We start from the raw sequence: 471,566 nt of genomic DNA, 5'->3' as shown, positions 1-471,566 counted from the left end.
GAGTGTCTCTGGACTTCTGAAACTTGCTCATTAGTGCTAACACACTAAAACTGCTAAGGCAAACTTTGTCTGATCTCTCCACCAGTAATCGCTAAAATCAGTCTGTGTAAGGCTGAACTGTCTGAAAGACAAGACAGGTCACTGAGGAGGAGCAGGGAACTGACCTGCATGTAGGCTCTATTTGTTTGGTTTGTGATTCACACTGTACCTGGGCCTCCTCCCACTCAGAATAGAGGGATCAGAGGAGCATCTCCTAGGTACTTACTGAGCAGGTTTACGGAGGGTCTCCTGGTCACTCTAATCTGGTGTGTCCCATGCTGCAGATGATGCTCCTGGGGGTGGGGAGGCAGACTGGCCACAGTCACAGGGTACAACTAGCATCAGCCTTGCACCTTAGTCCCTCCATAGCCCCAACTGCTGGTCACACTGCCCTGCAAGTCCGCTGCTCTACAGGTCACTGTGTTCAAGACCAGATGTTGCACCCTGGTCCACACCCCAGGGGGAAGCTGCTGGTGTCTCTCTCCCTATCTATCTCCTCCTGCCTTCAAAGTTGCTATTCCAGGGAAATATATATAAATAGGACCACCAGGATAGTTGGGGTTGTCACTGTGCAGGCATCAAGCCTGGTGGCAAGAAATTAAAGCGTAACATGCAAGTGGATGCCAAGCCCCTACAGGCTTCTGTTGACTATTATCTGTATTAATACTTTTATTACATACATGCAACAAAAAATGGAGAGCAGAAAATAAGACTACTACCAGGAGCAATGTGTAGCATTGTTAAGGAACCAAGTCCCAGCAATGACCCGGAAGTACTGAAATAAAAGGTTCATACAATATACTAATAGTAGACAGAATAAAAAAATATGCTTTAACCTAGTAAATTAAAAATAGATATAGTAATAACTAAGTAAAACAATGAAATAAAAACCCCAAATGAAAAAAGTTAAATTGAAAAATAAATTTAAATGAAGAACCAAAATCAAACAATGTTGGTGGCTGTCCCCCTGGTTAACCACACACATTGCCATATGACAGTGTGTGTGTATCTGAGTTGCAACTCCTGCTCCCCACCTGCAGGGAGAAGCTTCAAAATCTGTGAAACAGGTACAGCAGGTGTCTTTTTCTTCTTATCTAATTCTCTCTCTTCTCTGAGTTTAAGACTATCAGATAAAAATACAATAAAATAAAATCATCCCAAGACATGTAAGCTAAATGTGCAGAGCCGCCAGACCAGTGATGAGGGGTGTGGATTTCATAGTCATCACGGCTCCCAGCTCTGGACTTGACTGTGGAAGTGGTCTTTGGAGGGGCTGCAGCACTTGCAGGGAGACCTGCAGATGAAGGGGCAGGAAAGGCGGGGACCCCAGTTGGGGTTGTGTTGGTCTGCCTGGGTCTCCAGTCAGAACTTGAAGCTCTGAGGCCCTTCCTCATAGAGACCCCAGGTTTGGACAGGGCAGTGGCAGAGTGACCCTGGGCCACAGTCTCAGGAATGCTCGGATGGGTTAGGCTCAGAGCCTGCATCTTACTTATAATTGAAGCCAAGTCACTGGAGATGCTGGTGCCAGCAGCATAAAGGTTTGAGTGAGCTGCCCCTCCAGACAGGATGGGAACCTTAGGACCTGCTCCCAGGGCACCAGAAGTGGTGACTCCAGATGGAGCAGTGGAAGTTTTCCTTCTGGCAGACCTGGCTGATCTGTGATCCATCCCACCCAGGGCCCAAGATGTGTACAGGGCAGTGGGTAAAGGACCCTGGGCCACAGTCAGCCCCGTGTTGGAGTCACTCAAGCTCAGAACCTGTAGCCTACTGATAAGGAAATTCAAGTCACTGGTGACTCTGGTGCCAGAGTCCGGTAGGCTTGAGTGAGCTGCCCCTCCAGACAGATTGAGAACATTCAAGGGACCTGCTCCCAGAGCACCAGGAGGAGTGACTCTAGATGGTTTAGTGGCAGATTTCCTTTTCCTGTCCTCCCTGCAGGCCCTGTGTGCTTTCCCATGCAGGGCCCCAGAGGAGGACAGGGCAGTGGCTGAGTTACCATGGGCCACAGTCCCTGCAATGCTGGCAAGATTTAGGCTCAGAGCATGCAGCTTCCTTATAGCTGGCTTTATGTCTCTGGTGGCTCTGTTGCCAGCACCAGGAATGCTTGTGTGAGCTGTGCCTCCAGACAGGTTGACGCTAATAGAGGGACCTGCTCCCAGACCACCAGAATGAGTGACTCCAGATGGTGCAGTGGTAGATTTCCTGTTCTTGACTGTTCTGTGCACTCTGTGGTCTTTCCCACCGTGGTTCCCAGAGGAGGATAGATCAGTAGTCATTGAACCTTGTGCCACAGTCCCCAGAATGCTGGCATGGGTAAGGCTCAGAGTCTGCAACTTACTGTTAGGTGACTCCATGTCACTGGTGTCTGTGGTGCCAGCACCGGGCATGCCGACTTCTGATGGTGCATTGGTGGACTTTCTTTTTCTGTGATACCTGCAGGCCCTGTGTTCTTTCCCACCCAGGGATCCAGAGGAGGGCAGGGCAGTGGTTGAGTTACCCTGGCCCACACTCCCCATGTTGGTCGAGTCCCCCAGGCTCAGTGTCTGCTGCATGGTGATAGCACCCACTCTCCTGTCTCCAGCATTGTGTAGGCTGCTATCTCTTTTCCCTGCAGAAGTGGTGGGAATCCCTGAGGGGGCTGCAGCCTGCACAACAGCAGATGTGGGCTGGCTGTTGGTTTTGGCCCCCACGGTGGGCAATGTAGTGCAGGAGCCCCAATTACCTGGGGTCACCATGGAGTAGGGCCCCCCGTCTGCTCTTGTGCTGGAGGGTGCTCCACTGGAGGGACCACTGGCAGAGGTAGGGGTCCTGGAATCCTTTCCTGAGTGGCCCCCAGAGTGCACCTGCACAGGGGATGAATGGACTGTGCCCTGGCTTCCCTGTGTGCTGGAAGGATCTTGCTTTGGGACCTGAGGGGTGCTCATGGCAGTGCCCCCATCATCCCTGTTGCGGTTGCTGTTGCTGGGGTTAGCTCTGGACACTGTGGTGGGAGCAGTCCCTCCTATGGCCTTGGGCCTGCCAGGGTAGACCTCTGCCATGTAGATGACAAATCTAGGGACAGTACTTCTGGGTGTGGGGGCCTGCTGCATCTGTGTTGGGTCAGTCTCAGAGCTGGGGGCTTTGGAGTCCATTGCACCCAGGGCCCCAGAGGAGGACAAGGCAGTGGCTGAGGGACCCTGGGTCGCAGTTCCCTGTTTGGAAAGATCATGGCTCAGAGTGTCTGTGTGAGTCCCTCCACTGGGCAGGGTGGTGATACCTGTTGCCCTTGCATAAGTGGCAGTGCCAGCATTGCTATCAACCTGGGCAGTTGTAGATGGGGGCTGGCTGCTGGTTTGGGCCCTCACCATGGGTAGTGTAGAGCAGGAGCTCTGAGTCACTGGGGGTGCAGTGGAGTCATGGGGAGCAAGGCCTGCTGTGGAGGAGGGCACCCCATCTGCTCCTGTGCTGGAGTGTGCTCCACTGGAGGGACCACTGGCAGAGGTCAGCGTCCTGGCATCCTTCCCTATGTGGCCCCCAGGGAACACCTGCAGAGGGGATACCTGCACTGTGCCCTGGCTCCCCTGTGTGCTGCAAGGATCTTGGCTTGGGACCTGAGGGTTGCTCTTGGCAGTGCCCCCATCACCCCTGTTGCTGTTGCTGGGGTCAGCTCTGGACACTGCGGTGGGAGCTGTCCTTCCCACAGCCTTGGCCCTGCCAGGGTAGACCTCTGCCATGTATATGACAAATCTAGGGACTGTACTCCTGGCTGTGGAGGTCTGCCGCATCTGTGCTGGGTCAGTCTCAGAGCCAGAGTCGGGGGCTTTGGAGCCCATTGCACCCAGGGCGCCAGAAGAGGACAAGACAGTGGCTGAAGGACCCTGGGAAATAGTCCCCTGCTTGGAGCGAACGTGTCTCAGGTTGTCTGAGTCACTCCTCCCACTGGGCACACTGATGTCTGCTGTCCCTTTGGTGGGGGCTGCAGTGCCAGCATCACCAGCAGCCTGGGCAGCAGCAGAGGGGGAATGGCTCCTCTTCTGGGCTCCCTTCCTAGGAGCTTTGGTTGAGGACCCTTGTGCGCCTGTTGGCGCAGCCCTGCCCACAGTGACCTGCTGGACCCCTGAGCTGTCAGAGGAGGCATGGCTTCTTCTGGAGGCTCTCGTCTTAGGTCTTGTGCCTCTGCTCCTCTTCTGCCCAGAGGTCCCAGACATGTCACCCTGTTCCATGATGGGTAATTGGGGAGGGCACACCCCAGAAGGAACCTTGAATTGCTTGGACACTGAGCTGGAGTAGGATCTGAATATTCCAGTGGTAGTATCTCCGCACAGGTGTGTGTGTGTGTGTGTGTGTGTGTGTGTGTGTGTGTGTGTGTGTGTGTTAGGGGCCGGACCCAAATGTGGCCCAGAGAGGCCACCCCCCACCCTGACCCCACCCCTCCCCTCCCCTCCCCTGCCCCTTAGTGTTCCTGTCCACCTGATATAGGTGCTGTTGATTCCAGGACAAGTCCTCAGTTTCTGAATAAAGGACAGGAGGGAGCAGTTCACCATAGAGGGATCAGACCTGGAGAGAGCAATCTCTTGATCAGAGGTCAGCTCAGAATCAGAGATGCCAACTGCTTGACCTGTTGCCAGGAGACCAGTGGAAGCTGTTGGCCAGGGCAGCCCATGTCCAGTGGGGGTGGGGTCTGGGGGAGGTCATCCCAACAGAGACAGTCTTAGACTACACGGACTGTCTGGGTGCTGGCCTGGGCAGGGACAGGCCCTCTGAAAGAAGCATGTCCCCTCCCCCTGCAGCAACCCCAACCTATAGTGGGTGCTTGAGGGACAGCTTTTTTTACCCCCCCATCCGAATGTGGACTGTCTTAGTGCCCTGTGATTGGTGGAAAGTGTTTTTCTAATGTTTGCTGAGGTGATGGTGTTCCATTAACTATCCCTTCCCCAACCCATGGTAGGAATGTTCCACTTTCTATTGGGCACATTTGCACATCTGATAGATAGAGGTCCTGTCACTCAACTAATCCAGTCAGTGGGTCCTCTCTACTCTCCTGCTAAGTTTGTCAAGGGTCTGTGTGAAAACTACTTGTGAGTCAGGATCCACCTCTTTCCCAGGTCATGACTCAAGGCTCCACATCAGGATGGCAGCACCAGTGCAACACAGTCCACAGCTCACAGCAACCACCTGCCCCAGAGCAGCTCCATGGAGGACAGTATCCCACTGAGTATTGAAATCTACTCTCAATAGTATGGTTGTTAATGTGACTCATCTTATGAATAATGTTTCATGTGTGTGCTGCTCCTTATTTGGTTCATCGACAGGGTAATCCATGTAACCCCTTCATGTTATTATGGGTCCCTAATCATCATGCAATGCCCAAGTTGTTCCTTCCCTTTTGAAAGTCACCTTCTGTTAGTGGGAGCAGCTTTCTACCATTGACTTGGTGCTGCTTTGTCTTAGAAGCTCAGCTGGGTTTCTTGTAGAGAGCAAGTCAACAAATGGTGTTGGGGAAATTGGGTTGAAACCTGCAGAAGAAACTGGACCACAACATTCCACTGCGCAGAAAAGAGAACTCCAAATAGGACAAGGGATCTGCAGAAGGGTCACCTAGAACAGCAGGCAGTGGAGCATAATCAAGAGGAGTATAGAACAACTTGCCACAGAGACCTGGAGAGAGAAATGGACACCTGACTTAAATTACACTTTACATGCTTCCTTAGGGGGTACACAGAGAGTACATGATAGGGAAGGGTACAGCTGTTTCTCTTCTGATGTGGGGTCTGTAGAGTCCTCTGCCAAGCGCTGTCCTCCATGGAGCTGCTCTGGGCCAGGTGGTTGCTGTGAGCTGTGGACTGTGTTGCACTTGTGCCGCCATCCTTATGTGGAGCCTTGAGTCATGACCTGGAAAAGAGGTGGATCCTGACTCACAAGTAGCTTTCACACTGACCCTTGAATAACTTAGCAGGAGAGTAGAGAGGACCCACTGACTGGATTAGTTGAGTGACAGTACCCTGTGACTGACTTAGCAGGTGAGTGGACAGGACCAGGTGAATGAGAGGAGGAGGGGTCCTGAGGGTGTTCAGAGGCCTGGGGTGCTGAGTGGAGGATAAGGCCTGAGGGTGTTTAGAGGCCTGGGGTGCTGAGTGGATGGGGCCTGAGGGTGTACAGGAGCTTGGGGTACTGAGAGGAGGAGGGACTCTGAGGGTGTTCTGGGGCCTGGGGTGCTGAGGGGAAGAGGGTGCCTGAGGGTGTTCTTGGGCCTGGGGTGCTGAGAGGAGGAGGGGTCCTGAGGGTGTTCTGGGTCTTGGGGTGCTGAGAGGAGGAGGGGGCCTGAGCATGTTCAGGGGGCTGGGTGCTGAGGTGGAGGGTGCCTGAGTGTGTTCAGGGTCCTGGGGTGCTGAGGGGAGGAGGGGTCTGAGGGTATTCAGGGGCCTGGGGATGCTCCATGGGTGCTCAGGCACAGTGCTCATCTGGGGCATTCCTCAGGATGCTCCTTGGGGTTCTCTGCCTGGGAGCTGCTGGTGTGCTCTGCCCTGCTTTGCCCCTCCCCTGCCCGCCCCTCAGCACCCCTCACCGCCCCCACTGGCACACCTATGCATGTGCTACCCCACAATCGGCCAGTGTGGCTGCTGGGAGCACAGCCACAGGATGGAAGGCACGGGCTCAGGGGCTGCTGGCTCTGGCCCTTCTGGTACTGCTGGCCGCAGTGTGCACACAGAGGTGCTTATCCTGTAAGCCTGGCAGGGGGGCGCGGGGCTGCCCTGGGAGAAACTGCACACCAGCAGCTGGGGGGACCCCGAGAATGGCTGCACCCATAGGGCCAGGACCCCACCGTCTGCACCCCAGACCGGGTGGGGGCCCCGGAACTGCTCCCTCCAGTGGGGGGACCGCCAAACTGCCCCTCCATCAGGCTGGGACCCGAGATCTGCCCCCTCCAGTGGGCTGGGATCCTGGTGGAGGAGATGGGGGCTGCAAGTAGATGCTGCGCTGTGCTGGGCCCTCAGGGATGCCACCCACACTCAGGCCTGTGGTCATTGCTGCACCACAGGACCCCCCTTTCTTCTTCTAGCGTTTGCCCTTCTTCCGTAGCCAGTCAGCAGCTTCAGGTTGAGCCTGATGTACAGTTTCGAGACCTCCTTTGAATCTGAAGAAGTGGCAGTCGTTGACTATGTGGGTCATAGTCTGTCTGTAGCCACAGGGGCAGTTCGGGTCGTCTCTGGCTCCCCAGCGGTGGAATATAGCGGCCCACCAGCCATGGCCTGTTCGATAGCGATTGAGGAGGGCCCAATCATAATGTGCTAGGTCAAAGCCGGGTTGATGCTTGCAGGGGTCTGTGATGAGGTGTTTGTTCTTTACCTCAGCTGACTGCCAACTCTGTTTCCAACAGTCTGGAACAGAGAAGTTCATTGTAGGCGTAGGGAACCAGATTGGGTGACGAGACATCAAGCGTTGGACAGGGTGGGCGAAGATATCTGCGTATATTTGCAGGTCCGGTCCAGCGTAGACGTGGGAAATGAACTTAGATGATGCCGCATCCCGACGAATATCTGGTGGGGTGATGTTGCTAAGAACTGGCAGCCATGGAACCGGGGTGGAACGGATGGTTCCAGAAATTATCCTCATGGAGGAATATAATTTGGAATCGACCAAGTGGACATGGGGGCTACGGAACCATACTGGGGCACAGTATTCTGCAGTGGAATAGCATAATGCCAGAGATGATGATCATAGTGTGGAAGCGCTCGCGCCCCATGAGGAGCTGGCCAGTCTTTCAATGATGTTATTACTCGCGCCCACCTTTGCTGCAGTTTTTATGAGATGTTCGTGAAATGACAGAGTGCGATCGAGAGTAATGCCAAGATAGACTGGCTGGGCTTCATGCCAGATTCTCGTATCTCCAAGCTGCACATTAAGCTCACATGAGGTGTAGATGGAAAACAGATGATACCATTTTTGCAGTGCTAAGGATTAGTCGCCATTTTGTACAGTAATCAGATATCAGAGACATGTCTTTCATGAGTGTTTCCTCGAGGATGTCGAACTTGGATGCCTGAGTTGCACAGCAGATGTCATCGGCGTAGATGAACTTCCTTGAAGAAGTTTCTGGGAGGTCATTGATGTAAATATTAAATAGTGTAGGAGCCAGAACAGAGCCCTGGGGGAGGCCACTTGCAACAAGTCTCCATCTGCTAGGCTTGTCACCCAGATGCATCCGGAATCTTCTGTTTTGGAGGAGAAACGATATAGTGCTGGTAACCCATGGAGGCAGGCATCTTGAGATCTTGACTAGGAGACCACGGTGCCAGACCGTGTCATAGGCTGCTGTGAGATCAACAAAGACAGCACCCGTCTTCAAATTCTTCTGGAATCCATTTTCAATGTAAGTTGAGAGGGCCAGGGCTTGTTCGCAGGTAGATCTTCCTGGGCGGAAACCAGCTTGGGCGGGTGATAGGAATTTCTCTGTAAGAGGAGAAATACGTGAAAGAAGCAGCCTCCCAAGGAGTTTGTAACACACAGAGAGGAGAGAAATTGGTCTATAGCTGGCGGCCAGTGTTGGGTCTTTCTTTGGTTTCAAAACCGCTATTACCTTCGTAGGACGCCAAACTTTGGGCATAGACTCAGATTCCAAGATGTGGGACAGGAGTGAAGCAAGCCACTTCTTTGCAGCGGGGCCCAGGTTAAGAATGAGTTCTGGGGTGATGATATCATAGCCAGCAGCTGTTCCCGGTTTAACCCTCTTCAGAGCGTCTTCCAGTTCAGACAGTGTAAAGGGAGAGAGTTTTGGAGATGGACAAGATAATCGGAAATCATGGGAAATTTCTCTTTTCCAGACTGGGTCGATCTTAGCACGTTCAACTTGAGTTAGGTGACTGGCCAGTGAGTTTGGAGAGACGGGAGGATGGGAGGCGGGAGGGGGTTGGCTACCAGCACCCAGTCTGTGAAGAAGCTTCCAGGCCTTCCTACTTGAGTGGGTGAAGTTCAGACTTTCCGTGAGTTGTTGCCAGCGGGCTTGGCGTGCTGCATCCAGGGAGGCAATGAGATGGTCAGCCTCATCTGGGTCGCCCGACTCATCATACTGCTTTAGTAGTTGCTCGCATTCAGCATCAAGACTAGGTGTATAGTTAGCACGTCTCCCACGAGGAATGGCTTGGGAAGCTGCTTTGATGATGGCTTGGCGGGAGCGCCTGTAGGAGTCTTCAGAGGGGATAGAGTTAATTGGAATTGCAGGAATAGATTTGTTGCTAAGATCACTGAACAGACGCCAGTTTGCTTTCTGAAAGTTCCATCTTAGTTTCTCCGAGCACAGAATCAGTGGGAGCTGGAGACCAATGTCGATGATAGCTGGGCAGTGATGACTGTGCGAGAAGATCTTGAGAACTTGTCTCGTAGAGGGAAAGGCTTGGCCGTTGACTGTGCTAATCCAGCACAGGTCGGGTGACGATTCTTTATTCCATCTAGCACTGTGAAAAGAGCCTGGCTGTTTGGGATCGTATAGTAGGGAGAGGTCATTCGCTGAAGCCCAGTCGGCTAAGATAGAGCAGTCAGCATGAGTGGAGGAATATCCCCAGTCTTGGTGATGACTATTAAAGTCTCCAACGTAAATGGCTGGGTGATTTGGGCTAGGCAGGACCTCATTATCCCATGAGGCACTGGGAGACTTATATACGTTGACGAGCTGAATAGTTCCAATAGTAATGGAGTCGTAGAAGGTTGAAGAGGACGTATGGTAAACATCCACAAGACACGATTTGGCGTAGATGGCTCGGCCGTGTTTAGGATGGAGATTATAGCATATTAAATTGAATCCACTGATGGTGAATCGAGCAGCTTCATTGACTGCTATATGTGTTTCTTTTAGGCAGATAACATCTGCCTGATGCTGTATCGCCAATTGACCAATAAGAACGCGTTTGGCAAAGGACAGCCCCTCAACATTAAGTTGGAGGACTCGAAGAGCAGGACCAACAGCTTGAAAGCTGTCAGGAGCTGCTTGTTGCTGGCTTGGAAAGTGACTGGGATCCATGTGGATTCAGTCGGCTAGGAAGGATCATCAGTTTCCCCAATGAATGGGTACTCACGAGATGCACCATGGGAAGGTCGATCCAATGCATCCAGGTCCCCCCCTGGTGGCTGTCAGCATGAACATTGACATCTCCAGTATCAACATGGTGTCAGAGGTCAACATGGTGAGTGGGATCCTGGGGGAGGGGCCTGTGGTCAGATGGCGGCTAAGAGAGTCAGGGGTCCTGGGCATCTTGGAAGCTGTGAGGGCCTGGGGGCTGTGAGTTGGGGGCCATGAGGGTCTTGGGGGCTGAGAGTGTCTAGGGGCTGAGAGGTTCTGGGGGTGGAGAGGATCTTGGGGGCTATGAGGGTCTTGGGGGCTGAGAGGGCCTGGGGGCTATGAAGGTCTTGGGAGCTGAGAGCGTCTGTGGGCTGTGAGGGTCTGGGCACTGTGAGGGTCTTGGGGATGAGAGGGTCTTGGGGGATGAGAGGGTCTGGGGGCTGTGAGGGTCTGAAGAATGTGAGGATATGGGGGCTGTGGGGTTCTGGTTGCTGTGAGGGTCTGGGTGCTGTGAGGATCTGGGAGCTGACAGGGTCTGGGGGCTGTGAGGGTCTGAGGGATCAGAGGGCCTGGGGTCTTTGATGGTTTGGTCTGTGAGGCTCTGGGGGCTGAGAGGGCCTGTGGGATGAGAGGGTCTGGGGGCTGTGAGGGCCTGCGGGCTATGGGGGTCTGGGGGCTGTGAGGGACTGGTGGCTGAGTGGTCCTGGGGGCTGTGAGGGTCTCGCGTATTGTGAGTGTCTGTGGGCTGTGAGGGCTTGTGGGCTGAGATGGTTTGGGTGCTGTGAGGGCCTGGGGACTGTGGGGGTCTGGGGGCTGTGAGGGTCTGGGGCCTGAGAGGGCCTGGGGGCTGTGAGGGTCTGAGGTCTGTGAGGGTCTGTGGGCTGTGAGGGCATGGGTGCTATGGGGGTCTTGGAAGCTTGAGGGTCTGGGTGCTGTGAGTTGGGGGCCATGAGTGTCTAGGGGCCTAAGAGGGTCTGGGAGCTGAGAGGGTCTGGGATTTCTGAGGGTCTGGGGGCTATGAGGGTCTTGTGGGCTGTTAGGGACTTGGGGCTTGAGGGTCTTGGGGGCTGTAAGGGTGGGGGCTATGAGAGTCTGGGGTCTGAGAGGCTCTGGGGGCTGAGAGGTTCTTTGGGCTATGAGGATCTTGGGGGCTGAAAGCAGAGCGTCTGGGGGCTGTGTGGGTCTTGGAGGCTCAGAGGGTCTGGGTGCTGAGAGGTTCTCGGGTCTGAGGGCCTGTGGTCTGAGAGGATCAGGGGCTGTGAATCTGCAGGTTGTAAGTAGGGGGGTTGTGATGGGGGGACACATGGGACAGTGATTCCTGAGGATGCTAAGGCTCCTGGCAGGAGGCTGGGAAGCTGGGCCTGGCGGTCTTGGAAACCTGCAGTAGGGAACACCTTGGGGGACAGCTGAATGCAGGGATATCTAGGGGTCTGGAAGTCCAGAATAAACCTTGGGGGTGGACACTTGGGGCTCCACCAGAGCCCAGCCTGGGAAGATATGTGCTGCAGCAGCATCAGGTGGTGGCCTCTGCATGCAGTGCAGCCACCCTGAAGCTGGCAGCCCTCATGGATGCCCGCCCTCTGGACCTGGCCACAAGTGACAGATGTGCCCAGAGGCCCGACACCATGTCCCCGAGGTCTGGAGTACAACGGGACTCCCAGTGTGTACTGAATCTGCTGAGAGTAAACACGTGCATCCAGCAATGGTCTGGCCCTGGCTTGTGGGGCTCTCAGTGGCTCTATGGGCAGGAAGCCCTGGACCTGGAGTCAGATGGCCACCAGGGGCTCACCTGTGCAGGACAGGAATCAGGAGGAGTGGGTGCTGCAGGAACACCTGGGTTGGCTCCAGAGGAGGAGGGGGCCTGAGGGTGTTCAGGGGCCTGTGGTGCTGAGAGGAGGTAGGGGCCTGAGTGTGTTCAGCGCCCTGGGGTGCTGAGAGGAGCAGGGTCCTTATGCTGTTCAGGAACCTGAGGTGCTGAGAGGAGGTGGGGGCCTTAGGGTGTTCAGGGGCCTGGGGTGCTGAGAGGAGGAGGCAGCCTTAGGGTGTTCATGGGACTGGTGTGGTGATGGGAGGAGGGGGCCTAAGGGTGCTGAGAGGTCTGGGTGCTGAGAGGTGGAGGGGGCCTGAGGGTGTTCAGAGGGCTGGGGTACTGAGAGGAGGAAGGGGCCTGAGGGTGTTCAGAGGCCTGTGGTGCTGAATGGAGGGGGCCTGAGGGTCTTCAGAGGCCTGGGGTGCTGAGAGGAGGAGGAGGCCTGAGGGTCTTCAGAGGCCTGGGGTGCTGAGAGGGGGAGGGGTCCTGAGGGTGTTCAGGGCATTGCCCTGTCCTCAGCCCTCTTTCTCCAGTCCCAGTCCCCTGTCCCCAGTCCCTGTCCCCAGTCCCCTGTCATCAGCCCCCTGTCCCCAGTCCCTTGTCCCTGTCCCCAGTCCCCTGTTCTCAGTCCCAGTCACCTGTCCCCTGTCCCCATTCCCTGTCCCCATTCCCCCAGTCCCCAATCCCTTTCCCCTGTCCCCTGTCCCAGTCGTTGTCCCCAGTCCTAGTCCTCAGTCTCCAGTCCCCTGTCCTGGAAGCTATCCCAATTCCAGTTTGCTAAGTTTATTTGGCTGAGTGCACAGAGGCCCCTGCCCTCCATCAGGAGCCTGCCTGTACCCCACAGTGCCCTGAGCACTCACCAAGCACCACACCCTGGGACTGTCCTCTGGGGTGCTCAGCCAGGGTGCTCAGCCTGAGTGCTCAGCTTGGGGTGCTCATCCGGAATTCTCATCCATGTGCTCCTCTGGGTGCTCCTCTGGGTGCTCAGGCAGGGTGCTCCTCTGAGGTGTTCAGGCAGGGTGCTCCTCTGAGGTGTTCAGGCAGGGTGCTCTCTGGGTGCTCAGGCAGGCTTCTCTGTGTGCTCAGGTATGGTGCTCCTCTGGGGCTTTCCACAGGGCGCTCCTTGGGGTGCTCTGCCTAGGGGGTGCTAGGGAGCTCTGCCCTGCCTCGCCCCTCCCTGCCCCCACTGGTGCACCTGTGCATGCACCACCCCCATTCCACCAGTGTGGCTGCGCTCCCCTCAGCCACAGGATGGGGGACACCTGGCTCAGGGGCAGTGGGCTCTGGCCCTTCCGGTGCTGCTGGCCATAGTGAGCACGCAGAGGTTCTTATCCTGCAAGCCGGCCGGGGGGCACAGGGCTGCCCTGGGAGGAACTGCACCCCAGCAGCAGGCGGGACCACGAGAATGGCCGCCCCCATAGGGCCAGGACCCCTCCGTCTGCACCCCAGACTGGTTGGGGGCCCCGGAACTGCCCCCACCGGCTGGGGGACCCTAGAACAGCCCCTGAGTCAGGCTGGGTCCCCAAGATCTGGGCCCTGCGGTCAGGCTGGGACGCGGAGATCTGCCCCCTCAGTCAGGCTGGGACCCAGAGATCTGCCCCCTCGGTCAAGCTGCGACTCTGAGAACTGCCCCTCAGTCGGGCTGGGACCCCGAGATCTGCCCCCTGGTCAGGCTGGGACACCCCTCCGGGGGGGGGCCCTAGGGCCCTGGAACTGACCCATAGGTCGGGGGGCAGGGCTGAGCAGCACCCACCATGCACTGTGGTTCCCTTCCCCGCAGTGTCAGCAACCCCAGTAACACCACCCTGGTGAAGGAGAAAGCTGCTGAAAGGCTATGACATCTGCCTGAGGTCAGACTTTGGAGGTGAGGTTGCTGGGTGTAGAGGGTGCCAGGTGCCTGGGAGTTGAGGGTTGCTGAAGTGGGGGTGCATGGGAGATGAGGGTGTGGAGGTGAGGAGCTGCAGGTATGAGGGGATGAGAACGTGGGGCTGTAGGTGAGGGGGTGCAGCTGATTGTGTGCAGGTAAGGGGGTGCAGGGGGTAGGAGGTGGGGGTGCAGGTGAGGGGGTTCAGGGGGTAGGAGGTGGGGTGCAGGTGAGGGGTGAAGGGGGTAGGAGGTGGGGTGCAGGTGAGGGGTGAAGGGGGTAGGAGGTAAGGGTTAGGTGTGAGGAGGTGCAGGGGGTAGGATTTTGGGTGCAGGTGAGGGGGTGCAGTGGGTAGGAGGTGGGGGTGCAGGTGAGGGGGTGCATGAGGTTGGAGGTGGGATGCCGATTAGCGGTGTAGCAGGTAGGAGGTGAGGGTCCAGGTGCAGGGTGCAGGGGGTGGAGGTGGGGTACAGGTGAGGGATGTAGGGGGTAGGAGGTGAGGGTGCAGATGAGGGGGTGCAGGGGGTAGGAGGTGGGGGTACAGGTGAGGGGTTGCAGAGGGAATGAGGTGGAGTGCAGGTGAGGGGTACAGGGGGTAGGAGGCGGGATGCAGGTGAGGGGATGCCGGGGGTAGGAGGTGGGGTGCAGGTTAGGGAGTGCAGGGAGAGGGGGTGACGGTGCAGGTGAGAGTGAATGGTGTCTAGCCCTGTGAGTGTCCTGCAGGGTCTGGGCTGTGAACTGTGAACGCCACCTCCAGCACTGTGCTGCACTGGGTCCCTGGTGGCTGACTGTGCCCTGCTCCCTGAAACACCCCAAGTTCCTGGGTGCTGCCCGCCAGGCACACTTCCAGCCTGAGGCTTGAGTCTGAGTGACCTGTGTGCAGTGTCCAGTCCAGAACAAGGCGGAAGAACAGCTGATAGTCCCGGTGTTGCCTGAGACAAACCTGTGTCCTGTGGTCTGGAGAAGTGCTGTGTCCACCCCAGGTCCCAGTGGGCAGGGTGCTGTATACTAAGCTTCCAATAGAGAGGGCCCTGTCCACTCTGGGGCCCATTGCAGACTTGCTGTCCACTGCAGCATCCAGTGGGGAGTTCCTGTCCACCCCAGAATCCAGTGGGAGTTCCCGTCCACCTCACTGTCCAGTGGGGAGGGTCCTATCCACTGCAGCATCCAGTGGGAGTTCCTGTCCACCTCAGTGTCCAGTGGGGAGGGTCCTGTCCACTGCAGCATCCAGTGGGGAGTTTCTGTCCACAGAAGCATCCAGTGGGAGTTCCTGTCCACCTCAGTGTCCATCAGGGAGATTCTGTCCACTTCAGCGTCCAGTGGGGAGGTCCTGTCCACCTCACTGTCCAGTGGGGAGGGTCCTGTCCACCTCACTGTCCAGTGGGGAGGGTCCTGTCCACTGCAGCAACCAGTAGGGAGGCCCTTGGTGTGGAGGAGCAGTGGCTGTAAGTGGAAGCTGGCCTGTGCTGGGCCCTCAGGGCTGCCGCCCACACTCAGGCCTGTGGTCACTGGCGCCCCACAGCCCCCCCCCCCCATGCCTGTCGGCATGAACATAGACATATCCAGAATCAACATGGTGTCAGAGATCAACATGGTGAGTGGGATCCTGGGGGAGGGGCCTGTGGTCAGATGGCGGCTAAGAGAGTCAGGGGTCCTGGGGGTCTTGGAAGCTGTGAGGGTCTGGGGACTGTGAGTTGGGGGCCATGAGGGTCTTGGGGGCTGAGAGGGTCGGGGGGCTGTGAGGGTCTTGGCGCTATGAGGGTCTGCGGACTGTGAGGGTCTGGGGCCTGAGAGTGGGGGCTGTGAGTGTCTGGCCACTATGAGGGTCTTGGGGGCTGAGAGGGTCTGGGGCCTATGAGGGTCTGGGGGCTGAGAGTCTCTCAGGGCTGAGAGGGTCTTGTGGGCTGAGAGGGTCTGGGTGCTGTGAATCTGCAGGTTGTAAGTAGGGGGGCTGTCATGGTCTGAGGGCTGTGAGGGTCTGCGGCCTGTGAGGTTTGGGAGTTGTGATAGTGGGGTTGTGAGTGTCTTAGTGCTGTGTGGATCTGGGGAACTGTGAGTTGAGGGAACAGGTTTGGTGACTGTGGGGTGAGGGCTGTGGATTGGGGGGCTATGGGTTTGGTGTTGTCGGTTTGGGGGGCTGTAGGTTTTTGGGTCTGTGGGTTTGGGGGGCTGTGGGATTTAGGGGCTGTGGGTTTTGGACCTGTTGGTTTGGGGAGCTGTGAATTGGGGGTAGTGGGTTTCGGGGCTGTGGGTTTGGGTGGCTGTGGGTTTGTGGGTCTGTTGTTTTTAGGGGCTGTGGTCTGTGGCTCTATGGGTTTGGGGACCTGTGTGTTTGGGGCGCTGTGGGTTTGTGGCCTGTGGTTTTTAGTGGCTGTGGTTTTGGGGCTGTGTTTAGGAAGCTGTGGGTTTTGGGGCCGTGTGTTGGGGGGTTGTGGTTTTAGTGGCCACTGGGGTTGGGGCTTTGGGTTTGTGGCCTGTGGATTTGGGGGCTATGGTATTTAGGGGCTGTGGGTTTGGGGGCCTATATGTTTGAGGGGCTGTGGATTTGTTGGGCTGTAGATTGGGGGGTTGTGGGTTTGAGGGTTGTGGTTTTGGGGGACTGTGGGTTTGGGTGTTGTGGGTTGTGGGGCTGTGGGTTTTGGGTTTGTGGGTTTGGGGTTTGTGGCTTTGGGGGTTGTGGGTTGTGGGTTTGGGGGCTGTGTGTTTGGGATTGTGGGTTGGGGGGCAGTCGTTTGGGGGCTGTGGGTTTGGGGTCTGTGGTTTTGGGGGCTGTGGTTTGGGGCCTGTGGGTTAGGGGGCTGTGGTTTTGGGTGTTGTGGGCTGGGGAGCTGTTGGTGGGCTGTGGGTTGGGGGCGGGGGTTGTGGGTTGGGGGCTGTGTGTTGGGGGCCGTGGATTTGGGGGGCTATGTGTTTGTGGCCTGTGTGTTTGGGTAGCTGTTGGTTTGTGGGTTGTGGTTTGGGGCTCTGTTGGTGGAGGGATGTGGGTTGAGTGTTGTGGTTTGGAGGCCTGTGGGTTTGGAGGGCTGTTGGTTTGGGGGTTGTGGGTTTGGGGGCTTGGGTTTGGGGGTTGCATATTTGGTGACTGCAAGATGGTGGCTGTTGGTTTGAGGTGCTCTGAGGCCCTGGTCCTGGTGAACCCTTCTCCCCCATCCAGTTATGATAGCATTGTGCCCAGATTCAGCAGGACCCTCAGGCAGCCATGAGGGCTGCCAGATGCAGGGTGCCTGTCTTTTTTGGGTCCCAGGTGGTCTCCTAGGAATACTAGGTGGTATTCCTAGTTGATCAGGAAGAGGAGAGGAGAGGGGAGGGGAGAGGAGGGAAAGGGAGGAAAAGAGAGGGAAGGAGAGGAGAGGAACAGATCTGCTGCTGCTCTTAACCCCTCCTCCCAGGTCTTTAATGTTTAACTCCATTCTGCAGATAAGCCAAAAGAAATCTAAACCACCTCTTTATTTATTTCCACACCCAGACCACAAAGTTTGCAAAAAAAAAAAAAAAAAAAAAAAAAAAAAGGCTTCCTGGAACGAGTCACTACCATTTCCCAGGCCACTGTGTCAGTTACCCTTTTTATTTTAATTAATTTTAATGAGAGAAAGACAGATCAGAGCCTCTCTTCTCAGCTCCAGGTCTTGTTGAGTCCATGCTCCATGTTCCTTTTCCTTCCAGAGCTCCAGGCCTTGCTGAGTCCTTGTTCCTTGTCTTCCCTTCATGCCCAATTCCAGGCACTGCTCCATGCCCCCTCCCTCCTGCCTGACTCCAGGCCCGGCTCCATTTCCCCTTTCCCTGCACAGCTCTAGGCTCTGGGTGAGTCTCTGCTCCATGTCCCCCCTCTTTTCTCAGCTCCAGGATCTGCTCTCTTTGTTTCCCCTCCCTGCCCAGCTCCAGGTCCTGCTGAGTCCCTGTTCCTTGTCCCCTCTTCCTCCAGAGCTCTAGGCTTTTCTGAATTCTTATTCCTTATCCTCCCTTCCTACCCAATTCCAAGCACTGCTCCATGCATCCTTCCCCACCTGCCTCCAGGCCCTGCTCCATGTCCCTGATTCCTGCCCAGCTCTAGGCCCTGCTGAGTCCCTACTCCATGTCTTCTCTCTCTGCCCAGCTCTAGGCACTGCTGAGTCTCTGCTGCATGCCCCCCTCCCTTCTGGGCTCCAGGCCCTTTCAATTTCCTGCTTCACATCCCCTTTCCCTACCCAGCTTCAGGTCCTGTGACCATAATATGTTGCTCCATGGTGTTCTGGTATTCCCCACAACTAGGTACTCTGCAGTACTGTCACTACTCCCACACTTATCAGTTTCACTGATGTGACAGATCCAGAGATAAGTGACACCACTGTCATCTTCAATTTACTGATAGGGATACTGAGTTTCAGGACATGGCATCTTATCCAAGGACAACCAACGAGTGAGAGCTAAGTTCAGGTTGGAGCTTAGCTCTGGGGATTGCTATTCTTAAACCTCATTGAGATTTCCTGCTTTCCCCCAGCCACAGACCTGCTGCAGGACCCCAATGATCCCCTTCTCAGGGGGCAGCCCACCCTCCAGCCTTCACCGGGGAGACAGAGGTGTACCCGCAACAGGTAGATGGTAAAGTCCAGAAGGGAGGAGTTGCACCTCCATGGGTTCCCGCTATGGTAGAGGCTGTGCAGGGCTGGGAGGCCACTAAGAGCAGCTTGGTCGAGGCTGTGTAAGCCCCTGTGGCGCAGGTCAAGCAGTCATAGGGCACTGGCATTGGTGAAGGCCCAGAAGGGCACTGCCCTCAGCTGTGGGTTGTGTGATAGATTGAGTTGCAGCATGACAGCCAGTGGGGAGAAGGCCCCTTGTGCCATGGCTGCTAGTACATTGCTGAGGTCCAGGTACAGCAGGCAGGAGACCCCTACAGAGGTGTAGTCCAGCACCTCACGGACCCATTCTGTGAGCATTCCAGGGAGACCAGGTCACTGAGAAGCCCCAGGTCCAGCGCTGGCAGAAATATCAGTGAGTTGTGGGCCAGGGTCAGCCTGTGGGTGCTCAGGGACAGGTTACGGGGGTACTCACTTAGTCCAGCCCACAAGCAAATGGCCTCCTGTTTCTGGCATTTGCAGGAAGTGGGGCACCCAGACCCTGAGACAAAGCCTATTCCAAAGGTCAGGAGCAGCCAACAGGGCCCAGGGCCTGAAGGCGGGACATCACTTGTGGTAGCTGCTCTTGGCTCCTTCTGCCCTCAGCCAACCAGGACTGGAGGCACCAGTAGGAAGCCTGTACCCTAGCTTCTTTTGGAGATTTTCATTGGTGAGCCAGGGGGAGGAAGAGGATGAAACTTCAGGCCACTGGAGGTTGGCCTACTCCCTAGGGCTGGTTCCTGCCTGCTTCTGTCAGCCCAGAGTCGCCAGGGAGACTCAGGACAGCCAGGTCACCATCTGATACCTTTGTGATGTCAGCAGACTGGAAGGGAGGAGGCTTGGGGCCACAATCTCCATCAGGGTCTGGGGTGCTGTGTGTAGGTGTCCTGAGGGGAATTCTACATGTAGGGTTGCAATATTCATGTGTGTGTATGTTTGTGTGTGTGTTTGTGTGTATGTCTTCCCTGAGACTGCCCTGAGCAGTGCAGACCACACCCATCCAGAAATCTAAAGGGAGAAAGGAGGTGCAGAAGCTTCAGGAGGCCTCTGCCCTGCTGATGTGTTGTTAAAATTCGTAGGCTCTTGCCGGCCGGTCTAGCTTCACTGGCGGGTAACAGAGATGCGGAGACAACGGCTGGGCAGGGAAGCTGTATTTCTTTATTCAGGAACAACGATTCATAAACTAAGACAAACTAATCACCAAACAGAACTCTGCTGTCTCTATGCGGCGGCACAAGCACTCTTTCTTACTCTGTAACTCGGGAACTCTCCAACTCTGGGACTCTGGAACTCTCATACTGGGGAACCCTCTGAAACTCTGGCACACTGGAATTCTCTCTTACTCTGTAACCCTGAAACTCTCGAACTCAGGAACTCTCTCCCTTACTCTTTAACCTTTTGTTACACCCATTCAAGATGGAGACACACCCTAGGTGTGGGACTGAGAGGAAACCTCAGGCATGAGAATAATTAGCATAGCCATTGTGCGATCTACCATTTCTAATAGAGAAGGTAATGGAGAGTTTTACATATCAACAAGTCTATTTAACCTTTTGTTTAGACTAACTTAGTTAAAATATATTGATTGTTAACTAATTTTTACCTTAGACTTTAAATGTAAGTTAATTTTATCTTTATGAGAATTACATTGAAAACCTTTTTCATTTAACTTTGACTAGTAAGAATTTAGCCTTAAAGCTACTGTTTACCAAACTTTAAACATACACATAAACATGGTCATTAATACACAAGGAGAGAAACCTTTGTTACGAAGACATGTCATTTTAAACACGAATTTAAGTCTGTACTGTCTTAGTTGTTGGGGGGGGGGGTTCACCATCCGGAGGTGGCTTCCTGAGCAGCTCCACTTCTAGGAATTGTAGGTTGCGATCTCTGCACAAATCTCTGCATACTCCAGCTTGTCTGCCTTCAGACCGGACCGGCGGCTGGAGATCTCGTGTGCCCAGTTTCGGCAGGGAGCCCGGGGGTCCGGGAGGCCCCGGATGGTTCCAGAATTCATAGAAAGAGGGCAGGCAGGCCAGCTTTGCAGAAGGCGTGGGCCTAGGTGCCCAGGGGTGGCGGCCATGATGGGTTGCCGCGGCCCTGCCCCATGGCCCTGCCATGTCTGCTGCCCTGCTCGCAGTGGCCGAGCAGCATGGAGGGATCATGCTTCCAGTGCCCTGCGCCACGCAGTGGAGAGCGGGCTCCTGTGGGCTGGCCTCGGGCTCTTGCGTGTTGGCCTCGGGCTCTTGCGTGTTGGCCTCGGGCTCCAGGGGCTCTTGTGTGCTGGCTTTGGCCTCCTGCGGACTGTGGGGCTGCGGGGCTGCGGGGCTGCGGACACGGTGCGCGGGGTTGTCTGGGCGCAGCCGGCTGGCTGGCTGTTTAACCAGGTGGAAACAGCAGCTCCGCGCCTTGCCTCCCTCCCGCTGGCTCTTCCCGCTGGCTGTTCTGAGTTCGCCCGAGCGAGTGGAAACCACAGAGTGGTCCAGACATAAATGTTCCAGAAACAGCAAAACAGTCTCATGAAGAAAGAGCAGAGGCCTTTGGAGATCTCTTCACAAGCAGAAGAGAAGGCCATAGTGCATAGGTAGCCAAATTGCCTTTACTTATCTGAGAGATGCGCAGGTCAGGTCCACGTGGGCACCATTTGTTGTTAAAATTTCGTAGGCTCTTGCCGGGCTGGGTTGGCTTCGCAGTGGTGAACAGAAACCTATATCGTACCGGCATTTTTTAAAAAAGAAACTGGCACAAACTAAACTTTATCAGCTTAAAAAAAACATTTCTTGCCTCTGGGGGGCTTACTTTCTTCGACGGGCATTTGCATGGGGGCAGGGAATGGCCTAGAGTCCCACAGGCAGCTAGCTGCAACTTACTTATTATGAAACAAAACTTGTTATTAGCATATCTACTGCAAGATCCAACGTTTCTAATAGAGAAGGAATTTGAGACTTTTACATATCAACAACGTCTTTTAACCTTTTGTTCGAGAGTAAGGGAGAGGGGGTTCCTGAGTCCCAGAGTTCCTGAGTTCCTGAGTTCAAGAGTAAGGGAGAGGGTTCCTGAGTTCCAGAGTAAGAGAGAGAGTGCTTGTGAGACAGCAGAGTTCTGTTTGGTGATTAGTTTGTCTTAGTTTGTGAATCGTTGTTCCTGAATAAAGAAATACAGCTTCCCTGCCCAGCCGTTGTCTGGGCGTCTCTGTTACCTGCCAGTGAAGCTAGCCCGGTCAGCTGGAGCCATCCGGAATTTTAACAACACTGATGGGTCAGTCTCAGGGAAGCCTGGTCCTCAGTATTAAGACCAGAAAGGAGGGATCCCCTGAATGTGTTGGAGGGGGGAAGTTTACATGTCTGGGAAACCCACTTTTCCAACAAGTCTAAGCTGTTACTTAATCAAAACCTCAGTGTATGGGTGCTGGGAGAAAAATCTGATGTGAACGGCTTCATTTTTTTGTATCTCTGGGTCTTTAATTTAATTTTAATTCATTCATACATTAATCCACTCATTCACTTATTTTTCCACAGGAATGCTCAGCTCTGGCTTCTAGTGGTGCCTGCAGTCAAACTTGGGACCTTGGAGCCCCTGGAAGGAGAGGCATTTTGCAGAACCACTAAGCTGTCTTTTCAGCTTTCCCAGGCTTTCTGAAAGTAACAAGTTCTCTCCACAGGGTGAGTGTGTATTTGCTGCCGTATTGTAGGTGTTGAAAAGGGGAAGGAGTCTGGGGGAGGTAAGAAGGGATGCATTAAGAGTTGGGAGGTGATCCTGATGCCGCCCTGAATTCCCTGGGCAGATGTCCCTACCAATGTGTTCTATAGACCCACCTCGCCATAGCCCCGCCCCACTACCGAAAGAGAAAGACAGGATAGGAGTATGGATCACCCTGTCAACACCCATGTTCAGCGGGGAAGCAATTACAGAAGCCAGACCTTCCACCTTCTGCATCCCATAATGCTCCTGGGTGCATACTCCAGAGGGATAAAGAATAGGAAAGCTATCAAGGGAAGGGATGAGATATGGATATCTGGTATTGGGAATTGTGTGTAATTGTACTCTTCTCATCAAATGTTTTTTGTCAGTGTTTCTTTTTTATAAATAACAATTTCAAAAAGAGTTGGTAAATGGATTGCTCTGGGAAAAAGTAAGTGGATGAGTGAGTGAATGAATGAATGAGACCCACCCTAAAAGCTACACTCTTCCAGAGATTACTTTTTAAAAAATTTTTATTATCTTTGTATATTTATTGGACAGAGACAGCCAGAAATTGAAAGGAAGAAGAGAGAGATAGAGAGAGAGAGAGAGAGAGAGAGAGAGAGAGAGAGAGAGAGACTTGCAGACCTGCTGCACCTCTCACAAAGCTTTCACACTGTAGGTGGGGACCAGGGGCTTGAACCTGGGTCCTTGTGCACTGTAATATGTGCACTCAACCTAATGCACCACCACCTGGCACCAATGTTTGCTTTCTTTTGCGTGTCTCTCTTCTTTTCTTTCTGGGAAGGGTGGGGGTAGAGGTGGGGGTGTTGAGTCATCTTTGGAGCTTCCCTGTTCAGGGATGACATTTCAAAGAGAGAAAGAGACTACGTCTGGAAGCCTGAGATATTTTTCATGCATACTCATGAGACAGCTATTTCCAGGAAGGTTCTAGGCTGTTTACCCTAGGTGGACTTGCTTCACCTCTTGGGGGGTGGGTAGCTTATTTTTGGACTGGTTGCTGAATGGTTCATAGCCCCAATTTGTCACCTTTTTTTTTTTTTGAGAGCCGGTGGGGGGCAGGTAGAGGAGGGAGAGACATCTATAGCACTGATCCACTACTTATGAAGCACCTAACTCTGCAGGTGAGGACTGAGGGCTTGAACCCAGGTCTTTGTGCATGGAAATGGATGCAGTCTGCCAGGGGCATTACTGCCTGGCCCCTTTACTCCCCCCTTTCCCTTTAGGGTTTACCAATGGAGACTCTGAGTGCAGGGGTGGGAGGGTCAGAAAGTAGCTGGGAGCTGCTATCTAGGGATCTCAGCCCAGCCTCACTCAGCTCCTGTCTTTAGCCAGATCTGATAGAGATTCACCAACCCTGTTTAGTGCTGCCTCCACATCCCTTTGCAATGAGAGAGGTCAATCTTACCTGGGTGGCCCATGGCAGGGGTGGGGGTAAGTTCAGTCTGGAAGGGAAAGAGCTCCATCATATGCCAGGAGGCCTAGGTATGGGCCAAATCTCTGTGTGTATGCCTGTGTGTCAGTATATGTGTGGATGTTGTATGAATATAGTAGGTGTGTATGGTCTTAAATAAGCATGTGGGTATGTATTTTCATGTGTATTTATGTGTACATAGTATAGGTGTATATATGTTTGAGTGTATTTGTGTCTGCATGTGTGTTTGTGTGTACTTAAATGTTTTGTGTACACACATATATGTATATTTGAATATGTATATGAATATGCATATATATGTGTATATCTACATGTGTTTGTGTGTTAGTTCTTGTGTGTTGGTGTGTGCACATGTGTGTATATCTGTGCCTGTATATATGTGTCTTGTCTATATGTGTGTGAGGGTGTAAATGTGTGTCTATATATGTGTGTTTATGTGAGAGAGAGAGAGAGAGAGAGAGAGAGAGAGAGTGAGAGAGAGAGATTGACAGAGTGCCATGGAGCCAGAGTTGACTTTCATGCCATCTGGTGTGGCCTATTTTTGTCTCTTCTCCTCTGGCTGCCTGAGGCTGAACTGAGGGGACTGATCCCTTACAGAGTTCACAGAAGAGGTGATGCTCCCCCTGCTGTTGCCCAGGCAGCCTTCACTCCTTGCCATATGCTACCATGCCTCTGCCCTCACTACACAGAGTAATCCAGGGCTGCTTCTGAAAACCTGCCCTTCTCCATAGCCTGCCTCCCGTTATCTCTCCCTCTTTCTCTTTCTTTCATCTTTTTAACTGGGGCCCTGCTCAGCTCTGGCTTTTGGTGGTGCTGGGGCTTGGTCCTGGTGCCTCAAAGCTTCAGGCTGGAAAGATTTTTTTGTATCTCCAAGGCAGGCTCCCCTGCAGAAGTCACTGGGCTGCAGTGGGAGTTGGGAGTGCTTTCAGTTGACAACATGTGTGGGTGTCTCATGGATTCCACTAGATGATCTAGTTTTGCAGGGACTTTCAAGGACAGGAACACATGTTGAGGGTCTTTAGGCAATACCCTGGGTCTGTGTGTGTTGGTTTCCCTTGTGAAATTAGGGAGACCCATGCTGTTTTTGTATGTTTGCTGTTGCTTTTATACAAACAGAGAATTTTGGGGGGGGATGAGATATATATATATATATATATATATATATATATATATATATATAGAGAGAGAGAGAGAGAGAGAGATACTTCTAGTACTGCTTATTGCTCTCAAAGTTTTCCCCTTGTAGTTTGGGACCAGGACCAGAAACCCAGGTCATTGTACTTGGTGACTTGTGTGACACCACTGCCCAAATGCTGCTTTTGCAGGCTTGTGATGTAGAAGGCAAGTGGTGAGAAAGAGGCAGTGAACCCTCCCTCCACTGTTCTCTCAGCCTCTGGGTCATGGTATTTCACAGCCAGGAGTCCTGTTTATTGAGGAAGCTTCTAGAAAGAGCCTATTCATGGCTCTTGGAACCAAATGGGACAGAGCAAGCACCCCGGAAGTATGTCTCCTGACTGGAGGTCCTCCTCTAGTGAGGTCCACCATCACTGCACATGCTTCCCACTGCTCTGTGCATAGCACCCCATTCCCCATCCCTGGTCCCCACACAGCTTTCACTTCTGACTGCAAGAGATGCTGGTGACATAGGAACTGTCAGACTCTCAAAAGGCTCAAGGCACTTTGCAGTTGTAAACTCTCTCTTTTAAAGTGAAAAACATAGTTATTTATCATGAGACAGGAAGAGAGATACCAGAGCACTGCTCAGCACTGGCATAAGGTAGTACTAGGGATTGAACTAGTGATCTCTGGGGCCTCAGACCTGTGAGCTGGTGCTCTAACAGTCTGAGATGGCTCAGTGGCCCTCAGCTTTAAATTCTCTTGTTAGGGTTTGGCAGCACTGGTCATCTATATAGTGTGCTGCTTTGCCACGTGCTCAACTCAGATTCGTGCCTGGTCCCAACCATAATGGAGGAAGCTTTGGTGCTATGCTCATTTCCTTCCTTCCTTTCTTTTTCTTTCTTCCTTCCTTCTTTCCTTCCTTCCTTCCTTCCTTCCTTCCTTTCTTTCTTTCTTTCCTCCCTCCTCCTTTCTCTCTCTGCCTCTCTGTTTCACTCTTTATCAGAAAGAGGAATTAGGGCAGTGCAGGTGGTGGCCCACTTGGTAGAGTCCACACATCACCAAGCACAGGCACCTTGGTTGCAATCTCTGGTCTTCACCCACAGGAGGGGAAACTTCATGAGCAAAGTCAGTGCTGCAGAAGTCTCTTCTCTCTCCCCTCTCTTCCTCCCTCTTCATCTCTGTTTCTAGCCAAAGAAAAGAAAAGGAGGGGGAATGGTTGCTGGGAATACTGCTACTGAACCTCAGTAATACCCCTGCTAGTCAGAAAAGTATCGTAAACTAAAAAAGACACAAAAGCCCGGCTCTTTGGAGAATGCCTGGCCATGGAATCAATGGCATGATCTGCTGTTCTACTTGAATGTCCCTGACCTTAGAGGACCTGTGGAGGATAGCCAGGTACTAGCCCCCCAAAGTTTTCTCCTTATTCTCCCTCTCCTTCCCTCATAGGGTCCTCTGCTTTGTTGCAGCACACCATGTCCAGTTCATGTTTCACTTTGTGCCAAGTCCTACTAGTAAGTAAGATCATTTGATATTAGTCCTTATCTTTTTGGCTTATCTCACTCAACGTGATGTCCTCATGTTTCATCCAGGAGGATGCAAAAAGATATTAATTCATCATTTTTAATAGCTGATTAGAATTACACTTTGACCAAAACCTAGATATACACCTGTTTCTGTGAGAGAGAGCATATGTTCATACGTACCCATAAACTACTGCAAAATATATACCTGAAAGCAGAGGTACACTAGAGTTTGCAGTGAGTACCTCCCTAATACTTCCTCTCCACTATTCCAAGCTTTGGGTCCATGATTGCTCAACAATTTGTTTGGCTTCGTATGTTAACTCTCTTTTCAGTCACCAGGTTCCAGATGCCATCAGGATGCTGGCCAGGCTTCCCGGGATTGAAGACCCTAACAATGTATCCTGGAGCTCAGCTTCCCCAGAGACACACCCTACTAGGGAAAGAAAGAGGCAGACTGGGAGTATGGACTGACCAGTCAACACCCATGTTTAGCAGGGAAGCAATTACAGAAGCCAGACCTTCTACCTTCTGCAACCCACAATGACCCTGGGTCCATGCTCCCAGAGGGATAGAGAATGGGAAAGCTGTCAGCGGAGGGGGTGGGATATGGAGATTGGGTGGTAGTTATTGTGTGGAGTTGTACCCCTCCTACCCTATGGTTTTGTTAATTAATCCTTTCTTAAATAAAATGAAAAAAAAGAATTAAACTGTGTATGCAAAATTTTTTTTAGCCACTCATCTGATGTTGGACATATGGGTTGCTTGCAGGTCCTGATACTTAACAAATTGTGCTGCTATGAACATAAGTATTCAGATAGGTAAATCTGTTTCCATTGGGCAAATACTCAGGAGAGGAATTGGTACATTTCTAGTGTGCTGATAAGACTTCAGATTGCTTTCTACAGTGTTTGGATCATGTTCCTTTTTCTCCACATCCTTTCCAACATTTGTGATTTCTGTCCTTTCTGATGAATGTCATTCTCACGTGTGTATAAAGTGGTAACTCATTGTCTTTACCTGTATTTTTATAATGAACAGTGACTTTGGGCACCTTCTCATTATATCTGTTGGCCCTCTGGATCTCTTCCTCAGTGAAATTTCTGCTCATGTCCTGGTCCCATTCTCTAAGTGGGTTATTCATTTATTTATTTTGTGCATTGTGTAAAGATCTTCTTCCATGCCATTGGATGCCCTTCTGTTAGGGTGGTGGTACCCTTTGCTTTGCAGAGCTCTTCAGTTTGATGTAGTTCCATTGGATTATTTTTTTCTTTTGTTTTCTTTGCTGTTGGATTTGAATCCTTGGAAGCTTTTATGAAGCATAAGTTGTGAAGTGTCCTGCTAATGTTTTTTCCCATGTATTTCTAGCCCAATATCCATGTCCTTGATCCAGTTGCAGTTGACTTTGGAGCATGGTACAACTTCATGTTTCAATTCAACTTTCCCAGTGCTATTTGTTGAAGAGATTCTCCTTTTGCCATTTAATGGTTTGAGTCTACTTGGAAAATACTTGTTGGCTACAGATGTGGAGCCTTATTTCTGGGTCTGGGTCTTCAATTTTATTCCACTGGTCTGTGTGTCTGATTTGTTTCCAGCACCAGAGGGTTTTGGTTACAATTAGTTCAGTGTTATAGCTTGAGGTTAGGTAGTGTAATGCTTCCAGTCTTATTCTTTTGTCTTAAGGCTGCTTGGGAAGTCTTGGAGACTTTTTGGTTCCAAATAATTTTTTGTATAATTTGTTCTATTCTTTTAAAGAAGTTTGCTGGTACCATGATGGGGATGTCATTATATCTGTACATGGCTTTGGGGAGGATAATCATTTTGATGATGTTAATCTTGTCAGACCATGAGCAAGGGATATTTTTCCATTTCCTTGAAGCATGATTTATAGTTTTCAGTGGATAAGTCCTTCACTCCTTTGCTAACTTTATTCCCAAATATTTGATTGTTTTTGCTGCTATGGTGACGTGGATTGATTTTTGTATCTTTCCATCTTCTGGATTTGTGTTTTCATAGAGGAATGCCATTGATTTTTGTAGCCTGCCAAGTTTATTATATATTTTCAATAAATCTGGGAGTTTTCTTTTTAATATTTTATGATTTATTTATTTTATTTATAAAAAGGAAATACTGACAAAACCATAGGATAACAGGGGTAGAACTCCACACAATTCTGACCACCAGAACCCATATCCCAACTTCTCCCTTGATAGCTTTCCTATTCTTTAACCCTCTGTGAGTATGGACCTAAGGTCATTGTGGGATGCAGAAGCTTGAAGGTGTGGCTTCTGTAATTGCTTCCCACTGAACATGGGTGTTGACAGGTCAATCCAAACTCGCAGCCTTCCTCTTTGTTTCCCTAGTGGGTTGGGGTTCTGGGGAATTGGGGCACTAGGACACACTGGTGGGGTTGTCTGTCCAGGGAAGTCTGGTTGTTATCCAGCTAGCATCTGGAGCCTGGTGTCTGAAAAGAGAGTTAACATATAAAGCCAAACAAATTGTTGACTCATCATGAACTTAAACTCTAAAAGAGTGCAGATGAAGAGTTGGGGGAGGGGGTCTCCATTTTTTTGGATAGCTAGTAGGCAATTTTGGTTATATTCTAAAGAACCTGTGGCTATACTAGTTTTTTTTTTCTTTCTCTCCCCCACTGCCTGTAATCTGATATGCAGGTGTATCTAAGTTATTGTCTGGGGAGATGATGACTTGACTGCAAAAAGGATCAGAAAGCTGGATCAGGGAAGAAAGCACCTCCCAAATATGGGAAAGGGGCATATTGTTGACTATAAACCCCATTTATTTGATGTGATCTGGGGCCCATATTCAGCCTATGTGACCTCTGCATCCCTGTACATCTGAGCTCACATTCTGTGGTCATCAATAGAAACAATCCAAGCTGCTCCAATATCAATGCATCTTCCTCATGTGTAGCATAGAGTATGTTGTCCAGCCTCCCTTCAGAGGATGGAGCATTCTCTACCATTGTTGATTCAAGTTGAGGGCAAGGTCCTATGGAGTCACACAAAGGGGTCTATTTTGTTATTTTGATAGAGATGATCAGTAAATGGAGAGAGGGATTTATATGAGGTCTAGCCCTATAATGTCTGTTTGGGAATCTCAGGACTCCCCAATTAGGGCCCCAGCCAATGGAATGGCCTGATAGTGACTAAAGAGTCATCGTTAAAGTATGCCAGTCTCTTTCCCTTCTTCAGCTTTTGCAGTCCTTGCCTTGAGCTTTGGAGTGAGTAAGTGAGAGAACTGTAATAGGAGGTAGGTGAGGAGGGTATCTAAGTCTAAGTAGACACTATTTCTTTAGGAACTTTATACTGACTCATGGCAGACTATTGTGTATTTTTGCTTTCAGGGATATATTTTGTCCTAATTTATGGATACATGTGAACATATGCTCTGTCTCACAGGACCTGGTCTATTTTTAGGTTTTGGGACTTTGAAAGGAAGTGAACCACCTGGAATGGAATTAGAGAATTCTATGAAAGGAAAGGTCTCACCAGAGCAATGAAGCTGAAGGGTTGGCATTCCATACCTGATGTCTCTGGAAACAGTCTGAAGTGAAGCATGCTAAGGTGGTACTTGTTGCATTGATTAGGTTGGGATCCACAGATTCAATATCATTTGGTCTTAGTTGATAGAAGCATGCAGGAAAGTGAACTCCACCCTAGAGGTTCCAGGACTGGGGAAATATATGCTCTGTAGAGGAAATGGGAGGTTCCTGCTGTCTTAGGGTTTAAGAAGACAATACATAGTTACTGCTATAATCACAATGCTTAGCAATTGAGTTAACTTTGAAAAAATCCCTTTGTTAGTATATAATGTACCATACACAACATAGCATAATTTATGTCGTTTGACATTATTTTTGTATAACCATGCCACTGGTTGCTTCTGTTCTCACTGGTCTAAGCTTTTAAGAGAGTCAACATATCAAAGACTCAGCCTATGTATTAAAAATACTCAGTCTGTGCTTTAAAAAGTTTGAGACATTCAATCAGGTTTCCCCCCATATTACTTAAATAGTGATTTATATGACTATAAATTATTGGGAGTGTACATAAATGCCATGCCCACCACCAAAAGACTGTGTCCCCATGAAGCCAAACATCCACCCTCACCCTCAACCCAGGGTTTTTGTTTTGCTGCCCTATTCCAAATTTAGTCAAATCCTGCTTTGAGTTTTCCTTTCTGTTATTATTTTTCTTTAAAAAATGCTTTTTATTTGTAAAAAGGAAACATTGACAAAACCATAGGATAAGAGGGGTGCAGCTTTCTACAATTCCCACCACCGGAACTGTGTATCCTATCCCCTCCTCTGATAGTTTTCCTATTCTTTAACCCTCTGGGAGTATGGACTCAAGATCATCGTGGGATGCAGAAGCATGAAGGTCTGGCTTCTGTAATTGCTTCTCCATTGAACATGGGCATGACAGTTGGATCCATACGCCCAGTCTGTCTCTTTCATTCTCTAGTGGTGAATGTCTCTGGGCAAGTGGAGCTCCAGTTCATATTGGTGGGGTTGTCTGTTCAGGGAAGTCTGATTGGCATGCTAACATCTGGAACATGGTGGCTGAATAGAGAGTTAACATACAAAGCCAAACAAATTGTTGTCCAATCATGGACCTAAGGGCTAGAATAATGCAGATGAAGAGTTGTATCTGGTCCTCCATTTTTTTAGATCGCTAGTAGGCATATTTTAGTTAAATTTTAAAGGGCCTGTGGTTATGCTAGGTTTTTAAAAATTTTTTTAATATTTATTTTATTTATTCCCTTTTGTTGCCCTTGTTGTTTTTTTTATTGTTGTAGCTATTATTGTTGTTGTCTTTGTTGGATAGGATAGATAGAAATGGAGAGAGGGAGGGGAAGGCAGAGAGGAGGAGAGAAAGATAGACACCTGCAGACCTGCTTCACTGCCTGTGAAGCGACTCCCATGCAGGTGGGGAGCCGGGGTTCGAACCGGGATCCTTATGCCAATTTTTGTGCTTTGTGCCACCTGCGCTTAGCCCACTGCACTATAGCCTGACTCCCAGTAATGCTAGTTTTTTTGTTTGTTGGTTGATAGTTTTTTTTTTTTCCTATTTCGTTTTGCCCCTGAGCCTGAAATCTGATACACCAGTGGATCCAAGTTATTGTCTGGGGAGATGATGTCATGGCTGGGAAAAGGACCAGAAAGCTGGATCAGGGTAGAGAGTAGCTCCCTAATATGAGAAGGGGATATCTCATTGTTGTCTTTATTTGCATTTCTCTGACAGTCACTGACCTGGAACAATTTTTCTTGTGTTTGTTAGCCTTTTGAATCTCTTCTGTAGTGAATGTTCTGTTCATATCTTCTGCCCAATTTTGGATGGGGTCATTTGCTTTTTGTTGCTACATTTGCTGACCTCTTTGTATATTTTGATTTTTAGTCTCTTGATGTATGGCATGTGAAGATTTTTTCCCATTCTGTGAGGTATCTCTTTGTGTGATAGTTTCTTTGGCTGTGCAGAAGCTTTTCAATTTGATATAGTCCCATTAGTTTGTTTCTGCTTTAGTCTTCCTTGCAATTTGGTTTGTTTCATCAAAGGTGTCCTTGAGGTTTAGGTGGGGAAGTGTTCCACCAATGTTTTCCTCTAAGTATTTGATAGTTTCTGGTCTAACATCCATGTCCTTGATCCATCTGGAGTTTTTTTTTTTTTTTTTTTTTTTTGTGAGATAAAGTGTCTCTGTTTCATTCTTCTGCATGTTTCAGCCCAGTTTTCCCAGCACCATTTATTGAAGAGGACTTTCTTTCTCCATTTTATACTTTTGGCCCCCTTATTAAAGATTCAAGTTCCATAAGTATGGGGGTTTATTTCTGGGCCTTCAATTCTGTTCCACTGGACTGTGTGCCTATTTTTGTACTCAGGTGCTCATCATGGAAAAATGTGTGATCTGTTGGGATAAACTACACTAGGTGCCTTGGCAGCCAAATTTGTATGAGTGCTGCCTTCCATGTCACCTGGAATGAATTTTAAATTGGCCTACAAATGTCTGATGATTCAGGATAGTAGAAATGGCAGGGATATTATAGACACATAAAGGAACTCTATTTTATCTAAAAAGTTTCCTTTCATTCATTCTTTACACATGGAAATATGGTCATTCCCTGGGTCCATGCTCCCAGAGGGATAGAGAATGGGAAAGCTAACAGGGGAGGGGGTGGGATATGGAGATTGGGTGGTGGGAATTGTGTGGAGTTGTACCCCTCCTAACCTGTGGATTTGTTAATTTATTCTTTATTAAATAAAAAATAACTTAAAAAAAGAAAAGAAAGTATGGTCATAGACTTTGTGGGCAGGTCATTTCCATATGTACCATTGTTCTCCAATTTTTTAAATCTTTATTTATTGGATAGAGATAGCCAGAAATCCAGAGGGAGGATAGAAGAAGGAGAGGGACAGAGAGACAGCTGCAGTACTGCTTCACTACTAACAGAGCTTTCCCCCTGTAGGTGGAGACCGGGGGCTCGAACCGGGGTCCTTGCATATTGTAATATGTTTGCTCATCCAGGTGCGCCACCACCCAGCCCCTGTTCTCCAAATTTTTATTTCTCAGTCTTCTCCTTTTGCTTCTCCTTCTCTCCTCCTCCTTCTTCCTCAACAGTGTTATCAGTGACTTGGTGCCTGTATGGTGAACCGACTACTCCTGTAGCCATTTTTTTCATTTTCTTTTTTATTTAATAGAGAAAAGAGACATGGTGGGGGTAGATATAGTTGGGGAAAAAGAGAGACACCTGGAATAGGCAGTGGCAGCCTGAAGGAGAGGAAAGTTCTGCCGGGGTGGGGTGTGCCCCTTGCCTTGCCAATGTCTCTGGAGCAGGGGCAGCAATGGGAGGAGACCTTGGCCTGAGCATCCTGCCATGTGAGTGTGATTGTGGAGCTGCACCTGATGTAGCTGAGGCTGTCAGTGCCTTGAGGGGAGGTCAGACAGTGGGCTTTGCAGAGCCTGACTTAAGAGTCTTCACTGTGCAACTCAGCAGTGTCTCTGATGGCTGACTGGGGTGGAGCTGACAGTATTATTAGCTTTCAGCCTGGTTCAGACTGTATCTGTACTCCCCATTTTCAGGAAGTACACACTCCTTTAGCTTTATGATTTTCTTCAAACCTTGTGATTGCAATGTTGTAATATTATGGTTGAGTTTTGGTTGGTTACTCGATTGTTTCTGAGCATGATCTTTCAGTCTACGGCCATGCCCCAGGAAAAGAGAGTCACTTGCAGCACTTTACCACTTGTGAGTCTCCTCTACTTCACATGTGGACTGGAGACTTGACCTTGTATCCTTGCAAATGACAATATGTGCACTTTACCGAGCATACCAGCATCAAGCCCTGTTTTCAAAAAATAAATAATAAGTAATATGTCAGAAAAAGTAATAATGTTTAAGACAAGATTTCACACTGAGCAGGGAAACAGTGTCAGGATAGAGGTGGGGGGATGGCTTGGGAGGAGATGTGGAGAAGGCCTTCTGGGAGTTCCAGGAGGGCTGGAATGTGATGATGTCATCGAGCCTTCTATCCCAACTGTCATCCTGAGCTTCGACTGGGGACAGGTGAGAGAGGTGGTACCTGAGCAGAGGATTGATCGTGTCAGACAATGGGAAACATTTGTTGCTCTAAAGGTATGTTCATCAGATTCTCTGAACACTGTTGCTACTAAGGTGCCAGTTAGCTTTTCTTCAAAGTACTTTCCAGCCACTGTTAACTCAGCTGCTCCGGGTGATCACACAGTTCGCACATGGGACTTGAGGTTGTGTTTTTTCCACTGTACTTTGGTTCCATCTCTCAAGCTCATTTCCTTAACAGTTTCCTACTTTAAGAAAAAAATTATAACTCATGTGGCCCACTCCCTCATATCACATCAGGACTGTTAATTAAGTAGAAGTGTGGTGACATTTTACCTTTGTGTATTTTTAGCCTGGCTAATTCATACTTGATTCAGTTACTAATGTCATAAACTGATACTGAATCAAGAATGGTTAGAAAGGTTTTAGAAAGGTTCATGGGAGGCCCTCCAAACAAGGTGGATACCTATCACTGCAGTCAAAATATCTTTGTTATACTCTTTCTGCTCTGGGTGTGTGTAAGATAATATGGTGGTTTCTGTAAGAGATGACTATCAGTATCAGATGGGTCTGTAGTTGGATTCAGTCTGTAATAAAAGGCTACAGTCATGGTCAACTGCTATAAAGTGTAGCACAGTTTTCAGTATTTACTCATCGAAGTTTGACTTAGATGGTGTTGTAGGTTGGTTTTTCCAAGAAAGCCACAGACTATGCCCAACCTCTTTCCAACCAAGAGGAGAGGATGGATCCTTCTCCACCAGCACCTGAGTTCACACTGTTAACCAATCAAGGACCTCCACTTAACTTGTGTCAAGTCAGGGAAAGCTCACTAAGGGGTTCTTGAGCAGTGTCCCCAGCAACTGACAGGTTCAGAACTGCCAGTTCCCTCATAGTTCTTCTGTGTCCTCCTAGGTGCGTGCAGGGTCCTGCCACAGCAGTCATCACCAGTTCTGGTAAGTTCAGCTTTCTTTCAAAGTAGTGTTATTTTTCTTTCATCTATGTATTTTTTAAAAAATTAGTTATATAATGATTTAGAAGGTTGAAAGATAATAGGATACAAGAGTGTAATGTCACACTGCACCTATCACCAAAGTTTTGGGTTCTCCCCACCCAGATAACCTGCATAATTCTTTTTTGTGAGTATTTGAAATTTATTTTTACAGAAAACCAATAAAGATTTTTCTTTTTATAATTTTTATTTATAAAAAGTAAACACTGACAAAATACGTAGGATAAGAGAGGTAGTTTGAACACTCCCTCTTTATAAGTTCTTGTTTTTCTTTTTTTTTTTCATGTGTATACTGCCTTTTCACCGATTGTGGTTAAGTTCAGATTTATTTCAGAGATAAATGGTGTTTTTTTTTCTTTCATCTATGTATTTTTTATTTATTTTCTCTTTTGTTGTCCTTGTTGTTTTTCATTGTTGATGTAGTTATTATTGTTATTGATGTTGTCATTGTTAGATAGGACAGAGAGAAATGGAGAGAGGAGAGGAAGAAAGAGAGGGGCAGAGAAAGATAGACACCTGCAGACCTGCTTCACCGCTTGTGAAGGGACTCCCCTGCAGGTAGGGAGCCGGGGGCTCGAACCAGGATCCTTATGCCGACCTTATGCTTTGAGCCACCTGCGCTTAACCCACTGAGATACAGTCCGACTCCCTCATCTATGTATTTTTTTTTAAATAGTTATTTAATGATTTAGAAGGTTATAAGATTATAGGATATAAAATTGTACTGTCACATGGCACCCATCACCAAAGTTTTATATTCTCCCCATCCATTACCTGCATAATTCTTGTTTTTGAATATTTGAAATTTATTTTAACAGAAAACAATAAAGGTTATTTTTTAATAATTATTTATAAAAAGGAATCACTGACAAACGGCATAGGATAAAAGACTTTGAACACTCCCTCATTATAAGTTCAAGATTTTCTTTTTTTTTAAATGTGTGTACTAAATATTCACCTATTGTGGTAAGTTCAACTTTATTTCAGAGAGAAATTGTGTTTTTTCTTTCATTTATGTAATTTTAAAAAAAATAGTTATTTAATGATTTAGCAAGTAATAAGATTATAGGATACAGGAGTGTAGTGCCACACTGCACTCATGACCAAAGATTGGTGTTCTCCCCACCCAGAGAACCTGCACAATTCTTTTTTTTTGATATTTGAAATTTTATTTTAACAGAAAAGCAATAAATATTTTTTGTTTTTGTAATTTTTATTTTATTTAACTGACAAAAATCACAGCGTAAGAGAGGGAGTTTGAACCATCTCTCTTTATAAGTTCATGTTTTCCTTATCTTTCTTACTTTTTTTTTATGTGAATACTGCCTTTTTACTCACTGTAGTAAGTTCAACTTTATTTCAGAGAGATATGGTATTTGTTTCATTCACCTGTATATTTTCTAAAATATTAGTTGTTTAATGATTTAGTTAAAATATAGTTATCTAATAATTTACATGAATACTGCATATTCATCCATTGTGGTAAGTTCAGCTTTATTTCAGAGAGAAATGGTGTTTTTTTTTCTTTTGCATATGTATTTGTTTTAAAAAATAGTTATTTAGTGATTTAGAAAGTTATAAGATTATAGAATATAGGAGTATAATGTCATACTGCACCCATCACCAAAGTTTTGTGTCCTCCCCACTCATATAACCTGCATGATTCTTTTTTTTGAATATTTGAAATTTTATTTTAACAGGAAAGCAATATTTTTTTTCTTTTTATAATTTTTATTTATAAAAAGGAAAGAGTGACAGAAATCATAAGGTAAAAGAGGCAGTTTTAACACGCCTTTTATAAGTTTATGTTTTTCTTTTCTTTTTCTGTTTTCATATTTATACTGCATATTCACACATTGTGGTGTACAACTTTATTTCAGAGACATATGGTCTTTTTTCATTCATATATGTATTTTCTAAAAAATAGTTACTTAATGATTTTATTAAAAATAGTTATTTCATGATAAGTAAGTATGAGTACTGCATATTCACCTATTGTAGTAAGTTCAGTTTTATTTCAGAGAGAAATGATGTTTTTTCTTTTGTCTACATATTTTTAAAGAAAATAGTTATTTAATGATTTAGAATGATATGATTATAGGATATAGGAGTGTAATGTCACACTGCACCCATCACCAAAGTTTTGTGTTCTGCCTACTCAAATAGCCTGCATCATTGTTTTATCAAGATTTTTTCCTTTTGGTATTTTTTATTTACATAAAGGAGACACTGACAAAAGCCATAGGCTAAGAGAGGCAATTTGAACACTCCCTCTTTCTCAGTTCATGGTTTTATTTACTTTTTTTCATATATATACTGCACATTCACCCATTGTGATAAATTTAGCTTTATTTCAGAGAGAAATTTGTGTTTTTTTCTTTCATCTATGTATTTTTTTTTATTTAAGAAAGTATTAATTAACAAAACCATAGGGTAGGAGGGGTACAATTCCACACAATTCCCACCACCCATTCTCCATATCCCACCCCCTCCCCTGATAGCTTTCCCATTCTCTATCCCTCTGGGAGCATGGGCCCAGGGTCATTGTGGGTTGCAGAAGGTAACACTTCCTCATCTATGTATTTTTTAAAAGAATTAGTTAATGATTTAGAAGGTTATATGATTATAGTAAATAGGAGTGCAACTGCTCCCAACACCAAAGCTTTGTGTTCTCCCCAACCAGATAACCTGCATAATTCTTTTTTTTGAATATTTGAAATTTTATTTAAACATAAAACCAATAAAGATTTTCCTTTTTATAATTTTTTATTTATAAAAAGAAAATACTGACAAAAACCATAGGATAAGAGAGGCAGTTTGAACACTCCCTCTTTATCAGTTCATGTTTTTCTTTCTTTTTTTATGTGTATACTGCCTATTCACCACTGTGGTAAATTTAGCTTTATATCAGAGAGAAATGTTGTTTTTCTCTTTCATCTCTATATATTTTAAATAATTATTAATGATTTAGAAGATTATAAAGATTATAGAAATTAGTGTAATGCCACACTGCTCCCATCACCAAAGCTTTGTGCTCTCCCAACCCAGATAAACTGCATAAATTTTTTTTTTATGGATATTTGAAATTTTATTTTAACAGGAAAGCAATAAAAATTTTTCTTTTTATAATTTTTATTTATAAAAAGGAAACACTGACAAAAGCCATAGGATAAGAGACAGTCTGATCACTCCCTCTTTATAAATTCATGTTTTTCTTTTCTTTTTCTTTTTTTTTTCTTTCATGTGTATACTGCATATTCACCCATTGTGTTCAGTTCAGCTTTATGTCAGAGAGAATAGTTGTTTTTTTTAAATTTATCTATGTGTTTTCTTTAAAAAAGTAGTTATTTAATGATTTTGTTAAAATAGTTATTTAATGATTAGTATGAATACTGCATATTCACTCATTGCAGAAATTTCAACTTTATTTCAGAGAGAAATGATGTTTTTTCTTTTGTCTATGTATTTTTTTGAAAAATAGTTATTTAATGATTTAGAAGGTTATAAGATTTAGAAGGTTATATAGATAGGATATAAGAGTGTAATTTCACACTGCACCCATCACCAAAGTTTTGTGCTCTGCCCACCCAGATAACCTGCATAATTCTTTTTTTTTGAGTACTTGAAATTTTATTTTAGTAAAAAACAAATACATATTTTTTCTTTTAATAATTTTTATTTATAAAAAGGAAACACTCACAAACACCATAGGTAAAGAGAGGCAGTTTGAACACTCCCTCTTTATCAGTTCATGTTTTTCTTTTCTTTTTTTCATGCATATTCACACATTGTGGTAAATTTAGCTTTAGTTCAGAGAAATGGTGTTTTTTTCTTTCATCTATGTATTTTTTAGATTATAAGATTATAGGAATTAGGTGTAATTAATTTTTATATATAAAAAGGAAACACTGACAAAAGCCATAGGATAAGAGAGGCAGTTTGAACACTCCCTCTTTATCAGTTCATGTTTTTTTTTTTTTTTTTTCATGTGTATACTGCCTTTTCATCCATTGTGCTAAGGTCCCTTTTATTTCAGAGAGAAATGGTGTTTTTTTCTTTCCTCTTTGTATTTTATTAAATAATTAGTTATTTAATGATTTAGAAGGTTATAAGATTATAGGAAATAGGAGTGTAATGTCACACTGCTCCTATCACCAAAGCTTTGTGTTCTTCCCACCCAGACAACCTGCATAATTCTTTCTTTCTGAGTAATTGAAATTTTATTTTAACAGGAAACCAATAAAGTTTTTTTCTTTTTATAATTTTTATTTATAAAAAGGAAACACTGACAAAAACCATAGGATAAAAGAGACAGTTTGAATACTCCCTCTTTATAAATTCATTTCTTCTTTCTTTTTTTTTTTTTCATGTGTATACTGCATATTCACCCATTGTGGTAAGTTCAGGTTTATTTGAGAAAAACTGTTTTTTTTTCTTTCATCTATGTATTTTTTTAAATTAGTGATTTAATGATTTAGAAGGTTATAAGATTTGAAAGGACATATGTTTCTAGGAATTCTCCCATTTCATCCAGATTCTCTAGCTTGGTGGCATATAGTTCTTCATTGAAGTTTCACATAATTTTCTGAATTTCTGTGATGTTATTTGTGATATCTCCTCTATTGTTTACAATTCTATTTATTTATTTGTGGTCTGTCTTGGGGTTTTCAATCTTGTTAATTTTTTCAAAGAACCAATATTTGGCTTCATTGATCTTTTGTACAATTCTCTTATTTTCGATGTTGTTTATTTCTGCTCTAATTTTAGTTATTTCCGTTCTGCTGGTTGCTTTAGGGTTCTTTTGTTCCTCTCCCGCTTACTGCACCTTAAGGTGTGCAGTAAGGTCATTTATTTGAGCTTTTTCTTATTCTTTAATATGTGATTGTATGGCTATGAGTTTCTCTTTCAATACTGCTTTAGCTGTGCCCCAAAGATTTTCATAGCTTGTGTCTTTATTTTCATTTGTTTCCAGGAACATTTGAATTTCTTGCTTGAGTGCCTCTCTGACCCAGTGGTTCTTAAGCAGCATGTTGTTGAGTTTTCAAAATCTGTGACTTTTAGTAATTTTCAGTTTGTTGTTGAATGTTAGTTTTACTCCACTGTGGTCTGAGAAGATAATTGGGATGATTTCAATGCTCTTGAATTTGTTGATACTATTTTTGTGGCCTGACTTGTGGTCTATCCTTGAGGATGTGCTGTGCAGATTTTAAAAGAAGGTATATTCCTCTTTTGGGGGGTGAAGAACTCTGAAAATGTCCAGAGGTCTAGTCCGTCTATCTCTTCATTGAATTTTCTTGTTTCTTTGTTGATTCTTTGCTTTGTTGATCTAAGTGTCAGAGTGGGGTTTTAAAGTATCCCACTATTATTGTATTGATGTATGTTTGTAGTTCTTTCAGTAATGTTTGATATACTTAGATGGTTCCTCATTGGGTAGATAGATATTAATAATTGTTAAATCTTCTTGGTTGACTGATCCTCTAATAATTATGTAATGTCCTTGCCTATCTTTTATTACTTTATTTAATTTAAAGTCTATGGTGTCAGAGATGAGTATAGCTGTTCCTGCCTTTTTTTATGGTCCATTATCCTGCATGATAGTTTTCCATCCTTTCAATTTGTCTGTTTGTCTTGTTGGGTCAGGTGGGATTCTTGCAAGCAGAAATTTTATTTTTAAGAGGAAAGCAAGAAAGATTTTTCTTTCTATAATTTTTATTTATAAGAAGGAAACACTGACAAAAACCATAGGATAAGAGAGGCAGTATGAATGTACTCTCTTTATAAATTCATGGTTTTTTTTTTTTAAAGAAAGGATTAATTAACAAAACCACAGGGTAGGAGGGGTACAACTCCACACAATTCCCACCACCCAATCTCTATATCCCACCCCCTCCCCTGATAGCGTTCCCATTCTCTATCCTTCTGGGAGCATGAACCCAGGGTCATTGTGGGTTGCAGAAGGTAGAAGGTCTGGCTTCTGTAATTGCTTCCCCGCTGAACATGGGCGTTGACTGGTCGGTCCATACTCCCAGTCTTCCTCTCTCTTTCCCTAGTAGGGTGTGTCTCTGGGGAAGCGGAGCTCCAGGACAAATTGGTGGGGTCTTCAATCCAGGGAAGCCTTGCCAGCATCCTGATGGCATCTGGAACCTGGTGACTGAAAAGAGAGTTAACATACGAAGCCAAACAAATTGTTGAGCAATCATGGACCCAAAGCTTGGAATAGTGGAGAGGAAGTGTTAGGGAGGTACTCACTGCAAACGCTAGTGTACTTCTGCTTTCAGGTATATATTTTGCAATAGTTTATGGATACATGTGAACATAAGCTCTCTCTCACAGAAACTGGTGTATATCTAGGTTATGGGACATTGTTAGAAAGTGTATTTGATATGCGGACTCTCTCAAAAGCCTAGACCAAGTAGATTAGAAGCATCCAATAGCACAGCTATATACAAGATACTGGATAATGAACAGCAAACCATAACAAAAGGACTTTTCAAAGTTAACCCAATTACCAAATAATGTGATGATAACATTAACTATCGATTGTCTTTTTGAACACTAAGACAGCAGGAACCTCACATCTCCACTATAGAGCCCCTACTTCCCCCAGTCCTGGAACCCTTGGATAGGGCCCACTTTCCCATATGCCTCTCCCAATCCATACCAAATAATATTGCATCCACCAGTCACAACCTAACCAATGCAACGATTGCCACCTCAACATGCTTCACCTCAGACTGTGTCCAGTGACTTCACGTGTGGAATGACAACCCTTCAGCTTCATTACTCAGGTATATATTTTGCAGTAGTTTATGGATACGTGTGAACATATGCTCTCTCTCACAGAAACTGGTGTATATCTAGCTTTTGGGACTTTGTTAGAAAGTGAACCACCTGAGATGAAATTAGAGTATACTATGAAAGGAAAGGTCTCACCCAAGTAATGAAGCTGAAGGGTTGTCATCCCACACGTGAAGTCTCTGGACACAGTCTGAAAAGATGATGTAGAAAGAAAAAATAAAAGACAAAAAAAAGATAATGCAATTGAAAAACAGTATTAAGCAAATTAAAATAAAATCTACCTCGATCTTCAACATAGATAACCTATATATATATATATATATATATATATATATATATATATATATATCTCCAATTCTTTCACATACCTATTTAATTCAAAAATGTGATTATACTGAACATGCTGTTTGGTTGCATACTTTTTCACTTAGTGGCATGGAAACTATTCATAAAAATTCCTCACGTCAAAAAATTAGTGATTTAATGATTTAGACTGTTATAAGATTATAGAATATAGGAGTGTAATGTCACACTGCACCCATCACCAAAGTTTTGTGTTCTCCCTACCCAGATAACTTATATCATTCTTTCATTTTTTGAGTATTTTAAATTTTATTTTAGCAGGAAACCCATAAAGATTTTTTCTTTTTATAATTTTTATTTATAAAAAGGAAACACTGACAAAAGCCATAGGATAAGAGAGGCAGTATGAACACTCCACCTTTATAAGTTCATGTTTTTATTTCTTTTTTTCATGTGTATACTGCCTTTCTGGGGGATTTTTTAAATTTTTATTATTGGTTTAGTAATGATTAACAAGACTGTATAATAACAGGGGCACAATTCCATACACTTCCCACCACCAGATTTCTGTATCCCATCCCCTCCATTAGAAGCTTCCCTATTTTTTAATAGTTTTTATTTATAAAAAGGAAACACTGACAAAAGCCATAGGAAAGAGGGGTGCAACCCCACACAATTCCCACCACTAGAATTCCCTTCCGCTGGTAGCTTTACTATTCTTTATCCCACTGGTAGCATGGACCAAAGGACATTCTGGGGTGCTGAAAGTGGAAGGTCTGGCTTCTATAATTTAGTTCATGTTTTTCAATGTCATATCTCACAAATAGCTGAGACCATCTGGCAGTTGGCTTGAACCTCCCTGCCTCACAATATCCTGTCCTTCCTTCATAAATTATTTTACTGGGAAGATTATGGTTTACAGGACAGTTGTTGAAATATAAGTACAGTTCATATGACCTTGTAATAGGTGTCTGCACACCACTCCCTAAACTTATAGATTTAATTTCAGAACCAAGTACAAATAGGGAAAATTCACGATGCAGCTTGAACTGGGTGTGGAGTATTACACAAAAGCACAGTTCTCTGGGAAAGGAAGAAATGAGGGGGGTAGAGAGGGTATTAGATACTCAGTGCATGATAATGAAAATTTAGGTGATGGGTTCTTTACCTTTTATTTATTTATTTATTTATTTATTTATTTTTGACATCCCATTATTCCTTTAGGGACTATTCGTCCGTTTATATTATACTATATATGTGAATACAAATGTGTATTATGTCTATATTCTTTTAAGAATATTAATGATTTGATATTGATTTACAAAATTCCAAGATAATAGGTGTTAAATTATACACCTTTCCCACCACAAGAGTTCCATGTCAATGGGCTGTTATTTCTGTCTATTTATATTTATATATTTTTTCCTATTTTTAATATGATCCAGCTTTATCTTTCTATGTCACACCTACTACTTCCAAGTGTCTTTCCTTCTCTCCCTCTCTCTCTCTCTTTCTCTCTCTCTCCAGCACCTAATGGAATTGGAGTTCAGAGACCTTTGGTTATATTTTCTTACCATTTATACCTCTGGGGTTATGTATGGACCAAGAATTTTTATAGGGTACAGAAGGTGAAAGGTCTGGGTTTTTTAACTGAGGCAACCAATTTTAATTATGATGAATAATGGTTACAGGATTATAACATTACAGGATATAGTTTCATATTGCACCCACCACCAAAGTTCTGTGACCCGGTCTCCCCAGGAGAGTCAGATAGTCATCATAGTTCTCAGAGTCTTAGAGACACTTTTGCTTACTTCTGGATTTTATTTGTGAGTTGATATGTATTTGTTCTCTAGATTGCACATGTGAAGCCATCCAGTAATTATCTTTCATCTCTGCTCATATTGCTAAGCATAGTGACATCCAGTTCCATCAATTTTGTCCCAAGGGACACAATATCATATTGTTGATTTTAGGGCGGTATTCCATGAAGTATATATTGTATGAGAACAACAACAGCTACGACTACTGCTGCTGCTACTACTTCTCTTCCTCCTCATCCTCTTTTCTTTTATGCATCTTTACTTTTGTGTCCAGGTTTGTTGTTGGAGCTCAAATCCACTGCTCCTGGAGGCCTTTTTAAAAAATTTTATTGGATACGAAATAGAGAGGGAGAGAGAGGGATAGAGAGGGAGAGAGACACAGAGACACCTGAAGACTTACTTCACTTGCTTGTGAACTGACCCCCCCACCCCCAGCAGGTGGCTAGTCAGGCACTTGAACTGGATCCTTGTGTGAGTCCTTTTTTTTGTACTATGTGCACCACCTCCTGGCCCCCACGTTTGTTCTTTTCCTTTCTTTTTTTTTCTTTTTTACTAGATTTTTCCCCCTTTTTTACTAGCTCAGCTCTGGCTTATGGTGGTACAGGAGATTGAACCTGTGACTTTGGACCCTCAGGCATGAGAATTATGTTTGCATAACCATTATGCTGTCCACCCTACACCTACCTTACCCCATAACTTCTTTTTAAAAATTTTTATTTATAAAAAGGAAACACTGACAAAACAATAAGATAAGAGAGGTGCAACTCCACACAATTCCCACCATCAGAACTCTGTATCCCATCCCCTCCCCTGATGGCTTTCCTATTCTTTATCCCTCTGGGAGTATGGACCCAGGGTCATTATGGGGTGCAGAAGGTGGAAGGTCTGACTTCTGTAATTGCTTCCCCACAGAACATGGGTTTGGGTGTTGATAGGACGATTCTGGGGAAAGAGGTCTCCAGGACACATCAGTAGAGTCGTCTGCCAAAGGAATTCCAATTGGCATCATGATAACATCTGGAACCTGGTTGCTGAAAAAGAGTTAAGCTATAAAGCAGAACAAATTGTTGACCAATCATAAACCTTAAGGCTGTAATAGTACAGATGAAGATTGGGGGCTCTCCATTTTGTAGATAGTTAGTAGACCTGTTTTAGTTACATTCTGAAGGGCTCATGACTACTCATTTGTTTTTTTCTTTTTTCTTTTTTCCCTGAGCTTGACATCTGATATGCACGTGGATCCAAGTTATTGTCTGGAGAGATGATGTCATGACTCATCCCATAAGTTCTTTATCCAGTCATTTGTTGATGGAATTTAGGCTGTTTCCACTTTCGCTGCTGTGAATAATACAATTATGAACATAGGGGAGCATATGTCCCTTCAAGTTAGTGTTTGCATGTCCTTTGGATCATTCAAAAGAGTGGTATTGTTGGGTTAAAATGTTTGGGTTTGCTTAAGGACTAACCATACAGTCTTCCACAGGGGATGCACCAGTTTGCATTCCCACCAACAATGTATCAGAATCCCTCCCCCCTTTTTTCTTCTCTCTCTCTCTTTCTTTCTTTTCCTCTTTATTTCTTTATTTTTCTCTTTCTTTTTTTTTACCTCTAGGGTTATCACTTACATTATGAATTCACTGCTCCTGGTGGCCATTTTTCCCATTTATTTACTTATTTATTTTATTGATCATATTGCTCTGTCCATTTTTTCCTCCTTTTTCCAATGCCTGTGCTTCTTTTGTGGCAGTTGTTTGTGTTTCCAATTCTATTCTACCACTGATGAACTCATTTAGAGTTGAAGTTTTTTTTTTTTTTTTTCTGTAGGACTCTTTTTCATAATTCTTACAGTCAAGATTTGTTTCTGCATGTTTGGGACAGTTTTAATTTTTCCTCTATAATGAAAACTAATTTAGCATGGTAGAGTATTTGTGGCTGGTGATCTTTATCTTTTAGTACAGTGAATGTCATTCCATTCTCTTATTCCTAATGTTTGTGGCGAGAAATATGGGGGTTCTGCCTTTGTATGTCAAATTCTTTTTTCCTCTTGTGGCCTGCATTAGCTTTTCTTAGTCTTTGCTTTTGGTTCATTTTTCAGTGTTGTGTCCTGGTGAGGTCATTTTAAATTAAAAGTCCTGTGTGTTTACTGAGCTTCCTCTTATGTTTATATTTTTAGTATTTCTCAGCTTTGCAAAATTACTGCTCTGACTTCTTTGTACATGATCTCTGCTCCTTTCTTCTTTTCATCTTTAGATATTCTAGTAACTTTGGCTTTTTTTTTCTGATGGAGTCCACTGCTTAATACAGAATTTCTTCATTTTTCATAAGACTTTCCTCTACAAAATGCTTGCACTAAGAGAGTGTGGTGATTTTATCTTTTAACCTGGATATTCTCTTCCTAAAAATTATTCTATTTCCTAGGTATCCTGTGTAATCCCTAAAGCCCTCTAGAACATTCTTCACGTCATGTAACTCTATTCAAAGTTTTCTCTGTAAATTTTGTAGCTCTTTCATGAAATGTTCTCTAAGATTGTGTATTTGTGTTTATATGTGATGCTTGGAGTCCACTTATTTATTTTTTAAAATTTTATTACTTTTATTTATTTATTTATTGAATAGAGACAGCCAGTAATTGAGAGGGAAAGCGGTGATAGAGAGGGAGAGAGACAGAGAAACACCTGCAACCCTGCTTCACCATTTGTGAAGCTTTCCCCCTGCAGGTAGGGACCAGGGGCTTGAACTTGGGTCCTTGAGCACTGTATCATGTGCGCTCCACCAGGTGTACCACCACCCAGCCCCAAGTCTTGGATTGCCTTAATAGTGTTTTCTGAGATCTAACTCAGACATTTTTTTCAAATCTTTTTGTCCATGTTTTGCTTAAATGTGGCATTTGCTGTTTACCCAGCAGATAACGCTGTTTCTCTTTTTTTGATTATGTCTTTGTGGGTTGAGCATCTATCATAGTCACTTGTGTGGTTTTAGAAAGTGAGTTTTTATTGCCTTGTTCCATATTTTATCTTGGGCTCTCATAGCCCATTTCCACCATATGAATAGGTACACAGCTTTTTATTCTGGTGAGTAACCTACTGTCCTCTGCAACTTGGACTAGTCCAGTGAGTTCTTCCCTGTGACTCAGAATAGTGCCAGCTTCCAAGTGTCAGTTCCTAGCTCAAAGTGTTTATGCAGGGCCTCCCTCCCCAATTCTGTACAGTATACACACTTTTGTCTCCTTGATTTTCTCCAAACCCCTTGTTAATGCAATGTTGTAATATTTCTTCCTCCTCCTCCTCCTCCTCCTCCTCCTCCTCCTCCTCCTCCTCTTCGTCTTCTTCTTCTCCTTTTATCTGGTTGTTTCAGAGCATGATTTTTCAGTCACAGTTACTCCATGGCCACACCCCAGATGACTCAGCTATTCTCTTTTAGTATTTTGAATATTTGATTTGGGGCTGAATGGTGATGCACCTGTTAGAGTGCATGTATTATCAAGTGCAGTGACATTGTTGCTACCTGAAAAGGGAAGATTCACAAGCAGTGAAGCAGTGCTGCTGGTGTTTCTACTGTTCTTTCCCTATTTCCACTCTCCTATCAACTTATCTTTGACCTATCAATCAAAATAAGAAACATAAAAAACTATCCTACTTAATTCTAGGGTTTGTGATGAGAAATCTAAGAAAGTCAGATAGCCCTGTATGTCACTTTCTTCCTTTCCATAGCAGCCTGTAAAGTTTTTCTTCTTTTTTCTTTTATGTTTTTTTTAAATCTTTATTATTGGGTAGAGATGGAAATTGAGAAGGAAGGGGGGATATATAGATATATAGTGTCACAGAGACACTTGCAGCCCTGCTTCACAACTCGTGAAGCTTCCCCCCATAGGTGGGCACCAGCAGCTTGCACCTGGGATCTTATGCACTGTAGTGTGAGTGCTCAACTAGGTGCATCACTACCTTCCTCCCCATAATGTTTTTCTTTGTCTTAATTTTTTGATAATATTACTATAATATGTCTTAGAGCATTTTGGACTTAGAAACATGATATTTGTACAGGTTCCTGGATATGTATCTATGTTTTGAATGTTGTCTGTGTTTGATCAATTTTTATTGTGATTTCTTTGAATATGATTTCTGTTCCTTTCTCCCGCCCCCTCCTCCTCAAGTAGTCTAGTCACTCTTTCTTTTTTATGTTTTATTTTATTTTTTATTTACTTATTTTTAAAGGAGACATTAACAAAACCATAGGGTAGGAGGGGTACAACACCACACAATTCCCACTGCCAGATCTCTATATCCCATCCCCTCCCCTAATAGCTTTCCTATTCTTTATCCCTCTGGTAGTATGGACCCAAGGTCATTGTGGGTTGCAGAAGGTGGGAGGTCTGGCTCCTATAATTGCTTCCCCACTGAACATGGGCGTTGACTGGTTGATCCATACTCCCAGCCTGCCTCTCTCTTTCCTTATTAGGATGGGTTTTTGGGGAAGCAGAGCTCCAGTACTCATTGGTAGCGTCCTCTGTCCAGGGGATTCTGGTCGGCATCCTGCTGGCATCTGGAACCTGGTGGCTGAAAAGAGAGTGAGCATACAAAGCCAAACAAATTATTGAATAATTATGGAAGTAAAGACTGAAATAGTACAGATGAAGTGTTGAGGGGTACTTACTGCAGACTATTGTGTACTTTTGCTTTTCTCTGTAAATTTTATAGCTCTTTCATGAAATGTTCCCTAAGATTATGTATTTGTGTTTATATGTTATGCTTGGAGTCTATTTATTTATTTTTAAAAATTTGATTACTTTCATTTATTTATTGGACAGAGACAGCCAGAAGTTGAGAGGGAAAGGGGTGATAGAGGAGAGAGATGGAGAGACACCTGCAGCCCTGCTTTATCATTTTTGAAGCTTTCCCCCTGCAGGTGGGTACCAGGGGCATAAACGTGGGTCCTTGAGCACTATATCATGGGTGCTCCACCATCACCTGGACACATATCTTGAACTTTCTTAATACTGTTTTCTGAGATCAAACTCAGACATTTTTTTTCCAAATCTTTTTGTTGATGTTTTGCTTAAATGTGGTATTTGCTGTTTAGCCTGCAGATGACTCTGTTTCTCTTTTTTTTCATTATGTCTTTGTGGGTTGAGCATCTATCATAGTCATTTGTGTTGTTTTAGGCAGTGAGTTTTTATTCCCTTGTTCCAGACTTTATTTTGGGCTCTCATAGCCCATTTCCACCATATATTCGAATAGGTACACAGCTTTTTTATTATTTATTTTATTTATTTATTCCTTTTTGTTGCCCTTGTTGTTTTATTGTTGTAGTTATTATTGTTGTTGTCGTTGTTGGATAGGACAGAGACAAATGGAGAGAGGAGGGGAAGACAGAGAGGAGGAGAGAAAGATAGACACCTGCACACCTGCTACACCGCCTGTGAAGCAACTCCCCTGCAGGTGGGGAGCCGGGGTTCGAACCGGGATCCTTATGCCAGTCCTTGTGCTTTGCGCCACCTGCGCTTAACCTGCTGTGCTACAGCCCGACTCCTGGCCCACAGCTTTTGATTCTGTTGAGTAACCTGCTGTCCTCTGCTAATTAGACTAGTTCTGTGAGTTCTTCCCTGTGATTCAGAATAGTGTCAGCTTCCAAGTGTCAGTTCCTAGCTCAACATATTTATGCGGGGCCACCCCCCCAATTCTGTACAGTATACACACTTTTGTCTCCTTGATTTTCTCCAAACCCCTTGTTAATGCAATGTTGTAATATTCTTTCTTCTTCTTCTTCTTGTCCTTCTCCTTCTCCTCCTCCTCTTCCTCCTCCTCCATCTCTTCCTTCTCCTCCTCCCCCTCCTCCTCCTCTTCTCCCTTCTCCTCCTCCTCCTCCTGCTCCTCCTTCTCCTCCTCCTCCTGCTCCTCCTCCTCCTCCTTCTTCTTGTCCTTTTATCTGGTTGTTTCAGAGCATGATTTTTCAGTCACAGTTACACCATGGCCACACCCCAGATGTCTCAGCTGCTATTCTCTTTTAATATTTTGAATATTTGATTTGGCGCTTAATGGTGGTGCACCTGTTAGTGTGCATGTATTATCAAGTGCAGTGACATTGTTGCTACCTGAAAAGGGAAGATTTACAAGCAGTGAAGCAATGCTGCAGGTGTTTCTCCTGTTCTTTCCCTATTTCCACTCTCCTATAAACTTATCTTTGTCCTATCAAACAAAATAAGAAACATAAAAAATTATACCACTTAATTCTAGGGTTTGTTATGAGAAATCTAGGGAAGCCAGAAAGCCCAGTCTTTGTATGTAACTTTCTTCCTTTCCATAGCAGCCTGTAAAGTTTTTTTTTTCTTTTATGTTTTTTTTAAATCTTTATCATTGGGTGGAGACAGAATTTGAGAGGAAAGGGGGAGATAGATAGATAGATAGATAGAATCAGAGAGACACTTGCAGCCCTGCTTCACCACTCGTGAAGCTTCCCCCCGTAGGTGGGCACCAGCAGCTTGCACCTGGGATTTTATGCACTGTAGTGTGAGTGCTCAACTAGGTGCATCACTACCTTCCTCCCCATAATGTTTTTCTTTGTCTTCATTATTTGATAATTTTACTATGATATGTCTTAGACCATTTTGGACTTAGAAACATGATATTTGCACAGGTTTCTGGATATGTATCTATGTTTTGAATGTTGTCTGTGTTTGATCAATTTTTATTGTGATTTCTTTGAGTATGATTTCTGTTCCTTTCTCCCCCTCCTCCTCCTCAAGTAGTCTAGTCACTCTTTTTCTTTTTTATGTTTTATTTTATTTTTTGTTTGTTTATTTTAAAAGGAGACATTAACAAAACCATAGGGTAGGAGAGGTACAACTCCACACAATTCCCACCACCAGATCTCTATATCCCATCCCCTCTCCTGATAGCTTTCCCATTCTCTATCCCTCTGGGAGTATGGACCCAAGATCATCGTGGGTTGCAGAAGGTGGAAGGTCTAGTCTCTATAATTGCTTCCCCACTTTACATGGGCACTGACTGGTAGATCCATACTCCCAGCCTGCCTCTCTCTTTCCTTATTAGGATGGGTTTTTGGGGAAGCAGAGCTCCAGGACTCATTGGTAGTGTCCTCTGTCTAGGGGAGTTTGGTCGGCATCCTGCTGGCATCTGGAACCTGGTGGCTGAAAAGAGAGGTAACATACAAAGCCAAACAAATTATTGAATAATTATGGAACTAAAGGCTGGAATAGTGCAGATGAAGTGTTGAGGGGTTACTCACGGCTAACCCTTGTGTACTTTTGCTTTCAGGTATATATTTTAACCTAGTTTATGGATATGTGTGAACATATGCTCTATCTCAGGGGACCTGGTCTATATCTAGGATTTGGGACTTTGTTAGAAAGTGAACCATGTGGAATGGAATTAGAGAATACTATGAAAGGAAAGGTGTCACCTGAGTAATGAAGCTAAAGTGTTGTCATTCCACACCTGAAGTCTCTGGACACAGTCTGAAGTGAAGCCTGCTGAGGTGGCACTCGAGTTGATTAGGTTGTGATCAGCGGATGCAATGTTATTTTATATGACTTGAGAGAAGCATGCAGGAAATCATGCCTCACCCTGAGTTCCAGGACTAGGGGAAATATAGGCTCTATAGTGGAAATGTGAGGTTCCTGCTGTCTTAGGGTTCAAGAAGATGATGGATAGTCGTTGTTATCATCACAATATTTGGTAATTGGGTTAACTTTAATAAGTCCCTCTGTTAGGATTTGCTGTACAAAACCCAACATCTTGTATATAGCTGTGGCACTGGTTGCTTCTCCCTGGTCTAGACTTTTGAGTCAACATATCAATGACTCAGCCTATGTATTAAAAAGACTCAGTCTGTGTTTTAAAAAGTTCAAGACATGCAATCAATTTTCCCCATCTCATATTAATTAAATAGTGATTTATATGACTACAATTTAATGGAAGTGTACACCACCATAGACACCATTCCCACCACCAAAAGACCCTGTCCCCTCCCACTCCCCTGCCGCCCCAGAAGCCGAATGCCCACCCTCCCCCTCCCTCACCACAGGGTTTTTACTTTGGTGCCCTACTTAAATTTAGTCAGATCCTGCTTTTAGTTTCTCTTTCAGATCTTCTCTCTCAACTTTTGTTGATGAGTGGGATCATCCCATACTCATCTTTATCTTTCTGACTTAGCTCACTTAACTCCTTCTAGCTCTGTCCAAGATGGGTCAGAGAAGGTTCCTTTCTTGTTCTTAATAGCTACATTAATAGTATTCCATTGTGTATATATACCACAGCTTTCTCAGCTACTCATCTGTTGTTGGGCACCTAGGTTGCTTCCAGGTTTTAGGCATTATAAATTGTGCTGCTATAAACATAGGTGTACACAGGCATCTTGGCTCTGCCCCCTCCAGTCACTCTTATATTTGTCTTTCTGATGGAGCTTTCTGTTTAAGGTTGAATTGCTTACTATTTCCCAAATCATTCCTTACCAACATCTTAGAATTCACAGACCAAGACTGAGTATTTGAGGGTGTGTGCTCTTATAGCCCTGGTAATCTCTGCTTCTCATGATTTATTCTATTTCCTAGATCAAATACTTGAACCATAACTGCACTCAAATTGTCCTTAACTCACTGTAACCCTAGGGTTTTTTTCTTTCTTGCTTTCTAGTCTTTTTCATGAACCCTATTTGTTGTTACTCTTTTGTACTCTGTAACTCTTTAATATAATCTCTAAATTCCTGGATATTTTTCTGCATATGTTTAGATTCTTCAAGCACTCTCATAATATGTTTTCTTAATCCTATCCTTGATATGTTCTCCAGATGTGTGTATATCTACTTGTCTGTAAGCACTGCCATTGTGATAGCTTGGTTCCATCTCAATTTTCACTGTCAGTCCAGTTTCTTTTGTTGAGCCACCAGTTAGGTTTGTGGCTGCAGTGTTGGATATCCCTGTTTATATTTCAGAATGTTAGCAGAGTGAATCTCTCTCTCACCCTTTTTCTGCCTACTGGTCACTTGTGCCTGCACCCACCTATGGCTAAGTGAGTTTCTTTAGAAGCCCCAGCTGTGTTTTGATGAGATATCAGGTGATTTTTTTCATTGTCTTTTCTAATGTTGTTTTTTTTTTTTTTTTGGGGGGGGGGGCGGCGGCTTAGCCATACAGTTGTTGCTACTCTATGGTCATGCCTTTGGAATTTCCCTTGGTGCTTTCTCTTTTAATTATGGGCAAATTTGAAAAACTGTTCCCTTAGTTAGTACATATGAGGTGTTGTTGAACTCGGAGAGATAAGGAGAATCTCTACAATTGATACTTGACTCAAAATTGGCAATATCAGTGTATTAACTATATTGAGGGGTATTTATAGTGACAGATTCTCCTCTTGAATTAAGAATATTTAATAACAGATACTACTGGATTGAGGTATGCATTCTCAGGAAACACTTGACATTTTTGACACAAGTTCTCCATGCATGCAAGGATTTTGATTTCAGTCCTCAGGATTTCAGAGATACTCCAAGAGAACAAACTTCCAACATATCTGATTCTCATGGTCTTTTCTGTATTCTTTACAGGACTTCCCAGTGGAACATGTCAGTGGTAAGTACTCTGAATCCTTCAGCAGCTGAGGACACAATATAGACAAGTCTTGGGGGGCTTGCCTGTGAGTTTTAGTTTCTCCAAAGCCCTGACTCCATGGTGGGAATGGCTCAGGGTCTATACTGATGGAAAAGCTCACTTCCAGAGAGCTAAAGTGGCCCCATTTTCTCAGACTATGGAGTAGTTATGGTCATAGGTGCAGTGGGTCTGTGTGTTACATTATGTTATCATAGCACTAAAAGGTTTTATTACTTCACAGAATACTTTGATGTCTTTAAATACAAACCACAGCTATCATGAAATAATTCACATGAGAAATGCAAAATGGAACAGAGTGAGCCAAAGACACACTATAGAAAATTAGACTTTGGGAGTCGGGCTGTAGCGCAGCGGGTTAAGCGCAGGTGGCACAAAGCACAATGACCGGCATAAGGATCCCGGTTCGAACCCCGGCTCCCCACCTGCAGGGGAGTCGCTTCACAGGCGGTGAAGCAGGTCTGCAGGTGTCTATCTTTCTCTCCCCCTCTCTGTCTTCCCCTCCTCTCTCCGTTTCTCTCTGTCCTATCCAACATCGACGACAACAACAATAATAACTACAACAATAAAACAACAAGGGCAACAAAAGGGAATAAATAAATAAAATAAAATACTAAAAAAAGAAAATTAGACTTTATACATGACAATTACATGTCCCTCTTTTACTGTGCAGCTGAGCTGGACAATCCACTTCTGTGTGCACTACAACAAAATCTGTGCAATTTATTTATTTAATTTTATTAAATAGTGGAGGTGTGTCTGTGGTTTCTGCAGTGTAATCGAAAGTGTGTATTAACTGCCCACCATAAATGTCTCATTTTCCCAAATTTCAGTGGCAATGGTATACATTTTTAAGGGAAGATAGGATACAACAGATATGAGATATAGAATTTCTGACTTTTTTTTTAGAGTGTGATTTTTAAATTTTTTTTACCTTTTTATTTTTTTTTTCTTTTGCCTCCCAAGGTTGTTGCTGGGACTTGGTGCCTAAACTATAAATCCACTGCCCCTGGAGGCTATTTTTTTTCTTTTGTTACCCTGGTTGTTTATCTTTGCTGTTGTTGCAGTTGTTGGATAGGACAGAGATAAATGGAGAGGGGAGGGGAAGACAGGGTGAGAGAAAGACAGACACCTGCAGACCTACTTCACCGCCTATGAAGTGACCCCCTGCAGGTGGGCAGCCAGGGGCTGGAACCAGGATCCTTATGCATTGTGCCATGTGTACGTAACCTTCTGTGCTACTGCCTGGTCCCCAGTATTCTTTCATCTTCAGTGTCCCATTTTTTGCCCATGTACCCAACTTGTTATTAATTATTCACTTTTTTGTTTTCCATTAAAATTTACATAGGTTTGACTCCTGAGTTATATCTCATGACACAACCATAATGTTATACTGATCCATTCATATGTTAACTCTGAGTCAAACTCTCAGGTAAAATGATAGCCTCAAATTAAAGTGTTAAAAAAAACAAAAACAGTTCAGTTAGCAGATCAGTTTTATTAGTAGAACAACACCCTTATTTGTGTGATTTTGAAAAGTAAAGCAAGCTTTTCTTTCTAGTTTTAATTTTATTATAATTCTATGGCAAATGTTCTTTCTCTGAACTGATTGTTCACAACAAATAGTTCTGTTTTCTGAACTGATTACCTACCTCAATATGTAGTTGAAGTTCATGTCTAAAGTCATCTTCTCTCAACTTGTTCAAGTAATTTAAGATCCAAGTCAGTCAAGGCTGGAATGGCTTGTGTCTTATGGACTCTAGTCTGTTACATGCAGCATGGGATACATTGCACAGATTTTGTTGTAGTACACACAGCAGTGGATTGTCCAGCTCAGTTGCATAGTAAAATAAGGACATGGGATTGTCATGTAAAAAAAGTCTAATTTTCTGTAGTGTGTTCTTGGCTCACTATGTTCTATTTTGCATTGCTCATTTGAATTATTTCATGATAGCTGTGGTTTGTTTTTAAAGACATCAATGTCTTCTGTGAACTAATAAAACCTCTTTATCCTGTGATAACATAATGGAAGTTTTTATTAAAAGTCAGGTAACTCCTTAGGGGATCTACTTAGGGGTCTGGGACATTTTTCCTTAGAATAAGCATATGATTTCCCCATAAATCTGTGGGATTCAGAGTGTGTTTGTTGTGGTTGTGACAGCAAGAGTAAACAGTCTGCCATGCTATTGACTGGGAGCTGAATTCTGAGTTTCCTAGGGAGAGTAGCCCTTACTGAGGAATCAGAAGGAGGAAGGATGTGAGACACCTGGGAGGGTAAAGGTTCTGGGAGGATGGTCACTGTAGGACCTCAGCCTCTCCCTCAAGAGGAACACTAAGCCTTCATAAGACACTGAGTCTTTCTAAAGCCCACTCAGTCTGGTGGCCATTGATGCACAATGTGATCAGATTTTGACTGTGAATAAAGGATACTAGCCACTGACTCTTTGGTAATAAATTTCCCTGAACATCTGTTGCAGTCCACAGAGTCATCAATGATGGAACAGAGGTGGTAGCTCTGAACATACAAGCAGCCCCAAGAGATGAGTAGAAATGACCTTACTGTTTTGACTCTAGGGCCATTGTTGTAATATGTTCATTATTAACACTATTTTAGACACAAATGCTGAGTCATTGCTAGGATTCATGAACTGATCCATTAAATTATGGAACTCAAAGAGATAAATGTCTGAAGTAGAGAAGCCAAAATTTGACCTCAGTTATGTGACATGCTCAGCTGTACTTAGCACACTGACAAGGCTGCCTCTGTCCTTGGAGTCAGTAGGAGCCTCCTAAGCTGCACCATACTGTGTGTGTAATTCTGGAAATGCCTGCATCTATAGTGAGCCCCTTAGAGGGACCTACTATCTAGCATTACTTCCCGTTGCCTGCCTGTTCACACAATCTGAAGGAACCATCAACATATATTTTCATACCGTGTGCACTGAAACAGGTGTGCTGCCACCTGACCCCCATATTATTATTATGACAACTCACAGAAGACCCAGGCATTCTGAATAGCTCATACTTGTGACTTCAGTGAGGTAACATTTAGAAATAGCTGTTAACATAATTTCCAGTTCTAGAGTCTTCCTCAGCATTGGCATCAAAACAGGAATCCATAGGTATTTAGTGAGATTTTGTCACTATTGCCAAAAGCAGTGGAAGCACTCAAATCCTGAAGGACACACCCTAGAAGGACTATTTAGTTACTAAATAGGAATCAGCATCTTTGATGCTCTTGAAAGAGCTTTGACAGTTTGACAAGTTCTGTCTTGTATGTGTTCAAGTTACAGAGAGCAGAAGGAGCTTACAGCCCACTGTGCTGAGCTATCCCTTCATTGGATGAACTCTGTTGGCATGGGGGGGCATCCAAGCCAGTGACTACAAAGACATGCAAAGCAAAGGATGGTCAATATGATTTCTTTAGTGATGATTATGTTTATAGTTTCAGATGAGATTAGGCCTGTTCTGGGTGGTATGACCATATGTCATTTACAATTTTAGTACATTACCATCTCCCTGATGAAGTGCTTGTATAAAAACTGAGGAATAATTAAGCAGCAATGGGGGCTGGGTGGTGGCACGCCTGTTGTGCACACATGTTTCAATGCACAAGGACCCAGGTTCAAGCCCTGGTCCTCACCTGCAGGAGGAAAGCTTTACAAGTGGTGAAGCAGTGTTGCAGGTGTCTCTCTTTATTTCTCTCTCTCTATCACCAATCCATGTTGATTTCTGGCTGTCTCTGTCCAATAAGAAAAAATATAATTAAAAGATGAAATAAGCAGTAATGCATTAGAATGTAATACCTGGGTTATAATGTAATCCCATCCATGAGATTGGCGCAGTGGTAAAATCCTGTAAGACTTGTGAGGAATGAACTGACAGTATGTGTGGGTCTCCTGAGGCGGAATAGGTGAAGATGTTAGTATTGGGTGTGAAGCTTCTCTGTCATTTAAACAGTGGCATGTAGTTCCTTGTCATGAGTGGAAGGTACTTGGTAGTTTTCAGATGTTTTTCACTGCAAAGCCTGGGCTGAGTGTCTCCTGTCTTTTCTCTCCTCTTTTTGCCCCATGAAGAAGGAGAACAGGCTGCCAGCACTCCAGTGCTTGTCTTCGGATCCAATGACCTGTATACTCCAAATTTAGGTAAGTCCCTCTGCAATACTTAGGTTATACAATACTGTGTCACTTGTGTTTATTATGAAAATGTTTTACCAGACCCTTTGTGTCTGGTTAATTTCACATCCCTCAAAATAACTGCCTGCAAACATTGTCCATCAGTATAGTTCCCTTCCTCTACCCTTTGCACAGGCCCCAACCCATCTGTCTACACCCCTACACACCCCACCCCTATCTGTCTCCCTTTTGTGTATTCTCCTTCAAGTGTGCTGAAATTGGCCTCAAGTTTATTAATGTTTCACCCTCATTTTTCTTTTCTTTCTTTCTGGAAATCCACTTATGAGATCATCTCACTTTGCCATCTTCTGGCTTATTGCACTGATCCTTGCTAGATTCTCTCATGTGTGGCATCAGACAAGATGTCCTAACAGCTCACATCTGAGTTGTATTCTGTATGTGTGTGCCTTTAAAGATAATACTGTAGAGCTCCCTGAAGAACTAGGTTCTTGGGTTGATGAGATCCAAGAGATACCAGTTAGGAAAACTCCCTGAATATGGATGACAGGGGTGTGGGGCATTGAGTTAGACCTTCTGTTTTTGAGAGTGTGAATGGGAGCTGTGACACCAGAAAGACAAAGAAAAGTATTTCAGTTTCCTTTTGTTCTCTCCTATTTTAGTGCCATGTAAGGAAGAATTCTGCCTTTAATTTCATTGCAAAGAGCTAGAATGGTCTGCTCTGCTTTGGGAATTCAATGTGATCACACATGGAGACCAGAAATATTTCTTGGCTACTTTAAATCATGGGGTCCTTGGATTTATTTAGATAGAAATCTCTAGGAGTGAAACAGGAAACTATTAGGGTGGGTTCAAATTGACCTGTAGTGAAAACATAGGAAACACAACTCTCACATGCATTTGGACCAGAAACACAGTTTTCTCATGTGCCAGGTGTGAGAGTTAGACACAACAATCTGAGCTCTGCTGATCATGGGCAGATGTCAGGTGCAGTTTGTGGGAACTAATCAATGCAGTGTTCATGGCACAGCTGGTTTAGAATGCCCTAAATTCCTTTGGCTGATAAGCCCTCTCATGGTCATTTGGGTTGGTCATGTGAAAGCAGGAGGGAGAGGGTGAAGAGTGATAATGCAGAGGAAGATGACAGGGGACCATACTTCTCTTCCTGGGAGTCTTTGTTTAGCAGACTCTGTATGGTGTTTAGGATCAGGAGTTGAGACATGGACAGAAAGTGCTGCACCTGCATTTATGTTTTCCTCTTTGTTCCATTACTTAACTAAGGCATAAGTTCTTTCCGAGAAGTGTTGGAGCCAGAACATTTGATACAGATAGTAATCAGGGATCTTAAATGAGGTTCTAATGCTTGGCCTCAGTTTCTCTGGGGTGTCTCAGAATGAGATGTCTTCCACTCCCCAAGGAAACAAAAATATTCCTGTCCTAGATTCCCAATTAGTACAGGAAAATGGACAAGACACTTCAAAATTCCAAATAACATTTCCATGAATGAGGATGGATTGGCTCCGTTCCTCACCTGTGCCCCTTGATGACTGATGTGGAAATCATATGTAGCTCACAGATATTCTCCATGGTGATGAAGCATCAGGCCTGTGCCAAGATGCAAAGTCCATGTCCTTAGTCCCCTGTCCACTAGTCACCCAAGTCCCCTTTCTGCTTTAACCACTAATAAGAGTCAAGCTTATTCCTCCAGATCTCCTAGTACCCAAAAATTTTATAGCATTGAAGAGTCACTGGTATCATTTCCTGCAGATCTAGCATTTACAGAGTTGTTTTTTTTTTCCTTCTCATACTGAAACTAATTGCTCTAAATGGTTTCACATGACAGGCAGAGGACTTAGGCAGAGATCCCAGGCTCAGCCAAGTGCACTTCTGCTTTTCTAGGTGTTTTGTTCAAATAGAGTATTTGTGTACAATTGTTTTGTGGTTTTACCGTTTTTGGTTAGGGGATTTAATAGATCTATATTCCCACTTTGTTATTCGTAGCATATATATTTCATAGCATCTTCAGGATTGATTTATTATAATAGCTTTATATTTAAAATATTTTATTTATTTTATTTTAATGAGAGACAGATAAAGAGAGAGGAGATACAGAGTGAAATACCAGAGCACTGCTCAATCTGACTCATAGTGGTACTGGAGATTGATTGAGACCTTGGAGCCTCAGATTTGAAAGTCTTATGTGAGAAGGTTTTATGCCTCCATATAGTCTGAATGACAGTGCAGAAGGATACAGTGGTCTTGGTTGAAAGCCTTTCTCATTGAGTGCTCAATATATACCTTGCCATTCTCTTCTGGCCTTGACATTATCTTCTTGCCTTTAGAGTTTGTGTGGAGAAATCAGATAATCTTGTGGGTTTTCCTCTGTAAGTGACTCTGTGTTTTTCTCTTTCAGCCTTCAGGATCCTTTCTTTACCCTATTCCTTTTCATTCTAAATATGGTATGTCTTGGTGTCTTTAGTTCTGGGTCAGTTCTGTTTGGGACTCTCTTGGAATCTTGGACCCTTATGACTTTTATGTCGTTTATAGAGTATGGAAGTGCTCAACAACTATCCTCTAGAATGCTATTTTCCCCTTCCTCTCTTTCTTCCTCTTGCAAGCCAGTTATATGTACATCACTTGTTTTCAAGTCACCCCATGTTTCTATTGTTTTCTGTATCTCTTAATCTCTTTTAGTTTTTTTTTTTTTCTTTTTAGTTTCCTCTAATTGATCCTTAGTCTTGCTAATTCTGATTTCTGCTTCAATTATTCTGCTCTCTTTCTCCTCTGGTGTTTTCTGTAGCTCAATATTTTGTTACCCAGTTCAGATATGTATATGTTTGTTCAGCTAGTTGTGCTCTTACCTCAGCTACTTCAGTTTTCATTTCTAATTACCTCCATGTAGTGTTTTCTTTGAGAGTCTCATTTGTTGTTTCCCCATTTCTGATATTACTTTCAGAAGCTTTCCTCAATCCTGTAATTATTGCATCTATTAGTGTTTGGATGTTTTCCTCATTCATATTTGCTTCTAGCTTTTTTGGATTTTTTTTCCGGGCTTTTTTCCTAGTTCATTTCTCCAATGTTTCTTTTTGATTTGACCATTATCTTTGGTGTGTTATGAATTTTACACAATATAGCTCCAGTCATGCATGCAGTTGGTTAGTGTTCAGTACTTATAAGAAATTTACATAAATTTCCTGGGTGTTGATATTTATATATGGTGTGAGGTGGTTTCTGGTCGGTTGGTTCCTGGATCCTTGAAGCTGGTCGCCTCTGGCCCCTGATGTGCTTCAGTACTGGGTGGAGCTGTTAGTCTAATGTTGATACAGCTGCTTTTGCAATATGGAAGGTAAGGTATGTTCAAACTGAAGAGAAAAGTGGATTGGAATAGCAAGATGGCACCTCCTTATGTTGAGAATAGCTTTTACAGGCTTGAAGGGTCCCCCATCACTACTTTTCAATCCACTGATCACAATTCCCTGGATTGACTTGTGTCTAAGTAATGTACTTAAGAGTTCACAGTTGCAAATATTAGCAGTTGTTTTCCTTTTACCTCAATCCATGAGGTGAAGCACAATGAATTTTAAACCATTGTGATGTTGATGGAATTTTGTATGTTATCCCTGTGGGCTATGGGATCCTGAGGGCTTTTTAACTGTAAGTAGATTTTTCAGCTTAATCACTCACTGGAGACCAAAAGATAAAACAGGGTGAAAGATAAGATAGCACAATGGTTATGCAAGAGACTCATGCCTGAGGGTCCAAAATCCCAGACCCAATTCCCCTGTCCACTGCCAGCCAGACCCAAGTAGCACTCTGTGGCCCAGTGAGTTTCTGAATAAATTCTGGTTATATTTGTTGAGATTTGAGGTGATTCTTCACCAGTTTTCCTAGCTGATCAGGAAAACATTGCAAAATGGCTCCTACTTTCTAGCCACACTTCTTGACCACTGGGAGGGTAGATTTCATCTTGAATCACCTGGCCATTCTGTGACCTTGATACCAATATCGGGTTTCCCTGCTGCTGTTCCATCCTCTAAGGGGAAAAAGCAATGGGGACTCACAGTTGTAAATTAGCAAATTTTAGATGATTTTCTCCTCCCTTCAAAAGTGTTTCTATTGGTAAAACTCACACCAGAAGTGATAGGTCAGCTGGCAAACTCTGACTGGTACTAGCCACTCCTGAATATGCCTAGGAATCTCTCTCTCAACCCCTCTCTGTCAATAAGCCACACATTTTTGCACTCACCTGTGGCTTGGTGGGTATTTGAAGAGATCCTTGTCTTGTGGAGTTCTCAAGTGATCCTTATTGCTTTTCAAGCATGAAAGTCATGAGGCCTTCTCCCCAGCCCTGATTTTTTTTTTTAATAGGGGAAACACCTGTGGACTTTGGACAACTTCTCCACTCCCACTCCTCCTCTGAGAACTGCTGTTCTTTACTACATCTGTGTGTATTTCATAACTTTAGATTCTCCATAAAATTGGCTGTGGTATTTCCTTCAGAACCTCACTTCTATTCCTGAGCATGGTGTTCATTCATGTTTCACAAATGAAAGGTTACTAATCTTTGTAAAGACTTTTTTTTTGTAAAATGCAGTATGTCTTTGTCAGATCCCTGCTGTGGGACTTTGGTATGTTTCATGGCTTCACAATTGTGAATATTGTTGGGATGAGTTGTGGAAGGCATAGATCTCTTTTTAGGTACAAATGACATTCCTTAGAAGTGGATAGTTTAGTCAGTAGCAGTTTGCTTGATAATTTGGGGAATGTCCAAATGTTTTTCAATCTATAACAGGCTACCTGTCCTATTTGGTTGTTCACTTCAGTCAGATATAAAGGCCATTATGAATGTGCTGGGACAATGTGATCAGGTTTTGTGTTCAAAGAGATGCTTACTATTTTCTGTGTTCTAAGGGATGCCAATAGCTTTCTCTATTTTCATTTTTCCATGAATGTTTATTGAAGAGGAATCCAGCCCTGTGTTCACATATCCTCAGAAGTGGGCCATTCCAGTCAGGGACTGTCTGAAACCTCTGTCAGAGAAGAACAGTTTGATAAACGGTGTGTAGAAATGTTTTCATTGAATTGTTCAATGGCCATTTTTGTAGTATGTTCATTGTTACATAGTTCACACAATGTTAGACAATTTTCTGGAGTCATGGAAAGTCAGGAACTCAAACATATAATGTATAAAGTACAGAAGCCAAAATGTAAATCAGACATGTGGCCTCAGGCTGATTCTCTGAAATGCTCAGCTGTACTTAACACACTTAAAAGGCTCTCCCTGACCATGGGGACCCGCCCAGCTTGTTCCACAGTCTGTATGTAATTCTGACAATACCTGAGTCCACAATGAGCCCCCTCCCCCACTATCCTTCATTGCAAATGGACTTCCTGTTCATAGCCCCCATGGGAGCCCTCATCATATTAGTAGTGTGACAGATCACAGAAGATTCTGGGATTCTTGTCACCTCAAAGATATGACAATTATGAAGTTCCAATTAGAAATATCTTCACTTGTAATGCTAAGTTATATCTCAGTTCCTAACACCAGGTCATTAAGTGAATAAAGAGATATTTAGTGAGTTTTTTTCCCTTATAGCTGTGAGCAATAGAAAGGCTCAAATCCTGAGAGACATAGTTAGCAGAAATAGGAGCTCACAGCAACATTTTGTTATGAAGATGCCATCAGCATCATTGTCTCAGTGCTGTTGTGGAGCTGTAGGAGACAGAGCTCTGCTTTACACATAAGAAGATAGAGTAGCTGCTCATCCACTTCTAAACTATCCTGAAGCTCTTCTTATTTCACTGGATGCACTTTGCTGGGATAGAGGGACTTTTACACAGTGACTGACTGCACTGACGTGCAGAGCAAAGAATGTGCCAGAATAATAGTGTATCTACAATAATGACTTTCTACTTTAGTGTACTACAACCTTCCACAATGAATTGTTTCTCTAAAAACTGGAAAGTGATTGAGAAATACAGTTCTAGAATGTCTTTATGTAACTGGATCCTGCCCATGAATTTAGCTCTATGTTAAATCTGATAGAAATTGTGATAAAGGTATTGCCAGTATATGGTTGCACTGGGACAGAAAGACTTGAACATGACAAGCTGATGTAGCACTTAAGGCTTCTGGGAGATATGGCTAAGGACTAACAGTCAATAGTAAAGACTCCTTCCCCCCCCCACAAAAAAAAAAAAACAACAACACTGAGCTGGACCTCCAAAAAGCCACTGAGCTGATGCATCTCTCTTATTTGTAATGATGGCATGTAACTGAATCTCCTTTGTGGATGATTCTCTGCTATGGTTTCAGATTAAGTTTTCCTGTAATTCAGTGTCTCAGTTTTTTATTTATTTATTTATTTTCCCATGCCTGCCTCCCCTAAGATGCTAGCATTCAGTTGCTTGAATTTGCAATCATAATTATACCTCATCATTTTGAGTGTGTCTGGCTCTGCAATAACTTTCTCATTCATTCGTGTCTTTAAAGATTGCATTTTGGAGTCACTTGAGGATTTGCCCACAAGTGAAGAATTTCCAGGTAGGAACAGCCACTGAGGTTAGTCCTATTGGAAGGAGATACAGAATTTCTACTGCCATTTCTGAGGCCAGGAGTGAGTAATGAGTCAGATAGAGAAAGGAAATAACAGTGAGAATCAATGTGGGTATATATATTTTTTCATATTGCCTGATATCATAGGATGAAGAATTACGTCCTAGGTGTCAGTGCACAGTTTATATAATAACCATCTTTTCTTGCTTTGGTAGGTAACTAAATATCCTAAGAGTCCTATCTTTGCCTGAGCATTTCAATCTGTTGGTTATCTTGGTTATATTTGGTGAGAAATCCCTGAAATGAGGCACATGCTCATTAGTTTGGGTTTCCTCCTCACCTGTCATAGAAAGAATCTGAAGACACCATCTCTTTTTAAAATTTTTGGGGTTAATTATTTAGAGTAAACAATAAATACAGTTGTTGATATAAGTGTAAAGTTTCTTAGTTTTCTGCAAAATGCTGTAACCCAATAGCTGAGTCCTCTTCCACCATCACATACCAGGACCTATCCCCCTCTTCTAGAGCCCTTTGCTTTGTTGCAATACACCAAACAGTTCAAGTTCTGTTTTCTGTTTTCCCTTTTGTTCTTATTACACAAGTCCTATGAGTGAGATCATCTTGTCCTCATCCTATTCTTTCTGTCTTGTCTTACTTAACATGATTCCCTCAAACTTCATCCAAGATGAGGTGAAAAAAATGAATTCTTTATTCTTTTTTTGTGTGTGTGTGGTGAAGTCTGACATTTATTTTATTTTATTTTATTTTATTTATAAAAAGGAGACACTTGACAGAACCATGGAATATATCACAGTTCTTTTGAATTAAGAGAAGGATGTTTTATAGTGTAAATTTCTGAAAGTTATCATTATGCTATTTGTTGAACTCTTTCCCTAAACATTGTATTTAAATAAAATTACATGATTAAGATAATTGAAAGTATCTGGGGAAATGCATGAATGACCCGTGTGTCACAATTTGTTTAGACTTTCTTATCCAAAAGCTAGTTTTATCAGGCCTACAAGAGGGCATGAGTTGACAGGGGATAAAGGGATGCTCAGTTTTGAAATAATGGGTTAGTTGCATGTTGTGTGTCTAGCTGAATCAAATATTTCATCATAGGTTGCCTAGTTAACTTGGGAATGTTATCCTCACCATTGTCATTGCTCACAAATATGAGCCCCCCCACTTTGCTAAGTTGTATACTTTCATACCTGTACATGTGTATGAAAGTAGTATTTTTTGAAAGTTCACTTAGTAAAACTATCTTAGTTTCTCTTAGTAAAACTACCTGTAGTTCATCCATTTTCTCCAAACTGGTGAAATATTTTTTCAAAGGCCAAGTAATATCCTATTGGGCATATACCCTATAACTTCATTTTCCAGTCATATTGGTGTGGTCACTTAGGTTTTATTTCACATTTTAATTATTGGTATGTTGTAGCTATGAATAAGCAACTGCATATACCACATAGTAGTGTTTTTGTTTCCTTTGGATATGTGCCCTGGAGTGGTATTATAACCTTCCAGTTGGAAAATGGACTGACTGTTGCTCTGTCCTTCTATCTCCATTAGAGGGTTCTGATACAGGTGTCTTCAGTGGTGGATCAGAGGGAGATGTGTCTTCATCTGACACCGAGGTAAGCTCACATGATATACAAATATTGTTACTTGGATTCTTTTAAAATTGAGTTTCACTTATAGAACTATGACTGCATTCATATTAGACTATAATGGTAAATGTTGTCTGCTTGGTTAGTAATAGTAGATGAAAATTAGTAGTGGGATGAGAAATTTTGCTCAAGAGGATTTACCTGATGGAATTAAAAGTATTGTGTTATGCATGTATCAGTGGACTTGAGATGAGGATCCTCTAAGGAAAGCTCATGCCTTTCCCTGGGGTCTGCTCTTGCTTGGTAGGGGCCAATTTGCCTCTATTTGGTTTGGAACAGTCACCTACAGATCAAATACACAGGACACAAGATGCTCAGGTGCTCACATTGTTTTCTGTTTTCGTTGCAGGTAGCACATACTTCTACCTCAAAGAGTAAGTGTTCTGGGCTTACACTCTTGCTGAGGACAATGTGAGGTCTTGGTTGGGGTGTGGGGGGTGGGCAGTCAGTGCTTGGTGGTGTCTTCACTCTGGAGAGCCAGCCTGGTCCCAGGTCTCTGGTAGGAATGGTGGTTGAGGAGGTGAGGAAATAGCACATTTCTTATGAAAGTGATGTTCAGACCTCTCAGTCCATGGAGACATATATTCTCTAAAATTATTTGCACTGGAGGTGGGTATCTCTACTATTTCTCTAGTCATATGAGTGTTTGTATACATAAAAGGGAGTCTGAGAAAGAGAGTACAGAAAACTAGAGATGTATGTTTCTCCAGGTGAGTTTTCTATTACTTCTCTGCAGTTTCTTGTGTATCACAGGCCCCACCCAACTGTGATCACCCTACACAGCTTGCCTGCTCTAATTGGCACTGTGTTGTCCTCAACACACTCCCACCTGGAGGGCTGGGTATTCTAGCAGCCAGCCAACTTCTAGAGTGTTGTTATGCAGCATGAATGAGTAAGGTCTGATTGCCTATTGGAATGAAATTGTCATCTCAGTGTGACTCGCAGTGTTCATGGCCTGGCTTATTGACCTGTACTTGTCATTTATTTGGGTTCTGAGTCAATGTGCAGTGGAGTCCCAGCCTCTTTCTGATAGCCTTGAAGTGCCTGAGCCTGCAGAGATACCTATATTTCTCAGTGTAAGGGTCACCTCAGTGCTCAGTCAGTGTAGAAATAAAAATATTTCCCCATAAATATTACAACATTCGAGTGGAAATGAACCTTGGTCCCTGGACACTTTATCCCCAGTTATAACCATAGTTGTTGGATGCACCATGAACATCTTTGCCTTTTAGAAGCTGAACAAAGAAGAATGAGAATTAGGGAGGCCAATTATTTTATTTTTTAACTAGAGCAGGGGATTGAACCTGGGACTTTGGAGCCTCAGGCATGAGAGTCTCTTTGCAGAACCATTATGCTATCTACCCCAACCCTAATTTAGTTTCTTGATAATATGTCCTGCTTTGCTCTAAGTAGACACATTTCTGGCAATCACACATACAGGATGAGAAGAAAATTAGAATTTGGTGTATGATTTGCTCGGTGTCCAGGATGCAGCACTACTCTTGCACCTCTCTTGTGCACCTGGGCTAGCAAAATATGTCCTGAACCCTTTTCACCTCCTCCTTGAATCCTCCAAGTGTTAGAACAGCACTAGCTATATCCTGACAGTTCTTCTTTGTCTTCTTAGAGCCACTGAAGAAGCGGTTTATAAAGGTGAATCTACGAAACCAGGCGAGAGATGGAAGACTGAAGGGAACTGAGAAGGTGAGCTTTCCCTTCCAATTAGCAGGAGAGGACTGGTCTTCCTGGGTCGTTTCTTTTCCAATCAAGTTCAGATGATCCTGACCCTACATATTGCAGAGGACAGGTACAGTATCCAGGTGGGAAGTACTGTGGGAGCGTTTCTTGCCAATTATGGCTGACTCCAGAGAACACTTTGCCCAGGAACACCTATCCTGAAGGCATCCTTGGCAGGGGTCCTTCTCCTCTAGGGCAGCCTTTCTTGGTGGGGTTAGAAGTGGTCAGTTTTGTCCAGGTGGCCTTTTAATTCATTCCTTGCTTAGTTCCTTTCCACATCAATCCTCTGACTTGCTCTGTTCCCTCTGAGCACAGATTTTCTAAAAACCTGGAACAACAGAACAACTTTGTGCAGGGGGCTGGAGGGATAGCATGATAGTTATGCAAAACATCTTTCATTCTTGAGTCACCTAAGGTCCTAGGTTCAATCCCCAACATCACCTTAAGTCTGGTAACACACACACACACACACTCACATACACACTCACATACACACACACACACACACACACACACACACACACACACACACACACACAATCTTGTGCTCATTGCACACCTTGTGTCTGAGCTCATAATCTTCCTTCTGTAATTGCAGGTGGTGCGGATATCTAAATTATCGAAAGATGGTAAGTGTTCTAGTCACTCATCCTTCAGGGAAAACTGGGAAATCCCAGTAAAACAGGTCATTCTGACTATGAGACCTTTGTATGATGTTATAGGTGTGATGAACAAGGACCACCATGTCCTTTATCTTATTGGGAGAATTAATGATTTACAGTACATACAGTTGTTTATACATGTGTAAAATTTCTCAATTTTATTCAAAACACATGCCTAACCTAGATCCTGTCCCACCATCATGCCCCAGGATCTGAAAGGCTTCTCCCTAATGAGTCCTTTGCTTTGGTGCAATACATCAAACACCATCCAGCTTCTGCTTTGTGTTTCCCCTTTGTGTTCTTATTTCTGGACTTTATCCATGAGTGAGTGCATCCCATATTCATCCTTTCCTTTTTGGCTCCTCACTTAATGTGATTCCTTCAAGCAATATCCATTGTGAGGTGGCTAATGGGAATTTTTCATTCTTAATAGCTGTGTACTTTTCCATTGTGTACATATACCACAGCTTTCCTACTACTTCAGCTGTTATTCGACAGCTAGATTTCTTCCAGGTGTTGACTGTTATAAATTGTGCTGCTGAGAATATAGGTTTACATAGATCTTTTTGGATGAGTGTGTTTGAATTCTTACAACATTATCTCCAGGAGAGGAATTGCTTGACTATAGGCTAGGTCCACTTCTAGTCTTCTGAGAGTTCTCCAGACTGCTCTCCACAAGGTTGGACCAATTCACATTCTTACCAGCAGTCAAGGAGGGTTTCTTTATGCCCCACAACCTCTCTAGATTTTATTTCTACCATCCATTGTGATGTATGTCATTTATGTTGGAGTGGAGTATCATCTCATTGTCTTTATTTGTATGTCTCTGACAAACAGTGACACTGAGCATTTTTTTCACATGTCTGTTGTCCTTTTGGGTTGTTTCTTTGGTGAATACTCTGTTCACATTTTGTCCTCTTTTCTTTTTTATTTTTTGGATAGGCTAATTTAGTTTTTTGTGGCTCAGTTTGGAGAGCTCTTCATATATTTTTGTTGTCATCCCTTTGTCTAATATATGGTATGTAAAGAGAGAGCTATTCTGGAAGGAGTCTGGTTTTGTTTGTTTGGTTTTTTGCTGTGTACCTTTTCAATTGATACAGTCCCATTGATTTTTGTTTTGTTTTTGTCTTCTTTGTAAGTGTACTTGAGTTGCTAAAGATGCCAAAAAATGTTAGATGGAGAAGAGTTCTACCTATATTTTCCTCTAAGTATTTGGTACTTTTTGGTCTGATATCCAAGACCTTGGTCCATTTGGAGTTTACCTTTTTGTGTGGTGAAATGTAGTGTTTCAGTTTCATTCTTCTACATGTTTCAAACCAAATTTTCCCAACACCATTTGTTGCAAAGATTCTCCATTTTGTATTTGAAGCCGCATTGTCAAAAATGAGATTTCTATAGGTGGGGGCACATCACCTCTTGAATACCTTCTTACAGGTATCTACAGCCATTAGTAGGAGGGGCTGTGCTCATAAAGTACATTGTTTATATATGAGCAGTTCATTATATTGAGTGATCCCTCAGCGTGAATTCATCCAGTATCACTGGAGAACACACTCATTTAGAGAAGAAAACTCTGTTTCTAAATATTGGGTTTGATTCTATGGTACAACATTATTTAATATTGAATCTCCCTCCTAGTGGCTTCTGACATTCTCTTAATGCTTGTTGAACATGACTGTAATGCAACATCACCTGAAATATGATTTAGAGAGGAGAAAAGGGGCTGGGAACAGTCACCTGAGTGAGGCAGAGTTGTCTAGGCAGCAGGTCAGGCCCTTTGATCCCCATCCTGTGCACTTTTCACACTTCCACTCCCTGGGAGAGTCTGAATCTGAAACCAACAGCAATTCTGACATGAACGCCAGCCTTATGTGAGGCCTTGCAGAAGCTGAGTGTGGTCACCGCATCCATCAAGCATCAACCCTTGTTTTCCCCTTGGTGTTGCTTCACTCCTGCTCTGCTCCCTCCCAGTCCTGTCGGTTGAAGGGCTTTAGATGGACCCTTTGCATGTCAGCAGAAGGTCAGGCTAGGCTCCTTCTCTGCTGGGGAGCCTCTGCCTTAGCCAGTGCTGAGGAACCTAAGCAGAGAGCAGCCTCTAGGCAGAGCTAAGAGGGTTCCAATCCCCTCTTCCCGGGAAGGATTAGCATCTGTCCTGAGGGAATGTTATCAAGAACATGCATTGGGGTTTTCTCAAAGGGTCACTGACCACCATTACTGCTGTCACAGGGTCCCTGTGGTCAACCTGAAATGAGAAATGATTTGGGGGGGGAAATGGCTTACAGGGTCCTTGTTGTTATAGGGATGCAGTTTCTTATCTTCCCAGGATGCTGTCTGCACATCATTTCCACCACAAGCCCAAGAATTCTTCACCATCATGTCCTGGGTAGCTGACGCCCTCTCCTCCTACACCATCTCCACCTAGGCCAGAGATTTTTGCTCAGCAGCAATACACCTAATCCAGCCACTTTTCCTCCTTTGTTTCTCACTTCTTTCTTGACTTTTTTTTATGTACCACCTTTAAATAAGATCATCTAGTATTCATCCTTCTCCTTCTGTCTTATATGACTTACCATGACTCCTTCCAGTTCTATCCAAGATATGGACAAGGAGAAGACTTCATCATTATTCAGTTATATGTATGTGGGTTACTTCTCTTGACTACTGTAAGTAACGCAGCTGTGAACACAGGAACACATATTCCCTTTGAGTGAGTGTTTCATGTCCTCTGGATGTATGCCTAGGTGCAATATTGCTGGATCATAAAGTATTTCCATTATTTGTTTAAGCGTTCTGCTTTTGATAAAAGCTGCACTCGTATGCATTCCTACCAATAGTGCACCAGGGTTCATGTTCATTATATCAAAGTGGGTATCTTTAAAATTCCTTAAATATCATTTATCTCAAATCACATGTGCAGTCCCCCAAAATGTTCTCCCCATCTCCTTTTCCATACACAGTGGGATTCAATTTGGAGCAGTTGGTATGTCAGTGGTGTGCAGCAAAATAAATGTAATTTGAGCTAATTATGCTTAGCACAATAAATAACAACGTGAAAGAAAACTACTGGTTGGTTTTGTTCATACGTGGAATATTGAGACTTGAAAACACATAAATTTTCAAACAAATAAACAAAAAGCAAAACAAAGTCTTTAATATCCTATGTCCCTACTACTTTTTGAGGCATGTGGTGATGAACTTTGGGTAAAAGAAGGCATAGAGCTTTGCTAGAAGTTGTGGTGTGGAATAAGTCTGCTGTAATCCTATTTAGCAAATTATTTTTAAATCATTAAAAAAAGTTAAAAGATATTAAAAAATAAAATGCTTGTATTTTTGAGACAAGTTGCTCGTTTCCCCCTAACTTTGGTTTTGTGACCAGGTTATTAACTATAGTCCAGGACAAATTATAGGATTCTTAAAGCAGAATGATTTAGGGAAAGAAGGGATACATAATGCACAGCAGGTCATGGTATCCATGGATTCCAAGGTGACAAAATCAGGAGAGTGAACACTAGGCCCAGCATCGACTATCTTGAGAAGGTAGTTGGTTCAGTCTTGATGTGGATGAGGAGGAGGTGACTGGTGTGGCTGCTGTGTGCACTTAGAGATACCTCTTCATTGACTGAAGAGCAGAGTTTCCTCTTCACCAGACCTTCTTGGAAGGAAGGAGGCTCAGAAATGGCCAAGTGCGTGATTATAACTAACCACACCCCTACAGTGATCTGTTCATGACAAGCTCTCTGCATAATTTCTGAGCTGCAACAATGGGTGACTGTCACTCTGTGCTTCTAGTTCCCAATAGGTGATTGTCACTCTCTGTGCTTTTAGTTACCTTCCTGGATTCAGATGAGGACAGCAGTGGATGCAGTAGTGACAGTTTATCCCATGTTTCACTACCTGGAATGGAAGTAAGCTCACCTGCCTGTCTGGGACATACTGTTCTCTCCTTGAATTCTAGTATTAAATGAACTTAATTGTTTAAAATATGGCAGAGGATGACTGGTAGCATATAGGTTGAGCACACATGTTGCTATGTACAAGGCCCATGCTCAAACCCTTGGTCCCCACACGTATGTGGGAAATATCACAAGCAGTGAAACAGTGCTGAAGGTGTCTCTTTGTCTTTTCTTGTCTCTCTCCCTTTACTCTCAGTTTCACTGTATTACCAAATAAAGGGTGGGAGGGTATGGAACATCACTGTGGGTGTGGTGTATTCATTGTACAGGAACCAAAACTCAGTGATAACATTGGTAGCAAAATATATATATATATATATATATATATATATATCAGTGTGGTATCTAGATATTTAATATGATTTTTTATTTGGAATTGAGGATATAAGATGATGACTTAAAAGTACTTTTCTCTCTTTGGGTTAAAAATAATGCCTCTCTGCTTCAGTAGATGTGAGACATCATCCCCTGGAGAAGGATCATGCATTTCCCTAGGGAGTGCACTTGCTTGGTTGGGTGCTTGTTCTCTTTGGCTTGTGACAGCCACCAAGGGAACAAACAACACAGGACACAAAATGCCCTAATGCTCACAGTGTTTTCTGTTCTGCCACTGTAGGCTCCAATCACCTCCACCACATTCAGTAAGTATTTTGAGCTGACTCTCTTGCTGAGGACAAAGTTGGTGCTTATTCATGCAGTGCACCCTTCGTGTCTTCACTCTGGAGAACCAGCTTGGCTCCGGGTCTCTGTGGGGAATTGATCTTGGGGAGGTAAGGAAATAGCAGATTTCTTGAAGAGAAATGTGATCTGTATCAATTCTTACTAACTCTATATATTCCTTATATTTGTTTACATGAGTCATAGACATTATTTTTAGTATTTATAGTTACAATTGTGAGAGTCTGAATGGGCAGAGATATAGATAGAGACCATGGAGAGGGAGATGTTGTACTTTCCCGGATTCACAATTGCTAGTGTCCTGTCTGTTCCCCTGTCCCTAGCATACTTCCACATGCTACATACAGCAGCCTCACTAACTGGCAGTGCCTCCACAACACTGCCACCTTGATGGGGGTGGGTATTCTAGCCACACTTTTGAGAGAATTTTATGAGAGGGTGAGGCCTTACCACTTAATGGAATGAAAACTGTGACCTCAGTGTGTCTCCCAATGCTGGTGTTCTGGACTAGTGGCTTTCAATTGCCATTCAGCTGGTGTTTGAGTCACTGTGAATCAGAGTTCTCTGTGACAGCCATGAAGTGCTGAAGCCATCAGAGACCCCTAAGACATACATTATAAATCAGAAGGTCATTCATGCCTGTGGTCAAGTAATCTGAGCAGAAATAGCATTTGTTCACAGATTTTTCATTAATCAAGTGAAATGCATCTAGAACCCATGAAATATTCTGGATCCTATTCCAGGAAGTAGAGGAACTTCATAGGACGAGGTGGTCAACCTTTCTCCATTTTTGGTCACTTAAGAGCTGGTGAAGGGAGCTGAGAATCAGGGAGATAGTTCAGTGTGTTGACCATATAATTGGCTTCTCTGTCTAAAGTCTTTTTATCAGGCAAACCACAAACCCCCAGGATAGGCACAACTGGAATTTAATGTTTGAGTGCATCAGTAGCCAGGTTGATATTTACTCTTGCCACTTTTGAGCAGTTTGTACAGAGGGTGTCAACATCCAAGTGTTATCCTCTTCCATATGTATCCTCCAGCTATCAAAGCCCCCCAATAACCCTGACCAGCAGCATCCATGTCTTGATAGTTATTCTGTGTCTCCTTATTGCCACTAGCTGAAGAGTTGCGACGGTTGAATCCAAGTTTCGAGACTGGTAAAGGTGAACCTCAGTTGACTACCATGGTGAGCTGCCTTTTTCATTTTCTCCTGAATTATTTCCTTTCCAGTCAAGTTCAGATGAGTTTGAAACTGCACATTGTAGATGACAGATAATAGTATCTAGGTGGGAAGTGTTGAGGCAGAATTTAATGTCAGTGATGGCTGACTCCAGAAAACTCTCTCAGTACAGGAACTCATTGTGGTGACACACCCTATGGTAGAGGTCCTTCACCATGTTGTTTTAGAGTGCTACCATGCTGGACTGACTGGTCTTGAGTAGAACATCCCCAACATTATTTTTATGTAGATTTAATTTTTTAATTTTTATTTATTTATAATAGACTTAAATTTGTGCTTAATTTTTATTTTAAAATTTTATTTATAAAAATGAAACACTGACAAAAAGGGTACAACTCCACACAATTCCCATCATCAGATCTCTGAATCACACCAGCTCCCTGGATAGCTTTCCTATTCTGTATCCCTCTGGGAGTATGGACTCAGGCTCATTATGCGGTGCAGAAGGTGGAAGGTCTGGCTTCTATAATTGCTTCCCCACAGAACAGGTGGATCCATACACGCTGCCTGTCTCTCTCTTTCCTAGTGGGGTGGAGCTCTGGGAAAACAGGGCTCCAGGACACACTGTTGCGGTCATCTGCCCAGGGGAGTCCAGTTGGCATCATGTTAGCATTTTGAATCTGGTGGCTGAAAGAGTAATTAACATATAAAGCCAAACAAATTGTTGACTTATCATGAACCTATAGGCTGGAATAATGCAGATGAAGATTTTGCAGGGGTCGTGGGTGGTGTTTCCATTGGTAGATTAGTTAGGAGTCCTGTTTTTTATTTTATAGTTATAATCCAAAGGGCTTATGCCTATACTAGATTTCTTTCTTTTTTCTTTCTCTTTTTTTCTTCTGAGCCTGACATCTGATATGCAGGTGGATTAAAGTTATTGTCCAGGGAGATGATGTCATGGCTGTAAAAAGGACCAGAAAGCTGGATCAGGGAAGAGAGTAGCTCCCAAATATGGGAAAGTTGTATAAATATTTTTTACTGCAAATCTCATCAATTTTATCCGATCTGGGGCTCATATTCAACTTAGGAGCCTTGTGACCTCTGCATTCCTATAGATCTAAGCTCACATTTTGGTCATGAGTAGGAATGTTACAAGCTGCCCCAAATGCATGATCCATCTTCTTCAGGGGGAAGACAGAGTATGTCATCCAGCCTCCCTTCAGAGGATGGAACATTCTCTGCCACTGTTGATCCAAGTTGAGGGCAAGGTTCTATGGGGGCCCACAGAGGGGTCTGTTGTGTTATTCCTGATCGAGATAACTGGTAACAATGGAGAGAGGGATTTATTTGAGGTCAAGGCCCATCATATCTGTTTGGGAAGCTTAGGACTCCCCAACTAGGGCCCCAGTTGATGGCATCTCCAAATTTTATCCCCCACAAGCATGGGGGGGATTTTCACAGACAGTGAAACAGTGTACAAGGTGTCTCTTTGTCTCAACCTGTATTTTTCCCTTTACTCTTAGTTTCAGTCTATCTCACCAAATGAAGGTTGGGGGAATGGAATATCATTATGACTTTACTTGCACTACTAACCAGTGATAACCCTGGTAGCCAAAAAACTGTGTGGTGTATATAAGTTTACTATTTTTATTTGTATTTGGAATTGGAGGATATAATATGATGACTTAAAAGTATTTTTGTCTCTTTGGATTAAAGTAATGTCTCACTGCTTCAGTAGATGTGAGACATCATCCCCTGGAGAAAGATCATGCATTTCCCTAGGGAGTGCTTTTGCTTGGTTGGGCCCTTGTTCCCTTTGGCTTGTGACAGCCACCTAGGGAACAAACACACAGGACACAAAATGCCCTAATGCTCACAGTGTTTTCTCTTCTGCCATCGCAGGCTCCATTCTTCTCCACCCGAAATGGTAAGTATTCTGGGATGACTCTCTTGCTGAGGACAAAGTTGGTGCTTATTCATGCAGTGCACCCTTGGTGTCTTCACTCTGGAGAACCAGCTTGGCTCTGGGTCTCTGTGGGGAATTGATCTTGGGGAGGTAAGGAAGTAGCAGATTTCTTGATGAGAAATGTAGTCTGTGTCAATTTTTACTAACTCTATATATTCCTTATATTTGTTTACATGAGTCATAGACATTATTTTTAGTATTTATAGTTACAATTGTGAGAGTCTGAATGGGCAGAGATATAGATAGAGACCATGGAGAGGGAGATGTTGTACTTTCCCGGATTCACAATTGCTAGTGTCCTGTCTGTTCCCCTGTCCCTAGCATACTTCCACATGCTACATACAGCAGCCTCACTAACTGGCAGTGCCTCCACAACACTGCCACCTTGATGGGGGTGGGTATTCTAGCCACACTTTTGAGAGAATTTTATGAGAGGGTGAGGCCTTACCACTTAATGGAATGAAAACTGTGACCTCAGTGTGTCTCCCAATGCTGGTGTTCTGGACTAGTGGCTTTCAATTGCCATTCAGCTGGTGTTTGAGTCACTGTGAATCAGAGTTCTCTGTGACAGCCATGAAGTGCTGAAGCCATCAGAGACCCCTAAGACATACATTATAAATCAGAAGGTCATTCATGCCTGTGGTCAAGTAATCTGAGCAGAAATAGCATTTGTTCACAGATTTTTCATTAATCAAGTGAAATGCATCTAGAACCCATGAAATATTCTGGATCCTATTCCAGGAAGTAGAGGAACTTCATAGGACAAGGTGGTCAACCTCTCTCCATTTTTGGTCACTTAAGAGCTGGTGAAGGGAGCTGAGAATCAGGGAGATAGTTCAGTGTGTTTACCATATAATTGGCTTCTCTGTCTAAAGTCTTTTTATCAGGCAAACCACAAACCCCCAGGATAGGCACAACTGGAATTTAATGTTTGAGTGCATCAGTAGCCAGGTTGATATTTACTCTTGCCACTTTTGAGCAGTTTGTACAGAGGGTGTCAACACCCAAGTTTTATCCTCTTCCATATGTATCCTCCAGCCATCAAAGCCCCCAATAACCCTGACCAGCAGCATCCATGTCTTGACAGTTATTCTTTGTCTTCTTATTGCCACTAGATGTACAGTTCAGAAGGCTGAATCCCAGTCTTGAGAGTGGTGTAGGTGGACCTCAGCAGATTGACATGGTGAGCAGCTTTTTTTTTTTCATTTTCTCCTGAATTATTTCCTTTCCAGTCAAGTTCAGATGAGTTTGAAACTGCACATTGTAGATGACAGATAATAGTATCTAGGTGGGAAGTGTTGAGGCAGAATTTAATGTCAGTGATGGCTGACTCCAGAAAACTCTCTCAGTACAGGAACTCATTGTGGTGACTCACCCTATGGTAGAGGTCCTTCACCATGTTGTTTTAGAGTGCTACCATGCTGGACTGACTGGTCTTGAGTAGAACATCCCCAAAATTATTTTTATGGAGAATTATTTTTTTTACTTTTTTATTTATTTATAATAGACTTAAATTTTTGCTCAATTATTGTTTTAAAACTTTTACTTATAAAAATGAAATACTGAAAACATAATAGGATAAAAGGTGTACAACTCCACACAATTCCCATAACCAGAACTCTGAATCACATCCCCTCCCCTGATAGATTTCCTCTTCTTCATCCCTCTGGGTGTATGGACTCAGGTTCATGGGGTGCAGAAGGTGGAATTCTGGCTTCTGTAATTGCTTCCCCACAGAACATGGGCATTGGCAGGTGGATACATACTCCTTGCCTGTCTTTCTCTTTCTCTAGTGGGGTGGGACATATTGTTAGTGTCATCTGCCCAAAGAAGTCCATTTGGCACCATGTTAGCATCTTGAACCCATGGCTGAAAGAATAATTAACATATAAAGTCAAACAAATTGTTGACTTATCATGAACCTAAAGGTTGGAATAGTGCAGATGAAGATTTTGCAGGAAGAAGGGGTGGGGTTTTGATTGGTAGATAGTTATTATTCCTGTTTTAGTTATATTCCAAAGGACTTATGACTATACTAGGTTTTTAAATTTTTTTTTTCTGAGCCTGACTTCTGATATGCAGGTGGATTCAAGTTATTGTGTGGGGAGATGATGTCATGGTTGTAAAAAGGACCAGAAAGTTGAATCAGGGAGACAGTAGCTTCCAATTATGTAAATCTCATCAATTTAGCCCATATTCAACTTAGGAGCCTTGTGACCTCTGCATTCCTATAGACCTAAACTCACATTCTGTGGTCATGAATAGGAATGTTCCAAGCTGCACCAAATGCAGGATCAAAACTTCCTCAGGGGGAAGACAGAGTATATCATCTAGCCACCCTTCAGAGGATGGACCATTCTCTGCCATTGTTGATCCAAGTTGAGGGCAAGGTTCTATGGGGGCCCACAGAGAGGTCTATTGTATTGTTCCTGATCGAGATAACTGGTAACAATGGAGAGAGGGATTTATTCGAGGTCAAGGCCCATCATATCTGGGAAGCTTAGGACTCCCCAACTAGGGCCCCAGCTGATGGCATCTCCAAATTATATCCCCCACAAGCATGGGGGGAATATCACAAACAGTGAAACAGTGTACAAGGTGTCTCTTTGTCTCAACCTGTATTTTTCCCTTTACTCTCAGTTTCAGTCTATCTCACCAAATGAAGGTTGGGGGAATGGAATATCATTATGACTTTACTTGCACTACAAACCAGTGATAACCCTGGTAGCCAAAACCTGTGTGGTTTATAGATGTTTATTATTTTTATTGTATTAGGAATTCGAGGATATAATATGATGACTTGAAAGTACTTTTCTCTCTTTGGATTAAAGTAATGTCTCACAGCTTCAGTAGATGTGAGACATCATCCCCTGGAGAAAGATCATGCATTTCCCTAGGGAGTGCTTTTGCTTGGTTGGGCCCTTGTTCCCTTTGGCTTGTGACAGCCACCAAGGGAACAAACACACAGGACACAAAATGCCCTAATGCTCACAGTGTTTTCTGTTCTGCCATTGCAGGCTCCATTCATCTCCACCCGAAATGGTAAGTATTCTGGGCTGACTCTCTTGCTGACGACAAAGTTGGTGCTTATTCATGCAGTGCACCCTTGGTGTCTTCACTCTGGAGAACCAGCTTGGCTCCAGGTCTCTATGGGGAATTGATCTTGGGGAGGTAAGGAAATAGCAAATTTCTTGATGAGAAATGTGGTCTGTATGTGTTATTTCTTACTAACTCTATATTCTTTATATTTGTTTACATTAGGCTTAGACATTATTTTTAGTATTTATAGTTGTTACAAGTGTGAGAGTCTGAGTAGGTAGAAATATAGATAGAGACCATGGAGAGGGAGTGAGAGGGATATTTTGTACTTTCACAGATTCACAATTGCTAGTATCCTGTCTGTTCTCCTGTCCCCAGCATACTTCCACCCACTACACACAGCAGCCTGGATCGGGTGGGTATTCTAGCTATACTTTTGTACTACACTTTTTTTTGAGAGGATGTTATGCATGGGTGAGATGTGACCACCCATTCATGAAAAATGTGACCTCATTGTGTCTCCCACTGTTGGTGTTCTGGACTAGTGGCCTTCACTTGTCATTCAGCTGGCTTTTGAGTCACTGCGCATCAGAGTTCCAACCTCCATGTGACAGCCATGAAGTGCTGGAGCCAGCAGAGACCCCTAAGACATACATTATAAATCAGAAGGTCATGCCTGTGGTCAAGTAATCTGAGTAGAAATTGGAGAGCTGTGGAAGGAAGCTGAGCATCAGAAAGATAGTTCAGTATGTTCTTCATATGAGTGACTTCTTTGTCTAAAGTCTTTTTTAAAAAAAAATATTCCCTTTTGTAGCCCTTTTTAATGTTGTGGTTTTTGGGTTTAATGTAGTTATTGTTGGATAGGACAGAGAGAAATGGAGACAGGAGGGAAAGGCTGAATGGTAGGATGAAAGATAGATACCTGCAGACCTATCTCACTGCCTGTGAAGTGAACCCCATACAGATGGGGACCCAGGGGGTTGAAATGGGATCCTACACCATTCTGGGTCCTTTTTACCACATGTGCTTTACCCGTTACTGCCCGACCCCCTAAATAAAATCTTCTTCTAATCAGGCAAACCACAAAACCTAGGATAGACAGTACTGGAATTTGTCTGGGTGTGTCAGTAGCCAGGTTGATATTTACTCTTGTCACAGCTCTTTTGAGAAGTTGGTACAGAGGGTGTCAACACCAAGTTTTCACCCCTCCCACATGAATCCTCCAGCCATCAAAGCCCCCAATAATCCTGAGCAGCAGCAGCCATGTCCTGACAGTTGCTCTGTGTCTTCGTATTTCCACCAGATGAACAAGTCAGAAGGATGAATATACATTTGGAGACTGGTGAGGGTGGACCTCAACGGACTGAGGTGAGTTGCCTTTTTCACTGGGGGAAGTCTTTTCTCCTGTTAATTTCCTTTCTAGTCAACACTGCACATTGTCCATGACAGATAACAATATCTAGGTGGGAGTGTTGTGGGAGAATTCCATGTCAGTGATGGCTGATTCCAGAAAACTCTCTCAGAACAGAAACACCAATTGTGGTGACACATCCTATGGGAGGGGTCCCTCTTTCCATGTCAGACTTTCCTCCTTTGGTTATGAATGTTTTCATGCTAATCTAACTGGCCTTGAATCACACATAACCAGAGTGCACATGTATTCTAGTTTGCTTTTGGTCTATGATTATACAGTAATCTCCTATATGGTTTCCTAACCAACCTGAAAACAGAATTCTTATGCACACTGCATTCCTTTTGTTGAGGCTCACAGTCTTCTTTTTGTTGTTACAGGTGGCATCATCATCATCCTCCAGTGATGGTAAGTGTCCTGCAGCCACTACCTTTCATGGTAAACTTAGTGTCATTAATCTAGAGACTCATTCTGACTGAGATCTTTGAATCATGTTAGAGATCTGAGGAAAACAACCATCCATCATTTCTGTTTGCAAAAAAAAAAAGCCTATGTAACTTTAAGAAAGTGGTTTCACTACTAGTGTTGTCACTACTAGTGTGCTGACCTGCTTGACTTTGAGGGTCCATGTGTGGTGGTGAGAATAACTGTTTTTTTTAATGTTTTTAATTTTTTAAAAATAATTATTCCCTTTTGTTGACCTTGTTGTTTTATTATTGTAGTTATTATTGTTGTTGATTATGTCATCATTGTTGGATAGGACAGAGAGAAATGGATAGAGATGGGGAAGGCAGAGAAGGAGAGAGAAAGATAGATACCTAAAGACCTGCTTCATAGCTTGTGAAGCGATTCCCCTGAAAGTGGGGAGCTGGGGGTTGAACTGTGATCCTTAAGCAGGTCCTTGCACTTGGCACCACCTGCGCTTATCCCACTGCACTACTGCCCAACTCCAGTGGGAATAATTGTATGTATGTGTGCCCCAATGACTACTAGAGCCTATTACTACAATTCCAATGTTACCTTCCTTAATAAGTTATTCCATCATTATTGTGGGGGTACATATATGTGTGGACATTGAGTGAAGTGTAGAATTAAATATCTCATTCAAAGGAATGATTCATGAGCCACAAAGGAGGTATCAAGGACAGCAAGTCCATGGTGGCATGGGTCCTAATGAGTAAAGGTCATGGTGGCAGAAATGTCCTCATGCCCTGGGCCCAGCACTGAGGCTCTTAGGATGGACACTATGACCTCTCTGAGTAAAGATGAGGCAGGAGCTGTTTTCTTCCATGGCTCCTGAGATCACTGCAGGGACATCTTCCTCAAAGATGGATACAGGAGTTTCCTTTACACTCATCATCATCTCCATTAACTCTATGATTAACCAAGTCTTTCCTCAAAGATGCAGAGGTGAGGGGCTGGAATTATAGTCATGTCTCCCTTCCTCCATATAGCCCTCCAGGACATGGACATCAGAAATGAAGAAGGGTGGTAGACAGGAAAATAGGCTCCCAAATATATTTTCCTTTGTGTCATTCCAGTGCTACTTTCTTTTGGCACCTCCTCCTAGAAGTGCCCTGAGAATGAGTCCTTGTCTACACCTGTTGAGCCATGTTTTCTGTCCCAGAAATAAAGTTACATAAATGAAATGTCTTATCCACATGGTTAGGGCACTTGTAGAATATTCTTGTGGCAGATGAGTTGAGTGTGGCATGGAGAGTGAGTCGAACAAACTGTGTGGGATTTTTTTTAATTAGCGATTTAATAATGACTGACAATATTGTAGGATAAGAGGGTTACACAATTCCATGCAATTCCCACCACCAGAGTTCCATATCCCATCCCCTCCATTGGAACCTTTCCTATTCTTTATCCCTCTGGGAGTACGTGCGAAAGACCTTTATATGGGATACAGAAGGTGGGAAGGCTGGCTTCTGTAATTGCTTCTCCACTGGACATGGATGTTGGCAGGTCAGTCCATACCCCCAGCCCATTTCTATCTTTCCTTAGTGGGACAGGGCTCTGGGAAGGTGGAGTTCTAGGACACATTGGTGAGGATGTCTGCCTAGGAAAGTCAGGTTGGTGAAATGGTAGCATTTGCAACTTGGTGGCTGAAAAGCATTAAAATATAAAGCAGGATAAAATGTTTAGTAGGTTGGGGTCTTCATGTTGGAAGAAGCCAGGAAGTCCAATTTAGCTATATTCTGATGGTCCAGTGACTTGAGTAATTTTTGCCTAAGCAGGACAACTGATTTACAGGTGGGGCAAAAAGTATTATCTGTCTGGTTGGGGATTATTTTAGAGCTAAGTAGGTCTTTGCTATCTTACCTGTGCCTGAGAATAGCAGAAGTTGAGCATTAGGTGGCTGGTCCCTGTGTTCTCTCAATCTGGATGCTCCTAGGCACTGATACTATGTGTGAGCACAGCAAGGGCAGCAGTGTATCTTCCTCATCTCTCCCCAGCTGTGCTTACCTGCACATCCCAGTACATGTTTGATGAACACACCCCTGAGTTAAAACTACTTCTGTGTGGTGTTCCCTCCTCTGTTTGTCAGTGTGTCAGGTCCCACACAGAGCTGGGCCCACCCTAGCTATCACCCAGCTGAGGCTGACAGGGTGATGTCCTGAATATGTGAGTGTCCCTCTGCTCTCAGACCAGTGGCCTGACCATGTCCAGAGCATGTGTGCTGTGACCACCCCTCTCTGCACATAAGTAGACTACTAGCCTCTTCACTGGCCATAGACCTTGATGTTCTATTTTTTTTCTAGAAATAGAGTCTTTGGCATGTGTCCTGGTGTGGCATGATCATAGCAGGTTATCAGTCTGCTCTACAGGAGAGTCATGAAGGGGAGTTTATGTCTTCGGCTTAGCTGATCACTACATCTCTGCTTTCTAGTGTAGCAATTGCTTCCTCATGCTCTTAATGAATTACTGAATTGAAGTATCAAGTGACCTAAACTAACCATCACATTTCCCATTACACATTCACATTTCAAGTAATACAGGGTGTAATACATATAAAATCTCTATATGTATGTGTACTATGTGTGGCACCGAACTTGCTAAATGTTACATATTGACAACAAACACAAATAATTATTTCCATCCTCATTGTGTGTTATCTTGGAAAGCACCATTGAACACATATCCTGCTCATTGAAATCCTGTAACTCAAGGGTAGCCATAGAGTTGGAATTCCAGGTGACACATTTGGAGATGAGAGCCTTCATATTCCAGTGGGAAGGAGGGTCATAAGAAGTGGAGGGGGTGATTTCTTACCCTTTCTCAGATGTGATCCATGAATTACAGAAGGGCTCTCATCCATCATTACAGAAACAGTCTGAGAATCTGGGGTGATTCTGTGTGAATCAACATGGTTTTAGCTAGAGTAGAGACAGAGTCCACTCCAGTAACCATCCTATTCATGTTTGTGTTTCCAAAGGTTTGGCTTTGGAGAGTTCAGATGATGAAAGCCTCCATGACTGAGAGACTCCAGGTAGGAACAACAATTGAGGGTGGTTCCATTTCCATGGGGGAGGGCACTGAGTGTCATGTGCTAGTTAGAGACTCATTGTGGGAGCTGTGACTTTAGAGAGATAAATTGAAGATGTGTGAAGTGTTTTTCTGCTTATCCCATTGTAGTCATTTAAGAGAAAGTAGAATTCTGCATCTGAGCATTGAGAGTACTACATTTGAAATCATATTTCCTTTTTTTTTTTTTTTTGGTAACTATTTGTGATGTTTCCAAGAAGGTCACAGTCCTATTTACTTCACAACAGCCAAGGCCCAGGGTCTCTGCAATTGGTGGAGAGAGGGATCTGTTAGAGGTCTAGGCCCATCATATTTGTCTGGGAAACCCAGGATTCCCTGACTAGGGCTCCAGATGATGCAGTGGCCTGGTAGTGACAGTCTCTTGCCCTTATCCAGCTTTTGTAGTGCTTACATTATCTGACAGGCTTAGACTTAGAGTTGATTGAGGGAAGTGAAATAGGAAGTAGGTGAGTGTATCTAGGTCTAAGAAAATATTTTATCTTTTTCAAGATCTTAAGGCTACCGAGGAAGAAGTGATACTTGTTCACGCTCTGGAGGCAGACCCTTATATCATTCTAACTCAGATATCTGGAGACACCACTTGGTACTGCGTGATTCACATAAAGAATGCTTTTTTTTTTTTTTTTTTTTTTTACTGTGCCTTTAGATCCAGAGAGCTGATTTATTTTTGCCTTTGATTGGGAGGATGATATACAAGACAGCACCAGCAATTAACCTGTTGCCCAGGGTTTAGAGATAGCCCTCATTGTTTTGCCAGAACTCTAGAAATGGATCTCACACAGATCTGGCTAGAGGGGGCCTTTATAGATGATCTTATTTGTAATTTATCTCAAGAGGACTCCATTAATAACATTATAAAGTCTCTTATAGGAAAAAGGAGTTGTGGATAGACAGATTACAGACTATTAGAGGGATTCCTAAGCCCCAAATCAAGGCCGAACAGCATAGTTTCCTTGGTCTCACAGGGTTCAGCCATTTCTGGACACCCAGTTATGGAGTCATGACCAGGCAATGAATCCCCACCTTGGGGGCCTCCTGAGTCAGAGGCTTTTACAGAGTTAAAGCAAACTCTCCTCAGTGGCCCTACCTTGGGAATTTGCAGCTTATTTATATGTTGCTGATAAGAATGGCCTAGCTGTAGGAATATATGTTCAGATATTAGGCTCTGAGAAGCATCCTGTTGCCTGTTTTTTTCAGACAGTTAGATGGTACTGTGCAAAGATGGCTAGCTGCCTGAGGGCTCTGGCAGCCACAGCACTCCTGACAGCAGAAACATCCAGAATCTCACTGGGCCAACAGCTTGAGGTTTTTCCTCCATTCTAGGTCTGTAGTTTGATAGATTCAGAGATATTTATGGATAACTGATACTTGCATAACTATTAGGCTATCTTCCTATGCCACCTTCCCTCCCCCCTCCGCTGTCATAGCTCTCTCTTAAAGTTTGTAATGGGTTAAACCTTGCTACTTTACTACCAGCTCCTCGGATTTTAGGACATAAGTGTACACATATAATTGCTCATACTTATGCCAGCAGGCAAGACTTAACTGTCAGACCCAGAACATATATGGTTCACAGATTGCAGTAGCTACATAGTCAGTGGTGAAAGGAAGGCTATGGTTTCCTCAACTGAACTTATACTCAGGTCCTCTTGGAACCTCAACCCAGAAGGCTGAGCTTATAGCATTAAATAGGGCACTTAGCCCAGGAGAGGACTGTTGCCTAAACATATATACTGACCCCGAACTATTCCTTTATGCTAGTCATACCTCCACAGCTATATGGAAAGAATTTAGAAGGCTGACAGGGAAATATTCTGATTAAATATGATGAGGAGATTTTAAAATTACTACATATAGTCCACTTACCCCAGAAAGTACCTATCACACACTGCTGGGGACACCATCAAAATGGTGTAAGTGTGGTCTGTAATGGAAATCACAGAGAAGGTTCAGAGACCAAGCAGGCAGCCACTAGGACTCTACCTTTGGCACTAGATTTAATTCCTAGCCTAAATCTAGATACTCAGCCTCAGTATTTCACAGAAAATGATGGTTGGGCTCAAGAAAATGGAGGAACCAGAGTTGCTGGATGGTGCTTGGTAAATGATCAATATTTTCTTCCCAAAGCTAATCAATTAGTGGAAGATAATCAAACACATGCATGATTTATTCCATTAGGGGGAAAAGTCATTCTTATGGCCTCTCAGCACTTGTTCACAGGCCCTGGACCAACTTCTCTTGGTCCGGCAAGTTTTCCAGGCATACCCCACTTTTTCTTATAGTACCTCTGGAGGCCTTAAACTTTATCTAGTAAAGCCAGTTCAGAGAAAGGGAGCAGATCCTGAGGTAGATTGTCAACTGGACTTTGTCCATATGTCTCCCTGAGGAGGGGGTACAAAGTTCTATTGGTATTAGTAGACACTTGCATGGAACAGGTCCAAGCTTTCCTAGCCTGGAAAGAGAGGGCAACTAAAGTTGCCACGGTTTTATTAAAAGATATTTTTCTTTTTTTTAAATTTTTAAAAATTTTGAATTTTTAAAAAATTTTTATTTCCCTATCATTGCCCTTGTTTAACATTGTTACTTGTTATTGATGTCGTTTTTGTTGGATAGGACAGAGAGAAGTGGAGAGAGGAGGGGAAGACAGAGATGGGGAGAGAAAGACACTTGCAGACCGGCTTTACAGCTTGTGAAGCGACTCCCCTGCAGGTGGGGAGCTGGGGGCTAGAACCGGGATCCTTACGCTGGTCCTTGCGCTTTGCGCCATGTGAGCTTAACCCACTGTGCCACTGCTTGACTCCCTAAAAGAAATTGTTCTTAGTTCTGGATTTCCTGGGAGGTTACAGATGACAGTTGTCCATCATTACAGCCCAGGTCACTCAGGGAGTAGCCAAAGCCATAGGAATTAAATACTATTTACATATAGGGTGGCAGTGACAGTCATCAGGCAAAGTAGAAAGCAAGAATAGGACTTTAAAACCCCATCTGGCTAAGTTATGCCAGGAGACACAGGGTAAATGGCTTGCTTGACTACCTGTATCTCTTCTTAGGATTCATAATTTGCCTCACCTAAGGATGACTTGTAGCCCATTTGAGATGGTTTATGGTAGGGCATTCTTGAATATAGATTTGATAGTAGACCCTGAAACAGTAGCAATGACTAAACAGAGCTCCAGTGCCTCTTGCACAAATGGGGAAAAGTACCTCAAGAAGGGAAAGATCCTGGTTCTCTAATTGTTCATCTTGGCCAACAGGCTTTGATCAAGTTCTGGCCTAAAGGACATCCTTAAAAGGAAAAATATCGTTGAACTCCCAAGTGGCAAGATCCTTTCACAGTGATTCTTTCTACCTCCACTGCAGTGAATGTCCTGGGGATCGACAACTGGATCCACATCTCCAGAGTGAAGCTGCCTCCTATTTGCACACAAGCTGCTCCTGAGACATCAGCTAGGACAGTCTCCACTCAATGTCCTACAAATATGACTTAATACACTATAGAACCCCTGGAAGGACTTTTTTTTCTTTAAATAAGATAAGACAAAGACTATATGAGTACTGACACTGTATTGCCACTAGTGCTTTAAATCCTGGGTTGCTCCTCTATTCCCTTCTTTGCTTTACTGTGGGGATGTCTTCTAGCATTGATCTCTATTGATCTTGGTGATTAGTCTCACTTTTCACATCTGCTCTGTTGGGATGGGTCCCAGTGGCTGGGTATTTTGTTCTCGTGGGATTCTGAAGACCATGGGAAGCCATTCTCTGTATCTCAGACTATCTATGAGACACATTTATGCTAACTCTAGTCATGATCCCATGAAAAAAGGGACCCCTAAATCAGCCTCATAAGAGCTGCCATGCAGCTGGGAGCTTTAGTCTGAGATCCATACCTTTGGATGACTCCTTTGACAGACATTCTTAGTCAGCAGCCTGTGCACTATTAAGAGCAGTCTGCCCAATGGTTTCCAAAGTGAGACAATTTAATGAGAGAGTTAGGGTGGTTACCACCTTATGTTTGCAAGCATATTGTTGTGCTAAATGCATCAGATTGATTCACTACTGATTGGTGTAGCAGACCAGGCATTGGGCCAGCACCGAATGGAACGGAGAGCTGTGTGGAATGAACGTGGTCATGGTTACCACCTGGCTGGATGGACAGTGCACTCTAAGTTTTACCTGGGTCCAAGGTAGATGTAGAAGGGAGTTGCCACTTCCTCCTAATCTGGACACATTGTCTGTTGCTGTGCTAGGTCTGTCTTTCACTGGTATGGTCATCTAACCTTTTTCGTTGCACCTTCAATAGGAATACAAGATGAGGGTATGCATGGCTTCCAGCCAGCAGAAGCCATGAGTTGCATTGGAAGATGGAGCCCCAGTAGCCAGCCAGACCCAGCTGATCTGATTTGCACTCATTGTGATCAACACACTACTTACTAGGATTCAGACCCTGGACTCCACTGGACCCATTTACATGAAGGAGATATTTGGTGAGAGAAAAAAAATACTCTGGTCTTGTTTCCTAGAATGCAAGTGTGATTACTGCTGTCGTCATGAGCTCCAGAGGTCACAGCACAGTACCGCGGACTCTAATGGTCCTTTGAATGATTGCTGAGGGAGAGACATAGGAGATACTTCTCAGATCACCTCCTCTCTCATCCAGACCCCTTTTGCCTTACTGGGGGATTAATGCCAGCACAGCCTGCATCAGCAGCCCCTCAAGTAGTACCAGCATCTGCTACACCACTTTGTTCCTCTCTCTTTCCAAATGCTTAACTTATTTCTCCCTTTTGTATTTTATAGTGGGTATATAATTTTAAGAAAAAGGGAGGGGGGGCATAAGGAATAGAATGTCTTGCTAGTAATATTTCTTAAGTTAGCATTTTATAATAGTGTTTATGGAATTCCCAGTTGTCACAGGTACAAGCCATGAGTGGTGATCAGGCAATTCCAGATACCTGAATGGCTATTGTTCTTCTTAATGTCTGTGTGGGCCTAGAATTTGTTGCACTTTGTCCATTAATACTGATCATACTCTTCTTCTGTTTCCGCCCTTGTTTTTTTAACCTCCTAGCCCATGCCACTCCCACCTTGTGGCCCTCATCTTCCAGATGATGTTTCATCATGTTGACTCCATTTTATCAGAATCCCAGACAATGCTTCAGCCTGTTACAAAGAATCACCTCTCTAGGACCTCACCCTGATAGGGTTGGGTTAGGGACAGAACAAGCATGTCTAGGAGTGTGGATCGACCAGGCGACGTGCCCCTAGCCAGCGTGAAGCAGTTACAGAAGCTCGAAACTCCCTCCTTCAGCACCCCAAAATAATTTAGGGTCCACACTCCTAGAGGGGGAGAATGTTGAGGGACAGCACAGATACATGAGATCCTGGAGAGCATAGACACTGTTTTCGCTGAGTTTGAACATGCAAAGGATTGGGATATGAGGACAATGCACAATTACATGACAGGGAACACAAGAAAGGTGCATTGCACTGCATGTAGTGGGAGGAGTTTCAGTAACGTTACCATACCTGTCTGGTGGTCTCAGCAGGCCCACAAGAAGCTGGCCCAGGTGTGACATATGTGGGGTGTAAGAGAAGAAGAACCTATGCAGGGAAAGGCCTTCTGTATGCATTCCAAGGCCCTTGGGAGAATCTGTCCCTGAGCTATATCTTTTGAATTTCAACTTTGCACAGATTCTACCTCAGAACTTAATAAAGGAGGATTTGTAATTCACATTCCATTCACGTGTTTCTTTGTAATGCTTTCAAACAAATTTTGCATCAGATCCATGGACAGGAACTTTCTCTCCCTTTTCCCCTTTTCAGGACCTACTATTTGAAATGGGGAGAAGTATGGACTGGACCCATTTCTTACCCCATTCCTCACCCAGACCTTGAGTGCAGCAAGCTGGGACAGTCAGTCACTGTCCACATTTGAGGGAGTCTTGATTCACTTTTCTTCTAACCCCTCTTTGGGTGCAGGAATTCAGAAAGACCAATGAGTAGGGACTGCTGGCTGCCCCATGCACCCGCCGTCTCCTCTCCCTGCCTTGGTCTCTGGCACTTTCATAGTCCTAGGAACTCACACGAGGTCAGTGCTCCTCATAGAGCCCACTGCCTCAATCACACAGTACTGAGCTCCCCACTGTATAGCCCCACCACAACTGTCCCCTTTCCAGGGAGTACCTCCCCTCCAAGTCTGAAATATAGAAGGTCAGCCATCCACACAATGGATGCCCCCAGCCCCTAGTTATGGAGAGAAAAGCTCCAAGGTTACTTCTCTCACATTTATTCTTTCCACCACATTGGGAAACCTCGTTTTAAGGTTAATTGCACCCATAGCAAGTAATATGGTTCCAGGCTTGAGACAAGCAGTTGGTGTGTGGACTTGTTCTCTTTCCCTCCAATGGGGTCAAGATAGCTCGGCGCTCAGAGCAGGTGCTGGTTGTTAATTCATCAGTCACATGGAGAGTGTGGTGTATTCGGGATCCCTTCCCTGCTAGTGCACATTACAGATCACTGTCACTGGGGCAGGTAGACAAGGACAAAGGGGACAGATAATTAGGATAGATGTCAGGAAAGGGAGGAAGAAGGGAGAGCAACTTCATGCTCAGAAATGCTGGTCACAGTGACTGCTTGCTGAAGAGCAGGATGACACAGAGTTTACATCACCATATGTCAAAGTCTGAGCAGAGCTTTGGTCTCTGTCTCTGTCCTCTCTCTGTTTCTCTTCCTCACATTAAAGTAAAACCTATAAATATAACAAGAAGAATAAAGCTATTTACGTGTTGAGCTCTGCATTCAGTGCCCGGTATCCAGAAGACCTGAGACCTTCTTAAGGATTGCTTTGGGGAAATCAGCACAATTCTGCTCCCCAGAGTAGGCTCAGGAATGTTGGTCTAGCACTGTGGTTAGGGAAGGGATGAGATGCCAACTCAAGGGTTGTGTTTAATATGGGGCAGAAGATCTTGGGCCCCAGAACTCACCTTCTATCCTGCATCTCCATCTGGGATTGAACATGGCAGCCTCCGGGTTCTAGAAGATAATAACCTGCTCCTGCTCAGAAAGGGCCAGTATCTTGTCCGATATATCCACTGCACCTCTCTGCCCCCAACAATGCACGCACACACACACACACACGCACACACACACACACATGCACGTGCACCATGAGTGTGACTGCCCTAGAAGGGATCACAGTGTAACCTGGATTCATGCACCTCACACAGCTCTTGTGTTTCCTCAGGGTACCTCATGCCAAATAACTCAGGATATAAGAGCTGAGAATGGAGACAATGCCAATGCTGACAGAAAAGTTGCTCACTCTTAGAACTGTGCAGCCAAACCTTCCCAATGTTGGGACACATCTAGTGACCATCTTCTTCATTCAAAAGTCTCCATGGAAGTGAGCTGGATTGGCTCTTGTCTCTAGAATTTGGGTGGTGGGCTGCCAGAACTCTCAGTTCTGTTGATGCCAGTTACCAGTGGAGTGAGGTCACTTTCTCAAGACTCTAGTATTCAGGCCCCTTGCATCAGGCATGCTCAGAGCCTCTCTGTGGTGCTGACAACATAACTGCACACAAATAGACAACAAAGTCTCCCCCACTCTCTGGGAATGGAGCCAAGACCCAAATCTGGGGAAGAGTTGAGTTCAGACCATTCACTGCAGTTGTATCATAGGAAGTCATGGTGTCTCTATTACTCCACCACCCCTAACCTGCACAATATGTAACTTGCTAGAAACTGCTTCCTAAGGACCTCATCAGGTGTGTATGAGGTAATCCTACAGGTACCGTCTCTCAGTGGCCTGCAGGCTTTATACCTGGGGAGTAGAGGTTTACCACGTGTGGGAAAGGTGGGTGGTCAGGTTGATAACTCAGGGAGGAATAGGGTTCTGTAGTTGTTCCTTAGTTGTATCTTGTTTTGCCTGGAACTACTAGGCTACAATGATCATTTCCTCATTCTGAGGTCTGCAACCAAACCTTCATGCAGTCCTGGAGCCATCATCGTCACTTCCCCATTCTGATATTTCTCAGAGACTCCCAGTGCCCATTCTCCCTACAGGCCTCTGTGGATTCTGGTGGTGGTCTGATGCAGCTGTCCCTGTTTAGTGAGATGGAATAGATGAAGTCATCAGCCAGCTCCATGATGAATGTCCAGGAAAGGCTATTCAAAGAGAGTGGGTGCTGGGACAGGCACCATGGGCCCTCCATCCCCCCTATGCTCCTATGCCATGGTATACCTTAGGAATGAACACAGAGCATTGGGACATAGTAAAGATGGTCTCCTGCACTGCTGAGATGGAAGCAACCCACCCAAGGCCTGTCTGCAAGCTGCCTCCTGCCACTGTGGAGTGGTCTGCATTTCCCTTCAGTGTCTCCTTGCCTCCAAGTGCAGAGACCAGGTTGAGATTACACCTGGGTTATGATCCAACAATGGAGGACCCAGCCAGGACACCAAAGGAAATGGGCCTGGAAATGAAGGTGTGACTGGAAGATTCCTATGCTCACCTTGGAGCGGTGAGGATTTTTCCTGTATCACTTGCTTGTCAGCACAGGGACATGAGATCACTGAAGCTTTGATGTGGAACTTGAAGGATCATGCATCTCTCTCTGGCACCAGGGAAAAAGGCAGGTGTGTGCAGTGGGCCCTGATGTGTACAGTGTGCTGACCACTGAGTCTGAAGTTCCTGTTAGGATGCTGAAGGAAGACCTGGCAGAAGATCAGAATGTGCTGATGGACAAAGTTAGGAGAGCACAGGCAACTGTGGATTAAGATCCAGAATCATGTGACAGAACTGCTTAGGATGTGTATGAGACTGAATCCCAGGAAACAGGAAAAATTAGAAATAAATTCTCAACTGTCTGGAAATCCTCACAATAAACAATTTGTTCTCTTTCTGCTTCTTAAGGTTGTATGTTTAATTGGTCTTTTATTTTATGTACTGATTAGAGAACATGATGGAGAAAATGTAAACATGAAGGCTTTCTTTAAATTTTGTTTTATTTTACAAAATTACATGTCAGCAGGGGTTTAAATCCACACCATTCCCACCACCAGAGTTCTGAATCTTCAGTCTCCTCACCGCAAGCCACCACTGTTCCCCTAAGTTTGTAGATGTGGGCCAACCATCATCTTTACAGCTATATGTCTACATTTATATATAATCCCCCCTTCTTTTTCCTGATCCCATCCTCTCTTCCCCTCCACACCACTCATGGAAACATTACTCCCTCCATATGTTCCTCTCCTTTTCCTTCTCTCTCTGGGTGCTGATGGAGCTAGAACTCAGAGCCCTCTTATCTTCATCCTATCACTTCTCCCCTGATGGGAGTATGGATCAAGGTAATTTTTTGGCTTCTGTAACTGCTTCTCCGCTGAACATGGGCATTGGTAGATTGATCCATACCCCCAGCCTGTTTCTGTCTTTCCCTAGTGGGCCAGAGCTCTGAAGATGGGAGGGTCCAGGACACCTTGGTGAGGTTGTCTGCCCAGAGAAGTCAGAATGGTGTCCTGTAATTTAGCGTTTGGATGATGGATGGCAAGACCTAAGTTGAAACAAATTGGTTAATGACCAGGAACCAAAAAGTAGGCTTAGAGCAGATGAGATTAGGGACCTTAAGGTAGAAGACAGCCAGGAAATCCATTTTAGGCATGTTTGTGGGGGCACATACCTATGGCAGTTTTGCTTGAGTTTGATAGCTAGCCTGAAGCTGGATAAGAATATTGTCTGAAAGGATGGTGTCAGAGTAGAGAAAAGGGTTAGTAAGTTGGATTAGGGAAGTGAGTAGCTCCTGTCCTTAAAAAAAATTCTGTGGGGAATCGGGCTGTAGCGCAGCGGGTTAAGCGCAGGTGGCACAAAGCACAAGGACCAGCATAAGCATCCCGGTTCAAACCCCGGCTCCCCACCTGCAGGGGAGTCGCTTCACAGGCAGTGAAGCAGGTCTGCAGGTGTCTATCTTTCTCTCCTCCTCTCTGTCTTCCCCTTCTCTCTCCATTTCTCTCTGTCCTGTCCAACAACAACAACAACAATAATAACTACAACAATAAAGCAACAAGGGCAACAAAAGGGAATAAATAAATAAAAATAAATATTAAAAAAAATTCTGTGGGGGCCGGGCGGTAGCGCACCTGGTTGAGCGCACATGTTATAGTGCGCAAGGACCCAGATTCGAGACCCCGGTCCCCACTTGCAGGGGGAAAGTTTCACAAGTGGTGAAGCAGGGCTGCAGATGTCTCTCTCCCTCTCTGCCTCCTCCTTCCTTCTGTATTTCTGGCTGTCTCTGTCCAATAAGTAAATAAAAATAATTATTAAAAAAATTCTGTGTATACAATTAACTACCCCCAGTCATCTGACCCAGGGTCCATATATTATATATATTTAGGACCAGAACTTGTGTAACCTCTAAGTCGCTACTGGCTCACAGCTTATGGTCATAGATGGGAACCTTGCAGGCTGCACTTATTTCGGGACCAGTCTTTCTTGAGTGGCAGGGCAGGATGGGCTATCCCTATCATTGCTGTTTTATGGTGAGGACAAGGTCCTGGGAGGACCCACAAAATGACATTCCTGATGGAAGTGACCAGTGGTGGTGGAGAGAGGGATCCATTAGAAGTCTAGGCCCATCTTGTGTGTGGAATTCCCTAACTAGGGCCCCAGATGATGAGGTAGTGTGATACTGACCAAAAGGGTCATTGTTAAGTGGGCCACTCTCTTGCACTTATGCAACTTTTGTAGTCCTTTCTTTATTTGATGATCTTAGACTTTCTCTCTGTTGTTTCCACATTGAGAATAATTTGTTGAACCCAACCAGAATTAGATTTTGGGATCTGTCTTCTTTGGGCCTTTCTGCCTGGCCACCCAGATAATTTGGTCTAAGTCCAGTCAATTAGAGAATTTATAATGCACTCTTTAGGCACCTCAACCATCATCGAGCACTTTGACTTGGAGTTATATAGTTACCCCTTGCTTATGATACATGTAGACCTCTACCCAGTAGCCTAAACCCTAGCCTAATCTGGTATCTGTTAGTTAAATGATGTGCCATCTAGCATGGATATAGGTAGACCCATGTGTTTAGGAAAGATCTCACCAAATTTGAAGAGTTGCGAGGTTGACTTCTCAGGCTTGGTATCTCTGGCTACAGTCCCCACATAAGTAGCTTTATTCTTCTTGTTATAGTTATATGTTTCATTTTAATGGGAGGAGGAGAAACAGAGACACAGAGACCACAGCTCTGCTCAAACTTGGATTTATGGTGGTGTGGAGGATTAAGCCTGGGATTTTGGAGCCTCAGGCATGAAAGGTGTGTATTTTTTTTTCTTGTTGCATAACCATTATGCTATCTTCCCTATTATATTATTTGTATCTTTTTTTTCCCCCTTGACATAAGGGTTATCTCTGGACTGGGTGCCTGCACTACAAATCACTGTTCTTGGTGACCATCATTTCCTTTTTTGAAAAAAAAATAATAGAAATTGAGAGGAAATGTGGCAATAGAGAGGGAGAGAGAGAAACGCAGCTTTGCTCCATTGCTCATGCTTGTCTGTTAGCAATCTGGGCACTTGTAAATGGTGACTTGTGTGATGTACTAGGTATGCTGTCTCTCATCTCCCATGAGGACTTTTAGAAAAGAAGAATCCATATCCAGTGTGGAAAGTGGACAGTACTCCGAAACAGAGAAAGCAAGGGAACATGACACTCCTCACTGTGCCAGGGACACAGATTCAGAGACCCTGGATAGCAGGCAACTAACAGTGCAGAGAGAGGGGTCCCCCTCTTGCAGGCATGCAGCTTTACCACTGTCTCTGAGGGATGACCTTGCAGCTTTCCTGCTGTGTGGGCTATTACTGGCGCCTTGTCCTCCCTGCCCCCAGGCAACCCCAGGTCCCCTCCTCCTTTTGGAAACTTGAAAGCAGAATTAGACTAGTGCCTGTCACCCCTTGGAAGAACTCCTTCCTACCTTTAAGTGGGTTTCTTAGTACCTTCCCTCTGATACCAGCTGGATGCTTCCTATACAGCTAAGTCTCTCCTATTTTATATAAGAGGCATTTTATTATTCTGGACGATGGAGAGTGGGTTACACCAGCAAAAGACAGAGCAATGGCACAGCACCTCTGATGGAGTTACAACCTCAGGCAGGAAAGCACTACATTCTGAAGTTGAGCTATCTCACCTGCCCTGCTCCAGCCCTTGAAATGTAGGAAACCTTTAGGGGGATAAAGGTTGCTGTCAGCTGGCTTTCTATCAGAGAAAAAGGATTGACTGAGGGCTCAATGGGAGAGAGCATTTGCAGGGAAGGGCTACAAAGAAGGCCTTGAGCTCATCGTTGCCATCTGTGGACATGCAGTAGAATGCGCATTTAAGACATTTTTTAAATTTATTTATAAAAAGGAAACACTAACAAAAACCATAGGACAAGAGGGGTACAACTCCACACAATTCCCACCACCAGAACTCTGTGTACCCACCCCTCCCCTGATAGCTTCCCTATTCTTTATCCCTCTGGGAATATGGACCCAGGGTGATTATGGGGTGCAGAAGGAGGAAGGACTGGCTTCTGTAATTGCTTCCCTGCTGAATATGGGTATTGACAGCCTGTCTCTTTTCCTAGTGAGGTGGGGCTCTGGGGAAGTGGGGCTTAAAGATAATTATCTTTATTTATTTATTGCATAGAGACAGCCAGAAATTCAGAGAAAATGGGGATATAGAGAGGGAGAGAGACAGGCATCTGCAGCATTGCTTCACCACTTGTGAAATTTCCCCACTACAGGTGGAGACCGGAGGCTTGAACCTAGATACTTGTGCATTGTAGCCTGCGCTCAAGTGGTGCGCCATCATGTGGCCCCTAGGAGAATGCAGTTAAGGAGGAGTATTCATCTCATCCAATGTGATCAGACATTACTAAACAGTACATTGCAGCAGGAAGGTGGCTTGTGATGGAGACCAAGATGAGCCTGTGGGACTTCACAGGTGCCATCTCTGATCCTTCTGTGCCTGAGTTCTATAGATGTTTATCTCTATCTTATTTGCTCAGTGCATAAATAACTTTTGAAACAAAGGTATGGGGTAGGCCAGTGGTACACCAGGTTGAGTACACACAGAACCCAGGTTCAAGCCCCTGCTCCCCAGTGCTGCAGGTGTCTCCTTTTCTGTCTCTCTTTCCCCCTCACAGTTTCTCTCTGTCTTATCTAATACTAAAATGAAAGAAAAGACAGAAAGAAAATAAGGAATGTGGGCAGGGCACAATGGTTATGTAAGAATACTTTCATGCCCGAGGGTCAAAATCCAGCATGGGCATATGCCAGAGATAAGCATTTTTCTGGTTAGTAAATAAAAAATAAAGTACTATGTGCACTTAAACAAGTATGCCACCGCCCAGCCTCCCAAATAAATATAATAAAAGAAAAAGTGTATTGGAAATGGAGAGCATCCAGAAAGGGAGAAAGCAAAAGATCATGTAACCTGTCACTTTTCTAGGGGCTCCAGATTCAGGAGTTCCTGAGCTGGCATCTAACAATGCACAGATGTGGGTCTCCTCTCTCTGGCAGTGTTCCCACCATCTGGGATATAAAGTTACACTTGGTGACAAAGACCATACCTGAAACCTGGAATACACATGGTGAAAAACAATATGACTTCATTTTCAGAATTCAATGAGCAACTGAAACATTTCTAAAATGGCCTAGTTCTTCCGATTTTTGTATTTTCAGGGGTCTGAAACCTGGGGTGTGCTAGCAGCTGGGCCCTTTGAGATAGCACAATGGCTATGCAAAAAAAAAAAAAAAAACACTTTCATGATGTTAAGTAGTTAAGGCTAACAGGTATTAAAGAAGTACTGATTGTTTTGGTGGAAGTTAAGGGTTTCCAAATCTATCTTACAAGAAATAAAATGCTGCCAGTAACCAGCTAGGTGGAAAACCACCACTCAGGAAGGACCTAAGAACGAATTGTAAGATGGCAGAACTCCCGGTCTTGCCAAGAACATCTGCCACACGGGAAAGAATCAGGCCCTAAATGTCACCTGGCTTACTGAGGAGGAAAAGCATACCTGTCAATTACTGCAGTTGGAACAGGCCCAGAAAGGACAGAGAGGTGGCTAAAGGTGACTCCAGCTTCATTACACTGTGGTCATAATAAATTAAAGGGAGTCGGATAGTAGCGCAGCGGGTTAAGCGCACATGATTCAAAGTGCAAGGACCAGCATAAGGATGCTTGTTTGAGACCCCAGCTCCCCACCCACAAGGGAGTTGCTTCACAGGCGGTGAAGCATGTCTGCAGGTGTCTATCTTTACCCCTCTCTGTCTTCCCCTCGTCTCTCCATTTCTCTCTGTCCTAACCAACAACAACAACATCAATAATAACCACAACAATAAAACAACAAAGACAACAAAAGGGAATAAATATAAAAATAAAAATAAATAAAAATAAAATAGGATTGCAGTTTGTCCCCCTGCCACCCCACATGGGTTTTTCTGTATGCATTATGGGTAAGCACAAGCCCAGACTACTAATAATTTTATACGCCCTTGTCAGTCTTTGATATAATCTCAAGCTCCTTCAAATTTACTATAAAACACACTTGCTGCGATATTTCGGGGCCCATCTCCTTTCTCAGTAGAGAGCCCTCATTCAATGAGTGTCACCTTTCTCATGAACAATACAGTAAACCTCTTGGCTTCAACTTCTGGGGGTCAATCTTTCTTTGTTCATTATCACAAGGACTGAAATAGCTTCGGTTTCTTAAGCAGCTCTACCTGATGACAATGCAAGGGGCTCTGAAGTCCCATGTTCAGTCCCCAGCATCACCAGAAGCCAAAGCTGAGCAGTGTGTGTATGGGGGTGGGGGTTGGTCGTAAATGCTAACAGATTCATTCTCTAAGGAATTCAACTGCCTCCTGCATAGAAGTCTGTCTCTTAAGGGTATAAGCCTGGAAGGAATGGTCAGCTGTCTCAGACTGTTTCCCTGGAATGTGGATGTGCCATTGGGCAGGTGGGTTCATTCTTGAGGCTACTTCTTCATCCAGACACCTAAGAGGTGCTTTTGACCTCAGTCTTCTCTATTTTGCTCTGTTACCACTCTTTCTTCTCTGGGAAAAAAGAACTCTTAAATATAAAGAGAGGAGAATGTTGTGTAAGAAATTCCCAGGGTTGCTTGGGAGGTTTCTGGGAAAACCAGTTTAAAGATAGGAACTCTTCCAGGGAACTGGGACCAGCACTCAACTCTGCTTCTGAGTTTCCAGAATGAGGGGGGGACTTAGGGCTGCCTGGGAGTGGAGACAGGGACAAAGGACTTGCAAGTGGAAGCCTCTGCCTTGGATCCATGCTCTGCTGTGGTGGTTTACTATCTATTTTCTGAACTGCAGCTCTCCCTCTTAATAAAAAAGCTTTGCATGTTGATATATAGTGTAAATAGAAAATGAAACCACAAAGAGAAAAATTGGACTAGGAGGACTGCTCAGTACTAGAACCTTAAGAGCAGAGATCCAGAGTGCCATCCACAGCAAATACATCAGCCTGTGCTGGACTTTGCTCTTGTCTCTCTTTGAGTAATCTCCCTCCTTTCCTTCCTCCCTCTAGATAATTATATAAAACAATAGACTATCTACACATAATACGACAGTGTGACCTGAAGTGAATACACTCTCTTAACAGGGTCAAAATGCTACAAATCCATTCACCTAAGGCACCTGAAAGATAGAGAATCAGCACACAGGCTGGGGAGACAGCATAGTGGTCAAACAACAGACTTTAATGCCTGAGACTCTGAGGTTCCAGGTTCAATCCCTGGCACAAACATAAGCCAAAGCTGAGCAGTGATGTGGTATTTCTCTCTAATTAAAATAAAGTGAAATGAAATATAATAAAATATGAGAGAGAGGCAAACAGTTAGACATGAGTCCAAATAATATATCCATGATTCAGGGAAACATCCTAAGAATGAATAAGCTGATCACCCCCTCCAGAACAGGGATCATTAGAAGTCAAATCTGGCTGCTGGAGACAGAGCTCAGTTGATAGAATGAGGGACTCTCATGCCTGAGGCTCTGTATTAGAGCCCCAGTATTACATGTACCAAAGTGGTGCTCTGAGTTCTCAGTGTGAAACTCTTTATCTAATATGATATAATTGAAAAAATTAAAACAGAAAGACAAACCTCTGGGTTGGAGGCAGTAGGTCCTGTAATGGCAGGAACAGTTACCCTCAGCAGAGACACAAGTATCACTGAGAATATGAGGAATGTCAGCATTTCTTAGTTATGCTAGTGGGGGCCAGGTGACTTATTCTTTTAAGAGCCTGGACCCCTGTGTTGGCAGGCTTACAAAGGCAAAAAATGCAAAGCTCGGAGGAGTTGTACAATCACAATGTACAACTTCATTCTCATCTCTACAGCCAGGTGTCTGTCCCCAGGGTGAGGACACAGAAACTCCCTGTCCTGTCAGGATGAGATTCACCATGTGGATGGGGGTCGTAGAGACACTCCCCAGGGTTCCCAGGGCTGTTATGCACATCTGGGTTTGATACAGGAATCCAGCTAGTCAACTCTTTATTTGCCTTTTCACAAGGACTCAGGTTCAAACCCCTGTTCCCCACCTGCAATGGAGAGGAAGCTTCATAAGTGGTGAAGCAGCACTGCAGGTGTCTGTTTCTCTCTCCCTCTCCTTCCAAGCTCAGTTTTTGTTTCTATGCGATAAATAGTTTTTTTTAAAAAGAGGTCTTTACTTAATCCAGAGGCAAGAATGTGAGTTATAATAGTGATATGACAGGAGAGTGAACATAAAGTTATCACCTACTTTGTGACTGAGATGAAATGAGAAACCTCAGGCATGCAAGCCCTGCCCTCTCCCAGCTGAGCTGTTATGCCTACCACTCTCTGTAGTCATTGAGATGTGGGAGAGTTATTTAATTTTATTTATTCTTGTTTTACTAGGTCTCTGCTCAAATTTGGCTTTTGGTGGTGTTTGGGAGTGAACATGGAACCTTTGGTGCCTCAGGCAGTAAAGTCTCTCTGCATAACCATTATGATGCCCACCCCCATCCAAGATGTGGGAGGGATTTACAAAACTTACTCTCAGCTGACTCCACACATCCCAGCCAAAGGAGCAACAACAGGCAAGGGAGCTGGTATTTGCAGGAGGCCAGCAAAGCAAACTTTATCAGCTGTTTGTCACCTCCTTGTGGACACACAGTAGAATGCACCTCAGGAGTGCATACTTTCAATCCATTGTTAAATCCATAATACTTTTCCTAAGCAAAGTTCTCTCTCTCTCTCTCTCTCTCTCTCCCTTTTATTTAAAAGGTACTTTCCTGTCTCAGAGATGAGAGAGTGATTAACCCAAGAGGCAGACAGAGAGGCGGCAGAACAACAAGATAACATCTATATGGCTGCTGGGATGGAGCATAGAGCCTCAGGGAAGTAGATCCTGTGATTTACCACCTGAGCTATTTCTCTTGCCACTGTCTAGCCCTTGGAGAGTGGGAGAGCTTTAAATAATGTTACTGTCAGTCTGCACAATACACCAGAGCAAAGGATGCAAGTAGAATCAACCTCATGAAGAATATGTATAACCAAGTGTCGGGCGTTTTTTTTAAGGAATTAGCTAATATATTTATTTGATTTGATTTGTTACAATAGCAATGCACAACTCAGGCTTATGGTGGTGCTTGGGACTGTACCTAGGAACCCGGGTACTTAAATTTTTTGCATAGCCATTATGCTGTCTCCTAGTCTCATAGTAAGACATTCCCAAATGTGCCAGAGAACACATTGCCACAGTAGTGGTGGTGGCTCAGTGACAGAGAGCAAAATGGGTACATTTGAGGTCCCTGGTTCTGACCCACCCTCATATGCCACATTGTTTTGTGGCCTATCTCTTTAGCCTTGAAAATAATCAAAACATGTCCAGTGTGGAAAAAGGAGAGTACCTCCAAATGGAGAAAGATGAGAACAGGATCCACATGGTGGCACACCTGGTTAAGCACACACATTACAGTGCACAATAACCAGGTTCAAGTCCCTGGTCCCCACCTCCAGGGGGAAAGTTTGATAAGTGGTCAAGCAGGACTGCAGGTGCCTCTCTGTCTCTTTCCCTCTTTATCACTTATTTTCCTCTCAATATCCATCTCTTTCCAATAAAGAAATATTAATAAAAGACAAAGGGAATGTGTCACACCTTATGTTCCATGGGCTCCAATTCAGAGAACATGGGCTGGTACTAACATGCAGAGAGTGGGGGTGCTCAGTCTCAGGCAGCTTTGCAGCTGTCTGTGTGACTTACAAGTCCTGGTCTTTCACTAACCCCTCAGGCAGCCCAGGAAGAATCCTCACTTGAGTAACACTGAAGCAGAGTGCAAGGAGTGGTCCCCATCTCCTGGAAGGTCTCTCTCTCTCTCTCTCTCTCTCTCTCCAAATGTGCTCATTTACTTTTGTATATCTTTGTTTACCATGTATCACCCTGGGATGTAATTTCAGGCTAGATAATTGTTTTTTTTTCACACCTCATTATATTTTAACACTTTATCTTAAAGACCCATTGTTCCAAGACAATACACTATATCTTTGTTTTCACAGGTTCACTGTCATATTCAAACCATTTACTAAACTCTCCCTGTATCCTTTACCTACCAATCACGATTTCAACCCTAGAATTGGGCAATCTATTATTCTTTCCTAAATATGATTCTCTCAATCCTTTACTCATATTTTGTCATGTCCTTTCTTTACTGCACCAGAAATAACAGAGAATCAGGCATGCATTGTAATTAGAATAATAGCAACCCAAAGTGGTATGAGACTGAAAAGTCACTAGGCTAAGTCTTCCTCTGGACTGAGGAAACAGGCACACATCTATCTACTCAGATGGTTGACGAGGTGCCCATTAATTAGAATCTTTTTTAAAAATTTTTAATTTTTATTTTTTATTTAAGGAAGGATTAATTAACAAAACCATAGGGTAGGAGGGGTACAATTCCAAACAATTCACACCACCCAATCTCCATGTCCCACCCCCTCCCCTCATAGCGTTCCCATTCTCTATCCCTCTGGGAGCATGGACCCAGGGTCATTGTGGGTTGCAGAAGGTAGAAGGTCTGGCTTCTGTAATTGCTTCCCCGCTGAACATGAGCATTGACTGGTCGGTCCATACTCCCAGTCTCAGGCTAGGTAATTGTATAAAAACATTTTATAGTACATTTAGGTTTGTGTATGATGTCTGAACAAAGCATTTCATTCATAAACCTCACCAATCATTTCATTACAGGTCACTAGTTTATTTTTAAAATAATATTTTAAATTTTTTAATGCTATAGGACAGAGAGAAATTGAGAGGATGGAGGGAGGGAGGGAGGGAGAAAGAGAGAGAGAGAGAGAGAGAGACCTGCAACACTGATTCATTTGCAGGGAGTGGTGAAGCTACATGAGCAGTGAATCTAGGTACTTGCATATGGTAGCATGTGTGTTCCACCATCTGTGTTACTGCCAGGCCCCTCATTTATTTAGCTTAACACCTTATAATTATTACACACAAAATAAACATACTGCACACATTTAAAAGATGTTCCTCTAAAATGTATTAGATCTTAAAATACAAATTTTTAAAATTTTCTTTATTGGGTAATTAATGTTTTATATTCAATAGTAAATACAATAGTTTTTACATGCACATTTCCCAGTTTTCCATATAACAATACAACCACAACTAGGTGCTCTGTCATCCTTCTTGGATCTGGATTCTCCCCCACACACCCTAGAGTCTTTTACTTTGGTGCAATACACCAATTCCAATTCAGGTTCTACTGTGTTTTCTCTTCTGATCTTATTTTTGAACTTCTGCCTGAGAGTGAGATCATCCCATATTCATCCTTCTGTTCTGTTTCTGATTTATTTTGCTTAACAGGAATTTTTCAAGGTCCATCCAAGTTTGGCTACAGTCAAGTCACCTTTTTTATAGCTGAGTAATATATATATATATATATATATATATATATATATATATATATATATATCCCACAACTTGCATCTGTTGTTGGATACCTGGGTTGCTTCCAGTTTTTGACCATTACAAATTGTGCTGCCAGGAACATATGTGTACACAGATCTTTTTGAATGGGTGTATTGGGTTCCTTAGGATATATCCCCAGGAGGGGAATTGTAGGATCATAGGGGAGGTCCATTTCTAGCCTTCTGAGAGTTCTCCAGACTATTCTCCACAGAGGTTGGACCAACTGACATTCCCACCAGCAGTGCAGGAAGGTTCCTTTGACCCCACAACCTCTGCAGCATTAAAATACACACTTCTAATTCAAGGTGACATTTTAAAATTATTTCGACAGAACAGCAGAAAAAATATGATTCTACAATTATACAAAAGAAGGAGCCATAATCCTTAATTTTGGAGGGAACAGCTGAACAGATAATATGACACTGCCTTCTCATGAAAAGCAAGAGAGAGAGAGAGAGAGAGAGAGAGAGAGAGAGAATGGATAGAAGGAAAACATAATTTTCTGTTTGGTTACCTTGTGGACATGCAGTACTATGCATCTGGGAGAGAATACTTAATTCAAAACAATGTCATTTCAATTTTCAAATTGCCACCAGAATATTGCTGGTGACTAGTGGTCATGTTTTCTTTTTGTCTTACTGTTCTTTGTTCCTTCTACCTTCCTTTCTAAAAAATATTTTACTTAAGTATTGTTTGGATAGAGATTGACAGAAAGGGGATAGAGTGAAGGAGAGAGAGGAGAGACAGGATTAGCACTGCGTCACTACTCATGAAGTTTATGCCTGCAAGTGGGAACTGGGGATTTGAGCCCAAGTCCTTGTGCATCATTATGTGTGCGCTTTATGGGGGAGTAGAAATTGAGGGCAAAGTGGGAGATAGTGAGAAAGACACCTGTATCATTGCTTCATCGCTTGTGAAGCCTGCAGGTGGTGACTGGGGACTTGAGTCAGGGTGTTGCACGTGATGTGTGCACTCAACCAGGTACACTGCATTTAATGTTTTGGCTCTCCTTGTCAAAATGAATTGTCTTTAGGTTTTGGGCTTGTTTCTAGACTCTCATTTCTATTCATTATCACTGGCAACTTTATTATATATATTTGTCTGATTTGTATAGTAAAATAAGAGTACAAAAATCAGAAAAATTTCAGAGCACATTTAACATCATGTGGCAAAAGAAAAGATTCTATATGCCCATCAGATGGAAATGCTTCAAAATAGACCAGTCAGGGCTGGGTGATGGAACACGTATTAATGTGTAAAGACCCACACAAGGATTCAGTTCAAGTACCCACTCCTCACCAGCAGGTGGTACGTTTCATAAGTGGTGAAGCAGGTCTGCAGTTATCTACTGTTCTCTTTCCCTTTTTCTTTCCTCTCCCCTCTCAATTTCTCTGTCCTGTTGAATAAACTACAATAAAAGAAAAAAAAAGGAAAAAGTGTCCGCATGGGGTGAGGAATTCTTGGTGATGGCACACAGCTCCAGAGATAACCCTGGAAGAAAACAAACAACAAGTTATTCATTATACAAAATACTTAGTGGTTAAAATCAGATAGAATCAATCAAGTACATAACTTCTAAAAAGTTAAGAAATATAGTAAGGTGGCAGGCTACAAAATAAGTATCAGTACATATGATAATAAATATGAGTACATTTATGTACTCATGTATCTATATATATTTTCAAAACTCTATGGAGTTAATATATCTATATTAAAAAGTGATCAGTCTAGGAACTGGAGGCATGGGAAAGATGAAAATAATTCACCACAACAAATTTGGGGAAAGAATATGGCATCTCAAGAGATTTAGTGATTAAAGAAAATCCAGTAGTGAACCATCATGTATGAGCCCATCACAGTAAGAGCAGTGGAACCTTCCAGAACTGATATGAGTCCTCAATGAATCTCACCTCGCAGGGCACAGTTAATTGTAAAGGATCACCTACCTCCCTGAGATGTGGCTCTTGGTGAATCTGGCAATGAATCTGCTTCCACAGGAGAAGTACATGAAAAAAGAAGCTCTCTCATCACACTCAAGGATGAGAGAAGATGAGAACAAAGGAGAGTTTTGTGGAGTGGCGTGAGGTGTAGTGGTCAGAGAGTCCACTGACCAGAGGAACACCTGCAACCCAGGCCTGAGACAGAGCTCACTGTGATGTTGCAGAAGGCTGGCCAATCAGAATCCTTCCTGGATAGGGGTGTGTCCTCACTGGGAGTGTCTGCGCAGACCGTGGACAACAGGTCTTTTAATAATGGTTTACAGGATTATAATATCATTTCTTTGTTAATTAATAAGGAGAAGAATCCCACCCCAGGGTACAACCCTCATGTCCTCATCTCAACCTAATCACTCCCCAATAACCTCCATATGCCATGATACTAGGGTTAGGATTTCACATGCAAATTTGAGGAGGGCACAAATATTCAGTCTATTTCAGGGACTTTCTATAAAGTCACTGATCAATCTGTTCTGTAATGTCAAGGTAACAAGAGATCAAGCAACATGAGGGACTGGCATCTAAGGAGACCCAAGCTACTTGAAAGGGTGTGATCATTGGCCTTTAGTAGACAGTACTGATGGACAAATAGTATTAAATGGATAGACCAATTGGACTGTGATTTCTTCCTTTTTTTTATTGCCCACTAGTATTATTGTTGGGGTTCCATGTGATACCTGCAAGATAAATCCACTGATCCCAATGAAATTTTTTAATTTTATTTTATGTTTAGTTTATTTGTTAGTGGATAGAGACAGAGAGAAATTGAGAGGGGAGGGAGTGATAGAGAGGGAGGCAGAGAGACACCTGCAGCTCTACTTCACCACTTTTGAAGCTTCCCCCCAGCAGGTGGGGACCATCCTTGTGTGGTGTATGTGCTTAACCAGGTATGTCATCAATTGCCCCCCCCATGACAATTTTTTCTTCACTTCTTTCCCTTTCCTTCGACAAGACCATAGGATAAGGGGAGTACTATTTCACACAATTCCCACCACCAGAACTCTGTATCCCATCCCCTCCCTTGATAGGTTTCCTATTCTTTATCCCTCTGGGAGTATGGACCCAGGGTGATTATGGGGTGCAGAAGGTGGAAGGTCTGGCTTCTGTAATTGCTTCCCCACTGAACATGGGCATTGTCAGATTGATCCAAACTCCCAGCCTGTCTCTTTCTTTCCCTAGTGGGGTAGGGATCTGGAGAGGTGAGGCTCCAGGACACATTAGTGGGGTCATCTACCCAGGGACGTCAGATTGGCATCATGGTAGCATCTGAAACCTGGTGGCTAAAAGGAATTAAGATGTCAACAGCTGTACTATATTCATATATTAACGTCCTTCCATGAATTTAAAAAGAGAGAAAAGGGAACGTGACTGACATGTGAGGTTTACTATTTGATGTGATAAGTAAGCAAGGTATCCACTTATGTGGTGGTGAAAAAATAGAAACAATTAAAGGATCTACGGTGGAGAGAATGTTCTGCAGATGCCTATCATGGGGAGAGAATAAATTGTATTCATGAATCAGTAGTCATACTGTATAGATTTCGGGATTCCGGCAGTATATACCCAAATGGGGTATAGCTATTGAGTGGACAGAAAAGTTGTGACACATTTAAATGTGCATAGAAAAGCATAGAAAAATACATCATGACTTTTCTGGCATTTCAATAGGTGAAGCATCATATTTTTCTTTAAAAAGCTTAGACCATTTCTAAGAATGAAACAGATTCTAATTTTTCATTTGATGAGGTGACAGAATCTGTCTTGTACTTATATATATTTGAAGGATCCAGTTTACAAGTTAAAACAGCATAATCTTGTGTAAACCAAATCACAAAGAGTGACAATGACTTTAAGCTCCTTCTCCAAGACAGACTCCATTTAAAGCAGGTAAGGTCTTAAGTCTACGATTATATCAAGATGGACATGGACTCACAGGAAATTTATTTTATAAAATTATGATGAAAATATAAAAAAATAATTTTCCTATCTACACTTAGTTATAGGAAATTTTCTTGCTCTGCCTTTATCAATATATAATGGATTAAAAATATAAGACACGGGAGTCGGGCTGTAGCGCAGCGGGTTAAGCGCAGGTGGCGCAAAGCACAAGGATCCCCTTTCGAACCCCGGCGGTGAAGCAGGTCTGCAGGTGTCTATCTTTCTCTCCTCCTCTCTGGCTCTCCATTTCTCTCTGTCTAACCAACAACGACGACAACAACAATAATAACTACAACAATAAAACAACAAGGGCAACAAAAGGGAATAAATAAATAAAATAAATATTTAAAAAATATATAAGACACATACTTTTGGTGAAAACTTAGAAAACATTGAATGCTAGAAATGTGTTCCTTTTTTTTCTGTCTCCAGGGTTATCACTGGACATCAATATTTGTAATATGAATCCACTGCTTTCAATTGCCATTTTATTATTTTCTTATTTGATGGGTCAAAGAGAAACATGTTTTATAAAAGCTGTTCTCTTGTGGTCCAGAGGTGGTGCAGTGGATTAAATATTGGTCTCTCAAGCATGAGGTCCTGAGTTCAATCCCTGGCAGCACATGTACCAGAGTGATGTCTGGTTCTCTCTCTCTCTCTCCCTCCTATATTTCTCATTAATAAATAAATATAAATATTTTTAAAAGATGTTCTCTCTAGAACGCTAGTATTCCCAGTTAAACATGCTCTGTCCTTTGAAACTATGCAGATACAAATCCTCCTCTAAGAAGTCACTAATGATGCCATAAATGAAATACATCTTTGCAAATTCACAGAATTTTTTAACTTTGTAGATAAATTTAATATTATTAATTTAAAGGTAATAGTTTACTCACTTATAAGCTTTCACATATAAAATTCTTCCTTCCTTTTCAACTTCTGTCCTTCCTTTTTTCCTTCCTTCCTTCCTTTCTTCCTCTTATCTCTCCAAATCCTTATGGAATTGGAGCTCAGAACCCTCTGTTGCTCTTCCCCTAACATTTATCCATCTCTAGGAGTTTACAGAACATTTTCACTTATATCATTGATTGTCTCACAACCTACTTTTACTTATAGTTTAATGGTTATTTATCTAGAATATGTCTTCTCTGCCTGACATCAGATATATGCTAATTATGCTATGCTAATGCTAATTACATTCATGTCCCAACAGTATGATATATTGTACATAAAACTAAAAGCACTTCTGCTAAGACTCTTCTATGATATCTGTGAAATTTGCACCACTGGAGTTTGCCTGGGATTGTCAACACTGTAGTTGTGAACAGCAGTGCCATTTTCATATTAGTCAGTGAGTTGGTAGTTCAACTCCAGGGTCCCATTCTAGAAATTTAGGTATTGGCAATACAGCTCACTTGGATAGTGCACTTGGTTGTCGTGTGCACAACAAATGTACAAGCCTGCCCCTTGCCCCATGCAAGAAAGCTATGGTGCTCTTTTATCTTTCTCCCTGTCTCTCTATCTTTGTCTCTCACTTTCTATCTGAAAAAATCCAACCCAGAGGGGTGAAGCCCTAGTGATTCAATAAATAACTAAATAACAAATAAACAAATAAAACATTGTAATTGTCTTTCTAGGAGCACAATTGGGTTCAACTCTCTTCATCCAATAAATGGAATCTGAAATGGAAATGCAACAAGTAGAGAATTTACTATGTAGTAAAGACCATAAGGAATAATGAAACCAGGATGGGACAGAAGACTGCAGCTGACATGTGACTCAATTACACCAGAGACTTTTAAGTCCATATTAACTAGGAACTCTAAATAGTTAGGTTTAAGATGATTGGTGCAAGTTGTTCAAAGTTCAGAAAAGTAGAAGCTTTGTCCCCCCTTATAGTATATAACCATTGGTAGTAAAACACCTCTATAAACATAAATTTATTATGTTGATTCCCATCCATTTGGATCAAGAAATTCTGAGAAAAGGATTGAATAGTAACCCCAAAGCTACCAACACTCCCAGCTCATGGGGGAGTTACTATCTCAATGCTGATCAGGGATTCCTTCAGCAAAAACTATACTAGTCATTCCACATGAATGTGTAAAGTACAAGGTTATGGACATACTAATTACTACTGCAGAAAATTCAGGGTGCTAAGACATAGAAGAAAGGTGAGAACACACATGATTCTTTAAAATACACAGAAAAGTTACTTGTCATGTGAAATAGATCAAGTATATAAAAATTAAAAGTCTTACTAACTCGATGTTTGTGACAAATAGACTGTAAGTATTGCATAGATAGTTCACCTTCAACTGGTGAAAGCTATTTTTCTTATTGAGGACTAAATGAAACTTGAAGGAATGACATATTTCAACATAGGTGGGTAATGTCCTAGTGAGTTTTAAATGACTGAATTTCTTTTTTTAAAAAAAATCTCTTTATTGGAGGATTAATGGTTTAAAGTTTACACTAAAATACAGTAGTTTGAATGTGCATAACATTTCCTGGTTTTCCATGCAACAATCCAACCCCCACTAGGTCTTCCTCCGCCATCATGATACAGGGACAGAACCCTCCCTACCCACCCCAGAGTCTTTTACTTTGGTGCAAGTGACTGAATTTCTTATGTAGACTTATATTGTCATTAACCAGAGCACTATGACATAAACTTGAATTTCAGGAACATTGCATGGGCTATAATGATACTGTCTCTGTTCCTATAATTGTCTCATAGAAAGCTTGATGCTAAAAATAATGTACGGGAAACATATAGGTCCTCCTCCACCTTCATGTACCTGAACCTGAAGGGCACTTGCTCCCTTTAAAGTTCTTTAGTTTGGTGCAATTCTCCAAATTCAGTCTAGGCTCCACTTTGTGTTTTCCTTTCAGTTCTTATTTCTCTTCTGTCAAAGAGTTAGATAAATTCATATTCATCCTTCTCTTTCTGGCTAATCTCACTTAATAAGACTTCTTGAGGATCCATCCAAGATGAGGTAAAGATAGTGAATTCTTCATTCTTAATAGCTAAGTAATATTCCATTGTACATAGACACCACACATATTTTTCTCTCCAGGCTTATTGCTGGGACTGATGTCATCCCTAGAACAATACTGCTCTGGGCAGCCATTTTCTCCCATTTTATTGGATAGGACAGAAAGAAATTGAGAGAAAATCAAAAGATATCTAGGGAGAGAAAGAGATAGATAATCGCAGACTAGCTTCACAGCTTGTGAAGCATCCTACCATCTGCAGGTGAGAAGCCAAGGGTTTGAACCTGGATCCTTGCATGGGTCTTTGTGCTTAGTACTATGTGAACTTACTACTATGTGTGCTTAACTGGGTGTGCTTATGCCTGGACCCCAACCACAACTTAATTTCTCCTCTGTTTTTGGACACCTAGGTTACTTCCAAATTTTAGCTATCATGTATTCTGCTCTTATGAACATAGGTATACACAGAACTTTTTTGAAGGCTTGTGTTTGATTCTATAGGATATATACACAAGAAAGGAATTGGCAGCTCATAGATTAGGCCCATTTCTAGCCTTTACAAGCTCTCCAGACTACTCTCCACAAGAGTTGGATAAATTCATCTTCCCACAAGCAGTGCAAAGGGTTATCTTATCCACAAACTCTCTCCGGAATTTCTTGTTGCTATCCTTTCTGCTCTATGACATTTTCTGAAGAGTAAAGTGGCATCTTATTTTTGCCTTAATTTGCATTTCATTGACCATCAATGACCTGGAGCATTTTTCCTTATCTCTTCCCATCCTAACATAGATCCCCATGTATAAGGGTAGAAATATATGTAGGGCATTGCATGATGATTAGGGACCCATAATAACATGAAGTTGTTACATGGATTACCCTGTCTATGAACCAAATAAAATAAAGGAGCAGCAGATACATGAAACAAGTATTAATAAGATAGTCACATTAACAGCCATACAGTTAAGAGTAGATTTCAATATGCAATGGGATACAGTGAATGGCCCCCATGTATTAGATATGCAAATGCCCCCAATAAAAAGTGGAACATTCCTACCATGGGTTGGGGGAGGGATAGTCATGGAACATTACCACCTGAGCTGACATTAGAAAAAGACTTTCCACCAATCACAGGGGACTGGGACAGTCCACATTCCAATGGGGGCTAAGAAAAGCTGTCCCTTAAGCACCCAGTATAGGTTGGGGTTGCTGCAGGGGGAGGGGACATGCTTCTTTCAGAGGGCCTGTCGCCCCCCAGGCCAGCACCCGGACAATCCCTGTAGTCCAAGACTGTCTCTGTTGGGAAGACCTCCCCCAGACCCCCCACTGGACATGGGCTGCCCTGGCCAACAGCTTCCACTGGTCTCCTGGCAACAGGTCAAGCAGTTGGCATCTCTGATTCTGAGCTGACCTCTGATCAAGAGATTGCTCTCTTCAGGTCTGATCCCTATGCGGTGAACTGCTCCCTCCTGTCCTTTATTCAGAAACTGAGGACTTGTCCTGGGATCAACCAGCACCTATATCAAATGGTCAGGAACACTAAGGGGTGAGAGAGGGGAGGGGTGGGGCCAGGGTGGGATGTGGCCTCTCTGGGCTTCTCTTTGGTCCTGCCCCTAACACACACACACACACACACACACACACACACACACACACACACACACACACACACAGCTGTGCGGAGATATCACTACTGGAATCTTCAGATCATACTCCAGCTCAGTGTCCAAGCCATTCAAGGTTCCTTCTGGGGTGTGTCCTTCCCAATTACTCAGTCATTGAACAGGGTGACATGTCAGTGACCCCTGGGCAGAAGAGGAGCAGAGGCGCAAGACCTAAGACTAGAGCCTCTAAAAGAAGCTATGCCTCCTCTGACAGCTCAGGGGTCCAGCAGGTCACTGAGCAGGGCTGTGCCAACATGCGCAAACAGGTCCTCAACCAAAGCTCCTAGGAAGGGAGCCCAAAAGAGGAGCCATACCCCCTCTGCTGCTGCCCAGGCTGCTCGTGATGCAGGCACTGCAGCCCCCTTCAAAGGGACAGCAGACATCACCCTCCCCAGTGGGGGGATTTACTCAGAAACCCTGAGCCATGTGCTCTCCAAGAGGGGGCCTACATCCCAGGGTCCCTCAGCCACTGCCTTGTCCTATTCTGGGGCCCTGGGTGCAATGGGCTCCAAAGCCCCAGGCTCTGAAACTGACAAAGCACAGACATGGCAGACCCCCACAGCCAGTAATACTGTCCCTAGATTTGTCATCTACATGGCACAGGTCTACCCTGGCAAGCCCAAGACCATGGGAGGGACAGCTCCCACTGCAGTGTCTGGAGCAGACCCCAGAAACAGCAACAGGGGTGATGGGAGCACTGTCATGAGTACCTCTCAGGTCACAAATCAAGATGCTTCCAGCACACAGGGGAGCCAGGGCACAGTCCAGTCATCCCCTGTGCAGGTGCACCTTGGAGGCCACATAGGGAAGGATGCCAGGAACCCCACCTCTCCCAGTGGTCTCTCCAGTGGAGCACCCTCCAGCACAGAAGCAGATGGGGTGCCCTCCTCCACTATAAGCCTTCCACCCCACGACTCCACTGCACCCCCAGGGACTCAGAGCTCCTGCTCTACACTATCCATTTTGAGGGCCCAAACCCACAGCCTGCCCCCCTCTACAGCTTCCCAGGCTGCTGGCAATGCTGGCACTGCCACTTTTATAAGGGCAACATGTACCATAGTGCCCAGTGGAGGGACTCACACTGGCACTCTAAGCCATGATCATTCCAAACAGGGAACTGTGACCCAGGGTCCCTCAGCCACTGCCTTGTCCTCCTCTGGGGCCCTGGGTGCAATGGGCTCCAAAGCCTCCAGCTCTGAGACTGACCCAACACAGACACAGGACACTCCCACAGCCAGGAGTACTGTTCCTAGGTTTGTCATCTACATGGCAGAGGTCTACCCTGGCAGGCCCAAGGCCATGGGAGGGACAGCTCCTACTGCAGTGTCCAGAGCTGACCCCAGCAACAGCAACAGGGGTCATGGGGGCACTGCCAGGAGCACCCCTCAGGTCCCGAACCAAGATCCTTCCAGCACACAGTGGAGCCAGGGCACAGTCCAGTCAAATCCTGTGCAGGTGCTCCCAAGGGGCCATTCAGGAAAGGATTCCAGGACCCCTACCTCTGCCAGTGATCCCTCTAGTGGAGCACCCTCCAGCACAAGAGCAGACGGGGGGCCATCCTCCATGGTTACCCCAGATAATTGGGGCTCAGGTGCTACATTTCTCACCATAGGGGCCAAATCCAGCAGCCAGCCCACCTCTGTTGTTGTGCAGGCTGCAGCCCCCACAGGCATTCCCACCACTTCTGCAGGGACAAGACATAGCACCTTACACAATGCTGGAGACAGGAGAGTGAGTGCTATCACCATGCAGCAGTCACTGAGGCTGGGGGACTCTGCCAAAATGGGGACTGTGGCCCAGGGTAACTCAACCACTTTCCTGTCATCCTCTGGGGCCCTGGGTGGGAAAGAACACAGGGCCCTCAGGGATGACAGGAAAATAAAATCCACCACTGCAACATCTGAAGTCCCCATGCCGGGTGCTGGCTCCAGAGTCACCAGTGACTTGGATTCATCTAACAGTAAGTTGCAGGCTCTGAGCCTTACCCATCCCAGCATTCCAGGGACTGTGGCCCAGAGTTCAATGACTACAACTCTGTCTTCCTCTGGGAACCAGGGTGGGAAAAAACACAGAGTGCGCAGGTCTGTTAGGAAGAGGAAATCCACCACTGCTCCATCTGGAGTCACTCCTCCTGGTCCCGTGGAAGCAGGTCCCTCAATAACTGTCAACCTGTCTGGAGGGGAAGCTCACTCAATGATTCCTGGTGCTGGCAACAGAGTCAACAGGAACTTAAATTTACCTTTAAGTAATCTGCAAGCTGTGAGCCTTACCCATGCCAGCATCCCAGGGACTGTGGCCCAGGGTAACTCAGCCAGTGCCTTGTCCTCTTCTGGGGCCCTGCATGGAAATGAGCATAGGACCTCCAGGGATGATAGGAAAAGGAAATCCACCACTGCACCGTCTAGAGTCTCTGCTGCTGGTGCTCTGGGAGCAGGGACCTTAAATAGTGTCAATCTGTCTGGAGGGCAGCTCACTCAAGCCTTCCTGGTGCTGGCTCGCGTCACCAGTGACTTGGATTCATCTAACAGTAAGTTGCAGGCTCTGAGCCTTACCCATCCCAGCATTCTGGGCACTGAGGCCCAGGGTTCAATGACTATTACTCTGTCCCCCTTCTGGTAACCAGGGTGCAAAAGACCACAGAATGTGCAGGTCTATCAGGAATAAAAAATCCACCACTGCACCATTTAGAGTCACTCCTTCTGGTGCCCTGGGAGCAGGCCCCTTGATTAGTGTCAGGCAGTCTAGAAGGGCATCTCACTCAAGCCTTCCTGGTGCTTGCAACAGAGTCACCACTGACTTTAATTTACTAATAAATAATCTGCAAGCTCTGAGCCTTTCCCATGGCAGCATTCCAGGGACTGTGGCCCAGGGTAAGTCAGCCAGTGTCCTGTCCTCCTCTGGGGCCCTGCATGGGAAAGAACACAGGGCCTGTAGGGATGACAGTAAAAGGAAATCCACCACTGCACCATCTAGAGTCACTCCTCCTGGTGCTCTGGGAGCAGGGCCCTTTAATAGTGTCAATCTGTCTGGAGGGGCAGCTCACTCAAGCCTTCCTGACTCTGGCACCAGAGCCAACAGTGACTTGAATTTCCTTATAAATAGGCTACAGATTCTGAGCTTGAGTGACTCCAACACAGGGAAGACTGTGGCCCAGGGTCCTTTACCCACTGCCCTGTCCACATCTTGGGCCCTGGGTGGGATGGACCACAGATCAGCCAGGTCTGCCAGAAGGAAAACCACCGCTGCTCCATCTGGAGTCACTACTTCTGGTGCTCTGAGAGCATCTTCTAATGTTCCCAGCCTGTCTGGAGGGGCAGCTCACTCAAGCACTTCTGGTGCTGGCACCAGAGTCACCAGTGACTTGGCTTCCCTTATAAGTAAGATGCAGGCTCTGAGCCTAACCCATCTGAGCATTCCTGGGATTATGGCCCAGGGTCACAATGCCACTGCCCTGTCCAACCCTAGGGTCTCTATGAGGAAGGACCTCAGACCTTCAAGCTCTGACTGCAGACCCAGGAAGACCACCACAGCTCCAACTGAGGTTGCCACCTTTCCTGGTCCTTCATCTGCAGGCCCCCAGGCAACTGCTGCAGCCTCTCCAAAGACCACTCCCACAGTCAAGTCCAGAGCTGGGAGCCGCGATGACTGTGAAATCCACACCCTCATCACTGGCCTGGTGGCTCTGCACCTTTAACTTACATGTCATGTTATTTTTTTTATTTCATTTTATTTTTTATTTTAATTTGATAGCCTTAAACTTAAAGAGGGCATTAGAGAAGTAGAAAAAGTCACCTGTTTCACAGCTTTTTAATCTTCTCCCCTGCAGGTGGGGAGCAGGAGCAGGAACTCAGATCCACACACACTGTCATGTGGCAATGTGTGTGATTAACCAGGGGGACAGCCACCAATGGTTTATTTCTGTTTTTTTATTTTAATTTTCAATTTAAATTTTTCATTTTTGTTTTTATTTCATTTTTAGTTATTATATATCTATTTTTAATTTACTATTATAAAGCATATTTTATTTTTATTCTATTATTAGTTTATTGTATGAACCTTTTATTTCAGGGTCATTTCTGGGGCTTGGTTCCTTAACAGTGCTTCACATTGCTCCTGGAAGCAGTCTTATTTTCTAACTTCCATTTTTAGTTGCATGTATATAATAAAATGATTGATATAGATATCCTCAGCACCAGCCTGTAGGGGCATGGTATCCACTTCCAAGTTACACTTTAATTTCTTGCCACCAGGCTTGATGCCTGCACAGTTACCCCACTATCCTGGTGGTTCTATTTATATACTTTCCTTTGGAATAGAAACTTTGAAGGCAGGAGGAGATAGATAGGGAGAGAGACACCAGCAGCTTCCCCCTGGGGTGTGGACCAGGGTACAACATCTGGTCTTGAACACAGTGGCCTGTAGAGCAGTGGACTTGCAGGGCAGGGTGGCCAGCAGCTGGGGCTCTGGAGGGATGCAGGTACAGGGCTGACGCTAGATGTACCCTGTGATTGTGGCCAGTCTGCCTTCCCACCCCCAGGAGTATCATCTGTAGCACGGGACACACTATAGAGTTAGAGGGACCTGGAGACCCTCAGCAAAGACCTGCTCAGTAAATGTCCAGGGGACGATCCTCTGATCCCTCTATTCTGAGTGGGAGGAGGCCCAGGTACAGTGTGAATCGCAAACCACACAAATAGAGCCTACATGCAGGACAGTGCCCTGTGCCTCCTTAGTGACATGTCTTATCTGTCAAACAGTCCAGCATTACACAGAGTCATTTTAGTGATTACTGGTGGAGAGAACAGACAAAGTCTGACTTGGCAGTTTAGTGTGTTAGCACTAATGAGCAAGTTCCAGAAGTCCAGAAACACACACAGATACAGTGTTTTCATGGAGACCTTGGGCAACTCCTACAGGGCACTTGGCTGCTGAGCCTCCTGGGCAGAGGACTGTTCTCTCTGCAGCATGCAGCTGACAGGGTGGATCTTGCCTCACAGGCAGCTTTCACACAGACCCCTGCGATTGATTTTAACTCAGGTATTTATTCTCACAGCACACCAATCCTCCAGTCTCCCCTTTAGTACACACTCAGCTCTAATTCTGATGCAGAACCTCCTCTGGTCCTGGAACCTGCACAGGGAGGACACTCAGAGTCTTTGCTAGAGATAGAGATAGAGATAGAGAGAGATGAGATAAACCAAACACAGATAAGAAGAGACTACAAAAGCTGTACAGCAAAGCTGTACAGCTTCTGGCCACCATTCACACTTCTACCAAAAAGTAGATGGTCCCAGCTTCCTGCTGAGAGGACAGTCTGTCTTCAACTAAGAGCCCCTCTGGGTTTGGCCTTCTACTATCACATTCATTTAAATGAATGTATTTATATCACTTCCTAATAATGATATCATTGCTGTGATGTGTGGGTTTCTCTTTTTTCTCTTTCATATGACAGCACATAGCACTGCAGCCTAGGAGGTGGAGCCTTGGCTGGAGTTAGATAAAAAAATTAAGTGCTCCCAAGTTCAATCCTTGACACCACATGTGCCAGAGGGATTGTCTGTGTAGGTCTCTCTCCATCACATTAGACAAATAATCTTTGAAGATATCTAGCAACTATTAAGGAATTTCAATCTCATTAATGCTTTTCTAATATTTCCTTCCTAACTTCACTAGTGACAGACTGCTACTGCCCGCTACTAGATGGGTTGATTCTGCTGCCAACAGTGAAATAATTCTGCATGTTGACTGGGTTGAGTCTCCTGTGTGCTGGGCCTGTGACCAAACCAGCAGGCCAGGGGCCAGGGTAACAGGGGCTGAAGGGCACCTGTAAGTAGGACCAGTGACTTCCAAGAGAGCAGGCAGTGGTGGACTAGCCAGAGGAACAGAGAGGAGCTGCCACAGGGATGTGGAGAGAGAAGTGGAACCTGGCTCTTGTAGAGTGAGTTCTTTACACTGAAAAGGGATCAATGGGGCTTCCCCCACAGAGAAAGAGCTGGCAGTGCAGGAAGGCCACATATTCTGTGAGGGTTCATCATCTGCACTCCTCTGAGGACCACTAGAGGCCCCTTCTCTCTGCCTTCATCATGTGGGAGGGTGCTTTGGGCAATGCACAGTAAGAGTGTCCAGAGTATAAGCTGTAGGCCCACTGCTGAGTGTGACAGTCACCCAGGGGAAAAGGCAATGGGCTCAAAACTTCAACCAGTTGTACCATTTCTTGAAAAAAAACATGGAGGTTATGAGCAGTGATTTGTTGAATATGCCCATGACTGTCCTCAATCCCAGGTGAGAAGGGGATTATGAAGTGAGACACCAGCAGGAGAGAGGCCACCCCACAGCTCTGAGGTCACCCACAACTTGGTTCCCTTTAGCACAAGCAAAAGTCAGCATGAGAGGAAATTGGACAATGCCAACAGGAAGGTAACTATCGGATTTCATTATCTTTTTGGTCTCCAAACAATTAAACTTGACATAAGCACAATGCACTTAAAATTCTGCAACCCACAGAGACCCTGGGTCCATGATCCCAGAGGGATAGAGAATGGGAAAGCTATCAGGGGAGGGGGTGGAATATATGGAGATTGGGTGGTGGGAATTGTGTGGAGTTGTATCCCTCCTACCCTATGGTTTTTTTAATTTATCCTTTCTTAAAAAAATTAGCCACAACAGGGGTCCCTAGTTCCACTCAAATTAAATACCAGTGGGAAACACTGCACCCACAGGTGCTAAATCCCCCTTAATGGAAGCTCCTATAACAGCTCTGACAGCCTGGGTGACTCCATAGAGAGCTTGGCTGGCAAGCATCCTGGGCAGAGATAAGGAGGGCTCCAAGCTCTGCAGAATATTCCTAGGGTGTTGGTTACATGATTAAGTCAGGAACAGGCTTTACACAAACTCCTGAATGTTCATCTTTACTAAAGGTCCAGCTACCCACTATACCTCCTTCTCCTTCACAACACAGCCAACAATCTTTCTGCATATTAGTCAGCACACATACAACCCATCCTAAGAGACATGGACTCCTCTGGAGCTGGGGTCTCATCCTAGTAAGAGTAAAGAGGGCCTGCCTCATAGAAAGAGAGAGAGAGAGAGAGAGACATCTGCAGGAGGGTGGGCAGTGTTCTCTCCTTCTCATGTAAGACAAATAATAAATCATGAAAATGTGTGGAATGTACTTAAGAATTTAAATCTCATCCATGTTTTCTACTATTTCCTTTCTAATATCACAGTGACATACCCAGGGCCTCTGGCTTACCAGCAGGCAGGGAAGCAGTAAAATGGGCTTTAGGGCACTTGACAGTGGGGCCAGTGGCATCTGAAGGAGGGTCACTAGGACAACAGGCAGTGGAAAACAGGCCACAGGAGCAGAGACCAGCTTGGAAAGACACCTGGAGAGAGAAGTGAACCCCCGACTCTGACAGAGTGAGTTCTTCCTACTAACAGGAGACCAGATAACCTCCCCTGACAGAGAAAGAGCTGGAACTGCAAGATAAAAATATGGGTGCTGTGAGGTTCAGCCCCTGCTCCCCCAAGTGACTAAAGAGGCTCTGAACACCATGCCTTCTCCTGTAGCAGCTATGTGCAGGGAGTTGCAGACAGGGAGCAGCTGAGGAGCAAGTGCAGCTAGGAGCCCAAAGGCCCCTTCAGTATACATTTATCATGTGGGAGGGAGCTTGGAGCTGTACACAATAGGGACAGCAGAGTATGAGCTGTGGGCCCAGTACTGAATGGTGTGCCACCAGGGATCCAGCCAATAGTGCCCACAATATTCAGCCCATGGTGCTGCTCCTAGGGAAAAAACCTCATGTGGTGATCAAGCCTGATATCAAGTTCTTATGTTAACAGCTTTCAGATGTGCTTGACCAGAGCCAGGGCATCAGGAAGAAATGAAGATTGGACAATGCCAATAGGAAGGTACCTACTGCACTTTATGATTTTTCTAATTTATTAACTCTATGCACATATAAATTTCTGGAAATAGCCAGAAAAGGGGTCCCTAACTCCACTCTAGTTTGTTTTCAGTGAGAAGCACTGCACCCCCAGGCACCACGCATCCTGCATGAAAGGACCATGCAGAGCTGGACAGCCTGGGTGACTGCCTCAGAGCACTTGGCCAGTGAGCATCCTTGGGAAAGATAAGAAAGGTTGCAAGCTCTACAGGGAATTGCTCTCATATTGGATGTCTGACTCTGTCAGAAACAGCCTTCAAACAGACTCTGGGCTTGTCAACTCTGCTCACATTCAGCTTCTCAATTTCTCTGTAGCTGCTTCACTACCACAAATTAGCAACCCACCTGTCTCCTGGCCAGCACACTCACAGACAACAAGTCCTTCCTCGGAGCTGAAAACTCCATGGGTCCTGAGTGACACATAGGAAGAAAAACAGAGGGTCTACCTCGGGGAGAGAAAGAGAGAGAGAGGAGACAGAATGCTGGCACAGATGTGACAGACTAGCCAAGCTGTAAGACACAAATATGAGCGATGAGACTAGCCAAGCTGTACACCTTTTGGACACCCTTTCTTTTCCACCAAAGTGCAGATGGTCAAAGCTTCCTAGTCAGGGAAGGAATGGTCTGTGATTAACTGAGAGAATGAGAAACCTCTCTGGATTTGCACTTGTGCTCTCATACATGAAATCCAAGGCATGCTTTTATGCCATTTCTTAGCTCTGATGTGCTAGTTGTGATATGCAGGTTATGCAGGTTACTCTTTTTCTCTTACAGCTAACAGCACATGGCAACTGCTGTCCAGGAGGTGAAGCCTTGGCCAGAGATGGAGAAAAACGTAAATGCTGTCAAGTTCAATCTAGGATAGCCCATGTACCAGAGAGATGATCTGGGTAGGTCTCTCTCCATCCTAGGTGAGAGAAATAATAAATGTTTGAAGATGTGTGATGGCTATTAAAGACTTTGACTGTCATGCATGTTTTTCTAATATTCCCTTCCTAATGTCACTGGTGACACACTGCTATTCCCACAATTAAATGAACTGATTCTGGTGCAACATGAGAACAACTCTGCATGTTGGCTGGGATGGGTCTCCTGTGTACCCGGGCCTGTGACCACACCAGCAGGCTGGGGACAGGGGTGACATGGGCATTGCGGCACATGTCAGTGTGGCCAGTGGCATCTGCAGGAGCATCTTTGAGGATGGCAGCCAGTGGAGGACATACCAGAACCAGAGACCATTTTGCCACAGAGACCAGGACAGAGAATTGGATTTCTGACTCTGGTACGGTGAGCTCTTCACAGTTAGGATGGACAATTGGAGCTTTCCTCACAGACAAAGAGCTGGCTCTGCAGGAAGGACACACAAGCTGTGTGTGGTGCAGCCTCTGCTCCTCTCTGAATAAGTGTAGAGGCTCTGCATACCTTGCCTTCTCTGGGAGAGCTGTGGGAAGATGACACACACACAGGGAACAGCTGAGGAGTAAGTGTAGTGAGGAGCCCCCAGCCCCCTTCAGTCTACCTTCACCATGGAGAAGGGACCCAAGGACTGCACCCAAGAAGGGCACCCAGAGCAGGAGCTTTGGGCCCAATGCTGACTGTGGGATTCCACCCTGAGAGAAGCCAGTAATTCCAACAATATTCAGCTGATTAAAGTGATTTTAGAGAGAAAAGCACGTGGGGTTGGAAGCCCTGGCATTGTCAACAGGCCAGTGACTTTCTTTAATCCAAGGTGAGAAAGGTGAATAGTAAGGTTAGAGCAACAGGATGAGAGAAGCATCCACACAGCTCTGGTGTCACCAGCTTTCAGATCCCCTTGAGCACAAGCAGACCAAGAGGAAGATTGGACAATTCCAACAGGGAGGTAATTATTGCACTTCATGATCTTTCTGGCCTCCAGACTTCATTAAAATGATACATGATTAGCACAATCAGCATTTCCTAGCTTCACTGAGGTTTAGTTCCAGTGGGAAACACTGCACCCCAGGCACTGGGACCTACTTAACAGAAGCTCCCACACAGAGCTGCATGCACAGTCTGGTGACCCCATCAGAGCACTTGGCCAGTGAGCATCCTGGGCAGACAGACAATGAGGGTTGTAATCTCTGCAGAGGAGTCCTCATGGGGTGCATCCCTGACTTGGTCAGGAGTGGCCTTCACACAGATTCCTGAGTTGTCTTCTCTGCTCAGGTGCAGTCATCCTCTCTCTATCTCCTCCTACTCTACAACATAGCCACCCACATCTCTCCCTATCAGAACATGCAGCAGCCGTTACTGAGAGCCAAGGACTCATCTGCTCCTGGTGCAACATTTGAGGAAGATACAAGGAGTGCCTGCCTCATGGAAAGACAGAGAGGACAGAAAGACAGACACTGCAATGAAGACACTAAAAGCAAAGTTGTTCACCTTCTGTACATAAAAACAATGGAGTTGGTCAAAATGTAGATGGTAAAGTCTTTCTAGACAGTTAACTAAGCCACTGTATTAATTTGAGAACATGAGAAACCCCTCTGGACTTGCACATTTATTTCCATATATTAAGTGAATGGTTTCATGTCATTTCTAGCTCTAATATAATGACTGTCCTATGCAGGTTAGTCTCTTTCTCTTAAACATGACAGAATATGGCAATTGCTGCCCAGGAGGATAAGTCTTGGCTGAGGCTGGAGAGAAAAAATTGCTCCCAAGTTAATTCCCTGACATTACAGGAGCTAGAGTGATGATCTGTATATGTGTTTTTCCGTCACGTTATAGAAATATTTCTATGAAGATGGATGTCAGTTATTAAATAATTCAAATGTCATTTATGTTCTATAATATTTCTTCCTAATATCACTAATGACACACTTCCACTGTCCCAGTTCCATATGTTCATTATGGTACAACACTTAAATAACCCTTCCTGTTGACTGGGTGAGTTTCCCATGCACCAGGAACCTGCCTCCACACAAGCAGTGGAGCATAATCAAGAGTAGCATAGAACAATTTGCCACAGAGACCTGGAGAGAAAAATGGACACCTGACACTGGTACTGGGAACTCTTCACACTAAGGAGGGACCTGAAAAGATTCCCACACAGAGCAAGAACTGTCACTGATTACATACTCTGTAGAGATTCAGCCCCTGAACCCCTCTGAGTAACTGAAGAGGCCCCACCCTGCCTTCTCCTGGGGGAGCTGTGAGGGAGGAGGGTCAGTCAGGCAGCACCTGAGGAGTGAGTGCAGTGAGGAACTTCCAGGCCTCTTCTCCCTGCCTTCCACATGTGGGAGAGAGCCTAGGCCTGTACCCAATAAGGGTGCCCACCCTTTCTGAGTGTGGCTGCCACCATGGTATTGATCCAATATGCCCACAATGTTCAGCCCCTGGTACTGCTTTAGGAAGAAAAGCGATGGGGTTACCTGTTGTCAACTGGTGAACATTTCCATGACCTTCCTTAATCCCTTGTGACAAAGGCTAGTGAGGCAGCACCACTGGGGATGACAGAAGCCCCCACACAGCTCTGGGATCACCAGCATCTATCCATTCAGCCAACCTACAGCACAGACATTATACAGAATTAGTAAAGGAAGAATTGCCAATGCCAACACCAAGGTACGTACCTATTGCATTCCCTGATCATTATTAGCTCTGAACTTAAAGGTGTAAACTCATTACAATTTACATGTGCGAGAAAAACATTCCAAGCTCCACTCAGGGTTGCAGCACAGTAGGGAACACTGTTCTCAGAGGAACTCAGAGATCCCTCTGAGTTCCCTCTGCAGGGTGAGTGGTGCAACCACCAACTGGAGAACAGAGCCTGATTGAATAAACATGCCAATGACCTTCCTCAACCCAGGTGGAGAATAGCAGGGAGGCAGCAGCAGCAGGAGGAAAAAAGCCCACCCTACATCTCTGGACTCAGGGACACCTGGGTCCCCATTAGCACAGGGAGAATCCAGCATGGGCCAAGTGAAGACCACATAGTTTCCTCAGGAAGGTATCTCTCATTTCAGCTCTCATTCCCATCTCTATTTGATTAAAACTTACAAAACACATTATGTTTTAAACCAGCAAGCCCTACACTAGACAGCACTGGAGAGTGAGCAGGGTAGGCCCAGTCCAGGGTGTGTGTGGCCTTGGGCAGGTCTCCTCACTCTGTGTTTCAATCACTCCCTCTGGATAAGACCAGAGATGAGGACCAGCTCACATACAGGTAACCCTCTGAGAGCAGGCACCAGGGATGGGTCCACATCTGAGAACTTTGGAAGGGGATGTGTGAATCTCAGCCCTTGCCCACAACCACTTCTTTGGGGACAGAGTTCAGAAATGCTGGGCTCACAGCATCTTGACCTGAACAAGCAGATTTCATCCCTGGCCTACTGGAACATCATCCCTGCAGCTTCTCTGGCCTCAGTCAGAGCTTCTCAGCCAATGGCTTGATCTTCGGACAAAAATGAAGGCACCCATTGTGACCTCTCAACCTGCACAGCAGAGTCCTTTTAAATGCACATACAATGAGATGGAAAATAATTTGTTTCATCTGTTTTCTTTTTTTTCATTGATTGATTCCCTTTTTGTTGTCTGTTTGGATTGTTGTAGTTATTAATGTTGTCATTATTGGATAGGACAGAGAGAAATGGAGAGAGGTGGGGAAGACATAGAGAGAGGGAGAGAAAGAGAGACACCTGCATACCTGCTTCACTGCCTGTGAAGCAACTTCCCTGCAGGTGGGGTGCTCAAACCTGGATCAAACCTGGATCCTTAAGCCAGTCCTTGCACTCTGCGCCCACCTGTGCTTAACCTGCTGCACTACAGGCTGAATCACTTTATCTCATGTTTTCTTAGAAACATCTCAGTGTGGTCACAGGGCACAGTGGAAGGTAGCTGAGAGGGTGCAGGAAGGTAACTATGTCCTGGTGTCATACTGTCTGAGGACACAGCACTCTGACTCAGTAGCAAGCACTGGTCCTGGTATTTTCTCTGAAAATCTCTGAGGTCTAGCATGGGGGAACTGATGGAGGGGCTCAGGTGGGGGCTGCTCAGTCTCTTGTCCCACAGGGGCTTCCTCCCCTGTTGTCTGAAGTTGCTGTAGTAAGAGATTCCTGTGGGCAGGGCTCAGCATTAAGGAACATTTTCCTCTTTGAGAAGGAGAGGGGAACCCCAGGCGCTCGGGCTCCAACAGTAAAGGGAGAGCAGTGTGCACACTGACTGAGGAGCTTGTCACCCAGGGTGGTTCTGCATTACTCTAAAGTTGTTCTCACCCCTTGCCTAGCACCCCCAGGTTCCCTCCTCTCCCCCACTGCTGAGGAGACTTGGCTGCCCTAAAGAGGCCTCCTTGCTCTTTCCCAGGTCATGACTCAAGCCAAGGCTCCACATCAAGATGGCAGCACCAGTGCAACACAGTCCACAGCTCACAGCAACCACCTGCCCCAGAGCAGCTCCATGGAGGACAGCGCTTGACAGAGGACTCTATAGATCCCACATCAGAAGGGAAGCAGCTGAACCCTTCCCTATCATGTACTCTCTGTGTACCCCTGAAGGAAGTATGTAAACTATAAATTATAAAGTGTAAACTGTAAACTGTACGGGGCCACCTGGTACCTTCAGCCAGTGGCCTCTCCTGTTGGAAATTAAACATGTGCCTTTTTAATGCACTCTTTTTGCCTGGGCTCCTTGCTTTCTCCCCACAGCCTTATCAGGGTTAGGCAGAATTTGGGAGGGAGGGCTTGGAAGGTAGTGAAGACTGGCATCCCAGGAATACTTCAGAATACAGCTACTCTCTTCCCGGATCCAGCTATCTGGTCTTATTTCCAGCCATGACATCATCTCCCGAGACAATAACTTGAATCCACCTGCATGTCAGATGTCAGGAAAAGAAAAAAAATGTCCTGGATTCACACTTTCCTAGAATCTGACCCACTAGGGAAAGAGAGAGAAAGGCTGAGAGTATGGATTGACTTGCCAATGACCATGTTCAGCGGGGAAGTAATTACAGAAGCCAGACGTTCCTCCTTCTGCACCCCATAATGACCTTGGGTCCATACTTCCTACGTGTTAAAAAATAAGAACACTATCATCAGGGGTGGTGATGGGATATGGAGTTCTGGTGGTGGGAATTCTGTGGAGTTGTACCCCTCTTATCCTATGGTTTTTATCAGTGTTTCCTTAGTATAAATAAAAAAAATATTTTAGACACCTACTTTTAACATAGTAATATAACTTTGTGATTGTCACTGAAAGGGGCTTTCATCAGTTTATTCATTCATTTGATAATTCCTATTATAAATTAACCATACAAAAACATATTTGAGACAAGAATGATTAATTGTTTCTGAAGTTTAAAAAATATTTTATTTACATAGAACCGCAGTCAAAAATAGTAACACTAAAACCTTATAAGTAATGCAAAATAGAGCACAATGACAAGTTATAGGTATGAAAAGAAAACCTTAAAATATTCCAAATAACTTCTTCTGATAAGTAACTAGTTAAGTAAACTTTTACTTAGAACCTTTCAACAATTGTCTAAGAATAAGGATTGTCTTTCCATTTCTTGGTATCAATTTCTATTTCCTTGAAGAGTGTAGTTTTCATAGTTTTCAGTATACAAGTCTTTCACTTCTTTGGTCAGCTTTACTCCTAGGTATTGATTTTGTTGCAACAGTGAATGGGAGTGATTTCTGGATGTCTTCTTCTTCAGTATAGTGTTCGCATAGAGAAATGCCACTAATTTTTGTACATTGATTTTGTAGCCTGATACCTTGCTATATTGTCTAATAACTTCCAGTAGGTTTCTACTGGATTCTTTAGGTTTTTCTATGTATACTACCATGTCATCTGCAAATAGTGAGAGTTTGACTTCTTCCCTTACAATCTGTATTCCTTTGATTTCCTTCTCTTGCCTGATTGCTATGGGAAAAGCTTCCTATACTATGTTGAAGAAGGTGCCGGGAAAACTGGGTTATAACATGCAGAAGAATGAAATTGAACCACCTTATCTCACCAGAAACAAAAATCAACTCCAAATGGATCAAAGACCTGGATGTCAGACCTGAAACTATCAAATACTTAGAGGAAAACATTGGTGAAACACTTTCCCACCTAAACCTCAAGGACATCTTTGATGAAACAAACCCAATTAATTGCAAGGAAGACTAAAGCAGAAACAAACCAGTGGGACTACATTAAATTGAAAAGCTTCTGTACAGCCAAAGAAACTGTCACACAGACAAAGAGACCCCTCACAGAATGGGAGAAGATCTTCACATGCCAAACATCAGACAAGAAACTAATCACCAAAATATACAGAGAACTCAGCAAACTTAGCACCAAAAAAGCAAATGACCCCATCCAAAACTGGGCAGAGGATCTGAACAGGACATTCACTTCAGAGGAGATGCAAAAGGCTAACAAACTTATGGAAAACTGTTCCAGGTCGCTGATTGTCAGAGAGATGCAAATTAAGACAACATTGCGATACCACCTCACTCCTGTGAGAATGGCATACCTCAAAAAGGACAGCAGCAACAAATGTTGGAGAGACTGTGGGGACAGAGGAACCCTTTTACATTGCTGGTGGGAATATGAATTGGTCCATCCTCTCTGGACAGCAGTCTGGAGAACTCTTACAAGGCTAGACATAGACCTTCCATATGACCCAGTAATTCCTCTCCTGGGGATATACCCCAAGGATTCTATAATGCCCAACCAAAAAGAGGTGTGTACATCTATGTTCATAGCAGCACAATTCATAATAGCTAAAACCTGGAAGGATCCCCGGTGCCCAACAGCAGATGAGTGGCTGAGAAAGCTGTGGTACATATACACAATGAAATACTATGCAGCTATTAAGAACAATGAGCCCACCTTATCTGACCCATCTTGGTGGGCAGAGCTAGAAGGAATTCTGTTAAGTCAGCTAAATCAGAAAGATAAAGATGAGTTTGGGATGTCCCCACTCATCAACAGAAGTTGAGAAAGAAGAACAGAAAGGGAAATTAAAAGCAGGATCTGATTAAATCCAGAGCAGGGCACCAATGTAAAAACACTGTGGTGAAGGGGAGGGTGGCCATTGGGCTTCCCAGCATGGTGGAGGGGGGGGGCTTGCATGGGTGGGGGATGGTACAGTCTTTTGGTGGTGGGATTGGTGTTTATGTACAATCCTATTAAAATGTAAACATTATATAAACCACTATTTAATTAATCTGAGAGGTGAAAAACTGATGATATGTCTAGAACTTCTTAAAACACAGACTGAGTCTTTTTAATACATAGGCTGTCTTTGATATGTTCTCTCCCAAAAGCCTAGACCAGGGAGAACAGAAGCAACCGACAGCACAGCTATATACAAGATGCTGGGTACTATACCCCAAACCCTATCAAAGGGACTTTCCAAAGTTAACCCTATCACCAAATAATGTGATGATAACAATAACTATCCATTGTCTTCTTGAACCTTAAGACAATAGGAACCTCACATTTCCACTATAGACCCTATATTTCCCCCAGTTCTGGAACCTTAGGGTGGGGCCCACTTTTCTGCATGCTGCTCTCAATTCAGATCAAATAATATTGCATCAGCGGATCGCAACCTAATCAACATGAGTACCACCCCAGCATGATTCACTTCAGACTGTGACCAGAGACTTCAGGTGTGGAATAACAACCCTTCAGCTTCATCTCTCTGGTGAGACCTTTCCTTTCATAGTATTCTCTAATTCCATTCCAGGTGGTCCACTCCCCAATAAAGTCCCCAAACCTGGATATAGTCCATGTCCCCTGAGATAGAGCATAGGTTCACCCGTGCCCATAAACTAGGGGAAAAATACATAACTGAAAGCAGAAGTACACAAGAGCATGCAGGGAATACCCCCAACACTTCATCTGCACTATTACAGTCTTTAGGTCCATGATTGTTCAACAATTTCTTTGGCTTTGTATGTTAACTCTCTTTTCAGCCACCAGGTTCCGGATGCTGACCAGACTTCCCTGGACAGAGGACCCCATCAATGTGTACTGGAGTGCCACTTCCTCAGAGCCCCACCCTACTAGGGAAAGAGAGAGACAGACTGGGAGTATGGATCAACCAGTCGACATCCATGTTCAGCAGGGAAGCAATTACAGAAGCCAAACCTTCCACCCTCTGCAACCCACAAGAACCCTGGATCCATACTCCCAGAGAGATAGAGAATGGGAAGGCTATCAGGGGAGGGGGTGGGATGTGGAGATCGGGATATGGGAATTGTGCAGAACTGTAGCCCTCTTATTCTATGGTTTTGTTAAAAAAAAAGAAAAAAGAATTTTTCTATGAAATTAGCAACTTTGTAAGTTACTAAGTTCTCCAAGTAGGCAAAATAATATTTCATTCCTAAAATAGTCTTTCCTGGCTAATGAATTTATATGCCAGTAATTAGGCAAGTGGTATGGATTTGTGGTGAAATGAAACAAATTTATCTTAGATGTGTTTAGTTTAGCCCAAATCTTTTACTTGTATACCTTAAAGCAGAAGTACACGAGAGTTTATAGTGAGTATCCCCCTAACATTTCCTCTCCACTGTTCCAAGCTTTGGGTCCATGATTGCTCAACAATTTGTTTGGCTTTGTATGTTAACTCTCTTTTCAGTCACCAGGTTCCAGATGTCATTAGGATGCCAGCCAGGCTTCCCTGGACTGAAGACCCCACCAATGTGTAGCTCTGCTTCCCCAGAGACCCACCCTACTAGGGAAAGAGAGAGGCAGACTGGGAGTATGGACTGACCAGTCAACACTCATGTTCAGTGGGGAAGCAATTACAGAAGCCAGACCTTCTACCTTCTGCAGCCCACAATGACCCTGGGTCCATGCTCCCAGAGGGATAGAGAATGGGAAAGCTATCAGGGGAGGGGGTGGGATATGGAGATTGGGTGGTGGGAACTGTGTGGAGTTGTACCCCCTCCTACCCTATGGTTTTGTTAATTAAACCTTTCTTAAATAAAATAAATAAATAAAAACTTTAAAAATAAAAAATATACATATATATATTCGGTTTGAACCCCGGCTCCCCACCTGCAGGGGAGTCGCTTCACAGGTGGTGAAGCAGGTCTGCAGGTGTCCATCTTTCTCTCCTCCTCTCTGTCTTCTCCTCCACTCTTCATTTCTCTGTCCTATCCAACAACGACAACAATAATAACTTCAATAATAAAAAAGGACAGCAAAAGGGAATAAATAAAAAAATAAAAAATATATATATATATATATATATATATATTCTTTATGGAAGGGAGATAGTGAATTACAGTCTCTTCCTTCTGACTCTTCTGAGACTCTTCATTCTTTCAATTACTGGTCTCTACTACTTTACATATTTAAGAGTTTTCTTTATTTTTTAAAAGATTTATTTAGGGGCTGGGTGGTGGTGCACTTGGTTGAGTCCATATATTACAATGCTCAAGGAGCCATCTTTGAGTCCCGGTTGCCCACCTCTAGGGGGAAATTTTTGCAAGTAGTGCAGCAGGGCTGCAGGTGTCTCGCTCTCTCTCTTCCTCTCTATCACCCCCTTCCCTCTAGATTTCTAGCTGTTTCTATCCAATAAATACATAAACAAATGTAATTAAAGATTTTTTAAAAGATTATTTATAAGAGAGAAAATAAGAGAGAAGAATAAGAGCTAGCAAACCAGAACACTGTTCAGCTCTAGTATAAGGTTAGGCCATGGAATCTATGGTACCTGGGGGCACAGACATATAAATTGATGCTCTCATAGGGTTCTGTCTTCCTAGACCTAAGTGCTTTATTTCGTCTTTATTTTAAAATGTGATCTTTATGAATGTAGAGATTATGATTTGTACAGTACTGCTTGCCTAGGGCCTTGTATGAATTAAATACTTCTTAATGAATATTTGTTAAATAAATGAAGTCAAGATCTTTAGACATTAGATAAAAATAAATAAAGAAGCCAACAGGGCAACATCAACTTGAAAAACTTCTGCACATCGAAAGAAAACACCACCCAAAGAGACTCAATACAGAATAGTAATAAAAGATCTTTAAATGTCATATATCAGACAAAAGGCTAATAGCTGAAACATGTAAAGAGTTTACCAAATGCAACAAAAATAAATAAATAAACAAATAAATAAAATAAGAGAGTAACCAAATCCATAAGTGGAGATAGGATATTCACAAAAGAAGAAAAGAAGAGATCCAAAAGGCCAACAGACATATGAAAAAATGCTCCAGGTCACTGATTGTCAGAGAATGCAAATCAAAACAATGAGATATCATGTCACTACTGTGATGATGTCATACAGCAGAAAGAATAATAATAACAAAACTGGAGAGGGTGTGAGAGTAAAGGAACTCTTACACTGCTCATGGGAATGTAAATTGGTCTAACCCCTGTGGAAAGCAGTCTGGAAAATTCCAAACGTTGGAAATGGACTCTCCTACCCTATGATCCTGCAATTCCTCTTTAGGGATGTGTCCAAAGGAATTAAACACACCCATCCGAAAAGATCTGTGTATACCTATTCATAGCAGCACAGTTTATAATAGCCAAAACATGGAAACAGCCTAGGTAATCAACAACTGATGGCTGTCTGAGGAAGTTGTATCATTATGTTACTATTGCCTTTTTCTTCCGCTTATATCCAGAGACAAGCTTGACAATATCAACTTTCCAACTCCAATAATCTGGTGAGACCTTTCTTAACACTTGGGACCACCTAGCTCCATTTCAAATGGTGCATTCTCTAACAAAGTTATAGACTAGGGTCTAGTGTATAGGGTATATGTGTACATGTATCCATAAGTTAGGGGTAACTAAATACATCAAAGTAAAAGTTCTCAACAGTCTGTTGTGTTTATATTTAGATCTAATAGCCTTGGCAAGCAAGTAAAGAAACCTAAAGAAGGCAGCACAGTCTAATCTAAAATGTACTACTTAGGCCTAGTCACTCTATTCTCTACCCCTTACTTCACTTCTCTCAATCACTCTATCTACTCAACTAAGAAAGTAAGTAAAATGTGCCTCCTAATCTGTTCTGCCAGCACCATCATTATTGTCACCTCTTAATAAACTTTAGAAGAAACACTGTATACAATTGGTCAAGAGATATAATAGCAAAAATTATATATCAACTAAAGGATAATTACTGTCTCTATAACCTTTATCAGATCATCAAACAAGTAAATGCAGTACAGTTTAAGGTTAGTTTAGACCACATTAAAATTCTAGGTATCTTTTCTTCCTAACTCAAGACCAGACCCAATAAACCTAGTAACAGTTTGGATACAAAAAATGACACTCAGCATTTCAATAACTGAGAGAAAGTCAACTCATCATATAAAGAACTAAAAAAGTTGTAAAAGGGTAAGAAACTGGATCACTTAATGATGGATGGTCTTTTTGGCCAATAACAGACCAACCCATCATCTGGGTGTGACTCAAGTTAGGGGAACCTTGGATTTCTGTTGTTATAGCGGTCTGGTGTCGGGCTGCACCGCGGAGAAGAGAGCGGACGTCCAGAGCAAAGGGGTACACAAATCTTTATAATATGATGGGGGGGGAGGTTTGGTTCAGACCACGTGGAGCCAGCCGGCCATGGCCGACCACGGGGGGAGAGCAGGGAGCGAGACCTCAGAGAGGGAGAGCCGAGAGCCCAGAGAGAGAGGGGAGGGGTGAGGGGGCTTTTTATTGGGCGACAACCAGGGGTGACGTGTAGGGCCAGGATTGATTGAAAGGGGGCACTCTAGGATTTAGCGGGGGCATAGAAAAACCTGGGGGCGGAGCCAGTATTGGTTGGAAGGGGGCACCCTAGGATTTAGCTGGGCATAGAAAAACCTGGGGGCGGAGACTGCATCAGAATAAGTCCTCAGCAACAGATTTCCATATAGATATGGCGGGCCTGGACCTTTACTAGATCCCTCTCTCCATCATCAGTGGTCACTTCCATCAGGAACATCATCATAAGCCCGCTCATGGGGCCTCTCCAGAACCTTGCCCTCACAGTAGAGCAGCAATGGCAGGGACTACACCACTCTCCAAACGGAGGCTGGGTCATCCTGCTCTGCCACTAAAGGAAGACTGGTCCTGAAATGAGTGAAACCTAGAATGTTCCCAGTTGTTACCAGAGGCTGTGAGCTCAGACTCACAGCTAAATGTGAATATAAATACACCTTGTATCTGATCGACGAGGTAAACAGTTAATTGTCTATGTATACTTTTTCAAGTTTGGGAGCTACTCTTTTTTTATTTTTATTTTTTATTTTTTTATTTAAGAAAGGATTAATTAACAAAACCATAGGGTAGGAGGGGTACAACTCCACACAATTCCCACCGCCCAATCTCCATATCCCACCCCCTTCCCTGATAGCTTTCCCATTCTCTATCCTTCTGGGAGCATGGTCCATACTCCCAGCCAACCTCTCTCTTTCCCTAGTAGGGTGGGTCTCTGGGGAAGCTCCAGGACACATTGGTGGGGTCTTCTTTCCAGGGAAGCCTGGCCGGCATCCTGGTGGCATCTGGAACCTGATGACTGAAAAGAGAGTTAACATACAAAGCCAAACAAATTGTTGAGCAATCATGGACCCAAAGCTTGGAATAGTGGAGAGGAAGTGTTAGGGAGGGTACTCACTGCAAACTCTAGTGTACTTCTGCTTTCTTACTTTGGTGCCATACTCCAAACTCAGTCAATTTCTGCTTTGCATTTCTACGTCTTTTTTTTTTTACATGAATAACATTCCCCAGATTCCCATTTAACAATACAACCCCCACTATTTCATTCATCATTTTTCATGGACCTGTATTCTCCCCACCCACCCCAGAGTCTTTTACTTTGGTGTAATACTCCAATTCCATTTCAGGTTCGACTTGTGTTTTCTTTTCTAATCTTGTTTTTCAACTTCGGCCTGAGAGTGATATCATCCCATATTCATCCTTCTGTTTATGACTTATTTCACTCAACATGATTTTTTCAAGGTCCATCCAATATCGGCTGAAAATGTTGAAGTCACCATTTTTTACAGCTGAGTAGTATTCCATTGTGTATATATACCACAACTTGCTCAGCCACTCATCTGTTGTTGGACACCTGGGTTGCTTCCAGGTTTTGGCTATTACAAATTGTGCTGCCAAGAACATATGTGTACACAGATCTTTTTGGATGGATGTGTTGGGTTCCTTAGGATATATCCCCAGGAGGGGAATTGCAGGGTCATAGGGTAGGTCCATTTCTAACCTTCTGAGAGTTATCCAGACTGTTCTCCACAGAGGTTGGACCAATTGACATTCCCACCAGCAGTGCAGGAGGGTTCCTTTGACCCCACACCCTCTCCAGCATTTGCTGCTGTTACCTTTTCTGATGTGTGACATTCTCAAAGGAGTGAAGTGATAATCTCATTGTTGTCTTGATTTGCATTTCTCTGACAATCAGAGACTTGGAGCATTTTTTCATGTGTTTCTCGGCCTTTTGGATCTCTTCTGTGGTGAATATTCTGTCCAAGTCCTCCCCCCATTTTTGGATGGGGTTATTTGTTGTCTTGTTGTTGAGTCTGGCAAGACCAGAAAAGACCTAGAATTGCCAAAATAATCTTGAGAAAAAAGAACAGAACTGGAGGCATCACACTGCCAGATCTCAAACTATATTATAGGGCCATTGTCATCAAAACTGCTTGGTACTGGAACATGAACAGACACACTGACCAGTGGAATAGAATTGAGAGCCCAGAAATGAGGCCCCACACCTATGGACATCTAATCTTTGACAAAGGGGCCCAGACTATTATATGGGGGAAGCAGAGTCTCTTCAACAAATGGTGTTGGAAACAATGGGTTGAAACATGCAGAAGAATGAAACTGAATCACTGTATTTCACCAAATACAAAAATAAATTCCAAGTGGATCAAGGACTTGGATGTTAGACCAGAAACTATCAGATACTTAGAGGAAAATATTGGAAGAACTTTTTTCCGCATAAATTTTAAAGACATTTTCAATGAAACAAATCCAATTACAAGGAAGACTAAGGCAAGTATAAACCTATGGGACTACATTAAATTAAAAAGCTTCTTCACAGCAAAAGAAACCACTACCCAAATCAAGAGACCCCTCACAGAATGGGAGAAGATCTTTACATGCCATACATCAGATAAGAGTTTAATAACCAACATATATAAAGAGCTTGGGAGCTACTCTTTGCCTTAGTCCAGCTTTCTAGCCCTATTCTCAATTCTGACTACATTTCCCCAGTGATTTTACTCCATCTGCATGTTAGCTATCAAGCTTAAACAGAAATGACTAAAGTCATGGGTCCTAAGGAACACATCTAAAATAGACTTCCTAGCTTCTCTCTACCCTAAGATGCCTATTCTCATAGGTTCTATTCCTACTTCTTGGTGGCTGTTTATTGTTCAGTTTTATTAGTTTGTCTTGTTTTGTTTCTTGCTGCCTTACAACCACCAAGTTGCAGGTACTACTATGATGCCATTCTGACTTCCCTGGGCAGTGGACCTTATCTATGTGTCCTGTAGACATCAATGTGTCACCTCTCCAGAGCCCTACTCCACCAGAAAAAAGATAGAAACAGGATGGGGGTATGGATCAACCACCAGTGCCCATCTCCAGTGGAGAAGCAATTACAGAAGCCAGAACTTCCATCTTCTACACCCTCAAAAGAATGTTGGTCTATACCGCCAGAGGCAGAGCAATAGTAGGGGAAGACGACCAGCAGCCTCTAAACTCCTATTCTGTCAAAGAAAGGAGTGAAGAGAGGGAAAATAGGAAGGATATTCTGAAGTAGCAATAGGTGTTGGTGTGACTTAAAAAGGAAGGGAACCATAGGACAAAATGTGATATATATATATATATATATATATATATATATATATATATATATATATATATATATATATATGAATATAGATAGTTATAGAAATAATAGTCAACCCATATCTGTGACCTCTGGAAAACTACAGCAGATTCCAATGGAGGAAATAGGGACACAGAACTCTTGCGGTGGAGGCGACATGGAATTAGGTATAGAATGGAATATTACTTATTACTAAGAAAGATGAATTCATCGTCTTCACCTCATCTTTGATGGAGCTTGAAGGAATCATGTTAAGTGAGATAAACCAAGAAGAGAAGGATGAATATGGCATGATCTCTCTCATGGACAGAAGTGGAGAAATAACTTGAGTGGTCTAGTTGCCATTATATTTTATGATCTCTCTTAATTATTACCAGAGACCTAAATGAGACTATGGACCAATTAATTATCTTACAGAAATGCGACAGATGACTTAATACTTTATTTTCAAAAAAGTGTTACCTTGAGATCCATGAAACATGTTCCTTAGCTGGGAATAGTCTAGATTATATTTACAAATGCCTGTTTGGTGAGGCTTTTTAAAAACTTGTTTGGCTGTTTACTTGTTTTTCAAGAGTACTGCTTAGCTCTGATTTATGCTGGTTCTAGGGATTGAACCTCAGAACTCAGAGCCTCGGGTATGAAAGTGTTTTAAATAACCATTTTGCTGTGTCTTCAACCACTTTGTAAGTTTTTTTTTTTAACATTTGTTTTTCGATTGGGCAAAGAGAAATAGGGAGAGAGATGGAAATAGAGAGACAGCTATATCACTGTTTCATGATTCTTTCCCTCTGTAGGTGGGGACTGGGGGCTTGAACCAGATCTCTGTGCATGGTAACATGGACACTTAACAAGGTATTCCACTTCTTTTTAAAATATTTCATTTATTTAATAATAAGAAAGATAGGAGGAGAGAGAAAGAACCAGACAGCACTCTCGTACATGTGCTGCCGGGGATCGAACTCAGGAATTTATACTTGAGAGTCCAATACTTTATTCACTATGCCACCTCCCAGACCACCCAGGAATCCACTTCTTGCATTCTTCCTTTCATAAACTTTTTAAAGTGATTATTATGAACAAAGGTATTTCAATTAAACTAATTTTTATTTTACTATATATATATATATATATATATATTATTTTTTAGGTTTTACTTTATAAAATTTAAAAGAGAAACCAGAGCACTACCATACATACCTCTTTTCTGTAAAGTTAATAAGCCATTATATCAAAGCAGTAAATATACATAGTTAGGTTCAAGCAAGTAATTTAATTAGGTCTTTATAACCTGCTAGGTCGGATGGGAAAAAAATCTTGATACATAGTATTAATGTGTGTTTTCATAACTGGCTGAATAATTATACCCAGTGGTGATTTTAATGAATTTGTGTCAGCCTGAAGGAAGATTTTTCAGATGAAACACCACAGGCACTTGCCCTTGACCTTGTCTGATATGAACAGATTTATCAATGAGTTAGATAAAGCTATCAGTAGAAATGCTTATAGAAAATCAGTTACTTGCAATACAGAAAAGTGAGTAAATGCATTGGGTAACAAGAGCAGCATGAAGAAGTTTTTAACTAAAAGGTTAACAAAATCTAACAGTATGTAATTTGGTTGGAATAATTGTGAGAACCTGACTTGTAACCAAACTTCCAGTTGTCTAGATTCATTTTGAGGGGCATATAATTCAGCAATAGTACTTACATGAAAACACAGGGAGGAACATTTCCTGGAGGTGCATCAATGGTACAGTATAATAATAAGAAGAAGCAGGAGATAAGAAAGAAGAAAATTAAGGCTATATTAATAAATTTAGGGTTGCATAATTGCTTCTTGTTTAGATTACCATACTCAGTTCTGATCAACAACATTTTAAGGACTATATAAATGCACAGATTACAGAATTTGCCTGCAAATTACATGGTAACAACTTAAAGTTATCTCATACTCACAAAAACTGAAAGAAATGAGGAACTTTTTTTTTTTTCCTCCAGGGTTATTGCTGGGCTCGGTGACTGCACCATGAATCCACCGCTCCAGGAGGCCATTTTTCCCCCTTTTTGTTGCCCTAGTTGTTACAGCCTCGTTGTGGTTATTATTGCCATTGTTGACGTTGCTTTGTTGTTGGATAGGACAGAGAGAAATGGAGAGAGGGAGGGAAGACAGAGAGAGAGAGGGGAGAGAAAGATAGACACCTGCAGACCTCCTTCACTGCCCATGAAGCAACTCCCCTGCAGGTCGGGAGCCAGGGGCTCGAACCGGGATCCATACGCCTGTCCCCGTGCTTTGCGCCACGTGCACTTAACCCATTGCACCACCGCCCGACTCCCGAAATGAGGAACTTTTAACCTGAAAATGACTATATTTGATGGCTATATTAGAATAGATTGGGGAGTTGAGTGGTAGCGCAGTGGGTTAAGTGCAGGTTCAAGCCCCCAACTCCCCACCTGCAGGGGTGTTGCTTCACAGGCTGTGAAGCAGGTCTGCAGGTGTCTATCTTTCTCTCCCTCTCTCTGTCTTCCCCTCGTCTCCATATCTCTCTGTCTTCTCCTACAACGATGACATCAGTAACAACAATATATACTACAATAATAATAACTACAACAATAAAACAACAAGTGATTAAAATATGGTTGTTGGGACTTGGGTGCACGTGTGGCAAAGTGTAAGGACCGGCATAAGGACTGGCATAAGGATCATGGTTCAAGCCCTGGGTCCAAAAGGGAAAATAAATAATAAAATTTTTAAAAAGAAATATACAAAAAATGGTTGTCTTGTATACTAAGAATGTAACTGTTTCTTTAAAAAATTACTTTTGTTATAACCTAGGGTGGAAAAGATCACAGCATCACTCTGTATTTTTATCGTCAGTAATGAAATCCTTGGCTAGTCACATGGTCTATTTTTTTGTAATTATTTCTAGTAATCTCCCTGATGCTTATTCTGTTCCCTTAGAATAGGATTTTAATTTCTCAGGCTCTCTTTACTAAGTCTATATTAATTCACAAAAAATTGCATCAAGTGGCCTGGGAGGTAGCACAGTGGATGGAGCACTGGACTTAAAAGCATTCCATCCTGAGTTTGATCCCCAGAATCTCATGTGCCAGAGTGATGCTCTGGATTGCTTTCTTGTAAGTAATTTCTTCTTCTTTTTTAATTTTGTCTGTATTTTTAAAATTAAAATATTCTTATGTGGAGGAAGGACTATTTTGAATGGACCAAAGAGACTTAATTAAAATTCTGCAAGGAATAATGAGGGATATTTTAGTTAAAAGCAGAACTACTTTAATGAGAAATTTTCAACGATGGCAATATCTTTGTAAAAGGAATTGTGAAATACTATTTCCAGTGATGCTGACCCAAGTCAGGAAACACTGAAATGACATTGTTCTATGTGGTCAAGACTATAATCTGCTTTGGTGGTGGGTGTGGTGTAGAACTATACATTGTAAACTTAAAGTCTTATAACATACTATTAATAACAGATAAAGAATTTTAAAAGAGTGTAATCTGAAAAAGGCAACTCTACTAAGAAAAAGGTAGCTGGCTAATCTATCACTTCACAGTGAAGCCTTTTAATATCCTTAAGAGGTATTAATGTACCTATAAGTATTTCTAATAAAACAATCGTGTAATGATGGGCCAACAGGTAGATCATGCATTTTATCATGCATGGGGACCTGGGTTTGAATCTTGAGCTACCATATGTGAGTGTCTGCAGAGAGGAATCCTAAAGAGCTGTGAGGTGCTGTGGTATCTTTCCTTTTCTCTCCTGGCCCCTCACCCTCTATCAGATGTGTAGAACGCTGGCCCATGGGGGTGTATTAATTTTGTGAAATCATTTGGTATGGCCATGCAAAGTTAACCTCGTCTTTTTTCATAACAACACTGAGGGATAGTTTTTAAGTTGATAATATTGTATGACCCATGAATGATGTTACAAATATCCAAATGACCCTTGGCATAGAAAAAAAAAAAACTTGCCCACATTTAATCCTGAAAAAATGAAAAAGGAAAGCAAGAAAAAAAAAAAGAAATGACTGCCAGGATTGGTATAATCATTGCTGGCAGCATGATTATAGTTCCAGCAATAATCCAGGTGACAACAAATAAAAATAAATGTGTAATGAATACATGAATGTATGCATTTAGAACTGGAAAGTAGAGGGGGCCAGATGATGGCACAGCTGATAGAATTAACATGCTATAATGTACAAGGACCTGGGGATCAAGCTCCTGGTCCCCACCTGTGTTGGGAAGGTTCTCAAGCAGTGGAGAAGTACTGCAGATTTCACTCTCCTCTTCTTCAACCCCTTTGTGTTTTTCTGTGTTTATCAAAAAATAAATATCAAAATAATAAAAAAAAAACTTGGGGGGAAGAAGAGGAAACTAAAGTATGAATAGTATTAATTGGCCTATTTATATTTATTTTGCCCTTTGTTGCCCGTTTTATTGGTGTAGATATTATTGTGGCTGTTTATGATGTCGTCCTTGTTAGATAGGACAGAGAGAAATGGAGAGAGGAGAGGAAGGCAGAGAAGGGGAGAGAAAAATAGACACCTGCAGACCTGCTTCACCACCTGTGAAGCATCCTTCCTACAGGTGGGGGGCAGGAACATGGGTCCTTGTGCATAGTATTAGTGTGCTTAACCAGGTGTGCCACCTCCAGACCCCATAAATCCACTTTATCTTGTGGTATTACCATACAATTTGTCTCATCTGAATAGCACTAGGCCTCAAGACAACTATAAAATGTCTCTGTCAATTTTTTTTTTTTGGAATTTTAAATTTAAAAACTTTATTTGTGACTAATAGTAGGTTACAAGATTGCAAGATTACAGTGCATAGTTCCACACTACACCAGGGTTCTGAGTCCCTGGTCCCCAGGACCCCAGAGGCCTGTGGCCAGGCAGTGGCACCTCTGCCCAGTTCCCCCTCAGCCCAAGACCCAGCTCTGCAGGCTGCTGTGCTCCTAGGCCTCCCCAAGGAAGGCCCCCAACCCGACCGCCTGGTCCCCAAAGCGGGAACAGCCATAGGCTACCCTGCACAAAGGCCTCCTAGAGGAAGAGTCTCCTCAGCATATAGCCCTCAAAATGGCGGCCTTGCACCCAGAGGTAGCTTCTTGCCCAGTCCCTGTGACAGAGAGCACCTATGTCACAGAGTCTGCACCTGGATCTTGTAGGGGTGGGTTTTTGTGACATCAGGTCAACCCCTACCCTCCAGACTACGCCTGCACACTGGAAGTCCCCAAGTCCCTAGTCTGTGGTTTTCATTAACAGAGGAACCTGGCTGGAAACCTGGGGAGTGCATCAGTTGCTTGCTACTTGTGGTGGGCTATTTACATCCCATTTTTCAGTCTTATTTCTCACTTGTTCAATTTCCTGTCATCCATGTTTGTCTCTTTGTTCAACTTTCTTCTCATCAAGTTTAATCAACATGGAGACAAATAAAATATTTTGAAATTCCTCTTACAAGATCAAAACTTCTTAGACTCCATAATTCTATGACATGAGAAAGCAAGTGTAGTGTAGGGCATATCTTTCATAGAAATATATCTCCTGAGTAACATATACTGACACAAACTGAGCTATTAAACAGAATGCACTCTTGAAAATGTTTACAATTCAATAACAAATCATAGAAGGATTTCACTGCAGGAAAATATATTCAATATAAAAATATCAAGAAAAATGTGAAAATCAAGTAATAAATTAAAACCCCATAATAAAACAAAGCAATATTAAATAAAGTAAATGAACATATAACTAGTGTCATTACTATAAAACTATCGTAAAGTACCCCCCAAAAAGGTAATGAACACAAGGTTCTCAGTTTTTCTTCTTTCATTTAGGACTGTCAGTGTAACCAGGTAATTAATATGAATAAAGAAGAGTCAGGAAGTCAACTATTATGCACAATCATCATAAGAGGCCTATATTTACATATGTTGACAATACACAATAATAAAAACAACCACAATTGTATATTTTTCAATGGCATTGATTTAAAAATACAAAAACAATACAATTACTGTGAAATTTCATAAAAAAGAAAGTTAAGTTCAAGAAGACTGGAGTAAGAAACAAGTGTCAAAGTGATTTTCTAAAGAATTAATTTATAATCATTTTTTAAAACCTTAAACGAATAGAGAAAAAGTACCCATGACAGAATAAAACATAAGCAGAAAATATCAGAAGAAATGGGCATAAGAATCAATCCCAGTAGAAACAATGCCCTGGAGCAAGACACTTCAGGCTGGGCTGAACCTGCTGGACATACCTGCTGGGCTGTGGGAGGGAGGGAGCCAGTCTGGCCACCTGAGGCCACAGTGGCCCCTGCTGTGGGGAGGGGTAAGGTCCAGGAGGCAGGGCAGCTCATGACCAGCTGTCCACACTGCCCAGACACTCCCCATGCAGGACTCCTAAAGGGCACAGGGAGGATTCTGATTGGCCAACTTTATGTGACATCACAGTGAGCCCTGCCTCAGCCTGAGCTGCTCTACAGGATGACTGAAATTATAGTGAGTGCTTCATTCAGTAGGTCATTAAGGGGGTAATCAAGTGTGTCACTTCACTGCTCCTTTTAAATAAGATAACAGTTCAGTTCTGAAATAAAATTGCTGCAAAATATTGCCTGATTTTGATGTTTGATAACAAAGTCCCATTTACTCCATCTATCTTTATTTTTTTGCCTCCCCTGTGGACTCAAGGGTACTTCAGTTTTTAAGGCTGGTTGTCTGTTGAAGAGCACTGCATGGAATAACATTATAAGCCTCCCAACAGTTGGAAATGTGTGTATTTGACCAAACCTAAATAAATACAGAAGAACTACTTTAAAGTAGTCTTTATTTCAGAACCATACTTGTAAACAAGAAGAATCAATTAAGGAGGGAGTCAGGAGTGACACACAGGCCCAGGATTCAAACCTCCACTCCCAGCAGCAGGAGGAAACTTTCACAAGTGAGGAAAGCAGGTCTGCAAGTGTCTTTTTTTCTATCACCTTCTCTATCTCTCCCTTGACCTCTCAGTTTCTCTCTGTCCTAACAAAATAAAAAGCAGAAAAAAAAGACAGAAGCTAAAGATCATAGTGGTGAGCTGGAAGGGTAGAAAAAGTCATGGAACACAGTCTTTTGGTGGTGGGAATGCTGTTTATGTACACAGCTATTAATTTGTAGTCATATAAATCACTATTTAAGTGATATGAGAAAGGAAAAACTGAATGTCTCAAACTTTTTAAAGCACAGACCGAGTCTGTTTAAAACATAGGCTGAGTTTTTGATATATTAACTCTTTTAAAAGCTTAGACCAGGGAGAACAGAAACAATCAGTGGCCTAGCTATATAGAAATAATATCATGGGGCCGGGCGGTGGCTTAGTGGTTGAGTGCACATGTTGCAGTACACAAGGACCCAGGATCGAGCTCCCGGTCCCCACCTGCAATAGGTGAGCTTTGCACCCCTCTCTGTCTTCCCCTCCTCTCTCCATTTCTCTCTGTCCTATCCAACAATGACAACAACAATAATAATAACTGCAAAAGACCCTCAGGACCCCTCCTCTTCACAGCACCCTGGCCTCTGATCACCCTGCCCCCTTCTCCTCTCAACACCACAGGCCCCTGAACACCCTCAAGCCCCCTCCTCCTCTCAGCACCTCAGGCCCCTGAACACCCTCAACAGCCTCCTCCCCACAGCACCCCAGGTCTCTGAACACCCTCAGGCCCCCTCCTCCACTCAGCATCCCAGGCGCATGAACAGCCTCAGGTCTCCTCCTCCCCTCAGCACCCCAGGCCCCTGAGCACCCTCAGACCCTCTCCTCTCAGCACCCCAGGCCTCTGAACACCCTCAGGCCCCTCCTCCTCTCAGAAACCCAGGCCTCTGAACAGCTTCTGGCCCCCTCATCTCAGCACTCAGGCCCCTGAACATCTTCAGGCCCCCTCCTCCCCTCAGCACCCCAGGCCCCTGAACACCATCAGGCCTCCGCCTCTGGAGCCCCCCAGGTGTCCCTGCAGCACCCCAGCCCCCTCCTCCTCTGTAGCACCCCAGATGTCCCTGCAGCACCCCTCCTCCTACTTCCTGTCCTGCACAGCTGAGTCCCTGGTGGCCATTTGACTGCAGGTCCAGGGCTTCCTGCCCATAGAGCCACTGAGACCCCCATAAGCCAGGGCACGGCCAGCACCAGACACACATGTTCACTCTCAGTAGACTTCGTACACACTGGGAGTCCCATTGTCCTCCAGACCACAGGGGCACGGTGTGGGGCCTCTGGGCACCACTGTCACTTGGGGCCTGGTATAGACAGCGGGCATCTATGAGGGCTGCCAGATGCAGGGTGGCTGCACTGCCTGCAGAGGCCACCACGTGACGCTGCTGCAGCACAAATCTTCCAGGGATGGGCTCTGGTGGGGCCGCAAGTGTCCACCCCAAGGTTTACTCTGGGCCTCCAGACCCCTAGATGTACCTGCCTTCAGGTGTCCCTCCAGGTGTTCCCTACTGCAGGTTTCCCTGACCCCCAGGCCCAGCTTCCCAGCCTCCTGCCAGAAGCCTCAGTGGCCCTCAGGAATCCCTGTCCCTGGTGTCCCCACCCTGTGACCCCAGGTTTCCCCCCACCCCAGGTGTCCCCTGTCCGCATACAGATGTCCAGCCCCAGGACCCCAGGAATCCCTGCCCCAGGTGTCCGCTGGGCCCCCAGGATTCCACCCACCCTACATGCGCCCCCATCTGTCCCCAGATGCCTGGTCCCAGGACCCCAGGAAATCCTGTCCCAGGAGTCCCTGACCCAGGCACCCAGGTTTCCCCCCACCCCAGGTGCCCTCCATCCGCCCCCAAACTATAGGTCCGAGGCCCCCAGGAATCCTTGCCCCAGGTGTCCCCGCCCCGGAGCCCCAGACATACTCAGCTGCCTGTTCACCCAGCTGTCTCCCCCCTCAGAGGGGCGGGCAAGTGGCTGCATTGCCTGACCAGCCAGCAGGTGGCGATGCTGTAAAGCAAACCTCTGTGGTGGGCTCAGCACCCAGCTACAGGCCCCATCCTCCCCTCAGCACCACAGGCCCCTGAACAATCTCAGGCCTACTCCTCCTCCTCCTCTCAGCACCCCAGGCCCCAGAACACTTTCAGTAACCCTCCTCCCCTCAGCACCCCAAGCCCCTGAACACCTTCAGGCCCCCTCTACCTCTGGAGCCCCCCCAGGTGTCCCTGCAACACTCCAGGCCACCTCCTCTGGAGACCCCCTGATGTCCCTGCAGTACCCAATCCTCCTGCTTCCTGTCCTGCACAGCTGAGTCCCTGGTGGCCATTTGACTCCAGGTCCAGGGCTTCCTGCCCATAGAGCCACTGAGGCCCCCACAAGCCAGGGCCAGGCCAGCGCCAGACACACGTGTTCAATCTCAGCTGACTCAGTACAGACTGGCAGTCCCGTTGTACTCCAGACCTCAGGGACACGGTTTGGGGCCCTGGGCACCACTGTCACTTGGGGCCTGGTCCAGTGGGCAGGTGGCCATAAGGGCTGCCAGCTGCAGGGCAGCTGCACTGCCAGCAGGGGACACCAGGTGGCGCAGCTGCAGTGCAAACCTTCCCAGGATGGGCTATGGTGGGGCCTCAAGTGTCCACCCCAGGGTTTATTCTGGGACTCCAGGCCCCTGGATGTACGTGCCCCAGGTTTCCCCCCACCCACGATGCCCACAGACGTCCGGTCCCAGGCCCCCAGGTCTCTCCCCACCACAGGTGTCCCCGCCCCTGGCCTCCAGGTTTCCCACCTCAGGTGCGCCCGTCTGCCCCCAGATGTCTGGTTCCTGGCACCCAGGTTTCTCCCCATCCCAGGTGTACACACCTCAGGTCCCCATCTTTCCCCCACTCCAAGTGTCCCCTGTCCACCCCAGATGTCAGGTCCCAGGCCCCCAGGAATCTCTGCCCCAGGTGTCCCCGCCCGGGACCCCTGGTATCCCCCAACTCCAGGTGCCCTCCATGCGCCCCCAGATGACCTGTCCCCGGCTCCCAGGAATCCCTGCCCCAGGTGTCCCCACCCGGGGCCCCCAGGTGTCTCCCCACCCCATGTGTCCCTGCCCCGGGACTCCCAGGTGTCCCTAACCAGTCACCTAGGTGTCCTGGTTCTGCCCACAGAAGGCCCCGTCCCCAGGACCCCAAAAGTCCCCGCCCTCATCACTCCAGGCCACCATGTCCCCACTGCTACCCATCTGTGATGCGGCCCCCAAGGACACAGCACAGCCAGGACACCAAGCCCACCATGAGGAAGACTTTTTTAAAAAAAAAATTTTATTTAATAAAGGATTAGTGAACAAAAGCATAAGGTAGGAGGGGTACAACTCCACACAATTCCCAACACCCGATCCCCATAACCCACCCCCTCCCATGGTAGCGTTCCCATTCTCTAGCCCTCTGGGAGCATGGACCCAGGGTCATTGAGGGTTGCAGAAGGTAGAAGGTCCGGCTTCTGTAATTGCTTCCCTGCTGAACATGGGCGTTGACTGGTCGGTCCATACCCCCAGTCTGCCTCTCTCTTTCCCTAGTAGGGTGTGACTCTGGGGAAGCTGAGCTCCAGGACACGTTGGTGCGGTCTTCAATCCAGGGAAGCCTAGCCAGCATCCTGGTGGCATCTGGAACCTGGTGATTGAAAAGAGAGTTAACATATGAAGCCAAACAATTTGTTGAGCAATCATGGATCCCAAGCTTGGAATAGTGGAGAGGAAGTGTTAGGGAGGTACTCACTGCAAACTCTAGTGTAGTCCTGCTTTCAGGTATATATTTTGCAGTAGTTTATGAATACGTGTGCACATAAGCTCTCTCTCACAGAAACTGGTGTATATCTAGGTTATGGGACTTTGTTAGAAAGTGAACTACCTGAGATGAAATTAGAGTGTACTATTAAAGGAAAGGTCTCACCCGAGTAATGAAGCTGAAGGGTTGTCATTCCACACGTGAAGTCTCTGGATACATTCTGAGGTGAAGCATGTTGAGGTAGCAATCGTTGCTTTGGTTAGGTTGTGATCGGCAGATGCAATGTTATTTGGTTTGGATTGGGAGATGCATACGGGAAAGTGGGCCCTATCCAAGGGTTCCAGGACTGGGGGAGGTAGGGGCTCTATAGTGAAGATGTGAGGTTCCTGCTGTCTTAGGGTTCAAAAAGACAATCAATAGTTAATATTATCATCACATTATTTGTTAATTGGGTTAACTTTGAAAAGTCCCTTTGTTATGGTTTGCTGGACAGTACCCAGTATCTTGTATATAGCTGTGCTATTGGAGGCTTCTAATCTACTTGGTCTAGGCTTTTGAGAGAGTCCGCATATCAAATACATAGCCTATATATTAAAAAGATTCAGTTTGTCTTTTGAGAAACTTTGAGACATACAATTGATTTCCCCCTCTCATATTAATTAACTACTGAGGAAGACTTTTTAATCCCAATTTCCTGAGGGTCCTTCTGAATCTGGGCACAATGCTATCAAAACTGGATGGGGGAGAAGGGTTCGCCAGGACCACGGCCTCAGAGCACCTCAAACCAACAGCCACCATCTTGCAGTCACCAAATACACAACCCCCAAACCCACAGCCCCCCAACCCACAACCCCCAAACCAACAGGCCTCCAAACCACAACACTCAACCCACACCCCCCCACCAACAGAGCCCCAAACCACAACCCACAAACCCACAGCTCCCCAAACACACAGGCCACAAACACATAGGCCCCCAAATCCATGGCCACCAAACACACAGCCCCCCAACTCACAACCCCCGCCCCCAACCCACAGCCCACCAACAGCTCCCCAACCCACAACACCCAAAACCACAGCCCCCCAATACACAGGCCCCAACCCACAGCCCCCAAGACCACAGCACCCAAAACCACAACAACCAAACCCATAGAAACCAAACCCACAGCCCCCTAAACGACAGCCCCCAACCCACAATCCCAAACACACAGCCACCAAACCCACAACCCACAACCCCCAAAGCCACAAACCCCAAAGCCACAAACCCAAAACCCAAAACCCACAGCCCCACAACCCACAACACCCAAACCCACAGTCCCCCAAAACCACAACCCGCAAACCCGCAAACCCCCAATCCACAGCCCCACAAATCCACAGCCCCTCAAACATACAGGCCCCCAAACCCACAGCCCCTAAAAACCACAGCCCCCAAACCCACAGGCCACAAACCCAAAGCCCCAACCCCAGAGGCCACTAAACCCACAACCCCCCAACACACGGCCCCCAAACTCACAGCTTCCTAAACCCACAGCCATCCAAACCACAGCCACTAAAAACCACAGGCCACAAATCCCAGCCCCCCAAACACACAGGACCCCAATCCCACAGAGCCATAGTCCACAGCCCCTAAAAACAACAGACCCACAAACCCACAGCCACCCAAACCCACAGCCACCCAAACCTACAGCCCCAAACCCACAGCTCCTAAACCCACAGCCCCTAAACACCACAGCCAACAAACCCACAGTCCCAAACCCACATCACCAAAACCCACAGCCCCCCAATTCACAGCTCCCCAAACCAACAGGTCCAAAACCCACAGCCCCTAAATCCCACAGCCCCCCATACCCACAGACCCAAAAACCTACAGCCCCCCAAACCCACAACACCAAACTCATAGCCCCCCAATCCACAGCTCTCACCCCACAGCCACCAAACCTGTTCCCCCAACTCACAGTTCCCCAGACCCACACAGCACTGAGACACTCACAACCCCACTATCACAACTCCCAAACCTCACAGGCCGCAGACCCTCACAGCCCTCAGACCATGACAGCCCCCCTACTTACAACCTGCAGATTCACAGCACCCAGACCCTCTCAGCCCACAAGACCCTCTCAGCCCCGAGACGCTCTCAGCCCCCAGACCCTCATAGCCCCCAGACCCTCTCAGCCCCCAAGACCCTCATAGCGCCCAGACCCTCACAGCCCCCACTCTCAGGTCCCAGACCCTCACAGTCCGCAGACCCTCATAGTGCCAAGACCCTCACAGCCCCCAGACCCTCTCAGCCCCCAAGACCCTCATGGCCCCCAACTCACAGTCCCCAGACCCTCACAGCTTCCAAGACCCCCAGGACCCCTGACTCTCTTAGCCGCCATCTGACCACAGGCCCCTCCTCCAGGATCCCACTCACCATGTTGATCTCTGACACTATGTTGATACTGGATATGTTGATGTTCATGCCTACAGCCACAGGGGGGGGCTATGGGGCAGCAGTGACCACAGGCCTGAGTGTGAGGGCCCAGCACAAGCCAGCTTCCACTTACAGCCACCGCTCCTCCACACCAGGGGCCTCCCTACTGGACGCTGCAGTGGACAGGACCCTCCCCACTGGACAGTGAGGTGGACAGGAACTCCCCACTGGACGCTGAAGTGGACAGAAACTCCCTGATGGACACTGAGGTGGACAGGAACTCCCACTGGATGCTGCTTTGGACAAAAACTCCACACTGGATTCTGCAGTGGACAGGACCCTCCCCACTGGACACTGAGTTGGACAGGAAATCCCACTGGATGCTGCAGTGGATAGGACCCTCCCCATTGGACAGAGAGGTGGACAAGAACTCCCACTGGATTCTGGGATGGACAGGAACTCCCCACTGGATGCTGCAGTGGACAGAAAGTCCGCAATGGGCCCCAAAGTGGACAGGGCCCTCTCTATTGGAAGCTTAGTATACAGCACCCTGCCCACTGGGAACTGGGGTGGACACAGCACTTCTCCAGACCACAGGACACAGGTTTGTCTCAGGCAACGCTGGGACTACCAGGTGCGCTTCCGCCTTGTTCTGGACTGGACACTGCACACAGGTCACTCAGACACGAGCCTCAGGCTGGAAGTGCGCTGGGCGGGCAGCACCCAGGAACTTGGGGTGTTTCAGGGAGCAGGGCACAGTCAGCCACCAGGGACCCAGTGCAGCACAGTGCTGGAGGTGGCGTTCACAGCCCAGTCCCTGCAGGACACTCACAGGGCTGGACACCATTCACACTCACCTGCACCGTCACCCCCTCTCCCAGCACCCCTCACCTGCACTCCACCTCCTTTCCGCTGCAACCCCTCACCTGTACCCCCACCTCCTACCCCCTCCACAACCTCACCTGCACCCTCACCTCCTACCCCCTGCACCCCCTCACCTGCACCCTCACTTCCTACCCCCTGCATCCCTCACCTGTACCCAACCTCCACCCCCTGCACCAAGCACCTGCACCCTCACCTCCTACCTGCTACACCCCTCATCGGCATCCCACCTCCTACCCCATGCACCCCCTCACCTGCATGCCCACCTCCTACCCACTGCACCCCCTCACCTGCACCCAAAGTCCTATCCCCGGCACCCCTTCACCTATACCCCACCTCCTCACCCCTAACCCTCACCTCCTCCCCCTTCACCCCTCACCTGCACCTCCTCACCTGCACCCCACCTCCTACCCCCTGAACCCTCTCACCTGCACCCCCACCTCCTACCCCCTGCACCCCCTCACCTGCACCCAATCAGCTGCACCCCCTCACCTACAGCCCCACGTTCTCACCCCCTCATACCTGCAGCCCCTCACCTCCACGCCCTCACCTCCCATGCACCCCCCACTTCAGCAACCCTCAACTCCCAGGCACCTGGCACCCTCTATACCCAGCAACCTCACCTCCAAAGTCTGGCCTCAGGCAGATGTCATAGCCTTTCAGCAGCTGGTCCACTTTCTCCTTCACCAGGGAGGTGTTACTGGGGTTGCTGACACTGCGGGGAGGGGAACCTCAGTGCCTGGTGGGTGCTGCTCAGTCCCGCCCCACCGCCCTATGGGTCAGTTCCAGGGCCCTAGGGCCCCCCCCCCCGGAGGGGGGTCCCAGCCTGACCAGAGGGCCCAGATTTTGGGGACCCAGCCTGGCCAGAGGGGGCAGATCTCAGGGTCCCAGCCCGATGGATGGGGCAGATCTCGGGGTCCCAGCCTGACCGGAGGGCCCAGATCTTGGGGACCCAGCCTGACCGAGGGTCTGTTCTAGGGTCCCCCCGCGGGTGGGGGCAGTTCCGGTCTGGGGTGCAGATGGAGGGGTCCTGGCCCTATGGGGGCGGCCATTCTCGGGGTCCCGCCAGCTGCTGGGGTGCAGTTCCCCCCAGGGCAGACCTGTGCCCCTCGGCCGGCTTGTGGGATAAGAACCTCTGCACGCACACAATGGCCAGCAGCACCGGAAGTGCCAGAGCCCGCAGCCCCTGAGCCCGGTGCCCCCATCCTGTGGCTGAGGGGAGCACAGCCACACTGGTGGAATGGGGGTGGTGCATGTACAGGTGCTCCAGTGGGAGCAGGGAGGGGCTGGGCGGGGCAGAGCACCCCATCACCCCCTAGGTGGAGCACCCCAAGGAGCGCCCTGTGGAAAGCCCCAGAGGAGCACCATACCTGAGCACACACAGAAGCCTGCCTGAGCACCCAGAGAGCACCCTGCTTGAGCACCCAGAGGAGCACCCTGCCTGAACACCTCAGAGGAGCACCCTGCCTGAGCACCCAGAGGAGCACTTGGATGAGAATTCCAGATGAGCACCCCAAGCTGAGCACTCAGGCTGAGCACCCTGGCTGAGCATCCTGGCTGAGCACCCCAGAAGAGAGTCCCAGGGTGTGGTGCTTGGTGAGTGCTCAGGGTGCTGTGGGGTACAGGCAGGCTCCTGATGGAGGGCAGGGCCTCTGTGCACTCAGCCAGATAAACTTAGCAAACTGGAATTGGGCTAGCTTCCAGGACAGGGGACTGGAGACAGGGGACTGGGGACTGGGGACTGAGGACTAGGACTGGGGACAACGACTGGGACTGGGGATAGGGGAAAGGGATTGGGGACTGGGGGACTGGGGACAGGGACTGGGGACAGGGGACAGGGGACTGTGACTGAGAACAGGGGACTTGGGACAGGGACAAGGGACTGGGGACAGGGGGCTGAGGATAGGGGACTGAAGACAGGGACTGGGGACAGGAATCACTGTCCCATGTGTCCCCCCCATCACAGCCCCCCTACTTACAACCTGCAGATTCACAGCCCCAGATCCTCTCAGCCCACAGGCCCTCACAGACCCAAGAACCTCTCAGCACCCAGACCCTCAGATCCACCAGACCCTCTGAGCCTCCAAGACCCACATAACCCCCAGATGTTCTCAGCCCCCAAGATCCTCATAGCACGCAGCACCTCTCAGCCCCCAGACCCTCTAACCCCAGACTCTCATAGCCACCAAACCCTCTCAGCCTCCAGACCCTCTCAGACCCCAGACCCTCACAGGCCCCACCTTAACAGCCCCCAAGACCCTCAAGCCCCAAGTCCCTAACAGCCCACAAGACCCTCATAGCCTCTAAGATCCTCACAGACCCCAGACCCTCTCATCCCACAGAAAATCACAGCACCCAAGACCCTCATAGCCCCCAAGACCCTCAGAGACCCCAGACCCTCTCAGCCCCCAGACCCTCTTAGCCCCCAAGACACTCATGGCCCCCAACTCACAGCACCCAGACCCTAAGGCTTCCAAGACCCCCATAGCGCCCATGCCCTCATAGTCCACAGACCCTCACAACCCTCAGACCCTCACAGGCCCCAGGCCCTCTCAGGCCCCAGACCCTCAGAGCCCCCAGACGCCCACAGTCCCCAGGCCCTCACAGCACCCAAACCATCTCAGCCCACAAGCCCTCACAGCCCACAGACCCTCACAATACGCCAGACCCTAACAGCCCCCAGGACCACTCAGCCACCAGACCCTCACAGCCCCCAGACCCCCATAGCCCCCAGGCCCTCACAGCCCCCAGACCCTCTCAGCCCACAGGCCCTCTCAGCCCCCAGAGTCTCACAGACCAGACCATCACAGACCCCAGGACCTCTGAGCCCTCATACCCTCCCAGCCCGCAGACGCTCTCAGCCCCCAGACCCTCACAGCAACCAGACCCCACAGCCCCCAGACCCTCACATTCCTCAGACCCTCACAACCCCCAGACCCACTCAGCCCCCAAGACCTTCTCATCCCCGAGACCCTCACAGCGCCCAGACCCTCACAGCCCACAGACCCTCTCAGCTCCCAAGACCCTTATAGCCCCCAGACCCTCTCAGCCCCCAAGACCCTCATAGCCCCCAAGATCCTCTCCACCCCCAGACCCTCTCAGCCCCTAGACCCTCTCAGCCCCCAAGACCCTCATGGCCCCCAACTCACAGCCCCCAGACCCTCACAGCTTCCAAGACCCCCAGGACCCCTGACTCTCCTAGCCACCATCTGACCACAGGTCCCTCCCCCACGATCCCACTCACCATGTTGACCTCTGACACCATGTTGATACTGGAGATGTCACCCCAGGCCTCTAAAACACCCTCAGGCCTTATCCTCCACTCAGCACCCCAGGCCTTGAACACCCTCAGGCCCCCTCCTCCTCTCAGTCACCTGGTCCTGTCTACCCACCTGATAAGTCAGTCACGGGGTCCTGTCACTCAACTAATCCAGTCAGTGGGTCCTCTCTACTATCCTGCTAAGTTAGTCAAGGGTCTGTGTGAAAGCTACTTGTGAGTCAGGATCCACCTCTTTCCCAGGTCATGATTCAAGGCTCCACATCAGGATGGTGGCACCAGTGCAACACAATCCACAGCTCACAGCAACCACCTGCCCCAGAGCAGCTCCATGGAGGACAGTGCTTGGCAGAGGACTATACAGACCCCACATAAGAAGAGAAACAGCTGTACCCTTCCCTATCATGTACTCTCTGTGTACCCCCTAAGGAAGCATGTAAAGTGTAATTTAAGTGTAATTTAGGTGTCCATTTCTCTCTCCAGGTCTCTGTGGCAAGTTGTTCTATACTCCTCTTGATTATGCTCCACTACCTGCTGTTCTAGGTGACCCTTCTGCAGATCCCTTGACCTATCTGGAGTTCTCTTTTCTGTGCAGTGCAATGTTGTGGTCCAGTTTCTTCTGCAGGATTCAACCCAATTTCCCCAACACCATTTGTTGACTTGCTCTCTATAAGAAACCCAGATGAGCTTCTAAGACAAAGCAGCACCAAGTCAAAGGTAGAAAGCTGCTCCCACTATCAGAAGGTGACTTTAAAAAGGGAAGGAACAACTTGGGCATTGGATGATGATTAGGGACCCATAATAACATGAAGAGGTTACATGGATTACCCTGTTTATGAACCAAATAAGGAGCAGCACAGACACATAAAACAAGTATTCATAAGATGAGTCACATTAACAACCATACAATTAAGAGTAGATTTCAATACACAATGGGATAGAGTGAATGCCACCCTATCAGATGTGCAAATGTGCCCAATAAAAAGTGGAACATTCCTACCATGGGTTGGGGGAGGGATAGTTAATGGAACACCATCACCTGAGCTGACATTAGAAAAACACTTTCCACCAATCACAGGGCACTGGGACAGTCCACATTCGGATGGGGGGGTAAGAAAAGCTGTCCCTCAAGCACCCAGTATAGGTTGGGGTTGCTGCAGGGGGAGGGGACATGCTTCTTTCAGAGGGCCTGTCACCCCCCAGGCTAGCACCCAGACAGTCCGTGTAGTCCAAGACTGTCTTTGTTGGGATGACCACCCTCAGGCCCCCACCCCCACTGGACATGGGCTGCCCGGGCCAACAGCTTCCACTGGTCTCCTGGCAACAGGTCAAGCAGTTGGCATCTCTGATTCTGAGCTGACCTCTGATCAAGAGATTACTCTGTCCAGGTCTGATCCCTATGCGGTGAACTGCTCCCTCCTGCCCTTTATTCAGAAACTGAGGACTTGTCCTGCAATCAACAGCACCTATATCAGGTGGACAGGAACACTAAGGGGCGGGGAAGGGGAGGGGAGGGGTGGGGTCAGGGTGGGGGGTGGCCTCTCTGGGCCACATTTGTGTCCCCCCCCTACACACACACACACAGGCACACGCACACGCACACACACACACACACACACACACACACACACACACACACACACCTGTGCGGAGATATTACCACTGGAATATTCAGATCCTACTCCAGCTCAGTGTCCAAGCAATTCAAGGTTCCTTTTGGGGTGTGTCCTCCCCAATTACCCATCATGGAACAGGGTAACATGTCTGGGACCTCTGGGCAGAAGAGGAGCAGAGGCACAAGACCTAATACTAGAGCCTCCAAAAGAAGCCATGCCTCCTCTGACAGCTCAGAGGTCCAGCAGGTCACTGCGGGCAGGGCTGCACCAAGAGACGCACAGGGGTCCTCAACCAAAGCTCCTAGGAAGGGAGCCCAGAAGAGGAGCCATCCCTCCTCTGCTGCTGCCCTGGCTGCTGGTGATGCCAGCACTACAGCCCCCTCCAAAGGGACAGCAGACATCACTGTGCCCAGTGGGGGGAGTGACTCGGACAACCTGAGACACGCTCACTCCAAGCAGGGGACTGTGTCCCAGGGTCCCTCAGCCACTGTCTTGTCCTCCTCTGGCGCCCTGGGTGCAATGGGCTCCAAAGCCCCCGGCTCTGGCTCTGAGACTGACCCAGCACAGATACGGCAGACCCCCACAGCCAGGAATACTGTCCCTAGATTTGTGATATACATGGCAGAGGTCTACCCTGGCAGGCCCAAGGCCATAGGAGTGACTGCTCCCACCACAGTGTCCAGAGCAGACCCCAGCAACAGCAACAGCAACAGGGGTGATGGGGGCACTGCCATGAGCAACCCTCAGGTCCCAAGCCAAGATCCTTGCAGCACACAGGGGAGCCAGGGCACAGTTCAGGTATCCCCCGTGCAGGTGCTCCCTGGGGGCCACATAGGGAAGGATGCCAGGACCCCCACCTCTGTCAGTGGTCCCTCCAGTGGAGCACACTCCAGCACAGGAGCAGATGGGGTGCCCTCCTCCAAGGCAGGCCTTGCTCCCCACGACTCCACTGCACCCCCAGTGACTCAGAGCTCCTGCTCTACACTACCCATGGTGAGGGCACAAACCAGCAGCCAGCCCCTGTCTACAACTGCCCAGGTTGATGGCAATGCTGGCACTGCCACTTATGCAAGGGCAACAGGTATCACCACCCTGCCCAGTGGAGGGACACACACAGGCACTCTGAGCAATGATCTTTCCAAACAGGGAACTGCGACCCAGCGTCCCTCAGCCACTGCCTTGTCCTCCTCTGGGGCCCTGGGTGCAATGGACTCCAAAGGCCCCAGCTCTGAGACTGACCCAACACAGATGCAGCAGACCCCCACAGCCAGGAGTACTGTCCCTAGATTTGTCATCTACATGGCAGAGGTCTACCCTGGCAGGCCCAAGGCCATAGGAGGGACTGCTCCCACCACAGTGTCCAGAGCAGACCCCAGCAACAGCAACAGCAACAGGGGTGATGGGGGCACTGCCATGAGCACCCCTCAGGTCCCAAAGCAAGATCCTTCCAGCACACAGGGAAGCCAGGGCACAGTCCATTCATCCCCTGTGCAGGTGCTCCCTGGGGGCCACTCAGGAAAGGATTCCAGGACCCCTACCTCTGCCAGTGGTCCCTCCAATGGAGCACCTTCCAGCACAAGAGCAGACGGGGGGCCCTCCTCCACGGTGACCCCAGGTAATTGGGGCTCCTGCACTACATTGCCCACCGTGGGGGCCAAAACCAACAGCCATTCCACATCTGCTGTTGTGCAGGCTGCAGCCCCCTCAGGCATTCCCACCACTTCTGCAGGGACAAGAGATAGCAGCCTACACAATGCAGGAGACAGGAGAGTGGGTGCTATCACCATGCAGCAGACACTGAGCCTGGGGGACTCGACCAACATGGGGAGTGTGGGCCAGGGTAACTCAACCACTGCCCTGTCCTCCTCTGGATCCCTGGGTGGGAAAGAACACAGGGCCTGCAGGTATCACAGGAAAAGAAAGTCCACCACTGCACCATCTGAAGTTGGCATGCGCGGTGCTGGCACCACAGACACCAGTGACTTGGAGTCACCTAACAGTAAGTTGAAGGCTCTGAGGCTTACCCATGCCAGCATTCCGGGGACTGTGGCCCAGGGTTCAATGACTACTGCTCTGTCCTCCTCTGGGAACCAGGGTGGGAAAGACCACAGAGTGCACAGAACAGTCAAGAACAGGAAATCTACCACTGCACCATCTGGAGTCACTCCTTCTGGTGGTCTGGGAGCAGGTCCCTCTATTACTGTCAACCTGTCTGGAGGCACAGCTCACACAAGCATTCCTGGTGCTGACAACAGAGCCACCAGAGACATAAAGCCAGCTATAAGGAAGCTGCAGGCTCTGAGCCTTAATCATGCCAGCACTGCAGGGACTGTGGCCCATGGTAACTCAGCCACTACCCTGTCCTCCTCTGGGGCCCTGCATGGGAAAGAACACAGGGCCTGCAGGGAGGACAGGAAAAGGAAATCTGCCACTGCACCATCTAGAGTCACTCCTCCTGGTGCTCTGGGAGCAGGTCCCTTGAATGTTCTCAATCTGTCTGGAGGGGCAGCTCACTCAAGCCTTCCTGACTCTGGCACCAGAGTCACCAGTGACTTGAATTTCCTTATCAGTAGGCTACAGGTTCTGAGCTTGAGTGACACCAACACAGGGCTGACTGTGGCCCAGGGTCCTTTACCCACTGCCCTGTCCACATCTTGGGCCCTGGGTGGGATGGACCACAGATCAGCCAGGTCTGCCAGAAGGAAAACCACCACTGCTCCATCTGGACTCAACACTTCTGGTGCCCTGGGAGCAGGTCCTAAGATTCCCATCCTGTCTGGAAGGGCAGCTCACTCAAGCCTTTCTGCTGCTGGCACTAGAGTCTCCAGTGACTTGGCTTCAATTATAAGTAAGATGCAGGCTCTGAGCCTAACCCATCCGAGCATTCCTGGGACTGTGGCCCAGGGTCACTCTGCCACTGCCCAGTCCAAACCTGGGGTCTCTATGAGGAAGGGCCTCAGAGCTTCAAGTTCTGACTGCAGACCCAGGCAGACCAACACAACCCCAACTGGGGTCCCTGCCTTTCCTGCCCCTTCATCTGCAGGTCTCCCTGCAAGTGCTGCAGCCCCTCCTAGGACCACTCCCACAGTCAAGTCCAGAGCTGGTAGCCGGGATGACTATGAAATCCACACCCTCATCACTGGCCTGGCGGCTCTGCACATTTAGCTTACATGTCTTGGGATGATTTTATTTTATTGTATTTTTATCTGATAGACTTAAACTCAGAGAAGAGAGGGAATTAGATAAGAAGAAAAAGACACCTGCTGTACCTGTTTCACAGATTTTGAAGCTTCTCCCTGCAGGTGGGGAGCAGGAGTTGGAACTCAGATCCATACACACTGTCATGTGGCAATGTGTGTGGTTAACCAGGGGGACAGCCACCAACATTGTTTGATTTTTGTTCTTTATTTAAATTTATTTTTCAATTCAACTTTTTTTCATTTGGGTTTTTTTCATTATTTTACTTAGTTATTACTATATCTATTTTTATTTTACTAGATTAAAGCATATTTTATTTTTTTATTCTGTCTACTATTAGTTTATTGTATGAACTTTTTATTTCAGTACTTCCGGGTCATTGCTGGAACTTGGTTCCTTAACAATGCTACACATTGCTCCTGGTAGTAGTCTTATTTTCTGCTCTCCATTTTTTGATGCATGTATGTAATAAAAGTATTGATATAGATAATAGTCAACAGAAGCCTGTAGGGGCTTGGCATCCACTTGCATGTTATGCTTTAATTTCTTGCCACCAGGCTGGATGCCTGCACAGTGACACCACCCCCCATTATTCTGGTGGCCCTATTTATATATTTTCCCCTGGAATAGCAACTTTGAAGGCAGGAGGAGATAGATAGGGAGAGAGACACCAGCAGCTTCCCCCGGGGTGTGGACCAGGGTGCATCATCTGGTCTTGAACACAGTGACCTGTAGAGCAGCGGACTTGCAGGGCAGTGTGGCCAGCAGCTGGGGCTCTGGAGGGACTCAGGTGCAGGTCTGATGCTAGTTGTACCCTGTGACTGTGGCCAGTCTGCCTCCCCACCCCCAGGAGCATCATCTGCAGCATGGGACACACCAGATTAGAGTGACCTGGAGACCCTCCACAAAGACCTGCTCAGTAAGTGTCTAGGGGATGCTTCTCTGATCCCTCTATTCTGAGTGGGAGGAGGCCCAGGTACAGTGTGAATCTCAAACCAAACAAATACAGCCTACATGCAGGACAGTTCAGCCTTACACAGACTCATTTTAGCGATTACTGGTGGAGAGATCAGACTAAGTCTGCCTTAGCAGTTTTAGTGTGGTAGCACTAATGAGCAAGTTTCAGAAGTCCAGAAACACTCACAGATACACAGTGTTTTTCCTGGAGACCCTGGGCGACTTCTACAGGTCACTTGGCTGATGAGCATCCTGGGCAGAGTCCAGGAGGGGTGTTCTCTGAGCAGCACACAGCCGAAAGGGTGGATCCTGTCTCACAAGTAGCTTTCACACAGACCCTTGAGTTTTATTTTAACTCAGGTGTTTATTCTCACAACACAGCAATCCTCCAGTCTCCCCATTAGTACACACTCACTCAGCTCTTCTTCTGATCCAGGACCTACTCTGGTCCTGGAACCTACACAGGGAGTACAATCAAGAGTCCTTGGTAGAGAGATAGAGATTGAGAGAGAGAGAGAGAGATAAATAGAGATGAGATATACGAAGCACAGTTAAGAAGAGAGTACTAGCAAAGATGTACAGCTTCTGGTCACCATTCAAACTTCTCCCAAAGTGTAGATGGTCAAGGCTTCCCATTGAGCAAGGGATGGGTATGTGTTCAACTAAGATCCTCTCTGGATTTGCCTTTGTACTCTTATTACACATTCAGTTAAATGAATGCATTTATATCACTTCCTAACACTGAAAAGATTGCTGTGATGTGCAGGTTCCTCTGCTTCTCTTATATATGACAGCATATGGAACTGCAGCCCAGGAGGTGGAGACTTGGCTGGAGTTGGACCAAAAAGTAAGTGCTCCCAAGTTCAATCCTTGACACCACATGTGCCAGAGGGATTGTCTGTGTAGGTCTCTCTCCATCACATTAGACAAGTAATAAATCTTTGAAGATGTCTATCAGCTATTAAATAATTTAAATCTCTTTTATGCTTTTCTAATATTTCCTTCATACCTTCCCTAGTGACACACTGCTACTGCTCCCTACTAGATGGGTTGATTCTGGTGCCTATAGTGAAATAATTCTGCACGCAGACTGCATTGAGTCTCCTGTTTGCTGGGCCCGTGAACACACCAACAGGCCAGGGGCCAGGGTAACAGGGGCTGAAGGGCACCTGTCAGTAGGACCAGTGACTTCCAAGAGAGCAGACATTGTTGGACAAGTAAGAAGAGCAGAGAGGAGCTGCCACAGGGATGTGGAGAGAGAAGTGGACACCTGGCTCTTGTAGAGTGAGTTCTTCACACTGAGAAGGGACCAGTGGAATTTCCCCCACAGAGAAATAGCCTACAGTGCAGGAAGGCCACATATTCTGTGAGGGCTCAGCTCCTGCACCCCTCTGAGCACCTCAAGAGGCCCCTTCTCTCTGCCTTCATCATGTGGGAGGGTGCCTTGAGCAATGCAGACTAAGAGTTCCCAGAGGATAAGCTGTGGGCTCACTGGTGAGTGTGACAAGTCACCCAGGGCAAAAGGCAATGTTCTCACAACCTCAGCCAGTTGTACCATTTATTGGAAAAAAAAAACATAGAGGTTATGAGCACTGATCTGGTAAACATGCCCATGGCTTTCCTCAATCCCAGGTGAGAAGGGGATTATGCAGTGAGACACCAGCAGGTGGGAGAGAGGCCTCCCTACAGCTGTGAGGTCACCAACATCCTGGTTCCCTTCAGCACAAGAAAAAGTGAGCATGAGAGGTAATTGGACAATTCCAACAGGAAGGTAACTATGGCATTTTGTGATATTTTTGGTCTCTAAACAATTAAAATTGACATAAGCACAATGCACTTAAAATTAGCCCCAACAAAGGTCCCTCGTTCCACTCAAATTAAATACCGGTGGGAAACACTGCACTGCCAGGTGCTAAATCAACCTTAATGGAAGCTCCTATAACAACCTGGAGAGCCTGAGTGACTCCATATATAGCCTGGCCGGTGAGCATGCTGGGCAGAGACAAGGAGGGCTGCAACCTTGGGCAGAATATGCCTAGGGTGTTGGATACATGATTCATTCAGGAACAGGCTTTACACAAACTCATGAATTGTCATCTTTACTAAGGTCCAGCTACCCACTCTACCCCCTTCTCCTTCCCAACACAGCCAACAACCTTTCTGCATATCAGCGAGCACACATACAAGCCTTCCTAAGAGACAAGGACTCCTATGATGCTGGGGTCTCATCCTAGGAAGAGTAAAGAGGGCCTGCCACTGAGAGAAAGACAGAGAGAGACAGAGACAGAGAGAAACAGAGATGACCTAATGCCAGAAAGGGATGAATAAACTAGGAGCAGATTGTACACCTTCAGGCTGTCCAACACACCAGTGTAGACAGTTACGCCTTCCTAGCTGGTGAAGGAAGGGTCTGCATTCATCTGAGAGCATGAGAAAAACCTCTGGATTTATACTTCTTCTATCACACATTGAGTGAAATACACAACTTTATGTCATTTCATAGCTCTGGCAGGATTGTGATATGCAGGTCACTCTTTCTCTCTTATAAATGACAGCATATGGAAACTGGAGGCCAGGAAGTGGAGTCTTGCATGGAGTTGAAGAAAACAGGAAGTGCTCCCAAATTCAATCCTTGACATCACATGTGCCAGAGCAGTGGCCTGGGCAGATTTTTCTCCCTCATACGTAAGACAAATTATACATCTTTGAAAATGTGTGGAAGGAACTTAGGAATTCAAATCTCATTCACGTTTTCTACTGTTTCCTTCCTAATATCACTGGTGACACACCCAGGGCCTCTGGCCGTACCAGCAGGCAGGACAGTAGGAAAATGGGCTTTAGGGCACTTGACAGCGGGGTCAGTGGCATTGGCGGGAGGGTCACTAGGACAACAGGCAGTGGAAGGCAGGCCACAGGAGCAGATACCAGCTTGGAAAGAGACCTGAAGAGAGAAGCGAACCCCCGAGTCTGATAGAGTGAGTTCTTCCTACTAACAGGGGACCAGAGAACCTTCCCCAACAGAGAAAGAGCTGGCACTGCAAGGTGAAAACCTGGGTGCTGTGGGGTTCAGCCCCTGCTCCCCCCTGAGTGAATAAAGAGGCTCTGTACACCCTGCCTTCTCCAAGAGGGGCTGTGTGCAGGGAGGTACAGGCAGGGAGCAGATGAGGAGCAAGTGCAGTGAGGAGCTCCCAGGCCCCTGCAGTCTACCTTCATCATGTGGGAGGGAGCTTAGAGCTGCACTCAATAGGAACACCAGAGTATGAGCTGTGGGCCCAGTGCTGAGTGTGGTGTGCCACCAGAGATCCAATCAATAGTGCCCACAGTACTCAGCCCATGGTGCTGCTTCTAGGGAAAGAACTTTATGTGATGATCAATCCTGATATTGTAAACACACCTATGAATGTCTTCCATCCCAGGTGACAAACATAAGCAGTAAGGTTGCAACTGCAGGGGTGAGAGAGGTTTCCCCACAGCTCTGGTGTCAACAGCTTTCAGATGTGCTTGACCACAGCCAGGGCATCAGAAAGAAATGAAGATTGGACAATGCCAACAGGAAGGTACCTAACTATTGTGCCTCATAATTTTTCTAATTTATTAACTCTATGCACATAGAGACTTCTGGAAATAGCCAGGAAAGGGGTCCTTAGCTCTGCTCAAGTTTGTTTTCAGTGAGTGTTGCCTTCACACAGACTACTGAGTTGTCTTCTCTGCTCAGATGCAGTCACCCTCTCACTCTCTGTCTCCTCCTACTCCACAACATGGCCACCCCCATCTCTCCCTGTCAGAACACACAGCAGCCATTCCTCAGAGCCAAGGACTCATCTGGTCCTGGTGTAACACCTGATGAAGAGACAAGGAGTGCCTGCCTCATGGAAACAGAGAGAGGACAGAAAGACAGACACTGCGATGAAGAGACTAAAAACAAAGTTGTTCACCTTCTGGACCTAAGAACAACAGATTTGGTCAAAATGTAAATGGGAAAGGCTTTCTAGACAGTTAAAGAAGCCACTGTATTAATCTGAGAACATGAGAAACCCCTCTGCATTTGCACATTCATTCCCATATATTAAATGAATGGTTTCATGTCTTTTCCTAGCTCTAATATGATGACTGTCCTATGCATGTGACTCTCTTTCTCTTACATATGATGGAATATGGCAACTGCTGCCCAGTAGGTTAAGACTTGGCTGAGGCTGGAGAGGAAAAAGTAAGTGCTCCCAAGTTCAATCCCTGACATTAAAGGTGCTAGGGTGATGATCTGTAGATGCCTTTTTCCTTCACATATTAAGAGAAATATTTCCTTGAAGATGGATGACAGTTATTAAAGAATTGAAATCTCATTTATGTTTTCTAATGTTTCTTCCTAATATCACTAGTGACATACTTCCACTGTCCCAGTTCCATGTGTCCATTATGCTACCACACTGAAATAATCCTTCCTGTTGATGCGGTGAGATTTCCCTGCACCAGGAACCTGCAGCCACACAAGCAGGCCTGAGGCAGGGGTATCATAGGATTTAGGACATGTGTCAGTGGAACCAGTGGGATCTACAGCAGGGTTTCCTAGAAGCGCAGGCAGTGGAGTGTAATGGAGAGGAGCATAGAACAACATGCCACAGAGACGTGGAGAGAGAAATGGACACACGACTCTGGTAGTGTGAACTCTCCACACAAAGGAGGGACCCAAAGAGATTCCCACACAGAGCAAGAACTGTCACTGATTCCATATTCTGTAGGGGTCCAGCCCCTGCACCCCTCTGAGTAACTGAAGAGGCCCCAAACACCCTGCCAGCTCCTAGAGGCCCTGTGAGGGAGGAGGGTCAGTCAGGGAGCACCTGAGGAGTGAGTGCAGTGAGGAACCTCCAGGCCTCTTCTCCCTGCCTTCTTCACGTGGGAGGGAGACTAGGGCTGTACCCAATAAGGGTGCCCACCCTTTCTAAGTCTGGCTGCTACCCTGGTATTGATCCAATATGCCCACAATGTGCAGCCCCTGGGACTGCTTTGGGAAGAAAAGCAAGGGGGTTACCAGTTGTCATCTGGTATACATTCCCTTGACCTTCCTTAATCCATTGTGACAAAGGCTAGTGAGGTAGTGCCACTGGGGATGAGAGAAGCTTCCCCACAGATCTGGGATCACAGCATCCATCCATGCGGCCAACCTACAGCACAGACATTGTACAGAAGTAGTAAAGGAGGAACTGCCAATGCCAACACCAAGGTACCTACTGCATTCCGTGATCATTATTATCTCTGAACATAAAGGTGTAAACTCATTCCAAATTACATGAGCAAGAAAACGCTTTCCAAGCTCCACTCAGGGTTGCAGCACAGTGGGGAACACTGCTCTCAGAAGAACTAAGAGATGCTAAGCTTAGCCCCATTCAGAGCAGTACAGACTGGGGGACCACCTGTGCACTTGTAGGTGAGGCTCCTGGCCAGAGACAGAAAGGGAGAGGCAAAAGTTTAGCCTGGCAAACACAACCCAGGTGAGTGCAGTGAGCTGTCCCCAGGTCCCTTCCCTCTGGCTTGAATGCAGGCATCCCAGCACCCACCTGGGAGGCTCCACCCAGAGTTAGGGTGTGCCCTCTGAGGGGTGTGGAGTGCAACCCCCCACCCCCAGGACAGAGCCTGATTGAGTACACATGCCAATGACCTTCCTTAACCCAGGTGGAGAAGATGGAGCAGGGAGGCAGCAGCAGCAGGAGGAAGAAAGCTCCCACCACATCTCTGGACTCAGGGACACCTGGGTGCCCATTAGCACACGGAGAAGCCAGCATGGGCCGAGGGAAGACCACACAGTTTTCTCAGGAAGGTATCTATTTTTCATTTCAGCTTTCATTCCCATCTCTATTTGATTAAAACTGACAAGCACATTGTGTTTTAAACCAGCAAGGCCTACAGCAGGCAGCACTGCAGAGTGAGGAGGGCAGGTCCAGTCTAGGGTGTGTGTGGCCTTGGGCAGATCTACTCACCCTGTGTTCCCATCAATCCCTGTGGACAAGACCAGAGAAGATGAAGACCAGCTCACACACGGGTGCCCCTCACAGAGCAGGCACCAGGGCAAGTTCCACGTCTGAGAACTTTGGAAGGGGATGTGTGAATATCAGCCCTTGCCCACACCCACCTCTTTGGGGACAGAGTTCAGAAATGCTGGGCTCCCAGCATCTTGACCAGAACTAGCAGATTTCCTCCCTGGCCTATTGTAACATCAGTCCCTGCAGCTTCTCTGGCCGGCCTCTGTCTGAGCTTCTCAACCAATGGTTTGATTTTGGGACACACCAGAAGGCACCCATAGTGACCTCTCACCCTGCACAGCAGAGTCCTTTGAAACCCACACACAATGAGATGGACATTCATTTCTTTCATCTCCTGTTTTCTTTTTCATGTGCATATATTGATTGATTCCCTTTTTGCTGTCTGTGCTTGGACTGTTGTAGTTATTAATGTTGTCATCCTTATTGGATAGGATAGAGAGAAATGGAGAGAGGAGGAGAAGGTAGAGAGGGGGAGAGAAAGAGGGACACCTGCAGACCGGCTTCACTGCCTGTGAAGTGACTCCCCTGTAGGTGGGGAGCCAGGGGGCTCAAACCTGGATCCTCAAGCCAGTCCTTTCACTTTGTGCCACCTGTGCTTAACCTACCACACAACAGGCTGCATGACTTTCTCAGGTTTTCTTAGAAACATCTGAGTGTGGTCACAGGGCAGAGTGGAAGGTAGCTGAGAGGGTGCAGGAAGGTAACTATGTCCTGGTGTCATACTGTATGGGGACACAGCACTCTGACTCAGAGAAGCAAGCACTGTTCCTGGTGCTTTCTCTGCAGAGCCCTGGGGTCCAGCATGGGGGAACTTATGGGGGGCTCAGGTGGGGGATGCTCAGATCCTTGTCCCACAAGGGCTTCCTCCCCTGCTGTCTGAAGCTGCTCTAGCAAGAGAGTGCTGTGGGCAGAGCTCAGCTTTAAGGAACATTTTCCTCTGTGAGAAGGAGTGGGGGACCCCTGGGCCTGGGGTTCCAACAGTAAAGGGAGAGTGGGGTGCACACTGGCTGAGGAGCTAGTCACCCAAGGTGGGTCTGCTTTAGTCTAAAGTTGTTCTCACCCCATTGCCAGACAACCCCACTTTCCCTCTTCTTCCCCACACCCCCATTGCTGAGGAGACTTGGCTGCCCAAATGTGGCCTTCTTGCTCTTCCCCAGGTCATGACTTAAGGCTCCACTTCAAGATGGCGGCACCAGTGCAAGACAGTCCACAGTTCTCACCGACCACCTGCCCCAGAGCAGCACCATGGAGGACGGCACTTGGCAGAGGACTCTACAGACGCCACATCAGAAGAGAAGAAGCTGCACCCTTCCCCATCATGTACTCTCTGTGTACCCCCTAAGGAAGCATGTAAACTGTAGATTATAAAGTGTAAACTGTAAACTCCAGTGGGGCCACCTGGTACCTTCAGCCAGTGGCCTCTCCTGCTGGAAATTAAACATGTACCTTTTTAATGCACTCTTTTTGCCTGGGCTCCTTGCTTTCTTCCCACAGTCTTAGCAGGGTTAGGCAGAATTTGGGAGGGAGGGCTTGGAAGGAAGGTAGTGCAGACTGACATCCCAGGAACACAGCTACTCTCTTCCCTGACCCAGCTTTCTGGTCCTTTTTCCAGCCATGGCATCATCTCCTTAGACAATAAGTTGGATCCACCTGCATATCAAATGACAGGCTCAGGAAAAGAAAAAATAAAAGTGTCCTGGAGCCCCACTTGCCCAGAACCCACCACACTAGGGAGAGAGAGAGACAGGCTGGGAGTATGGATTGACCTGCCAATGCCCATGTTCAGCGGGGAAGTAATTACAGAAGCCAGAAGTTCCACCTTCTGATATTGGGCCCTTACTTCCAGAGTGTTAAAAAATAGGAATGTTAACTATGAGGGGAGGTGAAGGGATATGGAGTTCTGGTGGTGGGAACTGTGTGGAGTTGTACCCCTCTTATCCTATGTTTTTTTATCACTGTTTCCTTAGTAAAAATAAAAAAAAATATTTTGGATACCTATGTTCAACATAGTAGTATAACTTTGTGATTGTCACTGAAAGGAGGTTTCATCAGTTTATTAATTCATATGGTAATTCCTTTTCGAACTTAACTATACGAAAATGACACAATTGAGACAGTAATAATTAGTTGTTTCTGAGGTATAAAAAATAAATTTTAGTTCCATAGCAACACAGGCAAAAATATTAACACTAAGATCTTATAAGCCATGAAAAATAGAGCACAGTGACGAATTATAGGTATTTAAAAAACAAAACCTTAAAATATTCCAAATCACTTCACATTTATTACACGATTCTTCTTCTGAGAAATCACTCGTTAATTAAACTTTTATTTACAAACTTCAACAGTTGTCTCTAAATAACGATAGTATTGTCTTTACTATGTTCAATTTTTTACTATGTTCAAAAATAACGATAGTATTGTCTTTACTACGTTCTCCAAATAACGATGGTATTGTCTTTACTGTGTTTATTTAATTTTTACTTGATGGAGACCTTAATGGATTACTGTACAGTTGTTGACACATGAATATAAATTTTCATGTGCTCTTGACACTCTCACTACCAACTTTTCGACCATCGTGCACCAGGACCTCAAGACTCTTCTCCTCCTTCCTCTGAGTCCTTAACTTTGGTGTAGGACACCATGCGAATCATGCAAAACTTCTATGAAGAACTATAAGCCACCAACATAGAGAATCTGGAAGAAATGGAACAATTCCTAGAAACATATGCCCTTCCAAAACTGAACCAAGAAGAACTACAAAATCTAAATGCACCAATCACAGACAAAGAAATTGAAACCGTTATTAAGAATCTCCCCAACAACAAAAGTCCTGGACCAGACGGCTTCACAAACGAATTCTACAAAACTTTCAGGAAACAGTTAGTACCCATACCTCTTAAGCTTTTGCATAAGATTGAAGAAACAGGAATACTCCCTTCCACCTTCTATGAAGCCAACATCACCCTGATACCAAAAGCTGATAATTACAGAAAAAAAAAAAAGGAAAACTACAGACCAATATCTCTGATGAACATAGATGCCAAAATATTAAACAAGATCTTGGCCAACTGGATACAGCAGCATATCAAAAAGATTGTTCATCACGACCAAGTGGGATTCATCCCAGGAATGCAAGGCTGGTTCAACACCAGTAAGTCAATCAATGTCATTCACCACATCAATAATAGGGACCGGCGTAAGGATCCCGGTTCGAGCCCCCCTCTCCACCAGCTGCAGGGGAGTCACTTCACGGGTGGTGAAGCAGGTCTGCAGGTGTCTCTCTCTCTCCCCTCTCTCTCTGTCTTCCCCTCCTCTCTCCATTTCTCTCTGTTCTATCCAACAACAAAGCAACATCAACAATGACAATAATAATAATGTGTGTGTGTGTGTGTGTGTGTATCCCAGAGATGACAAGACTCTGTGGTCCTGAGTGTTTTTTCTATGTATATTTGTGTCCCCAGGTGGGCAGGAATCTGTGGTCCTATGTGGGGTGTGTGTGTGTGTGTGTGTGTGTGTGTGTCCAGATGGTTAGGACTCTGTGGTCCTGAGTAGTGTGTATGTTTGTTTGTGTGTTCTAAGGAGAGTATGACTCTGTGGTCCTGAGTGGTGTGTGTGTGTATGTGTGTGTCTCCAAGAGGACAGGAATCTGTCATCCAGAGTTTTGTGTGTGTGTGAGTGTGTGTGTGTGTTTGTGTATGTCCCTAGGAGTGTAGGACTTTGTAATCCTGAGTTTTGTGTGTGTTTGTGTGTGTCTGTGTCCCTAGAAGTATAGGACTCCGTGGTACTCAGTGGTGTGTGTGTGTGTTTGTGTGTCCCCAAGAAGGCAGGACTCTGTGGTCCTTAGTGCTGTGTGTATGTGTATTTGTGTGTACCCAGGAGTGCAGGACTCTGAAGTCCTGAGTGGTACGTGTATGTCTGAATTGTGTGTGTGTGTGTGTGTGTGTCCGCTAAAATGCAGGACTCTGTGGTCCTGAGTGGTGTGTGTCTGTGTGTCCCTAGGAGGATTGGACTCTGTGGTACTGAGTGGTGTGTGTGTGTGTTTGTCCCGAGGAGGACCGTGTTCATGTCCTGAGTGGTGTGTGTGTGTGTGTGTGTGTCCCCAGGATACAGGACTCTGTGCTTTTGAGTGGTGTGTCTCTGTGTGTGTATGTCCCCAGGAGGGCAGGACTCTGAAGTCCTGTGTGGTATGTGTCTGTGTGTCCCTAGGAGTATAGGACTCTGTGGTCCTGAGTGGTGTGTGTGTGTGTGTGTGTGTGTGTGTGTGTATGTTTGTTTGTCCCCAGGAGGTCAGGAATATGTTGTCCTGAGTTGTGTGTGTGTGTGTGTCCCAGGGACAACAAGATTCTGTGGTCCTGAGTGTTTTTTTCTGTGTATATGTGTGTCCCCAGGAGGGCAGGACTCTGTGGTCCTATGTGGTGTGTGTGTGTCTTTGTGTGTGTGTGTGTGTGTGTGTGTGTGTATGTGTATCCCCATGAGTGCAGAACTCTGTGGTCCTAACTGGGGTGTGTGTGTTTGTATGTACCCTGGAGGGCAGGACTCTGTGGTCATGAGTGGGATGTGTGTGTTTTTGTGTGTCTCCAGGAGGGCAAGACTCTGTAGAAGTCAGAGGTATGTGTGTATGTATATCTCCAGGAGGACAGGGCTCTGTGGTCCTGATTGGTGTGTGTATGTGTATGTGTATGTGTGTGTGTTTCCAGATGGTCAGGACTTTGTGGTCCTGAGTAGTGTGTATGTGTGCTTGTGTGTTCCAAGGAGGGAAGGCTCTGTGGTGCTGAGTGGTGTGTGTGTGTGTGTGTGTGTGTGTGTGTGTGTGTGTGTGTGTATGTCCCTAGGAGGGCAGAACTTTGTGATCCTGAGGGTGTCTGTGTGTCCCCTGAAGGGCAGGACTTTGTGGTCCTGAGTAGTGTGTATGTGTGTGTCCCAAGGAGGACAGGGTTCATTATCCTGAGTGGTGTGTGTGTGTGTGTGTGTGTGTGTGTATGTCCCCAGGATACAGTACTCTGTGATCTTGAGTGGTGTGTCTATGTGTGTATGTGTGTGTAAGTCCCCAGGAGAGCAGGACTCTAGGGTCATGTGTGGTGTGTGTCTGTGTGTCCCTAGGAGGACAGGACTCTGTGGTCCAGAGTGGTGTGTATGTGTGTGTGTGTATGTGTGTCCCAAGGAGGACAGTACTCTGTGCTCCTGAGTGGTGTGTGTGTCCATGAAGGCAGGACTCTGTGGTGCTATGTGGTGTGTGTGTCCCCAGGAGGATAGGAATCTGTGTCCTTTGTTGTGTGTGTGTGTGTGTGTGTGTGTGTGTGTGTGTGTGTGTGTGTGTATCCACAGTAGGACAGGACTCTGTGGTCCTCAGTGGTGTGTGTGTGTGTGTGTTTGTGTGTCCCCAGGAGGTCAGGTCTCTGTGGCCCTGAGAGCTGTGTATATGTGTATTTATGTGTCCCAAGAAGGGCAGGAATTTGTGGACCTGAGTGGTGTGTGTATGTGTTTTTGTATGTCCCCAGGAGGGCAGGACTCTGTGGTCCTGAATGGTGTGTGTGTGTGTCTGTATGTTTTGTGTGTGTGTATCCCCAGGAGGACAGGACTCTGTGGTCCTGATGGTGTGTGTTTGTCCCCAGGAGGACAGGACACTGTGGTTCTGAGTGCTGTGTGTGTGTCCCCAGGAGGGCATGAATCTGTGATCCTGAATGCAGTGTATGTGTGTGTGTGTGTGTGTGTGTGTGTGTGTGTGTGTGTGCGCGTATGTGTGTGTCCCCTGAAGGACAGGAATCTGTGGTCCTGAGTGGTGTGTATGTGTATATATGTGACCCGAGGAGCACATGACTCATGGTCCTGAGTGGTGTGTATGTGTATGTACCCAGGATTCAGGACTCTGTGCTCTTGAGTTGTGTGTGTGTGTGTCTGTGTGTGTGTGTGTGTATGTGTGTGTGTCTCCAGGAGGACAGGAATCTGTGGTCCTCAGTGGTGTGTGTGTCTGTGTTTGTGTGTCCCCAGGAGGGCAGGATTCTGTGGTCCTGGGTGTGATGTGTGTGTGTGTGTGTGTGTGTGTGTGTGTGTGTGTGTGTGTGTGTATCATCAGGAGAACAGGACTTTGTGGTCCTGATGCCGTGTGTGTGTGTGTGTGTGTGTGTGTGTCCCCAGGGGGACAGGACACTGTGGTCCTGAGTGCTGTGTGTGTGTTCCCAGGAGGGCAGGACTCTGTGATCCTGAATGCAGTGTGTGTGTGTGTGTGTGTGTGTGTGTGTGTATGTGTGTTTTTCCCCAGGAGACAGGGCACTGTGGTTCTTAGTGAAGTGTTTGTGTCCGCAGGAGGGATGGAACTGTGGTCCTGAGTGGTGTGTGTGTTTGTGTGTGTGTGTATGTTTATCCCCCTGAGGGCAGGACTCTGTGGTCATGAGTGTGGTGTGTTTGTGTGTGTGTGTGTGTGTGTGTGTGTATGTGTGTGTTAGTGTATGTGTCTCTTTCCCTAGGAGGACAAAACTCTGTGGTCCTGAGTGGTGTGTGTGTGTATTTGTGTGTCCCCAAGAGGGCAGGACTCTGTGGTCCTGAGTGCTATGTGTGTATGTCCCAAGGAGGGTAGGACAACCCACATCCCCCAAACCAACAGCCCCAAAACCAACAGCCCCTAAATCCCACAACTCCCAAACCCACAGACCCATAAACCAACACCCTCACAAACCCAAAATCCCAATCCCACAGCCCACCAATCCACAGCCCTCACCTCAGAGCCACCAAACGCGTTCCCCCAACTCACAGCTCCCAACTCATAGTTCCCCAGACCCATACAGCACCAAGACCTTCACAACCCCACAATCACAACTCCCAAAACTCACAGGCCCTAGATCCTCACAGCCCCCCTACTCACAACCTGCAGATTCACAATCCCCAGACCCTCTCACACCCCAGAACCTCAAGCCCCCAAGACCCTCACAGTCCTCAGACCCTCTCAGAGCCCAAACAATCATAGCCCCCAAGACCCTCACAGCCCCCACCATAACAGCCCCCAAGACACTCATTGCCCAAAGTCACTAACAGCCCACAACACCCTCATAGCCCCTAAGATCTCTCAGCCCCCAAAACCATCATAAACCCCAAGACCCTCACAGCTCCCAGACCCTCTCAGCCCCCAATTATCACAGTCCCCAAGACCCTCTAAGCCTCCAAAACCCTCATAGCCCCCAGATGCTCTCAGCCCCCAAGATACTCATAGCCTGCAGACCCTCTCATCCCCCAGACCCTCTAAGACCCCAGACCCTCATAGCCCCAACCCTCACAGCCCTCAAGAAACACAGGCCACCAGAACCTCTCAGCACCGAGACCCTCTCAGACCCCAAGACACACATGGCTGACAACTCACAGCCCCCAGACCCTAACCACTTTAAAGACCCCCACAGCCCCCAGAACCTCACAGCCCTTAGACCCTCACAGCCCTCAGACCCTCACAGCCCACAGGCCCTCTCAGCTCCCAGATGCTCAGAGCCCCCAGACCTCCACAGCCCCCAGACCCTCACAAAACGCAGACCCTTAGAGCCCCCAGGCCCTCTCAGCACCGAGAAGCTCACAGTCCCCAGACCCTCACAGCCCTCAGGCACTCTCAGCCCCCAGACCCTCACAGCCGCCCAGGCACTCTCAATCCCCAGACCCCCACAGCCTCCAGACCCTTACAACCCCCAGACCCTCACAGCCCCCAGAACCTCTCAGCCCCCAAGACCCTCATAGCCCCCAAGACCCTCTCAGCCCCCAGAACCTCTCAGCCCCCAAGACCCTCATGGCCCCCAACTCACAGATCCCAGACCCTCACAGCTTCCAAGACTCCCATGACCCCTGACTCCTAGCTGCCATCTGACCACAGGCCCTACCCCCACAGTCCCACTCACCATGTTGACCTCTGACACCATGTTGATACTGGAGATGTTGATGTTCATGCCTACAGCCACCGGGGTGGGGGAGTGGGGCAGCAGTGACCACAGACCTGAGTGTGGGCGGCAACCCTGATGGCCCAGCCGAGCCCAGCGTCCACTTGCAGCCCCCATCTCCTCCACCAGGGTCCCAGCCCGCTGGAGGGGGCAGATCTCGGGGTCCCAGCCTGACTGAGGGGGCAGATCTTGGGGTCCCAGCCTGACTGAGGGGCTGTTTCAGGTTCCCCCGCTGGAGGGAGCAGTTCCAGGGCCCCCACCCAGTCTGGGGTGCAAGCAGAGGGGTCCTGGCCCTATGGGGGAGGCCATTCTCAGGTTCCTGCCAGCTGCTGGGTTGCAGTTATCCCCAGGGAAGCCCCATGCCCCCCGGCCGGCTTGTGGGATAAGCACCTCTGCGCGCACACCACGGCCAGCAGCACTGAAGGGCCAGAGCCCACAGCCCCTGAGCCCCGTGCCCCCCATACTGTGGCTGCGGGGAGCGCAGCAACACTGGTGGAATGGGGGTGGTGCATGCACAGGTGCTTCAGCAGGGGCGGGAAGGGGCAGGTTGGGGTAGATCACCCCAGCACCCCCTAGGCGGAACCCCCCAAGGAGTGTCCTGTGGAAAGCCCAAGAGGAGCACCTTAACTGAGCACACAGAGGAGCACCCTGCCTGAGCACCCAGAGAGCACCCTGCTTGAGCACCCAGAGGAGCACCCTGCCAGAGCACCCAGAGGAGCACTCGGATGAGCATCCCGGATGAGCACCCCAAGCTGAGCACTCAGGCTGAGCATCCCGGCTGAGCACCCCAGAGGAGGGTCCCAGAGGAGGGCCCCAGGGTGTGGTGCTTGGTGTCTGAGTGCTTAGGGCGCTGTGGGGTGCAGGCAGGCTCCTGATGGAGGGCAGGGCCTCTGTGCACTCAGCCAGATAAACTTAGCAAACTGGAACTGGGCAAGTTTCCAGGACAGGGACTGGGGACAGGGGACTGGGGACTGGAGACTGAGGACTAGGACTGGGGACAACGACTGGGACTGGGGACAGGGGAAAAGGATTGGGGACTGAGGGACTGGGGACAGGGACTGGGGACAGGGGACAGGGGACTGGGACTGAGAACAGGGGACTGGGGACAGGGACAGGGCACTGGGGACAGGGGGCTGAGGACAGGGGACTGGGGACAGGAACTGAGAACAGGGACTGGGACTAGAGACAGGGGGCTGAGGACAGGGCAATGCCCTGAACACCTTCAGGCCCCCTCCTCCTCTCAGCACCCCTGGCCCCTGAACACCCTCAGGACCCTTCCTCCTCTCAGCACCCCAGGCCTCTGAACACCCTCAGGCTCCTTCCACCTCTCAGCACCCCAGGCCCCTGAACGCCATCAGGCCCCCCTCCACCTATCAGAACCCCAGGCCCATGAACACCCTCAGGACGCCTCCTCCCCTCAGCACCCCAGGCCCCTGGACACCCTCAGGCCCCCTCCTCCTCTCAGCACCCCAGGCCCCTAAACACCCTAAGGCCCCTCCTCCATTCAGCACCTCAGGTCCCTGAACACCCTAAGGCCCCCTCATCCTCTCAGCACCCCAGGACCCTGAACACTCTCAGGCCCCTCCTCCTATGGAGCCCCCCAGGTGTCCCTGCAGCACCCACATCTCCTGATTCCTGTTCTGCACAGCTGAGTCCCTGGTGGCCATTTGACTCCAGGTCCAGGGTTTCCTGCCCATAGAGCCACTGAGAGCCCCACAAGCCAGGGCCAAGCCAGTGCTGGACACACGTGCTTACTCTCAGCAGACTCAGTACACACTGGGAGTCCAGTTGTACTCCAGACCTCGGGGAAACGGTGTTGGGCCTCTGGGCACCACTGTCACTTGGGGCCTGGTATAGAGGGTGGGCAGCCATGAGGGCTGCCAGCTGCAGGGTGGCTGCACTGCATGCAGAGGCCACCAGGTGACGCGGCTGCAGCACAAATATTCCCAGGCTGGGCTCTGGTGGAGCCACAAGTGTCCACCCCCAAGGTTTATTCTGGGCCTCCAGACCCCTAGATGTCCCTGCCCTCAGGTGTCCCTCTAGGTGTTCCCTACTGCAGGTTTTCCTGACCCCCAGGGCCAGCTTCCCAGCTTCCTCCCAGGAAGCCTCAGCGGCCCTCAGGAATCCCTGTCCCAGGTGTCCCCTCCCCGGTCCCCCCCAGGTTTCCCCTCACCCCAGGTGTCCCCCATCCACCCCCAGATGTACAGTCCATGGCCCCCAGGAATCCCCACCCCAGGTATTCCCCAAGCCCCCAGATTTCCGTTGGGTCCCCAGGTTTTCCCCCACCCCAGGTCCCCCCCACGAATCCCCACAGATGTCCAGTCCCAGGCCCCCATGTCTATCTCCACACCAGGTGTCCACACCCTGGGCCTCCAGGTTTCCCCCCACCTCAGATGCCCCCGTCTATCCCAAGATGTCTGGTCCGAAGCGCCCAGGTCTCTCCCCGCCCCAGGTGTCCACGCCCCGGGCCCCCAGTTTTCCCCTACCCCACATGTCCCCTGTCCACCTCAGATATCAGGTTCAGGCCCCCAGGTATCTCTGCCCCAGGTGTCCCCACCCCGGACCCCCAGGTGTGTCCCCACCCAGGTGTTCACCCTCTGGCCCCAGATGTCCGGTTCCAGACCCCCAGGTGTCTCCCTGCCCCAGATGTCCCCGCCCTGGGCCCCAGGTGTCTCCCAACCCCATGTGTCCCTGCCCCTGGGTTCCCAGGTGTCCCCAGCCAGTCACCCAGGCGTCCCGATTCTGGCCACAAAGGGACCCGCCCCCAGGACCCCAAAAGTCCACTGCCCTAGGTGTCCCCGCCGCTGGGCCCCAGATGTCCATAGCCACGGGTCACCTAACTGTCACCCCTCTGGTCACCTACATGTCCCCCACGCCCATGCAGAGGGGCGGGCAAGAGGCTGCAGTGCCCGACCAGCCATCAGGTGGTGATGCTGTAAAGCAAACCTCCATGGTGGGCCCAGCGCCCAACCACAGGCCCAGTCACAGACCCCTGGCACCTATCAGTTCCTGGTCCTGGACCCCCAGGTCCCTGGCCCTCAGATCCCGGCGTCAATATCTCCGGGTCATTGAACCCAGATCTCCTTCACCCCAGACACCCTCCCCCTCATATATCCAGGTCATGGAACCCAGACCCCTAGCCCCAAGACCCCCGCCCACATCACACCAGGTATGTGCCCCCCAGACCCCCACCCACATCACACCAGGACCACGACCCACAGACCCCCCCCGCATACATCACTCAAGGACCTTGACCCCCAGACCCCAGCCCCATCACTCCAAGTCTTCAATCCCCAGACCCCCAAACCCATCACTGAGGTCCCCAGATTCCCTTCACCCCAGACCCCTACTCCTCCATCTCCAGGTCTTGGAATCCAAAACCCTGCCCCCCAGATCCACGCCCACATCACACCAGGAACTCAACCCCTCTAGGTCCCCGCTCCCCCAGATCCCCCATCACTGAAGGTCCTAGACCCCAGACCCCAGCTCCCCAGATGCCTGCCCTCATCACTCCAGGCCACCATGTCCTCACTGTTACCCATCTGTGATGCGGCCCCCAAGGACACCGCACAGCCAGGACACCAAGCCCACCATGAGGAAGACCTTTCAAACCCAATGTCCTAAGGGTCCTTCTGAATCTGGGCACAATGCTTTCAGAACTGGATGGGGGAGGGGGAAATCATAAGGACCAGGACCTCAGAGCACCTCAAACCAACAGCCACCACCTTGCAATCACCAAACACACAGCACCCAAATCCACAACCCCAACACACAACCCCCAAACCAAGAGCCCCCCAAAACCACATGCCCCCAAAACACAAACCCCAACCCACAGACCCCCACAAGCAGTGCCCCAACCCACAAACCCACAGCCCACAAACTAACAACCCCAAAAAATCCACAGCTCCCCAAACCCACAGCCCACAAACAAAACCCCCCAAACCCATAGCCCCCTAGAACACAGCCCACCAACAGCACCCCAACCCACAACACCCATTACAGCCCTACACCCACAGTTCCACAACCCACAAAACCCGAACCCACAGCCCCCCAACCCTCAGCTCCCCAACCCACAGCCCCCAACCCACAACAACCAAACCCACAGCCCCCAAACCCATAAACCCCAACCACAGCCCCCCAACCCACAAACCCGAAACACACATTCCCCAAACCCACAACCCCCAAAGCCACAAACCCCAAAGCCACAAAACCTAAAACCCACAGCCACCCAAACACATAACGCCCAAAAACCACAGCCCCCAAACCCACAGTCCACAAACCCAAAGCCCCAAAACCCACATGCCCCTAAACCCACAGCCACCAACCCACAGCCCTAAAACCCTGTCTCCTAAACCCACAGCCCCCCAACCCACAGTCACTAAATCCACAGGCCACAAACCCACAGCCGCCCAAACACACAGCTCCCCAAACTAATAGACCCACAGTCCACAGCCCCAAAAAACACAGAACCACAAATCCACAGCCACTCAAACCCACTGGCCACTAAACCTACAGCCCCAAACCCAAGCCCCTAAACCCACAGCTCCTAAACACCACAACCCACTAACCCACAGCCCACAAACCCACAGCCCACAAACCCACAACCCCCCAACAACCCAAACCCACAGCCCCAAAAACCACAATCACCAAACCCATAGCCCCCCAATCCACAGCCACCCAAACCAACAGCCCCCAAACCCATAGCCCCTTAATCCCAGAGCCCCCAAACCCACAGACCCAAAAACCAATAGACGCCAAACCCACAACCCCAAACCCACAGCCCCCCAATCCAAAGCCCTCACCTCACAGCCACCAAACCCGATTCCCGAACTCACAGCTCCCAACTCATATTTCCCCAGACCCACAAGCACTGAGACCCTCACAACCCCACAATCACAACTCCCAAACCTCACAACCCTAGACCCTCACAGCCCCCAGACCATAACAGCCCCCCTCCTTACAACTTGCAGATTCACAGCCCCAGATCCTCTCAGCCCACAGGCCCTCACAGACCCTAGAACCTCTTATCCCCCAAACCCTCACAGCCCCAGACCCTCAGAGATCCCAGACCCTCACATCCACCAGACCCTCTGAGCCTCCAAGACCAACATAGCCCCCAGAAGCTCTCAGCCCCCAAGATCCTAATAGCCCGCAGACCCTCACAGCCCCCAGGCCTCTCAGTCCCCAGACCCTCAGTGCCCCCAGACCCCCACAGTCCCCAGGCCCTCACAGCCCCCAGACCCTCTCAGCCCACAAGCCCTCACAGCCCTCAGACCCTCAGAGTCCTAAGACCCTCACAGCCCCCAGACCCTCTCAGCCCCCAAGACAATCTCATCCCTGAGACCCTCAAAGCGCCCAGACCCTCACAGCCCCCAGACCCTCTCAGCCCCCAAGACCCTCATAGCCCCCAAGATCCTATCTGCCCCCAGACTCTCTCAGCCCCTAGACCCTCTCAGCCCCCAAGACCCTCATGGCCCCCAACTCAGAGCCCCCAGACCCTCACAGCTTCCATGATCCCCAGAACCCCTGACTCAACTAGCCGCCATCTGACCACAGGCCCCTCCCCCACGATCCCACTCACCATGTTGACCTCTGACACCATGTTGATACTGGAGATGTCTATGTTCATGCTGACAGCCACCAGGGGGGATCCTGTGGGGCAGCAGTGACCACAGGCCTGAGTGTGGGCGGCAGCCCTGATGGCCCAGCCGAGCCCAGCGTCCACTTGCAGCCCCCACTGCTCCACTAGGGTCCCAGCCCACTGGAGGGGGAAGATCTCTGGGTCCCAGCCTGACCGAGGGGCTGTTCCTTGGCCCCCCGCTGGAGGGTGCAGTTCCGGGACCCCCACCCGGTCTGGGGTATAGACAGAGGGGTCCTGGCACTATGGGGGTGGCCATTCTCAGGGTCCCACCAGCTGCTGGGGTGCAGTTTCCCCCAGGGCAGCCCCACACCCCCCTGCCAGGCTTGTGGGATAAGCACCTCTGTGGGCACAACGTGGCCAGTAGTACCAGAAGGGCCAGAGCCAGCAGCCCCTGAGCCCGTGTCTTCCATTCTATGGCTGTGCTCCCAGCAGCCACACTGGCTGAATGTGGGGAAGCACATGCACAGGTGGACCAGCGGGGGCGGGGAGGGGTGTGAAGGGGTGAGAAGGGGAGGAGCAAAGCAGGGCAGAGCACCCCAGCAGCTCCCAGGCAGAGAACCCCAAGGAGCATCCTGAGGAATGCCCCAGAGGAGCACTGTGCCTAAGCACCCATGGAGCATCCCCAGGCCCTTGAATACCCTCAGATCTGTCCTCCCCTCAGCACCCCAGGCCACTGAACACCCTTAGGGCCCTTCCTCTCAACATCCTAGGCCCCTGAACACCCTCAGGACCCCTCCACCTCTCAGCACCCAAGGCCCCTGAACACCCTTAAGCACCTTCCTCTCAACATCCTAGGCCCCTGAACACCCTCAGGACCCCTCCTCCTCTCAGCACCCCAGGCCTCCAATCACCCTCAGTACTCCTCCTCCTCTCAGCACCCAAGGCCCCTGAACACCCTTAGGCACCTTCCTCTCAACATCCTAGGCCCCTGAACACACTCAGGCCCCCTCCTCCTCTCAGCACCCCAGGCCTCTGATCACCCTCAAGCCCCCTCCTCCTCTCAGCACCCCAGGCCTCTGAACACCCTCAGGCCTCCTCCACCACTCAGCACCCCAAGCCCCTGAACACCCTCAGGCCCCCTCCTCTCAGCACCCCAGGCCTCTGAACACCCTCAGGCTTCCTCCTCCTCTTAGCACCCCAGGCCTCTGAACACCCTCAGGCCTCCTCCTCCTCTCAGCACCCAAGGCCCCTGAACACCCTCAGGCCCCCTCCTGTTGGTATGCATGAGACCCCTTCTGTTTCATTTGGTTTAAATCCCCCCTGCTTAACACTATTCTATTTACATAACCACTTCATTCTATTTATATAACCGCTGTTAACAAGCACCTCCCTCCAGGGCATTGGTTCAATCCCCACTGTTTCATGATATGTTTTTGCTCCACACCCCCTCCTTGTCACACTCTGATTGTCACCAGTCACTTTTCTCTCCACCCTCCCTATGTCACACCCTGTTTCCACCCTACTTGTCAAGTGTATATAAAGACAGCATTGTGAGTTTTAGAGTACTTTACCTTTAGTTTAGCTCAGCTCGGCTTAGATTGTGCTGCGTCCTGCATGAATAAAGAGATACTGCCTACAGCTCAACTATGAGTCCCTGGTTGTCTGTTACCTGCCCGTGAAGCCAGCCCGGCGAAAACAACATAACCCGTCAAAAACGACACCCTCCTAAACTCAGCAATCCAGGCCCCAGAACACCCTCAGGCCTCCTCTTCCTCTCAGCACCCCAGGCCCCTGAACACCCTCAAACCCCTCCTGTCAGCAGCCCAGGACCCTGAACACACTCAGGCCCAAACCTCCCCCTCAGAACCTCAGGCCCCCTACTCCCAGTACCTCAGGACCCAGAACACACTAAGGCCCCCTCCTCCTCTCAGCACCCCAGGCCCCTGAACACCCTCAGGGCCCCTCCTCCACTAAGCACCCCCTCAGGCTGCCTCCTCCTCTCTGCACCACAGACCTCTGAACACCCTCAGGCCCCCTCTTCCTCTCAGCACCCCAGTCCCCTGAACACCCTCAGGCCCCCTCTTCCTCTCAGCACACTAGGCCCCTAATACCCTCATGCCCCACCCACCTCTCAGCCCCCCAGACCTCTGAATACTCTCAGGGCCCCTCTACATCTCAGCACCCCTGAACACCCCCAGGACCCCTAATCCCCTAGGCCCCTGAACACCCTCAGGCCCCCTCCTCCCCTCAGCACCCCAGGCCCCTGGACACCCTCATGTCCCCTCCTCCTCTCAGCACCCCAGACCTGTGAACACCCTCAAACAACCTCCTCTCAGCACCCCTGGCCCCTGAATACTCTCAGGACCCATCCACCTCTCAGCACCCCAGACCCCTGAACACCCTCAGGCCCCCTCCTCCCCTCAGCACCCCAGGCCCCTGGACACCCTCATGCCCCCTCCTCTTCTCAGCATCCCAGGCCCCTGAATACCCTCAGGCTCCCTCCTCCTCTCAGCACCCCAGGCACCTGAACACCCTCAGGTCCCCTCCTCCCTTCCGCACCCCAGGCCCCTGAACAACCTCAAAGCCCCTACTCCTGGAACTGGAACTGGGCGAGCTCACAGGACAGGGGACTGGGGACTGTTGACCAGGGACAGGGACTGGGACTGGGTACAGTGACTGAGGACACGGGACTGTGGATTAGGAATGTGGACAGGGACTGGGACTGGGGATAGGGGATAGGAGACTGGGGCTTGGGTCAGGGACTGGGGACTGAGGTTAGGGGACTGGGACTGGGAACTGGGGACAGGGACTGGGGACTGGGACTGGGGACAGGGACTGAGAACAGGGGACTGAGGACAGGTTCAGGAAACTGGGTCAGGCGGCATAGGACAGTGGACTGGGGACGGAGACTGGGGACAGGGGACTGGAACTGGAGACAGGGGCTGAAGACAAGGGATTGGGGACCGGGACTGGGGACAGGGGACTAGGTACAGGGACTGGGACTGGGGACAGGGACAGCAACTGGACAGGGGACTGGGGACAGAGGGCTGAGGAAAGGGGAGAGGGGACTGGAATTGGGTAGGTAACTGGAATTGGAGATGGGGGCTGAGGACAAGGGACTGGGGAAAGGGTACTGGGGACAGGGGACTGTGGACAGAGTCTGGGGACTGGGACTGGGGACAGGGGACAGGTATTGAGAACAGGAGACTGGGAACATGGGACTGGGACTGGAGACAGGGGGCTGAGGATAGGGGAACACCCTGAAAACCCTCAGGCCACCTCCTCTTCTCAGCACCCCAGGCCTCTGATCACCCTCAGGCCTCCTCCTCCTCTAAGCACCCCAGGCCTCTGAACACCCTCAGGCCTCCTCCTCCTCTCAGCACCCCAGGCCTCTGAACACCCTCAGCCTCCCCTCCTCCCCTCAGCACCGCAGGCCCCTGAACACCCTCAGGCCTCCTCTGCCCCTCAGCACGCCAGGCCCATGAACATCCTCAGGCCACCTTGTCCCATCAGCACCCCAGGCCCCTGAACAACCCCAGGTGTCCCTGTAGCACCCCAGGTTCCCTTCTCCTCTGGAGGCCCCCCAGGTGTCCCTACAGCACCCCTCCTCCTGCTTCCTGTCCTGCACAGCTGAGTCCCTGGTGGCCATTTGACTTCAGGTCCAGGGCTTTCTGCCCATAGAGCCACTGAGACCCCCAGGAGCCAGGGCCAGGCCAGTGCTTTCAAAACTGGATGGGGGAGGGTGTTCATGAGGACCAGGGCCTCAGAGCACCTCAATCCAACAGCCACCACCTTGCAATCACCAAATACACAGCCCCCAAACCTACAGCCACACAATGCACAACCCCCAAACCAACAGTCGCCCAAATCCACAGCCACCAAAACCACAACCCCCCAACCCACAGCCCTCCAACAACAGCGCCCCAACCCGCAACCCAGAAACCCACAGCCCACAAAACAACAGCACCAAAATCCCACAGCTCCCCAAACCCACAGCCCCCAAACCCATAGCCACCAAGCACACAGCCCCCAACCCACAACAACCAAACACACAGCCTCCAACCCACAACCACAAAACCCACAGCCCACAAACCCACAGCCCCACAAACCCAAAGCCCCCAAACAGAGGCCCCAAACCCACAACCCTCCAAAACACAGCCCCCCAACCCACAGCCCCTCAAATACACAGGCCGCCAAACACACAGCCCCTAAAATCCACAGCCCACAAACCCACAGCCCACAAACCCAAATCCCCAAAACCCACAGCCCCCTAAACCCAAAACCCCAAAACCCACAGCCCCAAAACACACAACCTCCTAAACCCACAGCCCCTCAACCCACAGCCATTAAAAACCACAGGCCAAACCCACAGCCTCCCAAACACACAGACCACCAAACCCATAGACCTCTAGGCCACAGCCCCTAAAAACCACAGACCCAAAAACCCACAGCCACCCAAATCCACAGCCCAAACACACAGCCCCAAAACCCACAGCCCCTAAACACCACAGCCATCAAACCCACAGCCACCCAAACCGATAGCCCACAAGCCCATAATCCCCCAACCCACAGCCTCCCAAACCCACAGCCCCAAAACCCACAGCCCCCAAACCCACATCCTCCTGTAGCCCCTCACCTGCACCCTACCCTCCTACTCCCTGCACCCCTTCAACTGCACCCCACCTCCTACCTCCTGCACCCCCTCACCTACATCCCCACATCCTACAGAGTGCACCCCCTCACCTATAACCCCACCTACTACAGAGTGCACCCCCTCACCTGCAGCCTTTCACCTACAGTCCCACGTTTTCACCCTCTCACACCTGCAACCCCTCACCTCCTTCCCCTCACCTCCCATGCACCACCACCCCCCCCTTCCGCACCACTCACCTCCCTGGCACCTCGCACCATCTACACATTATATTTATAATATTTGATAAAAAATAAATGAGTGCAAATATAAATACTTAAATATAAACAATATTTATAAATATTACATATTCATAAACATTTTAAAAAATTTTTATTATATAGGCAGCAGTTGATTAGAATATAGTAAACATTATAAAGAACTTACTGTTGGTGACACAGCTGGTCCTGGAGCAGCACGTGGACCTAGCGACCATCTTTTCTGGGCTCCAGGGATTCAGGCACCTCACCGGGAGCAGCCCCGGTGCTCCTTCCACGTCCCAGCTCCGGTAGGCGGCCGCAGTGATTAGCTGGAGGCTGTTCCTCCTGCTCCAGCATCCAGCACAGGCCTGCTGTCCTCGTGGCTCCTCTTCCTGCTGGTCCACCGGAAACTGGCGATGGCCTATGCGCTCCACTTCCGGCGCATGCGGGTGGTGGGCGGCGGCTGAGGAGGAGGAGGAGGAGGCGGTGGCGGCAGTGGAGGCAACCTGGGACTGGTGACTGCAGGCACTGCCCGGGTGGGCGCTGCGGAGTGCACGGTAGGCTGGCTGGTGGTGGGCTTCCTGCTCTGCCTCTTCCTGTCCATGCCACCCTAGGCGGCGTGCTCCTGCCCAGACCCCTGCCATGCGCCTGGCGGCGGCCACTCCCCTCCTGTCCCAGTGAGCCCAAAGAAGGTGCAGCAAGGCGCGGCCCTGGCCTGAGGGAGGCCCATGGCCCAGGGCTGGTAGGCCCAACACTTGGAGCACCCTGCCCCAGCCATGCTTCCCCACAGAGCCGCAGCCCCCCCTCCCCCAAACCTCTCCCCCATCCCCCCACCCCCCACACCAACACCCCAACCCTGACCCCCTCCCCCACACCCCCCCACCCATACCCCCCACAACCACTCACAACCACCCACCCCGACCCACCCCCCAACCCCCCACACAACCCCCAAACCCCCCACCCACCCCCCAACCCCCCACACAACCCTCAACCCCCCACCCACACCCCACCCCCCGCCGACACCCCCCAAACCCACCCCACCCACCATTCCACACACCACCACCCCACCCCAACCCCACCCACAAATCCCCACACCCCCCCACACCCACCCCAACCACCACTCCCCAAACCACCCCCCACCCCACACACACCCCCCAATCCCCACACCCGCCACCCCCAGCCCCCACCCTCACTCCACCCACACACCCCCAACCGTCACCCCACCCCCCACCCTCACCCCACACCCCACCCCCACCTCCCAACCCTCACCCCACCCCCCACCCCACCACCCACACCTCCCAACCCTCACCCCACCCCCCACCCCACCACCCACACCCTACCACACCCACCCCACCCGCCCACCCCCACCACACAACCCCACCCTCAACCGCACCCCCACCACACACCGCCCCCCACCCCCACCACACACCCCCACACCCCCACCCAAACCCCCACCCCACCCCCCACTCCCGCACCCCACCCCCACCCCACCACCTCCAACCCCACCCCCAACCCGCACCTCTGCCACCACCCACAAGAAGCCCCTCTGGAAGTCCAGCCCATAGGCTGTCTATCATTTCCTTGGACAAGCAGGAAGACTAGGCACAAGGGTCCCTGTCCCCATCCCAAGTCCCAGTCCCCTATCCCCAGTCCCTGTCCCCTATTCACAATTCCTGCTACCTGACCCAATCCCTTGTCCAAGCACCAAAACCCAGTCCCTGTCCACTTATCCCCAGTCCCTGTCCATTTATCCCCAGTCCCTGCCCCCTATCCCTAGTCCCTGTCCCCTATCCCCAGCCCCTGTCCCCTATCCCCAGTTCCTGTCCCTTATACCCAATCCCAGCCCTCTATCCCAAGTCCCTGTGCCCTAGCCCCAGACCATGTCCCCTATTTCCAGTCCCTGTCCGCATCCCCAGTCCCTGTCCCCTATCCCCAGTCCTTGTCCCCTATCCTCAGTCCCTGCCCTCTATCCCAAGTCACTGTCTTCTATGCCCAGTCCCTGTCCCCATCGCCTGTCCCTGTCCAATATGCGCAGTCCCTGTCCCCACACCCAGTCCCTGTCCCCTATCCCCAGTCCATGTCCCCTCTCACCAAAACCTGCCCCCTGACCCCAGTTTCTTGACCCAGCCCCTAACCACAGTCCCTGTCCACTTATCCCCACCCAGTCCCTGTCCCCTGTCCCCAGTCCCTCTCTATTTATCCCCAGTTCCTGCCCCTTATCCCCAGTCCCTGTCCCCTATCTCCAGTCCTTGTCCCCATACCCAGTCGCTGTCTCCTATCCCAAGTCCCTACCCTCTATCCTCAGTCCCTATACCATATCCCTAATCCCCAGTCCTTGTGCCCTATCCCCAGCCCCCAATTCCCAGTCCCTGTCCCCTATCCAAGTCCCTGTCCCCTATCTCCAGTCCCTGTTCCCTATCCCCAGTCCTTGTCCCCTATCCTAAGTCCCTTCCCTCTATCCTCAGACCCTAAACCCTATCGCCAGTCCCTGTCCCCTATCTCCAGTCCTTGTCCCTATCCCCAGCCCCCTGTTCCCAGTCCCTGTCCCCTATCCCCTGTCCCTGTCCCGTATCCACAATCCCTGTCCCATATCCCCGGTCCTTGCTCTCTATCCCCTGTCCCTGTCCCCTATCCCCAGTCCATGTCTCCTATCCCCAATTCCTGCCCCCAACCCCAGTCCCTTGTCCCCAGCCCCTAACCCTAGTCCCTGTCCATTTATCCCCAGTCCCTGTCCCCTATCCCCAGCCCTTGTCCCATATCCCTAGTCCCTGTCCCCTATCCCCAGTTTCTGTCCCCTATTTCCAGCCCCTGTTCCCTATCTCCAGTCCCTGTCCCCCATCCACAGTCCCTGTCCCCTATCCGCAGTCTCTGTCCCCTATCTCCAGTCCCTGTCCACTTATCCCCAGTCCCTGTCCCCTATCCCCAGTCCCTCTCCAATTATTGCCAGTCCATGCCACTTATCCCCAGTCCCTATCCCCTATACCCAGTCCATGTCACCTATCCCCAGTCCCTGCCATCTATACCCAGTACCTGTCCCCTATCCCCAGTCCCTGTCCCCATTCCCAGTCCCTGTCCCCTATCCCCAGTCCCTGTCACCTACCCTAATTCCTGCCCCCTGACCCCATTCCCTTGTCCACAGCCCCTAACCCCAGACTCTGTCCACTTATCCCCAGTCCCTGTCCATTTATCCCCAGTACCTGCCCCCTATCCCTAATCCCTGTCCCCTATCTCTTGTCCTTGCCCCCTATCCCCAGTCCCTTCCCCCTATCCCCAGTCCATGTCCCCTAGCCACAATTCCTGCTACCTGACCCCAATCCCTTGTCCCCAGCACCAAAACCCAGTCCCTGTCCACTTATTCCTAGTCCCTTTCCATTTATCCCCAGTCCCTACCCCCTATCCCTAGTCCCTGTCTCCTTTCCCTAGTCCCTGTACCCTATACCCAGTTCCTGTCCCCTATCCCCAGTCCCTGACCCTTATTCCCAGTTTCAGCCCTCTATCCCAAGTCCCTGTGCCCTATCCCCAGACCATGTCCCCTATTCCCAGTCCCTGTCTGCATCCCCAGTCCCTGTCTCCTGTCCCAGTCCCCAGTCCCCTACTCTCCAGTCCTCAGTCCCCTGTCCCCAATCCCTGTCTCTGTCCCCAGTCCACAATCCCCTGTTCTCAGTCCCTGTCCCCTGTCCCAGTACCCAGTCCTCTACCCTCAGTCCCCTGTCCCCAGTCCCCAATCCCTTGTCCACAGTCCCTGTACCCAGGTCCAGTCACAAGTCCCTGTCCCCAGTCCCTATTCCCAGTTCCTTGTCCTCAGCCCCCAGTTCCCAGTAACCTTTCCCTTTCCCCAGTCCCCTGTTCTCAGTCCCTGTCACCTGTCCCCACACCCAGTCCCCAGTCTCTTTCCCCAGTTCCCAGTCCCCTCTCCCCAGTTCCAGTCCCTGTCCCCAGTCCTAGTCCCATCCCCAGTCCCTGTCCCCAGTCCCCTGTCCTCAGCCCCCTGTCCCCAGTCCCCTGTCCTGGGAGCTCGCCCAGTTCCAGTTTGCTAAGTTCATCTGGCTGAGTGCACAGAGGCCCCAGCCCTCCCTCAGGAGCCTCCCACAGTGCCCTAAGCACTCAGACACCAAGCACCCCTCTCTGGGGCCCTCCTCCAGGACCCTCCTCAGGGGTGCTCAGCCAGGGTGCTCATCCTCAGTGCTCATCCGAGTGCTCCTCTGGGTGTTCAGGAAGGGTGCTCCTCTGAGGTGCTCACGCAAGGTTCTCCTCTGGGTGCTCAGGCACAGTGCTCCTCTGGGGAGCTCCTCAGGGCACTCCTTGGGGTGCTCCACCTGGGGGCTACTGGGTTGCTCTGCCCTGCCCCTGCCTGCATGCCTGCACATGCGCCGCCCCCCCCCCTCCTGCCAGTGCTGCTACAGGAGCTCAGGCTCAGGATGGGGATTCGGGCTGTGGGCTCTGGCCCTTCCTGGTGCTGCAGGCCTGGGTGTGCATGCAAAGGTGAGGGGCTTATCCCAGCAGCTGGCGGGACCCCGAGAATGGCTGCCCCCATAGGGCCAGGACCTCTCCTTCTGCACCCAAGACAGGTGCAGGGACCCCGGAAATGCCCCATCTGGCGGGGATCCCCTTGGTCAGGCTGGGACCCCGAGATCTGCCCCCTTGGTCAAGCTGGGACCCCGAGATCTGCCCCCTCCAGCAGGCTGGAACCCCAAGATCTGTCCCCTCCAGTAAGCTGGGACCGCGAGATCTGCCCCCTGGTCAGGCTGGGACCCCGGAACTGCCCTCTGGTCAGGCAGGAACCCCCTGAACTGCCCCTCGGTCAGTCTGGGACCCCAGAACTGACCTCTGGTCAGGCTGGGACCCTGAGATCTGCCCCCCTCAGTCAGGCAGGGACCCTGAGATCTGCCCACTAAGTCAGGCTGGGACCCCCCTATGGGGGGGGCTTTGGGCCCTGAAACTGACCCCTCGGGTGGGCAGGTCTGAGCAGCACCCACCAGGCACTGAGGTTCCCCTCCCCGCAGTGTAAGTGACCCCAGTAACATGTCCCTGGTGAAGGACAAAGTGGACCGGCTGCTGAAAGGCTATGACATCTGCCTGTGGCCAGACTTCGGAGGTGAGGCTGCTGGGTGTAGAGGGTGCTAGGTGCCTGGGAGGAGAGGGATGCTGAAGTAGGGAGTGCATGGGAGTTGAGGGGGTGGAGGTGAGGGGCTGCTGGTGTGAGGGGGTGAGAACGTGGGGTTGTAGGTGAGGGGGTACAGGTGAGGGGGTACAGGGGGTAGGAGGTGGGGTGCAGGTGAAGGGGTGCAGGGGGTAGGTGGTGGGGTACAGGTGAGAGGTTACAGGGTGTAGGAAGTGGGGTACTGGTGAGGGGTTGCAGGGGGTAGGAGGTGGGGTGCAGGTGAGGCATGCAGGGGGTAGGAAGTGATGGTGCAGGTGAGGGGGTGCTGGGGGTAGAAGGTGGGGTATAGGTGAGGCATGCAGGGGGTAGGGGGTGAGGGTGCAGGTGAGAGTGAATGGTGTCCAGCCCTGTGAGTGTCCTGCAGGGTCCAGGCTGTGAACGCCACCTCCAGCCCTGCGCTGCACTGGGTCCCTGGTGGCTGACTGCTCCCTCCTCCCTGAAGCACCCCAAGTTCTTGGGTGCTGCCCACCAAGCGCACTTCCAGCCTGAGGCCCGAGTCTGAGTGACCTGTGCGCAGTGTCCAGTCCAGAACAAGGTGGGAGGGCACATGGTAGTCCCAGTGCTGCCTGAGACAAGTGGGGATACCTGTGTCCTGTGGTCTGGAGAAGTGCTGTGTCCACCCCAGAGCCCAGTGGGCAGGCAGGGTGCTGTATACTCAGCTTCCAGTAGAGAGGGCCCTGTCCACTCTGGGGCCCAGTGGGTTGTTTCTGTCCACTGCAGCATCCAGAAGGGAGTTGCTGTCCACCTCAGTGTCCAGTGGGGAGTTTCTGTCCCCAGTAGCATCCAGTGCCAGTTCCTGTCCACCTCACTGTCCAATGGGGAGGGTCCTGTCCATTGCAGCATCCATTGGGGAATTTCTGTCCACTGCATCATCCAGTGGGAGTTCCTGTCCACTTCAGTGTCCATCGGGAAATTTCTGTCCACTGCACCATCCAGTGAGGAGTCCCTGTCCACCTCACTGTCCAGTGGGGAGGGTCCTGTTCACTGCAGAATCCATTGAGGAGTTTCTGTCCACAGCAGAATCCAGTGTGAGTTCTTGTCCTCCTCAGTGTCCATCGGGGAGTTTCTGTCCACTGCAGCATCCAGTGGGGAGTTCCTGTCCACCTCTCTGTCTAGTAGGGAGGGTTCTGTCCACTGCAGCATCCAGTGGGGAGGCCCCTGATGTGGAGGAGCTGGGGGCTGCTAGTGGACTCTGGCCTGGGCTGGGCCCTCAGTGCTGCCACCCACACTCAGGCCTGTGGTCACTGCTGCCCCACAGGCCTCCTCGTTGGCCGTCGGCATGAACATCGACATCTCCAGTATGCACATGATGTCAGAGGTCAACATGGTGAGTGGGATCGTGGGGGAGGGCCCTTTGGTCAGATGGCGGCTAGGAGAGTCAGGGGTCGTGGGGGTCTTGAAAGTTGTGTTTGGGGGCTGTGAGTTGGGGCCATGAGGGTCTTGGGGGCTGAGAGGGTCTTGGGAGCTATGAAGGTCTTGGGGGCTGAGAGGGTCTGGGGTCTATGAGGGTCTTGGAGGCTGAGAGGGTCTAGCGCCTATGAGGGTCAGTGGGCTGAGAGGGTCTGTGGGCTGAGAGGGTCTTGGGGGCTGAGAGGGTCTGGGGGTTGTGAGGGTCTGGGGGCTGTATGGGTCTGGGGTCTGAGAGTGGGGGCTGGGAGGGTCAGGGGGCTATGAGGGTCCAGTTACTCTGAGTGTCTGGGGAATGAGAGTGCCTGGCGGTTGACAGGGCCTGGGGGCTGTGAGGGTCTGGTGACTGTGAGGGTCTGGGGGCTGAGAGGGTCCTAGGGCTGAGAGGGCCTAGGGACTGTGAGGGTCTGGTGACTGTGAGGGTCTGGGGGCTGTGAGGGTCTGTGGGCTGTGTTGATCTAGGGACTGAGAGGGTCTGCGGGCTGAGAGGGTCTTGGTGGCTGAGTCCCTGCCCCCTAACCTGAGTCCCTGTCCCAATCCCCATTCCCTGTCCCCAACCCCAGTCCCTGTCCCCAACCCCAGTCCCTGTCCCCTATCCTCAGTTCCTACTACCTGTCCCCAGTCCCTTGTCCCCAGCACCTAACCCCAGTCTCTGTCCACTTATCCCCAGTCCCTGCCCCCTGTCCCCAGTCCCTGTGCCCTATCCCTAGTACCTGTCCCCTATCCCCAGGGCCTTGTCCCCAGCCCCTAACACCAGTCCCTGTCCACTTATCTCCAGTATCTATACCCTATCAACAACCCTTATCGCCTATCCCTAGTCCTTGCCCCTATCCCTAGTCCCAGCTCTCTATCCCAAGTCCCTGTGCCCTATCCCCAGTCCATGTCCCCTATTCCCAGACCCTGTCCACATCCACAGTCCCTGCCCTCTATCCCCAGTCCCTGTCCCCATCCCCCATCCCTGTTCCCTATCCCCAGTCCCTGTCCCCAACCCCAGTCCCTCTCCCCTATCCCTAGTCTCTGTCTCCTATCCCTAGTCCTTTGCCTCCAGCCCCAAAACTAGTCCTGTCCTCCTCTGGACACACACATACACATACAAAATACTCAGGACTACAGAGACCAGTCCTTCTGGGGATACACACACACACACACACACACACACACACACTGCACTCAGCATCACAGATCCTGCCCTCCTGGGGACACACACAGCACTTAGGTCCACAGTGTCCTATCCTCCTGGGGAGACACACACACACACACCATCAGGACCACAGAGTCCTGTCCTCCTGGGGATAAACACACACACACACACACGTACAGACACACACACACACCACTCAGGACCACAGAGTCTTGCCCTCCTGGCGAAACACAAATACACATACACACAGCACTCAGGACCACAGAGCCCTGCCCTCTTGGGGACACACAAACACAGACACACCACTGAGGACCACAGAGTACTGTCCTCCTAGGGACAGACACACAGACACAGACACACACACACACACCTCTCAGGATCACAAAGTCCTGCCCTCCTAGGGACATACACAAATGCACGCACACACACACGCACACACACACAAACACACACATACACACACACACACACCCCTCAGCACCACAGAGTCCTGCCCTCCTTGGAACACATAAACACACATACACAATACTCAGGACCACAGAGTCCTGACCATCTGGGGCACATGCACGCGCGCGCACACACACACACACACACACACACACACACACACACACACACACCACTCATGACCACAGAGTCCTGTCCTCCTGGAGATACACATACACACATACCACTGACTTTCACAGAGTCCTGCCCTCCTGGGGACATACAAACACACACACCCCAATCAGGACCACAGAGTCCTGCCCTCCTAGGGACACACACATTCCACTCATGACCACAGGGTCCTGCTCTCCAGGGGACATAGAAACACACACACACCCCAGTTAGGACTACAGAGTCCTGCACTCCTGGGGATACACATACACACACACACACACACACACACACACACACACACACACACACCACATAGGACCACAAAGTTCTGCCCTCCTGGGGACACACATATACACAGACAAAACATTCAGGACCACAGAGTCTTGTCATCCCTGGGGCACACACACAGACACACAACTTATGACCAAAGATTCCTGTCCGCTTTGGGACACACAGACACAGCCCACAGTATCACAGAGTCCTGTCCTCCTGGTGACACACACACACACACACACACACACAGACATACAAAGCACTCAGGACCACAGAGTCCTGCCTTCTTGGGGACACACAAACACACACACACAAACACACACACACCACTGTGGACCACAGAGTCCTGATCTCTTAGGGACAGACACAAAGACACACACACACCACTCAGGATCACAAGTCCTGCCCTCGTAGGGACATACACAAACACACACACACACACACACACACACACACACACAAACACACAGCACTGAGCACCAGAGTCCTGCCCTCCTTGAAACACACAAAGAGACATACACAGTACTCAGGACCACAGAGTACTGACCATCTGGACACACACTTACACACACACACACACCACTCAGTACCACAGTGTCCTGTCCTCCTGGAGATACACATACACACATACCACTGACGACCACAGAGTCCTGCCCTCTTGGGGACATACAAACACACACACCCCACTCAGGACCACAGAGTCCTGCACTCCTCGGGATACACATACACACACACACACACACACACACACACACACATACCAATCAGGACCACAGAGTCCTGCCCTCCTGGGGACACACATATACACAGATATCACACTCAGGACCACAGATTCTTGTTGTCCTGGGGAAACACACACACACAACTCAGGACAACAGATTCCTGTCCTCCAGGGGAATGCAAACACACACACACATACACATACACTCACACACATACACACACAACTCAGGATCACAGATTCCTATCCTCATGGAGACACACACACACACACCACTCAGCACCACAGAGTCCTGTCCTCCTTTGGACACACATACACACACACCACTCTGGACCACAGAGTCCTGTCCTCCTAGGGACACACAGACACACACCACACAGGTCCCTAGAGTCCTGCCCACCTGGGGACATACACACACAGACACACACAGACACACCACTCAAGAGCACAGAGTACTGTATCCTGGGGACATACACATACACACACACACACACACAGAGACACACACAGACACACCACTCAAGAGCACAGAGTACTGTATCCTGGGGACATACACATACACACACACACACACCACTCAGGACTATGAACCCTATCCTCCTCGGGACACACACATACACACTACTAAGTACCACAGATTCCTACCTTTCAGGGGACACACACACACACACACACACCACACTCAGGATCACAAAGTTCTGCCCTCCTAGGGACATACACAAACACACACACAACTCAGGATCACAGATACCTGTCCTCTTGGAGACACACACATACACACACACACATCAAGCAGCATCACAGAGTCCTGCCCTCCTTAGAACACACAAACACAAATAAACACTACTCAGGACCACAGAGTTCTGACCATCTGGACACACACACACACACACACAAACACCCCACTCAGGACCACAGAGTCCTGTCCTCCTGGAGATACACATAGACACATACCACTGACTTCCACAGAGTCCTGCCCTCCTGGGGACACACAAACACACACACCCCACTCAAGACCACAGAGTCCTGCCCTCCTGGGGATACACACATCACACCCATGACCACAGGGTCTTGCCCTCCAGGGGACATACAAACACACACACACACACACCAGTTTGGACCACAGAGTCCTGCACTCCTCGGGATACACATACACACACACAGACACACACACACACACACCACTCAGGACCATAGAGTCCTGCCCTCCTGGGGACACACGTATACACAGACGTCACACTCAGGACCACAGAGTCTTGTCGTCCTGGGTACACACACACACACAAACACACACACACACACACACACACACACCACTCAGGACCACAGAGTCCTGCCTTCCAGGGACACACATACCCACCACTCATGGTCACAGAGTCCTGTCCTCCTTGGGACACACACATACAAACACACACCACTCAGGACCACAGACTCTTGTACTCCTGGGGACGGACAAACACACACACACACACACAACTCAGGACCACAGATTCCTGTCCTCCTGGATACACACACACACACCACTGAGGCCCACAGAGTCCTGTCTTCCTGGTAACACACACACACACACACACACACACACACACACACACACCACTAAGGATCACACAGACCTGTCCCCCTTGGGACACACATGTGCAAACACACACCACTGAGGACCACAGAGTCCTGCCCTCCTGTGGTCACACAAACACACACACACACACAAATACACACACCACTCAGGACCACAGAGTCCTGTTTTCCTTGGGATACACACACACACACACACACACATAGACACACACACACCACTCAGGATCATAGACTACTGTCATCCTGAGGACACACAAACACACACACCACTCAGGACTACAGAGTCCTGTCCTCTTAGGAACACAGACACACCACTAAGAACCACAGTGCCCTGTCTCCTGGGGACAAACACATATATACACATACACACACACACACCACTCAGGACCATGAGTCCTGTCCTCCTCGGGTCACATATATACACATACACACCACTCAGGACCACAGAGTCCTGCCCTTCAGGGGACACACACACACACACACTGCATTCAGGATCAGAGTCTTGCCTTCCTGGGGACACACACACACACCACTCAGGACCATGAACCCTGTCCTCCTTGGGACACACACCACTCAGGACCACAGAGTCCTGCACTTCAGCGGGCACACACACATACACAATACAGACATACACACACCACTCATGACTTCAGAGTCCTGCCCTCCTGGGGACACACACATACACATACACACACCACTCAGGACCACAGAGTCCTGCCTTCTTGGGGACACACAAACACACACACAGCGCTGAGTACCACAGAGTCCTATACTTCTAGGGAAACACACACACACTCACACACACCACTCAGGATCACAAAGCCCTGCCCTCCTACGGACATACACAAACACACACACACAGTCACACGAACACATGACTCAGGATCACAGATTCCGGTCCTCTTGGAGACACACACATACACACACACACACACACACACACACACACACACACCACTCAGCACCACAGAGTTCTGCCCTCCTTGGAACACATATACACACTACTCAGGACCACAGAGTCCTGACCATCTGGACACACACACACACACACACACACACACACACACACACACACACATACACACACACACACACACACACCACTCAGGAACACAGAGTCCTGTCCTCCTAGGGAAACACATACATACATACCACTGATTTCCACAGAGTCCAGCCCTCCCGGGGACATACAAACACACACCCCACGCAGGACCACAGAGTCCAGCCCTCCTTTTGGACACACACAAACACACACATCACACTCATGACTAAAGGGTCCAGACCTCCAGGGGACATACAAACACACACACCCCAGTTAGGACCATAGAGTCCTGCCCTCCTGGGGACAGAAATATACATAGACAAAACACTCAGGACCACAGAGTCTTGGGACACACACACAAACACACAAAACTCATGACCACAGATTCTTGTCTGCCTTGGGACACACCCACACAGCACAAAGGACCACAGAGTCCTGTCTTCCTGGGGATACACACACACACACACACACACACACACACACACACACCACTTAGGACCACAGAGTCCTGCCCTCCTGAGGACACACAAATACACATACACACACCACTCAGGACCAAAGAGTCCTGCCCTTCTAGGGACACACATATACACATAGACACAGCACTAAGGACCACAGAGTCCTGCCCTCTATGGGACAGACAAACACACACACACCACTGAGACCACAGAGTTCTGTCACCTAGGGACAGACACAAAGATACACACACACACACACACACACACACACACACTGCATACAGGATAACAGAGTCCTGCCCTCCTGGGGAAACACACACACAGCACATAGGACCACAGTATCCTGTCCTCCTTGGGACATACACACACATACCATCAGGACCACAGAATCCTGTCGTCCTGGGGATACACACACACACACACACGTACAGACACACACATACCACTCAGGACCACAGAGTCCTGCCCTCCTGGGGACACACAAACACATACACACACCACTCAGGACCACAGAGTCCTGCCCTCCTGGGGACACACAAACACACACACCACTGAGGATCACAGAGTCCTGTCCTCCTTGGGACACAGACACAAACAAACAAACACTGCTGAGGACCACAGAGTCCTGTCTTTTTTTTTAATTTGTTTTTTATTTAAGAAAGGATAAATTAAAAAACAAAACAAAACATGGTGTAGGAGGGGTACAACTCCAGACAATTTCCACCACCCAGTCTCCATTTCCCACCCCCTCCCCTGATAGCTTTCCCACTCTCTATCCCTCAGGGAGTATGGACCCATGGTCATTGTGGGTTGCAGAATTTGCAAGGTCTGGCTTCTGTTATTGCTTCCCTGCTGAACACGGGCGTTGACTGGTTGGTCCATACTCCCAGTCTGCCTCTCTCTTTCCCTATTAGGGTGGGTCTCTGGGGAAGCAGAGCTCCAGGATACATTGGTGGGGTCTTCAGTCCAGGGAAGCCTGGCCAGCATCCATATGACATCTGGAACCTGGTGACTGAAAAGTGAGTTAACATACAAAGCCAAACAAATTTTTGAGCAATCATGGACCCAAAGCTTGCAATAGTGGAGAGGAAGTGTTAGCGAGATACTCACTGCAAACTCCAGTGTACTTCTGCTTTCAGGTATATATTTTGCAGTAGTTTATGGATACCTGTGAACATATGCTCTCTGTCACAGAAACTGGTGTATATCTAGGTTTTGGAACTTTGTTAGAAAGTGAACCACCTGAGATGGAATTAGAGTTTACTATGAAAGGAAAGGTCTCACCTGAGTATTGAAGCTGATGGTTTGCCATTCCACACGTGAAGTCTCTGGACACAGTCTGAAGTGAAGCATGTTGAGGTGGCCATCGTTGTGTTGATTAGGTTGTGACTGGTGGATGCAATATTATTTGATATGGATTGAGTGAGGCATACGGGAAAGTGGGCCCTATCCAAGGGTTCCAAGACTGGGGGAGGTAGAGGCTCTATAGTGGAGATGTGAGGTTCCTGCTGTCTTAGGGTTCCAAAAGACAATCGATAGTTAATGTTATCATCACATTATTTGGTAATTGGGTTAACTTTAAAAAGTCCTTTTGTTAGGGTTTGCTGTACAGTACCCAGTATCTTGTTTATAGCTGTGCTATTGGTTGCTTCTGATCTACTTGGTCTAGGGTTTTGAGTCTGCAAATCAAATACACAGCTTATATATTAAAAATATTCAGTCTGTGTTGGGGGGGGTGCGCTTTGGGGATAATTAAAAGAAAAAATTTTCCCTTTTGCTCTAGTTTTTTATCCCAAGTTAAGTTATAGTCACCTCCTTATTGTCACCGCTAGGAACCCTTATTGACTGGCTTACTAAGGGCAGAAAATCCTACCGTTTCCCATCAATGTGGTCAGAGCTCAAGCCACTAGTTACCTTCTCAGTCCGCCATCTTCCGGGAACCCCCGGTGTTTTGGTTTTTTTTTTATAAGATAACTTTTACGTATGGAACATATGATGCCAGTAGTTCTCTAGAGTGTTTGTTGTACATAAATCATTTGCTAAGATGGCATAAATTTTGTAAATAGAACTTTCTTGTTTTCTTGTGAGTAGTCAGTCCCTTTATACTATTACATATGCAAAAGCAGATCTCTCTAGAAGTGTATACTGACTTTAAAATAACTATTTTACTGTTGGGCAATCATGCTTGCTTTTAGTAAAGCAAAGCTAAGAAGTGACAATTTTTAGAAATTACTTTCCTACTGACTCTTAATCCAAACTATGAATCTATGAATGTAGGTGCTACTTAGAATACACTGCATTTCTATAAATGAGATTTCTAGTGCTTAATTAGGAAAGAATTTTAAGCATTCCTTTCTTTTATCAATTGACTTCTGTAAAAGGCTAATAAAAAGATATATATATATATATATATTAACATTAGTGGGACTAAAATAATAGTTTTTGTCCTCAATCCTTGTGTTTTCCCCTCACAGAAACAATATAGCAAAGGGAATCACCTTTTAGCTATGCATCACCTAAATAAAAGGAGCTCATGACTTTACCTATATATAAAATCTGAAAAATGTTTGGGAGAGACATGCCTATAATCGCTCAGAAAACTAATAGGTGATATTTGCATAGATGAATATTTGCATTCTCCAAGACTAGGCTGTCATTTATTGTATAATAGAGCCTAAATAATGCAAAAAAAATAAAGTTAAAAATAAAAGCAGGTAGGAAAATGCCCTACAGTCTATTTAGTATGTTAAATAGTAAGGTCTGCAAATATAATAGCTATTTTTGAAGTTTTGGGTTTAGAGGCATTTTTATTAGTGATTTAATATTTATTTACAAAATTTAGAGATAACAGGGTATAATTCCACACTGTTCCTACCACCAGAGAACTGTTTACCCATTCCCTCCATTGGAAACTACACTAGTTCTCCCAAAGTCATAGATAAGGGTTAACTATTATTTGTTTAACTACCTATAATTATCTATATTTTCGCTTTTACCCCTGTGTTCTTGCATTCTATTCTTTTTTTAAATTATTGACTCTAATTTATTTATTATTGGATAGAGACAGAGAGAAATTGAGAGGAATGGGGAAGATAGAGAGGGAGAGGGTCAGAGAGACACCTGCAGCCCTGCTTCACCACTTGTGAAGTTTCTTCCCTGCAGGTGGGGGGGCAGGAGCTTGAACCTGGGTCCTTCTGTACTGTAATGTATGCACTTAACCAGGTGCACCATCACCTGGCCCTTATTAATGATTCAATATTGATTTACAAAATCACATGTCAACAGGGGTACAATTCCACACTGTTCCCACCACCAGAGTTCTGGATCCCTAATCCCTCCATTACAGTCCATGGCAGTTCCCCAAGGCAGCAGACATGAATTAACTATCATCTCTACAACTATCTGTCTACACTTGTATATAATTGCCTCCTTTATCTTCTAGGTCTAGCCCTCTCTTTCCCTCCAAGCTATACATAACTCCATTACTACATCCAAATATCTCTCCCCTTTTCATCCTCTGTCTCTGCGACCTGATAGAGCTGAAGTTCTGAGCCCTCTCCCCCTCCCCCTCTTCCTCCTCCTATCACGTTTCTCTCACAGGGAGTATGGATGAAAATTGTTTGGGTGGTACAGACGGTAGTTGTTCTGACTTCTATAATTGCTTCTCCACTGGACTTGGGCGTTGGCAGGTTGATCTATAACCCCAGCCTACTTTTATCTTTCCCTGGTGTGGTAGCATTCTAGAGAGGTGAGGTTCCAGTACACATTGGGAACTTCCTCACAGAAAAGTCAGGATGGAATCGTTGTAGCATCTGCAGAAGATTGCAGGGCATAAAGTAAGACAAAAAGGCTAATGAACAGGAACCAAAAAGTAGGATTAGAGCAGATGAGATCAGGAGTTTTAGGGTAGAAGAAAGCTAGAAAGTCCATTTTAGGCATGTTTCTAGGGGCCCATACCTATGGTAGTTTTGCTTGAGTTTGATAGCTAGAATGAAGTTGGATAAAAGCATCGTCTGAGAAAATGGCGTCAGAGTAGAGAAAAGGGCTAGAAGGTTGGATTAAGGCAGTAAATAGCTCCCATTATTGAAAAACGAAATTCTGTGGATAGAATTAACTGTTTACCTCCAACCTCTCAAACCAGGGTGTATATATATATATATATTTACTGCCAGAGCCTGTGTAGCTGCTGAGTCCCTATTGGTCTGAGCTCGCAGTTCATGGTCACAGCTGGGACATCATACTACACCTGTTACTGCTTCCGAATGTTCTTTTTTACAGTTCATGTGTTTCTCTTCTCTATATTTCTGAGATCAGAACAACCACAGTCACATCCAGGTCCATACATTCTGTATGAAATGGCACAGTATAGTCTTGCTTAACTGTTGAGTAGCACTCAATTGAGTGTATTTATAGGACTCAAATTAGTGATTTTTTTTTTTACTACACCTTTAAAGGCTATTTCTCTCTAAATCTATGTAAGTGTTCTTCATAGGTTTCTGGTTTGCTTGTTCTTCTGATATTTTAAACATTTTTAGTTAGGAAAATGAAAGGTTACACACTAGGCAATTATATGAGCCATTTTGGCAAAGATTTCTGACCCCAGTTGAAACTGATATGCATTTTTATTTACTTCTAAGGTCCCATCTTCACTACCTTTCTGAGTTACACCTGTACAACTTCTGGGTGTCTTTCCTTTATTCCTCCTCCCTCTGGGCAAGGGAAACAAAACCTTTCTCAGGTGTTCTTCAGATTCTCTTTCCTCTTTATGATCAAGCAAAAGTAAAGATTCCAGGTCACCACAATTCTGGGCATCTGTAAAGCTGGGGTTCAGAGATATCTCATCACCTTTGCCTAACATTCCCCAATCTAATATTATGGGCCAAAATTATTTTTCCTAATATTTATCTGTTTTTATTTATTCCCTTCTGTTGCCCTTGTTGTTTTTATTGTTATTATTGTTGTTGTTATTGATGTTGTTGTTGTTGTTGTTGGATAGGACAGAGAGAAATGGAGAGAGTAGGGGAAGACAGTTAAGGGGAGAGAAATACACCTGCAGACCTACTTCACCGCCTATGAAGCAAGTCCACTAAAGGTGGGGAGCCAGGGGCTCGAACTGGGATCCTTATGCTGGTCCTTGCGCTTTGCGCCACCTGCCTTTAACCTGCCCAAAATTCTCTTTAAGAAGGAGTTCTGGCTTCTGTAATTATGTCTATACCGGACATGGGAGTAATGGAAAGTTACTGAAAATCCAAAGGAGACCATCACAGATGATAAAGGAATACAATTTAGGAAAGATAGAGACATCATTATATTTGTTCATTACTTTTTCAGAAAGTAACTGTGTTAAATTTAGTTCAAGAGATATTAGAATCCCAACGCTTCACTCTTTTATGAGAATGAGCAACAGGGCAAGAAAACAAGCTGGCATCAAAAATAAGACAAAAGCAAGTGGGATGATAATTTAGAATCAATGAGGTTTAGTTTTAAGTCCTAGAATATTACCTGATAGTTGCCAGGTTGCTCATTTCATAGTGCTAATTAATACTCATACATTAGGAGACAGTAGAAGTTCAGAAATATAAGGGAAAACAAATTGAGTTTAGGGGCTTATAGAGGTAAAGTTTCCTCAAAAAGTTTTGATAAAGATATTCTAACAAGAAAAGACACAAAGAATATCACTTACTGTGTGTTGATTTAGTTATTGTTTATGAAGTACCTATTATGTGTCAAAGACTATCGTGAAATGGATTAGTGATAAGCAAGATTAAAATATGCCTAGAAATCATTGAGCTCAAATTCAACCAACCAGAGAAACTGTATCCTTATTACAATTCTCAAAATAGTTGTCCAAGCTCACTGTGTTTTATTTTGTTATTGTTGTTTGCTTTACAAGGTACACTTTTAAAACAAATCTATACTTTTTTTATAAGATATAAAAACATTTTCCCATATACCCAGAAGTCACAATCATTCTTTACTAGTCCTTTGAATAATTCTTGCCAATTGAATCCTGCATGATTGTTCAAGAAATTATCCAAAAAATGTTAGAAATCAGGAGAGAGAGCAAAAAATGTAAGGAAAGAAAGTGGACCAAGAAAACAAAAAAAGTGTAAGCATCTGTTATGGACTGAATATTTAGATAGACTAGAAATTCATATGATATGATCCTATTCTATATATAAGTGATAATTTTGGGAGCTGGGCCCTTTGAAATGTGATTAATTGCAGAGGATAGGCCTCTCTGAATGTAAACTGTTCTCCTGCACCCTTCCTGTCTTAAAGATATATTTTTAAAAATATTTATTTATTATTTATTTCCTTTTGTTGCCCTTGTTGTTGTATTGTTCTAGCTAATATTGTTGCCATTGCTATTGGGTAGTACAGAGAGATGTGGAGAGAGGAGAGGAAGACAGAGACGGGGAGAGAAAGACACCTGCAGACCTGCTTCACCGCTTGTGAAGTGACTCCCGTGCAGGTGGGGAGCTGGGGCTCGAACGAGGATACTTACGTTTGTCCTTGTGCTTTGCGCCACGTGTGCTTAACCCTCTGTACTATGGCCTGACTGCCCTAAAGATATCTTTAAAGATAGCCGAAGTATGTCCATCTATGGTCTAAAAAGTAATCTGGGTTTCATCATACACTGAATCTGTCTTTATCTTGTTCTTATACTTTTCAGTATCCACATTTATGAGAAATGAGTGCTTTTTGTTTTAGCCATTCAGTCTTATGACAGGCTTTTTATTGTTTGTTTTTATGGCAATCAAGACAGAAACATTGTCCATGAGAGAAAAGTGCTTTATATACTGTGTCTTTGGGGTATTTCATCCCTTCTCTTAGATTTCTTACAGATGAAGTATAGATGTATAGATTAAGTATATGTCATTTATAAATCTGTACCGTTTTTATTAGTTAATGCTACCTATAAATGTAATACCTGATATAAAAGGAGTTAGAAAACATAAGATGTCTGATTGAAAGATAATACCTGGCCTCCCGTCTTAAATTTAAAACATGACACCACTTCACCAAGTTTGTATTTTTTGAAGAACAAAACACTCTTAAGGAAATGATGTCCTGGTCCATGTCCAAAAGAGCCTCCTACATGGATTTTTCATTCATTATTTCTTTTTAAATTTATTTATAAAAAGGAAACACTGACAAAACCATAGGATAAGAGGGGTACAACTCCACACAATTCCCACCACCAGAAATCCGTATCCCATCCTCTCCCCTGATAGCTTTCTTATTCTTTTACTCTCTGGGAGTATGGACCCAAGGTCATTGTGGGATATAGAAGGTGAAAGGTCTGGCTTCTGTAATTGCTTCCCTGCTGAAAATGGGCGTTGACAGGTGGATCCATACTTCCAGCCTGCCTCACTCTTTCCCTAGCAGGGTGGGGTTCAGGGGAATTGGAGCTCCAGGACACATTGGTATGGCTGTCTGTCCAAGGAAGTCTAGTTGGCATCATGCTAGCATCTGGAACCTGGTGGCTGAAAAGAGAGTTAACATATAAAGCCAATCAAGTTGTTGACTAATCATGATCTAAAGGCTGGAGTAATGCAGATGAAGAGTTGGGAGGATGGGGTCTCCATTCTATAGATAGGTAGTAGGCATATTCACACTAGTGCCAGATGTGGGTGAATAGCCAAGACATGATACTGTACCTGAATGCAAGCAAATAAAGAAAGGTAGCGTGGAACTTGCTGACTGAAGTCTCCTGAGGAATAGTTATGGTTCCACTATTAGAAAAGGTGTATTCTATCAGGCTCATCTTTTCCCTCTTTTCTCCACCCTTGGAGGGGAGAAAATGAAGGGATGGAATGGATCAACCTTCATATTCTTGAAAAATGAGATGACAGTGAGATAGAAAATGAAGTGGGAAGCTGTAGGAGGAAGGGAATACCATACATAATAAGATTCAATACATTGCATTAGAGATTTAGAAAAGATCAGATTAAGAAATAATTTTTTTCATTTGTCTTTATTCACTTTCAATCCTTTCCATACTAGTTGCTGTGGTTATGTCTATAACTACAGGCAAAGGCCTTTCGTTATTAATCATGTCATCAACACACTGCTCTATCGCTGCCTCCAACTGATTCTTCAGTTTTACTCAAGCAGCAAGTCACACTACCAAACATAAAAGATGGGAAATGCCTGTGAGGTCATGGTTCCCCTTTCTCCTAAGGGGTGCATTTCCTTTGGTATTTTATAAAAGCAATTTTCTGCGTTCCCACACTGATGTGCACAAAGGTCTGCTAAAATGCTCCTGTCTTGATGGTTGTCTCTGCAGAGAAACAAGTTTCAAATGCACTAGGGGGAATTTTGCTAAATGTTTTATAACGTGTCAGGAAACCTTTATCAAACATTTAATCCAAAACCTGGCTTTGAACCAGGGAGGCATACAGTTCTGTAATTATTTTTTAACCTTCTTTTGCTAATCACTGATAAAAAGCTTAATTCTTTTTTTTTATTTAAGAAAGGATTAATTATCAAAACCATAGGGTAGGAGGGGTGCATCTCCACACAATTCCCACCACACAATCTCCATATCCCACCCCCTCCCCTGATAGCTTTCCCATTCTCTATCCCTCTGGGAGCATGTACCCAGGGTCATGGTGGGTTGCAGAAGGTAGAAGGTCTGCCTTCTGTAATTGCTTCCCCGATGAACATGGGCTTTGACTGGACGGTCCATATTCCCAGTCTGCTGCTCTCTTTCCCTAGTAGGGTGTGTCTCTGGGGAAGCTGAGCTCCAGGACACATTGGTGGGGTCTTCAATCCAGTGAAGCCTGGCTAGCATCCTGATGGCATATGGAACCTGGTGACTGAAAAGAGAGTTAAGATACGAAGCCAAACAAATTGTTGAGCAATCATGGACCCAAAGCTTGGAATAGTGGAGAGGAAGTGTTAGGGAGGTACTCACTGCAAACTCTAGTGTACTTCTGCTTTCAGGTATATATTTTGCAGTAGTTTATGGATACGTGTGGACATATGCTCTCTCTCACAGAAACTGGTGTATATCTAGGTTTTGGGACTTTGTTAGAAAGTGAACCACCTGAGATGAAATTAGAGTATACTATGAAAGGAAAGGTCTCACCCAAGTAATGACGCTAAAGGGTTGTCATTCCACACGTGACGTCTCTGGACACAGTCTGAAGTGAAGCATGTCGAGGTGGCAATCATTGCCTTGGTTAGGTTGTGATCGGCGGATGCAATATTATTTGATATGGATTGGGAGAGGCATACGGGAAAGTGGGCCCTATCCAAGGGTTTCAGGACTGGGGGAAGTAGGGGCTCTATAGTGGAGATGTGAGGTTCCTGCTGTCTTAGGGTTAAAAAGACAATCAATAGTTAATGTTATCATGACATTATTTGGTAATTGGGTTAACTTTGAAAAGTCCTTTTCTTATGGTTTGCAGTACAGTACCCAGTATCTTGTATATAGCTGTGCTGTTGGATGCTTCTGATCTACTTGGTCCAGGCTTTTGAGAGAGTCTGCATATAAAATACACAGCCTATATATTAAAAAGATTCAGTTTGTGTTTTGAAAAACTTTGAGACACAATTGATTTTCCCCCTCTCATATTAATTAACTAGTGATTTATATGACTACATTTTGCTAGGAGTGTACATAAACACCAATCCCACCACCAAAAGACTGTGACCCATCCCTCCCACCTACTCCCACCCCCCACTGGCCCAGGAAGCTGCATGTCTACCCCTCACCACAGGGTTTTTACTTTGGTGCCCTACTTACAATTTGGTCAAGTCCTGCTTTTACTTTCCCTTTCAGATCTTCTTAGTCAACATCTGTTGATGAGTGGGATCATCCCATACTCATCTTTATCTTTCTGACTTAGCTCACTTAACATAATTCCTTCTTGCTCTGTCCAAGTTGGGTCAGAGAAGGTGGGTTCATTGTTTGATAGCTGCATAGTATTCCATTGTGTATATATACCACAGCTTTCTCAGCCACTCAATTCATAATAGCAGCACAATTCATAATAGCTAAACTCTGGAAGCAACCCAGGTGCCCAACAACAGATGAGTGCCTGAGAAAGCTGTGGTATATATACACAATGGAATACTATGCAGCTATCAGGAACAATGAACCCATCTTCTCTGAAAAGGTTAATTCTGTTAACAACTCAACTTGACAAATTGCACCGCTCAATGGAAGCATTTAGAAATTAATTATGCATTTTATTACATTAAATCGGATAAACAGGGAAGTGCCAGCAGGAAAAAGGAAAACTGTAAGCTAAGGGAAATGGTCGCCATATAAACAGCTTATTTATATCTGACTATTTCTATTATGACTCAATATATTAGCAAAAAAATAATTACATACATAAAAGTACACACCTCTCAAGCAGCACCTTCAATTTATGTGTGGTACCAACTGTAAATTAAGTTAACTCAGTTTTTTTTTCAATAGAAACATACATTTTCCTCCCCTATAGCAAGGGATTTTTCATCTAATTGTCATGGAAGTTCCACCCTTTACCCTCTTATATCCGCCAGCTTCTCGTTTTAGTAATCTCAGAGCCTGGCCATCAGGGATTTAACTCAGAGCAGCAAATTGTAACAGTAGGTGTAATATTGTGCCACAAAGGTATTAAAAATGGGAGAAAAAAAGAGATTAAATTGGCTTCCACTTCACTTCTCCAGTTAAATTTAAGTGCTCAAACGGTCAGAAGACCATATGCAATTTTTATGGTTTTCTTTGTCTATAAATATACATGTTTCTAAGTAACTGCTGAATGAGACTTCTGGCACATAACCAAACTATTCTGTCATATGGACTCCTGTGCTGCATTTGGTCTAGTCAAAGACCTTTGCTACATAGTAAACTCTTCAACAAATTCATGTGTAGAATAGTTATGTTCTTTAGGCGGGGCAGTGGCACACCAAGATAAGGGTACATGTTATCATGTGCAAAAATCTGGTTGAAGCCCTCAGTCTCACCTTCAGGGGGGAGCTCCTTGAATGATGAAACACTGCTACAGTGTCTCTCTCTCCCTCTCTCAAATGTTCTCTGCCCTATCAAACAAATAAATTTAAATTTTAAAAGTCATGTCCTTTCTCTCACATATACTCTTTTGTATCTCTATTTACTTTTTGTTTTCTTAATTTCAAAATATAATAACACATTTAGATTTTCTTCTAAAATCTAGTATACCCAGTTATTCACTTCTTCCATTTCACTTCCATAACTTTCAAATCAGTACACAGGCATGTTAAATTAATTTTACCGTGATGTTTGATTCATGTTGATTTTTACCATGATGAGAGTGTTCAGGGGCCTTGGGTGCTGAGGGGAGGAGGTGGCCTGAGGGTGTCCAGGGGTCTGGGGTGCTGAGAGGAGGGGGCCTGAGGGTGTTCAGAGGCCTGGGGAGCAGAGAGGAGGGGCGACCTGAGGGTGTTCAGGGGCCTGGGGTGCTGAGGGGAGGAGGAGACCTGAGGGTGTTCAGGGGCCTTGTGTGCTAAGAGGAGGAGGGGGCTGAGGGTGTTCAGAGATCTGCGGTCCTGAGGGGAGGAGGAGGCCTGAGGGTGTTCAGAGGCATGGGGTGCTGAAATGAGGACGGGGCCTGAGGGTTTGAGGGGCCTGAGGTTGTCAGAGGAGGGTGCCTGAGGGGGTTCAGGGGCGTTGGGTACTGAGGGGAGAGGGCCTGAGGGTGTTCAGGGGCCTGGGGTGCTGAAAGGAGGAGGAGGCCTGAGGATATTCAGGGGCCTAGGGGTGCTGAGAGGAGGAAGGGGCCTGAGGGTGTTCATGGGCCTGGGGTGCTGAGGCTTCAGCTCCTGGCTCTGCTCTGCTCCTCTCCCCCCAGGCATCCGGGCCCACAGTCCATGTGCTTGAGGGCTGCCATCTCTCTAGCTTTGGGTGACACCTGCAGGAAGTCCATGGCTTTGTGGGGAAGCTAGGCTGTTGTGGGGCGCTCCGAGGAGGTGCCTGGCCTACCCGCCCCGGGCCATGGGACTCCCTCAGGCCAGGGCCATGCCTTGCAGCACCTGCTCAGGGCTCATGGGGCAAGGAGGGGAGGGGGCCGCGCTGGGCTCATGGCTGGTCCTGGCAGGAGCACAGCGCCTAGGGCGGCATGCACAGGAACAGGCAGAGCAGGAAGTCTACCACCAGCCAGCTGCCCACCACTCCTCCGCACCCACAGCTCGCAGGCCTGCAAGCAGCAGGCCACTGATGCCGCTGCCCCCCCCCCACAGCCCACAAGAAGCCACGCTGGAAGTCGAGCACATAGGCCTTCCGCTGTTTCTGGTGGACCAGCAGGAAGACGAAGTGCCAGCGACAGTGGGCCCTGGCTGCCCAGTGCGCCCAGCTCCACATGCCAGAGGAGGAGCAACAGCTTCCAGCCAATCACTGGATTGCCTGCTGCAGCGCCCTACCAGAGCAGGATGGAAGAAGGCACACCAGGGCTTCTCAGGGTGAGGCGCCTGACTCCCTGGCGTCCAGAAAAGATGGTCGCTCAGTCCACGCGCCGCTCCCGGTCCTGGCTGGGTCACCAACAGTAAGTTCTTAATAATGTTCTCTATATTCTAATCATCTGCTGCCTATATAATAAATAAATATTTTTAAAATATTTATAAATATTTAATTTTTATAAATATAATTTATATTTAAATATTTATTATAATTATATTTAAATATGGATATTATATTTATAATTAATATTTATTAATATCAATGTTTAATATTTATAAATATTTATAATTTCCACAGTCATGTAATCTTTTCAAATAGTCTACCTAATAGTAAGATTGATAAGATAAAAATTGAGAAGGAAGGGGAAGTAGAAAGGAAGAGATATATAAATCCTTGCAGGTCTGCTTGTCATTGTTCCTCCCCTATAGATAGGGACTGGGGGGCTTGAACCTAGCTCCTGTGTATAGTAATAGTAAGTTTGTTCAACCTAGTGCACAAACAATAGTTAATTCCGATGGTAACTATTACATATCTATATGTTACATATCTATCTATATTCTTATAATATATGTATATTCAGGGAATAGTTTAAGTAAGAATATCAGCTTTGGGTGTTGATGGTAGGACTGTAGTCTTTTCCTTGAGTGTCTCAGGAGGGTGTATTCCCACTTCTTTGGTTTACCAAACCAGTGTATTAATATTTGTACTACAAAGACTCTTCATTTAAGTATATAGTTTTCGATAAGGCCAATTAAAGGTATTAAGATAAGACTAGAAAAGAAGTAATAAATTGAAGCTAGTTGGCCAGTAATGATGTATGGGTCTTCTACAGGTTGGCTTCAGATTCAGGTAAGAATTAATAGGTCTGATACTAGTAGTCAGAAACCACATTGACTTATAGGTCGAAATGCTATACTTCGTTGTTTTGAAGTATGTAGGGAAGGTATAAAAATAAAATAAAGATAGATATGAATAATGCTAAGACACCTCCTAATTTGTTGGGGATTGATGGAAGAATTGCGTATGCAAATAGAAAATATCACTCAGGTTTGATGTGTGGGGGTGTATTTAAGGAGTTAGCAGGGGTATAATTGTCTGGGTCACGTAAAAGATCTGGGAAAAATAATGCTAATATTATTTAAACAAAGATTAATGAGGCTATTCCTAGAATATCTTTTATAGTATAATAAGGGTGAAATGGAATTTTGTCAGATTCTGAAATAATTCCTGTAGGGTTATTAGAACCAGTTTCATGAAGGAATAATGGGTGGATTATTATGAGGGCAGTAATAATAAATGGGAGAATACAGTGAAAAGCGAAAAAACGGGTTAGAGTAGCTTTATCTACTGAAAATGCTCCTCAAATTCATTGTACTAGATCTGTTTCAATATAAGGAATAGCAGATAATAAATTTGTAATGACTGTAGATCCTCAAAAGGATATTTGTCCTCATGGTAAAATGTCACCCATGAAAGCTGTAGCTATAGTAGCAATTAACAAAATAACTCTGATATTTCCTGTTTCTGTAAATATATAGGAATCATAATAAAGACCTCGACCAATATGTAAGAAAAGACAGATAAAAAAATATGGAAGCCCCATTAGCATGAATATAGCAGTTTAATCAACCATAATTTATGTCTCAACATATATGGGTGACTGATGAAAATGCTTTTAGTGTATATGATGTATAGTGTATAGCTAGAAATAGGCCTGTAGTAATTTGCATAATTAGACATAAGCCTAGTAAAGAACCGAAATTCCATCAAGAAGAGATATTTGATGGGATAGGTAAATCAATGAAAGAATTATTAAGAATTTTTATTAGTGGGTGAGTTTTTCATAGATTTAGCATTATATTCTTGTAGTTGAATTACACAAATGTTTTTTCATATCATAGGTCACGAGATTACTATCGTGCAAGATTTATGATAAACTATTTAGTGTTATTATTTAGTCTAATTTTTTAATGGGATTCGTAGGATTTTCTTCTTTTTTTATTTAAGAAAGGCTAAATTAACAAAACCATAGGGTAGGAGGGGTACAACTCCACACAATTCCCACCATCCAATCTCCATACCCCACCCCCTCCCCTGAAAGCTTTCCCACTCTCTATCCCTCTGGGAGCATGGTCATTGTGGGTTGTAGAAGGTGGAAGGTCTGGCTTCTGTAATTGCTTCCCCGCTGAACATTGGCATTGACTGGTTGGTCCATACTCCCAGTCTGGCTCTCTCGTTCCCTAGTAGGGTGAGTCTCTGGGGAAGCAGAGCTTCAGGACACATTGGTGGGGTCTTCAGTCCAGGGAAGCCTGGCCGGCATCCTGATGGCATCTGGAACCTGGTGTCTGAAAAGAGAGTTAACATACAAAACCAAAGAAATTGTTGAGCAATCATGGACCCAAAGCTTGTTTCAGTGGAGAGGAAATGTTAGGGGGATACTCACTGCAAACTCTAGTGTACTTCTGCTTTCAGGTATATATTTTGCAGTAGTTTATGGATACGTGTGAACATATGGTCTCTCTCAAAGAAACTGGTGTATATCTAGGTTTTGGGATTTTGTTAGAAAGTGAACCACCTGAGATGGAATAAAAGTATACTATGAAAGGAAATGTCTTACCTTAGTAATGAAGCTGAAGGGTTGTCATTCCACACGTGAAGTGTCTGGATTCAGTCTGAAGTGAAGCATGTTGAGGTGGCAATTGTTGTGTTGATTAGGTTGTGATCGGCAGATGCAATATTATTTGATATGGATTGGGAGAGGCATACGGGAAAGTGGGCCCTAGCCAAGAGTTCCAAGACTGGGGGAAGTAGAGGCTCTGTAGTGGAGATGTGAGGTTCCTGCTGCCATAGGGTTCCAAAAGACAATTGATAGTTAATGTTATCATGACATTATTTGGTAATTGGGTTAACTTTGAAAAGTCCTTTTGTTAGGGTTTGCTGTACAGTACGCAGTATCTTATATATAGCTGTGCTATTGGTTGCTTCTGATCTACTTGGTCTAGGATTTTGAGAGAGTCCGCAAAATCAAATACACAGCCTATGTATTAAAAAGACTCAATCTGTGTCTTAAAAAACTTCGAGACATACAATTAATTTTACTAGGAGTATACATAAACACCATTCCAACCACCAAAAGACTGTGACCCATCCCTCCCAGCCACTCCCACCCCCCCACTGGGCCAGAAAGCTGCATGTCTACCCCTCACTACAGAGTTTTTACTTTGGTGCCCTACTTACAATTTGGTCAGGTCCTGCTTTTAGTTTCCCTTTCAGATCTTCTTACTCAACTTCTGTTGATGAGTGGGATCATCCCATACTCATCTTTATCTCTCTGACTTAGCTCACTTGACATAATTCCTTCTAGCTCTGTCCAAGATGGGTCAGAGAAAGTGGGTTCATTGTTCTTGATAGCTGCTAAGTATTCCATTGTGTATATATACCACAGCTTTCTCAGTCACCTCATCTGTTGTTCGGCACCTGGGTTGCTTTCAGGTTTTACATATTATGAATTGTGCGGCTATGAACAAAGGCGTACACACCTCTTTTTGGTTGGCTGTTATGGAGTCCTTGGGGTATAATCCCAGGAAAGGAATTACTGGATCATATGGAAGGTCCATTCCTAGCCTTGTGAGAGTTTTCCAGAGTGCTCTCCACAGAGGCTGGACCAATTTACATTCCCACCAGCAATGCAGAAGGGTTTCTCTGTCCCCACAACCTCTCCAGCATTTGTTGCTGCTGTCCTTTTTGATGTATGCCATTCTTACAGGAGTGAGGTGGTATCTTAGTGTTGTCTTAATTTGCATTTCTCTGACAATCAGTGACCTAGAGCACTTTTTCATATGTTTGTTAGCCTTTTGGATCTCCTCTGAGGTGAATGTTTTGTTCATATCCTCTACTCATTTTTGGATGGGGTCATTTGGTTTTTTGGTGCTAAGTTTGCTGAGCTCTTTATATATTTTGGTGATTAGTTTCTTGTCTGTTATGGCATGTGAAGATCTTCTCACATTCTGTGAGGGGTCTCTTTGTTTGTTTAATAGTTTCTTTGGATGTGCAGAAGCTTTTCAATTTGATGTTGTCCCATTGGTTTGTTTCTGCTTTAGTCTTCCTTGCAATTGGGTTTGATTCATCAAAAATGTCCTTGAGGTGTAGGTGGGAAAGTGTTTCACCAATGTTTTCCTCTAAGTATTTGATTGTTTCTGGTCTGACATCCTGGTCTTTGATCCATTTGGAGTTGATTTTTGTTTCTGGTGAGATAAACTGGTTCAATTTCATTCTTCTGCATGTTACAACCCAGTTTTCCCAGCACCATTTGTTGAAGAGAGCCTCCTTTTCCCATTTAATCCTTCGGGCCCCCTTATCAAAGTTTAGATGTCCGTAGGTGTGGGAAATTATTTCTGGGCTTTCACTTCTGTTCCACTGGTCTGTGTGCCTATTTTTGTTCCAGTACCATGCTTTTTTGATGATGGTGGCTTTATAATATAGTTTAAGATCTGGGAGTGTGATGCCTCCATTTCTGTTTCTTTTCTTCAAGATGGTTTTGGCAATTCTAGGTGTTTTCAGGTTCCAGATAAATGATCGTAGTGTTTATTCTATTCTCTTAAAGAAGCTTGGTGGAACGTTGATGGGCATTGCATTAAATTTGTATATGGCTCTGGGGAGAATATTCATTTTGATGATATTTATTCTTCCAATCCATGAGCATGGGGTATCTTTCCATTTCTTTATATCAGTTTCTATTTCCTTGAGTAGTGACTCAATACTTTTCAGTATACAAGTCTTTCATTTCTTTGGTCAACTTGATTCCTAGGTATTTGATTGATTTTGCTGAAACAGTAAATGGCAGTGATTTCTGGATGTCTTCATCTTCAGATTTAATGTTTCATAAAGAAATGCCACTGATTTTTGTACATTGATTTTGTAGCGAGATACTTTGCTGTATTGCCTCATAATTCCCAGTAGTTTTCTGCTGGAGTCTTTAGGTTTTTCTATGTATACTATCATATCATCTGCAAAGAGTGAGAGCTTGACTTCTTCCCTTCCAGTCTGTATTCTTTTGATTTCTTTCTCTTGCCTGATTGCTATGGCAAGAACTTCCAATACTATGTTGAAGTGTAACAGGGACAGTGGACAGCCCTGTCCAGTCCCTGATTTGTGGGGCAATGCTTTCAGCTTCTGTCCATTGAGTATGATGCTGGCTATAGGTTTGCTATATAGAGACTCCACTATCTTGAGGAATTTCCCATCTATTCCCATTTTGTAGAGTTTTGAGCATGAATGGGTGTTGGATTTTGTCAAAGGCTTTCTCTGCATCTATTGAGATAATCATGTGGTTTTTGGCTTTGCTATTATTGATGTGGTGAATGACATTGATTGACTTACGGACGTTGAACCGCCTTGCATTCCTGGGATGAATCCCACTGGGTCGTGATGAACAATCTTTTTAATATGCTGGAGTATCCATTTGGCCAAGATCTTGTTTAATATTTTGGCATCTATGTTCATCAGAGATATTGGTCTGTAGTTTTCCTTTTTTTTCTGTCCCTATCAGCTTTTGGTATCAGGGGGATATTGGCTTCATAGAAGGTGGAAGGGAGTATTCCTATTTCTTCAATCTTATGGAAAAGCTTAAGAGGTATGGGTACTAACTGTTTCCTGAAAGTTTTGTAGAATTTGTTTGTGAAGCCGTCTGGTCCAGGACTTTTGTTGTTGGGGAGGTTCTTAATAACGGTTTCAATTTCTTTGTCTGTGATTGGTGCATTTAGATTTTGTAGTTCTTCTTGGTTCAGTTTTGGAAGGGCATATGTTTCTAGGAATTGTTCCATTTCTTCCAGATTCTCTATGTTGGTGGCTTATAGTTCTTCATAGAAGTTTCACATGATTCGCATGGTGTCCTACACCAAAGCCAAGGGCTCAGAGGAAGGAGGAGAAGAGTCTTAAGGTCCTGGTGCACTATGGTCGAAAAGTTGGTAGTGAGAGTGTCAAGAGCACATGAAAATTTATACTAATGTGTTAACAACTGTACAGTAATCCATTACGGTCTCCATCAAGTAAAAATTAAATAAACATAGTAAAGACAATACTATCGTAATTTGTAGATCATAGTAAAGACAATACCATCGTTATTTTTGAACATAGTAAAAAATTGAACATAGTAAAGACAATACTATCATTACTTGGAGACAACTGTTGAAAGTTTGTAAGTAAAAGTTTAATTAACTAGTGACTTATCAGAAGAAGAATGGTGTAAAAATGTGAAGTGATTTGGAATATTTTAAGGTTTTGTTTTTTAAATACCTATAATTTGTCACTGTGCTCTATTTTGCATGACTTATAAGATCTTAGTGTTAATATTTTTGATTGTGGTGCTATTGAACCAAAATTTATTTTTTATATCTCAGAAACAACTAATTATTACTGTCTCAGATGTGTCATTTTGGTATAGTTAATTTTGAAAAGAATTACCATATGAATTAAACTGATGAAAGCCCCTTTCAGTGACAATCACAAAGTTATACTACTATGTTAAATGTAGGTATCCAAAATATTTTTTTTATTTATACTAAGGAAACACTGATAACAAACATATGATAAGAGGGGTACAACTCCACACAGTTCCCACCGCCAGAATTCTATATCCCATCACATCCCCTGACAGATAGCGTTCCTATTTTTTTTTCCTCCTGGATTATTGCTGGGCTCGGTGCCTGCACCATGATTCCACCGCTCCTGGAGGCCATTTCCCCCCTTTTTGTTGCCCTAGTTGTTGCAGCCTCGTTGCGGTTATTATTGCCATTGTTGACGTTGCTTTGTTGTTGGATAGAACAGAGAGAAATGGAGAGAGGAGGGGAAGACAGAGAGAGAGGGGAGAGAGAGACACCTGCAGACCTGCTTCACCGCCCGTGAAGTGACTCCCCTGCAGGTGGGGAGCAGGGGGCTCGAACCGGGATCCTTACGACAGTCCCTATTATTGATGTGGTGAATGACATTGATTGACTTACTGGTGTTGAACCAGCCTTGCATTCCTGGGATGAATCCCACTTGGTCGTGATGAACAATCTTTTTGATATGCTGCTGTATCCAGTTGGCCAAGATCTTGTTTAATATTTTGGCATCTATGTTCATCAGAGATATTGGTCTGTAGTTTTCCTTTTTTTTTTTTTCTGTAATTATCAGCTTTTGGTATCAGGGTGATGTTGGCTTCATAGAAGGTGGAAGGGAGTATTCCTGTTTCTTCAATCTTATGCAAAAGCTTAAGAGGTATGGGTACTAACTGTTTCCTGAAAGTTTTGTAGAATTCGTTTGTGAAGCCGTCTGGTCCAGGACTTTTGTTGTTGTGGAGATTCTTAATAACGGTTTCAATTTCTTTGTCTGTGATTGGTGCATTTAGATTTTGTAGTTCTTCTTGGTTCAGTTTTGGAAGGGCATATGTTTCTAGGAATTGTTCCATTTCTTCCAGATTCTCTATGTTGGTGGCTTATAGTTCTTCATAGAAGTTTTGCATGATTCGCATGGTGTCCTACACCAAAGTTAAGGACTCAGAGGAAGGAGGAGAAGAGTCTTGAGGTCCTGGTGCACGATGGTCGAAAAGTTGGTAGTGAGAGTGTCAAGAGCACATGAAAATTTATATTCATGTGTCAACAACTGTACAGTAATCCATTAAGGTCTCCATCAAGTAAAAATTAAATAAACACAGTAAAGACAATACCATCGTTATTTGGAGAACATAGTAAAGACAATACTGTCGTTATTTTTGAACATAGTAAAAAATTGAACATAGTAAAGACAATACTATCGTTATTTAGAGACAACTGTTGAAAGTTTGTAAATAAAAGTTTAATTAACGAGTGATTTCTCAGAAGAAGAATCGTGTAATAAATGTGAAGTGATTTGGAATATTTTAAGGTTTTGTTTTTTAAATACCTATAATTCGTCACTGTGCTCTATTTTTCATGGCTTATAAGATCTTAGTGTTAATATTTTTGCCTGTGTTGCTATGGAACTAAAATTTATTTTTTATACCTCAGAAACAACTAATTATTACTGTCTCAATTGTGTCATTTTTGTATAGTTAAGTTCGAAAAGGAATTACCATATGAATTAATAAACTGATGAAACCTCCTTTCAGTGACAATCACAAAGTTATACTACTATGTTGAACATAGGTATCCAAAATATTTTTTTTTTATTTTTACTAAGGAAACAGTGATAAAAAAACATAGGATAAGAGGGGTACAACTCCACACAGTTCCCACCACCAGAACTCCATATCCCTTCACCTCCCCTCATAGTTAACATTCCTATTTTTTAACACTCTGGAAGTAAGGGCCCAATATCAGAAGGTGGAACTTCTGGCTTCTGTAATTACTTCCCCGCTGAACATGGGCATTGGCAGGTCAATCCATACTCCCAGCCTGTCTCTCTCTCTCCCTAGTGTGGTGGGTTCTGGGCAAGTGGGGCTCCAGGACACTTTTATTTTTTCTTTTCCTGAGCCTGTCATTTGATATGCAGGTGGATCCAACTTATTGTCTAGGGAGATGATGCCATGGCTGGAAAAAGGACCAGAAAGCTGGGTCAGGGAAGAGAGTAGCTGTGTTCCTGGGATGTCAGTCTGCACTACCTTCCTTCCAAGCCCTCCCTCCCAAATTCTGCCTAACCCTGCTAAGACTGTGGGGAGAAAGCAAGGAGCCCAGGCAAAAAGAGTGCATTAAAAAGGTACATGTTTAATTTCCAGCAGGAGAGGCCACTGGCTGAAGGTACCAGGTGGCCCCACTGGAGTTTACAGTTTACACTTTATAATCTACAGTTTACATGCTTCCTTAGGGGGTACACAGAGAGTACATGATGGGGAAGGGTGCAGCTTCTTCTCTTCTGATGTGGCGTCTGTAGAGTCCTCTGCCAAGTGCCGTCCTCCATGGTGCTGCTCTGGGGCAGGTGGTCGGTGAGAACTGTGGACTGTCTTGCACTGGTGCCGCCATCTTGAAGTGGAGCCTTAAGTCATGACCTGGGGAAGAGCAAGAAGGCCACATTTGGGCAGCCAAGTCTCCTCAGCAATGGGGGTGTGGGGAAGAAGAGGGAAAGTGGGGTTGTCTGGCAATGGGGTGAGAACAACTTTAGACTAAAGCAGACCCACCCTGGGTGACTAGCTCCTCAGCCAGTGTGCACCCCACTCTCCCTTTACTGTTGGAACCCCAGGCCCAGGGGTCCCCCACTCCTTCTCACAGAGGAAAATGTTCCTTAAAGCTGAGCTCTGCCCACAGCACTCTCTTGCTAGAGCAGCTTCAGACAGCAGGGGAGGAAGCCCTTGTGGGACAAGGATCTGAGCATCCCCCACCTGAGCCCCCCATAAGTTCCCCCATGCTGGACCCCAGGGCTCTGCAGAGAAAGCACCAGGAACAGTGCTTGCTTCTCTGAGTCAGAGTGCTGTGTCCCCATACAGTATGACACCAGGACATAGTTACCTTCCTGCACCCTCTCAGCTACCTTCCACTCTGCCCTGTGACCACACTCAGATGTTTCTAAGAAAACCTGAGAAAGTCATGCAGCCTGTTGTGTGGTAGGTTAAGCACAGGTGGCACAAAGTGAAAGGACTGGCTTGAGGATCCAGGTTTGAGCCCCCTGGCTCCCCACCTACAGGGGAGTCACTTCACAGGCAGTGAAGCCGGTCTGCAGGTGTCCCTCTTTCTCTCCCCCTCTCTACCTTCTCCTCCTCTCTCCATTTCTCTCTATCCTATCCAATAAGGATGACAACATTAATAACTACAACAGTCCAAGCACAGACAGCAAAAAGGGAATCAATCAATATATGCACATGAAAAAGAAAACAGGAGATGAAAGAAATGAATGTCCATCTCATTGTGTGTGGGTTTCAAAGGACTCTGCTGTGCAGGGTGAGAGGTCACTATGGGTGCCTTCTGGTGTGTCCCAAAATCAAACCATTGGTTGAGAAGCTCAGACAGAGGCCGGCCAGAGAAGCTGCAGGGACTGATGTTACAATAGGCCAGGGAGGAAATCTGCTAGTTCTGGTCAAGATGCTGGGAGCCCAGCATTTCTGAACTCTGTCCCCAAAGAGGTGGGTGTGGGCAAGGGCTGATATTCACACATCCCCTTCCAAAGTTCTCAGACGTGGAACTTGCCCTGGTGCCTGCTCTGTGAGGGGCACCCGTGTGTGAGCTGGTCTTCATCTTCTCTGGTCTTGTCCACAGGGATTGATGGGAACACAGGGTGAGTAGATCTGCCCAAGGCCACACACACCCTAGACTGGACCTGCCCTCCTCACTCTGCAGTGCTGCCTGCTGTAGGCCTTGCTGGTTTAAAACACAATGTGCTTGTCAGTTTTAATCAAATAGAGATGGGAATGAAAGCTGAAATGAAAAATAGATACCTTCCTGAGAAAACTGTGTGGTCTTCACTCGGCCCATGCTGGCTTCTCCGTGTGCTAATGGGCACCCAGGTGTCCCTGAGTCCAGAGATGTGGTGGGAGCTTTCTTCCTCCTGCTGCTGCTGCCTCCCTGCTCCATCTTCTCCACCTGGGTTAAGGAAGGTCATTGGCATGTGTACTCAATCAGGCTCTGTCCTGGGGGTGGGGGGTTGCACTCCACACCCCTCAGAGGGCACACCCTAACTCTGGGTGGAGCCTCCCAGGTGGGTGCTGGGATGCCTGCATTCAAGCCAGAGGGAAGGGACCTGGGGACAGCTCACTGCACTCACCTGGGTTGTGTTTGCCAGGCTAAACTTTTGCCTCTCCCTTTCTGTCTCTGGCCAGGAGCCTCACCTACAAGTGCACAGGTGGTCCCCCAGTCTGTACTGCTCTGAATGGGGCTAAGCTTAGCATCTCTTAGTTCTTCTGAGAGCAGTGTTCCCCACTGTGCTGCAACCCTGAGTGGAGCTTGGAAAGCGTTTTCTTGCTCATGTAATTTGGAATGAGTTTACACCTTTATGTTCAGAGATAATAATGATCACAGAATGCATTAGGTACCTTGGTGTTGGCATTGGCAGTTCCTCCTTTACTACTTCTGTACAATGTCTGTGCTGTAGGTTGGCCGCATGGATGGATGCTGTGATCCCAGATCTGTGGGGAAGCTTCTCTCATCCCCAGTGGCACTACCTCACTAGCCTTTGTCACAATGAATTAAGGAAGGTCAAGGGAATGTATACCAGATGACAACTGGTAACCCCCTTGCTTTTCTTCCCAAAGCAGTCCCAGGGGCTGCACATTGTGGGCATATTGGATCAATACCAGGGTAGCAGCCAGACTTAGAAAGGGTGGGCACCCTTATTGGGTACAGCCCTAGTCTCCCTCCCACGTGAAGAAGGCAGGGAGAAGAGGCCTGGAGGTTCCTCACTGCACTCACTCCTCAGGTGCTCCCTGACTGACCCTCCTCCCTCACAGGGCCTCTAGGAGCTGGCAGGGTGTTTGGGGCCTCTTCAGTTACTCAGAGGGGTGCAGGGGCTGGACCCCTACAGAATATGGAATCAGTGACAGTTCTTGCTCTGTGTGGGAATCTCTTTGGGTCCCTCCTTTGTGTGGAGAGTTCACACTACCAGAGTCGTGTGTCCATTTCTCTCTCCACGTCTCTGTGGCATGTTGTTCTATGCTCCTCTCCATTACACTCCACTGCCTGCGCTTCTAGGAAACCTTGCTGTAGATCCCACTGGTTCCACTGACACATGTCCTAAATCCTATGATACCCCTGCCTCAGGCCTGCTTATGTGGCTGCAGGTTCCTGGTGCAGGGAAATCTCACCGCATCAACAGGAAGGATTATTTCAGTGTGGTAGCATAATGGACACATGGAACTGGGACAGTGGAAGTATGTCACTAGTGATATTAGGAAGAAACATTAGAAAACATAAATGAGATTTCAATTCTTTAATAACTGTCATCCATCTTCAAGGAAATATTTCTCTTAATATGTGAAGGAAAAAGGCATCTACAGATCATCACCCTAGCACCTTTAATGTCAGGGATTGAACTTGGGAGCACTTACTTTTTCCTCTCCAGCCTCAGCCAAGTCTTAACCTACTGGGCAGCAGTTGCCATATTCCATCATATGTAAGAGAAAGAGAGTCACATGCATAGGACAGTTATCATATTAGAGCTAGGAAAAGACATGAAACCATTCATTTAATATATGGGAATGAATGTGCAAATGCAGAGGGGTTTCTCATGTTCTCAGATTAATACAGTGGCTTCTTTAACTGTCTAGAAAGCCTTTCCCATTTACATTTTGACCAAATCTGTTGTTCTTAGGTCCAGAAGGTGAACAACTTTGTTTTTAGTCTCTTCATCGCAGTGTCTGTCTTTCTGTCCTCTCTCTGTTTCCATGAGGCAGGCACTCCTTGTCTCTTCATCAGGTGTTACACCAGGACCAGATGAGTCCTTGGCTCTGAGGAATGGCTGCTGTGTGTTCTGACAGGGAGAGATGGGGGTGGCCATGTTGTGGAGTAGGAGGAGACAGAGAGTGAGAGGGTGACTGCATCTGAGCAGAGAAGACAACTCAGTAGTCTGTGTGAAGGCAACACTCACTGAAAACAAACTTGAGCAGAGCTAAGGACCCCTTTCCTGGCTATTTCCAGAAGTCTCTATGTGCATAGAGTTAATAAATTAGAAAAATTATGAGGCACAATAGTTAGGTACCTTCCTGTTGGCATTGTCCAATCTTCATTTCTTTCTGATGCCCTGGCTGTGGTCAAGCACATCTGAAAGCTGTTGACACCAGAGCTGTGGGGAAACCTCTCTCACCCCTGCAGTTGCAACCTTACTGCTTATGTTTGTCACCTGGGATGGAAGACATTCATAGGTGTGTTTACAATATCAGGATTGATCATCACATAAAGTTCTTTCCCTAGAAGCAGCACCATGGGCTGAGTACTGTGGGCACTATTGATTGGATCTCTGGTGGCACACCACACTCAGCACTGGGCCCACAGCTCATACTCTGGTGTTCCTATTGAGTGCAGCTCTAAGCTCCCTCCCACATGATGAAGGTAGACTGCAGGGGCCTGGGAGCTCCTCACTGCACTTGCTCCTCATCTGCTCCCTGCCTGTACCTCCCTGCACACAGCCCCTCTTGGAGAAGGCAGGGTGTACAGAGCCTCTTTATTCACTCAGGGGGGAGCAGGGGCTGAACCCCACAGCACCCAGGTTTTCACCTTGCAGTGCCAGCTCTTTCTCTGTTGGGGAAGGTTCTCTGGTCCCCTGTTAGTAGGAAGAACTCACTCTATCAGACTCGGGGGTTCGCTTCTCTCTTCAGGTCTCTTTCCAAGCTGGTATCTGCTCCTGTGGCCTGCCTTCCACTGCCTGTTGTCCTAGTGACCCTCCCGCCAATGCCACTGACCCCGCTGTCAAGTGCCCTAAAGCCCATTTTCCTACTGTCCTGCCTGCTGGTACGGCCAGAGGCCCTGGGTGTGTCACCAGTGATATTAGGAAGGAAACAGTAGAAAACGTGAATGAGATTTGAATTCCTAAGTTCCTTCCACACATTTTCAAAGATGTATAATTTGTCTTACGTATGAGGGAGAAAAATCTGCCCAGGCCACTGCTCTGGCACATGTGATGTCAAGGATTGAATTTGGGAGCACTTCCTGTTTTCTTCAACTCCATGCAAGACTCCACTTCCTGGCCTCCAGTTTCCATATGCTGTCATTTATAAGAGAGAAAGAGTGACCTGCATATCACAATCCTGCCAGAGCTATGAAATGACATAAAGTTGTGTATTTCACTCAATGTGTGATAGAAGAAGTATAAATCCAGAGGTTTTTCTCATGCTCTCAGATGAATGCAGACCCTTCCTTCACCAGCTAGGAAGGCGTAACTGTCTACACTGGTGTGTTGGACAGCCTGAAGGTGTACAATCTGCTCCTAGTTTATTCATCCCTTTCTGGCATTAGGTCATCTCTGTTTCTCTCTGTCTCTGTCTCTCTCTGTCTTTCTCTCAGTGGCAGGCCCTCTTTACTCTTCCTAGGATGAGACCCCAGCATCATAGGAGTCCTTGTCTCTTAGGAAGGCTTGTATGTGTGCCCGCTGATATGCAGAAAGGTTGTTGGCTGTGTTGGGAAGGAGAAGGGGGTAGAGTGGGTAGCTGGACCTTAGTAAAGATGACAATTCATGAGTTTGTGTAAAGCCTGTTCCTGAATGAATCATGTATCCAACACCCTAGGCATATTCTGCCCAAGGTTGCAGCCCTCCTTGTCTCTGCCCAGCATGCTCACCGGCCAGGCTATATATGGAGTCACTCAGGCTCTCCAGGTTGTTATAGGAGCTTCCATTAAGGTTGATTTAGCACCTGGCAGTGCAGTGTTTCCCACCGGTATTTAATTTGAGTGGAACGAGGGACCTTTGTTGGGGCTAATTTTAAGTGCATTGTGCTTATGTCAATTTTAATTGTTTAGAGACCAAAAATATCACAAAATGCCATAGTTACCTTCCTGTTGGAATTGTCCAATTACCTCTCATGCTCACTTTTTCTTGTGCTGAAGGGAACCAGGATGTTGGTGACCTCACAGCTTTGGGGAGGCCTCTCTCCCACCTGCTGGTGTCTCACTGCATAATCCCCTTCTCACCTGGGATTGAGGAAAGCCATGGGCATGTTTACCAGATCAGTGCTCATAACCTCTATGTTTTTTTTTTTTTTTCCAATAAATGGTACAACTGGCTGAGGTTGTGAGAACATTGCCTTTTGCCCTGGGTGACTTGTCACACTCACCAGTGAGCCCACAGCTTATCCTCTGGGAACTCTTAGTCTGCATTGCTCAAGGCACCCTCCCACATGATGAAGGCAGAGAGAAGGGGCCTCTTGAGGTGCTCAGAGGGGTGCAGGAGCTGAGCCCTCACAGAATATGTGGCCTTCCTGCACTGTAGGCTATTTCTCTGTGGGGGAAATTCCACTGGTCCCTTCTCAGTGTGAAGAACTCACTCTACAAGAGCCAGGTGTCCACTTCTCTCTCCACATCCCTGTGGCAGCTCCTCTCTGCTCTTCTTACTTGTCCAACAATGTCTGCTCTCTTGGAAGTCACTGGTCCTACTGACAGGTGCCCTTCAGCCCCTGTTACCCTGGCCCCTGGCCTGTTGGTGTGTTCACGGGCCCAGCAAACAGGAGACTCAATGCAGTCTGCGTGCAGAATTATTTCACTATAGGCACCAGAATCAACCCATCTAGTAGGGAGCAGTAGCAGTGTGTCACTAGGGAAGGTATGAAGGAAATATTAGAAAAGCATAAAAGAGATTTAAGTTATTTAATAGCTGATAGACATCTTCAAAGATTTATTACTTGTCTAATGTGATGGAGAGAGACCTACACAGACAATCCCTCTGGCACATGTGGTGTCAAGGATTGAACTTGGGAGCACTTACTTTTTGGTCCAACTCCAGCCAAGTCTCCACCTCCTGGGCTGCAGTTCCATATGCTGTCATATATAAGAGAAGCAGAGGAACCTGCACATCACAGCAATCTTTTCAGTGTTAGGAAGTGATATAAATGCATTCATTTAACTGAATGTGTAATAAGAGTACAAAGGCAAATCCAGAGAGGATCTTAGTTGAACACATACCCATCCCTTGCTCAATGGGAAGCCTTGACCATCTACACTTTGGGAGAAGTTTGAATGGTGACCAGAAGCTGTACATCTTTGCTAGTACTCTCTTCTTAACTGTGCTTCGTATATCTCATCTCTATTTATCTCTCTCGCTCTCTCTCAATCTCTATCTCTCTACCAAGGACTCTTGATTGTCCTCCCTGTGTAGGTTCCAGGACCAGAGTAGGTCCTGAATCAGAAGAAGAGCTGAGTGAGTGTGTACTAATGGGGAGACTGGAGGATTGCTGTGTTGTGAGAATAAACACCTGAGTTAAAATAAAACTCAAGGGTCTGTGTGAAAGCTACTTGTGAGACAGGATCCACCCTTTCGGCTGTGTGCTGCTCAGAGAACACCCCTCCTGGACTCTGCCCAGGATGCTCATCAGCCAAGTGACCTGTAGAAGTCGCCCAGGGTCTCCAGGAAAAACACTGTGTATCTGTGAGTGTTTCTGGACTTCTGAAACTTGCTCATTAGTGCTACCACACTAAAACTGCTAAGGCAGACTTAGTCTGATCTCTCCACCAGTAATCGCTAAAATGAGTCTGTGTAAGGCTGAACTGTTCTGCATGTAGGCTGTATTTGTTTGGTTTGAGATTCACACTGTACCTGGGCCTCCTCCCACTCAGAATAGAGGGATCAGAGAAGCATCCCCTAGACACTTACTGAGCAGGTCTTTGTGGAGGGTCTCCAGGTCACTCTAATCTGGTGTGTCCCATGCTGCAGATGATGCTCCTGGGGGTGGGGAGGCAGACTGGCCACAGTCACAGGGTACAACTAGCATCAGACCTGCACCTGAGTCCCTCCAGAGCCCCAGCTGCTGGCCACACTGCCCTGCAAGTCCGCTGCTCTACAGGTCACTGTGTTCAAGACCAGATGATGCACCCTGGTCCACACCCCGGGGGAAGCTGCTGGTGTCTCTCTCCCTATCTATCTCCTCCTGCCTTCAAAGTTGCTATTCCAGGGGAAAATATATAAATAGGGCCACCAGAATAATGGGGGGTGGTGTCACTGTGCAGGCATCCAGCCTGGTGGCAAGAAATTAAAGCATAACATGCAAGTGGATGCCAAGCCCCTACAGGCTTCTGTTGACTATTATCTATATCAATACTTTTATTACATACATGCATCAAAAAATGGAGAGCAGAAAATAAGACTACTACCAGGAGCAATGTGTAGCATTGTTAAGGAACCAAGTTCCAGCAATGACCCGGAAGTACTGAAATAAAAAGTTCATACAATAAACTAATAGTAGACAGAATAAAAAAATAAAATATGCTTTAATCTAGTAAATTAAAAATAGATATAGTAATAACTAAGTAAAATAATGAAAAAAACCCAAATGAAAAAAAGTTGAATTGAAAAATAAATTTAAATAAAGAACAAAAATCAAACAATGTTGGTGGCTGTCCCCCTGGTTAACCACACACATTGCCACATGACAGTGTGTATGGATCTGAGTTCCAACTCCTGCTCCCCACCTGCAGGGAGAAGCTTCAAAATCTGTGAAACAGGTACAGCAGGTGTCTTTTTCTTCTTATCTAATTCCCTCTCTTCTCTGAGTTTAAGTCTATCAGATAAAAATACAATAAAATAAAATCATCCCAAGACATGTAAGCTAAATGTGCAGAGCCGCCAGGCCAGTGATGAGGGTGTGGATTTCATAGTCATCCCGGCTACCAGCTCTGGACTTGACTGTGGGAGTGGTCCTAGGAGGGGCTGCAGCACTTGCAGGGAGACCTGCAGATGAAGGGGCAGGAAAGGCAGGGACCCCAGTTGGGGTTGTGTTGGTCTGCCTGGGTCTGCAGTCAGAACTTGAAGCTCTGAGGCCCTTCCTCATAGAGACCCCAGGTTTGGACTGGGCAGTGGCAGAGTGACCCTGGGCCACAGTCCCAGGAATGCTCGGATGGGTTAGGCTCAGAGCCTGCATCTTACTTATAATTGAAGCCAAGTCACTGGAGACTCTAGTGCCAGCAGCAGAAAGGCTTGAGTGAGCTGCCCTTCCAGACAGGATGGGAATCTTAGGACCTGCTCCCAGGGCACCAGAAGTGTTGAGTCCAGATGGAGCAGTGGTGGTTTTCCTTCTGGCAGACCTGGCTGATCTGTGGTCCATCCCACCCAGGGCCCAAGATGTGGACAGGGCAGTGGGTAAAGGACCCTGGGCCACAGTCAGCCCTGTGTTGGTGTCACTCAAGCTCAGAACCTGTAGCCTACTGATAAGGAAATTCAAGTCACTGGTGACTCTGGTGCCAGAGTCAGGAAGGCTTGAGTGAGCTGCCCCTCCAGACAGATTGAGAACATTCAAGGGACCTGCTCCCAGAGCACCAGGAGGAGTGACTCTAGATGGTGCAGTGGCAGATTTCCTTTTCCTGTCCTCCCTGCAGGCCCTGTGTTCTTTCCCATGCAGGGCCCCAGAGGAGGACAGGGTAGTGGCTGAGTTACCATGGGCCACAGTCCCTGCAGTGCTGGCATGATTAAGGCTCAGAGCCTGCAGCTTCCTTATAGCTGGCTTTATGTCTCTGGTGGCTCTGTTGTCAGCACCAGGAATGCTTGTGTGAGCTGTGCCTCCAGTAATAGAGGGACCTGCTCCCAGACCACCAGAAGGAGTGACTCCAGATGGTGCAGTGGTAGATTTCCTGTTCTTGACTGTTCTGTGCACTCTGTGGTCTTTCCCACCCTGGTTCCCAGAGGAGGACAGAGCAGTAGTCATTGAACCCTGAGCCACAGTCCCCGGAATGCTGGCATGGGTAAGCCTCAGAGCCTTCAACTTACTGTTAGGTGACTCCAAGTCACTGGTGTCTGTGGTGCCAGCACCGCGCATGCCAACTTCAGATGGTGCAGTGGTGGACTTTCTTTTCCTGTGATACCTGCAGGCCCTGTGTTCTTTCCCACCCAGGGATCCAGAGGAGGACAGGGCAGTGGTTGAGTTACCCTGGCCCACACTCCCCATGTTGGTCGAGTCCCCCAGGCTCAGTGTCTGCTGCATGGTGATAGCACCCACTCTCCTGTCTCCTGCATTGTGTAGGCTGCTATCTCTTGTCCCTGCAGAAGTGGTGGGAATGCCTGAGGGGGCTGCAGCCTGCACAACAGCAGATGTGGAATGGCTGTTGGTTTTGGCCCCCACGGTGGGCAATGTAGTGCAGGAGCCCCAATTACCTGGGGTCACCGTGGAGGAGGGCCCCCCGTCTGCTCTTGTGCTGGAAGGTGCTCCATTGGAGGGACCACTGGCAGAGGTAGGGGTCCTGGAATCCTTTCCTGAGTGGCCCCCAGGGAGCACCTGCACAGGGGATGAATGGACTGTGCCCTGGCTTCCCTGTGTGCTGGAAGGATCTTGCTTTGGGACCTGAGGGGTGCTCATGGCAGTGCCCCCATCACCCCTGTTGCTGTTGCTGTTGCTGGGGTCTGCTCTGGACACTGTGGTGGGAGCAGTCCCTCCTATGGCCTTGGGCCTGCCAGGGTAGACCTCTGCCATGTAGATGACAAATCTAGGGACAGTACTCCTGGCTGTGGGGGTCTGCTGCATCTGTGTTGGGTCAGTCTCAGAGCTGGGGCCTTTGGAGTCCATTGCACCCAGGGCCCCAGAGGAGGACAAGGCAGTGGCTGAGGGACGCTGGGTCGCAGTTCCCTGTTTGGAAAGATCATTGCTCAGAGTGCCTGTGTGTGTCCCTCCACTGGGCAGGGTGGTGATACCTGTTGCCCTTGCATAAGTGGCAGTGCCAGCATTGCCATCAACCTGGGCAGTTGTAGACAGGGGCTGGCTGCTGGTTTGTGCCCTCACCATGGGTAGTGTAGAGCAGGAGCTCTGAGTCACTGGGGGTGCAGTGGAGTCGTGGGGAGCAAGGCCTGCCTTGGAGGAGGGCACCCCATCTGCTCCTGTGCTGGAGTGTGCTCCACTGGAGGGACCACTGACAGAGGTGGGGGTCCTGGCATCCTTCCCTATGTGGCCCCCAGGGAGCACCTGCACGGGGGATACCTGAACTGTGCCCTGGCTCCCCTGTGTGCTGCAAGGATCTTGGCTTGGGACCTGAGGGTTGCTCATGGCAGTGCCCCCATCACCCCTGTTGCTGTTGCTGTTGCTGGGGTCTGCTCTGGACACTGTGGTGGGAGCAGTCACTCCTATGGCCTTGGGCCTGCCAGGGTAGACCTCTGCCATGTATATCACAAATCTAGGGACAGTATTCCTGGCTGTGGGGGTCTGCCGTATCTGTGCTGGGTCAGTCTCAGAGCCAGAGCCGGGGGCTTTGGAGCCCATTGCACCCAGGGCGCCAGAGGAGGACAAGACAGTGGCTGAGGGACCCTGGGACACAGTCCCCTGCTTGGAGTGAGCGTGTCTCAGGTTGTCCGAGTCACTCCCCCCACTGGGCACAGTGATGTCTGCTGTCCCTTTGGAGGGGGCTGTAGTGCTGGCATCACCAGCAGCCAGGGCAGCAGCAGAGGAGGGATGGCTCCTCTTCTGGGCTCCCTTCCTAGGAGCTTTGGTTGAGGACCCCTGTGCGTCTCTTGGTGCAGCCCTGCCCGCAGTGACCTGCTGGACCTCTGAGCTGTCAGAGGAGGCATGGCTTCTTTTGGAGGCTCTAGTATTAGGTCTTGTGCCTCTGCTCCTCTTCTGCCCAGAGGTCCCAGACATGTTACCCTGTTCCATGATGGGTAATTGGGGAGGACACACCCCAAAAGGAACCTTGAATTGCTTGGACACTGAGCTGGAGTAGGATCTGAATATTCCAGTGGTAATATCTCCGCACAGGTGTGTGTGTGTGTGTGTGTGTGTGTGTGCGTGTGCGTGTGCGTGTGCGTGTGCCTGTGTGTGTGTGTGTAGGGGGGGGACACAAATGTGGCCCAGAGAGGCCACCCCCCACCCTGACCCCACCCCTCCCCTCCCCTTCCCCGCCCCTTAGTGTTCCTGTCCACCTGATATAGGTGCTGTTGATTGCAGGACAAGTCCTCAGTTTCTGAATAAAGGGCAGGAGGGAGCAGTTCACCGCATAGGGATCAGACCTGGACAGAGTAATCTCTTGATCAGAGGTCAGCTCAGAATCAGAGATGCCAACTGCTTGACCTGTTGCCAGGAGACCAGTGGAAGCTGTTGGCCCGGGCAGCCCATGTCCAGTGGGGGTGGGGGCCTGAGGGAGGTCATCCCAACAAAGACAGTCTTGGACTACACGGACTGTCTGGGTGCTAGCCTGGGGGGTGACAGGCCCTCTGAAAGAAGCATGTCCCCTCCCCCTGCAGCAACCCCAACCTATACTGGGTGCTTGAGGGACAGCTTTTCTTACCCCCCCATCCGAATGTGGACTGTCCCAGTGCCCTGTGATTGGTGGAAAGTGTTTTTCTAATGTCAGCTCAGGTGATGGTGTTCCATTAACTATCCCTCCCCCAACCCATGGTAGGAATGTTCCACTTTTTATTGGGCACATTTGCACATCTGATAGGGTGGCATTCACTCTATCCCATTGTGTATTGAAATCTACTCTTAATTGTATGGTTGTTAATGTGACTCATCTTATGAATACTTGTTTTATGTGTCTGTGCTGCTCCTTATTTGGTTCATAAACAGGGTAATCCATGTAACCTCTTCATGTTATTATGGGTCCCTAATCATCATCCAATGCCCAAGTTGTTCCTTCCCTTTTTAAAGTCACCTTCTGATAGTGGGAGCAGCTTTCTACCTTTGACTTGGTGCTGCTTTGTCTTAGAAGCTCATCTGGGTTTCTTATAGAGAGCAAGTCAACAAATGGTGTTGGGGAAATTGGGTTGAATCCTGCAGAAGAAACTGGACCACAACATTGCACTGCACAGAAAAGAGAACTCCAGATAGGTCAAGGGATCTGCAGAAGGGTCACCTAGAACAGCAGGTAGTGGAGCATAATCAAGAGGAGTATAGAACAACTTGCCACAGAGACCTGGAGAGAGAAATGGACACCTAAATTACACTTAAATTACACTTTACATGCTTCCTTAGGGGGTACACAGAGAGTACATGATAGGGAAGGGTACAGCTGTTTCTCTTCTTATGTGGGGTCTGTATAGTCCTCTGCCAAGCACTGTCCTCCATGGAGCTGCTCTGGGGCAGGTGGTTGCTGTGAGCTGTGGATTGTGTTGCACTGGTGCCACCATCCTGATGTGGAGCCTTGAATCATGACCTGGGAAAGAGGTGGATCCTGACTCACAAGTAGCTTTCACACAGACCCTTGACTAACTTAGCAGGATAGTAGAGAGGACCCACTGACTGGATTAGTTGAGTGACAGGACCCCGTGACTGACTTATCAGGTGGGTAGACAGGACCAGGTGACTGAGAGGAGGAGGGGGCCTGAGGGTGTTCAAGGCCTGGGGTGCTGAGTGGAGGATAAGGCCTGAGGGTGTTTTAGAGGCCTGGGGTGACATCTCCAGTATCAACATGGTGTCAGAGGTCAACATGGTGAGTGGGATCGTGGGGGAGGGACCTGTGGTCAGATGGTGGCTAGGAGAGTCAGGGGTCCTGGGGGTCTTGGAAGCTGTGAGGGTCTGGGGGCTGTGAGTTGGGGGCCATGAGGGTCTTGGGGGCTGAGAGGGTCTAGGGGCTGAGAGGGTCTGGGGGTGGAGAGGATCTTGGGGGCTATGAGGGTCTTGGGGGCTGAGAGGGTCTGGGGGCTATGAGGGTCTTGGGAGCTGAGAGGGTCTGTGGGCTGTGAGGGTCTGGGCGCTGTGAGGGTCTCGGGGATGAGAAGGTCTTGGGGGCTGAGTGGGTCTGGGGGTTGTGAGGGTCTGAGGAATGTGAGGGTCTGGGGGCTGTGGGGTCTGGTTGCTGTGAGGGTCTGGGGGCTGAGAGCGTCTGCAGGCTGGGAGGGTATGAGGGCTCAGAGGTCCTGGGGTCTGTGATGGTCTGGTCTGTGAGACTCTGGGGGCTGAGAGGGCCTGTGGGCTGAGAGGGTCTGGGGGCTGTGAGGGCCTGGGGGCTATGGGGGTCTGGGGGCTGTGAGGGTCTGGTGGCTGAGTGGTCCTGGGGGCTGTTAGGGTCTGGCGTATTGTGAGGGTCTGTGGGCTGTGAGGGCTTGTGGGCTGAGATGGTTTGGGTGCTGTGAGGGCCTGGGGACTGTGGGCGTCTGGGGGCTCTGAGGGTCTGGGGCCTGAGAGGGCCTGGGGCCTGTGAGGGTCTGAGGGTTGTGAGGGTCTGTGGACTATGAGGGCATGGGCGCTATGGGGGTCTTGGAAGCCTTAGGGTCTGGGTGCTGTGAGTTGGGGGCCATGAGTGTCTTGGGGGCTAAGAGGGTCTGGGGGCTGAGAGGGTCTGGGGTCTCTGAGGGTCTTGGGGGCTATGAGGGTCTTGGGTGCTGTGATTTTCTGTGGGCTGAGAGGGTCTGGGGTCTGTGAGGATCTTAGAGGCTATGAGGGTCTTGTGGGCTGTTAGGGACTTGGGGCTTGAGGGTCTTGGGGGCTGTTAAGGTGGGGCCTGTGAGGGTCTGGGGTCTGAGAGGGTCTGGAGGCTGAGAGGGTTTGGTGGCTATGAGAGTCTGGGGTTAGAGGGTCTGGGGGCTGAGAGGTGCTGCGTGCTATGAGGATCTTGGGGGCTGAGAGCATCTGGGGGTTATGTGGGTCTTGGAGGCTCAGAGGGTCTGGTGGATCTGAGGGTCTGGGTGCTGAGAGGTTCTTGGGTCTGTGAGGGCCTGTGGGCTGAGAGGATCTGGGGCTGTGAATCTGCAGGTTGTAAGTAGGGGGGCTGTGATGGGGGGGACACATGGGACAGTGATTCCTGTCCCCAGTCCCTGTCTTCAGTCCCCTATCCTCAGCCCCCTGTCCCCAGTCCCTTGTCCTTGTCCCAAGTCCCCTGTTCTCAGTCACAGTCCCCTGTCCCCTGTCCCCTGTCCCCAGTCCCTGTCCCCAGTCCCCCAGTCCCCAATCCCTTTCCCCTATCCCCAGTCCCAGTCGTTGTCCCCAGTCCTAGTCCTCAGTCCCCAGTCCCCAGTCCCCTGTCTCCAGTCCCCTGTCCTGGAAGCTAGCCCAATTCCAGTTTGCTAAGTTTATCTGGCTGAGTGCACAGAGGCCCTGCCCTCCATCAGGAGCCTGCCTGTACCCCACAGCACCCTGAGCACTCACCAAGCACCACACCCTGGGACTCTCTTCTGGGGTGCTCAGCCAGGATGCTCAGCCAGGGTGCTCAGCCTGAGTGCTCAGCTTGGGGTGCTCATCTGGAATTCTCATCCAAGTGCTCCTCTGGGTGCTCAGGCAGGGTGCTCCTCTGAGGTGTTCAGGCAGGGTGCTCCTCTGGGTGCTCAAGCAGGGTGCTCTCTGGGTGCTCAGGCAGGCTTCTGTGTGTGCTCAGGTATGGTGCTCCTCTGGGGCTTTCCACAGGGCGCTCCTTGGGGTGCTCCACCTAGGGGGTGATGGGGTGCTCTGCCCCGCCCAGCCCCTCCCTGCTCCCACTGGAGCACCTGTACATGCACCACCCCCATTCCACCAGTGTGGCTGTGCTCCCCTCAGCCACAGGATGGGGGCACCGGGCTCAGGGGCTGTGGGCTCTGGCACTTCCGGTGCTGCTGGCCATTGTGTGCGTGCAGAGGTTCTTATCCCACAAGCCGGCTGAGGGGCACAGGTCTGCCCTGGGGGGAACTGCACCCCAGCAGCTGGCGGGACCCCGAGAATGGCCGCCCCCATAGGGCCAGGACCCCTCCATCTGCACCCCAGACCGGAACTGCCCCCACCCGCGGGGGGACCCTAGAACAGACCCTCGGTCAGGCTGGGTCCCCAAGATCTGGGCCCTCCGGTCAGGCTGGGACCCCGAGATCTGCCCCATCCATCGGGCTGGGACCCTGAGATCTGCCCCCTCTGGCCAGGCTGGGTCCCCAAAATCTGGGCCCTCTGGTCAGGCTGGGACCCCCCTCCGGGGGGGGGCCCTAGGGCCCTGGAACTGACCCATAGGGCAGTGGGGCGGGACTGAGCAGCACCCACCAGGCACTGAGGTTCCCCTCCCCGCAGTGTCAGCAACCCCAGTAACACCTCCCTGGTGAAGGAGAAAGTGGACCAGCTGCTGAAAGGCTATGACATCTGCCTGAGGCCAGACTTTGGAGGTGAGGTTGCTGGGTATAGAGGGTGCCAGGTGCCTGGGAGTTGAGGGTTGCTGAAGTGGGGGGTGCATGGGAGGTGAGGGCGTGGAGGTGAGGGGCTGCAGGTATGAGGGGGTGAGAACGTGGGGCTGTAGGTGAGGGGGTGCAGCTGATTGGGTGCAGGTGAGGGGGTGCAGGGGGTAGGAGGTGGGGGTGCAGGTGAGAGGGTTCAGGGGGTAGGAGGTGGGGTGCAGGTGAGGAGGTGCAGGTGAGGGGTGAAGGGGGGAGGAGGTGAGGGTTAGGGGTGAGGAGGTGGGGTATAGGTGAGGGGGTGCAGGGGGTAGGACTTTGGGTGCAGGTGAGGGGGTGCAGTGGGTAGGAGGTGGGCATGCAGGTGAGGGGGTGCATGGGGTAGGAGGTGGGATGCCGATGAGGGGTGTAGCAGGTAGGAGGTGAGGGTGCAGGTGCTTGGTGCAGGGGGTGGAGGTTGGGTACAGGTAGGAAGTGAGGGTGCAGGTGAGGGGGTGCAGGGGGTAGGAGGTGAGGGTGCAGGTGAGGTTGTGGAGGGGGTAGGAGGTGGGGGTACAGGTGAGGGGTTGCAGCGGAAAGGAGGTGGAGTGCAGGTGAGGGGTGCTGGGAGAGGGGGTGACGGTGCAGGTGAGTGTGAATGGTGTCCAGCCCTGTGAGTGTCCTGCAGGGACTGGGCTGTGAACGCCACCTCCAGCACTGTGCTGCACTGGGTCCCTGGTGGCTGACTGTGCCCTGCTCCCTGAAACACCCCAAGTTCCTGGGTGCTGCCCGCCCAGCGCACTTCCAGCCTGAGGCTCGTGTCTGAGTGACCTGTGTGCAGTGTCCAGTCCAGAACAAGGCGGAAGCGCACCTGGTAGTCCCAGCGTTGCCTGAGACAAACCTGTGTCCTGTGGTCTGGAGAAGTGCTGTGTCCACCCCAGTTCCCAGTGGGCAGGGTGCTGTATACTAAGCTTCCAATAGAGAGGGCCCTGTCCACTTTGGGGCCCATTGCGGACTTTCTGTCCACTGCAGCATCCAGTGGGGAGTTCCTGTCCATCCCAGAATCCAGTGGGAGTTCTTGTCCACCTCTCTGTCCAATGGGGAGGGTCCTATCCACTGCAGCATCCAGTGGGATTTCCTGTCCAACTCAGTGTCCAGTGGGGAGGGTCCTGTCCACTGCAGAATCCAGTGTGGAGTTTTTGTCCAAAGCAGCATCCAGTGGGAGTTCCTGTCCACCTCAGTGTCCATCAGGGAGTTTCTGTCCACTTCAGCGTCCAGTGGGGAGTTCCTGTCCACCTCACTGTCCAGTGGGGAGGGTCCTGTCCACTGCAGCGTCCAGTAGGGAGGCCCCTGGTGTGGAGGAGCGGTGGCTGTAAGTGGAAGCTGGCTTGTGCTGGGCCCTCACACTCAGGCCTGTGGTCACTGCTGCCCCATAGCCCCCCCCTGTGGCTGTAGGCATGAACATCAACATATCCAGTATCAACATAGTGTCAGAGATCAACATGGTGAGTGGGATCCTGGAGGAGGGGCCTGTGGTCAGATGGCGGCTAAGAGAGTCAGGGGTCCTGGGGGTCTTGGAAGCTGTGAGGGTCTGGGGACTGTGAGTTGGGGGCCATGAGGGTCTTGGGGGCTGAGAGGGTCTGGGGGCTGTGAGGGTCTTGGCACTATGAGGGTCTGCGGACTGTGAGGGTCTGGGGCCTGAGAGTGGGGGCTGTGAGGGTCTGGGCGCTATGAGGGTCTTGGGGGCTGAGAGGGTCTGGGGGCTATGAGGGTCTGGGGGCTGAGAGCGTCTCGGGGCTGAGAGGGTCTTGTGGGCTGAGAGGGTCTGGGTGCTGTGAATCTGCAGGTTGTAAGTAGGGGGGCTGTCATGGTCTGAGGGCTGTGAGGGTCTGCGGCCTGTGAGGTTTGGGAGTTGTGATAGTGGGGTTGTGAGTGTCTCAGTGCTGTGTGGGTCTGGGGAACTGTGAGTTGGGGGAACAGGTTTGGTGGCTGTGGGGTGAGAGCTGTGGATTGGGGGGCTATGAGTTTGGTGTTGTGGGTTTGGGGGGCTGTAGGTTTTTGGGTCTGTGGGTATGGGGGGCTGTGGGATTTAGGGGCTGTGGGTTTTGGACCTGTTGGTTTGGGGAGCTGTGAATTGGGGGGCTGTGGGTTTTGGTGATGTGGGTTTGGGACTGTGGGTTTGTTGGCTGTGGTGTTTAGGGGCTGTGGGTTTAGGAGCTGTGGGTTTGGGGCTGTAGGTTTGGGTGGCTGTGGGTTTGGGTGGCTGTGGGTTTGTGGGTCTGTTGTTTTTAGGGGCTGTGGACTATGGCTCTGTGGGTTTGGGGTCCTGTGTGTTTGGGGGGCTGGGATTTGTGGCCTGTGGTTTTTAGTGGCTGTGGTTTGGGGGGCTGTGGGTTTAGGAAGCTGTGAGTTTGGGGGCCGTGTGTTGGGGGGTTGTGGGTTTAGTGGCCTCTGGGGTTGGGGCTTTGGGTTTGTGGCCTGTGGGTTTGGGGGCTGTGGTTTTTAGGGGCTGTGGGTTTGGGGGCCTGTATGTTTGAGGGGCTGTGGATTTGTGGGGCTGTGGATTGGGGGTTTGCGGGTTTGAGGGTTGTGGTTTTGGGGGACTGTGGGTTTGGGTGTTGTGGGTTGTGGGGCTGTGGGTTTTGGGTTTTGGGTTTGTGGCTTTGGGGTTTGTGGCTTTGGGGGTTGTGGGTTGTGGGTTTGGTGGCTGTGTGTTTGGGATTGTGGGTTGGGGGCTGTCGTTTAGGGGGCTGTGGGTTTGGTTTCTATGGGTTTGGTTGTTGTGGTTTTGGGTGCTGTGGTCTTGGGGGCTGTGGGTTGGGGCCTGTGTATTGGGGGGCTGTGGTTTTGGGTGTTGTGGGTTGGGGAGCTGTTGGTGGGCTGTGGGTTGGGGGCGGGGGTTGTGGGTTGGGGGGCTGTGTGTTTGGTGGCCATGGATTTGGGGGGCTATGTGTTTGTGGCCTGTGTGTTTGGGGAGCTGTGGGTTTGTGGGTTGTGGTTTGGGGCTCTGTTGGTGGGGGGTGTGGGTTGAGTGTTGTGGTTTGGAGGCCTGTTGGTTTGGGGGTTGTGGGTTGGGGGGCTGTGGGTTTGGGGGTTGTGTATTTGGTGACTGCAAGATGGTGGCTGTTGGTTTGAGGTGCTCTGAGGCCGTGGTCCTGGCGAACCCTTCTCCCCCATCCAGTTTTGATAGCATTGTGCCCAGATTCAGAAGGACCCTCAGGAAATTGGGATTAAAAAGTCTTCCTCAGTAGTTAATTAATATGAGAGGGGGAAATCAATTGTATGTCTCAAAGTTTCTCAAAAGACAAACTGAATCTTTTTAATATATAGCCCCTACCTCCCCCAGTCCTGGAACCCTTGGATAGGGCCCACTTTCCCATATGCATCTCCCAATCCAAACCAAATAACATTGCATCTGCCGATCACAACCTAACCAAAGCAACGATTGCTACCTCAACATGCTTCACCTCAGAATGTATCCAGAGACTTCACGTGTGGAATGACAACCCTTCAGCTTCATTACTCGGGTGAGACCTTTCCTTTAATAGTACACTCTAATTTCATCTCAGGTAGTTCACTTTCTAACAAAGTCCCATAACCTAGATATACACCAGTTTCTGTGAGAGAGAGCTTATGTGCACACGTATTCATAAACTACTGCAAAATATATACCTGAAAGCAGGACTACACTAGAGTTTGCAGTGAGTACCTCCCTAACACTTCCTCTCCACTATTCCAAGCTTGGGATCCATGATTGCTCAACAAATTGTTTGGCTTCATATGTTAACTCTCTTTTCAATCACCAGGTTCCAGATGCCACCAGGATGCTGGCTAGGCTTCCCTGGATTGAAGACCCCACCAATGTGTCCTGGAGCTCAGCTTCCCCAGAGTCACACCCTACTAGGGAAAGAGAGAGGCAGACTGGGGGTATGGACCGACCAGTCAACGCCCATGTTCAGCAGGGAAGCAATTACAGAAGCCGGACCTTCTACCTTCTGCAACCCTCAACGACCCTGGGTCCATGCTCCCAGAGGGCTAGAGAATGGGAACGCTACCATGGGAGGGGGTGGGTTATGGGGATCGGGTGTTGGGAATTGTGTGGAGTTGTACCCCTCCTACCTTATGCTTTTGTTCACTAATCCTTTCTTAAATAAAATTTTTTTTTAAAAAAAGTCTTCCTCATGGTGGGCTTGGTGTCCTGGCTGTGCTGTGTCCTTGGGGGCCGCATCACAGATGGGTAGCAGTGGGGACATGGTGGCCTGGAGTGATGAGGGCGGGGACTTTTGGGGTCCTGGGGACGGGGCCTTCTGTGGGCAGAACCAGGACACCTAGGTGACTGGTTAGGGACACCTGGGAGTCCCGGGGCAGGGACACATGGGGTGGGGAGACACCTGGGGGCCCCGGGTGGGGACACCTGGGGCAGGGATTCCTGGGAGCCGGGGACAGGTCATCTGGGGGCGCATGGAGGGCACCTGGAGTTGGGGGATACCAGGGGTCCCGGGCGGGGATACCTGGGGCAGAGATTCCTGGGGGCCTGGGACCTGACATCTGGGGTGGACAGGGGACACTTGGAGTGGGGGAAAGATGGGGGCCCGAGGCGTGTACACCTGGGATGGGGAGAAACCTGGGTGCCAGGAACCAGACATCTGGGGGCAGACGGGCGCACCTGAGGTGGGGGGAAACCTGGAGGCCAGGGGCGGGGACACCTGTGGTGGGGAGAGACCTGGGGGCCTGGGACCGGACGTCTGTGGGCATCGTGGGTGGGGGGAAACCTGGGGCACGTACATCCAGGGGCCTGGAGGCCCAGAATAAACCCTGGGGTGGACACTTGAGGCCCCACCATAGCCCATCCTGGGAAGGTTTGCACTGCAGCTGCGCCACCTGGTGTCCCCTGCTGGCAGTGCAGCTGCCCTGCAGCTGGCAGCCCTTATGGCCACCTGCCCACTGGACCAGGCCCCAAGTGACAGTGGTGCCCAGAGGCCCCAAACCGTGTCCCTGAGGTCTGGAGTACAACGGGACTGCCAGTCTGTACTGAGTCAGCTGAGATTGAACACGTGTGTCTGGCGCTGGCCTGGCCCTGGCTTGTGGGGGCCTCAGTGGCTCTATGGGCAGGAAGCCCTGGACCTGGAGTCAAATGGCCACCAGGGACTCAGCTGTGCAGGACAGGAAGCAGGAGGATTGGGTACTGCAGGGACATCAGGGGGTCTCCAGAGGAGGTGGCCTGGAGTGTTGCAGGGACACCTGGGGGGGCTCCAGAGGTAGAGGGGGCCTGAAGGTGTTCAGGGGCTTGGGGTGCTGAGGGGAGGAGGGTTACTGAAAGTGTTCTGGGGCCTGTGGTGCTGAGAGTAGGAGGAGGAGTAGGCCTGAGATTGTTCAGGGGCCTGTGGTGCTGAGGGGAGGATGGGGCCTGTAGCTGGGTGCTGAGCCCACCACAGAGGTTTGCTTTACAGCATCGCCACCTGCTGGCTGGTCAGGCAATGCAGCCACTTGCCCGCCCCTCTGAGGGGGGAGACAGCTGGGTGAACAGGCAGCTGAGTATGTCTGGGGCTCCGGGGCGGGGACACCTGGGGCAAGGATTCCTGGGGGCCTCGGACCTATCATTTGGGGGCGGATGGAGGGCACCTGGGGTGGGGGGAAACCTGGGTGCCTGGGTCAGGGACTCCTGGGACAGGATTTCCTGGGGTCCTGGGACCAGGCATCTGGGGACAGATGGGGGCGCATGTAGGGTGGGTGGAATCCTGGGGGCCCAGCGGACACCTGGGGCAGGGATTCCTGGGGTCCTGGGGCTGGACATCTGTATGCGGACAGGGGACACCTGGGGTGGGGGGAAACCTGGGGTCACAGGGTGGGGACACCAGGGACAGGGATTCCTGAGGGCCACTGAGGCTTCTGGCAGGAGGCTGGGAAGCTGGGCCTGGGGGTCAGGGAAACCTGCAGTAGGGAACACCTGGAGGGACACCTGAAGGCAGGTACATCTAGGGGTCTGGAGGCCCAGAGTAAACCTTGGGGTGGACACTTGCGGCCCCACCAGAGCCCATCCCTGGAAGATTTGTGCTGCAGCAGCGTCACGTGGTGGCCTCTGCAGGCAGTGCAGCCACCCTGCATCTGGCAGCCCTCATAGATGCCCGCTGTCTATACCAGGCCCCAAGTGACAGTGGTGCCCAGAGGCCCCACACCGTGTCCCTGTGGTCTGGAGGACAATGGGACTCCCAGTGTGTACGAAGTCTACTGAGAGTGAACATGTGTGTCTGGTGCTGGCCGTGCCCTGGCTTATGGGGGTCTCAGTGGCTCTATGGGCAGGAAGCCCTGGACCTGCAGTCAAATGGCCACCAGGGACTCAGCTGTGCAGGACAGGAAGTAGGAGGAGGGGTGCTGCAGGGACATCTGGGGTGCTACAGAGGAGGAGGGGGCTGGGGTGCTGCAGGGACACCTGGGGGGCTCCAGAGGCGGAGGCCTGATGGTGTTCAGGGGCCTGGGGTGCTGAGGGGAGGAGGGGGCCTGAAGATGTTCAGGGGCCTGAGTGCTGAGATGAGGGGGCCAGAAGCTGTTCAGAGGCCTGGGTTTCTGAGAGGAGGAGGGGCCTGAGGGTGTTCAGAGGCCTGGGGTGCTGAGAGGAGAGGGTCTGAGGGTGCTCAGGGGCCTGGGGTGCTGAGGGGAGGAGGAGACCTGAGGCTGTTCATGCGCCTGGGATGCTGAGTGGAGGAGGGGGCCTGAGGGTGTTCAGAGACCTGGGGTGCTGTGGGGAGGAGGCTGTTGAGGGTGTTCAGGGGCCTGAGGTGCTGAGAGGAGGAGGGGGCTTGAGGGTGTTCAGGGGCCTGTGGTGTTGAGAGGAGAAGGGGGCAGGGTGATCAGAGGCCAGGGTGCTGTGAAGAGGAGGGGTCCTGAGGGTCTTTTGCAGTTATTATTATTGTTGTTGTCATTGTTGGATAGGACAGAGAGAAATGGAGAGAGGAGGGGAAGACAGAGAGGGGTGCAAAGCTCACCTATTGCAGGTGGGGACCGGGAGCTCGATCCTGGGTCCTTGTGTACTGCAACATGTGCACTCAACCACTAAGCCACCGCCCGGCCCCATGATATTATTTCTATATAGCTAGGCCACTGATTGTTTCTGTTCTCCCTGGTCTAAGCTTTTAAAAGAGTTAATATATCAAAAACTCAGCCTATGTTTTAAACAGACTCGGTCTGTGCTTTAAAAAGTTTGAGACATTCAGTTTTTCCTTTCTCATATCACTTAAATAGTGATTTATATGACTACAAATTAATAGCTGTGTACATAAACAGCATTCCCACCACCAAAAGACTGTGTTCCATGACTTTTTCTACCCTTCCAGCTCACCACTATGATCTTTAGCTTCTGTCTTTTTTTTCTGCTTTTTATTTTGTTAGGACAGAGAGAAACTGAGAGGTCAAGGGAGAGATAGAGAAGGTGATAGAAAAAAAGACACTTGCAGACCTGCTTTCCTCACTTGTGAAAGTTTCCTCCTGCTGCTGGGAGTGGAGGTTTGAATCCTGGGCCTGTGTGTCACTCCTGACTCCCTCCTTAATTGATTCTTCTTGTTTACAAGTATGGTTCTGAAATAAAGACTACTTTAAAGTAGTTCTTCTGTATTTATTTAGGTTTGGTCAAATACACACATTTCCAACTGTTGGGAGGCTTATAATGTTATTCCATGCAATGCTCTTCAACAGACAACCAGCCTTAAAAACTGAAGTACCCTTGAGTCCACAGGGGAGGCAAAAAAATAAAGATAGATGGAGTAAATGGGACTTTGTTATCAAACATCAAAATCAGGCAATATTTTGCAGCAATTTTATTTCAGAACTGAACTGTTATCTTATTTAAAAGGAGCAGTGAAGTGACACACTTGATTACCCCCTTAATGACCTACTGAATGAAGCACTCACTATAATTTCAGTCATCCTGTAGAGCAGCTCAGGCTGAGGCAGGGCTCACTGTGATGTCACATAAAGTTGGCCAATCAGAATCCTCCCTGTGCCCTTTAGGAGTCCTGCATGGGGAGTGTCTGGGCAGTGTGGACAGCTGGTCATGAGCTGCCCTGCCTCCTGGACCTTACCCCTCCCCACAGCAGGGGCCACTGTGGCCTCAGGTGGCCAGACTGGCTCCCTCCCTCCCACAGCCCAGCAGGTATGTCCAGCAGGTTCAGCCCAGCCTGAAGTGTCTTGCTCCAGGGCATTGTTTCTACTGGGATTGATTCTTATGCCCATTTCTTCTGATATTTTCTGCTTATGTTTTATTCTGTCATGGGTACTTTTTCTCTATTCGTTTAAGGTTTTAAAAAATGATTATAAATTAATTCTTTAGAAAATCACTTTGACACTTGTTTCTTACTCCAGTCTTCTTGAACTTAACTTTCTTTTTTGTTTATGAAATTTCACAGTAATTGTATTGTTTTTGTATTTTTAAATCAATGCCATTGAAAAATATACAATTGTGGTTGTTTTTATTATTGTGTATTGTCAACATATGTAAATATAGGCCTCTTATGATGATTGTGCATAATAGTTGACTTCCTGACTCTTCTTTATTCATATTAATTACCTGGTTACACTGACAGTCCTAAATGAAAGAAGAAAAACTGAGAACCTTGTGTTCATTACCTTTTTGGGGGGTACTTTACGATAGTTTTATAGTAATGACACTAGTTATATGTTCATTTACTTTATTTAATATTGCTTTGTTTTATTATGGGGTTTTAATTTATTACTTGATTTTCACATTTTTCTTGATATTTTTATATTGAATATATTTTCCTGCAGTGAAATCCTTCTATGATTTGTTATTGAATTGTAAACATTTTCAAGAGTGCATTCTGTTTAATAGCTCAGTTTGTGTCAGTATATGTTACTCAGGAGATATATTTCTATGAAAGATATGCCCTACACTACACTTGCTTTCTCATGTCATAGAATTATGGAGTCTAAGAAGTTTTGATCTTGTAAGAGGAATTTCAAAATATTTTATTTGTCTCCATGTTGATTAAACTTGATGAGAAGAAAGTTGAACAAAGAGACAAACATGGATGACAGGAAATTGAACAAGTGAGAAATAAGACTGAAAAATGGGATGTAAATAGCCCACCACAAGTAGCAAGCAACTGATGCACTCCCCAGGTTTCCAGCCAGGTTCCTCTGTTAATGAAAACCACAGACTAGGGACTTGGGGACTTCCAGTGTGCAGGCGTAGTCTGGAGGGTAGGGGTTGACCTGATGTCACAAAAACCCACCCCTACAAGATCCAGGTGCAGACTCTGTGACATAGGTGCTCTCTGTCACAGGGACTGGGCAAGAAGCTACCTCTGGGTGCAAGGCCGCCATTTTGAGGGCTATATGCTGAGGAGACTCTTCCTCTAGGAGGCCTTTGTGCAGGGTAGCCTATGGCTGTTCCCGCTTTGGGGACCAGGCGGTCGGGTTGGGGGCCTTCCTTGGGGAGGCCTAGGAGCACAGCAGCCTGCAGAGCTGGGTCTTGGGCTGAGGGGGAACTGGGCAGAGGTGCCACTGCCTGGCCACAGGCCTCTGGGGTCCTGGGGACCAGGGACTCAGAACCCTGGTGTAGTGTGGAACTATGCACTGTAATCTTGCAATCTTGTAACCTACTATTAGTCACAAATAAAGTTTTTAAATTTAAAATTCCAAAAAAAAAAAAAAATTGACAGAGACATTTTATAGTTGTCTTGAGGCCTAGTGCTATTCAGATGAGACAAATTGTATGGTAAGACCACAAGATAAAGTGGATTTATGGGGTCTGGAGGTGGCACACCTGGTTAAGCACACTAATACTATGCACAAGGACCCATGTTCCTGCCCCCCACCTGTAGGAAGGATGCTTCACAGGTGGTGAAGCAGGTCTGCAGGTGTCTATTTTTCTCTCCCCTTCTCTGCCTTCCTCTCCTCTCTCCATTTCTCTCTGTCCTATCTAACAAGGACGACATCATAAACAGCCACAATAATATCTACACCAATAAAACGGGCAACAAAGGGCAAAATAAATATAAATAGGCCAATTAATACTATTCATACTTTAGTTTCCTCTTCTTCCCCCCAAGTTTTTTTTTTATTATTTTGATATTTATTTTTTGATAAACACAGAAAAACACAAAGGGGTTGAAGAAGAGGAGAGTGAAATCTGCAGTACTTCTCCACTGCTTGAGAACCTTCCCAACACAGGTGGGGACCAGGAGCTTGATCCCCAGGTCCTTGTACATTATAGCATGTTAATTCTATCAGCTGTGCCATCATCTGGCCCCCTCTACTTTCCAGTTCTAAATGCATACATTCATGTATTCATTACACATTTATTTTTATTTGTTGTCACCTGGATTATTGCTGGAACTATAATCATGCTGCCAGCAATGATTATACCAATCCTGGCAGTCATTTCTTTTTTTTTTTCTTGCTTTCCTTTTTCATTTTTTCAGGATTAAATGTGGGCAAGTTTTTTTTTTTTTCTATGCCAAGGGTCATTTGGATATTTGTAACATCATTCATGGGTCATACAATATTATCAACTTAAAAACTATCCCTCAGTGTTGTTATGAAAAAAGACGAGGTTAACTTTGCATGGCCATACCAAATGATTTCACAAAATTAATACACCCCCATGGGCCAGCGTTCTACACATCTGATAGAGGGTGAGGGGCCAGGAGAGAAAAGGAAAGATACCACAGCACCTCACAGCTCTTTAGGATTCCTCTCTGCAGACACTCACATATGGTAGCTCAAGATTCAAACCCAGGTCCCCATGCATGATAAAATGCATGATCTACCTGTTGGCCCATCATTACACGATTGTTTTATTAGAAATACTTATAGGTACATTAATACCTCTTAAGGATATTAAAAGGCTTCACTGTGAAGTGATAGATTAGCCAGCTACCTTTTTCTTAGTAGAGTTGCCTTTTTCAGATTACACTCTTTTAAAATTCTTTATCTGTTATTAATAGTATGTTATAAGACTTTAAGTTTACAATGTATAGTTCTACACCACACCCACCACCAAAGCAGATTATAGTCTTGACCACATAGAACAATGTCATTTCAGTGTTTCCTGACTTGGGTCAGCATCACTGGAAATAGTATTTCACAATTCCTTTTACAAAGATATTGCCATCGTTGAAAATTTCTCATTAAAGTAGTTCTGCTTTTAACTAAAATATCCCTCATTATTCCTTGCAGAATTTTAATTAAGTCTCTTTGGTCCATTCAAAATAGTCCTTCCTCCACATAAGAATATTTTAATTTTAAAAATACAGACAAAATTAAAAAAGAAGAAGAAATTACTTACAAGAAAGCAATCCAGAGCATCACTCTGGCACATGAGATTCTGGGGATCAAACTCAGGATGGAATGCTTTTAAGTCCAGTGCTCCATCCACTGTGCTACCTCCCAGGCCACTTGATGCAATTTTTTGTGAATTAATATAGACTTAGTAAAGAGAGCCTGAGAAATTAAAATCCTATTCTAAGGGAACAGAATAAGCATCAGGGAGATTACTAGAAATAATTACAAAAAAATAGACCATGTGACTAGCCAAGGATTTCATTACTGACGATAAAAATACAGAGTGATGCTGTGATCTTTTCCACCCTAGGTTATAACAAAAGTAATTTTTTAAAGAAACAGTTACATTCTTAGTATACAAGACAACCATTTTTTGTATATTTCTTTTTAAAAATTTTATTATTTATTTTCCCTTTTGGACCCAGGGCTTGAACCATGATCCTTATGCCAGTCCTTATGCCAGTCCTTACACTTTGCCACACGTGCACCCAAGTCCCAACAACCATATTTTAATCACTTGTTGTTTTATTGTTGTAGTTATTATTATTGTAGTATATATTGTTGTTACTGATGTCATCGTTGTAGGAGAAGACAGAGAGATATGGAGACGAGGGGAAGACAGAGAGAGGGAGAGAAAGATAGACACCTGCAGACCTGCTTCACAGCCTGTGAAGCAACACCCCTGCAGGTGGGGAGTTGGGGGCTTGAACCTGCACTTAACCCACTGCGCTACCACTCAACTCCCCAATCTATTCTAATATAGCCATCAAATATAGTCATTTTCAGGTTAAAAGTTCCTCATTTCGGGAGTCGGGCGGTGGTGCAATGGGTTAAGTGCACGTGGCGCAAAGCACGGGGACAGGCGTATGGATCCCGGTTCGAGCCCCTGGCTCCCGACCTGCAGGGGAGTTGCTTCATGGGCAGTGAAGGAGGTCTGCAGGTGTCTATCTTTCTCTCCCCCCTCTCTCTCTGTCTTCCCTCCCTCTCTCCATTTCTCTCTGTCCTATCCAACAACAAAGCAACGTCAACAATGGCAATAATAACCACAACGAGGCTGTAACAACTAGGGCAACAAAAAGGGGGAAAAATGGCCTCCTGGAGCGGTGGATTCATGGTGCAGTCACCGAGCCCAGCAATAACCCTGGAGGAAAAAAAAAAAAGTTCCTCATTTCTTTCAGTTTTTGTGAGTATGAGATAACTTTAAGTTGTTACCATGTAATTTGCAGGCAAATTCTGTAATCTGTGCATTTATATAGTCCTTAAAATGTTGTTGATCAGAACTGAGTATGGTAATCTAAACAAGAAGCAATTATGCAACCCTAAATTTATTAATATAGCCTTAATTTTCTTCTTTCTTATCTCCTGCTTCTTCTTATTATTATACTGTACCATTGATGCACCTCCAGGAAATGTTCCTCCCTGTGTTTTCATGTAAGTACTATTGCTGAATTATATGCCCCTCAAAATGAATCTAGACAACTGGAAGTTTGGTTACAAGTCAGGTTCTCACAATTATTCCAACCAAATTACATACTGTTAGATTTTGTTAACCTTTTAGTTAAAAACTTCTTCATGCTGCTCTTGTTACCCAATGCATTTACTCACTTTTCTGTATTGCAAGTAACTGATTTTCTATAAGCATTTCTACTGATAGCTTTATCTAACTCATTGATAAATCTGTTCATATCAGACAAGGTCAAGGGCAAGTGCCTGTGGTGTTTCATCTGAAAAATCTTCCTTCAGGCTGACACAAATTCATTAAAATCACCACTGGGTATAATTATTCAGCCAGTTATGAAAACACACATTAATACTATGTATCAAGATTTTTTTCCCATCCGACCTAGCAGGTTATAAAGACCTAATTAAATTACTTGCTTGAACCTAACTATGTATATTTACTGCTTTGATATAATGGCTTATTAACTTTACAGAAAAGAGGTATGTATGGTAGTGCTCTGGTTTCTCTTTTAAATTTTATAAAGTAAAACCTAAAAAAGAATATATATATATAGTAAAATAAAAATTAGTTTAATTGAAATACCTTTGTTCATAATAATCACTTTAAAAAGTTTATGAAAGGAAGAATGCAAGAAGTGGATTCCTGGGTGGTCTGGGAGGTGGCATAGTGAATAAAGTATTGGACTCTCAAGTATAAATTCCTGAGTTCGATCCCCGGCAGCACATGTACGAGAGTGCTGTCTGGTTCTTTCTCTCTCCTCCTATCTTTCTTATTATTAAATAAATGAAATATTTTAAAAAGAAGTGGAATACCTTGTTAAGTGTCCATGTTACCATGCACAGAGATCTGGTTCAAGCCCCCAGTCCCCACCTACAGAGGGAAAGAATCATGAAACAGTGATATAGCTGTCTCTCTATTTCCATCTCTCTCCCTATTTCTCTTTGCCCAATCGAAAAACAAATGTTAAAAAAAAAAAACTTACAAAGTGGTTGAAGACACAGCAAAATGGTTATTTAAAACACTTTCATACCCGAGGCTCTGAGTTCTGAGGTTCAATCCCTAGAACCAGCATAAATCAGAGCTAAGCAGTACTCTTGAAAAACAAGTAAACAGCCAAACAAGTTTTTAAAAAGCCTCACCAAACAGGCATTTGTAAATATAATCTAGACTATTCCCAGCTAAGGAACATGTTTCATGGATCTCAAGGTAACACTTTTTTGAAAATAAAGTATTAAGTCATCTGTCGCATTTCTGTAAGATAATTAATTGGTCCATAGTCTCATTTAGGTCTCTGGTAATAATTAAGAGAGATCATAAAATATAATGGCAACTAGACCACTCAAGTTATTTCTCCACTTCTGTCCATGAGAGAGATCATGCCATATTCATCCTTCTCTTCTTGGTTTATCTCACTTAACATGATTCCTTCAAGCTCCATCAAAGATGAGGTGAAGACGATGAATTCATCTTTCTTAGTAATAAGTAATATTCCATTCTATACCTAATTCCATGTCGCCTCCACCGCAAGAGTTCTGTGTCCCTATTTCCTCCATTGGAATCTGCTGTAGTTTTCCAGAGGTCACAGATATGGGTTGACTATTATTTCTATAACTATCTATATTCATATATATATATATATATATATATATATATATATATATCACATTTTGTCCTATGGTTCCCTTCCTTTTTAAGTCACACCAACACCTATTGCTACTTCAGAATATCCTTCCTATTTTCCCTCTCTTCACTCCTTTCTTTGACAGAATAGGAGTTTAGAGGCTGCTGGTCGTCTTCCCCTACTATTGCTCTGCCTCTGGCGGTATAGACCAACATTCTTTTGAGGGTGTAGAAGATGGAAGTTCTGGCTTCTGTAATTGCTTCTCCACTGGAGATGGGCACTGGTGGTTGATCCATACCCCCATCCTGTTTCTATCTTTTTTCTGGTGGAGTAGGGCTCTGGAGAGGTGACACATTGATGTCTACAGGACACATAGATAAGGTCCACTGCCCAGGGAAGTCAGAATGGCATCATAGTAGTACCTGCAACTTGGTGGTTGTAAGGCAGCAAGAAACAAAACAAGACAAACTAATAAAACTGAACAATAAACAGCCACCAAGAAGTAGGAATAGAACCTATGAGAATAGGCATCTTAGGGTAGAGAGAAGCTAGGAAGTCTATTTTAGATGTGTTCCTTAGGACCCATGACTTTAGTCATTTCTGTTTAAGCTTGATAGCTAACATGCAGATGGAGTAAAATCACTGGGGAAATGTAGTCAGAATTGAGAATAGGGCTAGAAAGCTGGACTAAGGCAAAGAGTAGCTCCCAAGCTCTTTATATATGTTGGTTATTAAACTCTTATCTGATGTATGGCATGTAAAGATCTTCTCCCATTCTGTGAGGGGTCTCTTGATTTGGGTAGTGGTTTCTTTTGCTGTGAAGAAGCTTTTTAATTTAATGTAGTCCCATAGGTTTATACTTGCCTTAGTCTTCCTTGTAATTGGATTTGTTTCATTGAAAATGTCTTTAAAATTTATGCGGAAAAAAGTTCTTCCAATATTTTCCTCTAAGTATCTGATAGTTTCTGGTCTAACATCCAAGTCCTTGATCCACTTGGAATTTATTTTTGTATTTGGTGAAATACAGTGATTCAGTTTCATTCTTCTGCATGTTTCAACCCATTGTTTCCAACACCATTTGTTGAAGAGACTCTGCTTCCCCCATATAATAGTCTGGGCCCCTTTGTCAAAGATTAGATGTCCATAGGTGTGGGGCCTCATTTCTGGGCTCTCAATTCTATTCCACTGGTCAGTGTGTCTGTTCATGTTCCAGTACCAAGCAGTTTTGATGACAATGGCCCTATAATATAGTTTGAGATCTGGCAGTGTGATGCCTCCAGTTCTGTTCTTTTTTCTCAAGATTATTTTGGCAATTCTAGGTCTTTTCTGGTCTTGCCAGACTCAACAACAAGACAACAAATAACCCCATCCAAAAATGGGGGGAGGACTTGGACAGAATATTCACCACAGAAGAGATCCAAAAGGCCGAGAAACACATGAAAAAATGCTCCAAGTCTCTGATTGTCAGAGAAATGCAAATCAAGACAACAATGAGATTATCACTTCACTCCTTTGAGAATGTCACACATCAGAAAAGGTAACAGCAGCAAATGCTGGAGAGGGTGTGGGGTCAAAGGAACCCTCCTGCATTCCTGGTGGGAATGTCAATTGGTCCAACCTCTGTGGAGAACAGTCTGGATAACTCTCAGAAGGTTAGAAATGGACCTACCCTATGACCCTGCAATTCCCCTCCTGGGGATATATCCTAAGGAACCCAACACATCCATCCAAAAAGATCTGTGTACACATATGTTCTTGGCAGCACAATTTGTAATAGCCAAAACCTGGAAGCAACCCAGGTGTCCAACAACAGATGAGTGGCTGAGCAAGTTGTGGTATATATACACAATGGAATACTACTCAGCTGTAAAAAATGGTGACTTCACCATTTTCAGCCGATCTTGGATGGACCTTGAAAAAATCATGTTGAGTGAAATAAGTCAGAAACAGAAGGATGAATATGGGATGATATCACTCTCAGGCCGAAGTTGAAAAACAAGATTAGAAAAGAAAACACAAGTCGAACCTGAAATGGAATTGGAGTATTACACCAAAGTAAAAGACTCTGGGGTGGGTGGGGAGAATACAGGTCCATGAAAAATGATGAATGAAATAGTGGGGGTTGTATTGTTAAATGGGAATCTGGGGAATGTTATTCATGTAAAAAAAAAAAAAGACGTAGAAACGCAAAGCAGAAATTGACTGAGTTTGGAGTATGGCACCAAAGTAAGAAAGCAGAAGTACACTAGAGTTTGCAGTGAGTACCCTCCCTAACACTTCCTCTCCACTATTCCAAGCTTTGGGTCCATGATTGCTCAACAATTTGTTTGGCTTTGTATGTTAACTCTCTTTTCAGTCATCAGGTTCCAGATGCCACCAGGATGCCGGCCAGGCTTCCCTGGAAAGAAGACCCCACCAATGTGTCCTGGAGCTTCCCCAGAGACCCACCCTACTAGGGAAAGAGAGAGGTTGGCTGGGAGTATGGACCGACCAGTCAACGCCCATGTTCAGCGGGGAAGCAATTACAGAAGCCAGACCTTCAACCTTCTGCATCCCACAATGACCCTGGGTCCATGCTCCCAGAAGGATAGAGAATGGGAAAGCTATCAGGGAAGGGGGTGGGATATGGAGATTGGGCGGTGGGAATTGTGTGGAGTTGTACCCCTCCTACCCTATGGTTTTGTTAATTAATCCTTTCTTAAATAAAAAATTAAAAAATAAAAATAAAAAAAAGAGTAGCTCCCAAACTTGAAAAAGTATACATAGACAATTAACTGTTTACCTCGTCGATCAGATACAAGGTGTATTTATATTCACATTTAGCTGTGAGTCTGAGCTCACAGCCTCTGGTAACAACTGGGAACATTCTAGGTTTCACTCATTTCAGGACCAGTCTTCCTTTAGTGGCAGAGCAGGATGACCCAGCCTCCGTTTGGAGAGTGGTGTAGTCCCTGCCATTGCTGCTCTACTGTGAGGGCAAGGTTCTGGAGAGGCCCCATGAGCGGGCTTATGATGATGTTCCTGATGGAAGTGACCACTGATGATGGAGAGAGGGATCTAGTAAAGGTCCAGGCCCGCCATATCTATATGGAAATCTGTTGCTGAGGACTTATTCTGATGCAGTCTCCGCCCCCAGGTTTTTCTATGCCCAGCTAAATCCTAGGGTGCCCCCTTCCAACCAATACTGGCTCCGCCCCCAGGTTTTTCTATGCCCCCGCTAAATCCTAGAGTGCCCCCTTTCAATCAATCCTGGCCCTACACGTCACCCCTGGTTGTCGCCCAATAAAAAGCCCCCTCACCCCTCCCCTCTCTCTCTGGGCTCTCGGCTCTCCCTCTCTGAGGTCTCGCTCCCTGCTCTCCCCCCGTGGTCGGCCATGGCCGGCTGGCTCCACGTGGTCTGAACCAAACCTCCCCCCCATCATATTATAAAGATTTGTGTACCCCTTTGCTCTGGACGTCCGCTCTCTTCTCCGCGGTGCAGCCCGACACCAGACCGCTATAACAACAGAAATCCAAGGTTCCCCTAACTTGAGTCACACCCAGATGATGGGTTGGTCTGTTATTGGCCAAAAAGACCATCCATCATTAAGTGATCCAGTTTCTTACCCTTTTACAACTTTTTTAGTTCTTTATATGATGAGTTGACTTTCTCTCAGTTATTGAAATGCTGAGTGTCATTTTTTGTATCCAAACTGTTACTAGGTTTATTGGGTCTGGTCTTGAGTTAGGAAGAAAAGATACCTAGAATTTTAATGTGGTCTAAACTAACCTTAAACTGTACTGCATTTACTTGTTTGATGATCTGATAAAGGTTATAGAGACAGTAATTATCCTTTAGTTGATATATAATTTTTGCTATTATATCTCTTGACCAATTGTATACAGTGTTTCTTCTAAAGTTTATTAAGAGGTGACAATAATGATGGTGCTGGCAGAACAGACTAGGAGGCACATTTTACTTACTTTCTTAGTTGAGTAGATAGAGTGATTGAGAGAAGTGAAGTAAGGGGTAGAGAATAGAGTGACTAGGCCTAAGTAGTACATTTTAGATTAGACTGTGCTGCCTTCTTTAGGTTTCTTTACTTGCTTGCCAAGGCTATTAGATCTAAATATAAACACAACAGACTGTTGAGAACTTTTACTTTGATGTATTTAGTTACCCCTAACTTATGGATACATGTACACATATGCCCTATACACTAGACCCTAGTCTATAACTTTGTTAGAGAATGCACCATTTGAAATGGAGCTAGGTGGTCCCAAGTGTTAAGAAAGGTCTCACCAGATTATTGGAGTTGGAAAGTTGATATTGTCAAGCTTGTCTCTGGATATAAGCGGAAGAAAAAGGCAATAGTAACATAATGATACAACTTCCTCAGACAGCCATCAGTTGTTGATTACCTAGGCTGTTTCCATGTTTTGGCTATTATAAACTGTGCTGCTATGAATAGGTATACACAGATCTTTTCGGATGGGTGTGTTTAATTCCTTTGGACACATCCCTAAAGAGGAATTGCAGGATCATAGGGTAGGAGAGTCCATTTCCAACGTTTGGAATTTTCCAGACTGCTTTCCACAGGGGTTAGACCAATTTACATTCCCATGAGCAGTGTAAGAGTTCCTTTACTCTCACACCCTCTCCAGTTTTGTTATTATTATTCTTTCTGCTGTATGACATCATCACAGTAGTGACATGATATCTCATTGTTTTGATTTGCATTCTCTGACAATCAGTGACCTGGAGCATTTTTTCATATGTCTGTTGGCCTTTTGGATCTCTTCTTTTCTTCTTTTGTGAATATCCTATCTCCACTTATGGATTTGGTTACTCTCTTATTTTATTTATTTGTTTATTTATTTATTTTTGTTGCATTTGGTAAACTCTTTACATGTTTCAGCTATTAGCCTTTTGTCTGATATATGACATTTAAAGATCTTTTATTACTATTCTGTATTGAGTCTCTTTGGGTGGTGTTTTCTTTCGATGTGCAGAAGTTTTTCAAGTTGATGTTGCCCTGTTGGCTTCTTTATTTATTTTTATCTAATGTCTAAAGATCTTGACTTCATTTATTTAACAAATATTCATTAAGAAGTATTTAATTCATACAAGGCCCTAGGCAAGCAGTACTGTACAAATCATAATCTCTACATTCATAAAGATCACATTTTAAAATAAAGACGAAATAAAGCACTTAGGTCTAGGAAGACAGAACCCTATGAGAGCATCAATTTATATGTCTGTGCCCCCAGGTACCATAGATTCCATGGCCTAACCTTATACTAGAGCTGAACAGTGTTCTGGTTTGCTAGCTCTTATTCTTCTCTCTTATTTTCTCTCTTATAAATAATCTTTTAAAAAATCTTTAATTACATTTGTTTATGTATTTATTGGATAGAAACAGCTAGAAATCTAGAGGGAAGGGGGTGATAGAGAGGAAGAGAGAGAGCGAGACACCTGCAGCCCTGCTGCACTACTTGCAAAAATTTCCCCCTAGAGGTGGGCAACCGGGACTCAAAGATGGCTCCTTGAGCATTGTAATATATGGACTCAACCAAGTGCACCACCACCCAGCCCCTAAATAAATCTTTTAAAAAATAAAGAAAACTCTTAAATATGTAAAGTAGTAGAGACCAGTAATTGAAAGAATGAAGAGTCTCAGAAGAGTCAGAAGGAAGAGACTGTAATTCACTATCTCCCTTCCATAAAGAATATATATATATATATATATATATTTTATTTTTTATTTTATTTATTCCCTTTTGCTGTCCTTTTTTATTATTGAAGTTATTATTGTTGTTGTCGTTGTTGGATAGGACAGAGAGAAATGAAGAGTGGAGGAGAAGACAGAGAGGAGGAGAGAAAGATGGACACCTGCAGACCTGCTTCACCGCCTGTGAAGCGACTCCCCTGCAGGTGGGGAGCCGGGGTTCAAACCGAATATATATATGTATATTTTTTTATTTTTAAAGTTTTTATTTATTTATTTTATTTAAGAAAGGTTTAATTAACAAAACCATAGGGTAGGAGGGGGTACAACTCCACACAGTTCCCACCACCCAATCTCCATATCCCACCCCCTCCCCTGATAGCTTTCCCATTCTCTATCCCTCTGGGAGCATGGACCCAGGGTCATTGTGGGTTGCAGAAGGTAGAAGGTCTGGCTTCTGTAATTGCTTCCCCACTGAACATGAGTGTTGACTGGTCAGTCCATACTCCCAGTCTGCCTCTCTCTTTCCCTAGTAGGGTGGGTCTCTGGGGAAGCAGAGCTACACATTGGTGGGGTCTTCAGTCCAGGGAAGCCTGGCTGGCATCCTAATGACATCTGGAACCTGGTGACTGAAAAGAGAGTTAACATACAAAGCCAAACAAATTGTTGAGCAATCATGGACCCAAAGCTTGGAACAGTGGAGAGGAAATGTTAGGGGGATACTCACTATAAACTCTCGTGTACTTCTGCTTTAAGGTATACAAGTAAAAGATTTGGGCTAAACTAAACACATCTAAGATAAATTTGTTTCATTTCACCACAAATCCATACCACTTGCCTAATTACTGGCATATAAATTCATTAGCCAGGAAAGACTATTTTAGGAATGAAATATTATTTTGCCTACTTGGAGAACTTAGTAACTTACAAAGTTGCTAATTTCATAGAAAAATTCTTTTTTCTTTTTTTTTAACAAAACCATAGAATAAGAGGGCTACAGTTCTGCACAATTCCCATATCCCGATCTCCACATCCCACCCCCTCCCCTGATAGCCTTCCCATTCTCTATCTCTCTGGGAGTATGGATCCAGGGTTCTTGTGGGTTGCAGAGGGTGGAAGGTTTGGCTTCTGTAATTGCTTCCCTGCTGAACATGGATGTCGACTGGTTGATCCATACTCCCAGTCTGTCTCTCTCTTTCCCTAGTAGGGTGGGGCTCTGAGGAAGTGGCACTCCAGTACACATTGATGGGGTCCTCTGTCCAGGGAAGTCTGGTCAGCATCCGGAACCTGGTGGCTGAAAAGAGAGTTAACATACAAAGCCAAAGAAATTGTTGAACAATCATGGACCTAAAGACTGTAATAGTGCAGATGAAGTGTTGGGGGTATTCCCTGCATGCTCTTGTGTACTTCTGCTTTCAGTTATGTATTTTTCCCCTAGTTTATGGGCACGGGTGAACCTATGCTCTATCTCAGGGGACATGGACTATATCCAGGTTTGGGGACTTTATTGGGGAGTGGACCACCTGGAATGGAATTAGAGAATACTATGAAAGGAAAGGTCTCACCAGAGAGATGAAGCTGAAGGGTTGTTATTCCACACCTGAAGTCTCTGGTCACAGTCTGAAGTGAATCATGCTGGGGTGGTACTCATGTTGATTAGGTTGCGATCCGCTGATGCAATATTATTTGATCTGAATTGAGAGCAGCATGCAGAAAAGTGGGCCCCACCCTAAGGTTCCAGAACTGGGGGAAATATAGGGTCTATAGTGGAAATGTGAGGTTCCTATTGTCTTAAGGTTCAAGAAGACAATGGATAGTTATTGTTATCATCACATTATTTGGTGATAGGGTTAACTTTGGAAAGTCCCTTTGATAGGGTTTGGGGTATAGTACCCAGCATCTTGTATATAGCTGTGCTGTCGGTTGCTTCTGTTCTCCCTGGTCTAGGCTTTTGGGAGAGAACATATCAAAGACAGCCTATGTATTAAAAAGACTCAGTCTGTGTTTTAAGAAGTTCTAGACATATCATCAGTTTTTCACCTCTCAGATTAATTAAATAGTGGTTTATATAATGTTTACATTTTAATAGGATTGTACATAAACACCAATCCCACCACCAAAAGACTGTACCATCCCCCACCCATGCAAGCCCCCCCCCCTCCACCATGCTGGGAAGCCCAATGGCCACCCTCCCCTTCACCACAGTGTTTTTACATTGGTGCCCTGCTCTGGATTTAATCAGATCCTGCTTTTAATTTCCCTTTCTGTTCTTCTTTCTCAACTTCTGTTGATGAGTGGGGACATCCCAAACTCATCTTTATCTTTCTGATTTAGCTGACTTAACAGAATTCCTTCTAGCTCTGCCCACCAAGATGGGTCAGATAAGGTGGGCTCATTGTTCTTAATAGCTGCATAGTATTTCATTGTGTATATGTACCACAGCTTTCTCAGCCACTCATCTGCTGTTGGGCACCGGGGATCCTTCCAGGTTTTAGCTATTATGAATTGTGCTGCTATGAACATAGATGTACACACCTCTTTTTGGTTGGGCATTATAGAATCCTTGGGGTATATCCCCAGGAGAGGAATTACTGGGTCATATGGAAGGTCTATGTCTAGCCTTGTAAGAGTTCTCCAGACTGCTGTCCAGAGAGGATGGACCAATTCATATTCCCACCAGCAATGTAAAAGGGTTCCTCTGTCCCCACAGTCTCTCCAACATTTGTTGCTGCTGTCCTTTTTGAGGTATGCCATTCTCACAGGAGTGAGGTGGTATCGCAATGTTGTCTTAATTTGCATCTCTCTGACAATCAGCGACCTGGAACAGTTTTCCATAAGTTTGTTAGCCTTTTGCATCTCCTCTGAAGTGAATGTCCTGTTCAGATCCTCTGCCCAGTTTTGGATGGGGTCATTTGCTTTTTTGGTGCTAAGTTTGCTGAGTTCTCTGTATATTTTGGTGATTAGTTTCTTGTCTGATGTTTGGCATGTGAAGATCTTCTCCCATTCTGTGAGGGGTCTCTTTGTCTGTGTGACAGTTTCTTTGGCTGTACAGAAGCTTTTCAATTTAATGTAGTCCCATTGGTTTGTTTCTGCTTTAGTCTTCCTTGCAATTAATTGGGTTTGTTTCATCAAAGATGTCCTTGAGGTTTAGGTGGGAAAGTGTTTCACCAATGTTTTCCTCTAAGTATTTGATAGTTTCAGGTCTGACATCCAGGTCTTTGATCCATTTGGAGTTGATTTTTGTTTCTGGTGAGATAAGGTGGTTCAATTTCATTCTTCTGCATGTTATAACCCAGTTTTCCCGGCACCTTCTTCAACATAGTATAGGAAGCTTTTCCCATAGCAATCAGGCAAGAGAAGGAAATCAAAGGAATACAGATTGTAAGGGAAGAAGTCAAACTCTCACTATTTGCAGATGACATGGTAGTATACATAGAAAAACCTAAAGAATCCAGTAGAAACCTACTGGAAGTTATTAGACAATATAGCAAGGTATCAGGCTACAAAATCAATGTACAAAAATTAGTGGCATTTCTCTATGCGAACACTATACTGAAGAAGAAGACATCCAGAAATCACTCCCATTCACTGTTGCAACAAAATCAATACCTAGGAGTAAAGCTGACCAAAGAAGTGAAAGACTTGTATACTGAAAACTATGAGTCACTCTTCAAGGAAATAGAAATTGATACCAAGAAATGGAAAGACAATCCTTATTCTTAGACAATTGTTGAAAGGTTCTAAGTAAAAGTTTACTTAACTAGTTACTTATCAGAAGAAGTTATTTGGAATATTTTAAGGTTTTCTTTTCATACCTATAACTTGTCATTGTGCTCTATTTTGCATTACTTATAAGGTTTTAGTGTTACTATTTTTGACTGCGGTTCTATGTAAATAAAATATTTTTTAAACTTCAGAAACAATTAATCATTCTTGTCTCAAATATGTTTTTGTATGGTTAATTTATAATAGGAATTATCAAATGAATGAATAAACTGATGAAAGCCCCTTTCAGTGACAATCACAAAGTTATATTACTATGTTAAAAGTAGGTGTCTAAAATATTTTTTTTATTTATACTAAGGAAACACTGATAAAAACCATAGGATAAGAGGGGTACAACTCCACAGAATTCCCACCACCAGAACTCCATATCCCATCACCACCCCTGATGATAGTGTTCTTATTTTTTAACACGTAGGAAGTATGGACCCAAGGTCATTATGGGGTGCAGAAGGAGGAACGTCTGGCTTCTGTAATTACTTCCCCGCTGAACATGGTCATTGGCAAGTCAATCCATACTCTCAGCCTTTCTCTCTCTTTCCCTAGTGGGTCAGATTCTAGGAAAGTGTGAATCCAGGACATTTTTTTTCTTTTCCTGACATCTGACATGCAGGTGGATTCAAGTTATTGTCTCGGGAGATGATGTCATGGCTGGAAATAAGACCAGATAGCTGGATCAGGGAAGAGAGTAGCTGTATTCTGAAGTATTCCTGGGATGCCAGTCTTCACTACCTTCCAAGCCCTCCCTCCCAAATTCTGCCTAACCCTGATAAGGCTGTGGGGAGAAAGCAAGGAGCCCAGGCAAAAAGAGTGCATTAAAAAGGCACATGTTTAATTTCCAACAGGAGAGGCCACTGGCTGAAGGTACCAGGTGGCCCCGTACAGTTTACAGTTTACACTTTATAATTTATAGTTTACATACTTCCTTCAGGGGTACACAGAGAGTACATGATAGGGAAGGGTTCAGCTGCTTCCCTTCTGATGTGGGATCTATAGAGTCCTCTGTCAAGCGCTGTCCTCCATGGAGCTGCTCTGGGGCAGGTGGTTGCTGTGAGCTGTGGACTGTGTTGCACTGGTGCTGCCATCTTGATGTGGAGCCTTGGCTTGAGTCATGACCTGGGAAAGAGCAAGGAGGCCTCTTTAGGGCAGCCAAGTCTCCTCAGCAGTGGGGGAGAGGAGGGAACCTGGGGGTGCTAGGCAAGGGGTGAGAACAACTTTAGAGTAATGCAGAACCACCCTGGGTGACAAGCTCCTCAGTCAGTGTGCACACTGCTCTCCCTTTACTGTTGGAGCCCGAGCGCCTGGGGTTCCCCTCTCCTTCTCAAAGAGGAAAATGTTCCTTAATGCTGAGCCCTGCCCACAGGAATCTCTTACTACAGCAACTTCAGACAACAGGGGAGGAAGCCCCTGTGGGACAAGAGACTGAGCAGCCCCCACCTGAGCCCCTCCATCAGTTCCCCCATGCTAGACCTCAGAGATTTTCAGAGAAAATACCAGGACCGGTGCTTGCTACTGAGTCAGAGTGCTGTGTCCTCAGACAGTATGACACCAGGACATAGTTACCTTCCTGCACCCTCTCAGCTACCTTCCACTGTACCCTGTGACCACACTGAGATGTTTCTAAGAAAACATGAGATAAAGTGATTCAGCCTGTAGTGCAGCAGGTTAAGCACAGGTGGGCGCAGAGTGCAAGGACTGGCTTAAGGATCCAGGTTTGATCCAGGTTTGAGCACCCCACCTGCAGGGAAGTTGCTTCACAGGCAGTGAAGCAGGTATGCAGGTGTCTCTCTTTCTCTCCCTCTCTCTATGTCTTCCCCACCTCTCTCCATTTCTCTCTGTCCTATCCAATAATGACAACATTAATAACTACAACAATCCAAACAGACAACAAAAAGGGAATCAATCAATGAAAAAAAAGAAAACAGATGAAACAAATTATTTTCCATCTCATTGTATGTGCATTTAAAAGGACTCTGCTGTGCAGGTTGAGAGGTCACAATGGGTGCCTTCATTTTTGTCCGAAGATCAAGCCATTGGCTGAGAAGCTCTGACTGAGGCCAGAGAAGCTGCAGGGATGATGTTCCAGTAGGCCAGGGATGAAATCTGCTTGTTCAGGTCAAGATGCTGTGAGCCCAGCATTTCTGAACTCTGTCCCCAAAGAAGTGGTTGTGGGCAAGGGCTGAGATTCACACATCCCCTTCCAAAGTTCTCAGATGTGGACCCATCCCTGGTGCCTGCTCTCAGAGGGTTACCTGTATGTGAGCTGGTCCTCATCTCTGGTCTTATCCAGAGGGAGTGATTGAAACACAGAGTGAGGAGACCTGCCCAAGGCCACACACACCCTGGACTGGGCCTACCCTGCTCACTCTCCAGTGCTGTCTAGTGTAGGGCTTGCTGGTTTAAAACATAATGTGTTTTGTAAGTTTTAATCAAATAGAGATGGGAATGAGAGCTGAAATGAGAGATACCTTCCTGAGGAAACTATGTGGTCTTCACTTGGCCCATGCTGGATTCTCCCTGTGCTAATGGGGACCCAGGTGTCCCTGAGTCCAGAGATGTAGGGTGGGCTTTTTTCCTCCTGCTGCTGCTGCCTCCCTGCTATTCTCCACCTGGGTTGAGGAAGGTCATTGGCATGTTTATTCAATCAGGCTCTGTTCTCCAGTTGGTGGTTGCACCACTCACCCTGCAGAGGGAACTCAGAGGGATCTCTGAGTTCCTCTGAGAACAGTGTTCCCTACTGTGCTGCAACCCTGAGTGGAGCTTGGAATGTTTTTCTCGCACATGTAAATTGTAATGAGTTTACACCTTTAAGTTCAGAGCTAATAATGATCAGGGAATGCAATAGGTACGTACCTTGGTGTTGGCATTGGCAATTCTTCCTTTACTAATTCTGTATAATGTCTGTGCTGTAGGTTGGCTGAATGGATAGATGCTGGTGATCCCAGAGCTGTGTGGGGGCTTCTGTCATCCCCAGTGGTGCTGCCTCACTAGCCTTTGTCACAAGGGATTAAGGAAGGTCATGGAAATGTTCACCAGTTGACAACAGGTAACCCCATCGCTTTTCTTCCTAAAGCAGTACCAGGGGCTGAACATTGTGGGCATATTGGATCAATACCATGGTGGCAGCCACACTCAGAAAGGGTGGGCACCCTTATTGGGTACAGGCCTAGGCTCTCTCCCACATGTGGAAGGCAGGGAGAAGAGGCCTGGAAGTTCCTCACTGCACTCACTCCTCAGGTGCTGCCTGACTGACCCTCCTCCCTCACAGCTCCCCCAGGAGAAGGCAGGGTGGGGCCTCTTCAGTTACTCAGAGGGGTTCAGGGGCTGAATCTCTACAGAGTATGTAATCAGTGACAGTTCTTGCTCTGTGTGGGAATCTTTTCAGGTCCCTCCTTAGTGTGAAGAGTTCCCAGTACCAGTGTCAGGTGTCCATTTTTCTCTCCAGGTCTCTGTGGCAAATTGTTCTATGCTACTCTTGATTATGCTCCACTGCTTGTGTGGAGGCAGGTTCCTGGTGCATGGGAAACTCACCCAGTCAACAGGAAGGGTTATTTAAGTGTTGTACCATAATGAACATATGGAACTGGGACAGTGGAAGTGTGTCATTAGTGATATTAGGAAGAAATATTATAGAACATAAATGACATTTGAATTATTTAATAACTGACATCCATCTTCATAGAAATATTTCTATAACGTGACGGAAAAACACATATACAGATCATCACTCTCGCTCCTGTAATGTCAGGGAATTAACTTGGGAGCAATTTTTTCTCTCCAGCCTCAGCCAAGACTTATCCTCCTGGGCAGCAATTGCCATATTCTGTCATGTTTAAGAGAAAGAGACTAACCTGCATAGGACAGTCATTATATTAGAGCTAGAAATGACATGAAACCATTCACTTAATATATGGAAATAAATGTGCAAGTCCAGAGGGGTTTCTCATGTTCTCAAATTAATACAGTGGCTTAGTTAACTGTCTAGAAAGACTTTACCATCTACATTTTGACCAACTCCATTGTTTTTATGTACAGAAGGTGAACAACTTTGCTTTTAGTGTCTTCATTGCAGTGTCTGTCTTTCTGTCCTCTCTGTCTTTCCATGAGGCAGGCACTCCTTGTATCTTCCTCAAATGTTGCACCAGGAGCAGATGAGTCCTTGGCTCTCAGTAACGGCTGCTGCATGTTCTGATAGGGAGAGATGTGGGTGGCTATGTTGTAGAGTAGGAGGAGATAGAGAGAGGATGACTGCACCTGAGCAGAGAAGACAACTCAGGAATCTGTGTGAAGGCCACTCCTGACCAAGTCAGGGATGCACCCCATGAGGACTCCTCTGCAGAGATTACAACCCTCATTGTCTGTCTGCCCAGGATGCTCACTGGCCAAGTGCTCTGATGGGGTCACCAGACTGTGCATGCAGCTCTGTGTGGGAGCTTCTGTTAAGTAGGTCCCAGTGCCTGGGGTGCAGTGTTTCCCACTGGAACTAAACCTCAGTGAAGCTAGGAAATGCTGATTGTGCTAATCATGTATCATTTTAATGAAGTCTGGAGGCCAGAAAGATCATGAAGTGCAATAATTACCTCCCTGTTGGAATTGTCCAATCTTCCTCTTGGTCTGCTTGTGCTCAAGGGGATCTGAAAGCTGGTGACACCAGAGCTGTGTGGATGCTTCTCTCATGCCTGTTGCTCTAACCTTACTATTCACCTTTCTCACCTTGGATTAAAGAAAGTCACTGGCCTGTTGACAATGCCAGGGCTTCCAACCCCACGTGCTTTTCTCTCTAAAATCACTTTAATCAGCTGAATATTGTTGGAATTACTGGCTTCTCTCAGGGTGGAATCCCACAGTCAGCATTGGGCCCAAAGCTCCTGCTCTGGGTGCCCTTCTTGGGTGCAGTCCTTGGGTCCCTTCTCCATGGTGAAGGTAGACTGAAGGGGGCTGGGGGCTCCTCACTACACTTACTCCTCAGCTGTTCCCTGTGTGTGTGTCATCTTCCCACAGCTCTCCCAGAGAAGGCAAGGTATGCAGAGCCTCTACACTTATTCAGAGAGGAGCAGAGGCTGCACCACACACAGCTTGTGTGTCCTTCCTGCAGAGCCAGCTCTTTGTCTGTGAGGAAAGCTCCAATTGTCCATCCTAACTGTGAAGAGCTCACCGTACCAGAGTCAGAAATCCAATTCTCTGTCCTGGTCTCTGTGGCAAAATGGTCTCTGGTTCTGGTATGTCCTCCACTGGCTGCCATCCTCAAAGATGCTCCTGCAGATGCCACTGGCCACACTGACATGTGCCCCAATGCCCATGTCACCCCTGTCCCCAGCCTGCTGGTGTGGTCACAGGCCCGGGTACACAGGAGACCCATCCCAGCCAACATGCAGAGTTGTTCTCATGTTGCACCAGAATCAGTTCATTTAATTGTGGGAATAGCAGTGTGTCACCAGTGACATTAGGAAGGGAATATTAGAAAAACATGCATGACAGTCAAAGTCTTTAATAGCCATCACACATCTTCAAACATTTATTATTTCTCTCACCTAGGATGGAGAGAGACCTACCCAGATCATCTCTCTGGTACATGGGCTATCCTAGATTGAACTTGACAGCATTTACGTTTTTCTCCATCTCTGGCCAAGGCTTCACCTCCTGGACAGCAGTTGCCATGTGCTGTTAGCTGTAAGAGAAAAAGAGTAACCTGCATAACCTGCATATCACAACTAGCACATCAGAGCTAAGAAATGGCATAAAAGCATGCCTTGGATTTCATGTATGAGAGCACAAGTGCAAATCCAGAGAGGTTTCTCATTCTCTCAGTTAATCACAGACCATTCCTTCCCTGACTAGGAAGCTTTGACCATCTGCACTTTGGTGGAAAAGAAAGGGTGTCCAAAAGGTGTACAGCTTGGCTAGTCTCATCGCTCATATTTGTGTCTTACAGCTTGGCTAGTCTGTCACATCTGTGCCAGCATTCTGTCTCCTCTCTCTCTCTCTTTCTCTCCCCGAGGTAGACCCTCTGTTTTTCTTCCTATGTGTCACTCAGGACCCATGGAGTTTTCAGCTCCGAGGAAGGACTTGTTGTCTGTGAGTGTGCTGGCCAGGAGACAGGTGGGTTGCTAATTTGTGGTAGTGAAGCAGCTACAGAGAAATTGAGAAGCTGAATGTGAGCAGAGTTGACAAGCCCAGAGTCTGTTTGAAGGCTGTTTCTGACAGAGTCAGACATCCAATATGAGAGCAATTCCCTGTAGAGCTTGCAACCTTTCTTATCTTTCCCAAGGATGCTCACTGGCCAAGTGCTCTGAGGCAGTCACCCAGGCTGTCCAGCTCTGCATGGTCCTTTCATGCAGGATGCGTGGTGCCTGGGGGTGCAGTGCTTCTCACTGAAAACAAACTAGAGTGGAGTTAGGGACCCCTTTTCTGGCTATTTCCAGAAATTTATATGTGCATAGAGTTAATAAATTAGAAAAATCATAAAGTGCAGTAGGTACCTTCCTATTGGCATTGTCCAATCTTCATTTCTTCCTGATGCCCTGACTCTGGTCAAGCACATCTGAAAGCTGTTAACATAAGAACTTGATATCAGGCTTGATCACCACATGAGGTTTTTTCCCTAGGAGCAGCACCATGGGCTGAATATTGTGGGCACTATTGGCTGGATCCCTGGTGGCACACCATTCAGTACTGGGCCCACAGCTCATACTCTGCTGTCCCTATTGTGTACAGCTCCAAGCTCCCTCCCACATGATAAATGTATACTGAAGGGGCCTTTGGGCTCCTAGCTGCACTTGCTCCTCAGCTGCTCCCTGTCTGCAACTCCCTGCACATAGCTGCTACAGGAGAAGGCATGGTGTTCAGAGCCTCTTTAGTCACTTGGGGGAGCAGGGGCTGAACCTCACAGCACCCATATTTTTATCTTGCAGTTCCAGCTCTTTCTCTGTCAGGGGAGGTTATCTGGTCTCCTGTTAGTAGGAAGAACTCACTCTGTCAGAGTCGGGGGTTCACTTCTCTCTCCAGGTGTCTTTCCAAGCTGGTCTCTGCTCCTGTGGCCTGTTTTCCACTGCCTGTTGTCCTAGTGACCCTCCTTCAGATGCCACTGGCCCCACTGTCAAGTGCCCTAAAGCCCATTTTACTGCTTCCCTGCCTGCTGGTAAGCCAGAGGCCCTGGGTATGTCACTGTGATATTAGAAAGGAAATAGTAGAAAACATGGATGAGATTTAAATTCTTAAGTACATTCCACACATTTTCATGATTTATTATTTGTCTTACATGAGAAGGAGAGAACACTGCCCACCCTCCTGCAGATGTCTCTCTCTCTCTCTCTCTCTTTCTATGAGGCAGGCCCTCTTTACTCTTACTAGGATGAGACCCCAGCTCCAGAGGAGTCCATGTCTCTTAGGATGGGTTGTATGTGTGCTGACTAATATGCAGAAAGATTGTTGGCTGTGTTGTGAAGGAGAAGGAGGTATAGTGGGTAGCTGGACCTTTAGTAAAGATGAACATTCAGGAGTTTGTGTAAAGCCTGTTCCTGACTTAATCATGTAACCAACACCCTAGGAATATTCTGCAGAGCTTGGAGCCCTCCTTATCTCTGCCCAGGATGCTTGCCAGCCAAGCTCTCTATGGAGTCACCCAGGCTGTCAGAGCTGTTATAGGAGCTTCCATTAAGGGGGATTTAGCACCTGTGGGTGCAGTGTTTCCCACTGGTATTTAATTTGAGTGGAACTAGGGACCCCTGTTGTGGCTAATTTTTTTAAGAAAGGATAAATTAAAAAAACCATAGGGTAGGAGGGATACAACTCCACACAATTCCCACCACCCAATCTCCATATATTCCACCCCCTCCCCTGATAGCTTTCCCATTCTCTATCCCTCTGGGATCATGGACCCAGGGTCTCTGTGGGTTGCAGAATTTTAAGTGCATTGTGCTTATGTCAAGTTTAATTGTTTGGAGACCAAAAAGATAATGAAATCCGATAGTTACCTTCCTGTTGGCATTGTCCAATTTCCTCTCATGCTGACTTTTGCTTGTGCTAAAGGGAACCAAGTTGTGGGTGACCTCAGAGCTGTGGGGTGGCCTCTCTCCTGCTGGTGTCTCACTTCATAATCCCCTTCTCACCTGGGATTGAGGACAGTCATGGGCATATTCAACAAATCACTGCTCATAACCTCCATGTTTTTTTTCAAGAAATGGTACAACTGGTTGAAGTTTTGAGCCCATTGCCTTTTCCCCTGGGTGACTGTCACACTCAGCAGTGGGCCTACAGCTTATACTCTGGACACTCTTACTGTGCATTGCCCAAAGCACCCTCCCACATGATGAAGGCAGAGAGAAGGGGCCTCTAGTGGTCCTCAGAGGAGTGCAGATGATGAACCCTCACAGAATATGTGGCCTTCCTGCACTGCCAGCTCTTTCTCTGTGGGGGAAGCCCCATTGATCCCTTTTCAGTGTAAAGAACTCACTCTACAAGAGCCAGGTTCCACTTCTCTCTCCACATCCCTGTGGCAGCTCCTCTCTGTTCCTCTGGCTAGTCCACCACTGCCTGCTCTCTTGGAAGTCACTGGTCCTACTTACAGGTGCCCTTCAGCCCCTGTTATCCTGGCCCCTGGCCTGCTGGTTTGGTCACAGGCCCAGCACACAGGAGACTCAACCCAGTCAACATGCAGAATTATTTCACTGTTGGCAGCAGAATCAACCCATCTAGTAGCGGGCAGTAGCAGTCTGTCACTAGTGAAGTTAGGAAGGAAATATTAGAAAAGCATTAATGAGATTGAAATTCCTTAATAGTTGCTAGATATCTTCAAAGATTATTTGTCTAATGTGATGGAGAGAGACCTACACAGACAATCCCTCTGGCACATGTGGTGTCAAGGATTGAACTTGGGAGCACTTAATTTTTTTATCTAACTCCAGCCAAGGCTCCACCTCCTAGGCTGCAGTGCTATGTGCTGTCATATGAAAGAGAAAAAAGAGAAACCCACACATCACAGCAATGATATCATTATTAGGAAGTGATATAAATACATTCATTTAAATGAATGTGATAGTAGAAGGCCAAACCCAGAGGGGCTCTTAGTTGAAGACAGACTGTCCTCTCAGCAGGAAGCTGGGACCATCTACTTTTTGGTAGAAGTGTGAATGGTGGCCAGAAGCTGTACAGCTTTGCTGTACAGCTTTTGTAGTCTCTTCTTATCTGTGTTTGGTTTATCTCATCTCTCTCTATCTCTATCTCTATCTCTAGCAAAGACTCTGAGTGTCCTCCCTGTGCAGGTTCCAGGACCAGAGGAGGTTCTGCATCAGAATTAGAGCTGAGTGTGTACTAAAGGGGAGACTGGAGGATTGGTGTGCTGTGAGAATAAATACCTGAGTTAAAATCAATCGCAGGGGTCTGTGTGAAAGCTGCCTGTGAGGCAAGATCCACCCTGTCAGCTGCATGCTGCAGAGAGAACAGTCCTCTGCCCAGGAGGCTCAGCAGCCAAGTGCCCTGTAGGAGTTGCCCAAGGTCTCCATGAAAACACTGTATCTGTGTGTGTTTCTGGACTTCTGGAACTTGCTCATTAGTGCTAACACACTAAACTGCTAAGTCAGACTTTGTCTGTTCTCTCCACCAGTAATCACTAAAATGACTCTGTGTAATGCTGGACTGTTTGACAGATAAGACATGTCACTAAGGAGGCACAGGGCACTGTCCTGCATGTAGGCTCTATTTGTGTGGTTTGCGATTCACACTGTACCTGGGCCTCCTCCCACTCAGAATAGAGGGATCAGAGGATCGTCCCCTGGACATTTACTGAGCAGGTCTTTGCTGAGGGTCTCCAGGTCCCTCTAACTCTATAGTGTGTCCCGTGCTACAGATGATACTCCTGGGGGTGGGAAGGCAGACTGGCCACAATCACAGGGTACATCTAGCGTCAGCCCTGTACCTGCATCCCTCCAGAGCCCCAGCTGCTGGCCACCCTGCCCTGCAAGTCCACTGCTCTACAGGCCACTGTGTTCAAGACCAGATGTTGTACCCTGGTCCACACCCCAGGGGGAAGCTGCTGGTGTCTCTCTCCCTATCTATCTCCTCCTGCCTTCAAAGTTTCTATTCCAAAGGAAAGTATATAAATAGAACCACCAGGATAGTGGGGTAACTGTGCAGGCATCAAGCCTGGTGGCAAGAAATTAAAGTGTAACTTGGAAGTGGATACCATGCCCCTACAGGCTGGTGCTGAGGATATCTATATCAATCATTTTATTATATACATGCAACTAAAAATGGAAGTTAGAAAATAAGACTGCTTCCAGGAGCAATGTGAAGCACTGTTAAGGAACCAAGCCCCAGAAATGACCCTGAAATAAAAGGTTCATACAATAAACTAATAATAGAATAAAAATAAAATATGCTTTATAATAGTAAATTAAAAATAGATATATAATAACTAAAAATGAAATAAAAACAAAAATGAAAAATTTAAATTGAAAATTAAAATAAAAAAACAGAAATAAACCATTGGTGGCTGTCCCCCTGGTTAATCACACACATTGCCACATGACAGTGTGTGTGGATCTGAGTTCCTGCTCCTGCTCCCCACCTGCAGGGGAGAAGATTAAAAAGCTGTGAAACAGGTGACTTTTTCTACTTCTCTAATGCCCTCTTTAAGTTTAAGGCTATCAAATTAAAATAAAAAATAAAATGAAATAAAAAAAATAACATGACATGTAAGTTAAAGGTGCAGAGCCACCAGGCCAGTGATGAGGGTGTGGATTTCACAGTCATCGCGGCTCCCAGCTCTGGACTTGACTATGGGAGTGGTCTTTGGAGAGGCTGCAGCGGTTGCCTGGGGGCCTGCAGATGAAGGACCAGGAAAGGTGGCAACCTCAGTTGGAGCTGTGGTGGTCTTCCTGGGTCTGCAGTCAGAGCTTGAAGGTCTGAGGTCCTTCCTCATAGAGACCCTAGGGTTGGACAGGGCAGTGGCATTGTGACCCTGGGCCATAATCCCAGGAATGCTCAGATGGGTTAGGCTCAGAGCCTGCATCTTACTTATAAGGGAAGCCAAGTCACTGGTGACTCTGGTGCCAGCACCAGAAGTGCTTGAGTGAGCTGCCCCTCCAGACAGGCTGGGAACATTAGAAGATGCTCTCAGAGCACCAGAAGTAGTGACTCCAGATGGAGCAGCGGTGGTTTTCCTTCTGGCAGACCTGGCTGATCTGTGGTCCATCCCACCCAGGGCCCAAGATGTGGACAGGGCAGTGGGTAAAGGACCCTGGGCCACAGTCTTCCCTGTGTTGGAGTCACTCAAGCTCAGAATCTGTAGCCTATTTATAAGGAAATTCAAGTCACTGTTGGCTCTGGTGCCAGAGTCAGGAAGGCTTGAGTGAGCTGCCCCTCCAGACAGATTGACACTATTAAAGGGCCCTGCTCCCAGAGCACCAGGAGGAGTGACTCTAGATGCTGCAGTGGTGGATTTCCTTTTACTGTCATCCCTGCAGGCCCTGTGTTCTTTCCCATGCAGGGCCCCAGAGGAGGACAGGACACTGGCTGACTTACCCTGGGCCACAGTCCCTGGAATGCTGCCATGGGAAAGGCTCAGAGCTTGCAGATTATTTATTAGTAAATTAAAGTCAGTGGTGACTCTGTTGCAAGCACCAGGAAGGCTTGAGTGAGATGCCCTTCTAGACTGCCTGACACTAATCAAGGGGCCTGCTCCCAGGGCACCAGAAAGAGTGACTCTAAATGGTGCAGTGGTGGATTTTTTATGCCTGATAGACCTGCACATTCTGTGGTCTTTTGCACCCTGGTTACCAGAAGGGGGACAGAGTAGTAGTCATTGAACCCTGGGCCTCAGTGCCCAGAATGCTGGGATGGGTAAGGCTCAGAGCCTGCAACTTACTGTTAGATGAATCCAAGTCACTGGTGACTCGAGCCAGCACCAGGAAGGCTTGAGTGAGCTGCCCTCCAGACAGATTGACACTATTTAAGGTCCCTGCTCCCAGAGCACCAGGAGCAGAGACTCTAGACGGTGCAGTGGTGGATTTCCTTTTCCAATCATCCCTGGAGGTCCTATGCTCATTTCCATGCAGGGCCCCAGAAGAGGACAAGGCACTGGCTGAGTTACCCTGGGCCACAGTCCCTGGGATGCTGGCATGGGTAAGGCTCACAGCTTGCAGATTACTTAAAGGTAAATTTAAGTTCCTGTTGACTCTGTTGCCAGCACCAGGAATCATTGAGTGAGCTTCCCCTCCAGACAGGTTGACAGTTATTGAGGGACCTGCTTCCACGGGACCAGGAGGAGTGACTCCAGATGGAGCAGTGGTGGATTTCCTCTTCCTAACAGACCTGCGCACTCTGTGTTTTTTCCCACCCTGGTTCCCAGAGGAAGACAGAGTTGTAGTCATTGAACTCTGGGCCACAGTCCCTGGAATGCTGGGATGGGTAAGGCTCAGAGCCTGCAACTTACTGTTAGATGAATCCAAGTCACTGGTGACTCTGGAGCCAGCACCAGGCATGGGGACTTCAGATGTTGCAGTGGTGGATTTTATTTTCCTGTCATCCCTGAGGGCCCTGTGTTCTTTCCCACCCAGGGCCCCAGAGGATGACAGGAAAGTGGTTGAGTTACCCTGGGCCACAGTCCCCATTTTGGCAGAGTCCCCCAGCCTCAGTGACTGCTGCATGGTGATAGCACTCACTCTCCTGTCTCCAGCATTGTGTAAGGTGCTATGTCTTGTCCCTGCAGAAGTGGTGGGAATGCCTGTGGGGGCTGCAGCCTGCACAACAACAGAGGTGGGCTGGCTGCTGGATTTGGCCCCTATGGTGAGAAATGTAGCACCTGAGCCCCAATTATCTGGGGTAACCATGGAGGATGGCCCCCCCGTCTGCTCTTGTGCTGGAGGGTGCTCCACTAGAGGGATCACTGGCAGAGGTAGGGGTCCTGGAATCCTTTCCTGAATGGCCCCTTGGGAGCACCTGCACAGGATTTGACTGGACTGTGCCCTGGCTCCACTGTGTGCTGGAAGGATCTTGGTTCGGGACCTGAGGGGTGCTCCTGGCAGTGCCCCCATGACCCCTGTTGCTGTTGCTGGGGTCAGCTCTGGACACTGCAGTAGGAGCTGTCCCTCCCATGGCCTTGGGCCTGCCAGGGTAGACCTCTGCCATGTAGATGACAAACCTAGGAACAGTACTCCTGGCTGTGGGAGTGTCCTGTGTCTGTGTTGGGTCAGTCTCAGAGCTGGAGGCTTTGGAGCCCATTGCACCCAGGGCCCCAGAGGAGGACAAGGCAGTGGCTGAGGGACCCTGGGTCACAGTTCCCTGTTTGGAATGATCATGGCTTAGAGTGCCAGTGTGAGTCCCTCCACTGGGCACTATGGTACATGTTGCCCTTATAAAAGTGGCAGTGCCAGCATTGCCAGCAGCCTGGGAAGCTGTAGAGGGGGGCAGGCTGTGGGTTTGGGCCCTCAAAATGGATAGTGTAGAGCAGGAGCTCTGAGTCCCTGGGGGTGCAGTGGAGTCGTGGGGTGGAAGGCTTATAGTGGAGGAGGGCACCCCATCTGCTTCTGTGCTGGAGGGTGCTCCACTGGAGAGACCACTGGGAGAGGTGGGGTTCCTGGCATCCTTCCCTATGTGGCCTCCAAGGTGCACCTGCACAGGGGATGACTGGACTGTGCCCTGGCTCCCCTGTGTGCTGGAAGCATCTTGATTTGTGACCTGAGAGGTACTCATGACAGTGCTCCCATCACCCCTGTTGCTGTTTCTGGGGTCTGCTCCAGACACTGCAGTGGGAGCTGTCCCTCCCATGGTCTTGGGCTTGCCAGGGTAGACCTGTGCCATGTAGATGACAAATCTAGGGACAGTATTACTGGCTGTGGGGGTCTGCCATGTCTGTGCTTTGTCAGTTTCAGAGCCTGGGGCTTTGGAGCCCATTGCACCCAGGGCCCCAGAATAGGACAAGGCAGTGGCTGAGGGACCCTGGGATGTAGGCCCCCTCTTGGAGAGCACATGGCTCAGGGTTTCTGAGTAAATCCCCCCACTGGGGAGGGTGATGTCTGCTGTCCCTTTGAAGGGGGCTGCAGTGCCTGCATCACGAGCAGCCTGGGCAGCAGCAGAGGGGGTATGGCTCCTCTTTTGGGCTCCCTTCCTAGGAGCTTTGGTTGAGGACCTGTTTGCGCATGTTGGCACAGCCCTGCTCAAAGTGACCTGCTGGACCCCTGAGCTGTCAGAGGAGGCATAGCTTCTTTTAGAGGCTCTAGTCTTAGGTCTTGCGCCTCTGCTCCTCTTCTGCCCAGGGGTCACTGACATGTCACCCTGTTCAATGACTGAGTAATTGGGAAGGACACACCCCAGAAGGAACCTTGAATGGCTTGGACACTGAGCTGGAGTATGATCTGAAGATTCCAGTAGTGATATCTCCGCACAGCTGTGTGTGTGTGTGTGTGTGTGTGTGTGTGTGTGTGTGTGTGTGTGTGTGTGTGTTAGGGGCAGGACCAAAGAGAAGCCCAGAGAGGCCACATCCCACCCTGGCCCCACCCCTCCCCTCTCTCACCCCTTAGTGTTCCTGACCATCTGATATAGGTGCTGGTTGATCCCAGGACAAGTCCTCAGTTTCTGAATAAAGGACAGGAGGGAGCAGTTCACCGCATAGGGATCAGACCTGAAGAGAGCAATCTCTTGATCAGAGGTCAGCTCAGAATCAGAGATGCCAACTGCTTGACCTGTTGCCAGGAGACCAGTGGAAGCTGTTGGCCAGGGCAGCCCATGTCCAGTGGGGGGTCTGGGGGAGGTCTTCCCAACAGAGACAGTCTTGGACTACAGGGATTGTCCGGGTGCTGGCCTGGGGGGCGACAGGCCCTCTGGAAGAAGCATGTCCCGTCCCCCTGCAGCAACCCCAACCTATACTGGGTGCTTAAGGGACAGCTTTTCTTAGCCCCCATTGGAATGTGGACTGTCCCAGTCCCCTGTGATTGGTGGAAAGTCTTTTTTTAATGTCAGCTCAGGTGGTAATGTTCCATGACTATCCCTCCCCCAACCCATGGTAGGAATGTTCCACTTTTTATTGGGGGCATTTGCATATCTAATACATGGGGGCCATTCACTGTATCCCATTGCATATTGAAATCTACTCTTAACTGTATGGCTGTTAATGTGACTATCTTATTAATACTTGTTTCATGTATCTGCTGCTCCTTTATTTTATTTGGTTCATAGACAGGGTAATCCATGTAACAACTTCATGTTATTATGGGTCCCTAATCATCATGCAATGCCCTACATATATTTCTACCCTTATACATGGGGATCTATGTTAGGATGGGAAGAGATAAGGAAAAATGCTCCAGGTCATTGATGGTCAATGAAATGCAAATTAAGGCAAAAATAAGATGCCACTTTACTCTTCAGAAAATGTCATAGAGCAGAAAGGATAGCAACAAGAAATTCCGGAGAGAGTTTGTGGATAAGATAACCCTTTGCACTGCTTGTGGGAAGATGAATTTATCCAACTCTTGTGGAGAGTAGTCTGGAGAGCTTGTAAAGGCTAGAAATGGGCCTAATCTATGAGCTGCCAATTCCTTTCTTGTGTATATATCCTATAGAATCAAACACAAGCCTTCAAAAAAGTTCTGTGTATACCTATGTTCATAAGAGCAGAATACATGATAGCTAAAATTTGGAAGTAACCTAGGTGTCCAAAAACAGAGGAGAAATTAAGTTGTGGTTGGGGTCCAGGCATAAGCACACCCAGTTAAGCACACATAGTAGTAAGTTCACATAGTACTAAGCACAAAGACCCATGCAAGGATCCAGGTTCAAACCCTTGGCTTCTCACCTGCACATGGTAGGATGCTTCACAAGCTGTGAAGCTAGTCTGCGATTATCTATCTCTTTCTCTCCCTAGATATCTTTTGATTTTCTCTCAATTTCTTTCTGTCCTATCCAATAAAATGGGAGAAAATGGCTGCCCAGAGCAGTATTGTTCTAGGGATGACATCAGTCCCAGCAATAAGCCTGGAGAGAAAAATATGTGTGGTGTCTATGTACAATGGAATATTACTTAGCTATTAAGAATGAAGAATTCACTATCTTTACCTCATCTTGGATGGATCCTCAAGAAGTCTTATTAAGTGAGATTAGCCAGAAAGAGAAGGATGAATATGAATTTATCTAACTCTTTGACAGAAGAGAAATAAGAACTGAAAGGAAAACACAAAGTGGAGCCTAGACTGAATTTGGAGAATTGCACCAAACTAAAGAACTTTAAAGGGAGCAAGTGCCCTTCAGGTTCAGGTACATGAAGGTGGAGGAGGACCTATATGTTTCCCGTACATTATTTTTAGCATCAAGCTTTCTATGAGACAATTATAGGAACAGAGACGGTATCATTATAGCCCATGCAATGTTCCTGAAATTCAAGTTTATGTCATAGTGCTCTGGTTAATGACAATATAAGTCTACATAAGAAATTCAGTCACTTGCACCAAAGTAAAAGACTCTGGGGTGGGTAGGGAGGGTTCTGTCCCTGTATCATGATGGCGGAGGAAGACCTAGTGGGGGTTGGATTGTTGCATGGAAAACCAGGAAATGTTATGCACATTCAAACTACTGTATTTTAGTGTAAACTTTAAACCATTAATCCTCCAATAAAGAGATTTTTTTTAAAAAAAGAAATTCAGTCATTTAAAACTCACTAGGACATTACCCACCTATGTTGAAATATGTCATTCCTTCAAGTTTCATTTAGTCCTCAAAAAGAAAAATAGCTTTCACCAGTTGAAGGTGAACTATCTATGCAATACTTACAGTCTATTTGTCACAAACATCGAGTTAGTAAGACTTTTAATTTTTATATACTTGATCTATTTCACATGACAAGTAACTTTTCTGTGTATTTTAAAGAATCATGTGTGTTCTCACCTTTCTTCTATGTCTTAGCACCCTGAATTTTCTGCAGTAGTAATTAGTATGTCCATAACCTTGTACTTTACACATTCATGTGGAATGACTAGTATAGTTTTTGCTGAAGGAATCCCTGATCAGCATTGAGATAGTAACTCCCCCATGAGCTGGGAGTGTTGGTAGCTTTGGGGTTACTATTCAATCCTTTTCTCAGAATTTCTTGATCCAAATGGATGGGAATCAACATAATAAATTTATGTTTATAGAGGTGTTTTACTACCAATGGTTATATACTATAAGGGGGAACAAAGCTTCTACTTTTCTGAACTTTGAACAACTTGCACCAATCATCTTAAACCTAACTATTTAGAGTTCCTAGTTAATATGGACTTAAAAGTCTCTGGTGTAATTGAGTCACATGTCAGCTGCAGTCTTCTGTCCCATCCTGGTTTCATTATTCCTTATGGTCTTTACTACATAGTAAATTCTCTACTTGTTGCATTTCCATTTCAGATTCCATTTATTGGATGAAGAGAGTTGAACCCAATTGTGCTCCTAGAAAGACAATTACAATGTTTTATTTGTTTATTTGTTATTTAGTTATTTATTGAATCACTAGGGCTTCACCCCTCTGGGTTGGATTTTTTCAGATAGAAAGTGAGAGACAAAGATAGAGAGACAGGGAGAAAGATAAAAGAGCACCATAGCTTTCTTGCATGGGGCAAGGGGCAGGCTTGTACATTTGTTGTGCACACGACAACCAAGTGCACTATCCAAGTGAGCTGTATTGCCAATACCTAAATTTCTAGAATGGGACCCTGGAGTTGAACTACCAACTCACTGACTAATATGAAAATGGCACTGCTGTTCACAACTACAGTGTTGACAATCCCAGGCAAACTCCAGTGGTGCAAATTTCACAGATATCATAGAAGAGTCTTAGCAGAAGTGCTTTTAGTTTTATGTACAATATATCATACTGTTGGGACATGAATGTAATTAGCATTAGCATAGCATAATTAGCATATATCTGATGTCAGGCAGAGAAGACATATTCTAGATAAATAACCATTAAACTATAAGTAAAAGTAGGTTGTGAGACAATCAATGATATAAGTGAAAATGTTCTGTAAACTCCTAGAGATGGATAAATGTTAGGGGAAGAGCAACAGAGGGTTCTGAGCTCCAATTCCATAAGGATTTGGAGAGATAAGAGGAAGAAAGGAAGGAAGGAAGGAAAAAAGGAAGGACAGAAGTTGAAAAGGAAGGAAGAATTTTATATGTGAAAGCTTATAAGTGAGTAAACTATTACCTTTAAATTAATAATATTAAATTTATCTACAAAGTTAAAAAATTCTGTGAATTTGCAAAGATGTATTTCATTTATGGCATCATTAGTGACTTCTTAGAGGAGGATTTGTATCTGCATAGTTTCAAAGGACAGAGCATGTTTAACTGGGAATACTAGCGTTCTAGAGAGAACATCTTTTAAAAATATTTATATTTATTTATTAATGAGAAATATAGGAGGGAGAGAGAGAGAGAGAACCAGACATCACTCTGGTACATGTGCTGCCAGGGATTGAACTCAGGACCTCATGCTTGAGAGACCAATATTTAATCCACTGCACCACCTCTGGACCACAAGAGAACAGCTTTTATAAAACATGTTTCTCTTTGACCCATCAAATAAGAAAATAATAAAATGGCAATTGAAAGCAGTGGATTCATATTACAAATATTGATGTCCAGTGATAACCCTGGAGACAGAAAAAAAAGGAACACATTTCTAGCATTCAATGTTTTCTAAGTTTTCACCAAAAGTATGTGTCTTATATATTTTTTAAATATTTATTTTATTTATTTATTCCCTTTTGTTGCCCTTGTTGTTTTATTGTTGTAGTTATTATTGTTGTTGTCGTCGTTGTTGGTTAGACAGAGAGAAATGGAGAGCCAGAGAGGAGGAGAGAAAGATAGACACCTGCAGACCTGCTTCACCGCCGGGGTTCGAAAGGGGATCCTTGTGCTTTGCGCCACCTGCGCTTAACCCGCTGCGCTACAGCCCGACTCCCGTGTCTTATATTTTTAATCCATTATATATTGATAAAGGCAGAGCAAGAAAATTTCCTATAACTAAGTGTAGATAGGAAAATTATTTTTTTATATTTTCATCATAATTTTATAAAATAAATTTCCTGTGAGTCCATGTCCATCTTGATATAATCGTAGACTTAAGACCTTACCTGCTTTAAATGGAGTCTGTCTTGGAGAAGGAGCTTAAAGTCATTGTCACTCTTTGTGATTTGGTTTACACAAGATTATGCTGTTTTAACTTGTAAACTGGATCCTTCAAATATATATAAGTACAAGACAGATTCTGTCACCTCATCAAATGAAAAATTAGAATCTGTTTCATTCTTAGAAATGGTCTAAGCTTTTTAAAGAAAAATATGATGCTTCACCTATTGAAATGCCAGAAAAGTCATGATGTATTTTTCTATGCTTTTCTATGCACATTTAAATGTGTCACAACTTTTCTGTCCACTCAATAGCTATACCCCATTTGGGTATATACTGCCGGAATCCCGAAATCTATACAGTATGACTACTGATTCATGAATACAATTTATTCTCTCCCCATGATAGGCATCTGCAGAACATTCTCTCCACCGTAGATCCTTTAATTGTTTCTATTTTTTCACCACCACATAAGTGGATACCTTGCTTACTTATCACATCAAATAGTAAACCTCACATGTCAGTCACGTTCCCTTTTCTCTCTTTTTAAATTCATGGAAGGATGTTAATATATGAATATAGTACAGCTGTTGACATCTTAATTCCTTTTAGCCACCAGGTTTCAGATGCTACCATGATGCCAATCTGACGTCCCTGGGTAGATGACCCCACTAATGTGTCCTGGAGCCTCACCTCTCCAGATCCCTACCCCACTAGGGAAAGAAAGAGACAGGCTGGGAGTTTGGATCAATCTGACAATGCCCATGTTCAGTGGGGAAGCAATTACAGAAGCCAGACCTTCCACCTTCTGCACCCCATAATCACCCTGGGTCCATACTCCCAGAGGGATAAAGAATAGGAAAGCTATCAAGGGAGGGGATGGGATACAGAGTTCTGGTGGTGGGAATTGTGTGAAATAGTACTCCCCTTATCCTATGGTCTTGTCGAAGGAAAGGGAAAGAAGTGAAGAAAAAATTGTCATGGGGGGGGCAATTGATGACATACCTGGTTAAGCACATACACCACACAAGGATGGTCCCCACCTGCTGGGGGGAAGCTTCAAAAGTGGTGAAGTAGAGCTGCAGGTGTCTCTCTGCCTCCCTCTCTATCACTCCCTCCCCTCTCAATTTCTCTCTGTCTCTATCCACTAACAAATAAACTAAACATAAAATAAAATTAAAAAATTTCATCGGGATCAGTGGATTTATCTTGCAGGTATCACATGGAACCCCAACAATAATACTAGTGGGCAATAAAAAAAGGAAGAAATCACAGTCCAATTGGTCTATCCATTTAATACTATCTGTCCATCAGTACTGTCTACTAAAGGCCAATGATCACACCCTTTCAAGTAGCTTGGGTCTCCTTAGATGCCAGTCCCTCATGTTGCTTGATCTCTTGTTACCTTGACATTACAGAACAGATTGATCAGTGACTTTATAGAAAGTCCCTGAAATAGACTGAATATTTGTGCCCTCCTCAAATTTGCATGTGAAATCCTAACCCTAGTATCATGGCATATGGAGGTTATTGGGGAGTGATTAGGTTGAGATGAGGACATGAGGGTTGTACCCTGGGGTGGGATTCTTCTCCTTATTAATTAACAAAGAAATGATATTATAATCCTGTAAACCATTATTAAAAGACCTGTTGTCCACGGTCTGCGCAGACACTCCCAGTGAGGACACACCCCTATCCAGGAAGGATTCTGATTGGCCAGCCTTCTGCAACATCACAGTGAGCTCTGTCTCAGGCCTGGGTTGCAGGTGTTCCTCTGGTCAGTGGACTCTCTGACCACTACACCTCACGCCACTCCACAAAACTCTCCTTTGTTCTCATCTTCTCTCATCCTTGAGTGTGATGAGAGAGCTTCTTTTTTCATGTACTTCTCCTGTGGAAGCAGATCCATTGCCAGATTCACCAAGAGCCACATCTCAGGGAGGTAGGTGATCCTTTACAATTAACTGTGCCCTGCGAGGTGAGATTCATTGAGGACTCATATCAGTTCTGGAAGGTTCCACTGCTCTTACTGTGATGGGCTCATACATGATGGTTCACTACTGGATTTTCTTTAATCACTAAATCTCTTGAGATGCCATATTCTTTCCCCAAATTTGTTGTGGTGAATTATTTTCATCTTTCCCATGCTGAGTCATCCTCCAGTTCCTAGACTGATCACTTTTTAATATAGATATATTAACTCCATAGAGTTTTGAAAATATATATAGATACATGAGTACATAAATGTACTCATATTTATTATCATATGTACTGATACTTATTTTGTAGCCTGCCACCTTACTATATTTCTTAACTTTTTAGAAGTTATGTACTTGATTGATTCTATCTGATTTTAACCACTAAGTATTTTGTATAATGAATAACTTGTTGTTTGTTTTCTTCCAGGGTTATCTCTGGAGCTGTGTGCCATCACCAAGAATTCCTCACCCCATGCGGACACTTTTTCCTTTTTTTTTCTTTTATTGTAGTTTATTCAACAGGACAGAGAAATTGAGAGGGGAGAGGAAAGAAAAAGGGAAAGAGAACAGTAGATAACTGCAGACCTGCTTCACCACTTATGAAGCGTACCACCTGCTGGTGAGGAGTGGGTACTTGAACTGAATCCTTGTGTGGGTCTTTACACATTAATACGTGTTCCATCACCCAGCCCTGACTGGTCTATTTTGAAGCATTTCCATCTGATGGGCATATAGAATCTTTTCTTTTGCCACATGATGTTAAATGTGCTCTGAAATTTTTCTGATTTTTGTACTCTTATTTTACTATACAAATCAGACAAATATATATAATAAAGTTGCCAGTGATAATGAATAGAAATGAGAGTCTAGAAACAAGCCCAAAACCTAAAGACAATTCATTTTGACAAGGAGAGCCAAAACATTAAATGCAGTGTACCTGGTTGAGTGCACACATCACGTGCAACACCCTGACTCAAGTCCCCAGTCACCACCTGCAGGCTTCACAAGCGATGAAGCAATGATACAGGTGTCTTTCTCACTATCTCCCACTTTGCCCTCAATTTCTACTCCCCCATAAAGCGCACACATAATGATGCACAAGGACTTGGGCTCAAATCCCCAGTTCCCACTTGCAGGCATAAACTTCATGAGTAGTGACGCAGTGCTAATCCTGTCTCTCCTCTCTCTCCTTCACTCTATCCCCTTTCTGTCAATCTCTATCCAAACAATACTTAAGTAAAATATTTTTTAGAAAGGAAGGTAGAAGGAACAAAGAACAGTAAGACAAAAAGAAAACATGACCACTAGTCACCAGCAATATTCTGGTGGCAATTTGAAAATTGAAATGACATTGTTTTGAATTAAGTATTCTCTCCCAGATGCATAGTACTGCATGTCCACAAGGTAACCAAACAGAAAATTATGTTTTCCTTCTATCCATTCTCTCTCTCTCTCTCTCTCTCTCTCTCTCTCTCTCTGTTGCTTTTCATGAGAAGGCAGTGTCATATTATCTGTTCAGCTGTTCCCTCCAAAATTAAGGATTATGGCTCCTTCTTTTGTATAATTGTAGAATCATATTTTTTCTGCTGTTCTGTCGAAATAATTTTAAAATGTCACCTTGAATTAGAAGTGTGTATTTTAATGCTGCAGAGGTTGTGGGATCAAAGGAACCTTCCTGCACTGCTGGTGGGAATGTCAGTTGGTCCAACCTCTGTGGAGAATAGTCTGGAGAACTCTCAGAAGGCTAGAAATGGACCTCCCCTATGATCCTACAATTCCCCTCCTGGGGATATATCCTAAGGAACCCAATACACCCATTCAAAAAGATCTGTGTACACATATGTTCCTGGCAGCACAATTTGTAATGGTCAAAAACTGGAAGCAACCCAGGTATCCAACAACAGATGCAAGTTGTGGGATATATATATATATATATATATATATATATATATATATATATATATATTACTCAGCTATAAAAAAGGTGACTTGACTGTAGCCAAACTTGGATGGACCTTGAAAAATTCCTGTTAAGCAAAATAAATCAGAAACAGAACAGAAGGATGAATATGGGATGATCTCACTCTCAGGCAGAAGTTCAAAAATAAGATCAGAAGAGAAAACACAGTAGAACCTGAATTGGAATTGGTGTATTGCACCAAAGTAAAAGACTCTAGGGTGTGTGGGGGAGAATCCAGATCCAAGAAGGATGACAGAGCACCTAGTTGTGGTTGTATTGTTATATGGAAAACTGGGAAATGTGCATGTAAAAACTATTGTATTTACTATTGAATATAAAACATTAATTACCCAATAAAGAAAATTTTAAAAATTTGTATTTTAAGATCTAATACATTTTAGAGGAACATCTTTTAAATGTGTGCAGTATGTTTATTTTGTGTGTAATAATTATAAGGTGTTAAGCTAAATAAATGAGGGGCCTGGCAGTAACACAGATGGTGGAACACACATGCTACCATATGCAAGTACCTAGATTCACTGCTCATGTAGCTTCACCACTCCCTGCAAATGAATCAGTGTTGCAGGTCTCTCTCTCTCTCTCTCTCTCTCTTTCTCCCTCCCTCCCTCCCTCCATTCTCTCAATTTCTCTCTGTCCTATAGCATTAAAAAATTTAAAATATTATTTTAAAAATAAACTAGTGACCTGTAATGAAATGATTGGTGAGGTTTATGAATGAAATGCTTTGTTCAGACATCATACACAAACCTAAATGTACTATAAAATGTTTTTATACAATTACCTAGCCTGAGACTGGGAGTATGGACCGACCAGTCAATGCTCATGTTCAGCGGGGAAGCAATTACAGAAGCCAGACCTTCTACCTTCTGCAACCCACAATGACCCTGGGTCCATGCTCCCAGAGGGATAGAGAATGGGAACGCTATGAGGGGAGGGGGTGGGACATGGAGATTGGGTGGTGTGAATTGTGTGGAATTGTACCCCTCCTACCCTATGGTTTTGTTAATTAATCCTTCCTTAAATAAAAAATAAAAATTAAAAAATTTTAAAAAAGATTCTAATTAATGGGCACCTCGTCAACCATCTGAGTAGATAGATGTGTGCCTGTTTCCTCAGTCCAGAGGAAGACTTAGCCTAGTGACTTTTCAGTCTCATACCACTTTGGGTTGCTATTATTCTAATTACAACGCATGCCTGATTCTCTGTTATTTCTGGTGCAGTAAAGAAAGGACATGACAAAATATGAGTAAAGGATTGAGAGAATCATATTTAGGAAAGAATAATAGATTGCCCAATTCTAGGGTTGAAATCGTGATTGGTAGGTAAAGGATACAGGGAGAGTTTAGTAAATAGTTTGAATATGACAGTGAACCTGTGAAAACAAAGATATAGTGTATTGTCTTGGAACAATGGGTCTTTAAGATAAAGTGTTAAAATATAATGAGGTGTGAAAAAAAAACAATTATCTAGCCTGAAATTACATCCCAGGGTGATACATGGTAAACAAAGATATACAAAAGTAAATGAGCACATTTGGAGAGAGAGAGAGAGAGAGAGAGAGAGAGAGAGGGAGACCTTCCAGGAGATGGGGACCACTCCTTGCACTCTGCTTCAGTGTTACTCAAGTGAGGATTCTTCCTGGGCTGCCTGAGGGGTTAGTGAAAGACCAGGACTTGTAAGTCACACAGACAGCTGCAAAGCTGCCTGAGACTGAGCACCCCCACTCTCTGCATGTTAGTACCAGCCCAGGTTCTCTGAATTGGAGCCCATGGAACATAAGGTGTGACACATTCCCTTTGTCTTTTATTAATATTTCTTTATTGGAAAGAGATGGATATTGAGAGGAAAATAAGTGATAAAGAGGGAAAGAGACAGAGAGGCACCTGCAGTCCTGCTTGACCACTTATCAAACTTTCCCCCTGGAGGTGGGGACCAGGGACTTGAACCTGGTTATTGTGCACTGTAATGTGTGTGCTTAACCAGGTGTGCCACCACGTGGATCCTGTTCTCATCTTTCTCCATTTGGAGGTACTCTCCTTTTTCCACACTGGACATGTTTTGATTATTTTCAAGGCTAAAGAGATAGGCCACAAAACAATGTGGCATATGAGGGTGGGTCAGAACCAGGGACCTCAAATGTACCCATTTTGCTCTCTGTCACTGAGCCACCACCACTACTGTGGCAATGTGTTCTCTGGCACATTTGGGAATGTCTTACTATGAGACTAGGAGACAGCATAATGGCTATGCAAAAAATTTAAGTACCCGGGTTCCTAGGTACAGTCCCAAGCACCACCATAAGCCTGAGTTGTGCATTGCTATTGTAACAAATCAAATCAAATAAATATATTAGCTAATTCCTTAAAAAAACGCCCGACACTTGGTTATACATATTCTTCATGAGGTTGATTCTACTTGCATCCTTTGCTCTGGTGTATTGTGCAGACTGACAGTAACATTATTTAAAGCTCTCCCACTCTCCAAGGGCTAGACAGTGGCAAGAGAAATAGCTCAGGTGGTAAATCACAGGATCTACTTCCCTGAGGCTCTATGCTCCATCCCAGCAGCCATATAGATGTTATCTTGTTGTTCTGCCTCCTCTCTGTCTGCCTCTTGGGTTAATCACTCTCTCATCTCTGAGACAGGAAAGTACCTTTTAAATAAAAGGGAGAGAGAGAGAGAGAGAGAGAGAGAGAGAGAGAGAACTTTGCTTAGGAAAAGTATTATGGATTTAACAATGGATTGAAAGTATGCACTCCTGAGGTGCATTCTACTGTGTGTCCACAAGGAGGTGACAAACAGCTGATAAAGTTTGCTTTGCTGGCCTCCTGCAAATACCAGCTCCCTTGCCTGTTGTTGCTCCTTTGGCTGGGATGTGTGGAGTCAGCTGAGAGTAAGTTTTGTAAATCCCTCCCACATCTTGGATGGGGGTGGGCATCATAATGGTTATGCAGAGAGACTTTACTGCCTGAGGCACCAAAGGTTCCATGTTCACTCCCAAACACCACCAAAAGCCAAATTTGAGCAGAGACCTAGTAAAACAAGAATAAATAAAATTAAATAACTCTCCCACATCTCAATGACTACAGAGAGTGGTAGGCATAACAGCTCAGCTGGGAGAGGGCAGGGCTTGCATGCCTGAGGTTTCTCATTTCATCTCAGTCACAAAGTAGGTGATAACTTTATGTTCACTCTCCTGTCATATCACTATTATAACTCACATTCTTGCCTCTGGATTAAGTAAAGACCTCTTTTTAAAAAAACTGTTTATCGCATAGAAACAAAAACTGAGCTTGGAAGGAGAGGGAGAGAGAAACAGACACCTGCAGTGCTGCTTCACCACTTATGAAGCTTCCTCTCCATTGCAGGTGGGGAACAGGGGTTTGAACCTGAGTCCTTGTGAAAAGGCAAATAAAGAGTTGACTAGCTGGATTCCTGTATCAAACCCAGATGTGCATAACAGCCCTGGGAACCCTGGGGAGTGTCTCTACGACCCCCATCCACATGGTGAATCTCATCCTGACAGGACAGGGAGTTTCTGTGTCCTCACCCTGGGGACAGACACCTGGCTGTAGAGATGAGAATGAAGTTGTACATTGTGATTGTACAACTCCTCCGAGCTTTGCATTTTTTGCCTTTGTAAGCCTGCCAACACAGGGGTCCAGGCTCTTAAAAGAATAAGTCACCTGGCCCCCACTAGCATAACTAAGAAATGCTGACATTCCTCATATTCTCAGTGATACTTGTGTCTCTGCTGAGGGTAACTGTTCCTGCCATTACAGGACCTACTGCCTCCAACCCAGAGGTTTGTCTTTCTGTTTTAATTTTTTCAATTATATCATATTAGATAAAGAGTTTCACACTGAGAACTCAGAGCACCACTTTGGTACATGTAATACTGGGGCTCTAATACAGAGCCTCAGGCATGAGAGTCCCTCATTCTATCAACTGAGCTCTGTCTCCAGCAGCCAGATTTGACTTCTAATGATCCCTGTTCTGGAGGGGGTGATCAGCTTATTCATTCTTAGGATGTTTCCCTGAATCATGGATATATTATTTGGACTCATGTCTAACTGTTTGCCTCTCTCTCATATTTTATTATATTTCATTTCACTTTATTTTAATTAGAGAGAAATACCACATCACTGCTCAGCTTTGGCTTATGTTTGTGCCAGGGATTGAACCTGGAACCTCAGAGTCTCAGGCATTAAAGTCTGTTGTTTGACCACTATGCTGTCTCCCCAGCCTGTGTGCTGATTCTCTATCTTTCAGGTGCCTTAGGTGAATGCATTTGTAGCATTTTGACCCTGTTAAGAGAGTGTATTCACTTCAGGTCACACTGTCGTATTATGTGTAGATAGTCTATTGTTTTATATAATTATCTAGAGGGAGGAAGGAAAGGAGGGAGATTACTCAAAGAGAGACAAGAGCAAAGTCCAGCACAGGCTGATGTATTTGCTGTGGATGGCACTCTGGATCTCTGCTCTTAAGGTTCTAGTACTGAGCAGTCCTCCTAGTCCAATTTTTCTCTTTGTGGTTTCATTTTCTATTTACACTATATATCAACATGCAAAGCTTTTTTATTAAGAGGGAGAGCTGCAGTTCAGAAAATAGATAGTAAACCACCACAGCAGAGCATGGATCCAAGGCAGAGGCTTCCACTTGCAAGTCCTTTGTCCCTGTCTCCACTCCCAGGCAGCCCTAAGTCCCCCCCTCATTCTGGAAACTCAGAAGCAGAGTTGAGTGCTGGTCCCAGTTCCCTGGAAGAGTTCCTATCTTTAAACTGGTTTTCCCAGAAACCTCCCAAGCAACCCTGGGAATTTCTTACACAACATTCTCCTCTCTTTATATTTAAGAGTTCTTTTTTCCCAGAGAAGAAAGAGTGGTAACAGAGCAAAATAGAGAAGACTGAGGTCAAAAGCACCTCTTAGGTGTCTGGATGAAGAAGTAGCCTCAAGAATGAACCCACCTGCCCAATGGCACATCCACATTCCAGGGAAACAGTCTGAGACAGCTGACCATTCCTTCCAGGCTTATACCCTTAAGAGACAGACTTCTATGCAGGAGGCAGTTGAATTCCTTAGAGAATGAATCTGTTAGCATTTACGACCAACCCCCACCCCCATACACACACTGCTCAGCTTTGGCTTCTGGTGATGCTGGGGACTGAACATGGGACTTCAGAGCCCCTTGCATTGTCATCAGGTAGAGCTGCTTAAGAAACCGAAGCTATTTCAGTCCTTGTGATAATGAACAAAGAAAGATTGACCCCCAGAAGTTGAAGCCAAGAGGTTTACTGTATTGTTCATGAGAAAGGTGACACTCATTGAATGAGGGCTCTCTACTGAGAAAGGAGATGGGCCCCGAAATATCGCAGCAAGTGTGTTTTATAGTAAATTTGAAGGAGCTTGAGATTATATCAAAGACTGACAAGGGCGTATAAAATTATTAGTAGTCTGGGCTTGTGCTTACCCATAATGCATACAGAAAAACCCATGTGGGGTGGCAGGGGGACAAACTGCAATCCTATTTTATTTTTATTTATTTTTATTTTTATATTTATTCCCTTTTGTTGTCTTTGTTGTTTTATTGTTGTGGTTATTATTGATGTTGTTGTTGTTGGTTAGGACAGAGAGAAATGGAGAGACGAGGGGAAGACAGAGAGGGGTAAAGATAGACACCTGCAGACATGCTTCACCGCCTGTGAAGCAACTCCCTTGTGGGTGGGGAGCTGGGGTCTCAAACAAGCATCCTTATGCTGGTCCTTGCACTTTGAATCATGTGCGCTTAACCCGCTGCGCTACTATCCGACTCCCTTTAATTTATTATGACCACAGTGTAATGAAGCTGGAGTCACCTTTAGCCACCTCTCTGTCCTTTCTGGGCCTGTTCCAACTGCAGTAATTGACAGGTATGCTTTTCCTCCTCAGTAAGCCAGGTGACATTTAGGGCCTGATTCTTTCCAGTGTGGCAGATGTGTGACACAATGGTTGTTCTTGGCAAGACCGGGAGTTCTGCCATCTTACAATTCGTTCTTAGGTCCTTCCTGAGTGGTGGTTTTCCACCTAGCTGGTTACTGGCAGCATTTTATTTCTTGTAAGATAGATTTGGAAACCCTTAACTTCCACCAAAACAATCAGTACTTCTTTAATACCTGTTAGCCTTAACTACTTAACATCATGAAAGTGTTTTTTTTTTTTTTTTGCATAGCCATTGTGCTATCTCAAAGGGCCCAGCTGCTAGCACACCCCAGGTTTCAGACCCCTGAAAATACAAAAATCGGAAGAACTAGGCCATTTTAGAAATGTTTCAGTTGCTCATTGAATTCTGAAAATGAAGTCATATTGTTTTTCACCATGTGTATTCCAGGTTTCAGGTATGGTCTTTGTCACCAAGTGTAACTTTATATCCCAGATGGTGGGAACACTGCCAGAGAGAGGAGACCCACATCTGTGCATTGTTAGATGCCAGCTCAGGAACTCCTGAATCTGGAGCCCCTAGAAAAGTGACAGGTTACATGATCTTTTGCTTTCTCCCTTTCTGGATGCTCTCCATTTCCAATACACTTTTTCTTTTATTATATTTATTTGGGAGGCTGGGCGGTGGCATACTTGTTTAAGTGCACATAGTACTTTATTTTTTATTTACTAACCAGAAAAATGCTTATCTCTGGCATATGCCCATGCTGGATTTTGACCCTCGGGCATGAAAGTATTCTTACATAACCATTGTGCCCTGCCCACATTCCTTATTTTCTTTCTGTCTTTTCTTTCATTTTAGTATTAGATAAGACAGAGAGAAACTGTGAGGGGAAAGAGAGACAGAAAAGGAGACACCTGCAGCACTGGGGAGCAGGGGCTTCAACCTGGGTTCTGTGTGTACTCAACCTGGTGTACCACTGGCCTACCCCATACCTTTGTTTCAAAAGTTATTTATGCACTGAGCAAATAAGATAGAGATAAACATCTATAGAACTCAGGCACAGAATGATCAGAGATGGCACCTGTGAAGTCCCACAGGCTCATCTTGGTCTCCATCACAAGCCACCTTCCTGCTGCAATGTACTGTTTAGTAATGTCTGATCACATTGGATGAGATGAATACTCCTCCTTAACTGCATTCTCCTAGGGGCCACATGATGGCGCACCACTTGAGCGCAGGCTACAATGCACAAGTATCTAGGTTCAAGCCTCCGGTCTCCACCTGTAGTGGGGAAATTTCACAAGTGGTGAAGCAATGCTGCAGATGCCTGTCTCTCTCCCTCTCTATATCCCCATTTTCTCTGAATTTCTGGCTGTCTCTATGCAATAAATAAATAAAGATAATTATCTTTAAGCCCCACTTCCCCAGAGCCCCACCTCACTAGGAAAAGAGACAGGCTGTCAATACCCATATTCAGCAGGGAAGCAATTACAGAAGCCAGTCCTTCCTCCTTCTGCACCCCATAATCACCCTGGGTGCATATTCCCAGAGGGATAAAGAATAGGGAAGCTATCAGGGGAGGGGTGGGTACACAGAGTTCTGGTGGTGGGAATTGTGTGGAGTTGTACCCCTCTTGTCCTATGGTTTTTGTTAGTGTTTCCTTTTTATAAATAAATTTAAAAAATGTCTTAAATGCACATTCTACTGCATGTCCACAGATGGCAACGATGAGCTCAAGGCCTTCTTTGTAGCCCTTCCCTGCAAATGCTCTCTCCCATTGAGCCCTCAGTCAATCCTTTTTCTCTGATAGAAAGCCAGCTGACAGCAACCTTTATCCCCCTAAAGGTTTCCTACATTTCAAGGGCTGGAGCAGGGCAGGTGAGATAGCTCAACTTCAGAATGTAGTGCTTTCCTGCCTGAGGTTGTAACTCCATCAGAGGTGCTGTGCCATTGCTCTGTCTTTTGCTGGTGTAACCCACTCTCCATCGTCCAGAATAATAAAATGCCTCTTATATAAAATAGGAGAGACTTAGCTGTATAGGAAGCATCCAGCTGGTATCAGAGGGAAGGTACTAAGAAACCCACTTAAAGGTAGGAAGGAGTTCTTCCAAGGGGTGACAGGCACTAGTCTAATTCTGCTTTCAAGTTTCCAAAAGGAGGAGGGGACCTGGGGTTGCCTGGGGGCAGGGAGGACAAGGCGCCAGTAATAGCCCACACAGCAGGAAAGCTGCAAGGTCATCCCTCAGAGACAGTGGTAAAGCTGCATGCCTGCAAGAGGGGGACCCCTCTCTCTGCACTGTTAGTTGCCTGCTATCCAGGGTCTCTGAATCTGTGTCCCTGGCACAGTGAGGAGTGTCATGTTCCCTTGCTTTCTCTGTTTCGGAGTACTGTCCACTTTCCACACTGGATATGGATTCTTCTTTTCTAAAAGTCCTCATGGGAGATGAGAGACAGCATACCTAGTACATCACACAAGTCACCATTTACAAGTGCCCAGACTGCTAACAGACAAGCATGAGCAATGGAGCAAAGCTGCGTTTCTCTCTCTCCCTCTCTATTGCCACATTTCCTCTCAATTTCTATTATTTTTTTTTCAAAAAAGGAAATGATGGTCACCAAGAACAGTGATTTGTAGTGCAGGCACCCAGTCCAGAGATAACCCTTATGTCAAGGGGGAAAAAAAAAGATACAAATAATATAATAGGGAAGATAGCATAATGGTTATGCAACAAGAAAAAAAAATACACACCTTTCATGCCTGAGGCTCCAAAATCCCAGGCTTAATCCTCCACACCACCATAAATCCAAGTTTGAGCAGAGCTGTGGTCTCTGTGTCTCTGTTTCTCCTCCTCCCATTAAAATGAAACATATAACTATAACAAGAAGAATAAAGCTACTTATGTGGGGACTGTAGCCAGAGATACCAAGCCTGAGAAGTCAACCTCGCAACTCTTCAAATTTGGTGAGATCTTTCCTAAACACATGGGTCTACCTATATCCATGCTAGATGGCACATCATTTAACTAACAGATACCAGATTAGGCTAGGGTTTAGGCTACTGGGTAGAGGTCTACATGTATCATAAGCAAGGGGTAACTATATAACTCCAAGTCAAAGTGCTCGATGGTGGTTGAGGTGCCTAAAGAGTGCATTATAAATTCTCTAATTGACTGGACTTAGACCAAATTATCTGGGTGGCCAGGCAGAAAGGCCCAAAGAAGACAGATCCCAAAATCTAATTCTGGTTGGGTTCAACAAATTTTTCTCAATGTGGAAACAACAGAGAGAAAGTCTAAGATCATCAAATAAAGAAAGGACTACAAAAGTTGCATAAGTGCAAGAGAGTGGCCCACTTAACAATGACCCTTTTGGTCAGTATCACACTACCTCATCATCTGGGGCCCTAGTTAGGGAATTCCACACACAAGATGGGCCTAGACTTCTAATGGATCCCTCTCTCCACCACCACTGGTCACTTCCATCAGGAATGTCATTTTGTGGGTCCTCCCAGGACCTTGTCCTCACCATAAAACAGCAATGATAGGGATAGCCCATCCTGCCCTGCCACTCAAGAAAGACTGGTCCCGAAATAAGTGCAGCCTGCAAGGTTCCCATCTATGACCATAAGCTGTGAGCCAGTAGCGACTTAGAGGTTACACAAGTTCTGGTCCTAAATATATATAATATATGGACCCTGGGTCAGATGACTGGGGGTAGTTAATTGTATACACAGAATTTTTTTAATAATCATTTTTATTTACTTATTGGACAGAGACAGCCAGAAATACAGAAGGAAGGAGGAGGCAGAGAGGGAGAGAGACATCTGCAGCCCTGCTTCACCACTTGTGAAACTTTCCCCCTGCAAGTGGGGACCGGGGTCTCGAATCTGGGTCCTTGCGCACTATAACATGTGCGCTCAACCAGGTGCGCTACCGCCCGGCCCCCACAGAATTTTTTTTAATATTTATTTTTATTTATTTATTCCCTTTTGTTGCCCTTGTTGTTTTATTGTTGTAGTTATTATTGTTGTTGTTGTTGGATAGGACAGAGAGAAATGGAGAGAGAAGGGGAAGACAGAGAGGAGGAGAGAAAGATAGACACCTGCAGACCTGCTTCACTGCCTGTGAAGCGACTCCCCTGCAGGTGGGGAGCCGGGGTTTGAACCGGGATGCTTATGCTGGTCCTTGTGCTTTGTGCCACCTGCGCTTAACCCGCTGCGCTACAGCCCGACTCCCCACAGAATTTTTTTTAAGGACAGGAGCTACTCACTTCCCTAATCCAACTTACTAACCCTTTTCTCTACTCTGACACCATCCTTTCAGACAATATTCTTATCCAGCTTCAGGCTAGCTATCAAACTCAAGCAAAACTGCCATAGGTATGTGCCCCCACAAACATGCCTAAAATGGATTTCCTGGCTGTCTTCTACCTTAAGGTCCCTAATCTCATCTGCTCTAAGCCTACTTTTTGGTTCCTGGTCATTAACCAATTTGTTTCAACTTAGGTCTTGCCATCCATCATCCAAACGCTAAATTACAGGACACCATTCTGACTTCTCTGGGCAGACAACCTCACCAAGGTGTCCTGGACCCTCCCATCTTCAGAGCTCTGGCCCACTAGGGAAAGACAGAAACAGGCTGGGGGTATGGATCAATCTACCAATGCCCATGTTCAGCGGAGAAGCAGTTACAGAAGCCAAAAAATTACCTTGATCCATACTCCCATCAGGGGAGAAGTGATAGGATGAAGATAAGAGGGCTCTGAGTTCTAGCTCCATCAGCACCCAGAGAGAGAAGGAAAAGGAGAGGAACATATGGAGGGAGTAATGTTTCCATGAGTGGTGTGGAGGGGAAGAGAGGATGGGATCAGGAAAAAGAAGGGGGGATTATATATAAATGTAGACATATAGCTGTAAAGATGATGGTTGGCCCACATCTACAAACTTAGGGGAACAGTGGTGGCTTGCGGTGAGGAGACTGAAGATTCAGAACTCTGGTGGTGGGAATGGTGTGGATTTAAACCCCTGCTGACATGTAATTTTGTAAAATAAAACAAAATTTAAAGAAAGCCTTCATGTTTACATTTTCTCCATCATGTTCTCTAATCAGTACATAAAATAAAAGACCAATTAAACATACAACCTTAAGAAGCAGAAAGAGAACAAATTGTTTATTGTGAGGATTTCCAGACAGTTGAGAATTTATTTCTAATTTTTCCTGTTTCCTGAGATTCAGTCTCATACACATCCTAAGCAGTTCTGTCACATGATTCTGGATCTTAATCCACAGTTGCCTGTGCTCTCCTAACTTTGTCCATCAGCACATTCTGATCTTCTGCCAGGTCTTCCTTCAGCATCCTAACAGGAACTTCAGACTCAGTGGTCAGCACACTGTACACATCAGGGCCCACTGCACACACCTGCCTTTTTCCCTGGTGCCAGAGAGAGATGCATGATCCTTCAAGTTCCACATCAAAGCTTCAGTGATCTCATGTCCCTGTGCTGACAAGCAAGTGATACAGGAAAAATCCTCACCGCTCCAAGGTGAGCATAGGAATCTTCCAGTCACACCTTAATTTCCAGGCCCATTTCCTTTGGTGTCCTGGCTGGGTCCTCCATTGTTGGATCATAACCCAGGTGTAATCTCAACCTGGTCTCTGCACTTGGAGGCAAGGAGACACTGAAGGGAAATGCAGACCACTCCACAGTGGCAGGAGGCAGCTTGCAGACAGGCCTTGGGTGGGTTGCTTCCATCTCAGCAGTGCAGGAGACCATCTTTACTATGTCCCAATGCTCTGTGTTCATTCCTAAGGTATACCATGGCATAGGAGCATAGGGGGGATGGAGGGCCCATGGTGCCTGTCCCAGCACCCACTCTCTTTGAATAGCCTTTCCTGGACATTCATCATGGAGCTGGCTGATGACTTCATCTATTCCATCTCACTAAACAGGGACAGCTGCATCAGACCACCACCAGAATCCACAGAGGCCTGTAGGGAGAATGGGCACTGGGAGTCTCTGAGAAATATCAGAATGGGGAAGTGACTATGATGGCTCCAGGACTGCATGAAGGTTTGGTTGCAGACCTCAGAATGAGGAAATGATCATTGTAGCCTAGTAGTTCCAGGCAAAACAAGATACAACTAAGGAACAACTACAGAACCCTATTCCTCCCTGAGTTATCAACCTGACCACCCACCTTTCCCACACGTGGTAAACCTCTACTCCCCAGGTATAAAGCCTGCAGGCCACTGAGAGACGGTACCTGTAGGATTACCTCATACACACCTGATGAGGTCCTTAGGAAGCAGTTTCTAGCAAGTTACATATTGTGCAGGTTAGGGGTGGTGGAGTAATAGAGACACCATGACTTCCTATGATACAACTGCAGTGAATGGTCTGAACTCAACTCTTCCCCAGATTTGGGTCTTGGCTCCATTCCCAGAGAGTGGGGGAGACTTTGTTGTCTATTTGTGTGCAGTTATGTTGTCAGCACCACAGAGAGGCTCTGAGCATGCCTGATGCAAGGGGCCTGAATACTAGAGTCTTGAGAAAGTGACCTCACTCCACTGGTAACTGGCATCAACAGAACTGAGAGTTCTGGCAGCCCACCACCCAAATTCTAGAGACAAGAGCCAATCCAGCTCACTTCCATGGAGACTTTTGAATGAAGAAGATGGTCACTAGATGTGTCCCAACATTGGGAAGGTTTGGCTGCACAGTTCTAAGAGTGAGCAACTTTTCTGTCAGCATTGGCATTGTCTCCATTCTCAGCTCTTATATCCTGAGTTATTTGACATGAGGTACCCTGAGGAAACACAAGAGCTGTGTGAGGTGCATGAATCCAGGTTACACTGTGATCCCTTCTAGGGCAGTCACACTCATGGTGCACGTGCATGTGTGTGTGCGTGTGCGTGTGTGTGTGCGTGCATTGTTGGGGGCAGAGAGGTGCAGTGGATATATCGGACAAGATACTGGCCCTTTCTGAGCAGGAGCAGGTTATTATCTTCTAGAACCCGGAGGCTGCCATGTTCAATCCCAGATGGAGATGCAGGATAGAAGGTGAGTTCTGGGGCCCAAGATCTTCTGCCCCATATTAAACACAACCCTTGAGTTGGCATCTCATCCCTTCCCTAACCACAGTGCTAGACCAACATTCCTGAGCCTACTCTGGGGAGCAGAATTGTGCTGATTTCCCCAAAGCAATCCTTAAGAAGGTCTCAGGTCTTCTGGATACCGGGCACTGAATGCAGAGCTCAACACGTAAATAGCTTTATTCTTCTTGTTATATTTATAGGTTTTACTTTAATGTGAGGAAGAGAAACAGAGAGAGGACAGAGACAGAGACCAAAGCTCTGCTCAGACTTTGACATATGGTGATGTAAACTCTGTGTCATCCTGCTCTTCAGCAAGCAGTCACTGTGACCAGCATTTCTGAGCATGAAGTTGCTCTCCCTTCTTCCTCCCTTTCCTGACATCTATCCTAATTATCTGTCCCCTTTGTCCTTGTCTACCTGCCCCAGTGACAGTGATCTGTAATGTGCACTAGCAGGGAAGGGATCCCGAATACACCACACTCTCCATGTGACTGATGAATTAACAACCAGCACCTGCTCTGAGCGCCGAGCTATCTTGACCCCATTGGAGGGAAAGAGAACAAGTCCACACACCAACTGCTTGTCTCAAGCCTGGAACCATATTACTTGCTATGGGTGCAATTAACCTTAAAACGAGGTTTCCCAATGTGGTGGAAAGAATAAATGTGAGAGAAGTAACCTTGGAGCTTTTCTCTCCATAACTAGGGGCTGGGGGCATCCATTGTGTGGATGGCTGACCTTCTATATTTCAGACTTGGAGGGGAGGTACTCCCTGGAAAGGGGACAGTTGTGGTGGGGCTATACAGTGGGGAGCTCAGTACTGTGTGATTGAGGCAGTGGGCTCTATGAGGAGCACTGACCTCGCGTGAGTTCCTAGGACTATGAAAGTGCCAGAGACCAAGGCAGGGAGAGGAGACGGCGGGTGCATGGGGCAGCCAGCAGTCCCTACTCATTAGTCTTTCTGAATTCCTGCACCCAAAGAGGGGTTAGAAGAAAAGTGAATCAAGACTCCCTCAAATGTGGACAGTGACTGACTGTCCCAGCTTGCTGCACTCAAGGTCTGGGTGAGGAATGGGGTAAGAAATGGGTCCAGTCCATACTTCTCCCCATTTCAAATAGTAGGTCCTGAAAAGGGGAAAAGGGAGAGAAAGTTCCTGTCCATGGATCTGATGCAAAATTTGTTTGAAAGCATTACAAAGAAACACGTGAATGGAATGTGAATTACAAATCCTCCTTTATTAAGTTCTGAGGTAGAATCTGTGCAAAGTTGAAATTCAAAAGATATAGCTCAGGGACAGATTCTCCCAAGGGCCTTGGAATGCATACAGAAGGCCTTTCCCTGCATAGGTTCTTCTTCTCTTACACCCCACATATGTCACACCTGGGCCAGCTTCTTGTGGGCCTGCTGAGACCACCAGACAGGTATGGTAACGTTACTGAAACTCCTCCCATTACATGCAGTGCAATGCACCTTTCTTGTGTTCCCTGTCATGTAATTGTGCATTGTCCTCATATCCCAATCCTTTGCATGTTCAAACTCAGCGAAAACAGTGTCTATGCTCTCCAGGATCTCATGTATCTGTGCTGTCCCTCAACATTCTCCCCCTCTAGGAGTGTGGACCCTAAATTATTTTGGGGTGCTGAAGGAGGGAGTTTCGAGCTTCTGTAACTGCTTCACGCTGGCTAGGGGCACGTCGCCTGGTCGATCCACACTCCTAGACATGCTTGTTCTGTCCCTAACCCAACCCTATCAGGGTGAGGTCCTAGAGAGGTGATTCTTTGTAACAGGCTGAAGCATTGTCTGGGATTCTGATAAAATGGAGTCAACATGATGAAACATCATCTGGAAGATGAGGGCCACAAGGTGGGAGTGGCATGGGCTAGGAGGTTAAAAAAACAAGGGCGGAAACAGAAGAAGAGTATGATCAGTATTAATGGACAAAGTGCAACAAATTCTAGGCCCACACAGACATTAAGAAGAACAATAGCCATTCAGGTATCTGGAATTGCCTGATCACCACTCATGGCTTGTACCTGTGACAACTGGGAATTCCATAAACACTATTATAAAATGCTAACTTAAGAAATATTACTAGCAAGACATTCTATTCCTTATGCCCCCCCTCCCTTTTTCTTAAAATTATATACCCACTATAAAATACAAAAGGGAGAAATAAGTTAAGCATTTGGAAAGAGAGAGGAACAAAGTGGTGTAGCAGATGCTGGTACTACTTGAGGGGCTGCTGATGCAGGCTGTGCTGGCATTAATCCCCCAGTAAGGCAAAAGGGGTCTGGATGAGAGAGGAGGTGATCTGAGCAGTATCTCCTATGTCTCTCCCTCAGCAATCATTCAAAGGACCATTAGAGTCCGCGGTACTGTGCTGTGACCTCTGGAGCTCATGACGACAGCAGTAATCACACTTGCATTCTAGGAAACAAGACCAGAGTATTTTTTTCTCTCACCAAATATCTCCTTCATGTAAATGGGTCCAGTGGAGTCCAGGGTCTGAATCCTAGTAAGTAGTGTGTTGATCACAATGAGTGCAAATCAGATCAGCTGGGTCTGGCTGGCTACTGGGGCTCCATCTTCCAATGCAACTCATGGCTTCTGCTGGCTGGAAGCCATGCATACCCTCATCTTGTATTCCTATTGAAGGTGCAACGAAAAAGGTTAGATGACCATACCAGTGAAAGACAGACCTAGCACAGCAACAGACAATGTGTCCAGATTAGGAGGAAGTGGCAACTCCCTTCTACATCTACCTTGGACCCAGGTAAAACTTAGAGTGCACTGTCCATCCAGCCAGGTGGTAACCATGACCACGTTCATTCCACACAGCTCTCCGTTCCATTCGGTGCTGGCGCAATGCCTGGTCTGCTACACCAATCAGTAGTGAATCAATCTGATGCATTTAGCACAACAATATGCTTGCAAACATAAGGTGGTAACCACCCTAACTCTCTCATTAAATTGTCTCACTTTGGAAACCATTGGGCAGACTGCTCTTAATAGTGCACAGGCTGCTGACTAAGAATGTCTGTCAAAGGAGTCATCCAAAGGTATGGATCTCAGACTAAAGCTCCCAGCTGCATGGCAGCTCTTATGAGGCTGATTTAGGGGTCCCTTTTTTCATGGGATCATGACTAGAGTTAGCATAAATGTGTCTCATAGATAGTCTGAGATACAGAGAATGGCTTCCCATGGTCTTCAGAATCCCACGAGAACAAAATACCCAGCCACTGGGACCCATCCCAACAGAGCAGATGTGAAAAGTGAGACTAATCACCAAGATCAATAGAGATCAATGCTAGAAGACATCCCCACAGTAAAGCAAAGAAGGGAATAGAGGAGCAACCCAGGATTTAAAGCACTAGTGGCAATACAGTGTCAGTACTCATATAGTCTTTGTCTTATCTTATTTAAAGAAAAAAAAGTCCTTCCAGGGGTTCTATAGTGTATTAAGTCATATTTGTAGGACATTGAGTGGAGACTGTCCTAGCTGATGTCTCAGGAGCAGCTTGTGTGCAAATAGGAGGCAGCTTCACTCTGGAGATGTGGATCCAGTTGTCGATCCCCAGGACATTCACTGCAGTGGAGGTAGAAAGAATCACTGTGAAAGGATCTTGCCACTTGGGAGTTCAACGATATTTTTCCTTTTAAGGATGTCCTTTAGGCCAGAACTTGATCAAAGCCTGTTGGCCAAGATGAACAATTAGAGAACCAGGATCTTTCCCTTCTTGAGGTACTTTTCCCCATTTGTGCAAGAGGCACTGGAGCTCTGTTTAGTCATTGCTACTGTTTCAGGGTCTACTATCAAATCTATATTCAAGAATGCCCTACCATAAACCATCTCAAATGGGCTACAAGTCATCCTTAGGTGAGGCAAATTATGAATCCTAAGAAGAGATACAGGTAGTCAAGCAAGCCATTTACCCTGTGTCTCCTGGCATAACTTAGCCAGATGGGGTTTTAAAGTCCTATTCTTGCTTTCTACTTTGCCTGATGACTGTCACTGCCACCCTATATGTAAATAGTATTTAATTCCTATGGCTTTGGCTACTCCCTGAGTGACCTGGGCTGTAATGATGGACAACTGTCATCTGTAACCTCCCAGGAAATCCAGAACTAAGAACAATTTCTTTTAGGGAGTCAAGCAGTGGCACAGTGGGTTAAGCTCACATGGCGCAAAGCGCAAGGACCAGCGTAAGGATCCCGGTTCTAGCCCCCAGCTCCCCACCTGCAGGGGAGTCGCTTCACAAGTTGTAAAGCCGGTCTGCAAGTGTCTTTCTCTCCCCATCTCTGTCTTCCCCTCCTCTCTCCACTTCTCTCTGTCCTATCCAACAAAAACGACATCAATAACAAGTAACAATGTTAAACAAGGGCAATGATAGGGAAATAAAAATTTTTTAAAAATTCAAAAATTTTAAAAATTAAAAAAAAGAAAAATATCTTTTAATAAAACCGTGGCAACTTTAGTTGCCCTCTCTTTCCAGGCTAGGAAAGCTTGGACCTGTTCCATGCAAGTGTCTACTAATACCAATAGAACTTTGTACCCCCTCCTCAGGGAGACATATGGACAAAGTCCAGTTGACAATCTACCTCAGGATCTGCTCCCTTTCTCTGAACTGGCTTTACTAGATTAAGTTTAAGGCCTCCAGAGGTACTATAAGAAAAAGTGGGGTATGCCTGGAAAACTTGCCGGACCAAGAGAAGTTGGTCCAGGGCCTGTGAACAAGTGCTGAGAGGCCATAAGAATGACTTTTCCCCCTAATGGAATAAATCATGCATGTGTTTGATTATCTTCCACTAATTGATTAGCTTTGGGAAGAAAATATTGATCATTTACCAAGCACCATCCAGCAACTCTGGTTCCTCCATTTTCTTGAGCCCAACCATCATTTTCTGTGAAATACTGAGGCTGAGTATCTAGATTTAGGCTAGGAATTAAATCTAGTGCCAAAGGTAGAGTCCTAGTGGCTGCCTGCTTGGTCTCTGAACCTTCTCTGTGATTTCCATTACAGACCACACTTACACCATTTTGATGGTGTCCCCAGCAGTGTGTGATAGGTACTTTCTGGGGTAAGTGGACTATATGTAGTAATTTTAAAATCTCCTCATCATATTTAATCAGAATATTTCCCTGTCAGCCTTCTAAATTCTTTCCATATAGCTGTGGAGGTATGACTAGCATAAAGGAATAGTTCGGGGTCAGTATATATGTTTAGGCAACAGTCCTCTCCTGGGCTAAGTGCCCTATTTAATGCTATAAGCTCAGCCTTCTGGGTTGAGGTTCCAAGAGGACCTGAGTATAAGTTCAGTTGAGGAAACCATAGCCTTCCTTTCACCACTGACTATGTAGCTACTGCAATCTGTGAACCATATATGTTCTGGGTCTGACAGTTAAGTCTTGCCTGCTGGCATAAGTATGAGCAATTATATGTGTACACTTATGTCCTAAAATCCGAGGAGCTGGTAGTAAAGTAGCAAGGTTTAACCCATTACAAACTTTAAGAGAGAGCTATGACAGCGGAGGGGGGAGGGAAGGTGGCATAGGAAGATAGCCTAATAGTTATGCAAGTATCAGTTATCCATAAATATCTCTGAATCTATCAAACTACAGACCTAGAATGGAGGAAAAACCTCAAGCTGTTGGCCCAGTGAGATTCTGGATGTTTCTGCTGTCAGGAGTGCTGTGGCTGCCAGAGCCCTCAGGCAGCTAGCCATCTTTGCACAGTACCATCTAACTGTCTGAAAAAAACAGGCAACAGGATGCTTCTCAGAGCCTAATATCTGAACATATATTCCTACAGCTAGGCCATTCTTATCAGCAACATATAAATAAGCTGCAAATTCCCAAGGTAGGGCCACTGAGGAGAGTTTGCTTTAACTCTGTAAAAGCCTCTGACTCAGGAGGCCCCCAAGGTGGGGATTCATTGCCTGGTCATGACTCCATAACTGGGTGTCCAGAAATGGCTGAACCCTGTGAGACCAAGGAAACTATGCTGTTCGGCCTTGATTTGGGGCTTAGGAATCCCTCTAATAGTCTGTAATCTGTCTATCCCCAACTCCTTTTTCCTATAAGAGACTTTATAATGTTATTAATGGAGTCCTCTTGAGATAAATTACAAATAAGATCATCTATAAAGGCCCCCTCTAGCCAGATCTGTGTGAGATCCATTTCTAGAGTTCTGGCAAAACAATGAGGGCTATCTCTAAACCCTGGGCAACAGGTTAATTGCTGGTGCTGTCTTGTATATCATCCTCCCAATCAAAGGAAAAAATAAATCAGCTCTCTGGATCTAAAGGCACAGTAAAAAAAAAAAAAAAAAAAGCATTCTTTATGTGAATCACGCAGTACCAAGTGGTGTCTCCAGATATCTGAGTTAGAATGATATAAGGGTCTGCCTCCAGAGCGTGAACAAGTATCACTTCTTCCTCGGTAGCCTTAAGATCTTGAAAAAGATAAAATATTTTCTTAGACCTAGATACACTCACCTACTTCCTATTTCACTTCCCTCAATCAACTCTAAGTCTAAGCCTGTCAGATAATGTAAGCACTACAAAAGCTGGATAAGGGCAAGAGACTGTCACTACCAGGCCACTGCATCATCTGGAGCCCTAGTCAGGGAATCCTGGGTTTCCCAGACAAATATGATGGGCCTAGACCTCTAACAGATCCCTCTCTCCACCAATTGCAGAGACCCTGGGCCTTGGCTGTTGTGAAGTAAATAGGACTGTGACCTTCTTGGAAACATCACAAATAGTTACCAAAAAAAAAAAAAAAAAGGAAATATGATTTCAAATGTAGTACTCTCAATGCTCAGATGCAGAATTCTACTTTCTCTTAAATGACTACAATGGGATAAGCAGAAAAACACTTCACACATCTTCAATTTATCTCTCTAAAGTCACAGCTCCCACAATGAGTCTCTAACTAGCACATGACACTCAGTGCCCTCCCCCATGGAAATGGAACCACCCTCAATTGTTGTTCCTACCTGGAGTCTCTCAGTCATGGAGGCTTTCATCATCTGAACTCTCCAAAGCCAAACCTTTGGAAACACAAACATGAATAGGATGGTTACTGGAGTGGACTCTGTCTCTACTCTAGCTAAAACCATGTTGATTCACACAGAATCACCCCAGATTCTCAGACTGTTTCTGTAATGATGGATGAGAGCCCTTCTGTAATTCATGGATCACATCTGAGAAAGGGTAAGAAATCACCCCCTCCACTTCTTATGACCCTCCTTCCCACTGGAATATGAAGGCTCTCATCTCCAAATGTGTCACCTGGAATTCCAACTCTATGGCGACCCTTGAGTTACAGGATTTCAATGAGCAGGATATGTGTTCAATGGTGCTTTCCAAGATAACACACAATGAGGATGGAAATAATTATTTGTGTTTGTTGTCAATATGTAACATTTAGCAAGTTCGGTGCCACACATAGTACACATACATATAGAGATTTTATATGTATTACACCCTGTATTACTTGAAATGTGAATGTGTAATGGGAAATGTGATGGTTAGTTTAGGTCACTTGATACTTCAATTCAGTAATTCATTAAGAGCATGAGGAAGCAATTGCTACACTAGAAAGCAGAGATGTAGTGATCAGCTAAGCCGAAGACATAAACTCCCCTTCATGACTCTCCTGTAGAGCAGACTGATAACCTGCTATGATCATGCCACACCAGGACACATGCCAAAGACTCTATTTCTAGAAAAAAAATAGAACATCAAGGTCTATGGCCAGTGAAGAGGCTAGTAGTCTACTTATGTGCAGAGAGGGGTGGTCACAGCACACATGCTCTGGACATGGTCAGGCCACTGGTCTGAGAGCAGAGGGACACTCACATATTCAGGACATCACCCTGTCAGCCTCAGCTGGGTGATAGCTAGGGTGGGCCCAGCTCTGTGTGGGACCTGACACACTGACAAACAGAGGAGGGAACACCACACAGAAGTAGTTTTAACTCAGGGGTGTGTTCATCAAACATGTACTGGGATGTGCAGGTAAGCACAGCTGGGGAGAGATGAGGAAGATACACTGCTGCCCTTGCTGTGCTCACACATAGTATCAGTGCCTAGGAGCATCCAGATTGAGAGAACACAGGGACCAGCCACCTAATGCTCAACTTCTGCTATTCTCAGGCACAGGTAAGATAGCAAAGACCTACTTAGCTCTAAAATAATCCCCAACCAGACAGATAATACTTTTTGCCCCACCTGTAAATCAGTTGTCCTGCTTAGGCAAAAATTACTCAAGTCACTGGACCATCAGAATATAGCTAAATTGGACTTCCTGGCTTCTTCCAACATGAAGACCCCAACCTACTAAACATTTTATCCTGCTTTATATTTTAATGCTTTTCAGCCACCAAGTTGCAAATGCTACCATTTCACCAACCTGACTTTCCTAGGCAGACATCCTCACCAATGTGTCCTAGAACTCCACCTTCCCAGAGCCCTGTCCCACTAAGGAAAGATAGAAATGGGCTGGGGGTATGGACTGACCTGCCAACATCCATGTCCAGTGGAGAAGCAATTACAGAAGCCAGCCTTCCCACCTTCTGTATCCCATATAAAGGTCTTTCGCACGTACTCCCAGAGGGATAAAGAATAGGAAAGGTTCCAATGGAGGGGATGGGATATGGAACTCTGGTGGTGGGAATTGCATGGAATTGTGTAACCCTCTTATCCTACAATATTGTCAGTCATTATTAAATCGCTAATTAAAAAAAATCCCACACAGTTTGTTCGACTCACTCTCCATGCCACACTCAACTCATCTGCCACAAGAATATTCTACAAGTGCCCTAACCATGTGGATAAGACATTTCATTTATGTAACTTTATTTCTGGGACAGAAAACATGGCTCAACAGGTGTAGACAAGGACTCATTCTCAGGGCACTTCTAGGAGGAGGTGCCAAAAGAAAGTAGCACTGGAATGACACAAAGGAAAATATATTTGGGAGCCTATTTTCCTGTCTACCACCCTTCTTCATTTCTGATGTCCATGTCCTGGAGGGCTATATGGAGGAAGGGAGACATGACTATAATTCCAGCCCCTCACCTCTGCATCTTTGAGGAAAGACTTGGTTAATCATAGAGTTAATGGAGATGATGATGAGTGTAAAGGAAACTCCTGTATCCATCTTTGAGGAAGATGTCCCTGCAGTGATCTCAGGAGCCATGGAAGAAAACAGCTCCTGCCTCATCTTTACTCAGAGAGGTCATAGTGTCCATCCTAAGAGCCTCAGTGCTGGGCCCAGGGCATGAGGACATTTCTGCCACCATGACCTTTACTCATTAGGACCCATGCCACCATGGACTTGCTGTCCTTGATACCTCCTTTGTGTCTCATGAATCATTCCTTTGAATGAGATATTTAATTCTACACTTCACTCAATGTCCACACATATATGTACCCCCACAATAATGATGGAATAACTTATTAAGGAAGGTAACATTGGAATTGTAGTAATAGGCTCTAGTAGTCATTGGGGCACACATACATACAATTATTCCCACTGGAGTTGGGCAGTAGTGCAGTGGGATAAGCGCAGGTGGTGCCAAGTGCAAGGACCTGCTTAAGGATCACAGTTCAACCCCCAGCTCCCCACTTTCAGGGGAATCGCTTCACAAGCTATGAAGCAGGTCTTTAGGTATCTATCTTTCTCTCTCCTTCTCTGCCTTCCCCATCTCTCTCCATTTCTCTCTGTCCTATCCAACAATGATGACATAATCAACAACAATAATAACTACAATAATAAAACAACAAGGTCAACAAAAGGGAATAATTATTTTTAAAAAATTAAAAACATAAAAAAAAAACAGTTATTCTCACCACCACACATGGACCCTCAAAGTCAAGCAGGTCAGCACACTAGTAGTGACAACACTAGTAGTGAAACCACTTTCTTAAAGTTACATAGGCTTTTTTTTTTGCAAACAGAAATGATGGATGGTTGTTTTCCTCAGATCTCTAACATGATTCAAAGATCTCAGTCAGAATGAGTCTCTAGATTAATGACACTAAGTTTACCATGAAAGGTAGTGGCTGCAGGACACTTACCATCACTGGAGGATGATGATGATGCCACCTGTAACAACAAAAAGAAGACTGTGAGCCTCAACAAAAGGAATGCAGTGTGCATAAGAATTCTGTTTTCAGGTTGGTTAGGAAACCATATAGGAGATTACTGTATAATCATAGACCAAAAGCAAACTAGAATACATGTGCACTCTGGTTATGTGTGATTCAAGGCCAGTTAGATTAGCATGAAAACATTCATAACCAAAGGAGGAAAGTCTGACATGGAAAGAGGGACCCCTCCCATAGGATGTGTCACCACAATTGGTGTTTCTGTTCTGAGAGAGTTTTCTGGAATCAGCCATCACTGACATGGAATTCTCCCACAACACTCCCACCTAGATATTGTTATCTGTCATGGACAATGTGCAGTGTTGACTAGAAAGGAAATTAACAGGAGAAAAGACTTCCCCCAGTGAAAAAGGCAACTCACCTCAGTCCGTTGAGGTCCACCCTCACCAGTCTCCAAATGTATATTCATCCTTCTGACTTGTTCATCTGGTGGAAATACGAAGACACAGAGCAACTGTCAGGACATGGCTGCTGCTGCTCAGGATTATTGGGGGCTTTGATGGCTGGAGGATTCATGTGGGAGGGGTGAAAACTTGGTGTTGACACCCTCTGTACCAACTTCTCAAAAGAGCTGTGACAAGAGTAAATATCAACCTGGCTACTGACACACCCAGACAAATTCCAGTACTGTCTATCCTAGGTTTTGTGGTTTGCCTGATTAGAAGAAGATTTTATTTAGGGGGTCGGGCAGTAACGGGTAAAGCACATGTGGTAAAAAGGACCCAGAATGGTGTAGGATCCCATTTCAACCCCCTGGGTCCCCATCTGTATGGGGTTCACTTCACAGGCAGTGAGATAGGTCTGCAGGTATCTATCTTTCATCCTACCATTCAGCCTTTCCCTCCTGTCTCCATTTCTCTCTGTCCTATCCAACAATAACTACATTAAACCCAAAAACCACAACATTAAAAAGGGCTACAAAAGGGAATATTTTTTTTTAAAAAAGACTTTAGACAAAGAAGTCACTCATATGAAGAACATACTGAACTATCTTTCTGATGCTCAGCTTCCTTCCACAGCTCTCCAATTTCTACTCAGATTACTTGACCACAGGCATGACCTTCTGATTTATAATGTATGTCTTAGGGGTCTCTGCTGGCTCCAGCACTTCATGGCTGTCACATGGAGGTTGGAACTCTGATGCGCAGTGACTCAAAAGCCAGCTGAATGACAAGTGAAGGCCACTAGTCCAGAACACCAACAGTGGGAGACACAATGAGGTCACATTTTTCATGAATGGGTGGTCACATCTCACCCATGCATAACATCCTCTCAAAAAAAAGTGTAGTACAAAAGTATAGCTAGAATACCCACCCGATCCAGGCTGCTGTGTGTAGTGGGTGGAAGTATGCTGGGGACAGGAGAACAGACAGGATACTAGCAATTGTGAATCTGTGAAAGTACAAAATATCCCTCTCACTCCCTCTCCATGGTCTCTATCTATATTTCTACCTACTCAGACTCTCACACTTGTAACAACTATAAATACTAAAAATAATGTCTAAGCCTAATGTAAACAAATATAAAGAATATAGAGTTAGTAAGAAATAACACATACAGACCACATTTCTCATCAAGAAATTTGCTATTTCCTTACCTCCCCAAGATCAATTCCCCATAGAGACCTGGAGCCAAGCTGGTTCTCCAGAGTGAAGACACCAAGGGTGCACTGCATGAATAAGCACCAACTTTGTCGTCAGCAAGAGAGTCAGCCCAGAATACTTACCATTTCGGGTGGAGATGAATGGAGCCTGCAATGGCAGAACAGAAAACACTGTGAGCATTAGGGCATTTTGTGTCCTGTGTGTTTGTTCCCTTGGTGGCTGTCACAAGCCAAAGGGAACAAGGGCCCAACCAAGCAAAAGCACTCCCTAGGGAAATGCATGATCTTTCTCCAGGGGATGATGTCTCACATCTACTGAAGCTGTGAGACATTACTTTAATCCAAAGAGAGAAAAGTACTTTCAAGTCATCATATTATATCCTCGAATTCCTAATACAATAAAAATAATAAACATCTATAAACCACACAGGTTTTGGCTACCAGGGTTATCACTGGTTTGTAGTGCAAGTAAAGTCATAATGATATTCCATTCCCCCAACCTTCATTTGGTGAGATAGACTGAAACTGAGAGTAAAGGGAAAAATACAGGTTGAGACAAAGAGACACCTTGTACACTGTTTCACTGTTTGTGATATTCCCCCCATGCTTGTGGGGGATATAATTTGGAGATGCCATCAGCTGGGGCCCTAGTTGGGGAGTCCTAAGCTTCCCAGATATGATGGGCCTTGACCTCGAATAAATCCCTCTCTCCATTGTTACCAGTTATCTCGATCAGGAACAATACAATAGACCTCTCTGTGGGCCCCCATAGAACCTTGCCCTCAACTTGGATCAACAATGGCAGAGAATGGTCCATCCTCTGAAGGGTGGCTAGATGATATACTCTGTCTTCCCCCTGAGGAAGTTTTGATCCTGCATTTGGTGCAGCTTGGAACATTCCTACTCATGACCACAGAATGTGAGTTTAGGTCTATAGGAATGCAGAGGTCACAAGGCTCCTAAGTTGAATATGGGCTAAATTGATGAGATTTACATAATTGGAAGCTACTGTCTCCCTGATTCAACTTTCTGGTCCTTTTTACAACCATGACATCATCTCCCCACACAATAACTTGAATCCACCTGCATATCAGAAGTCAGGCTCAGAAAAAAAAAATTTAAAAACCTAGTATAGTCATAAGTCCTTTGGAATATAACTAAAACAGGAATAATAACTATCTACCAATCAAAACCCCACCCCTTCTTCCTGCAAAATCTTCATCTGCACTATTCCAACCTTTAGGTTCATGATAAGTCAACAATTTGTTTGACTTTATATGTTAATTATTCTTTCAGCCATGGGTTCAAGATGCTAACATGGTGCCAAATGGACTTCTTTGGGCAGATGACACTAACAATATGTCCCACCCCACTAGAGAAAGAGAAAGACAGGCAAGGAGTATGTATCCACCTGCCAATGCCCATGTTCTGTGGGGAAGCAATTATAGAAGCCAGAATTCCACCTTCTGCACCCCATGAGCCTGAGTCCATACACCCAGAGGGATGAAGAAGAGGAAATCTATCAGGGGAGGGGATGTGATTCAGAGTTCTGGTTATGGGAATTGTGTGGAGTTGTACACCTTTTATCCTATTATGTTTTCAGTATTTCATTTTTATAAGTAAAAGTTTTAAAACAATAATTGAGCAAAAATTTAAGTCTATTATAAATAAATAAAAAAGTAAAAAAAATAATTCTCCATAAAAATAATTTTGGGGATGTTCTACTCAAGACCAGTCAGTCCAGCATGGTAGCACTCTAAAACAACATGGTGAAGGACCTCTACCATAGGGTGAGTCACCACAATGAGTTCCTGTACTGAGAGAGTTTTCTGGAGTCAGCCATCACTGACATTAAATTCTGCCTCAACACTTCCCACCTAGATACTATTATCTGTCATCTACAATGTGCAGTTTCAAACTCATCTGAACTTGACTGGAAAGGAAATGATTCAGGAGAAAATGAAAAAAAAAAAGCTGCTCACCATGTCAATCTGCTGAGGTCCACCTACACCACTCTCAAGACTGGGATTCAGCCTTCTGAACTGTACATCTAGTGGCAATAAGAAGACAAAGAATAACTGTCAAGACATGGATGCTGCTGGTCAGGGTTATTGGGGGCTTTGATGGCTGGAGGATACATATGGAAGAGGATAAAACTTGGGTGTTGACACCCTCTGTACAAACTGCTCAAAAGTGGCAAGAGTAAATATCAACCTGGCTACTGATGCACTCAAACATTAAATTCCAGTTGTGCCTATCCTGGGGGTTTGTGGTTTGCCTGATAAAAAGACTTTAGACAGAGAAGCCAATTATATGGTCAACACACTGAACTATCTCCCTGATTCTCAGCTCCCTTCACCAGCTCTTAAGTGACCAAAAATGGAGAAAGGTTGACCACCTTGTCCTATGAAGTTCCTCTACTTCCTGGAATAGGATCCAGAATATTTCATGGGTTCTAGATGCATTTCACTTGATTAATGAAAAATCTGTGAACAAATGCTATTTCTGCTCAGATTACTTGACCACAGGCATGAATGACCTTCTGATTTATAATGTATGTCTTAGGGGTCTCTGATGGCTTCAGCACTTCATGGCTGTCACAGAGAACTCTGATTCACAGTGACTCAAACACCAGCTGAATGGCAATTGAAAGCCACTAGTCCAGAACACCAGCATTGGGAGACACACTGAGGTCACAGTTTTCATTCCATTAAGTGGTAAGGCCTCACCCTCTCATAAAATTCTCTCAAAAGTGTGGCTAGAATACCCACCCCCATCAAGGTGGCAGTGTTGTGGAGGCACTGCCAGTTAGTGAGGCTGCTGTATGTAGCATGTGGAAGTATGCTAGGGACAGGGGAACAGACAGGACACTAGCAATTGTGAATCCGGGAAAGTACAACATCTCCCTCTCCATGGTCTCTATCTATATCTCTGCCCATTCAGACTCTCACAATTGTAACTATAAATACTAAAAATAATGTCTATGACTCATGTAAACAAATATAAGGAATATATAGAGTTAGTAAAAATTGACACAGACTACATTTCTCATCAAGAAATCTGCTACTTCCTTACCTCCCCAAGATCAATTCCCCACAGAGACCCAGAGCCAAGCTGGTTCTCCAGAGTGAAGACACCAAGGGTGCACTGCATGAATAAGCACCAACTTTGTCCTCAGCAAGAGAGTCAGCCCAGAATACTTACCATTTCGGGTGGAGAAGAATGGAGCCTGCGATGGCAGAAGAGAAAACACTGTGAGCATTAGGGCATTTTGTGTCCTGTGTGTTTGTTCCCTAGGTGGCTGTCACAAGCCAAAGGGAACAAGGGCCCAACCAAGCAAAAGCACTCCCTAGGGAAATGCATCATCTTTCTCCAGGGGATGATGTCTCACATCTACTGAAGCAGTGAGACATTACTTTAATCCAAAGAGACAAAAATACTTTTAAGTCATCATATTATATCCTCCAATTCCAAATACAAATAAAAATAGTAAACTTATATACACCACACAGTTTTTTGGCTACCAGGGTTATCACTGGTTAGTAGTGCAAGTAAAGTCATAATGGTATTCCATTCCCCCAACCTTCATTTGGTGAGATAGACTGAAACTAAGAGTAAAGGGAAAAATACAGGTTGAGACAAAGAGACACCTTGTACACTGTTTCACTGTCTGTGAAAATCCCCCCCATGCTTGTGGGGGATAAAATTTGGAGATGCCATCAACTGGGGCCCTAGTTGGGGAGTCCTAAGCTTCCCAAACAGATATGATGGGCCTTGACCTCAAATAAATCCCTCTCTCCATTGTTACCAGTTATCTCGATCAGGAATAACACAACAGACCCCTCTGTGGGCCCCCATAGAACCTTGCCCTCAACTTGGATCAACAGTGGCAGAGAATGTTCCATCCTCTGAAGGGAGGCTGGATGACATACTCTGTCTTCCCCCTGAAGAAGATGGATCATGCATTTGGGGCAGCTTGTAACATTCCTACTCATGACCACAATGTGAGCTTAGATCTATAGGAATGCAGAGGTCACAAGGCTCCTAAGTTGAATATGAGCCCCAGATCGGATAAAATTGATGAGATTTGCAGTAAAAAATATTTATACAACTTTCCCATATTTGGGAGCTACTCTCTTCCCTGATCCAGCTTTCTGGTCCTTTTTACAGCCATGCCATCATCTCCCTGGACAATAACTTTAATCCACCTGCATATCAGATGTCAGGCTCAGAAGAAAAAAAGAGAAAGAAAAAAGAAAGAAATCTAGTATAGGCATAAGCCCTTTGGATTATAACTATAAAATAAAAAACAGGACTCCTAACTAATATACCAATGGAAACACCACCCACGACCCCTGCAAAATCTTCATCTGCATTATTCCAGCCTATAGGTTCATGATAAGTCAACAATTTGTTTGGCTTTATATGTTAATTACTCTTTCAGCCACCAGATTCAAAATGCTAACATGATGCCAACTGGACTCCCCTGGGCAGATGACCGCAACAGTGTGTCCTGGAGCCCTGTTTTCCCAGAGCTCCACCCCACTAGGAAAGAGAGAGACAGGCAGCGTGTATGGATCCACCTGTTCTGTGGGGAAGCAATTATAGAAGCCAGACCTTCCACCTTCTGCACCGCATAATGAGCCTGAGTCCATACTCCCGAGGGATACAGAATAGGAAAGCTATCCAGGGAGCTGGTGTGATTCAGAGATCTGATGATGGGAATTGTGTGGAGTTGTACCCTTTTTATCAGTGTTTCATTTTTATAAATAAAATTTTAAAATAAAAATTAAGCACAAATTTAAGTCTATTATAAATAAATAAAAATTAAAAAATTAAATCTACATAAAAATAATGTTGGGGATGTTCTACTCAAGACCAGTCAGTCCAGTATGGTAGCACTCTAAAACAACATGGTGAAGGACCTCTACCATAGGGTGTGTCACCACAATGAGTTCCTGTACTGAGAGAGTTTTCTGGAGTCAGCCATCACTGACATTAAATTCTGCCTCAACACTTCCCACCTAGATACTATTATCTGTCATCTACAATGTGCAGTTTCAAACTCATCTGAACTTGACTGGAAAGGAAATAATTCAGGAGAAAATGAAAAAGGCAGCTCACCATGGTAGTCAACTGAGGTTCACCTTTACCAGTCTCGAAACTTGGATTCAACCGTCGCAACTCTTCAGCTAGTGGCAATAAGGAGACACAGAATAACTATCAAGACATGGATGCTGCTGGTCAGGGTTATTGGGGGGCTTTGATAGCTGGAGGATACATATGGAAGAGGATAACACTTGGATGTTGACACCCTCTGTACAAACTGCTCAAAAGTGGCAAGAGTAAATATCAACCTGGCTACTGATGCACTCAAACATTAAATTCCAGTTGTGCCTATCCTGGGGGTTTGTGGTTTGCCTGATAAAAAGACTTTAGACAGAGAAGCCAATTATATGGTCAACACACTGAACTATCTCCCTGATTCTCAGCTCCCTTCACCAGCTCTTAAGTGACCAAAAATGGAGAAAGGTTGACCACCTCGTCCTATGAAGTTCCTCTACTTCCTGGAATAGGATCCAGAATATTTCATGGGTTCTAGATGCATTTCACTTGATTAATGAAAAATCTGTGAACAAATGCTATTTCTGCTCAGATTACTTGACCACAGGCATGAATGACCTTCTGATTTATAATGTATGTCTTAGGGGTCTCTGATGGCTTCAGCACTTCATGGCTGTCACAGAGAACTCTGATTCACAGTGACTCAAACACCAGCTGAATGGCAATTGAAAGCCACTAGTCCAGAACACCAGCATTGGGAGACACACTGAGGTCACAGTTTTCATTCCATTAAGTGGTAAGGCCTCACCCTCTCATAAAATTCTCTCAAAAGTGTGGCTAGAATACCCACCCCCATCAAGGTGGCAGTGTTGTGGAAAGCACTGCCAGTTAGTGAGGCTGCTGTATGTAGCATGTGGAAGTATGCTAGGGACAGGGGAACAGACAGGACACTAGCAATTGTGAATCCGGGAAAGTACAACATCTCCCTCTCCATGGTCTCTATCTATATCTTTGCCCATTCAGACTCTCACAATTGTAACTATAAATACTAAAAATAATGTCTAAGACTAATGTAAACAAATATAAGGAATATATAGAGTTAGTAAGAATTGATACAGATCACATTTCTCTTCAAGAAATCTGCTATTTCCTTACCTCCCCAAGATCAATTCCCCACAGAGACCCGGAGCCAAGCTGGTTCTCCAGAGTGAAGACACGAAGGGTGCACTGCATGAATAAGCACCAACTTTGTCCTCAGCAAGAGAGTCAGCTCAAAATACTTACTGAATGTGGTGGAGGTGATTGGAGCCTACAGTGGCAGAACAGAAAACACTGTGAGCATTAGGGCATTTTGTGTCCTGTGTTGTTTGTTCCCTTGGTGGCTGTCACAAGCCAAAGAGAACAAGCACCCAACCAAGCAAGTGCACTCCCTAGGGAAATGCATGATCCTTCTCCAGGGGATGATGTCTCACATCTACTGAAGCAGAGAGGCATTATTTTTAACCCAAAGAGAGAAAAGTACTTTTAAGTCATCATCTTATATCCTCAATTCCAAATAAAAAATCATATTAAATATCTAGATACCACACTGATATATATATATATATTTTTTTTGCTACCAATGTTATCACTGAGTTTTGGTTCCTGTACAATGAATACACCACACCCACAGTGATGTTCCATACCCTCCCACCCTTTATTTGGTAATACAGTGAAACTGAGAGTAAAGGGAGAGAGACAAGAAAAGACAAAGAGACACCTTCAGCACTTTTTCACTGCTTGTGATATTTCCCACATACGTGTGGGGACCAAGGGTTTGAGCATGGGCCTTGTACATAGCAACATGTGTGCTCAACCTATATGCTACCAGTCATCCTCTGCCATATTTTAAACAATTAAGTTCATTTAATACTAGAATTCAAGGAGAGAACAGTATGTCCCAGACAGGCAGGTGAGCTTACTTCCATTCCAGGTAGTGAAACATGGGATAAACTGTCACTACTGCATCCACTGCTGTCCTCATCTGAATCCAGGAAGGTAACTAAAAGCACAGAGAGTGACAATCACCTATTGGGAACTAGAAGCACAGAGTGACAGTCACCCATTGTTGCAGCTCAGAAATTATGCAGAGAGCTTGTCATGAACAGATCACTGTAGGGGTGTGGTTAGTTATAATCACGCACTTGGCCATTTCTGAGCCTCCTTCCTTCCAAGAAGGTCTGGTGAAGAGGAAACTCTGCTCTTCAGTCAATGAAGAGGTATCTCTAAGTGCACACAGCAGCCACACCAGTCACCTCCTCCTCATCCACATCAAGACTGAACCAACTACCTTCTCAAGATAGTCGATGCTGGGCCTAGTGTTCACTCTCCTGATTTTGTCACCTTGGAATCCATGGATACCATGACCTGCTGTGCATTATGTATCCCTTCTTTCCCTAAATCATTCTGCTTTAAGAATCCTATAATTTGTCCTGGACTATAGTTAATAACCTGGTCACAAAACCAAAGTTAGGGGGAAACGAGCAACTTGTCTCAAAAATACAAGCATTTTATTTTTTAATATCTTTTAACTTTTTTTAATGATTTAAAAATAATTTGCTAAATAGGATTACAGCAGACTTATTCCACACCACAACTTCTAGCAAAGCTCTATGCCTTCTTTTACCCAAAGTTCATCACCACATGCCTCAAAAAGTAGTAGGGACATAGGATATTAAAGACTTTGTTTTGCTTTTTGTTTATTTGTTTGAAAATTTATGTGTTTTCAAGTCTCAATATTCCACGTATGAACAAAACCAACCAGTAGTTTTCTTTCACGTTGTTATTTATTGTGCTAAGCATAATTAGCTCAAATTACATTTATTTTGCTGCACACCACTGACATACCAACTGCTCCAAATTGAATCCCACTGTGTATGGAAAAGGAGATGGGGAGAACATTTTGGGGGACTGCACATGTGATTTGAGATAAATGATATTTAAGGAATTTTAAAGATACCCACTTTGATATAATGAACATGAACCCTGGTGCACTATTGGTAGGAATGCATACGAGTGCAGCTTTTATCAAAAGCAGAACGCTTAAACAAATAATGGAAATACTTTATGATCCAGCAATATTGCACCTAGGCATACATCCAGAGGACATGAAACACTCACTCAAAGGGAATATGTGTTCCTGTGTTCACAGCTGCGTTACTTACAGTAGTCAAGAGAAGTAACCCACATACATATAACTGAATAATGATGAAGTCTTCTCCTTGTCCATATCTTGGATAGAACTGGAAGGAGTCATGGTAAGTCATATAAGACAGAAGGAGAAGGATGAATACTAGATGATCTTATTTAAAGGTGGTACATAAAAAAAAGTCAAGAAAGAAGTGAGAAACAAAGGAGGAAAAGTGGCTGGATTAGGTGTATTGCTGCTGAGCAAAAATCTCTGGCCTAGGTGGAGATGGTGTAGGAGGAGAGGGCGTCAGCTACCCAGGACATGATGGTGAAGAATTCTTGGGCTTGTGGTGGAAATGATGTGCAGACAGCATCCTGGGAAGATAAGAAACTGCATCCCTATAACAACAAGGACCCTGTAAGCCATTTCCCCCCCCAAATCATTTCTCATTTCAGGTTGACCACAGGGACCCTGTGACAGCAGTAATGGTGGTCAGTGACCCTTTGAGAAAACCCCAATGCATGTTCTTGATAACATTCCCTCAGGACAGATGCTAATCCTTCCCGGGAAGAGGGGATTGGAACCCTCTTAGCTCTGCCTAGAGGCTGCTCTCTGCTTAGGTTCCTCAGCACTGGCTAAGGCAGAGGCTCCCCAGCAGAGAAGGAGCCTAGCCTGACCTTCTGCTGACATGCAAAGGGTCCATCTAAAGCCCTTCAACCGACAGGACTGGGAGGGAGCAGAGCAGGAGTGAAGCAACACCAAGGGGAAAACAAGGGTTGATGCTTGATGGATGCGGTGACCACACTCAGCTTCTGCAAGGCCTCACATAAGGCTGGCGTTCATGTCAGAATTGCTGTTGGTTTCAGATTCAGACTCTCCCAGGGAGTGGAAGTGTGAAAAGTGCACAGGATGGGGATCAAAGGGCCTGACCTGCTGCCTAGACAACTCTGCCTCACTCAGGTGACTGTTCCCAGCCCCTTTTCTCCTCTCTAAATCATATTTCAGGTGATGTTGCATTACAGTCATGTTCAACAAGCATTAAGAGAATGTCAGAAGCCACTAGGAGGGAGATTCAATATTAAATAATGTTGTATCATAGAATCAAACCCAATATTTAGAAACAGAGTTTTCTTCTCTAAATGAGTGTGTTCTCCAGTGATACTGGATGAATTCACGCTGAGGGATCACTCAATATAATGAACTGCTCATATATAAACAATGTACTTTATGAGCACAGCCCCTCCTACTAATGGCTGTAGATACCTGTAAGAAGGTATTCAAGAGGTGATGTGCCCCCACCTATAGAAATCTCATTTTTGACAATGCGGCTTCAAATACAAAATGGAGAATCTTTGCAACAAATGGTGTTGGGAAAATTTGGTTTGAAACATGTAGAAGAATGAAACTGAAACACTACATTTCACCACACAAAAAGGTAAACTCCAAATGGACCAAGGTCTTGGATATCAGACCAAAAAGTACCAAATACTTAGAGGAAAATATAGGTAGAACTCTTCTCCATCTAACATTTTTTGGCATCTTTAGCAACTCAAGTACACTTACAAAGAAGACAAAAACAAAAAAAAATCAATGGGACTGTATCAATTGAAAAGGTACACAGCAAAAAACCAAACAAACAAAACCAGACTCCTTCCAGAATAGCTCTCTCTTTACATACCATATATTAGACAAAGGGATGACAACAAAAATATATGAAGAGCTCTCCAAACTGAGCCACAAAAAACTAAATTAGCCTATCCAAAAAATAAAAAAGAAAAGAGGACAAAATGTGAACAGAGTATTCACCAAAGAAACAACCCAAAAGGACAACAGACATGTGAAAAAAATGCTCAGTGTCACTGTTTGTCAGAGACATACAAATAAAGACAATGAGATGATACTCCACTCCAACATAAATGACATACATCACAATGGATGGTAGAAATAAAATCTAGAGAGGTTGTGGGGCATAAAGAAACCCTCCTTGACTGCTGGTAAGAATGTGAATTGGTCCAACCTTGTGGAGAGCAGTCTGGAGAACTCTCAGAAGACTAGAAGTGGACCTAGCCTATAGTCAAGCAATTCCTCTCCTGGAGATAACGTTGTAAGAATTCAAACACACTCATCCAAAAAGATCTATGTAAACCTATATTCTCAGCAGCACAATTTATAACAGTCAACACCTGGAAGAAATCTAGCTGTCGAATAACAGCTGAAGTAGTAGGAAAGCTGTGGTATATGTACACAATGGAAAAGTACACAGCTATTAAGAATGAAAAATTCCCATTAGCCACCTCACAATGGATATTGCTTGAAGGAATCACATTAAGTGAGGAGCCAAAAAGGAAAGGATGAATATGGGATGCACTCACTCATGGATAAAGTCCAGAAATAAGAACACAAAGGGGAAACACAAAGCAGAAGCTGGATGGTGTTTGATGTATTGCACCAAAGCAAAGGACTCATTAGGGAGAAGCCTTTCAGATCCTGGGGCATGATGGTGGGACAGGATCTAGGTTAGGCATGTGTTTTGAATAAAATTGAGAAATTTTACACATGTATAAACAACTGTATGTACTGTAAATCATTAATTCTCCCAATAAGATAAAGGACATGGTGGTCCTTGTTCATCACACCTATAACATCATACAAAGGTCTCATAGTCAGAATGACCTGTTTTACTGGGATTTCCCAGTTTTCCCTGAAGGATGAGTGACTAGAACACTTACCATCTTTCGATAATTTAGATATCCGCACCACCTGCAATTACAGAAGGAAGATTATGAGCTCAGACACAAGGTGTGCAATGAGCACAAGATTGTGTGTGTGTGTGTGTGTGTGTGTGTGTGTGTGTGTGTGTGTATGTGAGTGTGTATGTGAGTGTGTGTGTGTGTGTGTTACCAGACTTAAGGTGATGTTGGGGATTGAACCTAGGACCTTAGGTGACTCAAGAATGAAAGATGTTTTGCATAACTATCATGCTATCCCTCCAGCCCCCTGCACAAAGTTGTTCTGTTGTTCCAGGTTTTTAGAAAATCTGTGCTCAGAGGGAACAGAGCAAGTCAGAGGATTGATGTGGAAAGGAACTAAGCAAGGAATGAATTAAAAGGCCACCTGGACAAAACTGACCACTTCTAACCCCACCAAGAAAGGCTGCCCTAGAGGAGAAGGACCCCTGCCAAGGATGCCTTCAGGATAGGTGTTCCTGGGCAAAGTGTTCTCTGGAGTCAGCCATAATTGGCAAGAAACGCTCCCACAGTACTTCCCACCTGGATACTGTACCTGTCCTCTGCAATATGTAGGGTCAGGATCATCTGAACTTGATTGGAAAAGAAACGACCCAGGAAGACCAGTCCTCTCCTGCTAATTGGAAGGGAAAGCTCACCTTCTCAGTTCCCTTCAGTCTTCCATCTCTCGCCTGGTTTCGTAGATTCACCTTTATAAACCGCTTCTTCAGTGGCTCTAAGAAGACAAAGAAGAACTGTCAGGATATAGCTAGTGCTGTTCTAACACTTGGAGGATTCAAGGAGGAGGTGAAAAGGGTTCAGGACATATTTTGCTAGCCCAGGTGCACAAGAGAGGTGCAAGAGTAGTGCTGCATCCTGGACACCGAGCAAATCATACACCAAATTCTAATTTTCTTCTCATCCTGTATGTGTGATTGCCAGAAATGTGTCTACTTAGAGCAAAGCAGGACATATTATCAAGAAACTAAATTAGGGTTGGGGTAGATAGCATAATGGTTCTGCAAAGAGACTCTCATGCCTGAGGCTCCAAAGTCCCAGGTTCAATCCCCTGCTCTAGTTAAAAAATAAAATAATTGGCCTCCCTAATTCTCATTCTTCTTTGTTCAGCTTCTAAAAGGCAAAGATGTTCATGGTGCATCCAACAACTATGGTTATAACTGGGGATAAAGTGTCCAGGGACCAAGGTTCATTTCCACTCGAATGTTGTAATATTTATGGGGAAATATTTTTATTTCTACACTGACTGAGCACTGAGGTGACCCTTACACTGAGAAATATAGGTATCTCTGCAGGCTCAGGCACTTCAAGGCTATCAGAAAGAGGCTGGGACTCCACTGCACATTGACTCAGAACCCAAATAAATGACAAGTACAGGTCAATAATCCAGGCCATGAACACTGCGAGTCACACTGAGATGACAATTTCATTCCAATAGGCAATCAGACCTTACTCATTCATGCTGCATAACAACACTCTAGAAGTTGGCTGGCTGCTAGAATACCCAGCCCTCCAGGTGGGAGTGTGTTGAGGACAACACAGTGCCAATTAGAGCAGGCAAGCTGTGTAGGGTGATCACAGTTGGGTGGGGCCTGTGATACACAAGAAACTGCAGAGAAGTAATAGAAAACTCACCTGGAGAAACATACATCTCTAGTTTTCTGTACTCTCTTTCTCAGACTCCCTTTTATGTATACAAACACTCATATGACTAGAGAAATAGTAGAGATACCCACCTCCAGTGCAAATAATTTTAGAGAATATATGTCTCCATGGACTGAGAGGTCTGAACATCACTTTCATAAGAAATGTGCTATTTCCTCACCTCCTCAACCACCATTCCTACCAGAGACCTGGGACCAGGCTGGCTCTCCAGAGTGAAGACACCACCAAGCACTGACTGCCCACCCCCCACACCCCAACCAAGACCTCACATTGTCCTCAGCAAGAGTGTAAGCCCAGAACACTTACTCTTTGAGGTAGAAGTATGTGCTACCTGCAACGAAAACAGAAAACAATGTGAGCACCTGAGCATCTTGTGTCCTGTGTATTTGATCTGTAGGTGACTGTTCCAAACCAAATAGAGGCAAATTGGCCCCTACCAAGCAAGAGCAGACCCCAGGGAAAGGCATGAGCTTTCCTTAGAGGATCCTCATCTCAAGTCCACTGATACATGCATAACACAATACTTTTAATTCCATCAGGTAAATCCTCTTGAGCAAAATTTCTCATCCCACTACTAATTTTCATCTACTATTACTAACCAAGCAGACAACATTTACCATTATAGTCTAATATGAATGCAGTCATAGTTCTATAAGTGAAACTCAATTTTAAAAGAATCCAAGTAACAATATTTGTATATCATGTGAGCTTACCTCGGTGTCAGATGAAGACACATCTCCCTCTGATCCACCACTGAAGACACCTGTATCAGAACCCTCTAATGGAGATAGAAGGACAGAGCAACAGTCAGTCCATTTTCCAACTGGAAGGTTATAATACCACTCCAGGGCACATATCCAAAGGAAACAAAAACACTACTATGTGGTATATGCAGTTGCTTATTCATAGCTACAACATACCAATAATTAAAATGTGAAATAAAACCTAAGTGACCACACCAATATGACTGGAAAATGAAGTTATAGGGTATATGCCCAATAGGATATTACTTGGCCTTTGAAAAAATATTTCACCAGTTTGGAGAAAATGGATGAACTACAGGTAGTTTTACTAAGAGAAACTAAGATAGTTTTACTAAGTGAACTTTCAAAAAATACTACTTTCATACACATGTACAGGTATGAAAGTATACAACTTAGCAAAGTGGGGGGGCTCATATTTGTGAGCAATGACAATGGTGAGGATAACATTCCCAAGTTAACTAGGCAACCTATGATGAAATATTTGATTCAGCTAGACACACAACATGCAACTAACCCATTATTTCAAAACTGAGCATCCCTTTATCCCCTGTCAACTCATGCCCTCTTGTAGGCCTGATAAAACTAGCTTTTGGATAAGAAAGTCTAAACAAATTGTGACACACGGGTCATTCATGCATTTCCCCAGATACTTTCAATTATCTTAATCATGTAATTTTATTTAAATACAATGTTTAGGGAAAGAGTTCAACAAATAGCATAATGATAACTTTCAGAAATTTACACTATAAAACATCCTTCTCTTAATTCAAAAGAACTGTGATATATTCCATGGTTCTGTCAAGTGTCTCCTTTTTATAAATAAAATAAAATAAAATAAAATAAAATAAAATAAATGTCAGACTTCACCACACACACAAAAAAAAAGAATAAAGAATTCATTTTTTTCACCTCATCTTGGATGAAGTTTGAGGGAATCATGTTAAGTAAGACAAGACAGAAAGAATAGGATGAGGACAAGATGATCTCACTCATAGGACTTGTGTAATAAGAACAAAAGGGAAAACAGAAAACAGAACTTGAACTGTTTGGTGTATTGCAACAAAGCAAAGGGCTCTAGAAGAGGGGGATAGGTCCTGGTATGTGATGGTGGAAGAGGACTCAGCTATTGGGTTACAGCATTTTGCAGAAAACTAAGAAACTTTACACTTATATCAACAACTGTATTTATTGTTTACTCTAAATAATTAACCCCAAAAATTTTAAAAAGAGATGGTGTCTTCAGATTCTTACTATGACAGGTGAGGAGGAAACCCAAACTAATGAGCATGTGCCTCATTTCAGGGATTTCTCACCAAATATAACCAAGATAACCAACAGATTGAAATGCTCAGGCAAAGATAGGACTCTTAGGATATTTAGTTACCTACCAAAGCAAGAAAAGATGGTTATTATATAAACTGTGCACTGACACCTAGGACGTAATTCTTCATCCTATGATATCAGGCAATATGAAAAAATATATATACCCACATTGATTCTCACTGTTATTTCCTTTCTCTATCTGACTCATTACTCACTCCTGGCCTCAGAAATGGCAGTAGAAATTCTGTATCTCCTTCCAATAGGACTAACCTCAGTGGCTGTTCCTACCTGGAAATTCTTCACTTGTGGGCAAATCCTCAAGTGACTCCAAAATGCAATCTTTAAAGACACGAATGAATGAGAAAGTTATTGCAGAGCCAGACACACTCAAAATGATGAGGTATAATTATGATTGCAAATTCAAGCAACTGAATGCTAGCATCTTAGGGGAGGCAGGCATGGGAAAATAAATAAATAAATAAAAAACTGAGACACTGAATTACAGGAAAACTTAATCTGAAACCATAGCAGAGAATCATCCACAAAGGAGATTCAGTTACATGCCATCATTACAAATAAGAGAGATGCATCAGCTCAGTGGCTTTTTGGAGGTCCAGCTCAGTGTTGTTGTTTTTTTTTTTTTTGTGGGGGGGGAAGGAGTCTTTACTATTGACTGTTAGTCCTTAGCCATATCTCCCAGAAGCCTTAAGTGCTACATCAGCTTGTCATGTTCAAGTCTTTCTGTCCCAGTGCAACCATATACTGGCAATACCTTTATCACAATTTCTATCAGATTTAACATAGAGCTAAATTCATGGGCAGGATCCAGTTACATAAAGACATTCTAGAACTGTATTTCTCAATCACTTTCCAGTTTTTAGAGAAACAATTCATTGTGGGAGGTTGTAGTACACTAAAGTAGAAAGTCATTATTGTAGATACACTATTATTCTGGCACATTCTTTGCTCTGCACGTCAGTGCAGTCAGTCACTGTGTAAAAGTCCCTCTATCCCAGCAAAGTGCATCCAGTGAAATAAGAAGAGCTTCAGGATAGTTTAGAAGTGGATGAGCAGCTACTCTATCTTCTTATGTGTAAAGCAGAGCTCTGTCTCCTACAGCTCCACAACAGCACTGAGACAATGATGCTGATGGCATCTTCATAACAAAATGTTGCTGTGAGCTCCTATTTCTGCTAACTATGTCTCTCAGGATTTGAGCCTTTCTATTGCTCACAGCTATAAGGGAAAAAAACTCACTAAATATCTCTTTATTCACTTAATGACCTGGTGTTAGGAACTGAGATATAACTTAGCATTACAAGTGAAGATATTTCTAATTGGAACTTCATAATTGTCATATCTTTGAGGTGACAAGAATCCCAGAATCTTCTGTGATCTGTCACACTACTAATATGATGAGGGCTCCCATGGGGGCTATGAACAGGAAGTCCATTTGCAATGAAGGATAGTGGGGGAGGGGGCTCATTGTGGACTCAGGTATTGTCAGAATTACATACAGACTGTGGAACAAGCTGGGCGGGTCCCCATGGTCAGGGAGAGCCTTTTAAGTGTGTTAAGTACAGCTGAGCATTTCAGAGAATCAGCCTGAGGCCACATGTCTGATTTACATTTTGGCTTCTGTACTTTATACATTATATGTTTGAGTTCCTGACTTTCCATGACTCCAGAAAATTGTCTAACATTGTGTGAACTATGTAACAATGAACATACTACAAAAATGGCCATTGAACAATTCAATGAAAACATTTCTACACACCGTTTATCAAACTGTTCTTCTCTGACAGAGGTTTCAGACAGTCCCTGACTGGAATGGCCCACTTCTGAGGATATGTGAACACAGGGCTGGATTCCTCTTCAATAAACATTCATGGAAAAATGAAAATAGAGAAAGCTATTGGCATCCCTTAGAACACAGAAAATAGTAAGCATCTCTTTGAACACAAAACCTGATCACATTGTCCCAGCACATTCATAATGGCCTTTATATCTGACTGAAGTGAACAACCAAATAGGACAGGTAGCCTGTTATAGATTGAAAAACATTTGGACATTCCCCAAATTATCAAGCAAACTGCTACTGACTAAACTATCCACTTCTAAGGAATGTCATTTGTACCTAAAAAGATATCTATGCCTTCCACAACTCATCCCAACAATATTCACAATTGTGAAGCCATGAAACATACCAAAGTCTCACAGCAGGGATCTGACAAAGACATACTGCATTTTACAAAAAAAAAGTCTTTACAAAGATTAGTAACCTTTCATTTGTGAAACATGAATGAACACCATGCTCAGGAATAGAAGTGAGGTTCTGAAGGAAATACCACAGCCAATTTTATGGAGAATCTAAAGTTATGAAATACACACAGATGTAGTAAAGAACAGCAGTTCTCAGAGGAGGAGTGGGAGTGGAGAAGTTGTCCAAAGTCCACAGGTGTTTCCCCTATTAAAAAAAAAAATCAGGGCTGGGGAGAAGGCCTCATGACTTTCATGCTTGAAAAGCAATAAGGATCACTTGAGAACTCCACAAGACAAGGATCTCTTCAAATACCCACCAAGCCACAGGTGAGTGCAAAAATGTGTGGCTTATTGACAGAGAGGGGTTGAGAGAGAGATTCCTAGGCATATTCAGGAGTGGCTAGTACCAGTCAGAGTTTGCCAGCTGACCTATCACTTCTGGTGTGAGTTTTACCAATAGAAACACTTTTGAAGGGAGGAGAAAATCATCTAAAATTTGCTAATTTACAACTGTGAGTCCCCATTGCTTTTTCCCCTTAGAGGATGGAACAGCAGCAGGGAAACCCGATATTGGTATCAAGGTCACAGAATGGCCAGGTGATTCAAGATGAAATCTACCCTCCCAGTGGTCAAGAAGTGTGGCTAGAAAGTAGGAGCCATTTTGCAATGTTTTCCTGATCAGCTAGGAAAACTGGTGAAGAATCACCTCAAATCTCAACAAATATAACCAGAATTTATTCAGAAACTCACTGGGCCACAGAGTGCTACTTGGGTCTGGCTGGCAGTGGACAGGGGAATTGGGTCTGGGATTTTGGACCCTCAGGCATGAGTCTCTTGCATAACCATTGTGCTATCTTATCTTTCACCCTGTTTTATCTTTTGGTCTCCAGTGAGTGATTAAGCTGAAAAATCTACTTACAGTTAAAAAGCCCTCAGGATCCCATAGCCCACAGGGATAACATACAAAATTCCATCAACATCACAATGGTTTAAAATTCATTGTGCTTCACCTCATGGATTGAGGTAAAAGGAAAACAACTGCTAATATTTGCAACTGTGAACTCTTAAGTACATTACTTAGACACAAGTCAATCCAGGGAATTGTGATCAGTGGATTGAAAAGTAGTGATGGGGGACCCTTCAAGCCTGTAAAAGCTATTCTCAACATAAGGAGGTGCCATCTTGCTATTCCAATCCACTTTTCTCTTCAGTTTGAACATACCTTACCTTCCATATTGCAAAAGCAGCTGTATCAACATTAGACTAACAGCTCCACCCAGTACTGAAGCACATCAGGGGCCAGAGGCGACCAGCTTCAAGGATCCAGGAACCAACCGACCAGAAACCACCTCACACCATATATAAATATCAACACCCAGGAAATTTATGTAAATTTCTTATAAGTACTGAACACTAACCAACTGCATGCATGACTGGAGCTATATTGTGTAAAATTCATAACACACCAAAGATAATGGTCAAATCAAAAAGAAACATTGGAGAAATGAACTAGGAAAAAAGCCCGGAAAAAAAATCCAAAAAAGCTAGAAGCAAATATGAATGAGGAAAACATCCAAACACTAATAGATGCAATAATTACAGGATTGAGGAAAGCTTCTGAAAGTAATATCAGAAATGGGGAAACAACAAATGAGACTCTCAAAGAAAACACTACATGGAGGTAATTAGAAATGAAAACTGAAGTAGCTGAGGTAAGAGCACAACTAGCTGAACAAACATATACATATCTGAACTGGGTAACAAAATATTGAGCTACAGAAAACACCAGAGGAGAAAGAGAGCAGAATAATTGAAGCAGAAATCAGAATTAGCAAGACTAAGGATCAATTAGAGGAAACTAAAAAGAAAAAAAAAAAAAACTAAAAGAGATTAAGAGATACAGAAAACAACAGAAACATGGGGTGACTTGAAAACAAGTGATGTACATATAACTGGCTTGCAAGAGGAAGAAAGAGAGGAAGGGGAAAATAGCATTCTAGAGGATAGTTGTTGAGCACTTCCATACTCTATAAACGACATAAAAGTCATAAGGGTCCAAGATTCCAAGAGAGTCCCAAACAGAACTGACCCAGAACTAAAGACACCAAGACATACCATATTTAGAATGAAAAGGAATAGGGTAAAGAAAGGATCCTGAAGGCTGAAAGAGAAAAACACAGAGTCACTTACAGAGGAAAACCCACAAGATTATCTGATTTCTCCACACAAACTCTAAAGGCAAGAAGATAATGTCAAGGCCAGAAGAGAATGGCAAGGTATATATTGAGCACTCAATGAGAAAGGCTTTCAACCAAGACCACTGTATCCTTCTGCACTGTCATTCAGACTATATGGAGGCATAAAACCTTCTCACGTAAGACTTTCAAATCTGAGGCTCCAAGGTCTCAATCAATCTCCAGTACCACTATGAGTCAGATTGAGCAGTGCTCTGGTATTTCACTCTGTATCTCCTCTCTCTTTATCTGTCTCTCATTAAAATAAAATAAATAAAATATTTTAAATATAAAGCTATTATAATAAATCAATCCTGAAGATGCTATGAAATATATATGCTACGAATAACAAAGTGGGAATATAGATCTATTAAATCCCCTAACCAAAAACGGTAAAACCACAAAACAATTGTACACAAATACTCTATTTGAACAAAACACCTAGAAAAGCAGAAGTGCACTTGGCTGAGCCTGGGATCTCTGCCTAAGTCCTCTGCCTGTCATGTGAAACCATTTAGAGCAATTAGTTTCAGTATGAGAAGGAAAAAAAAACAACTCTGTAAATGCTAGATCTGCAGGAAATGATACCAGTGACTCTTCAATGCTATAAAATTTTTGGGTACTAGGAGATCTGGAGGAATAAGCTTGACTCTTATTAGTGGTTAAAGCAGAAAGGGGACTTGGGTGACTAGTGGACAGGGGACTAAGGACATGGAATTTGCATCTTGGCACAGGCCTGATGCTTCATCACCATGGAGAATATCTGTGAGCTACATATGATTTCCACATCAGTCATCAAGGGGCACAGGTGAGGAACGGAGCCAATCCATCCTCATTCATGGAAATGTTATTTGGAATTTTGAAGTGTCTTGTCCATTTTCCTGTACTAATTGGGAATCTAGGACAGGAATATTTTTGTTTCCTTGGGGAGTGGAAGACATCTCATTCTGAGACACCCCAGAGAAACTGAGGCCAAGCATTAGAACCTCATTTAAGATCCCTGATTACTATCTGTATCAAATGTTCTGGCTCCAACACTTCTCGGAAAGAACTTATGCCTTAGTTAAGTAATGGAACAAAGAGGAAAACATAAATGCAGGTGCAGCACTTTCTGTCCATGTCTCAACTCCTGATCCTAAACACCATACAGAGTCTGCTAAACAAAGACTCCCAGGAAGAGAAGTATGGTCCCCTGTCATCTTCCTCTGCATTATCACTCTTCACCCTCTCCCTCCTGCTTTCACATGACCAACCCAAATGACCATGAGAGGGCTTATCAGCCAAAGGAATTTAGGGCATTCTAAACCAGCTGTGCCATGAACACTGCATTGATTAGTTCCCACAAACTGCACCTGACATCTGCCCATGATCAGCAGAGCTCAGATTGTTGTGTCTAACTCTCACACCTGGCACATGAGAAAACTGTGTTTCTGGTCCAAATGCATGTGAGAGTTGTGTTTCCTATGTTTTCACTACAGGTCAATTTGAACCCACCCTAATAGTTTCCTGTTTCACTCCTAGAGATTTCTATCTAAATAAATCCAAGGACCCCATGATTTAAAGTAGCCAAGAAATATTTCTGGTCTCCATGTGTGATCACATTGAATTCCCAAAGCAGAGCAGACCATTCTAGCTCTTTGCAATGAAATTAAAGGCAGAATTCTTCCTTACATGGCACTAAAATAGGAGAGAACAAAAGGAAACTGAAATACTTTTCTTTGTCTTTCTGGTGTCACAGCTCCCATTCACACTCTCAAAAACAGAAGGTCTAACTCAATGCCCCACACCCCTGTCATCCATATTCAGGGAGTTTTCCTAACTGGTATCTCTTGGATCTCATCAACCCAAGAACCTAGTTCTTCAGGGAGCTCTACAGTATTATCTTTAAAGGCACACACATACAGAATACAACTCAGATGTGAGCTGTTAGGACATCTTGTCTGATGCCACACATGAGAGAATCTAGCAAGGATCAGTGCAATAAGCCAGAAGATGGCAAAGTGAGATGATCTCATAAGTGGATTTCCAGAAAGAAAGAAAAGAAAAATGAGGGTGAAACATTAATAAACTTGAGGCCAATTTCAGCACACTTGAAGGAGAATACACAAAAGGGAGACAGATAGGGGTGGGGTGTGTAGGGGTGTAGACAGATGGGTTGGGGCCTGTGCAAAGGGTAGAGGAAGGGAACTATACTGATGGACAATGTTTGCAGGCAGTTATTTTGAGGGATGTGAAATTAACCAGACACAAAGGGTCTGGTAAAACATTTTCATAATAAACACAAGTGACACAGTATTGTATAACCTAAGTATTGCAGAGGGACTTACCTAAATTTGGAGTATACAGGTCATTGGATCCGAAGACAAGCACTGGAGTGCTGGCAGCCTGTTCTCCTTCTTCATGGGGCAAAAAGAGGAGAGAAAAGACAGGAGACACTCAGCCCAGGCTTTGCAGTGAAAAACATCTGAAAACTACCAAGTACCTTCCACTCATGACAAGGAACTACATGCCACTGTTTAAATGACAGAGAAGCTTCACACCCAATACTAACATCTTCACCTATTCCGCCTCAGGAGACCCACACATACTGTCAGTTCATTCCTCACAAGTCTTACAGGATTTTACCACTGCGCCAATCTCATGGATGGGATTACATTATAACCCAGGTATTACATTCTAATGCATTACTGCTTATTTCATCTTTTAATTATATTTTTTCTTATTGGACAGAGACAGCCAGAAATCAACATGGATTGGTGATAGAGAGAGAGAAATAAAGAGAGACACCTGCAACACTGCTTCACCACTTGTAAAGCTTTCCTCCTGCAGGTGAGGACCAGGGCTTGAACCTGGGTCCTTGTGCATTGAAACATGTGTGCACAACAGGCGTGCCACCACCCAGCCCCCATTGCTGCTTAATTATTCCTCAGTTTTTATACAAGCACTTCATCAGGGAGATGGTAATGTACTAAAATTGTAAATGACATATGGTCATACCACCCAGAACAGGCCTAATCTCATCTGAAACTATAAACATAATCATCACTAAAGAAATCATATTGACCATCCTTTGCTTTGCATGTCTTTGTAGTCACTGGCTTGGATGCCCCCCCATGCCAACAGAGTTCATCCAATGAAGGGATAGCTCAGCACAGTGGGCTGTAAGCTCCTTCTGCTCTCTGTAACTTGAACACATACAAGACAGAACTTGTCAAACTGTCAAAGCTCTTTCAAGAGCATCAAAGATGCTGATTCCTATTTAGTAACTAAATAGTCCTTCTAGGGTGTGTCCTTCAGGATTTGAGTGCTTCCACTGCTTTTGGCAATAGTGACAAAATCTCACTAAATACCTATGGATTCCTGTTTTGATGCCAATGCTGAGGAAGACTCTAGAACTGGAAATTATGTTAACAGCTATTTCTAAATGTTACCTCACTGAAGTCACAAGTATGAGCTATTCAGAATGCCTGGGTCTTCTGTGAGTTGTCATAATAATAATATGGGGGTCAGGTGGCAGCACACCTGTTTCAGTGCACACGGTATGAAAATATATGTTGATGGTTCCTTCAGATTGTGTGAACAGGCAGGCAACGGGAAGTAATGCTAGATAGTAGGTCCCTCTAAGGGGCTCACTATAGATGCAGGCATTTCCAGAATTACACACACAGTATGGTGCAGCTTAGGAGGCTCCTACTGACTCCAAGGACAGAGGCAGCCTTGTCAGTGTGCTAAGTACAGCTGAGCATGTCACATAACTGAGGTCAAATTTTGGCTTCTCTACTTCAGACATTTATCTCTTTGAGTTCCATAATTTAATGGATCAGTTCATGAATCCTAGCAATGACTCAGCATTTGTGTCTAAAATAGTGTTAATAATGAACATATTACAACAATGGCCCTAGAGTCAAAACAGTAAGGTCATTTCTACTCATCTCTTGGGGCTGCTTGTATGTTCAGAGCTACCACCTCTGTTCCATCATTGATGACTCTGTGGACTGCAACAGATGTTCAGGGAAATTTATTACCAAAGAGTCAGTGGCTAGTATCCTTTATTCACAGTCAAAATCTGATCACATTGTGCATCAATGGCCACCAGACTGAGTGGGCTTTAGAAAGACTCAGTGTCTTATGAAGGCTTAGTGTTCCTCTTGAGGGAGAGGCTGAGGTCCTACAGTGACCATCCTCCCAGAACCTTTACCCTCCCAGGTGTCTCACATCCTTCCTCCTTCTGATTCCTCAGTAAGGGCTACTCTCCCTAGGAAACTCAGAATTCAGCTCCCAGTCAATAGCATGGCAGACTGTTTACTCTTGCTGTCACAACCACAACAAACACACTCTGAATCCCACAGATTTATGGGGAAATCATATGCTTATTCTAAGGAAAAATGTCCCAGACCCCTAAGTAGATCCCCTAAGGAGTTACCTGACTTTTAATAAAAACTTCCATTATGTTATCACAGGATAAAGAGGTTTTATTAGTTCACAGAAGACATTGATGTCTTTAAAAACAAACCACAGCTATCATGAAATAATTCAAATGAGCAATGCAAAATAGAACATAGTGAGCCAAGAACACACTACAGAAAATTAGACTTTTTTTACATGACAATCCCATGTCCTTATTTTACTATGCAACTGAGCTGGACAATCCACTGCTGTGTGTACTACAACAAAATCTGTGCAATGTATCCCATGCTGCATGTAACAGACTAGAGTCCATAAGACACAAGCCATTCCAGCCTTGACTGACTTGGATCTTAAATTACTTGAACAAGTTGAGAGAAGATGACTTTAGACATGAACTTCAACTACATATTGAGGTAGGTAATCAGTTCAGAAAACAGAACTATTTGTTGTGAACAATCAGTTCAGAGAAAGAACATTTGCCATAGAATTATAATAAAATTAAAACTAGAAAGAAAAGCTTGCTTTACTTTTCAAAATCACACAAATAAGGGTGTTGTTCTACTAATAAAACTGATCTGCTAACTGAACTGTTTTTGTTTTTTTTAACACTTTAATTTGAGGCTATCATTTTACCTGAGAGTTTGACTCAGAGTTAACATATGAATGGATCAGTATAACATTATGGTTGTGTCATGAGATATAACTCAGGAGTCAAACCTATGTAAATTTTAATGGAAAACAAAAAAGTGAATAATTAATAACAAGTTGGGTACATGGGCAAAAAATGGGACACTGAAGATGAAAGAATACTGGGGACCAGGCAGTAGCACAGAAGGTTACGTACACATGGCACAATGCATAAGGATCCTGGTTCCAGCCCCTGGCTGCCCACCTGCAGGGGGTCACTTCATAGGCGGTGAAGTAGGTCTGCAGGTGTCTGTCTTTCTCTCACCCTGTCTTCCCCTCCCCTCTCCATTTATCTCTGTCCTATCCAACAACTGCAACAACAGCAAAGATAAACAACCAGGGTAACAAAAGAAAAAAAATAGCCTCCAGGGGCAGTGGATTTATAGTTTAGGCACCAAGTCCCAGCAACAACCTTGGGAGGCAAAAGAAAAAAAAAATAAAAAGGTAAAAAAAATTTAAAAATCACACTCTAAAAAAAAAGTCAGAAATTCTATATCTCATATCTGTTGTATCCTATCTTCCCTTAAAAATGTATACCATTGCCACTGAAATTTGGGAAAATGAGACATTTATGGTGGGCAGTTAATACACACTTTCGATTACACTGCAGAAACCACAGACACACCTCCACTATTTAATAAAATTAAATAAATAAATTGCACAGATTTTGTTGTAGTGCACACAGAAGTGGATTGTCCAGCTCAGCTGCACAGTAAAAGAGGGACATGTAATTGTCATGTATAAAGTCTAATTTTCTTTTTTTAGTATTTTATTTTATTTATTTATTCCCTTTTGTTGCCCTTGTTGTTTTATTGTTGTAGTTATTATTGTTGTTGTCGTCGATGTTGGATAGGACAGAGAGAAACGGAGAGAGGAGGGGAAGACAGAGAGGGGGAGAGAAAGATAGACACCTGCAGACCTGCTTCACCGCCTGTGAAGCGACTCCCCTGCAGGTGGGGAGCCGGGGTTCGAACCGGGATCCTTATGCCGGTCATTGTGCTTTGTGCCACCTGCGCTTAACCCGCTGCGCTACAGCCCGACTCCCAAAGTCTAATTTTCTATAGTGTGTCTTTGGCTCACTCTGTTCCATTTTGCATTTCTCATGTGAATTATTTCATGATAGCTGTGGTTTGTATTTAAAGACATCAAAGTATTCTGTGAAGTAATAAAACCTTTTAGTGCTATGATAACATAATGTAACACACAGACCCACTGCACCTATGACCATAACTACTCCATAGTCTGAGAAAATGGGGCCACTTTAGCTCTCTGGAAGTGAGCTTTTCCATCAGTATAGACCCTGAGCCATTCCCACCATGGAGTCAGGGCTTTGGAGAAACTAAAACTCACAGGCAAGCCCCCCAAGACTTGTCTATATTGTGTCCTCAGCTGCTGAAGGATTCAGAGTACTTACCACTGACATGTTCCACTGGGAAGTCCTGTAAAGAATACAGAAAAGACCATGAGAATCAGATATGTTGGAAGTTTGTTCTCTTGGAGTATCTCTGAAATCCTGAGGACTGAAATCAAAATCCTTGCATGCATGGAGAACTTGTGTCAAAAATGTCAAGTGTTTCCTGAGAATGCATACCTCAATCCAGTAGTATCTGTTATTAAATATTCTTAATTCAAGAGGAGAATCTGTCACTATAAATACCCCTCAATATAGTTAATACACTGATATTGCCAATTTTGAGTCAAGTATCAATTGTAGAGATTCTCCTTATCTCTCCGAGTTCAACAACACCTCATATGTACTAACTAAGGGAACAGTTTTTCAAATTTGCCCATAATTAAAAGAGAAAGCACCAAGGGAAATTCCAAAGGCATGACCATAGAGTAGCAACAACTGTATGGCTAAGCCGCCGCCCCCCCCCCCAAAAAAAAAAAAAAACAACATTAGAAAAGACAATGAAAAAAATCACCTGATATCTCATCAAAACACAGCTGGGGCTTCTAAAGAAACTCACTTAGCCATAGGTGGGTGCAGGCACAAGTGACCAGTAGGCAGAAAAAGGGTGAGAGAGAGATTCACTCTGCTAACATTCTGAAATATAAACAGGGATATCCAACACTGCAGCCACAAACCTAACTGGTGGCTCAACAAAAGAAACTGGACTGACAGTGAAAATTGAGATGGAACCAAGCTATCACAATGGCAGTGCTTACAGACAAGTAGATATACACACATCTGGAGAACATATCAAGGATAGGATTAAGAAAACATATTATGAGAGTGCTTGAAGAATCTAAACATATGCAGAAAAATATCCAGGAATTTAGAGATTATATTAAAGAGTTACAGAGTACAAAAGAGTAACAACAAATAGGGTTCATGAAAAAGACTAGAAAGCAAGAAAGAAAAAAACCCTAGGGTTACAGTGAGTTAAGGACAATTTGAGTGCAGTTATGGTTCAAGTATTTGATCTAGGAAATAGAATAAATCATGAGAAGCAGAGATTACCAGGGCTATAAGAGCACACACCCTCAAATACTCAGTCTTGGTCTGTGAATTCTAAGATGTTGGTAAGGAATGATTTGGGAAATAGTAAGCAATTCAACCTTAAACAGAAAGCTCCATCAGAAAGACAAATATAAGAGTGACTGGAGGGGGCAGAGCCAAGATGCCTGTGTACACCTATGTTTATAGCAGCACAATTTATAATGCCTAAAACCTGGAAGCAACCTAGGTGCCCAACAACAGATGAGTAGCTGAGAAAGCTGTGGTATATATACACAATGGAATACTATTAATGTAGCTATTAAGAACAAGAAAGGAACCTTCTCTGACCCATCTTGGACAGAGCTAGAAGGAGTTAAGTGAGCTAAGTCAGAAAGATAAAGATGAGTATGGGATGATCCCACTCATCAACAAAAGTTGAGAGAGAAGATCTGAAAGAGAAACTAAAAGCAGGATCTGACTAAATTTAAGTAGGGCACCAAAGTAAAAACCCTGTGGTGAGGGAGGGGGAGGGTGGGCATTCGGCTTCTGGGGCGGCAGGGGAGTGGGAGGGGACAGGGTCTTTTGGTGGTGGGAATGGTGTCTATGGTGGTGTACACTTCCATTAAATTGTAGTCATATAAATCACTATTTAATTAATATGAGATGGGGAAAATTGATTGCATGTCTTGAACTTTTTAAAACACAGACTGAGTCTTTTTAATACATAGGCTGAGTCATTGATATGTTGACTCAAAAGTCTAGACCAGGGAGAAGCAACCAGTGCCACAGCTATATACAAGATGTTGGGTTTTGTACAGCAAATCCTAACAGAGGGACTTATTAAAGTTAACCCAATTACCAAATATTGTGATGATAACAACGACTATCCATCATCTTCTTGAACCCTAAGACAGCAGGAACCTCACATTTCCACTATAGAGCCTATATTTCCCCTAGTCCTGGAACTCAGGGTGAGGCATGATTTCCTGCATGCTTCTCTCAAGTCATATAAAATAACATTGCATCCGCTGATCACAACCTAATCAACTCGAGTGCCACCTCAGCAGGCTTCACTTCAGACTGTGTCCAGAGACTTCAGGTGTGGAATGACAACACTTTAGCTTCATTACTCAGGTGACACCTTTCCTTTCATAGTATTCTCTAATTCCATTCCACATGGTTCACTTTCTAACAAAGTCCCAAATCCTAGATATAGACCAGGTCCCCTGAGATAGAGCATATGTTCACACATATCCATAAACTAGGTTAAAATATATACCTGAAAGCAAAAGTACACAAGGGTTAGCCGTGAGTAACCCCTCAACACTTCATCTGCACTATTCCAGCCTTTAGTTCCATAATTATTCAATAATTTGTTTGGCTTTGTATGCTCACTCTCTTTTCAGCCACCAGGTTCCAGATGCCAGCAGGATGCCGACCAAACTCCCCTAGACAGAGGACACTACCAATGAGTCCTGGAGCTCTGCTTCCCCAAAAACCCATCCTAATAAGGAAAGAGAGAGGCAGGCTGGGAGTATGGATCTACCAGTCAGTGCCCATGTAAAGTGGGGAAGCAATTATAGAGACTAGACCTTCCACCTTCTGCAACCCACGATGATCTTGGGTCCATACTCCCAGAGGGATAGAGAATGGGAAAGCTATCAGGAGAGGGGATGGGATATAGAGATCTGGTGGTGGGAATTGTGTGGAGTTGTACCTCTCCTACCCTATGGTTTTGTTAATGTCTCCTTTTAAAATAAACAAACAAAAAATAAAATAAAACATAAAAAAGAAAAAGAGTGACTAGACTACTTGAGGAGGAGGAGGGGGAGAAAGGAACAGAAATCATACTCAAAGAAATCACAATAAAAATTGATCAAACACAGACAACATTCAAAACATAGATACATATCCAGAAACCTGTGCAAATATCATGTTTCTAAGTCCAAAATGGTCTAAGACATATCATAGTAAAATTATCAAATAATGAAGACAAAGAAAAACATTATGGGGAGGAAGGTAGTGATGCACCTAGTTGAGCACTCACACTACAGTGCATAAAATCCCAGGTGCAAGCTGCTGGTGCCCACCTACGGGGGGAAGCTTCACGAGTGGTGAAGCAGGGCTGCAAGTGTCTCTCTGATTCTATCTATCTATCTATCTATCTCCCCCTTTCCTCTCAAATTCTGTCTCCACCCAATGATAAAGATTTAAAAAAAACATAAAAGAAAAAAAAAACTTTACAGGCTGCTATGGAAAGGAAGAAAGTTACATACAAAGACTGGGCTTTCTGGCTTCCCTAGATTTCTCATAACAAACCCTAGAATTAAGTGGTATAATTTTTTATGTTTCTTATTTTGTTTGATAGGACAAAGATAAGTTTATAGGAGAGTGGAAATAGGGAAAGAACAGGAGAAACACCTGCAGCATTGCTTCACTGCTTGTAAATCTTCCCTTTTCAGGTAGCAACAATGTCACTGCACTTGATAATACATGCACACTAACAGGTGCACCACCATTAAGCGCCAAATCAAATATTCAAAATATTAAAAGAGAATAGCAGCTGAGACATCTGGGGTGTGGCCATGGTGTAACTGTGACTGAAAAATCATGCTCTGAAACAACCAGATAAAAGGACAAGAAGAAGGAGGAGGAGGAGGAGCAGGAGGAGGAGGAGAAGGAGGAGCAGGAGGAGGAGGAGGAGAAGGGAGAAGAGGAGGAGGAGGGGGAGGAGGAGAAGGAAGAGATGGAGGAGGAGGAAGAGGAGGAGGAGAAGGAGAAGGACAAGAAGAAGAAGAAGAAAGAATATTACAACATTGCATTAACAAGGGGTTTGGAGAAAATCAAGGAGACAAAAGTGTGTATACTGTACAGAATTGGGGGGGTGGCCCCGCATAAATATGTTGAGCTAGGAACTGACACTTGGAAGCTGACACTATTCTGAATCACAGGGAAGAACTCACAGAACTAGTCTAATTAGCAGAGGACAGCAGGTTACTCAACAGAATCAAAAGCTGTGGGCCAGGAGTCGGGCTGTAGCACAGCAGGTTAAGCGCAGGTGGCGCAAAGCACAAGGACTGGCATAAGGATCCCGGTTCGAACCCCGGCTCCCCACCTGCAGGGGAGTTGCTTCACAGGCGGTGTAGCAGGTGTGCAGGTGTCTATCTTTCTCTCCTCCTCTCTGTCTTCCCCTCCTCTCTCCATTTGTCTCTGTCCTATCCAACAACGACAACAACAATAATAACTACAACAATAAAACAACAAGGGCAACAAAAAGGAATAAATAAATAAAATAAATAATAAAAAAGCTGTGTACCTATTCGAATATATGGTGGAAATGGGCTATGAGAGCCCAAAATAAAGTCTGGAACAAGGGAATAAAAACTCACTGCCTAAAACAACACAAATGACTATGATAGATGCTCAACCCACAAAGACATAATGAAAAAAAAGAGAAACAGAGTCATCTGCAGGCTAAACAGCAAATACCACATTTAAGCAAAACATCAACAAAAAGATTTGGAAAAAAAATGTCTGAGTTTGATCTCAGAAAACAGTATTAAGAAAGTTCAAGATATGTGTCCAGGTGATGGTGGAGCACCCATGATATAGTGCTCAAGGACCCACGTTTATGCCCCTGGTACCCACCTGCAGGGGGAAAGCTTCAAAAATGATAAAGCAGGGCTGCAGGTGTCTCTCCATCTCTCTCCTCTATCACCCCTTTCCCTCTCAACTTCTGGCTGTCTCTGTCCAATAAATAAATGAAAGTAATCAAATTTTTAAAAATAAATAAATAGACTCCAAGCATAACATATAAACACAAATACATAATCTTAGGGAACATTTCATGAAAGAGCTATAAAATTTACAGAGAAAAGCAAAAGTACACAATAGTCTGCAGTAAGTACCCCTCAACACTTCATCTGTACTATTTCAGTCTTTACTTCCATAATTATTCAATAATTTGTTTGGCTTTGTATGCTCACTCTCTTTTCAGCCACCAGGTTCCAGATGCCAGCAGGATGCCGACCAGAATCCCCTGGACAGAGGACGCTACCAATGAGTACTGGAGCTCTGCTTCCCCAAAAACCCATCCTAATAAGGAAAGAGAGAGGCAGGCTGGGAGTATGGATCAACCAGTCAACGCCCATGTTCAGTGGGGAAGCAATTATAGGAGCCAGACCTCCCACCTTCTGCAACCCACAATGACCTTGGGTCCATACTACCAGAGGGATAAAGAATAGGAAAGCTATTAGGGGAGGGGATGGGATATAGAGATCTGGCAGTGGGAATTGTGTGGTGTTGTACCCCTCCTACCCTATGGTTTTGTTAATGTCTCCTTTAAAAATAAGTAAATAAAAAATAAAATAAAACATAAAAAAGAAAGAGTGACTAGACTACTTGAGGAGGAGGGGGCGGGAGAAAGGAACAGAAATCATATTCAAAGAAATCACAATAAAAATTGATCAAACACAGACAACATTCAAAACATAGATACATATCCAGGAACCTGTACAAATATCATGTTTCTAAGTCCAAAATGCTCTAAGACATATTATAGTAATATTATCAAAAAATTAAGACAAAGAAAAACATTATGGGGAGGAAGGTAGTGATGCACCTAGTTGAGCACTCACACTACAGTGCATAAGATCCCAGGTGCAAGCTGCTGGTGCCCACCTATGGGGGGAAGCTTCACGAGTTGTGAAGCAGGGCTGCAAGTGTCTCTGTGACACTATATATCTATATATCCCCCCTTCCTTCTCAATTTCCATCTCTACCCAATAATAAAGATTTAAAAAAAAACATAAAAGAAAAAAGAAGAAAAACTTTACAGGCTGCTATGGAAAGGAAGAAAGTGACATACAGGGCTATCTGACTTTCTTAGATTTCTCATCACAAACCCTAGAATTAAGTAGGATAGTTTTTTATGTTTCTTATTTTGATTGATAGGTCAAAGATAAGTTGATAGGAGAGTGGAAATAGGGAAAGAACAGTAGAAACACCAGCAGCACTGCTTCACTGCTTGTGAATCTTCCCTTTTCAGGTAGCAACAATGTCACTGCACTTGATAATACATGCACTCTAACAGGTGCATCACCATTCAGCCCCAAATCAAATATTCAAAATACTAAAAGAGAATAGCTGAGTCATCTGGGGTGTGGCCATGGAGTAACTGTGACTGAAAAATCATGCTCTGAAACAAACAGATAAAAGGAGAAGAAGAAGAAGAGGAGGAGGAGGAGGAGGAGGAGGAGGAGGAGGAGGAGGAGGAGGAAGAAATATTACAACATTGCATTAACAAGGGGTTTGGAGAAAATCAAGGAGACAAAAGTGTGTATACTGTACAGAATTGGGGAGGGAGGCCCTGCATAAACACTTTGAGCTAGGAACTGACACTTGGAAGCTGGCACTATTCTGAGTCACAGGGAAGAACTCACTGGACTAGTCCAAGTTGCAGAGGACAGTAGGTTACTCACCAGAATAAAAAGCTGTGTACCTATTCATATGGTGGAAATGGGCTATGAGAGCCCAAGATAAAATATGGAACAAGGCAATAAAAACTCACTTTCTAAAACCACACAAGTGACTATGATAGATGCTCAACCCACAAAGACATAATCAAAAAAAGAGAAACAGCGTTATCTGCTGGGTAAACAGCAAATGCCACATTTAAGCAAAACATGGACAAAAAGATTTGAAAAAAATGTCTGAGTTAGATCTCAGAAAACACTATTAAGGCAATCCAAGACTTGGGGCTGGGTGGTGGTACACCTGGTGGAGCGCACATGATACAGTGCTCAAGGACCCAAGTTCAAGCCCCTGGTCCCTACCTGCAGGGGGAAAGCTTCACAAATGGTGAAGCAGGGTTGCAGGTGTTTCTCTGTCTCTCTCCCTCTCTATCACCGCTTTCCCTCTCAATTACTGGCTGTCTCTATTCAATAAATAAATAAATAAAAGTAATAAAATTTTAAAAAATAAATAAGTGGACTCCAAGCATCACATATAAACACAAATACACAATCTTAGAGAACATTTCATGAAAGAGCTACAAAATTTACAGAGAAAACTTTGAATAGAGTTACATGACGTGAAGAATGTTCTAGAGGGCTTTAGGGATTACACAGGATACCTAGGAAATAGAATAATTTTTAGGAAGAGAATATCCAGGTTAAAAGATAAAATCACCACACTCTCTTAGTGCAAGCATTTTGTAGAGGAAAGTCTTATGAAAAATGAAGAAATTCTGTATTAAGCAGTGGACTCCATCAGAAAAAAAAAGCCAAAGTTACTAGAATATCTAAAGATGAAAAGAAGAAAGGAGCAGAGATCATGTACAAAGAAGTCAGAGCAGTAATTTTGCAAAGCTGAGAAATACTAAAAATATAAACATAAGAGGAAGCTCAGTAAACACACAGGACTTTTAATTTAAAATGACCTCACCAGGACACAACACTGAAAAATGAACCAAAAGCAAAGACTAAGAAAAGCTAATGCAGGCCACAAGAGGAAAAAAGAATTTGACATACAAAGGCAGAACCCCCATATTTCTCGCCACAAACATTAGGAATAAGAGAATGGAATGACATTCACTGTACTAAAAGATAAAGATCACCAGCCACAAATACTCTACCATGCTAAATTAGTTTTCATTATAGAGGAAAAATTAAAACTGTCCCAAACATGCAGAAACAAATCTTGACTGTAAGAATTATGAAAAAGAGTCCTACAGAAAAAAAAAAAAAAAAACTTCAACTCTAAATGAGTTCATCAGTGGTAGAATAGAATTGGAAACACAAACAACTGCCACAAAAGAAGCACAGGCATTGGAAAAAGGAGGAAAAAATGGACAGAGCAATATGATCAATAAAATAAATAAGTAAATAAATGGGAAAAATGGCCACCAGGAGCAGTGAATTCATAATGTAAGTGATAACCCTAGAGGTAAAAAAAAAGAAAGAGAAAAATAAAGAAATAAAGAGGAAAAGAAAGAAAGAGAGAGAGAGAAGAAAAAAGGGGGGAGGGATTCTGATACATTGTTGGTGGGAATGCAAACTGGTGCATCCCCTGTGGAAGACTGTATGGTTAGTCCTTAAGCAAACCCAAACATTTTAACCCAACAATACCACTCTTTTGAATGATCCAAAGGACATGCAAACACTAACTTGAAGGGACATATGCTCCCCTATGTTCATAATTGTATTATTCACAGCAGCGAAAGTGGAAACAGCCTAAATTCCATCAACAAATGACTGGATAAAGAACTTATGGGATGAGTCATGACATCATCTCTCCAGACAATAACTTGGATCCACGTGCATATCAGATGTCAAGCTCAGGGAAAAAAGAAAAAAGAAAAAAACAAATGAGTAGTCATGAGCCCTTCAGAATGTAACTAAAACAGGTCTACTAACTATCTACAAAATGGAGAGCCCCCAATCTTCATCTGTACTATTACAGCCTTAAGGTTTATGATTGGTCAACAATTTGTTCTGCTTTATAGCTTAACTCTTTTTCAGCAACCAGGTTCCAGATGTTATCATGATGCCAATTGGAATTCCTTTGGCAGACGACTCTACTGATGTGTCCTGGAGACCTCTTTCCCCAGAATCGTCCTATCAACACCCAAACCCATGTTCTGTGGGGAAGCAATTACAGAAGTCAGACCTTCCACCTTCTGCACCCCATAATGACCCTGGGTCCATACTCCCAGAGGGATAAAGAATAGGAAAGCCATCAGGGGAGGGGATGGGATACAGAGTTCTGATGGTGGGAATTGTGTGGAGTTGCACCTCTCTTATCTTATTGTTTTGTCAGTGTTTCCTTTTTATAAATAAAAATTTTTAAAAAGAAGTTATGGGGTAAGGTAGGTGTAGGGTGGACAGCATAATGGTTATGCAAACATAATTCTCATGCCTGAGGGTCCAAAGTCACAGGTTCAATCTCCTGTACCACCATAAGCCAGAGCTGAGCTAGTAAAAAAGGGGAAAAATCTAGTAAAAAAGAAAAAAAAAGAAAGGAAAAGAACAAACGTGGGGGCCAGGAGGTGGTGCACATAGTACAAAAAAAAGGACTCACACAAGGATCCAGTTCAAGTGCCTGACTAGCCACCTGCTGGGGGTGGGGGGGTCAGTTCACAAGCAAGTGAAGTAAGTCTTCAGGTGTCTCTGTGTCTCTCTCCCTCTCTATCCCTCTCTCTCCCTCTCTATTTCGTATCCAATAAAATTTTTTAAAAAGGCCTCCAGGAGCAGTGGATTTGAGCTCCAACAACAAACCTGGACACAAAAGTAAAGATGCATAAAAGAAAAGAGGATGAGGAGGAAGAGAAGTAGTAGCAGCAGCAGTAGTCGTAGCTGTTGTTGTTCTCATACAATATATACTTCATGGAATACCGCCCTAAAATCAACAATATGATATTGTGTCCCTTGGGACAAAATTGATGGAACTGGATGTCACTATGCTTAGCAATATGAGCAGAGATGAAAGATAATTACTGGATGGCTTCACATGTGCAATCTAGAGAACAAATACATATCAACTCACAAATAAAATCCAGAAGTAAGCAAAAGTGTCTCTAAGACTCTGAGAACTATGATGACTATCTGACTCTCCTGGGGAGACCGGGTCACAGAACTTTGGTGGTGGGTGCAATATGAAACTATATCCTGTAATGTTATAATCCTGTAACCATTATTCATCATAATTAAAATTGGTTGCCTCAGTTAAAAAACCCAGACCTTTCACCTTCTGTACCCTATAAAAATTCTTGGTCCATACATAACCCCAGAGGTATAAATGGTAAGAAAATATAACCAAAGGTCTCTGAACTCCAATTCCATTAGGTGCTGGAGAGAGAGAGAAAGAGAGAGAGAGAGGGAGAGAAGGAAAGACACTTGGAAGTAGTAGGTGTGACATAGAAAGATAAAGCTGGATCATATTAAAAATAGGAAAAAATATATAAATATAAATAGACAGAAATAACAGCCCATTGACATGGAACTCTTGTGGTGGGAAAGGTGTATAATTTAACACCTATTATCTTGGAATTTTGTAAATCAATATCAAATCATTAATATTCTTAAAAGAATATAGACATAATACACATTTGTATTCACATATATAGTATAATATAAACGGACGAATAGTCCCTAAAGGAATAATGGGATGTCAAAAATAAATAAATAAATAAATAAAAGGTAAAGAACCCATCACCTAAATTTTCATTATCATGCACTGAGTATCTAATACCCTCTCTACTCCCCTCATTTCTTCCTTTCCCAGAGAACTGTGCTTTTGTGTAATACTCCACACCCAGTTCAAGCTGCATCGTGAATTTTCCCTATTTGTACTTGGTTCTGAAATTAAATCTATAAGTTTAGGGAGTGGTGTGCAGACACCTATTACAAGGTCATATGAACTGTACTTATATTTCAACAACTGTCCTGTAAACCATAATCTTCCCAGTAAAATAATTTATGAAGGAAGGACAGGATATTGTGAGGCAGGGAGGTTCAAGCCAACTGCCAGATGGTCTCAGCTATTTGTGAGATATGACATTGAAAAACATGAACTAAATTATAGAAGCCAGACCTTCCACTTTCAGCACCCCAGAATGTCCTTTGGTCCATGCTACCAGTGGGATAAAGAATAGTAAAGCTACCAGCGGAAGGGAATTCTAGTGGTGGGAATTGTGTGGGGTTGCACCCCTCTTTCCTATGGCTTTTGTCAGTGTTTCCTTTTTATAAATAAAAACTATTAAAAAATAGGGAAGCTTCTAATGGAGGGGATGGGATACAGAAATCTGGTGGTGGGAAGTGTATGGAATTGTGCCCCTGTTATTATACAGTCTTGTTAATCATTACTAAACCAATAATAAAAATTTTAAAAATCCCCCAGAAAGGCAGTATACACATGAAAAAAAGAAATAAAAACATGAACTTATAAAGGTGGAGTGTTCATACTGCCTCTCTTATCCTATGGCTTTTGTCAGTGTTTCCTTTTTATAAATAAAAATTATAAAAAGAAAAAATCTTTATGGGTTTCCTGCTAAAATAAAATTTAAAATACTCAAAAAATGAAAGAATGATATAAGTTATCTGGGTAGGGAGAACACAAAACTTTGGTGATGGGTGCAGTGTGACATTACACTCCTATATTCTATAATCTTATAACAGTCTAAATCATTAAATCACTAATTTTTTGACGTGAGGAATTTTTATGAATAGTTTCCATGCCACTAAGTGAAAAAGTATGCAACCAAACAGCATGTTCAGTATAATCACATTTTTGAATTAAATAGGTATGTGAAAGAATTGGAGATATATATATATATATATATATATAGGTTATCTATGTTGAAGATCGAGGTAGATTTTATTTTAATTTGCTTAATACTGTTTTTCAATTGCATTATCTTTTTTTTGTCTTTTATTTTTTCTTTCTACATCATCTTTTCAGACTGTGTCCAGAGACTTCACGTGTGGGATGACAACCCTTCAGCTTCATTACTTGGGTGAGACCTTTCCTTTCATAGTATACTCTAATTTCATCTCAGGTGGTTCACTTTCTAACAAAGTCCCAAAAGCTAGATATACACCAGTTTCTGTGAGAGAGAGCATATGTTCACACGTATCCATAAACTACTGCAAAATATATACCTGAGTAATGAAGCTGAAGGGTTGTCATTCCACACGTGAAGTCACTGGACACAGTCTGAGGTGAAGCATGTTGAGGTGGCAATCGTTGCATTGGTTAGGTTGTGACTGGTGGATGCAATATTATTTGGTATGGATTGGGAGAGGCATATGGGAAAGTGGGCCCTATCCAAGGGTTCCAGGACTGGGGGAAGTAGGGGCTCTATAGTGGAGATGTGAGGTTCCTGCTGTCTTAGTGTTCAAAAAGACAATCGATAGTTAATGTTATCATCACATTATTTGGTAATTGGGTTAACTTTGAAAAGTCCTTTTGTTATGGTTTGCTGTTCATTATCCAGTATCTTGTATATAGCTGTGCTATTGGATGCTTCTAATCTACTTGGTCTAGGCTTTTGAGAGAGTCCGCATATCAAATACACTTTCTAACAATGTCCCATAACCTAGATATACACCAGTTTCTGTGAGAGAGAGCTTATGTTCACACGTATCCATAAACTATTGCAAAATATATACCTGAAAGCAGAAGTACACTAGCGTTTGCAGTGAGTACCTCCCTAACACTTCCTCTCCACTATTCCAAGCTTTGGGTCCATGATTGCTCAACAATTTGTTTGGCTTCGTATGTTAACTCTCTTTTCATTCACCAGGTTCCAGATGCCATCAGGATGCTGGCAAGGCTTCCCTGGATTGAAGACCCCACCAATTTGTCCTGGAGCTCCGCTTCCCCAGAGACACACCCTACTAGGGAAAGAGAGAGGAAGACTGGGAGTATGGACCGACCAGTCAACGCCCATGTTCAGCGGGGAAGCAATTACAGAAGCCAGACCTTCTACCTTCTGCAACCCACAATGACCCTGGGTTCATGCTCCCAGAAGGATAGAGAATGGGAACGCTATCAGGGGAGGGGGTGGGATATAGAGATTGGGTGGTGGGAATTGTGTGGAGTTGTACCCCTCCTACCCTGTGGTTTTGTTAATTAATCCTTTCTTTAAAAAAAAAAAACATGAATTTATAAAGAGAGTACATTCATACTGCCTCTCTTATCCTATGGTTTTTGTCAGTGTTTCCTTCTTATAAATAAAAATTATAGAAAGAAAAATCTTTCTTGCTTTCCTCTTAAAAATAAAATTTCTGCTTGCAAGAATCCCACCTGACCCAACAAGACAAACAGACAAATTGAAAGGATGGAAAACTATCATGCAGGATAATGGACCATAAAAAAAGGCAGGAACAGCTATACTCATCTCTGACACCATAGACTTTAAATTAAATAAAGTAATAAAAGATAGGCAAGGACATTACATAATTATTAGAGGATCAGTCAACCAAGAAGATTTAACAATTATTAATATCTATCTACCCAATGAGGAACCATCTAAGTATATCAAACATTACTGAAAGAACTACAAACATACATCAATACAATAATAGTGGGATACTTTAAAACCCCACTCTGACACTTAGATCAACAAAGCAAAGAATCAACAAAGAAACAAGAAAATTCAATGAAGAGATAGACGGACTAGACCTCTGGACATTTTCAGAGTTCTTCACCCACCAAAAGAGGAATATACCTTCTTTTAAAATCTGCACAGCACATCCTCAAGGATAGACCACAAGTCAGGCCACAAAAATAGTATCAACAAATTCAAGAGCATTGAAATCATCCCAATTATCTTCTCAGACCACAGTGGAGTAAAACTAACATTCAACAACAAACTGAAAATTACTAAAAGTCACAGATTTTGAAAACTCAACAACATGCTGCTTAAGAACCACTGGGTCAGAGAGGCACTCAAGCAAGAAATTCAAATGTTCCTGGAAACAAATGAAAATAAAGACACAAGCTATGAAAATCTTTGGGGCACAGCTAAAGCAGTATTGAAAGAGAAACTCATAGCCATACAATCACATATTAAAGAATAAGAAAAAGCTCAAATAAATGACCTTACTGCACACCTTAAGGTGCAGTAAGCGGGAGAGGAACAAAAGAACCCTAAAGCAACCAGCAGAACGGAAATAACTAAAATTAGAGCAGAAATAAACAACATCGAAAATAAGAGAATTGTACAAAAGATCAATGAAGCCAAATATTGGTTCTTTGAAAAAATTAACAAGATTGAAAACCCCAAGACAGACCACAAATAAATAAATAGAATTGTAAACAATAGAGGAGATATCACAAATAACATCACAGAAATTCAGAAAATTATGTGAAACTTCAATGAAGAACTATATGCCACCAAGCTAGAGAATCTGGATGAAATGGGAGAATTCCTAGAAACATATGTCCTTTCAAATCTTATAACCTTCTAAATCATTAAATCACTAATTTAAAAAAATACATAGATGAAAGAAAAAAAAACAGTTTTTCTCAAATAAACCTGAACTTACCACAATGGGTGAATATGCAGTGTACACATGAAAAAAAAAAAAAGAAAAAAGAAATGAATTTATAAAGAGGGAGTATTCAAACTGTCTCTTTTATCCTATGGTTTTTGTCAGTGTTTCCTTTTTATAAATAAAAATTATAAAAAGAAAAAAACTTTATTGGTTTCCTGTTAAAATAAAATTTCAATTACTCAGAATGAAAGAATTATGCAGGTTGTCTGGGTGGGAAGAACACAAAGCTTTGGTGATAGGAGCAGTGTGACATTACACTCCTATTTCCTATAATCTTATAACCTTCTAAATCATTAAATAACTAATTATTTAATAAAATACAAAGAGGAAAGAAAAAAACACCATTTCTCTCTGAAATAAAAGGGACCTTAGCACAATGGATGAAAAGGCAGTATACACATGAAAAAAAAAAAAAACATGAACTGATAAAGAGGGAGTGTTCAAACTGCCTCTCTTATCCTATGGCTTTTGTCAGTGTTTCCTTTTTATATATAAAAATTAATTACACCTAATTCCTATAATCTTATAATCTAAAAAATACATAGATGAAAGAAAAAAACACCATTTCTCTGAACTAAAGCTAAATTTACCACAATGTGTGAATATGCATGAAAAAAAGAAAAGAAAAACATGAACTGATAAAGAGGGAGTGTTCAAACTGCCTCTCTTTACCTATGGTGTTTGTGAGTGTTTCCTTTTTATAAATAAAAATTATTAAAAGAAAAAATATGTATTTGTTTTTTACTAAAATAAAATTTCAAGTACTCAAAAAAAAAGAATTATGCAGGTTATCTGGGTGGGCAGAGCACAAAACTTTGGTGATGGGTGCAGTGTGAAATTACACTCTTATATCCTATCTATATAACCTTCTAAATCTTATAACCTTCTAAATCATTAAATAACTATTTTTCAAAAAAATACATAGACAAAAGAAAAAACATCATTTCTCTCTGAAATAAAGTTGAAATTTCTGCAATGAGTGAATATGCAGTATTCATACTAATCATTAAATAACTATTTTAACAAAATCATTAAATAACTACTTTTTTAAAGAAAACACATAGATAAATTTAAAAAAAAACAACTATTCTCTCTGACATAAAGCTGAACTGAACACAATGGGTGAATATGCAGTATACACATGAAAGAAAAAAAAAAGAAAAAGAAAAGAAAAACATGAATTTATAAAGAGGGAGTGATCAGACTGTCTCTTATCCTATGGCTTTTGTCAGTGTTTCCTTTTTATAAATAAAAATTATAAAAAGAAAAATTTTTATTGCTTTCCTGTTAAAATAAAATTTCAAATATCCATAAAAAAAAAAAGTTATGCAGTTTATCTGGGTTGGGAGAGCACAAAGCTTTGGTGATGGGAGCAGTGTGGCATTACACTAATTTCTATAATCTTTATAATCTTCTAAATCATTAATAATTATTTAAAATATATAGAGATGAAAGAGAAAAACAACATTTCTCTCTGATATAAAGCTAAATTTACCACAGTGGTGAATAGGCAGTATACACATAAAAAAAGAAAGAAAAACATGAACTGATAAAGAGGGAGTGTTCAAACTGCCTCTCTTATCCTATGGTTTTTGTCAGTATTTTCTTTTTATAAATAAAAAATTATAAAAAGGAAAATCTTTATTGGTTTTATGTTTAAATAAAATTTCAAATATTCAAAAAAAAGAATTATGCAGGTTATCTGGTTGGGGAGAACACAAAGCTTTGGTGTTGGGAGCAGTTGCACTCCTATTTACTATAATCATATAACCTTCTAAATCATTAACTAATTCTTTTAAAAAATACATAGATGAGGAAGTGTTACCTTCTGCAACCCACAATGACCCTGGGTCCATGCTCCCAGAGGGATAGAGAATGGGAAAGCTATCAGGGGAGGGGGTGGGATATGGAGAATGGGTGGTGGGAATTGTGTGGAATTGTACCCCTCCTACCCTATGGTTTTGTTAATTAATACTTTCTTAAATAAAAAAAAATACATAGATGAAAGAAAAAAACACAAATTTCTCTCTGAAATAAAGCTAAATTTATCACAATGGGTGAATGTGCAGTATATATATGAAAAAAAGTAAATAAAACCATGAAGTGAGAAAGAGGGAGTGTTCAAATTGCCTCTCTTAGCCTATGGCTTTTGTCAGTGTCTCCTTTATGTAAATAAAAAATACCAAAAGGAAAAAATCTTGATAAAACAATGATGCAGGCTATTTGAGTAGGCAGAACACAAAACTTTGGTGATGGGTGCAGTGTGACATTACACTCCTATATCCTATAATCATATCATTCTAAATCATTAAATAACTATTTTCTTTAAAAATATGTAGACAAAAGAAAAAACATCATTTCTCTCTGAAATAAAACTGAACTTACTACAATAGGTGAATATGCAGTACTCATACTTACTTATCATGAAATAACTATTTTTAATAAAATCATTAAGTAACTATTTTTTAGAAAATACATATATGAATGAAAAAAGACCATATGTCTCTGAAATAAAGTTGTACACCACAATGTGTGAATATGCAGTATAAATATGAAAACAGAAAAAGAAAAGAAAAACATAAACTTATAAAAGGTGTGTTAAAACTGCCTCTTTTACCTTATGATTTCTGTCACTCTTTCCTTTTTATAAATAAAAATTATAAAAAGAAAAAAAATATTGCTTTCCTGTTAAAATAAAATTTCAAATATTCAAAAAAAAGAATCATGCAGGTTATATGAGTGGGGAGGACACAAAACTTTGGTGATGGGTGCAGTGTGACATTATACTCCTATATTCTATAATCTTATAACTTTCTAAATCACTAAATAACTATTTTTTAAAACAAATACATATGCAAAAGAAAAAAAAAACACCATTTCTCTCTGAAATAAAGCTGAACTTACCACAATGGATGAATATGCAGTATTCATGTAAATTATTAGATAACTATATTTTAACTAAATCATTAAACAACTAATATTTTAGAAAATATACAGGTGAATGAAACAAATACCATATCTCTCTGAAATAAAGTTGAACTTACTACAGTGAGTAAAAAGGCAGTATTCACATAAAAAAAAGTAAGAAAGATAAGGAAAACATGAACTTATAAAGAGAGATGGTTCAAACTCCCTCTCTTACGCTGTGATTTTTGTCAGTTAAATAAAATAAAAATTACAAAAACAAAAAATCTTTATTGCTTTTCTGTTAAAATAAAATTTCAAATATCAAAAAAAAAGAATTGTGCAGGTTCTCTGGGTGGGGAGAACACCAATCTTTGGTCATGAGTGCAGTGTGGCATTACACTCCTGTATCCTATAATCTTATTACTTGCTAAATCATTAAATAACTATTTTTTAAAAAATTACATAAATGAAAGAAAAAACACAATTTCTCTCTGAAATAAAGTTGAACTTACCACAATAGGTGAATATTTAGTACACACATTTAAAAAAAAAGAAAATCTTGAACTTATAAAGAGGGAGTGTTCAAAGTCTTTTATCCTATGCCGTTTGTCAGTGATTCCTTTTTATAAATAATTATTAAAAAATAACCTTTATTGTTTTCTGTTAAAATAAATTTCAAATATTCAAAAACAAGAATTATGCAGGTAATGGATGGGGAGAATATAAAACTTTGGTGATGGGTGCCATGTGACAGTACAATTTTATATCCTATAATCTTATAACCTTCTAAATCATTAAATAACTATTTAAAAAAATACATAGATGAGGGAGTCGGACTGTATCTCAGTGGGTTAAGCGCAGGTGGCTCAAAGCATAAGGTCGGCATAAGGATCCTGGTTCGAGCCCCCGGCTCCCTACCTGCAGGGGAGTCCCTTCACAAGCGGTGAAGCAGGTCTGCAGGTGTCTATCTTTCTCTGCCCCTCTCTTTCTTCCTCTCCTCTCTCCATTTCTCTCTGTCCTATCTAACAATGACAACATCAATAACAATAATAACTACATCAACAATGAAAAACAACAAGGACAACAAAAGAGAAAATAAATAAAAAATACATAGATGAAAGAAAAAAAAACACCATTTATCTCTGAAATAAATCTGAACTTAACCACAATCGGTGAAAAGGCAGTATACACATGAAAAAAAAAAAAAAAAGAAAAACAAGAACTTATAAAGAGGGAGTGTTCAAACTGCCTCTCTTATCCTACGTATTTTGTCAGTGTTTACTTTTTATAAATAAAAATTATAAAAAGAAAAATCTTTATTGGTTTTCTGTAAAAATAAATTTCAAATACTCACAAAAAAGAATTATGCAGGTTATCTGGGTGGGGAGAACCCAAAACTTTGGTGATAGGTGCAGTGTGACATTACACTCTTGTATCCTATTATCTTTCAACCTTCTAAATCATTATATAACTAATTTTTAAAAAAATACATAGATGAAAGAAAAATAACACTACTTTGAAAGAAAGCTGAACTTACCAGAACTGGTGATGACTGCTGTGGCAGGACCCTGCACGCACCTAGGAGGACACAGAAGAACTATGAGGGAACTGGCAGTTCTGAACCTGTCAGTTGCTGGGGACACTGCTCAAGAACCCCTTAGTGAGCTTTCCCTGACTTGACACAAGTTAAGTGGAGGTCCTTGATTGGTTAACAGTGTGAACTCAGGTGCTGGTGGAGAAGGATCCATCCTCTCCTCTTGGTTGGAAAGAGGTTGGGCATAGTCTGTGGCTTTCTTGGAAAAACCAACCTACAACACCATCTAAGTCAAACTTCGATGAGTAAATACTGAAAACTGTGCTACACTTTATAGCAGTTGACCATGACTGTAGCCTTTTATTACAGACTGAATCCAACTACAGACCCATCTGATACTGATAGTCATCTCTTACAGAAACCACCATATTATCTTACACACACCCAGAGCAGAAAGAGTATAACAAAGATATTTTGACTGCAGTGATAGGTATCCACCTTGTTTGGAGGGCCTCCCATGAACCTTTCTAAAACCTTTCTAACCATTCTTGATTCAGTATCAGTTTATGACATTAGTAACTGAATCAAGTATGAATTAGCCAGGCTAAAAATACACAAAGGTAAAATGTCACCACACTTCTACTTAATTAACAGTCCTGATGTGATATGAGGGAGTGGGCCACATGAGTTATAATTTTTTTCTTAAAGTAGGAAACTGTTAAGGAAATGAGCTTGAGAGATGGAACCAAAGTACAGTGGAAAAAACACAACCTCAAGTCCCATGTGCGAACTGTGTGATCACCCGGAGCAGCTGAGTTAACAGTGGCTGGAAAGTACTTTGAAGAAAAGCTAACTGGCACCTTAGTAGCAACAGTGTTCAGAGAATCTGATGAACATACCTTTAGAGCAACAAATGTTTCCCATTGTCTGACACGATCAATCCTCTGCTCAGGTACCACCTCTCTCACCTGTCCCCAGTCGAAGCTCAGGATGACAGTTGGGATAGAAGGCTCGATGACATCATCACATTCCAGCCCTCCTGGAACTCCCAGAAGGCCTTCTCCACATCTCCTCCCAAGCCATCCCCCCACCTCTATCCTGACACTGTTTCCCTGCTCAGTGTGAAATCTTGTCTTAAACATTATTACTTTTTCTGACATATTACTTATTATTTATTTTTTGAAAACAGGGCTTGATGCTGGTATGCTCGGTAAAGTGCACATATTGTCATTTGCAAGGATACAAGGTCAAGTCTCCAGTCCACATGTGAAGTAGAGGAGACTCACAAGTGGTAAAGTGCTGCAAGTGACTCTCTTTTCCTGGGGCATGGCCGTAGACTGAAAGATCATGCTCAGAAACAATCGAGTAACCAACCAAAACTCAACCATAATATTACAACATTGCAATCACAAGGTTTGAAGAAAATCATAAAGCTAAAGGAGTGTGTACTTCCTGAAAATGGGGAGTACAGATACAGTCTGAACCAGGCTGAAAGCTAATAATACTGTCAGCTCCACCCCAGTCAGCCATCAGAGACACTGCTGAGTTGCACAGTGAAGACTCTTAAGTCAGGCTCTGCAAAGCCCACTGTCTGACCTCCCCTCAAGGCACTGACAGCCTCAGCTACATCAGGTGCAGCTCCACAATCACACTCACATGGCAGGATGCTCAGGCCAAGGTCTCCTCCCATTGCTGCCCCTGCTCCAGAGACATTGGCAAGGCAAGGGGCACACCCCACCCCGGCAGAACTTTCCTCTCCTTCAGGCTGCCACTGCCTATTCCAGGTGTCTCTCTTTTTCCCCAACTATATCTACCCCCACCATGTCTCTTTTCTCTATTAAATAAAAAAGAAAATGAAAAAAATGGCTACAGGAGTAGTCGGTTCACCATACAGGCACCAAGTCACTGATAACACTGTTGAGGAAGAAGGAGGAGGAGAGAAGGAGAAGCAAAAGGAGAAGACTGAGAAATAAAAATTTGGAGAACAGGGGCTGGGTGGTGGCGCACCTGGATGAGCAAACATATTACAATATGCAAGGACCCCGGTTCGAGCCCCCGGTCTCCACCTACAGGGGGAAAGCTCTGTTAGTAGTGAAGCAGTACTGCAGCTGTCTCTCTGTCCCTCTCCTTCTTCTATCCTCCCTCTGGATTTCTGGCTATCTCTATCCAATAAATAAAGATTTAAAAAATTGGAGAACAATGGTACATATGGAAATGACCTGCCCACAAAGTCTATGACCATACTTTCTTTTCTTTTTTTAAGTTATTTTTTATTTAATAAAGAATAAATTAACAAATCCACAGGTTAGGAGGGGTACAACTCCACACAATTCCCACCACCCAATCTCCATATCCCACCCCCTCCCCTGTTAGCTTTCCCATTCTCTATCCCTCTGGGAGCATGGACCCAGGGAATGACCATATTTCCATGTGTAAAGAATGAATGAAAGGAAACTTTTTAGATAAAATAGAGTTCCTTTATGTGTCTATAATATCCCTGCCATTTCTACTATCCTGAATCATCAGACATTTGTAGGCCAATTTAAAATTCATTCCAGGTGACATGGAAGGCAGCACTCATACAAATTTGGCTGCCAAGGCACCTAGTGTGGTTTATCCCAACAGATCACACATTTTTCCATGATGAGCACCTGAGTACAAAAATAGGCACACAGTCCAGTGGAACAGAATTGAAGGCCCAGAAATAAACCCCCATACTTATGGAACTTGAATCTTTAATAAGGGGGCCCAAAGTATAAAATGGAGAAAGAAAGTCCTCTTCAATAAATGGTGCTGGGAAAACTGGGCTGAAACATGCAGAAGAATGAAACAGAGACACTTTATCTCACAAAAAAAAAAAAAAAAAAAAAAAAAAAAAACTCCAGATGGATCAAGGACATGGATGTTAGACCAGAAACTATCAAATACTTAGAGGAAAACATTGGTGGAACACTTCCCCACCTAAACCTCAAGGACACCTTTGATGAAACAAACCAAATTGCAAGGAAGACTAAAGCAGAAACAAACTAATGGGACTATATCAAATTGAAAAGCTTCTGCACAGCCAAAGAAACTATCACACAAAGAGATACCTCACAGAATGGGAAAAAATCTTCACATGCCATACATCAAGAGACTAAAAATCAAAATATACAAAGAGGTCAGCAAATGTAGCAACAAAAAGCAAATGACCCCATCCAAAATTGGGCAGAAGATATGAACAGAACATTCACTACAGAAGAGATTCAAAAGGCTAACAAACACAAGAAAAATTGTTCCAGGTCAGTGACTGTCAGAGAAATGCAAATAAAGACAACAATGAGATATCCCCTTCTCATATTAGGGAGCTACTCTCTACCCTGATCCAGCTTTCTGGTCCTTTTCCCAGCCATGACATCATCTCCCCAGACAATAACTTGGATCCACTGGTGTATCAGATTTCAGGCTCAGGGGCAAAACGAAATAGGAAAAAAAAAAAACTATCAACCAACAAACAAAAAAACTAGCATTACTGGGAGTCAGGCTATAGTGCAGTGGGCTAAGCGCAGGTGGCACAAAGCACAAAGATTGGCATAAGGATCCCGGTTCGAACCCCGGCTCCCCACCTGCATGGGAGTCGCTTCACAGGCAGTGAAGCAGGTCTGCAGGTGTCTATCTTTCTCTCCTCCTCTCTGCCTTCCCCTCCCTCTCTCCATTTCTATCTATCCTATCCAACAAAGACAACAACAATAATAGCTACAACAATAAAAAAAACAACAAGGGCAACAAAAGGGAATAAATAAAATAAATATTAAAAAAATTTTTAAAAACCTAGCATAACCACAGGCCCTTTAAAATTTAACTAAAATATGCCTACTAGCGATCTAAAAAAATGGAGGACCAGATACAACTCTTCATCTGCATTATTCTAGCCCTTAGGTCCATGATTGGACAACAATTTGTTTGGCTTTGTATGTTAACTCTCTATTCAGCCACCATGTTCCAGATGTTAGCATGCCAATCAGACTTCCCTGAACAGACAACCCCACCAATATGAACTGGAGCTCCACTTGCCCAGAGACATTCACCACTAGAGAATGAAAGAGACAGACTGGGCGTATGGATCCAACTGTCATGCCCATGTTCAATGGAGAAGCAATTACAGAAGCCAGACCTTCATGCTTCTGCATCCCACGATGATCTTGAGTCCATACTCCCAGAGGGTTAAAGAATAGGAAAACTATCAGAGGAGGGGATAGGATACACAGTTCCGGTGGTGGGAATTGTAGAAAGCTGCACCCCTCTTATCCTATGGTTTTGTCAATGTTTCCTTTTTACAAATAAAAAGCATTTTTTAAAGAAAAATAATAACAGAAAGGAAAACTCAAAGCAGGATTTGACTAAATTTGGAATAGGGCAGCAAAACAAAAACCCTGGGTTGAGGGTGAGGGTGGATGTTTGGCTTCATGGGGACACAGTCTTTTGGTGGTGGGCATGGCATTTATGTACACTCCCAATAATTTATAGTCATATAAATCACTATTTAAGTAATATGGGGGGAAACCTGATTGAATGTCTCAAACTTTTTAAAGCACAGACTGAGTATTTTTAATACATAGGCTGAGTCTTTGATATGTTGACTCTCTTAAAAGCTTAGACCAGTGAGAACAGAAGCAACCAGTGGCATGGTTATACAAAAATAATGTCAAACGACATAAATTATGCTATGTTGTGTATGGTACATTATATACTAACAAAGGGATTTTTTCAAAGTTAACTCAATTGCTAAGCATTGTGATTATAGCAGTAACTATGTATTGTCTTCTTAAACCCTAAGACAGCAGGAACCTCCCATTTCCTCTACAGAGCATATATTTCCCCAGTCCTGGAACCTCTAGGGTGGAGTTCACTTTCCTGCATGCTTCTATCAACTAAGACCAAATGATATTGAATCTGTGGATCCCAACCTAATCAATGCAACAAGTACCACCTTAGCATGCTTCACTTCAGACTGTTTCCAGAGACATCAGGTATGGAATGCCAACCCTTCAGCTTCATTGCTCTGGTGAGACCTTTCCTTTCATAGAATTCTCTAATTCCATTCCAGGTGGTTCACTTCCTTTCAAAGTCCCAAAACCTAAAAATAGACCAGGTCCTGTGAGACAGAGCATATGTTCACATGTATCCATAAATTAGGACAAAATATATCCCTGAAAGCAAAAATACACAATAGTCTGCCATGAGTCAGTATAAAGTTCCTAAAGAAATAGTGTCTACTTAGACTTAGATACCCTCCTCACCTACCTCCTATTACAGTTCTCTCACTTACTCACTCCAAAGCTCAAGGCAAGGACTGCAAAAGCTGAAGAAGGGAAAGAGACTGGCATACTTTAACGATGACTCTTTAGTCACTATCAGGCCATTCCATTGGCTGGGGCCCTAATTGGGGAGTCCTGAGATTCCCAAACAGACATTATAGGGCTAGACCTCATATAAATCCCTCTCTCCATTTACTGATCATCTCTATCAAAATAACAAAATAGACCCCTTTGTGTGACTCCATAGGACCTTGCCCTCAACTTGAATCAACAATGGTAGAGAATGCTCCATCCTCTGAAGGGAGGCTGGACAACATACTCTATGCTACACATGAGGAAGATGCATTGATATTGGAGCAGCTTGGATTGTTTCTATTGATGACCACAGAATGTGAGCTCAGATGTACAGGGATGCAGAGGTCACATAGGCTGAATATGGGCCCCAGATCACATCAAATAAATGGGGTTTATAGTCAACAATATGCCCCTTTCCCATATTTGGGAGGTGCTTTCTTCCCTGATCCAGCTTTCTGATCCTTTTTGCAGTCAAGTCATCATCTCCCCAGACAATAACTTAGATACACCTGCATATCAGATTACAGGCAGTGGGGGAGAGAAAGAAAAAAAAAACTAGTATAGCCACAGGTTCTTTAGAATATAACCAAAATTGCCTACTAGCTATCCAAAAAAATGGAGACCCCCTCCCCCAACTCTTCATCTGCACTCTTTTAGAGTTTAAGTTCATGATGAGTCAACAATTTGTTTGGCTTTATATGTTAACTCTCTTTTCAGACACCAGGCTCCAGATGCTAGCTGGATAACAACCAGACTTCCCTGGACAGACAACCCCACCAGTGTGTCCTAGTGCCCCAATTCCCCAGAACCCCAACCCACTAGGGAAACAAAGAGGAAGGCTGCGAGTTTGGATTGACCTGTCAACACCCATGTTCAGTGGGAAGCAATTACAGAAGCCACACCTTCAAGCTTCTGCATCCCACAATGACCTTAGGTCCATACTCACAGAGGGTTAAAGAATAGGAAAGCTATCAAGGGAGAAGTTGGGATATGGGTTCTGGTGGTCAGAATTGTGTGGAGTTCTACCCCTGTTATCCTATGGTTTTGTCAGTGTTTCCTTTTTATAAATAAAATAAATAAATCATAAAATATTAAAAAGAAAACTCCCAGATTTATTGAAAATATATAATAAACTTGGCAGGCTACAAAAATCAATGGCATTCCTCTATGAAAACACAAATCCAGAAGATGGAAAGATACAAAAATCAATCCACGTCACCATAGCAGCAAAAACAATCAAATATTTGGGAATAAAGTTAGCAAAGGAGTGAAGGACTTATCCACTGAAAACTATAAATCATGCTTCAAGGAAATGGAAAAATATCCCTTGCTCATGGTCTGACAAGATTAACATCATCAAAATGATTATCCTCCCCAAAGCCATGTACAGATATAATGACATCCCCATCATGGTACCAGCAAACTTCTTTAAAAGAATAGAACAAATTATACAAAAAATTATTTGGAACCAAAAAGTCTCCAAGACTTCCCAAGCAGCCTTAAGACAAAAGAATAAGACTGGAAGCATTACACTACCTAACCTCAAGCTATAACACTGAACTATTGTAACCAAAACCCTCTGGTGCTGGAAACAAATCAGACACACAGACCAGTGGAATAAAATTGAAGACCCAGACCCAGAAATAAGGCTCCACATCTGTAGCCAACAAGTATTTTCCAAGTAGACTCAAACCATTAAATGGCAAAAGGAGAATCTCTTCAACAAATAGCACTGGGAAAGTTGAATTGAAACATGAAGTTGTACCATGCTCCAAAGTCAACTGCAACTGGATCAAGGACATGGATATTGGGCTAGAAATACATGGGAAAAAACATTAGCAGGACACTTCACAACTTATGCTTCATAAAAGCTTCCAAGGATTCAAATCCAACAGCAAAGAAAACAAAAGAAAAAAATAATCCAATGGAACTACATCAAACTGAAGAGCTCTGCAAAGCAAAGGGTACCACCACCCAAACCGAAGGGCATCCAATGGCATGGAAGAAGATCTTTACACAATGCACAAAATAAATAAATGAATAACCCACTTAGAGAATGGGACCAGGACATGAGCAGAAATTTCACTGAGGAAGAGATCCAGAGGGCCAACAGATATAATGAGAAGGTGCCCAAAGTCACTGTTCATTATAAAAATACAGGTAAAGACAATGAGTTACCACTTTATACACACGTGAGAATGACATTCATCAGAAAGGACAGAAATCACAAATGTTGGAAAGGATGTGGAGAAAAAGGAACATGATCCAAACACTGTAGAAAGCAATCTGAAGTCTTATCAGCACACTAGAAATGTACCAATTCCTCTCCTGAGTATTTGCCCAATGGAAACAGATTTACCTATCTGAATACTTATGTTCATAGCAGCACAATTTGTTAAGTATCAGGACCTGCAAGCAACCCATATGTCCAACATCAGATGAGTGGCTAAAAAAAGTTTTGCATACACAGTTTAATTCTTTTTTTTCATTTTATTTAAGAAAGGATTAATTAACAGAACCATAGGGTAGGAGGGGTACAACTCCACACAATAACTACCACCCAATCTCCATATCCCACCCCCTCCGCTGACAGCTTTCCCATTCTCTATCCCTCTGGGAGCATGGACCCAGGGTCATTGTGGGTTGCAGAAGGTAGAAGGTCTGGCTTCTGTAATTGCTTCCCTGCTAAACATGGGTGTTGACTGGTCAGTCCATACTCCCAGTCTGCCTCTTTCTTTCCCTAGTAGGGTGTGTCTCTGGGGAAGCTGAGCTCCAGGATACATTGTTAGGGTCTTCAATCCCGGGAAGCCTGGCCAGCATCCTGATGGCATCTGGAACCTGGTGACTGAAAAGAGAGTTAACATACGAAGCCAAACAAATTGTTGAGCAATCATGGACCCGAAGCTTGGAATAGTGGAGAGGAAGTATTAGGGAGGTACTCACTGCAAACTCTAGTGTACCTCTGCTTTCAGGTATATATTTTGCAGTAGTTTATGGGTACGTATGAACATATGCTCTCTCTCACAGAAACAGGTGTATATCTAGGTTTTGGTCAAAGTGTAATTCTAATCAGCTATTAAAAATGATGAATTAATATCTTTTTGCATCCTCCTGGATGAAACATGAGGACATCACGTTGAGTGAGATAAGCCAAAAAGATAAGGACTAATATCAAATGATCTTACTTACTAGTAGGACTTGGCACAAAGTGAAACATGAACTGGACATGGTGTGCTGCAACAAAGCAGAGGACCCTATGAGGGAAGGAGAGGGAGAATAAGGAGAAAACTTTGGGGGGCTAGTACCTGGCTATCCTCCACAGGTCCTCTAAGGTCAGGGACATTCAAGTAGAACAGCAGATCATGCCATTGATTCCATGGCCAGGCATTCTCCAAAGAGCCGGGCTTTTGTGTCTTTTTTAGTTTACGATACTTTTCTGACTAGCAGGGGTATTACTGAGGTTCAGTAGCAGTATTCCCAGCAACCATTCCCCCTCCTTTTCTTTTCTTTGGCTAGAAACAGAGATGAAGAGGGAGGAAGAGAGGGGAGAGAGAAGAGACTTCTGCAGCACTGACTTTGCTCATGAAGTTTCCCCTCCTGTGGGTGAAGACCAGAGATTGCAACCAAGGTGCCTGTGCTTGGTGATGTGTGGACTCTACCAAGTGGGCCACCACCTGCACTGCCCTAATTCCTCTTTCTGATAAAGAGTGAAACAGAGAGGCAGAGAGAGAAAGGAGGAGGGAGGAAAGAAAGAAAGAAAGGAAGGAAGGAAGGAAGGAAGGAAAGAAGGAAGGAAGAAAGAAAAAGAAAGGAAGGAAGGAAATGAGCATAGCACCAAAGCTTCCTCCATTATGGTTGGGACCAGGCACGAATCTGAGTTGAGCACGTGGCAAAGCAGCACACTATATAGATGACCAGTGCTGCCAAACCCTAACAAGAGAATTTAAAGCTGAGGGCCACTGAGCCATCTCAGACTGTTAGAGCACCAGCTCACAGGTCTGAGGCCCCAGAGATCACTAGTTCAATCCCTAGTACTACCTTATGCCAGTGCTGAGCAGTGCTCTGGTATCTCTCTTCCTGTCTCATGATAAATAACTATGTTTTTCACTTTAAAAGAGAGAGTTTACAACTGCAAAGTGCCTTGAGCCTTTTGAGAGTCTGACAGTTCCTATGTCACCAGCATCTCTTGCAGTCAGAAGTGAAAGCTGTGTGGGGACCAGGGATGGGGAATGGGGTGCTATGCACAGAGCAGTGGGAAGCATGTGCAGTGATGGTGGACCTCACTAGAGGAGGACCTCCAGTCAGGAGACATACTTCCGGGGTGCTTGCTCTGTCCCATTTGGTTCCAAGAGCCATGAATAGGCTCTTTCTAGAAGCTTCCTCAATAAACAGGACTCCTGGCTGTGAAATACCATGACCCAGAGGCTGAGAGAACAGTGGAGGGAGGGTTCACTGCCTCTTTCTCACCACTTGCCTTCTACATCACAAGCCTGCAAAAGCAGCATTTGGGCAGTGGTGTCACACAAGTCACCAAGTACAATGACCTGGGTTTCTGGTCCTGGTCCCAAACTACAAGGGGAAAACTTTGAGAGCAATAAGCAGTACTAGAAGTATCTCTCTCTCTCTCTCTCTCTCTCTCTCTCTCTCTATATATATATATATATATATATATATATATATATATATATATATATATATATATCTCATCCCCCCCCAAAATTCTCTGTTTGTATAAAAGCAACAGCAAACATACAAAAACAGCATGGGTCTCCCTAATTTCACAAGGGAAACCAACACACACAGACCCAGGGTATTGCCTAAAGACCCTCAACATGTGTTCCTGTCCTTGAAAGTCCCTGCAAAACTAGATCATCTAGTGGAATCCATGAGACACCCACACATGTTGTCAACTGAAAGCACTCCCAACTCCCACTGCAGCCCAGTGACTTCTGCAGGGGAGCCTGCCTTGGAGATACAAAAAAATCTTTCCAGCCTGAAGCTTTGAGGCACCAGGACCAAGCCCCAGCACCACCAAAAGCCAGAGCTGAGCAGGGCCCCAGTTAAAAAGATGAAAGAAAGAGAAAGAGGGAGAGATAACGGGAGGCAGGCTATGGAGAAGGGCAGGTTTTCAGAAGCAGCCCTGGATTACTCTGTGTAGTGAGGGCAGAGGCATGGTAGCATATGGCAAGGAGTGAAGGCTGCCTGGGCAACAGCAGGGGGAGCATCACCTCTTCTGTGAACTCTGTAAGGGATCAGTCCCCTCAGTTCAGCCTCAGGCAGCCAGAGGAGAAGAGACAAAAATAGGCCACACCAGATGGCATGAAAGTCAACTCTGGCTCCATGGCACTCTGTCAATCTCTCTCTCTCACTCTCTCTCTCTCTCTCTCTCTCTCTCTCTCACATAAACACACATATATAGACACACATTTACACCCTCACACACATATAGACAAGACACATATATACAGGCACAGATATACACACATGTGCACACACCAACACACAAGAACTAACACACAAACACATGTAGATATACACATATATATGCATATTCATATACATATTCAAATATACATATATGTGTGTACACAAAACATTTAAGTACACACAAACACACATGCAGACACAAATACACTCAAACATATATACACCTATACTATGTACACATAAATACACATGAAAATACATACCCACATGCTTATTTAAGACCATACACACCTACTATATTCATACAACATCCACACATATACTGACACACAGGCATACACACAGAGATTTGGCCCATACCTAGGCCTCCTGGCATATGATGGAGCTCTTTCCCTTCCAGACTGAACTTACCCCCACCCCTGCCATGGGCCACCCAGGTAAGATTGACCTCTCTCATTGCAAAGGGATGTGGTGGCACCCAGGTTTGGAGAGAATAGGATACCAGGTTCCAAATGCTTGGACTATCAACATTTCTTTTTCTGTGTTTATTTGTTTGTTTGTTTTTCAGGGGGTCAGCGAGGGATAGCGACTACAATACTAAAGCAACGTGGTAGGGCAGGGCTCAAACCTGGGTCACACATACAAAACACATCTAGCCAACAGAGATAACTTGCCTTACTTTGGGGAGAGGGAGCCTCTGAGAGAGGGAGTCAAGTTGCTTACCTGTGATTACATGTCCAGTGGTACGTGACCATGGGGGGGTCACCTGTCCCTGTGACTTGCCCACCTGTAGGGGGATGGAACCCAGCCTCAGAGGCCAGTTGGCACTTGAGAGGCAGCACTAAACAGGGTTGGTGAATCTCTATCAGATCTGGCTAAAGACAGGAGCTGAGTGAGGCTGGGCTGAGATCCCTAGATAGCAGCTCCCAGCTACTTTCTGACCCTCCCACCCCTGCACTCAGAGTCTCCATTGGTAAACCCTAAAGGGAAAGGGGGGAGTAAAGGGGCCAGGCAGTAATGCCCCTGGCAGACTGCATCCATTTCCATGCACAAAGACCTGGGTTCAAGCCCTCAGTCCTCACCTGCAGAGTCAGGTGCTTCATAAGTAGTGGATCAGTGCTATAGATGTCTCTCCCTCCTCTACCTGCCCCCCACCGGCTCTCAAAAAAAAAAAAAGGTGACAAATTGGGGCTATGAACCATTCAGCAACCAGTCCAAAAATAAGCTACCCACCCCCCAAGAGGTGAAGCAAGTCCACCTAGGGTAAACAGCCTAGAACCTTCCTGGAAATAGCTGTCTCATGAGTATGCATGAAAAATATCTCAGGCTTCCAGACGTAGTCTCTTTCTCTCTTTGAAATGTCAGCCCTGAACAGGGAAGCTCCAAAGATGACTCAACACCCCCACCTCTACCCCCACCCTTCCCAGAAAGAAAAGAAGAGAGACACGCAAAAGAAAGCAAACATTGGTGCCAGGTGGTGGTGCATTAGGTTGAGTGCACATATTACAGTGCACAAGGACCCAGGTTCAAGCCCCTGGTCCCCACCTACAGTGTGAAAGCTTTGTGAGAGGTGCAGCAGGTCTGCAAGTCTCTCTCTCTCTCTCTCTCTATCTCTCTCTATCTCTCTCTTCTTCCTTTCAATTTCTGGCTGTCTCTGTCCAATAAATATACAAAGATAATAAAAATTTTTTAAAAAGTAATCTCTGGAAGAGTGTAGCTTTTAGGGTGGGTCTCATTCATTCATTCACTCACTCATCCACTTACTTTTTCCCAGAGCAATCCATTTCCCAACTCTTTTTGAAATTGTTATTTACAAAAAAGAAACACTGACAAAAAACATTTGATGAGAAGAGTACAATTACACACAATTCCCAATACCAGATATCCATATCTCATCCCTTCCCTTGATAGCTTTCCTATTCTTTATCCCTCTGGAGTATGGACCCAGGAGCATTATGGGATGCAGAAGGTGGAAGGTCTGGCTTCTGTAATTGCTTCCCCGCTGAACATGGGTGTTGACAGGGTGATCCATACTCCTATCCTGTCTTTCTCTTTCGGTAGTGGGGCGGGGCTATGGCGAGGTGGGTCTATAGAACACATTGGTAGGGACATCTGCCCAGGGAATTCAGGGTGGCATCAGGATCACCTCCCAACTCTTAATGCATCCCTTCTTACCTCCCCCAGACTCCTTCCCCTTTTCAACACCTACAATACGGCAGCAAATACACACTCACCCTGTGGAGAGAACTTGTTACTTTCAGAAAGCCTGGGAAAGCTGAAAAGACAGCTTAGTGGTTCTGCAAAATGCCTCTCCTTCCAGGGGCTCCAAGGTCCCAAGTTTGACTGCAGGCACCACTAGAAGCCAGAGCTGAGCATTCCTGTGGAAAAATAAGTGAATGAGTGGATTAATGTATGAATGAATTAAAATTAAATTAAAGACCCAGAGATACAAAAAAATGAAGCCGTTCACATCAGATTTTTCTCCCAGCACCCATACACTGAGGTTTTGATTAAGTAACAGCTTAGACTTGTTGGAAAAGTGGGTTTCCCAGACATGTAAACTTCCCCCCTCCAACACATTCAGGGGATCCCTCCTTTCTGGTCTTAATACTGAGGACCAGGCTTCCCTGAGACTGACCCATCAGTGTTGTTAAAATTCCGGATGGCTCCAGCTGACCGGGCTAGCTTCACTGGCAGGTAACAGAGACGCCCAGACAACGGCTGGGCAGGGAAGCTGTATTTCTTTATTCAGGAACAACGATTCACAAACTAAGACAAACTAATCACCAAACAGAACTCTGCTGTCTCACAAGCACTCTCTCTCTTACTCTGGAACTCAGGAACCCTCTCCCTTACTCTTGAACTCAGGAACTCAGGAACTCTCGGACTCAGGAACCCCCTCTCCCTTACTCTCGAACAAAAGGTTAAAAGACGTTGTTGATATGTAAAAGTCTCAAATTCCTTCTCTATTAGAAACGTTGGATCTTGCAGTAGATATGCTAATAACAAGTTTTGTTTCATAATAAGTAAGTTGCAGCTAGCTGCCTGTGGGACTCTAGGCCATTCCCTGCCCCCATGCAAATGCCCGTCGAAGAAAGTAAGCCCCCCAGAGGCAAGAAATGTTTTTTTTAAGCTGATAAAGTTTAGTTTGTGCCAGTTTCTTTTTTAAAAAATGCCGGTACGATATAGGTTTCTGTTCACCACTGCGAAGCCAACCCAGCCCGGCAAGAGCCTACGAAATTTTAACAACAAATGGTGCCCACGTGGACCTGACCTGCGCATCTCTCAGATAAGTAAAGGCAATTTGGCTACCTATGCACTATGGCCTTCTCTTCTGCTTGTGAAGAGATCTCCAAAGGCCTCTGCTCTTTCTTCATGAGACTGTTTTGCTGTTTCTGGAACATTTATGTCTGGACCACTCTGTGGTTTCCACTCGCTCGGGCGAACTCAGAACAGCCAGCGGGAAGAGCCAGCGGGAGGGAGGCGAGGCGCGGAGCTGCTGTTTCCACCTGGTTAAACAGCCAGCCAGCCGGCTGCGCCCAGACAACCCCGCGCACCGTGTCCGCAGCCCCGCAGCCCCGCAGCCCCACAGCCCCACAGTCCGCAGGAGGCCAAAGCCAGCACACAAGAGCCCCTGGAGCCCGAGGCCAACACGCAAGAGCCCGAGGCCAACACGCAAGAGCCCGAGGAGCCCGCTCTCCACAGGAGCCCACTCTCCACTGCGTGGCGCAGGGCACTGGAAGCATGATCCCTCCATGCTGCTCGGCCACTGCGAGCAGGGCAGCAGACATGGCAGGGCCATGGGGCAGGGCCGCGGCAACCCATCATGGCCGCCACCCCTGGGAACCTAGGCCCACGCCTTCTGCAAAGCTGGCCTGCCTGCCCTCTTTCTATGAATTCTGGAACCATCCCGGGCCTCCCGGACCCCCGGGCTCCCTGCCGAAACTGGGCACACGAGATCTCCAGCCGCCGGTCCGGTCTGAAGGCAGACAAGCTGGAGTATGCAGAGATTTGTGCAGAGATCGCAACCTACAATTCCTAGAAGTGGAGCTGCTCAGGAAGCCACCTCCGGATGGTGAACCCCCCCCCCCAACAACTAAGACAGTACAGACTTAAATTCGTGTTTAAAATGACATGTCTTCGTAACAAAGGTTTCTCTCCTTGTGTATTAATGACCATGTTTATGTGTATGTTTAAAGTTTGGTAAACAGTAGCTTTAAGGCTAAATTCTTACTAGTCAAAGTTAAATGAAAAAGGTTTTCAATGTAATTCTCATAAAGATAAAATTAACTTACATTTAAAGTCTAAGGTAAAAATTAGTTAACAATCAATATATTTTAACTAAGTTAGTCTAAACAAAAGGTTAAATAGACTTGTTGATATGTAAAACTCTCCATTACCTTCTCTATCAGAAATGGTAGATCGCACAATGGATATGCTAATTATTCTCATGCCTGAGGTTTCCTCTCAGTCCCACACCTAGGGTGTGTCTCCATCTTGAATGGGTGTAACAAAAGGTTAAAGAGTAAGGGAGAGAGTTCCTGAGTTCGAGAGTTTCAGGGTTACAGAGTAAGAGAGAATTCCAGTGTGCCAGAGTTTCAGAGGGTTCCCCAGTATGAGAGTTCCAGAGTCCCAGAGTTGGAGAGTTCCCGAGTTACAGAGTAAGAAAGAGTGCTTGTGCCGCCGCAAAGAGACAGCAGAGTTCTGTTTGGTGATTAGTTTGTCTTAGTTTATGAATCGTTGTTCCTGAATAAAGAAATACAGCTTCCCTGCCCAGCCGTTGTCTCCGCGTCTCTGTTACCCGCCAGTGAAGCTAGACCGGCCGGCAAGAGCCTACGAATTTTAACAACACATCAGCAGGGCAGAGGCCTCCTGAAGCTTCTGCACCTCCTTTCTCCCTTTAGATTTCTGGATGGGTGTGGTCTGCACTGCTCAGGGCAGTCTCAGGGAAGACATACACACAAACACACACACAAACATACACACACATGAATATTGCAACCCTACATGTAGAATTCCCCTCAGGACACCTACACACAGCACCCCAGACCCTGATGGAGATTGTGGCCCCAAGCCTCCTCCCTTCCAGTCTGCTGACATCACAAAGGTATCAGATGGTGACCTGGCTGTCCTGAGTCTCCCTGGTGACTCTGGGCTGACAGAAGCAGGCAGGAACCAGCCCTAGGGAGTAGGCCAACCTCCAGTGGCCTGAAGTTTCATCCTCTTCCTCCCCCTGGCTCACCAATGAAAATCTCCAAAAGAAGCTAGGGTACAGGCTTCCTACTGGTGCCTCCAGTCCTGGTTGGCTGAGGGCAGAAGGAGCCAAGAGCAGCTACCACAAGTGATGTCCCGCCTTCAGGCCCTGGGCCCTGTTGGCTGCTCCTGACCTTTGGAATAGGCTTTGTCTCAGGGTCTGGGTGCCCCACTTCCTGCAAATGCCAGAAACAGGAGGCCATTTGCTTGTGGGCTGGACTAAGTGAGTACCCCCGTAACCTGTCCCTGAGCACCCACAGGCTGACCCTGGCCCACAACTCACTGATATTTCTGCCAGCGCTGGACCTGGGGCTTCTCAGTGACCTGGTCTCCCTGGAATGCTCACAGAATGGGTCCGTGAGGTGCTGGACTACACCTCTGTAGGGGTCTCCTGCCTGCTGTACCTGGACCTCAGCAATGTACTAGCAGCCATGGCACAAGGGGCCTTCTCCCCACTGGCTGTCATGCTGCAACTCAATCTATCACACAACCCACAGCTGAGGGCAGTGCCCTTCTGGGCCTTCACCAATGCCAGTGCCCTATGACTGCTTGACCTGCGCCACAGGGGCTTACACAGCCTCGACCAAGCTGCTCTTAGTGGCCTCCCAGCCCTGCACAGCCTCTACCATAGCGGGAACCCATGGAGGTGCAACTCCTCCCTTCTGGACTTTACCATCTACCTGTTGCGGGTGCACCTCTGTCTCCCCGGTGAAGGCTGGAGGGTGGGCTGCCCCCTGAGAAGGGGATCATTGGGGTCCTGCAGCAGGTCTGTGGCTGGGGGAAAGCAGGAAATCTCAATGAGGTTTAAGAATAGCAATCCCCAGAGCTAAGCTCCAACCTGAACTTAGCTCTCACTCGTTGGTTGTCCTTGGATAAGATGCCATGTCCTGAAACTCAGTATCCCTATCAGTAAATTGAAGATGACAGTGGTGTCACTTATCTCTGGATCTGTCACATCAGTGAAACTGACAAGTGTGGGAGTAGTGACAGTACTGCAGAGTACCTAGTTGTGGGGAATACCAGAACCCCATGGAGCAACATATTATGGTCACAGGACCTGAAGCTGGGTAGGGAAAGGGGATGTGAAGCAGGAAATTGAAAGGGCCTGGAGCCCAGAAGGGAGGGGGCATGCAGCAGAGACTCAGCAGTGCCTAGAGCTGGGCAGAGAGAGAAGACATGGAGTAGGGACTCAGCAGGGCCTAGAGCTGGGCAGGAATCAGGGACATGGAGCAGGGCCTGGAGGCAGGTGGGGAAGGATGCATGGAGCAGTGCTTGGAATTGGGTAGGAAGGGAGGATAAGGAATAAGAATTCAGAAAAGCCTAGAGCTCTGGAGGAAGAGGGGACAAGGAACAGGGACTCAGCAGGACCTGGAGCTGGGCAGGGAGGGGAAACAAAGAGAGCAGATCCTGGAGCTGAGAAAAGAGGGGGGACATGGAGCAGAGACTCACCCAGAGCCTAGAGCTGTGCAGGGAAAGGGGAAATGGAGCCAGGCCAGGAGTCAGGCAGGAGGGAGGGGGCATGGAGCATTGCCTGGAATTGGGCATGAAGGGAAGACAAGGAACAAGGACTCAGCAAGGCCTGGAGCTCTGGAAGGAAAAGGAACATGGAGCATGGACTCAACAAGACCTGGAGCTGAGAAGAGAGGCTCTGATCTGTCTTTCTCCCATTAAAATTAATTAAAATAAAAAGGGTAACTGACACAGTGGCCTGGGAAATGGTAGTGACTCCTTCCAGGAAGCCTTTTTTTTTTTTTTTTTTTGCAAACTTTGTGGTCTGGGTGTGGAAATAAACAAAGAGGTGGTTTAGATTTCTTTTGGCTTATCTGCAGAATGGAGTTAAACATTAAAGACCTGGGAGGAGGGGTTAAGAGCAGCAGCAGATCTGTTCCTCTCCTCTCCTTCCCTCTCTTTTCCTCCCTTTCCCTCCTCTCCCCTCCCCTCTCCTCTCCTCTTCCTGATCAACTAGGAATACCACCTAGTATTCCTAGGAGACCACCTGGGACCCAAACAAGACAGGCACCCTGCATCTGGCAGCCCTCATGGCTGCCTGAGGGTCCTGCTGAATCTGGGCACAATGCTATCAAAACTGGATGGGGGAGAAGGGTTCACCAGGACCAGGGCCTCAGAGCACCTCAAACCAACAGCCACCATCTTGCAGTCACCAAATATGCAACCCCCAAACCCACAACCCCCAAACCAACAGCCCTCCAAACCCACAGGCCTCCAAACCACAACACTCAACCCACATCCCTCCACCAACAGAGCCCCAAACCACAACCCACAAACCAACAGCTACCCAAACACACAGGCCACAAACACATAGCCCCCCAAATCCACGGCCCCCAAACACACAGCCCCCAACCCACAACCCCCGCCCCCAACCCACAGCCCACCAACAGCTCCCCAGCCCACAACACCCAAAACCACAGCCCCCTAACCCACAGGCCCCAAACCACAGCCCCCAAAACCACAGACCCCAAACCCACAGCCCCCAAACGACTGCCCCCCAACCCACAATCCCAAACACACAGCCCCCAAACCCACAACCCACAACCCCCAAAGCCACAAACCCCAAACCCACAAACCCAAAACCCACAGCCCCACAACCCACAACACCCAAACCCACAGTCCCCCAAAACCACAACCCTCAAACCCACAACCCCCCAATCCACAGCCCAACAAATCCACAGCCCCTCAAACATATAGGCCCCCAAACCCACAGCCCCTAAAAACCATAGCCCCCAAATCCACAGGCCACAAACCCAAAGCCCCAACCCCAGTGGCCACTAAAACCACAACCCCCCAACACACGGCCCCAAAACCCACAGCTTCCTAAACACACAGCCCCCCAACCCACAGCCACTAAAAACCACAGGCCACAAACCCACAGCGCCCCAAACACACAGGTCCCCAAACCCATAGAGCCACAGACCACAGCCCCTAAAAACAACAGACCCACAAACCCACAGCCACCCAAACCCACAGCCCCGAAACCCACTACCCCCAATTCACAGCTCCCCAAACCAACAGGTCCAAAACCCACAGCCCCTAAATCCCACAGCCCCCCAAACCCACAGACCCAAAAACCTACAGCCCCCCAAACCGACAACACCAAACCCATAGCCCCCCAATCCACAGCCTCACCCCACAGTCACCAAACCTGTTCCCTCAACTCACAGTTCCCCAGATCCACACAGCACTAAGACACTCACAACCCCACTATCACAACTCCCAAACCTCACAGGCCGCAGACCCTCAGAGCCCTCAGACCATGAAAGCCCCCCTACTTACAACCTGCAGATTCACAGCACCCAGACCCTCTCAGCCCACAAGACCCTCTCAGCCCTGAGAGACTCTCAGCCCCCAGACCCTCATAGGCCCCAGACCCTCTCAGCCCCCAAGACCCTCATAGTGGCCAGACACTCACAGCCCCCACTCTCAGGCCCCAGACCCTCACAGTCCGCAGACCCTCATAGCGCCAAGACCCTCACAGCCCCCAGACCCTCTCAGCCCCCAAGACCCTCATGGCCCCCAACTCACAGTCCCCAGACCCTCACAGCTTCCAAGACCCCCAGGACCCCTGACTCTCTTAGCCGCCATCTGACCACAGGCCCCTCCCCCAGGATCCCACTCACCATGTTGATCTCTGACACCATGTTGATTCTGGATATGTCTATGTTCATGCCGACAGGCATGGGGGGGGGGCTGTGGGGCGCCAGTGACCACAGGCCTGAGTGTGGGCGGCAGCCCGGAGGGCCCAGCACAGGCCAGCTTCCACTTACAGCCACCGCTCCTCCACACCAAGGGCCTCCCTACTGGTTGCTGCAGTGAACAGGACCCTCCCCACTGGACAGTGAGGTGGACAGGACCTCCCCACTGGACGCTGAAGTGGACAGAATCTCCCTGATGGACACTGAGGTGGACAGGAACTCCCACTGGATGCTTCTGTGGACAGAAACTCCCCACTGGATGCTGCAGTGGACAGGACCCTCCCCACTGGACACTGAGGTGGACAGGAACTCCCACTGGATGCTGCAGTGGATAGGACCCTCCCCACTGGACAGTGAGGTGGACGGGAACTCCCACTGGATTCTGGGGTGGACAGGAACTCCCCACTGGATGCTGCAGTGGACAGAAAGTCTGCAATGGGCCCCAGAGTGGACAGGGCCCTCTCTATTGGAAGCTTAGTATACAGCACCCTGCCCACTGGGACCTGGGGTGGACACAGCACTTCTCCAGACCACAGGACACAGGTTTGTCTCAGGAAACACCGGGACTATCAGCTGTTCTTCCGCCTTGTTCTGGACTGGACACTGCACACAGGTCACTCAGACTCAAGCCTCAGGCTGGAAGTGTGCCTGGCGGGCAGCACCCAGGAACTTGGGGTGTTTCAGGGAGCAGGGCACAGTCAGCCACCAGGGACCCAGTGCAGCACAGTGCTGGAGGTGGCGTTCACAGCCCGGACCCTGCAGGACACTCACAGGGCTAGACACCATTCACTCTCACCTGCACTGTCACCCCCTCTCCCTGCACTCCCTAACCTGCACCCCACCTCCTACCCCCGGCATCCCCTCACCTGCATCCCGCATCCTACCCCCTGTACCCCTCACCTGCACTCCACCTCATTCCCTCTGCAACCCCTCACATGTACCCCCACCTCCTACCCCCTGCCCCCCTCATCTGCACCCTCACCTCCTACCCCCTACATCCCTCACCTGTACCCCACCTCCACCCCCTGCACCCTGCACCTGGACCCTCACCTCCTACCTGCTACACCGCTCATCGGCATCCCACCTCCAACCCCATGCACCCCCACCTCCTACCCACTGCACCCCCTCACCTGCACCCAAAATCCTACCCCCTGCACCTCCTCACACCTAACCCTCACCTCCTACCCCCTTCACCCCTCACCTGCACCCCACCTCCTACCCCCTGAACCCCCTCACCTGCACCCGCACCTCCTACCCCCTGCACCCCCTTACCTGCACACAATCAGCTGCACCCCCTCACCTACAGCCCCACGTTCTCATCCCCTCATACCTGCAGCTCCTCACCTCCACACCCTCATCTCCCATGCACCCCCACTTCAGCAACCCTCAACTCCCAGGCACCTGGCACCCTCTACACCCAGCAACCTCACCTCCAAAGTCTGACCTCAGGCAGATGTCATAGCCTTTCAGCAGCTTTCTCCTTCACCAGGGTGGTGTTACTGGGGTTGCTGACACTGCGGGGAAGGGAACCACAGTGCATGGTGGGTGCTGCTCAGTCCTGCCCCCCGACCTATGGGTCAGTTCCAGGGCCCTAGGGCCCCCCCCCGGAGGGGTGTCCCAGCCTGACCAGGGGGCAGATCTCGGGGTCCCAGCCCGACTGAGGGGCAGTTCTCAGAGTCGCAGCTTGACCGAGGGGGCAGATCTCTGGGTCCCAGCCTGACTGAGGGGGCAGATCTCCGCGTCCCAGCCTGACCGCAGGGCCCAGATCTTGGGGACCCAGCCTGACTCAGGGGCTGTTCTAGGGTCCCCCAGCCGGTGGGGGCAGTTCCGGGGCCCCCAACCAGTCTGGGGTGCAGACGGAGGGGTCCTGGCCCTAGGGGGGCGGCCATTCTCGTGGTCCCGCCTGCTGCTGGGGTGCAGTTCCTCCCAGGGCAGCCCTGTGCCCACCGGCCGGCTTGCAGGATAAGAACCTCTGGGTGCTCACTATGGCCAGCAGCACCGGAAGGGCCAGAGCCCACTGCCCCTGAGCCAGGTGTCCCCCATCCTGTGGCTGAGGGGAGCGCAGCCACACTGGTGGAATGGGGGTGGTGCATGCACAGGTGCACCAGTGGGGGCAGGGAGGGGCGAGGCAGGGCAGAGCTCCCTAGCACCCCCTAGGCAGAGCACCCCAAGGAGCGCCCTGTGGAAAGACCCAGAGGAGCACCATACCTGAGCACACAGAGAAGCCTGCCTGAGCACCCAGAGAGCACCCTGCCTGAACACCTCAGAGGAGCACCCTGCCTGAACACCTCAGAGGAGCACCCTGCCTGAGCACCCAGAGGAGCACCCAGAGGAGCACATGGATGAGAATTCCGGATGAGCACCCCAAGCTGAGCACTCAGGCTGAGCACCCTGGCTGAGCACCCCAGAGGACAGTCCCAGGGTGTGGTGCTTGGTGAGTGCTCAGGGCGCTGTGGGGTACAGGCAGGCTCCTGATGGAGGGCAGGGGCCTCTGTGCACTCAGCCAGATAAACTTAGCAAACTGGAATTGGGATAGCTTCCAGGACAGGGGACTGGAGACTGAGGACTAGGACTGGGGACAACGACTGGGACAGGGGACAGGGGAAAGGGATTGGGGACTGGGGGAATGGGGACAGGGAATGGGGACAGGGGACAGGTGACTGGGACTGAGAACAGGGGACTGGGGACAGGGACAAGGGACTGGGGACAGGGGGCTGATGACAGGGGACTGGGGACAGGGACTGGGGACAGGGGACTGGGACTGGAGAAAGAGGGCTGAGGACAGGGCAATGCCCTGAACACCCTCAGGACCCCTCCCCCTCTCAGCACCCCAGGCCTCTGAAGACCCTCAGGCCTCCTCCTCCTCTCAGCACCCCAGGCCTCTGAAGACCCTCAGGCCCCCTCCATTCAGCACCACAGGCCTCTGAACACCCTCAGGCCCCTTCCTCCTCTCAGTACCCCAGCCCTCTGAACACCCTCAGGCCCCCTCCACCTCTCAGCACCCAGACCTCTCAGCACCCTTAGGCCCCCTCCTCCCATCACCACACCAGTCCCATGAACACCCTAAGGCTGCCTCCTCCTCTCAGCACCCCAGGCCCCTGAACACCCTAAGGCCCCCACCTCCTCTCAGCACCTCAGGTTCCTGAACAGCATAAGGACCCTGCTCCTCTCAGCACCCCAGGGCGCTGAACACACTCAGGCCCCTACCTCCTCTCAGCACCACAGGCCCCTGAACACCCTCAGGCCCCCTCCTCCTCTGGAGCCAACCCAGGTGTTCCTGCAGCACCCACTCCTCCTGATTCCTGTCCTGCACAGGTGAGCCCCTGGTGGCCATCTGACTCCAGGTCCAGGGCTTCCTGCCCATAGAGCCACTGAGAGCCCCACAAGCCAGGGCCAGACCATTGCTGGATGCACGTGTTTACTCTCAGCAGATTCAGTACACACTGGGAGTCCCGTTGTACTCCAGACCTCGGGGACATGGTGTCGGGCCTCTGGGCACATCTGTCACTTGTGGCCAGGTCCAGAGGGCGGGCATCCATGAGGGCTGCCAGCTTCAGGGTGGCTGCACTGCATGCAGAGGCCACCACCTGATGCTGCTGCAGCACATATCTTCCCAGGCTGGGCTCTGGTGGAGCCCCAAGTGTCCACCCCCAAGGTTTATTCTGGACTTCCAGACCCCTAGATATCCCTGCATTCAGCTGTCCCCCAAGGTGTTCCCTACTGCAGGTTTCCAAGACCGCCAGGCCCAGCTTCCCAGCCTCCTGCCAGGAGCCTTAGCATCCTCAGGAATCACTGTCCCATGTGTCCCCCCCATCACAACCCCCCTACTTACAACCTGCAGATTCACAGCCCCTGATCCTCTCAGCCCACAGGCCCTCAGACCCGAGAACCTCTCAGCACCCAGACCCTCTGAGCCTCCAAGACCCACACAGCCCCCAGACGCTCTGCTTTCAGCCCCCAAGATCCTCATAGCCCAAAGAACCTCTCAGCCCCCAGAGCCTCTCATAGCCCACTCTCATAGCCCCCACCCTTACAGCCCCCAAGACCCTCAAGCCCCAAGTCCCTAACAGCCCACAAGACCCTCATAGCCCCCAGACCCTCAGAAATCCCAGACCCTCTCAGCTCCCAGACCCTCTTAGGCCCCTAGACACTCATGGCCCCCAACTCACAGCACCCAGACCCTCAAGCTTCCAAGACCCCCATAGCACCCATGCCCTCACAGCCCACAGACCCTCACAGACCTCAGACCCTCACAGCCCCCAGGCCCTCTCAGGCCCCAGACCCTCACAGCCCCCAGACCCCCACAGTCCCCAGGCCCTCACAGCACCCAAACCATCTCAGCCCACAAGCCCTCACAGCCCACAGACACTCACAATACGCGAGACCCTCACAGCCCCCAGGACCACTCAGCCACCAGTCCCTCACAGCCCCCAGACCCCCATAGCCCGCAGGCCCTCACAGCCCCCAGACCCTCTCATCCCACAGGCCCTCTCAGCCCCCAGAGCCTCACAGACCAAACCATCAAAGACCCCCAGGCCCTCTGAGCCCTCAGACCCTCACAGCCCCCAGACCCGGTCAGCTCCCAGATCCTCACAGCACCCAGACCCTCACAGCAACCAGAACCCCACAGCCCCCATATCCTCACATTCTTCAGACCCTCACAGCCCCCAGACCCTCTCATCCCCCAAGACCCTCTCATCCCCAAGACCCTCACAGTGCCCAGACCCTCACAGCCCACAGACGCTCTCAGCTCCCAAGACCTTCATAGTCCCCAGGCCCTCTCAGCCCCCAAGACCCTCATAGCCCCCAAGATCCTCTCCACCCCCAGAACCTCTCAGCCCCTAGACACTCTCAGCCCCCAAGACCCTCATGGCCCCCAACTCACAGCCCCCAGACCCTCACAGCTTCCAAGATGCCCAGGACCCCTGACTCTCTTAGCCGCCATCTGACCACAGGCCCCTCCCCCAGGATCCCACTCACCATGTTGACCTCTGACACCATGTTGATACTGGAGATGTCAATGTTCATGCTGACAGCCACCAGGGGGGGACCTGGATGCATTGGATCGACCTTCCCATGGTGCATCTCGTGAGTACCCATTCATTGGGGAAACTGATGATCCTTCCTAGCCGACTGAATCCACATGGATCCCAGTCACTTTCCAAGCCAGCAACAAGCAGCTCCTGACAGCTTTCAAGCTGTTGGTCCTGCTCTTCGAGTCCTCCAACTTAATGTTGAGGGGCTGTCCTTTGCCAAACGCGTTCTTATTGGTCAATTGGCGATACAGCATCAGGCAGATGTTATCTGCCTAAAAGAAACACATATAGCAGTCGATGAAGCTGCTCGATTCACCATCAGTGGATTCAATTTAATATGCTATAATCTCCGTCCTAAACACGGCCGAGCCATCTACGCCAAATCGTGTCTTGCGGATGTTTACCATACGTCCTCTTCAACCTTCTACGACTCCATTACTATTGGAACTATTCAGCTCGTCAACGTATATAAGTCTCCCAGTGCCTCATGGGATAATGAGGTCCTGCCTAGCCCAAATCACCCAGCCATTTACGTTGGAGACTTTAATAGTCATCACCAAGACTGGGGATATTCCTCCACTCATGCTGACTGCTCTATCTTAGCCGACTGGGCTTCAGCGAATGACCTCTCCCTACTATACGATCCCAAACAGCCAGGCTCTTTTCACAGTGCTAGATGGAATAAAGAATCGTCACCCGACCTGTGCTGGATTAGCACAGTCAACGGCCAAGCCTTTCCCTCTACGAGACAAGTTCTCAAGATCTTCTCGCACAGTCATCACTGCCCAGCTATCATCGACATTGGTCTCCAGCTCCCACTGATTCTGTGCTCGGAGAAACTAAGATGGAACTTTCAGAAAGCAAACTGGCGTCTATTCAGTGATCTTAGCAACAAATCTATTCCTGCAATTCCAATTAACTCTATCCCCTCTGAAGACTCCTACAGGCGCTTCCGCCAAGCCATCATCAAAGCAGCTTCCCAAGCCATTCCTCGTGGGAGACGTGCTAACTATACACCTAGTCTTGATGCTGAATGCGAGCAACTACAAAAGCAGTATGATGAGTCGGGCGACCCAGATGAGGCTGACCATCTCATTGCCTCCCTGGATGCAGCACGCCAAGCCCGCTGGCAACAACTCACGGAAAGTCTGAACTTCACCCACTCAAGTAGGAAGGCCTGGAAGCTTCTTCACAGACTGGGTGCTGGTAGCCAACCCCCTCCCGCCTCCCATCCTCCCGTCTCTCCAAACTCACTGGCCAGTCACCTAACTCAAGTTGAACGTGCTAAGATCGACCCAGTCTGGAAAAGAGAAATTTCCCATGATTTCCGATTATCTTGTCCATCTCCAAAACTCTCTCCCTTTACACTGTCTGAACTGGAAGACGCTCTGAAGAGGGTTAAACCGGGAACAGCTGCTGGCTATGATATCATCACCCCAGAACTCATTCTTAACCTGGGCCCCGCTACAAAGAAGTGGCTTGCTTCACTCCTGTCCCACATCTTGGAATCTGAGTCTATGCCCAAAGTTTGGCGTCCTACGAAGGTAATAGCGGTTTTGAAACCAAAGAAAGACCCAACACTGGCCGCCAGCTATAGACCAATTTTTCTCCTCTCTGTGTGTTACAAACTCCTTGGGAGGCTGCTTCTTTCACGTATTTCTTTTCTTACAGAGAAATTCCTATCACCCACCCAAGCTGGTTTCCGCCCAGGAAGATCTACCTGCGAACAAGCCCTGGCCCTCTCAACTTACATTGAAAATGGATTCCAGAAGAATTTGAAGACGGGTGCTGTCTTTGTTGATCTCACAGCAGCCTATGACACGGTCTGGCACCGTGGTCTCCTAGTCAAGATCTCAAGATGCCTGCCTCCATGGGTTACCAGCACTATATCGTTTCTCCTCCAAAACAGAAGATTCCGGATGCATCTGGGTGACAAGCCTAGCAGATGGAGACTTGTTGCAAGTGGCCTCCCCCAGGGCTCTGTTCTGGCTCCTACACTATTTAATATTTACATCAATGACCTCCCAGAAACTTCTTCAAGGAAGTTCATCTACGCCGATGACATCTGCTGTGCAACTCAGGCATCCAAGTTCGACATCCTCGAGGAAACACTCATGAAAGACATGTCTCTGATATCTGATTACTGTACAAAATGGCGACTAATCCTTAGCACTGCAAAAACGGTATCATCTGTTTTCCATCTACACCTCATGTGAGCTTAATGTGCAGCTTGGAGATACGAGAATCTGGCATGAAGCCCAGCCAGTCTATCTTGGCGTTACTCTCGATCGCACTCTGTCATTTCACGAACATCTCATAAAAACTGCAGCAAAGGTGGGCGCGAGTAATAACATCATTGAAAGACTGGCCAGCTCCTCATGGGGCGCGAGCGCTTCCACACTATGATCATCATCTCTGGCATTATGCTATTCCACTGCAGAATACTGTGCCCCAGTATGGTTCCGTAGCCCCCATGTCCACTTGGTCGATTCCAAATTATATTCCTCCATGAGGATAATTTCTGGAACCATCCGTTCCACCCCGGTTCCATGGCTGCCAGTTCTTAGCAACATCGCCCCACCAGATATTCGTCGGGATGCGGCATCATCTAAGTTCATTTCCCACGTCTACGCTGGACCGGACCTGCAAATATACGCGGATATCTTCGCCCACCCTGTCCAACGCTTGATGTCTCGTCACCCAATCTGGTTCCCTACGCCTACAATGAACTTCTCTGTTCCAGACTGTTGGAAACAGAGTTGGTAGTCAGCTGAGGTAAAGAACAAACACCTCATCACAGACCCCTGCAAGCATCAACCCGGCTTTGACCTAGCACATTATGATTGGGCCCTCCTCAATCGCTATCGAACAGGCCATGGCTGGTGGGCCGCTATGTTCCACCGCTGGGGAGCCAGAGACGACCCGAACTGCCCCTGTGGCTACAGACAGACTATGACCCACATAGTCAACGACTGCCACTTCTTCAGATTCAAAGGAGGTCTCGAAACTGTACATCAGGCTCAACCTGAAGCTGCTGACTGGCTACGGAAGAAGGGCAAACGCTAGAAGAAGAAAGGGGGGTCCTGTGGTGCAGCAGTGACCACAGGCCTGAGTGTGGGTGGCATCCCTGAGGGCCCAGCACAGCGCAGCATCTACTTGCAGCCCCCATCTCCTCCACCAGGATCCCAGTCCACTGGAGGGGGCAGATCTCGGGTCCCAGCCTGATGGAGGGGCAGTTTGGCGGTCCCCCCACTGGAGGGAGCAGTTCCGGGGCCCCCACCCGGTCTGGGGTGCAGACGGTGGGGTCCTGGCCCTATGGGTGCAGCCATTCTCGGGGTCCCGCCAGCTGCTGGTGTGCAGTTTCTCCCAGGGCAGCCCCACGCCCCCCTGCCAGGCTTACAGGATAAGCACCTCTGTGTGCACACTGCGGCCAGCAGTACCAGTAGGGCCAGAGCCAGCAGCCCCTGAGCCCGTGCCTTCCATCCTGTGGCTGTGCTCCCAGCAGCCACACTGGCTGATTGTGGGGTAGCACATGCATAGGTGTGCCAGTGGGGGCGGTGAGGGGTGCTGAGGGGCGGGCAGGGGAGGGGCAAAGCAGGGCAGAGCACACCAGCAGCTCCCAGGCAGAGAACCCCAAGGAGCATCCTGAGGAATGCCCCAGATGAGCACTGTGCCTGAGCACCCATGGAGCATCCCCAGGCCCCTGAATACCCTCAGACCCCTCCTCCCCTCAGCACCCCAGGACCCTGAACACACTCAGGCACCCTCCACCTCAGCACCCAGCCCCCTGAACATGCTCAGGCCCCCTCCTCCTCTCAGCACCCCAAGACCCAGAACACCCTCAGGACCCCTCCTCCTCTCAGCACCCCAGGCCCAAGAACACCCTCAGGCACCCTCTTCCCCTCAGCACCCCAGGCCCCAGAACACCCTCAGAGTCCCTCCTCCTCTCAGTACCCCAAGCTCCTGTACACCCTCAGGCCCCATCCACTCAGCACCCCAGGCCTCTAAACACCCTCAGGCCTTATCCTCCACTCAGCACCCCAGGCCTCTGAACACCCTCAGGACCCCTCCTCCTCTCATTCACCTGGTCCTGTCCACTCACCTGCTAAGTCAGTCACAGGGTACTGTCACTCAACTAATCCAGTCAGTGGGTCCTCTCTACTCTCCTGCTAAGTTATTCAAGGGTCAGTGTGAAAGCTACTTGTGAGTCAGGATCCACCTCTTTTCCAGGTCATGACTCAAGGCTCCACATAAGGATGGCGGCACAAGTGCAACACAGTCCACAGCTCACAGCAACCACCTGGCCCAGAGCAGCTCCATGGAGGACAGCGCTTGGCAGAGGACTCTACAGACCCCACATCAGAAGAGAAACAGCTGTACCCTTCCCTATCATGTACTCTCTGTGTACCCCCTAAGGAAGCATGTAAAGTGTAATTTAAGTCAGGTGTCCATTTCTCTCTCCAGGTTTCTGTGGCAAGTTGTTCTATACTCCTCTTGATTATGCTCCACTGCCTGCTGTTCTAGGTGACCCTTCTGCAGATCCCTTGTCCTATTTGGAGTTCTCTTTTCTGCGCAGTGGAATGTTGTGGTCCAGTTTCTTCTGCAGGTTTCAACCCAATTTCCCCAACACCATTTGTTGACTTGCTCTCTACAAGAAACCCAGCTGAGCTTCTAAGACAAAGCAGCACCAAGTCAATGGTAGAAAGCTGCTCCCACTAACAGAAGGTGACTTTAAAAAGGGAAGGAACAACTTGGGCATTGCATGATGATTAGGGACCCATAATAACATGAAGGGGTTACATGGATTACCCTGTCGATGAACCAAATAAGGAGCAGCACACACATGAAACATTATTCATAAGATGAGTCACATTAACAACCATACTATTGAGAGTAGATTTCAATACTCAGTGGGATACTGTCCTCCATGGAGCTGCTCTGGGGCAGGTGGTTGCTGTGAGCTGTGGACTGTGTTGCACTGGTGCCGCCATCCTGATGTGGAGCCTTGAGTCATGACCTGGGAAAGAGGTGGATCCTGACTCACAAGTAGTTTTCACACAGACCCTTGACAAACTTAGCAGGAGAGTAGAGAGGACCCACTGACTGGATTAGTTGAGGGACAGGACCTCTATCTATCAGATGTGCAAATGTGCCCAATAGAAAGTGGAACATTCCTACCATGGGTTGGGGAAGGGATAGTTAATGGAACACCATCACCTCAGCAAACATTAGAAAAACACTTTCCACCAATCACAGGGCACTAAGACAGTCCACATTCGGATGGGGGGGTAAAAAAAGCTGTCCCTCAAGCACCCACTATAGGTTGGGGTTGCTGCAGGGGGAGGGGACATGCTTCTTTCAGAGGGCCTGTCCCTGCCCAGGCCAGCACCCAGACAGTTCGTGTAGTCTAAGACTGTCTCTGTTGGGATGACCTCCCCCAGGCCCCCACCCCCACTGGACATGGGCTGCCCTGGCCAACAGCTTCCACTGGTCTCCTGGCAACAGGTCAAGCAGTTGGCATCTCTGATTCTGAGCTGACCTCTGATCAAGAGATTGCTCTCTCCAGGTCTGATCCCTCTATGGTGAACTGCTCCCTCCTGTCCTTTATTCAGAAACTGAGGACTTGTCCTGGAATCAACAGCACCTATATCAGGTGGACAGGAACACTAAGGGGCAGGGGAGGGGAGGGGAGGGGTGGGGTCAGGGTGGGGGGTGGCCTCTCTGGGCCACATTTGGGTCCTGCCCCTAACACACACACACACACACACACACTCACGCGTGCGCGCGCGCGCGCGCACACACACACACACACACACCAGTGCGGAGATACTACCACTGGAATATTCAGATCCTACTCCAGCTCAGTGTCCAAGCAATTCAAGGTTCCTTCTGGGGTGTGCCCTCCCCAATTACCCATCATGGAACAGGGTGACATGTCTGGGACCTCTGGGCAGAAGAGGAGCAGAGGCACAAGACCTAATACTAGAGCCTCCAAAAGAAGCCATGCCTCCTCTGACAGCTCAGGGGTCCAGCAGGTCACTGTGGGCAGGGCTGCGCCAACAGGCGCACAAGGGTCCTCAACCAAAGCTCCTAGGAAGGGAGCCCAGAAGAGGAGCCATTCCCCCTCTGCTGCTGCCCAGGCTGCTGGTGATGCTGGCACTGCAGCCCCCACCAAAGGGACAGCAGACATCAGTGTGCCCAGTGGGAGGAGTGACTCAGACAACCTGAGACACGTTCGCTCCAAGCAGGGGACTATTTCCCAGGGTCCCTCAGCCACTGTCTTGTCCTCTTCTGGCGCCCTGGGTGCAATGGGCTCCAAAGCCCCCGACTCTGGCTCTGAGACTGACCCAGCACAGTAGCGGCAGACTTCCACAGCCAGGAGTACAGTCCCTAGATTTGTCATATACATGGCAGAGGTCTACCCTGGCAGGGCCAAGGCTGTGGGAACGACAGCTCCCACCGCAGTGTCCAGAGCTGACCCCAGCAACAGCAACAGGGGTGATGGGGGCACTGCCAAGAGCAACCCTCAGGTCCCAAGCCAAGATCCTTGCAGCACACAGGGGAGCCAGGGCACAGTGCAGGTATCCCCTCTGCAGGTGCTCCCTGGGGGCCACATAGGGAAGGATGCCAGGACGCTGACCTCTGCCAGTGGTCCCTCCAGTGGAGCACACTCCAGCACAGGAGCAGATGGGGTGCCCTCCTCCACAGCAGGCCTTGCTCCCCATGACTCCACTGCACCCCCAGTGACTCAGAGCTCCTGCTCTACACTGCCCATGGTGAGGGCCCAAACCAACAGCCAGCCCCCATCTACAACTGCCCAGGTTGATAGCAATGCTGGCACTGCCACTTATGCAAGGGCAACAGGTATCACCACCCTGTCCAGTGGAGGGACTCACACAGGCACTCTGAGCCATGATCTTTCCAAACAGGGAACTGTGACCCAGGGTCCCTCAGCCACTGCCTTGTCCTCCTCTGGGGCCCTGGGTGCAATGGACTCCAAAGGCCCCAGCTCTGAGACTGACCCAACACAGATGCAGCAGACCCCCACAGCCAGGAGTACTGTCCCTAGATTTGTCATCTACATGGCAGAGGTCTACCCTGGCAGGCCCAAGGCCATAGGAGGGACTGCTCCCACCAGTGTCCAGAGCTAACCCCAGCAACAGCAACCGCAACAGGGGTGATGGGGGCACTGCCATGAGCACCCCTCAGGTCCCAAAGCAAGATCCTTCCAGCACACAGGGAAGCCAGGGCACAGTCCATTCATCCCCTGTGCAGGTGCACTCTGGGGGCCACTCAGGAAAGGATTCCAGGACCCCTACCTCTGCCAGTGGTCCCTCCAGTGGAGCACCCTCCAGCACAAGAGCAGACGGGGGGCCCTCCTCCATGGTGACCCCAGGTAATTGGGGCTCCTGCACTACATTGCCCACCGTGGGGGCCAAAACCAACAGCCAGCCCACATCTGCTGTTGTGCAGGCTGCAGTCCCCTCAGGCATTCCCACCACTTCTGCAGGGAAAAGAGATAGCAGCCTACACAATGCTGGAGACAGGAGAGTGGGTGCTATCACCATGCAGCAGACACTGAGCCTGGGGGACTCAACCAACATGGGGAGTGTGGGCCAGGGTAACTCAACCACTGCCCTGTCCTCCTCTGGATCCCTGGGTGGGAAAGAACACAGGGCCTGCAGGTATCACAGAAAAAGAAAGTCCACCACTGCACCATCAGAAGTCGGCATGCCCGGTGCTGGCACCACAGACACCAGTGACATGGAGTCACCTAACAGTAAGTTGCAGACTCTGAGCCTTACCCATGCCAGCATTCTGGGGACTGTGGCCCAGGGTTCAATGACTACTGATCTGTCCTCCTCTGGGAACCAGGGTGGGAAAGACCACAGAGTGCACAGAACAGTCAAGAACAGGAAATCTACCACTGCACCATCTGGAGTCACTCATTCTGGTGGTCTGGGAGCAGGTCCCTCTATTAGCGTCAACCTGTCTGGAGGCAGAGCTCACACAAGCATTCCTGGTGCTGGCAACAGAGCCACCAGAGACATAAAGCCAGCTATAAGGAAGCTGCATGCTCTGAGCCTAAATCTTGCCAGCATTGCAGGGACTGTGGCCCATGGTAACTCAGCCAGAGCCCTGTCCTCCTCTGGGGCCCTGCATGGGAAAGAACACAGGGCCTGCAGGGAGGACAGGAAAAGGAAATCTGCCACTAAACCATCTAGAGTCACTCCTCCTGGTGCTCTGGGAGCAGGTCCCTTGAATGTTCTCAATCTGTCTGGAGGGGCAGCTCACTCAAGCCTTCCGGACTCTGGCACCAGAGTCACCAGTGACTTGAATTTCCTTATCAGTAGGCTACAGGTTCTGAGCTTGAGTGACTCCAACACGGGGCTGACTGTGGCCCAGGGTCCTTTACCCACTGCCCTGTACACATCTTGGGCCCTGGGTGGGATGGATCACAGATCAGCCAGGTCTGCCAGAAGGAAAACTTCCACTGCTCCATCTGGAGTCACCACTTCTGGTGCCCTGGGAGCAGGTCCTAAGGTTCCCATCCTGTCTGGAGGGGCAGCTCGCTCAAACCTTTATGCTGCTGGCACCAGCATCTCCAGTGACTTGGCTTCAATTATAAGTAAGATGCAGGCTCTGAGCCTAACCCATCCGAGCATTCCTGAGACTGTGGCCCAGGGTCACTCTGCCACTGCCCTGTCCAAATCTGGGGTCTCTATGAGGAAGGGCCTCAGAGCTTCAAGTTCTGACTGGAGACCCAGGCAGACCAACACAACCCCAACTGGGGTCCCCGCCTTTCCTGCCCCTTCATCTGCAGGTCTCCCTGCAAGTGCTGCAGCCCCTCCAAAGACCACTTCCACAGTCAAGTCCAGAGCTGGGAGCCGTGATGACTATGAAATCCACACCCTCATCACTGGTCTGGCGGCTCTGCACATTTAGCTTACATGTCTTGGGATGATTTTATTTTATTGTATTTTTATCTGATAGTCTTAAACTCAGAGAAGAGAGAGAATTAGATAAGAAGAAAAAGACACCTGCTGTACCTGATTCACAGATTTTGAAGCTTCTCCCTGCAGGTGGGGAGCAGGAGTTGCAACTCAGATACACACACACTGTCATATGGCAATGTGTGTGGTTAACCAGGGGGACAGCCACCAACATTGTTTGATTTTGGTTCTTTATTTAAATTTATTTTTCAATTTAACTTTTTTCATTTGGGGTTTTTATTTCATTGTTTTACTTAGTTATTACTATATCTATTTTTAATTTACTAGGTTAAAGCATATTTTTTTATTCTGTCTACTATTAGTATATTGTATGAACCTTTTATTTCAGTACTTCCGGGTCATTGCTGGGACTTGGTTCCTTAACAATGCTACACATTGCTCCTGGTAGTAGTCTTATTTTCTGCTCTCCATTTTTTGTTGCATGTATGTAACAAAAGTATTAATACAGATAATAGTCAACAGAAGCCTGTAGGGGCTTGGCATCCACTTGCATGTTACGCTTTAATTTCTTGCCACCAGGCTTGATGCCTGCACAGTGACAACCCCCACTATCCTGGTGGTCCTATTTATATATATTTCCCTGGAATAGCAACTTTGAAGGCAGGAGGAGATAGATAGGGAGAGAGACACCAGCAGCTTCCCCCCGGGGTGTGGACCAGGGTGCAACATCTGGTCTTGAACACAGTGACCTGTAGAGCAGCGGACTTGCAGGGCAGTGTGACCAGCAGTTGGGGCTATGGAGGGACTAAGGTGCAAGGCTGATGCTAGTTGTACCCTGTGACTGTGGCCAGTCTGCCTCCCCACCCCCAGGAGCATCATCTGCAGCATGGGACACACCAGATTAGAGTGACCAGGAGACCCTCCGTAAACCTGCTCAGTAAGTATCTAGGAGATGCTCCTCTGATCCCTCTATTCTGAGTGGGAGGAGGCCCAGGTACAGTGTGAATCACAAACCAAACAAATAGAGCCTACATGCAGGTCAGTTCCCTGCTCCTCCTCAGTGACCTGTCTTGTCTTTCAGACAGTTCAGCCTTACACAGACTGATTTTAGCGATTACTGGTGGAGAGATCAGACAAAGTTTGCCTTAGCAGTTTTAGTGTGTTAGCACTAATGAGCAAGTTTCAGAAGTCCAGAGACACTCACAGATACACAGTGTTTTCATGGAGACCCTGGGCAACTCCTACAGGGAACTTGGCTGATGAGCATCCTGGGCAGAGTCCAGGAGGGGTGTTCTCTGGGTAGCATGCAGCTGACAGGGTGGATCCTGACTCACAAGTAGCTTTCACATAGAACCTTGAGTTTTATTTTAACTCAGGTATTGATTCTCACAACACAGCAATCCTCCAGTCTCCCCATTAGTACACACTCACTCAGCTCTTCTTCTGATCCAGGACCTACTCTGGTCCTGGAACCTACACAGGGAGTTCAAGAGTCCTTGGTAGAGAGATAAGAGATTGAGAGAGAAAGAGAGAGCAAGAGAGATAAATAGAGAGAGATGAGATATACGAAGCACAGTTAAAAAGAGACTACTAGCAAAGATGTACAGTTTCTGGTCACCATTCACACTTCTCCCAAAATGTAGATGGTCAAGGCTTCCCATTGAGGAAGGGATGGGTATGTGTTCAACTAAGAGCCTCTCTGTATTTGCCCTTGTACTCTTATTACACATTCAGTTAAATGAATGCATTTATATCACTTCCTAACACTGATAAGATTGCTGTGATGTGCAGGTTCCTCTTCTTCTCTTATATATTACAGAATATGGGACTGCATCCCAGGAGGTGGAGCCTTGGCTGGAGTTCGACCAAAAAGTAAGTGCTCCCAAGTTCAATCCTTGACACCACATGTGCCAGAGGGATTGTCTGTGTAGGTCTCTCTCCATCACATTAGACAAGTAATAAATCTTTGAAGATGTCTAGCAGCTATTAAAGAATTTAAATCTCTTTTATGCTTTTCTAATATTTCCTTCCTAACTTCCCTAGTGACACACTGCTACTGCTCCCTACTAGATGGGTTGATTCTGGTACCTACAGTAAAATAATTCTGCATGCTGACTGCATTGAGTTTGCTGGGTCTGTGAGCACACCAGCAGGCCAGTGGCCAGGGTAACATGGGCTGAAGGGCACCTGTCAGTAGGACTTCCAAGAGAGCAGGCATTGTTGGACAAGCCAGAAGAGCAGAGAGGAGCTGCCACAGGGATGTGGAGAGAGAAGTGGACACCTGGCTCTGGTAGAGTGAGTTCTTCACACTGAAAAGGGTGCAGTGGAATTTACCCCACAGAGAAAGAGCCTGCAGTGCAGGAAGGCCACATATTCTGTGAGGGCTCAGCTCCTACACCCCTCTGAGGACCTCAAGAGGCCCCTTCTCTCTGCCTTCATCATGTGGGAGGGTGCCTTGAGCCATGCAGACTAATAGTGGCCAGAGGATAAGCTGTGGGCCCACTGCTGAGTGTGACAAGTCACCCAGGGCAGAAGGCAATGTTCTCACAACCTCAGCCAGTTGTACCATTTATTGGAAAAAAAATAGAGGTTATGAGCACTGATCTGGTAAACATGCCCATGGCTTTCTTCAATCCCAGCTGAGAAGGGGATTATGCAGTGAGACACCAGCAGGTGGGAGAGAGGCCTCCCCACAGCTGTGAGGTCACCAACATCCTGGTTCCCTTCAGCACAAGAAAAAGTCAGCATGAGAGGAAATTGGACAATTCCAACAGGAAGGTAGCTATGGCATTTTGTGATCTTTTTGGTCTCTAAACAAAATTGACATAAGCACAGATCCACTTAAAATTAGCCCCAACAATGGTCCCTAGTTCCGCTCAAATTAAATACCGGTGGGAAACACTGCACTGCCAGGTGCTAAATCACCCTTAATGGAAGCTACTATAACAGCCTGGAGAGCCTGAGTGACTCCATAGAGAGTTTTGCCGGTGAGCATTCTGGGCAGAGACAAGGAGGGCTGCAACCTCTGCAGAACATGCCTAGGGTGTTGGATACATGATTTATTCAGGAAAAGGCTGTACAAACCCATGAATTATCATCTTTACTAAGGTCCAGTTACCCACTCTACCCCTTCTCCTTCACAACACAGCCAACAACCTATCTGCATATCAGCGAGCATACATCCAAGCCTTCCTAAGAGACAAGGACTCCTATGAAGCTGGGGTCTTATCCTAGGAAGAGTAAAGAGGGCCTGCCTCTGAGAGAAAGAGAGACAGAGAGATAGAGACAGAGAGAAAGAGAGATGACCTAATGCCAGAAAGGGATGAATAAACTAGGAGCAGGTTGTACACCTTCAGGCTGTCCAACACACCAGTGTAGACAGTTAAGCCTTCCTAGCTGGTGAAGAAAGGGTCTACATTCATCTGAGAGCATGAGAAACTCCTCTGGATTTACACTTCTTCTTTCACACATTGAGTTAAATACACAGCTTTATGTCATTTCATAGCTCTGGCAGGATTGTGATATGCAGGTTACTCTTTTTTTCTTATAAATGACAGCATATGGAAACTGGAGGCCAGGAAGTGGAGTCCTGCATGGAGTTGAAGAAAACAGGAAGTGCTCCCAAATTCAATCCTTGACATCACATGTGCCAGAGCAGTGGCCTGGGCAGATTTTTCTCCCTCATACATAAGACAAATTATACATCTTTGAAAATGTGTGGAAGGAACTTAGGAATTCAAATTTCATTCGTGTTTTCTACTATTTCCTTCCTAATATCACTGGTGACAAACCCAGGGCCTCTGGCAGTACCAGCAGGCAGGACAATAGGAAAATGAGCTTTAGGGCAGTTGACAGCGGGGTCAGTGGCATTGGAAGGAGGGTCACTAGGACAATAGGCAGTGGAAGGCAGGCCACAGGAGCAGATACCAGCTTGGAAAGAGACCGGAAGAGAGAAGTGAATCCCCAACTCTGATAGAGTGAGTTCTTCCTACTAACAGAGGACCAGAGAACCTTCTCCAACAGAGAAAGAGCTGGCACTGCAAGGTGAAAACCTGGGTGCTGTGGGGTTCAGCCCCTGCTCCCCCCTGAGTGAATAAAGAGGCTCTGTACACCCTGCCTTCTCCTGGAGGGGCTGTGTGCAGGGAGGTGCAGACAAGGAGCAGCTGAGGAGCAAGTGCAGTGAGGAGCCCCCAGGTCCCTGCAGTCTACCTTCATCATGTGGGAGGAAGCTTAGAGCTGCACCCAATAGGAACACCAGAGTATGAGCTGTGGGCACAGTGCTGAGTGTGGTGTGCCACCAGGGATCCAACCAATAGTGTGCACAGTACTCAGCCCATGGTGCTGCTTCTAGGGAAAGAACCTCATGTGATTATCAAGCCTGATATTGTAAACACACCTATGAATGTCTTCTATCCCAGGTGACAAACATAACAGTAAGGTAGCAACTGCAGGGGTGACAGAGGCTTCCCCACAGCTTTGGTGTCAACAGCTTTCAGATGTGCTTGACCACAGCCAGGGCATCAGAAAGAAATGAAGATTGGACAATGCCAACAGGAAGGTACCTAACTATTGCACCTCATGATTTTTCTAATTTATTAACTCAACTCACATAGAGATTTCTGGAAATAGCCAGAAAAGTGGTCCTTAGCTCTGATCAAGTTTGTTTTCAGTGAGTATGGCCTTCACACAGACTCCTGAGTTGTCTTCTCTGCTCAGCTGCAGTCACCCTCTCACTCTCTGTCTCCTCCTACTCCACAACATGGCCACCCCCATCTCTCCCTGTCAGAACACACAGCAGCCATTCCTCAGAGCCAAGGACTCATCTGGTCCTGGTGTAACACCTGATGAATAGACAAGGAGTGCCTGCCTCATGGAAACAGAGAGAGGACAGAAAGACAGACACTGCGATGAAGAGACTAAAAACAAAGTCGTTCCCTTTCTGGAACTAAGAACAACAGAGTTGGTCAAAATGTAAATGGGAAAGGCTTTCTAGAGAGTTAAAGAAGCCACTGTATTAATTTGAGAACATGGGAAAACCCTCTGCACTTGCAAATTCATTCCCATAATTTAATGAATGGTTTCATGTCATTTCCTAGCTCTAATATGAAGACTGTCCTATGCAGGTGACTCTCTTTCTCTTACATATGAGGGAATATGGCAACTACTGCCCAGGAGGTTAAGACTTGGCTGAGGCTGGAGAGGAAAAAGTAAGTGCTTCCAAGTTCAATCTCTAACATTAAAGGTGCTAGGGTGATGATCTGTAGATGTCTTTTTCCTTCACATATTAAGAGAAATATTTATTTGAAGATGGATGACAGTTATGAAAGAATTCAAATCTCATTTATGTTTGCTAATGTTTCTTCCTAATATCACTAGTGACACACTTCCACTGTCCCAGTTCCATGTGTCCATTATGCTACCACACTGAAATAATCCTTCCTGTTGATGCGGTGAGATTTCCCTGCACCAGGAACCTGCAGCCACACAAGCAGGCCTGAGGCAGGGGTATCATAGGATTTAGGACATGTGTCAGTGAAAGAGTGGTATCTAAAGCAGGGTCTCCTAGAAGCGCAGGCAGTGGAGCATAATCAAGAGGAGCATATAACAACATGCGACAGAGACCTGGAGAGAGAAATGGACACCCGACTATGGTAGTGTGAACCCTCCACACAAAGGAGGGACCCAAAGAGATTCCCACACAGAGCAAGAACTGTCACTGATTCCATATTCTGTAGGGGTTCAGCCCCTGCACCCCTCTGAGTAACTGAAGAGGCCCCAAACACCCTGCCTGCTCCTGGAGGCCCTGAGAGGGAGGAGGTTGAGTCAGGGAGCACCTGAGGAGTGAGTGCAGTGAGGAAGCTCCTGGCCTCTTCTCCCTGCCTTCTTTATGTGGGAGGGAGCCTAAGGCTGTACCCAATATAGGTGCCCACCCTTTCTGAGTCTGGCTGCTACCCTGGTATTGGTCCAATATGCCCACAATGTGCATCCCCTGGGACAGCTTTGGGAAGAAAAGCAAGGGGGTTAACAGTTGTCATCTGGTAGACATTCCTTTGACCTTCCTTAATCCATTGTGAGAAAGGCTAGTGAGGCAGCGCCACTGGGGATGAGAGAAGCCTCCCCACTGATCTGGGATCACCAGCATCCATCCATCCAGCCAACCTACAGCACAGACATTTTACAGAAGTAGTAAAGGAGGAACTGGAATGCCAACACCAAGGTACCTACTGCATTCCCTGATCATTATTATCTCTGAACTTAAAGGTGTAAACTCATTCCAATTTACATGCGCAAGAAAACGCTTTCCAAGCTCCACTCAGGGTTGCAGCACAGTGGGGAACACTGCTCTCAGAGGAACTCAGAGATCCTAAGCATAGCCCCATTCAGAGCAGTACAGACTGGGGGACCACCTGTGCACTTGTAGGTGAGGCTCCTGGCCAGAGACAGAAAGGGAAAGGCACAAGTTTAGTCTGGCGAACACAACCCAGGTGAGTGCAGTGAGCTGTCCCCAGGTCCCTTCCCTCTGGCTTGAATGCAGGCATCCCAGCACCCACCTGGGAGGCTCCACACAGAGTTAGTGTGTGCCCTGAGAGGTGTGGAGTGCAACCCCCCCACCCACAGGACAGAGCCTGATTGAGTACACATGCCAATGACCTTCCTTAACCCAGGTTGAGAATAGGGAGCAGGGAGGCAGCAGCAGCAGGAGGAAGAAAGCCCACACCACATATCTGGACTCACGGACACCTGGGTGCCCATTAGCTCACGGAGAAGCCAGCATGGGCCAAGTGAAGACTGCACAGTTTTCTCAGGAAGGTATCTATTTTTCATTTCAGTTTTCATTCCCATCTCTATTTGATTAAAACTGACAAGCACATTGTGTTTTAAACCAGCAAGGCCTATACCAGGCAGCACTGCAGAGTGAGGAGTGCAGGTCCAGTCTAGGGTATGTGTGACCTTGGGCAGGTCTACTCACTCTGTGTTCTCATCAATACCTTGGACAAGACCAGAGAGGATGAAGACCAGATCACACACGGGTGTTCCTCACAGAGCAGGCACCAGGGATGTGTCCACGTCTGAGAACTTTGGAGGGGATGTGTGAATCTCAGCCCTTGCCCACACCCACCTCTTTGGGGACAGAGTTCAGAAATGCTGTGCTCACAGCATCTTGACCTGAACATTGAGATTTCCTCCCTGGCCTATTGGAACCTCAGTCCCTGAAGCTTCTCTGGCCGGCCTCTGTCTGAGCTTCTCAGCCAATGGTTTGATCTTGGGACACACCAGAAGGCACCCATAGTGACCTCTCACCTGCACAGCAGAGTCCTTTGAAACCCACACACAATGAGGTGGACATTAATTTCTTTCGTCTACTGTTTCCTTTTTCATACGTATTTATTGATTGATTCCCTTTTTGCTGTCTGTGCTTGGATTGTTGTAGTTATTAATGTTGTCATCATTATTGGATAGGATAGAGAGAAATGAAGAGACGAGGAGAAGGTAGAGAGGGGGAGAGAAAGAGGGACACCTGCAGACCTGCTTCACTGCCTGTGAAGTGACTCCCCTGCAGGTGGGGGCCAGTGGGCTCAAACATGGATCCTTAAGCCAGTCCTTTCACTTCATGCCACCTGTGCTTAACCTGCCGCACGACAGGATGCATGGCTTTATCTCAGGTTTTCTTAGAAACATCTCAGTGTGGTCACAGGGCATAGTGGAAGGTAGCTGAGAGGGTGCGGGAAGGTAACTATGTCCTGGTGTCATACTGTCTGAGGACACAGCACTCTGACTCAGAGAAGCAAGCACTGTACCTGGTGCTTCCTCTGCAGAGCCCTGGGGTCCAGCATGGGGGAACTGATGGGGGGCTCAGGTGGGGGCTGCTCAGATCCTTGTCCCACATGGGCTTCCTCCCCTGCTGTCTGAAGCTGCTCTAGCAAGAGAGTGCTGTGGGCAGGGCTCAGCTTTAAGGAATATTTTCCGCTGTGCAAAGGAGTGGGGGACCTGGACCTGGGGTTCCAACAGTAAAGGGAGAGTGGGGTGCACACTGGCTGAGGAGCTAGTCACCCAGGGTGGGTCTTCTTTAGTATAAAGTTGTCCTCACCCCATTGCCTGACAATCCCACTTTCCCTCTTCTTCCCCCAAACCCCATTGCTGAGGAGACTTGGCTGCCCAAATGTGGCCTTCTTGCTCTTCCCCAGATCATGACTTAAGGCTCCACTTCAAGATGGCGGCACCAGTGCAAGACAGTCCACAGTTCTCACCGACCACCTGCCCCAGAGCAGCACCATGGAGGACGGCACTTGGCAGAGGACTCTACAGACCCCACATCAGTAGAGAAGAAGCTGCACCCTTCCCCATCATGTACTCTCTGTGTACCCCCTAAAGAAGCATGTAAACTGTAGATTATAAAGTGTAAACTGTAAACTCCTGTGGGGCCACCTGGTACCTTCAACCAGTGGCCTCTCCTGCTAGAAATTAAACACGTGTCTTTTTAATGCACTCTTTTTGCCTGGGCTCCTTGCTTTCTCCCCACAGCCTTAGCAGGGTTAGGCAGAATTTGGGAGGGAGGGCTTGGAAGGAAGGTAGTGCAGACTGGCATCCCAGGAACACAGCTACTCTCTTCCCTGATCCAGCTTTCTGGTCCTTTTTCCAGCCATGGCATCATCTCCTTAGACAATAAGTTGGATCCACCTGTATATCAAATGACAGGCTCAAGAAAAGAAAAAATAAAAGTGTCCTGGAGCCCCACTTGCCCAGTACCCACCCCACTAGGGAAAGAGAGAGAAAGGCTGGGAGTATGGATTGACCTGCCAATGCCCATGTTCAGCAGGGAAGTAATTACAGAAGCCAGACATTCCACCTTGGGATATTGGGCCCATACTTCCAGAGTGTTAAAAAAGAGGAACACTATCTATCAGGGGGAGGTGATGGGATACAGAGTTCTGGTGGTGGGAACTGTGTGGAGTTGTACCCCTCTTATCCTATGTTTTTTATCAGTTTTTCCTTAGTATAAAAAATATTTGGATACCTATGTTTAACATAGTAGAATAACTTTGTGATTGTGACGAAAGGGGCTTTCGTCAGTTTATTAATTCATATGGTAATTCCTTTTTGAAATTAACTATACCAAAATGACACATTTTAGACAGTAATAATTAGTTGTTTCTGAGGTATAAAAAATAAATTTTAGTTCCATAGCTCCACAGTAAAAAATATTAACACTAAGATCTTATAAGTCATGCAAAATAGAGCACAGTGACAAATTATAGGTATTTGAAAAACAAAACCTTAAAATATTCCAAATCACTTCACATTTTTACACCATTCTTCTGAGAAGTCACTAATTAATAAAACTTTTACTTACAAACTTTCAACAGATGTCTCCAAATAACGATAGTATTGTCTTTACTATGTTCAATTTTTTACTATGTTCAAATATAAAGATAGTATTGTCTTTACTATGTTCTCCAAATAACGATAGTATTGTCTTTACTATGTTTATTTAATTTTTCCTTGATGGAGACCTTAATGGATTACTGTACAGTTGTTGACACATGAGTATAAATTTTCATGTGCTCTTGACACTCTCACTACCAACTTTTTGACCATTGTGCACCAGGGCTCTTCTCCTCCTTCCTCTGAGTGCTTGGCTTTCATGTAGGACACCATGCGAATCATGCAAAACTTCTGTGAAGAACTATACGCCACCAAGCTAGAGAATATGGAAGAAATGGAACAATTCCTAGAAACATATGCCCTTCCAAAACTGAACCAAGAAGAACTACAAAATCTAAATGCACCAATCACAGACAAAGAAATTGAAACCATTATTGAGAATCTCCCCAACAATAAAAGTCCTGGGCCAGACGGCTTCACAAACAAATTCTACAAAACTTTCAGGAAACAGTTAGTGCCCATACCTCTTAAGCTTTTCCATAAGATTGAAGAAACAGGAATACTCCCTTCCACCTTCTATGAAGCCAACATCACCTTGATACCAAAAGCTGATAAGGACAGAAAAAAAAGGTAAACTACAGACCAATATCTCTGATGAACATAGATGCCAAAATATTAAACAAGATCTTGGCCAACCGGATACAGCAGCATATAAAAAAGATTGTTCATCACAACCAAGTGGGATTCATCCCAGGAATGCAAGGCTGGTTCAACATCCATAAGTCAACCAATGTCATTCACCACATTAATAATAGCAAAGCCAAAAACCACATGATTATCTCAAATGATGCAGAGAAAGCCTTTGACAAAATCCAACACCCATTCATGCTCAAAACTCTACAAAAAAGGGAATAGATGGGAAATTCCTCAAGATAGTGGAGTCTATATATAGCAAACCTACAGCCAGCATCATACTCAATGGACAGAAGCTGAAAGCATTCCCCCTCAGATCAGGGACTAGACAGGGCTGTCCACTGTCACCGTTACTCTTCAACATAGTATTGGAAGTTCTTGCCATAGCAATCAGGAAAGAGAAAGAAATCAAAGGAATACAGATTGGAAGGGAAGAAATCAAGCTCTCCCTCTTTGCAGAGGATATGACAGTATACATAGAAAAACCTAAAGAATCCAGCAGAAAACTACTGGAATTTATTAGGCAATATAGCAAGGTATCAGGCTACAAAATCAATGTACAAAAATCAGTGGCATTTCTTTATGCAAACACTAAATCTGAAGAAGAAGACATCCAGAAATCACTGCCATTTCCTGTTTCAGCAAAATCAATCAAATACCTAGGAATCAAGTTGACCAAAGAAGCGAAAGACTTATATACTGAAAACTATGAGTCACTACTCAAGGAAATAGAAACTGATACCAAGAAATGGAAAGATATCCCATGCTCATGGATTGGAAGAATAAATATCATCAAAATGAATATTCTCCCAAGAGCCATATACAAATTTAATGCAATACCCATCAAAATTCCACCAAGCTTCTTTAAGAGAATAGAACAAACACTACAATCACTTATCTGGAACCTGAAAACACCTAGAATTGCCAAAACCATCTTGAGGAAAAGAAACAGAAATGGAGGCATCACACTCCCACAACTTAAACTATATTATAAAGCCATCATCTTCAAAACAGCATGGTACTGGACCAAAAATAGGCACACAGACCAGTAGAACAGAATTGAAAGCCCAGAAATAATTCCCCACACCCATGGACATCTAAACTTTGATAAGGGGGCCCAAAGGATTAAATGGAAAAAGGAGGCTCTCTTCAATAAATGGTGCTGGGAAAACTAGGTTGTAACCTGCAGAAGAATGAAATCGAACCACTTTATCCCACCAGAAACAATAATCAACTCCAAAGGGATCAAAGACCAGGATGTCAGACCAGAAACAATCAAATACTTAGAGGAAAACATTGGTGAAACAATTTCCCACCTACACCTCAAGGACATCTTTGATGAATCAAACCCAATTGCAACGAAGACTAAAGCAGAAACAAACCAATGGGACAACAACAAATTGAAAAGATTCTGCACATCCAAAGAAACTATTAAACAAAGAGACCCCTCACAGAATGGGAGAAGATCTTCACATGCCATACAACAGACAAGAAACTAATCACCAAAATAAATAAAGAGCTCAGCAAACTTAGCACCAAAAAAGCAAATGATACCATCCAAAATTGGGCAGAGGATATGAACAAAACATTCACCTCAGAGGAGATCCAAAAAGCTAACAAACATATGAAAAACTGCCCTAGTTCACTGATTGTCAGTGAAATGCAAATTAAGACAATACTAAGATACCACCTCACTCCTGTACAAATGGCATACATCAAAAAGGACAGCAGCAACAAATGCTGGAGAGGTTGTGGGGACAGAGGAACCCTTCTGCATTGCTGGTGGGAATGTAAATTGGTCCAGCCTCTGTGGAGAGCACTCTGGAAAACTCTCACAAGGCTGGACATGGACCTTCCATATGATCAAGTAATTCCTCTCCTGGGAATATACCCCAAAGATTCCATAACACCCAACCAAAAATTGGTGTGTACGCCTATGTTCATAGCCGCACAATTCATAATAACTAAAACCTGGAAGCAACCCAGGTGCCCAACAACAGATGAGTGGCTGAGAGAGCTTGGATATATATACACAATGGAATACTTATCAAGAACAATGAACCCACCTTCTCTGACCCATCTTGGACAGAGCGAGAAGGAACCATGTTAAGTGAGCTAAGTCAGAAAGATAAAGATGAGCATGGGATGATCCCATTCATCAACAGATGTTGACTAAGATGATCTGAAAGGGAAACTAAAAGCAGGACCTGACCAAATTGTAAGTAGGGTACCAAAGTAAAAACCCTGTGTTGAGGGGTAGACATGCATCTTCCTGGCCCAGTGGTGGGGTGGAGTGGCTGGGAGGGATGGGTCACAGTCTTTTGTGGGGGGAATGCTGTTTATGTATACTCCTAGTAAAATGTAGTCATATAAATCACTAGTTAATTAATATGAGAGAGGGAAATTAATTGTATATCTTGAAGTTTTTTAAAACACAGACTGAGTCTTTTCAATATATAGGCTGTGTATTTGATTTGCGGACTCTCTCAGAAGCCTAGACCAAGTAGATCAGAAGCATCCCATAGCACAGCTATATACTAGATATTGGGTACTGTACAGCAAACCATAACAAAAGGACTTTTCTTTTCAAAGTTAACCCAATTACCAAATAATGTGATCATAACATTAACTATCAATTGTCTTTTTGAACCCTAAGGCAGCAGGAACCTCACATCTCCACTATAGAGCCCCTACTTTCCCCAGTCCTGGAACGCTTGGATAGGTCCCACTTTCCTGTATGCCTCTCCCAATCCATATCAAATAATATTGCATCCGCTGATCACAACCTAACCAAGGCAATGATTGCCACCTCAACATGCTTCACTTCAGACTGTGTCCAGAGACTTCACATGTGGAATGACAACCCTTCAGCTTCATTACTCGGGTGAGACCTTTCCTTTCATAGTATACTCTAATTCCATCTCAGGTGGTTCACTTTCTAACAAAGTCCCAAAAGCTAGATATACACCAGTTTCTGTGACAGAGATCATATGTTCCCATGTATCCATAAACTACTGCAAAATATATACCTGAAAGCAGAAGTACACTAGAGTTTGCAGTGAGTACCTCCCTAACACTTCCTCTCCACTATTACAAGCTTTGGGTCCATGGTTGCTCAACAATTTGTTTGGCTTCGTATGTTAACTCTCTTTTCAGTCACCAGGTTCCAGATGCCATCAAGAGGCTGGCCCGGCTTCCCTGGATTGAAGACCCCACCAATGTATCCTGGAGCTCAGCTTCCCCAGAGACACACCCTACTAGGGAAACAGAGAGGCAGACTGGGAGTATGGACTGACCAGTCAAAGCCCAAGTTCAGCGGGGAAGCAATTACAGAAGCCAGACCTACCTTCTGCAACCCACCATGACCCTGGGTCCATGCTCCCAGAGGGATAGAGAATGGGAAAGCTATCAGGGGAGGGGGTGGGATATAGAGATTGGGTGGTGGGAATTGTGTGGAGATGTACCCCTCCTACCCTATGGTTTTGTTAATTAATCCTTTCTTAAATAAAAAAAAGAATTAAGCTTTTTATCAGTGATTAGCAAAAGAAGGTTAAAAAATAACTACAGAACTGTATGTCTCCCTGGTTCAAAGCCAGGTTTTGGATTAAATGTTTGATAAAGGTTTCCTGACACGTTATAAAACATTTAGCAAAACTGGTTCACCCTAGTGCATTTAAAACTTGTTTCTGTGCAGAGACAACCATCAAGACAGGAGCATTTGGGCAGTCCTTTGTGCACATCAGTGTGGGAATGCAGAAAATTTCTTTGATAAAATACCGAAGGAAATTCACCCCTTAGGAGAAAGGGGAACCATGACCTCACAGGTGTTTACCATCTTTCATGTTTGGTAGTGTGATTTGCTGCTTGAGTAAAACTGAAGAAGCAGTTGGAGGCAGTGATAGAGCAGTGTGCTGATGACATGAGTAATAATGAAAGGCCTTTACACATAACCACAGAAACTAGTATGGAAAGGACATGAAAAAAATGATTTCTGAATCTGATCTTTTCTAAATCTCTAATGCAATGTATTGAATCTTATTATGTATGGTATTCCCTTCCTCCTACAGCTCCCCACTTCATTTTCTATCTCACTGTCATCTCATTTTTCAAGAATATGAAGGTTGATCCATTCCATCCCTTCATTTTCTCCCCTCCAAGGGTGGAGAAAAGAGGGAAAAGATGAGTCTGATAGAATACACCTTTTCTAATAGTGGAACCATAACTATTCCTCAGGAGACTTCAGTCAACAAGTTCCACGCTACCTTTCTTTATTTGCTTGCATTCAGGTACAGTATCATGTCTTCACTATTCACCCACATTTGGCACTAGTGTGAATATGCCTACTACCTATCTATAGAATGGAGACCCCATCCTCCCAACTCTTCATCTGCATTACTCCAGCCTTTAGATCATGATTAGTCAACAACTTGTTTGGCTTTATATGTTAACTCTCTTTTCAGCCACCAGGTTCCAGATGCTAGCATGATGCCAACTAGACTTCCCTGGACAAACAACCACACCAATGTGTCCTGGAGGTCCAATTCCCCAGAACCCCACCCCACTAGGGAAAGAGAGAGGCAGGCTAGAAGTATGGATCCACCTGTCAAGGCCCACGTTCAGCAGGGAAACAATTACAGAAGCCAGACCTTTCACCTTCTGCATCCCACAATGACCTCAGGTCCATATTCCCAGAGGGTTAAAGAATAAGAAAGCTATCAGGGGAGGGGATGGGATATGGATTTCTGGTGGTGGGAATTTTGTGGAGTTGTACCACTCTTATCCTATGGTTTTGTCAGTGTTTCCTTTTTATAAATAAATTTAAAAATAAATAACAAGGGGTTCGGGCAGTGACGCAGTGGGTTAAGCGCACGTGGTGCAAAGCGCAGGGACCGGCGTAAGGATCCCGGTTTGAGCCCCCGGCTCCCCACCTGCAGGGGAGTTGCTTCACGGGCGATGAAGCAGGTCTGCAGGTGTCTATCTTTCTCTCCCTGTCTCTCTGTCTTCCACTCCTCTCTCCATTTCTCTCTGTCCTATCCAACAACAAAGCAATGTCAACAATGGCAATAATAACTGCAACAAGGCTGCAACAACTAGGGAAACAAAAAGGGGGAAAATGGCCTCCAGGAGCAGTAGATTCCTGGTGCAGGCACAGAGCCCAGCAATAACCCTGGAGGAAAAAAAAAAAAAAGAACGAATGAAAAATCCATGTAGGAGGCTCTTTTGGACATGGACCAGGACATCATTTCCTTAAGAGTGTTTTGTTCTTCAAAAAATACAAACTCTGTGAAGTGTTGTCATGATTTAAATTTGAGAAGGGAGGCCAGGTATTATCCTTCAATCAGAGAACTTATTTTTTTCTAACTCTTTTCATAGCAGGTATTGCATTCATAGGTAACATTAATAAAAACGGTACAGATTTACAAACGACATATACTTAATCTATACATATATACTTCACCTGTAAGAAATCTAAGAGAAGGGATGAAATACCCCGAAGACACAGGATATAAAGCACTTTTCTCTCATGGACAATGTTTTTGTCTTGATTGCCATAAAAACAAACAAAAAAACCTGTCATAAGACAGATTGGCTAAAACAAAAAGCACTTGTTTCTCATAAATGTGGATACTGAAAAGTATAAGATCAAGATAAAGACAGATTCAGTGCATGATGAAACCCAGATTTCTTTTTAGACCATAGATGGACATACTTTGGCTATCTTTAAAGATATCTTTAGGGGAGTCTGGCCGTAGCACAGCGGGTTAAGCACACGTGGCACAAAGCACAAGGACCGGCATAAGCATCCTGGTTCGAGCCCCAGCTCCCAACCTGCAGGGGAGTCACTTCACAAGCGGTGAAGCAGGTCTGCAGGTGTCTTTATCTCCCCCTCTCTGTCTTCCCGTCCTCTCTCCACATCTCTCTGTACTATCCAACAACAACGGCAACAACAATAGCTATAATAATAAAACAACAAGGGCAACAAAAGGAAATAAAAATATTTTTAAAAAGATATCTTTAAATGACAGGAAGGGTGCAAGAGTCCTCTCACATCTATTTTACAAGAGAACAGTTTACATTCAGAGAGGCCTATCCTCAGCACTTATGCACATTTCAAATGGCCCAGCTCCCAAAATTATCAATTATATATAGAATAGGATCATAGCATATGAATTTGTAGTCAATCTAAATTTTCAGTCCATAACAGATGCTTACACTTTGTTGTTTTCTTGGTCCACTTTCTTTCCTTACATTTTTTGCTCTCTCTCCTGATTTCCAACAGTTTTTGGATAATTTCTTCAACAATCATGCAGGATTCAATGGGCAAGAAATATTAAAAGGACTAGTAAAGAATGATTATGACTTCTGGGTATATGGGAAAATGTTTTTATATCTTATAAAAAAAGTATAGATTTGTTTTAAAAGTGTACCTTGTAAAGAAAACAACAATAATAAAAGAAAACACACAGTGAGCTTGGACAACTATTTTGAGAATTGTATTAAGGATACAGTTTCTCTGGTAGGTTGAATTTGAGCTCAATGATTTCTAGGCAAATTTTAATCTTGCTTATCACTAATCCATTTCATGATAGTCTTTGACATATAATAGGTACTTCATAAACAATAACTAAATCAACACACAGTAAGTGATATTCTTTGTGTCTTTTGTTGTTAGAATATCTTTATCAAAGGGAGCCGGGTGGTAGCACAGCGGGTTAAGCGCAGGTGGCGCAAAGCACAAGGACTAGCGCAGGTATCCCGGTTCAAGCCCCCGGCTCCCCACCTGCAGGGGAGTCGCTTCACAGGCGGTGAAGCAGGTCTGCAGGTGTCTATCTTTTTCTCCCCCTCTCTGTCTTCCCCTCCTCTCTCCATTTCTCTCTGTCCTATCCAACAGCAATGACATTAATAACTACAACAATAAAACAACAAGGGCAACAAAAGAGAATAAATAAATATTTTTAAAAAAAAAAAGAATATCTTTATCAAAACTTTTTGAGGAAACTTTACCTCTATAAGCCCATAAACTCAACTTGTTTGCCCTTATATTTCTGAACTTCTAGTGTTTCCTAATGTATGAGTATTAATTAGCACTATATCGACCTTCTCGTGGTGCATCCCGTGAGTACCCATTTATTGGGGAAACTGACGATCCTTCCTAGCCAACTGAATCCACATGGGTCCCAGTCACTTTCAAAGCCAGCAACAAGCAGACATCAGGCTCAACCTGATGCTGTTGACTGGCTATGGAAGAAGGGCAAACACTAGAAGAAGAAGAAGCACTATGAAATGAGCAACTTGGCAATTATCAGGTAATATTCTAGGACTTAAAACTAAACTTCATTGATTCTAAATTATCATCCCACTTGCTTTTGTCTTATTTTTGATGCCAGCTTGTTTTCTTGCCGTGTTGCTCATTCTCATAAAAGAGTGAAGAGTTGGGATTCTAATATCTCTTGAACTAAATTTAACACAGTTATTTTCTTTTTGTTAATATTTTATTTATTTATTTTCTCTTTGGTTGTCCTTCATTGTTGTTTTGGTTATTATTGTTATTGATGTTGTCATTGTTAGATAGGACAGAGAGAAATGGAGAGAGGAGGGGAAGACAGAGAGGGGGAGAAAGATAGACACCTGCAGACCTGCTTCACCGCTTGTGAAGCGACTCCCCTGCAGGTGGGGAGCCGGGGGCCCGAACCGGGATCCTTATGCTTACCTTGTGCTTTGTGCACCTGCGCTTAACCCGCTGATCTACAACCCGACTCCCAAAACAGTTACTTTTTGAAAAAGTAATAAACAAATATAATGATGTCTCTATCTTTCCTAAATTATTCCTTTATCATCTGTGATGGTCTCCTTTGGATTTTCAGTAACTTTCCATTACTCCCATGTCCAGTATAGACATAATTACAGAAGCCAGAACTCCTTCTTAAAGAGAATTTTGGGCAGGTTAAAGGCAGGTGGCACAAAGCGAAAGGACCAGCATAAGGATCCCAGTTCGAGCCCCCAGCTCCCCACCTTTAGTGGAGTTGCTTCATAGGCGGTGAAGTAGGTCTGCAGGTGTCTTTCTCTCCCCTTATCTGTCTTCCCCTCCTCTCTCCATTTCTCTCTGTCCTATCCAACAACAACAACAATAATAACAATAAAAACAACAAGGGCAACATAAGGGAATAAATAAATATTAGGAAAATATTTTGGTCCATAATATTAGATAGGGAAATGTTAGGCAAAGGTGATGAGATATCTCTGAACCCCAGCTTTACTGTGACCCAGAATTGTGGTGACATGGAATCTTTACTTTTGCTTGTTCATAAAGAGGAAAGAGCATCTGAAAAACACCTGAGAAAGATAGGTTCTGTTTCCCTTTCCTGAGAGGGAAGAGGAAAAAAGGAAAGACACCCAGAAGTTGTACAGGTGTAACTCAGAAAGGTAGTGAAGATGGGACCTTAGAAGTAAATAAAAATTCATATCAGTTTCAACTGGGGTCAGAAATCTTTGCCAAAATGGCTCATATAATTGCCTAGTGTGTAACCTTTCACTTCCCTAACTAAAAATGTTTAAAATATCAGAAGAACAAGCAAACCAAAAACCTATGAAGAACACTTACACAGATTTAGAGAGAAATAGCCTTTAAAGGTGTAGTAAAAAAATCACTAATTTGAGTCCTATAAATACACTCAATGGAGTGCTACTCAACAGTTAAGCAAGACTATACTGTGCCTTTTTGGACAGAATGTATGGACCTGGCTGTGACTGTTGTTGTTATGATCTCAGTAATATAGAGAAGAGAAACACATGAACTGGAAAAAAAACATTCGGAAGCAGTAACAAGTATACTATGATGTCCCAGCTGTGACCATGAACTGCGAGCTCAGACCAATAGGGACTCACTCAGCAGCTACACAGGCTCTGGTAGTATATATATGCCCTGGTTTGAGAGGTTGGAGGTAAACAGTTATTTCTATCCACAGAATTTTGTTTTTCAAGAATGGGAGCCATTTACTGCCTTAATCCAACCTTCTAGCCCTTTTCTCTACTCTGACGCCATTTTCTCAGATGATGCTTATATCCAACTTCATTCTAGCTATCAAACTCAAGCAAAACTACCATAGGTATGGGCCCCTAGAAACATGCATAAAATGGACTTTTTAGCTTCCTTCCACCCTAAAACTCCTAATCTCATCTGCTCTAATCCTACTTTTTAGTTCCTGTTCATTAGCCTTTTTGTCGTACTTTATGCCCTGCCATCTTCCAGACATCACGTTGCAGATGCTACCATGATTCCATCCTGACTTTTCTGTGAAGAAGTTCTCAATGTGTCCCGGAACCTCACCTCTCTAGAATGCTACCACACCAGGGAAATATAAAAGTAGGCTGGGGTTATAGATCAACCTGCCAACGCCCAAGTCCAGTGGAGAAGCAATTATAGAAGTCAGAACAACTACCATCTGTACCACCCAAACAATTTTCATCCATACTCCCAGTGAGAGAAACGTGATAGGAGGAGGAAGAGGAGGATGGGGAGAGGGCTCAGAACTTCAGCTCTATCAGGTCCCAGAGACAGAGGATGAAAAGGGGAGAGATATTTGGATGTAGTAATGGAGTTGCATATAGCTTGGAGGGAAAGAGAGGACTAGACCTAGAAGATAAAGGAGGCAATTATACACAAATGTAGACAGATAGTTGCAGAGATGATAGTTAATTCATGTCTGCCGCCTTGGGGAACTGGCATGGACTGTATTGGAGGGATTAGGGATTCAGAACTCTGGTGGTGGGAACAGTGTGGAATTGTACCCCTGTTGACATGTAATTTTGTAAATCAATATTGAATCATTAATAAGGGCCAGGTGATGGTGCATAGGGCCATTGTAAATGGCCCTTATTAATGATTCAATATTGTAAATCAATATTGAATCATTAATAAGGGCCATGGTGATGGGCCTGGTTAAGTGCATACATTACAGTACAGAAGGACCCAGGTTCAAGCTCTTGCCCCCCTACCTGCAGGGAAGAAACTATGATGAAGCAGGGCTGCAGGTGTCTCTCTCACCCTCTCCATCTCTATCTTCCCCATTCCTCTTAATTTCTCTCTGTCTCTATCCAATAATAAATAAGTTAGAGTCAATAATTTAAAAAAAGAATAGAATGCAAGACCACAAGGGTAAAAGGGCAAATATAGATAAATACAGATAGTTAAACAAATAATAGTTAACCCTTATCTATGACTTTGGGAGAACTAGTGTAGTTTCCAATGGAGGGAATGGTTACACAGAACTCTGGTGGTAGGAACAGTGTGGAATTATACCCTGTTATCTCTTAATTTTGTAAATAAATATTAAATCTTAATAAAAACGCCTCTAAACCCAAAACTTCAGAAATAGCTATTATATTTGCAGACCTTACTATGTAACATACTAAATAGACTGTCGGGCATTTTCCTACCTGCTTTTATTTTTATCTTTTTTTTTTTGCATTATTTAGGCTCTATTATACAGTAAATGACAGCCTGGTCTGGAGAATGCAAATATTCATCTATACAAATATCACCTATTACTTCTCTGAGAGATTATAGGCATGTCTCTCCTAAACATTTTTCAGATTTTACATATAGGTAAAGTAATGAGCTCCTTCAATTTAGGTGATGCATAGCTAAAAGGTGATTCCATTTGCTATATTGTTTCTGTGAGGGGAAAAGACAAGGATTGAGGACAAAAGCTATTCTTTTAGCCCCACTCATGTATGTATGTATGTATGTATGTATATATATATATATATATATATATATGTATATATATATATATATGTATATATATATATATATCTTTTATTAGCCTTTTAAAGAAGTCAATTGATAAAGGAAACGAATGCTTAAAATTATTTTCTAATTAAGCACTAAAAATCTCATTCATATAAATGCAGTGTATTGGGCAGAGGGTAGATAGCATTAATGGTTATGCAAACAGACTCTCATGCCTGAGACTCCAATGTCCCAGGTTGAATCCCCCACACCACCATAAGCCAGAACTGAACAGTGTTCTGGTAAAAAGAAAAACAAAAGAAATTCAGTGTATTCTAAGTAGCACCTACATTCATAGTTTGGATTAAGAGTCAGTAGGAAAGTAATTTCTAAAAATTGTCACTTCTTAGCTTTGCTTTACTAAAAGAAAGCATGATTTCCCAACAGTAAAATAGTTATTTTCAAGTCAGTATACACTTCTAGAGAGATCTGCTTTTGCACATGTAATAGTATAAAGGGAATACTCAGAAGGAAACAAGAAAGTTCTATTTACAAAATTTATGCCATCTTAGCAAATGATTTATGTACAACAAACACTCTGGAGAACTATTGGAATCATATGTTCCATAGGTAAAAGTTACCTTATAACAAAAAAAAAAAAAAAAAAAACCACCGGGGGGTCCCTGAAGATGGTGGACAGAGAAGCTGCTAGTGGCTTGAGCTCTGAACACATCGATGGGAAACAATAGGATTTTCTGCCCTTAGTAGGCCAGTCAATAAGGGGTTCTAGCGGTGACAAGAAGGAGATGACTATAACTTAACTTGGTTTAAAAAATAGAGCACAAGGAAAGGGAAAAAATTTTTCTTTTAAATTATTATCCCCAAAGCGCACCCCCTCCCCCAACACAGACTGAATATTTTTAATATGTAGGCCGTGTATTTGATATGCGGACTCTCTCAAAAGCCTAGAACAAGTAGATCAGAAGCAAACAATAGCACAGCTATAAATAAGATACTGGGTACTGTACAGCAAACCCTAAACAAAAGGAATTTGAAAAGTTAACCCAATTACCAAATAAAGTGATGATAACATTAACTATTGATTATCTTTTTGAACCCTAAGACAGCAGGAACCTCACATCTCCACTATAGAGCCTCTACCTCCCCCAGTCTTGGAACCCTTGGATAGGGACCATTTCCTGTATGCCTCTCCCAATCCATATCAAATAATATTGCATCTGACGATCACAACCTAATCAACGAAACAATGGCCACCTCAACATGCTTCACTTCAGACTGTGTCCAGAGACTTCACGTGTGGAATGACAACCCTTCAGCTTCATTACTTTACTCGGGTGAGACCTTTCCTTTCATAGTATACTCTAATTCCATCTCAGGTGGTTCACTTTCTAACAAACTCCCAAAACACCAGTCCCAAAACACTAGATATACACCAGTTTCTGAGAGAGAGAGAGTATATGTTCACAGGTATCCATAAACTACTGTAAAATATATACCTGAAAGCAGAAGTACACTAGAGTTTGCAGTGAGTATCCCCCTAACACTTCCTCTCCACTATTACAAGCTTTTGGTCCATGATTGCTCAATAATTTGTTTGGCTTTGTATGTTAACTCTCTTTTCAGTCACAAGGTTCCAGATGTCATAAGGATGCTGGCCAGGCTTCCCTGGACTGAAGACCCCACCTATGTATCCTGGAGCTCTGCTTCCCAGATACCCACCCTACTAGGGAAAGAGAGAGGCAGACTGGGAGTATGGACCGACCAGTCAATGCCCGTGTTCAGCAGGGAAGCAATAACAGAAGCCAGACCTTCCACCTTCTGCAACCCACAATGACCATGGGTCCATGCTACCAGAGGGGAGTGGGAAAGGTTATCAGGGGAGGGCGTGCGAAATGGAGATCAGGTGGTGGGAATTGTCTGGAGTTGTACCCCTCCTACCCTATGGTTTCTTTTAATGTATCCTTTCTTAAATAAAAGATAAATTTAAAAAAAAGGACAGGACTCTGTGGTTCTCAATGGTGTGTGTGTGTGTTTGTGTCCCCAGGAGGAAAGGACTCTGTGGTCCTGAGTGTTGTGTGGATGTGTATTTGTGTGTCCCCAGAAGGGCAGATATCCGTGGTCCTGAGTGGTGTGTGTATGTGTATTTGTGTGTCCCCAGGATGACAGGACTCTGTGGTTCTGAGAGGTATGTGTGTGTCTGTACATGTTTGTGTGTGTGTGTGTGTATCCCCAGGAGGACAGGATTCTGTGGTCCTGATGGTATGTGTGTGTATGTCCCAAGGAGGACAGGACACTGTGGTCCTAAGTGCTGTGTGTGTGTTTCCCTAGGAGGGCAGGATTCTGTGATCCTGTGTGCAGTGTGTGTGTGTGTGTGTATGTGTGTGTGTCCCCTGAAGGGCAGGACGCTGTGGTCCTGAATGGTGTGTATGTGTATGTGTATGTGTGTGTCCTGAGGAGGACAGGACTCATGGTCCTGAGTGGTGTGTGTGTGTGTATGTCCCCAGGATGCTCTTGAGTGGTGTGTGTGTATCTGTGTGTGTGTCTGTGTGTGTCTGTGTGTTTGTCCCCAGGAGACAGGACACTGTAGTTCTTAGTGGTGTGTGTCTGTCCCCAGAAGTGCAGACTCTATGTCCTGAGTGGCGTGTGTGTGTTTGTGTGTCCCCAGGACGATAGCAGTTTGTGGTCCTGAGTGGTGTGTGTATGTGTGTCTGTGTGTGTGTATCCCCAGGAGGACAGAACTCTGTGGTCCTGAGTGGTGTGTGTATTTGTGTGTGTGTTTTTGTGTGTCCACAGGAGGACAGGACTTTGTGGTCCTGAGTTATGTGTGTCTGTGTGTCCCTAGAAGGACAGCACTCTGTGGTCCTGAGTGGTGTGTGTTTGTACGTGGGTGTCCCAAAGGGGACAGCTCTCTGTGATCCTGAGTGGTGTGTGTGTCTGTGTGTGTCAGCAGGAAGGCAGGACTCTGTGGTCCTCAGTGCTGTGTGTGTGTGTCTCCAGGAGGACAGGAATCTGTGGTCCTGAGTTGTGTGTGTGTGTGTGTGTGTGTGTGTGTGTGTGTGTGTGTGTGTGTATGTATGTGTGTGTGTATGTATGTGTGTGTGTCCCCAGGAGTACAAGACTCTGTGGTCCTGAGTGGTGTGTGTTTGTATGTGTGTGTCCCAAGGAGGACAGGACTCTGTGATCCTGAGTAGTGGGTGTGTGTGTCCCCAGAAAGGCAGGACTCTGTGGTCCTGAGTGGTGTGTGTGTGTGTCCCCAGGAGGACAGGAATATGTGTTCCTGAGTTGTGTGAGTTTGTGTCCCAAGGACGACAGGACTCTGTGGTCCGGAGTGGTGTGTGTCTGTGTGTGTGTGTGTGTGTGTGTGTGTCTATGTATATCCCGAGGAGTGCAGGACACTGTGGTCCAAATTGGGGTGTGTGTGTTTGTATGTCCCCTGGAGGGGAGGACCCTGTGGTCATGAGTGGGATGTGTGTGTCCCCAGGAGGGCAGGACTCTGTGGTCCTGAGTGGGGTGTGTGTGTGTGTGTGTGTGTGTGTGTGTGTGTGTGTCCCCAGATGGTCAGGACTCCGTGGTCCTGAGTAGTGTGTATGTCTCTTCGTGTGTTCCAAGGAGGGCAGGACTCTTTTGTGCTGAGTGGTGTGTGTGTGTCTCTAAGAGGACAGGAATCTGTGATCCTGAGGTTTTTTGTTTGTTTGTTTGTTTGTTTTGTGTGTGTGTGTGTGAGCATGAGTGTGTGTGTGTTTGTGTATGTCCCTAGGAGGGCAGGACTTTGTGATCCTGAGTGGTCTGTGTGTGTGTGTCTGTGTCCCTAGGAGTATAGGACTCTGTGGTTGTCAGTGGTGTGTGTGTGTGTGTGTGTGTGTGTGTGTGTGTGTGTGTGTTTGTGTGTCCCCAAGAGGGCAGGACTCCGTGGTCCTGAGGACTGTGTGTATGTGTATTTGTTTGTCCCAGGAAGGGAAAGACTCTGTGGTCCTGAGTGGTGTGTGTATGTGTGTGTGTGTGTGTATGTCTGTGTGTGTGTGTGTATCTCCAGGAGGACAGGATTCTGTGGTCCTGATGGTGTGTGTGTGTGTCCCAGGAGGACAGGACACTGTGGTCCTGAGTGTTGTGTGTGTGTGTCCTCAGGAGGGCAGGACTCTGTTATCCTGAGTGCAGTTTGTGTGTGTTGTTTGTGTGTGTGTGTGTGTGTATGTGTGTGTGTGTGTTCCCTGAAGGGCAGGACTCTGTGGTCCTGAGCTGTGTGTATGTGTATGTGTATGTGTATGTGTATGTGTATGTGTATGTGTATGTGTATGTGTATGTGTATGTGTATGTGTATGTCCCGAGGAGGACAGGACTCATGGTCCTGAGTGGTGTGTGTGTGTGTGTGTGTGTATGTCCCCAGGATTAAGGACTCTATGCTCTTGAGTGGTGTGTGTGTGTGTGTGTGTGTGTGTGTGTGTGTGTGTGTGTGTGGTATGTCTGTGTGTGTTTCTGTGTCTCTTGGTTTGTCCCCAAGAGACAGGACACTATGGTTCTTAGTAGTGTGTGTGTGTCCCCAGGAGGACAAGTCTCTGTAGTCCTGAGTCATGTGTGTGTGTATTACCCCAGAAGGGCAGGGCTCTGTGGTCCTGAGTGGTGTGTGTCTCTGTGTCCCTAGAAGGACAGGACTCTGTGGTCCTGAGTGGTGTGTTTGTGTATGTCCACAAGATGGCAGGACTCTGGTCCTGAGTTTTGTGTGTGTGTGTCTCCAGAAGGACAGGAATCTGTGCTCCTGAGCTGTGTATGTGTGTGTGTCCCTAGGAGTACAAGAGTCTGTGGTCCTGAGTGGTGTGTGTTTGTATGTGTGTGTCCCAAGGATGACAGGACTCTATAATCCTGAGTAGTTGGTGTGTGTGTCCCCAGGAAGGCAGGACTCTGTGGTCCTACATGATGTGTGTGTGTGTGTGTGTGTGTGTGTGTGTGTCCCCAGGAGGACAGGAATCTGTGGTATTGAGTTGTGTGTGTGTGTAGCCCCAGGACAACAAGACTCTGTGGTCCTGAGTGTGATGTCTCTGTATATGTGTGTCCCCAGGAGGACAGGACTCTGTGGTCCTGAATGGTGTGTGTGTGTGTGTGTGTGTGTATGTGTGTATGTGTGTATGTGTGTGTGTGTGTGTGTATGTGTGTATCTACAGGAGGGCAGGACTCAATGGTCCTCAGTGGTGTGTGTGTTTGTGTGTCCCTAGGAGGGCAGGACTCTGTGGTCCTGAGTGTGATGTCTGTGTATATGTGTGTCCCCAGCAGGGCAGGACTCTATGGCCCTATGTGGTGTCTGTGTTTGTGTGTTTATGTGTATCCCGAGGAGTGCAGGACTCTGTGGTCCAAACGGGGGTGTGTGTTTGTATGTCCCCTGGAAGGCAGGACCCTGTGGTCATTAGTGGGATGTGTGTGTACCCATGAGGGCAGGACTCTGTGGTCATCAGTGGTATGTGTGTATGCATATCTCTAGGAGGACAGGACTCTGTGGTCCTGAGTGGCGTGTGTGTGTTTATGTGTCCCCTGCAGGACTGTATTCTGTGGTCCTGAGTGTTGTGTGTGTGTGTATTTTGCCCCAGGAGGACAGGACTCTGTGGTCCTGAGTGGTGTGTGTGTGTATGTGTGTGTCCCCAGGAGGAGAGGTCTCTCTGGTCCTGAGTGCTGTGTGTGTGTCCTTAGGAGGGCAGGACTCTGTGGTCCTGAGTGGTGTGTATGTGTGTGTGTGTCCCCAGGAGGGCAGGGTCGTGGTCCTGAGTGTGTATGTGTGTATGTTCCCTGGATGCAGGTCCTGGTGTGTGTGTTTGTCCGCAGGAAGGCAGGACTCTGTGGTCATGAGTGTGTGTATGTGTCCATTATGGCAGGACTTTGTGGTCCAAGTGGTATATGTCTGTGTCTGTATGTGTATGTGTGTGAGGCCCCAGATGGACAGGACCCTGTGGTCCTGAGTAGTATGTATGTGTGTTTGTGTGTCCCCAGGAGTGCAGGGCCCATGGTCCTGAGTGGTGTGTGTGTGTGTTTGTGTGTATGTGTGTGTGTGTCTCCAGGAGGACAGGAATCTGTGGTCCTGAGTGGTGTGTGTGTGTGTGTGTGTGTCCCCAGGAGGGCAAGACACTGGGATCCTGAGGTGTGTGTGTGTGTGTGTGTGTGTGTGTGTGTGTGTGTGTCCCAAGGAGGACAGGACTCTTTAGTCCTGACTGGTGTGTGTGTATGTTTATCCCCAGGAGGGCAGAACTCTGTGGTCCTGAGTGCTATGTGTGTATGTCCCAAGGTGGGCAGGACAATCCACAGCCACCGAACCAATAGCCCCAAAACCAACAGCCCCACAAACCCAAAATCCCAATCCCACAGACCTACAATCCACAGCCCTCACCTAACAACCATCAAACCCATTCCCCCAACTCACAGCTCCCAACTCATAGTTCCCCAGACCCACACAGCACCAAGACCCTCACAACCCCACAATCACAACTCCCAAACCTCACAGGCCCTAGACCCTCACTGGCCCCCTACTCACAACCTGCAGATTCACAATCCCCAGATTCTCTCATCCCCCAGGCCCTCACAGACCCGAGAACCTCTCAGCCCCCAGACACTCATAGCCCCAGAATATCACAGCCCCCAGACCCTAACAGGAACCAGACCCTCTGTGCCACCAAGAACCTCATAGCCCCCAGACGCTCTCAGCCTACAAGATCCTCATAGCCCACAGACCCTCACAGCCCCCAGACTCTCTCAGACACCAGACCCTGATAGCCCCCAAGACACTCACAGCCCCCAGACCCTCATAGCCCCCAAGACTCTCACAGCCACCAGACCCTCTCAAGCCAAATCATAGCCCCCAAGACCCTCACAGCCCCCCTAACAGCCCCCAAGACCCTCATAGATCAAAGTCACTAACAGCCGACAAGACACTCATAGCCCCTAAGATCCTCTCAGCCCCCAAGACCATCATAACCCCTAAGACCCTCACAGCCCCCAGACCCTCTTAGCCCATAGATTATCACAGCCACCAAGACCCTCATAGCCCCCAAGACCCTCTCTGCCCTCAAGACCCACAGGCCACCAGAACCTCTCAGCACCGAGACCCACTTAGCCACCAGACACTCATGGCCCCCAAACTCACAGCACACAGACACAGCTTTCAAGACCCCCACAGCACCCAGACCCTCACAGCCCTTAGACCCTCACAGCCCTCAGACCCTCAGAGCCCCCAGACCCACACAGCCCCCAGACCCTCACAGCACCCAGACCCTCCGAGTTCCCAGGCCTTTTCAGACCCAGTACCCTCTCAGCACTGAGAAGCTCACAGTCCCCAGACCCTCACAGCACTCAGGCCCTCTCAACCCTCAGACCCTCACAACCCCCAGGCACTCATTCCCCAGACCATCACAGCCCCCAGACCATCAGAACTCCCAGATCCTCACAGCCCCCAGACCCTCTCAGACCCCAAGACCCTCACAGCCCCCAAACCCTCTCAGCCCCCAAGACCCTCATAGCCCCCAAGACCCTCTCAGCCCCCAGAACATCACAGCCCCAGACACCCACAGCCCCCAGACCTTCACAGCCCCAAGACCCTCAGATCCCCAGGACCTCTCAGCCCCAGTACCCTCACAGCACCGAGAAGCTCACAGTCCCCAGACCCTCACAACCCTCAGGCCCTCTCAGCCCCCAGACCCTCACAGCCCCCAGGCACTCATTCCCCAGACCACCACAGCCCCCAGACCCTCACAACCCCCAGATCCTCACAGCCCCCAGACCCTCATAGCCCCCAGACCCTCTCAGCCCCCAAGACCCTCTCAGCCCCCAGATCCTCTCAGCCCCCAAGACCCTCATGGCCCCCAACTCATAGCTCCCAGACCCTCACAGCTTCCAAGACCACCATGACCCCTGACTCTCCTAGCTGCCATCTGACCACAGGCCCCACCCCCACGATCCCACTCACCATGTTGACCTCTGACACTATGTCGATACTGGTGATGTTGATGTTCATGCTGAAAGCCACCTGTGGGGCCTGTGGGGCAGCAGTGACCACAGGACTGAGTGTGGGTGGCAGCACTGTGGGTCCATCCCAGGCCAGCATCCACTTGCAGCTGCCAGCTCCTCCACACCAGGGGACTCCACACGGGATACTGGGGTGGACAGAAACTCCCCACTGGACAATAAGGTGGACAGAAACTCCCCACTGGATGCTGCAGTGGACAGGACCCTCCAGATTGGACAGTGAGGTGGACAGGAACTCCCACTGGATGCTAGCATGGACAGGAACTCCCAGTGGACAATAAGGTGGACAGGAACTCCCCACTGGACGTTGCAGTGGAAGCCCCCCACTGGGCCTAAGAGTGGACAGGGCCCTCCCCAATGGAAGCTGAGTGTACAGCACACTGCCCACTGGGCCTGAGGTGGACACAGCACTTCTCCAGACCACAGGACACAGGTCTCCCCACTTGTCTAAGGAAGTGCTGGGACTAACATGTGCCCTCCCACCTTGTTCTGGACTGGTCACTGCGCACAGATCACTCAGACTTGGACCTCAGGCAGAAAATGCGCAGGACAAGCAGCATCCAGGAACTTGGGTGTTTCAGGGAGCAGGGTGCAGTCAGCCACCAGGGACCCAATGCAGCACAGGGCTGGAGGTGGCATTCACAGCCCGGACCCTGGAGGGCACTCACAGGGCTGGACACCACTCACCCTCACTGGCACCCTCAACCCTCCCCCTGCACCCCCTTACCTGCACCCCACCTCCTACCCCAGGCAACTCCTCACCTGCATCCCACCTCCTACCCCCTGAAAGGGCTCTGTGGGGCACAGGGAGGCTCCTAAGGGAGGGCTGAGGCCTCTGTGCACTCAGCCAGATGAACTTAGCAAACTGGAACTGGGCGAGCTCCCAAGACAGGGGACTGGGTTGAGGACAGGGGACTGGGGACAGGGACTTGGAACTGGGAACTAGGACTGGGGATAGGGACTGGCACTGGGGAAAGGGGACTGGGGACTGGGGACAGAGACTGGGGACTGGGACTGAGGACAGGTGACAGGGACTGAGGACAGGTGACAGGGACTGAGAACAGGGGTCTCGGGACAGGGACCAGGGACTGCGCACAGGGGGCTGAGGACAAGGGACTTGGAACTGGGCCTGGGGACAGGGACTGGGGACAGGGGACTGGGGACAGGGACTGGGGACAGGGGACGGGGGACTGAGGGTAGGGGTCTGGGGACTGGGACTGGGGACTGGGACAGGGGACATGGACAGAGAACAGGGGCCTAGGTACAGGGATTGGGGACAGGGACTGGGACTGGGGACGGGGGACTGGGGACAGGGGACTGGGGACAGGGGACTGGGGACTGGGGACAGGGACTGGGGACAGGGGACGGGGGACTGAGGGTAGGGGTCTGGGGACTGGGGACTGGGACAGGGGACAGGGACGGAGAACAGGGGCCTAGGTACAGGGATTGGGGACAGGGACTGGGGACAGGACACAGGAACTTGGGACTGGGGACAAGGGCCAGGAACTGGGAACAGGGACAGGGAAGGGCATGGGACAGGGGATGGGGATAGGAATTGGAGACAAGGAACAGGGACTAGGGACTGAGGACAGGGACTGGGTATAGGGGACAGGGACTGGTGAGGTCACAGGGTCTGGGGATAGGGGACAGGGACTGTGGATAAATGGACAGGGACTGCAGATAAGGGACAGGGACTAAGGATAAGGGGACAGGGTATGGGGATAAGTGGACAGGGACTGGGGTTAGGGGCTGGGCACAAGGGACTGGGGTCAGGGGCAGGAATTGGGGATAGGGGACAGAGACTAGGGATGGTGACAGGGACTGGGGATAGGTGACAGGTACTGCGGATAGAAGGCAGAGACTGGGGATAGGGGACAGGGACTGTAGATGGAAACAGGGACTGGGGATAGGGGACAGGGACTGGGGATAGGGGACAGGGACTGGGGATAGAGGGCTGGGGATAGTGGACAGGGGCTGGGGATAGAGGACATGGACCAGGGATAGGGGACAGGGACAGGTTTAGGGGCTAGGGACAAGGGACTAGTGATAGGGGACAGGGACTGGGGATAGGGGAGAGGGACTGGGGTTGGGGACAGTAACGGGGGATAGGGAACAGGGATGGGGGATGGGAACAGGGACTGGGGATAAGAAACAGGGACCTGGGATATAGGACAGGGACTGGGGATAGGGGACAAGGACTGGGGATAGGGGACAGGGACTGGGGATGTGGACAGGGACTGGGAATAGGGGACATGGTCTGGGGATAGGGCACAGGGACTTGGGATAGAGGGCTAGGACTAGGGATAGGGGGCAGGGACTAGGGATAGGCGACAAGGGCTGTGGATAGGGGATAGGTACTGGGGATAAGTGGACAGGGACTGGTGTTAGGGGCAGGGGACAAAGGACTGGGGATAGGGGACCGGTACTAAGGATAGGGCACAGGGACTGGGGATAGGGGGCAGGGAATGGGGATAAGTGGACAGGGACTGTGGTTAGGTGCTGGGGACAAGGCCCTGGGGTCATGTAGTAGGAACTGCGGATAGGGGACATGGACTGGGGATTGGGGACAAGAACTGGGGATAGGGGACAGGGACTCAGGACAGGGGGCAGGGACTCAGCCCCCAAGACCCTCTCAGCCCACAGACCCTCACAGCCCCCAGACCCACACAACCCACAGACCCTCACAGCCCCCAGACCTTCAGAACCTCTCAGAACCTCTCAGGCCCCAGACCCTCAAAGACCCCAGATGCTCAAAGCCCCTAAGCCCTTTCAGCCCCAGAACCCTCTCAGCCCCCAGACCCTCACAGTCACTAGACCATGACAGCCCCCAGGCCCTCTCAGCCCCCAGGCACTCTCATTCCCCAGATCCCCACAGCCCCCAGACCCTCACCACCCCCTGACCCTCCCAGCCCCCACTCTCAGACCCCAGACCCTCACAGTCCCCAGATGCTCACAGCCCCCAGACCCTCATAGGCCCCAGACCCTCTCAGCCCCCAAGACCCTCAGAGCCCCCAAGACCCATTCAACCTCCAGACCCTCTCAGCCCCCAAGACCCTCATGGCCTCCAACTCACAACCCCTAAACACTCACAGCTTCCAAGACCCCCACAACCTCTGACTCTCCTAGCAGCCATCTGACCACAGGGCCATCCCCCATGATCCCACTCACCATGTTGACCTCTGACACCATGTCCATACTGGAGATGTCCATGTTCATGCCAACAGCCAACGGGGAGGCCTGTGAGGCAGCAGTGACCACAGGCCTGAGTGTGGGTGGCAGCACTGAGGGCTCAGCCCAGGTCAGCGTCCACTTGCAGCCCCCAGCTCCTCCACATCAGGGGCCTCCCGACTGGACGATGTAGTGGACAGGGCCCTCCCCACAGGACAGTGAAGTGGACAGGAACTCCCCACTGGACGCTGCAGTGGACAGAAACTCATGGATGGACACTGACATGGACAGGAACACACACTGCATGCTGCAGTGGACAGAAACTCCCCAATGGATGGTGCAGTGGACAGGACCCTCCCAATTGGACAGTGAGGTGGGAAGGAACTCCCACTGGATGCTGGGTGGACAGAAATACCGCACTGGACACTGAGGTGGATAGGAACTCCAAAGTGGACCCTGCAGTGGAAACTCCCCACTGGGCCCCAGAGTGGACAGGGCCCTCCCCATTGGAAGCTGAGTGTACACACCTTACCCACTGGGCCCTGGGGTGGACACAGCACTTCTCCAGACCACAGGACACAGGTATCCCCACTTGTCTCAGGCAGCACTGGGACTACCACGTGCCCTCCTGCCTTGTTCTGGACTGGACACTACGAACAGGTCACTCAGACTCGGGCCTCAGGCTGGAAGTGTGCTGGGCGGGCAGCACCCAGGAACTTGGGGTGTTTCAGGGAGCAGGGCGCAGTCAGCCACCAGGGACCCAGTGCAGTGCAGGGCTGGAGGTGGCATTCACAGCCTGGACCCTGCAGGGCACACACAGGGGTAGATACCACTCACCCTCACCTGCACCCTCATCCACTCCCCCTGCACCCCCTCACCTACACTCCACCTTTTACACCAGGCACCCCGCACCTGCACCAACACCTCCTACCACCTGCAACCTCACCTGCACCCCACCTCCTACCCCCTGCAATCCCTCACCCTCACCTGTACCCCCACCTCCTACACACTTTAACCCCTCACCTGTACCCACCACCTACCCCCTGCACCCCTTCACTTGCACCCCGCCTCCTACCCCCTGCACCCTCTCACCTGTACCCCCTCACCTACAGCCCCCTGTTCTCACCCCCTCACACCTGCATCCTCTCACCTCCACCCCCTCACCTCCCATGCACCTCCCACTTCCACATCCCTCTCCTCCCAGGCACCTAGCACCCTCTACACCCAGCAATCCTACCTCTGAAGTCTGGCCACAGGCAGATGTCATAGCCTTTCAGCAGCCAGTCCACTTTCTCCTTCACCAGGGACATGTTACTGGGGTCACTGACACTGCGGGGAGGGGAACCTCAGTGTCTGGTGAGTGCTGCTCAGACCTGCCCCCCCTGAGGGGTCAGTTTCAGGGCCCAGGCCCCCCCCCCACCATAGGGAGGTCCCAGCCTGACCAGGTGGCAGATCTTGGGATGCCAAACCGCCTGAGGGGGCAGATCTCAGGGTACCAGCCTGACCAGAGAGTACAGATATTGGGTACCCAGCCTGACCGAGTGAGCAGATCTTGGGGTCCCTGCCTGACCAAGGGGGGGAGATCTCAGGGTCCCAGCCAGACCAGAGGTCAGTTCCGGGGTCCCAACCTGACCGAGAGGCAGTTCAAGGGGTTCCTGCCTGACCAGGAGGCAGATCTCAGGGTCTCAGCCCGCTGTAGGGGGCAGATTTCGGGGTCCATGCCTCACTGGAGGGGGAAGATCTTGGGGTTCCTGCCTGACCAGAGGGGGCAGATCTCGGGGTCCCAGCCCGCTGGACGGGCCAGATCTCGGGGTCCCAGCTTGACCTAGGGGGCAGATCTCGGGGTCCCAGCCTGACCAAGGGGCAGTTCTGGGGATCCCCCAACAGATGGGGCATTTCCAGGGTCCCTGCACTGGTCTTGGGTGCAGTTGGAGGGATCCTGGCTCTATGGGGGCAGCCATTCACGGGGTCCCACCAGCTGCTGGGATAAGACCCTCACCTTTGCATGCACACCCAGGCCTGCAGCACCAGGAAGGGCCAGAGTCCACGGCCCCTGCGCCCTGAGCCCCCCATCCTGAGGCTGAGCTCCTGCAGCAGCACTGGCAGGAGGGGGGAGCGACACATGTGCAGGAATGCAGGCAGGGGCTGGGCAGAGCAACTCAGCAGCCCCCAGGTGGAGCACCCCAACGAGTGACCTGAGGAGCGCCCCAGAGTAGCACAGTGCCTGAGCACCCAGAGGAAAACCCTGCCTGAGCACCTCAGAGGAGCACCCTGCCTGAGCACCCAGAGGAGCACTCAGATGAGCACCCTGGCTGAGCACCCCTGAGGAGGGTCCTGGAGGAGGGCCCCAGAGTGGGGTGCTTGGTTTCTGTGTGCTTAGGGCGCTGTGGGGCTAAGGGAGGCTCCTGAAGGAGGGCTGGGGCCTCTGTGCACTCAGCCAGATGAACTTAGCAAACTGGAACTGGGCGAGCTCCCAGGACAGGGGACTGGGGACAGGGGGCTGAGAACAGAGGACTGGGGACAGGACTAGGATTGGGGACAGGGACTGAGGACTGGGAACTGGGGAAAGAGACTGGGGACTGGGTGTGGGGACAGGTGACAGGGACTGAGAACAGGGGACTGGGGACAGGAAAGGGTACTGGGGACTGGGGGCTGAGGACAAGGGACTGGGGACAGGGACTGGGGACAGGGACTTGGGACTGGACCTGGGGACAGGGACTGGGACGGTGGACAGGGGGTTGGGGACTGGGGATAGAGAGAGGGACTGGGGACAGGGGATAGGGGACTGAGGGTAGGGGACTGGGATCTGGGACAGGGACTATTAACAGGGGACTGGGGATAGGGAACAGGGATTGGGGATGGGGGACAGTGACTGGGGATAGAGGGCAGGGACTGGGGATAGGGGACAGGGACTGGGAATGGAGACAGGGACTGGGGATATGGGACAGAGACTGGGTAGTGGACAGGAACTAAGAATGGAGACAGGGACTTGGGATAGGGGATAGGGACTGGGGATAGGGGACAGAGACTGGGGATAGGGGACAGGGACTGATGACAGGGGACAGGAACTGGGGATAGGGGACTGGGACTGGGAATAAATGGACAGGAACTGTGAATAGGGGACAGGTACTGTGGATAAGGGGATAGGGGCTAGGGATAAGTGGAGGAGTACTGGGGTTAGGGACCTGGGACAAGGGACAAGGGTTGGGGGCAAGAATTGGGGATAGGTAACAGGGACTGGGGATAGGGGACAGGGACTGGGGATGGGGAGAGGGACTGGGGAAAGGGGACTGGGACTGGGGATAGAGGGCAGAGACTGGGGATAGGGGACAGGGGCTGTAGATGGGGACAGGGACTAGGGATAGAGGACAGGGACTTGGGATAGAGGGCAGGGATTGCGATTGCGGATAGGCAACAGGGACTGGGGATGGAGACTTGCACTGGGGATAAGGGAGAGGGACTGGGATGGGAACAGGGTGGGTATAGGGGACAGGGACAAGAGATAGGGGACAATGACTAGGGATAGGAGGCAGGTACTGGGGATAAATGGAAAGGGACTTGGATAAGTGGACAGAGACTGGGGTTAGGGGCTGAGGACATAGGACTGGGGTCATGGGTCAAGGGCAGGAATTGGGGATAGGGGACAGGAACTGGAGATACAGGACAGGGACTGGGAATGGGGACAGGGAATGGGGATAGGGGAAAGGGACTGGGTTTAGGGGCTGGGGAAAAAGGACTGGGGTCAGGGGGCAGGAATTAGGGTTAGGGGACAGGGACTGGGGATAGTGGACAGGGACTGGGGATGGGGACAGGAACTGGGGATAAGTGGACAGGGACTGGGGTTCAGGGCTGGGGACAAGTAACTGGGGTCAGGGGCAGGAATTGGGGAAAGGGGACATGGACTGGGGATAGGACACAGGGACTGGGGATGGGGACGGGGTGCAGGATAGGGCACAGGGACTGGGGATAGAGGGTAGGGACTGGGGATAGGGTACAGGCTCTGCAATGGGGACAGGGACTAGGGATAGAGTACAGGGAATGGGGATAGTGGACAGGGACTGGGATATGGGACAGGGATAGGGGATAGAGGATAGGGACTAGGGATAGGGATTAGCTCAGGGAATGGGGATAGGGGACTGGGACGGGAGATGGGGACAGCGACTGGGGATAGAGGACAGGGACTGGGGATAGGAGACAGGGTCTTGGGAAACATGGACAGTGAATGAGGATAGGGGACAACTGGGATAAGGGGACAGGGACAGAATTAGGGGCTGGGGACAAGGGACTGGGTTCAGGGGCAAGAATTGGGGATAGGGGACATGGACTGGGGATACGGGACAGGGACTGGGGATAGGGGACAGGGACTAGGGATAGGGACAGTTACTGGGCATAGGGGACAGGGACTGGGGATATGCACAGGGACTAGGGATATGGGACAGGGGCTGGGGGTAGGGGACAGGGACTTTGGATAAATGGACAGTGAATGAGGATAGGGGACAACGACTGGGATAAGTGGACAGGGACTGATTTTAGGGGCTGGGGACAAGGGACTGGGTTCATGGGGCAGGAATAGTGGATAGGAGACAGGGACTGGGGATGGGGACAGGGACTGGGGATAGGGGACAGGGACTGGGGATAGGGTTCAAGAACTGAGGATAGAGGTCATGGACTTGCGATAGGGGACAGGGACTGGGTATGGGGACAGCGACTGGAGATAGAGGACTTGGACTGGGGATAAGGGGCAGGGACTGGGGATAAATGGAGAGGGACTGGGGTTACCAGCTGGGCACAAGGAACTTGGGTCAGGGGGAAGGAATTGGGGATAGGGGACAGGGACTGGGGATGGGGAAGGGACTCCATATATGGGACAGGGACTGGGGATTGGGGACAGGGACTGGGGATAGGGGAGAGGGACTGGGGATAGGGGACAGGGACTGTGGATAGTGGCCAGGGACTTGCAATAGGGGACAGGGACTGGGGATAGGGGACAGGGAGTAGGGATAGGGGACAAGGGCTTGGGATAGGGGACAGGGTTTGGGGATAAGTGGACAGGGACTGTGGTTAGGGGCTGGGGACAGTGACTATGGATAGGGGACAGGGACTGTGGATAGGGGACAGGGACTAGGGACAGGGGACAGGGACTGAGATAGGGGACAGGGACTGGGGATAGGGGCCTGGGACTAGGGATATGGGACAAGGGCTGAGGATAGGGGACAGGGACTGGGGATAAGTGAACAGGGACTAGGGTTAGGGGCTGGGGACAGGGACTGGGGTCAGGGGGAAGGAATTGGGAATAGGGGACATGGACTGGGGATAGGGGACAGGAACTGGGGATGGGGACAGGGATTGTGGATAGGGTATAGGGACTGGGGATAGAGGGCAAGAACTGGGGATAGGGGACAGGGACCTGGGATAGAGGGTGGGGACTGATGATGGGGACAGGGACTGGGGATAGGGGACAGGGACTGGGGATAGGGGACTAGGACAGGGATAGGACATAGTGACTGGGGATAGGGGACAGTGACTGGGGATAGGGAACAGTGACTGGAGATAGGGGACAAGGACTGGGGATAGGGTACAGGGCCTGGAGATAGGGGACAGGGACTGGGGATAGGGGACAGGGACTGGAGTTAGGGGACATGGACTGGGGATAGGGGACAGGGACTGGGGATAGGGGACAGTGACTGTTATAGGGGACAGGAACTGGGGATAGGGGACAAGAACTGGTGATAGGGGACAGGGACTTGTGATGGGGACAGGGACTGGGTATGGGGACAGGCACTGGAGATATGGGACAGGGACTGGGTATAGGGGACAGGGACTGGGTATAGGAGACAGGGACTGGGGATAGGGGACAGGGACTGGGACTAGGGGACAGTGACTGTTATAGGGGACAGGAACTGGGGATAGGGCACAAGAACTGGTGATAGGGGACAGGGACTTGTGATAGGGGACAGGGACTGGGTATGGGGACAGGCACTGGAGATAGGGGACAGGGACTGGGGATAGGGGACAGGGACTGGGGATAAATTGAGAGGGACTGGGGACAGGGGACAGGGACTGGGGATACGTGGACAGGGACTGGGTTTAGGGGCTGTGGGGCAGGAATTGTGGATAGGGGACATGGACTCCGGATATGGGATACGGACAGGGGATCGGGACAGGGACTGGGGATAGAAGACAGGGACTTGGGATAGAGGGCAGGGACTGGGGATTGGGGACAAGGACTGGAGATAGGGGACAGGGACTGGGGATGCAGACTGGGACTGGGAATAGGGGACATGGTCTGGGGATAGGGCACAGGGACTTGGGATAGAGAGCTGGGATTGGGAATAAGGGACAGGGACTGGGGATGGGGACACAGACTGGGTATAGGATACAGGGACTAGGGATAGGAGACTGGGACTAGGGATAGGGGGCAGGGACTCGGGATAAGTGGACAGGTACTGGGGATCACTGGATAGGTACTGGGTTTAGGTGTTGGGGACACAGGATTGGGGTCAGGTAGCAGGAATTGTGGATAGGGGACAGGGACTGGGGATAGGAGACAGGGACTTGGGATGAGGACAGGGACTGGGGATAGGGGACCAGGACTGGGCATGGGGACAGGAACTAGGGATAGGCTAAAAGGACTTGAGATAGAGGGCTGGGAGTGGGGGATGGGATGGGGTGTGCAGGGGGTATGGGTGGGGGGTGGGGGTGGTAGTGGGTGGCTTAGTGGGGTCGGGGGTGTGATGTGGGTGGGGTTGGAGGGTGTTGTGGAGGGGTGGGGGTGTGGTGGGGATGGGGTGTGGTGGGGGATGGACTGGGGTGGGGGTGGGCTGGGGGTGGAAGATGGGGTGGGCTGGGGTTAGGCAGGGGGGATGGGGTGTGGGTGGAGGGTGGGTTGCAGGTGGGGGTGGGATGTGGGGTCCGGGTGGGGGGTGGAGTGTGGGTGGGGTTTGGGTAGGAGGTAGGGGAGGGGGGCTGCAGCTCTGTGGGTAAGCATGGCTGGGGCAGGGAGCTCAGAGGTGGGTGTTGGGAGGGTGGGGGTGGTTTGGGAGTGGGGGGGCGTGGTGGGGAGGGGCATGGGGTGGGGTGTTCGGGGTGGGTTGCAGGTGGGTCTTGGGGTTGTCCTGGGGGATGGGGTGGGGTTGTGGGGTGGGGTGGTTGGGTGGGCTCGGTGTGGGGGATGGGGTGGGGGGTGGGCTGTGGGGTAGGCAGGGTCAGATGGGGTGGGGGGTGTGGTGGGTGGGGTGGGGGTGGGGGGTGGGGCTGGGGTGGGGGTGGGGATTTGGGGTAGGGGGTTGGGGTATGGGGAGTGGGAGTTGGGTGGTGGGGTGTGTGTGGGGTGTGTGTGGGGTGGGAGTGGTGGGTCGTGGGTGGATGGGGTGGGGGGTGGGCTGGGGGGGTAGGCAGGGTTAGATGGGGTGTGGGTGGGGAGTGGGGTGTGGGTGGGGGTGGGGTTTGGGGTAGGGAGCTGGGGTAAGGGAGTGGAGGTTGGGTGGTGGGGTGTGTGTGGAGTGGGAGTGGTGGGGCGTGGGCGGATGGGGTGGGGGTGGTGGTGTGGTGTGGTGTGGGGGTTGGGTGTGGAGGTAAGGTGGGGGGTGGGGTGGTGGGGTGGTGGGGGGTGTGGGGGGGTGGGTTGGGGTTGAGTTGAGGGTGTGGGGTGGTGGTGAGGGGGTGTTGGGGTGGGGTGGGGGTAGGGGTGAGTGGTGGGGGGTTGGGTGGGGGTGGCGGTTAGGGTGTTGGGGTGGGGGTGGGGTGTGGTGTGGTGGAGGAGGGGGGCTGCAGCTCTGTGGGGAAGCATGTTTGGGGCAGGGAGCTCCTAGGGGCCAGGCCTACCAGCCCAGGGCCATGGGCCTCCCTCAGGCCAGGGCCGCCCCTGGCTGCACCTGCTCAGGGCTCACTGGGAGAGGAGGGGAGTGGGGCACAGCCAGGTGAAGGGCAGCCTAGGGCAGGAAAAGGTAGAGCAGGAAGCCCACCACCAGCCAGCCTACCCTGCACTCCGCAGCACCTGACCCACGCAGCGCCTGCAGGCCGCAGTCCACTGCCACCTCCGCAGCCTCCTCTGCCGCTGCTGCCCACCACCTGCAAGCAGGAAGATGAAGCTCGGGCAACAGCAGGCCTGAGCTGGCAGTGCGCCCAGCTCCGGATGCCCGAGCAGGAGGAACAGCCTCCAGCTAATTGCTTGATGGCCCACGTGCCCGCTGCGGCCCCCTACAGGAGCTGGGACAGGGAAGGCGCACCAGGGTTGCTCCTGGTGTGGTGCCTAAATCCCTGGCACCAAGAAAAGATGGTAGCTCAGTCCACGTGTTGCTCCAGGCCCAGCTGTGTCGCCAACAGTAAGTTCTTTATAATGTTTTCTATATTCTAATCAACTGCTGCCTATATAATAAAACAATTAAAAATACTTATAAATATTAATATTTATAAATATTGTCTATATTTAAATATTTATGTTTACACTCATATTTATTATTTTATTTATCAAATATTATAAACATAACGTGTAGAGGGTGTGAGGTGCCAGGGAGGTGAGGGGTGCAGAAGTGGGGGGTGCATGGGAGGTCATGGGGAGGAGGTGAGGTGCTGCAGGTGTGAGAGGGTGAAAACGTGGGGCTGTAGGTGGGGGGTGCAGGTGAGGGGGTGCACTCTAGGAGGTAGGGGTGTAGGTGAGGGGTGCAGGAGGTAGAAGGTGGGTGCAGGTGAGGGGGTGCAGGGGGTAGGAGGTGGGGTACAGGTGAGCGGGTCCAGGGGGTAGGAGTTGGGGGTACAGATGAGAGGTTGCAGAGGGTAGGAGGTGTGGTGCAGGTGAGGAGTGCAAGGGGGTAGGAGGTGAGGGTGCAGGTGAGGGGCTACAGGGGGCTGTGGGTGTGGGGGCTGTAGGTTTTGGGCCTATGGGTTTGGAAGACTGTGGGTTGGGGGTTTGTGAGCTGTGGGTTTGTGGGCTGTGGTGTTTAGGGGCTGTGGGTTTTGGGGCTGTGCTTTTGTGGTGTAGGTTTGGGGGACTGTGGATTTGGGGCTGTAGTAGGAGTTGTGTAGGAGGCCGGGGGGTGATCAGAGGCTGTGGATTTGGGTGGCTGTCGGTTTATGGGTCTGTGGATTTTAGGGGCTTTGGCCTGGAGGTCTATGGGTTTGGTGGTCTGTGTGTTTGGGAGGCTGTGGGTTTGTGGCCTGTGGTTTTTAATGGATGTGGGCTGGGGGCTGTGGGTTTAGGAGGCTGTGGGTTTTGGTGCTGTGTGTTGGGGGGTTTTGGGTTTAAGGGGCTGTGGGTTTTGGGGATTTGGTTTTGTGGGCTGTGGATTTTAGGGGCTGTGGGTTTGGGGGCCTGTGTATTTGAGGGGGTGTGGGTTGGGGGCTGTGGGTTGAAGGGTTGCGGGTTTCGGAGTTGTGGGTTTGGGGGGCTGTGGGTTGTGGGTCTTGGTTTTGTGGTTTTTGGGTTTGGGGGCTGTGGCTTTGGGGGTTGGGGGTTGTGGGTTTGGGGCCTGTGTGTTTGGGGGCTGTGTGTTTGGGGGGCTGTGGGTTTGTGGGCTGTGGGTTTCGTAGTTGTGGGTTGGGGGCTGTGTGTTTGGTTGTTGTGGGTATGGGGGATGTGGGCTTGGGGGGCTGTGGTTTGGGGGTTGTGCGTTGGTGGATTGTGGGTTTGGGGGGGGGATCAGAGGGGTGCTGAGAGGAGGAGGGGCCCTGAGGGTGTTCAGGGTCCTGGGTTGCTAAGTGTAGGAGGGGGCCTGAGTGTGTTCATGGTCCTGCGGTACTGGGAGGAGGGGGCCAGACAGTGTTCAGGGGCCTGAGGTGCTGAGGGGAGGAGGGATCCTGAGTGTGTTCAGGGTCCTGGGGTGCTAAGAGGTTGAGTAGGACTGAGGATGTTTAGGGGCCTGCGGGTACTTAGAGGAGGCGGCAGTCTGAGGGTGTTCTGGGGCCTGGGGTACTGAGAGGTTGAGGAGGCCTGAGGATGATCTGGGGCCTGGGATGCTGAGAGTAAGGGACCTGGGGTGCTGAGAGGAGGAGGGGGCCTGAGGGTGTTCAGGGGCCTGGGGTGCTGAGAGGAGGAGGGGGCCTGAGGGTGTTCTGGTGCCTGGGGTGCTGGGAGGAGGAGGGGGCCTGAGGGTGTTCTGGTGCCTGGGGTGCTGGGAGGAGGAGGTGGCCTGAAGGTGTTCAGGTGTCTGGGGTATTGAGAGGAGGAGGAGGAGGCCAGAGGGTGATCAGAGGCCTGTGGTGCTGAGTGGAGGGGGCCTGAGTGTATTCAGAGGCCTGGGGTTCTGAGAGGAGGTGAGTGGCTGAGGGTTTTTAGGGTGTTCCCCTGTCCTCAGCTTCCTGTCTCCAGTCCCAGTCCCCTGTGCCCAGTCCATGTCCCCAGTCTCCTGTCCTCAGCCCCTGTACCCAGTGCCAGTCCTCTGTTCTCAGTCCCTATCCCCTGTCCCCAGTCCCAGACCCAGTCCCTGTCCACAGTCCCCTGTCCCCAGTTCCCTTTCCAAGTCCATTGTCCTCAGCCTTCTGTCTCCAGTTCCAGTCCGTGCCCCAATTCCAGTCCCCAGTCCCCTTTCCTCAGCCCCATGTCCCCTGTCCCCTGTCACATTCCCCAGTTGCTGTCCCCAGTCCCTGTTGCCAGTCCCTGTCCCTGTCCCCAGTCCCAGTCCCTTTACCCAGTCCCCAGTCCCCTGTCCCCAGTCCCAGTCCCCAATTTCTTGTCTTTAGCCCCCTGTCTCCAGTTCCAGTCCCCTGTCCCCAGTCTCTGTCCCCAGTCCACTGTCCTTTTCCCCCTGTCCCCAGTTTCCTGAACCTGTCCTCAGTCCCCTGTTCTAAGTCCCTGTCCCCAGTCCCAGTCACCTACCCTCAGTACCCAGTCCCTGTCCCAAGCCCCAGTCCCCTGTCCCACTCCCTGTCCCCAGTCCTAGTCCACAGTCCCCTGTCCTCAGTCCCTGTCCCCAGTCCCAGTCCCTGGTCCCCAGTCCCCTGTCCTGAGTATTCACACAGTTCCAGTTCCAGTTCCAATAGGAGGGGCCGTGACAGTGTTCAGGGGCCAGGGGTGTGGAGGGGAAGAGAGGACCTGAGGGTGTTCAGGGGCCTGGGGTGCTGAGATGAGGAGGGTGCCTGAGGGTGTTCAGGGGCTTGGGGTGCTGAGTGGTGGAGGAGGCCTGAGGGTGTTCAGAGGCCTGGGGTGCTAAGGGGAGGAGAGGGTCTTTGGGTGTTCAGGGGCCAGGAGTGCTGGTGTTCAGGGACCTGGTATTTTGAGGGGAGGAGGGGGTCTGAGGGTGTTCTGGTGCCTGGGGTGCTGAGAGGAGGAGGAGGAGGCCTGAGGGTGTTCAGGGGCCTGGGGTGCTGAGAGGAGGAGGAGGAGGCCTGAGGGTGTTCAGGGGCCTGGGGTGTTGAGAGGAGGAGGAGGAGGCATGAGGGTGTTCTGGGGCCTGGGGCGCTGAGATGAGGAGGGTGCCTGATTGTGTTCAGGGGTTGGGGTGCTTAATGGTGGAGGAGGACTGAGGGTGTTCAGGGGCCTGGGGTGCTGAGGGGAGGAGGGAGTCTGAGTTTTTTCAGGGGCCAGGGTTGTTGAGAGGAGGATGGGGCCTGAGGGTTTTCAGGGACCTGGGTTGCTGAGTAGAGGAGGGGGTCTGAGGGTGTTCAGGGACCTGGGGTGCTGAGAGGAGGAGGGGGCCTGAGGGTGTTCAGGGGCCTGAGGGTGTTCTGGTGCCTGGGGTGCTGGGAGGAGGAGGGGGCCTGAGGATGTTCAGGGGCCTGGGGTGCTGAGAGGAGGAGTGGGCCTGAGGGTGTTCAGGGACCTGGGGTGTGAGGGGAGGAGGGGGCCTGAGGGTGTTCAGCAGCCTGGGGTGCTGAGAGGGGGAGGCGGCCTGAGGGTGTTCAGGGTCCTGGGGTGCTGAAGGGAGGAGGGGCTCTGAGTTTTTTCAGGGGCCAGGGGTGCTGAGAGGAGGAGGAGTCCTGAAGGTGTTCAGGGACCTGGGGTGTTTAGGGGAGGAGGGGGTCTGATGGTGTTCTGGGGCCTGAGTGCTGACAGGAAGAGGGTTCCAAAGGGTGTTCTGGGGCCTGTGGTGCTGAGAGGAGGTGGGGCCTGTGGGGGTTCAGGGGCCTAGGATGTTGAGAGGAAGGGGCCTGAGGGTGCTCAGGGGCCTGGGGTGCTAAGAGGAGGAGGAGGTCTGAGGGTGATCAGAGGCCTGGGGTGCTGAGTGGAGGAGGGGGCCTGAGGGTGTTCAGGGGCCTGGGGTGCTGAGAGGAATAGGGGCCCTGAGTGTGTCAGGGTCCTGAGGTGCTGGGAGTAGGAGGAGGACTGAGGGTGTTCTGGGGTCTGTGGTGCTGAGAGGAAAAGGGGGCATGAGGGTGTTCAGGGGCCAGGGGTGCTGAGAGGAGGTAGAAGCCTGGGTTTGATCAGAGGCCTGGAGTGCTGAGAGGAGGAGGAGGCCTGAGGGTGTTCAGGGGCCAGGGGTGCTGAGAGGAGGTAGAAGCCTGGGTTTGATCAGAGGCCTGGAGTGCTGAGAGGAGGAGGAGGCCTGAGGGTGTTCAGGGGCCAGGGGTGCTGAGAGGAAGAGGGGTCCTGAGGGTGTTCAGTGTCCTGAGTTGCTGAGGGGAGGAGGGGGCCTGAGAGTGTTCAGGGGCCTGAGGTGCTGAGAGGAGGAGGGGTCCTGAGTGTGTTCAGGTTCCTGGGGTGTTGAGAGCGGGGTCCTGAGGGTGTTCAGGGGCCTGGGGTACTGAGAGGAGGAGGAGGCCTGAGGTTGTTCTGGGGCCTGGGTTGCTGAGTGGAGGAGGGGGCCTGAGGGTCATTAGAGTCCTGGGGTGCTGAGAGGAGGGGGCCTGAGGGTGTTCTGGGGCCTTGGGTGCTGAGTGGAGGGGGCCTGAGGGTGTTCATGAGCCTGCGTGCTGAGAGGAAGAGGGGGCCTAAGGATGTTCAGGGTCCTGGGATGCTGAGAGGAGGAGTGGGCCTGAGGGTGTTCAGGGACCTGGGGTGTTGAGGGGAGGAGGGGGTCTGAGTTTTTTCAGGGGCCAGGTGTGCTGAGAGGAGGAGGAGGCCTGAAGGTGTTCAGGTGCATGGGGTTCTGAGAGGACTCGGGGGCCTGAGGATTTTCAGGGACCTTGGATGCTGAGAGGAGGAGGAGGCCTAAGGGTGTTCAGGGACCTGGGGTGTTGAGAGGAGGAGGGGGTCTGATGGTGTTCAGGCGCCAGGGGTGCTGAGAGGAGGAGGGGGGCTGATGGTGTTCTGGGGCCTGAGTGCTGACAGGAAGAGGGTTCCAAATGGTGTTCAGGGGCCTGGGGTGCTGAGAGGAGGACTGGGCCTGAGGGTGGTCTGGGGCCTGTGGTGCTGAGAGGAGGAGGGTGCCTGTGGGTGTTCAGGGGCCTAGGATGTTGAGAGGAATGTGCCTGAGGGTGCTCAGGGGCCTGGGGTGCTGAGAGGAGGAGGAGGTCTGAGGGTGATCAGAGGCCTGGGCTGCTGAGAGGAGGAGGGGGCCTGAGGGTGTTCAGGGGCCTGGTGTGCTGAGAGGAATAGGGGACCAGAGTGTGTCAGGGTCCTGAGGTGCTGGGAGCAGGAGGAGGACTGAGGGTGTTTTGGTGTCTGTGGTGCTGAGAGGAAAAGGTGGCCTGAGGGTATTCAGGGGCCAGGGGTGCTGAGAGAAGGTAGAAGCCTGAGGTTGATCAGAGGCCTGGAGTGCTGAGAGGAGGAGGAAGAGGCCTGAGGGTGTTCAGGGGACAGGGCTACTGAGAGGAAGAGGGGTCCTGAGGGTGTTCAGGGTCCTGGGTTGCTGAGGGGAGGAGGGGGCCTGAGAGTGTTCAGGGGCCTGAGGTGCTGAGAGGAGGAGGGGTCCTGAGTGTGTTCAGGTTCCTGAGGTGATAAGAGGAGGGGTCCTGAGTGTGTTCAGGGGCCTGGGGTACTGAGTGGAGGAGGAGGCCTGAGGTTGTTCTGGGGCCTGGGTTGCTGAGTGGAGGAGGGGGCCTGAGGGTCATCAGAATCCTGGGGTGCTGAGAGGAGGGGGCCTGAGGTTGTTCTGGGGCCTGGGGTACTAAGAGGAGGAGGGGGCCTGAGGGTGTTCTTGGGACTGTGGTGCTGAGAGGAGGTGGGGGCCTGAGGGTGTTTAGGGTCCTGGGTTGCTTAGGGGAGTAGGGGCCTGAGTGTGTTCAGGATTCTGGGGTGCTGGGAGGAGGGAGCCTAGAGTGATTAGGGGCCTGAGGTGCTGAGAGGAGGAGGAGGCCTGAGAGTTTTCTGGGGACTGAGGTGGTGAGTAGATTAGGGGGCCTGAGGATGTTCAGGGAGCTGGGGTGCTGAGAGGAGGAGGGGGCCTGAGGGTGTTCAGCAGCCTGTGTGCTGAGAGGAAGAGGGGGCCTAAGGGTGTTCAGGGTCTGGGGTTGCTTAGTGGAGGAGGGGTCCTTAGTGTGTTCCCGGTCCTGGGTGCTTGGAGGAGGTGGCCTGAGAGTGTTAAAGGGCCTGAGGTGCTGAGGGGAGAAGGTGTCCTGAGTGTGTTCAGAGTCCTGGGCTGCTGAGAGAAGGGTTTTAGGGTGTTCATGGGCCTGGGATGCTGAGAAGAGGAGGAGGCCTGAGAGTGTTCTGGGCCCTTGCTGAGATGAGGAGGGGGCCTGAGGGTGTTCAGGAGCCTGGGGTGCTGAGTGAAGGAGTGGGCCCATTCCTCCTCTCAGCACCCCAGGCCCCTGAACATCCTCAGGACCCATCTTCCTCTTGGCACCCCAGGTCCCTGAAAAAACTCAGACCCCCACCTCCCCTCAGTACCCCAGGCCCCTGAACACCCAAAGACCCTCTCCTCCCCTTAGCACCCCAGGCCTCTGAATACCCTCAGGCCTCCTCCACCACGCAGCACCGCAAGCCCCTGAACAAGCTCAGGCACCCTCCTCATCTCAGCGCCACAGGACCCTGAACACCCTTAGGCCCCCTCCTTCACTCAGCACCCCAGGCCCCTGAACACCCTCAGGCCCCCTCCTCATCTCAGCAACCAAGGGCCCAGAACACTCTCAGGCCTCCTCTTCTTCTCAACATCCCAGGCCCATGAACACCCTAAAACCCTTCTCACAGCAGCCCAGGACCATGAACACACTCAGGCCCCAATCTCCCCTCAGCATCTCAGGCCCTTTAACACTCTCAGGCCATCTCCTCCCAGCACCCAGGACCCGGAACACACTAAGGACCCCTCCTCCCCTAAGCAACCCCGGACCCTGACCACTCTTAGGCCCCCTCTTCCTCTTAGCACACAGGCTCATGAACACCCTCAGGCCCCCTCCTCCTCTCAGCACCCGAGGCCCCAGAATAGCCTCAGGTCCCTTCCTCCACTCAGCACCCCAGTCCCCAGAACACCCTCAGGTCTCCTATTCCTCTCAGCTCCACAGGCCCCTTAACACCCTCAAGCCTCCTCCTCCACTCAGCACCCCAGTCCCCAGAAAACCCTCAGGCCTCCTCCTCCTCACAGCACCTCAGGGCCCTAATAATTCTAAGCCCCCTCCTCTCAGCACACCAGGATCCTGAACACACTCAGGACCCTCCTCCCCTCACCAACCCAGGACCCTAAACACCCTCAGGCCCCCTCCTCCTCTCAGCACCACAGTCCCAAGAACACTCTTAGGCCCCCTCCTCTCAGCACACCAGGACGCAGAACACCCTCAGCCCCCTCTTCCCGCCAGCAACCCAGGACCCTGAACACCCTTAGGCCCCCTCTTCCTCTCAGAACCCCAGGCCCATGAACACCCTCAGGCCCCTCCTCATCTCACCACAACAGGCCTCTGATCAACCTCAGGCCTCTTCCTCTTCCTAGCACCTCAGGCCCCTAAACACCCTCAAGGCCCCTCCTCTCAGCAGTACAGGACCATGAACACACTCAGGCCCCCTCCTCCCCTAAGCAACCCAGGACCCTAAACACCCTGAGGCCCCCACCTCCTCACAGCACCACAGTCCCAGGAACACCCTCAGGCCCCCTCCTCCTCTCAGTACCCCAGGCCCCTGAACTCGCTCAGGCCCCCTCCACTCAGCACCCAAGGCCCCAGAACACCCTCAGGCCTCCTCCTCCTCTAAGCAACCCAGGACTCTGATGACCCTCAGGCCCCTTCCTCTCAACATCCTAGGCCCCTGAACACCCACAGGCCCCCTCCTCCTCTCAGCACCACAGGCCCCAGAACACCCTCAGGCCCAGTCCTCCTACTCCCAGCACCTCAGGACCCTGACACACTCAGGGCCCCTACTCCTCTCAGCACCCCAGGCCCCCTCCTCCTCTCAGCACCCCAGTCTTCTGATCACCCTCAGACCTCCTCCTCCTCTCAGCACCCCAGGCCCCTGAGCACCCTCAGGCCCCTTCCTCTCAACATCCTAGGCCCCTGAACACCCACAGGCCCCCTCCTCCTCTCAGCACCACAGACCCCAGAACACCCTCAGGCCCAGTCCTCCTCTCAGCACCCCAGGCCCCTGAACATCCTCAAGCCTCCTCCTCCTCCTCTCAGCACCACAGGCCCCTGAACACCCTCAAACCCACTCCTCCACTCAGCACCCCAGTCCCCAGAAAACCCTCAGGCCTCCTCCTCCTCACAGCACCTCAGGCCCCTAATAATTCTAGGCCCCCTCCTCCCAGCACACCAGGATCCTGAACACACTCAGGACCCTCCTCCCCTCACCAACCCAGGACCCTAAACACCCTCAGGCCCCCTCCTCCTCTCAGCACCACAGTCCCAAGAACACTCTTAGGCCCTCTCCTCTCAGCACACCAGGACTCAGAACACCCTCAGCCCCCTCCTCCCGCCAGCAACCCAGGACCCTGAACACCCTTAGGCCCCCTCTTCCTCTCAGCACCCCAGGCCCATGATCACCCTCAGGCCCCTCCTCATCTCAGCACAATAGGCTTCTGATCAACCTCAGGCCTCCTCCTCCTCCTCCTAGCACCTCAGGCCCCTAAACACCCTCAAGCCCCCTCCTCTCAGCAGTACAGGACCATGAACACACTCAGGCCCCCTCCTCCCCTAAGCAACCCAGGACCCTAAACACCCTGAGGCCCTCACCTCCTCACAGCACCACAGTCCCAAGAACACCCTCAGGCCCCTCCTCCTCTCAGTACCCCAGGCCCCTGAACACCCTCAGCCGCCTCCACTCAGCACCCAAGGACCCAGAACACCCTCAGGCCTACTCCTCCTCTAAGCACCCCAGGACTCTGATGACCCTCAGGCCCCCTCCTCCACTCAGCAACCCAGGCCCCAGAACACCCTCAGGCCTCCTCCTCCTCTCAGTACCCCCAGGCCCCTGAGCACCCTCAGGCCCCTTCCTCTCAACATCCTAGGCCTCTGAACACCCACAGGCCCCCTCCTCCTCTCAGCACCACAGGCCCCAGAACACCCTCAGGCCCAGTCCTCCTACTCCCAGCACCTCAGGACCCTGACACACTCAGGGCCCCTACTCCTCTCAGCACCCCAGGCCCCCTCCTCCTCTCAGCACCCCAGGCTTCTGATCACCCTCAGACCTCCTCCTCCTCTCAGCACCCCAGGCCCCTGAGCACCCTCAGGCCCCTTCCTCTCAACATCCTAGGCCCCTGAACACCCACAGGCCCCCTCCTCCTCTCAGCACCCCAGGCCCCAGAACACCCTCAGGCCCAGTCCTCCTCTCAGCACCCCAGGCCCCTGAACATCCTCAAGCCTCATCCTTCTCCTCTCAGCACCCCAGGCCACTGAACACCATCAGGCCCCCTCCTCCTCTCAGCACCCCAGGCCCCTGAACATCCTCAGGCCCCCGACTCCTCTCAGCACCCCAGGCACCTGAACACCTTCAGACTGCCTCTTCCTCACAGCACCCCAGGCCTCTGAACACCTTCAGGCTGCCACCTCCTCTCAGCACCCCCTGTTGTTAAAATTCTTAAACTCTAGCCAGGCGGGTTAGCTTCGCAGTGGTGAACAGAGACTCATGGCGGACACAAGGCTGGGCAGGGAAGCTGTATTTCTTTATTCAGGAACAACGATTCATAAACTAAGACAAACTAATCACCAAACTCTGCTGTCTCTTTGCGGCGGCAGAAGCACTCCCTCTTACTCTGGAACTCTGTCACTCTGGAACTCTCATACTTGAGAGCCCTCTGAAACTCTGGCACACTGGAACTCTCTCTTACTCTGTAACCCTGAAACTCTCGAACTCAGGAACTCAGGAACTCTGTCTCTCTGGCACTCTCTCTTACTCTGTAACCCTGAAACTCTCGAACTCAGGAACTCTCTTTTCTCTCGAACTCAGGAACTCAGGAACTCTGTCTCTCTGGCACTCTCTCTTACTCTGTAACCCTGAAACTCTCTAACTCAGGAACTCTGGCACTCTGGAACTCAGGAACCCTCTCCCGGGGTTCCTTTGGGGCGGGGCCAAGCGGGCCCGCGAAATTAGCAGGCCTGATCCAATTCTCTTGGCCGGGGGAGGGCTAGAACAAGCCAATGTAAAGCATACGACAATTCCCCCTTTTCTTTTTAACTAAATGACTATAGTATCAAGGGTGTGGGGTGAACAGAAACATATATAACAAAAACCAGCATGTTGCCAAGGGAAGGCCTGAGGGGGCCATATCTGAAAAAAAAACATTTCTTGCCTCTGGGGGGCTACTTGCCTCCATGGGCAATTGCATGGGGGCGGGGAACAGCCTATGGTCCCAAAGGCAGCTGACTGCAACTTACTTACTATGAAACAAAACTTGTTATTAGTATATCTACTGCACGATCTAACGTTTCTAATAGAGATGGAATTTGAGACTTTTACATATCAACAACGTCTTTTAACCTTTTGTTACACCCATTCCAGATGGAGACACACCATAGGTGTGGGCCTGAGAGGAAACCTCAGGCATGAGAATAATTAGCATAGCCATAGTGCAATCTACCATTTCTAATAGAGAAGGTAGTGTTTTACATATCAACAAGTCTATTTAGCCTTTTGTTTAGACCAACTTAGTTAAAATATATTGATTGTTAACTAATTTTTACCTCAGACTTTAAATGTAAGTTAATTTTATCTTTATGAGAATTACGTTGAAAACCTTTTTCATTTAACTTTGACTAGTAAGAATTTAGCCTTAAAGTTACTGTTTACCAAACTTTAAACATACACATAAACATGGTCATTAATACACAAGGAGAGAAACCTTTGTTATGAAGACATGTCATTTTAAACACGAATTTAAATCTGTACTGTCTTAGTTGTTGGGGGGGGGGGGTTCAACATCTGGAGGTGGCTTCCCGAGCAGCTCCACTTCTAGGAATTGCAGGTTGCGATTACTGCACAAGTCTCTGCATACTCCAGCTTGTCTGCCTTCAGACCGGACCGGCGGCTGGAGATCTCGTGTGCCCAGTTTCAGCAGGGAGCCCGGGGGTCCGGGAGGCCCGGGATGGTTCCAGAATTCATAGAAAGAGGGCAGGCAGGCCATCTTTGTAGAAGGCGTGGGCCTAGGTGCCCAGGGGTGGCGGCCATGATAGGCCGCCGCGGCCCTGCCCCATGGCCCTGTCATGTCTGCTGCCCTGTTCGCAGTGGCCGAGCAGCGTGGAGGGATCACGCGTCCAGTGCCCTGCGCCACGCGGTGGAGAGCCGGCTCCTGTGGGATGGCCTCGGGCTCTTGCATGTTGGCCTCGGGCTCTTGCGTGTTGGCATAGGGCTCCAGCATGTTGGCATTGGGCTCCTGGGGCTTTTGTGTGCTGGCGTAGGCCTCCTGCGGGCTGCGGGGCTGCGGGGCTGCGGGCGCAGTGCGCAGGGTTGTCTGGGCACAGCTGGCTGGCTGTTTAACCAGGTGGAAACAGCAGCTCAGTGCCTAGTCTCCCGCCCACTGGCTCTTCCCGCTGGCTGTTCTGAGTTCGCCCGAGCGAGTGGAAATCACAGAGTGGTCCAGAGATAAACGTTCCAGAAACAGCAAAACAGTCTCATGAAGAAAGAGCAGAGGCCTTTGGAGATCTCTTCACAAGCAGAAAAGAAGGCCATAGTGCATAGGTAGCCAAATTGTCTTTACTTATCTGAGAGATGCGCAGGTCAGGTCCACGTGGGCGCCATTTGTTGTTAAAATTATTAAGCTCTAGCCGGGCGGGTTAGCTTCGCAGTGGTGAACAGAGACTCGCGGACACACGGCTGGGCAGGGAAGCTGTATTTCTTTATTCAGGAACAAGGATTCATAAACTAAGACAAACTAATCACCAAACAGAACTCTGCTGTCTCTTTGTGGCGGCACAAGCACTCCCTCTTACTCTGGAACTCTGGAACTCTGTCACTCTGGAACTCTCATACTTGAGAGCCCTCTGAAACTTTGGCAACCCCAGGCCCCTGAACATTCTCAGGCCCCCTCCATCTCACAGCACCCCAGGCCCCTGAATACCCAAAGACCCTCTCCTGCCCTTAGCATTCAGGCCTCTGAACACCCTCAGGCCTCCTCCACCACTTAGCACCCCAAGCCCCTGAACACCCTCAGGCACCCTCCTCATCTCAGAGCCCCAGACCCCTGAACACCCTCATGCCCCCTCCTTCACTCAGCACCCCATGGCACAGAACACTCTCAGGCCTCCTCTTCATCTCAGCATCCCAGGCCCCTGAACACCCTAAAACTCTTCTCTCAGCATCCCAGGACCCTGAAAACACTCTCAGGCCCCCATCTCTGCTCAGCACCTCAGGCCCCTTAACACTCTCAGGCCCCCTACTCCCAGCACTCCATGACCCGGAACACACTAAGGACCCCTCCTCCACTCAGCAACCCCGGACCCTGAACACCCTTTGGCCCCCTCTTCCTCTCAGCACTCAGGCCCCAGAACACCCTCAAGCCCCTTCCTCCTCTCAGCACCACAGGCCACAGAACACCCTAATACCCCTTCCTCTCAGCACCCTAGGCCCCTGAACACCCTCAGGCCCCCTCCTCCTCTCAGCACCCGAGCCCCCAGAATAGCCTCAGGTCCCTTCCTCCACTCAGCACCCCAGGCACCAGAACACCCTCAGGTCTCAAATTCCTCTTAGCACCACAGGCCCCTGAACACCCTCCAGCCCCCTCCTCCACTCAGCACCCCAGTCCCCAGAAAACCCTCAGGCCTCCTCCTCCTCAAGCACCTCAGGCCCCTAATCACTCTAGGCCCCCTCCTCCCAGCACCCCAGAATCCTGAACACACTCAGGCCCCTCCTCCCCTAAGCAACCCAGGGCCCTAAACACCCTCAGGCCCCCACCTCCTCTCAACACCACAGTCCCAAGAACACCCTCAGGCCCCCTCCTCCTCTCAGTACCCCAGGCCCCAGAACACCCTCAGGCCCTCTCCTCTCCTCAACAACCCAGGACCTGAACACCCTCAGGACCCCTCTTCCTCTCAGCACCCCAGGCCTCTGATCACCCTCAGGCCTCCTTCTCCTCTCATCACCCCTGGCCCCTGAACACCCTCAGGGCCACTCTCCCTCTCAGCACCACAGGCACCTGAACACCTTCAGGCCTCCTCTTCCTCTCAGCACCCAGACCCCTGAACACCCTCAGGACTCCTCCACCACTCAGCAACCCAAGGCCCTGAACACTCTCATGCACCCTCCTCTCAGCACCCCAGGACCCTGAACACCCTCAAGTCTCCTCCTCTCAGCACCCCAGGCCCTTGAACACCCTCAGGGCCCCTCCTCCTCTCAGCACCCCAGACCTTTGAACACCCTCAGGCACCCTCCTCCTCTCAGCACCCCAGGCACCTGAACACCCTCAGGCCCCCTCCTCTCAGCACCCCAGGCCCCTAAATACCCTCTGGCCCCCTCCACCTCTCAGCACCCCACACCCCTGAATACCCTCAGGCCCCTCCTCCCCTCAGCACACCAGGCCCCTGAACACCCTAAAGCCCCCTTGTCCTCTCAGCACCCCTGGCCTCTAAACACCCTCAGGTAGTCTCTTCCCCTCCGCACCCCAGGCCCCTGAACACTGTCAGGGCCCCTCTTCCTGGAACTGGAACTGGGTGAGCTCTCATGACAGGGGATTGGGGACTGGGGTCTGGGGACCCGGGACTGGGACTGGGGACAGGGAATGAGGACAGGGGACTGTGGACTAGTACTGGGGACAGGGACTGGGACTGGGGTCAGGGGACTTGGGCTTGGGATAGGGACTGTGGACAGAGGATAGGGGACAGGGACTGGGACTGGGGTCAGGGGACAGTGACTGAGATCATGGGACAGTGGACAGGTTCAGGAAACTGGGGACCTTGGGCAGAGAACAGTGGACTGGGAATGGAGACTGGGAACAGGGGACTGTAACTGGAGAAGGGGCTGAAGACAAGGGATTAGGGACAGGGACTAGGGACAGGGGAATGGGTACAGGGACTGGGGACAGGGACAGGGACTGAGGACAGGGAACTAGGGGCAGGGACTGGGGACTGGGACTGGGGACAGGGGACAGGGACTGAGAACAGGGGACTGGGGCAGGGACAGGGCACTGGGTACAGAGGGCTGAGGAAAGGGGACTGGGGACGGGAATTGGGGCAGGGGACCAGAACTGGAGACAGGGGGCTGAGGACAAGGCACTAGGGAAAGGGGACTGGGGACAGGGGACTGTGGACAGGGACTGGGGACTGGGGCTGTGGACAGGGGACAGGGATTGAGAACAGGGGACTGGGTATAGATGACTGGGAACAGGGGAGTGGGACTGGAGACAGGGGGATGAGGTCAGGGGAACACCCTGAAAACCCTCAGATTCCCTCCACTTCTCAGAACCCCAGGCCTCAGAACACCCTCAGGCCCCCTCCACTCAGCACCCCAGGCCTCTGATCACCCTCAGGCCTCCTCCTCCTCCTCTCAGCACCCCAGGCCTCTGAACACCCTCAGGCCCCCTGCACTCAGCACCCCAGGCCCTGAAGACCAACAGGCCCCCTCCTCATCTCAGCAACCCAGGGTCCAGAACACTCTCAGGCCTCCTCTTCTTCTCAGCATCCCAGGCCCATGAACACCCTAAAACCCTTCTCTCAGTAGCCCAGGACCTTGAACACACTCAGGCCCCCTTCTTCCCTCAGCACCTCAGGCTCCTTAACACTCTCAGGCCACCTTCTCCCAGCACCCAGACCCTGGAACACACTAAGGACCCCTCCTCCCCTAAGTAACTCTGGACCCTGAACACCGTTAGGCCCCCTCTTCCTCTCAGCACACATGCCACTGAACACCCACAGTCCCCCTCCTCCTCTCAGCACCCCAGGCCCCAGAACAGCTTCAGGCCTCCTCCTCCACTCAGCAACCGGGGCCCAGGAACACCCTCAGGTCCCCTCCTGCTCTTAGCACCCCAGGCCCCTGAACACCCTCAGGCCCCCTAATCTACTCAGCACCCCAGTCCCCAGAAAACACTCAGGCCTCCTCCTCCTCTCAGCAACTCAGGCCCCTAATCACTCTCCACTCCCTCCTCCCAGCACCCCAGAATCCTGAACACACTCAGGCCCCTCCTCCCCTAAGCAACCCAGGACCCTAAACACCCTCAGTTCCCCACCTCCTCTCAGCACCACAGTCCCAAGAACACCCTCAGGCCCCCTCCTCCTCTCAGTACCCCAGGCCCCTGAACACCCTCAGGCCCCCTCCACTCAGCACCCAAGGCCCCAGAACACCCTCAGGCCCTCTCCTCCCCTCAGCAATCCAGGACCCTGAACACCCTCAGGCCTCCTCCTCCTCTCAGCACCCCAGGCCTCTGATCACCCTCAGGCCTCCTCCTCCTCTCAGCACCCCAGGCCTCTGATCACCCTCAGGCCTCCTTCTCCTCTCAGCACCCCTGGTCACTGAATACCCTCAGGGCCCCTCTTCCTCTCAGCACCCCAGGCACCTGAACACCTTCAGGCCTCCTCCTTCTCTCAGCAACCCAGGCCCCTGAACACCATCAGGACTCCTCCACCACTCAGCAACCCAAGGCGCTGAACACCCTCATGCGCCCTCCTCCTCTCAGCAACCCAGGCCCCTGAACACCTTCAGGGCCCCTCCTCCTCTCAGCACCCAAGGCCCTTGAACACCCTCAGGCCCCCTCCTCCTCTCAGCACCCCAGGCACCTGAACACCCTCAGGCCCTCTCCTCTCAGCACTCCAGGCCCCTAAATACCCTCTGGCCCCCTCCACCTCTCAGCACCCCACACCCCTGAATACCCTCAGGCCCCCTCCTCCCCTCAGCACACCAGGCCCCTAACACCCTCAGCCCCCCTCCTCCTCTTAGCACCCAAGGCCCCTGAATACCCTAATGTCACCTCTTCCTCCTAGCACCCCTGGCCCCTAAACACCCTCAGGTCCTCTCTTCCCCTCCGCACCCCAGGCCCCTGAACACTGTCAGGGCCCCTCTTCCTGGAACTCGAACTGGAACTGGGTGAGCTCTCAGGACAGGGGATTGGGGACTGGGGACTGGGGACTGGGGACCTGGGACTGGGACTGGGGACAGGGACTGAGGACAGGCGACTGTGGACTAGGACTGGGGACAGGGGACTGGGGCTTGTTACATGGACTGCAGACTGAAGATAGGGGACAGGGCCTGGGGACTGGGACTGGGGACAGGGGACAGTGACTGAGATCATGGGACAGAGGAGAGGTTCAGGAAACTGGGGACCTTGGGCAGAGAACAGTGGACTGGGAATGGAGACTGGGAACAAGGGACTGGAACTAGAGAAGGGGCTGAAGACAAGGGATTAGGGACAGGGACTAGGGACTGGAATGGGTACAGGGACTGGGGACAGAGACAGGGATTGAGGACAGGGGACTAGGGGCAGGGACTGGGGACTGGGACTAGGGACAGGGGACAGGGACTGAGAACAGGGGAGTGGGGCAGGGACAGGGCACTGTGGACAGAGGGCTGAGGAAAGGGGACTGGGGATTGGAATTGGGGCAGGGGACTGGACTGGAGACAGGGGGCTGAGGACAAGGACTAGGGAAAGGGGACTGGGGACAGGGGACAGGGATAACGAACAGGGGACTGGGATTAGATGACTGGGAACAGGGGAGTGGAACTGGAGACAGGGGGTTGAGGACAGGGGAACACACTGAAAACCCTCAGGCCCCCTCCTCTTCTCAGAACCCCAGGCCTCTGAACACCTTCAGGCCACCTCCACTCAGCACCCCAGGAATCTGATCACCCTCAGGCCTCCTCCTCCTCCTCTCAGCACCTCAGGCCTCTGATCACCCTCAGGCCCCCTCCTCCTCTCAGCACCCCAGGCCCCTCAACAACCCCAGGTGTCCCTGCAGCACCCCAGGTTCCCTTCTCCTCTGGAGCCCCCCCCCCAGGTGTCTCTGCAGCACCCCTCCTCCTGCTTCCTGTCCTGCACAGCTGAGTCCCTGGTGGCCATTTGACTTCAGTCCAGGGCTTCCTGCCCATAGAGCCACTGAGTCCCCCAGGAGCCAGGGCCAGGCCAGTGCTTTCAAAACTGGATGGGGGAGGGGGTTTCATCAGGACCATGGCCTCAGAGCACCTCAATCCAACAGCCACCACCTTGCAATCACCAAATACACAGCCCCCAAACCCACAGCCACGCAACGCACAACCCCCAAACCAACAGCCGCCCAAACCCATGGCCCCCAAAACCACAACCCCCCAACCCACAGCCCTCCAACAACAGAGCCCCAACCCTCAACACAGAAACCCATAGCCCACAAAACAACAGCCCCCAAAACCCACAGCTCCCCAAACCCAAAGCCCACAAGCACACAGCCCCCAAACCAAAACAACCAAACACACAGCCCCCAACACACAACCACAAAACCCACAGCCCACAAACCCACAGCCCCCCAAACCCACAGCCCCCAAACCCGCAACCCTCCAAAACACAGCCCCCAACACACAGCCCCTCATATACACAGGCCCCCAAAACCACAGCCCCTAAAATCCAGAGCCCCAAAACCCAAATCCCCAAAACCCACAGCCACTAAACCCAACCCCCCCAACCCACAGCCCCAAAACACACAGCCTCCTAAACCCACAGCCCCCCAACCAACAGCCATTAAAAACCACAAGCCACAAACCCACAGCCTCCCAAACACACAGACCACCAAACCCATAGACCTCCAGGCCACAGCCCCTAAAAACCACAGACCCAAAAACCCACAGCCACCCAAATCCACAGCCGAAACCCACAGCCCCAAAACCCACAGTCCCTAAACACCACAGCCACCAAACCCACAGCCACCCAAACCCACAGCCCACAAACCCATAATCCCCCAACCTATAGCCTCCCAAACACACAGCCCCAAAACCCACAGCCCCTAAACCCACATCCCCCTGGAGCCCGTCACCTGCACCCTCCCCTCCTACCCCCTGCACCCCTTCACCTGCACCCCACCTCCTACCTCCTGCACCCCCTCACCTGCAACCCCTCACCTACAGTCCCACGTTTTTACCTTCTCACACCTGCAGCCCCTCACCTACTCCCCCTCACCTCCCATGCACCCCCCACTTCCGCACTCCTCACCTCCCTGGCACTTCACACCCTCTACACATTGATTATTATATTTGATAAATAAAATAACAAATATTTAAATATAAACAATATTTATAAATATTAAATATTCATAAATATTTTTAAATTTTTATTATATAGGCAGCAGTTCATTAGAATATAATAAACATTATAAAGAACTTACTGTTGGTGACACAGCTGGGCCTGGAGCAGCGCGTGGACCGAGAGACCATCTTTTCTGGGCGCCAGGGATTCAGGCACCTCACCTGGAGCAGCCCTGGTGCGCCTTCCCAGTCCCAGCTCCGGTAGGGGGCCGCAGCGGGCACAGGGGCCATGGAGCGATTAGCTGGAGGCTGTTCCTCCTGCTCCAGCATCCAGAGTTGGTGCACAGCCAGCTCAGACCTGCTGTCGTCGCGCCTCTTCTTCCTGCTTGTCCACCGGAAACTGGCGATGGCCTATGTGCTCCACTTCCGGCGCATGCGGGTGGTGGGCGGCGGCTGCGGAGGAGGAGGCAGTGGCGGCAGCGGAGGCAGCAGCGGACTGCTGACTGTAGCCACTGCCCTGGCGGCCGCTGCGGAGTGCACGGTAGGCTGGCTGGTGGTGGGCTTCCTGCTCTGCCTCTTCCTGTCCATGCCACCCTAGGCGGCGTGCTCCTGCGCTGACCCCGGCCCTGCGCCTGGCGGCGACCCCCATCCCCTCCTGTCCCAGTGAGCCCTGAGCAGGTGCAGCAAGGCCCGGCCCTGGCCTGAGGGAGGCCCATGGCCCAGGGCTGGTAGGCCTGACCCTCGGAGGACCCTTCCCCAGCCATGCTTCCCCACAGAACCGCAGCCCCCCAACCACACCCCCTCCCACACACCCACAACCCCCAACCACCCCCCTAACACCACCCCCAAACCCCCCACCCACACCCCATTTCCCACCCCCACTCCCGCACCCCCACCCCGCCACCCCCACCACCAATACACACCACACCCCCCACACAAACCCCCCAACCCCCACCATCATTCCACCCACCCACCCTAAGCCCAACGCCCACCCCCACCCCGACAACCCCACCCCGCCACCCCAACCCCCCAGCCCAACCCCACTCCCAACCCCACCTACCCCACCCCACACCTCCCACACCCTCCTACCCCACCCCCAACCCCACACCCTCCTACCCCACCCCCCAACCCCACACTACCCCCCACCAAACCCCCCACCCCCACCCCACCACTCCTACCCTCACCCCCACTCCCACAGCCACACCACCACCTCACCACCCCCACCACCCACCCTCACCCCAACACCCACCCCGCAACCCCCACCCCAATCCCCGCCCACCCCCACCCCCAACCCCAACCCCGCCCACCCCCACCCCCACCCCCACCCCCCACCCCCACCACACCCCCACACCCACCACACCCCGCCCCCCACACCAACCACCCCCACCCCTACCCAGCACCTCTGCCACCACCCACCACCCACAAGAAGCCCCTCTGCAAATCCAGCTCATAGGCTGTCGCTCATTTCCTGGGACAAGCAGGAATACTAGGCAAAAGGGTCCCTGTCCCCATCCCAAGTTCCAGTCCCCTATCCCCAGTCCCTGTCCCCTATCCACAATTCCTGCTACCTGACCCCAATCCCTTGTCCCCAGCACCAAAACCCAGTCCCTGTCCACTTATCCCCAGTCCCTGTGCATTTATCCCCAGTCCCTACCCCTAGTCCCTGTTTCCTATCCCTAGTCCCTGTCCCCTATCCCCAGTCCCTGTCCCCTATCCCCAGTCCTTGCCCATATCCTCAGTCCCTGCCCTCTATCCCAAGTCCCTGTCTTCTATCCCCAGTCCCTGTCCCCATCCCCCGTTCCTGTCCAAATCCACAGCCCCTGTCCCCACACACAGTCCCTGTCCCCTATCCCCAGTCCATATCCCCTCTCACCAATTCCTGCCCCCTGACCTGTTCTTTGACCCAGCCCCTAACCCCAGTCACTGTACACTTATCCCCAGTCCCTGTCCCCTGTCCCCAGTCCCTCTCTATTTATCCCCAGTCCCTGCCCCTTATCCCCAGTCCCTGTCCACTATCTCCAGTCCTTGTCCCCATAACCAGTCCCTGTCTCCTATCCCTAGTCTCTACCCTCTATTCTCAGTCCCTATACCATATCCCTAATCCCCAGTCCTTGTCCCCTATCCCCAGCCCCCAATTCCCAGTCCCTGTCCGCTATACCAGTCCCTGTCCCCTATCCCCAGCTTCTGTCCCCTATCTCCAGTCCCTTTCCCCTATCCCCAGTCCCTGTCCCTTATCCATAGTCCCTGTCCCCTATCCCTAGTCACTGTCCCCAGCCCCTAACCCCAGTCCCTGCCCACTAATCCCCAGTCCCTGTCCCCTATCCCAAGCCCTTGTCTCCTATCCATACTCCCTGTCCCCTATCCCCAGTCCCTGTCCCCTATCCCCAGTCCCTGTCCCATATTCGCAGTCCCTGTCCCCATCCCCAGTCCCTGTCCCCTATCCCCAATTCTGGCCCCCTGACCCCAGTTCCTTGTCCCCAGCCCCTAACCCCAGTCCCTGTCCCCTATGCCCAGTCACTGTTCGTTATTCCCAGTCCCTGTCCCCTAACCCCAGTCCCTGTCCCCATTCCCTGTCCCCTATCCCCAGTCCCTGTCACCTACCCTAATTCCTGCCCCCTGACCCCATTCCCTTGTCCACAGCCCCTAACCCCAGACTCTGTCCACTTATCCCCAGTCCCTGTCCATTTATCCCCAGTACCTGCTCCCTATCCCTAGTCATTGTACCCTATTTCTAGTCCCTGTCCCCTATCCCCAGTCCCTGTCCCCATCCCCAGTCCCTGTCCCTTATCCCCAGTCCCTGTCCCCATCCCCAGTCCCTGTCCTTTATCCCCAGTGCCTGTCCCCATCCCCAGTCCCTGTCCCCATCCCCAGTCCCAATCCTTTATCCCCAGTGCCTGTCCCCATCCCCAGTCCCTGTCCTTTATCCCCAGTGCCTGTCCCCATCCCCAGTCCCTGTCGCATATCAGCAGTCCCAGCTCTCTATCCCAAGTCCCTGTCCCCTATCCCTAGTCCCTGTCCCCATTTACAGCCCCTGTCCCTATCCCCATTCTCTGCCCTCTATCCCCAATCCCTTTCCCCTTTCCCCAGTCCCTGTCCCCATCCCCAATTCCTGTCCCTGACCCCTGTCCCTTCTCCCAGGTCCCTAACCCCAGTCCCTGTCCACTTATCCTCATTCCCTGTTCCCTATTCACAATTCCTGTCCATTTAGCCCCAGTCCCTGTCCCCTATCTCCAGTCCCTGTCCCCTATCTCCAGTCCCTGTCCCCTATCCCCAGTCCCTGGCTCCTATCCCCAGTCCCTGTCCCCTATCCCCAGTCCATGTCCCCTATCCCCAATTCCTGCCCCCTATCCCAAGTCCCTGCCCTCTATCCCAGTCACTGTCCCCATCCCCAGTCCCTGTCCCCTATCCCCAGGCCCTGTTCCCTGTCCACAGTCCCTGACCCTATCCCCAGTCACTGTCCCCCATCCCCAATCCCTGTTCCCTATAGCCAGTCCCCTGTTCTCAGTCCCCTGTCCCCAGTCCCTATCTCTGTCCCCAGTCCCCAACCCCCTGTTCTCAGTCTTTGTTCCCTGTCCCAGTCCCTAGTCCTCTACCCTCAGTCCTCTGTCCCCAGTCCCCAATCCCTTGTCCACATGCCCAGTCCCTGTCCCCAGGTCCAGTCACAAGTCCCTGTCCCCAGTCCCTATCCCCAGTCCATTGTCCTCAGACCCCAGTCCCCAGCAACCTTTCCCTTTCCCCAGTCCCCTGTTCTCAGTCCCTGTAACCTGTCCCCACACCCAGTCCCCAGTCTTTCCTGAGTTCCGAGTCCCCAGTCCCTGTCCCCAGTCCCTGTCCCCAGGCCCCTGTCCTCAGCCCCCTGTCCCCAGTCCCCTGTCCTGGGAGCTCGCCCAGTTCTAGTTTGCTATGTTCATCTGGCTGAGTGCATAGAGGCCCCAGCCCTCCCTCAGGAGCCTCCCTGAGCCCCACAGAGCCCTAAGCACTCAGAAACCAAGCGCCCCTCTCTGGGGCCCTCCTCCAGGACCCTCCTCTGGGGTGCTCAGCCAGGGTGCTCGGCCTGAGTGCTCATCCGGGGTGCTCATTCGAGTGCTCCTCTGGGTGTTCAGGCAGGGTGCTCCTCTGAGGTGCTCAGGCAGGGTTTTCCTCTGGGTGCTCAGGCACTGTGCTACTCTGGGGTGCTCCTCAGGGCACTCCTTGGGGTGCTCCACCTGGGGGCTACTGGGTTGCTCTGCCCTGCCCCTGCCTGCATGCCTGCACATGCGCCGCCCCCCCCCCTACTGCCAGTGCTGCTGCAGGAGCTCAGGCTCAGGATGGGGATTCGGGGTGCAGGGGCTGTGGGCTCTGGCCCTTCCTGGTGCTGCAGGCCTGGATGTGCATGCAAAGGTGAGGGGCTTATCCCAGCAGCTGGCGGGACCCCGAGAATGGCTGCCCCCATAGGGCCAGGACCTCTCCATCTGCACCCAAGACAGGTGCAGGGACCCCGGAAATGCCCCATCTGGTGGGGGATCCCCTTTGGTCAGGCTGGGACCCCGAGATCTGCCCCCTCGCTCAAGCTGGGACCCCGAGATCTGCCCCCTCCAGTGGGCTGCGACCCCGAGATCTACCCCCTCCAGTCAGGCAGGAACCCCGAGATCTGCCCACTCCAGTGAGGCGTGGACCTTGAGATCTGCTCCCTCCAGTAGGCTGGGACCCTGAGATCTGCCCCCTGGTCAGGCTGGGATCCCGGAACTGCCCCCTGGTCAGGCAGGAACCCCCTGAACTGCCCCTCGGTCAGGCTGGGACCCTGGAACTGCCCTCTGGTCAAGCTGAGACCCCGTAACTGCCCACTGGTCAGGCAGGAACCCCCTGCACTGCCCCTCGGTCAGGCTGGGACCCCGGAACTGACCTCTGGTGAGGCTGAGACCCTGAGATCTGCCCCCTCGATCAGGCAGGGACCCCGAGATCTGCCCCCTCGGTCAGGCTGGGATCCCAAGATCTGCACCCTCCGGTCTGGCTGGAAGGTCCTGGGGCTGAGAGGGCCTGGGGGGCTGTGAGGGTCTGGGGACTGTGAGGTTCTGGGGGCTGATAGGGTCTGGGGCTGAGGTTCTAGGGGCTATGTGCGTTTGGGGGTTGTGGGGTTCTGGGGAATGAGAGTGTCTGGGTACTGTGAGGGTGTTTGGCCTGTGGGGGTCTGGGAGCTGTGAGGGCCTGGGGCCTGTTAGGGTCTGGGGGCTGTGAGGGTCTGGGGCTGTGAGGCCCTGTGGGCTGAGAGGGTCTGGGGGCTTTGAGGTCCTGTGGGCTGTGGGAGTCCGGGGGCTGTGATGGCCTGATGGCTGAGTGGTCCTGGGGGCTGTGAGGGTCTGTGGGCTCTGAAGGCTTGTGGGCTGAGAGGGTCTGGGGGCTGTGAAGGCCTGGGGGCTGTGGGGGTCTGGGGGTTCTGAGGTTCTGGGGGCTGAGAGTGCCTGGGGGCTATGAGGATCTGAGGCCTGTGAGGGTCTTTGGGCTGTGAGGGCGTGTTTTCTGTGGGGGTCTTGGAAGCTGTGAGGGTCTGGGGGCTGTGAGTTGGGGGCCATGAGTGTTGTGGGTGCTGAGAGGGTCTGGGCACTGAGTGGGTCTGGGGGCCATGAGGGTCTTGGGAGCTGAGAGGGTCTTGGGGACTATGAGGTTTTGGGGGCTGTGATTGTCTGGGGACTGAGAGGGTTTGGGGGCTGTGAGGATCTTGGGGTTATGATGGTTTGGGGGCTGAGATGATCTTAGGGGCTATCAGGGTCTTGTGAGCTGTTAGAGACTTGGGGCTATGAAGGTCATGGGGACTGCTAGGGTCGGGGCTGTGAGGGTGTTGGGGTCTGTGAGTGTTTGGACTCTGAGAGTTTCTGGGGCCTGTGAGGTTCTTGGTGCCTGTGAGGGTCTTGGGGCTGAGAGGGTTGCGGGCTATGAGGATCTTGTGTGCTATGAGGATCTTGTGGGCTGAGAGCGTCTGGGGACTATGAGGGTCTTGGAGGCTCAGAGAGTCTGGGGGCTCTGAGGTTCTAGGTGTTGTGATGGTCTGGGGCTGTGAGTGTCTGTGATGTTCTGGGGGCTGAGAGGTTCTCGGGTCTGTGAGGGCTTGGGGGCTGAGAGATTCTAATGACTGTGAATCTGCAAGTTGTGAATAGGGGGACTGTGAGGGTCTGGTGGTGTGAGGGTCTGGGGCCTGTGAGGTTTGGGAGTTGTGATTGTGGGGTTGTGAGGGTCTCGGTGCTGTGTGGGTCTGGGGACCTATGAGTTGGAGCTGTGATTTGCGGGAACGGGTTAGGTGGCTGTGAGGTGAGGGCTTTGGATTGGGGGCCTGTGAGTTTGGTGTTGTGGGTTTGGGGGGGCTTTTGGTTTATGGGTCTGTGGGTTTGGGAGGCTGTGAGATTTAGGGGCTGTGGGTTTTGGGGCTGTGGGTTTTGGGGTTGTGGATTTGGGGGGTTGTGGGTTGGAGGGTTATGGGTTTGTGGGCTGTGGGTTTTGTGGACTGGTGTTTAGGGGCTGTGGGTTTTGGTGCTGTTTTGGGGTGTAGGTTTGAGGTACTGTGGTTTTGGGTGGCAGTGGGTTTGTGGGTCTGTGGTTTTTAGCGTCTGTGGGCTGGGGGCTATGGGTTTGGGAGGCTGTGTGTTTTGGAGGCTGTGGGTTTGTGGCCTGTGTTTTTCAGTGGCTGTGGGTTGGGGTGCTTTGGGACACCTGGAGCATGGATTCCTGGGGGCCCGGGACCTGACATCTGGGGGAGGAGGGGGGCACCTGGGATGGGAGGTAACCTGGGGTCCCTGAGGACATCTGTGGCAGGGATCCCTGGGGGCCTGGGATTGGACATCTGCGGGTGTACGAGGGAGACCTGGGATTGTGGGGAACTTGGGGGTCCTGGATAGGGACACCTGGGACAGGGATTCCTGAGGGCCACTGAGGCTTCCTGGGAGGAGGCTGGGAAGCTGGGCCTGGGGGTCAGTGAAACCTGCATTAGGGAACACCTGGAGGGACACCTGAGGGCAGGGAAACCTAGGGGTTTGGAGACCCAGAATAAACCTTGGGGGTGGACACTTGCGGCCTCACCAGAGCCCATCCTGGGAAGATTTGCGCTGCAGCACTGCCACCTGGTGGCCCCTGCCAGCAGTGCAGCCTCCCTGCAGCTGGCACCCTCAAGGCCGCCTGCCCTCTGGACCTGGCCCCAAGTGACAGTGGTGCCCAGAGGCCCAACACCGTGTTCCCGAGGTCTGGAGGACAACAGGACTCCCAGTCTGTACTGAGTCTGCTGATAGTGAACACGTGCATCCGGTGCTGGCCTGACCCTGGCTTGTGGGGGTCTCAGTGGCTCTATGGGCAGGAAGCCCTGGACCTGGAGTCAAATACCACTCAACTGTGCAGGACAGGAAGCAGGAGGAGGGTGTGCTGCAGGGACACCTGGGGGGCTCCAGATGAGGAGGCTGCCTGGGATGCTGCAGGGACACCTGAGGGGCCCCAGAGGAGGAGGGGCCCTGAGGGTGTTTAGGAGCCTGGGGTGCTGAGAGGAGGAGGGGGCCTGAGGCTATTCATGGGCCCCCTCCAGTTGTTGGGGACCGCGAGATCAGGCTGGTACCCTGGAACTGCCCCCTGGTCAGGCTGGGACGCTGGAAATGCCCCCTTTCAGGCTGGGTCCCCTGAAATGCCCCTCAGTCAGGCTGGGACCCTGAAACTGACACCTGGTCAGGTGGGGACCCCAGGATCTGCCCCCTCTGTTAGGCTGGGACCCTGAGATCTGCCCCTCGGTCAGGCTGGGACCCCGAGATCTGCAGCCTGGGTCAGGCTGGGACCCCGAGAACTGCCCCTGGGTTAGGCTGGGACCCCAAGATCTGCTCCCTGGTCAGGCTGGGTCCCCTTTAAGGGGGGCCGCTGGGGCCCTGGAACTGACCCCTGTGTCTGGCGTGACTGAGCAACACCCACCAACACTGAGGTTTCCCTCCCCGCAGTTTCAGCAACCCAAGTAACATGTCCCTGGTGAAGGACAAAGTGCACCAGCTGCTGAAAGGCTATGACATCCGCCTGTGGCCAGACTTCGGAGGTGAGGTTGCTGGGTGTAGAGGGTGCGAGGTGCCGGAGTGGTGAGGGGTACAGAAGTGGGGGGTGCATGGGAGGTGAAGGGGTGGAGGTGAGGGGCTGCAGGTGTGAGGAGGTGAGAACGTGGGGCTGTAGATGAGGGGGTACAGGTGAGGGGGTGCAGGGAATAGAAGGTAGGGATGCAGGTGAGGGGTTGCAGGGGTAGGAGGTGGAGTGCAGGTTAGGGGGTGCAGGGTCCCGGGGGAGGGGTGAAGGTGCAGGTGAGGGTGAATGGTGTCCAGCCCTGTGAGTGTCCTGCAGGGTCTGGGCTGTGAACGTCACCTCCAGCACTGGTGCTGCACTGGGTCCCTGGTGGCTGACTGCGCCCTGCTCCCTGAAACACCCCAAGTTCCTGGGTGCTGCCCGCCCAGCGCACTTCCAGCCTATGGCCCAAGTCTGAGTGACCTGTGTGCAGTGTCCAGTCCAGAACAAGGTGGGAGGGCGCTGCCTGAGACAAGTGGGGAGACCTGTGTCCTGTGGTCTGGAGAAGTGCTGTGTCCACCCCAGGGCCCAGTGGGTAAGGTGCTATAAACTCAGCTTCCAATGGGGAGGGCCCTGTCCACTCGGGGCCCCAGTGTGGAGTTTCCACTGCAGGATCCACTGTGGATTTCCTGTCCACCTCAGTGTCCAGTGGAGTGTTTTTGTCCACCCCAGCATCCAGTGGGAGTTCCTGTCCACCTCACTGTCCAATGGGAAGTGTCCTGTCCACTGCAGCATCCAATGGGGAGTTTCTCTCCACTGCAGCATGCAATGAGTGTTCCTGTCCACCTCACTGTCCAGTGGGGAGGGTTCTGTCCATTGCAGCATCCAGTGGGGAGGCCCCTGTTGTGGAGGAGCTGGGGGCTGCAAGTGGACCCTGGCCTGGGCTGGGCCCTCATTGCTGCCACCCACACTCAGTCCTGTGGTCACTGTTGCCCCACAGGCCTCCCCGTTGGCTGTCGGCATGAACATCGACATCTCCAGTATGGACATGGTGTCAGAGGTCAACATGGTGAGTGGGGTCGTGGGGGAGGGCTCTGTGGACAGATGGCGGCTAGGAGATTCAGGGGTCATGGGGGTCTTGGAGGTTGTGTTTGGGGGCTGTGAGTTGGGGACCATGAGGGTACTCAGGCAATGTGCTCCTCTGGGGCGCTCATCAGGCCACTCCTTGGGGTGCTCCACCTGGGGGCTGCTGGGGTGCTCTGCCCCGCCCCGCTGGTGAGCCTGGACATGCGCCACCCCCCTCCTGCCAGTGCTGCTGCAGGAGCTCAGCCTCAGGATGGGGGGGCACAGGTTGTAGGGGCTGTGGGCTCTGGCCCTTCGTGGTGCTGCTGCCTGGGTGTGCATGCAAAAGTGAGGGGCTTATCCTGCAAGCTGGCCGGTGGGCACGGGGCTGCCCTGGGGGGAGCTGGGCCGCAACAGCTGGCGGGACCCCGAGAATGGCTGCCCCCATAGGGCCCGGACACCTCTGTCTGCACCCGAGACCTGGGCAGGGACCCCGGAACTGCCCCCTCTGGCGGAGGACCCCGGAACTGCTCATTGGTCAGGCTGGGACCCGAGATCTGCCCCCTGGTCAGGCTGGGACTCCGAGATCTGTGGGGAGACCTTGTCCTATGGTCTGGAGAAGTGCTGTGTCCACCCCAGGGCCCAGTGGGCAGGGTGCTGTATACTCAGCTGCCAATAGAGAGGGCCCTGTCCACTCTGAGGCCCAGTGGGGAGTTTCTATCCACTGCAGCATCCAGTGGGGAGTTCCTGTCCACCTCAGTGTCCTGTGGGGAGTTTCTGTCCATGGCAGCATCCAGTCGGCGTTCCTGTCCACCTCACTGTCCAATGGGGAGGGTCCTGTCCACTGCAGCATCCATTGGGGAGTTTCTGTCTACGGCAGCATCCAGTGGGAGTTACTGTCCACCTCAGTGTCCATCAGGGAGTTTCTGTCCACTGCAGTGTCCAGTGGGGAGTTCCTGTCGACCTCACTGTCCAGTGTGGAGGGTCCTTTTCACTGGAGCATCCAGTGGGGAGGCCCCTGTTGTGGAGGAGCTGGGGGCTGCAAGTGGACCCTGGCCTGGGCAGGGCCCTCAGGACTACCGCCCACACTCAGGCCTATGGTCACTATTGCCCCACAGGCCCCCCCGGTGGCTGTCAGCATGGACATCGACATCTCCAGTATCAACATGGTAACAGAGGTCAAAATGGTGAATGGGATCGTGGGGGAGGGGCCTGTGGTCAGATGGCAGCTAGGAGGGTCAGGGGTCGTGGGGGTCTTGGAAACTGTGAGGGTCTGGGGGCTGTGAGTTGGGGGGCATGTGGGTTTTGGTGGCTTAGAGGGTCCGGGGGCTGAGAGGGTCTGGAGGCTGAGAGGGTCTTGGGGGCTATGAGGGTCTTGGGGGCTTAGAGGGTCTGGGGCCTGAGAGGGTCTGGGGGCTATGAGGGTCTGGGGGCTGAGAGGATCTTGTGGGCTGTTAGAGACTTGGGGCTATGAGGGTCTTGGGGGCTGTTATGGTGGGGGCTGTGAGGGTCTTGGGGGCTATGTGTGTCTGGGGTCTGAGAGGGTCTGGGGGCTGAGAGGTTCTGCAGGCTGTGAGGATCTTGGGGGCTGAGAGCATCTGGTGGCTATGAGGGTCTTGGAGGCTGTGAGGGTCTGGGGGCTGTGAGGGTCTGGGGCTGTGAGGGCCTGTGGGCTGAGAGGATATGTGGCCTGTGAATCTGCAGGTTGTGAATAGCGTGCTGTGAGGGTCTGTTGGCTGTGAGGGTCTGGGGCCTGTGAGGTTTGGGAGTTGTGATTGTGGGGTTGTGAGGGTCTCAGTGCTGTGTGGGTCTGGGGAACTATGAGTTGGAAGCTGTGAGTTGAGGGATCGAGTTTGGTGTCTGTGAGGTGAAGGCTGTGGATTGGGGGCCTGTGAGTTTGGGGGCTGTGGGTGTGGGCGGCTGTGGGTTTATGGGCCTGTGTGTTTGAATAGCTGTGTGTTGGGAGGCTGTGTGTTGGGGGTTGCAGGTTTGGGGGTTGTGGGTTTGGAGGGCTGTGGGTTTGGGTGTTATGTGTTGTGGGGCTGTGGGTTTGGGGTTTGGAGTTTGTGGTTTCGGGGGCTGTGGCTTTGGGCCTTGGGGTTTGGGTTTTGGGTCTGAGTGTTTGCGTGTTGTGGTTTGGGGGGCTGTTGGTTAGGGAGTCTGTGGGTTTGGGGGTTGTGGGTTGGGGCCTGTGGGTTTGAGGGCTGTGGTCTTGGGGGGCTGTGGTTTGTTGGTTGTGGGTCGGGGATCTGTGGGTTTGGGGATGTTGTGGGTGTTGTGGGTTGGGGAGCTGTGGGTGTGGGTCTGTATTGGGTCTTGTGAGTTGGGGAGCTGTGGGTATGGGTCTGTATTGGGTGTTGTGGGTGGGGGTGCTGTTGGTGGGCTGTGGGTTGGGGGCTGTGGTTTTGGGGTTGTGGTTTGGGGGGCTGTGGGTTTGTGGTTTTGGGGTTGTGGGGCTGTGTGCTTGGAGGCTATGGGTTTGGGCAGCTGTGTTTGGGGAGCTGTGGGTTTTGGGGGCTGTGTTATGGGCTGTGGGTTTGTGGGTTGTGGCGCAGTTGGAGGGGGGCTGTGGGTTGGTTGGTTGTGGTTTGGGGTGCTGTTGGTTTGGAGGTTGTGGGTTTGGGGGCTGTGTATTTGGTGACTGCAAGGTGTTGGCTGTTGGTTTGAGGTGCTCTGAGGCCCTGGTCCTGATACCCCCCCCCCAATCCAGTTTTGAAAGCATTGGGCCCGGATTCTGAAGGATGACCCTCAGGACATTAGGTTTGAAAGGTCTTCTCATGGTGGGCTTGATGTCCTGGCTGTGCAGTGTCTGTGGGGGCCACATCACAGATGGGTAGCAGTGGGGACATTGTGGCCTGGAGTGATGAGGGCGGGCATCTGGGGAGCTGGGGTCTGGGTTAAGGACCTGCAGTGATGGGGGATCTGGGGGAGTGGGGACCTGGAGGGGTCGAGGTCTTGTTGTGATATGGGAGTGGATCTGTGGGCAGGGGTCTGTATTCCAAGACCTGAAGATGGAGGAGTAGGGTTCTGGGGTGAAGGGAATCTGGGGACCTCAGTGATGGGGTTGGGGGTCTGGGGGTTGATGACTTGGAGTGATGGGGGCAGGGGTCTGGGGGTCAAGGTCCTTGAGTGATGTAGGCGGGAGTCTGGGGGTCGAGGTCCTGGTGTGATGTTGGTGGGGGTCTGGGGGGCTCAGACCTGGTGTGATGTGGGCGGGGGTCTTGGGGGCAGGGGTCTGGGTTACATGATCTGGATATATGAGGGCCGGGGGTCTGGGGTGAAGATTTGGGGACTATGACCTGTAAATATGGGAGCTGGTATATGAGGGCCAGGGACCTGGGGGTCAAGGACCTGGAATATTGGGGCCCGGGGGTCTGGGGGTCTTTGACTGGGCCTGTGGCTGGGCGCTGGGCCCACCTCTGAGGTTTTCTTTATAGCATCGCCACCTGCTGGCTGGTCAGGCACTGCATCCTCTTGCCCACCCCTCTGTGGGTGGTAGACACCTGGGTGACCAGAGGGGTGACAGTTGGATGACTGGGCAGCTGCGGACTTCTGGGTCCTGGCGGCAGGTACACCTAGGGCAGGGGACTTATGGGGGCCTGGGGGTGGGGCCCTCGCGGGCAGAACCAGGACACCTGGGTGTCTGTGGTTGGGGACACCTGGGAGACACAGGGCTGGGACACATTGGGTGGCAATGTGTGGCAGACAGGGGACACCTGGGGTGGGGGGAAACAGGGGGCCCATGGCATGGACACCTGGGGTGGGGAGAGACCTGGAGGCCTGGACCAGACATCTTGGGGCAGACGGGAGGGGCACCTGGGGTGGGGGGAAACCTGGGGGCCAGGGGATGATACACCTGGGGCGGGGAGAGACCTGGGGCCCTGGGACTCCACATCTGGGGGAAGAAGGGGTGGGGGCACCACCTGGGGTGGGAGGAAACCTGGGGGCACCGGGGAAACGGGCCTAGGGGCAACTGGGGTCCCGGGGGACCCCTGGTGCGGGGATTCCTGGGGCTTTGGGCCTGGACATCTGGGGGTAGTTGCGGGACACCTGGGGTGGGGAGACCTGGGGGCCTGCGGTGGGGACACCTGGGACAGGGATCCCTGAGGGCCTCTGAGGCCTCCTAGGAGGATGCTGGGAAGCTGGGCCTGGGGGTCAGGGAAACCTGCAGTAGGGAACACCTGGAGGGACACCTGAGGGCAGGGACACCTAGGGGTCTGGAGGCCCAGAATAAACCTTGGGGGTGGACACTTGCAGCCCCACCAGAGCCCATCCTGGGAAGGTTTTCTCTGCAGCAACGCCACCTGGTGGTCTCTGCAGGCAGTGCAGCCACCCTGCAGCTGCCAGCCCTTATGGCCGCCTGCCCTTTGCACCTGGCCCCAAGTGACAGTGGTGCCCAGAGGACCAACACCATGTCCCCGAGTTTGGAGGACAACAGGACTGCCAGTCTGTACTGAGTCAGTTGGGAGTGAACACTTGCATCCGGCTCTGCCCTGGCCCTGGCTTGTGGGGGTCTCAGTGGCTCTCTGGGCAGGAAGCCCTGGAGCTGGAGTCAAATGGCCACCAGGGACTCATTCTCAAGATCTTCCCGCACAGTCATCATGCACATTGTTCTCCAGCTCCCACTGATTCTGTGCTCAGAGAAACTAAGATGGAACTTTCAGAAAGCAAACTGGCGTCTGTTCAGTGATCTTAGCAACAAATCTATTCCTGCAATTCCAATTAACTCTATCCCCTCTGAAGACTCCTACAGGCGCTTCCGCCAAGCCATCATCAAAGCAGCTTCCCAAGGCATTCCTCGTGGGAGACGTGCTAACTATACGCCTAGTCTTGATGCTGAATGCGAGCAACTACTAAAGCAGTATGATGAGTTGGGCGACCCAGATGTGGCTGACCATCTCACTGCCCCCCCTGGATGCAGCACACCAAGCCCGCTGGCAACAACTCACGGAAAGTCTGAACTTCACCCACTCAAGTAGGAAGGCCTGGAAGCTTCTTCACAGACTGGGTGCCGGTAGCCAACCCCCTCCCGCCTCCCATCCTCCCGTCTCTCCAAACTCACTGGCTAGTCACCTAACTCAAGTTGGACGTGCTAAGATCGACCCAGTCTGGAAAAGAGAAATTTCCCACGCGTGGGACTCATCCCACATCCAGTTATCTTGTCCATCTCCAAAACTCTCTCCCTTTACACTGTCTGAACTGGAAGACGCTTTGAAGAGGGTTAAACCGGGAACAGCTGCTGGCTATGATAACATCACCCCAGAACTCATTCTTAACCTGGGTCCCGCGGCAAAGAAGTGGCTTGCTTCTTTCCTGTCCCACATCTTGGAATCTGAATCTATGCCCAAAGTTTGGCGTCGTGCGAAGATAATAGCGATTTTGAAACCAAAGAAAGACCCAACACTGGCTGCCAGCTATAGACCAATTTCTCTCCTCTCTGTGTGTTACAAACTCCTTGAGAGGCTGCTCCTGTCACGTATTTCTCCTCTTACAGAGAAATTCCTATCACCTGCCCAAGCTGGTTTCCATCCAGGAAGATCTACCTGTGAACAAGCCCTGGCCCTCTCAACTTACATTGAAAATGGATTCCAGAAGAATTTAAAGACGGGTGCTGTCTTTGTTGATCTCACAGCAGCCTATGACACGGTCTGGCACCGTGGTCTCCTAGTTAAGATCTCAAGATGCCTACCTCCATGGGTGGCCAACACTATATCGTTTCTTCTCCAAAACAGAAGATTCCGGGTGCATCTGGGTGACAAGTCTAGCAGATGGAGACTTGACTCAAGTGGCCTCCCCCAGGGCTCTGTTCTGGCTCCTATGCTATTTAATATTTACATCAATGACCTCCCAGAAACTTCTTCAAGGAAGTTCATCTACGCCAATGACATCTGCTGTGCAACTCAGGCATCAAAGTTCGACATCCTTGAGGAAACACTCACGAAAGACATGTCTCTGATATCTGATTACTGTAAAAAATGGCGACTAATCCCTAGCACTGCAAAAACAATATCATCTGTTTTCCATCTACACCATGCTTCGGCCTCATGTGAGCTTAATGTGCAGCTTGGCGATAAGAGAATCCGGCATGAAGCCCAGCCAGTCTATCTTGGTGTTACTCTCGATCGCACGCTGTCATTTCACAAACATCTCATAAAAACTGCAGCAAAGGTGGACGCGAGGAATCACATCATTGCAAGACTGGCCAGCTCCTCATGGGGCGCGAGCGCTTCTACACTATGATCATCATCTCTGGCATTATGCTATTCCACTGCAGAATACTGTGCCCCAGTATGGTTTCATAGCCCCCATGTCCACTTGGTCGATTCCAAATTATATTCCTCCATGAGGATAATTTCTGGAACCATCCGTTCCACCCCGGTTCCATGGCTGCCAGTTCTTAGCAACATGGCCCTGCCAGATATTCATCGGGATGCGGCATCATCTTAGTTCATTTCCCACATCTACGCTCGACCGGACCTGCAAATATACGCGGATATCTTCGCCCACCCTATCCAACGCTTGACGTCTCGTCACCCAATCTGGTCCCCTACACCTACACTGAACTTCTCTGTTCCAGACTCTTGGAAACAGAGTTGGCAGTCAGCTGAGGTAAAGAACAAACACCTCATCACAGACCCCTGCAAGCATCAACCCGGCTTTGACCTAGCACGTTATGATTGGGCCTTCCTCAATCGCTATCGAACAGGCCATGACCGATGCGCTGCTATGTTCCATCACTGGGGAGCCAGAGACGACCCGAACTGCCCCTGTGGCTACAGACAGATTATGACCCACATAGTCAATGACTGCCACCTCTCCAGATTCAAAGGAGGTCTCAAAACTTTACATTAGGCTCAACCTGACTGGCTATGGAAGAAGGGCAAATGCTAGAAGAAGTCCCTGTCCCATGTCCTCTGGGGCGTTCCTCAGGGAGTTCCTTAGGGTGCTCTGCCTGGGGGCTGCTGGGGTGCTCTGACCCACCCCACACCTACCTTGAAATTCCCTCCCCCCCACCCCAGAGCACCTGCACATGCGCTGCCCCCCATCCTCCAGTGTGGCTGCTGGGAGCTCAGCCACAGGATGGGTGGCGCGGGGCTCAGGGGCTGTGGGCTCTGGCCCTTCTGGTGCTGCTGGCCTTGGTGTGCGCACAGAGATACTTTTCCCAAAGCCGTGATGGGGGTCGCAGAGCTGCCCTGGTGGGAACTGCACCCCAGCAGCTGGAGGGACCCCGAGAATGGCCACCCCCATAGGGCCAGGACCCCTCCATCTGCACCCCAGACAGGGTCGAGGCCCCAGAACTGCCCTCTCCAGCGAGGAGACCTGGGAACAGCCCCTAGGTCAGGCTGGGCCCCGAGATCTGCCCCCTCAGTCAGGCTGGGACCCCAAAATCTGCCTCCTCCAGTGGGCTGGGACCCCGAGATCTGCCCCTGGTCAGGCTGGAACACTGGAACTGATCCTGGTCAGGCTGGGACCCCAGAAATGCCCCCTGGTCACGCTGGGACCCTTGAACTGCCCCTCGGTCAGGCTGGGACCCTGAAACTGTCCCCTGGTCAGGCTGGGACCCTGAGATCTGTGATGGTGCAGGTGCTGGGTTTAGGGGGTAGGAGCTGGGGTGCACATGAGGGGTGCATGGAGTAGGAGTTGAGGGTGCAGCTGAGGGGGTGCAGGGGGTAGGTGGTGAGGGTGCAGTTGAGGGGTGCAGGGGGTAGGAGGTGAGGGTTCAGTTGAGGGGGTGCAGGAGGTAGATGGTGAGGGTGCAGGTGAGGGAATGGATGGGGTAGGAGGTGGCAGTACAGGTGAGGGGTTTCAGGGGGTAGGAGGTGGAGTGCAGGTGAGAGGTGCAGGGAGTAGGAGGTGCGTTGCAGGTGAGGGGTTGCCGGGGGTAGGAGTTGCCGGGGGTAGGAGGTGGGTTGCAGGTAAGGGGGTGCAGTGGGAGTATTGAAGGTGCCGGTGAGGGTGAGTGGTGTCCAGCCCTGTGAGTGCCCTCCAGGGTCCGGGCTGTGAATGCCACCTCTAGCCCTCTGCTGCATTGGGTCCCTGGTGGCTGACTGTGCCCTGCTCCCTGAAACACCCAAGTTCCTGGGTGCTGTCTGTCCTGCACATTTCCTGCCTGAGACCCGAGTCTGAGTGATCTGTGCGCAGTGACCAGTCCAGAACAAGGAGGGAGGACACCTGTTAGTCCCAGTGCTGCCTCAGACAAGTGGGGAGACCTGTGTCCTGTGGTCTGGAGAAGTTCTGGGTCCACCCCAGGGCCCACTGGGCAGGGTGCTATACACTCAGCTTCCAATGGGGAGGGCCCTGTCCACTCTAGGGCCCAGTGGGGGCTTCCACTGTAGTGTCCAGTGGGGAGTTTCTGTCCATCCCAGCATCCACTGGGAGTTCCTGTCTACCTCACTGTCCAGTGGGGAGGGTCCTGTCCACTCCATCATCCATTGGGGAGTTTCTGTCCACAGCAGCATCCAGTAGGGAGTTCCTGTCCACTTCACGGTCCAGTGGGGAGGGTCCTGTCCACTGCAGCATCCAATGTGGAGGCCCCTGTTGTGAAGGAGCTGGGGGCTGCAAGTGGATGCTGGCCTTGGCTGGGCCCTCATTGCTGCAGACCACACTCAGGCCTGTGGTCACTGCTGCTGCACAGGCCCCCCAGGTGGCTGTTGGCATGAGCATTTATATCACAAGTATTCACATAGTGTCAGAGGTCAACATGGTGAGTGGGATCGTGTGGGTTGGGCCTGTGGTCAGATGGCAGCTAGGAGAGTCAGGGGTCGTGGGGATCTTGGAAGCTCTGAGGGTCTGGGGGCTATGAGTTGGGGGCCATGAGTGTCTTGGTGGCTGACAGGGTCTGGGGGCTGAGAGGGTCTTGGGGGCTATGAGGGTCTTGTTGGCTGAGAGCTTCTGGGGGCTGTGAGGGTCTGGGGGTTGTGAGGGTCTGGGGGCTGTGGGGGAATGGGGAATGAGAGTGCCTGGGGGCTGTGAGGGTCTGGGGGCTGAGAGGGCCTGAGGGCTGTGAGCGTCACGTTGCTGAGAGGGTACTGGGGCTGAGACGGCCTGGGGGCTCTGAGGGTGTGGGGCCACTGAGGGTCTGGGGGCTGATAGGGCCTGTGGGCTGTGAGGGTCTGAGGGCTGTGAGGGTCTAAGGGCTGTGAGGGTCTGGGGGATGTGGGGGTCTTGAAAGCTGTGAGGGTCTGGGGCCTGTGAGCTGGGATCCATGAGTGTCTTGGTGGCTGAGAGGGTCTGGGTGCAGAGATGTTCTGGTGGCCTGTGTGTCTTGAGGGCTGCGAGGGAGTTGTGATTGTGGGGTTGTGAGGGTCTTGGTGCTGTGTGTGTCTGGGGAACTATGAGTTTTGAGCTGTGAGTTGGGGGAACGGTTTTGGTGGCTGTGAGGTGAGGGCTGTGGATTGGGGTGCTGTGGGATTGGGGTTGTGGGTTTGTGGGGCTGTTGGTTTATGGGTCTGTGGGTTTGGGGGGCTGTGGGATTCAGGATATGTTGGTTTGGGTGCTGTTCCTTTGGGGCTGTGGATGGGCGTGCTGTAGATTTCATGGCTGTGGGTTTGGGAGGTTGTGGGTTTGGGGGCTGTGTATTTATTTGTTGATTGCAAAGTGTTGGCTGTTGGTTTGAGGTGCTCTGAGGCCCTGGTCCTGATGAACCCCCCCATCCAGTTTTGAAAGCATTGAGCTTGGATTCAGAAGGACCCTCAGGTCATTGGGTTTGAAAGGTGTTCCTCACAGTGGGCTTGGTGTCCTGGCTGTGTGTTGTCCTTGGGGGCTGGATCACAGATAGGTAGCACTGGGGACATGGTGGCTTGGAGTGATGAGGGTGGGGATCTGGGGAGATGGGGGTCTGGGGTCGAGGACCTGCAGTGATGGGGGATCTGGGGGAGCAGGGACCTGGAGGGGTCGAGGTCCTGTTGTGATGTGGGAGTGGATCTGGGGGCAGGGGTCTGGATTCCAAGACCTGGAGATGGAGGAGTGGGGGTCTGGGGTGAAGGGAATCTGTGGGCCTCAGTGATGGGGTTGGGGGTCTGGGGGTTGAAGACTGGAGTGATGGGGGCAGGGGTCTGGGGGTTGAGGTCCTGGTGTGATGTGGTTGGGGGTCTGGGGGGCACAGACCTGGTGTGATGTGGGCGGGGGTTCTCGGGGGCAGGGGTCTTGGTTCTATGATCTGGATATATATGGGGTAGGGGTCTGGGGTGAAAGAGATCTTGGGTCTATGACCCAGAGATATGGGGGCTGGGATATGAGGGCCAGGTTCCTGGGGGTCGAAGATCTGGACTGATGGGGGCCGGGGTTCTGGGGGCTTTGACTGGGCCTGTGGCTGGGTGCTGGGCCCACCTCAGAGGTTTGCTTTACAGCATCGCCACCTGCTGGCTGGTCAGGCACTGTAGCCTCTTGCCCGCCCTTCTGTGGGGGGCAGACAACTGGGTGACCAGAGGGGCTACAGTGGGTGACTGGGCGGCTGCTGACATCTGGGGCCCGGTGGTGGGGACACCTAGGGCAGGGGACTTTTGGGGACCTGGTGACGGGGCCCTCTGGGGGCAGAACCTGGACACCTGAGTGACTAGCTGGGGACACCTGTGAACCCTGTGGCAGGGACACATGTGGTGGGGATACACCTGGGAGCCCAGCGGCAGGGACATCTGGGGCTAGAAGACACCTGGGTGCCTGAGACCAGACATCTGGGGCCGGACAGGGGACACCTGGGTTGGGGACACACCTGGGGGCCCGGTGCAGCGTCATCTGGGGCACAGATTCCTGGGGGCCTGGGACAGGTCATCTGAGGACAGATGGAGGGTAACTAGGGTGGGGGGAAACCTGGGGACCCGGGCGGGGACACCTGGATCAGAGAGAGATCTGGGGACCCAAGACCGGACTTCTATCACCAGACAGGGGGAGGGGGCACCTGGGGTGGGAGGAAACCTGGGGGCCCGGGTGGAAACCTGGGTTGGGGATTCCTGGGGGCCTGGGACTGGACATCTGGTGGTGGACAGGACACCTGGGGTGGGGGGAACCTGGGGGCCCGGAGTGGGGACACCTGGAACAGGGATTCCTGAGGGTCACTGAGGCCTCCTGGGAGGAGGCTGGGAAGCTGGGCCTGTGGGTCAGGGAAATCTGCAGTAGGGAACACCTAGAGTAACACCTGAAGGCAGGGATGCCTAGGGTCTGGAGGCCCAGAATAAACCTTGGGGGTGGACACTTGCGGCCCCACCAGAGCCCATTCTGGGAAGATTTGTGCTGCAGCTGCTCCACCTTGTGGCCTCTGCAGGCAGTGCAGCCACCCTGCAGCTGGCAGCCCTCATGGCCGCCTGCCCTCTGGACCTGACCCAAGTGACAGTGGTGCCCAGAGGCCCCATACCGTGTCCCCTAGTTCTGGAGGACAACGGGACTGCCAGTCTGCTGATAGTGAACAAGTGAACCGGTGCTGGCCGGGCCCTGGCTCGTGGGGGGTCTCAGTGGCTCTATGGGCAGGAAGCCCTGGACCTGGAGTCAAATGGCCACCAGGGACTCAGCTTTGCAGGACAGGAAGCAGGAGGAGGGGGTGCTGCAGGGTCACCTGGGGGGCTCCAGAGATGGAGGGTGCCTGGGGTGCTGCAGGGACATCTGGGGGGCTCCAAAGGAGAAGAGGCCCTGAGGGTGTTCAGGGGCCTGGGGTGCTGAGAGGAGGAGGAGGGGGCCTGAGGGTGTTCAGGGGCCTGAGGTGTTGAGGGGAGGAGGAGGTCTTAGGGTGTCCAGGGGCCTGGGGTACTGCGAGGTGGAGGAGGCTTGGGGGTGTTTAGAGGCTTGGGGTGCTGAGGGGAGGAGGGGGCCTAAGGGTGTTTAGGGGCCTGTGGTGCTGAGGGACACAAGGGGTTGGGAGATACCTGGGGGCCGAGGGGCAGGGACATTTGGGGCAGGAAGATACCTGGGGCCCTGGGACCGGACATCTGGGTCCTGAGGGGGGACACCTGGGTTGGGGACACACCTGTGAGGGACTTGGGCACTATGAGTGTTTGTGGTCTGAGAGGGTCTGGTGGCTGTGAGGTCTTGGGGGATATGAGAGTCTGGGGTCTGAGAGGGTCTGGGGGCTGTGAATCTGCAGGTTATGAGTAGCGGGGTTGTGTGCGTCTGTGGGCTGTGAGGGTCTGTGGCCTGTGAGGTTTGGGAATTGTGATTGTGGGGTTGTGAGGGTCTCTGTTCTGTGTGGATCTGGGGAACTTAGAGTTGGGAGCTGTGAATTGGGGGAATGGGTTTGGTGGCTGTGAGATGAGGGCTGTGGATTTTGTGCTTTGGGTTTGGAGTTGTGGGTTTGGGGGCCTTTGCTTTATGGGTCTGTGGGCTTGGGGGGCTGTGGGATTTAGGGGCTGTGGGTTTGAGGGCTGTTGGTTTATGGGGTTGTGGGTTTGGTGGCTGTGGGTTTTGGGACTGTGGGTTTGGGGGGCTTTGGTTGGGGGGTTATGGGTTTGTGGGCTGTGGGTTTGTGGGCTGTGGGTTTGTGGGGCTGTGGGTTTGTGGGCTGTGGTGTTTATGGGTTGTGGGTTTAGGGGCTGTGCGTTTGGGGGTGTAGGTTTGGGGGACTGTGGGTTTGGGTGGCTGTGTGTTTGTGGGTCTGTGGTTTTTAGAGGGTGTGGGCTGTGGGTCTATGGGTTTGGGGGGTTGTGGATTTGTGGCTTGTGGTTTTTAGTGTGTGTGGGTTGGGGGCTGTGGGCTTAGGAGGCTGTGGATTTTGGGGCTATGGGTTGGGGGGGTGTGGGTTTAGGGGCCTGTGGGTTTTGGGGCTTTGTGTTTGTGGGCTGTGGGTTTGGGGGCTGTTGTTTGGGGGTTTTGGTTGTTGGGCTCTGGCTGTGGGTTATATTGTGTGTTGTGGGTTGGGGTACTGTTGGCCTGTGGGTTGGGGGGTTGTGGGTTGGGGGAACTGTGGGCTTGGGGTTTTTGGGTTGGGGGGCTGTGGGATTGGGGGCTATGGGTTTGGGGGGCTTTGTGTTTGTGGTATGTGGGTTTGGGGAGCTGTGGGTTTTGGGGTTGTTGGTTTGTGGGCTGTGGCTCTGTGGGTTGTGGGCTGGGGCGCTGTTGGTGGGGGGCCGTGGGTTGGGGTTTTGTGGTTTGGGGGCCTGTGGGTTTGGGGGGCTGTTGGTTTTGGGGTTGGGGCTTGAGTGGCTGTGGATTTGGGTGCTGTGTATTTGGTGATTGCAAGGTGGTGGTTGTTGGTTTGAGGTGCTCTGAGGCCCTGGTCCTGATGAACCCCCCTCCCACATCCTGTTTTGAAAGCATTGTGCCTGGATTCAGAAGGACCCTCAGGACATTGGGTTTGAAAGGTCTTCCTCATGGTGGGCTTGGTGTCCTGGCTGAGCAGTGTCCTTGGGGGCTGCATCACAGATGGGTAGCAGTGGGGACATAGTGGCCTCCAGTGATGAGGGAGGATCTGAGGAGCTGGGGGTCTGGGGTCGAGGACCTGCAGTGATAGGGGGTTCTGGGGGAGTGGGGACCTGGAGGGGTCGAGGTCCTGTTTTGATGTGGGAGTGGATCTGTGGGAAGGGTCTGGATTCCAAGACCTGGTGATGGAGGAGTAGGGGTCTGTTGTGAAGGGAATCTGGGGACCTCAGTGATGGGGTTGGGGGTCTGGGGGTTGAAGACTTGGAGTGATGGGGGCAGGGGTCTGGGGGTCAAGGTCCTTTAGTGATGTAGGCGGGGTCTGGGGGTCGATGTCCTGGTGTGGTGTGGGTGGGGAACTGTGGGGCGCAGTCCTGGTGTGATGTGGGCGGGGGCTCCGTGGCAGGTGTCTGAGTTCCATGATCTGGCTATATGAGGGTTGGGTTTCTGGAGTGAATGAGATCTGGGGTTGATGACCCGGATTTATGGGGGCCAGGATCAGAGGGCCAGGGACCTGGAGGTCGAGGACCTGGACTGATGGGGCTCAGGGTTCTGGGGGCCGGGGTCTGGGGGCCTGGAATGATGTGGCCTGAGTGTCTGTGGGCTGTGACTGGGCCTGTGGCTGGGCGCTGGGCCCACCCTGGAGGTTAGCTTTACAACATCGCCACCTGCTGGCTGGTCGGGCACTGCAGTCTCTTGCCAGCCCCTCTGAGGGGGGAGACACCTGGGTGACTTAAGGAGCAACAGTTGGGTGACCAGGCAGCTGTGGATGTCTGGGGCTTGGGGGCGGGGACACCTAGGGAAGGGGAAGTTTGGGGGCCTCAGGGCGGAGCTTTCTGGGGGCAGAACCAGGACACCTGTGTGACTGTGGCTGGGGACACCTGGGAGCCCTGGGGCGAGGACACACGGGGTGTGTTTTCTATATTCTAATCAAATGCTGCCTATATAATAAATAAATATTTAAAAATGTTTAATACTTATAAATATAATTTATATTTAATTATTTATTATATTTAATTATTTATTTTAATTATATTTAAATATTATGAATAGTATATGTATAATTAATATTTATTCATATTAATGTCTAATATTTATAAATATTGTAAATATAATTTCCACATAGTCATGTAATCTTTTCCAAATAGTCTACCTAATAGTAAGTTTTTGAAGATTTTAATATAGTTGATAAGATAAAAATTGAGAAGGAAGGGGAAGTGGAAAGGAAGAGATAAATAAATCCTTGAAGCACTGCTTGTCATTGTTCCTCCCCTGTAGATAGGGACTGGGGGGCTTGAACCTAGCTCTTTGTGTATAGTAATAGTAAGTTTGTTCAACCTACAATAGTTAACCAACACTAGTTAATTAACAATAACACTAGTTAATTAACAGCACTAGTTAATTAACAGTAGTTAACCAACAATACTTAATTCTGATGGTAGCTATTACATATATATATATATATATATATATATATATATATATATATATACTTATATGTATATTCAGGGAATAGTTTAAGTAAGAATATCAGCTTTGGGTGTTGATGGTAGGACTGTAGTCTTTTCCTTGAGTGTCTCAGGAGGGTGTATTCCCACTTCTTTGGTTTACCAAACCAGTGTATTAATATTTGTACTACAAAGACTCTTCATTTAAGTATATAGTTTTCGATAAGGCCAATTAAAGGTATTAAGATAAGACTAGAAAAGAAGTAATAAATTGAAGCTAGTTGGCCAATAATGATGTATGGGTCTTCTACAGGTTGGCTTAATTCAGGTAAGAATTAATAGGTCTGATACTAGTAGTCAGAAAACACATTGACTTATAGGTCGAAATGCTATACTTCGTTGTTTTGAAGTATGTAGGGAAGGTATAATACATTAAAAAGATAAATATGAATAATGCTAAAGCACCCCCTAATTTGTTGGGGATTGATGGAAGCATTGCATATGCAAATAGAAAATATCACTCAGGTTTTATGTGTGGGGGTGTATTTAAGGAATTAGTGGGGGTATAATTGTCCGGATCACCTAAAAGATCTGGGGAAAATAATGCTAATGTTATTAAAACGAAGATTAATGAGGCTAATCCTAGAATATCTTTTATAGTATAATAAGGGTGAAATGGAATTTTGTCAAATTCTGAAATAATTCCTGTAGGGTTATTAGAACCAGTTTCATGAAGGAATAATAAGTGGATTAGTATGAGGGCAGTAATAATAAATGGGAGAATAAAGTGAAAAGCAAAAAAACGGGTTACAGTAGCTTTATCTACTGAAAATGCTCCTCAAATTCATTGTACTAGATCTGTTCCAATATAAAGAATAGCATATAATAAATTTCTAATGACTGTAGGTCCAAAAAAGGATATTTGTCCTCATGGTAAAATGTAACCCATGAAAGCTGTAGCTATAGTAGCGATTAACAAAATAACTCTGATATTTCATGTTTCTGTAAATATATAGGAACCATAATAAAGACCTCGACCAATATGTAAGAAAAGACAGATAAAAAAATACGGAAGCCCCATTAGCATGAATATAGCGGTTTAATCAACCATAATTTACGTGTCAACATATATGGGTGACTGATGAAAATGCTGTTAGTGTATATGATGTATAGTGTATAGCTAGAAATAAGCGTGTAGTAATTTGAATAATTAGACATAAGCCTAGTAAAGAACTGAAATTCCATCAAGAAGAGATATTTGATGGGGTTGGTAAATAAATGAAAGAATTATTACGAATTTTATTAGTGGGTGAGTTTTTATTAGATTTAGCATTATATTCTTTTTAAATCTATTTATATATTCCTTTTGTTGTCCTTGTTGTTTTGTTGTTGTAATTATTATTGATGCCATTGTTGTTGGATAGGACAGAGAGAAATTGAGAGAGGAGGGGAAGACAGAGAGGGGGAGAGAAAGACAGACACCTGCAGACCTGCTTCACCGCCTGTGAAGTGACTCCCCTTCTGGTGGGGAGACGGGGGTTTGAAATGGTATCCTTCCGCTGGTCCTTGTGTTTAGCACCACCTGCGCTTAACCTGCTGTACTACTGCCCAACTCCCGGCATTATATTTTTGTAGTTAATTACAACAATGGTTTTTCATATCATATGTCATGAGATTACTATAGTGCAAGAATTATGATAATCTATTTAGTATTATTATTTAGTCTAATTTTTGTAATGGGATTCGTAGGATTTTCTTTTTTATTTAAGAAAGGCTAAATTGACAAAACCATAGGGTAGGAGGGGTACAACTCCACACAGTTCCCACCACCCAATCTCCATATCCCACCCACTCCCCTGATAGCTTTCCCACTCTCTATCCCTCTGGGAGCATGGACCCAGGGTCATTGTGGGTTGTAGAAGGTGGAAGGTCTGGCTTCTGTAATTGCTTCCCCACTGAACATGGGTGTTGTCTGGTCGGTCCATACTCCCAGTCTGCCTCTCTCTTTCCCTAGTAGGGTGGGTCTTTGGGGAAGCGGAGTTCCAGGACACATTGGTGGGATCTTCAGTCCAGGGAAGCCTGGCCGGCATCCTGATGACATCTGCAACCTGGTGACTGAAAAGAGAGTTAACATACAAAGCCAAACAAATTGTTGAGCACTCATGGACCCAAAGCTTGGAATAGTGGAGAGGAAGTGTTAGGGGGATACTCACTGCAAACGCTAGTGTACTTCTGCTTTCAGGTATATATTTTGCAGTAGTTTATGGATATGTGTGGACATATGCTCTCTCTCACAGAAACTGGTGTATATCTAGGTTTTGGGACTTTGTAAGAAAGTGAACCACCTGAGATCGAATTAGAGTATACTATGAAAGGAAAGGTCTCACCCGAGTAATGAAGCTGAAGGGTTGTCATTGCACACGTGAAGTCTCTGGACACAGTCTGAAGTGAAGCATGTTTAGGTGGCAATCATTGTGTTGTTTAGATTGTGATCGACACATGCAATATTATTTGATACGGATTGGGAGAGGCATACGGGATAGTGGGCCCTATCCAAGGGTTCCCGGACTGGGGCAAGTAGAGGCTCTATAGTGGAGATGTGAGGTTCCTGCTGTCTTTGGTTTCAAAAACACAATCGATAGTTAATGTTATCATCACATTATTTGGTAATTGGGTTAACTTTGAAAAGTCATTTTGTTATGGTTTGCTGTACAGTACGCAGTATCTTGTATACAGCTGTGCTATTGGTTGCTTCTGATCTACCTGGTCTAGGCTTTTGAGAGAGTCTGCATATCACATACACAGCCTATATATTAAAAAGACTCAGTCTGTGTTTTAAAAAACTTCTAGACATACAATTAATTATCCCCCTCTCATATTAATTAACTAGTGATTTATATGACTACATTTTGCTAGGAGTGTACATAAACACCATTCCCACCATCAAAAGACTGTGACCCATCCCTCCCACCCACTCCCACCCCCCACTGTCCCATGAAGCTGCATGTCTACCCCTCACCACAGAGTTTTTACTTTGGTAAAAACACTTTCCCCACAGGGTCATATGTTCTACATATTAAAGGGCAGTCTGTCCTCAGGGAAGGCAAGTTGAATAGAGAGCACTTTGACAATTATAGAAGCCAGAACTCCCACCTTCTGCAACCCCAAAGAATTTTGGCCCATACTCCCAGAGGGTAAGTGATACGGGAAGTAAGCTAGAGGGTTCTGTACCCGCAGTCCACCAAAGCCCAAAGCATATGTCACCAGGAATCATATATATATAACTGAAAGGGAGGAGAATCTGGAAAACACTAGAAAAGGAAAAAAAGGAAAGACACCTGAAAGTAGTAACAGGTGTAGTGGTGATTGAAAGAACAAGAAGGCAAGACCATTGGAAAGATGGGAAGAAAAAATATAGATGGAATTAAACATAGAAATAGAGGTAGACAGTTATAGAGTCAGGAGGTTCCTGTGACCTTGGGAGAACCACTGTAGTTTCCAGTTGAGGGAATGGGGACACGGAACTCTGGTGGTGGGAACGTTGTGGAATTATACCTCTGTTATCTTATTATTTTATTAATCAATATTAAAAAGAAGTTCAGGAACAATTAGCTGTCAGCAATAAAGGCCATGCTCTATATAGATGAAATAATGATCCTTTAAACATAGAGCAATGCTGCTGACAACACAAGTCCCCAATACACTGATGGAGAAAGACTTTAAGAAAATAAAAAAGAGAGAAAGAGCTAGGAAGTGGCACATCTGGTTAAGCACATGTATTACAGTGTGAAAAGACCCATGTTCAAGCCCCTGGTTCCCATCTGCAGGGGGCTGGGAGGCTATAATCTCTCTCTCTCTCCCACTCCTTCACCTTCCCCCTCCCCCCTCACTTTCTCTCCCCCCCTCTCTCTTTCTCTCCCTCTCTGCCATGAATGGTGGAAAATCCTACATATATGGGTCCCTGGTTCCACAAGAGGATCCATATCAGTTATCATATGGTGGCAGGTGCTCTGAAGAGAGAGAGATTATATTTAAAGAAGGGGATAGATGGAATGCTTTTTTCTCACTGTCATTTGGGATTCAGACCTTGACCTTGACTATTAGTATTTTTATTTTAAGATTGAATGAAACAGAGTCAGACAGAGGAAAAGACACAAAGGCAATGAAGTTTCTTCCATACTCAGACCTGTGTCATGCATGTTGAAGAAAGAATACATTCCCAGGTAAAGTACCTTTCCACCCAAGGATTGTTTTTTTTAATGTCTTAATATTATCTATCTATCTATCATCTATCTATCTATCTATCTATCTATTATCTATCTTATCTATCTCTCTATCATGTGTAGATATAAATATAAAGAGAGAGATAGAGCATAGTTCATTCTACACAGTGTTTGTAAGGGAACCCAGAACCTCAGGCCAGCAAGTCCTCTCGCTGCCTACTGAGCCACCCCCCCAGGCTGGACGTGGCCTCTCTTTACAGGGGATGCAGCTAGACCAGCAGGCAGAAAACCAAAGTCCCAGAGAAATGGGGGTCGAAGTCACAGCCATTTCTGGGAAAACCAGGGCTGGTCAGAGGGAAAAGTAGGACGAAAGGCCAGTAGAGACATTTGCTTCAGAAGTCAGGGATCCAGGTGTTGAGTGAGGGGAGCAGGGCGGTAGCACAGCAGGTTAAGTGCACGTGGTGTGAAGCAAAAGGACCAGCATAAGGATCTACTGCCGGACTTCCTAATGCAATATATTTAAATAAAACACATAAGTACAATATAGACCTAACTGGAGTCATATTACAAAATCAATAGGAGTACCAGTGTAATAGCTCACTTGGATAGTGTGCTGCTCTGCTATGTGTATGACTCAGAATCAAGGCCAATCCCACCACACTGAAAGAAGGTTCAGTGTTATGGTTCTCCCCCCCTTTCTTTCTTTTTTTTTTATTTAAGAAAGTATTAATTAACAAAACCATAGGGTAGGAGGGGTACAATTCCCACCACCGATTCTCCATATCCCACCCCCTCCCCTGATAGCTTTCCCATTCTCTATCCCTCTGGGAGCATGGACCCAGGGTCATTGTGGGTTGCAGAAGGTAGAAGGTCTGGCTTCTGTAATTGCTTCTAAAAATACAATAGAAAATGTTACATAATAAGCATTTTTTTCTGAATGTAATGGTGGGTTTCAAAAGACTACTAGAGGTATAAAAGAGGTCAGTAAATAGAGGGGAAATGGAAATTCCTAACCTGGACAGTCTAAGAGTAAATCATCTAATATAGAAAAATAAACATCAATCCATTTAGATTTTTGTGAAATATCCAGATAGGCTATCATTTCAGCTCTAAATAATTTCATTCAGAAACAGGAAAAAATGAATGAACTTAAGACTTTCCTGTATTTATCTTAATATGTGAATGAAAAGGGGTTCATTTTCAGTCTTAACATATCAATATTTCATCACAATTTAGCAGCTAAAGAGATATGATGGTGAAAGTAATCAATCTTCTCCAGGGGGTTGTTGTATTCTTCCTTTCTCCACTCTAATTGAGCCTTCAAGGATGTTCAGGAGACCTGCAGCCTCATGCAACCTCCCAGAAATCTGGGAGGTTGTTTGAAATGCAAGTCTAAACTGGATTGTTGAATAAAATCACACCTTATTTTTTGTTTTTGGCATCCAGGGTTTTTGCTGGGGTTCAGTGCCTGCACCATGAATCCACTGCTCCTGGAGGTAATTTCCCCTTTTTGTTGCCCTTGTTGTGGTAGCCTTGTTGTGGTTATTATTGTTGTTATTGATGTCATTCATTGCTGGATAGGACAGAGAGAAATGGAGAGAGGGGGGAAGACAGAGAGGGGGAAAGAAAGACTGACACCTGTAGACCTGCTTCACTGCCTGTGAAGCGACTATCCTGCATGTGGAGAGCTGGGGGCTGGAAACAGGATCTTTAAGCTGGTCCTAGTGCTTTGGTTCCACTTGCGCTTAACTCTCTGTGCTAACACCTGACCCCCAAAATTACACCTTGTAGCATGATCCCAGTGGATGATTCACAGATTAAATACACAGAAACACATTTTGTCCCAAAAAGTACTGTTTTACCTTTTTGATATGACATACTGCTTCATCTAGTCTTCTTGGTGGGCAATCAGGCGATACTACCTCTGACTATTTTGAATATGGTGCTGTGAACAAAAGGAGCATAAACACCTACTAATTTGTGTTTCCATCAGACGAATAGCATTGCTTGTTGCTGAGGACTTATTCTAATGCAGTCTCCGCCCCCAGGTTTTTCTATGCCCTGCTAAATCCTAGAGTGCCCCCTTTCAACCAATCCTGGCCCTACACGTCACCCCCGGTTGTTGCCCAATAAAAAGGCCCCCTCACCCCTCCCCTCTCTCTCTCTGGGCTCTCAGCTCTCCCTCTCTGAGGTCTCGCTCCCTGCTCTCCCCCCCCCCAGTGGTCGACCATTGTGGGCTGGCTCCACGTGGTCTGAACCAAACCCCCCCCCCATCATATTATAAAGATTTGTGTACCCCTTTGCTCTGGACTTCTGCTCTCTTCTCCGTGGTGCAGCCCGAC

The 471,566-nt window shown here is 47.4% G+C and overlaps 2 protein-coding genes, 1 long non-coding RNA gene and 2 pseudogenes across 11 annotated transcripts; 2 read left to right on the top strand and 3 right to left on the bottom strand.

The window, feature by feature from the left end:
- Positions 1-65,666: 65,666 nt before the first annotated feature.
- LOC132540427 (uncharacterized) lies at positions 65,667-87,379 on the top strand. Of its 4 annotated transcripts, none has more exons than XM_060198156.1 (13): positions 65,667-65,996; positions 67,250-67,323; positions 67,958-67,988; positions 71,847-71,926; positions 72,591-72,615; positions 73,771-73,838; positions 75,735-75,759; positions 76,914-76,981; positions 78,816-78,840; positions 80,141-80,205; positions 80,629-80,656; positions 83,691-83,744; positions 87,055-87,379. In XM_060198156.1, exons 1-12 carry the CDS (start codon positions 65,933-65,935, stop codon positions 83,732-83,734), a joined length of 597 nt encoding a protein of 198 aa, XP_060054139.1. In that variant the 5' UTR covers positions 65,667-65,932; the 3' UTR covers positions 83,735-83,744; positions 87,055-87,379. The 4 variants fall into 4 exon arrangements, 3 of the variants coding, with proteins under 3 accessions (XP_060054139.1, XP_060054140.1, XP_060054141.1); XM_060198157.1 differs by lacking the exon at positions 87,055-87,379 and adding an exon at positions 85,002-86,096; XR_009551621.1 differs by lacking the exon at positions 87,055-87,379 and having other exon boundaries at positions 80,141-80,656.
- Positions 87,380-122,108: 34,729 nt separating this feature from the next.
- LOC132540438 (uncharacterized) lies at positions 122,109-389,549 on the top strand. Its single transcript, XR_009551624.1, has 4 exons — positions 122,109-122,198; positions 387,927-388,010; positions 389,225-389,288; positions 389,469-389,549. It is a non-coding gene; the product is annotated as an uncharacterized LOC132540438 (long non-coding RNA).
- LOC132540426 (cytochrome b-like) lies at positions 209,189-210,325 on the bottom strand (annotated as a pseudogene).
- Positions 296,379-318,068, bottom strand: LOC132540425 (uncharacterized). Of its 6 annotated transcripts, none has more exons than XM_060198152.1 (13): positions 317,739-318,068; positions 316,414-316,485; positions 315,753-315,785; positions 311,816-311,895; positions 311,139-311,163; positions 309,915-309,982; positions 307,995-308,019; positions 306,773-306,840; positions 304,914-304,938; positions 303,549-303,613; positions 303,098-303,125; positions 300,010-300,063; positions 296,379-296,703 (listed from the first exon to the last, which is right to left on the bottom strand). In XM_060198152.1, the coding sequence occupies exons 1-12, from the start codon at positions 317,800-317,802 to the stop codon at positions 300,020-300,022; spliced, it is 597 nt and encodes a 198-aa protein (XP_060054135.1). In that variant the 5' UTR covers positions 317,803-318,068; the 3' UTR covers positions 296,379-296,703; positions 300,010-300,019. The 6 variants fall into 6 exon arrangements, 3 of the variants coding, with proteins under 3 accessions (XP_060054135.1, XP_060054136.1, XP_060054137.1); XM_060198153.1 differs by lacking the exon at positions 296,379-296,703 and adding an exon at positions 297,286-298,755; XR_009551618.1 differs by lacking the exon at positions 296,379-296,703 and having other exon boundaries at positions 303,098-303,613.
- Positions 389,550-465,201: 75,652 nt separating the features above from the next.
- Positions 465,202-466,314, bottom strand: LOC132540424 (cytochrome b-like; annotated as a pseudogene).
- Between the last annotated feature and the right edge of the window lie 5,252 nt (positions 466,315-471,566).

Source organism: Erinaceus europaeus, chromosome 9 (assembly GCF_950295315.1).
Source record: "Erinaceus europaeus chromosome 9, mEriEur2.1, whole genome shotgun sequence".
In the NCBI taxonomy this organism is placed as follows: Eukaryota; Metazoa; Chordata; class Mammalia; order Eulipotyphla; family Erinaceidae; genus Erinaceus; species Erinaceus europaeus.
Note: the sequence above shows the minus strand (reverse complement) of the source record. Positions and strands in the feature narration are given on the sequence as shown.

Excerpts from the sequence above, each read along its gene's own strand:
- LOC132540427 (XM_060198156.1), top strand. The coding sequence starts at position 65,933 with ATGCTCAGGTGCTCACATTGTTTTCTGTTTTCGTTGCAGGTAGCACAT. Across the intron at positions 65,997-67,249 it reads ACATACTTCTACCTCAAAGA|AGCCACTGAAGAAGCGGTTT; the intron begins GTAAGTGTTCTG and ends TTGTCTTCTTAG. Across the intron at positions 73,839-75,734 it reads AACCTCAGTTGACTACCATG|GCTCCATTCTTCTCCACCCG; the intron begins GTGAGCTGCCTT and ends CTGCCATCGCAG.
- LOC132540425 (XM_060198152.1), bottom strand. The coding sequence starts at position 317,802 with ATGCTCAGGTGCTCACATTGTTTTCTGTTTTCGTTGCAGGTAGCACAT. Across the intron at positions 311,164-311,815 it reads TTTCACTACCTGGAATGGAA|GCTCCAATCACCTCCACCAC; the intron begins GTAAGCTCACCT and ends CTGCCACTGTAG. Across the intron at positions 303,126-303,548 it reads GTGGACCTCAACGGACTGAG|GTGGCATCATCATCATCCTC; the intron begins GTGAGTTGCCTT and ends TTGTTGTTACAG.